The sequence below is a fragment of the Solea senegalensis genome, linkage group LG18 (assembly GCF_019176455.1).
Source record: "Solea senegalensis isolate Sse05_10M linkage group LG18, IFAPA_SoseM_1, whole genome shotgun sequence".
Taxonomy (NCBI): domain Eukaryota; kingdom Metazoa; phylum Chordata; class Actinopteri; order Pleuronectiformes; family Soleidae; genus Solea; species Solea senegalensis.
Window position 1 is genome coordinate 13,291,470 of NC_058041.1, and position 507,463 is coordinate 13,798,932.

A 507,463-nucleotide genomic window follows, 5' to 3' on the forward strand; every position below is an offset into this window, starting at 1 on the left:
TGCATAAACACTGACCATATCAAGACCAGTAGTCCTCATGGAAACCAAACTCTGTTCCTAAAAAGCCTTATTTCTGAGGTGCTGGTTAAGTTTAGGGCATAGATTTTAAATTGAGGTTAGGTTAAGGTCAGGGTCAGGCATTAACTTGTTATTGGGAAGGTTATGGATAACGCTATGTTTGGGCTGTGGATGTAAGACAACGAAAAGCTGCACAAACCATATATATAGTTAAAATTTGAATGTTCACACACACACACACACATTTGAGTCACGCATCATCTGTGCCGAAAGCAGAAGGCTGCTCTATTCACACTTAATGATTTCTCATTTGCTGAGCTGTCAGTCAAGATGCATTCTGTCAAAGAGAAAAGAAGGCGAAAAAACAATAATGATTTCAAATTTGGCCTTTGTGAATAATAATGGCAGGAGAGCGAGACTTCGCCTGACTCTGAAGAAAAGTGCTCTGAAAGCACATTTCTACAGCTACAAACCTTTCACATGTTCACATTCAGTTCCAGTGAGTGTCATTTCTCGGGAAAATGATGTAGCCACTACAACAGGGATTTTCTGATGAGCTTAAAATGTGTAAACATACAGTATGTGTGCTCGAGGAAGCAATCACCCAGTTTATCACCCCGCAAAAAGACAGAAAACTGTCATATAGTTCCAGTGGCTCACTCTGATGGATTCTCTCTATCTCCACAAACAGAAAGAAATGTCATTAAATACCAAGGGCAGGGGGACACGATAATCTGGATTACATTCTGCGGCGCAGTCTGCGATTTCTGCTGATAGCAGTAGTATATATGTGATGTGGTCCAATAATTGTCTGTTATCTAAAATGAAACATTGAACTGTGCCGCCAAAGAATGGGACGCTAGTGAGGACTGAGGCATGATAAACAGTTGCTGAAAGGTCATATTTTCTTATAAATATCAAACGGCGAGTTGCTTTTTATTTAATTTAAACGGTGCCAGCAGTGAAGTGAAGCAATGATCATCCATTTTCACTTACACACATGATCACTTGCTTCCTAGTGCAGTCATAACAACTCAATGGAAGAGTTTATATATTAAAGTTATTGTATGAAATAGTTTTGATGAGTTTGTCTTTATTCCTGCAGGAACCACATTTGTACTAGCAACCCAAGACTGTTGTCCCTCATGATTTCACTGTTTTTTTATTTCAATCACTCGACGGTGTCATTTAAAACAAACATGAGAGGTCTCTTTGGGACCTTTTCTGACATAAACACTGACCTCGTTAGGACCAGTACTCCTCTTGGAGACCAAAACCTGGTTCCAATGAGGCAGAACTTCATTTCTGATCAAAGTTTCGGGCTATAATTCAAAGTGTGGTTAGGTTCATGTTGGGGTTAGACATTCACTGGTTATGGTTATAGTTAGGGACAAGGCTGTCCAAATGAATGGACGTCAATGAGAGTCCATAAAACGATAGTGTGTGTGATCTTGTATCTTTGTGAGGACCAAACCAAAGGGAGTGGGGACATTTTGGCCGGTCCTCACGTTCTGTCATCACTTAAAAGGACTTTTTGAGGGTTAAGACTTGGTCCTAACTGTTGTCAGTTACTTGACTGTGGATAGCACAGCTTTAGCATGCCATATTGATTTGATAAGGTTCAATATGGAGTGTCAATAATCTCTACCTAATGTTCAATTCTGTGTTTTAACAATTTTAGGAACTTTGTCCGTCTTAACCCGGGGTACAAAGACCAACCAGGGGAAGGTGGTGTCCAAGAAGATGGGAAAACTGATCCAGAAGCAAGCTGTTCATGTTGATTTAAGGTAACAAGTATTGTTGTTGTGTTCTTTATACTGTATCTGTGTGTAGTATTGAGTATTCAGCATTGAGTTGCCGTGTGTGATTGCTTGCTTGTCTCTGTATGTGGCCCTGCGATGCATGAATGAATGGATGAATGTATGTAGCTACTGTGTGCAGGCTATCCCTTGCCATTGTTACGAAAAAAATGCTGAACTTGGAGTGAAGTACAAAAAATTTAATAACTTCTTTAGTCGCAATGCTAGCAATTTTAATTTTGGAACAAATATATATTTTATCTTTTTTAAAGGATCTAAAACAACTTAGCAGTGTGATACTGAAGACCATACACATACATATAAGACCATACGTGCTACCTAATACCTTTCACAGCATTAAATAGTTTATGGAGATTACGGTCTGAACTTTTAAATTACAGTACAATGGGCGCTAAATTTCTCACAGTATTATTCTGTAAAGTTCATATTGTACAGCACAGTACTGTAATAGTATTTACAGTAATAGATTGTTGTTTGTGATTACAGTAGTGACACTAGATTAACTGAGTGCGTGTGTCTCAACACAAATCAACAGCTACGATTAAAGACTCCGGCACACTCTTCTCAATCCGTGTCACAAATCCGTTGCCATAGGGATCTTAAATTGTTAGTCGCCAGCTTTTGTTCAACTAAAGATCAATACAGCCTTGATTGCCATGATTGATTCTTTCATAAACATCCTGAAAAAAAGACTTACATTAGTGAAAGGATAAAAACCTTTTTTGAAATGTTCTTTTCACTTCCCAATCATTTCTCACATTTCCATGCCTAACAGCCAATAAATGTAGTTGTGGTCATCTTTTGTTATGCATGGATCAAAAAAAAGAAAAGAAAAGAGAAGCCACATCCTGCAGCTGCTGTGGTGCACTGAACGTCACAATTAGGATGATGAAGCCACGCTCAAATACTGATTACACTTCACTTCAAAGAGAGAGAGTGAGAGAAAAAAGAAGAAGGTTGCCATGGTGATGAGGTCAAACTGAAATGTGTGCAACCAAGTTCTGGATAATTCTGAGACCAGAGGAATAAAAATGGCCTTTAATGAAAGCACTCAAGATGATGATGGAGGCGAGTGCTGGTATTAACTTTGATGCTGGGAACATCACGGAACTGGAGTGAACCAAATAAACCATACGATGAACAACAGCAGTCTGATTCTCCTGTTGTCGGAGAATCCCCTCTGAGCCAGCTTTGTGTGTGTGTGTGTGTGTGTGGCTGTTGGCTCTGTCCACTGGTTCCTTTTGTACACGCGCACATAAGCAGGGCCATGAAGAGCACTTGATGATGAGCTGTGATATCTTACACCGCTGTCTCTACTTTCATGTGCACATGAGCACATGTGCCCCCTTTATTTTTAGGGTGGGTTGCCTTGTGGTAGGGTCAAGCAGTGTACCAAAAGGACTTCAACGTGAAGGACATAGCTCAAAGTCCAAGTATGTTTCCACCGTGCATCCATCACCATGCAGCTGACAGCTGAGCTGAACGCACACACACACACACACACACACACACCACCGTGTTGGCCGCAGCACACAAGCGCCCATGCCACCGTGCTGCTGAATTCATCCGCAGGCATCTGCTTTTGAACGTAGCCCAACAATGTTAATGAAGGGAGGGTGGAAGGGGGGATGCAGATGACTGGACACAACCGGGGGCCTAAAGGCGAAGAGGATTTGACGTGTCAAAGTCAGTCAACATTTTCCTTTGACTCCTCAACCAGTTTTTCTTAGAGGCCGCTCTGTGGGAGGAAGCTTTAATAGAACTGTTCACAGATATGCTTTATACGCCCGTCCATCTCTCCCTGAGCACACCGTTCAATTTCAATTCCCGATGCATACTTTTTTTTATTCAGGAACGATTCAACGTGATTCAATATGATCATTCTGTCTCTGTCTTTATGAATGGATATGATGCCACAGAAACACTCTGCAGAGTTTTATTTCAGTCAAGATTCAGAGTGACACCGGAACTCCCAGAATTCTCAGAACCTCACTAACGGATGCCAGTCATTGGATGACCCGTGCCGGCAGTCACAAGGTCTCACTGCACTCCGATCCAATCCAATCCAGTGCCCACCATAACAAACAAACAGAGCATCTGACATGCAGGAGCCAGGACATGTCAATGTAATGCCATATTTAATGGGCTTTAACTCAGAATGTGAACTCTGCTCATCCCATTAAGTCCTGTAGTGAAACTATACACACACTGTCTTTAATAATGTTGGGGGGATAGGGTTCACATCCTCAGCTTCTTTTTTCATGTATGATTGAGTCTGAGGTGTGTGAATGTGTATCTGTGTGTGTGTGTGTGTGTGTGTGTGTGTACAAATCTATCATTGTGAGGACATTTTGAACTTGTGGGGATATTTTGTCCGTGCTCCACAACTTCACCGGGCTTTGGTTTTAGGGTTAGAAGTTAGGTTAAGGGTTAGGGTTATGCTCTTTGTTGTGATGGTTAAGGTTAGGGTAAGGGGCTAGGGAATGAATTACGACGTCTGCGACGTGTCCTCACTGAGATTTAAAAACAAGTTTGTGCGCGCGTGTGTGTGTGTGTGAAGCGTGAGGTGTTACATCTTAATTGTATAAAAAGTGAAACACAAATAAAGACTCATTGATTTACTTGAAGGTCATTTAAACCATGTTAATAAATCAACTGCAAAAATAAATCAAAAGCAACTGCTGCAAGAGCAAGGGTCACACATTTAATTTGTATTAATATTAGTTAAATAATAATAATAACAATTGTTGTTTTTTTTATTTACGTCTTCGTCTACAAGGAAAATATACTGGTGTAAAAAGTACATTTTTAATTTATATTTTTTTATATGTACTCTAGGCAAGGGTCCTGTTTTATGGATGCATGTTTCAGCATCCTCAATAGAACAGAACATAAACTTTTATTACAACAAAACTGCAAGTGCTCTCACAAAGCTTGTTTAAAGGAAGAATATGTCTGCGTCATGTAATATAAATAGAAAATATATAAATGCATGTGAGCATGTGTGTGTGTTCAGAGTTTTGAAACAGAAACTTGCCTTAAAAAATATAGATTTCTAGTGTGCGAATGCAGCCGTTTATTGACACACACACACACACACAGGATAAATGAAGGGGTCGGTGAAAATCCTTCATCTGTCCATCCATTCATCATCTACCGCTTTATCAACCTCAGTACGGGTTGCTGGTGCCAATCCCAGCTGACATAGGGCAAAAGGCTGGGGAACAGGCAGGACAAGTCACCAGTCTATCACAAGGCCAACATATAGAGATGAACACTCTAGGTCCAGTCCGGGATGTGAACCAGCAACCATCTTGCTTGCTGTGTGGCAACAGTGCCAGCCACATGTGCCATTGTGTGGCCCTAATTGACATTAATCGTTCAATTAACTCTATCAATGGGGAGCAATGGGAATTGGGTACTCCAAAACTTGACCTGTTTGGATTTGAACTGGCAACCTCCTGGTTACACTCTATGCTCCCTTTCCACTTGGCAATGGGCTGCCATTGAAATTCCTCCTTTTGTTATAATCTGCAATCCTACCATTAGAGGTCACTATTTCTACTGTGGACCTGTACTTGAGCGTGAAGGAGAATTTTCTCAAGAAGTACATCAATGATTTGTTTGTTTTTAAACATTTGTTGTGTTCTTCAGCAGCTGACTTGGTGGTTGTTGGACGTGTGTGTAGCTGACCACCATGTTCCCTGGTTGATGGTGCAGTCTGACGTGTGTTGAACACACTGAAAACCACAAGTTCACATTTATTTAGAACAAAAAAAGACACAGAAATGTATACAAACTATATTTTGTAAATGTCGGAAAGTTTTTTTTTTTAAATTGCTGATGACGCATCGGCCTCTACAGCAGACGTCAAACTTTTGTGTGCGTTGAAAAAGTCATTAGCTGTTGCTGCACTGCTGTGTCTTCAGACAGACACACTCCTCATCCTTGCACGCGGTCGCAGGAGGATTCGGCAGTGGCACACGCGGCAAACGCGGCACAGGCGCGCGCGCATTGGCCGCGTGCTTCTATCTTTTCTTGACTCTCTCGCGGGACCGAAAAGCCCGCAGCTGAGCTCGCGTCCTAATCAGTGACAGCTGGAAATGGAAAGCAGCGACGGAGGAGCCGTGGAACCGTGTCAGGCAGGTAGGAAACACGCTCTCTGACTTCTGTGTCGCTGAGGCTGTTTGTGCGCAAATCCGTGGACACGAGTGGGCAGCGCGTGCCTCAGCGTTTCCACGCTGTGTGGCTTTGTTATGAGGTGAAATCCACTTGTTTTTTTGGCTAAAGGTGTCACAGCATTAGCACTCACGTGCGACTGCAGGTGTAGACTTCTTACTTTTTTAATGTTGTCAGTGTTAATGTTGCGCCACGGCTGTGTTTTTAATCATTAAAAACACCGGTAGTGTGCGTGTGTGTACGCGCGTGTGCGTGTTTAAAGACCAAATATTTGAGGGTGCAAACACAAACGCCCTTCTTTTTTTCCTTAACCCCAAGCTAGAAAATTCTGCCCCAAAAAGTGACTGAACAGTAGCTTTTTCTTTATGTTCAACCCCGAAACCCAGAATGAGTGAAAATTCAATTATTATATATTCTTTAATTTAATTTTCTTGTCCTCCAGTTGTATTTTTTTTTTTAAATATTTGTGCACACATTCATAAGAATCATACATTTAAAACAGTGTTTGATTTGTCAACGCTGTAAATATTGACTTAGTCAGAGAAATACACTTGAACATGTGTTTGTGCATTTAAAAAATAAAAAAAAAATAAGAAAAATGTGATGTTGCCAAATGAGATTATTTCTCAGCAGATGTGATTCTGTTAATGGAGGTCAAAGGTAGTTAATTGACTGACTGGGTTAATGAAGGGACTAATTATTTAAACCTAAAAGGCTTTAAGGCGTGTGTTGGCTGTGCCCACACGTCAGGCTGTGACTGCATGTTTGTGTTCCTGTGTGTGTGTGTGTGTGTGTGTGTGTGTGTGATGATTTTTGCATTAGCTGAATGTAGAATTCAGAGGGAGGGTCAGAACAATCAGGGGCAGCTTTAACTGGAGACGCCACATAAGATGCAGCAGAGACATTTTCATTGAATCCAACTGAGTCTTCTTCTCGTGTTAATGTCAGGATTTAATTTTTATTTAGTCTTCTCACTTTAGACTTTCCCTTTTGGACCTGAATTCTTCTGTTATTAGAACTTTTGGAGCTTCCTATTCCTATATTCTTTCACATTGTTTATTTTTTACCTACGCAAGGCTGTAATTTAGGGATAATGCTTTATGAAGCGTTTATTTAAATAAACCCATGATTTTGGAATTTGGAACCATTTCATATCTTTAAATTCTAATCCTTGAATTGTAGTTAATAGATGGTTTTCTATGTGAATCTACTCTTTCACACTTCAACACAGTGAGTACTGAAATTAACCTTGACTTAAAAATACATCAGGCATTTTCTCCAAAACATTTGGCCGTAGTTTGTCGTAAAACAAGAGCTGCAACTAACGATTATTTTCATAATCGATTAATGTGTTGACTATTTTCTCGGTTAAAACGAGTATTTGTGTGGTCCATCAGAAAATGTTGGAAAATTGTCGATTGGTGTTTCCCAAACCTTGAAATGATGTCCTCCCATTTCTTCTTTTGTCCACAAACCAAAATATTCCAGTTTTAATGGTTTCTCACAAGAAAATATTGACATTAAAGAAGCTAAAAAAGCTTATGAAATCTTCTTTAAATTATTAAAAAAAATAATAATTGATTCTAATAATAGTTATAGTGATAATTGAATAATTGTTGTAGGCCTAGATTCCATTTAGGTAAATCCTAATAAATAAATAAATAAATAATTGATTTTTTCCTCTACTATACTTTTGAGGCAGGGTCATTAAATATCCTCAGTCCAGGGACTTATTAATCATCTTTGAGCACGGCTATAATGAATGTGTTTAAAATGGCCTCCAGAGAGGGAAAACTGAGCTCTTTCCTGTATGTAATTCAACCAAAATGTGCCAGTGCCGTCTGTAATGTTGCCCTTCGGTCCGTCCACCTATGCTATAGATGTGTGTGTTGCACACGGTCATCACTATGAGTGCCAGCATATACTGAGCTCAGCCTCTAATCAGTAGACCCACTTAAACACCCAGTGTTGGCCACATCATCATCATCACTGAACGACCTTGCTCGCCTCCGTCCCCCTCCGTGTCGGCTCGAAACCTAAATGGCTCTAAATGACGCCCTTCTGCCTGCCAAGCACTGCTGCACCACCAAAGAGATGTTCTTTCCAACAGCGCGCATGCAGTCATTTGCGCTGCGAACAAAAGGTCCTTGATTCATCAAATCCCGCGCCTCCCACTGCCCACTCCCCAGAGCGAGGCTGTCATTTTCACCAGCACTCCCCCAGAGTGTGGCTGTGGGAGTTTGAAGATTTTTTTTTTTTGTACCTTTATTCTGCTGGCCTCTTAGGTGCATACACAGCTGGACCAGACTCACACTCTCCAAAAATTCACGAAAATTGCTGACTTAAGACGGGTAAACTATTTATAGAGCATATTATCAGCAAAATTATCAGCATTTCTTTCCCAGGAAAGGTGATTGACTCCCGACTACCGAGTCGTGCTTGACGTCACTAACACAAACTGTGATCGACCAACGTGCAACACACAACCGCAAATAAAGTATCGAGAGCAATGGCAATGTTCCGGTGGTTACACTTAGATATATTTCCCATCAGTGCCTCTTTTAAACGCTGGTCACGGCGCATCACGACGTCACACTGGAAAATGTGCAGACTGCATGACTAGACTGTGAAAATTAAGGAGTAGATTGAGAAATGTACCCGGGTGTCATGTTTACATTACAGCTGATTGGAGCTGAAAATGGACAACAACTTGAATCTCTTTGCAGTAAATAAATGCCAATTGTGTCTTTTTCTCACTGCAGACAAATGCTGCATGTTGCACGAGGCATGAACGATCTCCTCTAGGTGGTGTGTGCCCCATGAGCAGCCATGGAGGCATTTATGGTCGGTGCACAATGAGCGGCGACATCCTCCTTTATGCGGCTGTTGCGTAACAAGGTCAGCTGAACCTCCAGTGTCTAGTTCATAGTGAAAGGTGCTTTAAAAAAAACAAATAAAAATGGTGATCTGTAGAGTCAAAAGTAAGATTGCATTAGTTTAGGATTGTTTCTGTTTTTTTCCTCCATCCAGCACATTATAGTTTGTCCTAATGCTAACCCTGGACCCTGTAATGGTGAACTGATTAGGTTTAGGTGGTAAAATGGTTCAAGGTCACCGTGACCTCACAACATATTGTTTCTTCACCAAAACTCAAAAATACAAAGGATACAAGGAGGGCGTGTAATAACCGAAAGGTTAAAGACCAAGGTAAACACTCAAGGCCCTGTGCCAAACCTTGAATATGTTAAGATTGTGTAGATCTTCTCTGCTCTGCTGCCGGATTAAAAAGACATTCTCAATACACATAGTTTTGGACAGATATAGACGATAGCTGCTACTTGGTTGGAGGCAGTAATTCCAGTTTGCTCTCAGTTCTTCAGCTTATATTATGGCCCGCAGGCTTGTATAAAATCTCACAGTGGCCCACATCTCCCTCCCCCTCCTGCACCTGGCAGCAGGTCACATTCACACGTTACCTCTATCCCAAACATTGCTGATGGAGTTGAGTGACCAGCCTTTCTTTTTTTCTTCTTCTAACTTTCTCTCCCACCTCAGAAGCTTCTTTGCTGTAGTTTGGCATTTGGCTGCTGCCGTCTGTCTCGGTGAAAACCATCAGCTGTGAAATTGAGAATAATCATGTGGAACGAGATTGGGATGGGAGCAGCTTGAGCTCCAGCCTTTCACCATCAGTGGACCCGTGGCTCCTGCTAAAGAAGTCCACCAAGGACTGAACAATGGTCCACAATGCATTTTTTTTGTTGACGCATGAGGGATATTGCTTTTTGTCATTGGTATGACAGTAGAGATAAAGCTTATGTGACACACTGTGTATCTGCCATTGGCTCCAACTGAGACAATCGTCTCCATACATTTGGACGCGGTGATGGGATTTTGCTGCTCCGCCTATACTAATTAATCCGACTACTCTCTTTGCTTCTGTCATGATTACAAATAATTACGAGACGAGCGACGGGCAGTTTATTTCTTCAATGTTACAGCTGTTTCTCGGGGTGTTGGCCAGATCTGTGTCTAGTATCTTGTGAACAGCCACAGATGGGGTATCTCATTAGCCCTTTCAAATACCCTCAGGCTCCTCACAGTGTTTTAAAAGCTCTGTGTCTACAACCTGGCCCCATAAAAATCTTATACACAGTCATAACATCAAACTCTTTCAATTCACCTAATAGTCCTTATCTAAGTGAGAGTCATAGACCATCGGAGGATTGATAATTGAGATTTCTACACCTACTCCGCATGTTTTTTTTTTCTTGGACTAAAGGCCTGTGCACACCAGACGTATTTTGTGTGATTTATTCTAGTTGGGAACAATTAATCTTATTTTTTTTTTTAAATCGCATTACGTCCTGCTGCAATTTTTCTTTTCTCCTGCTTTTCTGTTTCTTAAAGCCAAAATGTGTATCACATGAGCATTTATTACACGCATCCTATTCTCCAGACTGAAGAAAACATCTTTGTTTCTCACAGATCTGCACAAATATCACACGGGAATCACTTTTAAATATGCTAATCAAATGAAAGTGCAAATAATTACGTCAAAATGACCACACTCTCTCAGATTGCAAATCATATTGCAGTCTCAACTTCAATCAAAATAATTGCAATTAGATATGTATTCAAAGTCATTCAGCCCTAATTTATTCTCATATTAATACTGGTTTTAGAACCTTTATTCAGTTAAAAACTTAAAAAAAAATCGTCTGACAGATCCTGATGGCAGTCCAGAATTGGTGTGATTGTAAAGATATTTAGGTATTTCTTTACTTTCTCTTAAATTAAGTAAAATGACTGCAAACAGGCTTTCAGTCAACCCTTTTGTCTTGTACTTTTAATAATCTATTCCTTTTTATTGCATCATGCTCTATGTCAATAGTGACATGGCACATTGATCCTGTTTATTTGTCATCTTGTGCCATTTATTCACATTACCATTGATGTGCAAAGGCATCAAGAAAACCTGAATGAAACGGCAGTTAAAATGTCAACGCTGCTCCTTTTTCCAATTTGACACCGGGTTTGCACAACAGACATGATTTGAAATCATTTCATGTCAGTGGGGATGCAAGTTGTTATTTTCCCAGCTATTTGATGAAATGATCTGTGGAACTGCTATTTTTATTTAATCACCTATTCAAATAGCTGCAAATTATTTATATATATAAAATTATCTTTGGCAGCTGAATCATTTTTTTTAAGCTGTACTGGAAAAACCTTTTCATATATACGAGAGTGCAGTGGAATAAAATGTTGGCATGGCTGTGGTCACGCGCTCAGTGCTGCTCTTCACAGCCGCCATTTTCTGCCGAGGATTTTGGTCGCCGCGCCTCCTCCTCCTCCTCCTCCTCCCTGTGTTCAACGCACGTTGTCCGACAGTACTGAGACAAAAAACTGTGTCTGCAAAGAAGACAAACGTTTTCTGTCGTCTGTCCGTATTTACTATCGAAAGTCTTTTGAGATGGACTGCAGACAGAGAAATTACAAATCACAGTCATCCTTAGAAGAAGACTCGGGCAGTAAATTGCATGTGCAGCGTGTACCTTATCACAACAGACTCCCAATAGATTGCACCCCCCGTCCGAGCCTCTCTCTCTTCAGACACACTGAAATGGATTTCAGATTAAGTCCCCCATCATAGCTGTAATGGTTCTCGGGCTGTGTCATTACAAGTCAGATGTCAGTCTCCGTCACACAGCTTAGACCTGCCTCTAGACTGATAACCGTGGACTTTATTTGGCTCCCCGGAGGTGAAGACGGGGTAAAGCCGCTCCCTGACCTCCTCCCTCCTCAGTGCTGCTTCTGTGAGCTGGAGTTTAGGCGGGAAAAAAAACAATCCCAAGAAACATCAATTCAAAGATCGATAAATGACATGTAATGACACAATTCTATCTGGTCAATACTTGGCTGTAATAAACTGAATACTGACGAGAGTCTTTGCTGTCTGTGTGACTCAGTCGGTGTTTACATACACTTTTGTCCCTGTGTGAATACTGACTGTATAAACTTGTACGTATTCATGTGTGCTGGTCTCTGCAAGGCAAGGACACGTCTTCTCTTATCCTTCCTCGCACAAATTGTAGTATAAAATGGCTTCTTTGCATGACAACATACAGTATGTTCAGTGAAATCCGGGTAATACATTATATCTTCTAGCTTATTCACACAGTTGGCAGACATTCAACTAAAACAGTATTGTTTAGTTGTGGTGTGTACTTGTAGGTGCTGAAGTGCACACCACTGTATAGCACGGGGGCATGTATTGATTAACCAGTTAATAATCTATACGGCTAAATCAATGACCAATTATTGTGGTCATAGGGAAGATGATTTGATTTTTTTCCTCCTCCCCCCTCCTCTGATTTCAGCTTCTTAAATGTGACATGTGGGAAAACATTTAGTCATCACCTTTTATTTCTTTAATATTTTCTTTTAAGTTTTCTGGAAAATCGTTTTCAGTTGTAGCTCTAGAAAGTACAAGGTGTGTTAAAATTACAGAGCTATAGAAACGCTATAGTAAACGTGTGTTTTATAATTATATCTCTATTTATACAGCACCTTTCGGACTAAAAAATAAATAAATAAACCAAACAAATTGATTGAGAGAATAATGTTATTTACTTTAGCTCTGGGTAGTACATGGTTATTGGGTTTCTGTGTCTCGCCTCCTTTGTTGTTTTTGAAATCTAACGGGACATTGTGTGTCACATGCCGCAGACACATTATTGCTGTTGTCTAGCGTATCACATTTTAACTGCCGTTGAGAAACACTGCTCGGTTCGTGCATGTTTGTGTGTGTGTGTGTGACACGCAGCAGCTCTAATGCACTGTAGTTCTTCTGAGTCCTCGTCATCTGTTGAGAGGGACACGCAGACGCGTCCCGGTCTGTGTGAGAAGTTGAATTTGTGCACGGTCCATTACCTCTCTCCATTCCTCTGTGGCTGGATTGCAGGTGCCGTTTGAACGCGGCAGGCGACTGTGTGAAAATGTATCTCAGCGTGTCGCACATAGGTGTGTGTGTACGCCCACGTGTGTGTAGCTGCTCATGGACACATTCTTTTGTGTGCATTTGTGCAGATGCATGGTTCCAACCTGGCAACATAGAAAATGTCATTTATAATGGCTATGAAAAGCATGTGTGAGTGGAGACTTGATGCTTTTACAAAATACCAATATTTTTATTATCTCTGTTTGTGAGCAGCTCAACTAAATTTTTATTTTTCAAATCATTCACCTTGTAAGAGAGGGCTGAGCTAATGGAACCAAATCCTTAGCTCTTAGGTCTGTAAATCTTTGAGAGGGTCACAGGTATATTGCAATTCTTGATGTGGTAATCCAACTCGGACTCTATTTGAAACCACATTGTAATTCTCTGGGTGTAAGAGAGGCTGTTTTAACACTCCAAACTGAAATACAATATTAGTATAACAGCAGCTTGTACAAGTGAAACTCCGTGTTGTCTTTTGAGCAAATGCTACATTGGCAGCTCCATGATAGGGGACGCTAGGGTACCACCTCATATGTAGAAGAATCACTGGCTTTCTTTCATTTTGATTGTTTGAATGAGCAAGATGAATATTAAACAGTTGGTGAGTAAAATGTATAATCTGCAGTAAAAAAATGTAGATTTCTACATTGTTGCTACGAGATGATGTACTTCCTGTCTCAGGGCACAGAAATCTTTGGTCTTTGTGGACTGTACATGCACAGTTCACTCCTCAGTACAAGAGACAGGAGCTTGTGAGCTCCACAAATAACATCTATGCGTTAAGTCGTGTGAGACACGGAAGGAAGAGAGAGTTAGAGGTGCCTTTTATCTGAGAAAGAGGGAGAGAGGAAGAGCTGTGCAGGACAGAAGGAAGATGGAGAAAGAACACTCAATTACTGTAAGTCACTAAACACATGACAGGAGAACACTGCAGAAAAAAGCTACGAGTGAATGAACTCCGGACATCAAACATCTGCTGTTTCCAACTTTTTAATTATCAGATTTTGCTTTTTCCTTTGTCATATTTCAGTCATTCCTAGAGACTGGGTCAGGACCCACAGATGGAGATAATATTTAGTTTTATTTTTTAGTCATTTCCATTTTAATGTAGACATTGTTTTTATATATATATATTTAAATGTAGGCAAATACACTGGTGTGATGGACCAGCAGGTGTTTTGCACATACCACTGGTGAAGGTTCCATCACATCTGAAAACTGACTTTCCCTGAGCTGCATAACCTCAGTATGAGCTAGGGCTGCAAGTTTTTAATCGATTACTAAATTGCAAACTACTTAGTTTTTTTTTTACTTTTAATAAAATAAAATGTTATCCGACTTCAGCTTTATAAATGTAAATATTTTCTGTGATGGTAAACTGAATATCATGTAATTACATTACATTACATTACATCAGGACATAGCAAGACATTATATCACACCAGTTCTGCATTTTATTGACCAACAAATAACCAATTGATTAAAATAGTTGCCATATTAATCAAAAATGAATATACTTGTTATTTGCAGCCTTTGTGTGAGCGTATGTGGCCATTAATAAAATGCTGCACCAGTGCTGGTGACTCCTCCCTCATTTTCCAGTGGAGGAAAATGTTGCTTTTGATGAAGCCGGTGTATTTATCCTTCCTGCTGACATGCATACTAGGATGAGCTCTTATCTGAATATATAGCCTGACACACTGCAGGCTTCAGATAATGGTGTTAATGAGGAAATGTATTAAAGGTGTGGTGAGGAAACAGTCTTTATGGTCAAATTCTGCCGCATTGTCCAGCTGATGAAACTGAAACCGTTTACAATATTGTTTCCGTCCTCCCCGCTTTTTCTTTGGATCAAATAACTTTGCCCCTCACTTGATTTTTCATGCAGCCTTTCACTCGGTGAATTTTCTTGCTTTGTTCCGACATTAAATGGTGCGTTCTATTCTCTCTAATGGCCATCCCTGCCGAACACAAAGACCAGTCAAGTGAGCTACATTAAATGGTCGTTAATTGAAGGAGCCATTATAGTGCGGCTCCGCTGCTTGCATAGCGCGGTCTGTTTCAATCGCGACTGAGCCACAGGACGCTGATGGATGCTCTAGCCTCTGGACTCCTCTGTCCTGACAGTTTATGATATCACCGTCAGTCATCTCTTATTTCTCTGTCATATAAGGATTTCAGTGATCATATGTCATCTTTTGTCATGGAAGAAGTTTGTTTAGAACAGTTTGTCTGCGGCCGTGTGTACTCTGCTGTTGAGGATTTTAAGCCAATGGTTAAGGTGGAAATAGACAACATTTTGTCTTAAAGATGTCTTTATTAGGTTTAAATTATGACTGCAGGGTAATGGCAGACTGTCCACATTTTTAATTATCCTCTATAATCTAAGTTTCATTATGTTTGTTTTAGTTTTTTTGCTGAAAGTTACAACATTTTGACACAGCACAAAACAGAATTTGAGTGAAAGTGTTTTTAACTGCATCTTTACATCAGTGAACAGGAACCAAGAGGGGCACAGAAGTCTTGTTAACTAACAATCTATTTTAACTTGCTATCCATTGGCTCCACCTTTTTTTTTTATACAACTAGTAATCTCAGGGCCTTCAGAAATCAATATGATAATATTTAATTCAATGGACAACCGTTGAAGACACCACATAGCATGTCTGACAGGATTCTTGTGGCAGCTTGAAAGGAAAGCCTCCTACCTGCATCCTGACCGGCCTCTGAACACCTGAACCTGCTAAGCAAATGAAAGCTGTGTGATGTGTTTGTTGTAACTTGTTATGATGGTTATCGTTAACCATCATTTCTTTTCTTTAAAAGCAGGAGCACTTTTTACCAGTTAGTCCCCAAATTACGAGCATAAACATTGCTTTGAGTCACAGAGGAGACGAGAGTGGTATACCCACTAGTCTTGTAACCAAATCTATACCCTTAGTAATGTTGTCAGACTCTTACAATAACAATCCGAGCCATTTATTGATGAAAACAATGGTGGTCGCCCCCGCAGCAATCTACTGGACCAATTATGAACTTTTTTGTAAGTACTCTTCACATACACATTTATAAACATAGGGATTCCCCTTTAACATCCAACAGTAAAACGACTGAGACCATTACTTTTGTTTTGTCATAATGATAAATGTTAGTGTTCTCGGATACACCCGATGGCTTTAAAGGCCTCAAAGTCTTTTCTTCTACAGGCTGCTAAGATTTTGATTCCAACTGATTAAACTGACTGATTAATTTGCTTGAAAAGCCACCCAGGTGCTGCTTCTTGCTCCACCACCATGAATGAGATAATTAAGGCAATTAAAGCCATTTCACCTGGGGAGTGCACCTAATTAAAAGTCAATCCAATTTAGCCTGTCAGGTTTCCAATAAGAGTTAGCACAGATAAGAACTTGGTGGATGGATGATTAGGGGAAGTGGAGTGGGAATAAGCAGTGATCTTATCTGCAGTCATCTGTCAATGTTGGTGATGATTTGCTCTGGAAATAAAACACCATTGAATTTCTTCACCTCGTGATTACACACCTCAGCAGTTCTCGCAGCAGTGAAAAGTAATTTAATCTCAAGTTTGTTTAGATAATTACTAATGTAGGTAGCCAATAATCTGCATAATAACAGAACTTTTAGACTACAGCCAAAGTTGGGAGGCTATCTTTGATTGTGCACTGCCCCTGTTGCTCCTCTTACAGGGTGCACCACAGACTAAGTCCTTACAGCAGCAGCCCAGGCGTGAGTCTGGTCCCCTTTGCTGCATGTCATGTCTTTCCCTGTTTTTTAAGGGGGTTTTCAGATGGTACAATAGTCTGTCTCATTGTTGTGAACACACCATCCCAGGTGCCCTAAATACCTCTCTTACACATCCACATTAGTCATCCCTTCCTCCATGCTTCCCTCCTCCCACCTCCTGCTATCACTTTTCATTGACGGCACACGTTTGCCATCCAAGTGGAAGGGTGTTTCGGGTTGTCATGCCATCATTTAACAAACTAATATTAAGTAACGTATGACTGATGAGGTGCATGTGTCTGTTACTTGAACGTCACTGCTTCAGTTTGTATGATCAGGGTCTTGCAGTTGTTGATGTGAGAGCTGTCAGGAGCACAAAGCCCAAAGGGGAAAAGAGTCAGAATGTGACTTAACCCTGCTCGGCCCGGGAGTCCTTTCCAAATGTAAACATGTGTTCACGCCTCTGTGTCAGTGCCAGGAGAGATGAGTAGCCTTTGACATTCACGGTTGTTTTTAAATTCAAGGTTATTTTCAGAATTTATATCACGATGTATAATAATGAACCCATCGACCTTGACAGTTGGACATATGCATTTAGCAAGAAGGCATCTGTACTAGCAATGAGTTTGAAATTTAATAGGTGAAATAACTATTTATAAATGTATACTTCTGATGGAGGAAGGGGGGAGCAGGTGGATCCTGTGAAGACGGCTCCACAGTGACTCACTTGAATCTGTTTCACGTTGTCTCGAAAGATATTTGCTCACTGTTTTCTGTTGAAATGGCTCTAAGTTGAATTCTTAAAGTAGGTCTTACCAGTGACGTGCGGTGAGGTTCATGGCTGATGAGGCGCTGACTCAGTCAGGGTCAGGTTTACTAATATATGAACCCAAAAAGTAGCTTTGTATCTCATCAGCATTCTTTACACACACATAGGTGAGGCATATATTTGGCTGAGTGTACAGCAGCAACAAGCACGTGTTGGACTCACATGTGTCCCTGTCATCGTTAGCAAGGTACTCTCTGCCTCACCTTGTGCCTTTTCACTGCACTTTTATGTCCCATCAGCAAGACTACATACGTTCTTTAAAGGTAATGGCCAGACTGTGGAACGTTTGGGTGTATAATAAACGTGTCTGCAAACGTATTGGCGACAGACAGAGAGAAAATGATTGGAATCATACAGAAAATAAATACTATTGTACAAACAAGTGGACTTATTTAGTTTATGTTATCATTATTAGTGTTTTTTACTTTTCATGATGCCATCCCTGACTGCATATCCCTGGGTCAAAGGTCGTTTTCACACCTAATACCCCGCGAGACTCGATATGATTGGGGACTTGGTTGAATTGATGATTGCATATTCAGCCCCGTCTGATGTTGCTTTCACACCTTTGCACTTTAGTGAAACAAACCAAACCTTTTGTGTTCCCCTCCTCGCCTGAGGTGGCGCCGCATCAATAATTACTGAAGGAAAAGACGAGACAAACAGTGAACAAGAAAACTCATCCGTTGGTTAATGCAGGGCAATCTCTGTTTCCTCCACATAAGAGCAAAACATGGAGCTGCATTAAATCCTGTCTATCTTTTTTGGGTCGTGTTTACCCACAATGCCCTGCGTTGTCATCCGCTTCCAGCATTTGATTCGCTTGATGCGAACCAAGACTTGTGTTTTTAGGCCGACCAGAGTTCGCTTCTTTGGTGCACGTCAGAGTTCTGTTCCCAAACTGCTACCCAACTAGGAGTGTAAAGGTTCTTTGTAGTCATCGTACATCTTAAATTGCATAACAAAATGACATGGTGAGATGGAGTATTGATCAGAGTCGCTGTAACTGAGCATTCCGCCACTGTGGACCAATCTAAACGAATGCGTCTAACATGGTGGGAGGAAATGGATGCAGACTCCACACAGGAAGATCCCAGACTTGGCATCAAATCCAGCATCTTAACTTATTTCTAGAGCACCTTTTAAAAGGATAGTGGTTGACCAAAGTGCTGTACAGAAGAAGGCACAGGTTACATACGAAAATACGTAAATACATAAATAGATGAGAATAAAAAAACAATAAAACTGCAGTAATCAGTAAAAACAATAAAACGTCAAATTTGCATGTGCTCATTTATGAAACGCCCGAGAGAAGAAGTGGGTTTTAAGGGAGGATTTAAAAATCTCTAGGGTCTGAGAGTCACCTTGTTGCTGTGAGGCAACAGTGGTAACCACTAATCTACTGTAGTCACAGTAAGCCATCAAGCTGCATGCTCAACCGAAACTGTCTAATACTAACTTGTGTCAATTGTCAAGAGAAATATGGAATATTGCCCTATAACAATATAGAAAAGGATGAAATCGGAATTGTTGACAAATAAGTTCAACTAAATAAAACAGATATATTTAACCATATGAATTAAATGAACTGCAAGTGTGTTTATTTCCCTATCACCAACAGAATAGCTTCATTTTCATCAACAGTTACCATCAGTTTTGCCATCATTTAGCAATCCTAATTCTTTCAATGAGACTTGTAAATGTTTCCAAATCTATGAAGGAGAGTTGAGTTACTTTAGTTAAGTCTCACTTTGAGCCTGGAAGGAAGGAAGCAGAGGATTATATCTGACTGCAGGCCGAACCTTTCAACAGTCCACATGTTCCTGTCAGGAATAAACGGAACAAGACAGTTGCCCAGACTAATCCATCACATTGTAATCACCACTCCCTCCCCATATTTGGATGTCCCTCAGACTGCCCACGCAGGATCTTTGAAACTAGTCGTAATTGATGTGTTTTTTTTTTGTTGTGTATGTGGCAGTTGGTGCTAATACTTGTAGGGAACCTTTGTCTTCCCTCATTCTTACCTTTTTTTTCTACTCTCCTAAATTCTCCGCTGTGATCCGTGTTCTTAGGCGTACGATACAAAGATTTTATTTGACCTTTTTTTTCTTTTCTTTGCATATGACTTTAGACGCATGTAAGTGTCCCGACAACGCTGCCGTCATTCATGTATAGGTCACATTTGCTTTCGTGCCCGCAGCAGCTTCAGGCCTCTCCCAGATGGCATGACAGATGCCCACAATTGTTGTTGCCCTTGGTTGGAGAGTTGTTCCATCCTCCAGTCAAGTAAAAAAAACAAGCCTTGAAATTCCCCTTCACGTCCCAGTTCATCCTCATTTTTACTTTCCATAGTTTTTTTTTTTTGTCTATTTTGTGTCTCTGCCTCAACTTTGCATATGTATAAAAATAGCTCAAGTTAATTGGGTCCTTTGTCCCGTTTTAGTTTTTCAACAACCTCTCCTCTCCCATCTTCTCCGCCCTCACCAGTCTTTGTTCTTGGCTTGAACCCGTGCCCTTTGCTCCACCTTTTTTTTAATCACAGAGCTGAATGCTTACCAAGGGTTTTAGCCACAATTAGCTGTGTCCTTATTGTCCTGTAGGACAATAAGGGAGGGACATAATCACTAGCTTTTTTTTGCCTAATCATGAATTACATTACTGGATTAGAGGCACAAATCTGTTGTTAAAATTGTGTTGTATTGGTTCAGGCCAATAAAGTTGCATTAACATGGTAGATTTCTCTGTCTCTCTCTACAAATATATACAGTATACAGTTCAGTATGACAGAGACTCCACCTGGTTGAAGGAGATTACATTTAGTCAGTCTCGGCAGATCTCATGCGGAGCTTAAAATGACCTCACTGTGAATGTGTTGAGGTTCTCTCGCTGAAAGGAGGCTAAATGCACTTCTTTAAATGACATGGTGACTGGGGTTATGCTCAAATGTGACCTGTATTTAATATGAATAGTGATGAGGACAAGAGTGGCCTCTCACAGCACGGTCACAGTCAAAATCCTATATTTCTTTCTCCCATGTTGTACGCTGCCTCTTATTTCAGTGTCTTGGAATCCTCACGGGTAAGATTAATTTGTTTGTTTTTTTCATGTAAAGCTAATATAAACTACCAGTGTTTTTTTTTATATAGATATAAAAATTATACCTTTTTGATAAAAAAAAATAATAAAAAAAATAAAAAATAAAATAAGTAATGAGCCTTTATTGAAGCATCAAAAGTGGATTCTATGCTGCTGCTGTATACACACAAACGCTCCCTCTGCCAGGTCTGATAATGATTGACAGAGCCTGTTTCAGATGAAGAAGAGCATACAGGACAAGTCATGTTCCACAATTTCTGGTCGACTCCTGCCAGGAAGCGGCGAACGCAGCTTTGTTGTGGCTTCACTTTGATTGTTCGGCCTTTCAGAAAGTACTAACCGAAGGTTTAAAAAGAGGTGATAAGCTGCCTTGTCCTGCAGAGAAGGTGACAGCTGATGAGCTGTTTCTCCCTTTTATCCTTTATTATCAGTCCCACCGTCCCACCGTGACGGAAACTGAACAGACACAAACATTTATTTACAGTGTTTGTGTTGTTTATTGTCCTTTTAATGTAGCTCATGTTGTGCGTGTGTGTGTGTGTGTGTTTGTGACTAAAATGTGAGTTGCAGTTAGGTTAATGTAAGGGTTATGAGTGTGTGTGTGTGTGTGTGTGTGTGTGTGTGTGTGTGTGGTATCTTAGTCCTCAGATACCAGTGGTCTAATTAAAGAGCCAGTGTATCAGAGACCTGCTCTGCCTCTTTGTTTAACATTGTGTCTAATCTCCTGCTACAGAGTGGTTAGTGTGTGTGTGTGTTTTGTCTGCATGAGAGAGAGTGTGTGTGTGTGTGTGTGTGTGTGTGTGTGTGTGTGTGTGAGTGATAGAGAGAGAGAGGCTTATCTCGTGAATGCAGTGAGGTGTCTACAAGATGGATGCCAGCCCAGTACAGACAGTCGTTGGGAACCCAGCCAAGCTACCCCAGGGGGTGTGTATGTGTTTATTAGTGTTTGTTATCTTTTGAGGACCTTTTGTAGCATAAACACTCACATTGTCAGGACCAGTTGTGTGTGTGTGTGTGGCTTTGAGTCTGATTCAGCATCTCAGTCAAACATTTTTTTTCTTTATGATGGAAACCCACTAATGGATGATACTCAGTTTTATTTTTGTGAACTCTACTCAGTAAAGTACCAGGGAAGCTCTATTATTTCCCAGTGCTTCCTGTATTAAATCCATTGAACTTTAAATGACCCAGAAGCTACTGCGTGTTCTTTAAATAAAATTCCATTGAACATATGAGGCAGTTTGTGTGAAAGACGCAGATATTTCAGTACCTAATGTTATTTTTCTGTATGAGGTTAAAATCTTGATACAGTTTCTTTAGTAAGATTGAGAGGAATAGTGTAAATTCAAATTCTGTTGTTTTCCAGCATATTAACACCTTACTTTTGTGCAATATATCAATGCTTTTCCATTATACAGTTCATGCACTACTCGACTCGACCATTAGGAATAGTACCTAGCGTCTCACACATGCAACAAACTGAAAAATCTGTTTAAAAAGACTTAAATATCCTGAAAACGTGTCTTATTCTCCAACGTTTATCAAATAAATCTCAATATTTAACAGAGGAGCCTGATGTATTTAGTGACAGCACTGCTGAAAGCCTTGAGCCAAGTCACAACCTGTTCATGCAGGAAGTACTGAACGATTCGGTGAACTAATCTTTTGAATAAAGTGATTGTAATGATTCAGTGCAGCGAGTATTGCAAGAACTGTATAATGGAAAAGTGCCATACGTTAATGCCACAAGACAACAGTATATCGTTTAGTAGATAGAGTATAGCCGTGTCTATTTAACGGCCTTCATGTTTGCATACAGCCACACACTGAGTTTACAGACTGTGGCTGTGCCCCATGTTCCCAGTGTGAGCTGAGTGCAAGGGAAATGTACAGACTAAAAATATGCACCCTGTTAGCAGCTCCCACTCACTTACCTAACCGAGTGAATCACTGCATTATATCTGTGGAACATTTGCAAATGACCTTGTCATGGAGATCTGACACACAAACAACCACTTACGCTGTGCCAAGATGACGTGTGCCAACAGAACCAATATAGCGTTACACTTACACTTGAGGGTCAGCCATTGAATATTATTCACATCTTGCATACACCTGTGTATCTTTTCAAACAGGTGAGTCATGCTTCTCTGTGATGGTCCTTTATTTGCACTTCAGAGGAGCTTCTTTTTTTTTTTTAATGAATTAATTTGACAAAAAAAGCACACCTGCTTCTCATGGCCACAGCAAGCAACTTATACAGACATTTAATTGTGAGTTATTCGAATAATCATTGATGTCAGCAAATTAAGTAAATGCACTTTATGAGTTTTAATTGTCATTTGTTTAGGAGAAGAAGAATAAATTGTTATTCTGTGTCACTTTTTATTCAACACTTATGATATTATTTTGAACTTGGAATGTATGCTGCCATCTATTCTCTGACCTACTTCAACGACTCGTAACGGCACACGACATACAATACAGCAGATGTTGTCAGGTGGCGACTCACAGTGCTATTGTCAGAGTTCAGTCACCTGCAGCTCCCTGAATACTTAGTTTTGTGTTTGTCTTCATCATCCATGGACTATCCTGTAAGGTGTGTCATTTTGTCCATTGATTTTTCCCTTCCTACACAAATTGCAGCATCAATGTGCTGCAATTTGTATGGAAGAGGGTCCAATGTATCTGCACATGGGATGCACAAGGTTGCCGAGTGGCACAGCTGTAAGTGACTTGAAGACTGTAAAAAACTGTATAGTTGCAGGTGTTTTGTGTCACAAGTTTGTTTTTTTTTCACTTGGAAAAAGTTATTATTCAGAGCAGTGGTTCTCAAACCTTTACGTAAAGTACCACCTTTGGAAAATATTGATTCATCAGTTTGAAGCTTTTTTCATCATTAAAAAAAACAAGATTTCAGCTTCTTAAATGTGAAAATATTTTTCATTTCTTTGCTCCAGATAACAAAGAAATCATTAAAAGTGAATCATTTCGGTTTGTGGACAGAACAAGACATTTAACAACGTCATCCTTTCCAGGTTTGACACTGATCAACATTTTTTTAATGTTTTCTGACATTTTATGCACTGAACGATTACTCGATTGATCGTGAAAATAATCGACACATTAATCGATTGATTATTATTGTTTTGGTAAAAAAATACCTCAGCCCCACTCTGGTCTCAAGTACCACCAGAGGAAGCTCGCGTACCACTGGTGGTACATGTACCGCAGTTTGAGAACTGTGGATTGAGGGAAAACATCCTACTGCCAACAACATTCTACGTCCACCCCACTGTCCAGATTTTCCATGCCATGACGGACGCGTCACTTGCTGTCAGCGTAATGGAACAGCGATGACAGGTGTGGCAGCAGTGACGGAACTCGTCTTGGCCTGAGCGGCTGGAGCAGAGCCACGCTTGAAAGAGTATACGCCAAAACATCCCATTAACAGCTGCCTTTCATGTAAACGCTGTAGACACATCTGGATTAGACGTGATCTTTTTCAAGGAAGTGTCCCAGATCACGTAACCGAGCGTTCACAGGAGAATTTAATAACCCGAAGAGGAGTTGAGTTTTCTCAGTCATAATTTTTAACAGCCTGGTCTGATCAGTGGCTTCTGCGATGTGTATTCTTAGGCTTCCCTGTAGTCGCATGCGAGTAATAATACGACTGATAATAATACACTAGGCAGATGTCAGATTGTGTAATTAAAGAACAGGAAAAAAAACAAACAAACGTTACAGCGAACGTCGCCTTTATAGTGTCGTCGAGCCTATACGCTTTCAGGGAATTAAGAGCAGCTATATTTAGTGACGTTCCACAGTGTACTGTGTCCCCCTGAGGAAATATAGGACAAAGATCCACATGTAATGTAATGTTATCTTGTAATTGAGGTGATGTAAAAAGGGAACGAGATTTTTTGCATCAAAGTTGAGTCAAAGTTGAAAGTTTCAAAATGTGTTTTCTGTTAATTTAACAAAAGTAGGTAGTATTTATTTTTAAATTTTTAATTATATGGAACAATAATTATATTTACTGCTTGTGCAATATGCAGAAACCGTGATATTGATTGATTTAATGAACTGTTCAGCCCTATTAAAGAGCCGTTTTCTTCTTTAGAATTCTTAATGGTGCGCAGCATGTGAGGACATTATTAGTTAATTCATCAATTAACAGGTTATTGATAAGTAAATTTTTTGACTAATGGTTTTCCTAGTCACAACAAAACACTCATCTGCAAATGACGTGTTGTGTCTGCAGCGCGTTCACACCTGTCCCTGGAGAACGCCTGACCTTTCTAAAGCTGTGTGAGAGTATATATTTTTCTCTTTTGGAATTCACAGTACCAAAGCTTTTAAAGCTGACAATCCCTCATTTGAGTAGCCTCGGGGTAATGGAGCTAAAAAAGGTTGCCAGTTTCACAGCTTTCATGTGGATATTTGTGTTTGCTTCAATCATCACCACGTTTTGATGAAGCTGCATTAATGCTGATATAATACATGATACAAATTAGCTACTGCATTTAAACCTTTACACTTCAATGATAATTCATCCGCTCTTTTTATCAACACTGAAAAACTGATCAGATTTATTCTCCTAACAGCACTGATGTGACTAAGCAGCATTGACCCTGTAACACCAAGCGTGTCGCACAAGCGTACTTTGCGTTACCCCAATTACTAGAGCTGCAACTAACGGTTATTTTCATAATCGATTAATCTGTCGATTATTTTCACGATTGATGGAGTAACTCGTTTGGTCCATAAATATCAGAAAATGCTGAAAATGATGACGTTGTTGAATGTCTTGTTTTGTCCACAAACCAAAATGATTCAGTTGTTAATGATTTCTTTGTTACGTGGATCAAAGAAACCAGAAAATATTCAAACGGAAAAAAAATCTGAGATCTTGTTTTAAATCACGAAAAAAGCTTCAAATTGGTAAATGGTAAACGCCTGTACATAGTTTACATTTTTGTGGCCGAAAACAAATATTATTATATATATTGTAGTATTATAGTAATATGTAATATGTGTTACGCTTTTCAAATGTCAAATTGAACACGCAAAATCTGGTGTGTTTTTTTGAATAAAACATCTTAAATTGTTAAAACAGTATGTTAACATGCAGTAAATTGTAAATAACTGCCAGATATTGTTGCCAGATAAGTTATTCTGGAAAAATTAGCATAAGCACTTACTCACCGGACATTTTGTGGCCCTTTTATGGTTAAAATAAGCACACAAAAAAAGTCCAGACGCACATTTTGATGCTTCGGTGTCAACTTTTCACTCATAATCATTAAAATGCCCCATTGTTGCTGTTATATAATCATTTATATACTTTATTTTGGAGCATCCCTGCAAATAGTAATGTATATTAAATAATGTTTAGCCACAGCCTTTGTTCCACACTAGAGTCACTGTGTAGGTGTCCACGTGGAGAACACTACACTGCAGCAGGTTAGTGCTTTGATATGATATTTTATAAAGTTGACAGGTCATTTCCACGCAGCTGTCTCAGGCCATAAAGGAAATATGTCGAGCATGCAGTCGGTGTGGAAAGTATAAGTGGCGTCATAAACAAAGGGATGACACGTAAAGGCAGGTGAATGATATAATAATGTGTGTGTGCTTTTTTTATTCATCCGCTGTCTTTATGGTGGAGCTTGAGTAGAAATATTTATTTTACAAACGTACACGGTGTGGTTTTGGACACTTTCCACTTGGCAGAGTTGTGACGCTGTGATGAGAAATGTGGTGAATGTCATTGCTGGTTCTCAGGTGGAGAAGGAAGGTTAAGAGAGAAGCTGGGAGGTCGAGTGTTTTAAACAAACACTGACATGTTTTAAGAATATTAAATCGCTTTAGAAGTTCATAAGGTAAGCCGGCGGTGGCCTGCTTGTATGTTCACCAGTCATCGAGCAACATTAGCATTCACTGGGAGTCATAGTCTGGTCATCGTGTGAGTGAAAGTCCAATATTCTCTCTCCTTTGTCTCTGTCAACTCCCGATCACAATATTTGAACTATAAATCATTCTAAACTGCTTCAGTGTAGAAAGACAATTTCCCTTGCCTTTTACATGGGTGGACCTATTTTTATCATATTTTCAGATATCGACGTGAAACAGCGGATCAGTCATGCTGTCAAGTGTGTTGACAGATTTGCTTTCATTAACATTTTGTGAAGAATTAACTCTTGTTTTTCTCCTGCCAGAGAGTAAACACATCTCATATCAATATACAGACAATAGGTGACTTTCAGTAATGGTTCACTTGTAAGCCTTTGTTTTCATAATCATTAGAAGATGATTTAAAGGACCAGTTTGTAGAACTGTGGCACTACACCGTATATATCTTGGTCAAATTTGTCCCTTATGTGCACTGTCATATTCATACAGTAGCCCAGTATGCTCTCAAGGGCTCATTCTAAGTGAACAAACAGCAGTTTTTCAAAAAAAAAAAAAAATATATATATAATTTTCAGGTCCTAACAGACAAAGGAAGTGCCACAGGTGCCTCGATGTTAATTTGCCGTGCTACACAATTCCTTTTATGGATATCCTGGGGGTGTCACATATTCAGGCTTTAAAAAATGCGTTTTTTTGTTTTTTTTTCCATCTCCTTATGTGATGCATATTATATCGCATTTTTAGTAGTGCAGACGTTTTCTTTTTGTTCAAAAAAATCAGCCAAGTGAACTTTGAACAGTTATGTGTTTCCAAATTTCACAAATTCAGTCCGATTTAAAACATTTTGAGCACTTTTTGCTCAGGTGTGTATATGTTTTTAAAATTGCATTGGTTGTGCTGAAAAAAAAAGGATATAAGACACTCTATATTGCACATTCTTATAGCCTTAGCCATAGTAATGGAAAAAAGGCTTGGTGTTCGCAGATGCATCTGGCAACGTTTTCGGCAGTGTGGCTCGTGTGAGCTTCGGTCGTTTCGAGAATTAAATCTCTCACCTCCCCCTCCTCGTCTATGAAACGTGCGGTGACTGTTATTGTTCTGCATGGGTCGTACAGTACGTGACCAAAGCATTTTGTTTTTCACACGTGGATAGGAAAGAGGAAAGAGGGCCGGGTTTGAGTCGCCACTTTTAACACGTGTATATAAAAAAAATAATAATACTACACATTCTGTAAACAACAGACTGTAAACAACAGAAACACAAATCACTGATTTGAACACATTACGACGTAGTGCTTTTTGTGCAATGGGATGTAAGGGTGTCTGGTCAAAGAGACATATTCTAACATGTGGTGTGCTGTTAATTTGTTTATGATCATAACCACATAAGAGGCATCAGGTCATGTTGTAGTCTCTCCTTTTCCTGGACACACACGCACACACACACGCACACACACATACACACACACATACACACACGCGCAGACTGATGAGTGCTATGTTGATCTGCTGTGACAAGATCCAGTCGCCGTCGTTGCCAACAGGACGGCACAACATGCACTGTGTTTACAGATGAAGGAAACCTATCGAGTTTCTGATGCTTGAACTCCTAAGAGCTTTCTGTTTCGTGAAATAGTTGAACAACAAAAAAAAAGAGAGATCATGTGTCCTGCATGGACATACCAGGCAAGTGACTCATTCAGCTGAGAAATCTGAACAAGTTTTCCTTTCTGACTCTCTGCATTATTCATATAATAAGTGATATGTATGCTGTGTAAGTATTCGTGCATTAGTGTTTTATCCTCTTTAAGTCAAGTGTCATGGACGGGATGTGATTAGTTAACACATTATTCTGTGTTAACTGTGTTTAGTTGTAATGTCCTTTTGTAGATGTTATACAGTTGGTATAAGACATTAAAAAGAAATGCCTCTTATTGTTAAACCAGGTCAATAATTGAAGTTTGTCAGTGGAGATTTTGATATTTTTTGAAGCCGAGATTTGTGATCACCTACTGGCTCCTATTGGACGAGACCAGCTGTCAATCACACTGGTGTCCACTCACATGTGTCGTACTCAAGCATCTGTTTTTCTCTGAACACTGAAACAATGACATCATGTTCTGTTGAAGAAGAATACGCGATTGAAACATCAGGTAAAACGTTAAGTGGCATTATAAATCAAAAGGGAAGTTCATATTCCCATCCACTTCCATTCAAACGGAGTTCTTTTTGGAACGAGTTGCCCCCGAGTGACTGCATGCTAAAGCTTCAATGCCTTCCTTGACTGTAAGGCACTACACACACTGGATGACTTTGGTTTATAAGGCTCTTCTTGGCTTGGTTCCTGCTTATTTATGCACTTATCTTCAGAGAATTGTCTTAATTGTCTTGAAATGTTGTACTTGAATTACAAGTAAAAGTACTGGTCTACTACTACTAAATGCACTTAAGTTAAAGTAAAAAGGAAAGGTTCTTTCTTGTGACACAAATGGGACACAAATCTCACAGTTGTTTTTAATTAAAAAATAAAATATGTAAACACATAATGTATCAGAATGGGTCAAAGGTCACAATAGCACCGATTCACCTGTCATCATTCACTGCCAGTTTAATTTAAAATTACTTTACTTTTAAAAGTGCAAGTACACAAAAAACCTACTCAATTACAGTAGCGCGAGTAAATGTAATTCATTACATTCCACCTCTGATATAAACATTATCCATTGTGCTTATTCTTTGATGAATATATATATACATATGAATCCCAGTATGCTGCTCTAATAGTGTTAAGAGTTTTCATTCAGACTCGTGACTAAACGGGCGTTCAGCTGCAGACTGCAGGTGCCACAGTCTTCTCATGCGGCACCAGTCACTTAAGCCATTTAGTGAGTGGCACCTAAGTGAGCCGCTCCCAGCTGCCCACTCAGGTGCCAAATGGGCAGAGTTGTCTTGGCTTTGGTGCACAATCACCGTTGGACACGTGCAGCTGCTACTGTTTGAAGTCGTCCCGTAATGGGCCGCCGTCAGCTGCTGACTCGGCCGACCGCGAGAGGATGAGTGAGAAGAGCGAGAGCTGCTGTTTGGGCCAGAGGGTTTAGAGACGTGTGGACAGTATGAGCCTCCATGAGCAGTCTGAGCAGTGCTTGTCTCGGACTTCCTCCACTCACAGATAAATAGCATTCAGAGGGCTTTTTATCATCAAACCATTTCTCCCAAAGAGAAGGAGAGGGCAGTACATTCATGTTTCACACTGAGCTGTTAACATTTCAGAAATAACAAGTGTTGCATAAAAGCAAAGTTTATTTGCCATCCAGGGAGATATTTCCTCCATTATGGGATGGATGGACGAACTTATGCCATAAAAAAAAATAAAGTTGTAATGTTATGAGAATAAGTCGTAATCTCTCGAGAATAAAGTCTAATTGGAATAAAGTCCTAATGTTGTGAGAATAAAGTCATGATATTATGAGAATAAAGTTGCAGTATTATGAGAATAAAGTTGCGATATTATGAGAATAAAGTTGCGATATTATGAGAATAAAGTTGCGATATTATGAGAATAAAGTTGTGATATGAGAATGTTGCGATATTATGAGAATTAAGTTGCAGTATTATGATAATAAAGTTGCGATATTATGAGAATAAAGTTGCGATATTATGAGAATAAAGTTCTGCTGTAAGTAATATTACGACTTTATTATTGAATTTTTGTTTTTTTTCTCTTCAGTTTGGCATTAATACTCATATCACTCATCAGTCATATGACTGATGCTGCTGCAAAGGCACAAAATGGGAGTAATCTGACTTCCTATTGTTTCATCCATCTATTTCATCCATGAACAGAGAGAACCTTTCACTGCAAACCACCTCAGAGTGAAAACGACGGCCCACACCTCACGTCGCTCTGACTGACCCCGTCTGCTGCCTCAACATCAGTGCTCTTGTGATGGCAGATCATTTAGTGACCAAAGAGTTTGCAGCTGAGGGTAAAAAGTCTGAGCGCTTATCCAGCAGCTGTCTGACAGAACCGTGGCACTGAGTGTCACCTCAGAAAGTCTGACAGCAGAATCATTTTTCTGCCTCGTACCTGGAGCTTGTTCTGACAGGAAAACAATCATAAAAAATGAAGCTTGCAGCTACATCCAATGGTGACGCATCAATATTAGCAGCAGTACTGGCTCAAGTAATGCTGAGATACGTTTTCTATTAATTGTTCAAATGTGTTTTTCTCTAAACAATACAATTCAAACTTAATATACTGTTGAAATAAATAGTGAATATTTGTGTGTTTTTGACCTGGTTTCAATTGAACTTAACTGTTTATGATCATAGGAAATGTATATTTGTGTTTCCTCATCCTGAGCTGCAGTTGCAGAATAAGAGTCAAAGCATCGACACTATATCACAAATTCAACTACTAAATATAATCATATATTATCATTATTATTATGTATTTAGTCTGAAGTAGGCACTACTATTATTTGTCCTTTGTCCCTGTCTGGAAACTAAATGCTGTTGTTGCTGTAGTTGCAGTCTGATCGGTTGACGATGACCGGTTTTGATTTATTTATTTTGTTTTTATCTTGGCAGCACAGCGTAACTTGCCATGGTGATAAAACCAAGACAAGAAATGAACCAGCTCTGAAAACGTGGAGTTAAACCAACTCATAGTACAGGCCTTACCTTTCCAACCATACATATCACTGTGCATCAAGAGATGTATAAAGAATATGGAATATATTGTTATTCATTTGAACATAAAAAAACACAGCATTACCACCTTGTGACCTGTCATACACATTAACATTCGCCCTTTATGTCACAAAACCCCCCAAACATAACATATAGCAAATCTATTTGCTATAGCAAAGGATTTTTTTTGTCTTCGCATCAACTGAACATGCTCTTCACATTTGCCTGTGTGCCATTTATATGTAAATTCTATAGTGAAAGGAAATTAGGGCGTAACAACCCTGCCAGAGTTTGTGGAGCATTCATGATGTGTTTGACTGCTTCTCTGCAGGCTCTGCATTTATGCCCCACTGGCTTTTGGAAACCGTCCTCGGTGTGTGTGTGTGTGTTGTGGTCAGTGTTAGGATTAACACCTTGTTGTATTGAAATCCTCTTTTATTCCCTCACCATCTTCACCAGTAGTTACTCACCCAACGGCAGATTTTTTTTTTTCTCCCCCCCTCAAATAATTGCGTTGATGGGCTGCAGCTTTGAAGTCCGTGTTGCTGGTTGGAGGCAGATTGATTCCAGCGAGCACCATTTTCCATTACACTTTCATCTTTCCACCAGTCAAATTGAATTTTTATGACAGCAAAGATTTTACAAATAATGGTATCTGTTGGCGGCGGCGGCGGTGGTGGTGGTGGGAACATTCAGCGAGGCAGAGGATAAAATGTACAACACAATGAGGACTTAATTGATGCCATTATCATATGAACAGCACCAAAAGCAAAAGAATCCAGTCAGACTTTGGGTGACATTTCCACATTCACAGTGAGGCCTGATTCATGCTGTCAATCTGCCATAACTGCTCAGCCATTACAGGTATTAAGGCGACACACGCTCACAAAGAAACACGTCACCGTGTGTGTACCCCGGGAATCAGCTTTTATTATCTGATAAATAGAAAGACACTGGAAGCAGATACTTATTCGCACACTGCTGTGATGCTGTGTTTGCCGCAGCGAGACAGGTCATTCTTTTCAGCTAATGGATGTCTCATTCAGGCCTTTTAATGGGGATGTCGCCGATTTTTTTTTTTAAATACATGCATTTGGACACACTGAAGTGTGAATGTGCCGACAGTTAACACCGTGGACAAATTATACACGAGTGACAAACGTCCTTTTGTGTGGCTTTTGAATTCTCTGTGTTTGGTTCGTTGGAAATCGGTGGCTTTTCAATTGTAGTGCAGATACAGTAAAATTGCAGTGAGTTGGAAAAAAAAAAAAGAGCAGTTCTACTCTTCTTTGAATGGATGCTGCTCTATTGCCCCCCTGTGGCGGCATCAGGAACATACATACAATACACTGGCTGAAATGATTACTCATCATTGCCTCGATTAACATTGATTTGTCAACATAACCTTTTATTTAATCAATTATAAATCCTCTCATTTATGCCCTCTAGAGCTGCAACTCACAATTATTTTCATAATCGATTCATCGGTCGATTATTTTCTCGATTAATCGATTAATCATTTGGTCCATAAAATATCAGAAAACCCCCTAAAAATGTTGATCCGTGTTTGTCAAACCTGGCAATGATGATGTTCTCAAATGTCTTGTTTTGTCCACAAACCAAAATTATTGACTTTTAATGATTTCTTTGCTATCCAGAGCAAAGAAATGAAGAAAATGAAGAAAAATCTTGTTTGAATAATGAAAAAAGCTTTGAACTGATTAATCGGTTATCGAAATAGTTGTCGATTAATTTAGTAATCGATTAATAATCGATGAATCCATTAATTGTTTCAGCTCTCATGCCCTCCGCAACCCACTTTTCTGCCTGCAGATATGAAACGCCCCAAAAGCCCTGACCTGCTGGACAGCAGCCCTCCCCACAAGACTCAGGAGGTGAAGGAGGCGGAGGAGGAGGAGGAGGAGGAAGAGAATGGGGACGAGGATGGAAGGAAAGTGGGGACCGGGTACAGAGCCAAGCGGGAGCGACGTCACAGCACCGCCAGCGCCACCATGTGCCAGATTTGCAACATACAGCTCAACTCCAGTGCTCAGGCCCAGATTCACTACAGAGGGAAGACACACCAGAGGAGGCTGCGGCGACTTGCAAAGGCCGTCAGTGCAGGTAGGGACACACTGGTTTTCAATGAGAGGCCACACAGTGGTGCCTCACAGTAAGTGTACGTGTCCACCGGTGAAGGTTTGAGGAAGAAGGGTTTGCTGTGCTTCCCAACTGTGGAAAGCCTCTGTGTGGTGTCCGATAGATGATTGACAGGTGCCTCCTACAACCACAACACTGGCTGCACCTGCACTGGAGGAGGGCTTTCACTCGTGCACAGCTGCTTGCTGCCAGACCATAATGGCAGCCCCTTTTTGGAAACTTACCGTTTGGTTCACTGGACTATGTTTTCGATGGAATCAGTCTGTTGCTGCTTTTGTTTTATTTTGAAAAACCAGTAGCTTAGACTGAAGTCTGATTTGCATAAAGTAGCCCGGGTTTCAATTCATGCAAAGGAGCAGCGGCCAAAGAGACACCCCCTTATGTCAGAATGCAGCACTTCACTAGCAGTATGCACCGAACGGCTGTTTACGTAGACAGTGAATGGGAAGCGTGCAAATCACTGGACTGGTGGTGTGAAGCCATTTGGACAAATCACAGACAGAAAATCAGATGTGATTCATCACTTTAATGATGGCTGCGTTCCGTTTTAGCTTTTCTCAGTTCCATGGAGCATGTGGGTCCACTTGTCTCAGGCCTCAAGCCCAAAAGTGGATTTTTAAGCACATCCAGATTATATCTAACTTGATTTCTGGACAGCTAAAAAAAAAGAAAACACGAGATCCGACTCGAACGGCAATAACGTTAATTGGAGGCGTGTTAAACGGTTCGATGCAGTGGAAGACAATAGCCGCGGCTCTACATGACCATTTGGAACAGCATTCTGTCTTCCATTTTGTTTAAACTACAGGTTTTTCTGGGCAGTGGCCTGTATCTATAGAAATCCGTGTGGAACAGCAGACGAGACATTGTCAATATGGACACACAGATCAGATCTGATCTCTTACAATATATGATGTGCACAGTTGGTCAGGAAGATCCGATTCTGATCAGGTTTGCTTACATATCTGATAATAACCAGGTCTCAGTGTCCTGAATTACATGAACTGCAGCAGTGTTTGTGATTACTAACACTTGCACTTGGCAGCTGTGTAAAGAGCCCATTTGGAGTCATTGATGTTAGTCATCTCACTTGTGTTATGACACATTAAAATATGCATTTCTCTTCCATCCTGACAACAATTGATATTTGATATTTGCTCACTACACTTAAAATAGCCCCAATTTATTGACTAACCCTGAACAAAAACAACATGTACAGTTCAACACATTGACATTGATAGATGGGCTGCTGCTTGTCAGTGGTGCTTTTATTTAATTATCCAAAGTATTGATGTTTTAGTAATACTTATTTTTCCCCCTCGTCAAATGTGAAAGAAAAAAGGCTGCAAGAGAAGCTCCTGTTTTCTTCTTGGCAATTATTGATAAGAATTGAATCAGCGTGCAGGTAAATGTGGATAACTGCGATAGCATTTAGGGCGCAAAAAAACACCAGGGTAGTGTTGACATCAGGACTAACTGGAGCAGAATAAATGCATTGTTAAACAAATTGGAGTCGTGTGGACGCAGTGGAACACATGGGAGCCAGAGGGGACACAAGGAAAACAGATTTTATCCCCTTGACAAAAGGCTTACCTACTTCTAAATCTGCTCCTGATGAACTATGTAACTAAGTTATCTAAAGTGTATATTATTAGTCTCAGCATTTATAAGTCACAGGGACCTGGGAGCTGCTGCTGCTGCCTTGTTTGGTAGGTTTATGTTTTTTATGGTAAATCCAAATGAAGGACTTATGTCACAAAAACATACAGCAGTGGATAAACAACTCCCGTGAGCCGTGATGATAAAATCAGTGATTTGCTCAATGGATTTTGATGTGCAGAGTTTACAGCCTTCATTTCCTGTCTATTGGTGGTATATAGAGGGGAAGGATTTTGTAGTAGTAAGCAGGTATACATTCAATAGGTGACAATTTTTTTAATTTATTTTAAAGTAGCAAAAAATAATGATAATAATTCCTAGAATAACAATAGGTCCTCGCACCACTGTGTGAATGCTTGAGCCCTAATAATAACTTTATTTATAAAGTCCCTTTCACAAAACCTAAGGTCGTTGAAAACCCAAACGGCGTAGACACAAATGGAAAAAATAGAAAAGCGGCGACATACACACCAGTGTCCTCTCACACCGGAAGCTACTAGTAAAATCAGTTTTTTCTTGTGTCCCCACTGTCAACCATGTCTGTGTCAGGAAGGTTCTTGGCACAAGGAGTGCTCACGTTGCTAACTGTGGGACGATACCTACTTCAACCACATTTAACTTAAAAAACCTTAACTATCACTTTACAGTACCATCCAATGACAAATTCCATCCATCCATCTTCTGCCGCTTCATCCTCCATATAAGAGTCGAGAGGGGTGCTCCATCACAGGACCACATATAGAGGCAAGCAACCGTTCAACTCTCACACTCACACTCGCACTCAATTTAGAGTGTCCAATTTGCCTAATCCCCAAATCTGCATGTCTGTACCCGGAGAAAACCCACGCACACACGGGGAGAACATACAAACTCCATGCAGAAAGGCCCTTGTTCCAACCAGGACGCAAACCCAGGTCTTCTTGCTGCAAATGCAAGAGTGCTAACCACTACACCAACCCTCCAATGACAAAGTCAGCATTTCTGAAATTGTCAACCAAACACGTCGCAACTCGGAAACGTCAGAGGTCACAAACTCTACACACTGTCAACAAAACCCCATTGACCGGACAAAAACTAGACCCAACACCGGTGTTTCTTCATGGTGACGTGTTTTCTCTGTGTCGCGATCATGACGTACACAAACAACACGGTGTGGAAAATTATTACAGAGTACGTTTATGCCACACAAGTCCCTCGCGGGTTTCCAGGCGTTTTCTGCACACCTGTTTGGACACGGGTCCATTAATCACCCTCGCTCTCCACCACCTGTCACTACTCTGCCACACTGACCAGCTTGATCAGTCACAACGGAGAGAAAAGTGCCGCTAATTGACGACCGGCCAATTAGATGGCACTTTTTAATGCTGATTTATGAGCCTGTCACTCTCTGTAAGCAAACCACACATATTTAAGCTTTACCAACACACTGCGTGAAATTCAGTCAACACTGTGTCCACTGTTCCTCATTTCAGGCTCATTTTGTTATCATCAGAATGTTATTGACTTTTTCAGTGTGTCAGATAATGGCCTTTGCAGATCATCACTCATGTTTAAAAGTGTAGAAATTATATTTTTGGTCAGTGGTGAACTTGTTGAACACAAGTGCAGGAGTTTCCTCTATTTTAACAGATGAAAAGACGCAGCTGGTGAGTCTAAAATGGAGGAGTGTAGTATATAAGTATGTTATATTACAATATTTCGTTAAATGTATCAAAATGTTGGCATTGAAATCAATAGGGACAGGAAGATACCACTTTTTTCTCTACTGATATCACAAACTTCAGTATCTACCGATACTGATATCGGACCAATACCGTTACTGACCGATACCGATTCCCATCCCCAGAAATCAAAAGATATTTTGACTCAGTATTTGAATCAGTATTACAAAATATAGTATTGGGACTGGAGCAATGAATCAAACAGTCAATAAGTCAAGCATTAGTCAAAATGTAATGCCTGACTGGATTGCATTACTCTTTTTGTGGCTCGTGTAATGTATTTAAAGCTTTTTATGAGCATTTATTATCTTAATATTTAACTGTTTGTAGCTGCTTTGTGCAGTCCGTCGGTCCTTCATGGTGAAGAGCCTCTCATTTCCTCACACAGTGATTTCACACCCGCCTTTGTAAGCCAGTTAAATGAACCCTGCAGGATTTGACCCCTTTTGTTTGGGTTGTTTGTGAAACTGTCACTAAATGTCACAGCCAAACGGAGCAGAACTACAAACAAGTGCCTCCACTAAATTTAGCTATAAATTGGTTTATTTAGAGCAAAAGAGAGGGAGAGAAAAAAAAAACAAGCAATTTGACTGATAGGAAAATAAACTGTAAAGTGTATTTTGAAGATGCAGATTTCCTTTAAAATGACATATTCAGTGCTCTCAATGCATTTATTTCTCTCGTCAGTGATTATTCCTCAACTTTCCTTTTGAGTAAGTGTTCAGTCTATGTTTTCTGAAAGCTCAAGAGTCCAGCATGTTTAGATCATGATTGCAAGTTGTGATTGGAAGCAAGTATTTTAAAGCCAGCTGAATGTGACCCTGTGGTTTTACTACGTTCAGAGACAGTGGCCGTTATATTCAGTTAATGAATAAACTAATCGCTTTAATTTTGAAATATAAATGCTACAGTCTAAAAGGACACACAAAGGATATCTGGAACCCATGGTCTCTTTTACATGAATTTTTCTAGACATTTTGTGTATTCTTTTTGCAGTGAATAAAACTCTTCCTGCACTCTTCCTGTTTGCATTCAGACATTTGTTAAATAATCCTCGTAAATTATAATTATTTTAATTCCCTTCTCTCATGATGTGTGTCAGTTTTGGGCGTAAAGTTATGGAACGAACTCCAATGATGATAATGATGGAGTTAAATTGTTTTAAAACTCTATTTTGTGGTTGAAAAAATTTGAATTTGAGTTTGAATTGTAAAATAATTACAGCTTACAATGTGAATTGAAAGTCTAGTAATATGATTGTAAGTGCAATGTTTTTTACAAGCTATTACTTTTTCAGTCATTGGCATATTTGTGTTAAATGTTTACTTTTTATATGAATGTAACCGAAATAAAGATTCATTCATTCATTTACATATAATGAAATAATTATATAAATAATTATATATATTATAAATATTTTAGTAAACCTACATAACCATGTATTTATGATTATGTTTGGCAGTTGCAAATGTCAGCTAAGTAAACTTGTAAAACAAAAGATTAATATTTCATGTTTATTTAATGTCGGGTTTAACTTGTTTGTAAAGACAATTCTTCCTATCATTTATAATGAAATATAACACTTACTGTATAGGATCAGTGTGCAGTGTTTTGTTTACAATTGTATTATCATAATCTGGAACGTTTATTCAATCTGTAATTCAACACTTCTGTAAGATTACAGGGTCAGGAGTTGTGTGCACTATGAAAGCGTCTGGCAACATTTTACACGGGCAGTAAAAGCGCTGGTCGCGTGAATTTCAAGGGCAATTTCAGATGCTTCAAGAGCACTAACACATATTTGGATAAACCCTGTAAACAAACAAGAGGGGGAGTTACGATATTAGAGAATACAGTTTATTCTGGTTGAAAATGTCACAGTGGAGGAAAAGGAGGAAGAGTCAAGTTGATTGTGACTGTGAGTGTAAACCAGACTATTAATACACGTCCCCTTCACACAGCTGAGCTAACACTGTTTATTTTCCTTACATGAAATGAACACTCAAATGAAAAGTGGGTGCTCCTGACTGGAAGAATAGAGAAAAGCACTTACCATTCCTGTAGTTCCTGTTCTGGGGTTGTGCCTTTTTTCATTATTGGTTTGATGTGTGACATTTCTGCTTAATCTATGAAGGTGGCATTTTTCCGTTGGCATTAGATAAGGTGACATTCTGCCTCAATTCATGATACAAGCCTCTCTCGGACATGCACTCCAACATGGCTCTCTAATGTTAGCACTTTGGTCACGCTCTTTTTTACAGCGTGGTTGTACAAACACACTCGACTAATGCAACATCTCAAGAGTGTGTTTGCCACTTTATCTCACCATTACACAGCCTTTTCTGAAAGTCTGAAGATGCTCACTCTCCTCCACCAAAGTCCATAGAGTAAAGCATTGTTTCTAGCTCATTTTGGACACAGGAGCTGCTGGTCTGCCAAATCACATAATAAAACATTCAAACTTACTTACTGGAGGCAGCAGTGGATCAACAACTCCTTTGTGCTTGGATGTAAAATGGTAGATTTTCTCTATGGACTTTGGTGCAGGGAGTGAGCTTTTTACAAAGCCACAGTGAAAGCCACAGATTAAATCAAAGACTGTAACATGATTGTTTGCATACATACTTATTTTAGTACCTACTCTGATAAGGTTCCAATCGAGCTGAGCCAATACTATCAGTGACTCAAGATGTCCAACACAAGAATCCAAGTGAACAATGCCGAACTGTAGATCAATGAAAAAGACTTAAAAATCCTGCATGTAAATATCTAAAATTTCAAGTAGAGTCGACTGTTGCAGTAGCACTACAGCTGAGTCTGTTTGGTGCACAGAAATTAGTTTGTTCACAAAGCATAAATCGGATTTTTCAGTACCGTTTCAGTACAATTTCCCAATTAATATTTCCAAGGAAGACACCATCGTAATTGTCCCAAGGGGAAATGAAGCATTTTATTTCCTCCTGGAACAAACATTCTCCTCACTAGTGTAACGTCTTAAAAGTTCTCATTTGAGCTTGATTATAGAATGTCCTCGCTTGAGGGTTGACTTTGTCATCGTCCTGAATGCTAACACACAAGAGAAAGATAAAAATGGCCACATTACATGGGCATTTTTATGTTTTGTTTTTAGTTTTTTTTCCCCCTCAGCCTAATTTTATACACTTTTTTTAGACATTTTTCCATCGACATAACAGTCTGAAGGCGTCCAGGAAAAAAGTGTAGTCTGGAAACAGAGACGCAGGGACAGAATAAAAGTAGGATGATGGCAGCCATTGTCACTCTGCTGACTCATAATGACGGCAAAACCCTTAAGGACTCAAAGCCTTTTTTTATTTTATTTTGTGTTCCCAAACAGCTGTGTCATCTAAACAGGTCAAAACTTTCCCTGTGAGCTGTACCTGGATTTTAGACTGGTATAAAACACAGAGAGAGTTCCTCCTTAGTATTCCAGTGAGTGCACTGAGGTTGTGTCATTATCCTGCATGTGAAACAGGGTCACATGGCTGAGCAGTCACTGAATATATTTGCTGAAAACATCTTGCTCGATTTATCTTGGCCCCATCACTTGTGAGATTTTTACCGAGATAAAATTTAGGAAGTTACGTGATTATATCAATTTGAGCAGTGGACTTCTGGCTTTGAAATAAATAATTCCCCGTCTCTCTTTCTGTCTTCCCTCAAATTGTGATTTACATAAGTAGCGTGGCATGTCGTGTACACACTCAGAGTCAACGTGTGTTGAGGTATGTACGGCCAATGTTTGGTCGGTTTCTCCACCGCCGGATCAGCGTTGTGCTCGAGGCCGTCTCCCTGCTCTTTCATTTGAATGCAGCAGCCTGAAATCAAGTGTAAAACTGTCAGGACTGGTCAGCGTTGTGTTTCTACGCCACGCTTATTCGAGTGGACAAGGAGTCAGAGGGAAGAGCACACGGGGTCAACACTCACTCTGTATGTGTCGCTTTGTGAGGACCAAACAAAACGTACAAACCATAGCGAGTGAGGACATTTTGTCTGGTCTTCACAGCTTTAAAAGGCATTTATGGGTTAGAAATAGGGTTAGGTTAAGGGTTTGGTGTTTGTTTGTGATGGTAAGGGTAAGTGGATAGGCGATCAGTGTCCCCAGTATGGAAGCTGTGTGAGAGTGTGTGTGTGTGTGTGCGACATTCAAGACCTGGTTTTCAGAGTGAGATATTTGTTGTTATTTGAAGTGATTACAGTGACTGTGCAGTGAATAACAATGCAGACCTGCGCTTCTCAGTGGTGCACACAAGTGCCTCTGTGTCCACTTTACAAATCTCAAACAATGTGATTCAGGATTGGGCGCAGTTTGCACGTCCAGTTCAAATCTAACTTGCCCAAAAAAAGCAGTCAGTTTTGATGCAGATGTGATGGAAATGTACACGTAAAATAATAAGCAATACAAAGCCTGTAAAGTAAAAAGTAAAAGCAGCCGTACGTAAATGTTAATAGTCAAATGTCCTTGTCTCCACTTAAAATACACTATATTTTAACAGTATTGCTATTATTCTCTGGTGCATTACACATAATGAATTGTCGTTGACGGTTCAAAATGTATCAGCATTGTATTTCATGGTCACTGTCAGGCTTCGTAGAGCGCATACAAGGCTTTATGTAGCTTTATGAGTGAGTGAGCTTACTGGAAATGAGGGAGAACGACCTCCAGTAACACTCAACAGACCCAAACTCAAAGCATGGACGTGATGATTCAGAGTTGACACTTTTTATCCCACGGTGCAAGAACACACTGTGCAGCAACATGTTTTCATCGTGCAAGGCAACCATTGAAGATGCACTGTGGAGTTTTCTGGTAAACAAATAAACATCATTTCTATTATTATATATAATTTAAGATATATATTTTCAATGACTTTATTGTCTTTATTGGTTTTGAGATGAAACCGTCTCAAAACCAATGTGACAAATGTGGCGAGACGTAAAGATAATACACACAGAAAAATAATCAGTTTTGTGGTGTCGTAAAAGACACGTGCGGTGCATCCTTCATGAAGAACACAGGACATTGTTATGAGTGAAGTTTTTTTAATGTTTGTTGCGTACTTGTATTCAAACCGCTGTCAACCGATTTTAAGTTTATTCATCATTTGACTAAGTGGGGAAATAAATGGGTGAAATAGCCCTTTTTTAGTGAATTCTACTGCTCAGGTTGACTTCCTTCAAAAAGGAACCAGTAAGTGTTTTAAATAAAGTGGTAAATTGTGAAGATTGTGGCAGTCATGTGTTTTTTCCCCTTAAATGCAGTGGTTCATAACCCTAACCCAGTGTTGATTCTGACAATGAAAAGCAGTTAAGCATCTTCGTTATGACACAATCTAAAGAGAGTACCAAAAAAATCTAAAAATTTTTTTAGTTTCTTTAAGCAACAGTTTCTTATCTATCAGCCAGTTTTGTAGAGTGTAAAAAAGAACACTGTGTAAAGCTGACTGAATTTGAACGCGCATGCAGAAATAATTGTTCACCACCAAAATAACCTCGCCGGCAATTATCACAAACACTGAACAGCACTTTGAATCACAACAACATCCAAGCCCAACATACAAGGTGTTGCCGCGTGTCATTTTGACGCTGGATTCAAAGCTTTTAAACGTTCTTGACGATTTTAATTCTTTTTTTTTTCTTTTTATTTTGCCCTTAAACGCCGCGATGTTGATAACTCGGGGAAGGAAAACACAGCTGGCGGCGGCGCAGCTGCATTTTAAGCAGAAATGTAAGCAGAATGGAAACGGACTGATAAATGGTGCCTATTGTTGTCATGACAGGAAGGAAATTACATCTGAGTGTCCTTAAGGGAGCAGGCAGGTGTGAACCCTGAATTGGAAACAGTGCTGGGAAGAAGGAGGAGAAGTGGGAGATGTGGGATGTTCATGTTGTTAATAGCCAGCACTTTGCCTGCTCTCTCTCCCTCTCTCTTCCTCTCTGTCGCTCTCAGTCTCACTCTTCTCCCTCATTCTCTCACACACTCTCCTACATGCGCGTATACACACACACATACTTGCTCTTCAGACTCTCTCAGCCTCTTCTTTTCTCTTGTGCGTCTCGTTCGTGGAGGGGGGAGCGGCGGCGTGATCAGCGGAGCATAAGGCTTTTAATCGAAGCACATATGTGTCATTCTTCAGCTGCAGCAGTTTGGATCGTGGCCAGCATGTGTCACTGACTGACAGAGGGCGGCCCGCTTCACCTCGCTCACAGAGTCAAAGCAGTGGAAAGGGAGACGTGGAGATGATGTGCGAGGCGTCACTTTGTTGGTTTTTGTCAAACTTCTCTGATGGGAGATAAACTGGCAGGAGGCGACTGAGTCCGACACGCAAGACAGCTGCAAGCAGAGGAATCACAAACACGTGGAGATGCTCTTCGGTGAGACTCTGGAGCTGCTGTTTTATTATGTTTTATTCAGATGTAATGTTTGTGTGTGTCTACTAAATGCACGTGCGCTGATGTGATGCTGTGTGACTTCATATCATTGCTCAAGGGCAGACGACCATCTGTCCCCTCTTTCGCTTCCTCTGCATCCAAAAACGTGTCCGCGGCCCTGTTTGTTTTTCTAATTGACCCCTTTTGATGAAGCCAAGTGTGGAGTTAGTATCAGTGCAACGCCGTCCCGTCCCATTGAGTCCCAGATGTGTCAGGCCCCATTTTTAATGCCCCTCGAGAACAGCGCGGATATCATTGTGTAGATTGCCCGCAATTATGTCTCCACCTCCCGAGGGAAATATGCCCAGATTAGCTTCTATAATTGGAGCCTGTTTGAGATAAAAGCAATGCTGTGATTTTTAGTCATTTGTGTATGTCTCTGTCTATATGTGTGTGTGTGTCTTTGTATTTAGGGTTTTTAACTTACAAAACCACATATATGGATATATGTGGAATGGAAATGATCAAACAAGTGTGATAGGGATTAATCATCACAAAATGTGAGATTTTCGTACTTCTAATCTTCTTTTGAAAACCATCTTTGGCCTCTCGGCGGTTGCACTAAGCCATTTTTATTGTTTTGACATTTTCACAAAGCGCAAAAAAAAAAAACAGAGAAAATGAGCAGAACAATAATTGTTGTCGAATTTAATCCTTGGCAGAAATTGTCACTTCTCATTTTATAGATTTAAAGGTTTGAAGTAGGCCACTGTATGTGCTATATATGCATTTTGTGAGAGGCTTATGGACACACACACACACACAGTGTACGATGTGAGCCTGGATAGAAAGCCTAAGAAGAGTCTGTGCAGCAGCTGCGGATGCTTCTTTCTTTAAACGGCAGATTATGGAGATCAAAGGAAATCAGTTGGAGAGGAGATAAGTGTAGAGTTTTGCCTGGTGGCCATGCTGCAGATGTCCTCACCCCTCCGCCCCTTTGCCAAGAACACTGTGCCGAAGCTGCCATGACAGACTACACACACCATCATTCTCCAGTCAGTATCGTAAGAGATGTGACACTGAAAAATTCCCTATTCCTAAAAAAAAAAAAAAAGCCCTTTTCTCAGCTGCGAGATACATTTTTTTTGTCTCTCTGGCCTTTTTCAAAGAAGTGGAATAGAATAACACGAAGCTGGAGGAAGAAGGAATTGATCTACTTCAGCAAATTGGTGAAAATCATTATAACAGATCACAACGGGAGCACAATAGTGTAATATACACACTGGGGGCCCTGTCTCCATGTATTATGCCTCATGCAGCAAAATAGCAGTCGCCTCACCTACAGCACGTCACGGCGACTGGTTTTGGTAATTACGTGATCCGAGGTGCGCCCGAACAATTGGCCCACCCCAGTTGGAAATTAACTGCGTTCAGCGGCGTGAGACACCACGTCGACGCCACTGTGGGGTCTGGCTGGAGGTCTCTGTGAAAATATTTGTAGAGCTCTCATTACAGAGAGAGAAAGATAATGTGATGAAACATAGATAAGCATGTGATAAGCCAGGTAACACAACACAGGATCCTAAAAGCATGAAAGGAGAGTTAATTAGATTTTTAAAGAGAAAAAAAAAAGCCCTAATAATTTCAATAGGACAGACCAAAAAAAAAAATAGCTCAAAAATAATGAATAACCCTTTTATCAAGATTTAAAACGTCAAAAGATTTTCCAACACAAAATTAATTTATTTAGACTTGACAGAATAATGTATTCCAAAGCTTTTGTGTGTGATTGTGTGTGTGTGCACATTGTCTCATGAGTGTATTTGGCTTGAAATGGGTTGTAACAGGGTTTAATATGTTCACATCATATTGTGACACAGACTGACTTGATTGGCGCAAACTCTGCTCTAGTCTCTAGATAGTGAACTTATGTCGTGGTTGTGTTCGTGCAAAGCTCCGTGTTGTAAAATCATAAAATCCTGAAATGCAAATTACCACCCACACACACACACACACACACACACCTATTTACTTTATATCAGAGGTTGGAAACACCAGAGAATTTCATTTACCACCAGTGATAGTTGTCTGATCAGCCTCAAAATAACAGTCTGCAGGTCACAAATGACCTCAATGATTGTTGTTTGCTGCTCTGTTTGTCTTTCAGGAAAATCTCATTTTGCCTTGTACCTGCCACAAATGCAACACATTTTCTGATATTATCCAAAGTGGTTTCATATTTTCTGTGGGAACACACAAGTCAAACATTTACAACACAGACCTTTTCACAGTATCTCATGTTGGTGTTTTGAAATCAGAAGGAAACATGGGGGACAGTAGCTCAGTCTTTCAACTCGAATGTTGTGGGTTCGAGTCCCGGCTCTGCTATAGTCTACATGCCGATGTGTCCTTGAAAAAAAAACTGCTGTTTGAAAGTGTGAGTGAATGGCAAAACTGTAGTGTAAAGCAGCTTTGAGTGGTTAAAAAAAAGCTATATAAATACAAACATTTACCATATTTGGAAAAGCAGGGTTGGGCCTGACTCACAGCTCACCCACTAAATATCCGTCTACTCTTGCAACCAAACACCTATTGAACCTATTGTTCCAATACTTTAATATCTATTTGACCTGAAATGGGACAATCATTTACAAAGTAGACATCATGATGTATTAAAGAACACCTGAAACTAGTGATAGAGACATGATATAAGCCCCTTTTCCACCGCAGGAACTTTTTGAAAAAACGTGGCGTGTTTCCACCAAAAATTACCCAAAAAGAAGTACCTGCTCACGAATAGAGACTTTTCACATTACCAGGAGGTGTAGAGGGTTGTGGTTGTGTGCTAAAGGTGTAACACATTTTTCAGAAGACCTTTAAAAAGAGGAAAGAGAGCAAAAGAAAAGGACGTACGATAAGTGGCTCTTTCGAGCATATCTGCAGAGGATGAGGTTCAGCTGGACTTCCAGTTGGAGATGTAGTTGAGTTTCTTATACCACTCCCCCGTATGAATACATTTTCCAGAACTTTGAAGTGCGTTGGAATACCCTGAATTCTGTTCCCCAGGTAAATAAGTTCCTGGTAATAAAAGTTCCTGGAAATGTTGGTGGAAAAGGGGCTTATTTTACCATTCGGCCTGACTACAAATCCATGTCAGTGAACTAAAGTTCATAGCACGGTTAAAGTATATCTACTGTACTTAGTTTTAGTGTCTTAGTTTTTACTGTTTTAAAAACTAAATTAAGTAACCCATCTACTTAGGAAAGAACTTGATAAAGAATCTTACGGAAATTGAAGTCATGCAAATCACTTTGACTTCAGAATAATGTGAAAAAGTGGCTATGAGACAGTGACACCTGGTCTGCTGGACCCTTGTTATTGGCAGGAGGAGCACGTGTGCTGCTGTGGGCCTGAATAAAAAGCAAGACTTCCCGAGACTCCGACGCTTTGCACACTCATCCAGCGTAGTGCACTGTGGAGTTAGAGAGACTCTTGTTTTTATGCCGTGTTATTGAAAATGCTTTCTTCTTAAAAAAAAAAAGAAAAAAGAAATGTTTCCAGTGCCAGAAGTTAATGAATCAGTTTAATGGATCCATTAATTTTACGTCAGGGGCTCATATTCACTATCCACCAGTGTTAATGAGTCATTATTTTAATCACGGGGTAATGAATACGGCACAGTATGATTTTAATTGCAATACGTATAGTGCAGGTTATCTCGGAGCAAATTAAATGAGTCTGCTGTATTGCGACTCAGTCAGAGTGTCGGTGAGAGAGAACCTCAGTCAAGTTTTTAAAAAACATCATGATGACATGTTGACTTGACATTGACTCTTTTTTTGTTTTGTTTTGTTTTTTTACCAACCCCTTGAGAGAATGAAGTGACAACACATGCTAATTGAGCACCTTTGTCAGTGGTAATACTCAGTTATTTACTTGAGTAATAGTTTGTTTGTTTTTTTGTGTGTTTGTTTTTCCGAGTGTCTCCTACTTTTTTATTATTTCCAGGTCACAGGGGTGGGAACTGTAGCACATGTCCACGCAGTACAACTAAATCTTTACATGCAGTAGTAGCTCAACTCCCTACTGGATTGTCCGAGTGTGAAATTTGATTTAGGTCAATTCCAGTTGCACTAACATGTTTTACATTTTCCCCCATGGAAGGTAGGGGAAAACACACACACACACGCACACGCACACGCACATGGAACTGTTCCTTTAAGGTATTCAAAGTGTATTCAGAAATGTAAATGATAACACATTATAATTGTGTGACAGTAATTACAGTCTGACACATTCTACAGGAGAAACTACCAGACGTGCAGGTGTTTTTAAAGCTAGCAAAAATAGCTCTGGCTGATACGAGGGGTACATTTGGCTCATTGATGAATGAATGAATAACAACCATGCATGAATTGTGAATTAAACCCCCCCTAAAATCAAATTTTACAGGTGTTTACAGAGACTGACAACCCCAATCAGTCACTGTAAAGTGTTGACTGTGATTGTCCTGAATAGTAATGACTGGGACACACATGCACATTTGTGTCTGTCTGTGTTGTACCTTAACCATAGAGTGATTATTCTGGTTTTATGAAGTGTTGTTTGTATGCGGTGGTGACACATACTGTATATCCCATTCCCCCAGTGTAATTCCAGGATTAAATCAAAGTGTGTCCATTACTGTTGTGTTTAATCGGCAAACATACTATTGTTGTTGTTTTCTTCTTACATTGACTCCTTTTTCCAGCACGTCCGTAACATCACAATCACGCACAGGTGATGAAAGGGGTGAATTAAAAAAAAAAGAAAGACACTGGTAGTTGAAGTGGTGTTCTTCACCTTTTATTTAGCAGCTTCATCTGGGTTTAAAACTCTCAAAAATGCTCACTTTTTAGTGATTTTAGTGTGAATGAGGCTATAGTGGCTGCACTGTATCGGCGCTTTTCCACTACACAGTCCTGGCACGGCACGGCACGGCACGACTCCATGCTTGTTTTGTTGGCTTTTCCATTAGCGATAGTACTTTTTTTTTTTAGTACCTGCTCCTGTGAGGTTTCAGGTGAGCTCAGCCAGACTGCCGTCCACGGATTGGTCAGAGTGTCGTCACTCATGAGGCGTGAAGCTGAAGTTTGCACACCGCTCACTCTCATGCACCAAAGTCTGTGCAGCAAATCTGTGTTTTTGGTTAGTTTGTGTCACAATCAAGAATTTTACAGGCACTTTCCAGGCTGTCTCAGGCTGCTTTCTCAGTGGAGTGGGCACGCAGTTTTTGAAGCAACTGTGCTTCAAAAACCTTGCACTGGCCCTTTAACCTTCAGCTACAAGATCAATTTGTGAATTTTGCGATCGTCCCTATTTTCAACTTTTTTTCATGTTAGAAACATTTGATTTAAACTGTGCTTTGTGTGACCCATAATTGAGCTTCAAGACCTCAAAATATTGGAACTTGTGCAATGAAATCATTTCGGAGTTCATGTTCTCATGTCCTGCATCAAAATGGTTTCTCTGAGCTGTATGCTCAATGACTTACTACATTAGGCCATTTTAATGATTTAGACACATGCCATGGATTTGTGTCATATTCTGGATTTGCCAAGAGCTCATGCAGCCTTAAGATATCAGATGACCAGGGATCTGCTGCAGTCCAGCATCAGACTATTCTGAACCAGGGACTGTGAGAAGCTGATCTCATGGCTATGTTGAGGCCACGTGGACCCTCAGAGAGGAGAGTAAAGACTTCTTTAATGCATTAGAGATTACATCACCTGCTCTGGGGCCTTTATGATTAAACTAAAATCTGATTATTTTATAGTTTCAAAAAATAGCCCTTTGAATCAGGGCCATTAGAAACATATTAGAGAAGATATTTCAGAGTAGATATGTAGAAATCATTTTCTGACTATCAGAGAAACACAGGGCAAAAAGATTAGGACAAGGCAAACTGATTAAACCTGTTTTTCATCCTCTGTGGATCCTAATAGGAACGTCTCTATCGCGAGACGCCTCAGATTTGACCACTTCATACCTTCCCTCGCTGCTGACAGTCAGTCCATCACTCCAGAGCTCAGTCATCCGGCCCATTATGCCCCATGATGTGGTTTCCCACAGCGCAAGAAACCATTAACATGTGTCAAAGAGGCTAAAACAAGACGGCACAGCCTTCCAAATACCTGGGGATGCAAATCGAAGCTGACAAGTTTAATGTCAGAGAGCAATCACTGTGTACCGTTCCCACATAATCCAAGAGAACTCTCTCACCAACATCAACCTGATTCTGATGTTGCTTTTTCTTTTTGCTTTTCCTATGCACTGACAATTCACACGTGATGGCTTAATATTAACACACACACACACACACACACATACAAGATCAGCATGGAGATTAATGTGATCACTAATAAGTGAAATGGGCTGTCTGTGTTTAAATATTCCTGTAGTCTTACCAGATGTAAACTGTGGATAGAAACTGTTTCCTTCCCTTCAGCTTCAGTCTGTTGCTCTTGTTCAAATCCCCTCAGTGGCCACTGTGCTAATGGCCATGGCTGACAATGACATTCTCATTCAGATTTGGACATTTGACTTTTACTGAAACAAGTATTATCTATATGTAATCATAGAGAGTATTGGTGTCCCACCCCTTCACTGTGTAGTTACTGAGTTACTCATGTTGGTCTGCCTTGGTCTGGATTTTCCCTTTTCCTTTTAAATAAACATGTGTTTAGCAGGATAAAAGTTTTTTAGGACTTTTATAGAGTGTTAATCCTAACCATATTTAACGCAATACAATGCACATGACATGTAACTGATGGCTCCATTATGCTAAAAGGAGTAAGCAAGCAATTGAAGCACTGCTTTTTGTTTGACTTTCACTCAGTCATAACAAGGACTTTGTATTCTACCATAGCTACACAAACTAATGTTAGTGTCTGGGTCGGAGCTGAGGCCTGGTTCACACTGGATGCTTGGCGTTTGTCGCGTCTGTAGTCTATTTCTGAGCTCAGACGTCGCGCCTATTTTGTCGTGAGTGACGCTCGCGGTTTCAAGCAAATAAATAGACGGAGAGAAGATCTGTTGATAATGAAATTGACTTTCCGCCATGCACGATTACAAAAAACTGACACTGTCACTGCAGTTTTAAATAGGATTATAGGGTATTATCGGTTATCGGCAAACGCACCAAGATCTGGCGATTTATTTTCTTTATTGAAAAAAATTTGATAATAATAATAATGTGCTGCGACATAGAGTATAAAGATAGTATGTTAATTCCACTACAAAAAAACCTCTCTCTCTCTCTCTCTCTCTCGCTATATATATATATATGTATGTATATGTATGTATCTATATATTTATATATATATATATAGATACATATGTATGTATAAGTATGTATCTATATATATATATGTATGTATGTATATATATATATGTATGTATGTATATATATATATATATATGTATATATATATATATATATATATATATATATATATATACATATATACTGTACAGTGTGTAAGATTTAGCAATTTGACTAGGTGAAGGAGCCTTTAATCTTTCCGTCCAAGCATGTGGGAGAACTTCAGTTATGATCAGTCGTCTTTCAACTGGAGGGTTGTGTGTTTGATTCCAGTTTCTGCTCGTCTACATGTCCTGGGGCAAGATACTTCTCCCAGCGTTGCTCGTGACAGCTGCACCGACAGCGTGTGAATGCGTGATAGAAAATGTGCTGCACATACTGGATGGATCACAATGAGCTTTGGTCTGGTATTGGGTAAACTGGTGAGTTAACCATTTGGGTTAACGTACTAATATTGCACACTTGAAAGTACACTTCTTTCTCCTGTGCTCTTGTGGTTTTACTTCACATTTTTTCCAAACTATTAAAAATGCTGACTGACACTTAGTTGAGTTCCTTCTCATAACTTCGTCATGGAGAAGAGCCAAAGCTCATTGTTAAACTCTTTTTTTCCCCCCATCACAAGAGCCTTGAAAACTCTACACAATCTTTTATAAACAGGTTAAACCAAAAGAGCACTTTGATAATCTATGACTGCTCGTTGCTCTTCAGTGATGAAGCGACTGCTAAACATCTCTGGAGACACACCGGTAAGCAGATACCCTGCGACTGTCATCTATGAAAGCCACTAATGTGTGATCCTTCAGTCTGCCCGGGCAGCCGCGGTGTCTCTGAAGCTCGGAGAGGCGCGATGAGACATAAAGCCGCTAATTACTAAGTTCATGAGGCAAATAAAGAGGCACTCAGACTCCACATATCGATACATATTCTGCACATCTGCTGCCTGCCATTCAGCTGGTCTGATAGGGGTCGTGCTTATCTTAATTCAAGCAGATGGCGGCGGTTTATTTTAAGTGTGTTTGATACAGACGTGCAGAGAGTTATAGATAAGGGCAGGGAGTTTGTAAAGGAAACGGCTCTGTGTCTGCAGCACTGTGCTCATTTCCCTGCCCATCACTTTTATCTTTACAGTGTTTGTTTATTTACAGACAAACATTTAAACATTTTGAATCACTCCAAAACTATTATGTACATAAAATCTAATGTTTCTGTCTTTGGGTTTTAATTTTATGAATCCCCCTTTTCATTTCCAATCGTTCCTTTGCAATAAAAGCTTAAACATGTTGTTGATTGTTAATTGTTGGCGTTCGAGAGTGTTGGAGAACAGGAAAAATGAAAAAAAAACTAAATAATCACATTGACTTTTGCAGCATATCAAATTAAAGGATGTGTACAGGAATCTTTTGCCCTTCCTTTGAAGTTGCTTTTTGACATTTCATCTCTCTCGTTCATTCGTTCAAAATACAATCTGGCCTTTCAATAAAGGCAATGAAGAAAATAAAGAACAGAAATAAGTGTTTTGTTTGTAGGGAAAAGGCTAAGTGGGGGTTGTTGGTCACAGCAGTGTTGGCGAGGGCGTGCTGACCACCTCCTGTAAAGGTCAAATTAATTAGAGCTTTACATTAGCCGGCTGATCCACTGTTCTTTGCCACCTCTGTGGAAGAAAATGTCCAGTTGGGACATTAAAAGCTGCCACTCTTTGTGTCAGACAACAGTCACACTTTTCTCTCTTTTTTTTTTTTTTTCCCCTGACCCAAAGACGCCAGTCCTGGATTTCAAGCTGAACCAATTCAATTGAAGTTTATGGATCCTGAGGTGAAAATGTTGTAAGTAGGACACATTACCGTAGGGAGTCTGATCTGGGCTGGATGGTGCCCTGCAGGTAGAAATGATCACAAAGCTGTCGGCTCCGTCCAGCTGCGGCTGTACGAGTTTAAATAGACATGGCAGTCAGTGGGAGAATTTGCTTGTTGGTTGCCACCCGTGGCCTCAGTGTACTTTGTCACAATAAAGATGATTTATATAAAGACCACACGGTGCAAGGTGGGGGCAGTGATTCAAGCCACTGTGAAAATTTGGCTCTCCGGTCTTTCGTTTCCAATAGAGAAAGCTTAGTGCAGCGGTCAGTGGCCTTTAATGGAGGCTAATTCATCCACCAGAGCTCATCATAAATGCTTATCTCAATGCCTCTAGTGTAAAGTAATGAATTGGATCATCATTAGTGCAAATGCACTGATGCACTAAACGCTAATGTTTTATTACGCAGAAAAGGGGTGTGTGTGTGTGTGTTTAATGCACTTGTGGTATAGAAAACATTCTGTTCAGTTTTACTAAGTGTGTTGTGCGGGATTAACAGAAAGAAGGATTTTTAATGCGTTTTTAAGCATTCATCAGCTCTTCTTCTGGCCTATTTGATTAACCCGTCTGTTTTGATTGAGAACTTTTCTACAAATGGAAAGATTAGTGTTAGTTTAAAATATGGAGAGTGGGGTATTCTGATCTTCATCACATACAACGAGTAGACTGTGCAGCAGGGATTAGAGTGTCTTTATATCATCTTTAAATAAAAACTCCTTCAGTGTGTGGTGTCGAGGGTGGTTTTTCAAGTTCTGCAGTCACTGCTAATGTCATTAGTTTTACGCTATATGACCCAGAATCAGCCACTAGGTGAAATAAAAACATAGGCCTGTTCCTCCCACATGTCATAACACATGTTAATTGGACACTCTAAATTAACCAAAGGTGCAAGTGACTCAAGCCAAATCAGAGGCTTGAAAAAAACATTCAATTATCCATAAATGTGTTGTCGTAAACCTGAAATCATGATTGAAATTATTTTAACATGCATACATGTGTCCCATTTAAAGAGAAATGACAAAAATATAGTTCATTTTTTAATTAAACACCACAGAAATGAAGAAGAACCAGAGGCCAAACTGTGCCGAACCTTGAGCTTAAGCCAGACATAGAATTGACAACTATTACAATGTAAAATTACATCAACTGGGGGAAAAATAATCTGCTCTATATCCTGCAGTTTCTGTTCTTCATGAGAGTACATCTTACTGTAGAATCAGCGATACCCCACGCTCCCACTAAATGTGCTCCCTTCATTAAATCAGTCACCAGAGGTGAAGCATTCATCCATGTTTTTTTTGATTTTTTATGGTAATATTGCAGAAAACCATTTGGATGTTAAAAGCCCAGTTAATCGGTGGAAACTGTTTTAATGTCACACAGAGACGACTCACTGGGGAACAGTGGCGGCATGCCTCCATATCACATCGCCATGATTTTGTTCAGATTGAAGAAGGAGAAACTGGCTCAGACAGATGATACTGTGAAATACATTCACCATGAAATGAGCCAAAGCAGCTTTCCCTCTGATGCTTTCTGATTCACTGCTATAAAAGCTCCTCACCCCCCACCCCCCACCCATTTTCCACGCTTTGTGGAAAGATGCCATTTCTCTTCCTCTTTGATTGCTATGATGTTGAGTCACCCAGAGACTAATCCTAGACACAATAGCGATTAAGCTTCCCCCCACCCTCCAGTTATTTTTATTTTCAAGGTGCTATAATTTCTCCAGCTCATCATCTTTTATCCATTTTCAATGTAGAAAGGCTGGTTCCTGTGACCTATACACTCCCAGCCACTGAGAAAAATCCATCTTCCTGCACGGAACAAAGAGAGTGAATAAAGATTAGAGAGCAGGAATTGGTTCACTTTAAGTGTGAGAAACTGCTCACATGAAGTGAAGGGAAATGAGCAGCGATACAACTGAGTGTTCTTGTCTGCTCCAAACCTGGAATCATTATCATGTGAAAACTATCTATATTGATACCTACGACCAGAACCAAGCCTCAGATCCATGCAGGGCCAAGTTCCTTTTGTCCACAAATAGACGAGATATAAGCGAATTTAGAATTTAATCATTTTTGAAAACAGGCGCAATGAAAATTCATACAATATAAGCAAAACAATGGAAGGAGGAGTGAGTCATCCAGTAATTGGAGTTTCTGTGGTTTAATCCCCGGGTCCTTCAGTCCGCTTGTTTAATGGAGCTTTTTCCATTATACACTTCCAACACTATTCGGCTCTTCTCTACTCAGTTTGGATTGAGTCGTTTGCCAAAGTGTGTGTGTGTGTGTGTGAGACTGGAGAGGGACTGGGAAGAAAAACTAGGTCAACTCAGGACTGCAGTGTTGTGGTTATTACTCAGAGGTCCACAGGGGGCGACAGTGGTTCCCATACTGGAACTTTGTAATGTAAATCAGCTCAGTCACGCTTCTAGTAGTCGCTCCTGCCACGGCCAACTGTCCTCTCTATCTCATAATTGTCACCATCCTAGTTTGTTCAGAAGCATAGTGCGACTACCTATGTACTTTAACTACCTACGTGTAGGTGATGCAGGGCAACGCTTTGAACCAACATACATCGTTTTTCTGAAAATCTAAAACAATGAAGTGATTATAATTAATTCATAGTTACAGTTGTGCTCGTAAGGTTACAAACCCTGGCAGAGTCGTTTGGAGCTGTTTGGAGCTGTGAGAGAGAGTGTTGCCTCTTGCTGTGGCAGTATGATGATGTTTCAAACTAGTTTGACGTTCACGAAAGTTTATAAAGACATGACGGACCCAGTCATCACGTGCCTCACCTGCTGTGGTGAAGACGTGTGTCCACGCTGACGCTGACGAATCTCCAGCTGCGCATAAGAGCATGTCCCGGTAGTTACTGGATATCCAGTATAATATGTTTATATTTGGTTATCTCCACTCGGCTGTGGGCACAAAATTTTGCTGCCCTAGAATTTCCCCATCTTTTGTATTGGAGGAAGGTCTACTGCACATGCACCATTTCTAACGAGAGTCTATGGTAAAGTTTTTTTTGCCCCTCAAAGGAACAAGGAACGAGTGAGAAGAACTACATTTAAATGCAGATTATACACGGCACTCATGGTCTGTATAATGTGTAGCTCATTTATTTCAATGTTCATGTTTTTTAAAGTTATTTTATGTGATTATCTGTTGTCTTCTTATTCATGTGAGACAGGTGGGGCGGCGCCCTAGCGTCCTCTATTGAGGGGCCGCCACTGCACTCACAGTTCATGGTTGGGTGAGGCCATTTATTATCAGACAGTTGTGTTTGCTCTTTTTAAATCATAATGTCAACAGAAACCACCCAAATGGTCCTGATCATCATTTACATTACCGTGTATTGGCCTATTGGACAGCTTGAAGTCTTTTGTGGTAGTTGTGGATGAGGTATTCTATATTCTCCGATGGTAAAGCTTCCCATTCGAGCATTAAATAATCACAAGTTACTGAGTCTGAACAAAACCGCAAGCTATCAAAACAGTATCCAACATTGACCTGTGTGTACTGTGGTACATTCGTGTCTATACTTAAACAGTTCACTTGTGTTGTGTAGGGTTCAAGCTGAACCCAATAATCCTCTCGTCTGGTACTCATGATGGTTCACTGTTGTGTGCATGATGTTAGGCGAGTGCACAATGTGGACACTTAAAAGAACGCTTGTCTGCTGCTCACCCGCTTTCCTTCTGCACACAGATCCAGCTCCTCTTGAGAGGAGCATTCTTTACAAATCCTCCATTACCAAAACAAACCCACCGAGGCATCGTTGAAAGACTGCACTCTGATTGGCTTATCACGTGCTACTCCTTCAACCTGTGACTAAGAAACAGAATAATTATAAACCTTGCACCTGGTGTTACAGTTGTTGTGTGTGTGTGAGTGTGCACTGATATATTTTAAGTCAGTGAAGGATGGGGAGATAGAAGTGCTGGGTGATATGACCTAAAAATAAAATCTCAGATTTTCATAACACCAAATTAGAGTCAAGATTTTTTTTCTTTCTTAAAAACAAATTATACAAATGACAAATAAATGAAATTCTATTTCATATTTCCCTTGGGGTTAACTTCTGCCTTGTTGCAGTCGCATTTAAATTAAGTTCACAGTGGACACAGTGGTTGACTCAGTGTCTGCAAAACTAAACCAGGTCTTTGCTTCTGAGGAAAGTGAATCTTCTGAGGAGAATTTGAATTTCAGTGAAATCTTTGTAAAGCATTCATTTGAATTCATTGATTAAATCGATTCTTTGCCCAGCCCCAGCACAGTGTGGAAGAGTCAGTTTTTAGATGCCATGTGTATTTACTCAAATTTAAGTTAAAATTCTCTGCTTGGAACAGTGTTTGTCTGATCTTGCTTTTCCATATAAATTCGTCTTCATTCATTAAACTTTTTATTCAGGTACCCAGTTTTTTTTTAACATGACATTAACTGTCTGACCCAATTAAAACACCTGATATCATAGGTAAACCAGATACATTGTCGAAATTGTATTCCATGCACATGTTATTCAATAAATCTTAAGTAAAAAGGTTTCAATACATAAGCAGCAAAATCTCATTTAAGAAGCTTTTCCCTGTTGCTCCCAGACAGGAAGTACATCATCTGTCAGCGACTTTAAACAACTATAATTATACATTCTAATCAAAACATTATATCTCAAAAATATTTTCAAAGTCAGTGAAAGTGATTCCTCTCAATGTGAGACTGCCACTCGTCTAATTGGAGCACACAGTGTGGATGCAGCCGAGACGCAGAGTTTGAAAGGGAAGAGCCGCAGCGCGCTCCTCTTCCTCACCTGACAACGAACACACTTTCCCGCAGACAATGTCAGCGACTCGTTTGCTCAGTGAAAGCTGAAAGTTGATTAAACCCTGCTGTGCTTTGTGAGAATGTGCGTCGGAGATGAATGAGATCAATTTCAGATTTGTGTAGGACAGGGAATCAATGTTCCCAAAAGTCATACTGACAGGCAGATTAAATACATTAGCTCAGCGACACAGTCGCTGTTACTTTCTCTCAACTCAAGTCGTTCACTGTGTTCTCAATATAAAGCAATTTAATATTCCTAATTGCCTTCAGGGGAACGGGAGCAGTCCTGGTGGGACGTTTAAATGAAAATAGAATTCATCCAAAACAAATTCTGTCAGTAAACACACGCAAATTTGTATGTTCTCCAGTGGGATGTGAAAATTACAAACGCAGGATGAAATGTAATAATAATTAGAATCACAGAATCATTCAAATTTCTCATCTAAATACTGACAGAGCTACACAGTGGTGGCTCGCTTGAGTCAATAACATGTGGGCTGTTTTGAAATGATAATGTAATGCATGCTCAAATGTGACATTTTTTGGCACTTTGTGTTCATCTTTTGTCTTCCTGAGCCGTTGCACAGTTGTTCTTCTTCTCCTCTCTGCAGTGAAAAGACAAGTCTCACACGTAAACGTGGACTAATGTGAGCTGTGTCCTTCAAATGGAACAGTTAAAACACTTGGTACTGTGTTGTTTATTAAGGTGTTTGTTAACACCAAGGCTTTTTGGAGATGAGTTCACGTGTCCACGACTCTTTGGATTGCAATTTCCATAAAGTTGATTATGTATGTGAATGAGATACTACTACTACAACTGCAGTGCTGCCTTCTTGCTCTAGTAGCACAACCAACCACAGCCCGTGGTTTCATAAATATCTAGTAGATGATAGGATTTCCCTTTTTAAAATTCAGTTCAAAGCCACTAACCCAGGCTAAGCCCGACGGCCAATCACGGCCCTCGTGAGATGTTGTATGGCCCGCAGCTTCAGTGTTATGATGTATTATTTATGGCCAGGGACGGATTTGGACAAAAGAAATCGACATTGGTCACGTGTCACCCCCATTAGCTCAGCTGGTAAGGAGTTGCACTATGACACCAGAGTCCCGAGTTCAAAAACTCACCTGTGACAGACGGACAGATATATGCACTCATCTCATATTATGTTATTTGACTCCAGATGTGGAAAGAAAGGCAATTTTTCTTTTCATTTTTTCACTCCTGCGTGGCTTAGATTTGGTTACGTTTCCATTTAGAAATGATAATAGTAACAATGAGAACATTACATTACATTTTGTATGTGCATTTGTATGTAAATGTTACTGTTAAACAATATAGGACCTTTGGCCCACGGAAATCTCTTAAAAAAAAGTTTGGACACCCCTCCACTACACACAAAGGAAGGCTTTAATTGAAAATAACATACATGCATATATATATATGGATATATATATATATATATATATATATATATATATACATACTTGGATCCAGAGCAGTGTCTTACTCACTGTATAAACTGTATTTAAACTTCCATCTACTTCATTCACCTTTAAGACTCACTAACCTCAGGTCTTTAGTAACATTCTGTAATTACAATACTTATATAAGAGTCTGAATTTTAATGCAACATGGCCACATGATGGTGAAATGTATGAAATTCTGTAATTTATGCAAGAGGGGAGACAAGTGGTTCCATACTGACAATTTATATTTCGACTGCTGCCCGTCTTGCACTTCAATTAAAATCCCTTCCCTGTTTATCTTGAGTGACCCATTTGGAAGAAGAACGAAACCACACAACAGCGCACGCCTGTGCTGTGTTTAAAGGCCAGAGACATTTGTCAAAATAAACGATGGACATGTGAAGTGAGGAAAAGGCCACAGTGAGGCTCTCACCATTTATCCCCAGTTATTACTGCAGTCATTAAAGCTTCACTGAGTGAATCAGTCACTGCAGGGATTGGTGTTGAGCGCATATGTTATCTGCCGTCTTTGTCTGCGTGGAAGGATGTGTAGCTTGTAAAAAAAAAAAAAAAGGTTCTTAAAACAGGTTCTTCAAGAGTGGGAATGTGTTTTTAGTGGCTTCATTCAGGGTGTTTTCACGAATATTTAGTGTGAAAAAGGCTTTAGAGCCCACAGGCCGCGTGCAGCCCACCACTTAATATTATTTTATAATGAAAACATGACACGCGACCTCCTCTTCCTTGTAAACACAGCACGTGTGGCTGAAGCACAGCTGCCAGTCACATGATAGAATATAAACAAAATAACAATAATACTTACACTAAGACATAGTGTATCACATACTTTTTCTTCATTATTATTTACATATTTTTCATTTTGCATTATTAAATACGTTTTTATTGTGTACATCTTTCCATATCAAAACGAGCACTTTTACTTTTGAGATTCTGTGAAATATTATCATGTGTACCTTTATTGTGATATCATGATGGAATACTGTGTTGTGTTTTTCCCCCACTTATTTTTCTGGACTGACCTCCTCTTGACCAGACTAGACGCTCATTGGTCATTTGAGTTTGACACCACTGCTTTTACCGTAGTTGCAGCGATGTGTTAACGTACATGTGATCTTCTCTGCTTAAGGTGCACTGTCCCAGGGTCAAGTCCACCCGCTCCTGGGATCCCTGCCTCTGCCGGGTCGACCCCTCCCGTCACCGAGTCACACCCAGCTGGAGCACTTCCTGCCGCTCAGGGTCAACGGCTCGTCACCGCTCAGCCTCTTCCCCAACTTCAACACGGTGAGATACGACCTCACATTTCACTAGAAAGTGGAACAGGTACTGATATATTCCACTGACCATGTGACTGTGCTCTGGGCGACAGATAGATTAGATAAGATAGTCTTTTATTTATCCCACAGTGTGGAAATTTCAGCAAAGACAGTAAAGATAAAGATAGTAAATAATGAACGTGCATTACCAAAAAATGTACAATATATAAAGATATTAACAAGACTCTAAAAAATTGAGAAATTATATAAGTACAAGTATACAGTTGCAAGCTCAGTAAAAACATTCTTAAGAATTAGCCAGCCCAAGTAAGCATGTGTTGCATGTGTTAAACATAATCAGTGTTTTTAGCAGTTGGTCTGTTGCTGCCTTGTTTGGTAAGTTTGTGTCACTAAAGTAAACTCAACAACCCATGTGTGCAACTTTGGTGTGAAGGAATGAGCAGTAAGATGAGTAAGATAGAGCAGCACACATAGTCATATGGCAGTGTATAATAATAATAATGAGTCTGTGTTTTTAAGCTTTTATTGTTTTTTTCTTAGTTTTTTTTGTAGCTAAAATCATTTTTTCTGACGTCCCAGTTGGAAACTCTAGCCGTATTTCCGCCAAGTGATCCAGTTTAATGTTGACACTGCTGACAGATAATCATCACTTGTGATTTTTCTCCTCGTCATAGCTTCATGCCAAGAAGAGAGAACATGAAGTGCTGAGTCCTCCCCTTTGTTGCTCTTTGTTTACTGTGCCACGTTCTTCTTCTTTGTGGAATTTATTGGCGAGTTGCACTGTGTCACACTGGTATGACATTACACTTACACTTACATTTACGCAGCCGACACTGGCTCCCGGTTAATCTCGGAATTCAATTCAAACTCTACGCCTTCAAGGCTGTCCACAAACTCGCCCCTCCGTATCTCTCCGACCTTCTCCACATCGCCACCTCCTCCGCTCCATCAGATCCTCTTCCTCCATTTACCCTCCGCCCACATCAGCATCTCTGGAATTCACTCGTGCCTGATGTCTGGAACTCTCCCTGTAATTTTTACTGTTCCATTCTGTTTACTGCGTCGTCCTGTTGTCAGTGTAAAGTGTTCGTTAGTGTTTGGACGGTGCAAATTTGTCCCACTGACCTTGTGGGGAAAATGCAAGTCAGATCAGGGTGTATGTTCCAAACCCGTCTGCTTAGTGGATATGAGGCATATGTGTTCACTGAGCCCGTGTCTGAGTGCTGGATTGAAGAATTTATGTGCAGGTACTTCAGAGAAACAAATTATCTATTGAATGAGAAGCTGTTTTAAATTTTAAAACAAAATTTTGAATTAGACAATGGAGGAACCAGATTAGCCTTTTGTGGGTTTCCTGGTAATAGTTCCCTTGAACAAGATTTTGCACAACACAAAATGACAATAGGACATGTTTTTTTATTGTTATTTTGCAGTGCTGTAAATATTTAGGTCTTGTTTCATTTTGAAATGATGTTGTTCAAGTCTTCTGATTTGAGACAGACAAACACTTGGTACAGTAAAAAAAGTCATGAACTTTATTTAAGTGTGCAGTTTGAAGTCATTTTATATTGTAAAATAAACCTTTGGCTGCATTGGCCGGTTCCCATATTACCAACTCCACTCAGTTGTGAACATATGCTCAAGACATCCCACATGTAACACGTCTCTCTCTCTCTCTCTCTCACACACACACACACACACACACACGTCCAGTACGTAGGTTTGCTGTGGCAGAGACTTTCATATGGTCTACATTTATTTTTAACCCCTAATGAGACAAATAAGAGGAGCGAGCTAAATGTAGGGTTGTGGGAGGGTGTGGGAAGATTCCTGTCTAACACCTAGAGGATAAAAATATGAATCTACTCACACGGCTGCACTGTTGGGATTTACACTGAATAGAATTCATCAGAAAGGCTTATTTAAAAGTGTAAATTGAACTGTGCTTTATTCTAACACTATATTTATGTGTATGTGTGTGTGTGTACCTGGTATTCTTTATGTTGTAGGGACCTACATCTGTTTACACAGTCACATTATGGGGACTTTTCTTCCTTATGGGGACAAATTCAAGTCCTTGTAATGTTAATTACTATAGTTTAAGGTGAAGACACATTTTAAAGTTAGGGTCAGGGTTAGGATTAAGGCAGTAGTAGTTATGGTTAAGGTTAGAGTAAGTCTCCAGGAAATGAATGTACGTCAATGTTATTTCCGCTGAAGTTATGGAAACCAGTGTTTGTGTGTGTGCGTGACAAGCCTTCCCTTCATCAGAGAGAGCATTACTTGACAAACTAATAATCATAATCCGTTCAGTCTCGGGATTAGTTATATTTAGCCAAGCAAATTTCACACACATCACTACTGTCAAACTGTTTGTCACTGACCTGAGAGGTGTTGACAGTAGTGCGGATAATTATATCTGGGCCCATTCAAGGGTAACTCATCATCCGGATAATACAAAAGATATTTATGCAATTCCACATTGAACAAAACAGATAGATTTTTAGTATCTCATGTTCAACATTATATATGAATGCAGTTTTTCTTATGATGTGTGTAGTTGTTCCTCCCACAGTCCAAAAACATGCAATATGGGGATTAGGTCAATTGGACACTCTAAATTGGTTGTTTGTCTCTATATGTGAACCCTGCCTATCGCCCTATGTCAGCTGAGATTGGCACAGCACGCCGTGACCCTCCTGTGGAGGCTAAAGCACTAGAAAATGGATGGATGTGTGTAGTTGTATGAAAAAGCAAGGTTCAGTTATCTGTTTCTGAGACACATTTTATCTTTATGTAATAAACACGACGGAACATTTCATTCATTCATCCACTCAGGAGGAGACCAACAGGAGGGGTGCTTCTATAGAGGCTTCTGTTGACCTATGTTTAACTGCTTCTTTTGAACCAAAATGTGTTATGTGTTTCTTCTGCTAGATGGACCCGGTGCAGAAGGCAGTGATCAACCACACCTTTGGAGTGGCCCCGCCCAAGAAGAAACCCATCATCTCCTGTAATATCTGTCACCTGCGCTTCAATTCCACTGTAAGTCAGACAACCGTCCACACTGCCGTTGCATTTTCAATCCAAATTGAAAAAGTTGAAACGTTAAAAAACAATTTAATCTGAACAGGCAGAAATCCAGACCATTTTAAACAATAACGCAGTGAAGCGGATTTGATGATAAACTCCTAAAAGCCCCATTAACACTTACTTTCACCTTTGACTTCACCTTATTAAACCTAAATAAAGAATCCCCTGCACATTTTAAATTAGATAGGTCATCATCATCATTCCCAACTCTGTTTTCCTGTTTTCTTAAGTATTAGTCAGGAACACCGCGTCATCAGCAGTTGAGATGACTCACCGCAGAGATGAGCCAGTAGTACTTCCTGAAACTCCTTAGTCCTGAAACTAAGTAAACAAATTTCTGTTTACCCTGGCATGTACTGTAAATGTCTGCCGCACCTGAATGGTCACATGATAGACTGCATATCTTTAAGCGGATAAGAGTGAAAACTGTTCTTATCTAAAAACACAGGTTTCATTATGAAAACCAAACCAAATCAGCCTGCGAGGCATTTCTCTGCAACAAGATGAAAGGACTGCTAAACCAACTGCATCTCTCTTCCAATCATAAAACATTTCAACACTCTCCAAATTGTCTCCAAACTGTTATCTTGATTTTTTCATGTGCATATTTCCCTCACATTTAATGCTTTTACATCATACAAAACAGCTTTTTTATCAGTCCAATCTTTATTTTCTTTTTTTTCCATGAATCGCGGGGTTCTTAAAAAGCCAACCTTTTTTTTTTTTTCTTCTTCTTATCTCTCCTCTCTCTTTGACTTCATTTGGCTTCCATTCCTATGGAGTTTATTTAGACATATTAGCATTTATATTGTCAGGAGCAACCTGGCAGAATGACAATAACTCTTCTTTGTGTGAATTCTGAAATGTCCAGGAAGTGGGACACTGATGTGGGACCACCTTCACTTCCTCATCTGTCTCTCTCCTCCTCCTCCTCCTCTTTGTGTTACCTGCAGCTAACCTGAAAGTGCTGGAGAGGTGGATGCCAGGGTGCAGGCAGGTACCAGGTCCCAACACTTAGTGGCTGGAATCTGCAAAAAGAGATTTGATTAAAGGAATAGTTCAGAATGTTTGAGGTCTACTTGTATTTTATTGTCTTGGTAGATAAGGAAGAAGGTTTTATAATGCTTTTTCCACTACTTAGTACTGACTTGCCTTGCTTGGCACGGCACGGCTCAACTCTACACGGTTTGGTTGGTTTTCCATCACAATATAGTATCTACCTGCTCAACGTGGGTGGGGTCGTCACAGCATGGCTGCATGAAACTGCCGTGACTTTATACGCGACACACACAAACTAGTGACTTATAAAGCAGCTGTTTTCAGTGTACTGAATCAGTACTTCCTTCATGATCGGCGCTTGCAATCACCGGCTTTCAGCAGTCCTATCGCTAAGTAGACTCCTCTGTTAACTACTGAGGTTTCAGATATTTTCAGTGCTCAATTTTGGACATTTATGCATGTTTTCTGATTTGTTAAGTCTTTTTAACAGATCTACAGGTTTGATTCTTGTGTCCGACGTCTTGTTCATGACTCCTCCAGTCAGGAAACTCAAAAAACGTGCCGTGGTTAGGCGAGGCGAGGGACTATGTAGTGGAAAAGCACCATTAGTGTCATTGACATCAATCCTTGAACATGCAGCTTCAGCTTGCCAAGGCTGGAAAAAAAAAAAGCTTTCATGGATGAGCAAACAACAATCTGTTATGCTTGTTTTCTGTGGTCATTTAGGTTGATTTATGTTTTTATTTGGTATATCATTGCAAATTACTGGTTGGACAATTAATTATTAAGTTCTTTTTATCAATTTTCTATGTACAAGAGTCAACGGATGCGTAAAAGCAAGTATTTTCTTGTAACAGCCTCACAAGAAACTGTCAATTTAGAAGCAGGTGTTATGAAAGACTGCTTTACATTTTCATGCTGAGGTTCAAAACAAGAAGCAAAAACATCCGAGAAGGTCTGAGATCCTACACAAAGCCATACCAAAGAATGGAATGATGGAACGCCGATCCCTGTGGGATCAACATAATCTGGCAACTGTGCAAGCACTAAATACTAAAGAGAGGTTGGTACAGCTGAAACTGATAAGGTAACTAAGTGAAATAGAAAAGCAAGAAGTTTAAGAGACAAATTGGAACTAAACTATAAGAAAAAGCAATATTAACACAATCCAACTTTTCAAAAGTCCTAATAGACAAACCTCAAAGTCCAACGAATCTTAAAAGTCTTAAATAACTCCAGCACGCAGTGGAGCAATGCTAGCAGATCTTTTATTGCTATATATAGTTGGTGGAGGCTAGAGCAGGTCAGAAAGGGGGAGTCTTCAAATGTAATGGGCTGGATGTCACAAAGGTGTTAGACATAACAACTATTTATGGCTTTAATACAGTGTGTCAGTGTTGCATTCACTGCTTGCTACACTAAAATTAACAATGAGAAATTGCCGTCATGTCCTGTTAGCAGTTGCTGGGTAGAAGAGGGTATTTAAAGGCGGAATATTAAAATGAAAAGCTGAAGCTGTTCGTTCAGTGTAAAGACAAACTTTGTTGACTTGATGGCATGTATACAATATAGTAGAATACAGGTTTCTCTCTGATATCTTAAAGGTTCAGTTTGTAACTATTTATTGGCTGAAGTGTATAATCGCTTCAAAATACAGCAATTGTGCAGCATCTTGAATGGACAAACAAGCCAGAGGATGCATTTCTATGCAAATGAAGAAGAGGAACATTCTTTTTGGTATGAGAAAAGCCACCATTGATCCGTGATGGGCCTGGGAAAGGGAGGGGATGAGTGTATGTGTCACTAATTCTTACACACTGAACCTTTAACCCTATATACTACTACATTAACAGACTACAAAAAAATCTAAACTATTCCTTTAAGTGCAAAGGCATGACCGTGTCATCCTTGGAGGACCGAACGTGACATTGTTATTGCTCCGGCCTCGTTGTGGAGGATGTTTGGGTGTCAGTGGTCTGAATCTGTGGATTTCTGTGTCGCTGCGCTGGGATACTCATTACACAAAGTTACTATGGTGCAACATAGTGAACCCATACTACGCTGGCATGCCGGATAGTTTGGTAGTATGCAGATGATGAGAGCAGCTTCATCCCTCTGACTCAGTCGATTATGTCGCCGAATGCTTTCGTGTGCGCTGACATTCAGCGGAGCCAAAGGGGTCGTATGCCCTTTGCTCCACCGCACACACTGAGTCACGGTGGTGCCCTTTCTGTCCGTGTTGCATGCTGAGCTTTATGCAAAGTTAAAACCTGCGCCACTTCTACTCTATGCACACTTAACTTAAAAAATAAATAAATAATTGAGCAAGGTAAAATTATCATAACAGCCTTGTATGAAGCCAGACACGTAAAGTCCTGTTGATCCATGTTGATTTAGGTGAGCAGAAAGATACCAGTGTTGCAGAAGTGTTCTTGTTTGTATTAAATCCAATTAAAGGACAAAAAAGTCACATATGGCTGCCCACTCATGTACACTGGAAGTGGAAAAAAATCTTCTTCAAGCAGAACTCAACAACTGAAAGCTGAAACTGGAATAAATGGACAGTTTATTGACAGAAGGAAAAGTGAAGTGTGTCGCGTCACCTGTCTTATGTCCTTTATGACTGCTGCTTGTTCTACTAACTCGATGTTGTGAACGGTTTGTGTCAGGTGCTGAAGCAATTGAAACATTTCATCTTTCAGCAGATGTAGTTTGACATGGCATTTTAGTACAACTAACACTTGAGCTTTCCTCAATCAAATCAAATCAGTTATAGTCATGTAGCCCAAATATCAGTTTGTCTCCATGGGCTTCACAGTCTGTACACAAAGCTCTTACTCAAACTTCACCAACCACTTTTTACTGGGTTTTAATCTGCCTCTGACCTCATCAGTACATAGAAATTGCTAGATTGATATGGAGATTTTCATGTTCCAATGATTCTAGGAGCTCTCAGTTGTTGGGGGATTTGTGCCCCTGGTAGGGTTACTGAAGGTAAACAGGTCCAAGGTGAGGGACCGGCCAAAGAGCAGTTCAAAATGACCTCTTACAAAGAAAAACAAAAATTGACCACACTCTCCTTTGCCCGGATGTGGGTCACTGGCCCCCCCCCCGCCCCTCTGGGGCTCGGCTGGGCATAGCCTGAAGAGGCCATGTGCCTCCGTTGTTGAGGCGGCTGACCAGTGCTGTGGTCATAAGCGAGAGATAACGTGACTCTAATAATTCTTTTTTTTACTTTTATTTTTTTTGTGTGAGTTGTTTCATTTTCTATGCACTCCAGACCAAATTCCTCCAAGTACCACGTGCCACAGTTTGAGAACCATGGGTTTAGCTCATAGTGTATGTTGTGGTGAATTATTTGTTGTCCACAAAGACAATTCAAAATGTATAGATTTGAAACTGTGTTGATTGATTGGATTACAATATAACTGTGTTTTGTTTGTTTGTTTTCAGCTGTTGTGTTTCAGTCCCAGTGCACTTGTGTTTGCTGCTCGCTGTTGTCCCTCTGTAGAGTGCATACTTACTTCATCTACAGCCATTCACAGCCATTTTGGGATCCCAAATCTGCATGCATCTGTTGTCACGCTGCCACAAAATGTGTTTGTGCTCGCTGCACACGGCACAGAAGTCATTTTGTGGCGCGGCAGAACGAACACGGGCCATTCTGTGTCAGAACAAATCAGTGGAAAGATGAGCCAGTGGGCTCAGAGGATGGTCACGAGTCCAAGCAATGCTCATTTGAGCGCAGCCATGATGTTGATGACGATGATGATGATGATGATGATGATGATGGAAATGGCGATGTGACTCTTCCTTTGAGTCAAATCAATCACATATGATTTGCTTCAACCCCACAGAAGCATGTAAAACCATGGAACTGGAAGAGATGGAATATTTACAGTTTACTGATTTCATGATGGCCTTTTAATGACTTTGTCAGTGATTCAGTGCATACACAGTCCTGTACAATGGCTTTTACTCTGTGCTTGTTTAAATGTACATATTTTGTATGTGTGTTTTCAGAACCAGGCAGAGGCGCACTACAAAGGTCACAAGCACACTCGCAAGCTAAAAGCCCTGGAGACCCAGAGGAACCGGCACAGAAATGGACACAGTGCGTCCACTGCAGCAAAAGACAGAGAGAAGAGGTTGATGGGAGGAGCAATGGTGCCCTCATCAGACAAACAAGGTATACGTTTTTCTTTTATGTTTTTTTTTTTTTTGTTAAAAAGCACATTCTCATCATCCTTGGAGTAATTAGTGATGTAATTGGAATGACAAAAGCACTAAGGCTTGGTTGCTGTCACTCAGCCGGCTAATTTGCAACTATTATACGACTATCATTGGCCCTGTCAGATAGGTAATTACTCTCATCAAGATAAGACAGTTTTGCGGGATGAGAAACCTTAAAGCACTTAAAAGGGAAGCGCTGGTGGCTGCATTCTGACGAAGACTGTGATAAGGTTATTTTCCTTGATATTGATTTGTGTTGGTGAATAAACAGCATAACAAAATAAAGTTTTCAAGGCTGATGGCTGCAGCAGCTGTTAACAGGGGCGTTTCAAAGTAGGTCCATGCGGGTCCGCTCAGACCCCACACAGACAGACACAAGCACACCTCCAATCTGAGTCCACACGTCCACTAAGCATACTACAGAGGGAGTGTGCTGTAGCACAACTCTTTGCAGTCCAGTTTCTGGGGCGCTGTTGTTCTTGGTCTAAAGAAACAACAAAGAATGTGGTAACCATGGAAACTTGCTTGAAGTCATGTGAAGAGGTCTGCCGCTACCTACACATGTATGAGTCAGCGCTCCAAAAAAATACAGGGACATAGTACAAAAAGAGGGTGATCTCCTGCTGAGTAATCACATGATTGGAAAGCCGTCGTTGCACATGTGGAGTGGTTCTCCACAGACGCCGATCATGGTAAATGTGCCCGGGCCCTAAAAGCTCCCTTTAAGTCTGAAGGCCTTATTTAAATACATCATACATTTTCCAATCCTTTTGAGCCCAGTGCAGTTATTATATGCACAAACGCAAAGAAGCACTTTGATTTCCCTCTCAGACCTTATCATGTTTGTAGATTGTGCCCGAAAAAGAAAAAAAAAGACCTTAAAAGTTAATGATGTCACAACAGCTTTTTCTGCTTCTAGCCTACAAAAGAGCATCTTTTAGAATTGTCAGTGATTTGTCTCCCTGCATCTCATTCTGCCCGGGCTGAAAAAACTGATGTCACCCTCCATCCAGCGTTCCTCTTCATTATTGATCTCCCGCACCCATTTTCCCTCAGCGCCTATCAATTTCCCTCTAACCACATAATGATAAGCTTGTTACATTCAGCCGTTGCCATGGTTGTTGATTGATGGTGACAAAGGGAGCTTCGGAAGAGGGAGAGAATAAATGACAGAGAGGCAGAGAGATAAGGGAAGGAAGATTTAGATGGCTGGAGAAAAAGGGGGTAACAATGGGAACAGTAAAGAGGGATGAGGACAATGAAGATTAGAAAAAGTTTTTTTTTTCAGTCAAGGTCATTTGAAAGAAATACAACAAAGAATGAAACGACCGGTCAGTCATACAAAATGATAACAGAGAGGAAAATTTGTGTCGCTTTACACAAGAATCTGTATTTATACTTTGTGCAGAATTAACGTATAGTCCTTGTGTTATCAAATGACCTTCACAAGTGACCTTTTCTCTTGTTCTTCAGCTCATACATTACATTTTCAATTCAAATCAACTTCATTTATGCTTTTCCAGCCATGGACTCTATGTGATACATGCCGCTGTGTACTAGTGCTGCCACAATTATTCGAGTAATCGATTATTAATCGATTTCTAAATTAATTGTCAACTATTACGGTAATCAACTATTTGGTTTTAGTAATAATCAAGATTTCAGATCTTTCAGCTTCTTTAATGTGAACGTCTTCTGGTTTTGTCACTCCATATGACAAAGAACTCATTAAAACTGAAACATTTGGCTTTGTGGACAAAAGAAGACGTCTGAGAACATCATCATTTCCAGGTTTAGGAAAAAAACATTTTCTGACTGTTTTATGGACCATTAATTAAGAAAATAATCATTGATTATGAAAATAATCATGTATGTTGCAGTAGGTCAAAAGGTTGATATGCAGTAGATGAAGAAGAAAGATACTCTTCCTTAGTGCTGTTGTGTTATGACATGATACACACCCTTGTGTGAAGATATTTGTGTGATTATTATATAATAAATAAATAATAATAACAATAATAGCAAAAGGAGTCGCTTATATTGGATCAGCATAAACACAGATGGTGTTTATAGCAGCATTGCAGTGCCATCAAAACATCATAATGACAAGTTTAAGGATTTCACTGATGGCAGCTTTAAGCTGCCGGTTAAGTCAGTACATTTGGTGATATATGAAAATGGCCTCTGTCTATTCATTTAGCTGCGATTGAGACACATCATATCATAACTTGTGTTTGTCTTTCAGGCCAGAGTGCCTCCTCTCAGCCTGCACAGCAGCTGCAAACTGAAACCATCCAGGGCAGTTCACTGGTAGCCACCAACTCTTCACAGCCTTCACCTATCGATTCCTCGCTCTGCTCTCCTCAGTTGTCCCCACAGGTCTGCCATGGCTCTCAGGGTTGTGATAAAGCCTCAGAGAGTTCACCTGTGGACGGCTGCAGCCTGGCCACCAGTTCAGGCACACCCTGTGACGTTCAGGGAGGCTCTGGCCTTCAGGGAGGCTCTGGGCTTCAGGGAGGCTCTGACCTACAGGGAGGCTCCGGTCTTCAGGGAGGCTCTGGTCTTCAGGGAGGCTCTGACCTACAGGGAGGTTCCACAGGAGGCGAGGAGGTGGTGGTCAAGGCAGAGGAGGTGGTCACGGCAGAGGAGGCTAATGGCAACAAAAAACCTCAGCTCCACTGTTGTACCTGCAAAGTGACGGTCAATTCCAGCTCCCAGTTGGAGGCTCATTGTAGCGGTATGTACTATAGTACATAGTAAATCATTCTTCTAAAGCTGTGTTTCCATCATGGTACGGTTCAGTTTGGTACAGTTTGGAATGGTAAAGCCCTGGGTCAGGCATGTCTTTTTCGACTGAGAACAGTACCTTTAGAGGGGTGCGGGGTGTGGGCTGTGCGACATATGTAGCGTGACATTGTACCAGTGCAACATCGAACATAAACAGTTCATCACATCCAGTTCTTTTACGCTTTCCTGCTCGGTTTCTGGCCGTATCAAAAAGACGTCAAGCTTTGTGTGTGAATAATCAGCGGGCGTTACAGAGAAAGACAACTGACAAAAAAAAGGACGTGGTGTTTTTCTGTCGCCCTATCACCTGACTGTCATGTGTGTCATTTTACTCTGGTACCCCAAGGAAAAGGTGCCAGAAAATGGTATGGGCTGGTTGTTTTGGTACTGTTCCTAGTGGAAACACACAAAAAAATATGTAACTTACTGTGCCAAACCAAACTGTTCCACTCATGATGCGACATGATTTAAAGGTTTTTAATTTCAATTTACTATGAGATATTAATAGTAAAACTGTTGATTTGGTGTGAAATTATGAGTATTTCACACACACCCCCCCCCTTCTCTTCTGTATGGCTGTATCAGGAATTAAGCACAAACAGATGCTAAACGGTCACAACAGCAGCCAATCACAGCGCAGGCTCAAGACCACGTCATCGCCCAGACCCGCCTGCCGCATAAAGCAGCGAATGGCCAGCAAGACCCGAGCGGTTGTTCAGCGTGTGACCAGCCAGCCATTCCACTGTGAGCTGTGCCAGGTGTCTGTCAACTCAGAGACACAGCTGAAGCAGGTATGTGGCTGATCCAAGTGTAATGATTTGAATGGCTAATATTACTACTACTTGAAGCAGCAACGATTAAAAAGGCGATGCCGTCGATGTGCTGGCTCTTTGCCTTGTTAGTCGGATTTGTTCTGGCTGAATCTGTGTATGTTTATCCCCTTTTAGCACATGAACAGCAGGAGACACAAAGAGCGTTTGGCTGGGAAGCCTGTCAAGGCAAAGTTCACCCCCTATAATAAACTACAGACTAGTGCTGTCTTAGCGGTAAGAATCTGTCCCACACACACACACACATCTAAAACAAAGCCTTATTCCTAACCTCAGCCATAACCAGTTCACGTCTAACCCTAACTTTAACACAATACAACAAATATTAGACCTAAACTTAACCAGTTCCTCAGAAATAAGGTTCTGCCTCATTAGGACCAGGTTTTAGTCTCCATGAGGACTCCTGGTCCTGACAAGGTCAATGTTTGTGCCAGAAAAGGTCAAAAAAACACACACACGATCATACCATACATTTGGCTGCTTTTATTTTTGTACATGTCGTAAACGGGCAATAAAGAACAGTATATACAGTACTAAAGTGTACACACACACACACACACACAGAGCAAATGCAAATAGTCAATTTTCTCAAGGTTGTGATTTAGACTATTTATTGGTGCATATTTGTCGTTTAAAATGTCAATAAAAAGTCAATAACTTTCTTTACAGTTAAATAACTTCACTTCTTTTGTGTCACTTGCTTATTTGTATAAATGTAGCTTCCCGTGCAGCTCTTCCTGTTTGCCGGAATGGCAATCATGCTCTGATGATAATGAGTAATCCACATGCATTCACTATGAAGCGTCGTGGAACCACTTCCTATTCACATTAAATAAATATACATTCAAATCTCAATACATTATGCAGCACATCAGATCCTGGGTTTGTTTCCAGAGAGGTTTTATTATTGTTAATAATATTTAATTCTTACTTTCTTTATCTTAGTTAAATGTATGTTTACATTGCATTAGAATACAGAGTCCTCAGATCTATTAGACAGTGATTATTTAAAATGAAGTTTGACCAAAAGAAAATCACATATAAAATCATATTTTACATCAATATTTGTCAGAAAAGGAAAACAATCATTTAGCCCCAGTGTACACATTGTTTGGTTTAGGAAATGTTGCAGAATTTCAAATGTGACATCTTCTAGTTCTTTTGTCTTGTGTGTCAGACTAAACTGGCTCTGCAGAAGCAGCTGTCTAAGACCCTGCCAGCAGGTTTCCTGACAAGCCCCCTCAGTTCGGCCGCCTTGTGCACCATGGCACCCGGACCTTTAGCACTGAGGCTGCCGCCCGGTCCCACTGCCATCATACAGGGTCCCCTGATCAGCCCCACGCTCTTCAGGCCCGCACCGGGACCTTTGAGGGCCACACACACACCCATCCTCTTCTCTCCTTACTAGCAATGAGCCAAACTTTGCTGGAGGACCGACAAAGCAGGGGGAGAATCCACGGTGTGAACAGGACACTACGCAGCAACAGCAAGTGCACATGTCACCATGTTCAACTGGGCAGGTCCAAGTCATGAGGAGAGTATGCACAATCCCCAGGTGCAGGTCCAGATATCAGCGCTAACTGACCAGCGTTACCTCTTTAAGACAGAGGGACCATCACTCGGCTGTTTCCCTTTCAACAAACTGCTGAATGCATGTTCACTGCGGTCAGGGGAACATGGAAGCCATAACAACAGACATCTTTTACTTTTATTTGTAATACTTATCATAGACAATTACATTATAAAAGGGGGTGTAAAATGTTAGTGAGTATTTATTGCCAAATGTTTTGTCAGGAGAACAAGTACAGTACTTAATCCTGGTTTCATAAACAAATCAAGATGAAGAAAATTCAGATTTTATTACTCTCTCATTTTAATTTACTTCACCCATGAGATGACAAAGGACAGAGTGCCTTTGGATTCTGTATCTCATCAAATTAAGAGACATTATCTCTTAATTTGGATGCTTTTTATTGTATTATTTATGTATTTAATTATGTATTTATTTATTTATTCATTCTTTTATTTATTTGTATTGTCTTTCCCTCTTGCTCTCTGTGTTATGAGATGACAATCAACCACCACAATGATGATGACGATGCCAAGTCTACTTGCTATATGTGAAAAAAAACAAGACCACACCTGATGCACACAATGAGATGGTTACATTTAAAGATACAGAGTTTGACGTTGATCATGTCCGACATGTCATGCTGTTACCACAAGCTCTTCAGGCGATGGTTGGACGAATACGACTCTGCAACAGCTTGATGCTGTTTGTGCAATATGAAGAGTTTAGCCAAATCTGTTTGACAATATTAAATGTTTTTGTTTTTTTGTGTAGAGCTGTATTTATTTAAAAAAGAAACTGTCATTTCATTTTAGAATTCTCTCTCTCTTACTTGACTGTGCTGAATCATCCTAAGCAATATGTATTTTTAAAGTGTCCCCTTACTTGTATAAAATACTGACTAGTGTAAATGCATCAATTGCAATAATGTAAATTATTATGTGTTAAAAAAATGTCAATACTGTATTCTATATAAAGTTATGAATAGTACTGGCTTTTTTTCTTCTTCATGAGTCTGTTTTCATGAATCATTACAGGTCCACAATATGTATACAATATTTAAGTTAATATAGTTGTTGACGGTCATATCTATTCAATAATTAGTACACATTATGAGGTCACACAATGATCATTTTAAATTGAGAAATGTACTTTTAATGTGAATCAGCAGGTGACAAACGGCAAGGCGCTGAAAATATGACATAAGTCATAAGTTACATAAAGGTAATGGACTTGTACATGCAAGGAATTACTAACCTATTTTAAAACCTGTGGAAAACCAATAACCACCAACAGAAATACAAGAAAGTCACTCATTAATCCTTTCGCCAGAGTCAAAACACTCTGTGTGCTTGAGCTTGCTTATATTTAATGGTGCTACACTGCCCTCTAGTGGTATATAACAAATTTGAATGATAGTTGTCTTATGGTATACATCAACAATGATAAAGGTGTGTGTATGTGTGAGTGGTTGACTTTGACTTAAAAACCACATAAAGAGAGGACATTTTGGGAAAATTAGAATATTTTACCTGGTCCTCAGGTTGAAAAGACCTGTTTCTAGGTTAGGACCTGGTTTTAGGGTTGTAGATCAAATAAGGGGTCCACATTTTTGCTGTACAAAATCTTATTTTGTGTGTGTGTTCTTTATTAACAACATCACTTCACTAATCCACAACCCTTATAATATATTACTATAAATTAAGATTTAACTGTACTTTACAATAACCATATTTTACATTGACATTAATCATTTATGTTAATTTGTTGACAAAAAAGCTCTGTGCGAAACATTCTTAAACTGATTTACAATCAATACAACATATTTAATAAGTGATGAATAAGGACTGGGTGATATCACAACAAAAACATGGTAATAATATAATTAACATGATACATTTCTGAGTGATATTAGAAAGAAAAAAACAGTTAACTGTACTTTATAAACAAACCTCAGGTTAAGCAGGTACATGTGTTACACAATGCATAAATATATAAATACATAAAGTTAATATTATATTTATATAGATACTGTACTGTATTTTCTTGCTCTTTTGTGTGATATTATTCATAATTGAATTATAGCCCATCCTTATTATTAACTATGAGTATAAGACACATGGACAGTAATATAGTATATATTTTTGAAAAAAGATAAGATAGTATCTCATTATTATGAGGTAGTGTTTCATTATTATGAGGTAGTATCTCATTATTATGAGGTAGTATATAATAATTACGACTTAGTATCTCAATTATGAGATACTTTCTCATTATTATGAATTAGTTTATCATTCTTTTGACTCAGTAGCTCATTATTAAGACTTACTTATATATATTTGTATTTTCCAAGTGGCGAAAATGGCCTTTCATGCTCATGACCTCAATTTATATAAAACAATAAATAAAGAAATAATGTTCCGGAAGTGACGTACGTTCTTGTTCGTCCTTTCCAGAAAAAATGGCAGCTGTTGACATGGACGTGCCGGTGGAGCCAGAGACCCATATTCCCATGGAGGAAGACCTGGAGCGGTAACTCACCAATTTCATAGTTTCCGTTAATTGTGCTGTGTGTGTAAGTCGAATAATAGCCCGACTGAATTCAAGCTTTCACTCGCAGGCGAGGTTCAGACACCTGAGCCCGGAGACGAGCTAACAAGGCTAGCATGCCGAGAGTAAGACGGCAGCAGCGTGTTTTTCCAGAAATCTTTATTGTGTCGGTTTCTGTTCAATGACAGGCGATTAATTACTTCTCTTTCTTGATTCTCTATGTATGAAAATTATACACCATGCTTTAGACTACAAACGTTTTCTGACGTAACAGTTGCCGACCGGCCCCTCATGACAGTAGTGTCGAGATCAATATCTAGCTGTTGCCGACATCCAGAAACAATCATGTGTTGACGTTAGTTGAGGTAACTGTAGGCTAATTAACCTGTTGTTTTTTTGGACATGTTTTGAAAATACATGTTGAAAATGCTAACATTTCTCCCTTAAACTGTCTAACTGCAGTTTGTAGCGCCAAGTCCGGTTTCGATTTTCGAGAAATTTCGATATGAATGTAGTTGGGGGGGCTAGCCGCGAGCTACCTCAACTAAAAATTAAATCGCATCGATTAATAACTTCCCCAGACATATGTAATCGTCACCTTGTTAAAGAAGTTGTCTTAAGACACCAGAGTTCAGATTTAGACAGGTTGTATAGTACACTATCATAAGATGGTGACAGTTTTTAAAAACAGTAAGTACGGTAACGTGCAACGTAAACATGATAATATGTTAAAATTGAAAGAATAAACTTAGCTAAAAATAAAACAATATAATGTACTATACTTGAAAAGAGAATAAAGGTATTGCTGTTCTAAGTACAAACTGAAATTGTTCAGTGTTTACCATGTGACTCAATGTTATACGTCTTGTTTTCCCTCTTTTGACATTTAGAAACTTCACCTGCATGTCAGACCTAAGATAAGGTTTTGTGTCGCTGAATTGAACATTTACTCAGTAAAGAGCTTTGTTGAGTAATTTGACAATAAAACATTCCTTGGAACCAGAATTAGGGAGTTGTCACTTCTTTGACACATACATACACAGTATGGCAAGGGGTTTTAACATTTAATCTGTAGACAGGATATTCACTATTGATACCTGCAACGTCACAATTACTAGTCAAAACTAAGGTTACAGATAAATGTAATTCAGTTTTTGCTAGTTAGAATTATGTACATTTTTGCCATTTATGTGTGTGCGGTTTGTCATTGTAGATATCTCTAATTCCAGTTTCAGACTAATGACATCACAGATATCACAATGAAATTACAAAGTCAAAATGACATAACATATATGTAATGGTAATTCCAGATAGTCAAATTTGGCGATAAAATGTTAAAAATGTGTCCTATAATCATAGTGCTATGGAGTTGAGCAAGAAAATAAGGCTGTCGCTAAGACAACATGCAAATCCTCTAGCAATTCTTCAAATTACAGATGTAGCATTTTGCAAAAAGCAAGTATGAATGTAACAAGCTTATATAATAAACAACACCACTGTGTGTAGAATAGATATTAGGTGAATTATGTTATCTGCAGTTGTATCATAAATCGATTTGCCTCTTTTTGGCATGTTGAACATGGACAGAGTGACACATTTATTCTTTTAAATACATCCGGGCTGTTGAGATGATTCAGAGATTCTGCTGTATCTTTATGTAACACCGCATTACTTTATTATAACACAATTACCAGTTTCCATAGGACAGACCAGAATTAGAATCTCACTACTACATTTCTCTAGTGATCTTTAAATTGGCTTTTAATCCATGTGCTACAGGTTCACAATTACAATAACATTCTGTGCTTCAAAAGCACAGAATTTGTGCTTTTGTGGCACAAATTTGTCTAATTTCCATTAGACAAATTGTGTGAATCTTTCACAAAAATGACTTGAAAATACTGTCAGCATCTGTGACATAAAGTTTTCATATCGTCCCATGCCTACTCCTGAACTGTCCTTTTGGATATAAGCTGAAGGGAAAAGACTGCTGTGATGACCACAACGAATTTTAACTTCCTGATGCACATCAGTGTTGACTTACCCTTTCGCACCGGGCGTGTCTTGACTACCTGCCTCAGACAAATTTTACTGCTATGTTTAGTTCTGAAGCTGTCGGGATTGTGAGTACCCCACTTTGCTGTCCCAGTTCCTGGTGGAACCTCATAGTTTTGTCCTCTCAGACAAACTCAATGTCTGCCCTATACACCAGAAGTTACCCAGTAGATGAAAATAAAAAATCAACTGGTTTTGTGCAGAGTAGTTTGTGGTGTTTATGCCTTTATTTGTTTGTTTTATGTTTGTAAACTACTCCCTCCACCTTGACTTTTGCTTCTGTTTCTCCTCTCTCCAGTCAAGCTGAATGCTTCAAAGAGCAAGGAAATGCACTCTACAGCAGGAAAGACTACTCTGAGGCTTTCAACTACTATACCAAAGCCATTGGTGAGCAGATATATTCATTTTGTTGGTCTGGAACCAAGATGTTGCTCACTTACTGGTGTGTTTGGGGGTCATTGTCTTGTTGAAACACCCATTTCAAGGGCATTTCCTCTTCAGCATAAGGCAACATGACCTCTTCAAGTATTTTGATGTAGGCAAACTGATCCATGATCCCTGGAATGCTATAAATGGGCCCGACACCATAGTATCACATACCAGGATTTTGTGCTTTATTCACATTTTTATTTATTTATAAAATTATTTTATTATTATTTTGAACACAACTGTACATCACCAAATATTTATCTGAATAGCAGGAACCACCAGAATTTAGGCTTGAACACAAATAGACAGACCTGATCCTCAAATTAGTGAGTTTAGCCAACAACATTTGCATTGTCGACAAGAAGACCACAGTGTGTAAGCTATGTTATGTGCGTGTAGCAAAGCACAGGACATTTTCACGTGCATCGTAAGGACATAGACGTGACACAGGCAACTCTTCTGTCCTCATTTGAAGCAAAACGTCCTCAAAATTCAACTTGTGCTAAAGCCATAACTCGCACTATATACTTGTTGTAGCATTAGACATGTGACCTTATTCAGTGGTGGAAAACCCTGGATTTGACAATAAGGCCTTAGTGTGGTGCATTGCAAACAAATTGACATTATATCATGATTTAAAAAAAAAGGGCTATCATGACATAAAACTAATGATCCTAGACTAAACTAGACAAGTCTAAATATGGCAGAATCATCTGCACTAAAAGAGAGAATAAAGATTGAGAGTCGAATCAAATTGTGACCTTAAAATACATTTGAAACAAGGATTTGGATAATCGTGACACCAATAATAGTCACTCCTAGAGTCCTCTAGGAGGTGAAATGAGGTGAAATGTCTTCAAGAAAACTGAAGCAAATCTATTTGCTGACATCTGAGAAAACAATGCTATGGACAGACAAGCTTTCCATCTATTTGTTTTTGTGTGGTCACTCAGACATAAAAGTACTCAACTTAGATTGCCATTAATAATGCTTACCTGTGTCTTGCGTATTTTGGGTCTAATATGTTCACCATGCAAAACGTAGTGTTAGTCTGACAAAAGTATTGTCTGGTCATTTAAGGAACATTTGAAAGAGTTGTCATTGCCCTCCATGTGTTTTTTGTTTTTATTTATTTTTTTAATTTTCAGATGCTTGCCCCAGAAATGCAAGTTATTATGGCAACAGGGCGGCCACCCTCATGATGCTCTTCCGTTTTCGAGAGGCCCTCGAAGATTCTCAGCAGGCTGTACGACTGGATGACTGCTTCATGAAGGTCAGGTTGAACAGCCTTTTAAATCAAGGAGCTCTGCCATCTCATCTTTTAACACATATTCAGACTTTGTTTGCACTTGAATGACGGAGTTCCATATGTAGATTTTAATTTATTTATTTATTTACGTATTTTACATTGACATACAAATTTGCCCATCTTGTCACACAGGGTCATCTACGTGAGGGAAAGTGTCACCTGTTGTTGGGAAATGCCATGGCAGCCAGTCGCTGCTTTCAGAAGGTTCTAGAGTTGGAGCCCAGCAACAGAGAGGCCCACCAGGAGGTGGGCATTATAACGTTTCTCACAAATGTCAAAATGTGTGTTTTGCCGTATAGTTATATTGCAGAGCTGTGTGCAGCTCGTTCAGTAACATTTTGACCCATTTGTCATAGTCTCGGCATACTCAGCATAATATTGTATCTGCTTTAGCTGTGTAGTTGCCTTTGATGAACATGCAGTTCTGAGCAGACGGGCACGCCTCAGCATTGGGCTTGTTCTCTCTCTAGGTCATTTAGGTGAACACGGCTGCTGCCAGCAAGCATCTACTTTTGTGAGAAATACTGTATCCTCATGCTCATCTTGGCAGAGACATTACTGATAGATATCTGTTTTATTTTAGAATAAGAACGCAGGGACTCTCCTCGAGTATGAGCGAATGGCTGAGTTTGGCTTCGAGAAGCGGGATTTCAGAAAGGTACTTCACACACATTCTCCAACTGTTTCCTTTTTTTAAATGGCAAATTATATAATTATAAATTTGGCTTTGGTATGTAATGTAATACATTATTTCAAGGCATCCTACCTCAAGATCCTACCTTTTATCAGTTGAAAAAGATATATATCGTTTGTTGTTTTTTTGCTCTGATTCAGGTGGTGTACTGTATGGACCGGGCTTTAGCTATGGCTTCTGCCTGCCACCGCTTTAAAATCCTCAAGGCTGAGTGTCTTGCTCTGCTAGGACGCTATCCAGAAGCTCAGTCTGTAGCAAGGTGGGAATAATCAAGCTTTTATTATGAATGAAATGGTGTTGCACTCCCTACTTTCTAGAACTAGCTTCTCATCTTCATAAAGTGTTTTAAAACAACACAATGTAGTTCCTTTTAATATCATTTTGATGGTGTGCTAACTTGCATATAGATTTCATGATGTCATGATCACATTGCTCCTTAAACATCTGGATTTCAAATATGTAATGCGGGAGTATTATGTAGAAACTCACATTTATTCCATGAACTATCCAGTGTCTAATTAAATGTGTAGTGTCACTCATTCATTGAACAAGCACAAACCTTTCAAAACACAACACAGCTTCACAAGGAATGAGCTCTGTCTCCAGTCGTAACTTCCCACATACCTCAAGACGACCAATTACGCTATATCTCGTTCAAACAGCATGCTGCATGCTTATTGGCTCACTGACACATATTAGATTATCTTCTAATATGTGGCAGCAGAAGGACACCCAAACACTTAAATAGATAAAAGAAACACAGGGTATATCACAATTCCTTTATGTATGTACAGTTAGTTAGTGCTGAGTGGTATGGCCAAAAATGTACATTATGGTATTTTACCAATTATTAACCGTTTGCACCGCATACAACGCTATATTTTTTTTTTTAATGCACGAGAGAGATAGCAGTGAATCTGTGTGTGCATGTGTGTGTGTGCGCACTTAGTGCAGCAGCTGAGTGTGTTTGTGTAGATGTGTAGCTGAGAGCAAATATTACATTGTGTTTATTACATATTGTTTATTTTTTTACATATCAAAAAAATGTGTGTGGACTTAAAACAAAACCTTCTGTTACAGTGACATCCTGCGAATGGATTCAACGAACGCAGACGCACTATACGTTCGAGGTCTATGTCTTTACTATGAGGACTGCATTGACAAAGCTGTACAGTTCTTCATCCAGGCTCTGCGAATGGCACCTGACCATGAGAAGGCCCGGCTTGCCTGCAAGGTAGAACCCTAATTTTTGTAATTTTAATCAAGGTTTGTTGTGATAAACAAGGGTTTTCATCATCTACTGCTTTATCCTCCATGTGAGGGTGGCAGGGCCACTGGTGTCAATCCCAGCTGACATGGGGCAAAAGGGGCAGGGTACACCCTGGACAGGTCGCCAGTCCATCGCAGGGCCACACAGAGACAAACGTGCATTCACTCTCACACTCATGGTCAATTTAGAATGTCCACTTAACCTGCATGTTTTTGTACTGTGAGGAAACTGGGTTATTTTACCTGTTTTGATTTAAAACAGATTATTCTCCAGTGGACCATAGAATCTATAAATTACGAATTGTGCATTAACTTGTTAACAATTTTAAAAAGCCATCTAGCTTTTTGACTTGATAAATTGTCCATAATTTATGAGGAATGAAATGCATGTAATATAAGCTGAACAGTTTTTTGGGGTTTCAAGAGAACTCCAAACACAACACTGTAAAATCTGAAATCTGATTAATTTAGTAAACAAGGAAATATGGAACAAAAATCAAAGGTTACAGGCAAATGGTTAATATAGATATCTTATATTTCAAGTGCAATTAAATACTTTTTTTTCTCTCTTTCTACATTAGAATGCCAAAGCACTGAAAGCCAAGAAGGAAGAAGGAAATCAGGCATTCAAGAACTACAACTATGATGCTGCATACCAGCTGTATACTGAGGCCCTGGCGATAGACCCCAACAATATCAAGACAAATGCTAAATTGTACTCCAACAGAGCCACAGCAGGGACAAAGGTAAATGCAACAAGACCTTCAAAAAATGGTGCAACATATTTGTGGTCCTTAATAGTGCTGTGCATTTGTGATTTGATCTCTGAGGGTGGATGTTAACTCTGTGTCTTATCACTTTACTGTCCATTAATATTTCCTCATCAACAGCTGAAGAAACTAAATCAAGCTATTGAAGACTGCACCAGTGCGATCAAACTCGATGACACATACATCAAGGCCTATTTAAGAAGAGCTCAGTGGTATGCTATACATTCAACATTTTAGCATTTTTTGTCCCACTGTCAAGTATTGTGCAGTTTTGATTGACTTTGACTTTGTGTGTGACCTGTAGTTACATGAACACAGAGCAGTATGATGAAGCTGTCCGTGACTATGAAAAAGTTTACCAAACAGAAAAAACGTCAGGTCAGTGGCTGTTTACTTATCTGAAACGATTGTCGGGCTTGTCCTGTGCACATACTCATGTGGTCCGATGTGTATTTTCTTACTGTAGAGCATAAGCATCTACTGAAGACGGCACAGCTGGAGCTGAAGAAGAGCAAGAGGAAAGATTACTACAAGGTACTCGGGGTCGGCAAGAATGCCACAGAGGACGAGATCAAAAAGGGTTATCGCAAACGAGCCCTTATGCACCACCCAGGTAACCCATTGTCTCTAAAACATGCGTTCAGAGTGTGCATTTAGATTTTATTTAATGTTATACATGGTTCCTGCTGTATTATATCAATATCTTGCAGACCGCCACAGTTCAGCGACTCCAGAGGTTCAAAAGGAGGAGGAAAAGAAATTCAAGGAGGTCGGTGAAGCCTTCACTGTGCTCTCCGACCCAAAGAAGAAGGTCCGCTATGACAGTGGACACGACCTGGATGAGGACAACAGCTTTGATGGTGGAGGTAGATACTTAAGATTGTTGCTTTTCTTTGTCTGAATTTACATTCAACCTACAGGTCAGTATTTGGATGGAAGAGAACTGAGTTTAATGCAAAGGATAAACAACTCAGTTTGATCTATTGCAATGTTGAACATTGAACACAGAGGTCATTCTAATGTAACTTGAAATAATTCACACACAGCACCGCCAATAACCGCTATGGTGCCGTGCTGCGGGATTTCCTCCTGCTCAAGCGAGTGCCCGCAGGATCGGGAAATCCCACATTTAGAGAATCATGCCGACTTGTTATTACTTCTCTTGGAAATAGTGTTCCTGGACTACAAGACTGTGGCCGAAGTGGCGCTGGTAATACCAGTATTGATTGCGGCAGTCTCCCTTGATGCGTTTGATTCCGCTGAAGTGAGCACAATGTTAAGAGCAGGAGGAAGGTTTAAATTCATTTAGGACACTGAGGGCAGGCTACAGATGGTCAGTTGAGTACGCTTGTAAATTGTAGAAAATTAGAAAGACAGTCTTGCCCAAGATCCTAAGGACAATCACTTAACCAAATGCAGTTGGTCAAGTGATTGCAGTGCAAGTGATAAAATGTAAGAAACTATTTTACCACTAGTAAAATCCTATTGTGTTAAATTCAGGTACTTTTTGATACTTTTTCCTCCTTGAAAGTCATCACCTTCTAACCCCATATTTTCTTTTGCTTTCTCTAGATTTTGATGCAAACAACATCTTCAGAGCTTTCTTTGGGGGCCATGGTGGAGGCTTTAGTTATGACAACAATCAAGGTTTGTTTGTTTGTTTTCTGGTTATGTTTATTGAGAAATACTCTGCAGAGGGATATCTCATTGACAAGTTCCTTTCTGATTTCAGACTCTGGACCTGGAAATTTCTTCTTCCAGTTTGGCTAAAGTTAAAGCAGCATGTGGGAATATGCAGCCCAGTTGAGGACAAACCCAATTTGGACCAGGTCACCCTGTGATGCTCTTACTCCCGAGTGTCACCGTTTTAAGAGTTTTCTGATTATTGCATTCACTTCTTAATTGAGTCGTTACATTGACGTTAACATCCATAGGGAAGGATAATTCAGAGACTCTAGATGTGAATTAACACTGACAATAAATAAGTACAAAAGAAACCTTTAGAGGGGTTTGGGTCATCTGATTCAGAGCATGTCACTATTGCCAAAATCGCATTAAGTAAAATGTAATCATGTGAATCTGCCTCGACTTTCTCAAAGGTGAGTAGTAATAAGGAATGATTTAAATATAAGGTTTTTTTTTAGATAACATGACATACATTTTTAAGGTTCTACTGGGTCAGCAGGTCTGTACTGAGTCAATGTACTGTATGAAGTTAAATATCAAAATTGACCTCAGGAAAGACCTCAGGAAAGGACATCACTGGTCTTGTTTGTCCGGGTTTTATTGGCTCTTGCCAAATGTAGAATTGCCTCGCTGGGTTTTTTGTTTCTTCACCTCTTTTCCATTCTGCATTATAACTTTGACTTGAATGTAAAGCGATTAATGTCAGTTTCTTTTTCTTTAATCTTCTCTCGACCTGTTTATATTTATTGTAATGTGAATTCTAACCCATATGCAGCAGAATGCCATTGTCTCCCCCCTTTTGTAAGAGACGTGTATAAATGTTTTTATATCATAATGGTCTTTTTCAGATTGTGCAAACCTTTTTTTTTTTTGAACAGTCCAAAATCGGCACACACACACACCTGCAGGTTGTCCTCTGTTCAAAGCACCAGTCACACGTGTTGTACTGCAAATTCAAGTGGTGCCTTACCAGATCAATTAACCTCACATAAACCTACATGAGACACTGTTGTTCAGACAACATCCTATTTGCAACAAGGTCATATTTGTACAGCACATGTTTTTGGTTTTTTTTTCTTCTGTTTGTGGTCTTTCATAGAAAAAGCAGTTTTTCTTTCCGTTTAGCTAAATTTTGCTGGTAAATTACTCATCTTGCTAAAACTCGAAGGAATTTGATCGTTGCAGTCACGGTTACACCCAGCTGACTTGCACCTACGCTCATGCATGTTCAGTCAGTACAGCCCTTACCCTACTTGTTCCACCTGTTTAAAGGGATGCTGAAATTTGGTTGGGAGCTTCAGTTAATTGTTTTGTCACTGATCCATGAATCATTTGTAAAAAACAGTATTAAGAACACATGCTTTTCTTATTGCATAAATAAAGGCTCATCTTTTACTGTACTGTTGGTCTCCTAAATTTATTTGAACAACTCTCTTCTCTTAACCAGCCACAGAACATATTTGTGAAATGTAACTCATTTAAATAATGTTTGCTCTGTAAATAATATAATAGCACCATCTTTAGGCAATTGACACATGTTTCTATTTTGTATGTCTGGAGGGAGTTCTTTCAGCCATCAATTTACTTTAACATTTTATACAACTTTGTTTATTTGTCATAAAACTAACCAGTTTCACAAGAGCTAATGTGTGTGTTTACTATTTTTTAGTAAACACATTTACATGTTATTTAAAGTGTAAACACACATCTTGTGTAAAATCTGTTAAAAAAAACTGAGCAAATTTGTGACCCATTTGTGAGTCTTGACAAACGTACCAGGTAGTAAAATGTAAAGTAATTAAGTTGGAATTCCATGTGTTTGTTACTCTTTAAATTTAAGGGAATTTTTAAACTGAGATTTATACTCTATTCATAGACATTTTTGTTCAAAACAGCAATATTTCAACTTGATCACAACCAATTGATCACATGTTTGTGTTTCAGCATTTTCCTTTCTTCCTTTTTTACTTGGAAAAACAGAATCAGTATGAATTTAAAATAATAAAACAATATTTTTTGTCTGTTGAAAGTTTATTACCACACTGGTGCTTTTTTCTGTGTTGCCTCTCGGGGCGTTACGAATTGTTACACGTGACCTTTTCCAACCAATCAGGATCTTGTAGTGACGTGTATCCATGGTCAGATAATGGCGTGACGGGTTGACGGCTGGTAGAAGCAGACTCCCGGTTAGAGAAGAGGACGCGACTGTGCTGCCGTGTCATTTGTCACCAGGACACCACTCCCGTCTTTCGACAAGGCGTAACGTTCATTTATAAGGTAACTGTTTTTGTTCAGGTATTTTAACACAAGACGTTATGTTTTTAACTGTATAGTAGTTAGCTAGGCTCCGGCGGTTAGCTTGTCAGTTAGTGAGGAGTCCAGGTCAGCGAGTATGAGATGCTGCGAGGTTTCACGGACAAAGCTGAACACAGTATCATCTTGTCAGAGACAAAGATGTTTTATACATATCCTCCATTTTATCATACGTAGATCGTGGCCTTTAAAGTGCTTTACATTTAAAATTCAGTGATGTCGTTACCCCGTGGAGTTTTTGTTAATCTCAAGCTAACTCATTAACCTGACAATAGTTAGCAGCTCCTGCCTCACCGCGTGTCTAATTCTGTAGGTTTTGCTCATTGTCCCCGTGTAGGAAGTTGTGATTCACAGCTGAATTTACCGTAAAGCTGGTCTTCAGGAGTGGGTGTGGTAGTTGCCACAAGGGGGTTCATTCATTTTATTACTGGCCTGACGCAGACGATCATGGTCGAACTGAAACGCTTTCCTCCGGTTCTTGCTACTGCCCCCAAATTCTTCATCCCATGAAACCGTGGACTGTCACACATTTCACCACTAGGTAGATTCAAACATTGGACTTGACCCCGTGGTTTAGAGAAACAATGGGACGTCTACTCATCTGCTTTAAGACGTTTTTGGTGAAATAAAATAAAAATGGCTTGTATTCCGGGGGCTGTAATAAACTCACCGTGAGATACCATTGTTTTTACGGAGGCACATAAGATACGATTCATGTTATCAAGGCTCACTGCTTATCACTGTTTGGTTTATGGTGGAGAAAGTAGGTGCGATTCATAGAAGGTGATGCCATGCAACCTGCTGGGGTTCAGCGTGTCTCTGAATTGGCACTGAACCAAGACAAGCATGACCTGCACTTTGACATACCTTTGCTAAGGTGTGCAAACTGCAGAGTAACGATGAAGATGAAGGAGGCACATGCACATAATTATGAATGCCAGCTGCTGTAAAGTTAAAAAAAGAGGAAAGGAAACCTGCACATTGAAATGTTTTTGCTCCTGTCAGCTTAAGTGACATGGGCAGTGATGGGTTGGTTGAGCAGGTTGAACAACATTGTGTGATCACTGTGATGTCTTGAAATGGGAATATCAGGACCATTGATGCAGTGTGTCACATTTGTGTTGGCTCATCATCACCTCCTTTATGTCTGATAGCTTTCACAGACATGTTGGATGTCATAGCATTTTTCACCCTGTTTGGACCACCACTTGATTTTGTCAATAACTTTGGCTTAAATGTGAGTGACTTGTTTATGTTCTATAGTTAGAAGTTACGCGTGTTTTTTTATTGTTTAATCTGCCAATGATTGTTTCAGAGGCCATGTCTTCAGTGTTTGCTTTGTTCCACCAGAAATTCCTATCATTATGAAAAGGAACACTGTACACTGGAACCAAATATGATTAAAATAATTAACTGATCTTAAAAATGTTTGCCATTTAGCGTTGAGCACTTCTTGCATCTTTGCTCTGCAGGGCAAATATCAACTGGCACTTAAAATAATAATTTTAGGGTTTGAAATAGTTACATATATTAAAATATTATTCACATTAAGACATGCAGGCAGTCTTAATTATTCTTAATTATTATATTATTATTTTGATAATTGATTAATCAGTTTTAATGTTTGTAATTTATAAAACATCACATGTTTAGCCTCTTAAATGTGAATGTTTTCTGGTTTCTTTGCTCCATATAACAAATAAATAATTTAGACTGAATCATTTTGGTTTGTGGGCAACACAAGACATTTAAAAAACACTTTCTTACAAAGATTATTCGATTAATCGATAAAATAAAGGACAGATTAATCGAGTATGAAACTAATGGTTAGTTGCAGATCTAGTATTAACAGTCAGGTATTGGATATTTGGTTAAAAGAAATGGCTGCTTCTCTGGTCTTCATGAACTGGCCTAGTACAGACTCATTTTAATGACCTCTAGCTTCTCTATTAACTTTCCTGCCAGTTAGTCTGCTAATTTAGCATCTTTAAATATTGATGGCATAATAAAGTTTTTTTGGCTTTTGAATATTCCACAATCAAAATACCTTGCTTTCTGGTTTGTTAAACAGTCTACTAAATATAGAAGTTTACAAAATCTCCAAGCCTCTATGCAGTTTGTATTCAAAGTTTGACTTAACACCAACTTGTCTCTGTCTGTGATTGTGAGATACTGTGGTGTTGTGAGGGTTATTCTCTATGAGGCTACATTGCCCAAATCTTCATAAATAGGGAAGTGTATATTTCAGCCTGAGAAAAATGTATTTAGTGGTTGGTTAATTTGTGCAATTCAACAAGTTTTTAAGAGTCTTAAATTTGACCTGTAATGTCTGGTTTGCTCTTGTTTGGTGAGTGAATTTAGTGGAGTTCAGTTAAATGTTTGCTCACAATTAAAAGCCTTGCAGTGGGGGGGATCTGACAAGCTCAAATAGTGGTTGTTTGTTGATTCCACACTTAATCCTCTACTGAAGTGACATGTGTGATGATCAGTTTTCAGTTTGTGAACATGAGTTTGTCACACAAACACACACACAGCACACATACAGTTAACCGAGTCACAGACGAACGAGCTGTGGATGTTCAGTGCAGCTGACTGTGTGTGGAACAATCACTGATCTGTTTTGTTTATTCAAGTGAAAATAGGTTTTGTTTTCTCGTGTTTATTTTACAATTCAACACTTTTTTTTACCCCTTATGTGAAATCTCTAAAGACAGGATGTGTTCTAGTGATAACAGTATCTAGCGTCTTTTCAAACTGACGTTGGTTACTATTCATTGACAGTAGTTGGAAACACTGTCACGATCTCCAAACACAAGACAATGAATGACAGCGCAACTACTGATTATATTCATAATCGATTAATCGAGTACTTGTTTGGTTTGTAAAATGTCAATCAGACCAAACCTTGAATTGATGATTTTCTCAAAAGTCTTGTTTTGTCCACAAACCAAAATTATTCAGTTTTAATGAATTATTTGTTATATGGAGCAAAGAAACCAGAAAACATTCACATTGAAGAGTAAAAATGAGAGCTTGTTTCAATTATTGAAAAAACACTTTCATTAATTAATGGATTATCAGAAATAGATTATCAATATAGTTGACAAATAATTTAGTAATTGATTAATAATCGAATAATCATTGTAGCCCTAATCATGATCATTGTGAATCTTGGATTTTTAGGTTTGGATAGATTGTCCCTAGATGATTAATATGCACATTTCCCCTCGGCTAACAAAGATATCACTTACATTTAAATAGTAAGTAAAGGGCTATGTGGGTGTTAGCAAATGCTTTTATAGTTTATCTCAGTTTGGCACTTTGTGTGAAGAGATTTGTCACTGTTAAAATCTTATACCCAGATATTTATTGCTGGCAAGTAATCAGAAATCTGAAAAAGGCTACTGTTCTTAAGGGTAATTACATTACTGTGTGATTGTAATTATTTAAGTGAGGCACATTTAATCATGTTATGATATCCTAACTGTGGAGTTGCATTTGTCTCTTTTCCTCTGTTTCTCTTCCCCAAAAGTTACTGTGCTAACGAATGCTGAAATGTCAGCGAAAGCCATCTCAGAGCAGACGGGAAAAGAATTCTTGTACAAGCACATCTGCACCTCGGCCGCTGTTCAGAACCGCTTCTCCTATTCCAGAGTCACCACTGAGACTGACTGGAACCGCCTCACTCAGGAGCACCCATGGCTGCTGACAGAGGTACGACTGCTGTACTGCTATTCAAATTTACAAAACTCACATCCTATCATGGTAAATGGCTTTTGTGTACTTTTTGTGTGGTTTATCTGTCTTCCCCTCGCTCTTCCTGTAGCGGCTGGTGGTGAAACCAGATCAGCTTATCAAGCGGCGTGGGAAGCTAGGGCTTGTGGGCATCGACCTGGACCTGCAGGGAGTCAAGGAGTGGCTGAAAGACCGCTTCATGAAAGAGACCACTGTAAGCTGACTGTCATCTTTCTGTCTGTCTGTGAAATGATTTACTAAACTCTAAACACTATTATTTAAATGTGAGCTGAGATCCTCTTCTTGTCAAGTGCTGCAAACTTATTTTAATAAGCACCATGTCTAGTAGTAGTAGTAGTAGTAGTAGTAGTGGCCCAGTGTATGTCGTGGCCACATGCTTATGTTTAGATCTGCCAGGTCAGAGGTGATTTGGATGGTGGAGGAGGGCTATTCTGGTCAAACATATTTACAGATATGCTCTTACCCTTCAGTCAGACAGAACCACATGAGAGAGGAAACTTGCTTTTCTACTCATACCTTTGGTTGTTGCTTTTTTTTCTTCTTTTTTTTTTTCAATATTTTGTCTGTAAGATGAGATTGTTACTGTCCTTGACACCACATTTGTGTTGTGTTCAGCAATGCAGAGTTATTTTCCACTAGCATGTAAGTATACTGTAACTAGGTTAAACTTACATGCTTAAGATTTGTGACATTGAGTGTTTGTCTTGAATAGGTGGGCAAGGCAAAGGGTGTGCTGAAGAATTTCCTCATTGAGCCATTTGTTCCACACACACAGGTAATGTATTCCATTTTTCCAATGGCCTTTTCCTCCATATGCCCCACAGCAACAAAGAAAATGAACTCTCAGTCCATTCAGCAGGGCAATAAAACCACTCATTGAGAATTTGTTTAGGGTGGTAAATTACTTTATATCTTTGAAGCTGACACACAGGGGGTAAATTATGCTGCTGTGTTGTGTATCAGTGGAAAAATTAGAATTTCATGTTAAGGAATCCTAGATGTTCAATCTAGAGTTCTACATCTCATAAATCAGTGATAACACACTCTGCTGTTTGCAAACTAAATCTATGGAAACATCTTTGAGTGTTTTTTTGTTTTTTTTTGTCTGGCTACTGCAGGAGGAGGAGTTCTATGTGTGCATCTATGCCACACGTGAGGGGGATCATGTGCTTTTCCACCATGAGGGAGGAGTGGAGGTGGGTGATGTGGATGCCAAGGCCCAGAGGCTGATGGTTGCAGTGAATGAAAAGCTGACTGAGGACCAAGTCAAAGAGCATCTCCTCACAAATGTTTCTGAAGATAAGAAAGGGTATGGCTGCAAATGTTGTTCTTTATTTCATATAAACATAGGCATCTATAGCACTAAAACTAGGGTGGCACGATACCACTTTTTTTTCTTTTTCCGATACCATAAACTCGAGTATCTGGCGATACAGTTGGTACCACCACCGTCATGGGGGCAACTGTTTATGGTAGATGTTGCCAGTTGAATAGGCACTTTTTTCTTTCTTTTTTTGTATTTCTTGTATCTGTGACTGTTGTGTGGCCTTGCATTTCATTCCCTCCCTTTTCTAAACACCATCCCAGTGTGCAGAGAACACAGTGTTCTCTCTTTTATACTGTCTGATTTAACTATGTGGGACTAGTTTAACCTTCGAGGGAAAGTACACCACTGAGAACTCAATCTGTTTTGCTATAATATTTTAATTTGAGATTTAATATTTGACTCTGTCCTCCCTTTTTCTCTTGTTTTTCTCCCTAAAGAGTCCTGTCTAATTTTATCGTGGGCCTCTTCAACTTGTATGAAGACCTCTACTTCACCTACCTCGAGATCAACCCTCTTGGTAATTTATTTTATGTCTTTATAGTGAAATGTATTTAACTCAGTTCCTAGAAACAAGATCCAATATTAACTTTTGGAATCATTTTTCTTTTGTAATAGCAACTTGTGCACATACTCAATATTTATAATTAGAATTGGTTATTTTAGCACACACACAAATTAGTGATAGTGAATTTGACCTCTGCATGTAACCCATTATTATCAGACACCAGTACTGAACACACACAAGCCAGGCGCAGGTGCAGTAGGCAGCACTTATGTGCACCTGAGGAGCAGTAGAAGATTGGATGCCTTGCTCAGGGACACCCCAGCTCTTGGCCTATCCTGAGATTGAACTAGCAGCCTTCCACCTATTTCTTTACTCCTTGTTTTTAGAAAATCTCAAACTAATGATGGCTTTGTTTTTTTGTTTTTTTTTATTTCTTCTATTTCTTCTATCAACCAGTTGTTACTGAAGGTGGAGTGTACGTACTTGACATGGCTGCTAAGATCGATGCCACAGCGGATTACATCTGCAAGGCTAAATGGGGGGATGTGGAGTTTCCACCACCTTTTGGTAGAGAGGCGTATCCAGAGGTGAGACCTGAACCACAATGCATTTTGGGTTGTTTCTATTCAGACAAATTATCTTATGATGTTCTCATTTGCAGTTTATTCATAGACGATACATGGTTACAGTTTTGTTCAGCAGACGCTTTTCATATATTTTTTTTTTTATCTGTATTCAGTCAAAATCTGCTACAGATTTTTCTTTTCTGTAGTTTCATCTCTGAAACACTTATGTACACACTTATTAGAATTGTTGCGTTACAAACAAATGGGACCTTCCTCAGATCTTCACACTGTCTGACAGACATCCTAAAGTCTGTTCAGAATTAGTGAAGTGACTAAGGCGAGTTGAGCCGGTGGAAATGCAGCATAAGTTTAGGCTCCTTATCAAGGAAACCTACATCTGTTACAGTGTTGGCTGTAACCTGGCATTTTTTATGGAAATGACTAAGCTCCAGCTTATCATCACTAGATGCTGACTCAACCCATTTCCTCCTGCAATTGTTTTTCTTTTTCTTTTCTGATTAGATTTGCACCACCCTTAATGCACACAAAGAGATGATTTGTAGATGATTAAATGCCCTAGATGTGCAAAGGCCTGTAGACTTCACAGATTAATTTTGTTTAACAACTGCATATGTCTCAAGTCATTTAAATTTCAAATTATTCAAGAGCTGTATCAGATTTCATCATATCCTTACTTAAAACGCAATCGTAGCAAACATTTACTGATAATCCTTATAAAATTAAAACATAAATGCATTTATGCCTGACATTCACCAGACTGTCTATGTTTCCCTGTTATTATATCCATGGTAGCAAACTACCCCTTGGGGAGCAATAAAGTTTATCCTATTTGTCTTACAGGAGGCATACATTGCAGATCTGGACGCAAAGAGTGGTGCCAGTTTAAAGTTGACATTGCTAAACCCTCGTGGCCGAATCTGGACCATGGTGGCTGGAGGAGGGGCTTCAGTTGTCTACAGGTAGGTTCCATGTTTGATTTTTCAGCAAACAGGAACCAACTACTTGCTTTGCTTCATGCCTTAGACCTAGTATTTGCCTTCAGTACATGACTGTTTTTATATTTGGTTTCGAGCACTGACGAATAAGCAAATGTTCAGTCATCACACTGCGATCAGGAAACAATACTTGACTGTCCATCTTCTGTCTTTCTCAGTGACACCATCTGTGACCTGGGCGGAGTGGATGAGCTGGCAAACTATGGAGAATATTCCGGTGCTCCCAGTGAGCAGCAGACGTACGACTACGCAAAAACCATCCTATCTCTCATGACACGTGAAAAACACCCTGAAGGTGAGTGCAGCCACATCACTTTGGTGCATATTTCTCCCACTCCAAAAAAAAAAGTAGGCCAAAGGTTAAATGCTGGAAAGAGGAATTTACCTTCAGTCTTGACTGCTTTAAAAGACTTGGACATGTTTTTGCATTTTAAAGTGTTTTTTTAAATGTTCTCTAATGTGGCCCTTGTTTTTCCTTCAGTGTGTCTCAAGGTTAATATTCACGATGCATATGTTGCCAGCAATAAATAGACTTCACGGCTGTCACTTTAACTTTGTCATTGGGTGTCACATTTCACTCATGGCGGTATCACCCCCCCTCTCTTCGTCCTGCAGGGAAAGTGCTGATCATCGGAGGAAGTATTGCCAACTTCACCAATGTAGCAGCCACATTCAAGGTGAAAAGCATTCATGTGTTTATCTCAAACACCGTGAAGATTAAAATATCAACACTGTCACATTTCCATGTAGTATAAGTTTGTGAGGAAGTGAAAAGCCACCTCCTAATCTGAAAGCATTTACTTTGTAAGAAAGAAGACACTGTCTGTATTTCTAACATGTCAGTAGAGGCTAATCAAATTGTCAAATTAGGTTAATTACGTATACCCACAGTGGCTTACCATATGTCATTGAGCAACACTTGAAAGAATGTAGTTTATTTTTCAACAGTCTGCAGTGTGTTCCACATAGCTGACCTGCCTGTGTCCCCCCCCCAGGGCATTGTCAGGGCCATCAAAGACTACCAGGGTCCTCTGAAGGAACACGAGGTCACCATCTTTGTACGACGTGGTGGACCGAACTACCAGGAGGGCCTGAGGGTGATGGGGGAAGTAGGTGAGTGAGATGAAGCAGATGGGTATCAAGAAAAAACTAAAATTTTAATATACAATGGAAATAGTTGTGCATTAAGCAAATTTTAGGGTTCCCTCTTTAAACTGTAATTATTATTTATTTAGTTAAATGTTGCAGGATGTAATTGATTCATTTATGTTTTTTTATGTTTAAGTGTGCACAAGTGGAGAATACACATGCATGTTTTCACTTGAAACCTCTGTAGTGGTGTTTTAATAAAGTTTGACTGTTTTCCTCTGAAGGTAAGACCACGGGTATTCCTATCCACGTGTTTGGTACTGAAACCCATATGACGGCCATTGTCGGTATGGCCCTGGGCCACCGACCAATCCCTAACCAGCCCCCAATGGACGCACATACTGCCAACTTCCTCCTTAATGCCAGCAGTAGTGCAAAGGTTTGTATTTTTCCCATTAACTTACACTTCCATTAACTTTGACTGGATCTCAAATGCATCCTCACCCCGATCTGTGAAATATCCTCTGATCCACTTCTGGTTCAAATTGTCAGTGTTTACCATGGAGTGATTTACTTGTGACCACTGCCATTGTCAATACTGGCCACATCATCTTTTTTTCCTACTATTTAAAAATAGTAATATCAAATTTCATTGTTATTAAATATCCTTCTGGAAAATATTACTTTCTTATCTGCACCAGACTCCAGCTTCCACAAGGACGGCTTCCTTCTCTGAACCCAGGTCACCCAGTGACGCCACTCCAGCAAAAAAGTGTAAAGCAGGTCTTCCAGCAGGTAACCGAAGCTTATATACTCACAGCTCCTTTTATCTTGTCAGCAACACTTCACGTACTCATACACTTATGCCTTTTAATTTTTCTCACTCTCACTACCTTTTATTTCTCCCTCCCCGATGCTGTCACTGCTGCATTTTCTTTTGACTTCTCCCCCTCTGTTACATCCTCTCCTTTTTTCTTTTAATTTGCTTCACAAACTATCCTCACCCTCTGTCTTTTTCATGCTTGTTTTTCTAAGACTCTCTTCATACTATACTGTGGCCTCTGAAGAATGTGGTCACAGCAGATTGGAAAGGTAAGTGATAGGTTTGCCCTGCACTGTGTTCACCTGCACCCCACCAAACACACTGCATTGTTTTGCTTGTTTTTCCCTTTTACCTCTCACATTCTTAATCTTCACAGAATGGAGTGTGCTTGTGTGTTACACTTCCATGTACAGCTGTGTGACGTGACCAAATTTTGTATGCATACAGGTTGTTTCATATTCTGACACATCTCACTATTCTTGCCTTTTCTGTACCATGTAAATTAAGTATATGTATTTGCAGATGTGAGGTGGCAGCAGCAGCTGTTTTCTCCATCTTCATGATTCTGTCTATGTGTTGTAGTGCCTCTTGCAATTTGAGTGTTTTTTTTCTTTGTTTGTTTTTATATCTCTCGGCTATGTATGTGGCTCTCTCGGTGGTGAAAAAGGTTAATACACATCTCAGCTCCAAAAAAGATGCTAGAATATTATAGCTGATTATGGTACACATTGAAATGTGACTTTGACAGTTGCTCATCTATACCTCTTGCTGCTTTGTACGGCAGCAAATCAAATGCTCTTTAGCCGCTCAGCTTTGCATGTTCCTTCCTCTACCAGGCTTTTTGTTTCAGAGAAGAGAAGGACGTAGTTGCCACAATGCATTGACGTGTGTTCAATGAAAAGAATAAGGTTCAGATGAACTCCTTTTCTCTTTTTGTGCTCATTTTGTCATATCTTGTGTTTCCATCCCATGGGGGTCACAAAAGCACAAGCTTCTTCAGCCTGCAGTGGAGGTATGGAAGGGTGTGAAAACCTGTCCTCTCGGTCCTCTCTCTGCTTCCCTCTGCCTTCCCATTGTTGTCCACTCTGTGAGATGTTTTGGCATTCTGTCTTTTTCACATATTTACGGTGGCAGAAGGGGTGCTGTATTTAAAGGGCGCTGTATTTTAAGGGCACTGCTATTATATCACAGAATTTAAATTGGTTTAATCAAACTCAGTACGTTTACATGAGATTAGAAAGAAAGAAACAAGTCATTGTGTTGACTTTAAAACACTCAAAGTCAGACTATAACATACCCAGATAATGTAATTGGAAGTCAAATTACTCCTGAATGTCTTCAGTCAGTCCAGAGTCAGACTCGAGCAGGACTGGGTGCTCTTCACACGTGCCACAGTTCTCACCCTGGCTTTAAAACTGGACATAATGGAGGAAGCCGCCGGCATACAGCCACAAAAACATGATGAAATTCAGTCTGGTACATTTCTTTGAGTGTGGCGAAGACTGATTTGAAAGACTTAAAAGTTCATGAATGGTAGGAAGATGGCACTCAAAATACTAACCACTAGCTTCCAGCTAAACCAGAAACAGAGGCGGACACAGTGCAGGACAGCAGTCCAATTCTAGTCAAACTGACTTAATTGTGCATGGAAACATACTGACTGATGCGTAGAGTTTTCTTAATTAAGTTCGATTAACTTGGGAAATGCTCTAAAACCTTACCAGGGCAATGTAACATTATAATTATACTTAAAGACAAAACGATGAGTTTTTCACGGTTTGTACAAATTGATTATTTCAAATCGCAGTATGTGATTTCATTAGCTTCTTCCTGAAACATGACTCTTCCCTCGGTTGAGGTTCACTCTGTTTAGAGTGCAGTGAACAGTGAATGACTGAAGACAAATTATTGTTGCGCAGATGTTACTGCAGGGAAGTCCATAACAAATGTGTGAAAACATGGTGACAAACAACGACATGCTTCAAGCCACGTTCTGACAATCTGCGTTCAAAATAGACCAATCGAATTTAGAAGAGATTGAATAGAAGTAGTTTTAATATGCCTGATCTCAGTGGACAACACATCCAATTGTAACCCTTCACATATGAGTTCATATTACTGCCAGGTAGCTGCAGTATTGGCCCTGAAGATTTTGAAATGTATGACTTCTACGTTAAGTAAGGCTGTGTCACTGTCAGTGTTATGTCTTCCGGATAGATTTACATGGTGTTCCAGGTGGATAATGATGGATAATGCAGGTATTTTCTTCTAACTTACAGAAGAAAATCTTTGCACAGTTTATTCCTAAAGAACTGAAGTAAATCCATTATTGGAATTAAATATTGAAAAAAATATCTATTTTATGAGAAAAAAGTAGTTGTACTTTGCATGCAAGAATACAAAGTTTGTCGCCTCAGTTTCCTTAATACAAATTCAAATAACATTATGAAACTCCAAAAGAAGGATTTTATTTTTTGTGACCTAGAGGGGGTGGACAAAATAGTGCGCCAAGTAACTTGATTGCACGTTTTTTAAGTGGCTAATTAGCAGCATATGTTTGTTCACATGACAAAACATTTATACTCCGATTATAATGCCCATATCAAATAAACCCATGGTATTTTAAGCAGGGATTATGACAATCTACTGTACATCCGTTATAGCAGTGTTTTGTCTTTAATCAGAAAGGGTTATTTTCTCTACCTTCGGTCTCTCTCATCATAACAAGCTTATTCTGTACTCTGCTTGTTACCATCCCCATTCCTGGTGTTTTCCTGAGCCAGACCTTCTCCTCCTCCTCCTCCGCCTCTAGATAGTGAATTCTATTTTTCCTTGCTCCCCTCTGACTTTAATATCTCTTTCTTTCTGCCTTCTTCTTTCAGCCAAAGCCACTACACTCTTCAGAAAAAACACCAAGTCCATTGTGTGGGGAATGCAGACGCGCGCCGTGCAGGGCATGCTGGACTTTGACTACGTGTGCTCCCGGGATGAACCTTCTGTGGCAGCTATGGTCTATCCCTTTACGTAGGTTCCTCAAAGCTCCAGCTCTGATGTGGGAAATTTAAAAGGGTTGATGTTGTTTCTATTGAAAACCATTTCTATTAATTCAGACGTATGGTTTGACCTGTTGGTGTATGTTTTCCACAAACACATACTGACAATGTTTCTACTATGTGTGAAATGACTGTTGGTTAAACATATTTTGTTCAAAGTTGCAGTCGTTGCCAAGAATTTTTAAGTTTTTACACATATCCTGTTTTAATATACTATTTTAATATACAATTTTCTTGATTAAATGTGCTATGTTTTTTTCCACAGATTTGGGTTGTAGTTGGTTCAACTTTGATATTTTAAGTAGAAAACGAGTACTAAAGATCTAAGGGCATGGAAATAATTGTACTATCTTACTCACAAACAATAAATATACAGTTGAAGCAATTGGTTAGATTGGTGACAACCCAAATCAATATTGTTCTATAGGTTAGTAAAATGCTTTTGTGAAGTTCTCCTGAAATAACACTTGGCTCTTTTGCTTTTTGTTCCTGTTGTGTCCAGTGGAGATCACAAGCAGAAGTTCTATTGGGGCCACAAAGAAATCCTGCTGCCAGTCTACAAGAGCATGGCTGATGCCACAAAGAAGCACCCGGAGGTGGACGTCATGATCAGTTTTGCGTCGCTGCGCTCAGCCTTCGACAGCACAGTGGAGGCCATGCAGTACCCACAGGTAGAAGGTCATTCTGTATGTCCTGTATAAAACATGCAAGTCAGACAAAGTTTAATTTCTTCAATTAAATTGTGCTTCCAGATTCACACCATTGCCATTATAGCCGAGGGCATCCCTGAAGCACAGACGAGGAAGCTGATCAAGATGGCGGACGAGAAAGGCGTCACAATCATTGGTCCTGCCACGGTATGCAGCTGCATCACACACACAGACAATCACAGTACTCATTCATTCACCCTAATTTAGTCGTCATCACCAGGGCTCTAGTGTTTCCTAAACATTGAACATTGTGTTGCGACAGAATCAGCAATTTGTTACATATTTTTTAAAAAACAATCAGGGTTTAAAGAAACCGTCAGGGTTTTCCCTGTTGATCTAACCAGGCTTTTAATGTTTGTGTTTGTTTATGTGTACACACTGTATGTACATAGCACAAAGCAGTTGAAGACAAACGTTTACCTACACCGTATTCTAGTTTTCTTGTTTATTCTCGTTAACAACCATTTACATACGTGTGAATGTATATGGGAAATGACAGAAAGGCAGCTCTTAAAATTGTGGCGCATTGGAAAAATTTGGTGCATTGGAAAAATGTTGGTTGTGCAATCAATGCATAAAAGACCTGATTGTGTGTGTGTGTATGTGTGTGTGTGTGTGTGTGTGTGTGTGTGTGTGTGTGTGTGTGTGTGTGTGTGTGTGTGTGTGTGTGTGTGTGTGTGTGTGTGTGTGTGTGTGTGTGTGTGTGTGTGTGTGTAAAGATATTTTTAAAACGAGTACAATCACAAGTCACTAATGAATTTGATACCCATTATGTGTGTGTCACAGGTCGGTGGCATCAAGCCAGGCTGTTTTAAAATTGGCAACACCGGTGGTATGCTGGATAACATCCTGGCTTCCAAACTGTACCGTCCAGGCAGCGTGGCCTATGTGTCACGCTCTGGAGGCATGTCCAACGAGCTGAACAACATCATCTCCCGCACCACAGACGGTGTCTATGAAGGTGTCGCCATTGGAGGAGACAGGTATAAGAAAGGAACCTGTTGAAAATGTTTAGATTTTATCTTTGCTTCTCAGAAATGTTTTGTTTATTGACTTTCTCATGGGGGTACTACTAATTTTATTCTTTGCGCAGATATCCAGGCTCGACCTTCATGGATCACGTTCTTCGTTACCAGGACACTCCAGGCATTCAGATGATAGTGGTGCTGGGAGAGGTGAGATCACTGTTCATCCCTGTTTTAGCTTTAAAACAGGGCTGTCCAAACATTTTTCATAGAGGGCCAATGATCCATTCAGACATTATTTTTAACAGTAAAAGTTACATTCAAAGGCACTATTTTATAACAATTTTATTTTCATTGTCAGAATCATGATTTTTAAATGGCAACGTCAACAGAAGTGATCAAATGAAACAAAAATAAATAACAATTCTGCCTTTCTTTCAAATCTGAAGTCAGACAACATAGTAACAAAGTAATATCTACAGGTTTATAATATATACAGGTACATAACACCAACAGAGTAATAACTGGTAGGACATTTAATACAATAAATGCACTGTTTTGTAACAGTTTTGCTGTTGGTGAATGCATATATCCATCTGTCACGGCTATGATGCAAACCCTGACATTGCGACTCCTAACTAGCATGTAGTGGACTTCTCTGGGCCAATTTTCTGTCCCAGTCCGTCCCTGGCCATAAATAAAACATGATTAAACCGAAAGCTGCAGGCTGTATAAAATCTCAGGGCTGGACTTTAGACATTCCTGCTTTAATGTATTAAACTTGGTGGATTTATGTGTAATTAATTAAAATTGTGTTTTGGTAAAAGCTGTTTCTCTTTTTTTAATCTCTCTTTTAATCTGACCATCTAGATTGGAGGCACAGAGGAGTACAAGATCTGCCAAGGCATCCAAGAGGGCAGGATAACCAAGCCTGTAGTGTGCTGGTGTATTGGAACCTGTGCCACCATGTTTGCTTCAGAGGTTTGTTATGAAGAGAAAAATGCTTTGAACTCAAAATCCCTGACCCCTCACCTTTACAATATTATACAGAGTGTGACTCTTGTCATCTTCAGGTTCAGTTCGGCCATGCAGGGGCCTGCGCCAACCAGGCTTCAGAAACAGCGATGGCCAAGAACCAGGCTCTGAGGGACGCCGGGGCTTTTGTTCCCAAGAGCTTTGACGAGCTGGGAGATGTCATCAGGTTAAATGATTTTCACTTAATCATGTTTGTCGCTGATTTGTTTTCAGAATGTTTCACTCATAACACATTTGCATATACATATTGAAACAGGACTGTTTATGATGAGCTGGTGGCCAATGGTACCATCGTTCCTGCCCAGGAGGTTCCTCCTCCAACTGTACCTATGGATTATTCTTGGGCAAGGGTAAGAAAACATTCAAGGTCCATTCTCGTTTTGTTTGACTGTACATCCTAATATACACAGATATCAATACAGTGTAGATATGTGAGTGAGTGAGTGAGTGAGTAAGTATAATAGTATTTTGGCTGAAATAATGAAATGTTTATGATGTGGAGTCCTTCAGTTTAAGTGTTGTGACCGTGGTATTTTTTAAGCTAAACATTTTATAGTCAAAATATAAACTTGTTGGTGCTCTCTTGTGGACAAAACATGTAATGACACTGTTTCTTTTCTTTTGGCACTGCAGTTTAACCTACTTTATGGATTACAATACACTTCGATACCAATCTGTGCTTCACACCACACTGTGTCCACATACCAGTGTTTAACTCCATCTCTTTGTCACTGTTGGATTTCCTCCAGGAGTTGGGACTGATCCGTAAACCAGCGTCGTTCATGACCAGCATCTGTGACGAACGAGGCCAGGAGCTCATCTATGCCGGCATGTCCATCACCGAAGTCTTTAAAGAGGAGATGGGCATTGGAGGCGTGCTGGGTTTGCTCTGGTTCCAGCGCAGGTGAGTCTGTTAGTGAGAGGTACTGCTGTGGATCACTTACTGTGAGGATAAACAATTGCTCATATATCTTACTATAAACGTATTTCTTACTGTTATTATTAATATAGTGGTTATTTTGTTTAGGTTGCCCCGCTACGCCTGCCAGTTCATTGAAATGTGTCTGATGGTGACAGCAGACCACGGGCCCGCTGTCTCTGGTGCACACAACACCATTGTCTGTGCTCGTGCAGGCAAAGACCTGGTGTCAAGCCTCACCTCTGGCCTGCTCACTATCGTTAGTATTAATGACTCACACACAAGCACAATTAACACTGTCTGCATCAAAGAAAAGAGAATTGATAAAAACATACACATCCAAAACACTTTTGAGAAGAAACTGTCCCGTACCCTTTTGTTTTTCTACTTGCAATTTTAAATGTGGTCCAGGACAAATGTTGATGGATGATCCCATTTCTTTCTCTTCTTTCTGGACTGAAACATGATTTCTTCATAAATTGCAGGGTGACCGTTTCGGAGGTGCTCTGGATGCAGCTGCAAAGCAGTTCAGTAAGGCCTTCGACAGCGGCATGCTGCCCATGGAATTTGTCAACAAGATGAAGAAGGACGGGAAACTGATCATGGGCATCGGCCACAGGGTCAAATCGGTACACAAGCATGCAACTTCTCTCATTCCCCACAAGTTACATTTATCATGTGGCCTTTTTTAAATGAAAGCAGGAAGTAGGAAGCAGGAGTCCCTGAGTTGACTCATTTTATTCACCAAATCAACTTCCAACGCCCGTGTAAACAGGATATTTTGTCTTGTGTTTTCAGATTAATAACCCAGACATGCGGGTGCAGATCCTGAAGGACTTTGTGAAGCAGCATTTCCCTTCCAGCCAACTACTCGACTACGCCCTGGATGTCGAGAAAATCACCACTTCTAAGGTATTTATCAGATTTAGCCTGTGTGTTACTCTTAATTCTAATTTTTATTTTTATTGGGGACTTTTACTGGGGACAAATACATTTTTTTTTTAATTGAACTGAATTTACCCCCAAGTGAAAATGTCATTAAAATGTAAAGCAGCTGCATAAGAAGTAGAACATTTTACTAACAACGACCTGTTTCAATCAGACATCTTTGATGAACATGCAGATCCTTTTCTCCTTTATTGACAATATTATACTGAAATGTATTTTTCAGAAACCCAACCTAATCCTCAATGTAGACGGTTTTATTGGTGTTGCCTTTGTGGACCTGCTCAGAACATGTGGCGGCTTCACACGGTAAGAATATCGGCTTTGAGGAGATGCATTTTATCATCTGTGCATATTATAGAGTGGTTACTAAACAGAAAAAAAAACACTACACCAATACATTTTAATTTGTTACTGACTTGAGCTTTTCATTCAATATTAAGATTAAAAAGGGAGTCGGCTAATTTTTAGTAGATTATTTTGCAAATAAAACAGCCTCTGATGCAATGCAGAAAAATGTCACCACTCATTTAACAGTGTTACATTTAGCCTTTATTTTACAGGAAGTAGCAATGTGATTCAAATCTGTTTGTTTAGAAGTGTAAAGTTTAGTTAAACTGTCATACATACACTGTAAGTATAAATAATATTGTCCTTTTTTATTTAATTCATTTATCATAAAGCATTTTTCAATGTCTTGTAAGACATATTTTAGATTAGTAGTTATTAAGTAGGTATTAAAAGTGTTAATCTTGTATACATTAAAGTGCATGATCTGTTGTGTTGCTCTGTGCACGGTTGGCAAACTGACCAGTGTTGTTTTTTTTTTCCCACATGAATGTTGAACTGATTCCAGAGATGAGGCTGACGAGTTTGTGGAGATCGGTGCACTAAATGGCATCTTTGTCCTCGGCCGAAGTATGGGCTTCATCGGTGAGTCTAATTCAGTGTGACTATGTGACACCAACTATGTGCAAAATGTAGTTAAGTTATCTAAATTGTGTCCCATCTTGCATCAACAGGCCATTACCTGGACCAGAAGCGGCTGAAACAGGGACTGTACCGTCACCCCTGGGACGATATCTCCTATGTGCTTCCTGAACACATGTCCATGTAAAAAAAAAAACCACGTCCCAGACTGGGACACCCTCGTTTCACTCCACATACATTTACTCTCTGGTTATGACAATAGCTGTCTCTTGGGAAACAAAGGGCAGGATGACTCTGGAAAGTAGAAGTATTATCTAGTTTAGGGATCTGGGTAAAGTTTTTTTCAATCTAGTTTTTACGGAGACAAAGGGGAGTATATTTTTAGATTTAGTTTTTGACAAATAATTTAAAAAGTCTGAGATGTAACTGATTCAGTTTTGAAGAAAGAGCCAAACCAATGCAAACTTCAAATGTGCAAAATTCAAAACTGAGCGCCAGCATGTCGGACCACAATAAGTATACTATCGTGATTGTGCACACATAGTACATGCATGTGTCGGCCCTGTTGTCAGGAAAACGGACACCTAACACTTGTGACCTGTAAGGGAGGAGGGCTCTCTGGGGACATGTTGACCAACGTTCTGCCTCGACAGCTCTTCTAGTGCTGTGTTTAAGTGTAACAAGCACACTCGAAATTGTGTAAACAACATCTCCATCTGAGTTTTTAGATAACTTTAAGCACTTTAAGAACTTTAAGCACATCATTGATATGATGAGAACGTAAAAGCTAAGATCATGGTACATGGTTCTGTTGAGCTAAGAAAACATCGGTACTGACTACATGTTTACGTAAATGATATTTGTTTCCTGACATCGCGTGAGGCCAAATGCTGCAAATTGCGCCTTTTTTTTATTAAAAAAAAATTAATAATGATAATGAAGGCTTCTGTTACATAGTTGGCTTAAAGCACATTTAAAATCTGACTCCTGATTTTTATGGGGTCTGATGAAAATGCAGGAGCAGCTGCTGCTGGGAAATGTTTTCAAGTTCACCAATACACTCGTATTGTCTTTTCTGTTCTGTTTGCAAACAATAGTTCTGATTTATTTGAACATGCATCTGCCTGTTCCAGTCCACAACAAAGTGTGCTTAAGTATACTTCCTTCAGAGTCTTGCACCTTAGTTTTAACACTAGTAAATGTAGACCCACTGTGGGTTTTCTAATTTCTTTCTGACTTTCACTCCTATTAAGAAAGATAATATTAAACCAAATTGGTAGATATAACCCAGTAGTAGCTATAACAGGGTGTATCTAGATTGAACATTTTGAGAATGAGGCATTAACAGATTAAGCAAGGACACATACCCAGGATCTAAAGCCTCACTTCCGTTAAGCAGTACAGTGCAATTTGTCATGATAACCCTGCGCTGGTTTGCGTGTCCACTACAGGTTAAAGTTGTACAGAGTGCAGTGTGTTTAGCTCCATCCCTAAAGAGCCGGACCGCTGTGCTTGATACCCCAACATTAGTGTGCCAAACACTGGGTCACTTACCTTGGTACTCCACTTAATGTTTGACAGTGAAATCACAAATAATTGCGTAACACTGAAGTGATCCGGACTTTGCCACTTTGTGGAAACAGGGTCAGTAACATTGACTTTCTGTTTACAACCCCTGTTGTAGACAAGTAATTGAAATTCATCAACTACTGTAAATTTGATGCAGTTTATTTTACACTACTCAAATTAATTTACTTGTGCTGCAGTTCAGAATATCTATTAGGAAATGGGAGAATGTCAAAGCAGGACAGAGGAAACGCTTCATGAATGAGCCCTATGAGTCTTGGAAGCATCTTTAGTGAGGGACCATGAAAGCATTTTGCTTTTTTCTGGGATGTTATTGTTCTTGTAAAATGGGAGAGTTGTTGACTCGGAAAAATAATCGTTCACTAAAAAAAACAAACTCAAAGTGCTTTGTAACTACCCACTCTGCAGCCTGTTGTGTTTGGTCCTTGTTTTGCTGTTTTTATTTAACTATGAAAGAAATGCTTTGTTTTTGTACTATGCTGTCATATAGTATAATAATGATGATAATAATAATAATAATAAAGGGCGTATTGTTTTACTTTTCATGTTAGCTGGTGTCCGTTAATTCTGTGCTAGTGGAACAAGAGCGAGCTGACGGAGAGTAGAACAATGATTTCAATGACCCTACTTAAATAATTACAAATGGCTTTGTGATATCAGGGTCCTCACTTTGGTGAAATTTAATCATAGAGTAAAAATGGCATAGAGCTTGAAGCTATTCCAAAGAAATGATGAGGTGAAAGCTAAACAGTATTTTACTTGCAAATATGGTATGAAAGGACAGACGCCAAAAGCTGTTCCACTGTGACTTTGGTAGCATTTGGTTGTTTTCTTTGTTCACTCATCTGTTATATACATGATCTTCAATTTATGGATTGCAAACTAAAAATTATAAACCTTTACAAATTTAAAGAGTCCGTCAAGCTGTTAATCTGTGTGCATCACTAAAAATAGAATAAATAAAATACTACAGTACATTTTAAATATTGATGGTAAAAATAAAAAAAAAGTTCTGCTTCTTCACACACAAAACAACTTCCAACACCCTTGTAAACGAGATGTTTTGACTATGTTTTCAGATCAACAACCCAGACATGCGGGTGCAGATCCTGAAGGACTTTATTTCATAACAATACAGTTATCAATCATAGTGCATTTGAATACACACACTGCTATTTTCTAAGCCACCTGCATACATTGATAAACCATAAACGCATGTTCACTAAACTAACAACTCTGCAGAGAAAGGCCACTTAATATCATGTTATAATGAAAACATGACCTGTGACCTCCCCCTCTCACTTTAAAAGCAGCGCGTGTGGCCAAGACAAAGCTGCCAGCTGACACTCGGTTGTAATGATCACATTATTAATTGTATTACACTCAACATTAAATTATATATTATATGTGCAGAAGCTTGTTAAGTGTTTTAATTACAGTTCACTTTATTTTTTACATTCTTCCATAGCAAAACAAACACTTTTACTTTGAAATTCTGTGAAATGTGTGTGTGTGTGAAATTTTAAATCCCTCCAGGTCATTCGAGTTTGACACCCCTGTTATAGGAAATTTGTTTTCACAGTCTTGCCTCACACCAGGTGACACACAAGTGTCAGTCAAAAGTGTTGGACACACCTGTATTATTTTCTACTTTGTGGCAAATGCTACAGACATCAAAACACACATAGAATCATGTAATACACAAAAAAAGTGTTAAACAAACCAGAATATGTTTTAGATTTTGTGTGTTTTTGTCAAAACTGCTTCTGTGTGTGTTAGAGTTTATGAAGGACAGTCTTATCTCATCAGTTGTGTCAAACAGAGTTGTGTACAGTAAATAACACTAGTCGACTACTGTTCTAATCCATATCATGGCAAGAACTAATCGACTTCACATGATATCATGGTTCTTGTGGGAAATGTTATAGGAGAGAAAATCATCATGAGTTCACTTATATCTAGGGGCAGGGATCACAATCTGGCAACCCAAAGGAACTGATCAACTATGTTAAATAATAAATCATCATTACTGGCATTGGCAATTTATTTCATCCGTGTTACCTTGACAGTCTGACCAGTGTAGTTATTATACAGCTGATAACAGGCACTCAATGTAACTGATGACTAACTGATAACTCTGATTTGTGCAATAATCAACTAGCACGTAGATAAATCCCTACACGCGTGCGCTATAAAGACGCATCCCTTTAACTAAGTTACATTTAGTGAATTTTGGGTTATTGTGTTGTTAACCGAAAAAGAACTATTGAAATAACACCTTAGACTTCTTGTTATCTGCGTCAGACCTGTGAACCTCAGAGCCTCCCACTGACACTCGGAAACACACGGAAGTGAGAGCTCCAGTTTTTCCGCTCACTCGGGACTGAAAACGCGTCGCATGCATGTCAGTGTTTGACTGTCTGTTTACGTGTGTGTTGTATGCTTATGAGTTCTTCCCGCAGATAACTCAGAGCTTTCGTTTGCCTCTGAGACCAGCGTCCAACTCCCCCTGCGTCATGGCAGCGGCAGCGGAGGAGACGGAGGAGTGCGGCCGGAGAGGCGGCGGCGGAGCAGCGGCGGCGGCACAGGCAGTAACAGGTGATGGAGACTCGGAGGAGGCCGAGGAGTTCACCTGCTCGGCCTACTGCTCAGAGCTCTCCCGGCGGCAGAACGAGCAGAGGAAGGCGGGGTTGTTCTGCGACGTGACGCTGGCGTTTTGCTCCGGAGGAGCTTCCAGCGCGGAGAGGGTCCAAACCCTGTCCGCACACCGCACGGTTTTATCCGCGGCGTCTCACTATTTCACGCTGCTGCTGGGCGGACACTTTTCCGAGTCTCAGTCTGCGCGCGTGGAGCTGAAAGCGTGGACATGTGAGGACGGACTGGACCCAGAGACTGTGAGGAGTGTCGTTCAGTTCATGTACACGGGAGAAATCACAGTCACCACTGCTAATGTGCACCAAGTGCTGGAACTTGCCGACAGGTGATATGAAAACAACAACATACAGTACATTCAGTGTGGAGCGGAATTAAAAACGTGTCACTTCCTTACATATGAGAGGTCTTTGTTTGAAGCGGTAAATAAACCACACCTTTGTCTGGATCCACATTAGATCAGCAGGTGCACCTGTGGAACCTGACTTACCGTGACCCTTAATGGCGGACATTATGTCAGGTTACAGAGGGGAAAGCACAGTAGAATGAAGTAAATGCTTACTGGCTGAGTCCCATTTAGTTTACTCACTTTAAGGGTCACATTCTCCTGACTTATTAAACTGAACAAAGCCATCAACAACACCTGTGCATGTCAAATTGTCTGTTGTGATTAAGGGTTGTTTCCTATGATATCAAGTCTACTTTATTTTACAGAAAAAAAATAGTCCGTAAATTGCATTTAACAGAGAAATTAATTAATTAATTAGAAAATATCATTATTTGACACTAAAGTCCTTTATAAGTCAACGGCAATGACATCACAGAGCTGCTGTTTGTGGTCATGTTGTGTTAACGTTCACCTGTTGGTGATGGTTTTGTTGTTTTGCATCTGTTTGTACCTGCGTTTGTTTTGCTGTGATTATTATTGCATCTGTGGTTGCTTTGCATCTCTTGCTGCCATTTTGTGTGTGTTTTTGTGGCTCTTTTTCCCCTCCTCTTTCATCTCTGTTACATTTCATTTTGTCTTGTTCGAAGGTCTCTCTGGGGTCACTTTGCAGTTTGTCTTTGTTGTTTTGGGCTCACTGTGCGTGGGTGCAGTACAGCTCTTCAGTAATCCACCAATGCGGTTAATCTAGGGCTACAAATGGCTTTTTGTATGAGCGTAGAAGTGATTCTGCTGGGAGTATGTGAAACTTTAGTGCCTCATACATGATGTTTATTTACCATACACGTCCATGTTGGACCCACTTTCAGTTTTGCTTACAGTGTAAACAATGCACTGGGAGAACAACTATTGTTCTCCTGTACATGTTTGGGGCGTTGTGTGTCTTACACTTGTGCTTTTTTATCATTACATAGACGTTTTTGATATCATATAATTGTTAACGTTATTATTATTACTCCTGCACCTAACTTGAGTAGTAGGCACAGATGTTCATGTTGGCTATATTTCATTTAGCTGCTTGAGTTAAATGACCATGTTGTCGTGGGACACTTTGTCATTAGCAATTACACATGTTTTTCTTTCCATGACAAGTCATAGACGGTGACATTTAATTACACAGGTAATGCAAATTAAAGGGCATTTTTAAGTAGTTGTTTGAGATGATTTATGTTCATGCAAGTCCAAGCAAGTACAAGCAAACAATTAGAGAAGGTTATAACCCGTCAAGGCAGGGAATTCATGTGCTATGCATGTGTTATTACAGCTGTTTATCCTCTTTTGGAATGTCAATGTTTCAGTGTTGTGTATTCATCCATTCTTAAAGTGAATGAAATTGCAGAAATTGTTAAGTGTGCCACTGACACATCGTCCAATCCCTCCCTCTCATACATCCCTGGTAACCATGATAACTTTGGCTTTTTGTCACTTCTAGGTTCCTCCTGGTGCAGCTGAAGACCTTCTGTGGAGACTTTCTGATGAAGAAGCTGAGCTTGTCCAACTGTGTAGCCGTGCACAGCCTTGCTCACATGTACACCCTGGACCAGCTGGCCCTGGGAGCCGCCAAAACGATTAGGATGAACTTCCACAAAGTTATCCACAATGACGAATTTTACACGCTGCCATTTCACCTGCTGCGAGACTGGCTGTCGGACTCAGAAATCACCGTGGATTCTGAACAGGAGTTGTTTGAGGCCATCGTAGGATGGGTGCGCCAAAACACAGAGGAACGAGAGAAGCACTTTGAAGAGCTCTTTAGGCTTTTAAGGCTCTCCCAGATAGCTCCTACTGTCCTGACATGGGTGGTGAGAAAGGAGCCTTTAGTGGAAAATAATGCCTCTTGTCAGAAGCTGGTGTCTGACACCCTTGAGGCTCACGCTCTTCACTTGGAGGGCCTCAAGTCAGCTGATTTGGAGCTCTGTGCTTCCTACATGGCGGAGAACCAGCCACGTTTTGGCCAGATCATGGATGTAATCATGGTAGTGGGTGGTGTTTCAGAAGGTGGAGAGTACGTGAGTGAGTGTGTCGGCTACTTTGTTGCTGAGGACCGTTGGGTCAACCTGCCACACATTCACAACCACCTTGATGGACACGCCATCGCGATCACGGACAACCATGTTTATGTGGCAGGCTCCATGGAGCCAGGCTTTGCCAAGATCATGGAGCGCTACAACCCAAACCTCAACAGCTGGGAGCAGGTCTGCAGCCTCAGCTCTCGCAAGCACTCCTTCGGCTTCACATGTGTCAAAGACTTATTGTACAGCATTGGTGGTCATGGAAACTTCAGTCCGGGCTTTAGAGATATTACAGTGTATGAGCCTGAGCTGGACAAGTGGCACAGTCTTGAGCCAGCGCCAAAGATACTTCGAGACGTAAAAACAGTAAGTGTGGAGGATCGCTATGTGTATGTAATGGCCAGGACCCCTGTGGACATGGACCATGAGGATGGACTGAGCACCGTGACCACTTGCTATGATACAGAAAGTCTCAAGTGGCAGGAAGTGGACTCCTTGCCGCTCATCGACAACTACTGTATTTTTCAAATGGCTGTCGCCTCTACCAACTTCTACCACACCGCTTCCTGTTGCCCCAAGAACTACAAGGTAACAGAAAAGGCTGCTCAGCAGAAAACAAGCAGAAACATTTCCGATGATATCCTCGACAGCCTCCCTCCAGAGGTGCTTAGTATGGAAGGTGCTGCCATTTGCTACCTGGATGAAGACGTGTTTATCATTGGCGGCTGGAGGAACAGCAACAACATGGACAAGCAGTACCGCAAGGAGGTCTACCGTTACTGTGCTAAGAAGAAGCGCTGGATGCTGCTGCCACCGTTACCTCAGCCTCGCTGTCGAGCAGCAGCCTGCCACATTCGCATCCCGTACCAGTATCTGCGCGGCTGCCAGCACTACCCCATGCCCCTGAATCTGGCTCGTCAGCGGGACCGGATGCAGCAGATGCAGCAGCTCCATCGACGCACCCTTACTCTGCGGAGACAGCTACAGTCTCAGATCGAATGTTGAATCGGATGCTGTGCTTGGTCTGTGTGGTCTTGCCTTATCTAGCACTTCATCCACTGTTAGATGTGTTGTAATTTTGCCCACATAATTATCTGTGTCGTGCTGTTTGCATTTACTGGGGTGAGGCCTTCACGTTCCTGTCGGGGATGTTTCAACAGGTTAGGCAAAGAGGGCAGTTACTCCGGGTTACTTACTTGGTGCCTCCCAAGGATGTTAGCATCATAATTTCAGAGCAGAATGAACCACAAAATGTCATTATGCTTCAGGGAGTCCAAACAAACACAAAAGAAAACAGTGAAGGCAAGAGGAGGAGGAGGACGTGGAGAAAAACTGCTGTGCCAAATATTTAATTTGCTGCTGCTGCAGAAAAATGTGTTGGATATCAAGTTAAGGCAAACAACAGCAGGTGTGTCTGTTGGCAGGTAAATCTTAAATGCTGTTTATTTCAGTTTAGTATCTTGACTTTTTTGTTGAAGTCCCTTCAAATACCCAAGCTTGTTGGTTTATTGACATAATAGACACAGCCTTGCTGTTTGTAGTTTAAGACAAATCACAAAGTAAGAATATAATAAATGACCACTAGTGGGCGACTGTTGACTGCAAAAAGAACTATGTTCGAATGTAAGTTCACTGAGATATGAGCCTAATTCTCACTTGATTTACACTATCACTAAACATTTTCCTGACGAGTTAATGGTCTCAATCAGTAGTTTCAGGTGTTCTTCAAGTCTTGGTGTCAGTGTAGTTAATCATGTTCTCATTTCACGGACTAGGACACATCATGAGGCTTCAAAGCGGGAGTTCAGATTCTTATGGATTTTGTATTACCACTTACCACTTGGACTTAACATTACACTATTCAAAAATGGCTAACTAAGTTTAAAATTATCCTTATCATTTAGATCTCCATATTGCAGCATGATTTTACCCATTTTGACTTCACATCTTTAGTTTTAAATCTGTGGTTGATTGTGTCAAGAAGCTCTGACAGCTAAAAAATAAGTATCGATAAGCACACACATATTGTAGACCAGTATATTTTGTGATATGTCACATCCTAAGTCACTTTTAAACCTGCATTTTACATTCATGTTTGCAATAAAAATAGATTGCAACAATTCCATTGAATGTGGTTGAATTGAGTATGAATTCTTCAATACTTCAAACATTCAAAAAAAAAAAAACATTTTTGATTTCCCAGGTCATTGCATGATGTTTTAGTATATTGACTAAACACAAACAAATATGTACAGAAGTAATTTTTCCTGTTGGCTTATGAATTGAATTGCTGTTATGCTGTTAAATATCAAAACAGCAACCAAAGACAGTGGCTTTGTTGAGTTTTTTTGTTAGATTAATATTGTTTTTTGTATTTGTTCTGCATCTTCCTTTGACTAAGGGACAAAGAGTGCATGTTCGCACGTGGATAATGAACTGAGGAATAACTATGCAAGGTGTTTACTATGTTAAACCAGGATGTTGTCATTGTTGCCAGCTGTTACTTGCACGCAGTTTGATTATATTTCCTGCACCAAAGGACCCTGGATATTAACTTCCAGTGATTGTTTTGTAATACACTTTGTTGCTTAGTGTTGTGTGGACTGCAGTGTTACACTGTTACTGCTGAAATTGCTAGTGCCTGTGGCAATACCAGCCAAATTGACTATAACTACGATCTAATTTTGTGATGTTAGTGAGCCTAACATATTGTGCATTATGTGACAATGTACCATTGTATGTATGGAGGTTTTTCAATAACATGAGCACAGACATATGCAGATATTGTCTTAATGTAACATACGGTAAGTATATACTGTACATACTGTTTGACATGTCATGCGTTTATATGTAAGAGCTGCAAGTGTGAAAACACTGCAATAAAAACAATGAAATACAGACCTTCAATGTGTACTTACATACAGCCACAGCCAAATTGTATTTATCAAAATATACGGTAAGTACTTGATTACAATACATTACTTTTCTAATACATTTTCTAAATAATAATTAAGAAAAAAATTTAAATATCCAGAAAACAAAGTAATAAGGCAGAATTAGAAACGTGTGTGGTATTTATTTATTTATCAAGTGCAGACCTAACATTTTTGCAAAGCAAATACTAAAAAAAAAACAAATTAATAAAATAAAATAAAAATAGACATCCTCATATGATAAATGGGTGGTTGAGCTCAAGTGAGTTTGAGCTTAAGTTCAAATCAGGTAGTGCCATAATCACTATAGAAAATATGACCAGTCACTGTCTCACTGTTTAAGGTTGTACAATTAAATTCCACATCTTATTGATATAATGTAATAAATTGTATTATAAGAACCGCAATTCCACAAATATTTTAGCCTCATTTTAAATATTTTGAATTATAATGGTAAGATTCATTGACGTACACGCTGCCTGCAGTGTATTTGTAGTCATTTGTACCATTACTTTCGGGTAGGAACCAATTTGCCTCGGAACCTTGTACGTGCTACAAGGATGAGCGGGGACGTTGCGAGTCCGTTGAACGCGTAGAATGTAAACAAACGACTTAGACTACGCTGGGTTTTCCCCAATACACTTTAAACATTTTAAATATAAATGTATGTTAATATATATTTAAAAAAACCGAATGGTCTTTTAACGGTGCACAGCCGCACTCCACTCTGCAGCTCGCCGACTCATTTCTCTGATTAAAAATGGTAAGTTGCTGTCAGTCAAATTTACTATAAAACTTCAAACATTTTCAGATTTTTGTTAGTAAAAATAACACAGTTAAATTAAGCTAATAATAATAGTATTATAGATATGCGGATACAATGGGTGAGGAAATATAATTTATTTTACAGTTTAATTGTGGAACTGAATTGAATAATTCAGTTATTTTGGGCATTACAACTATGAAATAAATAATTTCTGAAATGAGGTTTCTGCTTGTTTCTGCTTGTCATGTAGATACACCAGATTCCCTGGATCTACACACCTGTGCGGACTGTCCTGGCCTTCTGGCAGCAGCTCACCAAAACCCAGGTAAACTAAGCTGAATACATTTTTACACAGAACTTTGTTATCGTGAGCTAAAAAAGAGAGTTTACCTTCAAAGGACTTCCTGGCTAAAAATGTTATTATGATAATAATGCAGATTTTCACACATGAACATTACACTTGTGTTAGAATGTATTAATGTGTAATCTCCTAAAGAAAGATGCATCTTCTCCACATGTAAGAAAAACAAATGCATTCTTCTGTCTGTCCATCCATCTTCTACCACCACTTTATCCTCCCCACAAGGGTCTGAACTTGATATAATTACCCAAAGACCTGAGGGCAACAGCAAATATTGATTTGAAGCAAAGTGAAGACCTACATTTAGCCAGGGTTTAACTTGTCGTTTATTTCATTGTTTGATTCATATTTTTACTTTTACCAAATTTTAAATCTGTTTTAATTCCAATTTTAGTTAATTTTACCTGCTTACTTTACTTACTATGCTTCAGATTCTTCAAATTTTTGTTCAGTGTTTATCGTCTCATTGCTGATTGTTGAGATTTATAATGGCTTTTGCATTAATTTGCTTTGTATGTAGATAGGAGTATGTATTTTCTGAAGTACTGATTAATGTCTGATGAATTAATTAAGCCACTGTCCATCGCCCTTCCTCTGCTCTCGGTATTCCTATAGGACTGTGTGTGGATAAATGTGCATTTTAAAACAAAACTCTCCTTTGTTCAGATCCCAGAGCTGACCAGTTGCTCGGTGCTGATGAGGGAGCGCAGCCGAGTGGAGGAGACCATCTACGCCATGCAGCGGGCAGGTGCGGGCAGCCTGCAGGTGAGAGCATCGATTAGGGGGATAGTCTTCCCAAAACAGAAGGCACTTAACTGTCATCATAATGTCCACATGTACTGTATATAGAGCATCAAAACTCACTAACTCCATGCCCCTTATGTTAACACAGTGCTGTACACTGTTTCACTAAAGTTACACTGACTAGAAGAGAAAATTGACCAATTACTGAAATAATATTATCTGAGAGTTGTGAGCCTTTATGGATAAGGAGTATTTAGTAAGAGTCTGACATTGTTACTGAAGCACTAGTGTCCCTGGCGTCGAGGTGTTGCAGGAAGAGGCAGCAGCCAAATGTGCTGCACATTTGTTTTAATCATGGAATGATTCATGAGTTGAAGACTTTTATTTCCAAATCATTTTTCCCAGGTAATCTCGGACTTTGACATGACACTGAGCAGATTTGCCCACAATGGGAAGAGAGTGCCCACCACCCACAGTAAGCACATGTGAATACTCTGTATCACACTGTTGTGAAACTGTTACAAACAAACCTGTTTTCCTTGCCTCGCAGACATCTTGGATAGCCGGTTGTTGATTGATAAAGACTGCACTAGAAAGGTAAGTGTGTCATATGTCATCAAGGCATTAATTAGTCTATTTTACACCAATGTTGTTGTTCCCAATGCAGTTGCTTTTCATTTTTGTACAATATCATGGACATTTCACTTCACATGTGGAAACACTGTGTTTTCTACTCCATAATGCTGCATGACACTCCTTTATAGATGAGGGAGCTGCTGAACATCTACTATCCCATAGAGATTGATGCAGGCCGCAGTGCCGAAGAGAAGCTGCCTCTTATGGTAGAATGGTGAGAATCTGTTTTATTATATGTGCAGTGGTCTTGGAAGGTTTGTGGAGGCTTTGAAATCTTTTCGTTGTGTGTGTAGAGAAATATCAAACACTTGAAAAATACTCTTTTAAAACCCACAGTTTGCTTAACAAAGTTGATTCCAGGGCTGGGTCCTTCCAATGTTGAAGTCTTGAAGTGTGTGTTGCTCTCTACAGGTGGACAAAAGTTCATGAGCTACTGATTCAGCAGAGGATTAGAAAGGACATGCTCGCACGGGCTGTCATGGAATCAGACGCTATGCTCAGGTACAAACAGCTGTAATGACATTAAACATTTTCTAATTCCACAATATCTTTTCAGTTTTGCTTAAAACATATTCTTACTGATGGTTTATTTATGTATCAGATTATTTTGATCTTATTTCTTGTTATTTTACTGTATATCTTTTTGTGTGTGTCTTTAGGGATGGCTACAAAGTGTTTTTCGAACATCTGGCCGAGCACCAGGTTCCTCTGCTGATCCTCTCGGCCGGTGTTGGAGACGTGCTGGAGGAGGTGATCCGACAGAACAACGTTTTCTATCCCAATGTCCACATCATTTCCAACTACATGGACTTTGACCAGACTGTGAGTACGAGCACAGCTGCCTTTGACACTGTTCTGTATGTATGTTGATAAATGTAAATTACACCACTCCGTCTTCCCATTGGTTCATTGATTTCACTGCATTTAATGTTAATTAGATCAATGCAGACTGGACTGTAACAATTCTCACGTTTATCAAATTAATGAAAAAGAACACTTGAGTTACTCAGGAAGTGGAAAAATATTACTTATTACTTGGTATCAAAATTAATAGGTTACATTACTCATTATATTGCTGTATTACTTTCGTAAAAGCAGTAGGGCTGCAACAATTATTCCCTTAATCGAGTATTAATCAACTATTTTGATAATTAATCAATTTGAGTGTGGTTTTTTTTTAATAATTAAAACAACTTTTCTGATTTTTCAGCTTTTTAAATGTGAATATTTTCTGGTTTCTCTGCTCCATTTTACAAAGACATTAAAACTGAATTCTGTTTGGTTTGTGGACAAAACAACACATTTGACAACATCATAATACCCAGGTTTGAAAAACTGACATTTTATGGACCAAACAAGTCGATTAATTGAGAAAATAATCGACAGATTGGTCAATTATGAAAATAATCATTAGTTGCAGCCCTAAAATGCAGTCAACAAGTGATAAAAAAGAACTGTATCCACTGTACTGGTAAAAAAAATAATTGAATAAATGCAGTCAGACTGTAAAACAGCAAACACTGCAGCCTCAGAGTTAAAAAAAAATATCACTCTTTCCCAACTTCAGAGAAAATGGTGAGGTGAGAGATATTCACCTGCAATATGAAGATTCACCAGTAGATGTTGCTAAATCCTGCACTCTGTACCTTTAAAAGTGCAATTCTTTCAGATTTAAGACCAAGCAAAGACTCTGATGTTGTTACTCCAATAACTTCAGTCTCTATATAACAGAGTGTTTTACTGTTTATTGTTGTTTTGTTGATTAGGGCATCCTGCAAGCCTTTAAAGGCCAACTCCTCCACACTTTTAACAAGAGAGAAGGCGCTCTGTCACACGCTGTCAACCTCCAGGAGCTGCAGGGTCGACCCAACGTGCTCCTGCTGGGAGACTCGTTGGGAGACCTAACCATGGCCGACGGGGTGACTGATCCCCAGAACGTCCTGACCATTGGCTTCCTGAATGACCAGGTCAGACCACTGGTGTGTGGTGCTGGGATTCCTCACATCCAAGTTGAGGATGCTGAGTTTCTCACTGTGTTTTTTTTGTGTCTCTCAGGTAGAAGAAAGGAAGGAGTCGTACGTCAACTCCTACGACATCGTGCTGGTGAAAGACGAGACTCTGGACGTCCCAAACATCATCCTTAGATACATTACCTCATCATCAAGAGTCAAGTAAAACACCCACACATACATGCATGCCGGGACTTGTGCACTCCACTGACAGTGTTGATTATTATCACTTACCTTAAACAAGAACTCCAGACTTGGGTTTTTTGTGAGTAGAAGTGGTTTATTAAGTGAATCAAAGATGAGAATCTACTATATTTTATTCATTTCACTCACATTTTTCTTGATTTGATCATTTCAAAGGCAAAGTCAAAAGGATTTTAGTATTTTTGATTTTCATAAATACCTGCAGCTGTTAACCATCTTAAATTATTTTATTTCCTCTCCTCTTCTTAAGATGGAATAAAGACCTTTTTGTTTGAATTTGTTATTATGATATTAAAAGTAATTACACAGTTAAATGGTGAAAAGTGTCTAAAGTACATTATCTACCAGCGTTTTTCTACTGCTGCGTCTGTACAACAGTGACCAAACAGGAACCAGGGAAGTTTGTCTTCTCTTCGTTTTTATTCATTTTTAGGTCAAACACTTTTTTTTTTAACTTTGCTGTTTAAATGTACAAAGATGCATAATATGATCATGAATGGAAAAAAAGCTAAAAACACATGTGTTTATTGATCTGTGTCATGTTCACTTTGGGTGTATTTTGTGTATACTGTATTGCCTCTGTGTACTTTGCAAGTACTCGATGTTCAGCCACTACACATGCACATGCACTGTCTTTGGTTCTTCTACTGTGACAGTAAAGTTCAATACAGAAACACCAGCATCAAACACATGGTACTGTGTGTGAAACGTGTGTCGAACTTTACGTTGAGCTTGTTGTACTTTATTATAGGTGTAATATTTAAGCAAAGGAAATGTGAATATGGAAAAGCTTGTGATGAGTGTGCTCTCTTAAGTGTTGGATGTAGTTCATGTTTAAAAAAAAAAAATGTATTTGAACAATGTTCTCCAGGTAAAACAGATGCGATCCACTGAAATCCACCTTTTTGTTTTTCTAATAACCCATGATTTTAGTCGCTACATTTGATTTCACAGAATCATGAATAATATACCAATAAGTGACATAAATATTACCTTTGTTTGTTTTGCACTGTGAGGTGTTTGTTTTATCTTCTCTGTCAAAACCTGGCATCTACATTACCCACAATGCAATGCAACTGCTGACAGTTAAGTCAGAGTGTTATAGGTGTATTTCCCCTTTTAGTGTGACATTGACACGTTTCAACTGTGTGACACAAAGGCAGCTTTATCTTTTGTCATCGCTGCATATTTTCAGCCTCTTTTTTATTTTTTGCCGTGATGCATGTTGTGGGAAAAATTGAAACCATGTTTGTTTTCTGACATTTTAATGACTTCAGGGACAAATGAAAAGGTGCTCCGTCGATTGTCTGAAACACAACTGTCCAACTCAAACACTCACACAACACAAAAGCTACGCAAGAAGATTCTCCGCACTATTTTCTTGTCATATCAAAACATGTGCAATATTAAAACATTGGCGCTTTGAAGGAAAAGTCTCTCGTTGCTTGTTTTGTTTTTTTTTTAAGGTGTTGGGGTTCATCCCTGAGAGAGAGCGAGAGCGTGTAAAAGCCTCAGTCACCTCATCACAACTCCTCATGCCTCATCTGTTCCCGTTCCTTGTCCTCTTCTACCTTTAGTTTGAGCTCGTCGGCCGTTATCAATCCGTCTTTGTTCCGGTCCTGGTTTTCGAACATGTCGATGACGACCTGCTCCATCGTCAGGTCGGGCTTGATGCGACCTTTGCCCTCTGCCACCTGCCGCTTGATGAACTCTTCGAACTGCACAAGGTCAAAGAGGTCAATTGTCATTTTTTGCTACCAACTATGTTACAATTGTCATTATACACTTAAATACAACATAACTAAACAAAGATGCTTCACAAAGCATGGGTGAGTATGTCAGAGTTATATGAACATGAAGAATATAATTATTATTTGTTTTCAACTTTACACTAGGGATGGGATGTTTGACACTGAGCCTGTTTCACTCTATTGAAGCAAACTGGTTGGAAACGCTATGTCAAGGCTTGTATTAACATCTCCCATGATCATGTGACCGATGGTGTTTGAGGCTTTATGCGTCACAGTGAAACACCGGTAGTGAGGTGACTGAATCTTTGGCACTGTTTCATTTGTCAAGGAGACGTGGAATGCTCGGTGTTGAATTGGAAATATAATTATAAGTCGTAACAGGGCAACGCATTTAAACATTTTATTTGTAAATTTGCATTTCAAAATGTTGTAACACCATTTATTGATTTTGTGTTAGAACAGGAAGTTTGTGGCTGCTATAAATGCAGCTGACCACTAGATGTCACAGGTAGGGTCTGTATTTGAGGCTCTGAAGCTTCAACTCTTTTTTTCAATCAGGAAGAAGCCTCACAAGGCTTCATCAACCTATCTCTATGTTATACCATGGTAATTACCACATTTAGTTCATATGAACCATTTTCTAATGAAAGTATTACACTGTAGTGATTCTAATGACCAAGCCATCACCTGCTCATTACAATAGAAAGAAGAGGGTATCAGCATAATATTACCTCCCTATCACTCTAGTATTATGTTACTAATCAACTGACTGACCACTTAACACATGGAAGTAACCACATTTCAATTGACCTACCTGAAAGCAAATATGTCACAAGTGAAGCTACTGACAGTGAAGACATTTAGAGAAGAGCAATCACCCTAATTGAGCCAATAAAATGTGACACAATGTCTTCTTGTCTATGAAATGTCTATGGTTATAGTCACTGTAGTCTTTGAGTGTTTATCTCACTGTTGTTGCCGTTGCCTGATCTGTACCTCTGTGTCTGAAATCAAGTGAATGGATGGACTGATTGTGAGCAGCAGTAACTCACCTCCTCCTGTGTGACCTCGTTGTCCTTGTTTGTGTCCATGTCTTCAAACAGGTTTGTAGGAGAATCCTCGAGCCACACAAACAGGTAACCAGGGGGGACGCCCTTCTGGAAGCTCAGCATCTCGATGTCAAACACCAACACGGCGCTACTGGGCACACCAGTGGCTAATGGACAGAAAATAACATGGTTAGAGTTTAAATTTTGCTCTTAATATCGGTGATAATTAAGCATATCGACTTCATGGTCATTATTACTTTTCTATTTTTTTGTAGACAGTGTAACTTATGGCATTATAGAAGTATTTTTAACTAATCTACAGTTCAGCACTGTTTGCACTACTTGTATGACTTTTTCGACTGATTTTGGACGACATCCTATACTATGACTTTTTTGTTTTCCGGATGACATGCTATACTATGGTGTTTTGCTGTCATATAGGACAACATAGTATAGCATGTGTCCACAAGGTTGGTGTACTGTTTGGTACTCTTGCCTTTGAAGCAAAATATCCAGGTTCAAGCCATGGTTGGAACAAGTACTCTGCAAGCCTGAGATGAATTGGTGTGACTTTGGACACACCAATGTACACTATTTTTGACGACATACTATACTATGACTTTTTCGACTGATTTTGGAAGACATACTATACTATGACTTTTTCGACTGATTTTGGACGACATACTATAACATACTATAGTATGACATTTTGGACAACATACTATACTATGACTTTTTGACTGGTTTTGGACTATATACTATACTATGACTCTTTGGTAACATTTTGGACAACTTACTATACTATGACTTTTTTGCAACATTTTGGACAACATACAATACTATGACTTTTTTTACTGATTTGGACGACATACTATTGTATGAATTTTTTGACTGATTTTGGACCACATACTATGACTTTTTCACTGATTTTGGACAATATACTATACTATGATTTTTTGACTGATTTTGGACGACATACTTTACTATAACCCTTGGTTCACATTTTGGAAAGACATACTATACTATGACTTTTTTCACTGATTTTGGAGGACATACTTTACTATGACCTTCAAAGTCATTTTGGGCGACATACTATGATTTTTCGGCGGTCATAGTAATTGATGACATTTTTACTAAATATTGTGTAAATCTTGCTATGATTAGGCTATTCTGGGAGAGTTTAAACCACCCCATGGGACTCGAAACCCACAATCCCTGGCATTAGGCCACTGGGGCAGGCGTACACCTTGTCACATGTCGTCTTTTGACTGATTTTGGACGACATACTATACTATGACTTTTTTGACTGATTTTGGACGACATACTATAGTATGACTTTCTGGTGTCATTTTGGACGACATACTATAGTATGACTTTCTGGTGTCATTTTGGACGACATACTATATAGTATGACTTTTTAGTGTTATTTTGGACAACATACTATACTATGACTTTGACTGATTTTGGACAGCATACTATATCAGCCTTTTTTTGGTTATTTTGGACGACTTAGTACACTATGACTTTTTTTAGGTGATTTTAGACGACATAGTACGTCGTCAAATAAATCATAGTATAGTATGTCGTCCAAAATTTGACAAAAATGTCATAGTTTTACGACTAATTTTAATTAAATAGTGCATTTGTATGTCAAAGGTATTGTTGAAAAAAGTGAGTATAAAAAAAGTGAGTGTAAAGTGAGTCACCAATGGTGCCTAAACATCTTCTCATTATCAAATTTTTCCCTTGTTAAAAAAAGTTTGGACACTCCCAGTCTAAAAGCTTCAACTTTTAAAAGTTCAATCCACCCAAAATCAGCAGCAAGAAGCAAAATTTCACCGTGGAATTTCTAATCCAATATAGTATAAATACATGAAACTAGAAGGATAAATTCTTCTTTTCTTTTGTTGTTTGTTTTTATTATATTGTATTTAACAGGAAATACATGCTGTTTTAATTAACAGGGTTTCTTAGATGAGTTAGAAACACTATATAGAGTCAATATTGTTCAATTTAATATGTTGTGTCATTAATTGTACTTGAATTATCCATGTGTCTTTATTATGTCATGTTATTATACACAACACCTCAGAAGCAAACCAGTTATGCATTTGTAGTTTTATTATGATCCTGGTATGTAACCAATCCACCAATCATCATCATGTCAAAGAAATTCAAGTAAATAGACCAACGTTCACTTGACAGCCACATCACAGCAATGATGGTGCATATTTAAAGGTACAATGCACGTGTTATGGAAACAAAAGAGTGCTAAAGATGCCCACAGTCAGCAAACACACGTTCAGTGAACATAACGATGAATACACCAAAACCCATCAATCAATACATGATTTAACAATGTCTTAATATCGTCAGCTTCCGTCCATATGAACACAAAATAAAAAGGCATTACAAGACCAGAAATAACCTTATTATATACTGAATATTTTACACATAAAGTAAAATATTGGAGTAAAGTTAGGGCAGTGGAAAGTTTATCTCCTCTTGTGTTGAAATAAATAAAAAAAACCAGGAAATTACACAAACAACAACAACAACAGATAAATGCCAACCAGGGCTTCACATTAAAATAAATAACATCCAAAGACACACACGCTTGTCTCAGGTTCAACAGGTTAAGAAATGTTACATTCAGAAAATGAGGTCTACAGGTTAGAAAAAGACGGAAAAACGCGGTGTGAAGGTGCGTGTGGTGAAGCGCGTGAGCGCCATGGACACGTGTCACGTCAGTATGAAGTTTCACATACTTTTTATCACTATTATTCTGCACAGTTAGTGTAGGGTCATCACTAGTTATTAAACTATAAAGCTTTTTTTGTGCATCAAGACATTTCTACACGTGTCATTTACGGAAAAAACAAAGGGAAAACTGGAGCGCTCTGTCTTTTATCAGGAAAAATACAGCGGCGCTTTCTAATCTGAATGAGTTACAGTTACATTTATGCATTCTGCATAAACTAAAGGTCAAATCTGACTCAGTTACAGTACAAGTCAAGATCAGGATAGACAAAAGGAATTAGAGTAAATCATAAAAGTTATTTCAAGACAATAAAACCTAAAGAGTAGAAGTGACAGAGCTTCACTATTGCACTAAAATTCAAACATCACTACTTAGTACTGAGCAAAGTTTCACTTAGAAACTGATTAAATAACAGAAAGTATGATTACTTTGTGGAGTGGGGCCACATTTGTCCTATGTTAAATATACATATATATATATATATACGTGTGTATATATATATATGTACAAAGTACTTCAGCTTCACTTCTTTTTTCTATTTTATATGAAGTCTTTTAAAAAATCTGACAGTTGAGGAAGGATTTTATGAATAAATAATAACTGTGTTGGAATGTGGATTAAAAAAAGGCAAACTGACTTAACTTGGCTCCCGACACTTGTTTGTAAGTGCACTAAAGCACCTTCTTTGCCTTTCCACATCCATGCAGCCACTTCTCTTCATACATTTACTTCTAGAACTGAATTAAAATATTAAGTCAGGTCGTCTGAACTAAAATGGCCGGAAAAAAAAGTATTAAATATTTCAAATTTGTGTCAAAAAATGGAAAACAAAACAGAGAAAAAAAAGTGGGGGGAAAGTTGCCCCAAATAAATCAAGTTTTGAAACAAATCTAAGTCTAAACATGTTATCAATGACAAATCAATCAATCTATAAAGATAAGTTTATCAAAATAAATGTTAATCCTGGCCAATGCAAATCAGTTTGGGGGAATTTCTTGAACAAATATTTATGAAAAAAAATATCCCCCCAATCTTTTTTTTTTTAAATTCCTATGTGGACCAAAAATTACAGTAACATAAATAATAATCATAAAACTCACATGAATCACATTACTGTCATTATTTAAACAAACCAAACATTAACACTGAAGAAAAACAGCAAAGGGAAAAGACAAATGTGCAAAATGCTGTTTGAGGGGGAGGAAAATGTTTTTCTCTAAAAAAGAAATTATGAATTTAATCATCATTGAAATCATAATTGATTCACTTAAATAAAATTAAAAAAAAATGCTGTTACCATGTTTAGCGTTCGGCCTTGACAGTGAAAGTAAGTTTAGAGACTGGTTTCTAATTAACTGATCTCACTGTTCAATAAAAACCTTTAAAATAATTGTAAATAATAATAATAATATTTTTTATGCTGTATATTTTCAAACATATTCATCCAGGGCTTCCCACAGTCAGGGCTGTGGTCTCCTGTTGGGCAAAGGAGGTATTGCAGATTGGTCTCAGAGAGGGTGATAAAGTTTCTTCATTATTTCTTCATCTCGCACCACCATGTTTCTACAGTAGCCTGAATGGACAAAATGCTAAAAACTAATGATAAGCTCCCTCAGATCAGGATGGATTATTAAATACAGTGTCATTGTTAATGTTTATGTTAATGTTTTGTGCTACTTTCTTGCAGATTGTGAGCCTTGGCAGTTGTGGAGTATTGTTAAGGGTCTGCAAACCTCAGACTTTTGGGAAGATGTGTGTGAATCTGTTGATGGTATAGGGCTGAGCAATTAATGGATTTAATACATTAATTAGAAATACTAGATTAATCGATTCCTCTTTAAGGTCCACACAGCAGTGGGCTTGCGTGGTTCCTCAAATTTCCTCTCTGTATATTATAGGTTTTTATCCAGCTGCACTTAAACCTAAAAGTATATTTTACAGTTAAAGTAAATGCATTATTAGTTTAATAAGAAGGAAAAAAAATGTATATAATATTTTAGGCCATATTGCTCAGCCCTACAAAAATAAAAATAAGACGTTGAAATAACATGGACAGTCATAGAAGCACTACAATCCCCTGTGGAACCAGCTGAAGATCATGTTTGTATAGATACAGCCACAAAATAAAAAAGAGAAGCATTTTAGATGCTGCACAAGTCAATAATGGACATTCACAGCCTTAAAAAAAAAAAAAAGAAGCAGTTTAGTGTCAGAGCGCTGCCTTTCAGAAAACATCTGAACGGACTGGAAACATGTGAGCGCGCTTCGTGTGCCCTTTACAGTACTGTGAAACTGGAACAGTCGGGGAAAAGAATCGTACAAGCCAGCTTGTCGGACTCCCTTCACGATGTTCTCGACCCCCCCCCAAAAAGGAGCCCACACCCGAGGAGAGAAGAGGGCGCGTGAGACTCTCCGTCTCTCCTTCCCTTCTCCTCTGTGCTTTCTTTAAGCGCCGCCAGGAAAGGAAGTAGTTCAGAAACTCCAAATACACATTCAGTTTGTTCATTTACAAAAACCGCAGCCTTGTGCTAGAAAACAGACGGCGTCTGTGGAGCCATTATTTGAATAATTGAATCCGCTTTTATGAAGACTAAACTCACTGAGTCTACAAAAGCACACCAATACCTCTTCATGAATCCCATTCATTGGTTTAAGAGGGAAAACTTTTATAATGTCTTTGACGGTTCTCTAGTTTAGAAACGCACAAATTACACCCACGAGATTAGTTTCAATGCTAAATCGATCAATGGGTTGCTCTATTCTTGGGACAACAGTGTCCTCTGAACATTTAATGTGAAGAACAGTGAGTTTCTTTTTTGGCTGTTACCAGCAGGAAAGTTTCAAAGTAAAACATTTAAACTTTTATATATATATATATATATATATATATATAAGTTTTTTCCAATTTCCTGAAGCTGCCGGTTATTTGATTTAATGGCCCCAATGGCCACAAATAATAAAAAAAGATGTTGCTGTCCCATAAAACCCATAAACGTATTGCAGCCAAATCTGATAAAGGGACAGTTCAGGGTTTTTTTTGAGCGTGAGTGTCTGGCTCAAAGAAAACACGGCCGCCACCGGGGACACAAGAAAAAACAGATTTTAACGACTTCACAAAAGGCTCGCCTAATATAGTCTGCACCAGAGGTCTCAAACACGTGGCTCGTTGTTTTTTTTTTGTGAACTATATATCAGTCCACATCAACACAGGCACTTTTATTTTGAAATTCTGTGAAAAAAACACCGCTCCTGAACAGTTGCTTCTTCCCAAAAAGTGAGTTTGAGAGCCCTGTTCAACACACACTCGAGTGTGTGTTATCTTAAGAATTATGTTCGCCGCTTTATCTCGCCGCTATAGAATGGAAATTGAAGTTCGTAAACTGCGCGCTCTCCTGCACCAAAGTCCATAAAAAAAAAATCAGCATTTTAAGCTCGCGGGGGACACAGGCGCTGCTGGTGTGCTGCTGCCTTGTTTGGTAAGTTTGTGTCACATAAATAAATCAGAAGGAAGGATTTCAAACGCAGAAGAGAGAAAAGAACACATTTAGACTCACTGATGGAGGCAGCAGTGGATCAACAGCTCCTGTGTGTTATTAGGTAAAATTGCAGAGTTTCTCTATGGACTTTGGCACAGGGAATCGGTGGTATATTAGAGTGAAATAAACTCCAGGTTACAGTCAAAAAAGACTACCATAGGAGTAATAATTGGCTAAAATCTGTTCTTTCTGAGGTCCCTCAGGGGCTACAATCAGGAAACGCATGTTGCTGTCATAACCCATCAAAATATTGCGACCCAACTAGTCAACGTGCACTTTAACGTCATCTAAACACAAAAACTATTATTCGTCCCACACTCTGGACTCCACGTGCAAGCAATGCACGTGGAGTCACTGACGCCATCGAGAGTGACGCTGGGCGGGATTCCCATCACTCAAGCAGGCAGAGCGCCACCTGAACTCTGTCCTCCACCTGCTCCACTAACACAAGGCAGCATCAGACTCCCTCAGGGCATGGAGGAGATATTCTACAGTGTGTCAGAGCCTAAATGAAACCTCTCCTGCTGAAGGAGAACGTCGTCACGTGTAGAAGTAGTCAGCACAAGTCTCTCTGTCCTTCTTCTCCTTCCGGAAATTCATTTGTGGATCTTCCAGTTCCTGAGGAGGTGGAGCTTCCAGACGAGCGGGGTCAGAGACGAGGTGGACAGATGGACAGGTTGGAGTTGCCCCCTAAAGGAAGAGGAGGAAGCAGACTGTAGGAACCTCCCTGCCCCCATCCTGCCCTCTGCCACCCACGCCCTCAGGCCTGCGGCCGCAGACAGACACCCTGTGGAGAACACATGATTGATTTTCAGGTTTTCCTCTGTTGACGTTGTTCACGTTAGGACGAAACAACAGCGAGGTTAACAAACAGGAACGAGGAAAACACCGACGAAGGTCACAGCCTCAAGGAACTGATGTCACACTGCAAAGTGAAACTGTATGTTTAAGTATAGTGTTGCTGCATGAGTGCATTTGAAGTGCCATTAACAAACAAGTGCAAATTATCATTTAACCTAAGTATGACCCTTTTGTATTTCAGTATCAGAGATGTCATTAAAACACTAAACAACATCTGTTGAAATTAGATTAATGGTGTGAAATGGTGTCCAGTGCCAACAGAACAATAATTATTATAGGCCTTCTTCTATACATGTAACATTTATTTAAAGAGAGACCAAATGTGTTAGCTTTTGTCAACACGGAGACACTGTTTTTTTTAACTGTAACTTGTAAATTAATAAAGTTTGCAAACTGTTTTCTCTCCTGCACCAAAGTCCATGGAGAAAATGCGTGTTTTTAGGTTGAGGGGACACAGCAGGGACACAGCAGGGACACAGTAGAGACACTGCTGGTCTACTGCTGCCTCATTTGGTGAATTTGTGTCACTTTTGTAAATATGAATGATGGATTTCAAACACCAAAGTCACAAAAAAGACACATTTGAAGTTGCTGATGGAGGCAGTGGTGCATCAACAACTCCTCTGTGCCGTGACGTTTAAATCAATGCGTTTCTGTATGGACTTTGGTGGAGGGGAGTGAGCGGTACACAAAGTTACACAAACGTTAAAAGAGATTACATACTCTTGTGATATCATAGACTAACACTTTTGCTAATAGAGCTATTTCACACGTATTTCTACTGAGAGCAGCTTCATGTTTTTTGTGTTTGAATTGTTAGATGTTAGAGACAACATAAGTACCTCTGTTGCCTTCCCATGCACAGACAGCAGGCAGAGTGTGAGCCTCACTCCTGGAGCTCAGTCAGAGCCACACAGCATGCAGCTCTATCATCCTTACTCTGGGCAGGACCGTCCACTCCGCTGCCAGTGGTCATGCTGCGACTGCGACTGGTCAGCTTCTTGAGCTCGCTGGCGAAGGACATTACCTTCTTTTTGTCCTCCCGCACCACCTGGAAGCCGGAAACATGTTCATGTGAGTGATAAATGAACAGAGATGTATCAAAATAAAAAAAGGTTCAGGGTTTTGGCAGAAAAAACATTCAGCATTTAAAACAAAAGCTCAATCTTTATTCAACGTCATTGAACAACATCTTCACATTTACTAAAAAGTAAACATTTCTCAGGTGTGAAAGGATAATAAATTAATATAAATAAAGCAAACAATGATGGACACACAACGTGGAAAGCATAGGCAGACAAACCTTAACACGGCAATGAATGTCAGAAACACAAACAGAAGAGCAGCAAACAAAAAGTAACAAAGAAAGGAAGCGGCAGCATGTTAAACACACAAACAAAGGTTAAAAGGGACAGTTCAGGGTTTTTTTAAGTGTGTTTCTATGAGGTACACATGGTCAGCACTGTGCATATCCCCGGCAGTGAGAACACACTGATTTTAGTCATTTAATAAAAGGCTACTGAAGGCTTAAGAGCTAAAAGGCTAATATATATGTATGTATATATATATATATACATACATACATACATCTGGTTAAGTCTATGATGATGTTTGCCACGTTATCTCACTGTTAGACAGCTTTTTCCCTCTAGAAAATTAAGCTTGTGTTGCTTTATAAACCACTCACTCTCCACACCAAAGACCATAGAAAAATCAGTGATTTTACATCATGGCACACAGGAGTTATTGATCTAGTTTTGCATCAATAATTAAGTTCTGTGACTGTGATGTTTATAATTGGTCATTTTTACTATTGTACAGAACTAGGCAGCAGAGCTAAAAACCATGAGCTAAAAAACGCAAATATTCTCCATGGACTTTGGTGCAGAAGAGTGACCACTGCAAAAGGTTTAGTTTCCAGGCATTAAAAGCTTTTGTTACACCCAGGTAAAGTGTTTAACATTCTTAAAATTTGGAATACTAAAACAGGCATAGATTTTTATCAGTTAAGCCTGTTGTTAAGTTGCTAAAATCTTTATTTCCTTGCATTTTTAGTGAGAACGAGCCTCCAAACCTTCAGGATTTTCAGGCTTATCGAAAAGAAACAATAAAAAAAACAAACTGGACTGAACTTCCACAACATTGATTTTTTTTGTATATGTTAATATGTAAGTATTCAATGCATGTGAACATACATACATATAAGATGTTAGTGGACAAAAATAATGCACATATATGTAAAATAAAAGCATAACAATTTAAAACTGAACAGTCTTTATCTCACTGGAAACCAGTGAACGTGTTCAGAGCTACCTGCTCTTTGAGTTTAAGAATGAACCGTCCGGCGCCGCGCCAGCGACTCTGCGCCTGGTAGACGCACTCGTGATCCAGCAGCACGCGCTGCAGAGGCTTGGCGGCGGAGGATTTCTTCGAGCCCGTCTCCTTGGTCACTTCCTCCATCAGGACGTAGTCGCACGGATTGGGGTTTGAAAGGATACTGTAGGAATACTTGGCTTTTGACAGAGTCTGACCAGGAGCAGAAGAGGAGGAAAAAGCGAACAGGGAGTGATTTAACTAACAATGACGTGACGGCAGAGATTTAATCAGTCACATGAACGTCCTCACCTGCTGAATGATGTCCTGAGCAGTGCTGTAGCGCGGGGCCTTGATCACAGTGTGAGGCTGCTCTGGGGAAACTTCATGAACCTGAACAAAGAACATGTCATCTTCTCCTGCTCCTCCTCCTCCTCCACCACCTCCTCCTGCTCCTTCTCTGCTTCCCACAGTCACCTCCTCCTCTCTGTCCACCGCTGTGTTCTTCTCATTCAGGTTCTGTATAAAGGGGGAAGAGTTTTGAGGTCAGCACTGCACGATTAATCCAATAGAAGAAAAGGGCGAGTTAAATGTTAAAAGTTAAATTAAAATGTCTAAAAAAAATGCCTTCTAAAATATGACATATAATTTTGTTAGTCGCATTTTAACGATATATGTTGTGAGATTTTTGTGCCAATTAATTCTCATTTTGTTATTAGTTGCTTTATTTTATTTTGAATGTACAACTTTTTACATGTTCAAGTTAAGAAATGTACATAATATAAAATATTTAAAAGAATATCAGTAGACCTTCAATGCATGATTAATTGCACAGGAAGACCACAAGGGGGAGCCACAGTCTACATAATAGTCCTCACAGAACTATAACCTATGGTATTTTATGTTATATTTGGTCAACAGCTGCAACATTTGTTAACATTTTACATTAATATGAAAACTTACAGGTGAAACTTCTCTCATTTGTTCCACAGACAGAGACTCCTGTTGCTTAAAGATCCGGTGGCGTGAATATAAGAGAAAACGCGACTGTACCTCGTCTCTTGTTTTGAGGAGAATCCTCCCGACGTATCCCTCGTCGCTGTTCCAGCTGGAGACCAGTCTCACCACCTCCTCCTCGGGCGCTAGCGGGCGCTGCTGCGCACAGCGCTTCACCTCGCTGCGCTCCTTCAGCAGAGGAACCCTCTCCTCGCACAGGAAGTGGTCCGCTGCGTTTCCCGTGGAGGCCACAACCTGCGAGAGGAAAGTTCTTTACATATCACACTGAGGATTTTCAGCTACAGCATCACAATAAATCTTCATTATTTGCGAAGTACCGACCGTGTCCAGCAGCTGCTTGGCAGTGGTCTGCTCAGTAACACAGAACACCACGAAGGGTTCAGGACCAGGAGCTCCATGCACCGTCACCCGGTGCTGCTGGGCGGCGTGTTTCTCCTCTGCACTGAACAGCTGTGTGGAGAGTGTATTATACACCAATCAGCCATTATATAAAAGGAATAGTTTAGGTTTTTTTGAAGGGTGGTTGTGTGCTGTGCACACCTCCCTGCACAGAGAACCAGACCAAGATACACAGGCTTGTGCTCAATGGCCATATTCCACAGTGAAAACTGGAGTTGTCGATCCACTGCTGCCTATATCAGTAATTTTATATGTCTTATTGTGTGACACAATATTACCAAACAAAGCAGCAGCAGATTAGCAGCTAAAAACTTAATTTTTCTCCATGGACTTTGGTGCAACTTCAGCTTCTCATCAGAAAAGTCTGTCCAACGGTGAGATAAACATATTCCTAAGATTAGAGAGTAAGAGTAGACTTACACTGGCATAGATTATATTTGGTGAGCCTTTTGATAAGAGGTTAAAAAGTGTTTGACCTTGTGTCTCGGACTGGTTCTCTGTGCAGGGGGGCAAGCAACGTGGACACCACATACAAACACACTTCAGTTATCTGTTTTAATGCTATGATTCATTAGCGTAAACCTCTTCATCTTGTGCAGCTTTTTTAATTATCTGCCCAAAATATTTTAAGTTGTGTAAAGGATTTGTGGGTCAAAGTAAAGAGCAGCAAAAATTGTTTTGAGGGAATCAGATCAATCATTTTAGACCTCTGAGGTGTGATGCAAAATAAAAATGTGTGGTAGAAACTGTATGCCTAAGTTACTTCACCCATGTAAAAATAAATACATAGCATTTCCCAATAAGTGGATTTAAAAAAACAAATATATATATATATGTATACACACACTGATTAGCTTCACAATTAATAATAAATAAAATAAAATAATTTAAAGTTGTGTTGTTAAGAATGTACAACCTGTTCTGGTAATTTCCACAGAGAATAAAGAAAAAACAAAATGAGTGAGTGCTAAAATGATTTCTCTCAAAATTCTAGTATTGCATTTTATCCTAATTACAGTGAATGTGTCGTTACAAAACAAATTTGAATCCTTGCAATCTCTAGACCTGAACACATCTTACCAAGGAAGAGGGAGTGGCGCCCCCCGCAGGACCTTCCTCTGTTCTGCGACTGCAGATGAATAAGCTGGAAACTTCAAGTGGCTCATTATGCTGCGTCCTTAACTGGACATGTCTGTAACCTGTAACACACAAAAACAACAAACACAGTTTAATTGCACATTGTAATAATTGATAATGTAATGAACAACACTTCACTACTAACCTGTGATAGGCTGCGGCTAAAAGTGGCAAAAACACCTGATCATTTGAACTGAAACCGATTTAAACCAAGGTTTTAAATGGTTACTCTCCTACACCAAAGTCCGTAGAGCAAAATCAACATTTTTAACTCGCAGAGACACAGGAGCTGCTGGTCTTCTGCTGCCTCATTTGGTAAATTTATGACACTTAGGTAAACCAGAATGAACAGTTTCACACAGGAAAGCAATAAAATAACACATTTGCACTGACTGATGGAGGCAGCAGTCGATCAACAACTCGCGTGTGTCGTGAAGTAAAATCACTGGTTTTCTCTTTGGACTTTGGTGCTGGAGAGTGAGTGGTTTATGAAGCGACGCAAACTTCAATTTCCAGACAGAAAAAAGATGTTTAACCGCAAAGTGAATCCGTTAATATATTCTTAAGATGTTGTAAACTTAAATAGACGTTTGTTTTATTATGTGAGCTTTTTTTATTTAATGGCTTAGATCCATCCTGAGGTTCTTACCTGCTTTGAGGGCTTTCAGGGGCAGAGTCCTCTGCGCAGTCGTCTGGGAACTGTTGTTCTCCACCACGGCAAAGCGCAGGAAGCACATGTCCTCAAAGTGCACGCTGAACTGAAAGTGCTCACTCCACATGGGGTTGAGGGTGTTGCGGTGGATGGGCTTGGTGCGGAAGTGGCAGCTGTCGACTGGCATGCCCAGAACATCCACCTCAATGCAGGGGCTGCCGGCGCTGTTAGCGGGACACACGTTCTGACCGGAGACGATCTGAGAGAGGATGATGGACATAATTAGATGTGGTAATCACAAGGACCCTCAGAAAACATTAAACACAATATCTGTGTAAAATAAAAATAAAAAATGCCTCTAAAAAGGGTAAAATTAAGTATAGCGTCTAATTTATTGACACATTTTTTTCTGTCTATAAACTGAAGTGTTTAAACCACTCATTGTCACACAATAAAGCCCATGGTTAAAATCTGTTTTTAAGTTCAAGGCGAAACAGAGAGCTGCTGCTCTAGTGCTGCCTCTTTAGGCACGTTTGTGTCACTTGACTAAATCTGAACAAAGAAACTCAAATACCAAAAGTGACAAAAGAACATGTTTGAATTTACTGATGGAGGCAGCAGTGGATCAACAACTCCTGTTGGCTGCGATATAAAATCGCTTAAATTCTCAATGGATTTTTTTTTTGGTGGGGGGGTAAGTGGTTCTCAAAGCAACACAAACTTGATCTTTCCAGTTAATTCCCTGCACAGTGCAGTCCGTGCAGCGCTTCAAAAACCCAAACGAGCCCATTAAAAGCATCAGAACAGCATGTACTGCACCAGTGTGCCATCTAAGAATAATTCTATTTATTCTCTCAGATTCTTTAAGAGCCGTGCCACATAACAAGTCCACATAAACAATATACGGTTACTTACACCATGCTGTTTAATCCTATGCCAAGAATATATATACACACATACACACACAGCCTTCAGACTCCCATAACCAGATTTAGTGCAATAACATCCAGGCCTTCATTGTTCAAATTTTCAAACAATGAGTAATGAGTGAGACGACGTGAAGAAAAGCACATGCGGGAAAATAAATAGAGCTGGAGACAAAGTGTGCCGAGCCTCACTGAGGTCCTGTTCTTATTTAGCGAAAGGCCCTCGTGACTGACAAAACATTGAAAACACATAACGATGAGTTTACTATAAACCTGTCCAAAGACAACATAATGGGCCCCAATACGGGTCCTAATGTTTGTGCAGTCGCTCCAGGTTAGTACTTTACTGAGAGACGATTGATTGAGAATGATAGATTGTCCAATACGCAACATGCACTTGCCTCACAAGAGGGAAACATTACAATATGTTAACTACTATTGTTGTTGAAGACTCAAAAATGGCTGACTTTGAAAGGATGTTCCAAAGAGCAGGAAAGATTGAGTCAAGGATGCATGACTTAAAGCAACACTGGAGCGATTGGCATAATATGCATTTATTTGTTGAGCATTTTGGTTTACGTCCAACATTACATTACATGTCATTTAGCAGACGCTTTTATCCAAAGCGACTTACAAAAGTGCATTTAAACATTTGGGTAAAAATAAGAGCTAGAAGTAAGTAAGAGCTTCAAGTAGATCAAACTATGAAGTGCTAGTCACTTGAAATGTGTTTTTAGCCGGCGGCGGAAGATGTGGAGGCTTTCAGCTGTCCGGATGTCGATGGGGAGATCGTTCCACCATTTGGGAGCGAGGACAGTGAACAGTCTCGAGTTCTGCGAGTGCCTCTGCGATCCTCGATATAAATCAATATAATATAAGGTATTTTTGTTACCTGACGTCGCTACTTTTTAAATATGCCAGAAGTTGCAAAGTCGTGCAAATTCGATAACATTTACAAGTGCTCATACCCTTTACGCTTGTACTGCATGTCTTTTATTGTCTCTGTAGGACGTGAATTAAAAGGATCCTTGACTTTGGGAAAGCACTTTCTGCTTTGGTAGCTATTCTGCACATTTGTGGACCTGTCGGAAACACTCGACCCCGCATATATTATGATTCAAGACTCTGCCAATAAAGTGAATATTCAGCATATCTAAAATTCAGACTAAGTAGGAAAATATTGGAACAGGCAGGAAGCCAAAGGTGTGGATTAAAAGGAGGGAGGGTGAGAGTGTAGTGAGAGAAAGGGAGAGAGCTCTTGAGGATAAAGTGGTCACTGATGACTGATCACGCTCCAAATATCACGCAAACTCACAGTGAGGGAGTAGACGGCCGGGCTCATCTTCTCCACATCCCTTTCCATCGGGCAGAACTGCTGATAAAGCGGACAGCCACGGTCCCACAGAACAGCTGGCTTCAGGACGTAGCCACAGCCGCCGTTGGCCTCGAACAAAGCTGTGTTCAACTGCATCGGCAGATCTAGGAAGAGGAGACAATTACAATGAGCTCTCAATTAAAAGCAACATCGCTAAAAAGCACAATATTACATCTGTTAACCTATTTTAGATGATCCATAGATGGAATCAACAATTCCCAACTATTGTTTTATTGTTACCACCTTGTCTCTGGTTGTTAACTCCTCACATAGTTCAAATCAAAGGAAGATTAGGGTTCCATTCATTTTCAATGGGAAAAAATGGCCAAAGTATACATTTTATTCTTCTTCTTATTATTATTATTACAGTATTGGAAGCAGTAATGTCTGGAATGAACCAAACTGAAATCTGATTCGGCATGGCCAACTACATAAAGAGAATGCGGAGTGAATAAACCCAGAGAACTGGGACAGAGTAAAAGTTTAGTGTTATGATGTACAGGCCAGTAGAGACACAAGGAATCACTGATTTTACAAATTTAAAAAAAGGTTTTTTAAAAAAAGGAGTGAAATATACACACCCATTTGAGTGTATGATATCTTGAGAACATGTTCACTGCTTTATCTTTCCACAATACAACCTAGTTAATCATGCGCCAGTTTTCCCCCATGGCTGGTAACAGAGTGTGGAGGAGGTGTAAAAATATGGGTCTGTTAAAGAAAGGTATTCTGGAATTATTTATCAGTAGCACACTAAAGAAATCTTGAAATCTTCTACTGCAGCTTTAAATGACCAGTGTGTAAGAATTAGTACTGTAATTAACCCAGCTAGCATATTCAATTTCCCCTCTTCTGTGTTGGACTGGGCAGGTTATTGAGTAATATTTGCTTCTGTCGTCTCATGGTCCTCACCATCGGTTTGGTAGTTGAGCGCCACCAGCTGAATCCCGTGCAGCCAGAAGAGCAGAGGGTTTGGGTTCGTTGAGTCGATCCTGGTGGCTGCTGGGTAAGTCCTGAGCAGCTGGCAGGCAGTGTGCTGGATCAGCTTCTGTGAGTAGCGTCGGCACAGGCGCTTGGCGGCGTTCTCGTTCACGGAGGAGATGTGGTAGCACTTGGGCGTGCGGATGATGGCGCTGAGCGAGGTGGGCGGGTTGAGGACGGGGGACGTCTGCTGCTCCTCCCAACTCAGCCGCTCTGCGCCACCTGGAGACGATGGAAGGCACATCAACTTTTATTTACGTTAAGTTTGCAAAACCTGCAAACTGAAAGAGGTGTTTTTTAAAACGCAATGGATTTGTTGTATGACAAATTCAGTAGCCCCGCCCCCTTCCCTTCCACCATGTGTACCTTTCCCAGGCGTGCGGTTCAGAGTTGTGATCTCCCCCGTTGTGCTGCAGCGGGTGGGAGCCGTGCCAAATATGGACTTCCTGCTCTTCCCGCGATCCTTCCCTCTGCCAGAGCCTGATGGAGACAGTGTGGACAGGCCTGGTTTCCCACACAGAGCATGAAAACAGAGGGGAAAACGGTCACTAACAACTAAGATAAGGATCAGGGTAAAGTGTCCATACACTTCCAATTATTTAGGATTGGTCAATTGCTGCGCATCCTGCACTGCACGACATGATTCCGCGTGATTGGCAGTCTCCACAATCTTTACTCTGACGGACATTTCGTCACAAATACACACGTGTGACATGGAGAATGGTGTATGAAAATATGCTTGATTTGGCTCAGTATCATGTCTACAGGTCATGTCATGATCATGTCTTCTCTCTAATGTCTCCCTGTTTGGGTTTTAGTGGCTGTCACCACATCCTGGTTCCCGATTGGCTGGAGTCTTCGCAGATTGCAGTTTTGAAATGATCAGGGTTTGATACGTGTCACTTTGTCTCCGTGGGTCATGAATTTAAATACATCACGTGCCGATTAGGGACACTTGACCTTCGTGGAGATTGCGCAGCTGAAAATCCTAAAACATGAGTCTCAAACTCAAAAGACCTGGGGACCAATCAGTGCTCAGACGGGTCATCAGGGTGACGGTCAACATTCCAAATATTTAGGGAAAAAACTAAAAGTTCAGTACGGGTGGTCGATATTAGCTCAATATTATATCACCATATTCTATAGTTTACAATAACTAAAAACATATTTATTTATTAATTAATTAAGACCTTTGTCTAAAAAGTGAAAGTGCAACTTTCCAGTCCCAAAATAAAAACTGAGATGAGAACAAGTATTTTAAAGATGATCTAAGCGCTCGAGCACAAGTTTTAGCAAACGGTCAACTCGCCTGTCCAAACGGAGCCAACTGCTCTCTCTTTGCCTCTCTGTGTTTCAGATGTCAGGTCTACTGAATCAGTAAACAAATAAAATACCAGGGGGTGGGTTTATAAGGGCAGATGTCACGTAAAAGAAAAGAGGAGACGTAAGGAGAAGAGCGCTCTCGAGGGAGGCAAGCGGAGATAAGAGGTGGATATTTGAAACAGAAATATTTACGATAAAGATTAATGGAAGCAGAGAACGAAGACACGTCCCAGTAAAGTGCAATTTTACGAGTTTACAGAAAGCAAAGTCAAACATCCTGAACTCCTCAGCGGAATCGTGGAGAAAGTGGAGGGTCACATGTGACAAAGGTCCAGGTCAACTCTGAACCTGTGATGTAAAAGTAACCCTATCTTCCCCATGGGGATGAAGAGATTCATCATCGTAGTGGGTGTCCTGTGTGGGAGAGGAATGGAGTGTAACACGGGGATATTAAATGACGTGCAGTGAAAGAGAGAGGAAAAAAAAAAAAATCAAAAACATGAGGGAAAAGTTTGACCTCTTAAAACTTACATGGGAGTGGATGAGAGTGGGACAGGGCTGAGAAGAAGAGCTAATGGAAATGACAGTGTGTCAGAGAACTGGGAAAATTCAGCAGTGTCTACTGAGACGAGAAGTGAAACCATGTTTTGCAAAGAGACAGAGTGATAGTATATGAAGCGTAATATATTCTACCAGGGAATTTCACAGCCTGGCAGTAGATGACAAGGTCCGACAGCTCCTGGGCAATCTGTCGACTCTCTTTCTTGTTCTGGGGGAGGTAAAACTCCTCGCCGAGCTCCATGTCGAACACCTACGGGTGCAGGGAGACAAGCAACACTGTTAAAGGGATAATTCAGCTCGCTTTTCAGCCCTGTGTGTCAAGACACTCTCTCTAAAAACATGGCTGCCAGCAGGGACAGCAAGAAAAGACTCATCTAATAAAATCTTCATCAGCTTAAACCTATGATATCTCAACCACTTTACCTCAACGTTTGATAGCCTATTCTGGCTGGAGACTGAAGTCTACGTCAGTTTGTCACTCACTTATTCCCCGCACCAAAATCCATAGAAAAGAACTGCCGTTTTTACATCACTGCACACAGGAGTAGTGGATCCACAGCTGCCTCTGTCAGGGAGTTCAAATGTGCTATTTTGTGACGACGGTATTTGAAATCCTTCATTTAGACCCATCTAAATGGCATAAAGTTAGCAAACAAGGCAGCAGTAGACCAACAGTGCCTGTGTCCCGGTAAATTAAAAACCCTGAATTTCTCAGTGGACTTTGGTGCAGGTAGTAAGAGGTTTAGAAAAGGAAATTTTCAGGCTGTTTGACAGTGAAAAAAGTTTGCACACAATATAAAATGAGCTCACAGATTATTAGAATATAATAAATGTTACAGGTTAGATAATTCTGTGCAAACACAAGTGCAGCAGTTGGATGACTTTAATATGGCGGTTTCCTACCTTTCCTTTGCTCTGTGTGGTGTTGTCACCCTTCTTCATTCTCTTCGGGATTTCGTCGACAGGCTGCTCTTCTTTGTCTGCCGAGCTCTTCCCCTCTGGCTTGTCATCCAGTATGTTATCTACGCAGAGAAGACGACACGTTATTATTTGTCAAAAGCAGAGGATTCACGTGGGATCCATGCAACACGAAGGCTTTATTTAATTGTTACCTCGCCAGCAAATGAGGGCACACATGTTTACTTAATCAAAGCAAAAGCTGGAGATGCTGCACAAACAACTGAATTGATAACATTTTGGTTGACTGGAGGACAGAATAATGTTGGAACATTAAAAGTATGAGGTAGTTGTTTATAATTGATTACATACAGGTGGCTGTGCTCTGTGCACCTCCTGCTGAGATGGCCTTTAGGAAAAACCAGATATTAGTCACTTAACAAAAGGAGTCACTGAATGATGCCTTTGTCAGGTTAAAGTGATAGTTCAGGTTTTTTGAAGCAGGTATAAAGGAGAAAAGTTACAGGTTTATATGATGTGATAAAATGAAAAATATCCACTCTTTACATAGAACAGACTATACAGTGTATATATTACGTAGGCTGTGTGGGTTCAACCTCCTAAAAACTCAACATAAAACCATCCAGAGGTGTTTTATTTGTTTTAATTCTAGCTTGGCTGAGATTGGCTTACACCACTTTGCTTCCTATCCTGGCTGATGAACTTCGTTTAGTAACTTGTGAAGCTTTTTTACTTTACTTTTTTACATTTACAATTTACAATTACATTTCCTTTATAGGCAAGCTGCTGATTTTGTTTATGTTAGAATAGAACAGTTTTGCTTTCAATTTTTGGTTTATTAAAATCACAGAATAAAACTTTTTCTTAAATGCATCATATTTATTTTATTTCAATTATCTGTTCCAACAAAACTAATCCCAGCAGAACGAGCAAGGTCATCAAGCAAGGAAAAATGGAATTGGGTGTATTTTAGTTTTTTAATAACACGTGTAGTACATGTTAAAATGAAAACTAAAATTATATCTACATTATGTGTGTGTGAAGCAAATATTCTGTGTTTTAAACTAAGTCTACCTAACCCATTCTCCTTTAGTTGCATAACATTTTTAAAACACCTGATTTTCTTTTCCCCAAACCATAAACAAAATATTACTAAAAGCATGTATTCTTTTTAATCACAAACCTGGTCATAAGAGGAATAAAACCTTTCTGCATGTGGCAACAGTTAGACAATAATCATCAGCAGTTAAAGCAAAAGCCCACCAGGACCCTTCGTCAGTGATATTTAAGCTACATGTCTATCAGCTGTAAACAGAAGCAACAGAAGGGAGTTTTCTCTTTACTTCTATTCCTCCTACACACGCACCCGGAGCCAACTCACCAAAAGAAATACATCAGCTTAAAAACAGAGGAAAGAAAAAAAAACAAAAAACTTTGTTTAAACTGACGTTCAGAATCTCTTCCTCAGAACAGGGTTCAGTAAATGAGATGACCCTGAATGTCAGGCTGCAGACAGTAGCCAGAGAAGTGAGCTGGACCAGACTGGGACTGGGAGAGAGAGCTACTGTTAAAACAGGGGACGGTGGTTACTTGGCACTTTAGTCCTGAAGTGTTTGTGTTTTGTTGGACAGATGATGTTGAGTTAACTCATCAGCCAGGGTGGAGGTCGATTTACTCAGACAGGATGGCTTCATAGCTGAGTGGCAGGTTAATATTTGACTAAAGGAGCATTTGCTAAAGTGGCACGCAGCAATATGGTGTTTTGAGATTATAGAAAACATTTTTTTTTTTTTAAAAAGGGTCCATGACCGGTACGGTTTTCCACCAGGGACAAGCAGGGGCTGGGACTGAGACTGAGACAGGGTAGTTTCCCCCCCGGTCTGTTTTTCAGTATGGGGGCAGCGCAGGGCCTGAGAAACCAGATGGCTTTGTTTTGTTTCCCTGATGAGCCTGTGCAGCCACTAGCGAGGTCACAGACAAATACAGTACAGAGGGGAGGAGGGACTGAGGTGATGTGTTTGTGGGAGAAAGAGGAGGCATGTTAAACAAAAACTGAATGAACAGAATAGTGTGTTGTTGTTGGGTTTTTTTTTAATGCACACATCGAATGTTGGCGTCCTTCAGAATTAGGCTTCTTTAATGGCCGACTCACACCTACATGGTAGAGGTGTCAACGGAAACGCTTCTCATTGACTTTGAATAAAATGACTGTAAGCTATTTTTCTTGCCAAGTGTTATGGCAAAAGGTTTAGTATCAAAGAAGCCCAAAATCAGTGGCTCTTATTTTGAAAGCCAACTTGAAAGGAAGTAGTAACATAAAGTCAGTCGGTTCATGCAAGGACTCTCCATGTCTCTTTTGGTTTTAGCTGCACAGTGGAAGTGAACGGAACCGCTCAGTTATACTAGTAAAACTTTCTAAGAATTATTACCAAAACGAGAGAGATCATAAAAATGTGCATTTTACATTTTAAATGTGTAAGAATTACTAGTAAAATGAAAGATGACAAATGATATTTTCTACGAGTGTCTTCTAAAACAAAATGTAAAACCAAAATATGTGTTTATTTTTAATGACTATATAACATTATTTTTTATTATAAATCCCAGAAAAATTGTTTCGACAGGAAGTCGTTACACTTCTCACATACACAGAACAGGGGTGACAGCTACCTCTAGCACCAAGCATCAGGCCCGCCCACCGTCAAGCAATAAAGCAGCATGTACGCGTTAAGGCCAAACAATGAGTAACGTTGAATACCGTGCAAAGACAATCACGTAAAGGCATGACAAAGATAAAAACAACACACCATGTACACCAGCATCACACAAGCTAGCACCACAGAAAAAAAAAGCACTGAAGTTCCTCATTGGTCAGTACACAGCCGGCACAAGGCATTAGCTAACTAAGTGACTGCTGTGTTACATTGGTATCAATTATAGTCAAGCACCAGCTACTCTAAGGTGGTGGGAGGGGGGCCATGAATCAAATTCAGTTTAGGGCACCATAAAGGCTTGAGCCGGCCCTGAATCAGTATATCAGTAATCAAAATATCCATATTTATGCCACGTTTATTTTAAGTCCCTAGCATTTTCGGATTCCCCAACTGTCTCCTAATGGCGATGAAGCTGCAAATGAAAACCTAGAAGCATGAATGGAGCTGTGGTCAAGGATTAGTTTGCAAGCGTAACTAGTGCAGCTCACAAGTGAGCGTCCACACACCAGTGTTTCCTCTGTATTTATTCTGCAGCGGTAAACAAATACTAAATTATTTTATTGTTCTCAAGGTCATAGTCTAAAAGTAGCTCTTTAAGAAACTAATGTATATTATAATTGTTCCATCTTTGCTGAGCTACCACTGCAGAACAAAACTAGAGTGAAACACTGAGAGAGAGAGAGCTATGCATTTACCTTCCAGGCCATAAGAGGCGGTAGAGGCTGTGAGGACATCAGCTAGGTGGGTTAGGGTTAAGGGAAAGATAAAATAGGAAAGGAAGGGAGTGAAAAAATGAGTCTGCATAAACAACAGTGTTGGAAAAACAACAACAACAGAATAAGAGTTAATAGAAGTCGATTTGAAAGTTAAAAGAACATAAAGTATGTGGTAGATTTATGCTGAAATTAAATTACTAACTGATAAGAACGCATCCTTACCATCTGATAGAGACTCATAGTCATAGTCGTACTCGTCTTCATCCTCGTCCTCTTCCTCATTTGTGTGGTTGCCAGGTGAAGTAACCCCCGGCGATCCATTGCTGGCCTGGGCCTGCATGTGAGCCAGCTGGTGAGCCTGGGAAATTAAATTAATTTAAAATAAAATATGTGGAAGAGGACCTAATACCTGAGATATATAGTACCTGACATAGATATCAGATATACCTGAAGTACGATATATAGTATATCTATGCATTAAGTGTACAAGCACTTATCTTCAGAATATCTGAGTGAAAACGGTGAAAGGAAATGTACATTTCAACATGTGTGCATCTATTATTTAGGATTGACAGCACTCTCACAAACAGTGCTGAATATTCCTGAAATTCCTGAGTACCTGAAAGCATCATTATAGGATGATAAACTATGTAGTTGCGTAGACAGGATGGGTTTATGGGTTTTCTCTCCACTTTACCTTCTGTTTGAGAATGTCCACCGGTGCCTGGTGGGCTTTGAGCTTCTTGTTCTTGAGGAGGATCCTCCCACGCAGCTGCAGCGGCGACGGCAGGTGAGGGTCGTCGCTGAAGTCACCTTCGAAGAGGAAGCGGGTCACAAGGCGTTCGCCACACACAGTCTGGGGAATAAAAATTGCAACATGATTAGAGTTTTAATTTGCGTAATTGACAATTAGCCTGATATAACCGCATGTGCACCATGGCACGGTACAGATATCAGACATAACATATAGGTCTCCTCTCTGCTCTGACTGCAGGCTGGGACTGCTGCGGAGGCTACTGTGAGACTGACCGTCTGCGAGTGCTTTGGGAGGGGGAGGCTGCTTGTTGAGCACAGTAACTCAGGTGAGAGTCTCCAAACACCCCAAACGTCTCCAATAACACCAGAAAAAGTCCCTACATTTGTCACTAATCACTTCTGACAAAATAAAAGTCACTAGGAGGAGTTGGAAAGTCGCCAGATTCAGGGACAAAGTCGCCAAGTTGGCAACACTGATTATACTGACTGAATCATGTAGGTGCTACGGTGTACTGATCATTATCTAATCGCTGGTCGCTGGAGCCAATCCCTGCAGACACAGGGCGAAAAGCAGGGTACACTCTGGACAGGTCATCATTTTCATATAGAGATGAACAGCCATTCACATTCACACCTATGGTCAATTTAAAGTGTTCAATTAATCATCATTTTTTGGACTGTGGGGTGGAAAAATGGGAGAAAACCGACGCACACATTGGGAGAACGTGCAAACTCCATGCAGAAAGGCCCTTGTTCAGACTAGGTTTTAAACCTGGGTCTTTTTGGTGACACAGTACAGCTGCTTAGGCTTCATTCGTCACAGAGGATCACAAACTGCTCCGCAGCTGACTGTGAGCGAGAGCAGCTCATGTCCGAGACAAATGAGGGTTTCTGTTTTTGTCTTCGTTCATGTGTTTATGTAGTCCCACCCCTGCTCATTTACCCTGATAACAGGCATGCATGCAATTTAAATGCCTGTTAATACATGGGTAGGACCACCCCGCGGAGTAGTGGCTAGCACTGTTGCCTCACAGCAAGAAGGTTGTGACCTTTCTCTGGTTTCCTCCCACAGTCGATAACCATGCAGAGGTTATTTGGACAATCTACAAAGACTCAGATTGTCTCAGATGTGAACATTACGCCTAAACCCTAAACATTATTTAAGGCAAAGATCTGGCTCCAGTGTAAAAGGAAAGGAGAGTAGTAAGCTCCTGAAGGACCTCTCAGTGTCTACAAAGTAAAAGTGGTTTTATCAACCAACCACAAAACAACATTACAAACAAACAAAACCCCAGTTGACATGAGCTGCCCACAAGCATACAACTGTCTGAACATGAAAGACTTCTTTTTATCAAACCACTAAGAAGCCCCTGTCTCCAGGGGGAGGATGAAATGCTGGGAAGTTTTCCTAGATGAAAGTGCAGAGATGTTCTATGATGTATGTACCCAGATCTGTGTGGCCTTGAGGATACAACTACTGACAAAAAAAAAAGGAAGCGTAAAGGGACAGTGGCCGCCTGAAAACTAAAACAACATGCCCCTGACTGAATGTTTGCCAGTTGGGATGCCCAGAGCAGAGAGCTGAGAAAATCCTGTCAGTGAAAAACAAATGTAGTTCCCACTCAATAAGAGTCATAGTCAACACAGCTTCTATCCCTAATAAAAGTTGTACTCTTGGTTAATAATTATAACATTTCAGCATAATTTTGCTTTTACACCTTTTTATCTATAGCGCTCCCCCTACAGTTTTTATAGGTTTTTATGACACTGACTTTGTGAAACCTCCTGAATCTCCGGGTCGGCAGCCCTGATCTTGCAAGGCTAGTTTTCTGCTAACAGAAAGAAGGGGGAGTCGAGACAGCCCCCAATCTCCCCGCAACAAGACAATAAACCATCACAATAACTCCAAAGGTGTTAAATTAGGGTAGTTCAGAGAGAGAGAGAGATAGAGCGCTCCTATTGGTTGTCCTACTAAGCAGCTGCTATCCTGGAAAGGTCAGAACTACAGCACTGGAAATGACCATCTACACTGTGACACACTATGGGCGCAGCCTTTCATGCAGTCTTTTGGTTTGCTGGCAGATGACAACCCAGAAGAAAGAATATATTAAATAGCCACTAGTGGGCGACTCCACCAGCTGCAAAAACATTTCAATTTGAATGGAAGGAAATGGGAATATTAGCCTTTACTTCTCACTTGATTCATGTCAGCAAGCATTTTCATGAGGAGTTAATAGTTTCAATCGCTAATTTTAGGTCACCTAAAATGCCTCAAAACAGTTCCGATTCTTATGGATGACATCACGACCACTCAACTACTTCTACAAAACCACACCTACCTTGAATATCTCGGCCATTTTGCGCTGCTGTGGCAGGGAGCAGTGGTTCTCTATGGACAGGATGACTGGCATGTCAGAATTGACGAACGCAGCCCGGTTTATTGCTTCCACCACATCCTGCAGGATCATTGGAGAGGTTTTTAAACGAGAGGCAACCCTCCATGACACGCACACACACGCACACAAAACCTCTGTGGAGACCAGTATGAGACAGCTTCAACTTCAAAACAGGCATTGGTCCAATTCTGATTACTTTACATAAAAATGTATGAATCCAGCAGGTGAACTGATGTCAGGCAATGTCAGGTGTCTTATGGGATGCATTTCTAACCTTGAAGGGGATTTTTGTGGTGAGCGTGTGTCCATGGTAAATAACAGGCATCCCATCATCTCCATCCCAGCAGTCCAACTCAACACTCCTACAGCCTTGCAGCAGCACCTAGGTGAGCAACACAATCACAATATATTATAATCATGTAAGGGATAGATTTTAGCCACTTACCAAAAGGCTCACCTAGTAAAATCTAAGCCGAATAATATATTCAAGGCTTTATTTCACCATTAAACGGCCTTTTCTTACTGGAAACCTTCTGTTTGCAAACTGCTCACTCTCTCACACCAAACTCCATAGAGGAAATTGCTGTTTTTAACATCACAGCACACAGGAGTTGTTGATCCACTGTTGCCTCCAATAGTAAGTTCAAATGTGCTCTACTGTGACTGTTTGAAATCCTTAGTTCCCATTTACATAAGTGACACATAATTGCCAAACGAGGCAGCAGTAGACCGGCAGGTGCTGTGTCCCCACGAGGTCAAAATCCTGATTTTATCTATGGACGTTGGTGCGGTATCATTTTAAATTACTTTCAAACTGCCAAATTCTCAGAAGCTCACGTGAGTTCAGGTGTTGTCTGTGTTGACTGACTTACCTGACTGTAAAGCTCGACAGAGGACTCTCCTTTGAGTTGGTGTCCGGTCAGATACGTGTTGTGTGAAGACTCGATGTAATAGTAGGAGAGAGGATAGTGCAGCTCTTCCTCGTCCACCTGGGACTCCTCATCACGAGAGGCAAAGTTATCTTTGTCCATCAAGTATCTGATATGATACAGAGGGAGGCTTAGACTAAAACACACTAAGATGACGTGCAGGGCACATAACTATTTAAAATGTTTTTCCTTTATTTGAACATACATACACCCCTTACACATTATATGCAATGAATTCAGTACGTAAATTTAGTTTTTGAGAAGAATTATTATTATTATTTTACTTTACCTTGCAAAACCTTCAAATGACATCCAGCCCATTTGTCTCATGCTTGACGAGGGCTCAAATTTCTGAAGAACAAAAAACAATGAATTGTTTGATCAACATCCTGTGAATCCATGGAATCTATCACAGGTTTATTTGAACCCCAATCACATGATTTTTTTTTTTTTTAACCTGTATAATGCTGAGGATCTCATCATAGCTCAGGTGCTCTCTCTGACAGTTGACTAAGAAGTCGTTGAGCTGGGGGAGAGCCAGTCCCAAGACACCGAGTGACACATTCTCCACTCCCGTGCCGTTGGTGACAATGCTGGCCGCCGCAATGGCATCCGAGATCTGCTTCTGGTTGTCGGACATCTGCTGCCTCGTCCGAATGAACAGGCCGAGATCAGAACCATTGCGGGTGAGCAAGTCTGGGGGAGAAGAAGAGGAGAAAACAAGATGAGAATGGGAAGAGAGGAGTAATGATGCCTTGTTAGGAGCATCGCACCAAACGAAATCTATCACGCAGTATCTCATCTTGTCGTAAGACAGCTTTTTCTAATAGTTAAGTAAACTGCTCACTCTCTGTACCAAAGCCCATAGAGAAAATGTGCTTTTTTAGCACACAAAGGACAGGCAAACCGCAGCTCTAATGCTGCTTTGTTTTCTAAGTTGCTGTAATTGAGGTTATTCCGTGCGATGGATTTCAAACACAGAAGTGACGAAATAATACATTTGATCATACTGATGGAGGGAGCGGAGGATCAACAACTCCTGTGTGCTGTGACGTAAAATTGCTGATTTTGACAATGATATTTGGTGCAGGGAGAGAGCGGGTTACAGAGCTTCTCAAAAGTAGTAGAGTACAGTTGAAAAAAGCAACAAAAAGCAGCAAATGTATTCTGAGGTTATCATAGTTGTAAGAGAGCACAGGTTTTAATAAAAAATTAAAAATGTATTTCAACTTATTTCACCACATGCAGCCATGTTTTCAGTGACTCAAACCTTCATGTAGTCGATCCAAACATGCTTCACAAAACCACAACTCTCCCTTTAATGCTCCTGTAAAGAACTATGATTTATTATACCGAGGTCTGGCTGCAGCCCCGTGTCCCTGTCGTCTATTTGGAGGTTGGTGTAGAGAGGTGCCGACTCTGAACTTGATCGACTGCAGGGGACAGCAAAGGTGTCAAACAGCTCCTTCAGGTCCTTCCTGCTGCGAATGCTGAGGAGGAAATGATACACAGACCTTTTTGAGGCACTGTTCCACTGTGCAGGTTATACTTTTCTCAGCATGGCTGTGGCTGAGCTGAATGTGGAATTTAAAAACAAACAGCCCGGGCAGTGGATGAGAGAATAGACTACAATCTAAGAAATGTAGGAGGACTGCTATGAAAATAATCAATTTCTTATCAAAGCCAAAACAGTTTCCTTTGATTTGGCAGGGGAAAATATTACAGAAGCTACAGAGAGGAATGTGTGGAAAAAAATTCCTGGGTATGATGATGACCTTTCAGAAGCATTTGCTGAATTAGTTTGATCTCGAGGTCTTTAAATAATATTGATAAAAACACAATTATATAACAAGATATTATGAGACGGCACGTATCAACACTGCAGGCCATAACTGGATATCTTAAGGTTATATATAACTAGAAAATATGTAAAGAAGCTTTAAAAGATGGAATTCTCCCTGTCAAGTTAAAGGGATAATTCAGGATTTTTGAAGTGGGGTTATGGTGGTGAGGTGAGTTGGTGTGAGCTCATGAAACATGGCTGCTACCAGAGACGAGACGAAAATACACATTTTTGTGACCTCAAAAAAGGTTCACCTTCTGTCTTTAGTTTTCCACTTTATTTTGCCATTAGACAGCATTATCAAGAAGGAAATTAAAGCCTGACTCACTTTGTTAAATGCTTACTCCCCCAACACCAAAGTCCATTGGGGAAAAAAAAAACATAATTTCTACCTCACGACATAGAGGAGATGTTGATCCATTGCTGTCTCTATCAGTTTAAATGTGTCATTTGGTCACTTCGGTGTTTGAAAGCCTTGGTTTGGATACAAACTTACCAATCAAGGCAGTCATACACCGGTAATCCCTTTGTTATGACAGCTAAAATCATTGTTGGGGTGGTGAGCAGTTCAAAAAGTGACACAAACTTCAGTTAACTCTCTGAAATGTGAAAAACAAGGAAAAGCTGTTTACATTTTATAAGGTGAGATTTGATTTAAGTAGCTAAAGTCTGGCTGCTTCTCGTCACAGAGCCCAGTCAGCAATAATTATGTGAGTACGTCATATGAGCCCACTTCAAACATCCCGAAACATCATTTAAATAGAATCTTAATCCTCGGGATTTAAAATACTTTTGTTACATACCTGAACGACTTGAAGAGCTCAACGAACTCGATGAAGCTCATGGTGCTGTCAGAAATCATGAGGTTCTGGAAGCCTCTGAAACAGCCTTTACCTCGGCCGTGCCACGACCTGCTGCTCCACGCCCTGCAACACACACAGAGCAGGATGCAAAATAGCTTAGAGTGAAATGAATGAAAGGAGGTTTTAGCGGTCAGTGGGGGTTAAAGTTCACGGAGACATACCCTGGCTGTGACTTAGCGGTTCCGGAAAGGATTGGAGAGGATTGTGGGCGGGACTGACTGGACCCTGCCATGCTGGAGGAAGAAGAAGATGAGGACGAAGAGGCAAGCAATCCAGGGCTCTTATTGGATGAAAGCGAGAATGGTCCTGGGAAGTTGTCATCTACATACAGACAGAGTACCGTATCGCAGGTAATGTCATTTATGCAGCATCTTTCTTAGTAAAATATAATTTACTTTCATCTTTCTTGTAACTTCCACAGTGATTACAGGTGTAATCTGTCATCTCTATCTTAATTGAGCATGCATCTATCGAATTTTACAATTTCTAAAATTGTCACCTGGATCTTCTTGGTCGATGCTGTCCGACTCGGGTCCGTTCCGATACAGTCCGTCCTTGCAGCTCCGGGTTTTTCTGGAAACCATCTCATCATCTGTGGCATCTCCACTGTCTCCCTGTGTTCGATGTGTAAAAAATAATGAACTTTGTTTCAATCTTCAAAACGTGTTATTTTTGTAGCCCAGGTCATAAACGGACAAAATAATGAATAAGAAAGTGTCTGTTTTACATGTAATAGTTAACACAACTGGCAACTTCCTGCCCAGGGCTAATGGTAGAGCTAACTAAGGCTACAAATAATAATAATTATTTTCATAATTGATTAATCTGTTGAGTAATCAATTTATCTCCTTACATCAACAAGTTGTTCAGTCCATAAAATGTAAGAAAATGTTGAAAAATATTGATCAATGGTTCCCAAATCTGGAAATATTGAGGTTCTCAAATGTCATTTTAATTATTTTTAGTTATATCAGTAATTTAGTTAATCAATAAGCCTAAACAAAGCCTCATCACTAACCTTAACCATCATCGGTTAATGCCTAACTCTTGCTTTAACCAAACCACAAATCAAATCTTAGCCCTAACTATAACCAGTTCCTCAGCACCAGGTTTCAGACTCCATGAGGTCTACTGGCCCTGACAAGGTCAGTGTTTATGCCAGAAAACATACATTCTCAGTCAGTATAATTTCCTTAGGTCAGAACCTCTAAACATTAAAAGATTTGAACAAACTATCTCAAAAATCCCATTTCTATGACCTGAAACCTGTTCATACTGACCCTGACGAGGACTTTCTTCTTCTTCTTGGCCTTATCATTGCTCAGCGGGCTGTTCTTCTGGGCACCGGCTTTCTCCATCCCACTTGTGCTCATGCTCCATCTGCGGCCACCAAACAACTCGATGGCCTGGGCCAGTGTGGGGCCCTCATACCTGCAGTCCTCCTAGAAGAGTCAAACAACGAGGATCCTTACAGTCAAAGTCAGGAAAAAAAACGATTAAGAATAACAAATGTGCATAAAAAGCCAAAATCATTACAAAAATAAAGAAACCAAATGCTTACAAATGTTCACAGAACGCAAAACTAGGAAAATCTAGTGCAGACAACTATAGACTACAGTCTGTCACCTCTTTGTATGGAAGAAGGAATATGGTCAACCCCAAAGGGGTACCACTTGTAAAGTGGATGGGTTACTGTTATGTTAAGTCCAAAAAATGTCTAACATTACTTGGGCATATAATATATTCTGTCCTATAAATGCATTAAATATACATAAAAAAAGACAGATACATTAATTTGTGACTCTAATGTGTTCATAACATCCAACTATTCTAAATAATGTGCAGTAATGATGGTATTATTTCAAATTAAACATGTTTTCTGTAAGCCCTGTGGGAATTTTGAGGGTCAAAGAGGCCAAGAGGAGAGAAACTATCCTGATTTTGAAAAGCTTGTGTTCAAGTATCACCAAAGTATCATCGGTTTTCGAGGATATCTACCTGGTACAGACTGACGTACTGCCTCCTCAGCCACTGCAGCCTCTGGTCGGGAAACTTCTTCAGTTTCCTGGTTGCATTCACCAACTCTAACAGGCCCTTATGAAGCATCTGTGCCGTGTGCTTGGGGGCCACGAAGTGCAGAAGCCTATTGTAGGTGATCAAGACATCATTAAAATAAAAAGATGAAACTAAACTGAAAGGCGGTAGTGTTTAAAAACTCAATATCAGAATAAATATGATGCTGCCGGTAGTAAAGAAGAGACCTGTTGTCAGTGGTGCTGAGACCGTAGAGGAGGCTGAGGCCATTCTCCTCCACCGTCATCTGGCTCAGCTTGTTCTGCAAACACACTGCATGGACGTCCACTCCCTGGTGACCCAGAAACACGGCCTGCACATTCAAAATAAACAAAGTATTATGACCAGTGACTGCATTTTGCTTTCAAACAGAAAATTAAAGCAGAACTACGCAGAATTCTTGCCCTAACTGAACAGCTTCAGAGACATCTCCACACTCCATACAGTTTGTTAGGGGAAAACCTCAGAAGTCTCTTGTATCGTGATAATTGCTTCACAGCTCTACACATGTAGATTCTCCTTTTTCTGTATTTCCACTATCCCACTGATTTTGGTCAGTATTGGACTGTTATGTGAAATGCTGGGCCCTTGTATATAAATATGTTGGAATGAAATGGGGTTTGTTTACTGTGTTTATGAGATGAAGTCCTTTCGAACACTCACCCGTGATCGTCACAACTTGTTAATTCTAGGTTTTCTAAAAAAGCTCCAAGTGCATGATGCCTTGCACAGAAGTTGTGGTCAAAGGTTCAAGAGTTCCACTTTAAGTCAACAGTAAACACAGGTAGCAGTGAGCCACACATGGCATGTAGCTGAGGAGTGAGATGACAGAAAATAGCTCTGAGGATCAAAACTCTCAGGATTGACTTGGGCTGCCCTGATTTTCCAAAAAATTGGCATCCATCTTAGAAAAAGCTAAATCAGTCCAACTCTATTCATGTTATCTCTCTCTGTGATAAGGATATTTTTCTTGGCCCATATTTTGAGTGTGCTAAAGTTGGCACTATAACATTTCTAATTAAGCTTTGACTCTATTGATATCCTTCATTCTTCAATTTCTGGTTTCATCTTTGTGGACAAAACTTAATCTTGGATTGTATCACTTGATTTATATTATTAAGAAATCATTCATAAAAATCAACAAAAATAATCTTCAGCTTTAGACATAACTTTTAATTCCTTCAACTGAACTGAAACTGAAATGAAATCAACACACAAACAATACAATTCAGTGTAAACCAGACCTTCAGCACTCCCAGGTCCAGCAGTCCCTCTGCTAATCCTGCCACTACGGTCTGTCCTAATCCCAGTGGTTGATCTGAGGGGGAAGCTCCTCCACTCTGAGGCTTACCTGGGGTAAATCAACACGTTTATGGTATGTTTGAAATGGAGCGACAGCACAAATGCATACATTTACAGCCACTTTAAAGTGTGTGTGTTACACAGGACGTGGCTACTTTGGATAAACATGTCCACAATAGGTTTACAACATGATTACACAGGATATTGTTTTTTTCTTCTTCTTCTTTTAAATATACGGCAGACACCCGTTTTCCTTTTTGTTTAAAGAGTAATAATGACAAAGGAAATGGAACTTGTCCGCCCCGGGATATAAACACACACAGAATATGACTCCATAACTCAGGAACAAAACAAATTACAAGTGATTTAAAGTTCTGGCAGGAGGGGGAAGCAGCTCTTGTTCTTTTTTTTTCTTTTTTTCAAAAGGCACTGATTGAAATCATTTAAGTGATTTATTCACCCCAGGTAAGTGTTGTGTTGTCGGGCTGGAGTCGCAGCAGACAGCGAGCTGTGAGGTGGCTGTCCTGGTCGTAGTGGATGACTGTAGCGCCCTGCAGCAGAAACTGGTGGATGTTCGGTTGTAGCGACAACACATACCTACACACACAACACACACACAAAATAACGTGTCTTAAATGTGGAACTAAGTATTCATTAAGTCATGCATTGTGGCAGTGCAATTAATGCAGAAGGTTTGCTCTGATCGATGAGCATAAGTATATAAGTATATGATGCAGAAATAAATTGTAATCCATTTATTTGTGATTTTTAAGATGGTTTACAGCAGTGGTCAGCAACTGGTGGCCCAGGGGTCGGTAGATGAATCATAAAATCAAATTTAAAGAAAATAAATAAATATTGCAATTGTTAAAATAATTATTTAAAACTTTGACTGTATTCACCCTGTATTATTAAAAAGGTTTATGGTGTTTTATACTTAAACATTGGAAATTGAATTATTTGAATATAGAAAAAAAACAATAGTTAGTACAAAAATTATTAAATCAACATGCAACGATATGGCATGAAATATTTTAAAAATAAATACATTGTTTTTTGAGCGCCAATCTTGGGTTTTTTATCCCTTTTTTGTCTGAGAATATTGGCTGGGAATTTTATCTTACATATTATATTTAATTTTGTGGTTAAAGCAAGTGGCAAACTCTTGTTTTGAAGCCTCTCACTTGCACCAAGTTTAGGTTTTGCCTATTGGAAGATACCAGCTGTCAATCACACTGTCCAGTATTTATCCTGTGCAGTGTTTTATCCTGTTAAATGTGAACAAAATTTAAATCTCAACTTGACGTTTTATTGAAGAACAGCTGAAACTAGTCACTGAGATCATTAGCTACTCAGGAAAATTATAATAGGAAAATAGGCAAATTTTTCATCCACTTTTTAGATACAGTCTCTGAGTTAGTTGCATTATCGTTCTGTTGTTGTGTATAATGTGATAAATCAAAATAAAAAAAAAATATTATTCAAAGAGCTTGGAATGTCATGCACAGCTGTGCTTTTAAAAGTAAAGGTGAGTTGTGTTTTTCCATACCAGGGGATGAGCTCAGTGCCGTGGCTGAAAGCCTGGTGCGTCTCCTCAGTGCCCTGAAACTCGACGTCCTTCATGGCCGTCTCGCACGACAAGTCACCGTCTGAATCAGACAAGTCCCCGACCATGAACCTGAATATGGATTGAAGTTGACGATGAGGTGTAACACGGAAATATGGGGGTAAAAAAAAAAAGGAAAAAATATGTCTTCTGCACTCAAGTGCACCGATTGAAAAAGCCAAAATGCATCATGCGTTAGCCCCAGGGCTGCAACGATTCATCGATTAATAATTGACTTTTAAATTTAAAAAAATTGATTTCAACTTTTTAAATTGTAATTATTTCCTTCTTTCTTTGCTACTCTTTGGCAGTAAATGGAATGTACACATAAGAGATTTGAGGACATTTCAGACATTTTATGGATCAAACAACTAGTCGATTAATCAGGAATTGATTGAACATTGCAACAGAGAAGGCAAAGCAGACAATTTAGTGACAACCACCGTTGATTTGAATGCTATTAAGCTATTAAGACAATCAGCAAGCACTGTTATACTTCTAAAGTCTAAAATGTCTTATCATTGTTATTTTTAAATACTAAAATCAGGCCTGAAATCAGGCAAGACAAGAATCCTAATCATCAAGAAGAAGTGAGCTGAAAGATCGTTGGTACTGCACAAATAAAGTCTGTCAACCTGTACACGGCATAAGCAGGCAGCCGCTGCTGGATAGATTTTGTAGCCAAGTGTAGGAGTGACCCAGTGAGACGGCAGAATTAATGGCAAGAGAACCCACAACATTGAGATTTGGGGTTCTTTTCAGCATCTAGAAGCATGAATTGTTAAATTCTATAGGTTGTTACAGGTTATTTTTAATATAGGTTGCTTATTCTTATTTAATGTAGGGGCCACATGGCCCTTTTGCCCAGACGGGGGCCACCACACTCCCCTTCAAACACCTCTGATGGAAAATAATGATTAGTTGCAGCCAAACATTGCACATTCTCTGACTCATCATCACTTACAAGACACTGCTTGATTCTGGCAGCATCCTAAATGAATGGGAACTACAGAAATGAGAAAATGGGAGAGAGAAACAGGAGAGTGAGAGGAGTGGTTAGGGAGTTTTGATTAGTTCTTAAGAAATGAACAGAAAAACAGAAAAAGGAGAGTTGATGGGAATGATAGGAACAATGGAAAAGGACTGCTAAACCTCTTTGAGCAAGAGAGATGATTTTTATCTGCATCCGAGTGCAGGCGGATGAACTGAGCAGTGTTCTCATCCTGTGCTCTGCAGTCAAATAATAACTCGGAGTCAAAGAAGCTGTCGAGAAACAAAGACAAGACAATCCAGGTTTCCTGAGTACAAACACCGCATAGCCCAAGCTTCAAGTTTAATCAGTTTTCTACTCTTGTCACCGGCGTCTTGAAAAATACCAGAGTGCTGCTTCTTCCTGCGCTGACAGGAAACCAACCTGTTATCTCTTTTCTATGTCACACAGGGTTTTAGGTGAAAAACACCCCGTCACAATAACAATCTGTAAACACGGTCAAAGGCAGAGGCATCTGGACGATAACGCTTTATTCCTGTTCCGTTTCCTTAATTCAAATTAAATTAAATTTGCCATGTCTCAGTTGTAATTTGAGGTTTACCTCAGAAAGAACTGTATGGCATTTTTAAAGGATTGTTCAGATTTTTTTAGCGTGCGGTTGTATGAGGTACTGACACATGTTGTGCAAGTGCAGACCACTTGCTCTCATTAAAAACACGACTGTCAGCAGTACTTAACTTAAGAGATAACAATCTAGTCACGATTGTGTCTACAATATCTTAAAGGTATTTTTGGTTAGACAGCTTTTTCTGAGGTTTGTAAACAACTCACTCTCCTGGACCAAATTCCATAGAGAAAATATACGTTTTTAGCTCAAAGGGACACAGGAGCTACATGTCTACTGCTGGACTGTTTGTAAGTTTCTGTCACTTGGGTAATTCCAAACAAAGTATTTCAAACATGGAAGTTGCAATATGACATATTTGAATTTTTTCGATGAAGGCAGAAGTGGATCAACAACTCCTGTATGCCATGGTGAAAAATCGCTGATTTTCTCTATGGACTTTGGTACGGGACAGTGAGAGGTTTACAAAGAGACACAAACCTGTGTTTCAAGTGAGAAAAAGGCCGACTGATGGCACAAGAAAACCATGTATGTATTCTTAAGATGTCACAGACTTAAACTTAAATTTACTAGACCTCTGATTATGAGTCAGTCACATAACCACGTTTCCAGATTTCTGATAAGTGAGTGGCCTAGTTCAGTGTAAACTGCATTGGTATACAACCTGAGACACATAAGGACACACTTGTACAAGTCGCACTTAAAATAAATCAAATTCTATTTCTGTCAAGCGGGAAAAAAACTAGACAATCCGTAAATACACAATATCCTCGCGTCTTGATGGACAGTGTCACATGCTGTGTGTCATTTGAAACTGTGCTGGACGTCTTCAGAGCTTAGTCACAACTTGCACAACGTCCCCCACACGGTGCAAAAACACAGATATCATTCTTCACCTAACCGGGTTCAAGACCCTTGTTTTGAAGCCCAACAACAAAAACAACAATGTAAAATGAAAGGAGGGAGAAAAACAACACTACTGACTGATTGTGGCAACGATCCCTGAGAGAGTTGCTCCTCAGTGCAGGTGACGGTCCAGTGGAGGAGGGACTGGTGGAGGCCTCGTCAGGATCTTCCGTTTCCAAACTGCGATTGCAGGATCTGAGGAGCAAAGAGGTGGAGAGTCAGGAGAGGGAAGAGTGCAAGAAAATACTCTAAACAAGTGCTTTTTTGGTGACATTAAAGGTCTGGTGTGTAACATTGAGGAGGGTTTGGCAGCAATTCAATAAACTACTCCAAGGTGTGTTTATACGAGTATATAATCAGTTTGAAGTAACATATATTTCGTTTTAGGTCCATAAAATAACATGTATAGCATGTATTTTAAGGTATGGGTCATGTTTTACAGAGGCCGTCATCAGCCCAAACAGACAAACAAGGCAGAGTGTGAATTTTGGATTTTGATTTAGTTTACAAAGGCCTTTGTAATTCCCTGATCTGCTTGGGAAAGGGAAAACTAATTCTTACACACTATACCTTTACACTAAAGATATGTGATGGTGAAATTGGGAAAATAATCAAAAATCAATTGCCTGCAAGATTCATAACAATGCTAAACTCAATAGCATTAATCCAGAAAAAGAGCCATATGTATTATTAATAAGGCTAATTACTTTGATAATACAATTGAACTCTTTATACATTTTCATGTTTTGAAATTTAGTCCAAAGAAGAAAATCTGCATTTTTATCTTGTGGGGACAAAGGAGCTACTGGTCTATTGCTGCCATGTTTAGTAAGCTGGGGTTATTTAGAAAAAATAAACAAAAAAATGATTTCCAAAATAACAATTTGAAATTATTCATAGAGGCAACAGTGTATCAACAACTGCTGTTTGCTGTGTTGTAAAAATCGCGTATTTTCTCTATAGACTGGTGTACGGATTGAACAGACTAAAAAAAGTGGCACAAAATACAATTTCCTGTCAGAAAAGCCTGGAAATATGTGCTTAGACATAAATAAAAGACTGTTATTTATAAAGCCCCGTGTCAGGTATCTACAGTCTAATGTCATGTACCGGATGATCTGCAGGATGCTGTTAACCGTGGCTTCCTTCTCTGGAACGTGAAGGCCATTTGGACCCGACCGCGACATAAAGTTGTGCTGGCCGCTGTAGTCGGACACAAACTGCAGAGGAAGAGGAAGAGTACAAGTCTGAAGGTCAGAGCTTGGATGTGTTACATAAAGATGTGTATATATGTGTGTGTTTGTGTGTGAGTTTGCTGGTACCTCTATAGAGCCCTCTGTGCTGTCCGGAGATGGTTTAAGGCTGATGATGCTTGCTGTTCCGTCTAAGGCTTCACTCAGTTCCTTAAGGAAAACTCCACAGAATGGCACCACCTGTGATCCCGGGACAAGGTTTTTACATATACCCTCACTCATACTTTTGTTGGATGGAAATGCTGACTCAGCATCTTTAACATCATTGTTGGTGTTTGTCTTTAATTGCTTCCTTAAATTATGACTGAATTTACCCACAATCTTGGGCTAAAGGACAACTTGTGGCTTCAGAAAATCTGATACACGCTGAAAGAATCCTCTAGAAATTTCATGAAGGTGTGGGAGCCTTTCCTTGATTATGCAAGAAAGATACATTTCCCAGTTGTCCCTGACTAAGGTCTCACACTCTCCTGCCATTGACAGACACGACATGTCATGAAATAACTACAGAAGTCAAACAAAGGCATGCTGATGAAGTCATGCAGGAAACTGGACCATCACATTCCCACATGTCACTTAATAATATAAACATCCATTCACCTTGCATCCTGGGATGTTCAGAGCTCTGGTCACGAGTTTCTTGTATTCAGACGAAGACTCGTGCTGAGCCATGGCGTCCTTCAGGCTTCTCATGGTGTCGATGTCTGACTGGTCCATAAACTGCCACATCTTCAGCACCTTACGAGACCTGGCAGGATAAAAACAAACCGTCACTCTCTGGTATAATTCAGAGCCTGGTATGAGCATATCTGAAGAAGTCTGTCTGTATCTGTGTGTTGGTTGAAGAACCTTAATCCTGCCAGGAACTCCATGACGCCGTTGTAGTTGCCCATGTTCCAGCAGCATTTAGCAACATGGACCAGGTAGGAGAAGACCTCTCTTTTTTCCTCCATGGACCCTGCTGTGAGGACGAGCCACGTCACCCATGAACTCACCTGTTTGAACAGAAAAACAATTGTTTAGGACATGTTGTCGCCAAAGAACTCAGCAGCAAAAAACAAAACAAAACACATTTCCTGACATTCTGATAAAACGCAGAGTTCCCACACCTTCATTGACATCAAAGTCAACGACCTTTCAATGACTTTCCAGGGGCCAGTTCCCTCAAATTCAAGGACTGAATGTGCTGACATAGCTTAAGAAGGGAGGACAACTTGTAAGATCCTCTTCACCCAATGGCGTCCCCTTTTATTGATTTGCAGCACACTCTGCATCCGGACAAGTGATTGTCCTTGGGATCTTAGTCAAAGTCAGTCTTTGGTGAGCCAGAGATCTTGGAATTTGCATTTCCCAGGGATCACGTCATTTGCACTCTTATGCTTAGTGTTATTCACTCATTGTTCTGCAAAGAGACAGTGGACAGTGTCCACAACATCGCTAGTAACAACGACTCAACGTTTGTTCTATGTACATCAAGCAATGCAGGGTGCATGAAACAGTAGGTGGCGTCGTATCAAACAAGGGCACCTCGGCTGCGTGAGACGGTTACCTAAAGATCAACTTCACTTCTTTCTTGCACAAAATTAAATGACTTTCAATGACTTCAATGTCTATTTAGGACAAAAACGTTCAAGGGCCTGGAATTGTCCAGGTTCAAGGACCCGTGGGAACCCTGTGGACAAATCTTAGTGCATAACGATGATGACTCATAACTGTGTTAGTGTGTTATGATTACAATGCTGTTACTATACGTGTGAAGGTCCACAGGCCGGATTTCTGTCAGCTGACGCTCTCTGTTGTATGTGTGGTCTCACTCGCGCTGGTGTCATCTCTCTTAAGTCTTGCCTGGTATGGCAAACTGTGGCTAAAGTGGTAAGGCAGTGTACACACAGAGGCAGGAGTGTGGCAGCTGGCCACACACACACACACACACATTCTTGTAAAGACATAATGCATTCCCCTAGCCCCTTACCCTAAGTCTTAACCCTTAAAAAGCCCTTTAATGTCATGAGTCGTCAGCCAAAATGCCCTCGCAGTCTACTACACACATGTACACACACACACACACACAGATCAGATATCAGTTGCACTGTGTCTCTGCTCTGACTGCCCTTGGACACATGCGCGTGCGCACACACACACACAAACACCAGATACTTATCACACTCAGCTTCCTTTCACATTCTTTGTGATGTACACACACACGCACGCAAATTTGCACATACACAAAAACTGTAATTACAAGAAAGGTTTTGATTTTAATCGGGCAGCTCTTTGCTCAAGGTCAATAATGGGGTTTTTACACATGCACACACACACACATATATATAAAGTCTGATAGATAAGAGAGAGAGTGACTCCTCAACCCCCTACAGGCGGTAAGAATGTCCCCCTGGCTGAGAGATCTATTACTGGGTTATGTAAGGACCTGTAAAGCCAACCACACTCTGACTTCACAGGGAATAAATATAGACACACAGAGAACACAGTGCAGGACAAAAACATAGAAAAAAACAAAGAGGATGTATCTCAAAATGTGTTTTTTCCTCTCAAAGTCGAGGCTTAAATCTAAAGGCTCTCTTGTCATCGGGGCCCCTCAACTTTGGTCTGACCTACTTGAGGAGATAAGGCTTGCAGATTCAATTAATTCCCATGAATCACTTCTTAACCGGTTCAGCAGCCACCCCTTTATCCTTCCATGCTTGCTTTTGTGTGATGTTGTATTGCTTTTATTTCTCTCGCGCTTTTCATACTGACGCGTGGCGTTTCGCTGCCCCTGCAAATGTCACTTTGTCAAAGCTGTTTGAATTCATGGCTTTGAAAGTGGAATTCTAATGTTGTCAGATGCAGCGTGAAGAGCTCTACGGTTATTCCACCTACAGCTGATCATAAGATTTCAGAAGTCTAGATATCTTTAAATACATTTAGATGTCTAAATAGTGTTGAGCTGAAGTTATTTTGGAATTGAAGTTGACTGATTTAGTGCATATTTGCACATCTGTTCTAAATTAGTTTACTTATTTAATTCAAGTTCAGTATCACCACACTTAGTGCTTTGAATACAAAAGGGCAAATTAATACTTGTTGTTTTAATACTAATTTTGTGATTTTACTGCTCAATAAGGTTAAAAAAAAGTGTGAGTGACACTGGTTTGGTGTAAATAACACAACTATAATTATTGCAATTCATAGTGTTACATTTATATCAATAGTAGTCAAGTACCAGCTACGCCGAGGTGGTGGGCCCCCCCAAGTCAAATTTGTCTTAGGGCCCAATAAAGGCTTGGGTCGGCCCTGGATGTATGTGTCATCCATATTAAACTATACTTTGGGTATCTGGGGATATAAACATGGCAGATTCTATACAGAATAGAGCCGTACGCTACTTAATATGCCAGAAAAACAGGATGAATAAGAAGATTTTCCTTTGGAATAAATCACACAATTCACCATGGTCTAATGAGACTGAAGCTATTTAAGGTGGTTATTGATTCACTATATATTTACTGCAATAACTGCAGCATGAACACGATTAGAAGCAAATTTCTGGCTACATTTGAAGGCACATTTATTGTGTTGAGCCTTACGTTAAAGTAAATTCATGTAGATAATCGTATATCAACGTCGGGCACTCATATATACAATTCAACGCACAGTATATACAGATATTTTATGCATGAGACACAGAACATAGTCCATGGACACATTCTTATCTGCAGGGTTTGATAAAACGTTATTTTTCCCAATTTGGAAAAAGTGGGTTGTCATCATTTCATGCTCACTCGTGTTAATAGTGTCACGGTTTGTTAAGTCTCGTGTTTTCTCCCCGTGAGTGAAAGTGAACCAGTGTATGCATTCTTGTGTGATGGAGGCACTGATGGCCGAGGCCCGGGAGGCTTGCCGTTAAAATCTAATCCATCCCAGACACTTAAACTGTCTCCTCCAAACTCCTCTTGTCGATGTAATGTCTCTATTTACTCAAACAGCGGAACATAAAACCTATGCTCAAATCCCACCACTCATCCGCCAAATCCTGTAAAATTGATGATGTAGTTGAGTCGAAATAAAATGTAGGTCAAGTTTAAAGTTTGTTCTTGGACGAAAACGGCATTCATGAAAACAACCTCAGCAAATAGACAATTTATTATCTTTCCTAAAGCTTATTTCACATCGGCTTCATCCTCAGACGGAGTTTAATTACAGCGAATTGCAGAATTTCATATTCAACTGATTAGTGATTCAATACAAAATGAACGGTTGTGGTAATTGATTAATCGGTTGAGAAACGAGTTCTGTATGTTCCGCTTTTTAAATGTGAATATGATCCAGTTACTTCCAGTAAACTGAAATGAAATCATTATTTGCAGACCTACTTGGAAGGGCTCCTTTCACATCTGCTTATGATAACTCATAAACTGTCCAAAACCAAACTTGAGTGGTTGTCGAGGTCAAGGATACATCAGACAGGAAGTTAGTCATAAGTTAGCCATTAGACACAAAGCACCCGTCAGACTTTGCTAACGGGTGCTTACACTCAAATATCTGAAGCTCTGCAAACTCCTACTATATAAAACACAACGAATACAATACTGTATAACTGTATGTTGCATGGCAACTGCTAAAAAATAACCTTAAATATGATATAATATAACTTTCAAATTAAATTAAAATGTAAATTCTTACCCTACAGTTTAAAAAAAACAACAAAAAACATAATTTCCACTCTCAATAATTAAAAAGAGTATTATTGTAATGACTGGATTGGATATCAGAAAAAGCTCAACAAAATATGAAAGCTACAAAAATATGACATAAATGCTTCACTAAGCATGTAAAGAGAGATGTACACCATCATATGACTACCTTGATACTGCAACCTTAAATTTGTACCAATACTAAGTCTGATATAGACTTTTAGCTATAAAAATGACAGTACAATGCTATCCAGGGTTCAAGGAATATTCAAGAACTTTCCAGGATCAATTCCCTCAAAGTCAAGGACCTGATGTGCTGTCACAGCTTTAGATTGGAGAGCAACTTGTAAGAGCTGGTTCCCCCAATGGCGTCCACTTGTATTGATTTGCAGCACGCTCTGCATCTGGACAAGTGATTGTCCTTGGGATCTTGGTCAAAGTCAGTCTTTGTAATTGTCTTTGATGAGCCAGAGATCTTGGAATTTGCGTTTCGCAGGCATCACGTCATTTGCTCTCTATCTTGCTTCAACATTACACGCTCATTGTTCTGCATGGAATCTCACGTCAACGGCGGAAAGAGACAGTGTCCACAACACCGCTAGTAATTACAACTTGACGTTTGTTCTGCAAAGACCGAGTCTACGTACAGTAGGTGGCATTGTAACAAACAAGGGCACAAGGCTGATTTTTTTAAAAAACTGGGGCACCCTGGGTATCAGTATCAGACATAAAAAAGTGGTACTGCCTCATTTACAGTTACTCCAGTTGTGCAGAAGCATCTAGTTCAGGGGTGGGCAATTATTTTCCCCAAGGGGCCACATGAGAAACAAAAAATATTGTTGAGGGCCGGGCCAAATTTGAATTAATTTTAATTTAATTTTATCTCTTTTATCTAAAAAAGCAGTACATTTTATTGTTTTGGTGTAAATTGGGCAGCATACAAACACACAATAAACACAATTACTAACCAACTCTATTAGAAATATCAAATGACTACACTATATAATGAATACTATAATACTATACGACTGTGGTGTAGTGCAGTGAATATATTGTCGAACACAACCCCCCCTGCCCTGCACAGAGCGCACCTGCATGCTTACGCACGAGCACACACTTATGCTGCAATCACACCGGATGAGATTACATACTAGTGAAGGTGCTTCGCTGGTTAGACAATAAAATAATAAACAGGGAGGGAGATAATGATAACTCCTGAACTTAAACCGAGACACTTGTAGAAGAAAAGTACCATGGACGTCGTTCTTAACGCTGTCTTCGACATAGTCTGCCTCCGACTCCCTTGCGCACTCTTCATCAGATAAGTTCTTGTATTTCTCTTCGTGTTTGGTCACGTAGTAGCGATTCAGATTGTAATCCTTAAACACAGCGACTTGTGTACCACAAACTAAGCACATGGCTTTACCTTTGACGCCTGTAAAGAAATATTTAGCGGTTCATGTCTTGTTGAAAATGCGCCATTTGGAATGAACTATTCTTTTTAATGTGAGGCGACATTTTTAGGGGGCCAGGGGTAACTGGCTAGCATCCCCTGTCGCTGTGCAGACAGACGCAGATATGTGCGTCCGTACGTCAGGCTTTTCAAAATAAAAGCAACACAGTTGTATTGCATGCGCAGCATAAATACTTGTTTATCTGTGTTTATGACTGACATACTGTGGGCCGGACAGGGATGCCCAAAGGGCGGTATGTGGCCCGCGGGCCGTAAAATGCCCATGTCTGATCTGATCAGTCTAGTTTCTAGTGTATTTCTAGGCAGTTTCTAGGCTTTATGACTGACAAAAATGCCTCCCCCCACCCCCCGCCCCCCGCTCTGTGTGTGCATGCCAGGATGTGTGTGGCTTTGTGTGAAACCCCGCTATCAGTCACTTCTAGCATTACGACACGACGTGCAGCCATGTCAGCAGCTGGGTTCTTTTACCATCACCATCTCAATCATTCTGACCATCTGCAAATTAGCTCTTTGAGCAGCCACAGAGTGTGTGCACTTGTGTGCCACCGTCTTCTGAAAGCAGTGAGTGTGTAGTTGGCGTGGCGTGTGAGAGATAACAGACAGGATGTGAAGATGAAGAGAGAGGGCATAGGTGAAAAAGGAAAAGTAAAGAGATATGAGAGCAGGAGGCAACAGTTGACTGAGGTGAAGTGAAAATTCTTTAAACAACTAACGTAGCGTTAGTATCAGGTTGACAAGAATTCGAGAGCACGCTCGCACGTACACGCGCATGCTGCGACGAGAACAAGAGCTGGACACATGTTGATCCCCTTTGATGTTCATATTTCTGTCTGTCTGTCTCCGTCTGCGTGCGTGTTATTAACTGAACCACAAGGGTCAGTTTCTCCTTGATACATGAATTGCATAACCAAGGTCGACAGAGAACAAGTACATACTCTGGACATGAGCACATGCCGGTCCTGTCAAAGCTAAACACTCCAGGCCGACACAAAGGGCTCCAAATCGCTCAGTCTTCCTCGCCTCCAGACTCTCTCTCTTGCCGTGCCGCTATCCTTCCTGCCTGCCTGCCTGATCCTCCGCTCCCATACATGGCTTGAAAATGAACAGGATTGAAACCCATCAGATAATTTTTGACTCAGCGTTTACAAAATGTTGTCTCTCGAGTGTAAATAAAGAAATAAGACACTAAAATGAATAAGCAAACGGCTGAAAACAGTGGAGCGTGTCCAGGAGAGGGCAGTCACTTGTTAGCCATGTATTACCAAAATATACGGGATCTTTTGCTGCAACATATCTTTTTGAAAATAAAATGCATACGGTATGGAAAGCAAATTTCTTTGAAAAAACGGTGGGGAAAAAAATATGTATCAAAGATGAAAATGATATTTAATTGTAAGAGAACTGTATGACTAGTTGACTGATTATTCAGCTTGAATCATATCAGCTTATAACAGATTCCTAGATATGTGACCGAGACAAAGCAGAACCTCTAATGTGACAAAAGAAAAAGAAAATGTTATCTTTAAACTTTGCTGTTTAACTTTTAAACACAAACGAAAGCCTGGCACATTCAAAATATTGTCAAATGAGTTCAGACAATGCTGATTCAGCATGTCTCCCGGCACCATTACTGCAATGTACACAGGAAGTGATTTATTATGAGTCAAGACAGAGCAGGCAACAGTAGCGTAAAATATTGTAAAAAAAAAAATAGTAAAGTAAAATACCTGCAAACAGGGTGGAGCATGACTGACGTGATAATACATGCACCTTCTATCCGCCCGTCCCTGCACTGCTGGTGTATACACACAAATGCTCCCTCAGTCATCTCTGATGGTTTTGCTTGATAGAGCCTGTTTTCAGACGAATGATGTGGCATACAAATAATGCTACATTGTTTCTGTTCACAAAGATTAAACAAAAAACTATCACCAAAAGTTACAGACTGCAGCTTTAATCCAAGTGCCAAATTTAAAGAGATTTCCTCAAGATGTTGTTGTGTTCACAGGCATTCAGACAGATTTAAAATCTTGATATTTAGAATCCATTCATACATTAAACTGTTGCGTTACTGACGAGTCAAAACTCACTATAGCATCACCAGAAAAGAAAGTGTATTTATACAGCGCTTTTCTAGTCTTGGATACTTCTCAAGTGTCTTGCTCAGGGACACAAACCTACAACCTTCCAGTTGAAAGACAACATGCTCTACCCACTGTCACGCCAAATGACAGTAAATGATAGCAGTTGATGGCAAGGGGCAAATAAGGCCCAAAACATGAACAGAAAGGGTTAAAAACTTCACTTTTCACTATTGAGATTCTCTTCCATGGTGATTTGCCAATAAGACAAGAAACCCTATGCTCCTCACAAGACAAAGTGCACCATCATTTTAGCAACATTAGCAACTCTTGTCTATTCTGCTAACCTCCGATAGTCGCCTTTCCCACCGAGCGTCAGGTCGACCCACCGTCCAGCGTGGGTAGACCAACATGCAACAAAGCAACATGTGAGGACTCCATCAGTGTCACCATGAGGAGAATCACTGTTGTCATCTCTCTGATGATCGACTGTGCCCATATATAGCAGCAATGCACATTTTAGGGGAACCATTTTCTTGTCAACTTGAAATGAAAACCAGCTGACGTGCGAGGCATGCAACATAAAGATGACATCACCATTCCCAATCTCTCACACTCTCTCTCTCTCTCTCCCTCACTTTCTCACCAGTACAGATTGTTATTCTCAAAGTCAGTCACCATAAAGACACAAGGCCCTGAAGTGTAACTTCAGCCGACTAACAGCATTGCGAGCTGATAGGTTGGTATGAGTCGCACAGCAAACATAACAACGTAAAAGAAAACACAATTTCTGGTCCGCTATTCTATTTCAGCCTGTCACATTCATGTCAAATTGTGATACTCGCATTTTTACGGGCTCTAATGACGTCACTGAGGGCAAACTCCAGAGTTAGCCTATCGAAAACAAGCAAAGCATTGCTTTGTTAAACCATATTTGTCACACAATCACGCTAGTCCATGCACTTTGCAACACAGATTGTCATGTGAACTCATCCACACAGTGTATGCACTACACTACACAGTATAAACAAAGCTCATGAGATGTAGTCTCACCGTGGATCATCGCTATGATTAATCCCTACAGGATGTTGTCATAAAGTCACATGTAAAAAATACATATATATAAATTAGTAAAACATAAAGGCATTTACTGAAGTACACAGCAGCTGTTTTGGTTTAGTTTATTATTAGGATTGATTAAAGCTGTAGTACGCAAGCTCACAAAAAGGAATGGTTGATTAGTGAGGTTGTAACGTTTTCATTTATTACCTGTTGCTCTTTTAGGCTACATTGATTACTACTGGGTTTGAGGGGATGAGAGAATTAATAGTTAATAAACTGCCTACCCCAGCTTTAATTGTCAATTTAATTGACAATTAAAGCTGTAACCCTACAACCATAAACAGTTAAAGCTTAACCTTGAGCTAACCACTTAACTTAACCAATTCCTCAGAGGTAAGGCTCTGCCACCATTAGAACAAGGTTTTGGGCTCCATGAGGTCTACTGGTCCTAGCCAGGTCAGTGTTTTTGCCAGAAAAGGTGCTAAAAAGAACCTGTGCACTCACACAGGTTCACACAGTGATTCTGTTAGGACCTCTGCATTGACTTCCATTCATTTTGGCAGTCCAAAACAAAGCATCATCCCTAATCCTTCACCTAACCCTGACCGAAAACAAATTCCACTTCAAAAAAAGTGCCTTTAAATTTAACAGAACCTGCTAAAATGTCCTCACGAGGATAGGTTTGAATATAAACTGTTCTCACAGTGCACTACAGGCATGCACATGCACACAGTAAAAGTACGGTAAAAGCAGATTCCTCACCTCATTAAAACGTGCCACCAGGTCCTCTACTGCGTTACTCCGCTGAGCATTCTGGGTAGGCATGTTAGGCGCCGACAGTGAACACTTCAGGTTTGGGTGGCGTTTGCTTTGACAGTCAGGACTGCCCAGGTCTCGAGTGAGGAAACAGAGGTAATCCAAGGGAAAGACCTGAGGATGGGCAGACACAGGAAAGACATCATGGCTCAACAAACATAGGCTGGGATTATTACACTACAAATTCCCCATCTGCTAACATGTCAATCAAACTGTGTGTTGATGTTTCCATGGTGGGGACAGCCATGTCAAAAAGCATAATATTTTCAAACTGTCCATCAGATTCTTGTGGAGATTATACCTTAAAGAAGGGAATCGTTTCAAAATTGGGTGACTAAAAGTCAAAAAGTCAAGGTCACAACGGCCTCACAAAACACTGAATTCATTTGAAATTAAGTCTGGATTTAAATAGTTTCGACTGAAACTGGAAAGCATTTTCTTTTGTCCAGGAAGTATTGAGAAGAAGATCTGCGAGGACTGAAAGCAAACAACGTCAGACCATTTTCAATTTCTTGTCCAACAATAACCACACAGTGTATATTATTTGCGTTTTTCTTTAGACAGCATGTATTTTGTAACGTTCCACCTACCCGTTGGTAGAGCTGCTGCTCTTGCTCTGTGAGGATACAAGCAATTTCCTCAGGGAACTGTATGAGGTGCCGCAGCTCTGCCAGCTCCTTACTGATCCCACTGACACTGGGAGGAAGGGAGCTGCTGCTGGTCATACTGCTGGCCAGCTGACGCTCTGGAGGAGGAGGAGGAGGAGGAGAGGAGAGACAAGACAGAGAGCTCATGAACATTACATTAGCATTAGAATTCTGCTGAAGAGAGTAAGAGAGGAGAAGGAAATGAGTGAAAATGATGAGGAGACACTGAGACTCCTGGCTCTTTGTCCATTGAACATGGCTGCCAACAGGGAACGGGGACAAAGTAAAAATAGACTTCGACCACTTACAAGAGACTCACGTTTTAAACTCTACACCTGCTGCTGCTTTGTCTAGCTGTGAGACAGACTTTTATGACTGGAAACTGAAGTTTGTTTTGTTAGTTTTTATCCGACGACTCACTCTCCCACACCAAAGTCCATTAGGAAAATCAGCAATTTAACATCACAACACATGGAAGTTGTTGATCCACTGCGCCTCCATCAGAGAGTTTAAATGTGGTATTATGTGATTCTAGGGCTGTAATCAACCAAAGACATTCTTGAAGCCCTGAAATTTGGACTTAAAATTAGAGCATATCGACTCATAAATTGACCAGTCGACTGGGACTTTACAGCCCTAGTGACTTGTTTCAAATCCATTGTTAGCTATTGTGTCTCCGTGAGATAAATATGCTTATTTTTTCTATGGACTATGTAGGAAAGTGAAAACTTCACTTTCTTTTTGGAATGGGTTTTCTGACAGAGAAGCAAAGCAACAAAACATCTTCTTAAGATATTGTAGATTTAAGGTGTAAATTTAAGTAGGTTAGCCTTTTGTTTAGGGGTGAAAGCACATCATGCTGTGTTTCAATACCTCAGAGATCCAAAATTTAAAAAGGGTGAACTATCCCTTTGGAATTGAGACATGTCAAATCCAGTCTGTGGATCAGTTTTACAGGATTAAAGGTGACATGTCTTCTGATCCATCGGTCACTGCACAGCCTCTCTGTCAGTCCAGAGGAAGCATGCACACTTCACCCTCTGTAAGTAAACAGCATTGATCAGCTGCCAGTTCCTCTGTTTATATTTCAGTCAGGTCCATTAGTCTGTCTGTTTACACACACACACACACACACACACACACACACACACACACACACACACACACACACACACACACACACACACACACACACACACACACACACACACACACACTCACACACACACACACACACATACATACATACACCCAACCACCCTCATCCCTGCTTACTAAGGACTAATGGATGGTTTCTACACTGGTGCTCGTGCTGCCAGGTAAACATACAGAACATTGTTGGGATAGATGCCACATAAACTTAACAGTCTGAGCTTTTCCAGGAAACATTTCAGGGACTCTTTGAGGAATTTCACCTACATTGAGCTGCAGTAACTCGTAGATCCTATTTTAGTCACCAGGATAGAGTTTCTCCTCTGCCACAGCAGAGACTGTCCAGCAGCGTTTTGCACAAATGAATGCTGCCGAATGGTTTAGACCAGTGTTTCCTTTTTGAAGACGGCAAATCACAATAGAAAGAGCAACAAGAGCAAAATTGTCCACATTGTAGCTACAAATCTAAAGCCATATCTGCAACACCTAATATTATCTTGACTTGGTTAAATCGAAAAAGGTTGGAAATTTGTTTGGGGACCCATAAAAAATCTCCTGTGATCCATCTGTGGGTCCCCGATCCAGACTTTGGGAATCACTGGTTTAGACTGGAGTCATATACACAACCTTTATTGATACAAAAACCAGCACATGTCACCACTAATACTATGACTGAGTGTGAATCAATTCAACTGTGTAGGTGTTGTGTGTCGTCATTTTGAGGTTTGGGAAACAAACACCGACATTTCGTTATGATATTTTTGATATTGTGAAATAATACACAGAATATTAGAGGATGCAAATGATTGTTAGTTGCAGCCTTTAACCACAGCAGTGGAGAGTCATACACATAAATTGTGCTGACACTTTATAGTGTACATTATAGTACAGTGACAACAAAGCTTAATAGTATGGTAAAAGCTTTGTAATATAGAGGTAATATCTCAGTGATCATATTTCATAATAAAGAGATAATATTAATAATACCACATTACTTTCCTTCAAAATATTCATGCAATCACTTGATAATGAGAATTACTGCAAGCTACCATCAGTGTAGTACCCTCACACAAATAATTATTGTGAATAAAAATTGATAATTACCATATTATAAAGTGTATCCCACACACATTTCCCACTGCCATTACTAAAAAATAATAACATGGTACAATCATAATATTATGTGCATATGCATTCATGTGCATGCATGTTATGTAAGGTAACAAAAAAGGTTGCCCATGGTAATCTTTGAGATGTGCAACAGGTAGCCATGGCAACCGCACTGTGATTGCTCTGCAGAAAAAAAAACACTTGCTTATTTGGACATTTTGATTTGTGGATGTGGCCTCACAGATTCAGTAATGAACTCATGGTGCATGCACATGAAAAAAAGGCTTGTTTAATCAGAGAAAAGAACAGACGATTTTCTTTTTTTTCATTCATGCAATAAAAATAATGAAAAAAAAACAAGGGGGAGCAGGAGATAGATGGAAGGAAAGGAAAGAGGTAGCGAGGAGGAGAAGAAGTGGACATTTTGTGGTTTACACTGCAGCAGGTGAGCGATCAGTCACGAGAGAGACGACAACTTAATCCACACGTTTCTTTTTTTGCTTAACGTCCTACAGAGAAACTGTAGTGATATATGATACAGTGCAGAGGTGGAAAACACCTCTGCATCATGTCTAGGCTTATTAAAACATAAGAACGCCAATACCTCACTGGTGGAAACAACTCTGCGGAGTGCAGAGAATAAATCAGCAACACTGCAACTAAATATTATTAACATTTTTAAACTTTCAAACGATCACGTAAGTCATCTTTGAAGCACATGGACCTTATAATATTAATATATTTAACGCTCATCGTGACCTGATGAAAAAACAGTTTTTACAAGCGTCCCTTTTGAAGTGGAAATGGTGTCGCCTTCAAATTGGTCATATGAAATTCATGACCACACAGTGGCTCCATCATTCATTTATTCATCCATCTATCCATCCATCAGACAACGGGGGGGTGAAACACACAAAGCTGCAGTGACCAAAGGCTCTGACGAGATACCGGCGAGTTCATTTAAAAGCAAATGTGCACAAGACAAAAGGACTGTGTCAGATTAGGTTTTAAACACTTTAATTCCTTGTTTTTCTGCACTGCATCCGTTTTCTTTTTACTCCTCTCAATATGAAGGCATTTCCAACTGACTGCTGTTTTACGTCAAAGAACAGATAGATAATTGATTTGGGAAATGTGTCAGAAACAAACCGTTATCAGCAATTCAATAACCTTTATAATGCCTTATTCATGGCATGATTTGACCAATGAATTATTTATTGGGTGCTGCAGCCTAAAGTTGTTAGACAGTGTGCATTTAAAACAGTAGGAGAAAAAAAATAAACCTTCTCATTTGTATTCACTGTTTTTTTTTAGAAGCTAAGAAGAAAAGTTATATTTCAGATTGTTGTGTGTCTGTGTCACTGTGGAGTTTCAAAAAAAAAGCTTTAAAATGTCAAATAATGAAGGAGACGTTTTCATGTTTTTTTCTTCATATTGTTTTTTTTAAGTTATAACGGAGAGATAAATAAGTGTTGACGTAGAAAAAGAAAAAAAAACTTCAAATGTCCCTTATCTTAATTCCTATTCTTTTCCTTATCTTATTATCTATCTTATCTTATCTTATGAACATATTTTCCTGCAAAGCACCACATGCACAAGCAGACGCAAACAGTGAACTGACAAATAAACCCAGATTACAGGCTAGATTGAGGTCTTTGCCTGCACTGATGCAGTGTCTCTACCAGAATCAGCTGCGGAGAAATGAGGAAACAGGCTCCAGACCATAAACACGAGACACGCTGGACATGCAGCACTCCCGCTGCGACACGGAGAGAACATGGACGTGGACTAATTGACCAGGATGTCCCTGTGATTTGTATGCAATGGTTAACTCATCTGTAACGCATGCTGCTGAACACAAATATCCTGTGGGTGTGCATGTGTGTGTGTGTGTGAGAGAGAGAGTGCAGTGGAGGATAAAGTAGATTGGCTGAACAATGTTTGTCCGCTTTAATCAGGAAACATGCATGCATTGGTGCATAATGTGTGCACATGCGTGTGCAGGTGTGTTCCTTTGGAATCAACTCTGACCTTGTTAGGACCACTAATCCTCATGGAGACCAAAACCTGGTCTTAATGAGGTGCAACCTTGTTTCCGAGGTTTAGGTTAAAGGGATCGTTCAGATTAAACGATGATTAACGTTGATGTTTTGCAAACCACTCACATCCCCACACCAAAGTCCATGGAGAAAATTGTCGATTTTACATCACAGCACACAGGAGTTGTTAATCCGGCGCTGCCTCTATCAGTGAGTTCAAATGTGTTGTTTTGTAAAGTTAGTGTTTCACGTTCTTCATTTTGATTTACCTAAGTGACAAACACTTAACAAAACGAGGCAGCCGATGACAAGGAGCTTCTGTGTCCCTGTGAGCTAAAAACTGTCTGTCTGTCTGTCTGTCTTTGTCAGCCGAGTGCACGCAGCACACATGTGCAGTGATCTCACGTGCATGTTTGGAGCTGATGACAACTTCCCTGCAGGATGTAGGGTCTATGCAGGGCATTTAAACAGGTGTAGCACCAACACTTCAACTTACGGGACTGTAATACATGAGCCCTGTGAACCTATAAAAATAGTACATCATATAACTCACATGTTACTGATTAAAATATTAACAAGCTACTGTCTGTCTGTCTTTTAGAGGCCGTCCAGTATGTATTTTTTTATGGCCAATGCAATATTTAGTAGCAATTTCAGCTTAAATAAACATTTTGCAAACAACGCTAATGGTCTGGCTTTCAAGCGTCCTTACTGCAGTGCTTATGCTCACCTTAAATAAATAAATAATGTATAAACTAATAAATATTAACTAGAAACTAAAAAGCAATTGGAGGAAAAAGCAGGTAGCCAACAAATTAAACTCGTTGAGTATACATATGGATTAAAATTGTACATTTTTAGCATAAATTATTACTTTTGAAATTTCTAATTTGCAAATTTACAAAAAAGTTCTAATCACCCGATTGACCAAAAGTCTGCTCACATAATCCGCCCCAAACTATGTCTTCTACCTAACTATAGCGCTCTTTCTTACACTGGTATGTGCTATATTTGTGTTCCGTTTGTCCTCACACACACAAAAAAAACACACACACGCACACAAACACACAAATCCGCATGGAGAAAAAAGTCACCAGACATTAAACAGATAATAAATAACAAGTCGTAGTAAACAGACAAGAATAAATAAGGACTCACAGGACATAGACACAGCTGAAAGGCTGCAGCGGCAGCAGCACATATAAACATTGACCAGTTATCACAGGGTCTTCTCCCACTTGTATCAGGAAGTGCACACAGTTACACACACACATACACACACATAAACAAACCGTAACATTCAGGTTGACCTTTTTTTAAAGGGAGGATAATAACAGAAACATGAATATAATATAGCAACGCCTACTTCATGTGCAATCTAAGACAACTCAGAATAAATATTGATATAATGTAATGTCTCCATTGCCCGGTACTTTATTTTTTTATTTTTTTATGTATGACCAGTCAACAATAAAAGTAAACTGCATAACATATGCAAAGATCCTCTTTTGACAGGCACATTTTCACTGAAAACATGGCTGCCAGCATGGACACAAGGGAAAAAACGAAAGGCTCACCTAATAAAATCTAAGCCTGCTTAAGTCTTGGATATATTAAGAATGTTTTTGCTGCTTTAACTCTCCATTAGACGGCCTTATTTGTGTGGAAACTAAAATTTGGTGACTACTCACCCACCACGCACTAAAGTTTTACGTAATGAGACATAAGAGTTATTTATTTACTTCCGCCCTTATCATTAAGTTCAAATGTGTCATTTTGTGATTTCAGGGTTTGAAATCCTTTGTCACAATTCCCCGAAATGATACAAACTTAGCAAACGAGACAGCAGTAGAGCAGGAGCTCCTGTGTCCATGTGAGTTAAAAACTTCGATTTTCTTTGGTGCAGGAGAGTCTAACAGTGTCAGGAAGTCTTGTTTTCAAGCCTGAAAACATGGCTCTCGCTACACAGTGAATATAATGTCAGTACCTCATAAATCCACACTTCTAAACCAACTGAATTATCGTTGTGAGGCAGAACGCAAAACATAAAGCAATCCAAAACACACATAAAGCTATCTTAAGAAATGCTTTTGCCGCAGCTGATAAAGCAGCATTGAAAAATAGGTTAGAGGTAGTGAGGGGATATTTTTTTTTACAGTACCAAGCCCATGAGTCCAACAGAAAACAGACTGAAAGAACCTGCCGAAAACTGAAAGTGTGACTCAGCGAGTGGCAACGATTACACGGCAAAAACAGACACACAAGTGCTCTCACTCCACAGTTCACAGACTGTGCGTTGTTGTTTTTCAAATACTTATCAATGTACACAAGCAATTGAGCAAAACATGATAGAAAATATAGAATCGATGAACATATTATGATCAGAAACATTTATACATCTGTGCCCATTCATCGCAAGCTGTGATGAACCACGTAAACAAACGGATCCTTTTAACAAACTTGCATCTCCTTCATTTCCAATATAAGAGCCGATCCCACTAGACAACACACGTGTAAAGCTAATGTACACACACAAACATAGAGTATTTGCAGAGCAGCTGTGTGTGATTGAGCCGTTAAAATACCTGTTTAAAGTTTCAAACACTCTCTGTCTGTCTGTCTGTCTGTCTGTCAGCTTTGTGGAGACACACAGTATATTCCCTCTACTCACTGATCAGCTGGAAGTCCATTCTGTGAGCGTGCTTCGTGGCTGCTGGATACAGCTGGCCTCTCTGCCTCCCACACTGACAGCTCAGTGCCGGGGCGACCGAGGTACACTCAACCACATTTGAGCCGCCAGTCTCCTCTCTCCTGCAGCTGCTCTCTCTTTCTTTCTCTCTCTCTCTTTCTCTCTCTCTCTCTCGTTATCCCCCGCTGTCAGCTCTATTTCTTTCTCCCTTACTCCATTTCTGACTTGAACCCTCTCCAACTTTGTCTTTTAGTCTCTCTCTCTTGCTTACCTGGCTGCTCTCCCATGGCTTATCAGCAAAGCGTCTCCTCTTTTCTCTCTCCCTCTTTCTTTCTCTGTCTAGACTGAAGACTCACTACTTCTCCTCCTTCACTCCCTCTCCCTCTTAGTCCCCCTCGACATCTCCCGCCCACCCTTCACTGACACCATACATAGTTCACAGCCATGCACTACACTTGGATCAGGCCATCCCACTGCACAAACACACACTAAACCACAACAATATAACATATAGGTAAGAAAGTAGAGGATGGGTGCATGGAGAAAATAATCCTGTTTTATTTTACTCAAAATCAATGCATACAATCCAATTATTATATGGTTCCACCAGCATGTTTAAATGTATTATTGTGTCACTTTGATGTTAAAAACCTTTCTTTCTGTTTTATCTTAGTGACACAAATTTACCAAACAAGGCCACAGTAGAAAAGCAGCTCCTGTGTTCCTGTGAGTTAAAAATGCTGATTTTGGACTTTGGTGTGGAGGAGTGAGCACTTGAAAAACTCACAGCAACATGAAGCATTAAAAAATATTCTTGAAACAGAAGTTAACATTTAAATACTATTTAACCAAATAATTATTAAGTCTTGACTTAATAATATCCTCAAAGCTTCTTAAGAAAGAAATGACAAACACCTGTTTCTCAAATACGAGGATATCACCCAATGTCACATGTTTTTAACTCTCTGTAAAAACAATGTATCTCTGTAAACAATGTGCGTCCTTAAAATCCTTGTGACTTCCTTTCACCGGGATCCCCCATCACATAAGCTGTCACTAGGCAACACAATGCACAATGACAACTGAAGGGAGGGGGAGAGAACGAAAGGAAAAGAAAGAAAGAAAGAAAGAAACAGTAAAGCTGAGCTGGAAGGATGGATGGTCTCTCACTGGGCTGCCAACTTCCTTTTCAGCTGTACAGTAAATGTTGCTATTAAGGGGAAGAGCCCAAAGGAAAGCACCTAGACCACGCCCACTTATAGTTTACATGAATGTGGTCAAACCACAGAGGTTTTTCTTTCCACAGTAAAACGAGAGAAGAGAGTGAAGACACTTTTAATCACCACAAATCTGTAAAATCCATCTGTCGCTAATGTGTGATTTGCTGCGATTTAACATTTTTCCCATGCACATAAATAGAATAGATTATAATATATACTTTATTACTCCCCTTAGGGAAATTATTTCTCTGCAAAGAAAAAGAATACAGTGGTTAATCTGAAAAGCCTGAGTGTGCACCTTTTAATTTTTCAGTTGCTGCACATACAAATATGTTAGATACCTTTAGGGATAGTTCATCTACTTTGAAGTGCGTATGCAGATACTGACACACAGGCGACGCTCAGATTACGCAGCCGCATTGTCCAAATCTGATTCATTTGAGATCAGATTTCAAGGTTCACACTTTAAACTACAAGTGTCTTGCACCTTTTGGCGACTGCTGAGTCCACACAAGTGAAGTGGGAGATATGTTAGATAAAATGCACCTTTATTGCGCTCACGTAGGGGAAATTCTGAGGCTTCTGAAGCTTCAGCAAATCTGTGAGTAAGATTTAGCTCGAGAGGACGACACTCTGCCGCACTGAGGAAGTGCCGGTCTAAAACTTCAATGCTCAGTAAATGCCTTTAGGCAAAAAAGCTGCATGGATTCTGATATGATCATTCTCATTCACATTCAGGTTGCATGGCCACATACACTCTATGGACAAAAGTATAGGTTTAGGTGTTTTAATCGGGCATTGGGCTAGAACCCCTTATCTCCAATGAAGGACGATCTTAACGTTTCAGCAGACCAAAACCTTTTGGACAATGCTATGCGTTCAATTTTGAGGAAGCAGTATGAGGAAGGTCCTCAGTGCAGAAAGCAAGACTACAAAGACATGGTTTGACCAGTTTGGTATGGAAGAATTTGACTGGCCCGCACAGAGCCCTGACCTCAACCCCATCGAGCACCTTTGGGATGAAGTGGAACAGACATTGTGAGCCAGGCCTTCTTGTCAGTCTAACATCCTGACCTCATAAATGCTCTAGTGTGGAAGCTGTTTGAGCTCCAAACTCCATATTAAAGTACTCTATACTGTATGTATTTCAATATGTCATTACAGTCCCTGTTGGTGTGATGGTCAGTGTATATGAGATTTAGGACCACACACTGATGTGACACTTAATGTGATTTGAAAATCAGAAGTGGGCTTTGGATTTCGGTTTTCACACAGCCCTGAAAAAAATGTAAGTTGAGTCACATCAACTGTATAAATCTGATCTGAGTCATAACAACTGCACAAAAAAAAAAAAATCGGACAAATTCACAATCACTAATTGGTGTGTGTGTGTGCAACATTGAGTGTGGAGGAGGTCGAGGAAACCATTCCACCTCTCAACACTCCCACTAAAACTCTATGAATACACGGGGCGAATTTCCGGGTAGTCCTTGAAAGCATTTGGATCAGAGCCACTTCTCAGGTTTACTCAGTGAATAAGCTGCAACTGTACCATGAAATGGATGAATGTGATGTGCAATAAGTGACTCAGCGTTATATGAAAACTTAGATAATGTATTCTTACATCACTGAATTATATTATATTGTATTGTATAATCAAGTGAAATTAAATAATGTAATTAAATGATTTGATGTGTTTTTATTGTATGGCTGCTACTTTTACCCATGTGTTATGTCTTTTCATTTATTTAATACATTAATACATAAGTATTTTATAGCCTCATGTGAGCTTTTATGTCATGTATTTATTATGCTGTACAGCACTTTGTTCCACTGTGACTGTTTTAAAGTGCTTGTACAAATAAAGTGAGATTGGATAACTAGTGATCAGCCAATACAGTACACAAAATAAAAAAACTGGTCAACATAATCTCACATACATGCTTCACTTAACACAGGCAGTAAAAACGTAGATAAAGAAGCAGCAACAATTTCTTATTTATGTGAGCCAAACATATGTGCTTCACTGATGGAGCATTATGTTTGTGAAATGGCTTGAAATGGCCTGGGGGGGGTGGGGTGGGGGGCTAAATGCATCAGCACAAATGTGTTGTGAACATCTCAACGACCATGTCGACTAAGTGGTATTGAGTCACTCTTATATGTCATATTTTTGGAGATGATGTAATCCCCTCCTCAAGTATCAGATCAGAGCTGTTGTGGGGATTTTTTTGTTTTTTTTTTCTGATCAGGACATAACCTTTTACATAAGATGTAGGACTTTCCACAAGTGCTGGCTGTTAGCTATTTCATTAATAGTTAGCAGGTCTTCCGTGTAGATCAGCTGTAGACTGTACCAGGGCTTTATATGGAACAGACGAACACTGATTACTATTTCATTCTACTCGTGTTTGATACAGCTGGTCATATTTTAATTATGAGGTCTCATTTTGATCAGATCCAGCTCCCTCTGTCTCTCTCTCTCTCTGCCCTGAGCTCTGCAGCACAAACGCACATACACACAGTGAGGACATAATGAATTCCCTAGACCCTTACTTAACGCAATTAAGTGCCTTACCCTAGCATAAACCTAATTCTAACCCTCACCCCTAAAGGGTTATCATTAAAAAGCCCTTTAAAGTTCTGGGGCCCGGAATGTCCCCATAAGGTCAAAATGTCCTCACAAAGATAGCTCTGCACATTTTTTTTTGGACCTCACAAAGATATAACAAAGTCTTAACCTCAAAAAAGCCTTTTTAAGGGGTGGCACAACGTGAGGACCAGCCAAAATGTCCTCACTCCCTATGGCTTATAAAATGTGTTGGTCCTCACAATGATATCCGTACAAGAACACACACAGACACACACACACACACACACACACTGGTTTATGCAGACACTGCATTGACTTCCATTCATTCGGACACTTATCCTTATCCTTAACCTGAATCTAACTACAATTGAAACGTTAGCCCTAAATTTAACCAGTTCCTCAGAAATGAGGTTCTGCCTCTTTAGAACCAGATTTTGGTCACCATGTGGAACAAATACAAATACATGCACACACACGTGACGCGATACGCCATAGTGTGGACGACTGACTCGTTAACCGCCACATATCACAGTAACTCCAGTTTGGTTGCAGGTAAACAACAACAACAAAGCTCTGGTTTGGCTAGCATAGCGCTAGTGAGCTAGAGGAGTCAGTGTCTCGAAATACCAACTAAATATCTGTTACATCATCATCTCTGGGGACACATGTCTCTCTGGTACACTAAATCTCAAATAATTCAAATGGCACAACTACACACACTATGGCGCTAAGTCCAGCAAGGTAATTCTCGTGCATAGTGTGAGGTATCAGGGTAGCTTTGGGACCGGGACAGAGAGACATGGAGTCTCTCACACCAATTGTGTTTGTATGTGTGTGTGTGTGTGTGGTAGAGTGGCAAGTGAGTTTCTGTGAAACCTTAGTCTTGCCAAGACCCCTAAGCTGCTATGTGTGCGCGTGTCTGGCTCTATTTTGTTTCCTGTCATACCCATTAAAACGGAACACGATGTCATGTTGAAGATATGAACGTCGTGTGCTTTTGTGCGTTTGTTTTCCGCCTCTGAAAATGTGCTATTATCGGGATTAATAAGCAAGTCGGAATGAAATGCAGGGGGAAAAAAGGAATTGATGCTTTTGTGTCTTTGTGTGATATTATGTGTGTGTGTGTGTGTGCACGCATTTGCTGTTTGTCTTCATTTTTGCTGGAGACCGCCTGTCCCCTGGCCCAGTGCCAGTGGAAATTAATGTCAGGATCAGCTTACATTCAAGTCATATGTGACATCGGTCATCCTCAGAGAAGGTGGACAAACAGTTACCAGCAGAGCGACTGACCAACAACACAACTGGTTGGACAATGAAGTCATGCGAAGAGAGAGTGCGAGAGAGACAGAGAGAGAGAGCGGGAGAAGAAGAGGTGACACAGTCTATGCGTGATGAGAATTTGTTTGTTTTCTTATCACATTAAGAAAATAGGTTTAACTGTTTAATGTCTTCCTCCGGGTATCTCAGAGACAGAGAGGGTTGTATATCCATTAATATATGTCTGTGTGTGTGTGTGTACATGAATTAATATCTCTGTGAGGTCCAAAAAAAATGTACAAACCTCTCTTTGTGAGGACACTTTGACATTTTGTCTGGGCCCCAAAACTTTAAAGGGCTTGTTTTAGGGTTAAGACGTGGTTTTAGGGTTAGGGTCCTCAGTAAGACATAAAATCAGGTTTGTGTGCGGGGTGTGTTTGATGTGCATATAACCTCTTCTCTGATGTTGTTGCGCGTCCAGGCTCAAGTGTTGCACGGACGCTGTGATGTTCTGGGGCTTGTTCTTCTTCCGCACACCACTTGACCATTGTGTGTATGTATGAGTGTCTGATTTTGAAAGAGAGGGGGCAGACAGAGAGAGGGAGGGAGAGAGAGAGAGGGTGGTATGAGGAGAAAAGGAGAAAGGACAGCAGAAGAGAAAAGAAACAACAGGAAGAGAAAAAGGGCAACAACAATCACCAGAGGAATAGTGAGAACTTTTCTTCTCGGAATCAAACAGATTGCCTACAGTTGCTTTGCCCAAAGTCCCCATTTGAACAAAATAAATATGAAAACCGCTGATTCTCACTGTGCTCATGTGAACTGTGTAATATCAAAGTACCTCTATGACAGCCTGGCCGCTGGGAAGCCATCTTAGTGATGCCTTCAGGCAGCTATTTCAGACTGACAATTCAAGGCTGCTATCTAAATGAATGGTGAGACATTTAAACCCACAGGAGGCAAGATTGGTAGAGACTGTTGTTGATCGTTGCGTTTCATCCACAGGTTGTTAAAATACTGATGGTTGGGACCATGGCTCCCTGTGGTGAGCTCCTCTCATCAGATGAGCATGAACAGACACACATTTCATCGATGACCTGAGGCAATCTCTCCCATCTCTGAAACTGTCCTTATTTTTTATATTTTATAGCATTTATCATCCAACCCATTTATCGTTCATGGTTTCTTAAGCATAGGAAGTTGTTGCCATGACTAATAGACGCATTTCCTATATTGTTACTGCCCTTTATAAAGCAGATGATTGGCTTCTGAAAAGAAAAGGGCGGGATGTGTCGCTGACTCAGCATTCTAAACTACCAGTGCAAGAATGAGTGGAGTAATGAACTTTTGCTGCAGCACAAACTGAACCAGTGTTTCCCAAACTTTCTATGTAAATTGTGAGTAAAGAGCAATTAGTACATATGGTAGCGACTGATTTACAGCCATATCTGTAACACATAATATCATTTGAATTGGTATACCGATCATTTCCAAGAAATGTATGGTAAATACATACAATGTTATTTGCTACATATACATTCAAATCTAAAACTTTGGGAAAATTCTGCTAATTTCTTTGGGGACCCATAAAAAAATCTCCCACAACCCATTTGTGGGTCTGACCCAGTCTTTGGGAATAGAGAAAAATCAAGGGATATAGGCAGATGAAGACATTTAGATCTAGTGGATAAAGCCACTCTTTGATCCTTGGTGCTTAAATAATGTCTCAAACACACACACACACTCCTACCTTTCAGCACGCCGTGGTTGTTGGGACACTGAGGCAGCACGTAAGGCAGAGGGCAGCGGGCTCCAAGAGCGGCCGTGGCCTCTTGCAGGGCCCCAGTCAGCAGGGAACACACTGACGTCCTCTGGCCACAAGATCGATACAACCTACAGATAAACGAGGACAAGTGTGACTGAGGGAAAAAAACAAAGTCTACCTGTGTTTAAGACATACAGCCATGTGCACTTTTCATGCAGTAGTAGCATTAGCATAACACAGCCAAACAGCTTTATATTTCTATAAAACTTTATACAGCGTGTGGGCTGATTGTTAAAGCAGAACTATGCAGAATTTGTACCCTAATTTAACAGCTTCAGAGTCATTAAATGTCGTGTTGAGGGGAGATTGGGGGCTGTCGACTCCCCCAACCATCGGTTAGCTTTCTCATGAGAAACCCAAACAATAAATTACTTTTTCCTTTCACAGGTTTCCTCCAGTGTCTGGTCTAATTCGACCAACTGTACAAGAAAAAAAAGCCATTTTGATCTAACTGTCTCAAAACCTCTTGATTTCCTCCACAGTAAGCATCTGATCACAACCTTTTATTGAACTTTGAGTGTTTACTTATTTTAGTCAGTGTTCCTGGTCAAAAATAATCATCATAGGATGTGATAGGCTAAGGATTAAATATTACTAACATATGAAAAACAGTCCCATACATTTCCATAAACACATACTGTACCATGCAGTGTACACTCAACAAATAGTTTTTGTATTAATACAAGTGCACGTAAAATGCAAACATTGGACCGCAAGCAAAGATAGAAAGAAGGGTTCAAGAATACTGGAGAAAAGTTAAAATACTAACATTTTGAGTTCACAGCTCTGTAGCCAAAGCTCCTTTCATCAGTTTGCACTTATTTCATAAGCAAAAGATGACTCAAGGCAATCTCTGCATCTCTGAAACTCTCTGCAGCTGTTTTATTTATTGAGTTATTGCCAATGCTGGAGTAGCAATATCTCTGAACACCCCGATTAGATATTTTAGATTTAGAGATCAATATAGCCCAAAATATGTCTGCTTAAACCACACATTTAATGTGACTTGAAAGAGTGTATGAGGCAAAAAGCGATAATGACTACAAATACAAACCTCAGTGGCTGAGAAGGATTAAGGCAGGAGTTCAGATCAGGTGTTGCTGATGCTGGACTGTCGCTGACGGCGTGTACCAGCCAGTGAGACGCCCTGAGACACACACATCCATGAAGATACAGCAGGAGCTTCTTGGCAGGATGAATCAGGTTGACGTCCTCTCTCTCCTGCACACAGCTGGTAACCTAAGGAGGAAGTCATTTGAGACATAAGTGGGAAGCGATATTGAACTTTCTTTGAGTTTTGAAAAGTCATTAGAGCCATAACTAGATATAATCTTTTATTTCTCAAGTGTCTTGACAATGCTGTCTTGATCTCTCACATACAGTCCTGGTGATTTATCTTTAAGTGCCACAAGAGGGAGCTCTTTCCAGTCATTGCAAGACATCAAAAAAAGATGTATATTTGAGATGTGAGATTTAAGCTGATATAGAGCACTGTTATATAATGTGCTTGCTGAGGTCACTGTCACCAGCTGTTCCACTGTGGTCGTTCTCAGAGGCGATTTCAGTTCAACAGAAAGGAAATCAACGCACCAAAAGAGAAGAATATACAGAGAGACAGACTACTGTGCAACAACAAAAGGTAAGAAGAAAAGAATCCAGGCAGAAACCATCACAGCGAGGCAGAAAAACACGTAGGTTGAGAAAGACAGAGAAGAGGGAGAAACAGAAGCAGCTGATGAGTGTAAAGACAGAGGGAAGGCGCCACTGAAAACTTTTAAATGGGTAAACATTTTGACCTTAAACAACACCCTCCTCCAGTTCACACTCTTCTTGGAACATCTGCATGTGACCCTGCAAACAAGTTCTTCTGACACGCCACTAAAAGTCCACTATGTTATAAACATATGCAAACCAAAAATGGCTTAGAATAAGCTCTTTAATGGGGTTTTTGCAAGGCCCTTGCTTTAAGGACGCTGCCATCTTGCAACGCCATGTTAGATCCCAATCAAGGCACTACTAGCATGCATTATGGGTCAAGGACTATATTTCATATATGATGTGATTTCCTCCTGATTATTAATAAACAACACAACTCTAAAGGGCAATTCTCCACTCCATGAAACACAAACTCCAGCGCATGCGAGCAAGTGAGAGTAGTGCAGGGTCCACAGCATGTTTGAGTTTAGAGGAGTGGCTACGAGGTGCATTTAGTGACCCTCAGAAATGTCAATACCTCTGCAAACGCACATGCTGTTCATCAACAAATGCCTGCTGAGGATGCATTCAAGGAAACGTGCATTTTATTGTGACACAAGCAGTCTACTGAACAAATGCTTGCTGTCGATGCACAGAAGTATAGAAATATACAATTTGTATTATTTAATCAAAGCACTGACAGAGCATTGATAAGTTTTGTCTTTTAAAATAGTTTCAGATGATTAATAAACAACGGGCTTTTTCTATCTGCTTTTCAGGTTTTGTAGATGTCTGTTACCAAAATAAAGAATAAAGACATCTTTTTCTGGTATTCAAAGGCTGCCACAGATCACTGACTTGCTTGTGAAAGGGCAGAGGAGTCATCCTTTTTGCAATGTGCAGCCATGTCTTGAGCAGCTATGGATATCACAGTATCAGACAAAATCAATACATGAATGAAAACAGTTCATGTCTAATGAGATAATAGAGCTGAGGTGTAATTGTTATTGACAGTGTTGATGTGCACTGTCTCATTATGTTCCGATGCAAACGCTGATATACAGTAATGTGCATGTGAATCTGTGTTTATGCTTTAAAAAGATGTCCTGTATATACTGTATTACACACAAGCCAGCAGTGCTGTGACACTGGCATAATATGCACACAAACAGACATAAGACACAGCAAAGTAGTTCACTAAGAGGGATGGGTTTCCTCCATGGGGTGTAGGCTTAGCTCTTGTCAGATCTGGGAAATCTCGAGGGAAAGGACATACCAGCATTCATGTTTACAGATGAAGAGACTGGGATACTCCGAGGGATACAAACACACACACACTGCACTGTTTCACAACAACTTACAAACTACATTGCCTAATATCTTTTTTTGGTGTCTATCATACGAACATAGAAATTCAACCATTGAGTTTACTGGAAGCTCTGGTTTCAGGATGTCCTGTGCACGACTTCCACTGCCATAATTACACGTTCTAAAGTTCCACTCTCATGCAGCAGTAGACACAAGGTACACAAGGTAGTAGCAGAATCCAGTAGAAGATGAAACGTAAGCTTTATACTTCCAAAGAAACCTTTATCCTATTGGATTCAGAAGTTACTTGATGGGTTTGTAAGGTTGCACGTTTCTGAGGTGCAATGAAATAAATATTAGTCACAAATGCATAGTTCAATCCAATTGGTTTCCTGACATTAAAGGAAGTTTCTTGTCATGAAAACATTTGGAAGGAACACTGTCATTAGACTGCACAGGTCCATTATAGACATGTAGTAATAAATGAAGGACGAAAAAGTGTGTGAGAGTGCACATTGTATTTACTGGTGTGTGTGTGTGTGTGTGTGTGTGTAACACAAAGCCTGGCAGTGTGAGAGGACACTGTAGGGGAATGTGGTGCCGCTCTTGATGGACACGCAGCAGCTGTCGTCAAACAAACACAAACAAACACATCTTTGAATCCCGAGGCAATCGTATCGACAGTGCGGATTATCTTTGATTCAAAATCACAAACACAAAATAATAATACTACACCTTGTAGAGTAGCAATGCATGTGCATTTAACAAATATGATCCGTGCAGCCCAAAATATCAGCAATGTTTGAGAGATGAGTCTTTGATCTCACTCTCAGGTTTCACAGACGTCCCAAGACATGTGAGTGAATCCATAAATAACAAAATATCTGTGGAAATGCGCTCTTGAAGGCACAGGGAAGTGAAGGAGAAAGTGTAAAATAGTTTGTCTTCACTAGTTTCTGTCAAATAAAGAGTAAATAACACATTAAAATGAAATCAGATAAGGAGAGGGACAGAGATTATGCACAGCCACATTAGGCGAGGATACGCACATTATATTTCAGCTTAGTTACATAAGGAATGAGCCAAGTGTTCACTATGTCCCTCTTCCTGGTAAGTTACAGTGGTACCACTATTGCCGTGTAGCCAGTGAACATACAAGATGAGTCAGCTGCCACTGATACAGCCCCCGTTTCTCATGTTACACTGCATGTGTACAGGAAACGCAAGCGGCCAAAGCTTAATGAAGGTAAATTACAGGACAGATACAGGCAGCTCCACTGATTGAGCTCCGCTTAGAGAATAAGTTACAGTAACCCCTTGCCCAGAATAATACACCGTTTTGCCTATAATGGCGTGTTCACACCAAACATGACGCACACGTTTCATGCTACGAGTTTATGTACAAATCCTGTAGCCTGAATCTCATGAAAATGCTATATTTGCATAATTAGCTTCAGTCTCTGAAGTTGAAATATTTAATGGCTTAAGGTTGCCAAAGCCAAATCAGCATTGATATCATACAAATGTCCTGATCAGAAATGAGTACATTTGTTGTATGTTAGCAGCTCAGTCAATCAAGAGAGAGCGCGAGACCAGGAGCTGCTGGTGTTCTGCTGTTACGTTTGGTAAATTTGTGCCACTTAACTAAATTAGGGATTTCATTCATAAGTAAGTAAAAAAGCTAACACATTTGAACTCACTGATTGAGGCAGCAGGGGATCAACAAGTGCAGTGTGCCATGATGTAAAATTGTTGATAGATGCAGGTTACAAAGCAACAGTTTTCATGTTGTAAAAAGGCTGTCATACATATTCTTAAGATATTATTATATTATAACAGCCTTTTGTTAAGCAGCTAAAATCAGTGTTTTCTTCTTCCTCTCAGTACCTCATATAACCACACTTCCAAAAATGTCTTCTTTTAGGGTTTAAATGTATAGGACAGTTCCTATAACTCAAATCTCAAGAGAACAAATTCAAGTGGCCCAACACCCACACTGAAGCCATGGCTTTTACTTTCCTGACAATCAGTCTACGTAAGCTACAGTTATGAATGAGTTTTTTATTAAGACCCATTCGTACCCGTTGGGTAATATCTCTGCCTGGCAACAGCCATTCTGGGAAAGGATTAGCGAGGGGGAAACTGTGAGGTACCACACAGATCTAATGAACTTTGAGCTGGAATGCGCACACACACACAAAGACACATGCTAAAATGCAGACATGCAAACACACTCTGACTCATGCCCGTGCCGTAATGTATATCATACCAGACACACTGAGTAAGTATGGGCGTGCAGGACTCTGGAGAGGCTTAGGTCGTCTGCCTGAAACCCAACCGGCCACATCTTGGCCTCTTTACTTTGATAACTGACCCGCAGCACACTTGCATATTCCTTCACTGACACAATCGTCCAAACACAAACACGACACAACACACCTTCTTCCATTACTCCAGATTAAGGTGAATGCATCCGCCATCGCAACGCGAGCATCTGTCATAAAGGACGAGCAATGTCAAAGTGTGATATTTTAAATTAAACCTCTCATCCTACTATTCTTTCTGACTTGTGAGATATGGTTATTTCATTTTAAGCATAAGAAGCTTTTAAAAAAGTGCATTTCTGTCTAATGCCTGACTTCATGCTGTGGCGTTTATCAGAGGAATGAGGGAAACGTTTAGGGGAAATTATTTTCATTTGGCAAAAATTCAAGATAAAATATTTTGAGTGGAATCACTTGACTGTATGAATTGTTGTGTTTCATTAACCCAGAAAGAGCCTTTTTTATTTATATTAGGAGCAAATTCGGACCACCATGTATTCACAAGAGAACACGTTAGACAAAGTAATCATCTTTTGAGTTAGGATGGACAAATGAGGTGAGGAATATTCAGCAACTTCACCAATAATATTGAATAATATTTTAATTACTGCACCTTTAACAAAACAAAGGTGGTTTCCATTTTAAGGGGCATTTTGTGTTCTTCATTGAGACAGTTAGACATGATGATGTCTTTTCATACGTTGATTATTGCGTTACCCTTGTATAGCGATTATCATTGTAATAGGCCGTTGTAAATAGACAGTAGGCAGGATTAATCTTTTTCATTATGGATCAATATTTCCAAATTCATGTTTACCAAACCTGGAAATGATGAGTTTTGTCCACAAACCAAAATTATTCAATTTTAATAATTTCTTTGTTATATGGAGCAAAGAAAACAGAAAATAGTCACATTTCAGAAGCTTGTCTTAATTACTGAAAAAAACACTCATACCGATTAATCGATTATCAAAATAGTTGACAATTCATTTAGTAAACAATTCATAATTGAGTAATCTGTGCAGCCTCAATTCCATTATAACCTTTCTATCACAACTGCTCTGCAAAACACTAAATGAGACAAACTTCATACATTTGTTATACATGAAACAACTGCGTCCCCAGTTTTCCCCCTTGTGTGCTGGGTTTTTTCCAGGTATTCCAACTTCCTCCAACAATCCAAAATCATGTAGATTGGGGATTAGTTTGATTGGACACTGATTTGATTATAGCTGTGAATGTGTGAGTCAGTGGTTGTTTGTCTCTGTATGTTTGCTCTGTGATGGACTGGCTAACTGTCCAGAGTGGACCCTATGTCAGCTGGGATTGGCTCCAGCCCCCCCACGACCTTCATGTGGAGGATAAAGCAATAGAAAATGGATGGATTTATAACTTGCTGAATTATTCCTGGATTCAGTTTCTTGCACCAGTCGTAGTCACTCTTTATTGGAGAAAGCACTCGGAGAACACAAACCTCCACCAAGACAGTCCAGTTTCCAACAGCGTTACACATATTCTCATATGGGATTAGAAATTAGATAATGCAACAGTTCGCTGCCAAAGCCCCCTTGACATACTCTCCCACGACGCTGACACTCAAAAAACAGAAATTTGTTTGGGCTGAAATCTACTTTTAGAAGCGTCTTGGAGGGTTGTGGTTAGCTAAGGTTAATGGGGGGGACGATGTTCAGAGAACACTGTTATTCTGGTTTGAACTTGCAGCTGAGGTCACTGGGTGAGACGTCCATTTTAAACCTTACGTCACACCAAACAGTTCAAGACATGTGCTTCACGTGACTGTAGTACTGGTCTATGAGAGTTTTAATACTAAGGTTCAAATGATCATATATAGTCTGTAGTTTGTGAAAATTACTTCAGATTACAGCAAATGTTCTAATAGATTACTGGAGTCATGTCTACCCCCTACAACACACTTACCAACATATATATATACACTACTTTTATCTTAAGGGGTAATATTATGGCATACATGAATCAAAATCAAACTACAACTGATAATTATCTGTCGATTTCTTTTATTTATTTATTTTATTTTGTAAAATAAGAAGTGTCAGTGTTCCTCAAACAGCCCCAACATTGAGTCGGAATCACAATGATTCAATAATGATACTTAACATTGTCATAATGGTGTGAAAAGGATTGACAATATAAAAAGTTTTTACTAATTAATTTCAGACCGCACCTTTAATCAAGTTAATGTTATAGCCCCAACTAAATAATATAAAATGTTTTCTTTTTCCTATTATTTGTAATTTGGCTCCAACATAACAGTCTGGATGTTTCTGTATATTAGGTGAAGCCTTCAAAATGAGCCCACTGGGAACCCTTCGCACAAAAAAAGGGAAAGATTAATAATACATACTCAAAACTGTACACGTACATAAATAAAAGAGTTGCTATTTATTTCTTCAGCCCATAAATTGTCTTTCCTATTCATCAGATATTTTTAAACAGAGAGGATTAGCAGGGGACATTAAAGGCCACTTGGATGTCACGTGTGCACTCCCTCGCAAAAATGCAGCGACACTAGCTTCACAACAAATCATGTCAAGCAGAGAGTCACCAAAATAAGTTAGAATAACTGCAAAACAGACACATACCCAGTGTAACTGCAATCTTAATTGCATTTAATTTCTGAAGTAGTGTCTAAAGTACTAAAGCTCCCATGGAGAGTTTCTGGAAATTTCCTGCCCCTTTGCAAAAAAAAAAAAAATCCTGAGCAGAGTTCACTGAACAATGTTCTTTGTCACTATTTTCAAACGTATATAATGTGTGAAGAGGAGGAGGAATTGCATTGCTTTACATGCACTTCTTTTGTCTGGGTGTGAGACAGTTCTGTTGCTTTAATGTCATTTTTTTTATTTAATTGGAGCCGACAGAGCCCCATGCATGCGGGAAATGAAGAAAATGTGCACCCTGCCCACCCGCACTGCCATGCACATTTAAATCAACTGCGCCAAGTCTATTTGAAAACTTGTTGAGAAGCCAGGTATGCTCAGCAGCTCTGCTATCTCTGCACCTGAGTGGACCCTCTAAACCAGACAGACAGACATCTGAACATGCCGAAAAGGCCGCTTCAGATCTGTAGCCTCCTCTGCAGTCAGTTTCACTATTCACATCACTTCCCTCATTAATCCTGGTTTGCATCAGAGAGAAACAGAGCAGCTCTCTGCGCCGTTGTCTACTGCTCTGACCTTTTTTTTTTTACATCTAACGTCTCCACAAGGTAATGTTTGCTTTGCCTCAGTCTGAGCCTGGACTGTGTCACTGCTGTCTGAGCGAGCGCCGCGCTCATGGGGTCATACGCGAAACACAAAAACCCAAAACCAACACTTTGCGCATGTTTATGTCTGCTAAACAAACAGATTCTATATCTAAACTTGCACGTTTTCATCGTGTGTGTGTGTGTTTACTGTGTGTGTGTGCGTGTACTTTTGTATTTTTAAGCGTGCAAAGTTTACTATGAATATGTGCAGGTGGTCCACATCCTTCTTGCTGAGACAAGAGGAGTCTGATGTCTGAGCATTTGCAAAGCGCGGCGATGTCTTCGCAAAAAATTCAAACAAGCAAGTACCTAGAGATCATTTAGAAGTGAACATGCACGTACGAATACGAGGAGATCGCAGAGCTTGACTCAATTTCGATTTGCGATTCTAAACTGATCCATGTTGCACACAATCAGGTTACTGTGCTTTTCTTCTTGTTCTTGGCAGCGAGGAGTATCGGTGGAAACAGATAGATACTCCAGTTATCTATAAGACTGATGAGCTAAATGCATTACACTGCCTGAACCAAAGTCCAGAGAAAATCAACGATTTAGCTCCGAAGAATACAGGAATACAGCTGCTGGTCTAACTGCTGCCTTGTTTGGTAAAGTTTGTCACTTTAATTCATCTGAATGAAGGATTTTGAAACACTGAGGTCACAAAATAACAATATTTTTAGCTGAGTGATAAAGGCAACAGTGGATCAAGAGTTGCGGCGAGCCATGATGTGCGTGCGGAAGAAGCGTGACTCATCATTCTACAGAATCTTCGGGATGTGTTGCAGAAACTCCCTCTAAAATCATAAATTCATGTGTGACGCGAGGCTGAGCCTTCAGCGAATGAAGGTCAAAATCCAAGCTCGGTGGGATCAAACAAATATTCTATACTGTGTGACTATTGGCTGAACATTGCACATAATAATTCTATAAAGTGTGTTTATTTAGCACAAATTTATTTCAAAGCTGTAACAAGATATCCACGGGTTATTCAATTAAGCTTATAATGCCACTTATGACCTGCTGCCTCTGGGCCCTGGGAAGGTAATCGTGTTAAGGAGGCCAATAGAGCACCTGACTCTCCAGATGTAATGTTATATCAATAACAAAGAAAAAAAAAATGAAGGTAACAAACGAGAAAAAAAATACTACGCACTTGCGACAGGTGTATAATATTTGACTAGTCGAGAACTGGTCTAGTCTAGACCTGGAACATTACAAATAACTGTATAAATGCAATTACAATGGTATTTTTACTTGTTATATCAATAGCTATGCAAGTTTGTAGGGTTAGGCCAAACTACATCCTCATATTAGTCTTAACATTAATATTAAATGAAAATTGAAAGCAAGGAGATGGGAATCAAGACAGAATGAAGAAGAGAAGGATGTCAGTAAAGGACAGGAGTAAAAAAAAATAGAGGCGAGAAGAAAAGGGGAAAAAAGCCACAGAAAAAAACAAAAGAAACAGATGAAGAGAGACAAACAGTGAAGAGCAGGACAGAGAAAGAGGAGACTAGGACTCATAATCCCATGTTGAATTTCACAAGTAGCCGTTTCACCAGAGATCTGTGCTGTGCCAACCCTGAGCTGTGGTTCACACCTTTAACAAGCTGAGGGCATTTACTCTCTATGTTTGCATAACATCAGAGAGAGAGAGAGAGAAAAAACGAATTGTTGTGTTAGTCTGACTAAAAACCCAACTTTTAACATACATATTAACCTGTTAGTCCGCTCAGTACGGTAATGCGACTGAGAGCTGAATTACTGCTGCATATTATATAAAATCAGTCAAGACTAAAACTGCACATGCTCCACAGTTCTCTCTGGCCCAGAAAATGTTTAGAAAGTCATTACAGAATAGAAGATAACATCAAGTAAAATGTGATGAAATCACCACTTGTGCATTTTTGGACTGATGATGAGACTGAATTTATGCTCCGTCATCTTAAAAGGTAGAAAGACATGGAATGATGCAGGACATGCGATCAACTAGCAGTTAACGAAAACTGTCCGTGATGTAAACGGCCTGTATTTATTTAGCGCTTTTCTAGTCTTGATGTCAACTCAAAGCTGATTTACACCACAGTTTTGCCATTCATCCATTCACAGTCATACACTCACTAGGGATGGGACCATACAACGCTTTATCAACACATTTGTGCCGAGTCATTTCAAAGACATACTTCTCCAACTGTGTAACAAATATTGTTCTCCCAAATAGAAGAAATAAACAGCCCAAACATGACCCAGCTAAAATGCTTTTGCTGGTTTTTATTTACAGTCTGTGCATAGTGAAGCATGCAATATATAGGATTTTTGGATTGTATTGGATTTTACATTTTTACCTGACCGATATCCGATCCAGTGATTTTGACCAGTTTAAGACCGATACCAATTCCCATGCCTAGCACTCACACGTGTGTGCAAACACATTCATACAGCGCATCTATGTGCAGCGTGTTTCCCATCACTCATCTTTCATACCCACTCACACGCTGCCAACACAGCCATCAGGAGCAACGTGGCATCGGCATGTAGACTAGGGGTGCCCCGGGAATCAAACCCAAACTTTCCAATTGAAAGACGACTCACACTACCACTGAGCCGCCGTCGTTTTAAGGGCCACCGGAAAAACACCTCATTCTAACGAGCTCATAGGGACCTGGAGGCACATATACATGTACACAAATACAATTTAATAATAATAATAATTTAATAATTTAATAAATGACACGAGCCTGTGAGCTACAGTAGTTAAGGTGTCACCTCAAGCGGTGTAGTCCATTAGACACGTCGCACGCACACTCCGTTTCTCCCTCTGCTCCTCAGTGCTACTGCTGTCCTGTGCATCATGCCACACCACCCCAGAATCCACCTGGAGGCTCCATGGAGATGTTTCTTCATCACTGATACGTCAAAGTAACATATCTGTGAAGAACGATTAAGTCGCAGCCTGGACGCCAAACATAACCATTTGTATGCTGACGCAATAAACAGTCTAACATTCAAACGCTGTCTAACTAAAATATAGATGCGAATAGTTAAAACGTTCCTTATATGTAAATATGTCTGGAGCTGAGTGGAGTCTGGAGCCCACACTCACACTTAATCCAATTCACACAGTGCGAGAAAGGCCAGACAGAGTCATACAGCAGCACAGCGGCTGACAACACTGAGAGGGCCTCATGAAAGAGTTTCTGAAGTGGATTCCCAGTCATTGTATCGTATTTTTATTACAATCATGATTTCCACCTCTCGCAAATATGATCATCTGCTGATGAAAACGTGTGCTGCCCCAATAATAACTGAATAGCCGCCTGTGTCTGTTCCTCACAGCTGTAGTTTCCCAGATGCGGTCAAAAGACGTACTTCAAAACAAAAGAAAACAGCCCTCAATTCCATAATCGCCGCAACGTGAATAAGAGAAGTTTCAGTCACATGAAGAGATGATGAAAGTCAAAAAATAAATGCACAGGGAAAAAAACAGAGAAGAAAGGGGATGTATGAGCTGCAGAGAAAGTCATAAAGAGAGCGAGAGAGAGAGAAATAAAGTAGGGTCACTGTGAGGGCCAAAACAACCTGGAACCCATTACCCACAGCACCCAGCGGGACTCCTCCACACCAACACTCCCCCCCATTTACAGTTCTCATGATGTCATTCTACAGTGAGCCCGCTGCACTCTGCATAAACATAACAGCGCCCAGAGCCGCTCAGACAGTAACAGATGAGCCTGCTGATGTTAAAGTTATGCACAACAACACGTAACCCTAGTGCACGCAGACGAACACAGTGTGAAAAAGATGAGAAAGTGCCAAAAAAAGTCTAGTCTTTTTTGAAGTGTGGTTACATGAAAACTGATGTTTGTGCTCATTTGTAAAACCACTGACTTCCCGCACCAAACTCCATGGAGAAAATCAGTGATTTTACATCACAGCACACAGTAGTTGTCGACCCACTGCTGCCTCCAGTATTCCAGTTCAAATGTGTGATTTTGTGATTTAGGTGTTCAGATTTACCTGCAACACAAAAGTACCAAAAGAGGAAGCACTAGCAACAGCAGCTCTTGTGTCTCTGTGAGCTAAAAACGCTTATTTTCTGTATGGACTTTGGTGCAGGAGAGTGAGAGGTTTACAGACATAAGTTTCCAGCTAGAAAAAGGCTGTATATCACTGAAACAAAGAGGCAAACATAAGCAATTACAAATTGGCAGCTTTGTTCACTTGATAAAATGAAGCATTCAAAAATAAATCTGCAGCTTTTCCTTTTATTTCCCTTGATTTCTTCTCCGTTCAATCACAGCAGAAAAGAGACTCCGTAGGAAAATCTTAGGCAAAACATAGCCTTTCCCAGCAACAGTGCGATAACACTAATTGTACAGATATGTGAATTTCGTAAAACGGTCATGAAACACTGATTGAATGAATGAATGAATGAATGAATGAATGAATGAATGATGCTTAAAGCAGAAGGTGCAAAAACAACTCTCATTAAAACCGTTTACTTACTGCGGGACAGAAAAGACTTGTGTACCGGGGGAAAAATGAAGAAGAAAAAACAAAGCTCTAATCCCACTTAGTCTGTGTACATTTACAGAAGTGAGAGAGAAGGGCTTTAGCAGAGGAGAGCAAAGCGAGAGAGGAAGAGTGGGAGTGGTGTAAGTGTGTTTGAGAGAGAGAGAGAGAGAGAGAGAGATCTCTACATCGGTAAAAAAAAGTGAGCAGAAACGAGGAGAGAAAGAGATAAAGATGAGAGAGAGAGAAACAAGTTGAGGAGGTCACGTCTTCTGCAGAGGGTACCCCCGTATTAGGTGATGAGGCAGCAGGAAAAGGAGATGTTATCAGAGTAAACACACAACGACGTGGGGGAGAATCTGGTATACAACAAGGTTGCAATCGATCCTCCTCCTCCACTGGGAGCCTGGTCAGTGTGTGCAAACAGTGTCTAAACACAACTCAAATACGGTCACTGCTGTCGTTTTTCATCAGGAACTATTACCCGGAACCTGGACGTCTTCCACTCTAGTAAAGGCCCCGTTCGTCAAAGTCAACATGAGACACAACGGCCGTCAATTGTACCAAGGTTAGCTCATTAGAATTAAAGGTGATACGTAAAATATGTACAAAAGCGAGCTTTAGCATTTAAAAAAGTTACAGCAATCTCAAAAGAAAATCTACTATAATTACCATTTCCATAAAATACATTTCAAGGGAAATATGATTACAATTACTTCTAGGCCTTGTGATGGGTCAGTGATTTGCAGAAACATTTATTTTGAAGCACTGTTACTTTTTTTGCAGTGTCAGATTTTTCAAAAAACTTCCTAATTTGTTCCTAGTGGCAGAAATGATAATGAATATTCAATCAACAGACAAAATGGCTCAACAATTAAAAACAGAATGGCTGAAAAATGGCCTAGGAACTCTTAAGGGTTAACTGTGAACATGCACAGACACATGGCTCACTGTCTGTTTTATTTCAATAAACAATGAAACAAGTTCAATTCAAACCTTAAAAAAACCTGTACAGTTAAAAAATATACAGCCTAGAAGCCCATCGCACAGTCCAAAGTGATTACGGTAAGGTGTAGCAGAGGGCGAAGTGAGGTCCCCCCAATTAATTTACTTAATATCAAGGTATAGTTCTGTCAGTTTTTGCTCTTTACAGATTAATTTTGCATCATAAATATGTTTTTATAGTGAAGTAAACAAGTTACATATTAAAACACACACTTTTATTACAAAAATTCATCATGATATATTATTATGATTTTTTTTTTAAAGAGACCGCAGTCTTAGATGCACTTTGGCTCCATCAGAAGACAGTGATATTATTTTGTTCTGGGCACATAGTGGATTAGTGGCGAGGCTTGTTGCCTCACAGCAGGATGGGCCTTTCTGTGTGAAGTCTGCAACAAGTGTGTGTATGCCGGTCCAAAAACATGCAGAATTTAACTGGACAATCAAAAAAATTGCCACCTTTCACCCTATGTCAGCTGGGATTGGCTATGGCGACCCCTGCGCCCCTCATGTGGAGGGTAAAGCGGTTTTCTCAGAGCCAGGTTTACGTCTTAACCTAAAGTTTTGAGAGGACAATCCCAACCAAAGCATCTAAAAGCAAGTGGCGGATTTAGATTCCTCATAACAGATGAAGAAAAGTAGAGAACATATGCAGTTAGCTTAGCTGTTAGCTCCACCAGAGTGAAACAGCTAAAGAGGCGTCACAGACGAGCAATACTTAGACAAAGAGGTTGGCCTCCTCCTGAGTCTGTAATGAGGGCCCACATTCCTACATAATATTGCATTAATTACATTAATTGCACAAAATGTTTCCCTATGCCGTCTCCAAATCAGTATGAGTAATGACACAGCGTGATGTGGGCTTGTCGTGTTGTGTGATTGTGCTAATTTTTCAGCCTGCAGCATCAGCTTTAACATTCACAGTCCAGGCATGTTCAGCTACAGTAGTGACAAGTGCAATTCAGTGAATAACAGATGTATATTTCAGGAAGTGTACTGCCATCTAGTGGTGTGTAGTGCCATAAAGTTGTTAGTTGTTTTATCTGTTGAAATTTTACTCCAATAAATATGTGTTTTTTTGCTCAGGTTGTTGATTTTAGGACAGTTTTCAGGTTGATGAAAGTGCAATGGGCATTAGTCAGATTAATAATGTACTAAATGTCAGATTATAATCTACCAAAGTGGAAAATAATCATCACAGTAAATGATAAAGAAGATAACTACTTATTGCCACAATCCATTAATCTCATTGTTTAAGCTTGATTCATTTTAAAATAATTATTTACTATTTTAATTTAAATGTTGGACAGTTGAGGCAACTGTTTAAAATCTTTTTTTTTTTCAGTAATTACACTTTTAAATACTTAATCTTTTGTTGGTTAAGTAATTGAAACTGTTCTCAAGCAGGTTGCATCAAAAAAAAGATTCAAACATGGGGAATTACAAAACCTGATATGATGAAACCTATGAAACATCATGACTCCGCAATCTTCAGCAGCCACTAGGGCTCACATACAAAAAACTATTGTAAAACTGTGTTGTATTTTCTCCACTAGGTGGCACCACATCCCAACGTTTCATGTCACTGCCAATTTTACCAATTTAAATCACTTTCTTCCAGTTATCATTGTTGTCGACTGAATTGTTTTGTATGATGAAGCATCAAGTATCTTTAAAGTTCTTTAAAGCTTTTAAACTGAGAAGAGAAGTTGGACCCTTGTGTTTTAATTCTGCTACAGAATAATAAGTGTTTATTTTTGGCTAAATCCCTTCTGGTTGAGTCTCGGCTTTAGGGAAGGGAGACTATTTTTATGCCAATTGTGTTAATCTCAACAATCACAACAGGCAAACACCCCCTTCATCCACCCACCGCGCACCATGACTCCTTCATTTTCATTCAATCCATTTCACGTGGTTTTGTGGTCAATTCCAATACAAATGCTCTTTCCTCAATAAAAGCTGATGGACTATTAGTGACCTTACATTGAATACCAAATTGTGATTACATCACTGGAGGAGCGCAGACACGGTGTGGTCACACCACACTGTTGTGGGCAGTGACGTGATATCACATGAGGGTGATGAAAAGTGGGAGAGGTCCAAAGAATTAAAAGTTGGAGTCGGTGACTATGAGAGGAAGTTCAGCTGAGTGTGTGTTTATGTGTACGTGGTCCTTAAGGGATCACTTAAGTCCATGTTTTGTATCTGGATGAAAGTGCTTAGACTTGGGGTAGGCAACATTGTGGTGTTACTGAACAACAATTCCATTAAAACCTGCCAGTAGCTATGTTTACATGTGCAAAATATGTTGAATCTGAAAAGATTTGTTCCAGTTGGAATTCACAATTCTATTGTTGATGTTCCGATTGTGGTGTGTGTGCACACATGCATCAAGTGTCTCAAAACAGAAGAAGAAGAAGAAGCTTCACTTCCACTTCCATAGTAAACGAACACTACCTGTGTCTGCTCATCCCCTCTTCCATTATCGTCTCATTGTCCTCCTTTTCCGCCTCTGTGACTTTCTTGTCTGTTGATTATTCTTTTTTGGAATGGGAAGTCATGATCAGATTGACTGTTTATATGAACACTGACCCTCTCATTTGGAATTAAATTTTTATTCAGATAGAGAGAGAGAGAACTATACTTATGCACCTGCACTAATCTCTGCTCGCAGCTTTGAGGAAATCTACCTCATAATGGTAGACTGCAAAAAATTACCACATTATTGGAAAGCTCAATATGCCAGGATAGGTAGTAACTGCATATTCTGCAAAGCGACCTAAAAATAGGAAAAAGTCTAAAATCTGACCATCTTCTTCTTCTTTTGGCTTCTTTCTTTAGGGGTCACCACAGTGGACTATCTGCCTCTTCTGTTACACCAACTGTCCTCCTTCACAACATCCATGAACCTTCTCTGTGGTCTTCCACTTTTCATCCTGCCCGGCAGCTCCATCTTAAACATCCTTTGTCCAAAATACTCTCCAAACTGTTCAAACTGAGCTGTGCCTGGAATATGCTAATTTCTAATCCTGTCCATCCTGGTCACTCCCAATGTAAATCTGAGCATCTTCAGCTCTTGACACCAGGTACTTAAACTCATCCACTTTCTCCACCCCTTCTCCACCGCACCAACTGTCTCACCGTCATGTCTTGCTCCTACTAATCTACACTCCTCTTCTCTGACACGTCAGGTTGAGAGAGACCAAATGTTGGAACAGTTTTACAGTATATCATAAAATGTGTTTTTATTGACTTTTTGCAAGAACGTCGCAATTGTATTACTTTTCTTTAAACCATGGGAAATATTACAAACGAGTCTAAATGTGACGATACACAAATTCTAAAGTGACGTCATTGATAAGTATATTGATAGTATAAAACAAACAAAGTAGTGGGGATGTCGTGTAAATCACAGCCATGGGAACTGAAGAGTCTTCATCTGTGTTTATGTGGTGGGAGGGGTTCAGGACAGAGAGCCCCCCCATCCCAAAATGTTAGTATTTTACAAGCTGTAGGAAGAATTCAACAATTTCATCTATCAATCATGTCTTCTGGAGCTTTAATGCCACATAATAATGCATTTCCAAGGCAGGCATTAAAAATAAAATGACTCATACGTTATACACTGTGGGACACTGATTGGATGTTTGTGTTTATGCATTCCGTATTCACCCCGGGAGGTCAGGATTCTCCACTGTAAGTGTGTTGTTTGTGTGCCAAGTCCTGACCCAGAGCTCAACAACCTCTGCACTGGATCTCTGCCGCGACGCTCTCCCTGTTCCTAGGGAGACGCACACGAGTTTTCCCACACTCTCACAGAGATGCAAGAGGCCCGATGCGAAAACACACTCGCATGCAGTTCTGACACCTTCCTGTCACACAGCGCAAGCCAACAGATGGAATTTCTTTGTGCAGCAGCCACATGTGTTCATGTGCTTGTGTGCAGCACATTCAAGGCAACTAACCTAACGCAAAGGGAGCTAAGAATGTAATCTTTTTATAGCAATATATCAATTCAGACCATCTCATTTCATGCTACAGCGGCACAAGTAGCGCTTTGATTCACTCAAGCTTGTCATCTCTTTCTCTTACTCTCCCCGTCACTCACACACCAACACATAAACACTAGAGACTTGTTAAAGACATCGTTTTGTTCTCGCAAACAGACGTGACGTCATTGTGCATTTGAATACAGAGCCGTGATCCGATCATGCGTTTCTCACTGGGGACTCATCCAGGACACATTTTACACCAGGTATGTTAACGCCAGGTGAGAACGGGAACTTCATTCTTCTGTAGAAGCACACTCCTGACTCAACAAGAGTGTGTCAAAACACACATACTCACGTGTGCGCACGCACACGCACACACACTAATCTCCGTTTAATCCCCAACACCCTGTTGAGTTACAAAGTGGCCTGTTCGGCACATTCCTTTGTAGTGGCATAACACACACGGAGAATATAAGAGTAATAGGCACTAGGTCAAATGAGTGTGACATGCGTGGTGGGCAAGCTTGTGCGTGTGTGGTTTTTCAAGTCTGGTTCAAAATCCAGAATTGAAACTGCTGATCAAAATTTTAAGCCTTTTGTTTACCCGACTGAATATCTTACCCAAGGACACGTCATCAAAACTGATATTTAGTTTGTCCATTGTGAGCTACTGCAAAAACATGGTGCTCCAAAATGACAGCCTTACACACTGGACCTTTAATATACCTGACCGTGTGACAGCATTAATTTTATCTTACAATACTGCTTGCGATGATTCAACTTCCAGGCATGGCCGGCTGGAGTGTCACATACTCACCAGTTAAGAAATATGTTTGATATGATTGGTATGTATTGTGTTGCACTGTTTTATCCTGAGTAAGCAAATAAATCACTCCATTCACTCTCAGGTACTGTGAGCTGGTACATTCTGTACAATCCGTACTACTGTTGCTACTACTACGATGATGCAATTTAAAGTTTCACGTTGCAGGAGGGATTGCAAGTTTGGTTTCAATGTCAAGGTTTCAACCGCAAGTTATTGAAAATACTCTTCTGGGTCACAGGTTTATGTCCTGACCTCCTTTCATCAGATGAACACACACAGAGACTCTTGTTTCTTACATTCTTATCTCTCCGTCTCTGAAACTCTCTGCCAATATTGACATGTGTTTTATGGCCTTTATTGTCCGACTCTTTCCTTTCATTTTTTTAGTTTCCGGGACCGCATTTCTTCCTTCTTTTTGTTTTCTTTGCAGCATAGGAAGTTTTTGCAGGGGCTACAGTAAGTAAGTCATTCCACTGAAGGGCCCTGTGTGCAGTAGGGCTCCTGTAATTAGTCCACAAATATAACAATGCTTGATTATAATAAAATGTTGATGTGGAATTTTAGTATTCTGTTGTATTTTTGGATATTGTCATATTGTTATAAGGTATCTGTGATAACCGTTCCTGGTTTAGTATATTGAATATATGCTAAAATAAACCTTAAATATTATATTCATTGATTAAACAATACATGTAATCGACAACATCTGTCCATATTTATAGGCTATATCGTTGTTTTCCACACATGTAAATACCCTTGATTTACACATCAAGCCAACATTAAAAAGCCAAAGAAATAAAGCAGGTATTACCTGAAAAGTGTATTTTATGATCATGTAATCCACATCATAAACCATGGTTTAATTTTAGTGTGTGTATTTACAGTGTATTGTCAACTTTTCATGAGTCCAGAGAAACAACCTGTGTGCAGCTTTATATCCACATACATCTCGTATAAATATGTACATAGCCTAAAAATATTGACATATTATTTGCAAGCCAAATTGCACAGCCTCATGCACCCGGCAATACTGCTTCCGTTGTCTAATGTTCGTGAAGAAGAATGTGTGAACGATGGCGCAACAGGCGGAGAGAAGGGAGACAGAAGAAGCAAAAACCGAACTATTATACTACAAAGTATTAAGTATGAGAGCATTTCACCAAAGAGAAATGATAACAGTAATTGGCAACTAAACTAATCAGTAGTTGCAGCAGTATTAACTGAATAATGGGAAAACACTTGCAAATCAAAGAAGTTGTTAGATTAGCACATAATTGTAAAAATAACTGTAAAATCAACCAGTTAAAAGACGATCATTTGCAACAGTTTGCAGATATAGTGGCAAATATACAGCAAACTGAGAGAGTATGACTTCTCTTTAAATAATGAATTAAAAAATATTAGGTTTATAATGACATCCATTTAGTTTAAAGCAGTTCTATTATTCCCAATATAACCTGTTTTTATTTAAATCTCCCCTCAGTTATAGTCTCACATAACTCATAAAGTGTTTGTGTGTGTGTGTGTGTGTGTGTACAGTAGTAGTTTTTATGTCCATGAGGTTCTGAGTGATGACCCTTCTACCATATTGAACCAGTACATTTACTGAAGCAATTACTTCAACAGGAAATCAATCCTACCACAGCTCGTGTGTGGCATGTTTGCTGGATTTTTTTTTTTCATTTTAGGAGCTGCCACTAAGGCGCGTGCTATATTTGGTAATTTAGATGTGTTTGCAAGAGTTATCACCTGAGCCAACAAATAACTGGTCTTTGGCTCATTTTACAGGCATGGATATTTAACTTGCAAAGTGCCACCGGGAACATTACATTCAAAAGAGCAAACAAGAATGAGTTTTACAAGTTTCCAGACATCAGAGGCCGTGCTGTGCTCAGTTTGGTTAATATTTGATGAACACACACATAACGTTGTCCATCAAACACCAGTTTAATATAGTAGAACACTGCCTGACATAAACTGACATAAACTGAAGCTAAGAGGATGGTACGAATCTTTTGTGACAGATGAAGAATAGAAGATTGACTTACTTTGATATTTCAGTTATCCAAAATAAATAATGGGCACAAACTGCCCCATGAGACACTGAAGACACAAAATTATACTGTTAAAGAGGCAACTGTCACTGTCCATGGCTCCAAATTTCTACCGCTGTTATTGTGGCTAAAAAGCAATGAGTGGTGTAGCAAAGATGGCTGTTGTGAAATAAACAAAACAAGTGTATATATATGTGCACCGATAGCCACAGCATCAATAAATAGCAACATTTGTCATAGAGTCCCCATCAACATGGCGCAACACCAATGAAACAGAAAGTGACACTATATGTTGTCGCAACACATCAGCTCTTCACTCACTCATTGCTTGATTCATCTGTTGTGTATTTCCTGGATTCATTGACAAGTGAAAATGTTCTGAAAAATGTCCATCAGTGTTTCCCAAACCTCTGAAATGATGAAGTTCTCAAATGTCTTGTTTTGTCAAAAAACCAAATCATCGGATCTAGAAGAGATTCACATTTAAGAGGCTGAAAAATCACAGAACCTGTTTTAATTATTAAAAGAAACATTCAAACCGATTTAGTAGACTAATCGTTGCCGCCCTACTCTTAAAGGGCCACAGTTGCCATAGTTTCCATCTGAATTTAAGGTGACATCACATGCAGTTATTGGCGGTGGTTTGTCATACTCTGCTGTGGACTTGTTCCTCCTACTGTGTCATTTTTTCAGTCACTGCAACAGCCTTAGTCACTCAGTACATTTACTGAGCTAAGGCCATAGTCCAACTAAGACAGGCAATTGGACAACTTGCCAAGTCCGTGTATACATGCAGAGGAGAAAATCCATCTGTCTATAAGCTAGTGCGTACTGTATTGGTTTTCTGTTGATCTTTACCTCACAGAAAAACAACCAGCCAACGGCAAGATGGACAGTGAGATGGATCATGCTGTGGCTCTGTATGTTTCCGACCTGCTGTACATGTGGTCTCTTTGTATGTCCAAAAGTGTCTGTAGCTTTCGTTCTAGCCGTTCCAAGTCCGATTCCAGTCTGAATAAGCGTATATATGCAGGATTTATGGGAATATGAATCACATTATTCAGTATGTTAGTCCCATTTAGACTAGCTCGACTTCAGTCAAACTAAAATTATTGTCTCAATCCTACTAAAATCATACATTTAACATGCATGTAAGCGCATTTTTAAAAAACCTAATATGAACAAAGTACTGTCCGCTCAGTACAACCCTAACCCTGTCCTCCATTTTCACAGCAAAACAACGCAATACCACTCCACCCTCAGTTAAACAGTACATAGTGATTACTTCAGATGATTTAATGTACTTCTAGGCGGGTTTGAATGCTGTTGACTCTGTTGCTTCAGTTATGGATATAAATCCATAAATTGAGACATCCTGTGTCCCAGTGGCCAAAAGAGCAACAACACATTGAACTTAAACTGGACCAATGTAAACACAGATGGTGTTGATTCTCTGTCACCTTCACGCCCTACAACTGGTTTAACATCGAAACGATGAACTTTAAGCCAAAAACAATATTTCGACAGGTTACATGGTTACATTGTTCACTGAAACATGGAAAGCAATCTCACTCGGCACGGTATGAGTTTTTAAAACTGAAAGGAGAAATGAAAAGGGAAATAGAAACCGATTAAATTGTTACATGTGTTATGTGTTATTATCACCAAAAGACCAAAGAAAAACATGAGAGAATGAATAAGACAAACTTGTGTGTCTGTAGGAGAGACAGAGTCATACTGTGAATGACAAGAACTGATAACCTCCCTGCTTATCCACCCAGAGAGGAAATGATGCACACAGTCAGGACCGCTGCCACTGCTGCCGCTGCTGTTGTCATCGCGAGGCTAACCTGGCAGGGTTGTCTCATTTCTGGTGACCCGTTTGTTTTAATCGAGCCCCAACAAGACACATACAAGACAGCAAAGTTATTAAAAGTGACAGAATCTGGCAGAGAAGAGATTATCTCCAATAACGATATATTTAGATGAAATGTGTGAGATATAAATGAGAGGTTAGGGAAGATTGCAAAAGGCGCCTACGTGCTTCACTGCTCTGTGGAAACTTGGTGGCTTCCAAAACCATGTGGTCATGAAAACCTTGGAAACTAGATGTAGGGGAACACAAGCTGGACATTTTGAATGGTTAACACTCCATCCATCCATCCAGTCTCCCACACACCCATCAATCCATCCATCACAGCAACAACATATCGAGAAAAACACTTAAATTCACACTGTGGTCAATTTAGTGTAATACAATATACTTTAACCACACAACCAGTTCAGGTTTCTTGAAGTGTGCTAGTTTCAGGTACTGACACAAAAGCAGCACTTCCCCTGCCCTGGGAACCACCTTGAGACACAGAGGCTGCCAATGGGCACAGAAGAAAAAAACTGATTTAAAACCTTGTTATGTTGCCTTTGAAGCAGCTCAACCACCAGGAGCTTCGCGTGATGCTGTTTTAGGTTTGTATTATTAAAATGACTCGTATGATAAAATGTATTAATTATTTGATGAAAATGTTCTGTGAGGTTCTGTTTTGTATGTAATATGTGTGACAACCATGACATCTGGTAGCCAGGGTTTGGAAGAGGTCTTTAAGAACTGTAACTTCACTTTTGAGTGCTGCCTGAAATGAATGAGATCATCAGGGGATCTGGGATGTGGACATCTGGGCCAACAAGGTACATACATATACACTATTATACAGAAGGTTTAACTCGCTCTGTTTATGATTATGAAATTCACTATTTTAATATAAACACGTGAAGGAAAATAGACAATCTAGCCTTTCTTTTTTACGGTATTTTAAGGTTCACATGTGTAATCAGTTTAGTCACTTCAGAAAAAGCTCACTTAGGTCTCCTTAGGTCTGCAATATTTATCTACTGCTGCCTCATTTGGAAAGTTTGAGTCATTTGAACTCAGTCATGGAGTCACCACTGGATCAATGTATTTATAATGTAAAATTAATTATTTTCACTATGGAATTTGGTGCAGGAAGTTGGCGTTTCTTATGAAACTGTAAACTTGCCAAACCAGGGGAAAGGACTGTAAATTAGCTTAAGCTGCTAGATGCCCCATATACATGGAAACAGTGAAGTTTTAGTGAGATAGTTAAACAAGTCAATAAATTAAGTGGCACAGAACTTCTTAAGATATCAGGACTTAAGATGTTAAATGGCTCAAATCAGTTTTTCCCTCTCTCCTGTGCTGGCAGCCATGTTTTCAGAGAGCTAGGGACAAACACACGGCACAGTCAGCGCTGACTATGTGCCAAAACCTCAAACTACATCTCAACTATCCCCAGCACATTAGAGAGAACAAAGGGGTATTTTTATTTCGCTTCCTTTGCTCATTTATTCCTAGATTTGAAATTAAGCCAACTAATAAGATTAAATATTGACGGGAAACCACAGAGCATCCCTCCAGGGAAGAATGTATTCTCAGTAACAAGAGGATGATATATCTATTTACAAGCAGCCCCACTCCCACTCAGCTCAATCTACAAACTATTTCAATGTGCAAATACAAGACTGTGCACGCGTGGGTGTGTGACACTGTGCACAGACACTTAGCTCAACACCACTTTGAGTTAAATGAAAGGACTCAGCAGGGCTCTAATTGGTAGAATCCACATAGACGAGCAATAAAAAAGCTTCTGGTTACAAACAGTTGTATCTCTAATGCCAGGTGTGTGAGCGTGTGAAACACATCTCTAGTCTGTGTTAAACCTTCTGATGCTGCAACGATGAGATAGAAACAAAGCGTTTGATTTTGATGTTTGCATTGATCGTATAAAGGAAGATTTACTTTTAAATGACCGTAAAGTCGACGTTTGAAGCTCTGTCCATACTCATTTCATTGAGTATGGAGCCCAATTGACATTTCAGTCACTTAGGCTGCATTTACACAGGTCTTGATGCCCAATAATGACATGTAACCTATATCCATTTCTTTTTTCAAGATCTGCTTACATGAGATCTGCATTTACTCTGATTAACACTTGGGCTTGGCTACTGAACTGGAAATGGTTGTTGAAATCCTCGTCCAAGGCGTAAAGGAGAACTATGCAGGATTTTTACTCTAATTTAACAGCTTTATGAGTCATTGCGATGGTTAAATGGCATGTTGCGGGGAGATTGGGGGCGGAGAAGCAGAGAAAACTGTTGTCAGAGGAAGCAAGGATGAGGAAACGACTGTCTGACCAAGCAAGGGGTCACACATACACAAGAGTAAACATCCGACTGGATTTGAATGCCGACCTGGCATTTTTGCTTTTGCACTTGTGAGTATCTTTTTTACACAACAGTGATGATAAAGAGGTAGACAATGGATGGATGTCACAAAAATGTGTGCACCAAAAATGTAGGGAGGCCTCAGTAGAGGAAAAAGACGAAAAAGTGACCACACTTGCAAATTAAACTTAAAGAGCATGAAACCTCTGCATGGGTCCACTGGCTTGAGCCCTCGTTCTCCATTGCACGGGCTAAAAGAGAGTCATAGATCCATGTGTTTTTCGTCATCTGTCTCCATATCATTTTTAAAGCCATTCAAGTCACATTAAGGGGCGAATATCGGCTCTGATTCTCTGGATAATGTAAAGCTTCAGTGTCAGACTGCAAAACCTCACACTCTTCTCCAATGTTTTCAAATCGCGTTTGTTGTCTGCAAAATGTAAATGTAAGCTTCCTCTCTCCATTCCCTCTCAGATCGTCAGTGCCTGACCCCTGCCTGACCTCTCATCCCCATCAATCTTATGTTCACTTTTCTTCCATGGTAGACTTTCCTCTCTTTCCACTGTTAATATCTCATTTTTCCCCTCTTTCTCTACCAGCATGCCCCCCTCCCTCTCCCTCTCGCTCTCACTGCCAGTGTGTTGCTCTGCTTCACTCCTCCCTCCTTCATATAATCCTGTGTTCTTTGGCTGGCTTCATTAGTTGTAGCAATAAACACAAGAGGCCACAGGATACCTCCAGAAAGCTCCTCAGCACCATTACTGCAGAGTCAGGCTCACATGCCACTTACTATAGGGCGTCTGGTGTGTACCATAAAATATGACTGTTTTGTGTGAGTGTATAACAGTTCAGTATACCTACAGTACAGCCTATAACCAAAGCCTCATCTCCAACCTTAACCTAACCACAATTCAAATCATAGTTGTAAACCTGTAAACCAGTTTCTCAAAAATGAGGTTCTGCCTCTGTAAATGAGAATTACTAGTCCTAACAAGACCAGTATGCCAGAAGAGGTCCTAAAGTGGCAAAAAATATGCGTACACATAGGTTTGCACAGCTATTCTTATGAAAACACTGCATTGACTTCCATTCATTTGGACACACTAACCAAGGACTTAACAATAACCGTAACCGAACCACAAGTCAAATTATAGTCCTGCCAAAATTAGGGACCAGGTTTCGGTCTCCATGAGAACTACTGGTCCTGACAGTGTCAGAAAAGGTCCTAACAAGGTAACAAATACAAGAAACACACACAAACAGTCCATAAAGATGCAACAGTCATCTCACTGTATGCATTTGTGAACATCGTTTTGTGCGACCGCTTTGCTTTCCTTTCCTTTGTGTACAACACTGACACACATCTCCAAAGAAAAAAATGAGGCTAAAACTGCCTAAAATTCACAAAATAAAGGAAATAATCTAGTTTCAGAGATATATTGCTTCAGGTCATCTGTTGCATATGAAATGAAAGAAGATAGATATCCCAAAATGTGTGTATTTTGTCTGTCATAAATTCAAGAACTGACCAGACAGGCTGCAATTTCATCATGACATCATGACTCGTGTTTGTGTCTGTGTGTTTGTAACAGGATGAATTCCCTTTTAATTGGATTTTTTTTTCTTCACAATGACAAATCTCTGCTACACCTTCCCTTTTCCACCACGGCTCTGAGTTCTCACCGTTCCTCTGGTGACCCCTCACAGGAGGAGCTCTGACGGTGTTTTGACAAGCGAAGTGCTGGCAGCTCCCTGGTTTTTTCAATAGGCTCATTATTAAAGCAGCTCTGCCTGGACTTAACTCGGCCCGTATTTCTCTGACCACAAAGGAATCATAAAAACATCTTGGCAGAGTCAGAAACCGCACTGCAGCGGCGTGTGCATGGGTACGAGCCTGTGTGTGTGTGTGTGTGCAAACCCTTCTTTATATGTGTGAAACCTTAGACAGTTAGGCTATGTTGTGGCAGCGAATGAGGCCCTTTAAAAACAAACTGTATCTATGCAAATGATGCAATATGCAAGTATATCTATAATAACTGTGCCATGTCAAAATAAAAGCATTGTTGCTGCTGCAATAACTACGATAAAAAAACAACTTTATAATGTATGTATACAGAGTATGTAATTCCTTGCAAGAATTAACAACATTATTAACCTTACGGCCAAAAATGCCACGATGCAAAACATTCAAATCATATTTATCAAGATAAATGTCAGACATTGTCAAATTGATTATTGCTCCTGAGTCAAAGTTGAAGAGACTGGTTAATTGCGGTTTAATTTTCCTCACGGACAGAGAGCAAACACTTCTAATTTCACCCATCTGAGGTAAAATACTCATCGCAATTATAGCTTGAATGAAAGTTTAAAAAAAAAGAAAAAAACTTCTCTCTTTCTCACCGTCTCTCACTCCCTCCCTCCCTCACCCCAATTTCCATTGGCTGTCACATTAACACGGAAGCCAGCTCTGCTCGGTCAATTTACAGAAGCACACATGCATGTTAAACGCGCACACACACTCGCACACACACACACACAGACACAGACACAGACGTTTGCACAGCAATCATGGTGAGGACGCTCCCAGACACAGTACATTCGCTAACCCCTAACCATAACCATGACCATCACAACTAAATGCCTAACTTTAACCCACACCTAATCCCAATTCTAACCCTAAAACCAGGTCTTAACCATCGAAAAGCCTTTTTTAAGGGGTGACAGAACATGAGGACCAGCCAAAATGTCCTCACTCCCTATGTTTTAGTTTTTTGGTCCACATAAAAACACACACACAAACAGGAGGCTCAGTCATGCAGTTCTGAACAAAAGAGCCTATGTGTGTAATATATGTGTGATATATTAACATATTCCTCGAAAAAATGATTCATCTGTTGAGCAGTGTTAAGACAGACCTAAGTTCCAGGATGTTTTGGGTTTTTTTTTCTTCTCTGCTGAAGCCAAAATCAAGTGAAGTCATACAGTAAATTGCAGAGTATAATCTTTTCCCGTAGCAGTGTGGTTAACAAAAACCACATCAAAGTCACTCTGCCTTATCATGATTTGAAAGAAGTTCATCATCATTTCAAAGTGATTTAAGAAAAAGTAGGCTAAACGTTACCGATGTAAGGCCATTAACATTCCCACTGCACATTTTCCTGAGGAGTTAAAGGTCTCAATTCCCCGTTTTGGGTTTTTAGGGATGGCACAATACCACTTTTTTGTGTCAGACATTGCAAACTCAAGTATTTACTGATAATGATATCAGTCCGATACAGACATTTTAGACCGTTTAAATTAGGAATCTGTTAATAGCAAATTTGTGCTCACCATTTCAAGTTAATTCAAATAGATAATACTCTCAATTATGTAGCAAATACTCTTCTACTATAATAAGCAACATGACTCCACTAAAATGCTGTTACTGATATTCATTTACATTTCCACAGTTTGTGCATCGTGAAGCATGCAATAAATATACAGTATATAGGATTTTTTTGGATCGTATCGGATTTTACATTTTTCTCTGGATGATATCTGATCAAGTGATTTTGACCAGTATCGGACCGATACTGATACCGGGTATCATATCAGCTCATCCCAACAATAAAGCACATATGAGTGGACACTGTGTGATTGACAATTGCTCCCAATGTCCAATAGGTGGACGTGCAGCGAAAGAGCTCTCAAATTCACCATGTCTTCTCGTTTAAAAGAAACAACATGTCAGTGACTTAAATCCAAACCTCGCGGCTTCAATATGGTAGTTCACACGGTGAGGTGTGATGTCATGGTGGGTTGAGATGAGAGACCACCCACAGATGTGTTTTGATCAATCAAATCTGAACCTTAGACGTATTTTAAAGATATAGTACATAACTAGTTTTCTAAATTAGGTTTTCATGGTATTTGTGACTCGCATCACGAATCTAGAAAAGGCTGAAATGTCAAGTGTCACGGCAACTGATGCATCCAGAGGTATCAAATACGCCAACTAATGTGTTCAATCTAAACAAAATAATTACGGAGTGCAATTATTCTCTTACCTGTTCTGGCTTAACCCGAACAAAGCGCAGCATCCCCCTGCAGATTCTGAAGTCTTCTCCCATACCGCGTGTTAAAATTGGCCACATATCCTCCTTAGTAGGTTTCCATATCCTGAGGTAAATGACCTTCTCCCACACTTGTTCTGAAATGCATCCTGAAGGCAGCGTCCTGACAATCGCTCGGGTTCCAGTACACACCGATTTGGTCACCTTATGGAAATAAGCCAGAGTTCCAACAAGTCTGTTCGACATGACAATAAACAATGAAAAGCAACATAGACAGAATATCTTTTAAAAGACAAACTATTACCTTCTGATTGTTCCTGAAGAAGCGCCTCACCAGGACAGTGGAGCGCTCTTTGCGGTTCCTAACAAAATCTGTGTTGTCCAAGGGGCAGTCATCACTGCTGCTGTCCCCGCTGCTAAGCCTGGTCCCTCCTGAGTGTGACCTCCCACCATGACCCAAGGTGCTCGCCACGGTTTCAAGGGATTCCCGCCGTACGAAGAGTTTCTCCAGTGAACCCTTTTTAACCCTGGGCTTCCTGTTGAGCCTCTCCAAACTGGAGTAACCGTCTTTGAGATGGTGCCGGCTGAGGCGTCCGTTCTGGTGTTGATGATGTTTGCGGTTGGTTTGGGGGGAACCACAGGGAGAGGACACCAAAGAACTTGGTTCACTGGATGGACTGCACTGCGACAAGAGGCATGGTGACATCTAGAAGCACAAAACATCTTTCTTTAGAGACAAATTAGCAGTTTCTCAACCTGTTTAATGGGGCAGTTTTTACCTGGGTCTACTGCTATGAAGGGGACGGAATAAGAATCATGTTCATGCACCTTTTCCAAGGTCAAATTCAAGCACTTTTAAGGTTATTTTAATACTTTCCTGCACCTTCCAGCTGTGGTAAATTATTATGAATATATAAATACTCCAAAAAGGGATGTCCAGGCCCAGGCAATTTATTCACTCCTCCATTTAATTAGCAATTATTCCATTTTTTTTTCCCCAAGGGATTAATAAAGTCATCTGTCTATCTGTCTTTTTGTGAAAGACATTTGTGTTTCAGGCATTTTCAAGCACTTTTCAGGCCTTGAAAAACATTTCAATTCAAGCATTTTTAAGGATTTCAAGCAGCCATAGGAACTCTGAAGAATGTGCTTAGGGAGAGGCATTCATGGGATTTTGTGGAATTTCAAAATAAAAGCACTTGTTTTCATATGGATCAGATGGATCTTGTCCAACTCATGTTTTGGGAGGCATTTCTTGCATAAGAAATTAGTTATATTCACACCTATTTGCCCTTCGCGCTGTATGAATATGCTAAACCCTCAGTAGGGTAACACGACAGCAGAGCAGAGAGAATGATATGTACATTGACTACAACGACACCCACATTAAACTAAAATAAAACAATTGTACATACATACATGGTATTCTATAAATGCTTTTCTTTTGGGGAAATGTGACCAAATGAATGGTAGGTGGAATGCTGTGGGATTTAATCATTTTTTTTAAGTTTTGGGGAGGAAGACATGCAGGTCAAGGCTGATTTATTTTTTCTGCATCCACAGAGCCACAGAGTTCAGCTATGGTCCATGGATGTGTCAGTTTGGGGGAAGAAAACAAGCAGTTAAGTCTGATTTATAAGGTCCGCTATACCAAAAATATGTGACCAAGTGGACTGTATATGTATCAATTGAGAATGCGCTTAGTAAGACAATATATAGGAATCTATAGATCGACACGCACCCTCATTTTAGCGTAACTTGGAACCATGATATTCACAAACGACTCTCTATGGACACAGGACGTGGAAAGTATGAAGAAGCCTTTAGAGCCAGCATATTCAAATGGCGGCCTGTGGACCACATGCGGCTTAAAGCATCCTCTTTGTGGCCCAGCAAGTGGTCACTCCAGAAACACAGATAAAAAAAAAGAAGAAAAAAGACCTTTCACTGTCCCTCAAAGATTCAAGATACATGCATTCCTACAGTAGTAGACCATGAATGCAGCACGCTGCGTAGCCAGATAGGTTTGATAGCATCGATAGCTCTTTTGTATTTTATTAAATTCAAAAATATTTGTCTTATTTTAAAGAGAAACAAATGGTGTTGCTAATATTGTGCACCTTTTTGATTGTATGCACTTTGCGAAGGGTTTGCGGAGGACAGAATGACCAAACTACTTTTGGTCATTATTGCTAGTTCCTCCGATTCTGCTCAGGTTGTTGATGTGACTTCCATGCATTTGCACTGATTTTCAATTTGTCATCACCTGCTTTTTACGGGCAGAAAATGTCTGGCCCAGCTAAATTTCTCACATTGAGAATGTGGCCTGTAACTGAATAATTGAATAATCCAACATGGTCTTGACAGAACAGCTTCATAAATAAATAAGTAGCACAGTTCTCCTTTATTACCTTTTGGAAAGCCTGCATGGACACAGGGAGGCTTCTGCGGCGGATGTGTCGCTGCTCTGGTCTTAAGGGCCTGGAGCTGAGCTGAGGACTGTGAACAGGGCTGGAGTGGGAGCTTGGACTGGGCGACGTGTTTGGACTCATGTCAAGGCTTGACACTGTGCAGGAGCAGCAAGTGCCGCCAGTTCTGTTTCTGCCAGCATCCCCACCTTCTCCAGTTGTGTCCAGCTGGCATTGAGACGCCCCTGAACTTTTCCCAGGTATTGCAGCAACTGTGTTGGTTATTGATTCAATCCTCTTGCCGGCAGACAGCTCTGGATGAGGTTTCCTCTCAGTACGTAATAGTTCTAAGTTGCAATCCAAACAGACGCGTTCCTCGTCCAAAACTGTCCCTCGCCCACTGTCACTTGACAGCTTCCTGTGTAAGAGTGGGAAAGGACTGCTCCTCTGTCCTGACCGCAACGACTGGTCAGAGTACCGTCGTACTTCCTGGTTGCCATTTGCATGTCTGGCATGTTTGCAGGGTCTGCTTCCATTGGATGGAGAAGATCTCTGAGGAAACACTACACTTCCCAAATGTGTCTGATTTTTCTCAGTGGTCATCGCGTCTCCTAGGAATCTCCCTTGTTCCGTTGCATCCATTGTTTTGCTGCAGCTTTGATTGAAAAGAAAAAAAGAAAAAAATGATTAGGATCATTAAGCAAGTTAAACTTTGACCTTTAACTACCCAAATATTTTCAGAGAAAGCTGCGGGAATCAGAATGAAAAAAAGAGTTTTATGGTAGTTATCAAAAAGAGATACGATGACTGCAGACACAACGTCTTCTCACTTTTATGATGCATCTACTCCACGTTTGGTGTAGAAGTACAGAAATAAATATTTTTCAATGATGTACTTTTGTTTTTAAGTTTCAAAATGGCAATCCATAAAATAATGAGTGACATCATGGTGGGTTGCCATTTGAGATGAGAGACCACCCCCAGATTTGGTTTGAGCAACTGGATCGAACGTGAGACATTTGTGTCACAGATGTGTTCACAGATAAATAAGTAAAAAGATAAAGTTATCTGGGAAGAAAAAGAAAACAGATCCTGGATTTATTTTCCTAGCCAACTTTATTTATTAATACTATCAGGATGTGAAGAATAGTTCAACAAATAAAGGGTTTTAGGAACCAATTACAAGACCCAGGCTTTTATTGCCAGGTCTGAACGAGGTCATATACATTGTACTTGGACTCTCTTGGTTGGTTTTACCCCAGAAGTGATTTCTTCTGCCTCAATTAGTGGCTTCAGAGCAGAGGAAAGAGGAAATTAAATTTGTGAAGGAAATTAGATTTACAGTCTTCAAAAGCTATACATAATGTATAAGGTAACAGCACCGCAACTCAGTGTGTCCAGATGACTTATGCCGGTGAGTCCATGCTTAGAGTTATTGCACAAAAGCAGTACTTTTGCATTTACCCTCCTTGTGTGTTGCGTTTCTAACTTAAATGATGTGAAAAATACAGCCCAAAGCTTCTTTTTCTAGACATCTGCACTGGGGGCAAATAAAAACCTCAGTTTCTTTCAGTGACCTTGTGAGTTGCTAAGACCGTACGTCCAGACACTGTGTGCTTTGTGTGTCCGTGTTGTGGAAACAGAAGCTTGTGCAGCTGTACAAACCTGCCGATAGAGAACCCACGGAGGTGACCCTGGAGGGCCGAGGAATTTCCTTGATAGCGCGGTCACAGTCGCGGCGTACAGTGCATGGCCAGATGTGCCGATGTGTGTTCTAGTGTTTTGATCGCTCCCAACATGCATCTGCAGTAGAGCAGTGTAATCCACTCGCAGGGCCTGGGAGACAAAGAGAGAGAGAAAGAGAGAGAATGAGAGAGAGAGAGAGAGAGAGAGAGAGAGAGAACACAGAAACACCACTCAGTAATTTTCCTTGTTTTCATGAGTCATTTTCAATTACAATTTTCATTCATTATAAAAGAAATGTTGGACTTTCCTGGCGAATCTTAAGAGGACAGACTGCGTTCTGGGCTAAATTGAGCAAATACGTTTTCAAATAAGCTCTCTCCTTTCACCACATCCGCCTTCTTTTCTATAGCCATTTCACTAAATCACCTCACACCATGTGAGCCATTGTGACCGAAACAACTGAAACCACAAATTCAGATTTTAAGCAGTGAGTGGAGCAGCTAGATTCATTTCAAAGCCTACTAAACCCACAAACTTTTGCAGTGAATAATAATAAATCTGCATAAAGTTACATTTATCACATATTGCTGGTCAAGTAAAACTTTTTGTTTTCTTTTGGCTTTGCAATATATTTGATTTGGCAGATTCATATGCCAGATGCCCTTCCTGACGCAACCCTCCCATTTATCCAGGCTTGGGAGCGGCACTAGGAGTACACTGGATGTGTCTTATAATTAACAACGGGGAATGGGTTCCTTGCCCAGGGGTACACCCGGGGATTCAAACCAGCTACAAGCCTAATTCCCTTCTGTCTGGCCATGGGCTGCCCCCTTCAAGGAAGAGAAATGAGAATGAAAATCTCACTCTGAACTGACTTCAAAACTTGAGAGCCCTAATAAACTATTGTAGTAGTTTGAACAATGTTTATCAATAACAGGTCTAGGGACCCCAAGGGTTCTATGAAGAGGTCCCAGACGGTTCCCAGAAAAAAATACAACAACACTGAGCTAGCCAGAGCTAGCCTGAGGCATAAGCAAACTAAGCGGCTACTTGGGGGCCCCCTGGTGATCAGGTGTGGGAGGACAAATAATTTATCATTTGAAAGAAATGGAGATATCTTTAGATACATTTATGTATCTAAATAGTGTTCATCTTTTTTTTTTCAATTCAAGTCCAGTAACATCACACACAGTGTTTCACTTTGAACATGAAAGTGCAAATAAAAAGTAGGCCATGTGATTTTACTCATGACATTACATTACATGTCATTTAGCAGTCGCTTTTATCCAAAGTGACTTATAATAAATGCATCTCAACATTTTGGGTACAAACAAGAGAATTAAGAGTAAGTAAAAATGCAAAAAAAAAAACAAAAAAAAAACAAGCGGGACACTGGTTGGAGTAAATCACACAGCTATAATATAGTTAATGCAATTTATTGAGGTACATTTCAGATGGTGGGAGGGCCCCCTCCACATCAAGTTCAGTTTAGGGCCCCATAAATGCTTGGGCCGGCCCTGGCGCTAGTTAATAAACAATGTAAAAAAAACAATGTAGCCACATAATGTTCTGAAAAGCACAGTTGTTGGCTACCATTGACTGCTATATATGTCAATTCGGCCTGAAAATGGCTGGCAGTTAAAAGAAAGTGTCTAGCATGATTTTTAATCCCTGTGTGTCGAATGAACAGTAGATTAACAACGTTAATGAAAACTCACCCCATAAGAAGATAAAGGGTTTGGGGTGGCCATGTCATGATCTCAGAAGTAACTAGTGTGTCTGTTCACGCTGCTCAAGGTGTCCAGTTATTCTCATGTCATGCTCTCTCTCTCTCTCTGCCGCTAAATAATCCATCCGTTTGTACATAAACTTCGGAGAAAGTTTGCGACGATGAAGTCGGCTAACTTTTATGCTAACGCGTTAGCATAACGCCCGCTAGCTTAAATGCTAACGCGTTAGCATGAAGTCCACTCGCATAGCAGAAGTGAGAGTGGCGTGGGCATGCTCAGAAGCCTCTGTCTTCGTTAAGAACTACAGCAACGATTTAGTTCTTCTGCGTTTTTAATTTTGTACGAGTTAATTCAACGGTAAACACACACAGCTCCTCGAATCACAGCGCAACAGAGAGGAGCGGCAGCAGCGGCCGCATATTAAGTAGCCATGTGTTTCCTCTGTGAGGAGCCGCTGATTGGCCGAAATTGTTTTAGAATTAGAATACAAGGATATAAATATATAAGAATAATAAAGAATGAACAAGAGTAAACATAAAGCTAAGTAAACTTAAACATATGTACTTTAATATAAAATGTCAACATAACACAGTAGAGATGTACACTCTATACTGTGCTGAATGTATGAGATGGTTGCAATTTTAGTTATTATACATAAGTTGGTTATTGCACAATACTGTGATTTGAAGCATGTAGTGGCTTTGAAACTTCAACTTGCATGATTTTGAAAAAGACGAAAATCCCTCATTTTGAAAAAAAACCCAAAACAGTTACTTGTTTACTCAGTTTGCACTGGGCCGACTGGGTCACGTAAACTGTGCTTGTTGTAAAACAGGTTGCAGGGACCGATTTGCTGTTGTATGAATGAGCTGTGTCAACTTAGGTCACTCTGCCTCACCATACAGAGAATCAACAATTCAGGGGACACAGGAACTGCTGATCTGCTGGTCCCTTTTTATGTTTGTCACTTAGTTAAAAACAAAACTAATTGTTTTAAATGCAGATGTCATGAAATATCACATTTGTCCTCGCTAATTTTCTCTATGGAATTTGGTGGTGGAAATGAGTCAGCAAAGACATTCCTAAGATATCATTAAACTTAAACAGGCATCGGTTTCATTAGGTGTGGCTTTTGTTGAGTCAGGTTAAATCAGTTTAACCTAGTGTTCCCACTGGCAGCCATGTATTCTTGGCATATGGGCTGAGTACAGTGCAGTCAGCACTGACTTTATGTCAGTACCTCACACTTCAAAAAACTTGGCCCATCACTATAAAGTGCTGACAAACATCATCGATTCACATTCAACCAGCAGACATTAGTTGGATATCATTTCCTTCTTCTGTCATGACTCGACTTTTTACCATCATTGATTTTTGCAAAGCGTGTAAACACTGTCTGTCTCCTTCACTTTTTCACAGAATTTGGATACAATTATTCATTCTGCAAGTGTGTGTGTGAGTGAATCTGACGAAAAAGAGTAAAAGTAATCATGAAAAGTGCGTTTTTACAACCAGACTATAGCACGCAGGCAAAGGAATCAAAGCTGAATGGGCACAGACGAGTGATATAACCTGTAAAAGCCTTAAAAACATCCCACAACACGGACATTTGCCCACAACATGCAGACGTGCTAATTGTGTGGTTGTGGTTTTCTAATACTGGCCAGGCAGTGATGTATAAATCTGAAAAAAACAAGTGTCCAAAACCTCATCATTAGAGAGTGGCCACATCTATTAATGCTCTGTCAAAATAAATGGGCAACAGTTGCAATGTGGCACAGTACATGAGATGGAGGGAGGGAGAGAAGCTAAGATTCATAACACATGTTTTCAGAGGTCAAATGTAAATAGCTGACTGTCGTGCACCAAAGTCCATACAAAAATTCAGTGATTGTAACTCACTAGGAAACAGGAGCTGCTGGTCCACTGCTGACTCCTTAAGTACATCTGTGTCACATAGGTAAATCTGAATGGAGCATTTCGAACACCAAAGTCACAAAATAACACATTTGAACTTGTTTATCTAAGGAGCAGTAGATCCACAACTCCTGTGTGCCGTGATGTGAAATCGCTGATTTTCTCTATGGACTTTGGTGTAAGGAGAGCGACAGAAACTTCAGTTTCCAGTAGGAAAAGTCTGTTTTACAGTGAGATGAAGTGGAGACCATATTCTTAAGCGGTAATAGACTTAAGAGGGAGTACATTTTATTAGGACAGCCTGTGTTTTATTAGAGCGATCCTGCTCAGCCAGCGCTGATTATGTGTCATTACCTCATAGAACCAAAGTATCTCTTTAGAGGTGCAAAACGCAAAACTGAGCACCAGCATGTCAGACCAAAACAAACACGATTGGGATCATGTTGCATGTTTACAACACGGGCCATAAAAACATGAAACGTGACAGACAACTATTCATGCATCGACTTACGTCGGAGTCCAGGAGGAGAAGGCCTTAAAACTCTTCAATATCCCTTTCAATAAATCAGTTGCACAATATGTTTTGTAGAATAAAACTCTGTGTTCATCACTGTGGCGACGAGCCCACCCAGATCCACAACAGGAAGAATCTCTGCATGTGTCACAGTCAACTAACAGGTCGAACCAGATACATGAAAAGTTGGCAAGGAATTTTTAGCCACTTCATGTGACTGTATCTCTCACCAGCGCCTGGAACTGTTTCTGTTGCCATTTAACTCTTTACTTTTATAGCAGCAGATCACAACGCTGTAAATGGACACTGGAAGGATACGCAACAAATATCTATGGCATAATTACATACTCCCTTGTCGGTGAACCTGCAGGTACATGCCTATGATATAAAATTCCCTGAAATCATATATCAAGTTTGGTATGTATAATCTGTTGTGTGTGTACAATGTGCCGTTGAGCTAAGGTGCAGTTCGGTCGGTGAGATTAACCAACAGCACTGACTGGTGAGTCACACAAGAGCAACAAAGGTAGAGCCACAAAAGAGCAGTAAAACGAAATGTGCACCAGAACTAATGAGATTGTAAGTGTGCAGAGCATGCATCGGTTTTCTCTGTTTGCGCTTCGCCTCGACGCATGCTGCGGTTGCAGATGTTGGCCCACTGATGTCATCTGAGCACACGACGAGTGCGTCGGGTTAATGAACCTGTCACAGGGGCTAGCATAACCAGCTGGCAAGAAGTGCGACTTGAAAACCCGACGCCATGTACAGCTGTGCTCGCTGTCTAATTTAAAAACACTGCATGTAGCAACGGGGTAACATTTCCACACCATGCTGACTTGAAATAGAAGCATGTGGGCTTGAGGGGAAGATTCCATAGAGCTGTGCGACGGCTGTTCATTTCGGGGGGTTTAATCGTGACGTAATTAATGGCTACAATGTGCAGGGATAGCAAATAAAGGTCCAGTCGTCTTTAAAAAACCACCATGCTTAAAAACAGGTCAAAGTGGCTCCGGTTATCAGCTGACCTGTGACCCTGGCCGGGAAAACAAGCGCCTCTTCCAGGCTAAATCTCAGCCTTGGGCCAAAAATCCAGACAGACATAGAAACACACACACACACACTCAGGAAACCAGGTCACACAGAGTGACAAGTGCATTGACCAAGAGCTCACTCAATCACTTCTACTTCACTTGTTGTATTGCATACAATATGTTTTTACATGACACCAGACTGCTCACCTTCAAAATACCTCAGGTGATACAGCAAAAGAGTCTGACATCACGTATACTTACATTAAAGTGGGTGTATGTCCCTTTTGAAAGTAATGGAAAACTAATATTCCATCGCTCCCTGGCTTGTTGTCAGCTGAGTGAGTGACACAGCTCCCTCTCTCTCTCTCTCTCTCTCTCTCTCTCGCTCTCTCTCTCCCTCTGAGTGATATGAGGGATGGGAATTGAAAGTTAAGCAACCGATGAGACAGTCGTCACACTGGCAGTTAAAACAAAAGACTGCTGTGGCACACATACCACATCACTCCATGACATATTCATGACTTCATTTGGTCCAAAATAAGATAATTCTCATAACCTTAAAGGTGCAGTGTGTAACATTTGGCCGGGTTTACTTTAAGAAATTGAATAAATGACTCAGAAGTATGTTTGTATACATTTATATTTGCTTCAGGATTAAAATCACTTGGTTTTTGCTGCCTTAGAATACATTTTTGTATGTAGTTTAGGGCCTTGCTTAGGAGCCCATGTGGACAAACAAACCAAAACGTGCATTTCATAGTTTGAAATGGAAGCTTTTAACACAAAGGAGTATGATATCCTGTCTGGTGTTCAAAGTAGTTCCATGAGGCAGTTGGGTAAGGAAGGAGCAAGAGATTTGTTCCATTGTAATTCCCACACATTTTTACACAAAAAGATTTTAAAAGATAAATTGATAATTTCTCAATAATAACGCCTATCTTAATTAAGAGTGAAATGCCAGTTTCGCTCGTGGCGCATCACTACTTGATGTCTCCTCACTGCAGCGTTGCTCAAATGGAAGTTTAGAGCTGCCTCATCCGCGTTCAATACATGCTTTTTGTTCTCTACGTTGGGAATCAATAGAGAAATCCTGCACTTAATCATTGTATCGTGATTTTATTGGTATCGTTGGACCATGTATCGCATATTGTATCGTGAGGTAACCTGTGATTCACAGCCCTCATAGACATGACATTAAATATCTTTCAATACTTTCTTGCCATGAGATGACACATTTAATCCCATGTTGTGAGAGAAACAGGCAGCCAGCAGTTAGCTTAGCTTTAGCACTGAGACTGGAATTAAAGGGATATACCTAACCTATTTCTGACCAAAGAGAGATAAAAAAAATTGATTACAAGAAGGATCAACAATTAGAGAGACGGATCAGTTTCAATGTTAACTGCAGAGACCTGAATTATAAGTGTGAGTTCAATATAGCATTAGCCCCAGGCAAGCGGTCGCTAGTTGTGTTTATCTACAGACAACAGATTGATTTGACGACCGTAAATTGCTTTCATTGTGAAAGCTCCTCAACATATGCTTTAATTAAAATATCGTGGACATCCTGCATTGTTCATTTTGAAATGTGTTTGCATGGTACAAAGTTAATTTAATGAGTCTGGATCTCAGGCACGAGCATTTTTCTAACCTTTGTCCTGAATCAGTATTTATCCCATCAACAGGGGCTTTCACTCTCACATAAAAGCCTTTTTTCTGATCTTCATTAATAGGAGATTATTTCACAACTCATCCAAGCGATGACTCATCGCCTGGCATGTCATTAGGTCCCACTTCACATGCAGTGCATCTGGGAGATAGGAAACAACTACATCTAACTTGTATACAGTCACACCTTTGATGCTGCCGTAAACAAGATGGAAAATGTTAGTAAATGTAAAATGTGGGCTGGACTTTTCCTGAACTGAAACACCACTTATCCTCCCAAGCCCCTGCAACACTCCACTAAATACTTCATGCTCAGATTCAGCACTGGAGCGTTAGCATTCCACCAGCACAATAAGCCAGAGACCAGGGAGGGCAGGAATCCCCTTCTCTGTTGTGTAGGGTCGCGGAGACAAAAGGCATGCGCTGCGAGTACAATAGAGTGATGGTCCGAATGGTGTCGCCACCAAACTGCAAAGAAACAGACATGCAGTAATGCACAGACGGCAGGCAGAGTACAGCTGTCGTCACAGATGCTTCTGTGACGGTTAGCATTGTCAACAAAGACACAAAAACTTAACAAGAGATGGAAAAAAATTAAAAATAAAGTCAAGAAACCAAACTCGCCTGAAGGTTAAAACAGGAAATAACACATAAGGAAATTAGGAATGCTATGATCAACACACTGGGTATTTTGTATTAGCCTTTAAGGGATATTTCAGGTTTTTCTAAGAGTCTTTTCTAACTATAAACATGTTAGAGTTTGTGTCACTTTGTACACACAGCAATTTTCCTTAAAGGAAACCCAAGCGTCCTCAGTTGCCTCCATTAATAAGTCAAATTTTTCATTTATTATGCGTTTGAAATTCTTCCTTCAGATTTACCTAAGTGACACAAACTTTGCAAACACTGCATCCTCCACAAAACTTAGATTTTCTTCATGGACTTTGGTGTGAGAGAGTGAGCAATTAATAAACTTCAATTTCCATTCAGAAAAGTGGTGACCATATTATTAAGATATCATAACCCGGTTTTAATAGGTGAGCTTTTGTCAAGTGGTTCAAGCCTGTATTTGTTCTCACTGGCTATGTTATGTAAAAACAACAGTCTGTATGTACCTCACACTAAGCCTTAATGAGAATCTGATCGTATAACTGTGAGGAAAATCAAAAAAGCCATCTCCAAGATCCAGTAAGAGAAAATCATGTGAAATTCCCTTTAATTCCAACTTTGCACTTTTCACACAAAGAACTACACCCGCCCTCTCTGTTTCACACAGGGGGTCAGCGAGGAAAAGACGCTTCATATGACTGCAACACAATCACATTCCTCAAAGTGGTGGCAGATGAAAAGAAACTCAAATGTTTCTGTGCAGTGCAAAGGCTTTCACAGACTTAGTGCTTTAAAATGTACAGACACACAGATAAGAGTCTTTCTTATCACAAACTATGTGGCATTGGATATTTTTTTGCATTAAAAATTAAATGAAATGAAAAAGACACACAAGTCCAAACTCCCCCACACCAAAGTGCATAGAGAATGTAAAACATCCGTTTTACATCACGGCACACATGACAGATTGATCCGCTGCTGCCTCCATCAGTAAGTTCAAATGTCTTATTTTGTCTTTCCATCAGATTCACTAACACAGCACAAACGTACCCAAGCGGGCAACAATAGACCTTAGAACTTTCTTGTCCCTCTGAGCTGAAGACACAGATTTTCTTTATGTGATGGTTGATTTTCCACCTAGAAGAGACCGTAACGGTGAGCTGAAGCACACTAAAATATGTTCAAGTAACTCCGACAACAATACTGAACTATCCCTTTAAGAACTGTTTATGTCAGTGAAGGAAACTTTGCTCCTATTAGGAGAATTTAGGGCATGTTATGATTGTTATTTTGAGTTGGAACCAAAATGGATCACATGTCAATTTCTGGTGGGTCCCCATATAACAAGTCCTTGTTATGGTTGTATTAGTCATGGTCACATAATGGGACCAAATTGGCAACAGTTCCGTGATTAATACATGTGTTCAGCCTCATTTTAGCCCTCCTGGGGGAAAAGTTTTCCTGGTAAGTGAGAAAGACAAGTAATGTGAAGCTATACTACATCCAGGTTATTTTCCCTGCACCCAACATTGGTGGACACCACTTTGCCATCTCTATAGCAACAAAATGTGCTCTTGCAGTAAAGCCAGCCTTGACAGACGCTGCTCTACAGTACAGCACTAGGTTTGCACACTGTGAAGCATTAAAGGTCCAGTGTGTAACTTTTAACGGCTGAAATTTAAAGCTGCACTGTGTAACTTGTTGTTGATGTTATTATTCTCCCCCAGCTTTGTATGAACCAGGTTTTTTTTTTTGAGCAGTAGAATTCACATTTCTCTGCGTTTTCAGTCATAATCCAACCCGTTTGCAGCCATTTCGCTTACGTAATGTCTTGGCATAAAGTGAATTACTTCCTGTGTGCAGTGCAGGAATGACGCTGGGTGACACGAGAACTAAAAACTGCTTTACTAAGAAACACACAGAGAGGATTAATCAGGATTGTGTTTTGTGTAATTAAGTTACACACTATAGTTTTATTATGCTAACAAAAAGCATGTTAATATTAAGGCTGCAACTAATGACTATTTTGATAGTCAACTCATCATCGATCATTGAAGTGATTAATGGGATAATAAATCACACAATTAGAAGTTGTTTTTGACATGTGCTAACTAACAATAAAGACAATAAAGACACTTTATTTGCTTTGGTTCATCCAGAGTGAAATGCTCTCATAACCAATTTTCACCTGCCGTCTCCTGCTGTTTACTGCATGTGCGGCTCCGAGCAGAGAAAGGTGATTACGTAACAATACGTGACAATTATCGACAATTCAATTCAACGGTGAATCAAATTTTGGCCTTAGCATCAGCCCTTTATTTGTTAAAGGACCTTGCGTATCACAATGTTTCTACATATTTTTTTAAAATCAGAATTTAACCAGGTACATAAAGCAAACAAAAATACCTTTAAAAGGACACGTACTGGTGACTGCAGCAGAGTGTGAAAGCAGAATGAAATATAGGAACTGTTAAAGGAGTCTGAGTTTTCAGATTGTGTTTCATTCTGAACACTGAGTCCTTCTGTCAGTAATAAGTGAGGCGTTGGTTGCACTGCTGCAAACAGAATAGACCTTTCATGCAAAAGACCTGGGGAACATATGGCTTTGATTAGAGGGCAAGGCAGAGAGAGAGAGAAACACTAATGGAAACTGTACAGAGAGAGAGACGAGAGAGTGTGGAGGGGGCTCTATGTGTCAGTGTGTAACATTGGGGGAGAGGGCTGACTCAAGATGGGGTGACTGTATTCTCACAGTGCATGCATGTATGTGTGCGTGTGTGTGTGTGTTAACAATGACAATGACTCAAAAGGAGGACACTGTTGAATATCGGGTATTGAGCGAAATGAATCCCCGTGCGACGACATGAGAGCAGAAGAAGAAATAGAGTTTGATATAAAGGGGTTCACGCCTGTATAATGAGGTAGATCATGGAGTGTGCATCAATAAGGATCTAAGTCTATCGAGAAAAATGACATGTCTGTTGTTGGTGATGCATGAAAAAGTGGAATTGGTGCAGACGTGAGCCGTTCTTGACGTCAGTCACACTCTGATGTACTGAACTGGATTTGAACAATGTGGCTGGTAATCTGAAGTAGGAGTGGGCTATATACGATAATGATAATTAGGCTACATCCTTTAAAAATGTGGTTTTAATTGTCTGCGTTACAACTCATTGATTGTTTCTTACAGATTATATCAAGGGACACAATGTTTCATGAAAACAACTCTTGTTTTCTTTAAACTTTTGTGTTTAATTGAAAATTAAGACTTACAACTGAAATACAGTGAGGCAGTGTGCGCGGTTAGCAGCAAGGAGTGCACGGCGTTACACACACACACACACACACACAGACTCCCAGCCAAGTACTGGCTATGAAATCTAAGGCAGCGATAGTGTTATTTTAGACGTTCATCATGGCAGAGCTGGTGATAAAGAAGCAGAGAAAACCACTGTCGGAGGAAGCGCCTGTCTGAGCGAGAGAGGAGCCACACACGAGTTAATATGGGACCGGCATGGACGTGGCTCCACGGCTTCTGTTCGCTGGCTGCATTGAAAACAAATGCACATGGCCAGGAGACGGGAAGGGAGGGGGGAGAAAACAATAGACAATAAATGGATGGATGTTTACGGTGGTGTCTTAAAAAGTATGTACTCCAAACTTGCAAAGTCCCTCTTATATGTAAGAAAAGTCACATTGAATGTGACTGGTAATCTGAATATTGCCTTAAAAGCAGCAATATCTTATCATGTTCTGCTTGTATCTGCACCGGACAGGACAGTGTACATGACCTGACACCACTCTCTCACCCTCACGCTCTACAAGGACACTACATCCTCCTCCTCCTCCTCCTCCTGTGCTTATGCTCTTGAGCTCCATTTGTTTTGGTATCGAGCTGAAGCATCAGGACTCTGTTTAAGCATGTAAACATGACTTCTGTTTGTTTAGGAAAACACCGCACGGGGAGCTTTTAATTTCACAGGTGATATTGAGCAAGTGCAGCAGCGGTAGCGTGATAAGCAGGCGCCGCAGGTGAATACACTATTGATACATATTTACATAGAAAAATCTCAAAGGTCAGTATGACAGCAAGCAACAGCAAAGGCAGACTGTGTTATCTATTATATGATGTCATATATATATGTATATATATATATATATATATATATATATATATATATATATATATATATATATATATAGGTTTGACATATTTGTGCCATTTCAAGCTATTTCAAAGACATAATTACGGTGGCCGACAGGGGCAAACACACTCCAACTACAAAACAACAAAACATATGCAGGAGGAGAAACGAGCTGCATGTCCCAAAATGCCAGCAAGTCCCAAAACACAAGCAAGTCCCAGAACGCTGGCAAGTCCCAGAACGCCGGCAAGTCCCAAAACACCAGCAAGTCCCAAAACACCAGCAAGTCCCAAAACACCCAAGTCTCAAAACATTTGTGTTTGCCCCTCTCGCCGCCAAACACCAAAACACATGCAGGAGGAGAACGAGCTGCATATTCACAAATGCTGCAGATTCCCAAAACACCTGCAAGTCCCAAATCCCTCCCAAAACGTTCCCAAAACACCAACTCCCCAAAAAACACCAGCAAGTCCCAAAACCCAACAAGTCCCAAAACGCCAGCAAGTCTCACAACATTTGTGTTTGCCCCTCTCGGCCTAAATGACAATGGAGGCGTACTCAAAAACGGAAGTGCTCGGGTCTGTGGGAGCGCTCGTTTTCGTGCAGCTACATGACCAGCCGCTACGATGCTCGGGGACAACTTAATTGTTAATTTATTTAATGTAATTAAAAGACCTTTATTAATTTCGACTGTGATCAAGTTATCTGACACTTGTTTCTCTGCAGTCAAACTACCTGGCACTGAATTTGAATGCCTGAATTACTGAGGGATTTACAGTAAAAAGCCTGCAGTCAAGCTGATTTTTAAGGAATATGCAGTCGAATATGCAGCTAATTTCTCCGACTGCACGTGTTTTGGGTGGTTGCAGTGCCTTTGCCCCTGCCGGCCACCGTACATAATTCTCCAAATGTGTAACAAATATTCTTCTCCCATATAGCTGCTGATTTTTATTTTACATTTTTACAGTCTGTGAATCGTGAAACATGCGATACATATATATAGGATTTTGGGATTGTATCGCATTTGATATTTCATTTATGTACTTTAAATGTTTAAAAGAATATATTTAAAATACCAATACTGATACCAACACTGGAGTGTCATATCAGCTCAACCCTAATATACTGTACATCATTTTTTCCCGATATATATGTTTAAAAAAATCTACTTAAACATTAGATCATTGTTCTGTTTTTTTGTTGTTTTTTTCATATGATATATAAGAATCCAGGATTATTGTTGCTGTTGCTTTTATTGCAAATACAAAAATACATGGAACACAAGTTGAATTGATGCTGAATCTCATCCCAATCGATTCCCTGAAACTTAATTCTTAGTTTCAGGGAATCGAGTCTTAATTCGGAATTTTGCTGATGTGCATGTAAACACAGCCAGTGTGTGTGTGTGTTTTGTGGTGCTGACAGAGGAAAGCAACAAAAAACACACACCCATGCAGAAACGACCAAGTCAACGGCTGCATCCCCATCATTATCTTTTACAGCAGCAGTTAAGTAAAGACAGAATCAAGTAAGACGCGCTCATTTCTTGCGACGTTTGAGTCACTGAAACTCATGCAGTTGCAGCAGCAGCAGCGAGGTCACCACAGAGAAGAGGCAGGTCCCTGAACTCAACGCTGAGGTGACAGCTTTGAAGAAGTGGCGGTTAGTGTCTCACAAACTCACCCCACACACGAGGGCTCCAGGCCGGTTATCATCCAACAGACGCGGAGTCGAGTTTGACACTCGTCCAGCGAACTTTTCCTCCACTGCGCTGACTCTCTGCGCGACTCTCATACACACTCTTCCACTTCCACACTCACCCACTCACTCAGTAACGTTGAGTTGATGCAGCTCTCGTGTTGTGGTGGGAAAACGCTCTTTCAGCGGTGATGCCTTCAGGTGCTGCTCGGAAAATACTGACTCAGCGTGTCAGCTCAAAGATGACCCTTTTTTGGTTTTGTTTCGTTTTTAACACATTTGCACGATTGTTTGTTTTATTTTTATTCTCTATTTCAGACAGATAGATAGATGGATGGATAGACTTGAACCCTAAAATTGTCTATCTAATCTAATCTATATATATTAGTATAACTAATTTGTGTAATCTTAGTTATGATATAGGTACATTGAAAAAAAAATACCAGGTTATTCTTTTTTGTTAATTCCTGCTGCATATTAAACTACGCAACATTGTTCTACAACAGAGATTCGTGTGTATACTACATCAATACTACTAAATAACGGTATATATTTACATTATAAATAATAAATTAAATGGCTGTAGTCCCGGTGTGTACGAATTAATGACTGCAGAATAAGGCTGCACAATATCAGGAAAACATGCTGTATACATTATAGTGTAATTAAAAATTGAGATAAACTACATGACATGGGATAAATAAATTAATTAAAGTATATTATGTTTATTGGGTCACAAAATATCTTCTGTTGCTTTGTTCAATTGTCTTCAAGCAGGGTTTTTTTTACCCCTGTTGATATTATTTTGTTTATTTTTTATTTATTATTGCCCACCCCATTTCTTTTTAATCTAATCACTTGATTAGCTTATTCTTATAAAGGATACACTTGTATAAATTACCTGAATAAACCCTCCTAAATGTTATAAACTGGACCTTTAAAGATAATCAGTGTCCCATATTTGTATATACTGTTATATCATTATTTTTATTTTATTTTTTAAATAAAACATTTTCTAGACCATTCAAAAAAGAAAGCAAAGGTCAGAAACAGTAAAGCAAAAATGTTAGCCCCTTGAGGCGACCTTGACTGTGTTGCAAGTCAAAACAAATCGATTGTATTTATATGTAAACAGTAAGATAAGTTATTTGTTTTCGATTTATACAAGAGTTGTATAAATCAATACTGGTAGATACTGGAGAGGTGAACTATTACACTGACGCTTTTGGCAGGAGTGGAACAGTGTTGTTGGAACAAAATGGCAATATGTCCTACTGCACTCAAACGCAGCACCAGTAGCTCACACTAAACTGTGGACAGGAGGACAATAACTGTGGCTCTGGGCTGTGTGTGTGTGTGTGTGTGTGTGTCACTACAATGGAATGTCTGGCAGCCATTCCTCACTATAGTGAGCCGTCAACCGTCTCTATACATTACCCTCCTCCAAACTATATTGATTTATTTTTTGGAGCCATGTACCAGACGTCATTATTAATGTGTGCAATGTTTTACAGACTTAATATGTCTGCGTATTGGGTTTGACTTCAGGGGCCCAAGTCATTTGGACTAATGGTTACATGCCATGAAGTCGTAATCTGCCAGATGTGCCTCACCTCCGCCCAATTAGCTGGATTTATTTAGTCCGAGTTCAGTCCTAATAGACTGTAAATAAACGGCAATTAAAGGTCTTTAAGGACAATAGAGAGTGGGTTGCAATTGTGCAGTTTGTTTGGTCTTTGAATGCACCACCACCACCACCACCACCCCCCATCCCCCGGGTGGGAGGTCAAACATGTGCACGCGTGAGAGATACGGCCCCTCTCTCTTTTTTCTTTTTCCACCTCAGAGCTCACGGCAGCATTCATTTCAACTCGGAAAGTGAGGGATTATTTTCCCATTCACTCTCGCCCCGCTGATGGGAAGTCTTATGCCATCCGACAGGAATGTGCAACTCTTCCAGTTTCTCCACCTCTCCTCCACCCAGGAGCAAGCAAACCTTTGGGAATCCCCAGCTCACTGATAAAAGAGAGGGCAGGAGGCCTCTCTACGGGATTATACACCGGGTCTAATAAAAGCTGGCTCACAGTTGTAACGCTGGTTAAATATTTGCTGAAAGTTGTTTCAGTGTCACTTAAAATATTCACTGCACAATATCTGTAAAATCACAACCAAGGGCCATACAAGCCTTTCTTTGAACTTGGAATAAATTGCTTTGTAAACCAACTCCAAAGTAGAGAAAATCAGCAATTTTACATCAGACCCTAACCCTGACCCTAACCCTCCATCACTAAGATCAAATGAGTCATTTCTTCTGTGTTTCTTCATAAATATTTAAAAAACAAACCAGGGGTCAACAAGTAAATTTGACCTATAGGGTGACCACTGCCATAAACTGACCATTTAATTCTGATAGAATAACTTCATAATCCCATTCAAATAGCTTCTTTTCCAGTTAAATTCTCAAAAGTCTCTTTTGCTATTACTGTTTTAATCTGTGGTCGACATCAAATTACGCTAAATTATTATGAAATTGTCAAAACATGACTTACTGTCACCTCAGCAGCATTTATTCACTTGTGCAAACTCATAGTTTCTTCACTTTTTTTGCCTTTAAATCCTCCTGAGTGTTACACAGTGCGCCTTTAAAGCTAACACATTAGAGATAACTAAGAACAACACCTCAGTGTGTTCAGTGACACTGCTTCACATGGTTTGACTTCTGTGGAACCGACCGTCACCACCGCTGTCTCCCTTCGTCTTCAGTGTGACTTGGCACAAAAACAGGTGTTGTCCTGTTCAAATCAGGTGATGACGATGAATCATGAAACCACAGCTACGACTGAAACAAACAGATAGAACTCATGCCACAGTCAGGACGTTTAAAGTTTCAGGGTGTGAAATAAGAAATTAAAGATACACACTGTGACTGATGAGGGGACGTTTACTTGTCCTTGTTTTTGTTTTTGTGTGAACCCTGCCCTCTGCTGACAGATAAGGTGCATTACATGCCATTCTATCTGTCTGTCTGTCTATCTATCTATCTATCTATCTATCTATCTATCTATCTATCTATCTATTGATCTATCTATCTATCTGTGTGTCTGTCTGTCTATTTGTCTATCTATCTATCTATCTCTATCTATCTGTCTGGATCTGTCTATCTATCTGTGTGTCTGTATGTCTATTTGTCTATTCGTCTATCTATCTGTCTGTCTGTCTCTGTCTGTCTATTCGTCTGTCTATCTATCTATCTGTGTGTCTATCTGTCTGTCTATTCTCTATCTATCTGTCTATCTATCTGTCTATCTGTGTGTCTGTATCTGTCTATCTATCTATCTGTCTGTCTATTCTATCTATCTCTGTCTATCTATCTGTCTATCTATCTATCTGTGTGTCTGTCTGTCTGTCTATTCGTCTATCTATCTGTCTATCTATCTATCTATCTATCTATCTATCTATCTGCCTGCCTCTTTAGGACCAGGTTTTGGTCTCCACGGCAACAAGGTCAGTTTTTATAAAAGGTCCTAAAGAGTTAACAAATACCGTTACGCACACACACGCACACACACGTAACTTGTGGCCCTTCATTTAATACTATACAGTACACGTAATTAGGTTTTAAGAGAAACCAATGGTTCATGCAGACTAAAACTGGGTGGCAGTTTAAAAGCCTCGTTAAAACGCACGTATAACTCAGCTTTAGCCCTGAGTTATTGTTCTCTGCAACAAAGAGGCTCTGTGTTCCAGTTCAGCTCTTATTTATTTACTTTTTTTCCCCTTTTTTTAATCACTTCACTTAGCTCAGTGCTCAGCAGAGGAATTACACCACAACCAAGGGCCCGGGTCCAGAGGATCCAGAGCTGTGAGCACCATCTGTGCACAGTTAGCTCGTCATGCCAGGTACCTGCCTTTGTTTTGCAAGATATGGGCGACAGGGCTGCACAATGCTACACACATGAATACTCTGTGTATGAATACACAATACACAACACACACACACCACTGCGTGCTGTTTAAAAGTAAAGCCGGGAGTAAACAAAAGGCATAGCAGAGACAAATAACCAGGTAGGTATTATTCTTTCTGAGCCCTCCTGTCCACGGCTGCCTGAGGCAGTAGTTTGTAAAAAAAAAAAAAAAACACAATAAATAAAAAAACAAGCATTGTCATCCATTGAACCTTTACTGGAGCTGAGAGGGGGAAAAGCCATAAGCTCTGAGACAATGGTGTCAGGACAGAAACAGGTGCCACAGCAGTTTGGGTGAGTTGCACATGTTTTAGTAAACCAGTAAATTCAACGGACCTAAAAACTGTAGTTTCTAGCTTTAAAATAATAGAATTTATTCAACGCAGCTTTTTAGGATGTGCCAGTACTGCCCTTATCCATATGTGGCATCAATATCTAAAGAATTAAACACTACATTATGAAAAGTTTCAGTAAATAAAAGATACTAGAAGACGCTAGTGATGTTCACATTATCTATTTATTTAAATCTTTAGTCCATATTAATTGACATCTTGTTTTAAACAATAACAAAGCATAAAAACAACACAGGCAACCATTTCTAAATTCAAATAGAATTTATTCTTGAATCATTATAAACTAAAGATTATATATGCAGAAATATAAACATCTTACAGAATATGTCGATGTAAAACGTTACAGTGATAGTAAAATAAATAGTATTTAATCATACTTTATAAAATCCTAGAAAAATCCCCCCCCAGCATTTATTGAGTTCATACATACACATTGTATGTCCAGGGACTAAAGCTCATCTAGCCATTAGGTGGCAGTTTAAAGCTACCGGTATTCAAGTCAAGTCAACTAAAACAAAGCAAATCAAAGATGAAGAACGTGAAATTAGGCCGTGACCAGAGCAAAACAGAGCAGACAGTGTTTAGTAAATGTCACAGTGTCTAGATTTACGCTACTCTATGTCTCACTTTGACTCTGCTTAAGAATAAATGACATCCCAGGGTTCGTTATCCAATGACCCTGATATGATGCGTTTAATGACACTTTATTATTCTCATTAAAACTCATAGTTGGGATCAGAATTTAACACATTTTCATAATTAATAACTGTTAGTTGTGATGAGTTTAATATCATAGCAGGGCTTACTTAACTACTTCTTGCATATTGTTTGAGATTCATTTCAAACCACTGCAAATGACATGGAAGTAAATCAGCTCTCCAGATCCATGAGAGCAGCACTCGCATTTTTATATTTAGCAATAATGTAGTAGTTAACAACAGCAGAAAACATGGAAATTGAAATAAAATTGTGTCTGTTTCAAATGAAGGATTATAAATAATCCTAATTTTAAAAAGTGAGCAAAGTAATTATGTTAAATCCTGCCATATCTTTTTTTATTATTTAGAATTCAGTCATTTGTAGAATCCCTGTCTGAGGCCCACTTGCAATACCGCCAAGGGCCACTAGTGGGCTGTGGCAAACACTTTGGGAAATAGGAACACTATGTTCCCCCTCACAAATCTACATTTGAAATCCTTAGGAAACAAACATATACCACTGTCAAAGAAAGTGCAAGAGAAAATCTTTCATTTGAATGTGTCATTTTAAAAAACCTCACATAAAATTTGAATGTTTCTTTTCAGAAGTCTAATAAATATTCATAATATGCACAATGACACCATTGAACTGGCCAGTGCAGGCCGCTGCTGCAGACAAGCTGGAGTTTAAAGGTCCCAAATTAAGGCACTTCAAAAAAGTCGTTTCACAAAATCAGTATACTTATGGCTATTCACTGTTAAGGTTAAATATTTAGGGGAATTATAAACAGGTTAGAAATCCCTGAGAGTATTCTATTGCAGTGCTTGTCAAGTGGCTTCCCTCCGTGACGTCGCTCAATGGTTTGTGAACTGTCATTTTGGAGGCTCAGGTCTCATCAGCAGTGCTCTTTTTTTTAAATTGAAAAACCCATAAAGTTTACTCCTGATACACCTGTCGTCCACACTACCGTCATTTTACAGCCCCCCAAAAAAGGAGGAGTTTAAGAGAAGCTTGCATTTTAGTGTAGACGGATGTCCCAGATCCCCACAGACAATGTCGCTCCCGATGGACAACCATGTAAATACAGGTTTTAAGCACTTCCACAACAGGCTCTGCTTTGTGTCCATTTAAAAAGAAAAACAAAAAAAACAAACATACAGTCTTTGGTGCTTAAGCTTTGTATCTTATTATGGATGATTGATATTGTGTTGGACAGCATAAATGGTCCCAGTGCAGTGAACAAACCTCTTTTTATTTTTCCTTCAAAATTCTACTTTTAACTCGATGTGTTGCCCACATTATTTGTGAAAGAGAATATCTGGATTTTCTCACGAGTATGCAGGTCGTTAACTGCACATGATTCAGGGAGCAGGACACGGTTTGAGGCTGAAAAAGAGCTTCTACAGTTCCTCTGTCCTCTTGTTTCCTCTCACACACACACACACACTGTGCTCATTCACCCAAAGATAAATGCACGACATTAAACTGCAAGTTGACTCATCAAAGGAATCAACATGTAACATGTCATCACTGCCTACTGGATTATTTGTCTACTTTTTCTGCTTTTAAAGCCACAGCTCAGTTATTTTGTAACTGTGGTTGTATGAGTTACAAAGTCACTGCCGACAGGAACGTGTGCATCCTCCAGCACCGAGAAACAGCTTTTTAGCCAGTTAATTAAAAACTCACCTAATAATAATCTATGCCATTTTAATTCTATGATATTTTAGAAGGTTTTCACTATTTTATCTGTGCACTACACAGTTCTATACAACTCACTTGTCTGCACCAAAGTCCAGAAAGAAAATCAGTATTTTCACCTTACAGGGACACGAAACTAAAGCTGCAAGGCCACTGTTGATGTTTTAGGGTTAGTTGTTTTTGTTGCTGGAAAGCTACATAACAACAAAGATAAGGCTATCTAACAGAGAGATAATGTGCCAAACATATTCTTAAAGTATCATAGACTCAAAATGACCTAGATTATATTTGGTAAGTATTTGGTTTGGAGTCTAAAAAATATAACCGGTTCCTCCTCGGATTTGCGTGAAAATAACATGTAAAACACTGTATAAATCAGGAACATACTGTATGATAATGAAATAAAGAATAAATAGTTGTACTAAGTGATTCTCTGCCGCTGCTGCTCCAGTTCAGCTCTTGCGAGAGCTGATGTACCACTTCCGAACAGCGATGCCACTCGTGCTCGCCACCACGCACAGCGCCCCTCCGAGGCTCCACCATGTGGGCGCGCGGTTAAAGAAAATAAACTGGAAGAAGAAAGCCAGCACCACATCCACAGTCCTCATCAGGGACACAGCTCCAGCCTTCTCGATCTGCAGGGCCTTTGTCAGGAAGGTCTGACCGGCGATGCCCAGCACGGCGATCAACATCAGCATCCAGCGATCACGGCCACATGAGGGAATTTTCCATTCCCCAAGGACGGATACGGCGATGAGGCACTCGATGAAGCCGATCACAGCATAGTACCAAACAGAGAGGTAGTAGTGGACACTTTTCCCCATTTTGCGAAGGACGACAAATGTAAAAGCAGCAGCGACGGCTCCTATGGATCCATAAAAAAAAAAAAGAAGCAATGAGTACACCAATTAAAAAATGAATATGACCAAATAAACTATAGGCTCCAAAATGTTATACACAACTATAGTGGTAATGAACAGATGGCGGCCTCCACTGATGAGAGTACATATTAAAAGCTGATTCTACAGCTACAAAGTGATTTACAAACACACTTATAATAAGTTAATTTCATTTCTGCCAATAAACCCTCCTAATTTACATACAGTGGTAAGTGCTTAAAATTAAGGACTAACTTAACAGGAATCGCTTCAAAACCTCAGAACCCCACACTTCGTCTACATTCACCTTGTGTTGTGATATGTTTGGTCAAACAAACTTCAATCATTTTTAATGTTTAATGCATCAAACACCAATTCATTGTATCACCTGCAAATGCAGCAATAGTCCCCTTGATGTGGTTCCAGTAGTTGCCCTCAATGCCACGCAGATGGTCGCCAAAGAGGAACGGCGGCCGAGCGATGAGGATGACTCCGGTGATTGTGAAAACGGTGAAGACACAGTCCCAGATTGTGCACTTCTCCTTCAGGAATATCCAAGCCAGGAGCGACGTAAAGACTGGATTACTGAAGGGTCAGTGGACAGTGAAAAGACAGGGATTCGAAACTAGTGATAGGTGGGCCTATAGTTAGGATGTTAGCGATACCGATTCTGATACATATCTATACTCTTAATATTACTTCACTGGTTATTTAATGCATAAATGAGAAGTTCTTGTTACTGCTAACACTGTCTTAATTTAGTTGCTTAGAAGTTGTTTAGAAGTGTAAGAAAATATTGCAATATTTCATGGCATAAGGAAATATTTTTGAGAGTGGTTTTGTGTTGCATTTAAGTTCCTGGACCACTCAACCATATATTGTTTATGCATACAACATTTTTTTTCTCTAGGAATTTTTCTTATAATAGACTATATGGTCTCAGTATATCACCTTGGTTATTTTATCAAAGAAATACTGCAGTATATCGTATTGGGATATTTGTCGTTTCTTATCAACACACAGACCTGAAAAGTTCTAAAGAATGACAAAGAGAAGTCGAAACAGTGTGGTTGTATAAGGTACTGTTAGAGCTAAGTGGCTAGCGCTAACTGAACTGTACACTATTTTAGTCACTCAAATAAAGTATAGCCTAATAAGATCTACATCAGCTTAAGTGTAAGATGAGTTAAGAATAGGTTTGCCACTTTATCTCATATTTCACAGGTTTTGCTGTGTCACAGATTAACGCTCACTTTTCCGTACCAAAGTCCACAGATAAAATCTACATCTTTAGCTCATGGGGACAGTAAGCTGCTGGTTTACAGCTGCCTTCATTTGTACGTCTGTGTCATGTAGGTAGATCTGAATGGGAGACTTAAAATGCCAAAGTCACAAAATAAAACATTTAAACTTGCTTGGAGAGGTAGTAGTGGATCAACAACTCCTGTGTGCCAGGATGTAAAAATCACTGATTTTTTCCTCGGTGCAGGAGATGTAGGTTTTACAAAGTGTCATAAACACCAGTTTCCTGTGTGAAAAGGGTGTCTAATGGTGGTGATGAAGTGGCAAAAATAGTCTTAAAATACCATAGACATTAGCAGGCGTTGATTTTATTAGGCACGCACATCGCAGTCAAGTGTTCACTGTGTCAGTGCTCGTCCACAATCACATTAAAGTCCTACCAACTCTCACCTGAACATGATGACAGTGGCATCTGCCAGAGGCATCTGTTGAACAGCATAGTAGAGCAGGATCATGGCATTGGAACCAATGAAACCCCGAAGCACCAGATATATACGTTTATCTCTTGGACCAAGGAAACCTGTCCTGGAGGAGCAGAGACATGAGGATGGATGGATGGATGGATGGATGGGTGGATGGATGTATATAATACATAATAAACAGAATTTTAGAAAACAAAAAGTATGGAGACAAAGTGTATCATCATGAGCTGAGTGATGACATGATGTATACATTTGAGTTTAGATTGTGAGGAGATGACAGTGATGATGTGCGAGGCTGGAACGAGAGGAGGAGCTCTGTTGTTGGTGGTGATAAAATAAAGAGGAATGTAGAGGACGAATGGATGAAAAGGTGGATAAGTAGATGAATGAATAGGAGCACTGGTGGTTGTCCTTGGGAATTCATTTATTCATTTCAGATAAAGTAAGGGTCATAATGTCATTGTAGAAAGTTATTTTATCAGAATCTGTGAATTTAATTTTAGACTTTATCAGTGTCATTGTGTTGAGTTGAATTCAGTAGAGCATCTGGTTTAAGCACATAACATATAATACTTTGTTTTTAATATTTAACTTCACATGGGAACACACTTTTTAAGACTTCCCACAGCCATTTTACTGACAATAACTTTGAGACTATGCACTTAATCTAATCACAACATAAGGCAATAAGTGCTGGTTTGAAATTCAAAATGTTTTAGTTTACAGTAATTTCCTCTGCTAAAGGAAGTTTTGTTTGTAGATTTTTCCATTTGTTTCTTTGTTAAGAGGATCATGGAAAAACTATTAGACAGACTTTTTGTTGAAACGTTGATTAAGGTATGAGATGAGGGCGTAAGAAGAAATAATAAAACTTTGGTGAGGATCCAGACAAAAGGGGTGGATAAATGAATTTTTAATATATTTTCTGTAATTTCTCACCAAACAATACTTAGATCCCAAGTGAATATATGTATATATGGGTGTGCACAACAGCTACGTGGTGCAACTGGTTGAAGTATGACTGAAAATCTAAAGAATTGCCCACAAAACGTTTTTTGAGAAGTGGTTTCTCTTGCTAATAATGAAACACGGATGTTTAGCAGTTTAACAGGGTACAGAAAGTTAAGTACTGGTTAAAGTACTTTAGTTAATGTTTTTTAGTGTAAATCTGTCATAACTATGTGTGTACTGTATAAGTTGTGAATAAATGCTCTTCTTAGTGCAACAGGTTTGCCTTTTCATAAACCTGTCATTCTTCTGCAAGAGAGATCTGCATTGTTTCTGTTGCCTTAGCTACAAGGCTTCATTGAATTCATTGGGGACCTTTGGGCCATGCCAGAGCTACGCACTCTACTGAGTTCTAGTTATGTTGTATGTGTAAATCTTGAAACTGTAAATGAACCTTCTAGCTGTGGCAAATGTAAATGCATGTGTTTCTCCATCATGCTTACTTGTGGTAGATAAGTAGCGGCACGACAAAGAGCATCTGGAAGAAGCAGCGTATGGCACTTATTTCTATGGCGTGGAGTCCCTGGATGGTTTTCACCACAAGGGCAATGATAGAGAAGAAAACAGTGGACACAAAGGCATAAAACAGACCAAGACCTGGACATCTCTTTGGTTTCTCTGCATCTGTGCAAAAGACAGAGGAGGAGAGAGTTGAAGACAAGTGGGGGGATAAGGAGACTTAAAAAGAGGTGTCACTGTACTAAACCCATACAATATTGCCTGTTTTGATACTTCTTTTTGTACTTCTGTTAGTACAGTTACTGCAGGGTGAGAAAATTTGTTGAGCTCCATGAGGTCTAGCTAAAAGTTCAATCGCAAAGAAATCTGCAAAGGACACTGGTGTCATGTTTGCAATCCCTGCCTGTGGAACAATAAGCAAAGATTACATTTCAACATGAGGTCACTCGGGCATCCTTCTTTGTACTTGTCCACAATGTGTGGTCTGCTTACCACTCCACTGAGTGTTTGTCTTTTTCACCTTGCACCAAACCAAACAGCAGGATTGTCCTTTCCTCCTTACCTTCATGTTGCTATAGCACTATTAAATTAGCTTGACTGTGCTGTGTTTGCATCACCTAGTATAATCTACACCCACACTAAGAATAAGTTTGCTTTTCTTTCTGACTGGATTTTACAATTTTGTGTAAATTTATAAACCATTAATTCACTCAACCAAAGCCCATAGAAAAAATATGTGATTTTACATCACGGCACACAGGAGTTGTTGATCCACTGCTGCCTACTTTAGTGAGCCAAAATGTATGATTTGTCATTTCCATGTTTGAAATCCTTCATTTATATTCACCAAGGTGACACACAAGGCAGCAGGAGACCAACACCTCCTGTATACCCACAAGCAAAAATTTTGATTTTCTCTATGGACTTCTGTGTGGGAGAGTAAGCAGTTTACAAACACTGGCTTTGTGTCAGTGTCTTATACAACCGCAACTAAACTGTCCCTTTAACACAAGACCATTACATTTTTTAAGTAATTAAATAAAAGGTCTGCACATAACTGGAAAAACTGTAATAAAACATTTCATGCAAAAATACCAATGAATTACATCTACAAGATGTCACTTTCTTTTTCTCACACCAGGTACAAAAAGTTATAAAACATAACAGGTATCCAGGAGAGCGATGAGACGGCATATTGTTGCCCTGTCATTATTTTACAACTCTTTTGTTACATATTCAAATCAACAGTGTAGCCAGACAAATGAAAATATTGTTGACAAAGGACAAAATATGCCCTTTTTTTAAGTGCAATGTGCAAAAAAGCCTTCAGGAGGCTCTGGGAACATAAATGTGCAGAGTCATCCATCCTCTTTCAGGATGATGCAAATGTTAAACCAGATTACAGTAGGTCACATTGGCTTACACATGCATCAGGCATTAAGACTGTGAACAACATGTCTTATATTGTGTTCATTATTACGGATCAAATATATAATATATATAATATCAATTACACAATAATAAATAAAAAACAATAATATAAAAGTTAACTTTCATTGTGACATAAAGTACATTATAAAACGACATGATTTCTGCTAGCCTTAAAAAAGTAAAGTATGTATATATCAACCATGAATAACATGTTAGTGTTTTGTTCAGCTTTTACGCGATAGAAGGCATATTATGGATATTACACAATTTATAGGCCTTAAGAGAAGTTAAAACAATAGGGTAATTGTGATGTACTACTGTCTTTTCTTATTATTACTGTGACTTGATCATGAAAGTATGTGATTTTCACCAACCCAAAACAAAAGGGTAAAACCTCCAAACAACAACCAAGAGTAACATCTTAACATTATGTTGTTTATATCATATATTATATAATTTAATAACATCATCTATGATTCAAAGCATCTGCTGACCTTAATTCAATAAAGCGCAATGACCATACCTTATTTATGTTGATAAAAAGATATTTCATTATCAAATATTACATAATTAGACAGTGGAACCAACTTTTATAATTTATTTAAATTATGTAATTTGTGCCTTGTAAAATATATCAAAAATACCAAAAGAAATAGCACAAGTAACATGTTTCCTCTAAAAGGTACATCAATACCCTTCCAAACTTACATTAATAGCTTGATAGGAAATTTCTTTGTAAAACGTCCAATTTAAGATCTAAATTCAATAACAAATACATGATTTACTATTGTATATTATGTATATTGTAAATTTAGCAAATTATTATTATATAATAATAATAATAATATAAACAAAATATCCATTAAAAATAAATTACTTACGTCATAAGTCGTGGAGGCAACGGTTTATGTGACATAAATGTCATAAAGTCAGGAAATGTATTAAAATGTTAAAAATAAAAACAGCTAAAGTGAAATGTTTCCATTAGAAATTATAACTTATATCAATAGCCTTCACGGCTAACCTTTGGTGTGACGTACATGGAGTTATAAAACAATTTTTGCTAACATTGAAACGGTAAATTGTCCAAATTACGACCACACATTTCATGTATGTCATATATTATTACATGTTGAGTTAACTTTTACAGTGTAAACGTCAAAATCTTTCGTAAGTTATTAAAAATAGCTTTTAAAAACCGTATAAATGACATTAACAGTGAATAGGTTAATTCCACACACGTGATGCCGGCATCGTTATTACTAATACGTCACGCTGTATAACGTGGTGCTACGCAGGAAGTCGCTGCCTCTCTTGTCCTCTCTGCTTATCACTGTATTTATCACATTCCTCTTATTTTCCTCACAAAATACATTACGAAAAACTCCAGTGACTGGTGTCAAAATGTTTATCAAACAACTTCAAAACTCAAAACTCTACCTTGCCCTGCGCTTCCTCCCCGAGATGTGTTCGCTCTCCTGACGCAAAACGCCGGCGGGCACAGCAGCGTTTTCTTCTTGCCACCTTCCAATAAATCTTCGCTTCCACTCGCTTCCTCCTTCCCCTCAGCATCATCACCCTCCTCGACGTCGTCACCGCGGCAGTTGCCCCGCAGGAGAACCCGCTCTGCGTCGCCGCACTCGTTGTCGTCGTGGTCGTGCCCGTTGTTTCGTCCATGGTTGACAACTTTGTGGAACACCACCGTAATGTCGTCCTCTACGGATGGAGCCCGCTCGTCTGTGCTGGTGTTACAGTCGCCCATGGTAAGATGTGGCGGCTGGGCGGCAGCATGCCTCAGACAGTCAGAGTGGCTGTCCTCCTCCTTCCGTGCTGCCCGAGTGACCGAGAAGACAAGGTTAATGACTAACCTTAGTGCCAGGATACACTAAACCTCCCCCTGCTGCGGTGTCTACTTTAACCACAGGGGGGCAGGAGTGAACACAGTCCTCCCCTGCTGCTCCAGGAGCCTATTGTAGAAGAAAGAAGAGCAGATTCAAACCGACCAGAGACAGGATAAATGGCTATGGGAGGGCTGTTATAAATTCCATATAAATACCAGGGACGCTTTTTTTTTAAATAGAATAAAATAAATACAGATATACTAATCATTTAAATCACAAGGTAGCTGTTTCAAAATGACATTTATTAAAGCTGCAGTGTGTGACCTTCTGTGTTTTTGTTGTTGATGATATTATTGTTCTGCCTTATTTGTTTGCTGCATACGTTACTTAAAAAATGGGCTCTGTGAAGCAATACTATCAGACCTGACCGAGGGAGCGTTTGTGTATACACTTACAGTGCAGGGGAGGATGGAGTCAAGAAGTAATAATCCACTATTTAGCTATTTAGCACTATTTAGTCCTCCTTTAGTAGTGCAATGTTACCGCCGTCTGTCTTGACGTCAGACAAATAACTTTGTCAAATTAGTTTGCATATTGCTTATTATATATTATATCAACTCCATAGAAGTGAAGTTTCAGAAGTGTATTGCCAGTTTCATGGGATAAATAATGCTTCTTGTCCCCCGCCCACCCCTGCTCTGCTGCTGTATAGACACAAACACTCCCTCTCTCAGGTCTAATAGTATTATTTGTCAGAGCCAAAAAAAAGAAGGAACAAAGACAAAAACAATACCTCATGAAAAGACACTGAAAATTTAAAAAACGGAATTATCCCTTAAACAAGCTAGGATTGGTCAGAGCGATCAGTGTGTTTACTGAAAGAAGGCTAACTAATGTTTTTGTTCACAGCAGTGGATGTTTGACCACCAAAACCTTTACTCTCCATGTGAGGCCATAGTCCAAATATGTTTTTAAACTATTGTTGGGTTACCAGTGGATTACCTACACCACACACTGGATTTATGGATCTATTACAATCGCTGATTTGAATTAAATGATCATGAATTCAGTATAATTGACTTCAAACACAAATCCAATCTTCCTCCATCAAAAAAAGAGGCATCCCAACTGCATATAAAAGCAATTTTAAACGAACAACAAACCAACTTTTCATTGAAGTAAAAGCACACAGAGCTAAAGGATTGGTTGATTTCAAATTTCAAATGTACATGTTTTTTATACTAGTTATTAACAATAAAATAACTCCATCTCAGATTGAGCAATTTACTATTTATTGCGTCTGTCAGCAAGATGACAAAGGAACATCTATATCATCCTCTACCCTAATGACACAAATACGACTTTACTGTTTTACACAAGTTGCCAGTTACACAGTGTTAGGAAGGTGAGCCTTGTTTTTATATACAAATACATCTACACTACATTCTACGTCTGTGAAAAATAAAACACCCACCGTGGTCCCCTCTACATATAAAAAGCGACATGATATACAGTACTTTACAAATACGTAAACAGTATATTTGGCAAAGAGTTGTCAGTGACGTTAATGACGTTATCCGTGGTCTGTTTCCTTTTGTGTCCCGAGCGCGAGGAGCGTGTGAAAGCACAGGTAGTGTAGGTGCAGCACAGTGGTCGGCTATTATTAGTGGTGGAGAGTTAAGACAACAATGGTTTTGTCAGCGAGGGAGAAAAGGGGCAAGGGTGCAGTGAAAGCCAGAGGACACAGTGGGATGCTTCCAGCGAGGCATTCATCAGGAATGAACACCGTGAGAGTCTGTATTCGTGCTCACACTCTTGGTTTTTTTTTTTTGAGAGGAGACTGATGTGAGCGTGATTTTATTCTCATAGTATTTAGAGGGATAGTTCAATTTCTTTTCTTTTTCTTAAAGTGTGGTTTTATGAAGTACTGGCATGAAATCAGCCTTGACTGAGCCAGCCGTGCGCGCTCTCTGTGCCGAGAACCAGCCTGCAGACACAGAGGATCGCACTGACAAAGAAAAACACACTCTAGCCACTCGACAAAAAGCCTCAAAATTTAAGTTTGACTCACTCTCCTGTGTTTTAGTTTGCGGGGACACAGGAGCTGCTTGTCTACCGCTGCCTCATTTGGCAAGTTTGCTTCACTTAGATCATTCGAAAACAAAGGATTTCGACCACCAATGCCACAAAATAACACATTTCAACTTACTGATGGAGGAAGCAATTGAACAGCAACTCCTGTGTTCCCACACTGTTGATTTCCTCTATGGAATTTGGAGTGGGAGAGTAGGTGGTTTTTCCATTTGGAAAAGGCTGTCTAACGGCGAAATGAAGCAATGAACGTATTCCTAGTATTCCAAGTATTCCAAGTATACTGCAGCTAAAACCTGTTTTTCCTTGCGGTTGGCGGCCATATGCGTCTGTGTTGGGTCTCGGTCTGTGAGACCCAACACAACCACACTTAAATACGTGAACTTCCCGTTTACATAATGTAAGTCAAATAAGAACTCTACTGATTATTGCTTATTCTGAGGATGGCAGTTTTCAGATTTAGTCATAAGTTATGAGAAAATGCTGTTTACATGGCAGAGAAATTCTATGGGAATATAACATCGCCGTCTCTTGTGTTCATAGCCTTTAATAGAGACAACTGCACGTCATTACCACCGGATGCCTTTTGCCCCCTTTTCTCAAGAAACAATTTGTTCTATCATGGTCACCTACATTAACACATCCCTAAATCAAAGTTCTACAAGACAAATACAGATAAAGTGAACAACACTAACATATATCCTATGTAAAGGTGTACACCTACAAAAGGTGAACAAACAGAGCTCGGGAAAAAAACTAGTTTCACTCTAAAAACAGTCAGTTCTAAAGCAAGTTTTCAAATGGAGAGTACGACTGTATTCTACTGTCGTTTCAATGACGTCACAGAACCCAGAGACTGACATTTAATTTATCTGAACATTAGTGGGGACTTCAGGTGGATTCCAGTTCAACAAAATCACAGGAGGAAACCATTTAAAGTGGGAGTAAAGAATTTGCCCTGTGCCGATCCTGGGTTTAATTTTAATTACTCAAATCAATCATGAGGTGTTCATAAATCTGAGTTTTCCCCTTGAAGCTGGACGCGAGCAGGAACACGCGGTCATCGATGGAGACCAGCGCGAATGCCCGAGGTGCCTGGATATTCAGCTCCTGAACTGGGATAAAGTGGCCCCTCTCTGACTCCCATTGGAAGACCTGTGTCAGCGAGTAATCACTGCCCAAGATGGCATACTGCCATTTGCCGATGGAGACGGGCTGGAACACCATGGAGCCGCGAGAGGGAAACGTCTGGACCTCCTTGAACATGGCACCGTCCCAGCGCATCACCTTGGAGTCGCCGATGAATCTTGTTAAGCATATAAACAGCTCACCTTGGGAAAGGACAAAGATTTGAAATACTGAAGCTTACAGAAATAAAAGGCAGTTCATGCACAGCAAGAATAGCCAAACGTCCCTACGTTCATACATGAAAGATTAGGAGGGGGCTAAAATACATTAAACTTCATACAGAGCCGATTTATGAGCAGGCTTTAAAGCAGCAGACAGTGACATTACTACTTTAGAATTAATGTATGTGTGACATGTTTAGAAATGAGCTAAAAAGTTGGAAACGCCCTTAAATTAAATGAAGAACTTTTAGTTAAAAGCAAGGGGCGATGTACACTGTTAATCCTGGGAAGTGCAGGGGCGCTGCAACAGGGTGGACTAGCAGATAATTGCCCCTCAGGAACAGTTGATTATGGATTCATCCTCTCTTCTCCCTTTTGTTCAGAAGCACATGAATTCTGCTCAGCATCCTCACTAGAGTGGCATATTTCCACCATAGCTGCATTTTCCTTGGAGCCGGTAGTAACATCACCCATAAGAAGCTGAACTCCCATTCTCCTTATTCCTTGTATAGCGGTTTATATCTGCTTTAACATCTTATTTTATTTTACATTTTATATCCTCTTTTCTGAATGTATATGATGTTTTTGTCTTGTATCTTGTCTTTCTTATGTTAACTGCTGGTTTTGGGATCAGTTAAGTTCATCTGTTTATCAGCTGTTACTCACACTGGTGTCCACTCATATAACACACACTTAATAAGAGCATAATTTAGCAAGACTTTCACTTAAGAAGAGCTCAAACCAGCACTTGGGACCATTAACTCCTCAGGAAAATGTGGAGTAATATATTCCTACTTCTGGGTTGTCTTCAGCCAGCAAACCAAAAGACTATGTCCACTACTTTTATACAGTCTATGTTTGAAAAGCCTTTGAAAACAACAATGTACATAAGTAAAATAGCACTTATTCTAACATTCACTGTCTTAGTTTTTTAACATTGAGGATTCTCGTTGATAGTATTTCATGAAACTAAGCAAACAACAGCAGAGGACAGAGGCTACTTCCTGTATATATGGAGCACAGATGTAGTCTACATTAGAACATAGCATCAGCAATTTACACAGAACTTCCTTAACGTCAATAAAAGGCTATGAGCAAGAAACCTGCAGTAACTCCATGCAACTACTGGAGCTTCCTGCCAAAAACAACCAAGAAGGCTAAGATAAAATGGTAGAAAAAGGAACAAAATAAAACATTAGAAATGAGATCACTGATAAACAAACTAATAAATGAGTTATCTTTTGGTGCTGCACTATTTCCCCTTTGCCTGGGCTCTGCAAAGTCTCTTTAAACGCCCCTGGTGACATGGCTGATTTGAATCTGAGCATTAAAAAACAACAACCTCACACTACGCAAGTACTCACTATTAATCCTAAAGTGTCTGACGGAGAAGACGTCCTCCATGTCCGGTATGTCGGTCCTGCGGTCGAACTGTTTCAGGCTCCTGTTCCACTGGTACACCACAGGCCTCTGGGAGCTGCTGGACAGGATCAGGTGGGCTTTGTTGGAAATCTCCAAATATTCTACATCTGTGTCCCGGTACCACGGGTGGAGTGACTGGTGGAAGTAGAAGCCATTGCCGTTCCATTTGTACACTGTTGTGGAGCCGGCCTGCGACAGGAACACACGCGGAAATGTCACCAGAGATCAACTTTGACTCAAAACACAACTTTTTACAGCTGTTAACGGACCTGTAAATACGTGTTTTGTTTCTGTGTGTATTTAGGGCTTTGTGTGAATGCGCCTGCGTGACCCTAAACATATGTTGGAGCATATGTGAACACTTGGCAATGCCATGGTAATCAGCAGGAGCAAGCGAAAACAATGCTGTGCTGTGTAAAACACCAGGAGGAAAGAGTGGTTGACGCAGTGGGAAGAGAGTTTAAAGGTCCATTATGTAACATTTAGGAGGGTTTATGGACAGAAATTGAATATAATACTCATTGTATAACTGCTTTAGAATTAAAACAGTCGTTTCCTCTTCGTCGCCTCCCCCAACGTCAGTTTTCGCTGCTTCTTTTTTGCCTTCTCTGCCACAATGAACGTCTAAAATAACACCATCACTGCCTTGGTCTTATAGCCGGTACCTGGACCGGCTATAAGACCCAAGACACAAGACTTGATTCTGAAAACTGAACTTGAAAGGCTGGTTTTCTGCCTTAAAAGCTTAATCCTAGAAATGGCTCCACCTACATCATAAAATACATAAACCAATAAATGATTTCCGGTTGTATAATGACAATAAAGATGCTTTCTTTCCTTTCCTTGTATGAAAAGTCCACTGTTGTTTGCTGATGTGCTTGGGTTTGCAGGTGTGTCCATGATGGCACCACCTGTGTTTGCCCACGTGAGCTTCCCATTGTGAGGCCTATGTTACTGAAATCATTAAGGAACCTGTATAATTTGCCCACTTCAAGCCCATGCCCACTTAGTAACCTAAGTAAGCCAATCATGAAATTATGAGGCCCACGTGAACATACTGGCTGGGTAGTTCAGGTGCTTAGTGGAACATGGACAACCTTAGAGCTGTCGGCGATGACAAAGAATGACTCTCCGTCGACCGTGAAAGTCTCGACGTCGTTGGGCTTGCGGATCCTCAGGATGTCGATGTCCTGGATCTTGATGAACTTGTTGGCAGAGGCGTCGCGCTTGTAAATGTGCGAGCCGCCAAACAACTGGGCCACGATGATGAACAGGTGGTTGTCAATCACCATGGGCTTGCAGACGACGGTCGAGGTGCCTATGTGGACAAGAGGAGCGAGGAGGATAAACAAAACACAGTACGCACAGACAGTTGTCGACATGGATTAAGACAAAGGGAAACGGTGGGAACCTCAAACTTAATCAAAGCAAGGCATTGCTTTACAATAAACAATAAATTGCTAAACAATAAGTACAGAGAGTAAGTGAACTTAAGTAGACCACACATTTAATGAGGTGAGTCTTTTCTTAAGGGGCTAAAATCAGTTGTCCTTGTGTCTCTGCTTGCAGCTATGTTTCCAGTGGATGACACAGTGAAGTCAGCGCTGACTATTTGTTATTAAGAGGATTAAGATAAAGCTGTTTTACAGAGAATTATTGTAATCAGATGCCCTTGGGGGCCCCATCTCAGGTCAGGGCCCCAGGCAGCTTTGCTTACCCCTGTTGCAATGCCCCTAGTCATTGTTACATTTTTACTTTAAAGAGCGTTTAACTACACTGACACAATACAATGGATATATACATAATTCCTATCACCAGTCATGTCTTTCCCCTGTAAACAAACACACACTGTAATACTAGACAGAAAATGATACTGCTTTTTTTTCCTCACTTTCAATGGTGTCATAAGGTCTGAAGGTCATCTCAACATGATCCCATTCCAGGAAGCTGCATGTCCCAGCAAACGGTTGGGGGAAAACAACATACTGATCTTTACCAAAGGTGAAGGCCTCCACCGAAATGGACTCGAACTTCAGCGACTGATAGGAGACAAACTCTGAAAAAGTACAACATGACAGTGAATTCCCGTGAGCCCTGTCGGGGGCTCTGAGTCATCCTTTCACACTGATGAATCCTTGCAAAAAAACTAGACCGAAGCATTCTGTACTTGTCAGCTTAAATCTCAGCTACTCAAAACTGTGGATAAGGACAGGCGGGAGACACAGGAGGACAGGGTGAGGTGAGGACACAGAGCTATGGTCCATGTGTTTCCTTAATGACACAAGGGCAGACGGGGAGAGGGTGATACCTGTTGTGATGCAGTCAAAAGAGTCTGGCACCAGGTCATTCATCCTCCTCCCCTGGTGAATGGCTGGACCGCTGCAGTAGATCTCATCCAGGGTGGCATTAGTTTGGTGCATCCACTCCACCAGCCACTTGAGCTTGCAGTCACATATCAGGTTGTTGCCTCGCAGGTCCCTGCATGCATGCACGGATGAAAGGTTGGTTTGTTTCGACATCATTTCATGTCATTTATTATGAACGTTTGGATCATGTGGGGCTTTTTATTCTTTTAACAAAGGCTTTACACTGATCTGCCCTCTGTCTCTCTTTTATTTGGCTGCAGACTTGGTATCAAGCCAACCAGAACAACAAGTCGCTTATCTTCTGATTACACTAGGTTTGAGTTGTTATAGACCTTGGATGATGAGTGTTTTGAACACGCACACACACACATGCCTGTGGAGGTTTGTGCAGCAATTCTTTTGAGAACATTGCATTGACCTGCATTCATTTGGACAGCCTAAACCAGGGGTGTCAAACATCCGGCCCGGGGACCAGAACCAGCCCGCCAGAGGGTCCAATCGGCCCACAGGATGAATTTGTTAAAATTTCACACTAATCTAAACGTAATGTCAAATGCTCCAGATACCCGTGACTAAATGTTTGTGCCTTTATAGATCCAGTGTGTTGTGTAAATAGTAAATTTAGGCATGATATTGTTGAAATTGCACTAATATTTCGCAGGAAATTTCAAATTATCCTTCAGTAAATGTAAAACAAAGGAGAAAAAACAAAGGGGTTCTTGTTGTTCATAGGTTATTATGCTATTATTTTGACACCCCTGGCCTAAACTATACCATAACCAGTTCATATCTAACATTAACCTTAACCTAACCGCAATTCAAATCTTAGATCTTAACTTAACCTGTCCCTCGGAAATGAGGTTCTGCCTCATTAGGACCAGGTTTTGGCCTCCATGAGATTACTGACCCTGCCAAGGTCAGTGTTTATGTCAGAAAAAGGTCAAAAACACAACTGAATGCCAAGGCTTAATTCTAATAAAACCAAGGCTTAATTCTAAAAAAGTCGGCTCAATTTAAGTCAAATTCATAACAAATATTTCCCCATTAGGAACTTCATGTTTGTAAAAGTATCATTGTCTTTGTGTGGCATGCACATCCCATAAAATACTACATACCACTGCACACACTACACAAACATACTTCACATCATTACCCAAACACAAATGACCATTTCCAGGTGGAAAACCAGTGTGTCATCCTTCATAATCTTTAAATAGTGCAAAAAGTAGTGCTAATAAGAGGCCATGGTGTCATGTACAACCATTCATGAGTCTGATTAATGTTTGCACAAAGTTTAACATGGCTCGTTTACTTCTTTAGTTCAGGGATCAGAAAGTAAATCGGATTTTTTTGGGCCAAAACGTCGTATTTTCATCAGGCAAACAGAAACCCACGTAAGCATGGTAACTGTGACTCAGGTACACTGGGTATGTGTGTGTGCTGTACTGTACTGTACTTGTTTGCTAGAAAGAAAAATAACACCGGTAAAAAGGATTGCAAGGATTTCTGTTATTGGACCAGTGACAAGGAAAGATAAGTCCTGGCTGATAAGAACCAGCCAGGAATTGTAAGCCGGAATCTGCATCACCATGTCCAAAGGTCAAGCGTTTCTTCCTTGTCCAGACTACAAATACAGCGGCAGACTTTTCAAATGAAAGCAGGACCTTTAAGGTTCTTGGTTTGTGGGGCTCGACAATGCTGGGGTAGTGTGGACAGCAGCACGATTCCTAACGATTAAAATAAAGAAAAGCAGTAGTATGGATGTAACCCTGTAAGGATAAATAAAGACTGCACTCACACTTTGGTCAACGCTTCCATGCCTTTGAAGACATCCTTGGGCAGTGTCTCGAGATTGTTGTAAGCCAGACTCCTAGACAATGTAAAGGGAAAAAAATATATTAAAATAAAATGTATGTATTACTCGATTGCCTTTTGATGGTTCAGTTTGGACTTTGGAGCAGAATATACAAACTATTCCAGTCCAGTCCAGTCCAGTCACAATCAAATGTCAATCCACCTTTGAAAGGAAGAGAGGGGGTGGAAGACCATCAAGTGCTCAGGATAATATTTTTATAAATCAGGAGAAGGAGGCTAAAGACTTATGGTGCATTCACACCAGGTTTTCATCAGTTATGCTTCAGTTATGCTTCTGCTTCCCAACAAGGTTTCTGCCAGAGTAAACACTACTTAGGGCCTGGGGCGAACAACATTCATAATATTCTTAATAATGTGGGAGCAACAGCTTGAATGAAGTGACACACACACACACAGATTTACAAACTCACTTCCTACAATAACTGTGGAAAATGTTCACTTTATTAGAACATGAGCAAAAACTCCCGCTTTCACAGAATTCGGACGTATCTAATCACCATGATGTGCAAATCACAGAATTATACCCACTCAGGAAAATACAAGTTTCTTCTGTATGCCTCGTGACTACTGCTGTGATATCTAACAAGGGGTTTAAAAGGCTAATTAGCAGCGCACTCATTAAATAAGGGAGAGCAATTCAATCAAGTGCAAGGAGGGAATATCACTTGTTTAATCATCTTATGTGAAGCAGTGGGATATTATCTCATTCCCTTAACACTGCTGTTTTTGCACCAACTTAAACATCTGCTACAGACGCATCCCCCCCCATGAGACGCCTTTCACATTCAGGCAAGACTGAAGCAGAGAGAGAGAGAGAGAGAGATGTGCCTGCAATGACATATCAGCATGACTCACGCATGTTGCATTATTTATTTGTAAGTCAGTGCAGCAGGGAGAGGAAGGGGAAGCCATTTTTTGTTTTGAATTTGTGCATGAAGGCACTCTCCAGACAGATGGGGAAACAGAGCAGAGGAGACAGGATTAGAGCGTGACCCCCCCACCCCCCCCAGTCTGAGCACTTTAATAATGCATTTACTGTGTGTGATACATTCAGGGTCTCCTCTAATAATGCATTTATTCTGGTTTATGTTTTCTGCAGAACAGTTTGTTTTCTAAGCCGAAACAAGGAATGGTCTCCAAGGCGATAGGAAAAGGCATGCTATCCCTTCAGGTGGTTATAAGATATTTGGATTTAAACACTGATGTGGATTTAAGTTAAAGAGGAAAAAAGTGTCCCAGGACACATTGTACCACATCACACAGCATTTTACAAAGTGAAGCTTATTTAGACACAGCAGCTCCTGCAGAGGAACACTTTAATCCCCAAGTTTACAAGTGATGAATAGGAAACGCTAACTGAACAGTACAATAAAAGCAGAGACAGTCATTACAGTGTAGTGAGACGCCGTCATAATGAGTTAGATAGTTAGTGGTGCGAAGGTGTTCTCATAAGTGTCATGAGTCTTCAAGAGTTTCTTGAAGATAGAGGGAGACTGTGCTGCTCATTCCACCACCAGGGAACCATAGATGAAAACAATCTGAACTGAGGTGGCTTTGACTGCAAGGAAGGCGGAAGGGAATGCCATATATCAGGGGAAGCCAGTGGTTGAGAAGGAGCATAAGCCTGAATAGCAGAGTTCAAGTACATAGGTCACTCTATAGGCAAGGGGCAGTGACTTGAGTTTGACCTTTTCGGTCGTTCTGGACCCATTTATAAGGGTTTTCACTGTACATGAAGGGAAGCCAGCCTGAAGTAGTAAAGGCGGAAGATAACACGAGTAAGCCAAGAGTAGGGTGCCGCACTGAGTCAGGTAAGGCCTGATTTTTCAGATGTTCTCACAGTGACATGGCATGACAGCCAGAGACAGGGAATACTTGGCTGGACAGATGAAGTCCGTGGTCTTAGAGTGGTTATAGCAGAAGTAAGAGGAAGAAGAAAGTACACCAGAGATAGTTGAAGTTTGAAGTAAGGTATTATGTGGTACTAAAACATAATCAGCATGTGTACCCTGAGAATATTTTTCACATTATCTTGTCATTAGGTAGCCTTTTCTGACTGGAATATGAAGTCTGTGTCTAAAGTCCATGGAGAAAATCGATGATCACAGCACACAGGTGTTGTTGATCCACTGCTGCCTCCATCATTATGTTCAAATATCTGGTGTTAGAAACCTTTGATTTAGATTTACTTGATGACACTAACTTACCAAATGAGGCAGCAGTAGTCCAACAGCAAAAAAAATGCTGTTTTTTTCAGTCAGAAAAGGATATAATATTCTTAAAATATTGTAGACTTCATTTGGCATGCACGGTGCAGCCAGTGCTCACGTCATACAACCACCTGTTCACATATAGCTGTTTGATAACTGCTTAACTGGACCATTCATTTAATGCAGGAACAGTGAAATAAAGCGAGGATATGGATTTTCTTTTTCATAGAAAATCCATATCTTGGTGTCCTCTGTGGAGGACAGCAAGCAGGTTGTCCTCTCTAATGCGTCTCACACCAATCTGATATTTTTAATACAGTTCTCTTGCCTGAAAATATCCTAAACCTCTCACATCTCTGCACTATTTTCTCTAGTTTGGCACAATATGCCCTAAACGTGGAAGAGGCATGGCCAGATAACAGTCACTTGCTTTGAGCTTGTATTACAACTAAATTTAGCCTTGACCTCGAGCACATTCTCAACCATGTTTAGTTTTGACACACTTTGCAGTGCAGGGAGAGAGTTCACTGAAATACTCAATAAAACCTTTTTCCTGTGCTCAGATTGTATCAGGAGGACTTTTATTTTGAAATATGGCCACTTTTTGTACTGTAATTTTTTACAGCTGACAGCTAATGTGCACCCACTCACCCATTAATTTAACTCATGAATTTACAAAAAAGCTATTTTATGGAAGTAAAAATCACAGACTTAGCAGGTTCTCTCCTCCACTAAGTCAAAACAACATCCAGGGACACCATGATCCGCCTCTGAGCAACCTGATCCAGCTGACTCTGTCAGCCAGGAACCTTGTGGACACGACCACTGGCAGCGAGCACTTCTGCCTGCTCTGCACTTCAGACAATGACAAAGTGATCCAGCCAGTGAAGAGGACATCGGATGCACCGTTTATGTCAGAGTACCTTCAATATCCAATTACGATTTATCAGTATTTCCTCTTCAGAAATGATTTACGTGGCAAATTTCAAAGGCACCTGCTGCAAAAGCACAAAGAACTGGTAACGAATGAATGAAAGAGAGGAAGAATTATGGATATAGCAATAACAAAAATACTTACAGATGTATCAGTGTTTTAAGGCCCCGGAAAGCGAATGGGGATATGGATGCAATTTTGTTGTTTTCAATAAATCTGTGGAGGAGAAGTATTTTATTAGTATCTTTGAACAGATAAGAGCTGATTAAAGCTGAAGTAGGCAACATTTTTCCGGTGTTCTTGATCAATAATTCCTTGATGGCATGTCAGCATAACGTGAATCAAGTGATGTGAGAGAGACTAAGACTTCTGCACCTGAAATTCAGACCCACTATGGGGGATTTTAACCAATCACAGAGCAGCACACACAGAGAGAGGGTTCGCTCTCATTGGCTGCTGTACTGAGCAGGTGAATACTTACAGATATTCAAGATGTGGTAAACCCAGAAAGGAATCCTCATCTATGAGGTCCAATGAGTTTGCTGTAAACAACCTGTGAGGGAAACAAACAAAAGATATTTGGTTTGTGCTTTAAACATGAATATATAGTCATTTGCAGCTATTTCCATCTTTATTTATACCTTTTTTTTTACATACAGTATGTGCCTTTACTTTTAAGGGTATAAGCAATATCTATTGCACTTCTGTTGGTCTTAGGGGAGGGAGTCCTTTTCCATGACTTTCCATGAGGTTTCTGCATTTATATTTTTCCCCAGTCATTTTATTTGTTTGTGTTTTTGCACATTTGTCAAGGCATAAGGACGAACGATGTCTCACCATGTGAAAACTGTAGGGCGTAAACCGAATGTTCAAACCACTGTCAAATCTGTTCACACGATGGTGTTTAGATCTTGTGTTGCCTGGCATTATCCCCATGCTGCACACAGGAAGTGGCTTGTTTTATGTCAACACAGATGAAGGCAACAGCAGCATTGCACGAGTAAAGTGAAACGGCTGCAATTTCATTTATTTTTTTAGAATATGATGAGAAACAGAAAGAAGCGTCCTTGAAAGGTTTCAGAAGTGAAATCTGCTGTCATTCAGCAGTTGGATGGCCTCCATAGAGCTGACCAGCCTCCAGATATACACTACATACTGTATTAAGGACTCATTCTGGAATGAAATACAATAATTCATACAACCAGGTCATTGTATTATAAATTAATTAATTATAAAATCATCTTAATTCTACCCACTGGACCTTTAAGCCTTAAGGCAATTTCTGACTATGGCCTACACAAATAAACTGATGCTCGAGCAAAACATTTAACAATGCATGCAGAAAATCAGTAATGTACAGTGGATTTTCATCTATGCGGATATGATTTTATGATTTTATAAAGGCCTTGTTGATAATTTAAGTCAGCTTCTCTGTCCTCAACAGCACACGCACACATACACAGCTCCCTGCTGTTAGTTGTTGTTACCATGTGGTCTATTGCATAATCCTGACACCATTACAGAGAATCTCCCTTTAAAGCAGCCTCTGAACAAGTCCACTGGGGGAGACCCTTCCTACAGCACACAGAGTAAAAACATAAATAGATATAGATACACAAACATACAGTCCTAGTGGTTAAACTTAAACTGCCAGAAGGGGGAGCCACTTTAAAATGTCCTGTGACACAAAGCTATTTGCAAAAATGTAAATCGCACTTATTTTAGTCATTTTCAAAAATATATACATACAATTACATTCCACACTTTGAAAAAAACCCAACCTCTAAATAAGTTGAAATTCGTGAATAATTCACTTCTTGCCAACATACAGTGTTTTATTTTGCCACAAGGGGGAGCCTGTGTCTTTGTATTCTTTCCAGAGTGCCATTATAAATAGAATAGAATAAAAATACTTTATTCATCCCCAAGGGGAAATTGTTTCGACATAGCAGCAATACAAGAAAATATTATAAACATAAAAAGTAAAATGTAAAATGTACAACAGTGGGAAAAAAATAGTGCAATAATAGAGGAATGGCATAAACAAATATTGATGTTATTTAAGATTCTTGTTTTTCAATTTGAAATATTCACATAATATATTTATCCTGTGTGAGCTGCATATAAACTTTTAGATTCTTACCAAAAATATCTGATTATTTCACTTTGCTTTAGAGTGATTTTAAGAGTTTAAAGCTGTTTTTGTTATACAGTTTTTACGACATTGTTATTTTTGTTATCAGGGATGATTGATGACAGGACAAACAGACAAACAGACAGACAAACAGATGGACAGACAGACTCACAGCAGTTGCAGGGCAGGCGTGTGAACAAAGCTCCCTCCGGTGATCTCACTGAATCCAGACTTGACAAAAGATCTGAAGGTGAAAGTAAAAAATAAAAATGAGATATTTAATCTGCATTTAAAGGCATGGACTTAAAATAAAATATAGAATGGCTGAGCTGCAGGGGGACTTACAGTGAGACGACATCCGGGGGGAAAGTGTGTGGCACGGATCGGACATTCTCACACAGAGCGTTATCTTTGGTGCAGATGCATCCAGTCGGACATCTGGGCTGCCTCACCCTCCGTCCCTCCGCTGCTGACACCAGGCTGACAGCGGCGACCCACACAAGGAGCATCCGTGCCCTCCATCCTCTCCCTGGGTGTCCCATCTCTCTTCTGTCCCGGCCGGAGGAGGACTGTGTCTCTCTGCCTGTCACTTATTACGCATGCAACTACTTCTGGAACAAAAAAAAGAAGAAAAGAAAACGCAGTCTTGCGCTGTTTCCTGCTGCTTTTGTTGAAGTCTCCTCGTTTATTCTTGTTTGTTTTTAATGATGGGAAGCGGCTGTTGTTTGCAGCCTGGTCTCTATGCGTCCTGCGTCTCAGTGGGAAGGCACCCGTCCAGCGGATTGGTTCTGCAGGGCGCAGGATTGCAAATGCGGGACAGACATGGCACACATGGGACAAGTCTGAGGTTGTTAATCATGTAAAAAGGGAATCATACTAACGCCCCATGTTCAATAATAGCTCCATAATAACAACAACAATAATAAACACCCGTTAAAATTGGTCTATGCCTGATTAGTCTGCTTCTTATTCAAAGAAGTTGTCTTGACTCAATGCTGGAGCCATGAAAGGAGGGGGGTAAAAAAAAAAAAAAGACAAAAAAGCGTAAATTCCCGTGAGAGAGAAAGAGAAGGGGAAGAAAGAGAGAAAGCGAGAAGGGTGTCAGAGGGTGGGGGAGGCCCCAAGGTGCGCTTTTTTATCAGCGGTGCCAGACCATTATTTATGCGCGCTTCAGATCCGTGCGTGCCTAATGGAGAGCCGCCTATTCATGAGCTGTGTGCAAAATGCACCTGCCTCACTCAATTCAAACGCTGTGTCCCCCCCTTTTCATCCCTGCTCTGGCATAATAATGACCTGGACTGAGAGCAGAGGATGAGTGTGATCCGCCATGGCTTCAAAGTAAATGGATAAATACATACATAAACAAAACCAACGCATTAATTACACTTGAACAACTGCACAATTACATAAATAGTGCAATGAGACGATTTTTATTCAACAATTTAATGTTAAATGTAATCCTTTGTGCTCCACATAATAGATTTATGATCATTCTGCCTATATTATATCATATGATGTTATTAGAAGAAGGAAATAACAAGAAGCTTCATATGTACTTATTTATTCATTTATGGACTCATTTACTTCATTAATAAAAGACAGAATAACAATATATATAACTACTTGCACCTGTACAGGCATACATCAACAACAACAAAAAATCAATAGAAATAAAATAATTGATGTTAATGGCAACAAAAATCAATATAGATTGAGTCAAACATGTGGATTTACTGCAGTCACCATTAGAATAAGGGGAAAAAAAGAATATTGATATGTTATTCATTTATGTACTCAGTTACCTCATTAAAACAAGACAGAACAACAATAGATTAAAATACTTGCACAACAGCAAAATGAAACAAACAAATGATGAAAAGAGTAAATGATTTTTATAGCAAGAAAAAAAATTTCAGCCAGTCTTACTGTAATAATCACCAATTTTAGTAGAATTTATTTATGGAGTTATCATGTATCTTTTGTTTATATATTATTCCAGTGTTTTAATTATCAATTAAAATCTAATGAATGTCATGTTCCATACCATCATCCATTTAATTAAAATTAATTGTTTTATTTTAAATAATGAAACTTGGATAAAACAACATCATGAAACAGTGAATTTTACCAATATTAGTTTTTCAAAAAAAAAAAAAGTTAAGCATAGCTTTTGTCTGCAACAGCCTCTCTGTCTTCAGCACCACATTGACTGCTTTGTGGAGTTCAGTGGGTTGTGGAAAAGTCAGGAAACACTGGACCTTTGTTTCCCACACTGAGGTGAACTCTGACCCCTGCGGCCTCCAACAAGAATGACCCAAACCACTCAATTATATGGAGACACACAGTGAAAGAAGCCCAATAAAACCCTCTTTATTTTCTATCTATGATTCAAACACTTACATGTGTCCTAATGCATGTGCCGGCGGAAATGAACCATGGTGATTCCATTTAATCTTAATCAGTGAGTGTAACTGGGTCATTTCCTGTCAAGTGTCTGATGTTATCTTTCGTATTCAATTTGCAGGAGGCATACTGTATGTTATTCATTTTCAGTGTGTTTTTTATTAGCTTGACTATTAAAAAATGGTGAGAGGATGTTATAGAACTATACTAAAGCCTACATATACTCACACAGACACACACATAACGAAGAAAGGCAGCATTTAGAGGCTCACAAACATGTACAACATTTAATTTTAATATATCCACGACAGTAAATTAGTCTGAAAACATACTCTGACTCATTTGGTTATATTTATTCCGAATTAAACTCAAGGGTTCCATCTTTTCTCAGCGTTCTGTCCTAGAATCATCCACGGAGCTGGGCTATAACGTCATCGGGCCACGACGTACGTCATCATTAGGCGACGCCCAGTTTCATTTTGTAAACATTGGGGAGTCGCAGGAGAACGTGAAGGAAAAATCATGGATAATCTCGTGAAGGTGTGTTTTTACGGAATTACTAAGACGTTTTTTTAATGCAAACAAGTCTGTCGAGTCATTATTAGTAGCCCGTTAGCGCGAAACGATCGCTTAAAGATAAGGTTTAGCTCTGATAAATGTCTCTCTCGTCATTCTGGACGGAGTTTTTTTCACAGTTAAGATTTAACCATGTGTTGAATGACTAAATATGTGTTTATTGTATGTCAAGGAAGTGCACAGAGGCAGACATCAAGATTCAACAACACAAAGTGCAATATTTAGATGTTTTACCCAAGAGAAAGCTGTTCTAGACAAAGAAAGAGGCATTTGTTTGCCTTACTTTGCCTTGCTTTATAAAAAAGGCATCAAGACAAAGAGAAGTAGTATTCAGAAAGAAATTAAGATAGTTAGATTAAGAATTTAGATGAGAAATAAAGAATAAAACTGATCCACTGATTCTGTTTAAGGCTGTGGTAAATCAGTAAGTTTTCAGCATTCATTTAAAAATAATTCTCTGCCTTCTCATGCTTACATCTGAACCTGAGGTACAGCAGATCAGGAATGTGTCAGACATGTACAATAATAATATTAATGATAATCATCATGAATTTGATTTATAAGCACCTTTTAAAACACTCTGAGGATCTGAGGGAGTGGGAGGAGGTGGTGATTCGGATGAGGTTGGAGAGATAAGGAGGGGGCAAGGTTGTGGATGGCCTTGAAAACATATAGGAGGATTTTGAATTGGATTCTGAATTTAACCGGGTGCTAGTGAAGTTGTTGTAGGATAAGGGTGATGTGGTGAAATGAGGGGGTTCTGAGGATGATCCAGAAAGTTGAATTCTGGATCAGTTGGGGTTTATGGAGGGGGATTTGTGAGGGAGACTAGAAAGGAGAGAATTGCCGTAGGGGTCGCTGGAGATGACGAGGCTGTGAACAAGCATAGAAGTGGTATGGCAGGTAAGGGAAGGGCAGTGACGATTAATGTTGCTTAGAGGGAAATATGCAGACAAATATGAAAATAGACTACTACATAAAGTATGACAGTTTTCTCCTTAAATCCAGATTGAATTAAACATTTTTTGAGACAATAGTCCAGGAGTCCTATTTCCAAAATCAATGTGCATTGAATGTAAGTCTGACCTTTTTGTCTATTATCTAAATTGAATGGGCCCGTGCTACATGACATATACAACTTCTCTTTTTTTAAATTAAAAGCTACATTTAGCTGCCCCTGCTAACAATACAATAAATACTCCGTTTCTTTTACTCACTGAGCCAGCACTGTAAGAAAATAAAATGAATGAAAATAGGACAAAGCACAAAAAGTGAGCCTTTTTCCCCTCACACCTAATAATCATACAAGTAACGTCACACTTTTTGAAATCTCTGTAAATGCATCACATCCGTTCGCGTATGATTCCACCTGCACAAATGAGTTCCTGCGTTTCCTCAGGTGCACGGCGGTGGTGGCTATGACTCTGACTTCAGCGATGATGACGCACAGGGTGAATCTTCAAACAGAGGCGTTAAAAGGTAACAATGAAAGACAAGAGAATGACACCAGCTCACAAATACATTTCAGTATTTCTCATCAAAACTCACAGGGTCATTTCTGACTCTGATGACATTTATCAGAGCAGATGAAGAAAGTCATGGAATAATTGAGACTGAAGTGTGTACTTAAGTTCCTCCAGTCGCCTACGTTCAGACTGATGTCTTGTCATCGAACACAGTCACTGCCAAACCACAGTAAAGATGTCAAATTAGCGTCACCTGATTCACATTTCTGTAACACCTAATGTTATTTTGAAAAGGTCAAGCAGACATTTCCAAATGTATGTTTGATAAATGTATCACAACTAGTTACAATGTTAATCTAAAAAACAAGCTGCTGAAAGTGTCAGGATTTGGATTGTTTTGTGGGTGCCTCCTGGCATTTTTAGTGCTGTCTCACTTTCCTTGCCTCAGTCAGTTTTGACATGAAATGCATAACTATGTGCAGTGTCGGGAACGTGACTGATCTCACGTCTGTATTCATTTGTACTTTTCATAGAAAAAGCGAGGAGGAAATCTTGCAGAAGCCGTTCCAGAAAGGTCGCCACTCCCAGGTGGCTCATCGGAGTTCACACTCAAATGAGCTGGACAGGTAATGTGAGGTGTTTGGTCTTTGTTATGTTTATGTCATATGTACAGATCACTGTTTTTTCTATGTTAATTTTTCAGATTATCATCCCAATTGTTTTTCCTGTTTTTCAGAGAGGAAGCCAGGAACAGGAGAGCCCACCTGATATCACTAAATGCTGTATCCTAACAAGGAGTGTTTACATTATACAATTATTAATAAGAAATCTGGATTCAAATCTATATCATTTGAACAATGTTAAAAAAGAGATTGACCTTAAAGCAGAGGACTCCAGTTTGAGAGACATAAGAAGTTTGTTGGCGACTACATTCTTTATTATGGCGGACAGATGGCCGACTTCAGACGCTCTGGGTAAGTGCTTTGTGTCACATTCAAGCTTGACGGTCATTTACTCCAACCAATTATCCACTTTAAGCCTCAGTGTGGAACCTCTATTGCCCCCTTGTGGATTTATGAGTAATTATCAAAACACTCTTGTCTCTTTTCTCTATGGTACTGTCGTAAGTTAGGGTTTGTTTATCTGTCTTTTAGCTGTGTGGTGCCAATACAGACACATGGGCACATGTAGGCACGTCAGGCACATTTTCAATATCATATACATCTATACATATCTATATTACTAATTATGATCAGGATAAAAATGTGATTGTGAAGACTTCCTGAACACCCAGTTTATTAATTTTAGCAGCAGAATCCACTTCTGAAGCTGTTTGTTTGCGCTTATTCATGTTTTCAGTACTGCTGTATGAAGCTGTTTTGCTTTACTCGCGCTGTGTGCTGCGTCTCCTTCACCTGCTCCGTCGTGACAGAAAAAACTGCTCACAAAGAAAATGTCTGAATGTAACAGACATTTGTTTTTAAATTGCTTTAATAACAATTGATACTTGCTGTAGTTGTACTGATACATCCATAGATTCATCTGTGTATTTGTAAATCTTATTAAAACTTATTTGTTTCCCTTAGTGCTAAAGACAAAACAGACTTTGACGTGCTGCGTGAGAATCACCGCTTCCTGTGGAGGGATGAGGATGAGGATGACATGACATGGTGAGTATTCACCATGTTTGCTTTTGCTTGTTTACCGTTATTATTAAAAATGTCCATCATGGCGTGTTAATTGATCTCATGTCTGGACTTTTTGTCTGTTTCAGGGAAAAAGAACTCGCCAAGAAGTATTATGACAAGCTGTTTAAAGAGTACTGCATCGCTGATCTCAGCAGGTACAAGGAAAATAAGGTAGGATGAATTCATGAATCGATTTGCTACTTTGGAAAGATAAAGTAGCAGAGGATGTAGTTAAAGGGAGACTGAAGGCCTGAGACTTGGAGGCTAGCTCTCACTGAAAACATGGCTACCAGCAGGGATACAAGGACAGACAAATTTCAGCTAATTAACAAAAGGGTCATTTAAGAAAATCTATTCCTACTTAAGCCAACAAATTATTTGGAAAATGTTCACCGATTATGTCTTGTGAGGCTTTTTTGACTGGAAGCTAAAGATTGCAATCTGCTCACCCAACTGCACCAAATTCCATAGACAAAATTAACAATCCCTAGCTTGCACAATCAGTCTACTGCTGCCTTGTTTTGTAAGTCTGTGTCACTTTTTCAAACACAGAAGTCACAAAATAACATATATGAACCTCCTGATGGTGGCAGCTGTGGATCAAGATGTAAAATCGACATTTACAAAGTGACACAAACTGCAGCTTCCTGTTAGAAAAAAAATGTCAATCATATTTTAAGGTGTTGTTGACTTAATCAGGAGTAGATTTTCTTGCTAATCTTCTCCTTGTGTCCCTGTTGGCAGCTTGTGTGTGCCTCTGTATCTCAAGGTTGCCCAGTGAGACAGCGCATAACAATTAGCTTAGGTTGTCTGATCGTTAGTGAGCACATCAGTAAAAAAAAAAAAAAGCCAGTTTAAAACAAGAAAATATATGATGTAGCTCTTATGCGTGTGGGTGTGTTATTAAGGGACTGGCCAGCTGTTTTTTTGGTAGCAGTTTCTAGACACTAATTAATATCAGTAGCACACATAAAATGACGGTATCTGACAATGCAGTGTTTGCGTGATTAAGTAGACCCGTGTGGAGCAACAGACCTGTGGATACTTTACAGACACATATCACTGAAAACACACTGAAAATTCTTGTACCTGTTTGCGACTGTTATTAATCCCCGCTATGAAAACAGAGCTGTTGCAGCGCCAGAGAGAGGGGAAAAAAATAGCTCAAGTGAATCATCAATTCTCATGAGGTGAAACCAAGTTACAAAACGGGAGTAAGAGAAAATAAGAGTAAGCATAGACACCTCCACCGTCCAGGACTGCCAGGACAACAGGACGATCAATTGTTTGCACCGCGCTCCGAAACGACATTAATTGTCTCAGTGGTGGTGCCATAAGTTAAGGTTAAAATTTCATAATATCCTCCACCATCATATGTGTCAGCAGTGTGCTCTGTCTCTTGTCACCACAGGGCCGTTCTGTTGTGAATCCAAGGTTTAATCCAACAATAATGTTAAAACCCAAGGCAAGGGCGACGCGCTTGTGACTCCATAAACTCCACTGTTTGGCTTAATGATGCCACACTGAAATACATATATTTGATGAAATACCGTGTCGTATCTGAGGCTGTGATGTTGTCGTGCATGGCGTAACACAGCCAATTTGACCCACAGTCACTAGAGGTCAAAAATAGTGTAAAAGATAAGACGCACAGTTCAAACCTTAACTCTCAAACAGCCATTTCAGTTCACTCAGTCCAGTGTTTTTTAAATAAACTCTTCAAAGTCAAAGTAAAGACGAAGTTATGGATGTTAATCGTCAACTATTTTTACAATCAATATATTGGTTTGAGTGTTTCCTGATTTTTCAGCTTATTAAATGTGACTGATTTCCTGTTTCTTAGCTCCCTATGACAAAGAAATCATTAAAACTGAACACATTTGGTTTGTGGACAAAACAAGACATGTGAGAACATCATCATTTCCAGGTTTGGTAAACACAGATGAACAATTTTCACATTTTACAGACGAAACAAAGTAAATAGTCCATTATGAAAGCAATCGTTAGTTGCAGCCCGAGATGTATTTCTTAAAGCTGCATTAGGCTAGAAAATCATTCTCTCTCAGATCTCTTAATTCACACTGTGCTGAAAGGTTTAAACGGAATAATTGACACCAAACAACGGCAAATCTGTTGTGTGTGTGTGTGTGGCTGTTTTATTGTCAGTGATTTCATGTAAGTAATGCGTGATTTATTTTTTTTTTACCCAACAGTTTGGATTTCGTTGGCGGACTGAGAATGAAGTCGTCTCTGGAAAAGGTATGAAATATCCCCATTTTTTGCACTTTTAATGTTTTCTAGTCTGTAAGAATAAGTAACGGGCCACAAGCGTGTGACCCATTAGCGTTTACCAAAGATTCTAGATTGTCTTGTTTTGTTCACAAACTCAAATTATTTGTCATATGGAACAATGAAACCAGAAAATATTCACATTTAACAAGCTGAAAAATTAGAAAGCTTGTTTTAATTATTTAAAAACAAAACAAACAAACACTCAAACCAATTAATCAACAATGAAGTGTTGGGTCAAACTATTGATTTGGTGATATATTGTTGTCCTTCCTCGTGCAATGTGATAATCAATACGCCAGAGCAAGGTGTTCTAAAGTAAACAGTCCCTGTCAGTTTCACTCACCGCGCGTCACTACTTCATGTCTCCTCATGGTGGCGCTGCTCAAATAAATAGACTTTATGGACTTTGTTCTCTATGTTGTGAATAAATATAGAAATGCACTGCACTTTTAACTTTTTTTTTCTTCAGTTCGACAGATATTGTGATGTATCACTAGATGATTGCTGTATGATATATCGATTATCACAGAATCGTTGTATTATGATATTATTGGTATCGTGGTCCATGTATCGTATCGTGAGGTACCTTGTGATTCCCACCCCAGATTAATTTACTAATCGATTAATAGTTGCACCACTGCTGTTGATACACGTAATAACTATCCATTATTTTCATCATCAGCTTTATGTTATTTAGTAATGCTTGATTCATTCATGTTGTTTGGTACATAAGATCTTATGGAAATCTAAATCTCAAAATGGCACTGTCCTCAGCCGTAAAAATATTCATTTAACTGTCGTAGAGGAGCAAAGAAACAACCGCTTATTCACATTTGAGGAGCTGGAATTACAGCAGCTGTTTTTATTTATTTATTTATCTATTTATAAAAATCAAAGTGATTAATTGTCAAATGAGTTGGCAGTCAATTCAGTAATTGATTACTCCTCGATTCATTGTTGCAGCTTCTGCTGCTCACAGATGCTGCACAGCAGGTGAAAAGTGCCACAGAAAGAGTTTGGGAAACGAAAAAAAAAGAAAGAAAGAAAGGAATGAATTCACCAACAAGCTCACAAAACAGTTTCTCGCTTCATCCACTAGATGGCGACAGAGAAAAGGACAAATGACTTCAGTGCTGTTGCATAAATAGGCCTGCTCCACTTTGCTCTCTCTTATTGGCTTTTTGTCAGACAGCCCTTTCAGATATTTGACCTTTTCGCTGAATTCCCTGCATGTTTTCTCAATGACTTTGTCTCTCCAAACACCGACAGGCTACACAAGCCATTCAGTAAACAATTCATCACGATTCACACAAATAGACACGTACTTAATTCATTTCGGTTTACCTGCACAAGTCTATCAGTCAGGGAAACAACCTCATTCTATCTTTGCACTCCTGATGGATCCTTTTTCTTTAGACTCTGGCAGCATTTTGACAAGTGCTGTTTATTATTTGCTCACAATTTGCACGACACCTCCTCGCTGTCCACCGCTCCTTCCCGTGACAGTGACATATATAGGAAAGGCAATATAATAGCATCACAGAGTGTAAAGCTGCCTTCACACACAGAAACACACACTCTAACCTGAACCTAATTGTATCTATATAGCAAAAAACAACATGTTTTCACACTCAAACAACACTTTAAAAGTGTCAGAATTAGCCAGAACATTCTTGGTCAGTAAACGTTTCCTCACACGTACACACACCCACACATTTTAATTTTCAAATTTGCTCATGTCCACACCGACACGGCCTTACAAATGTACATAGCACGTCTGAGAAAGCTGACTAAGCCAATATATTGTTCCAGATTAAGACTGGGTAATCCTGATCTCTTACTGTTCATCCCCTGTAGCAATACCCCACAGGAAGTGGGATTAGATGGGGTCAGAGGCACTTCGCCTGGGCCGTCACATCTGTGATTTATGCACATTGATGATTCCCCAGAGAAATACCTCTTAAGCACCGTCAAAGCCCGGGACATTAAACACACCAGCCAATCAATACTAATCTAATTGTGGAAGGTGGGATCTCACCGTCCTCGTTCACAGCTAAGGAATCATCAAGAGGTTGTTGTTTGTTTCAAGTTAAAGGCGGAGTAATTATCACAGACCTGGCGTGACAGAGTTTGATTTGATTCGAGGGCCGATGAAGACACATAAGTCAAGGCCTAAGAACCAAGAAGTTAGTCCAGATGACCCAACCCCACAAAGGGTTTAAACAGATTTGAATTCAAAAACTACTTTTAGGTGCATTGCACCTCCAGTCTGCCATGATCACCTTTTTTCCTTTTCTCTTTTTTTTTCCGTAAATCATCCTCTTAGCATCTCCTGCTCTCTGTGCACTTCAGGTCATGTTGGTATTAGTTGCTGACAACTCTTCACCCAATCAAGTGGATTACACAGCGCACTGACCTGCTTGATGTGGGATGTAGGAGTGTGTCGAGCGAGAATAATGTCGAAGCAAAGGGAAAGGTTTTACACAAGAGAAGAGTTTGTGCTATATTTCCCTAGGGGCTCTCTGAAGGAATTTCTGAAGATGATCTTTTTCTTCAAACATTCATTGTCTCGAAAGATTTATGTGATTTCTTCCCGTAGTATATGAAGGGGAGAGGGCGTCACACAGAGCTCCCACGAACATACCTTAAAGCACATTTTTACCTTCAATTAACAGCTACAGAATGATTGTGACATTTAACTGGGAGAATGGAGCCTTTGCCTCTGTGTTTACGCTGTGTAAGTGAGGTGAGAGAGCAGGAACACTGTAAGAAGTGCGTCATATGAAGCTTCGGTGTGTCTAATTCTGTGACTTTTGGAGTGCAGCGATGTTGCCGGGAGCGACACAAGTTCTAAACGCCCGCTATAGTGAAAAACACAAGAGAGTTGCGCGGAGCTTCCGCAGCACTGTGCAAACTCATTTGATGGCGGCTTGAACGTCACTCGACGTTTATATTCCAAAGTGACATAGTACAGCTTTAATGATAGTCAGAGATTCAGAATGAAATGTCAATTTTCAGGAGTAAAGGACTTTTTTTGGAATCCATATCCAGTCAATTTGAGTTTTCATATCAGCGATGGGATGTTGTCTTTGAACGTGTTCTTTCTGTTCTTTGTCAGAGCTAAGGTTGTGGCTGTGTACCAGAGCTACAGAGCTCAGGCATGTTGCAACATGGTTGGTTGTGCACAGTCAATTAGATTTTCTATTTCCTGTCACTAATTTTACATAGTGCAGCAGCTATAACCTACTCTCTAGCTCTATGGGGAAAGACGACTTGCTCTGCCACTGAGCTACTGTTGCCCTAAGTCTTTCTTACTGGAGCAGAAGAATTTTAAGCTCATGCATGTTTTCCAAGTCATGTTTTACTGTGTTTCCCTCCTTTTGTACATTGACCTTTAGTCTTGCTGTCAGTCGCAGGTCAAAAACCAAAGGTTGTTGAGGCCATGCTTATTTTTAGTGGGTTTCCTGTCAAAGTCAATGGACCATCAAAGGTCTTTTCTTACCTTTTATCTTAAAAAAAAAAAAAAGATTTGTATACACTTGCCAGCACACGCTAAGCACACTTGCACTTGCTGTGCAGGGATCAGGCTCGACTGACCGCTGATGCGTCTGTGTAAAGAACACTGTTAGTCAGACTCTGTGACTGTCACTGGGACATGCTGATTTCATTACATGTTCTGTGTTTTTGTTCCTTTTCTGGATTTCAGACTGTGACGGCATTGTTACTGTGACTACCTCACCATTTCTTACTTTGCTCCATCATAAGACACATTTGTCAGGTTTATATACAGCATCTATTCCACTGACACATGAGCATTTCCCATCCCCACTCGACGGTTTCCCCTAATGTTCTTTTTTTAAGCGCAAAAGAAAGGGACAATTTAAAGGTAAACCCTTCCATTTGCTTTAAGTACTTGCTTTAGCTCAGCCTGGTTTCAAACATTGGCAAGGATTGTACTCTGTATGGATTTCCTGTTGGGCTCTTTGATGTGTGGTTTCTACAAATAATAATGTACTACCTGAACTTCACAGAAATAAGTGACTGTATTTCAAGTAATGAGGCTACATTATTGGTCCATTATTGACACTGCTTGTCTTTTAAAGGGTCACAGGGCCAGCTTAAGCAAATCAGGAGGAGAGAGGAAGACTATCAGGACCCAACATAAAGAGACAAACAACAATTCACAATCACATCCATGGTCAATTTAGAGTCTATAATTAACTTAAATCCAATCTGCATGTCATTGGAATGTGGGAGGAACCTGGAGACGACCACACACACACAGTGAGAACAGGCAAACTCCACACAGAAGAGCCATGCATGTTTTGTGTGACTGCATTTTGAATGCATTGGCATTATTCTAGTTACAAGACACAAACAAACAGCAACTTTCCAAGTGGCAGCACAGGCACCAGCCATTCAGATCACATTTATGTGTTTAAAGTCAAACAGAATGGCGTCCAAACAGAGCTCTCGGACACTTCCTGTTACCGGCATTTAGATTCATACTCTACCCAAAAGACAGAGACGGACGGAGCCTTTTCGTCCGTACATTGCATTAATTTCATCAATGTCATCGCACACGGTCGCTTATGGTGACAGACAAAACAGAGCAATACCACCGGAAACCGTGGGGGGCAGTATTGAGCCAGTAGTCAAATCAGTCTGGAAAACGACCAAGAGGAGTCTATAGAGGTGTTTAAAACTGGCTGCCAGAGTTTGCCGGCTTATCTCTGCAGCCAGAAAACAGAGTGACTTCCAGGTGCTCGGCTTCACTCGCTGGCAAGCTGTGGGTCGAGGGGCAGCGAGTAAAATTCCCCATTAATGGGACGACTTATCTGCAAAATCCGCTAGCGTTCCTGTAGATTTCGGATCAAGCACAATCATATAACCTCTTCAATGGTAACATGTAGAGGTTGTTTTTGTTGTTTTTTTTAACATGTTTGTTGATGCCTTGCGACTTGGTACTCGACACTGCCCTCTAGAGGAGGTAACGTCCATACCGATGCAAAAGATGCATGTAGGGTAGTGAGAGAGATAGCGTTTGGGATGGACGGATGTAAAACAGATGGAAATGGAGTACAAATGGGCCTTTACTGGCATTAACTACTGTTATTGTGACTGCGATGCAAGAATAAAACACCGTTAGCTTTCCGCTTAATCTGCTTTGCTGTAGTGGTCAGTGTTGGTGAACTGTTGGTGCTTGTATAACAGATCAACAGTCATATCATAAGATGCTCACAGACTTTTTCTCCAACAGAAATATGATGTAGAACCACCGTCTTAGTACCAAAAACAAGGATCTCGTCACATTTCTTTCATGTTGGAAAGGGACAGTACAGATGTGCTCAGTGTGTAGCTGCCTATAGAAGTGACAGCTCATTAGCCTAGCGCCTGCAAAGATTTCAGAGTGTCCAGTCTTACAATAGAAGTGCAGATGTCTGTTTTATTAATACTCACAGTGTTCTACAGAGAGAGGGGGATGAAAATCAAGCCTTTGGATGCACACTGTATAAAACATAATCTCTGTGGCATGCAGTGCTGCTTTGTCTACTTAGCTAACAGGCTGCTGTGGGGGTAAACAAAAGTTGTAGAGTTAAAATGAGCGTTGAACTCGAGGTCAGCCGTCTGCACTGCTTGTCAATGTGAAATACAGACTTCAAAAGGCTAACTCTGATCCGGAGTCAGAGGTGGGACTGTGTGGTCATAGAGGCAGCCCTTTGGTTGCCATTTACATTCCCCGTATTTGAAAAACTCTACCTCGGGGCAGCGGGTGTTGATCTGTTTCCCACAAGCTCAGGATTTATTAAAGGTGGTCGACCTTTAGATCAGGCTGGAGGAGGGAGGAGAGGGCGGCGAGCACTGAGAGCTGAAAAACAGCGCCGAATTCAGAGGCTCTGTAAATATCGCACATGATTGCAAGCCTTCTGAGAGACTTGAATCAGTCTGTGTGGATTGAAGGAACCTCATTAGCCACCAGTCTCACACAAGTCAGGCTACGATATCCCGTCTTCAACTCAACTTCAAATCCCTGGGAACATAGTCCGCTTCTTGGAAATGAGCACCGCACACAGCCACATTTTTATGTAACAAATTTCACTTGACACACTTTCCACTGAATTTTTTAGCCTCTCCAAATGAAATGAAGAATTTAAAGCATAACATGCTGAGGGGGCTTTATTTGAGTCTAACCCAACAAATGGAGAGGACCGCCTGGCTCTGGCTCCTGATTGGATAAAGTCTTGGCGGGCACTGGAAAGTTTTCTCCTAGATTTACTGTCTAAGCCTGAGAGACCCATGTCACTGAGCTAACACTCTACATCAGTGCTTCCCAAACACTGGAATGGGAGCCACAGGTGGGGCGCAGTAGTTTTTTTGGGGGTTTATAAAATGGTATAAAATGAAGTTTACTTGGAAGAGGTTTGTTTGCGGATTCAAAACAAATACAGATATTCAAATTTGCTCTTGTCGTGATTGATGTTGTGATAGTTTGCCACCTTTAAAAAGTGGGTCCCACAGTTTGGTAAACACTGCCCTAGATCAGTGATAGTTGTTGGAATACAGAGCTATTTTACATCAATTTTAAGTCAAGGACTTCATTGCAGCTTTGCCTTTACAAATTGTTAATTTCTAACAATTAATTATAATTGTATAAAACAAAGTTAATCTATAAACTGCATTTTAAGGACACTTCTATCTAAGTATATGTGAACTAAAGATTCCTTTAAATTTGGACAGAAATGTTGCACAGGGGTTGAAAGCTCATACATTGCCTTAAAATAGAATAAGCATTTGTCCTATAGGTATTTCAGAGGCTGCCATCTTGCTTGACCATATTTCTACAGGAGTATTTTGCATTCTCACCAGTAGATGTCACTACACACTGGACAACACTTGACATTGTCAGTCTTCCTTAAAGAACTATCCCGTTCAACAATTGAGTCTAAAAGCAAAGTGCGTAACCAGTTTAGTCAAATCAGTTTCCTAAGCTTCTCCAGTTCGACTACTTTTCTTAAAAAACAACAAAAAAAAAACGACGTTGTTTCATTGTAGTGTATCCTCTGTGACCTTTTAAGCGTGACTAGTGAAAGAGCACTGGTAATGCGGGTCACCGGCCTTAGACTTCATCCATTGAATGTTAATCACGCAGCCATCTGTTGGCTGGTGACATTAGTAACCATTGACGCAGGAGGACAAGAGTTCCCTGTCTAACAGGTTTACTCAGCTAACGGGGTGTCAAGCTTTGTCCATGCTGCACATGGGACTCACCTGATGTGTGAGGATATCCAACAATGGTGAGATTCCCCCCCCCCAACCCCCGCACACTGAAGACAAGTACTAGCTTGTGTATGAGAGGTATGCCCTCTGTGGCCCCGTTTTCACCACCACTGACTAGAAAGTGCTAATTGTCTTTCATGTAGGAGAAAAAAAAAGATGAGAAATAAGCAAATAATTGTTCCTCGGCCTTGATTATATTTGATTTTTGACATTTATTTCATCATAGATGTTGCCTAGTAACGCATTTCCATTGACTGCGCTCTGCCGGTGTTGCCGTCATGAGTAGCTGGAGGGTTAGACGCATTCACACTCTGTGTTGTAACCTTCAGATAGATCACATTGATTTACATTTAACACTGACTCTGTCTGTAATGGGACTCTGTACCCTTTTCAAGGGCATTCAGATTCATGCAGGCAAAGCACAAGCCTTTATTTCCTTTCATTACAGATAAAAGCTGGTGTGTGTAGATAAAGTGGATGTATTTGATTGATTTTCGTTCTCTTTTTTTATTTGAGTGAGTGAGTGAGTGTTTGTGATGTTGATACCAACAACATCACAAACGCTTGACCAACAGGACAGGATTCTCTCAGGTTTCTGATCACTGGTTACTCAGCTTAGTGTCATGCTGGCTTGTCATCGTCACCAAGGATTTCAAGACATATGCTGGCATTTTCCATTGGCCTGAACTAATCACGCTCCAGGGTTGTTAGGAATGTTTCAGTGTTTGGTAGCGGCATTGTAAAAAATGCATTAAAAAAAGAAGAAAGAAATATTATTTGAAGTTCTCAAAAGAATACTTTGCACGTCTATTTTTATGAGGCAGGTGTGAAGGAATGAGAGGAATCAACGTAACAAAGAAAAACACAGTTCAACACGTAATGAATTATTTATTTACAACTTTTCAGTGCTTGACCTTCATAAGGCAAATGTTTTGTGACAATGATTTCAGCATTTTTAGCTGGTCTCGGGACACGGGAGCTGCTGCTTGACTTCTGCCTTTTAGGGAAGTTTGTGTCTCTTGGATTGAGGACAGAGGTCACACAATGACTCACTTTAACTTATTGATGGAGGCATCAGTGGATCAACAACGTGGTGACATGATGTGAAATCGACATTGTTAGTTAAAGGATCTTAAGTTTAAAAGTGAATTTAACAATCTTAAAATCAATCCTAAATGTGACTGTCCGCAATTTAGAGAAGCAAATATGTGATGCCTGACAAAAATCTGTTAGGTCAAGAGTAGAATCATTCAGGTAAGCAGGTGTAGACTTTAAAATTCATAGAAAAAAAATCCCAGCTGTGTCAGGCCTGGTGCAGAAAAATCAATAATAAATACAGCTCAGTGTTGTACATCTAGCAGCACCTGCATGCTAAGTTAAAGGTATTTCCTTATTTCGCCACAAATAAACCACACAAACCGTGGCCAGAGCCAGACGTGTCTTCTTTAGCTGACGTCATAGGATTTTAATCTAACGCGGCATGTGAAGGGAAAGTCTGCCCTCTTGCCCCAAGTGGCTTAGAGCCATTACAGCCAGCGTCACCGCACCTGAATATTTGCCTCATCTCGATCTCAAACAGGTGAGGGCAGGCGTCCCATCTGACGCACTCGCTCCCTCTGCTACGATCTGGAGGAACCCCCGAGACCAGATCAATTCCACTTTAAGCTCCTCTAGGGATAATAGGCAGGCTGTGCAATGGCTGGAGGGAAGCCTGAGGAGATGAGGCGAGGTGAGGAGAGGGAGATGAGAAGGAGCAGTGGGATAAGATGGAATTTGGCGGGGAGAGCAGTGGGGCTTGGAGGTTGCCTGACAGTCTGTATTTCCATCCTGAAATAAACATTTTCCCCCTTTTTACTTGTATTCTTTTGTATGTTTTTTTTTTCCTCATTCTTTCTTTCTTTTTATTTATAACCCCAGAATAATTGTACATTTACTGTCAGAGCTCTGTGGCCCTTTCAATTTAGACTTCATACATTTATATAAGTGATTGTCTTATTCATTTGAAGATTTAGAATTCCTTTAAAAAGATACAACGCTGTAATACGTTTGATTGCACCGATTAAAAATAATCTTTCTACTCCATTGACTACCTACTTGTGGCACATCTATTACCACAAGGTGGCAGCAGCATGCATTTAGGTAATGGACTCCATGTATTTTTGCCAAGGTGATGACATTTACGAGGTTCTTTGAATGCACCTCATTAGCTGCTCAGCATGCTGTGAAACCTGCATTGCTTTTGCCAGCTCTCATGTGCTGGGGTTTAGGTTATTCTAATATTCTCAACAAGGATTTTTGCTAGAAATTCTCATCTCTTGTTTGTATGTGTATAATCCATGCTCTTGCATAATCCATGTGTATATAATCCGCGCTGTTGTCGTCTTTGCAGGTCAGTTCCAGTGTGGAAACAAACGCTGTGAGAAGCAGGAAGGCCTGAAAAGCTGGGAGGTGAATTTTGCCTATGTGGAACGCAGCGAGAAGAGGAATGCGCTCGTCAAACTCAGTAAGCTACATTAAAAATCCTTAAAAATAACAGTAACTAGAGAACACACTCAGAGATGTCAAACCTGCACAACAGCAACACCGAAATCAAATTCCTCCTCGGGCCATAACCTGCATCCCCAGAAAATGACATTAAAATCCATGTTGCACTTTTTGAGTTATGCTGCTCACAGTGAGACAAAAAAAACAGACAAACGTGTCCAAAAACATAACATCCTTGGCAGATGTGTATGCGTGTGTGTGTGTGGTTAAGGCCTGCTGGGGTTTCCTGTCTAAGACCCAGCTCATAATAATCCTCCTTCAGGTATCATAGTGCAGAAAATCCTGTTAGCATAATTAGCATAATTAGAAGACCCACCAGTCATAGTCAACTCAGCCAAGCATGAAATGATGAGCTCTTTCTGCACAATCACCAGCGCAACAGGTCACGTCTCCTCATTAACAAAAGTCATGTTTCCCAGCTTGTACTTATTCTTAATCTAGTGTTTTCGGAGTAATGAAATGTGGCCTGGCTAACCCCGGAGTGTGAACATTTGTCTGATATAATCAATGTGCAGGAACTTTTCCAGTGTGGAGGAATCTGTGACAACTGGTGAGACTGCAGAGTGTGAACAGAGCCTTTTAATTGAATTGAATATTTCTTCAAAACGTTCATCTTTTCGGTCTGCAGTAAAAAAACATGTCGGCACAAGATGGCGGTCCTCATGCAGCAAGGCCCTTGCCCAAAGTACATATGAAAGGCTTTTTCTTAGGCTTCAACAAGCTAAAGTTTTCAGACGTCTGAATTTTCCCTCACTTTCCGTCCAGTCTGATAGTTTTGTAGAAAGTTTAGTTGACTATGTTGAAAACCCCCAATGCTGCTGGATGGACAGAAACCAAGACCTTTGTAAACAATGACAAAGTTACCTGCATTTCCTTAAGTTGTATTCCTTATGACAGAGACTGGTTTCTGGTTAGTAGTATTTTCTAAAAACTAAGCAAACAACGTCAGAGGAGAGAAGCAGCTTACTGTTGTCTCCGTCACGCACATGCCCAGTATACCCGGGGTTTCTAGGCACATAAGTTTGGATGCAAATTTCTTCAAATACCGAGCCGAAACACTAATCTTCAAATAAAGAAAAGCTTGATAATCACGAATCCTAGAGCCAATCCCAGCTGACAACTGTTCACCAGCAGCCATTTAGTCAGAGTAGGAAAATCACAGGTGTAAATAATCATCTCAATGATGGCTCATCGTCACTGTGATCAGTAACACATGTGCTTTTCCTGGCAAATAATATTAATAATAACCTAACCAAAATCCAGCTTTTGCTGATGCCTCCATGTTGCTTCTCTTCCAGGACTCTGCCCTGAATGCTCTTTCAAACTCAACTACCATCACAAGTAAGCCAACCCCTCTTTTTTTTCTTACCCATAATGCATTACTGAATTTAGGATGTAGCTCCCCCTCCGCACCACCACCATAAGTGATTGTAAAGATTGATTGAAGGTGTGCACTCATCTGCTGAAAGTGGAGCAGGTCTCCGTGGACGCTCGCTACACATTTAGCAGCATCGGGGAATTTGGAATTCACGCCTCGTGAGTCACATCTCATGTCATGAATATCGTGATTTTTGTGGTGACTACAGCCAAGGTTTTCAGGTTGTCTGTCTGTCTGTTATCGGGAAAACCTTGAGGAAGCTGCTTCGAGATTTTACGCAGACATTTCACTCAAATATGAATTTATTACATTTCAGAATTCAAATATTAACGTCATTGTAACCACACAGAGCAAGATTTAATAATAATCTTCTCCATAGTGTTTATAACATATATAATTATTCTTATTTAACTATTAAGTTTTTGAAGTGTTTACTATATGAGGTACTGATATCACTGATATAAAGTAGTTTGAAAATGTGTTTTCTTCTTTATCTCACTGTTAGACAGCCTCCGCTGACAGGAACATTAATTGTAACACGGCACCAAAGTCCATAGAGAAAATAGTCAATTTTACATCACAGCACACAACAGTTGTTGAGCCACCGGTGCCTCCAGCCGTAAGATCAAATGTGTTAATTTGTCATTTCAGTTTTAGAATTTGTTTGTTCACATTTACCCCAGTGACAAAAACTTGGCAAAGGAGCCATCAGTAGACCAGGTGTTCCCGTTTCCCCTTGAGCTTTAAATACTGATTTTCTCTCTGGACTTTGGTGCAGGAGAATTAGCGGGTGACAAACTTAAGTTTCTAGTCAGAAAATGCTGTGTAATGAAGAGATAAAGCAGCGTTTAAACTACCATATTGTAGAAGCACTGGTAGATAGTCAGGAGGAGTGGACTATACGCTCCACACAACCGCACCTCAAAAAAATCGGATCTATCTTCCTTAAATGCACAGATCCTGTATCCTTTAAACCAGGACTGTCAAACCCAATACCAGAATGAAAATCTGTGTCCAAGTCGAGGGCCAGATGAGGTCAAATAACAAAAACTTCCAAACTAATAATTTTCCATTGTCCATTTCCATCTGTTTTGCCTGATTTCCTCCGCTGTATTTCAGTAGAGCAGCAGTAACAGTCCTGTAGTCACATGTATCTTAGCCAATCATTTGCTGTACTGAATCATTTTTACTCGATATAAAGCTAAAAGAGAGGAAGCCAAATACAAATGAGGGGCTGAGCCCCCTTATAACCTCCCTCTGGTTCCGGCCCTGTGTTTTCAAAGTCCACATTGAATTTGTTTATTTAGTTAACTGGTGAGGTAACTTGATAAGTGTGGTACTAATCAGTCAGTCAGAAAAAAAAAAAGCTGGAAAGACATAACGAATGACCTCGCGAGCCGAATACAATTAGCCACAATGTGGCTCACGGGCCTTGAGTAAATGCTTAAGGCAGCTTTTGTTCACACACACACACACACACCTCTGCATGAGAAGTGGCAAAGCTCAGCAGTCTGATCTACCTGTTAACTATGTTTTGTAGGAGGAAAGAGGTGAAAGCCAAGAAAAAGACTAAAAGGTTACTGGAGGAGGACCAGGAGCCACCACAGAAGAAGAAGAGGAAGACGAGTGCGAAGAAGAGATCGTCCTCACATTCCAAGAAGCACAAAGACAAGAGGCACAGAGGTGAGACTTTAACCCATCAATTGAAAATATTCAACATTATCATTATTATCATGATTGTCTTTGTTTTACTCCATTTTGTCTTTCTTTATGCACAGATCGCTCCACCTCCTCCAGCAGCTCAGAGGAGTCGCTGAACTCGGACAAAGGTAACATTTATCAGACACACACACATATATCAGGTCCCTCCCCCATGTTTGAGTACACAGATTACACATTTTATGATTTGACTCCCATGGGGCTCAGGTTCATTAAAACTGATCTTTCATCCATTATAATTCTGTGCTGTGAGCAGCATGGATATATGACTGAGAAGAGAGTGTGGCAAAGATTCACGTTTTCCTACTCCTCTTTGTTTTATTTGTTTCACAGTAAATCAGTCGATCGCATAATGCTGTTCAATTTATATCCAAGGACGTATTGCTGCACTGTCTGTGCGCGCAAAATCCCATATAGAGCATCGTTATTGTAACGGCTAGTGGGGATACGCTTGCGTCCAGGAATGCAATCATCTGGGAGGTGATGAGGTGACTCCCAGTTCCGACTCCCGCTGTAAATGGCATTAACGCAGCATTAACCTTTAGGTTAAAGCTAACCTATATTTAAACTAGTGAAATCATACTGACTCTCGATTTCTGGCCCCCCCATGACATTATGTATGTAATGTCGCTTTTCAATTATACAGTTGAAGCTCGGCTCGTTATATTCGACAGTTTGTTTGCATTCTCACTTGATCGATCACATTGCTTTATTCTGAGGACTTTATAATCACTAATCAATAACTAATTTGATTAGTGATTCGATACAGCATTTTTAAATTATGTACAGCTAGTACTGTCCAGGTTGCAGGTGTAAGTATGTAAGGTTTATTGTGTGTTTTCCCTTACTGGTAGTGTAAACTAAAGCTCTCTGTGACTTTCCTGCTAGACTCTGAAGCTGAGGATAAACCAGAGGACCAATCGGACGCTGAACACTGGCGAGGACCCGCCCCCGCAGTTGAGGAAAAGTCAAGGTGAGGTTAACACCTAATGTTCATATTAAGTCATACCAGCTAAGCTGCTGTAAAACCATCGCAGACGGTCTTTAGCACTTAGCCAACATAGGTTAACGACCTGCATACAGCGCTGTATGAAATCCACCCTCGATACTTAAAGCTGACCCCTAAAGAACGAATGAATGAATGAATGAATGAATACAATATCTGTGGTAAATGCAGATATCAAATAAAAATCTGAATTCTTTAATCTCACAATCCTGACTGTTTCCTTAGAATTATGACTTTTATGACTTTAAACTCAGATTCACTGTTTCGATTTAAATTTTAATCTCAGACTTTTTTTTTCTCAGAATTCACTTTTTTAAAATTATTTAATCTCAGAATTCGGACTTTATTTGGAAAATTCAGGCCGTAATACACTTGTGTTAAATTTGCAAGCTTTCAGCACAGAGTTTCTTGTTTTATTTTGTTTTCTTGATTTTTTTGCATTCAAAGTTGGTGCACCATGTTGTTATTTGCAGCCTGAGTAGAGTGTATGAAATAAAAACACAACACACACAGTGCCAACACTGAGTCAGCAGTGTGCCTGACAGGAACTAACATTTTTGTGATTCTCCCTATTTCTCTCTCTCTCTATCTATGTATGTGTGTGTGTTTAGGGAGGAGGAGTTTGACGAGTACTTCGAAGACATGTTCCTCTGACTCCACCGGCATCAGCTGCAAACCCTGCCACGACCGCATTTTCTCCCATGCTCTGCTCTGTTCTGTCTTGTGTGCGAGTTGTTGTTCTTTGTCTGCATACACAGAAATAAACACCATGTTTATAAACCCTCAGTCTCTTAATAATCGTCGCATGCATAAGAAGAACAGATGAAATATACTGGAATGTCCCTGTAGGCACTGCTGCTGTTCCGCTGAAGACCTTATTATTTACAATACATATGTGTCATATATACAGTAGCTTATACACAGCCTGGAAGGATGGGTGCTTTTTAACCTCCATCATTTCCATATCAGTTGGTTTCAGACGAGCAGTCTGTCACTTTATTTGCACTGTCAACTTACTGTACCAGGCTGTAATAGTGTATCTTTAAAGGCTCGATAATAGCCTGCAAAGTAGCAACTGTTTATTGTCCTCGCGGGGCGGCTTGTTGTACAAGCAGTCAAGCATAAATTAGACCCAACAAATACAAACGCAAACATGAACACGACAATACAGTGAGTCAAAAGGCTAATGGCAGCAGGGATACATTACTTTTATGACTAACATGCTTGGCACCAACTGCGTTCCTCGTGTGCCGAGAACCAGCCTGAAACATGATGGCTTGCTCTCACTTAAAAAACAAACAGATTTTAGCCGCTTAACAAAAAAAAAAATAAAAAAAAGTCTATGATATTCAAAGAATATTTTAGCCGTGACCGAAGCTGCCTGGGTTACCGGTTCGAGTCCCTGCCAGGTCAAGGACTGGGCTACCCCTGAGCAAGGTACCCAGTCCCTATAGCTCATTGTTACTTGGACACTCCAAACCCAGCCACAGGGGGGGGCAGTGTGCTCCTTGTGCTGGTCTCAAGCCCAGATAAATGGGTTGAGGGTTGCATCAGGAACACACATACAGTGTGACAATATGAGCAAGAAACTGCAAACTGAATTGCCCTGTGGGGATAAATAAAGTTGTTGAATTTAATTGAATTGAAGAAAACCTACATATATTGGAGGTGGGCCTCCAGCAATAGACATCAAATGTGTTGTTTTGTGAATTCATTGTTTGAAAATCTGTTTGGGTTTACCTAAATGACATAAACCTACCAAATGAGGCAGCAGCGTCAGTGGACCCTATACGAGCTGCACAGTTCTGTTAGGAGTGATGCAAGGGTGGGGAAATGAATGTAATTCAGTTCAGAGGGATGTAAATGTGTTTGTGTGTGTCTTGGGGGTGAAGAGTTCTTTAGCTCTGGCAAAAAAAATTGGACTTATCTGTTATTTGTGTCATCCAACTCCGAGAGCTCAGCGACTGAATCCAAACAGATCCCTGCTCCAGGGATCAGCTCATTGCTCCAGAGTTTTGTTTCCACGCGGAACAATATTTCAGGCTGCCACAAGTTGGCGATTTAGTTGATTAAAAAAAATAATAAAAAAAAGTAATAAAATTTTAGATTATTTCCTCATTTTGTTATCCTCACTTCCCACAACCTATCCTTTGTTAGTTTCCCTCCTTTCAGCTCACCTGTGTGACTTATCACACGATTTATCAGCCTCCTTTCTGATATATATATATATATATATATATATATATATATACATATATATATATATATATATATGTATATATATATATATATATATATATATATATATATATATATATATATATATATATATATATATATATATATGTATCAGTGGCGAACCGTGAGCACTACAGCTGGGCCTTCACCTCAGCCATCATTGCGGAAAAAAGCAACAGTATGATGACAAGGATGTAAACAAATAGACCATAACATCAATAACATTCCCCCGAAACAAGATACATTCTCAACATTAACTTCATAAAACTGGAGACCATTTAGGCCACATAGTTGAAATTAAATAAACATACTCAGTGCAAACATAGCCAAATTCTGCAAATATAAGATGAGGTCACTCTGTGACGCTGCTGACACCGAGGCTCATTTCATCACCATGGACAGCGCTGTGAAATCACTGCGCACAGCAAACCATACGCACATTGATAAATAAATTAATGAGCATCCTCACAAATTCAATACAAATTTTTCTGATAATACAAATACTATTTTTTAAGATACAATGAAGTGCGGGGATCCCACCTCGGCCGGCGCGGCACAGTACACCGGCGGCCGGGGAGATGACCCTTCCGCACATTCTCAGTTTTTAGTATGTGTACGTGTTATTTTTCCTTTTCCCTAACAGTGTGTTGCATTACAACAAAACACTGTAATGCAGTGCATATTGTAATGAAACGTCAAACGGATGTAGTACCCAGCACTTTTCAAACCACACTCAAGCTATGGTTATTGTCCCCAGCACTTTTATAAACAAAGTGAAGCCCTTGGTGTGGCTTACAACATAGGCCTACCTTACATGAAAGCGAAATCCATTCGTCGGTCTTTCCTTGGGAAGTGGGCGATGGCAGCGTTGATGGCAGCCCCACGGGGCAGGTGGGCACGGGGATGGTCAGCACCAGGCAGGTGCGGCATGCTCTCAGTCAGCTCATTAAGTGTCAGAAAGTGCAACAGGTCTGATGGGCTCCTTGCCTCAAAGTTTGCCAAAGTTTGTACATGACTGTCAGTTCAAAAGAGCCTGCGGAAGTCAACGTGCAGCCAGTAGTTTTTACCGTGCAGCTTCCGGTACGCTGTGCGCACGTCTCCAACTAACAAGAATATAAGCTCTTGAAATGCCTTTACACTTTCATAACCTTTTCTTTTAATTCGAGTTCTGGAGTTGGACTTCCATTTTTTATTACTTGAAGTTGTTCTGTGAAAGGCCGCCTTGACAAAGGCGATGCTATCAAGCTAGCCACAACGCCGCTCTCTCAACCTCGCGCATTACTCTGGGGGGCGTGGTCTGCAGTTAGATCTGCGCTGTTTTGACTTCACGATCAAACCGTGATTGGTCAATTTGCCCATCACTCTCCGAACCAAAACACACAGTTTAACCTTCTCCGCGAGCTAACCGGGCCTAATAGAGACGGACGATTCTGATTGGATAACATGTTTCAGGACAGTAACCCTTTCATTGCTGATGGGAACTTGACAGTAAACTTAACTTTAGAACATAGATGAGAGAAAATGTATGACATGTATTGTATTAAATTAAATGACATAGATTTTATACATGTATTATTTAATAAATAATACATGTAATTAATGTCGGGCCATCTTCCTTTTTCTCAGGGAACAAAGCACAGTGTCAGGAAACAGCAAGACAATGTAGTGATCATCATGTTAGATTTAAGATTATGTGAATTTTATTAGATGAGTCATTTGATTTCAGATAGCCACTTCACAAATGACTAAATTTTATTAAATAGAAATAATGAGTGATGAGGTAATTACCAAAATATTTGGCACGATTTAGCGATTTATTAAATTGGTGGAGTGACTCAGTGGTTAGGACCTGTACCTTGTGTGCGACAGACATCATGGTCGCAATGGTCACAAGTTCGACTGTGATTGTACTTAATACCATTGTAAGTCGCTTTGGATAAAACCGTCTGCTAAATGACATGTAATGTAAAAAATGTTTTGTCTTATTCATAAACCAATCATATAATGTAATCTAATATTAATATGAGTTAACTTGTCCCCTTCATGACCTAAGAGCAGAGTGAAGCGCTGCCTCATGTACAGTGTCAGGAAACTGTGAGGTTGTTGACAGATTGAGAGCGGACACTTAATCAAAGACCGGAGCACTTACTGTATGTGCTCAGTCTGTCTGCCTCTAACTTTCTCATTCTTGGCTCTACTTAGAGCGACGTAAACTAGTGGCTGGTTAAAAGGTGTGGAAAAAGCAGTGCGAGTGAGAGTGGATACAATTTGGCCCCCGGGCTACACCTGTACCTGTACACGAGCATGTATTGATCAGCATTTGTTTTCCTGCTTAAAAAAAACACGTCTGTGATGCACATGGGAGCTAATTTGGGGCCAATATCTTGAAAAATAATAGTGAACATCACATGTGATACATTTTTCAAATGTAAAACTCGACTTGTGTGGATTTTTTTGACACTTGATGGCTCTGGGGCTTCATTTTATTGAATAAATATATATACATCCTTGACCAGTCCTGGGGTTCACTATATTATTTTCCAAGATATTGGCCCCAAACAAAATTTGACAAAAATGTCATAGTTTAGTATGTCGTCCAAAATGAGACAAAAATGTCATAGTTAGACTAATTTTAATCAAACAGTGCATTTTATGTAAAAGTTACTGTTAAAAAGAGGTGTGAAGTGACCATTGGTCCCTGAACATCTTCACATTATCAAATCTGGCCCTCGTTAAAAAAATGTTTGGACACCCCCGGTCTAAAAGCTTCAAGTTTTAAAGGTTAAATTCACCCAAAATCGGCAGCAAGAAGCAGGAACGATCAAAATTTTGGTGCGTAATTTTCTAGTTTTCTACAACAATTCATTCTACTGCTTGTATTAGTGGCATTATAATACCATAAAAGTATTACAACCGTATTTACTAACTATCCTCTCTTCTCTGCTAAATTATAGCTTTAACTTTTTACATTTTGAAGCAAGCCTCAGTAAGGAGACGTGAGTCTGCACCCGAAGGGTCATGCTGGTGCAAGGTGTCCCACAAAGTGATTGATTATAGGGTTGGATATCTGTCTTTCTTCCATCGTGTCAGTGGTCGCCCTCAGAAGCTCCCCGCACTCAAACTACACACAGTATTTTATGATGCTTTCATCCAGTCTATGTTTAAAATAACTATTTGTCTGGTCAAATAGTTGGTCTGTAAATATAAACGGTATATACAGTATTTACACACATAGAAGTTATCGTATACATTTCTCTTATGTGATATTATTTATACATATTTCAGTTTTTACATAATCAATTTGCTTAATAGTTAAATGTTTTCTTTATGTTCTAAAGTATAGTAATCATTTAAATATCTTTCAAAAAGTATCTTTGCTTACATAATATTGTATATTATATGTCTCTATCTCCTATTATATAAACAATTTAATTTTTTTATAACCTACAATCCAAAATCTAAATTTGAATTCATTTTTAAGGCTTTACATTTGGTGAGTCACCTGTGCAACACATTAAACTGCATTTAATTTGTCCATATTCATAGAAACTGAGTTCTCTGGACCTACTAATGATAGTAAATCTATATATATATGTTAAATTACTGCCAGAAAATGTAGTTGTCTCTTTGAAACTGGCCATATATGTGTATAATATTAGATGTTACAGAAATGTCAATTAAAAATAGTTTCAGACATTATATTATGCAATTTGTCACAATTTGTAATGTGAATTGGTCCACTGTGGTTTGGAAACCCTGCTCAACAAATAAAGTTTTGATTTAATTCATTAAAACAATGACATAACAGTCCTCAATCTCATGTTTGGTGCGTGCAGAATCTGGACACGGGGCGTCGGACGGTGCCAGACAACACTATATCGGTGCAGGGATCAGAACCAATCCACTTATCCTCTTTCCCCGGAGGCTCATCCAGCTTTTAAAGCTTCCGAGATCCCTGCACGATATATGACTATACAGCAAGAGAGCCCTTCAGCAGCTCAGCCTGAGGTGTCTCGGGTTCATCCTGCCCCAGGTTTACCTTCATATGGTGTAAATGACTGTTGCCTGTGTGTGTTATGTACTCTATAACATTATCAGACACTTTTATCTCGACTTACGCTCCATAAATTCCTTTATTTGCTTTTACAAGTTACATCTCATAACACATACATGCATACATACATACAGCAGAGGCCATTGCATACATCACATGATAGACTTCTATAGTCTGAGTAACAGCTGCAGGGCCGGCCCAAGCCTTTATGGGGACTTACGCTGAATTTAATTTGGGGGGGGGGGCTAATAACTTTGATTTTTTTGAAACTTAGAACAAATAACTTAAGTTCAACTCTACTTATATCTAAATATATATCTATATTTATTTATTTATTTATTTATTTAATACATTAAAATGTTTGGGGTTCCAGTTTGCTTATGCCTTGGGCCGGCATGCACCATGTAAAAAGAAAATGGTTAACAAACTTGCTCGTCAACCACTTTCTTTTTCACCGTATATAGTGCTTTATTTTGCATAAAAAGCAAGGGGCGATTTATTATCCACCACTCAACTCAAAACTGTAGGTGGACCCATCCATTTTAAAGTTGTGCAAGGTAAATGTTAAGCATAAGCAGTTGATGTTCAGCTTTAGCTCCTGCAGCTGCCCCTGCTTCACCTCAAACAGCCAAAAAGGTAGATTCCAGGCCCCAAAGCCATTCTGAGAGGATTAAGTGCCTTTGATTGATGGCCCCCTTGATTAGAGGAGATGACATTGTGTAACAGGAAGAGGAGAGCCAAAGCCCGCCTCTGACCCATCGCTAAAACTGTGTCAGAGAGTGCATACAGGTTGAGGATGACATTGCTGGGACTGGATCAGAGTTCAGTTCAGTTTTCTACGCGGAAATCTTTTCAAGGGGGATTCACACTGCGTGAACATCAAACGATGATTCATCTCACTGTTGCATAAAGAGGCAGCGTAGCTTAAACGATCAAACACTTGGTGATGCGATGGCTTCCTCTTCTTGAGTACAAGTCGCCTGCACGTTGGTATGATAAGGCTTTGGTAGCCTGCTCTACCTCCTCTGTTAGGAGGGTATTTAAAGTCTAAAGCTGTGTGGATCTCTGTCAGCGCTGGCTGACAAATAAATCCTATCAGATCTTCTTACTTCAGAGGTTCTTCAACTCTTCCCTGTTTGACAGCAACTAAGTGCGCTCGTCCAAGAAGCAAAAGGTTACGAATCGATTTAAAGCTTCGGTTATTACGCAATGTACATTTTTACGACTGCTATGTCATCAACTATATACATTTGAAATCATTTGTTAATTCATGACTGAATTGTTGCACTTTTCTTATATTTTCCCAGGTAGTTGAACATAAAATAAGTAACACAGCTTGTAGTTGTTTATCAAAGCCGGCAATAAAGTTGCACAGGTTCAAAATCTGCTCTCGATGCCTGAATGTGATTTAATTTTTTACAGAACGCCAATTCTTTCAGCTATGAAGACAAGTACAAAATTCTCACACAATCAAAAAAATATATTATGTATATGTATATATAGAAAGATTGCATATTAACATGAATAGTTCCTCTTATGACTGACCAGGGTGCCTTTGAGGTAAGAACATGTTAGCCCTTGTTTGGTGGAGTGTTAGCGAACCATTACCCTCTTTTTTGTGTTCAAGAAATGAATTTCAAATTATTATATTCTACTTAAAACAAAAAAACAAAACAGAATATCAACTCCTTTTCTCTTTTCACTAAGTATAAAGTTCTGTGGTTAGTTCTACACCTCCCGCAGCAGTAGCTAACTCTGTTGTACAACCTATAGTAGGTACTGCTGTACAGTGTGCCAGTGGGAACCATAATTTGAGAGCTACTGTATTGCTTTGGCATGGATTTACCCCACATACATGTACATGCAACATCCTATTTGGGAACATAACAGCTTTTTAAGGTTTTTCAACGTCAACGAGGAAAACGTGGCTGCCAGAGGGAAGACGAGGAAAAACAGCAACTTGTCTGAACCAAAACCCATCGAGAAAACCAGCATTGTTGAGCTTGAAGGGACACAGCAGCTGCTGTTCTCCTGCTGCCTCATTTGGTAAGTTTGTACCACTTAATTAAATCCAGACACTGGATTTCATACACAGAAGTCACAAAATAATAAACGTGAACTTAAAAATGAAGGCAGCGGTGAGTCAACAACTCCTGTGTGCCGTCATGTATAATTGCTCATTTTCTCTGTGGGCTTTCTGTGTGGGAGTGACACAAACTTCAGTTTTCGGTCAGAAAATGTTGTTGTAACAGCAAAATAAAGTGACATCCCACTGGCAGCCATGTTTTCAGTGAAAGCCAGCCTTCAAGTCTCAGGGAGGAACTCTACAGTATGTATTTAAGTCTAGAACAAAAGAGAGGAAAGAAGGTCCCAGCATTACTTCTTGGTGATTTTGACTCTCCAATTATAATTAAACCTTCCCTAATTCAGACTGGACTGCAGACCAAACCCGCCTAGGTCAGACTCCAGACTGAACTGGACCAGACCAGGTATCTTTGACCAGACTGGACTTTACCAGAGCAGACAGCACTTAACCACAGAGAACTAACACTGATGTTAATCAGACTAGACTGAGCTAGTCTAGCAAAGATCCAACTAGATAAACATCAGACCAGAATTTTAGGCTAGTGTAGCCTAGATGAGTCCTAACCAGACTGCATCAGTCCAGATCAAGCACTGCAAAGAATTTAGGAGATGGTGCAGGTCTTGGACTTTCCTGCGTCTGTCGGAATAAACAATGCATGAATACGACATCACTCTCAACACTGGGCTACTATTAACATTTATTTCCATGTACTGATTCTAACCTGGTTTGCTGCCTCCGTCCTCCACTTTCTTCTTCTCATCCTCGATGGCCTTCATCTTTGCGTCGTACACCTGAGCCAGCTCGTTCCAGTGTGCCCTGTTGTTGTTCAGACCGTCAAACATGGGCTGGATCTCCTTGTGGAACCTGGAGAACTCCTGGCAAATGTGAAGCAGATTTACGTGCGCGTTACTCGCGGTGTGAGAAGAATTTTACAGGCATGTGCGACACGTGTTGACAGTTTTATGCGCGCAGTACTGATGTGTGTGTGTGTTCACGTCCACCATGCTGACATTCCTGCTGGGGCCGAGTCGAGTTCAACAGGTTCATCCCTACACATCATGTTATCTGAGACAACAACACCTCTATAAATCTTATAAGGAGGCACTTTGGGAATGCCCGTGTCTTGTGTTTGACCCGGGCCTTCCTGTGTGGAGGTTGCATGTTCTGCCTGTTTCTTTTCTCTTTTTTCTGTACCACTGCTTCCTCCCACAGTCCAGGCACATGCAGATTGTCAAGTGGAGACTCGGACATGGTAGTAACTTCCATGCTCAGAGAAATCAGATCAAAAGCTAACAGCACAACACAATTACAAATAATACATCGCATTGAAATTCATTATAAAGTCTCTTTCACACTAAACTCAACAAAAAAAAAAGAGATATACTGGGCCAAAACCATTCAGGGCTAACAGCTATACTCATGGACAGAGGATGAAAGGTTGATTCGCATAATTTGCATTGCTGCCAACAAATAAAGCAGACAAAGATGAAATTATGTTTACACAGGTCTTGCTTTCGTGCCACAATTGATTGGAGCTGAAGCCGATAAAAACCTGCAAGCATTGCAGTCCTTTGACCCAGGAGTGAACGCCAATAAAACACATTCCCACTGGTCAAAAACCCATTTAGCGCTGGTATTTTGATCAACGGAATGGGAATATAAATGTATAAGGCCCTTATAAATACATAACGGCACTAAGCCTAACCCAAGAGCCTTGAGAAGTTCACTTAGAGCTGAATACTTGTGATTGGATCACTCCGGACGGATATTAATGTTGTCTAGTAGATTTTCTGGGACTGCTCCTGGCCAAACTCCTGATTATGTCAGAGTAAGAACAGAACAGAGTGAGTGAATGGGGCAAGCACTGCCTGCTGCATGCACATGTACAGGGCACTCTCCTGCTGTGTTCATCATCTTAAAACAGCTTAAATTAAACGGCTCTGTGATAGGCTCGTGACCTGTCCAGATTGTACTTAATGCCAGTCGAGATTGGCTCCAGCTCGCACAACCCACACAGGATGGGCAGTACAGATACAGTGTAACGTGTACGCCCATATGGACAATTCTGCATGCTTTAATCTACAACTTTCTGACTCTGTGTCTCAACAAACCCTTACAGCAGACTCACCTGATCAGTCTCCATTGTAAAACCAGAGTTTAAATGAAGTGTTAGTGTCTTGAAACCATAAGTCTCACTTTAAGCTAATGCCTCGGAGGAAGCTTAATGACTCAATTTTGTGGCTTTTTTGTGTGGAGTTCTTGCTTCTTGAAAGTATTGAAATTGATTACGTGGACCTGAATCCAAACACCTCGCGGGCAGAATCCGTTTTACCCGGCGCTTTTCTCCCTGTTGCCGAAAATTAGAATCCAATCGCAGTTGGGTGAAATTGCTACGCCGCTGGTGAGACTGCAGGTGTGCTTAAATTACAGCAGTTAGCGATGAACGGCTGCACCTCAGAAAGAGAATTGCTAAATCCATGTCTCTTTTCTTATTCCCACCATTGAGAGCCCTCTTTATGTCATCGCCCACCTCGTCATGACAAAAACCTATCCTCACACATAGTATATGAAAAATAGTTGCCAATACCTTGTACACAAACGAGCACACAAAGTCAATGAAACCGCACTGCATCTTGGGTAGCTGCTCGGCACAGTTTCTGTCCATCATGGGCTGAGGAAAACAAGAGGAGGAGAAGTTTTTCAAGTGAAAAAAAAACAAACAGTGTTTTTCCACACAACACTAAGAGAAATAGTGTAATTCTTACAATGGGCTGTTGGTCCAAAACACTTCTCTCCAAATCGCCCTGCTCCCAGAATTCAGCAGCGACCATCAGAGCCACCTGAAGGCGGTCAGACAGACAGATGGACAAATAAAAATAAGACAGAGAATTGGTAAATGAAAAAAACGAGAACTTATTCTCAAAGAATATAGTTTCATCTTTAATCGTCAATCTTCCCTTACTTATTGGGATGGATATTTAGCATTTACAGGTCTTTGTTTGCTTGTTCTGCTATAACAACTATATTTATCTATACAGTTACGCCCGCTCACCCACCTTGCTCTGCACCTCCCAGGGTTTGGTGATGGCTGACAAGTCACAGCCGGTCATCATCATGGCCCTGGAGGTGTAAGACATTCAGACGGTGAGGAGGGAAGAGAAAATGCCCCCCCGATGATCTGCAAGCACCCGCTGTTTCAAAAGGTATTTTAAAACAAAACAGCCGTGTACATACATGACAATCTCCTTCCTGGTGGGGTTGTTGGAAATATAGGCGATGGCCTCCTTTTCATCTGGCATCGGCTCTGTAGCGTTCACAATGTTTTGGAACATGGTCCTCTTTCTGCACGAGGACACACAGACACACATGTATAACCCACCGAGCCAGTATTTTTATTTTTTTTATTTTTTTTAAAGAAAAACCTACTTGAAGTAAAGGGCCAGATCAGTGGCGATGATGCAGACGTCAAACAAGTGCTGCACGTTCTCAAACTGACGCTTCTGGAGGTTGCAGAAGATGTTCAGACTCTGCGGGTGACAAAGAGGACATGTCAAAATGTTTACCACGTCACACTACACATATAATTGTATAGTTGTAGGATCCCTGTGCAGTTCAGCATGTCCATATGAGGCCCATAAGGGCTATATTCAGGCAGGTTGGTGCCCCCCCCTCCTGTGTTTGCCCACACAAGCCCAAGCCCTCTTATTACACACTTAGGACCGATACTGTCAGCACAAATATGGCTGAAAATATATAATTGTAATTTCTCTGACAGATATTACAATTGCAGTGTGACTTATGATACAGTTTTTATGTGAAGCTGCAATTTAGTCACTTACTGATTAACAAGAAACTCATTTAAATCAATTAAAAATTTGATTTGGGTTTGGGAAATTCTATAAATTGTGAACTCGGCTTAAGCGAACTGTGTCGTACCTCCTCGCCCATGAGGGTCTTGCTGTACTCCAAGTGGTGCCTCTCCATAATGGAAGAGCCGTGGAGTTTGGCAAGAGGATGTGCACTTCTACAGAGGGAAAAGAGAGAAGCACGTCGTGTCATGTCGGCTCACACATTTTGTTGAACACGCACGTGCAGAATAATTATTTTTTGTTGACTTGCTTGGTCTGGTAGAGGTTGTTGGTTCCTCTGTGGTCGATATCATGGCAGAAAGCAGCAGCCACCATGGCAAAGGCATCTAGATCAGAGTAGTACTTCCTCAGCTTCCCTGTCTGTAGGAGGAAAGAGACAAATAATGGATGATTCTTTGTGAGTGTAGGACTGTGACCACCTTTAAAATCAACTGTTCCAGTTGTGCCCTCATTTATAGTATCTTTTAAACCCAGAAAAAAGACAGCTACAGGGCATTGTAAATACTCATTTATAGGCGTGGTTCCTGAGGCCCAACCTCTTTATCTCACTGTTAGACAGCCTTTTCTGCAGTTTGTAAACATCTCTCACTCCTGCACCAAAGTCCATTCAGAAAATGAACATTTTAAACTTGTAGGGAAACAGGAGCTGCTGGTCTGCTGCTGCTTTGTTTACTGCATTTGTGTCACTGAGGTAAAGCAAAAAATATGCTTTTCAAACACCAAGGTCATAAAAATAACACATTTGAACTTACTGACGTGTGCAGAGGCGTAAAATTGCTGATTTTCAAATCAAACAAACATCGGTTCCCAGTTAAATAAATATATTTTTATGATAGATTTAAGCAGGTGAACTTATTTTTAAATGACTAAAATCTGTTTTTCCTCTTATGTCTTATGTCGGTGGTTTACTTTCATGTCATAAGACACTGTTGTGGTGTTATACACTGCAAAGGAAACGGTAGCGATTATAGGTTAATAGGGTTGCTTTCTCAGTGAAATATAAGAGGCTACTGAGCATTTATCAGTTTGTTCAGGCTCACAGCAAGTGTGAAGGCGTTACCTGGAGCAGGCAGAACATGGTGTGGCCAACGTTGAAGCCGTGCCTCCAGTTGTGGTAGGTGATGGCACGGTAACCCTTCCTCACTGTGTACATCCACCTCGTCAGTGTCTGCCAGGCAGAGAGAAGACAAGAAAATGATGTTATTTTTCAGACTTTCAGGTGAGCTGTGAACCCACTGTGAACAATTAAGTACCATTTAGTCCACGGAAACCTACTCTTGCCCTCGCAGCTGCGCCGCAGGGTTTCACGCAAATTGGCAGCTGCAGCGGGATAAGATTTGTGAGGCTAATTGAAGATTTTGTATTCTACATCTGCATGGCAGTTTGCTTTTAACCTCCCAAAATGATGAAAAGACAATACTCTAATACTACTCTAATGTATATATCTTAGAATACCCACATTTCATACAAGAAGTAAATCATTTTCACATGGATTATACGCTCATATAAAAAAGCTTGTACATTCAAGGGGTTTCATAGCAGGCATAATGTTGTTGAGATACTGTGGCCTAATGCTGGCAAGGAGTTTAATAGGTGATGCTTCTTGGTGAGAACATCGTACGGTTCCACCAGACTTCATAAAAAAATATGTCTTTAATAGCAAAAACTCACCTCTGGGGGAACTTTAAACTTTTCAACGACTCCAAGCTCAAAGAACATGCGAATGCCAGCTTTGATGAGGTCAAACTCTGAAACGGGGAAGTCACTGAAGGAGAACTTGTACAGATCCTCTCCGTTGACGTCGTTAGCCGGTGGACAGGTTCCTCTCTGCATTAACACCATACACAAATCCACTATGAACACTTCAGTACTCCAGATGACTACGCCATTACACAGTTTGTTAAGTGTATTAGATATTGTATTTCACAGTAGAATATATTAAAATATATTCCCAACAATGATAAATTTGGTGCTTTAAAAAAAAAAAAAGAATGTTGTGTTTTTCTTGCGTCTGTAAGTGAAACAAAGCGTACCAACAGCTTGTACATCTCTTTCGGATCGCAGTCTTCGGGCTCTGCATCAAACTTTTCTTTGGTGTTCTGGTCATAAAAAGGAAGAGCTCGTTTGAAATGTCATTTTACACAGTTTACAGTTGAATTCTTACATTTCCAGACACTTTAGACAAGGTTTACAACCAGTAACCTAGTAAACTGTCAGGTCACTATGTTAAATGTTTGCTCTCAAGTGGATAATTTCAGAGCTTCTATGAGCCGTTCCTGAATGCACCACCGCTCAAAAAGCTGCTTGCGCTCCATTAACCTTTTAAGATACGTGTGACTCCAGCATGAGTGGCCCTATCTGAGTAAATGTTGAGAGAAAAAGGAGGACGGGCAGCTGGATACTGACCAGAATGGACTGCAGCTCATCTTGTGTGCACCTGGTTTGGTACATGAGCATCTCTTGGGCGATGTCTTTCCTGTACTCCATGCGGTTCAGCCTGTCGTAGGTGTCGCAGTTTAACACGGACCAGCCCAGGAACTGTGTCAGAGCCTGGAATGAAGAGAGGAAATGACACATGTCTGAAACAGATTGAATATTTTCATACAGACGTCTTCGGGGCCAGACTTATAACAATCCTAGCAAGTTCGGTTCAGATTGGACCAGGATTCGCGAAGTTGTGAGTTTGTTTTTTTTTCGCAAAAATCCGACTTTGCACAGTTGCCATGGCAACACCGTTAAACGATGTGCCATCGTATTCAGCGCGCACCATCGACCATGTGTTTTGAGTGTCACCAATTATGAGTTTGTTACGATAATCTCTGTAAAAGTTATTCTCGAGTTCATTCCCTTGGTTACCTCGATTTATTGAGAATGATAGTTATTCCATCATGGTTTAATGACAGTTAAAGCTGCGGTCAGTGAAATCCATTGGTTGGAATCTGGGTTAAATCGGTCCATATTTTGACAGCTATTACTGATTCGAAAGAGATGTAAAGGAACATTTTATCCAATCAGGAGCCAACACTCCTAAATAAAGAGGTGGTGAATAAAAGCCCCACACCCTCAAAATGTGGAGATGGAGGAGGGAGGGGCATGAAGCAACACAAGTTAGCAAAAAGTCTCCAACAAACACAAGGAATTAAAAAAGGGGGGATGAAGACTTATAACCAACAATTGCATAAATGATCCAGCTCCAGGCATTTATAGCACGCAACATGATGTCCATAATGGCTCGTATCGTCCAATTATGACTGGACATAAAATAATAATAGGAATAGAGAGACTGTGCAGCGCTGACCTCTGTAATCTGTTCGTCGTGTTCGTCAAACGGTCGGCCGTCTTTCCTGTTGAAGAACGTGGCGATGCCCACGATTTCTTCCTTCTTGTTGACAATCGGCAGCGACAAGACGTTCTTGATGACGAAACCCGTATCATCCACAGCCTCTTTCTAAGTACAAATGAAATAGTATAATATTTACAAAAAATAAAAAGGCATATAATGTATATTTTGCAACATAGTATAGGTCATTCTACTGAGTGCATACTTTATGTAGAATCCATATAGTACATATAAAGGTGTATATAATTGGTATAATAACAATATTTCCATGTTGAGATACTATATAACATGATCTTACTGTATTAAATCCTTATTAACACACTTTTACCATTGTTATTACTGAGCTGGAAATTGCAAGATTGTCTTCCCAAAATATTACCAACCTATGACAAAATTATGTTACGTCACTGTACTGTAATGTTAATTGGATCCATAAATATGGATGTCTGTCCTCACCTGGAAAGTGAAGAAGTCGTCCGCAGCCACATTCATCATGTTGCAAATCTGCGGTCACATGAAAAACAATTCAGTTTTGCTCTTGTGATATTTGTGACTGTTTCTTACCAGTGTGACATGTTCAGGATAACCCTCACCCAGGATTTACTGAGAAGAGTTATACATCGGTGACCGCATCTTGTCTGATGACAAGTCACAAATGTATCATACGGCATTAACTAGTATAATAACATATGGTACTTAATCTTCTCTTCAGCTCTACTCTGTTAATATGTTGGCATGACATTAGAAAATAACGAAATAGAGTCATATGGCCCGCCTGAATTCAGAACCTCCCCAACCACAACATGGGATTCCAAGATGGCTGCCACTATACAAACACTGCTACTTTCACCGTTTCTAGCATTCTTGTCACGTTTGTGTCACCGTAAAGAAGTCGTACATCGAGTATTGTTTAACTTTTAACCATAGAAGTGTTGTGTCAGGAATAAAATTCCACGTTTACTGACATATTGCTAACAATGGCTAATAATGGCTAGCCTGAGATAAGACACGTCCATGGTTTTTCTGACTTTGGGGTGACGTCGCTCCCATTTCAAAGTTCTGATATAAATGGAACAGTTGACGAGGATAATTTTAATAATTTAGTAATAATTTATATAAAATAATTTAATATTTTTATCCTCTGTCAGCTTTAAGAATTGTATATTTTTTAAGCTAATGGATGGTAGAAAGACTCTAGAATTTCTCCCAAAATGCTAACAATTAGCCACAAGCCAAACCATCTCATACTAACAAACTTAAAGCAGGCATATAACCCCGCTAATGTAGCTAGTGCTTGTAATGGGACAAAGACAGTCGTCCTATAACTGGCTTGACTGTGCATGGAAACAAACGGTGTGTTTCACTTCATTTTTATGTGACTGCTTTTGCCGTCGATGTGTCTCTCTGTGAAAAATCCACTCCTCATTATTGTCACTCCTTTGTAATACTGGTGACTGTGGTAATGAACTGCAGTGCAGCAGCTGTGAGGAACTTACAAATCCATTCTCTGCGACGTAGGAGGGCAGTCCGCTGACTAGAGCCCAGTGATCTGCAGGTGGACCGCTGAAAGACAGAAACAGCTGGCATGAGCCGACGAATCCCTGACAATTAGACTTACACTAAATACCTCCATTTAGAAAGATCTAACAGCTGGATTTAAAGTTCTGTTTACCTGACGAAGAAAGATAATTAAAGGGAACAAACTTTTTATTGTCAATTTACCAGGAGCAGGTCTACAGGGGGCGCGAATCAGCCAGCCTCATAAGGAATAATACAATTGTTAGTTTCTTAAAGAAGTGGTGTTGACAGTCCTAAGCACACCCCCTGCACACAAGCCTGAGACACAGAGGCTTACTCTCTGCCAGCGGTCTAATAGCAAGATAAAGCATGTTTATCTTGCCCTTACACAGCCTTTTCTGACTGGATATTAATGTTTGTGAACCGCTCACTCTCCTGCACCAAAGTCCACAGAGAAAATCAGCATTTTTAGCCTGATGGTACATAGGAGCTGCTGGTCTACTGCTGCCTCATCTGGTATGTTTGTGGTACTAAGGTGAATCAGAACAAAGGATTTCAAACTCGGAAGTCACAAAATAACACTTTGGAACTAACTGATGGAAGCGACAGGGGTTCAGCAACTGTTCTGTGTCGTGGGGTAAAATTGTGGATTTTGTCTATGTGCTTTGGTGGAGGAAGTGAATCATTTACAGTGTGACACAAACCTCATTTTACAGTCATTAAAAGGCTGTATAATGGTGAGGTAAAGTACCAGATGTAAAAGTAGATGTAGGCAGATGAAGATTTTATCAGGTGAGCCATTTCTTAAGTAGCTAAAATCAGTTTTTCACCAAGTCTCGTGCTGGTCCTCAGTGCAGGTGTGCACAGTGCTGCCATGCAACCTCATACAACCACATTTGAAAAATTAACACACAAAAAAACATTATCTATCAGTTAGATCTGCTATTACTGTATATTAAATAATAGTTTCCATCTCTGTCTTGAGACAATGACTGAGTGAAACAGTCTGTACTTCTTAGTATGAAACACATTTTCTGCCGCTTACGGTATGACTTTGATTTCTTCTTTGCCTTCCAGCAGGTAGTCAATGATCTTGTAAAAGTTGACTTCCTGTGTGAAAAAGAGAACGACTAATGGTCTTCCAACTTTACTAGACAGTAGAAAAGTTAAGCAGATTATTAAAAAAAAACAAAAAAGACTAAAACAAACGCCACATGTGACATAAATGAGGAGGAACTGAATCAGTTACCCTGCCATCTGGTGTTTTAGGACCTTTATAGGGTTCAACGTCTCCCAATTTCACCGGCCATTCATCATAGAATTCCTGCAGGTAAAAGAAAGCAGAACAGACAGTTATGGCTTGGAGTTATTAATATCTGCAAGCCATGAAAGTATCGTGCATGACCAACCTTTTCTTTGGTCATATCCAACAGGCCCACTGAGTATCGTTCACATAGTAGATACGTCCTGACAGTGTAGAGAGCTTTGTGGAACTGTCTCTCAATGTCTGTCAACTCCTCAAACACTTTACTGGCTGACCAGAGCAGCACCTGTGTGAGAAAACAAGCAGCGCTGGATGGAGTTAAAGGTGCAGGGTGTAACATTTAAACTGAATATAAACTTTATTTGGCTTTTGTAGCCTTAGAATAAGCCTTTTATATCAGTAAAACATCTAAACATTTAAGTTTTTTCTGACATGAATTGCAATTTGTGATTTTAAAAAAGTTTCAATGTGTACAAATGAGTGAGATTTAGTGACATCTAATACCAGAAAGGATCTAAACACTCACATCATTGCAACGACAAATTAAAGTGCAGGTAAAGCAAGGTCTTTACCTTACGTACATACACTATATATGGCTAATTATATGGCTACAAAAAACTAATGATTTTCATTTTAAAGTAATTACACTCTCATTCTTAACATTCTTATGGGTAGTATATTAAATCTCTGTCAAAAAACCCTCCTAAATATCACACCCTGGAGCTTTAACCTGGGTTCAAGTTGAATATTTACTGTGACATAGATTTTTAAACAACACGGGGCATAAAAAACATAAAAATATTAACTATTATCTCTTATCTCTTGCAAAGGATTAGAACCTAAAGGATCAAATATGAGCCTTTGCGATTTGTTTCAAATTACAGTTTTGATTTGAAAGGAACATGCCTTATGACTGAATACAGAGACCTGGAAGGGACATAAAGTCAAAGGTAGAAATGAAAGGAAATGTATTTTTGATTCTGCAAAAGTGTTCTGCGGGACCTCACAAAAGTTATACTGTTAACACTAGATAAGTATATTCAGAAGATAAGGGACAGCCATTCATTGAGAACACATTCTAAAGTGATTCCTGAGCAATTAAGACATTTAAACCTGTGTTTACACAATTAAGTCTTACAATATTTAACAATGAGCTGCTGAGAATTAAATGTAACATGTCTGTCACGTTGTTTGCATATAGTCTATGTCTGTGTTTGTAATGAAAGATAAAATATTTGCATAACACCCTCAGTGACCCCCGTGGAGTGCCGTACTTTTCTGACTTAAAGGGCAGTGGGAGCATTTAGTTATCAAACAGCAGCAGCAGCAGTTGCAGCAGTTCAGTTCAGTTTACCTGACTCCTCCTGGACTCCACATTGAACATGTAGGCCGTGTAATGTTGCAGGGCAATGACTTGAGCAAAGTTCATGTACTTGTGGAAAAGCTGGAGACAAAAATCAGATTAGAGGGTTTTTAATCCACAGCAGGTTTTAAACTGTAGCACATATTAAGAAAATAAGGAATTCTGATTCATTGATTTATTGATACTGGTACGGATTTATTGATATTGATATTTGACAGATGAGTCAACAGTGACTTCAGCAGAATTGATGTTGTGAATCAAAGGTCTTCCACAGTGTCACCATGTCTACAGAATACACCGGGTTTGACTGTGATTGTGTGAATATACAGACATGCATTGCAGAGGTTAGAGCCTTTTTCCTGTGAATAATTTCCACCTATTATGTCGTTTATATTCTGTAAAACTGTCATTCATTTTTCATCCAGTTCATTTTTTCTTAAATTGTTCCACATGGTTTGTGCTTTAAAGGGATAGTTCAGGTTTTTTTTTTAAGTGTGGTTGTATGAGGTACGGACACATAGCCAGCATTTACTTTGCTGTATGCAACCCAATGGTGCCACCTCGTAAAAATATACAACTGTTTACAACCGTGATATCCACAGAATATGTTTGTAGCTGTATCTCGCGTTGGGGGGTGGGACAGCCTTTTCTGGCTAGAAAGTGAGTTTTTTTTTTTTTAAAACTTTCCATTATGCTACTGCACCAAAGTCCATTGAGAAATGTAACATTTTCAGCACGAGGGGATTTGGGAGCTGCTGGTCGACTGCTGAATTGTTTGGGAAGCATGTAGCGCTGAGGTAAATCTGAATGACAAGTTTTCAAACACCAAAGAGACAAAACAATGTGAACTGACTGATAAAGGAGGCAGCGGATCAACAATGTCTGTGCGCTGTGGTGTAAAATCGTCAATTTTCTCTATGGACATTGGTGCAAGAGTAAGTGGGTAACACAAAGTTTACTTTACAGTTGGGATAAAAAGTTGACTAACACTGAGATAGAGTAGAGAAGAACATAATATTCTTAACATGTAATATTATCATGCAAGCCTTTTTTGAGTCAGTATCAGCAGTATACTTCATATAACCATATTGCAAAGAAACCTGAACTATCCCTTTAAGCTTCTGAATAACAGGAGAAAATGGTGGGTGTTCTCCAAATACAGAGATAACACATTCCTAATTAAATCACTGCACCTTTTTTCAACCTCCATGCTCCAAAACGAGCACATCAAGTCAGCGAGGCCTGACTCCCACTGACATCATTTGGGTGCATTGCACTCTACTGGTGAGGTGTAATTACAGCAATTATATTTTTTTTACCAGCTGCTGTCACGGCTGGTGATAAAGCCGCTTATTTGTATTGTATTGTTTTCACATTGAGGTGAAACTCTCTCACTCAAGCTCTCTCTGAGTGTGTGTGTGTGTGTGTGTGTGTTATCTTGGCTAAATCCAGTCCTGCAGAGCGGCCAAGTCGACTTGATGTGTGAAAGCCTGTGGGTACAACAACACTGCAGGTAACAAAGTCACAGCGATGAAAAGTGTTGATGTGTGTGAGCTTACAGCCTCATCCTCTGGAGAGAAGTGATCAGCCCCGATTTTGTTCATCACCGTGGTGACTCCGAGGCATTCTTTCTCAGCCATCACGGGGAAAGTGAGCATGCATTTGGTCTTGTATCCCGTCTGCTTGTCCACAAAGTCACAGAACTTTGAATTCTGCACGGAGACAAAGAAAACCTTGAACACTAGCTTTTTCACACAGAGGACAGAGTGCAATTTAATTTTTGCAATACATTTTGAAGTCAAGCTTTACTCCAGTGTTGTTGACTATGTCATAAATACAAGTAACAATGGAGCATCACCACGTGAGATACCAGCAAAATATTTGCTAATATTCTCTAATGCAGGAATGAGATCTTTTTGCTTAACTGCTGAGCCCTAGAATCTCCTCCTATAAGGGCAAATTGTAGGAGCAGGTTTGTATCACACAATTGTATCTCCTCCTATAATTGGCACAGAACATAAAACAATTAAATTGTTAAAACAGCTAAAAGGATTGTGAAAAGGATGAAGCCTTATTTTTCAGCCTTTAATATTCTTTTATTCTGGATTCATACACATCTGACTGTGATAACTAAGCACTGGGGTAGGAAGGTTGTGACCAAGGAGAATCTGAACTCCTATTGTTCCTATAGGTTCCTACTGGATGATACCAGCTGTCAATCACACTGGTCTCCACCAAAACTCCCCAAAGTACATCAAGTGAGAATTTACAAATTTTCCTATTGACTTCCATTCATAAGGAGTTCCTTTTGCCCCCTAGTGGATGTAAAACATATTGCTACTTCCAGGTCAGCTTTTGCATGGAAACTATAAGACTATATTTCCTTTTTTATATGCAAATACATCATAGAAAATATGATACATTATTTCATGTATTTCCCCAGCATGTCTTTTTTTTTTTTACTCATTTAGGTTTTGTTTATCACTTCTTTCATCACAGGCACTCTGATATATTTATACACACATTTGATTAATACACAGCGTGTCATCACTTCAGGGCAAAAACCATATAGCAAACAAATCAAATTGTCATAATTATGTTATTTTGATCTCTCTACTCAAGCTTCAGTTCAGTATTTATTATGTTATAGACTTAAAACAAAGACATTAAATTATCTTTTTTATTGCTTTTTCAAATAGCTTTGAAATCTCTATTTTATACTTTTCACAAGCAAATGTAAAACCTGAATTATGGTGAATATTTCATAATTGTCAAAGTAATATCAATACGGATAGATTTGTAATTTTTACAACCTTTTCTTGCCATATATAACCCCACCCTATTCTGCACTACATTTTGATATAGATATATGTATAGGATGTTGTCCAGGGGACACAGATTTGTGCAGTCAACAAAATTAAAGGTGATTAAAAGCAAGTTCTTGCCTTTAAATGCCCCCTTAGCCTGCGGAGTTAATTTTCACTCATGATGTTGCAGGGATTATTCCACAGTCATGCACATGCAACATTGAGCACAGCTACAGGGCACGAGCCCCTTAGGAAAAGCGATTAACTTGGAAAATCACCAGGTAGTTTCCAGAGCACATTAAATTTATGTATATGAATAATCTTGAATTTTACTAATATTATTCCTGTAATGTTGTTTTAATTATGTAAAATTACACATTTTAAAGTCCACTTAAGGTCACTTACACGAATAAAAAGTTGTTATGTTTCCTCGGAGTCACGCACACACAACTTTCTTGCGCTTTTGGCCACAAAAGCCCGCAAAATATGGGAACAATATCTTAACCAATTGGAAGGTGGCTCAAATTTATTTGGTTATAGTTTATTTATTTATTTTCCTGTGTGTTATTGTGTACGCTTCTGATATAACAATCAAAAGGACTTTTTTCGTCTTACATACATGTCACCAGAGTTGCGCGCACACAACTTTCTTGAAGAGCACACTGACTTATAGATTGCACGCGTTCACGCCACTTCTCACCTTGGTGACGTCGGGAACATTTTGGGGCTTTTTGCAGTGTGCGGTGTAGCCGACAATGCCCATGTCCAGAGGGAACACGATCTCAGCCTGCGGGTGGACCAGATTCGCCTCGTATTTGCTCGTCGTGGTCACGTCGAAGAGGGACGTGGCCAGCTCAGGTATTCCGTTTCTGGAGCGGCTCATGAAGAAACTGACCCTGTCCGCCTGGATGATGAGTGCGATCCTCTGCAGCGCTTTGTGCAGGGACTTCTCCATGTCCCCGGGCTTCTGCAGCTCCTGCACCAGGTCGAAGATGATGGCGGCTTCTTGCACCGAGTTAACATCCTTGAAAGACGCGGCGTCCTTAACGTCGACAGGTGCGGAGAAGGCTGTGGCCAGAGCCTCTGCACGCAGCTTCTTGTCAAAGTACTCTTTGGCAAACTGCGGGTTGCTCTCCAGGAATTTCTCCACGCTGTCTTTGTCTGCCATGATCAAACCTGTGTAATTTTGTTTTTATTCCCTTTTTTTGTCACAAAAGCATCACCAACAGGGGGGAAGTGTAAGTGTGCAGAGGGGAGAGAGAGAGAGAGGTGCTGGATCAGTGGCACCTGTGTGCACGGAGGTGCATTCTCCTCCACGGTCCCCGAGGGAGACACTAATACATCCCTTGTCTCGGCGCGCAGACGGACAGAACAGGAGTGAGGCTTAGAGGCTGAAAGGATCAAGGTGGCCGCTAATTAATGTGACGTCATGACATTAAAACCCCTGCTTTAAGCGCCCTTAACCCGCAAATCCTAGCGGCTGATCATTTTATATCAGGCTCTCCTCAGCAAAGAGGGAGGACACAGGTGAGAGTGAAGCTGTTGTCGGGTCTAATGCAAGCTGGGATGCGTGGCCTATACAACTCACTATAGAACTTCACTATAGAACATATGATTGTATCCCTTACATATTGATGCAATAATATTGATAATTACAATTTCATTTTCTTCCTTAAACCACAATTTGTTGATAGACTGATCCACAAGTCATATTTCCAAACTCAATGACCTTTAGCGGAGCACAACATAACATAACATAACATAATCATCAAATGCAGTGATTAAAATGAAGGTGAAATTATTCTTATTTGGCAGAAAGTGAAGGTGAAATATTTATACTCAATTTTTTTCTAAAAATGTAAAGTTGACTGATTTGTGTGGACACGTGTACATTTTTTATTTTTTTCTATTTTTATTAGTGATAGTACGTGGTCATTTTTGTGGTATCTGCTCTGGCGTCCAACATGAGAGTCAAACCGGACAATGCCGAACTGTAGATCAAGGCTTGCGTTAATCTCCAACACTCAATATTTAACAGTCTGATGTATTTAGCAACAGCACTGCTGAAAATTGGCAACCGGTGAGCTGAATCATGACACGTTCATCCATATGTGAACATGTGATTGTGACATTTATTTCTAATCATTCACCACACAAAAAAACAACTGCTTTGCCCGTCACTAGTTTGTGTTTGTGCCACATAAAAAACAAAGTCACAGCAGTTTCATGCAACCGTGCTACATAACGACGTGCCTGATACCAAACCGAGTAGAGCAGAGCTGAGTAGTGCTAGAACTGTATAATGGAGAAGCACCATTAGTTGACTCAGATAAGCTCCAATAGTGAACTTAAGCAGCATTAAGGCTCCACTGTTCTATTCTTGTTGTTGCTGCCACAGTGGAGGAAGTGCCTAAACGGTGTCAGAGCCTTAATGATAGCCTCTCTCTTATGCTCTAAACATGGAATGAACCTGCTCGCATACAATCCCCATCATCATGGACGTATCAGTCCTTCAACTGGGCTTTAGCCAATTAGTGGGACTTGGACGTCTGATCACAAGGCCCTAAACAAAGATGGCTGGCTATTATTAACCGATCACACTGTCTGGTTAGGTTCTGGCAGCCAAGCAAGACCAGAATGTACTTCCTATTTTTTTGCTGTGGGGATTAAGGCAAGTTGATCGAGGGATAGCTACAAAAGGTGTGTGGGTGTGTGGATGTGAGAAAAAGGCAAGGCATGTGATGAGAGAAAATAAATGTGATGAGAGAAAATAATTCTAGTGGGGACAAACAGGAAGTCAAAGAGATTAACATCTGACAATAGTGGCTACATTCCAATAGAGAAGTGAACCACTTCGAAAGGCCATCACCTTTAAAGGGTTATATTAGTCGCACTTATGCTGTGTTTCCATCGTGTTACAATTGAGTACAGTACAGTAAGATACGGTTTGGAATGGTAAAGCCGTGGATCAGGCTTGTGTTTCAACTGGGAACAGTACTTTTCCTTGTTAGGTGGGTTTTGGCCTATGTCCGATAGCCGGGCTAACAGGATACATCACGTGATCTCATACGAAAGTGACGACAAACGAATAATGAAATCGAACGCGACACAACAGACAACAATGGAGATCCAGCAGCTTTTGTTTTTGTCCTGCTCGATTTGTGGCTGTTTGACACAAAGCTTTGTATGAGAATAGACTGCAGGTGTTGAAGAAACACTAGTTCCACCCCAATCTTACTGTATAACTTTACCCTGGTACCCCAAGCGAAGGGTGCCAATGAATGGAACAGTTGGGGCTGGTTATTTAAGTAATATTCCTAATGGAAATGGAAAAAAAACAACGTACCATACTGTACCAAACTGAACTGTTCCACTCGGTGGAAACACGGCTTTAGTTTCAGGGGACTGTGACTCAGTGGTAGAGCGAGTGGGGTCTACATGCCGATGTGTCCTTGGCTGTACCTGTGAATGGGTATGAAAGATAGAAGTGATAGAAAACACACTGCACATGGATGGATGTGCGAGTGAATGGGTGTGAATGGGTGAGTGGCAAAACTGTAGTACGAAGTGGCTTCGAGTGCTCATCGAGCCTAGAAATGCGCTTTATAAATACAGACCATTTCACGGTAGATGTCTCTAGGGTATTATTAGACACAGAAATGATACTCTACTCAAGGTTGTCGCCAAAGAAATCAGAACTTGCCACTGTCAGACATTAGATACTGGTGGAGCGCGAAGCAGCTCATTCCAGAGACAGTTAGTGTCGTCCAGGTTCTAATGAAACATGTCAGAGTCAGAGACCGATGACTATGTGTGTCAGCCCTGGCAAGCTGCTCCTCAGACTCTGCTGTGATGTCTACTCATGTCTGATGTTACCCCTGTCCTCCTCAGTATTGAGCTGTGTCCAATATATTCTTCAAACTCAATTATTCACTGATTACAGAGACTTCTTCACACATCTCACGTATCTAATAAGCTACATTAAAGCGATGTGTGGTAGATGTGGAAAGTCTCGCAGTGACTTGTTCCTTGTGCTGTTTTGCTTGATCATTTATGTCCTTATTTTGTCAAATCTTGGAACTCTACTTGAACCGTTGCCATGCGATGTTTTGAAGTCACAGCAGGGACTTTGTCACACATCTGTTTAGCCCGGCAATTGAAAGCTAATTCTCCGTGGTTAGTTTCCCGACAGACTGATCTCTCAGGTGTTTTTAGGCTCTGAACTACTCTGTGCTTTACAGAATAGCTGCATTTGGAAGGCAATTCCTTGATGAACCAAGAGTCAGTCTGAGAACTGGACCGATATTTGTCAGGACAGGCTGCAGCTCTCTGATGGATTTCTTTTTTGAAAAGAGACCTTTTAACACACCTTCACAATAATCACTTTTGTTGGGCTGCTGCAGAGACATGTCAGCTCAAGAAGTCAGCCCCTTACCAGGCATTAAGGCTTATTCTATAACTTAAATCAATTTCTACCAATAAACCCTCCTAAATGTTGCACACGGCACCTTTAAGTCCCACAAAGATTTCTGCTTTGGTATGTGGTTTATGTCCGACTTTAAAGGGTTCCATCTTGTCTCCAAAAATCAATGACTTAGTTTCGTTCTTATCCGACTGAAACAAAACGCGACGATTTGTTCAACACACTCACTTACAGCCCGTGTGTGAGCACAGTCCCCCGGTGATATGGTTGTGAACACAGATTGTGTCACTTTACAGTTTGTGCATTAAGACAATAAGTTCCCCCCCCCCGACTCTTCAAAAGAAATGTAAGATGAAAAACTAAATATGTATATGATGTTGTTTCAATCCAGTGTCCAGGGTCACATGTTTCCATTTCTGTGAACCACAGACACATGTGAACTCACGATTCTGACACAAAATCATTAAACTTATACCTGCATATCAACCATCGAGTGATGATTTATGAATGGCTAGGAAAATATCATGTTTTTTCCTTCCCAAAACACACTGATATTTGGTAAAGTCCTCTTTTTTCCACCTACAGGTAACAATTTGGCCTCAAATCCTTGAGAACCCAATCCCCATTGCTCATTGTTAATTGTACAATCCAAATTGACCACATCATACACACCTTGTGCCGGTCCAAAGTCTGGATAAAGGGGAGGGTTGCATCTGGCATCCAGATCAAATGTGTGGATCATGCCCTGTGGTGACCCCCAGAGAGAGAGAGAAAGCCGGAAGACAAAAAAACAAACACGTAAACAAACAAAAAAAAACCATTGTATGAGTGCAGCATGACATTTCCCATAGTTTGCAGGAAAGTTTTCTCTGAGAGACCAGAGTATGAACTACAACTGTTAAGATTATAGGTACAAGTGGTGTCGGGTAAATTAGGAATTGACAAGATGACATTAGACATTAAATACATTTAAAAATAACATTTCCAAAGGTTTCAGAAAGTGTGGGGACCCTTTCTGGAATACTTTCATAATTTTAAAACTACATAGGGATTGGATCCCTCACACTTTGCTTTTTGTTGTATATGTGTATGTATATATTCTCTTTTCTATCTTGTTTTACTTTATTTTACTTTTTCAGAGTACAACCCGACTTCCAGCTGTTACCTGTACCACTCCAGGAATTAAACACAGTTGGTGTTTATCCTGTTTATTCATTTGTGAATGTGTCTGACTAGGTAATGTTTTGGGGGGTGGGGTTGGGTTAGATAAGGTTTCTTGTTTTGTGATTTTGTAATGTGTAAAAACTCAATGAAAATATCTTTGAGAAAAAAAACAAAAAAAAACATTTCCTTGCATAGCATGTTTCTCTTTGCGATTATGAAATTGTGCCCCGCTTCACCATTTTTTTGTCTGTTTACAGTGAGTGATTACATTGGCCAGGGCATTGGTTATACAAGCTGCAGATGTTTGGCTGTGCTGCACATTTACAATATTATTATTGTTGCTGTTTTTTTATCCAACCCCACTCTTAAAGGATCTTCTTACATGATCTCACTGTGAAACAAGAGCCTTTTGTTTTTGCGATGTAGTTGCAAAACATAAGTATTGACTGTGTAAAGCTGTTTTTTGTTTTTTTTAACTGTTCCAAACACACACAGATCAATACTTTGAAGGCAAAGGTAGATGTCACTGATGACGACGAGCATGTGTGTGCTGACCAGGAGAGAGAAAACACATTAATTACACCCATTTTAAAATCATTACTATGCCTTCTGATTTTTAAGATTCTTTTATTAATTTTTAAAGCTCTAAATGGTCTTAGCCTCACGTATTTATAAGATTTGCTTTTAAAGGTATGAACCATTGAGAACCCCTCACGTCTTTTAATTAGAACCAAACATTTTGGCGAGGCCTCATTCTGTCTCCTTTTCTTACAGCCTCCCTGAAGCCCTGAGGGCAGCAGAGAAAGTTAATCATTTTTAAAAACAAACCTTTTATTCTACCCTTTTTTATTTTATCATGTTCTAGTTTGCTCATTGTACCTTCATTTATTAATGTTTTTAGTTTCTTTATTCACTTACTTTATTCAAGCAGCGATATACAAATCTATTTCATTAAATTTTATGTGTTACTATTTATGATTTTAATTTCTCTTTTAACAGGGTTTCGATCAACCATTACTATTTCTAGTCTCTAGTCTTTTTCCTCGTTCCTTCTCTCCCCTACTTATTATTTCTTCTTTTCCTCACTTCTCCAGTGGTGTTTTTAATCCATTTGCCTTCTTTGATTAGGATTTTATCTTGTGAATCACTTTGCGCTGCGTTGCCTTGTATGCAAAGGGCTATACAAATAAAGTTCGATCTACAGAAGTGTGCCATCAGCTGACATAATCAGCCATCACTGATAGGTGTTTTAAAAAAAACAGATTCCGTGCTGTTTCCCTCTCTTTCATATTGATTGTTTTCTGCTCAGAGTGCTCAGCATTTGATCAAGCGCATACAGTGGTGGGAACTATAAGGGTGTCCTTTCAAAGCATGATTGCGTCAGCCACAGCCACACTGAAAACATGGCTGCCAGTGGAGACACAGACATCAGCCTTACTTTATTTAAGCTCCACTTGCATAAGTGTGTGATATCGTTAGAATAAATCTGTGCCTTTATCTTGCCAATAGATGGCCTTTTCTGAGTGGAAAATGAAGTTGCACTCTCCTGCATCAAAGTCCATAGAGAACATCTTATCTCACAGGGGAATGGGAGTTGCTGGTCTAGTGCTGCCTTGTTCTGGTAAATTTGTCTCATTTGGGTGAATCCAAACAAAGGATTTCCAATGCCGAAGTCACAAAATGACAAATTTGACTTAAATGATGGATGCAGAGGTGGATCAACAACTGCTGTGTTCTGTAATGTAAAATCACTGATTTTTCCCATGGACTTTGGTGTGGGGAGTAAGAGGTTTACAACTTTACAAACTTCAGTTTCCAGTCTGACAAATGCTGTCTAATGGCTTGAAAGAAATTGTAAAACATTATCTTAAGAAATCAAAGACTGAAGGACAGATTTTAGTTGGTGGGCCTTTAGTAAAGTGGCTTAGAATCTTAATTTTTCCCCTACATAACCATGAGAGACGGATTGACAGCATAGCATGTCAAAAAGATGATGTGTTTCATGTCCTTTGGGAAAGCTCAGGAAATGTATGTCGGTGTATTTGAGACAAAATGCATTCGTGGAGAACATTCCAGGTGGTTCTCTTTGGCTTGTGTAAGACCAAGAAGCCCTGAGCCTCTGTTTTCTTCTTCTTTTTCTCTTTTTTTTTTAGGACGGAGTATAGTAGGGAGGCGGTCAGCCAGATGTGCAGAACACACAAATCATGGTGGGAGCTGCAGTTATGTAAATGTTGTCCAATGGAAGGCAAGCAAGCAGTGGGAAGAGTTTGAAGGTCCAGGTTTCCAGAAGTCATTATGCAACACGAAGCGAGTGTATAAAAAGGCCCAAACCAAAAAAACTGCACAGAACACTCGAGGATTTCTGTGAGCTGCTGTTTGGTAACAAGGTAGGCTTTGAATTTTCCTCTTTTTTTTTACTGAATACTTTGAGTGAATAGTTGTCCAGCATGTTTTACTTTAACTAAATAAGTTCCTTGATTGTATTTTATTGGTTTGTAGCACCGAGGAAAAGGTTTTATGGAACCTCTGTTCAACAAAAAATCAATCAACATAAAATTAGCTTTTATAGATTGAAGGAAAGAAAGTTACATTTGACCGGCAAATGGTTATTGTCTCACTGTCGCACCCAGTAAAGGACACGTCTCACCAGTTTTCTTTCTGTTTTGTTTCTTTCCTCTCTTCTGTGGACTAGAATGCTGCGGTTCATTGTAGCCCTCTGTCTCCTGGCCGTGTCCTGGGCACAGGACTGCGAGGTGGCCAACATTCAGGTTATGCAGAACTTCAACAAGACCAGGGTGAGTCAGTGAGAGACAAAGAGGGACTTGACTTTTTTTTTTCCTGCATAATAATATAACGTTTTGTGCTTCAAATGACAAGGACTTACATGTGGGATGTCTCTCTTACTGTCAGTATACAGGGACGTGGTACGCTGTTGGGAAGAAGGACCCAGAGGGTTTGTTCTTACTCGACAACATTGTGGCTAACTTTGAAATCAAAGAAGACGGCTCAATGACTGCCACTGCCAGGGGAAGAGTAATTATCTTTAAGTGAGTTCTACTTATGTTCTTTTTCGTCTTTTTTTTAAGCAGGCGTCCTCTCCTCTCTCCATTTAGTCTCCTTATAGTTACTGACGTGTTGCATGACAAGTATACGTGAATAGAAGAAAAGACTTTACCTTAGAAGTGCAGAATTTATTTATTCATTTTGTTAGAATAAAATGTATCTTAAAATATTTTATTATTATTATTATTATTATTATTAATAATATCATTATTGTAGTATATTATTTTACAGTCCTTTATATAACGAGCTGCAGTTTTATTATAATTATGGATAATAGTTGTAATTCTACATACATTAGTATGTATTTTAAGAAAACGTATAATTAAATTTACTGTGACAAAAAAAGAGAAAAACACATTATTTGTCATTACAAAAAAAAAATGTTATTTAGTGTAAAACGTCATTATGTCCTTCTTTCTCTTCGACATCCAGCCACTGGGAGGTCTGCGCTGACATGTTTGCCACCTTTGAAGAGACACCTGACCCTGCCAAGTTCAGAATGAAGTACTGGGGAGCCTCTGCTATGCTGCAGACTGGAGGTAAGTAGCAGGGACATACAGTACCTTGAGCAATCTGTCTTGACTTCAATCAGATTTCTGAGTTTCAAAGCTTAAATCAAGGCACCAGGTACTTTATTAGCGTTAATGTTTGAAGCGATCCTTACTTTTAAACAACCACTGTCTAGGGAAGTTGTATGAATTGCCCTTTTGTTGAGTGGGTTCGCCCAGTTTTAATATCTTGGTTACTTAAGTTACTTTGTAAAAAAGTAACTCAGTAACTTAAACCAAAAACTAATGCCTTACTGAGAAAGTAACTTTTTAGTTAGTGAAAACATTTTTCCAAATCTCCCATTAAATAAAGGTTGACTGATTGAGTTCCCCTCTAGCCGTCATTTCAGTTCTGTACTCATGCTGAATAAAACAAACTATCGAGAGGCGCAGTAAACAATGACGGTTGCCCTAGCAACACGTATGTTTTGCTTGCATGCAAGTTCCATTTTATTAGGATCATTATTATTATTATTGTTATTACCTGTGCAGGGCACCATGCTGATGATCTGTCTGAAAACGGGGTCCTCCACAGTGGAGATGGGTAGCATTTTTTCCACTACATATCTGAGGGGAAAAAAACACGTGTTTTTATCTGTAAAATTTTACCATTGGACTCTTGGAATAATAGCATGATATTGCTAATACAGATCCAAATAAACAATTAAACATACCGTGCTATTGTTTTATCAAGTTGTGCCTGGCTGTGGGTCCGTCTTTCGAACTCCAACCGCTGCTTCTTGGGTGGAGTGGGCGTGTGCTCGCTGCTGTGACTCTCGGTCTCGGATGCTGCGTTAGCTACCTTAGCTGCTAACTTTGTCGAAGCTTGCCGCTTCAGCAGGTTTGCTGTTGTTCGCCGGAGAAAGTATTTTTGAACCGGGACACAGTCTACAAGTTACTGAAATGTTGTTTTTCCCTCTGTTCTCCAGTTGAAAATAACGTGAATACCTCCACGAGGAGAAACTTATCTTCCCCTTCTCGTGCTGTGCCCTGACCTGTCCAGTCCTCTTCATGTCGCGTGTTTGATTACGTGTGGGACGCTAGAGGGCGACAAGTGCTTTGTTTTCAATTCAATTAAACTTTATTGATCCCTAAAATGTTATGGGAACTGTGTGCCGTTGTAAAACCTCACCAAAAGGAACGGAGTTACTGAATTAGAAAAAAAACAACACGTTACATTATTAGTTACTGAAGACAGTAACGGCGTTACTACCCATCACTGCATTTTACACATGCTTAGCATTAATCTCGTTGATTTTGTGTTATCTCCTCGCCATTAGACGATGACCACTGGGTGATCGCCACCGACTACGATAACTACGCCATCCAGTACTCGTGCAGAAGGAGAAACGAATGGGATGGCACCTGTGAGGACAGCTACTCCTTCATTTTCTCCCGTCATATCACTGGTCTGAGGCCAGAGGACCAGGCGATGGTCGTCCATAAGAAGAGGGAGATCTGCTTACTGGGCAAATACAGACAGGTTTCGCATACGCGTAAGTAGCATCCATGAGTTAAAGATCCGTACACCTGGAGTGTGATGAATGACAGGAGATGTGTCTCAATCCAGGGTCTGGATCCTCCCAAGTGTGCATTTGTTGTCCTTTTGTCAATTTAGTTTTTAGTTTTTGTGTGTAAGCCTTTACACAGGCTTGGTGGAGCCTAGCAAGAAGAAACAAGCATTACAGAATGAAGATATAGGATATGATATTGAAGCATTTGTATCGTTTAATATTAACAGGGACTTATCCAGTCATTTCAGCTCATTTTTCCTATTATTTAAACAGGGTTTATTTTTTAGAAATTACAGTTGTGGAATAAAGAGAAGTGTTAGCCAAATAATCCTGGTTTAGAGAAGCTTAATCAGGTATATTTGACCTGGTCAAACGTGTTTGTTCCACTACTTAATATCCAAAAATCGTTGACTTACATATTTTATATTATTGGTTGTAGAAATTAGTTTCATAAGTGTTTCATTTTTGAACAAATGAGATGTTGTTCAAGTCATAAATCTGTGAGGAATCATATTCCCAGTGAGTAACATACAACAAATTACATATTTACAGTATTAATAATAATAATAATAATAATAATAATAATAATAATAATAAGTGAACACTCAGAATTTTTTAGACATTATTCAGACTAACTAAAATGTCTGTCTTTTTTCCACAGTGGGCAAGTGTGAGGCTCTCACACCCATCGACTCAATCAATGGGGGAGAATTTGCCGGGTTGTAGATCTGTCACTGTGAAAACTCTCTCGCAGACTTTGAGCCCTTCATGCGCACTTTGTGTGAGCTGGCATTTCTGTGGACTTTGACAAAGGGGGAACTACTCACAGTGCATAGGGTTTGGATAAACAAACAAACAGAATGAAGAGTTGAAAAAATGCATGGAAGAAGCAACCAACCCCCGTTGTCGACATTTCAAGAAAAAAAAATGACATTTTCACTTAATCTGGAGAATTTCTGTTAAGTTTTACATAATGATAATGTTTTTCAGCTCCTCTTCAGTAGAACATATGTCAATTTTGTGAATTATGTTCCAACATGGAGGGAAATAAATGTCACATATGACACCAGTGTGTTTGATTGCTCCAGTGTAATGTAAGTAGAAGCTCACTGTCGATGCTTGAAGTAAAAGAGTTTCTGTGACTTTTGAGTGTTTTTTAAAAAAACAAAGTATAGCAGGAGTCTGCTTTTCCAGGTGGGCATGCAGAGGTATAAAGAGTAAAGAATCCGTCGATAGGCTTTACATGTCTCCCAAATTATTAACGATTATGTGGTAGAGTTAACATTAGCGGAAACAAAAAGGTCAATACAACTTTTAATTGTTTCAATAAAGTCATAAAATCAGTGCGTAACAGAGAGCTGAAGTGCCAGTTAGAACAAAAAAGGTAGAACAAAAAAACCTAACTGAAATAAATAGAAAACATAATCCACCCAATTAATGTTTTGTAATATTCTATAACTCGAAAATAGATTTCTTTTAGTGGCTGTTGTGCTCAGTATGGAAGACTCACTCTATTTCCCCTTGTTGTTTCTGTGAGTGGTTTGTTCCGGAACCTACAACCACAATGAACAGAATTAGAGAAAGGAACTAGTTACTTCTCACATTTATCGGATATTAAATATTATATGGGCCAAATTAAAAATACCATCAATATGTTTCACTGTGATTCAGGATTAAAACTCGATTTGACCTCGGTTATCTTCCATGGTTCATCTTCAACTGAGTACAATTAATAATTAATTGTTGCAATGTTCTATAACAGATAACAATTTAACTTCAGTATAAAAGGCACCCTTTTTTTTTTTCTTTTTAGTTATTACAGAAAAAAATTATAGTTAGTAACACCTCACATATAATGGATATTTAAGATATGAAATTATGATCAAGAGCTCACAATAAAATCTGACAACCAAGACCTCATTGTTTATAACTCTTATATTTCAGATCGTAAATATATGAATAATATTATATATCAGACAAATTTGTCTATACAGGTCTGAGCACTGTGCATTTCCCCCACACCTAACCTCCATGTAATGTTTTCCGAGCTTGTATGCAATCTTTATTTAGCACCAGACAATTTAAGTATAAGAGAGCACAAAATGGCATCACTACTTTTTTTTTTTTTTGGAAATAATAACAAATCATTTTCATCACCATCCTTGTCTGTACACTTAGTCTCATTGAGGGGGGCGTAGATGTCTTTTTAAGGAAGGAGGCAGTCTGAGCATTCAACTGAAAAGTTTGTACAACAAATGCAGGAAGGTGTACTTTGTAAATTTTAAATTGTAGTTGCTTAGGACACTTGTCATAACTCCTGACTTCCTCATGAAGGTAATGTTAACAATTCCATCCACAGCTGGCAAACAGCCTGCAAAGAATAATATAATAATAATAATATAATAAGAAGAATAATTTACCTCTTGGTTTCTCTGCATTTGTCTGTTTTCTTTTCTCCACTTCTCTGGATGCCTCTTGGTCAGGATCTGCAACACATAAACATTAAGTCTAGTGGAGTAAAAAGCACCCTGGGCTTCAACTAACTTACAACAGTAATGTTATGTTTTCTTTTATTCAAAGTCATCAAAGGACACTTGCCTTTGATCAGCAGTGGGAATCCCTAATGTTTCACTGAAGGGAAGAGAGAGATGAATAATCCAGAGGGATTGGGGAATGAGGATGAGGATATAAAGAATGAGAACTTTGAACAGTGTTAGAAGAAGCTTTGAGCCGTTGGCATTTCTTCATGCAACTGGTCTATATGTAAGAATATGAAGTACAAGAAAGATTTTTACAGAAGGATCAAAGAGATGGTGAAATAATAAGGATAAGAATGAAGGGAAACGTTGACCTGTGATTTTGATTTTGAGGTGTGATGGGGAATTTAAACTGTGGAGTGTAGCATCTCATTTCTCGGTGTGTAGCCTGCTGGAGCTCACTGGAAGAAGAACAGTTTTCAAGAATTTTGAACTGCAGACAGGCATTTTTTTTTCCTGTGGAGGCAGCCTGCCAGAAATGATTAGAAGAAGACCCATCTGTCGTCTGTCTATACCTCTGTACTTAGACAGATGGGATGGCTGCCACTGTTTCTCCGCCATATTTGACTTCAGTATCACCAGACTCATTAAATACAGACACAATAAGTCAGCAGGACAGAGGATGACCTAAAAGAGTTGATGAGTGTCCTCACGTGTGTCCTCGTGTTGGGGTCCAACTGACAAACTGGAGCTGAGACATTTAGGAACTGGAGTCTGTAAACGACTCACTGCCCCACACCATTGTCCAGAGAATAAAATCAGCGACAACATTTTGAAAATCTTATTCTGATTATTTTGATTCTTTTTTTTAGCTTCAGGTTAATCATTTGTTTATTCCATATTAAGTCACTGAACACATTACACAGGTCACACAAGACACTAGGTCACTGAACACAACACACAGGTCACACAAGTCACTAGGTCACTGAACACATCACACAGGTCACAAGTCACTAGGTCACAGAACACATCACAAAGGTCACACAAGTCACTGACCACATCACACAGGTCACACAAGTCACTGAACACATCACAAAGGTCACACAAGTCACTGAACACATCACACAGGTCACACAAGTCACTGAACACATCACACAGGTCACACAAGTCACTGGGTCAACACATCACAAAGGTCACACAAGTCACTGAACACATCACACAGGTCACACAAGTCACTGGGTCACTGAACACATCACACAGGTCACACAGTCACTGAACACATCACACAGGTCACACAAGTCACTAGGTCACTGAACACATCACAAAGGTCACACAAGTCACTGAACACATCACACAGGTCACACAAGTCACTGGGTCACTGAACACATCACACAGGTCACACAAGTCACTGAACACACACTCACACTCAGGTCACAAGTCACTAGGTCACTGAACACATCACACATCACACAGGTCACACAAGTCACTGAACACATCACACAAGTCACTAGGTCACTGAACACATCACACAAGTCACTGGTCACTGAACACAACACACAGGTCACACAAGTCACTGAACACATCACACAGGTCACACAAGTCACTGGGTCACTGAACACATCACAGGTCACAAGTCACTGAACACACACAGGTCACACAAGTCACTAGGTCACAGGAACACATCACAAGGTCACTCACAACATCACACAGGTCACACAAGTCACTAGGTCACTGAACACACACAGGTCACACAAGTCACTGTCACATAAGTCACTAGGTCACTGAACACATCACACAAGTCACTAGGTCACTGAACACAACACACAGGTCACACAAGTCACTGAACACATCACACAGGTCACACAGGTCACAGTCACTAGGTCACTGAACACATCACACAGGTCACACAAGTCACTGAACACATCACACAGGTCACACAAGTCACTGAACACATCACACAAGTCACTGGGTCACTAAACATCACACAGGTCACAAGTCACTAGGTCACTGAACACATCACACAGGTCACACAAGTCACTGAACACATCACATAAGTCACTAGGTCACTGAACACATCACACAAGTCACTAGGTCACTGAACACAACACACAGGTCACACAAGTCACTGAACACGCCACACAGGTCACACAGGTCACACAAGTCACTAGGTCACTGAACACATCACACAGGTCACAAGTCACTGAACACATCACACAGGTCACACAAGTCACTGAACACATCACACAAGTCACTAGGTCACTAAACACATCACACAGGTCACAAGTCACTAGGTCACTGAACACATCACACATCACACAGGTCACACAAGTCACTGAACACATCACATAAGTCACTGGGTCACACAAGTCACTGAACACACCACACAGGTCACAGAACACAACCCACAGGTCACAGAACACAACACAACACACAGGTCAGACGAGTCACTGAGGCTATAGGAAAATGATCCTTTTTACACTTGATTTATATCATCAGTAAACATTTAAGAAGTAAATGTGTCTCATGTTTTTCCTCTCTGGTGTGTGAAGGTCACAGTAGCTGATATGATGGGCGGGGGGTGTCTGACATACAATTAGATGTCACTAATTGTAACAGAGTAGACCTTTACCAGGTGGCAGCACTAAAGTTCCACTCATGCTATTAAAACCAGAGCAGGCAGATCATACAGCAGAACGTTTGGATCAAATGTCAGACTGATTCACCGCCAGGTTTGTCATTTCGTTCCTATTTTAGTCTACTTAATAATTGAACAAATGTTCCCTACTCCACTGGCATAGAAACACAAGCAGGAGTTACTGAAATTACACACCCGTCTGCTGCTATAATAAGAAACTTACATCTTTATTGCACATTTTTATACAGTACAGTGCATCAGAAAACCACCATGGAGCACACAATCCGAATAAAACCTGTAAAAAGCTAAATCAGGAGGCCAAAACGACATTCGCAGATCACTGAACACCTTTTTCCCCTGACCAAGAGGACCTTCATGAATCCACCTCTTTAAAGAGTTTAGTACAAGGAGTCAAGTCATGTAATCTAATTCCAGCGAGCTCGAGAAGTCAGGGCAAAGAGACAAGTTTGACTTCAACCAGAAAGAATATACAACCCGACACCATGTGCCCAATTCAAGCTTCATTAGAGGTGTGTAAGTTGTAAGTAGGCTGTGCCTTTCGCCATGAGCCAGTCTCTCACCAAAAAGTGGCTATTAGCTGGGAGACGAGAGAAAACAGATTTATAGTCACTTGGCAAAAAGGCTCTCTTAAGTCTAAGTTAAGAATACATTTGTCGCTAAGTGTGGAGTTTGACAGCCTTTTCCAACTGGAAATGGGATTTAGTTTACTGCTAAAAATCTGCATTTTTATTTGAGCTGCTGGTTGATTGCTACCTTTTTTTGAGAAGTGAGAGTTACAAGATATAGAAACAGTTCCATATTGCTATACTAGAGCACAACCATACACATGTACAAGCAACACATGGTAGACAAAACTAATATGAACAGATAATCTCATTTTACTTTGTTCGTTACCTCATTATTTTCAAATCTAGACTTAGACCATGCAATGAAACTAGGAGTGGAGGAACCATGTTTACAGCTGATGCATGGATGGAACACATCAGGCCGGACTGTAAACTTTCACACAACATACAATGACGTTACTTAACTATTGGTTTAAAAAATAAAAGCTTTCATTCCCTAAAAAAAAACAAAAACACAATACCTCACCTTTAAAACAACACAAGAATAAATAACCGGTTCAAAAATACACAAATAAAACTTAAAAGCAGTCAAAATTCCCTAAGAGCTTTTACAAAAACTGAAAAATACACTGCAGGCAAAACCATAGACTGTATATAGACATAGTCTTACTGTTTGGAGCCAAGTAGGACGCCACCAGGGGGAGACTCTGCTGGATGCACTGTGAACGGAGGTCTGTGGGGAAATTAGCTTCTACATCTCACTTGATTTATAACACGAGTAAACATTTTCCTGAGGTGTTAATGACTTCAATCACTGGGTTCAGATCTTAAATAGAACATAATGTCAAGTTTGTGTATTATGTACCGAAATCTTGAGGCTTCAAGATGTGGCAACTGATAGAGACTAAGTCCATGTTTATTTACAGTCTATGGGCAAAACACGGAAATAAACACAGAGGAATAATAATAACAATTGAAAAAAAAGGTCAGTAAATGATTGGATCAATCTTTGGCTTTAAGAGACGATAACGATACTTGTTTAAATTTAATTTATTTTAATTATGAACTGTGTATACTATTCTATAACACACTGCTGACTCATTGTTAAACGTGTCATCAGTTTGTATCTAATTATCATGATAACACTGGAAGATGTATTTTAAACCGATAATATCTATAAATAGCCTAAAAACAATCCTGAACTGATCTCATAATATAGTCCAGTGTTTTTCAACCTTTAAAAAGGGAGCAACATGTGCTTGTTACCCACTGACAGCATGTCTTCATTCACAAAAAATATTTATGACACCATTAAAAATCGTTTATCGTAAGTCTCAGGCGAGGCAGAAGTCGATGTGTCGCAGGAGTTCCCTGTGACGGCTGGCGGGATAGGAGACCTGACAACCGGGGCACTCGAGGAAACTTTCATCAAGGTTGGTGGCTTTGGGTGGTGACATGGGGTCATCGAGACTAAGACGCTGAAACTTGGTGTGGGTGCAGGGCTCTGGGGTATCGGCAGTTAACTGCCTCTGAAACTGAGAACATGATATTCATCCATCAGGACAAGCTCAAGACCTTTGGGTTTTTTTTCCCCCCGATGTGGATGTCAAGTCTAGTATCACTTACGTAAGAATTCAGTTTCACAGTCTGATCCCGAGTCCTGCGAAACTCCTTCAGCAACTTGTTCAGCTGGTGTTGCGTGCTTTGACGATCCAGCTTTTCATTCTCAAAGTCCTTGGCTAACAGTCGGATCTTAGAGGGGAGAGCATCGTATGGTATGAGGAGGACGACGAGAACTCATTGCAAACTCACTGAATTTCCCACTGATCGAGGCACGACGCAGTTAGCTAGCACTTTGTGTCAGTGCCTCCTACAGCCTAAAACTTGAACTACACATTAAGTAAAATGTAACTCGAAAGGCACTTTTCCGTTATACAGTTCTAGCACTAGAACTGACACAGTCACTGAACTATATCAAACACAACTGCCAGATTTGCACAGTGCTGTTGCTAAATACAATAGACTACACCGTTAAATATTGAGGTTTTAGACATTTCCTTGCTAAATGTTGGAGATCAACACATGTTTTCAGGATTTTTAAGTCTTTTTAACTGATCTACAGTTCAGCATTGTTTGTTTTGTTTCCCGTGTCGGATGTCACGCTCGCGACTCCTCCAGTGACAACACTCTCTGACCAATCAGTGGCTGGAAATCTGTCGGCGTCAGATTTTAGAACCTCGCCAGAGCAAATACCAAAAAAAAACACCAGGTACTATCACTAATGGAAAAGCTAAAAAACTAGTCGAGTCGAGCTAGAACTGTATCATGGAAAAGTGCCATGAACTGCATTTCCTACTCCTAGTTTTGAGAATAAATACGTGTGATGAGTGACTACTAATATCATGACAGTGGATGAGCGCTTCACCTGCAGCAGAAGTTCATCAGATCTCTTCTTCTCCAGCTCGATGTCCATGACCTTCACTTCCTCAGATGGCACCCTTCTCTCTGCAGACGCTTTATGTCTGCGTTCAATATTTGTGTGTGATAAAACAAAAAAAAACAAACAATCAAAACAAACTTCCCGTCTGTGGCTGCTTCCGTTCTATATCATTGGTCAAGGTGCTGTGGGGAAACTGATAAAGTTACTCTTTAATTTACTGCCAGAACATAGAGCTATTTAACATAGATGTTGCAGCTGAAATTGCCGTTAATGTCAGCACATCCCTGAGGGTTCTTCTATGGGCCAACCAAGGTTTTTAAGAAAGTAAAACAGATATTTTAAAGCAAAAGGTCTTATTTTTTTTAATTTCTCAAATCAAAAAAGGAATATAAAATGTCGTTGCACTTGTCAGATAACCCATGAGGCCAAGTTGTTCTGAGAGACTTTCGGCAGAACAGCAAAAGTCTCCATTCTGATGTTGCTTCTCCACCTACCTGCTGCCCTGTAGTTGCATCTTGGCGTCCTCCAGCTCTTTCTTCCTCTCTCCGTACTTCCTCGCACAGGATGACAGCTCGCTGCACTTATCCTCGTACCTCCTCTGCAGCGACAGCAACTCCTCCTGGACTCTGGCGACCTGCTCGTTTCGAGACTGCAGCTCGCTCTGAGCTTTCAGTGTCTGCGGAGCCAAAAAAAAAGCAAAGTCAAAAGCGGTCAAAAGTACGGTTTGATCAATAACAAAGATGTCAAAACACGGTGATTAAAACTGGGCAGGTTCACTTTGACTCAGCACTAAATCAGACCAATATTATTTCAACAGGAAGACGACAAAGTTTCATAAGAATGTGAGGAGCACAAGTCTCAAAAAGTACAATAAGAATAATTAGTGAGGCAGCCTGTATTAAAAAGAAACAGTCACGGAGTGGATTTCAATGACATTTACCTGTTCCCTCTGCATGTGGAGCTCCTGTTTAGCTCTGGCAACCTGATCTTTTTGGCTCTCAAGGTCTTTCTGCAGCACTGATATTTGGTCAAGCTGACATTTCAGTTGGGCTTCCTTTTCTGCACCTGCTGAGTTAACAGAAGAAGTGATTAGTTGGCAAATGAAGGTGCTAATTTTGACATAACATTATCCAACTTTTTATTCTACATTAAAATAACAGCTAGCTCACAAGCTTGTGACGTGGGAGAATGGAGCCTTTTTGTTTTTCCATTCCCACTCTGCACATGAACTTTTGTCTCTGCATTATATACTGTAAGTTTGGTGAGTGGGCAGGGACACTGTGACAAGACTTTAACTTAATGATAGTGACTCCAACTGCCAGAATCCGGCTCAGTGAGTTCACAAGTAAAGCTGAAGAAAGACACTTTCTTTAAGCTGATGGCACAGTGCGCAGGAGCCGTAATATGTTTCATACGAGGACTACTGTAGGTGTCTGAACATTTCTCATCCATCAGCTTATTAGTGTTTACCGCAGTGGCAAAAAATCAACTAATGTTTGTCTCAAACTGTAAAGTTTCACATACAGTCGCACAAAAACAGTGTTACACTGTAAGGGGCACAGTGGATGTGCAGTACATGGCTGACCTGCACATGTGCTGATTGATAATATATTTTTTAATATGCACATGTACTCAACTAAATGTCAGGTTACTAGAGTATGAAGCTGCGCAACAGGAAGACATTGAACATAGAAGATTTTTAACACTGAAGAAATCTAAAATGTGTTTTCCTGTGATATTTGTAAACAAACTAGTAGACATCGTAATATTTCTACTAATTCGATGCAGAGAAAAATAAAAGGGAGCTATGTTTATGAGTGTCTGCAATTCACCATTTTAAGAAGAGAGGTTTCAGTTTCATTTGTAGCTTGTTAATTTAGAGGGTCACATTTGATTTATTTAAAGACGCAGCCAAATGTAGCAATTCACTTAAAAAAAAGCACTATGTTGTACATGTGCAATGTTCATTGACTTTGTATCAAGAATTCTCTTTTGCTGTAAGGAGGAGAAAGAAAATCGCAATTATTGCTACTTTTGATACAAATGCTTGCAAAATAAAAATAAATCAGAATTGCAATTCATATCAGAAAATAGGCGAGAGGTCTTAAGAGCGGCGTGTGCCAGAGCTGTACGTCTCGAGACCGGTCTCAGTAAACTGCCGTCACAGGAAGAGACGTGCGACACAAAAATCAAGCCGAACAGTGCCGGACTCTAGAGCAGTTAAAAATACTTTTAAATTTGATGTTCCAATTGATTTTAGACTTTAGACAGTTGTTGGAGGTGTTAGCTGTTTTGTCAGATGACTTTGGGAACAGTCATGTCAGTCAACAGAGTCTCAATCCTCTAACAGCTGTCACAGTTGATCTCAGCCAGTCTGTGAAAACATTTACAGTGAGTGAGCTCACATGAGATAAACTCTGTCACTTTATTGTTCTGCCTGTAGTTGAAATAACAGCTTCTAATATGTATTGAATGTAAACTGTGGCTGAAGCCCATAAGTTATGGTGTAACTTCAACACTAGCCTGTTTTGACTCGACTTAGTCTCCATACCCTCTGGTCTTGGTATTGTTTTGGTCTCGGTTTAGGCGGTCTTGACTACAAGTCGAGCCTACGGTTTAGTTTTAAATTAGCCAGTGTAGCTCCATTAGGTTCCCACCATCTGAATTGGCCTCTGGTTTGGGGTCCCGCTTCTTGGGCTGGGCCAGCTGCTGCTCCAGCTCCCGTGTATGGCCGATGAGGGACTGGACATAGGCCTCTCTCTGCTGGTCGTACGTCAACCACTGCTGGTTCTTCTCAAGAGCCTGGTAGTGACAGACAAGTACAACACCCACACTCAAAAACTGTACCAGACATTTGGTATTCAGCAGTACTCTTCAAGGACATTTGGGCAGAGCTACTGTAATTTGCTCTGTGACAAAATTGGTTTTATTGACTGTGTTCTATTCAGAAAAATAATTAAAAGTCTCCTTTGATGATACTGACATAAACATGTGTCCTACATGTTTTAGAAATACTGACTGAATAATGAACGTCAGAGAATTACTCAAGTTTTAAATATGCGAGTAATGAGTGAGATGTTTCAACAACACACACAGTAAATCATTACTGAACTCACATCTTTCAGTTGATCTTGTACCAACGCCAGCTCTGGAGGGGGCATCTGTCCATTCTGCTGAGAAGTAAAACAAAAATGTTTGAAATGAACCCAAGAGTAATATATTCACACATCAAAACTCAACATACAGTGAAATATCACGATATTTTGCACGGCGATGTTACCGCTTTTGAGAAAAAGTATTGAATTTTTATAATCGATGTTATAAATAAACACTTTTTTGTGGATTAGCATTAAGTTTTCAGTCCACTAGATGGCGCCAAGTGCTCACTCTCACCAGAGCCGCTGTGTGAGTAGATCGCAATACCGTGATAGTATTGTATCATAGTGTCTCTGGTAATTCCCACCCCTAAGATTTACATAGGTTTAAGTCATTACAGACAGGAAACACTTTTCGTGAGTGTGAGAGTGCTACATCACCCAGGGGTGATATTGCTCAACATCTTTACTAAGATGGGAGTAAGCTGTCCCATAATTCTCACACTGACCCCACAGAGGTCAACACACCTGATCCCTTCTCAATGCCTAGGCCCAAGCAAACCCTTCATAGCTCTGTCACAACAGCAGGCATCGAAACAATCATCTCTGTGCTAAGGCTCTATGAGCTCCTACACAGCGCCAGGCGAGCATCATGAGCTTGTCAACTTTTTCTAGATAAGATTTCAACTTGCGTGCCATCAACTAAGCCCTCAAATAGCTTTGCATGAATCCATGGAGAAGGTGACACAGGGTGAGTCGGGGGGCTGTGGGTCAGATTATTTAGTCCAATGCAAAAGAAGCTAAGCTAGTGCCCTGGAAAGCAGAGAACATTCCTGGAAAAGTCCCCACTAGAGCTGAAACGATGAATCGATTATTTATCGATTACTAAATTAATGGACAACTATTTTGATAATCGATGAATCGGTTTGAAGCTTTATTCATGATTAAAACAAGATTTTCAATTGTTTAAACATTTGTTTAAATACGAATATTTTGTTAATTTCTTTGCTCTGGATAAAGTCAATCATTTTTGTTTGTGGACGAAACAAGACATTTGATAACATCATCATTTCCAGGTTTTACAAACACCTATCAACATTTTTTAAGGTTTTCTGATATTTTATGGACCAAACGATTAATCGAGAAAATAATCAACAGATTAATCGATTATGAAAATAATCGTTAGCCGCAGCTCTAGTCCCCACAAAGACATAAAGAGGAGAAAATCTACTTGCGATCAGAGCTGAAATACACCCATATTGACTTCCATGTGTACATGCACAGTGTGTATTCAAGTCCATATATGTACAGTATATATATATATATATATATATATATATATATACATACACATATATATATATATATATACATATAATGACTGCATTAGTTACTAGATAAATGGCTGACTATTTTGACAACTGATCAATAGGTTTGACTTTTTTATTTAATAAAAACAAGTGATCCGATTTCAGCATCTGCATTTTAAATATTTTCTTGTTTCTATGACAACAAACTAAATATCCTTTGGTTTGAGGGCAAAGTGAGACATGTGAGGATGTAGTCATTTTTAGTTTTGGCAAACTGAACCGTTTGATCAGTTATGAAAATACTTGCTGCAATTAGACATTATATTTTTTTCTCTTTTTAAAAGCAGGAGAATGATGCATCGTTTTATTCCAGTTGTATCGTCCCCTACTCAACCTGCATTTCGCCCCATATGATTTCTTATCATCCACAAAAAGCACCTCAAAATGATGGCTGAGTCTTCAGAAAATCCTACATGCCTCAAGTCTTAAGCTGAGCTGTTGCTCTGTCAGCCTCCCCAGGAGTCAAGGAGAAAGACTCTCTTTAAGAGCATAGTGATGCTCTGAGCATCAAAGCGCTGACCATGAATCATGAAGCTGCCTTTTGAGAAACAATTAAAAGCTGCTTTAGTGAGTGGTAACTAGGAAAAATCCAAAGGCTCCAGCTAAGATGTCTTTTAAATTAATATGTGCAATGCTATAGACAAGGTGTCATTTATGTTGTTTCTTTATGATAAGTGGACAAGGAGTGATGTGTTATTTCATTGTGAGTGATGACTGAAAAGCAGTACCACCAAAAAAACAAAATATGTATGTAATTACCTTTTCCCATGATACATTCTGGCCTTTAGTTTTAATTATAACAAATGACTACAGCTGCTTCACAGAGTCAATGGCTGCTGCTGTTGAAGAAAAAGGTCCTACAATGCCACCTAGTGGTCAAAAGAACAAGTGAACCTGCACAGTGCTGCAGATCAGGTGCCACTTTTCAAAAGCACGTCCAGGGGCAAATTTCACACCAATTTTGATACAATTACACCATTTTCTCTTCCTATAAAGTACATTCCGAGAGTCGGGCATTGATGCTGCGATAAATAATGTCACTTAATCAGTGGAAAAACATTTGATCAGAATTCAAAGATTTCTGCTACAGAATCCTGTGGTAGGAATTCAGGCAATTCTGCTCATCAGTGATAAAAAAGTATAATGTCTTCCTCAAGATTCAATAGAATCATCAAGGACTTTTTTCAGTTTCCTCACATTTTCTGACCAACCGCTGGCAATAAAATTATTTATAATTGCCCTTGAGCTTGTCATTAATATCTGAAGATATCAGGGAGTGAAGCACTTACTTATCAATGGCAGAATACAATTAGCATTTCTTTTTAAACGAGTGTCAGCTAATTTAGTGAGAAAGCCGACTACATGATCAGAAGAGTGCAGATAGTGATAGGATTGGTCAATTAAAAAGGAGATTTAGACTGGTTCAGTTAAGGATCAAAGTATCTAGCTGTCAATCTATACAGGTATAGTAACGATACATTTGTCAACTTACTGCCACTTGTATTTCCAGAGACTGGCAGCGGGCAGAAACGGTGGCAATCTCATTTTTCAGGTTCTCCTTCTCCTGCGAAATACTCTGTATCAGTGCGTCTTTCAACTCTGTCTCCTTCTTCTGCTGCTCCAGCTGAGCCTGCAGTGATGTTACCACCTGGAAAACAGAATCAATTAATCAATACATGAAATAATGTGACATCCTCACAAACACTGACAACAACCATGTCACCGTGATTAAGTTTAGGCCTGGTCCGGGAAAAAAACGTGTCTGTGTGTGATGGGAGAAGATGGATGGATGTTTGCAATCATGCTCCAACATGTGTGGTGGGTAATAAAATACATGATCTTTGTTGTTTCATAACCAGGAAGTTATGAGTTTGCCCTCATTTGCTCGAGCTGCTTTGAAGTAAATCGAAGACAATATACAATTTTTATCGTGCACTGCAATAAAAAGTATGATGGTGGGGAAAAGAAAATCGTTAATATTTCACCCAAGTGACTTGAAAAACAAATGGAAAACTTGTGATTTATAAGTCTTTCCAGAACCTCATGATTTATAAAGATCTTATTTAAAACTCTTGTATTTCACTTTAAAAGGTACATATATATACAGCCTGAAATGAAAGTATGTATGCCAAAATAGAAAAAGATTTCAGAAAGATAATCAACAGCCTTAAACAACCAGGTCCACGACAGACAAAGATATTTGGTTTATAAATATCTTGAGAACAGCATACACACCATGTGTTGTCATTGAGTTTTTGCTGGCTGTCAAAACGTCACTGAGTCACACTTCTGTCACTGAGGGATAGAAGAAAACTCCCAGCCAACTGTTTTTGTGACAGCTTAGTGGAATTTTAGGATGATTTGCCATTCTGACAGTTGTCTACTGCTGGCAAAACACACTGTACGTGCCAATATTACAATGCCAAAAGTGGAACTACCCTCCACAGTTGTAGCTCAACTGTGACGTTCAGGGCTACTGCCCTTGGTTCCAGTATACAAACGCTAGTGTGGAATCCAATTATTGAATGAAGTGTGCTTGCCTCCACTACACTAGGGGGCGATAACTTAGTATTAAGCATGTCCAACACCATTCTGAGTCTCCCTACCATCCATGAACTTTAAAACATCCAAATAGAGAGTAAAATGGTCAACTCATCAGTCAAAAAAAAAGAATAATAATAATAATAATAATTACCACCCGAATGTCACTGTTCTCTTATAGACATTCATTTATTTTTTAAAAGCTACGCACAAAAGTTACAATATTTGTTTTCTCAGTAATGTAGGTCTCTCAATCAGTTGACGCACAGTAAAGCTAGCTTTTCTAGCATTCAACAATTCATCTGATCAGGAGACAGAGCTCCACAAAGAGGCAGTTCTCTCTGCTTATGATGATAAGCTATTTGTCTGTTAATAATATAAAATAGTAAGGAGGAATAGTTCCAAACTGTAGTCAAAATAGGACATCACTGACTACAGCTTTAAATATATCTCGTGTGTACTGTTGTTTTTGTAATGGAGTGTCCGATGAACTGCAAAAGGAATTTCAATAATGACAGTAGAGATGTATCGTATAATCATATTTTGGCAGAGATGAGTCACTTGTACATACCTCTCCTCCTCGCGCTGACAGCAGCTGTCTCAAAGATTCTATTTCCTGCTCTTTAACCAGCAACTGCTGATTGTTCTTCCCCCACAATGTCTCAAGGGTAACAATCCTCTGACAAATGCAACATGGGAAGACACCAAGAAAACATTAAAATACTAATTTACACAGCAAAATGACACGATACGTTTAGACAGTTCCTTTACCTCGAGCAGCTTGGTATTATCCGAGTCGGGTGGTTTGGTGGCTTTGGTGACGAGTCTTTTGTGCAGCTCATCAATTTTTCTCTTCAGGTGAGCGTTCTCCTTCCTGACTCTCTCCATCTCTGCCTCGGCCTTGGGGGCAGAGCTGCTGGACTTGAAACCCAGTCTACCGATGATGGTCTCTTTGTTACCTTTGGATGTCATGGCTGCTTTGTCACAGGTACTGCACCCGGAAGCTGGAGGAGTTTGGGGACACAAAAAATGTGGCAGTCTGTTTACAGAGAGCACATAGGCAACATGAGGTAAATACGTATTTTTGAAGCACATAGGCAACATGAGGTAAATACGTATTTTTGAAGTGTACGTTTGTAAGTGTAACAGCAATGACTTTGTCCCCTGCACAGTTTGACAGCATTTTCCAAGTGGAAGTTTTTAAACCAAGTTTTACAGAGAAAATTAGTAGACCAGCAACTTTACTGTGCCAACAAACTAAAAAAAATAGGCGGACACTCACAACACAGTCAGACTGAAAACATAGAACCACCACTCCAATTTAAGATAAGTTTGAAAAAAACATTTCATATAAAATGAGACAGTGGTACTCACAATTAGAATTTAAATGATTGATTTTATTAGTTGTAATGTATAAAGAGTATAAACATTAGCTTTACGGAGACTAGGGCTGAAACAATTACTTGATTAATCGATTACTGAATCAATTGTCAACGATTTTGATAATCGATTATTGGTTTGAGTGTTGAAACACATGTTTTAAGCTATGTGAATATTTGTTGGTTTCTTTGCTCCATATGAAACAGAAATCATTAAAACTGAATCATTTTGGTTTGTGGACAAAACAAGACATCATTTCCAGGTTTTTCATGGACCAAACGATTACTCGATTAATCATGAAAAAAATCGACAGTGAAAATACTCATTAGTTGCAGCTCTAATGGAGACCATGAAGCAGGAAGGATAAAGAGGAGCTTTCACAGAAAGAAAACTAATCCACAAGAATGAAGTAACGCAACAACATGGATGCCAGCTGCCAAGTTACATATTTATTTCGTGCTTGATGGTACAGCCCCTCAAAAGTTATACGACTATAGACATTTTAAAAACAAGTCAATATTAATATAATCATACACATTTTAGACACTAAACTTCCTGATTGTTGATGAAACAAGGAAATTGTAATTTTGATGTTTTATTTTGGCAGGAAATAAAACAAAATGTTTAAAAACAACAAAGAACGCTGAACGTTGTTATTGTTATTATTGTTATCATATCAAATGTCCTTATACATTACGCCTATACGCTTTACAATCAGTGTAAATACACTCAAACATTTCACTAACGCACATTCAATAGACACAATTTCATTTTACGTAGAAGGATATAATTCAGTGATAAAATGTGACAGCTCACGAACGTAACACCCTGAGTTTCCCCTTCACCCGTGTTCACTTTCTGAGGTACACAGACTAACTTTACGTTTTCTACATTAAATTACAAATCAGGCTATGAAAACAAAGTATAGCCGCGGTAAGTAAACAGGGGAAAAACAGTTTATTACTCACAGAAGCAGAGAATGGAAGTTTTCCTGTTCAGTGTGTAACAACAAGACGGTTTAACAAGCCAGACGTTTTCGTTTCCTGAAATTTGAATTGCAGCGCGCTGACGTCACGTCCGTGACGAACAGTGCAGGGCTGCGCTCGTTTACTCCGTGCATGTCGTCTCAGACCTCGTCATGTCAGCCGGTGCAATGCATCAAACATAGCGATTAATTGCGATATTAGCGGCGCAGATGTGGAAAATCGACCCGTGATACAATATCATTTGTCCTCTATAGCTTTTACATTTTCAAGCGCCTTTTTTCTGGTTCGAAACGTCTAATCGATATCTGACACCGGGCTGTGCCCTGTGTTAAATGAAGCGAACACGGTGAAAGGGGCACATCACTCATTGAAACCAACTGAAACTGGTTTGTCTTGTGTGTGTGTATGGATTTGAGCAACTTGTCTTAGGTTGTACCCTCAACTCACGTCCTATTCAAATTATATTCTAATAAAACTCACCTTTGAATTGAAAAAATTGACAGTCTCCAGTATCTGGCACTGTTTATTCCAGTAAGTTACGCCGGCAGTTACGTGATCACTCTAGCATATGTCTGTCTAACAATATACCGATCATAGCCATGATAATCATCAAAGGTACAAACAACAGTGGCATCACAGGTCCACGATACCACAAAAAGCTAAAAAAATAAAGCACATTATTCAATGGGTACTATAACTACACTGCGGTATACATTGAAGCAGGAAATGACCTAATTTAAAAAAAGCTGAAACCCATAACACCTGCATTGTTGCACCTAGTAGGGTATTATGGGTATTATATTACACATAAAGGGTATTACAGTTACCAAATAACAAATCACAAAATTTGTATTTCTAAACTTTGGTCAAGGTAACAGTAAAAGGTCTATAACAAACAGTGGAGAGACTATGTTTGCTATGTACAGCTTTGTTAGTCATGGGTTTGCCTCAGGTGCTAAAGCTGAGGCGAAACAATAGGGATGCAGGGCTACATCTACAATGACTACATATTGATCCAATTGTGTACTGCTTTATCCTCCACATGAGGGTCACAGGTGCCAATCCCAGCTGACACAGGGCAAAATGCAGGGTAGGGTACACTCTGGACAGGTTGTCAGTCCATTGCAGGGCCAAAACACAGAGACAAACTATTCACTCTCACATCCACACCACATTAGAGAGTCCTTTTTCTATTTTGACTTAAAAGCAGAACTATGCAGGATTTTTACCATAATTAAATAGCCTTGGAGTCAATGTGATGGTTAAATGGCTTAAATTGGGTGTTGTCTCCACTCCCCCTACTGTCTGTCAGTGGAAAACCAGCCTCGAAAGAGTAAGGCCGTGACCTGGAGTCCTCAGAATCATGAGGGTCTTCTGAGAAACACAAATTGCTTCACGGCACTACACACGCACACAAACACACACGCACCTTAGGTACTGGCTAAAGTTACTGTTATTATAGATGTTCATCATGGCAGAACCGGCGAAGACGAAGTAGAGAAACAACTGTCTTTTAAATGGTGAGAATTGAAAAACAGAAGCATGCCAAACAGATGGCATGACTGGCATGGACATGGCTCCACGACGACTCCATTGAAAACAAATGCACATGGCCAAGAGGGGGGAAGGGAGGGGGAGTGTCAGCATTGAGGATAAAGCAGTAGACAATGACTGGGTGAATGGATGGATGGATATTTACGTTGGTGTTGTAAAAATATGTACTCCAGAACTATAGGGGAGCTCCGTAGTGAAAAAGGTGAAAAAGCAACCAGACTTACAAAGCTCCACTTTGAATCCATCAAGCATCCATCAAGCAGCACGACCTTCTCCTTGCCCTGACTAGATTCTTTCTCTAATGAGATGCCCAAACCTAAGTAATGGAATCACATTAATTTCCTCAAAACATCACAAGCACTTAAAACACTATTAAGTTGACATGCATGTCTGCAGACATGAAAACAATTATAATAAGTAGTCATTTTTGTGTTAATCCAGCTTCTTTTTCCCTCCTCTCACACCATCGCCTTCGTTTTCCCTCCCTTTCATCACTTTGGCCCTTGCATGTTCTCCTTCTATTGCCTGAATTCTTTTTCACTCACTAATCACAGAAACACTCACTGGGCAACATCGACTAAAAATGCAACCAGGATCGAAGCATTTTTCATGGTGTATAGGTTTTCCATAGCGTTTTTTTTCCAGGCTGTGAAATGAATATACATTGCTTCTGTCAGAGCCAGTAAAATGATATGCTTTTTTTCTCCCTCTTAACGAATGACTCTGTAGTATTAGTTCTCTTTGTGACGTCATTAGTCTTGTTTTAAATCCTTGGTCAAATGATTAAGTCATTGCTCCGGTTCTCACCCTCTACAAAAGCAGCCAATCGTTGTTATGTTATGACCCGCTATACACGCCAGTGAGCCAGGATGAAAGAGAAAGCTGGACACATGGAGGTGTGACTCAGACCATGAGTTTGCAATCAATTAAAGACCTAATAGATATTCCCTGGACCTGGCTGTTTCAGGGAGACTGATGACTTATTTTCCAAACCCTGAAAGGTTGATTTAATATCCCAGGATATTTTTATATTGCCATAAAATAAACTATGGCTATCTCACCATGTTCAATAGAAATACTCATTCCAAAAGTATAATTAATGAACAACTAAATCCTACCAAGCCCAACTGTGGTGGATTCCAGGCTTGATTTCCCTGTGCTGTTTCATGGTGGGCAAGTTTAACCGAGATAATGCTAATGAAGTGCTCTACTTTTACAGCACAGGAAAAAAAAACCCAAGCCCACACTGTTTTGAAAGCTTATTAAAGTTTGGACAGCTGGAGAGTGAATGAAAGTAAATTGTATTACGTCTGTGTGTGTGTGCTTTTGTGCAGAGTGCACCCTGCTGTATTTGACTCAGCTCAATGTCTGAGTCACCAAGAGATAAGTGTGCAGATCTGAATATGAATTCAAGACACCAGTGTTCGACTTACAGTATCATTAAAGGAACAAATACTGTAATAATAATAATAATAATAATAATAATAATAATAATAATAATAATAATAAAAAAAAACAACAACCCATTGTATTAAAATCTAAGACATGTTTATGTTAAATTTGGATTTTTTTTCCAACCTAGTTACCAGAATTATATGATATCAGTGTAGATTCTGTATCAACCCACAGATACATTGTATCAGTGCCGGCCCAAGCCTTTACAGTACGGGACCCTAAAATGAATTGAATTCTTTGGGGGCCCCCCTCCCACCACCGCAGAGTAGCCGGTGCTTGACTATTAAAGACACAAACGTAACACTATAAATTGCATTAATTAGAAATGTGTTATTTACACCACACAAGTATAATTCTTGTTGTTGTTTTTTTTTTTACTTTAGAGGGCAGTAAAATCACAAAAGTGTCCCAGTATTAATTTGTACTTTCACAATTTCAAAGTGCAGCACTAAGTGTTATGATACTGAACTTGAATTAAACAAGTAAACGAGTTTAATGACTTTAGTTTTTAAAGCGTAGAACAGATGTGCAAATGTGCACTAAATGAGCAATCTTCAACTCCAAAATAAAACCCAAATAATTTCAACTCAACACTTGTGGTTGAAAGCAGCTGCTTAGTTTGCTCATGCCTTGATCTGTCTCTGCACTGCATGTCAATGTGAGGAAATGAGGGTGATGATGATGATGATGATTTCCTTGCTTTGCTATAAACATTTAAAATGTTTGTTTGTTTACATGCCAATTTCTTTTGTTCTATAGCATAGCAGGGCTGTATTTAACCTCTGATTAGGGTTACAAAACGCACCTGGTTAATAATTGGAGTATTTTTCCCTCATTATGCTAACTTCCTTTTCCTAAATGCATATCAGAATGTTCTCATAAAATGGCATGAAATCTTCCACTGTTCTTCTACTTGAACAAATCTCCACGTTAAATTAGGACAACACTCGGCGAAAGGACTAAAAAGAAAAAAGTTGACTGATTTTGAAGGATGCCAAGAAGTGGGCTGAGAGCTGAGTGAGGGAGAAGAGGAGGGAGTTTTTTTAAAATGGGGAGGCGTGTGGTACAGTGAGTACCACTGATGTTTGACCAGAGAGGCAGTATTATTACTATTATTATTATTATTATTATTATTATTATTATTGTTGTTGTTATTGTTACCATTTTCTTATAAATTCAATACTTTACACTAAAGTGTGAAGATTTGCACCTGGATCAGCAAATAACATTAAAATATACACATAAACGCTGGTTTGCACCTCAACAAAGTGGTTACACTTTAAAGCCTTGCTTTGCAGCAGGCACTAGTTTCACATGATCCCAATGGGTATGACGCTCTACCTTCTGACTCGTGTTCATTTTCAAGGCCTGAAGCTGCATCTCTTCCTCCTCGCAGGTATGAGGTGGAGCCTGATCCAGGTCTGAGATGACAAAAGGGCTGTGGAGGGACAAGTAAGAGAGGTTAAAGGAGGAAAGGTCAAAGGGTACGCAAAGAAACAATCAGATTGATGTGGCGCACACACATTTTCAGGCCCACACTAGAGTATTGATAATCCATCTGGCGCTAGGCTACAGCACAAATTGAATTTAATTAGGGATGTGGCAAAAATCTTGGATACAAAGAGTTTATTTTTAACTCTCGGTGTATGAATTCACAAGCTGCCAACAGGAAAACGAAGCTGTTCACTGCTCAAGATAAGTTTTTTTTATTTAAACACCCACAGTACTCACATGTATGGCTCACTCTTCTGCCTGGGTAGGAAGTTGGGGGTAAATCTCTGTCCACACCGTCCAGCAGGAGACACAGCAGCTGGCTTCATGCTGGCCCCACATCTGTGCCGTCGTGGTTGTCGTTGTTGTGGTGTACGTTGTTCTGAAGTTCAAAAGAAACATGTTTTGGGTGATGACTGGTGATTTTCTGTTATCTGTGCCTGGGGCCCAACATTCATTTATTCATTAATTAATTCCTCTACATGACGGACGCAGGGAGCTGGAGACAGTCCCAGCTGACACAGGGCACAACGCAGGGTACAATCCAGGACAGGTCGCCATAGAGACCAACAGACCAACCAATCACTCTCACATTCACAGCCACGGTCAATTTAGAGTGTCCAATTAACCATTGCATGTTTTTGGACTGTAGGGGAAAAACCTGGCAATCACTCATGCACACACAGGGAGAACATGCAAACAAAGCCTGCGAACTAAAGATGTAATAATACAAGATAAAACACCGGGAGCAAAGCATCTCTGAGTGCACGTTTTTTGGAAATAATGAAAATCCTCACTGCTACAAAAACGTTTCATTTTCAGAGAAATAATATCAAGATAGGGTTAAGAACAGTTATGCATCTGCCGGTCATCTGTGGAGTAAGTTGTTTTTGATAATGTGGGACATCCTTTTACAGGATGTTGGTCACACTTATTACTTTTGAATTGTAACTCATGCTCCCTGAACCATTCTTTCTCTGTTTGAGCCTGATGAATTCTGGCATTGACAACAAAAGAATATGCCTGCAAAAGCAGGTCATTTGGTATATTTAGGTCATCAGCTGGCACATAACTTTGCTGAACCTACATCTGATAAACTGAAGTAAACCCAGATAGTAACACTGCCACCCCAGGCTTGCACAGTCGACCAAACATTAGTAGTATGTGACTGTTTATTTAAGATGGATTTGATTTTGATTTATGTTGGAAATGAAGGAAAGAGACACTGTATATACTGTACCTCAGGTCGCCCCCTTGTGGAGAAACATTTTGGACTTAATGAGTAAATGGTTGGAACGTGAACCACCCAATTCACAGAGATTGTGTCTCCATGGAGACAAAGCTGTGGTGCCACACTTTTAAATCCCTTAAAACACTTACTTCTGCTTTTAGAATATTAAAAACCAGTCTACCAACCAGTGCCTGGGTGATTCTAAGGTGTTGAAAGGAGCCTCAAGCTCCTTCTCTGAATATGTGGAAGGCTTTCTTGATGGAAACTCTAGCACATGAAAAGATGCTGGGAAGATTGGACTGGAGGAAAGAAGCTGTCCATGACCACTGACTATAGCTGTCTCCCTCTCTAGAATAAGCCTGTTCATCTGTGTGTTTGTTGTTGTCATGTCATGACTACAATTAATGAGATTTTTTAGCTTTCATTTAGGATAAAGTCTTTCATTAAAGTATCATTTAATTTGTAATTTTTCCTCTGTTTGGTCCACTTGAGCAGAAATGATGTAACATTGTTTGTAGACTGCGTCCTTCATCTGAAAATTCACTCAAATTCACTGTTCAAACTTTTTGCAACCTCCTCTAGTCAGGGAAAGGAGATATGAGACACACATATATCACAATATTATGTCCTGATATCTCACAAAAACAACATTTTTGGCAATATTTCACAGAATTTCACAATAAAAGTGTTTGTGTTGATATGGAACAATATTAAGTAAAAACTTATTTATGATGCAAAATAAATCTAAAAAAAACCCCCACAGAAATAGCTCCTGATAACTTGTTACTAAGCGGTGGGCCGTGAGTTTGAGAGCACTGTTCTAACCTGTTTGCACTCGTCTGGGCTTTACTGCTGCAGTGATCTATTTCTGTCGTGACATGAAATGAATCACTTCCTGTTACATTCTGTACGGCAGTAGGGCGACGTGATCCGCACGCCACAAACCCTGAGTAACACAGACAGAGCCGTGCGGAGATAATAGGCCTAATCAGCATTGTGTGTAATAGACATTTATTGACAGCTCGAGGTTACACACCACAGTTTCAAACGAAAACATTCGCGTATTGTGACCCGCTAAACATTTCCAACCACGTCCCTCTGACACTGTTTTGACACTTTTTTCCCCCAGTTTTCCGTGATTTGCTGTCCTAATTATTTAACCATACCATTACCAATGACTTTACACTAATTACTGCAGAACATGTTTTCTAAGAATACCGTACCACTTTGGACTTAAAAGCGCGTGTCTGATATTGACATGGCAACCATTTTTTACTTTTATTTAGATCAATAACAGCATGAATCACGCATGAACGTATGCCTTAGCCTTATCAGGAGGCTGTGTGGTGACTTCATTTGGATTTATGTCAGTTAATTAAAAATGGAATTCATGTGGCGAGCACTGAGGGCTGCAGGTTCGAGGGTCAGCTGACACACAGCAGCGCATGTGTGAGATGCAATCAAACGTGAAGAAGAATGTGTGTAACTGTCAGTACTTACAGGGCGTGTCGTTGAACTCCGGTGTGGCTAAACGCACTTCAAATGCATGCTGAAGATACGGAGGAGGCGGGAGGCGGGAAGCAATAATGAAAATGGGGGTTCCGAATGATGACAGCACAGAATTTAATTTACGAGAGTAAACCCTGTGAATATGAGTAGCAGTTGTGGCAACAAAACAAAGGCATTTCATTTCTGGTGGGCATCACATTTTTCAAATTCTGTTTTTTATAATGTTCCACACACTTATGGAACACTGACAAAGGTCATTTACCCAAACCATTATGTTTTCCCTGAAGGTATAGTTTAGGTGTTTTGAAGCGTGGTTGTATGAGGTATCGTGACACAGTTGGTGCCGCCTACTCTTAAGAACCAGCCCGAGGCTCACTCTCAGTGGAAACATTAGCAGTGGAGACACAAGGAAAACAGATTTTTTTTAAAATACAAAACCAAAAACCAACAAATAATCTACGCCTGCTTAAATGGATGATAATTCTTCCGCACCAAAGTCCACAGACAAGTGACAGGAGCTGTGACAGGAGCTGCAAGTGACAGGAGCTCATTTGATACGTTTGTTTCACTGAGTGAAGGATTTAAAACACAGAGGTAACAAAAGTACACATCAGAATTTAAAAGTAAAATTGCCAAATTTCTCTATGGGCTTTGGCATGGGAGTACGTGCTATCTACAAAGTGTTGCAGAGACTCTTTACTGATGCAAATTAGCGTTAAATACCTTGAAATATGACAAAGTTCCAAGGATCAAATATTAAGGAAACACATTTTTGCCCGAGATCAAACTTGTTATGTTTCATTATCCCCTCTGTATTTCAATAAATAGTATTTCTTTCTGTCTGACGACTGGTTTTCCATTTTCTCTCCCTTCACTTTAAGTGCCTTAAAAAAAAAAAGAATAATCTATTCTTTTTTTTTCTCTCTTTGCAAAGTGGTGTTGGATAATTTCACCTGGTATGAATGGTGATCTATTTTCAGGAACTCTCTGAGGTTTGAAGTTTCTCAGCTTTTAAGACGATGAAAGATTATTGCGAGAATCCTGTCAGGAGCGGGAGATTAAGCGGCCGACGTTGTTACTGTTAAAAACAGAATTAAAAACACTGACTTCAGAAAAAGTCATGTCGTTTGATGAGTCTTTTTCCCTGAGAAATTATTCAAATGTCACAAAGAAACATGAAACATTGCTACTTACCAACATCTGCTTAGAATTATTCCTGATTGTGTGTAATTGTTTGACTGTGTGACTAAATAAAAAAGTATTCCTACTACTATTATAATGACAAAAATGTCCTTTAATCCATGATTAATGGTGCCTTTATGGTGCTTTGTTGTCTCGTACTGAAGTTTATACTAAATATCTGGAGCTTGGTGGATGCTATTTTAAGCTTTCTCTCCCCAAATCAACTTTTTCCATTATCATCTCATTCCTGAACTAAAGCTTTAACAAGATTTCACTGATTTCTCAAACCTAATCCAATCACAGGAGTTATGGGTGCTCTCTAATTGCTCTCTGCATCTTTAATACAAACTGTACACAATCTTCTTCCCGGATGGGACTGTCTAGCTCCAGTCACATGGAGAGTGAGTCAAGAAGCTTTAAAAGTCTCACGTGGGTTTAATGTCTAATTAGAATCTTTGCACCACATTTTCTGCTCATGAAGAAAAAGGAATCCTGACACATTTCGAGAGGAAAGCTCGGCGTTTAAAAGGCGATGAAAGCGGGTAAGAAGTCGTCACTGAGCAGCGCAGCACCTCGACTTTCACGTTCTCCCGAAGAACACGGTGTCCAATTGTCTCGGAGCACAAAATGTGTCACATAGTATTAAAAACGAAAGGAAGGTAAGGATTCTTCCATTATTAACCCTCCACCAGGCAGTGTCCTCTTCCTCGTCCTCTTCCTTTGATGTCTTTCTCCTCAGAATTACTTTTTTTTTATTTCCCGCAGCATTTTTACACCCCTACCCGTCAATGCTGTGATGATGGAGTCATCAGAGGTGCCAAACTGGCGGCCCGTGGGCCACATACGGCACCCCAATCGATTACACACGGCCCACCATTTATGATCATTTTATAATGAAATAATGGCCCGCAACCTCCTCTATCTTGTACAGACAGCATGTGTGGCCGGTAGCAATAAGAAGTATGTTTGAAAGTATTGCATTATTAAATGTATTGCACTCACTATTAAATAAGCTTGTTTTGGCGTTTTAATCACAGTGGTATAGCATGAGCTGTAAGAATAATTTATCTTCGATTTCTGCCAAAATGTAAAATGATGCCACCTACCTTTTACGCACCAGACCTTTAAATTGTGAGGTGTTAATTTAAAGGTGTTCAGCTGCGACGTTAAACTTCACCAATAGATGTTGCAGACTTTTAATGCAGTTTCTTGTCTTGTGTTAGAAACCTCATTCCAGCCTGGAATTAAAAATGCTTTTAAAAAAAGAACAAATAAATAAATAACATATTGTCTTTTATCATTCTTCTTTTTAAACTCAGGAATAGATCCCCCATGGTATGTCATTGTGATTCCATACTTGAGGAAATGTAGGAAGGTATTATTTATTAATTTTTTCTATTTTTGCATAACTTCTGTCTAAGAGTAGTTATAATTATAAGTATATATAGTAGTAGTTATAATTACACTGCTATACCTCCTTAACAAGCATTGCCTTACAATGCACAGACAAACAAATAGACATCTGCTAACATGGCTAAACAACTTAAATTTGAATAAAAATGTCCTCATGTATATGAACCTGTATGACACCATTTGCTTTCTAAGTTGTTTCCACTGTCCCAAGTGACCAGAACATGTAATCCCATATTTAATATTGATAATTATTAGTCTATGCTGGTTTCCTGTGTGAGCCTGGATTTTATTATGTTAAAGCGCTTTTTCACAGCAGACATTTTGAAATGTTTTAACATAATAAAAGTGGGTATTATCTTGTTTTCCTTGCAGCCAGTTGTTGTCCTTATGCGCACAAATACTCAGGTCTGATAGTATTGCTTGACAAAGCCTGTTTTCAGATGAAAGACGCAGCATCTATCCATAAATACCAGGACACCTGTTCATCCCAACAGAGTACAAATGATGTTACATGGTTTCTGTTCACAACGACCAAACAGAGACACAACAATAACAACAACAAAACCACCAAAAGTTACACACTGCAGCTTTAACTTCAGGTTTTCGTTAACGAGTAATTTCAGCATTATTGGCCACGTAATTTGTTCAGCCAAATCAAAGAAGCAGGCCAGCGGCGCCACATCGATCAGTTTTCCCAACAGCTTTATCTGACGCCTCAGTTGTACACTTTTATGACCGAGAGGCAACATGTCAGCGCAGCCTTTAATCATTAGCCGGTCAGAAACCATGTGCTCACCTTCAGATACAGGGCAGACATGTCAGCTCTTTGTATAAAAAGGGATTCTAACCACCAGCTCATCTCTCACCCCTTCCCATCTCACCCTGCCGCACCGTGTAGGGCAATTTCCAAGCCCTGTGGAAAATTCTGTGTGAAAAATGACTAGCGAGGAGGAATTAAAGAGAAAAAGAAACGACAGAGAGAGGTGAGACAAGTGCCTGGGGGAGCAGATTCGTTTGAATTCAAGATTATGCTGACCAGAGTTAAAGCAAGCAAAGCACCTGAATTGTGAAGCAAGCACTGTATGTGAGTGTGTATCACACACACACACACAGGCACACATACACATGGTTGTAATTCTTGCAGATTTTCTGGTTAAGTACTTTTCCATCCCAACATTGTCTTTTATATCTAAGATAAAAAGATTTTGACGTCTCCCTTTGGACATTTTCACAAATCATCCCGTCAAACGATGGAAGAATTCCTATGAGCGCAGTTAAAAGACTCGAGTTGTCCTGTGAGAAGTGAAGTGCAGACCAGCGAGCCTCAGCCTTGTTTAACCTGTACAGTGAAGTGTGTGTGTGTGTGTGGGGGGCATAGCACTCGAGTCACAACCTGGCAGATTTCCTGCGTTGCCCTTCAGGACATTTTCTCCCATCCTTACACGGGTGACTTTTCCTCATATCAGCCCCCAGCTGACTTGACAGGAAGCAGACATTGTCATTAAAAACACACCACATCTGCCGAGGGGTCTGGGAGAAATGTTACGTGTCCTGAGATATGCCACTTAATGTGACAAGGGCATTTCCGCGCCTGACACAGAAAAGAGACTTTTTACTGAAAATAGAGATGCTGCACTACAGGTCACGCTGTCGCTGTGAGCTTCACCTACATGCTCTTCAGTCCTCATCCCCGAACTCTATAGTAAGCCAGGGTTGTCACTTTTTTCATCTGATATCTGTACAAGGTCAGGGGGGAGAATGCAGCCTAGAAGAGCATCAGACTTACATAAATCATAACTCGATCTTAAATGATTACCAAGTGGTCCAGAAGATGCCCTCTTGACCCATCAAACATGTGTCTGAACAGTCAGGGCCGTGTCTAGACAGTCTACAGCCCACCGAACTCGCCAATTACCCTTCTTCTACTCCTAATAAATTGCAGCAGGCTGTACACAGAGGTTAAACGCTGCCCTCCGCAGGTTGAAGTCGTGAATCACAGTTCTTCCTGCCCCTTGAAACCTAAATGTTGGTTTTAGCCTTCATTTCTAAGCATAGTTGTATTTTTTTTGGACAATTTCACCACTGAATGTGGTGAAAACTTCCTTAACAGTCTTATTACGTTTGGTAAGTTAGTAAAATATTTCGGGCACAATCAGAATATCTTCGGAGAGATTAAGTGTCACCTCTCATCTGTGTGACGTAGATTTTTGGAAAAAGTGACAGCCCTACAGTTGGGCGGATTTTTCTCATATTTACATAATAACCTTTCAGCGTAATGTAAATGTAGGTGATCTGACAATGAACCAGACTGCTGCACCTCCTGTGATGGCACGCCAACGTTTTATTCATTTTATGCATTATTAGATTCCATGTCCTGAAGTTAATCTAATTAATCAAGATAGTTTATTAATCGTAATTGAATTTTGTCGTTACTTTGTGTTTTCTTCCACATTGGGCCTTTCGTACAATAATAGTGGGATCTCGGATAATATATATGATTTTGGCACACACACACACACACACACACACACACACAAAGGAAACTGAATTAATTTGCTCTGCTTTAGAGAACTTAAGACTGCACTTTAATTTTTTAACAGCAGTAAGAAAAGTATATATATATATATATATATATATATATATATATATATACATATATATATATAAGCAGCAGTTTAATGCTGTAGCTGGTCTACATAGAAATACATATCATTTAAAATAATTTCTTATTGAAAAAAAAGGTGCATATCTATATCACTCCAGTGGGACGCCGCTGCATATTTTCTTCCCATATCTGATCAGAATACCACATACAGTACTTTGCGTAAATCTGCTCTTGCTGAATACTGATCTAAGGTATGTATTAGTCATTCTGCCGCCATCAGTCAGGAGCAAATTCACTCAGAGTGACAGAGAGGATGAAATACAGAGCTTTTCAGTTCCTGTTAGCTTATAACTACCTTTTCAGCTCCATATGGAAAATGTAAAATAATGGCCTCAGTGAGTAGTTACTTAAGCTGCGTTTTTTTGCACAGTATGGTACATATTTGTTTGTGTTTCCATTAGGAATAGTACCAAAATAACCAGCTAATACCATTCCGTTTTTTAGCACCCTTCCCACACCTACCCATCACACCTACGTGGGTAATGGTCAGCTGCACCAATGACAGTCAGCTGATTGGGTTCCAGCTGTCTTTCATCAACACCTACTCGTACAAAGCTTGACGTCACTTCGAGACACAAAAGCCACAAAAAAAGAGATGGAAAAAAAAAAGCCGTCGACATCACTCTACGTATCTTCCTGACATAGTCGTCGGGCACATCCCACACACTGCCTACCAAGGAAAGGTACTGTTCTCCCATTCCAAACCATACCGTAAGCAACCAAATAGAACCGTACCATGAAGGAAACAGACTGGAGCAGCTTTTATTGAATATTTACCAGACTTACATGTTTATACATGCATATGTTCACCTCACTCTAGACTTGCTTCATTTCCCTTGAACATTCCCCCTGAAGTACTCACTCAGTTCACATCAGCATCTGAAATCAGTGGCGACTCGTGGCCAAATGCCCTTGAAACATTCGAAATTGCCCTCGAATGACTGGGCTTTCATTGCCCCCTTAAGGAGGATTGTTAACGTTGGCAACATCTGAGTCGGAAATGGTCAGCTCGGCAACCGCCGAACAACATTTTGATTGGAAAAAGTTGAGGGATTTTCATCTTGCACCTGCTGCATGTTGCAACTGTGTCACTCGTGAAGATAATGCACACGTGTATATATAGAATAATAACGATCCGAATTGAAAGCGGTGGATGGAGAGTAAATCAAGGTCACTCATGACGTCCCATGATATGTTCAATATGTTGACCCTCATGTGGCCGTTCCCATGCGACGCGCCAAATAAATGAAAGCTATTCGTGGCGATCCCTCTGATGAGCAACGTCCTGACAGACAGATATACGTGTTTATGTTGCACAGCGGTCCCCAGCAGCAGGATTATACACAAATAAAACACCATCCAAAACATTACTGACAGCAAAACCTGCGTGATGTGCGGCACAGGAGTGAATCGCTGTCACCTGGCGCAGCTTAATGCAACTCAATGTCGTCTGCGTCCGTCCTCATTTGCGCGTGATTCACGGTCCACGGCGCTATTTTAGTGAAATATGTCAGCGGCAAGTTATTTTACATACCGCACACAAGCTTTGATTTCCCTCTCATCTGCATCACCGCGGGGCGGGAATTGAGTTTCCTATGGAAAATGGACACCACGCTGCTCCATTTCATGTTTTTCAACAGCGGCCTACGGATACCGCGATGGCGAGATACTGCCAGTTCTGGGCGGAATACTTTAGGAAAAGAGTTTCTACTTAATTACCGAAGCGATTCAGTCAGGAAACTAAAATAAGAAGCATCTCTTGTGCATACACAAAGAAGCAGGTGTTCTAACATGTTGTTGCGTGTGTCTGAAAACCTGGCAGGTTTGTTCGGGAAGAGCACTTGTGGATAAAACAGGCTACAGACGGCATTCTTCTTGTTCATACATATAAAAGTCATTGGAGCTTTGGCTATATTTATGAAATCTGTGGGGGAATAAGCACTGCTCTGTTTTGTCTCTTCAAAGCGGCGGCATTTTATTGCACATATGGAAAGTTGTAGAAGAAACGGCACCACGTATATGCCTTCGTTTTATTATGTTATGTATATGTAAATAAACGTGTTTTTTTAGACTTGGGTTTCTTGTCTGTACGGTATGTGCATGAGCATGGAGGATTTTCAGCACACGGATTTCCTGATGACTCCAGTCAGTCAGTCAGTCATCATCTAACCGCTTTATCCTCCACCAGAGGGTCGCGGGGGGTGCTGTGCCAATCTCAGCTACATCGGGCGATAGGCGGGGTACACCCTGGACAATTCGCCAGTCCATCGCAGGGCCACACACAACTAGAGACAAACAACCATTCACTCTCACACTCACTCCTATGGTCCAATTTACCTAATCCCCACATTGCATGTTTTTGGACTGTGGGAGGAAGCCGGAGAACCCGGAGGGAACCCACGCACACACGGGGAGAACATGCAAACTCCATGCAGAAAGGCCCTTGTTCCAACCGGGGCTCAAACCCGGGTCTTGTGCTAACCACTACACCACCGTGTGACCCCTGATGACTCCATTTAGGATAAAAAAATAGAACATTTGTGTTGAATGTTGCTGTGATTGCATTTTCTCTGTCACAGCCAAATTAACAGTCCAGTGCAGTTCATATGAAGCTGATGCTGCACTGAACTCGTTTCACCCCGTTACCATGGTTACTGCTTGTTGTTTACAGAGACATGCGGTGTAAACGACAGTCGTCACAGACCACACAGTCGATGTAAAATGAAAATTGTCCCGAGTCCTGACACAGGTTATATATTGACATAATTGATATCATGATCTGCTGATACGATACATTGACATTCTTTGTCTTGTGGGAGGAGTTAAAAAGAGCCCATTGGTCACAAGTTTCTCATGTCATGTGTTCTCAACAGGTGTTAAAGCTGCAATTTTGACTCCATTAACTGGAAATGTATTTTTTAAAGGATCCTCTCTACCTTCTCCTACGTTACCGTTTCATTCTTTTTCAAAGCCTGAGACTGTAGCAAGATGACTTCAATGACAGCACAAGGTCTCTGGTGATTCCCCCTTAATAAGAACCTAAAATGTGAATCCAACTAGGGTTCATTTCCTGCTGTGTCCTCACTTTAGCTTGGATTAAAACACACGACCCTGCTGGTTATTACTTTATGATGTGAATAATCTACTTTTGGTACAGGGTCTCTGTTCTTGGGCGACAAAGTGGAGAAATCAGCTTTCCTCCGTCTGTAATCTGATTTCTCTCAGTACGAGTCGTAAAAAGCGCCAAAAAAAACTGGCGGGAATCAGTTTTACATTTTTGGGTGTCAGTGGATGGGTGGAAAAAGATCAAGGATGCAATTCATGTCCAATGCTGTCATGTCATATCAGAGACAGCAGTGACGGCCTCATTCCAGACTCCTCTCCATGTTATGCATTCTTCTCTTCCACGGCTTTACATCTCTCTAAATGCTTTTGTTGATTCTAAGAGGTCAGTGTTCCGCTTCTAGTCTGTGTGTGCGCAGATGTGTCCCTGGACCAGACACTTAACCACAAACTGCTCCGAGCAGCTGCGCCAGCAGCATGAATGATGTGTGATAAAAAGTAAAAAGGTGCTCCACGTAGATGCACTGTATGGAAGTGTGTGTGAATGGGTAAACAGTGTAGCATCAAGCATCGAGCGGTTTTCAACCCTAGAGGAGTGCTATGCAAATGACAGAATGGCAATGAGGTAAATACAATGAAAGGATTTTAAACAAAAAAGTAAACAAACAAACAATTTGAAACTTAAATGGCACACAGGAGGTAGCAGCTCCTGTGTGCTGTGCTGTATCATCTCCATGGATACGTTTCCAGTCAAAAAAAGGTTATCTAATAGAATGAGATAGGTCAGGGGAATATAAGGTAGAGATTGTATCAGGCGAGCCTTTTGTTAAGTGGCTAAAATCTGTTTTTGTGTGTGTTTATTTTGACGGTACTATGAATCAGTGCCCCGTTCTTCCTAACGCCCGAGCTATCCATTTAAAAAGTCTGCTGAAGATGAGGCTAAGCCTCTTCTAGCGCTGCTGTGGGAGACCAGCTGTGTGCTGCGGTGACCGGCATGGAGATGAGAGATAAAGGATGCGAAAGCCTTGAGATTTGAGACGGCAAACATCCTGCTTATCCGACCATGCAAAGATCATAACAGCTCTAAAATGTGAGCAGTCTGACAGACCAGCAGCGGGTGGCATCCGGCTACAATCTGCTTTGCCTCAGAGAGGTGGTGATGAAGGTGCTTCCTTAAGTCCTGCAGGACCTCTGGTTGACTCCTCCAAGGACATACTCACACAAGTCTTCCTCATCGTCATCTTCATTTTCGCTGCAAAGCAACAGTGCTAGCCACTACGCTGCAACATGGCCCAACATCTTCTCCACAAAAAGACACCAGAATGTCCTCGCACGGGTGTCTAAACATGCAAATGAGTTCATTTTAAGCAAGGTGTCCGATTTAGGAGCGGTGTCTGGATGATGGGAGTTTAAAAGGTTATTTCAGAGTGGACAAAGACATACCGGCTTCTTTATCTTGAGTAGCAGAAGACACATTACTGGCACTCGCTGAATTTGAAACTTCTTAATGTGCCGTCTCATTTGGGCACTCGTCTCCTCATAAAGCTGTAGCGCTCGCGTTTTTTAAAAATAAAGAACTGTCGGTTACATTGAAATCATTCACACAATCAGCTGCACGCCACTCGCTCTCCTTCTCAGTAGAGCAGTGTTTCTGTTTCTGTGTTGCCTGGCAACATCGCTGCACTGCACACAGATGTGATGCATTTTATGTCACAGCTAACGTTGGGAAGGCAGGAGCATAACAACTACGCTAGTAAAGCACTCTGCAGGCGAGTGTTTTGCCGATACAGAAGTTACACATTGGAGTTTTAAAATTACACATTTGTGCAGGCAAAAGATGCTGCACATGAAATGTGAACGACCCCTTATTCTCAAGCAATACGCATCAGCTGTGGTCTGCTGCTTGGCAGATCAACGCACTCTACTTCCTGTATCAATTTTACTTCACTTTAGAAAATGACACAAAAGAACCCGCTTTGCCACAATGTAACACTGAAACATAACATTCTTTCTGTATTCAGTGTACAAATGTGACATTTCCCAGGGTTTGCGGCAACATTTATTTCTGGGAAACCAGGCTGTGCAGCGACAGGTAAACTGAACACATGTGGCAGATGTTGGACCGTGAGCACATCTTCGACTTTTTCTGAAATTTTATACGAAGGAAGGCATCGAACTTCCCAGAAAAGTGGTTGTTTCTCTGCTACCAAAACTCCTGCTTACGCTGCCTTACAGCGCTGCACTAACTATAGCCTGGAGCTACTGCTCAACCAAACGCCAAATCCAGCCGAGGCTCCATCTCACCTGCTCTCTCTCCGCGATAAACCTGCAGTGCAGGATGACATGACAAGCAGTCAGGGTGACACAGAGAAGTGTGAAGAGGTGACAGAGACCGCCATCACCACCAGCACCAAAACCGCAGAGGTCAAAGAAAGGAGACGATCTCCAAAGTTTGGACTTTTTACGTTTTGTTTTTGTTTTTTCTTTGACATCTGCAGTAAAAATACATTTTTAAAAAGTAAAATGAATATAAGAAACCCACCAACGAGGTCACATCCAGTTTGAGATGTAATCGGCGCAATGCTGCTTGCGTAAGGTTTAATTTGACTGCTTTATACAGAGAGGCATGTGTGGGTGTTGTGGCCTTATTAGACGCAGTGCCCAAATTAACTGTAATTGGACACTTTGTCAGCATCACTGTGTCACGTCAATGTTAGAAACCTTCACTGATTTTTTTCATATTAGCTTTTCAACTTTTATTGATCGGTTGTTTTTTCATAGTAATTATTTATTGCAGATTGGTATTTCTTTTTGAATTCTGTGTTTAAATCCCTGTTTTACATTATAAACTATTCTCTGGTTTCTCTTTCATCCCCTGACGTGTGCCTTGCTTTGTGAACCACTCGAGAGGGGAAGTTAGTGCTTCAATCAAAACTTGAATTATCCCTTATTAAAAATGAGCTGCGCCACTTTATCGGTAAAACCTGATTCGGAAAATTGCACTTTGAGCTGCTGTGCGTTCTATTTCTCTGCACACACAAGACATTTAAAGCAACCAACCAAAAGAAACAGCAGCTCTGTCCAAGCAAATCATTTTACAGGGTGGTGTGCTTGTTATAATTAGTTCTCCCACATGCACATGTCTGGGTTATAGTCATTAAGAAAGTGTGATATCAAACTTTGTAAAAGAAAAATGAAATATGACTCTCATTGCTGTGTTTAATGGCCTGGATATGTTTAAAGACGCAGAGGGGGTTTTAGAAATAGGTTCTTCTCACACAGTCATGCATTTCCAGAGCATTTATGTTCTGTTTGCCTGTAACTGCTTAGCACAATGGAGGTGCATTTGGAAAATGGAAAAAATTGCGGGGAAACCTCGGTAAACACTTATCCTATTTGTCTGAAAAGTACCTCCTTATTAGTTTGCGTCAATTGTTGTTTGTTGCTGATAAAAATTCGACAAATCACACTTGTTAAATCACGACGTTAATGTCAGGGATCGCAGACCGATGAGCCCTTTGCACAGCGGCCTTGTTGTCAGGTAACAATGGGGAAAATCATCATTACAGATGGCTGAGTTCCATTTAGTATCATCTTTTATTTTAAATTACGTGGTCAGTAAAATAGTACCAGGGGAAAATGGCACGGTAAGGTCCAGCTGGAGCTAGACCGGCTCCATCCATGACAGTCAGAGGATTGGGCAACAGAAGAACGGGCAACTGAGCCATCGGGCTCCGCCCACACCCCGTCCACCAAGTAAAGGCACTGTCATTCAAATGAAATCCTGACCCAAACCGTACCACACTGGAAACACAATTTAGTGATAGTTGTTGGTGCTAATCTAGCTACATTTACTGAATCACAGCGGAATTTCCAAATACCGTTTCACGTGGCAAATTTCGCCACCCAAGTGAAGAGAATAATGTGCAGCTGCTCCAACTTCATGCACCACAGAGGATCATGAAAATGCTCTGCCTCTTAACTCTAAACAAATCAAGCCCCTGACAGAAAAATCAAAAATGAATCTCTCAATGGCCGTTTATTCACGTTGCTATTGATGTGCAAAAGCCTCAAGTCCCGAAAATCTGAACAACAATAGAACAGAACAGGTCAGTTACGGCTCACGCTACAAGGCCTATGTTCAGCTCCTGTGTTATTTATGAAGGCAGTATATCCAGCAGGTATAGGCCCTAAATTCTTGTTGTTTTGTTTGTTTTTCCACATACGTTCACATTTTCCATTTGCTCCTCACTTCTGCCAACCATTCTCGATCCTCCTGAAGTGCCTCATGGAAGCTCATATCAAGCCCCTGACATGGTTTCTGTTTTTTGCATATCAAAAATTCATCTCTGAATTGCGGTTTATTCACTTTGCACTTGTAATCCTTCTCCAGCGTGCAGGACAGCAACCATCGTCTCATATGCTGATCGCTCTTGTTAGAGGATTTCAACTGTTGTTATAATAACTTATAATTAGAATTGCTCATCATACTTGTCTACAAAGTAATTGACAGTGGCACCAGCACTGATTGGACCAGATACTGATGGTAGATGATAGTTATACAGCGTCCTGCAGATGCAGACGTCCATTTAGCTTCCATTTGACTCCCAGCCTGACCTTGTGTAATGTGTATTTGGATATCATCCATGTGACTGCTCCTGCCCCACGCTAGAGGATTTTAAAGTCTGACTTGATTTTAACAAACGTGGGAGACCACAAACACAACGATTTCCAATGTTTTAACCCCTTTTTGGACGAGTGTCGCAAATTCTCCTCTAACCTTTTCTGGTACGAATGCAGCCGAGGTGTATGTATGTATGTATCCCACTGGCGCTCCCTGAAGCAAGGTGGAGCTTGATTACATTTTTCCTTTCACCCCAACCGGTCGAGGCAGATAGCTGCACATGTTAGAGTCTGGTTCTGTCAGAGATTTCTTCTTCTGTTAAAAGTGCCTAGTGTTTGCTCATTGTGTGAATGGTTGGGTTTCTCCGCTCTCTATGATGTTGATTATTATAATGTATGGTATGATTTGGCGCTATACAAATAAAATTGAGTTGAATTGAATTCCTCAAATGACCAATGTCGCAAATTTGCATCCTAACTAAAATTCAATCTATTGTTTGTGCTGTATTAAAATTGACAATCTCCACTTACTTGTTACTTCTAACATCAGTAAAAACAGTAAAAACCCACTGATATAGACTTTTTTTTTATATAATTGGAAACATATTCAGGAATTAAGGGGTTAATCCTGAGAAAGCACAGACTAGACGATCCAATCAAGACGCAGGACCACACACTTGGTGTTTAATCAAAAGATTCCAGGGATTTGCGGTGTCACAGAAACTCGTGTGATTTAACGTGACTTCAAAATATAAACAGACATGCAGGCTCTTGTGTGTGCGTGATGTTTGGTGCTGAGAAATATGCAAAATTTGCTTCCAGGGTTCTGCTTACGGTCCAATCGCTGTTCTGTATAATAACAAACATGTTTACTGTAATACTTACAATACAAAATCGTGAAGACTGATCCGTCCGAAAATCGCGTCAATAATGACTCAAACTGCAGGATAATTTGGCCAGATAATCTGTTCAAATCAGCCTAAAATCGGAAGCACCCACGACTGTCGGAAGGACCAGATCGGGACAGAAATCATGGCTTTAATGTTCATATTAGGCAAGTGTGTGAACCCTATTTTGGTAAAATCGTTTTTGTAATTTTGGCCTCGCTCACCCTGAAGTCCTCCTAACACATTTTGAGTAATATATCAGTTTTGTTGGACTGCTGTGTGCTGTGACACTGATTGTACTAAGGAGTGGGAAAGAAGTCAATTCTATAATGCACTCTGGTTTTCCCCTGAAGGTTGGGCACAACAAACATGAGTAAGTGGTGGTTCTTGGAGTTGTTGTTCTGAACAGTGCACTGAAGTGATGGGATACATTTACTTTTATCATTGTACTATGTCACAAAAAAGAGCCAGAATGAAGCCTAAGGTTTTATCGTAACACTTTAATGCCAGAGTAAGTGAAATATGAACATGTTGAAGTCCATAAAAAATACAAATATGATACTGAACTGTTTTTATGACTCCATGAGGAAAAAGTATTCAGTAAGTTGTAAAAATTATTTACATCCTATAGTGAGACTGCTGATTGTCACAAATCAGGGACTCGGGGAAGCTACGGTGGCCTTCCCATACCAGAAAGGATGTTGGGGTATTTTGTTTGCGTACTGCAAAATGCACACTGGGCTGCTCTAGAAAAATGGTACTAAAATACCTAAAAGGCTTATTCTAATGCTTTTATTTTGTTTATTCTAAAGCGATTATACTCTTCTACAAACATACTTATACAGCATTTTCAATTTCCGCCAATAAAACCCACGGTAAGCCTACCCACTAACCTTTAATCCACAAAAGGTCAAAGGCTGAAAAATGACGCAGATCATTTCACTAACAGGAACAAGAGAGTAAAAAAAATGGCTAAAATTGAGATATCTTTTTAATGGCAGGTAATTATTGTACACACCATTAAACATTATGATAATTATCATTGTTATAGCTTCAGCTGGACCGTGGGTCTTGAAGCTCGTGGCTGTTTTGGCAGCGGCTGCAAGAATTGTGCGTGTCATGTTATCAACCATGCAAAATGGTTTTTGACTCATGCTGCTGAGTAACAGAGTGTGTGCGCGCCTCAGTACACAGTAAAGGAAGACACTCCATGGGAGACAGTGCTGCAGCTTGTATTCCAATGTGCCATCTGGGTGATCTGATTGGCATCACTTCATGCACAGTGGCATCTCCTGTTCCCTCTCCAGGACTGATTGATTTACTATGGCACTCATTCTGAAGGGGGGGAAAAAAACACCCCGCCAAAACTAAAACAACAACAACAACAAAAAAAAAAAGGGCAGCTCAGGTAGTTCACACTACACGCTCTGTGTCGGCGCTTGTCTTATTGATGACAGACGCATATCCAGCTGGTATAGGCCCTGCGTGAACATTTTAATTTCATTTTTTATCTTAACATATGGCCATATTTCCCATTTGCTTGTCACTTCTGCCAAAGTGCTTGATCGTCTTCAAGGACTTCATGATCCAGCGACACTGAAAGTCATTTTCCATGCTGACAAAACCGGCAATTTCCTCGAACACACATGTAGCATCACTGTCAATCATGTGTGCAACTGGAGGTTTTCCCTGAAGCCCTTGCTTTATACATACTACATACTCAGCCCGGTGTATCAACTACGCTGAGGCCTGGAGTCGGGGGAATGTCAGCGGCTTTGTACATCCATCATGATAGATCACTTAAAAGGTCCACTGTGGAGCATTTAAGAGGGTTTATTGGCGGCAAACTACGTTTTTATTAGTGTATATTTGCTTTAAATGTGTCACTCTAGTATTTCTGTGCCATTCCCTCTGGGTGATTTCACACAGGATGATAATATGTTTATAAAAAAGTTAATCATCTATAAATTAATACAAGCAAATAAGCAAAGAACGCATACATAGTACTGTCCAAATTGTTGTCTCTTGTGCGTTTCCCATTGGGTGGGCCAGGTGGCGCAACAGCACCTATAGCATGGCGTGTTTTCACATCATTTGCGATTCTGTTTCTCCATTCGGGTTGAAATTTTTGAGCTGTGGCGAAAACTTTGTCTCGAAAACCATAAAGCGTTGAGAATCTCCGATGGCCAGCAGAGTCAGCTGATTCACGATGGAGGAAAAACTTAGCAATTCATGTTGCTTTACAGACCATTTTGCAGAGCCATGTTTCCACTGCAGACAGAACAGACGTGCATTTCGAAGCAGACGCAAAAAATACAACTGATGCATAAACCAACAGAGAACAACAGAAAGAGTGGAAGAAATGGAAGAGCAACACGTTTTGAATGTTTATAGTCTAAGAATAAAACTTTTAAACCCAAAAGTTTACAAAATGCACAACCTCAGGTTTTACATATTAAATAAAAATTGCTTTAAGACATTTGTATCTATGGGGAACTCATCAGCTGACTGACAACTTGACACTTGTTTCCCTGGCACATTTGGAAAAAGGGATGACTTGCACTAATTCACTAATTCTTACATACCGGTGCTTAAATCTGCATCAAATTTCCAAAACACATTTTCATTCATATTTGCTAACATTCTCATTATATGCAGAAACCTTTCAGGTGTTCTCTTCTGAAGTCTGTATTCCTCCATTGTACTTTGTGATTATTCTATGCAGCATGGAAGTCATCCTGACATTCATCTCCACTAATATTACCTCCTCTAACAGGAGCAGCCTCTCCCCATATGGATCCATCTTAGTGCTGTGTCAGAGAGGCCGATCTGATGGAATGCGTTTACAAATACTTAAAAGAGAAGTTGTACTGTTGACATACTCAAAACTCATCAGGAGTTTGAAAAGTGGCCATAAAGCTTCCCCTCCTTGCTTGGCCTAATGTAATGGGAGCGTAAATAGAGGATGTTCCGTCTCTGCTTTCTTAGGCTTGGAACAACGTCATGATCCCTCTCTACACCTTGGTTTGACCTACGTTAAGTGTCATGACCCATTATCATCTGAAAACATAGATTTCTAAAAGTGCTGGCCAAGAAATCTGGCCGTAAAACCCTCTGCAGAATCACTTTTTCCCTGGAGAAGCATCATTCAAGCGTCCACTTAAAATATAATGTGATAATGTAACACCGTGGAAAGCATGTGTTTCTATATAATAACTCATTTTACTATTGATACTTATGTCTACATTTCTTATAATATGAAACCTATAATGTCTATCACGAGGGGATAAAATCTTTTCAAATCAAAGGCCATTTAAACTTTTAAAACATCCCTTGCTGGTCATACTGCATTATTGAACAGATATATTACACCAACGTCTCTAATGCGACGGCTGGAACTGCTTGTCTTTGTTGAGGCGTCTGATGTCAGGCGGTAGTGATGATGATGATGATGATGTTGTATTCCAGACAACTCAGAGGCCTGATGTCTGTGTGTATGTATTTATATAAACACACACACACACACACACACACACACATTGTCCTAATATGGAAAAGTTCTGATCTAATTGTGTTCAGCTCATAATGAGAGGCGAATAAAAAAAAAGGCCTCATGAGAAGTTGTTAAATCTTTTTACGCCGGGAGCAAAAACTGTGTGGATGAATAATATTTGAGTGGTTAATGTTACAGTTTGGGAATACAACAGGCAATGTTTGAAACCTCTTTGTCAAACTGGTATTTTAATACACAGACACACTGCATGTCTTACTCTATACCCATTCATGATGCTCTCATGGTCTTAAACTGTGACTGGTCATTGAAGACAACCTCTCAGCCCAAAATTCAAGGCCTTCCTTCAAGGCCATTTGTAACTGTATATATCTTAACTCCTGAACATCCACACCCCCGTCTGCACTCACAGGTCCTCAACTTTTACCCACCTCCATGTGACAAATGTTGACATTTTTTACATTTTTAACTCATTGTTCACATATTTCAAGTTGGCATAGATAGATTTGCCCCAGGATTGCAAACAGGAAGTCTATCATGGAGCGGCATTACTGTATATTGCATTTTCTCTCTCTCTCTTTTTTTTTTTTTTTTTTTTACAAATAGAAGGTTATATTTATGGGGCAGCCCATCGACAAGCAGACAGGGAACTGGGCTTGTAACTGCAGGATTGCTGGTTTGAGTCCCCCGCCAGATCAATGGGAGTGTTGCGTCAAGAAGGGCATGCGGCGGAAAACCCTGTCAAAGAAAATATGCAGATCATCTGCTGTGGTGACCTCTAGAGAGGGAGGAGCCAGAAGGTAAAAAAAAGAAAATAATAAAAAAATGTATATTAATATATACAGTATATATATATATATATATATATATGTATATATATATATATATATATGTATATTTATATGTATATATATAAAATGTTGTCTGAACACAATTTTTCCAACAAAAACTGTTCAAAGCTGGTGACCTATTCAGTTTACTCAGCCTCTTGTCCAATGTCACTGGGCATCGTCTCCCCGGTGACCCTCAATGGATAAGTGGTAAAGATAATGGATGGTTGAATGGACATGCCTGGCTTAAGGCCATTCAAAAGGTTCATAGTGGGGACATTCTGCTTGTTTATGGATTCAAGGATTCGCCTCCCACGCTTAAACCATTTCACCATATAAAGCACAGACAAAAACAAAAAGGAGAGTACCTTTTAGAACATCAGTGAGGTTCTAAGAAGAAGCCTGGTAGATTAAAACTTGACAAATGGCAAATGGGAGCAAACATCAAAATCTCGCCGAAGCGCTACAACAATAAGGCTTTGTCTCAGATAAGCATTTAACTTTAATTTGCCTCAGAGGAGGAAATATGATGGTCCATTTTCACCAAGGTGAGAATCATTTTACCTCACATCATGAGGCCTCACTGAAATGATCCTTTTCCCTGTTCCCAACACCTACAACCACATTTTGGCTACTTTCCACTGGCTCTACAAAAAAATAATGTTCAATTGGTCTGTAATCTTGTTGTTAGCAATACTTGTTGTTGAAGGAATTGCGGAAGAAAATAAAGACAATCAGTGGCTTGTTTTGCCAACATCAAAAATACAGTCGTTGCATGTGTATTTCTGTCTGCTGAAAGGCTGTGACGATTCCAGATGAAAAACTGAGTGCGTGCATGTCAGACCAAAACAAGTGCGACTGATGTGACATTATGTATGCATCAGGTTCAACAACCCCATCTGAACAAAGCGTATTTATACTGTATACAGAGCTGGTTGCAATGTGTACTCAACGGTACCAAAACACAAACGATTGTGATAAAACATCAGTACTCTCCTCTGTATTTACACAGGTAATATTTGCTTTCCGACATCTTTGTCAGCCTAAAAGTTGCAAATCACACCTTTAATCCTTGAAATCCGACCAACAACTGCTTCAGATTCCAACCCTTAATGTCTGTGTCTATAATACACCGTGTTCCCGTAGTAGTATCCAAATACTGACTAGACTAGTAAATGCTAAAATGAAACACTGAGATAGTAACAAACCAATCCGTCCATCCATCCATTCATTATCTACCACTTCATCCTCCACATACGAGTCACGGGTCACTGGGTCCAATCTCAGCTGACACACGGCTAAAGGAGGATTACACCCTGGACAGGCTGCCAGTCCAACACAAGGCCAAAAAACACCACAAGCAACCACAGAAAAGAGCAACCACCTGTACTGGGATGTGACCTCACCTCATATTGAGGTGGAAGTTCACACACATTACCTACAACCAGACACCTACCATAGAAAGTAGCTATAGAAACTAGCACATTTGAAACTATCTGAAAGTTTTGGACATGACATGGGGGGAAAAAATTTGTGGCCACAAAATATAAATTCATGTGCACTTAAATACTAATTTGGGGTCATGAAATAAGTGTAACATGCACAGGAATGAAAACTAATTTGAAAAATAAAACGCACCCTCGCTTGAAATGCTCAGTAAAGTTTGAAAGATATTCACAGATTCAATCTACAATAACATTTAAACGAAACACAAAATTAGTTTTTTTTCCCCCCCATGTCTGAGGCTCTTTTGAAAGTAGAATTTGAGACAAGACAAATGTTAAATGACACTAATGATCAAGTGGAAGAAGTAGGTTAATTTCCCTATAGACAAATGGACTTATTTTTGGAACGAGTGCCGTCGCCCCCTGGTGACTATTCAATGTATTCTTACCGCTGTCCACATTTTTATCTATGATCTACAGTTTGGACAAAAACTATGTCAACCTGGCCACTGAAGAGTCATCGTGTAACTTCCTGTTTCACTGGTGCAGCGTAACCACTGCTCCCTACAAGTCATATAATTATATTTTAACCACTGTGGCTATAAGTTCACTGGGCATGCACTCGTTTTGTTGAATTGCTCATAATTATCACATACAAATTGTCATTCATTGGTTACCTTGACCTATTGGGTACTCAATCGGACACACGGAGCATTTATTGACCGAGTTGATGGGGTCATAAGAATTTGAATCCTCTTCTGGTGAATACTATTCATTTGGCCCTCTGTGCATGAAGTCACTACATTGATCAGTTAGTCAATAAAAAACATTGTCTTTCTTGTCATTGTCGTTCTTTGATGGAGAAAATGGAAATCTATTGAATTGGAGGTCACAGCTTCTCAGATGAAACCGCCAGTGCCCCATACACAAGTGTGTCAATACACATTTGTTGTCATATTTGCGCGACAATTTCATGTTTTGTATTTTGTTTTCGATATAGAAGGCATACGCAATGACATGCACGTCCAAATCTAAAGGCGTTTTTATTTATCTAAACTTATTTAACTTGTTTAGTGACTCTTTATGGTCATTGCATTTTAAGTCATATTCATTTTGTGTCTTTGTGTCTCTTCGGAGTTGTTATTGTGTAGCATTTTTTGTTTTTACTCATTTTGTGTCTCTTTGTATTGGTTTTATTGACTTTCCAGGGACCCTCTGACACCTGGGACACCCTGCTGGGCCAGTATGTGCAATGCCTGTTCAGTAATCCATCCATGCCCAAGTCCATTCTTTGTCAAGGTCCTCAGGTCAAAGCAGTGGAGGGAGGAGTAACAGCATGCACCACTGTCTACCACTGTGTTTTACCACTACAAATTGCCGAAGTTCGAAATGCTCCCAGTCCTACACATGCAGGCTTGATGGAAGATAAACAAGCTGAAAATTTTAAAATTGGCAGGCAGCAGAGATGGGTGGACTTCAGGGATTGTATGTGGTGGTTAACTGCAGATGGGGACTGAGGGAAACACATGACCTTAGCTGGGAACAGGAGGAAACCGGCTGATAGCAGTGGCAGGAGTGGACATTTAGTGGAGGTTAGGTTTCAGGCTGGTTGTGAAAAGCAGAGCAAGGAGAGTCTTGCTTAAAAGCCCCCAGTCAGAACAACAGGCGGGCTTGACAATCTGACAAGAGCGTTCAGAGACTGCACCTTAAATAGGATGGAGCCATTAAGGAGCAGCTGGCAGGTAATCAGGACAATGCAGGGCAGGTAAGGTTAAGATAATGCAGCCGAGCAAAGATGGAGCGCAGAGAGTCCTGCTGTGGTGCAGTGGTAATTAAAGTGAAACAGTTTCATAAACTGAAGTGCATGTGTGAGTTAAAACTTTTTTTTATTTATATAACGTTTTTGTTGTGCAAAATAAAATAATGTTTATTTTATTAGAAATTCAATACACTAACCCATTAGTATACTTGTGTCCGACAGAGGCGATTGATCCAAGACAGCAAGGGCAGCTCTGCTTCCTCTGAAATGTCATGTGGTTACATTTCATGACTAAAAGTTTGCTCAAAACGCAGTCAATGATTTATGATTAGTTTGTTAAGAATCCGTTGTTTATCACAGATCGCCAGCAGCCCGGCGCAGTAAAACCAGTGGAAGGGTGCTGATGCTATGGTGCCCATACGTCCAAATTTAGCCTCCAGCAGAATGCTTATTTGTCCGATTTGCACTGGAACACAACTGAACATTCAATGCCCTAAGATCCATGGTTTATTAAACAATTGGCTGAAAGGGGTGATTAAATATGTCTGATTGGTTAGAAGTGCAAACAAGGCTTCCATATGCTGGCCACGCACGGAAGAGACAAGAGCCACTGTTCCCTGGCTGAGGCTAACGTGACAGAAATGCCGAAACATTGTAAACTTTAAAACAGTTTTAATTCTGAATGGCACTGTTGCAAAAGTAGTAAAGATTTGTTGCTGTGACCTTGATGCAAGTACTCAATAAAAAGGCGCAGTTGAAAGAAATGTTAAATACTACAGATAAACATAAAAACAACAGAGGCGCCGCCGGTACCTCTTCCAAAACGTTGTTTTTTCTGAGGAGCTGGTACACGTATATTAGAAGTGTCTTGGCAACAGAAAAAGTCCTGGATGCAGCCAAGGAAGAGCAGAAATATTGCAGTCAATTATGGATTTACTTGATATGGCGCAGCTTTATTTATTTATTTTTTTGCATTTATTTTTGACTTGCACAGACTGAAACATTTTATTTGCACTGATGGTTGTGTAGCTCTATTTTTCTCCCCAAACATTTTAAGTCCAGAAATGTTCTGGCAGTTTGTTCTTTTGCAGACATTTATGTTTTGTTGTATATGTGTATGTATATATATACACGTATATATGTATATATATATGTATATGTATATATATATATATACATACACATATATATATATATATACATACACGTATAAATATATATATATATATATATACATATAAATATACAAATACACATGTATACATAAGACATTTTTTCTTGTTCTGTTACATTGTGATGTGTTAATTAAATAGTCTTGCGATCCGTGCATTACCTCAGAATCACTGTATCATCATACTGTCGTTATCATGGACACAATTGTTAGGGATGAGTGCGAAGGGAATGGCGACCCCTGCTGATACATGGCGATTAGAGGAACTGTCTGAAAGGCAGAACCACTTTTTGATTGACAGCATTGGAGAAACAGAGAAGTCTTCTGTCTTTGTGTTGTGTTTATGGGGCATCGATTAAATGTAATCTATTAGGGATCACCACAGTAGATAATCTACATCCATCTTGTCCTTCTTTACAACACTCATGGACCTTCTCTGAGGTCTTCCTGTTTTCCTCCAGCAGGCAGCTTCATCTTCAACATCATTTGTTCAATATAACCACTATCTCTTCTTAGTATGTACGCGACCAAACCATCTCAACCTCGACTCTCTTCATTTTATCTCTAAACAGTTCAACCTGATCGGTCCCTCAAATATGCATAATAAATAACAGACACAGAACAATTAATCTCACTGTCTCTTAACACTAAAGTGTGTATCTTGACAGCTCAGGCACAAAACATTCTGTTTATAGCAAAGACCAAAACAGAAACTGAGGTCAGGACCGCAATCTGTCCTGCAGACTGACTCGGGTCTCTCAGAGGATCCAGAGGCCCTGGCCTGTGGATGCCCCAGTAATCATATCCACCCTGTACGGTTTATGTTGTGGGAAATTCTTACTAAAAAAGCAGCACATGCCTGCCATATTCCTGCAGGTCAGCAGTTTTCGGCAGACTTCAGAGGATTGTTCTGTGAGAAAAGAAGACTTCTGTAGGAGTCCTGCAGGATTTGAGTAGACAGTTGATTGGAGGTTGTTATTGTACTATTTGTGTCAAAAATGAGGAGGATAAACTTAACCAGAACACATTAAAGTTTGCTCTAAATCAAATTCTTCTCCTTGTGTGACGATCACTTCAGTTAATTCTTTAAATTTCGCGATTGTTTGATCCATGACCCCAGGAAATCTATCCATCTCTGAAATGTTACAGCCGTTATAACCCATCATTTTCTTGCATTTATTGTCCAGATCTCTTTTAGACTATATTTTAGGTTGCCTTGTATCATGGGCAGTTGTTACCAGTATGTGATTGGCTAATGTCTCAAGTCCGATTTCCCTACGGCTGTAAACCGCTTAAGGGAGGTGAAGAAATTAATTTGATTTACATTATACTGAAAGGTTATTATGAAATTACAGACAAATAATGCTAAAAAACAATATTTATATGATATACCACAGCTTTAGTAACCACTAGAAATATGAAAAAAAGTATCTACAAACCATTTGAACATTACATATACCATTTGTTACCAGTAGGAATGAAAGTAAATCATTTCTAAATGGATGAAAAAATCTGGATGGATGTTGTATATTTGTCTTTCAATGTAGAATTACTTCATCATTGTCATCAATAAAAGGGCACTCTGCATTTTGGAGTCCAACTACCCATCTTGATTTCCCAGCACTGTGTTACTGTGTATCCATCCCTCCATCAGTTGAGAGGTCAAATTGATCAGTCTGTGTGCAGCGGTGAAATGTCACCAGACTTCGACTCACTTTGCACTAGTGCACTCCACCAGCAGACTGCACCGGCCTTATCATTGTATACACTATGTGTAAGACCTTTTGACTCGGGATTCTCATTATACTGCATGTTTGGCCTGTTGGGTCAAAGGTGACATGTAACAATTACTTTAACACTGATATCCCACAGGCTGTGTTTGTGTAAACAAAGGTCAAAGGGCACATAAGCACGAGATACATATGCCACAAGCCACGCAGCTACTGTACACAATTCATTTTGATAATGAGCAGCTTGGTATGAGTCAGTAAATCCTGATGGTTCAGAAATGACAATTACACAACCACTAGACATTGTACTCTTGATGTGAGACATTATTACGTAGTTGCTAAGAAATAAGGGACAGTTTAGATGATTTGAAGTGAGGTTATACTGCATGCTATACGTAAACAAAGTCAGTGCTGACAGCACCGTGCACATGCCGTGTTTCGTCACCCAGCCTGAGACATTTGCCACATAAAATCTATACCTGCTTAAATTTACGACGGCTTAAGAATAGACAGTAATTTCTGACTGGTAACTGACGATTGGATTGAATCCACTGCACCAAAGTCCATAAAAAAGTCAGATTTCTTTTACGTCATGGCACACAGGAACTGTAGATCCACTGCTGCCTCCATCAAGAAGCTCAAATGCATTATTTTATGAATTTGTTTGGATTTACCTAAGTGGCACAAACTTACTGTAAGTGGCAGCAGTAGAACAGCTTAAAAGCACTGGTTTCCACAATGGAATTGATGCAGTAGAGTGAATAGTTTAACAAACCTCAGTTTCCATCAGGAAAAGGCTCTGTCGTGATGAAAAAACAACATTTTCTGAAGAAACTGTAGACTAAAGCAGGTGAAGGGGAGCCTTTTGTAAACTGGCTAACAATCCATAGGGGGCAGTCACTTTTTGGCAGGCCTTGCCGAAATGTGACTGCCTCCTATAACTCTTTATTGCAAGGAGCGATATTGACCAAATTCACTGTACATGCACCTGGTTTCCTCTTCTGCTCATGCTGAAAAGACAAAGAACGTAAGCCCTAACAATCCAGAGTAAAGGAATCGACTGCATTTTTACTCGGTCTTGTCTCGGTCTTGGACAAAGCAGACTCAGGATTTTATTTCAAGACTGTGGGGATATCACATTTTTGGATTAACTTGTTAATATCATTACTGTGATTATGTGTAAATCGTATTACTACAACCAATAACTTGACTCATTTATCATGTGATAAGTACTTGAACCTAAAATAATCAGAACTAAACATATTAATAATAAAAAAATCAATTATGAAACGAAAAAACTGCCAAAAAGAAGTGTGCTTCATTCACAGTCACTCATAGTCTGATCAAGGTTTTTTTTATTGGTCCAAGAGCAGTGAATGGTTTAACAACTTCAGTTTCGAGTCAGGAAAGACTGTCTTATGGTACAATAAAGCACCTAACATTTACTTAAGATACTGTAGACTTGAGAAGGAATAGATTTTTGAGTTCACACTCTGTAGAGGACATATGGTAATTCAGATTAATTATGCTGTGTTTCCATCATGGTACGGTTCGGTGAGGTACAGTACGATACAGTTTAGAATGGAAAAGCCCTGGTTCAGGCCAGCATTTTAACTGAGAGATGTACCTTTACTTGGTAGACGGGGTGTGAGCGGTGCCCGATGGCCGCGTCAGTGAGATACGTAGAGCGACGTCGTACCGGTGCGACAACAACGTCATCAAACATCACAACAGGCAATGATGGCTGGCTGCTGTTTGCTGGCATGTTCTTTTTTCTTCTACTTCTTTATGGCAGATAAATATGGCCATTTAAAATAGCCATCCATGGGATTTTTACACTGGTCACAAGGGAGTGATGTTTTTCTGTCGCCCAATCAGCTGACAATCTTGGCCAGAGTCAAGTCAAGGCATTTTAGTCTCCCCAAGGAGAGGCTGCCAACAAATGGAACAGTTGGGGCTGTTTTTTTTGGTACTATTCCTAATGGTAATAGCAAAATAAATAAGTTAGTTACTGTACCAAACTGCTTCACTTCTTTGGTGCGTCTCAGATGTACAAAGTTCTCTGTACTTTGTCACTTTGTTTAATGTCCTCCTCCGCTGCTGATCTAATGCATTATCTGTGCCTCACATTATGTCTGTCCTCCCCCTACAAACAGCCTGGACATCAGTGACAGAGTCTGTCCGACCACATTCAGTCACTTCGACACACCACTTTGCTTTGTCAACTAACTCTGATCTGTTATTTCATCTCTGGCCAATGCAGACTTGAGAACCTGCCAGCTAAACCAAAGAACCCATCTGCAAATCTTTTATAAATCTTTATTTATTTTTGTTCTTCTAAATCCTGCCTTATAATTAGAACTTGTGTCCAAAAAGACAAAAACTATCCCAGCAAATGTGAGCCCCCGTGGTGTGTTTAATGACTCTGTTTTCAGAACACTCACATTATAAAACAATCCTGTTGGTTCTGTCCACACACTTTGCTTATAGGTATATCTAGTGCTTTCACATCCCTCATTAAATGCAAATTTTGGGTTATTCCATCAGGTATCAAATGTTAAATAGTTTCAAGTTGGAAGACTTAGTTCTGGAAGTTTTTAACTACATTTTTAGAGAACATAGGAGACTGCTGAGAATAAAGCCAGCACTCTGAATGGGTCATTCGGACTCTTTGTTATCAAACATTTGTTGGTTGACTCTGCTGAGTCCACCACGCCTGGGCAACATTATGGTGAAAGGCAGCAGATGGACTATTGTTAAGTACTGTTGCATCAAAATAACATTGCTCCATTGACAAAACTTCTATCATTCATGGGCAGCGCAATCTCCTCTCTGAGCCGAAATACAACACTATATGCTGTGTTCAAACATAGAAAATAAGCCTTTATCTTATTCACGTAGTTAAGCGAGTACAAATATGATGGGATGTCGCAGTGAGATAATTTCAGGACAACTACGTTTCAGAGGAAAATAATACGGTAAACACATCAATGGTAAATGTCAGCCTTTGTCACTCACTCTCACTCCCAGATCTCATTGTCGTTCAGCATTTTTCTACTAAGACACACAGACGAGAGCTGTTTGTGTGGAAAGCAGGAGCCAAAGGGGGGAAAATGCAAACAAAACATTGGTTGTTTTCACAGTGTTTTCTACTGTCCACTGCTCTCAGTCAGTGAATTAAATTAAAAATCAATTGTGGTGTGGTGACTAAAACCAGCCTTTTAAAGAGGGTAAAACGCTTAATTATATTTGTCTTATCATGGTGATCAAAGAAGGATTTGAAAAGTCCAACTTACCACCAAAGTAGCTCAGCCAGGTCTTTCTTTCTTAGCTTCAAATCACATCAGCTGTGTAAGCATTCTTCTTCTTCTTCTTCTTCTTCTTCTTCTTCTTCTTCTTCTTCACTTTGATGCTGGCTGTACACTGAGGTCTAAATGCTGCTCTCCACAGTTCAAAGTTCTTAATCGCTGTTTTTTAACCTCATCCCCTCAATTCCTCAGTCTCATACTGCGGCTCCTTGGTAGAGTGATTAGTCTTTCAACTGGAAGCTTCCATTCCCGGCTCTGCTTGTCTACATGCCGTGTGTGTCCTTGAGCAAGACACTTAACGCCACGTTTCTGTGTGATACGAGTGTGTGAGTGAATGTGTGTGAATGGCAAAAACAGTGTAAAGCAGATTTCAGAGGTCATCAATACGAGAAAAGTGTTGTATAAATACAGACCATTTACTCATCGTTCTTCATCACAGTTCAAAGACCTGCACCCAACTGCGTTCCTGTCTCCTCAGTCTCTTTATCAGTTTGAAGTTGCCCTTCATTTTTTATTTTCATTGCACTTCTTTTAAAAGTTCCCCACAGGCTGTATTCCAAGTCGTACAGTTCCATCCTTCAGAAGTATGGGTTTCTGTCCACAGCGCAAAGTTGTGCAGCACAGTTTAAAGTTCACAGCCCTTGTGTTGTACTAGACTCTTCTGTTATGGTGTCACACAAAACGCGACAAAAGACAAAAAAAACACTTTTTTCCGCACAACCAGTCTGGTTAGATAGGGCCTGAAAATACCTTTCATTTGATATTTATTAGAGTTTTACTGCAGATTTTTCAAAAGTTTAGTCCTCAACTCAAATAAACTCCGCCCACAGTGCTAATTATCCTTAAATACAATGCCTAAGGCTTATGAGACCATCATTAGTTTTACCAGTTTACAAAATGTTTTCTACTTTATTGAAACTTTGAATTGGCCTTAATGTTGTTTGCCAGAATTATGGAAACGTCAACTCACTGAGTTTCATATTTTGGGGATTATGTCTTCCAATAATCCTCGAAATGCTTAACTCCAACCTTAGAGAGATGTGATGGCCAAGACTATTAAACCGTTGCTCTTCTGCATATGATTAAAGGTCAATTTTTTGTAAGTGTATAATCACGTTAAACTAAATAATGCACCCTTTTGGCTCAGGCCTCCGCTTTGTGTTCCTATAGAGTCACTTCACATTTCTGTACAGTATGCCGATACACGGCCTCTCATTCATAAATAAGAGCACACACATATGCAGCATTATGTTCCATGGTTACCATCTTCTTTGTTGTCCGTTTTTCACCAAAAAAGAGTGTGCTTTTAATTGGACTGGAAGGTGTTGCTCGACAGGTCACATGCACAGTCAACACATGTGGATTCAAACTGTGCGGGTGTTCACCATCATCCATGTAACACAAGGGTGTAAAACTCAAATGATATGGGGGCCAATGAGCATCTAGTCTTGTCAAAAGGGGGCCGGTCTAGGGAGAAAAAGTAGGGAAAACAACAACTGTCCAGTTAGGGTTATTATATAACACAATATTCCATCATGGTATTGCAATAAACACATTCAAAATGGTATTTCACAAATTTTCAAAGTAAAAGTGTTGATTTTGCAACACAACAACAGAAGGAAAATCAAAATTGTATCTAAATTCAAATGTGGACAACTGTAAACTATAAACTACAACTGTAAAACACTAAAAAAGTATATAATTTAATGTTGAATATAATACATTTAATAATGCAGTGATTATTAAGGGAAAGTATTGTGAACATACTATTGCTAATATTTAGCATTATGTTCTATCGTCCCACTGGAGACTGTTTTCATAATAACATTAAAACAAATCAACTGGGGGGCCACATGGCCCGCATACCATGAGTTTGACACCTGCGATAAAAGGTCTGCGTGGATGATACGAGGCCACAGAAAAATGTAGAAGATTCTGTGGCGTAGTTTTGATCTTGCCTGCTTCTTGCTGCTTTGGGTGGATTGAACCTTTAAAACTTGAAGCTTTTAGACCGGGGGTGTCGAAACTAAATTTTGGACTACATACTTAACTATGATATTTTTGTCAAATTTTGGATGACACACTAAACCATGACATTTTGGTGACTTTTTGGACAACAAACTAAACTATGACATTTTTGTCAAATTCTGGACGTTTTGACATTTTGGTGAGTTTTTGGATGACATACCCCATTTTTGTCAAATTTTGGATGACATACTGAACTTGAACTATACTATAACATTTTGTCGTTTCAAAAATGTCATGTGTCAAAATGTCACTTTCTTACAACAGCCAAAATTGTGAAAAACTACTAACCACTACACCATCATGACAGTCATGTCTTACGGTGAAATGTCCTAAATGTCAACAAAATGTCTAAGTTTAGTATGTCGTCCTAAATTTGACAAAAAAGTCATAGTATAGCGTCATAAATGTGACAAAAAAGTCATAGTATAGTATGTCGTCCAAAATCATTCAAAAATGTCATAGTACAGTAATTGTGGGTTCGAGTCCCACCTGGGCTGGCCATAACTCTGTCACAAAAGCCGAGTCTCTGCATGCCAAGATGTGCAAAATGTTTAGTAAAAATGTCATTGATTGGTATGACCACATATAAGTCATACTATCTCGTCCAAAATCTGATGAAAAGTCATAGTACAGTATGTCGTCCAACGTGTCATAGTATATTATGTCGTCCAAAAAAGTCATAGTATAGTATTTGTCCAAAATCACCAAAAAAAGTCATAGTATAGTAGGTCGTCCAAAATCAGTCAAAAAAGTCATAGTATAGTGTGTCGTCCAAAGTCACCCAAAAAAGTCAAAGTATAGTATGTCATCCAAAATTAGTCAAAAAAGGCACAGTATAGTATGTCGTCCAAAATTAGTCAAAAAAGTCATAGTATAGTATGTCGTCCAAAATCAGTCAAAAACGTCATAGTATAGCATGTTGTCCAAAGTCACCAAAAAAGTCATAGTATAGTCAGTCAGTCATCATCTAACCACTTCATCCTCCACCAGAGGGTCGTGGGGGGTGCTGTGCCAATCTCAGCTACATCGGGCGATAGGCGGGGTACACCCTGGACAGTTCGCCAGTCCATCGCAGGGCCACACACAGATAGAGACAAACAACCATTCACTCTCACACTCACTCCTACGGTCAATTTAGAGTTTCCAATTTACCTATACCCCACATTGCATGTTTTTGGACTGTGGGAGGAAGCCGGAGTACCCGGAGGGAACCCACGCACACACGGGGAGAACATGCAAACTCCGTGCAGAAAGGCCCTTGTTCCAACCGGGGCTCAAACCCGGGTCTTCTCGCTGCAAAGCGAAAGTGCTAACCACTACACTGCCGTGTGGCCCGTCATAGTATAGTATGTCATCCAAAATTAGTCAAAAAAGGCATAGTATAGTATGTCGTCCAAAATTAGTCAAAAAAGGCATAGTATAGTATGTCGTCCAAAATTAGACAAAAGTCATATAGTATATGTCAGCCCAAAATCATTCAAAAATGTCATAGTACAGTATATCGTCCAAAATCAGTCAAAAAAGTCATAGTATAGTATGTCGTCTAAAATCAGTCAAAAAAGTCACAGTATAGTATGTCGTCCAAAATCACCAAAGAAAGTCATAGGATAGTATGTCGTCAAAAAGCTCGCGGCATAGTATGTCGTCCAAAATCAATCGAAAAAGTCATACGATAGCATGTCGTCCAAAATGGGTCAAAATAGTCATAGTATAGTATGTCGTCCAAAATCGTTAAAAAAAATATAGTATAGTATGTCGTCCAAAATCACCTAAAAAGTCATAGTATAGTATGTCGTCCAAAACCAATCAAAATAGTCATAGTATAGTATGTCGTCTAAAATCGGTCAAAAAGTCATAGTATAGCATGTCGCCCAAAAATCGGGTCAGAAAAGTCATAATTATAGTATGTCGTCCAAAATCACTAAAAGTCATACTATAGTAATTGTCCAAAATCGATTAAAAAAGTCATAGTATAGTATGTCGTCCAAAATCGGTCAAAAAAGTCATAGTATAGTATGTTGTCCAAAGTCACCAAAAAAGTCATAGTATAGTATGTCGTCCAAAGTCACCTAAAAAAGTCATAGTATAGTATGTCGTCCAAAATTTGTCAAAAATGGCATAGTATAGTATGTCGTCCAAAATTAGTCAAAAAAGTCATAGTATAGTATGTCGTCCGAAATCATTCAAAAATGTCATAGTATAGTATGTCATCCAAAATCACCAAAAAAAAGTCATATGATAGTATGTTATCCAAAATCAGTCAGACGACATGTGACATGGTGAAAATATGCCCCAGTGGCCTAATGGATAAGGCACTGGCCTCCTAAGCCAGGGATTGTGGGTTCGAGTCCTGTCTGGGGTGGGTGTAACTCTGTCACAAAAGCCTAGTCTCTGCATGCCAAGATGTGCAAAATGTTTAGTAAAAATGTCATTGATTGATATGACCACCTATATGTCATACTATCTCGTCCAAAATCTGATGAAAAGTCTTAGTAAAGTGTGTCCATAGTATATTATGTCGTCCAAAAAAGTCATAGTATAGTATGTCGTCCAAAATCAGTCAAAAATGGCATAGTATAGTATGTCGTCCAAAATTAGTCAAAAAAGTCATAGTATAGTATGTCATCCAAAATCAGTCAGACGACATGTGACATGGTGAAAACATGCCCCAGTGGCCTAATGGATAAGGCACTGGCCTCCTAAGCCAGGGATTGTGGGTTCGAGTCCCATCTGGGGTGGGTAAAACTCTGTCACAAAAGCCTAGTCTCTGCATACCAAGATGTGCAAAATGTTTAGTAAAAATGTCATTGTTTGGTATGACCACCTATAAGTCAAAAATGTGACAAAAGACGACATGTGACATGGTGAAAACATGCCCCAGTGGCCTAATGGATAAGGCACTGGCCTCCTAAGCCAGGGATTGTGGGTTCGAGTCCCATCTGGGGTGGGTAAAACTCTGTCACAAAAGCCTAGTCTCTGCATACCAAGATGTGCAATATGTTTAGTAAAAATGTCATTGTTTGGTATGACCACCTATAAGTCAAAAATGTGACAAAAGACGACATGTGACATGGTGAAAACATGCCCCAGTGGCCTAATGGATAAGGCACTGGCCTCCTAAGCCAGGGATTGTGGGTTCGAGTCCCATCTGGGGTGGGTAAAACTCTGTCACAAAAGCCTAGTCTCTGCGTACCAAGATGTGCAAAATGTTTAGTAAAAATGTCATTGGTATGACCACCTATAAGTCAAAAATGTGACAAAAGACGACATGTGACATGGTGAAAACATGGCCCAGTAGCCTAATGGATAAGGCACTGGCCACCTAAGCCAGGTGTTGTGGGTTCGAATCCCATCAGGGGTGGCTAACACTCTGTCGTAAAAGCCTAGTCTCTATATGGCAAAATGTTTAGTAAAAATGTAATTGATTGGTATGAACACCAAAAACTCATAATATCTCGTCTAAAATGATGAGAAAGTCATAGTATAGCGTATCGTCAGAAAAGTCATAATATAGCATGTCGTCCAAAGTCAGTCAAAAAGTCATACTATAGCATATCGTCTAAAATCGGTCAAAAAAGTCATAGTATAGCATGTCCTCCAAAAAAGTCATAGTATGGTATGTCGTCCAAAATCAGTCAAAAAAGTCATAGTATAGTATGTTGTCAAAAGTCACCCAAAAAAGTCATAGTATAGTAACATCCTATAGTATGACTTTTTTGTCATATTTTTGGACAGCATACTATACTATGACATTTATGGACGACATTTGGCGACCCTCTGGTGGAGGATAAAGCGGTAGATGATGGATGGATGGGGATTAGGTAAATTGGACACCCTAAATTGACCATAGGCAAACTGGCAAACTGTCCAGGGTGTACCCTGCCTATCGCCCTATGTCAGCTGAGATTGGCACAGCACCCCCCGCAACCCTCTGGTGGAGGATAAAGTGGTATGATGATGGATGGACTATACTATGACATTTTTGTTGCATTTTGGACAACATACTATACTCTGTCTTTTTGTCACATTTTGGGCGACATCTAGTCTGGCGACATCACACATAGTACCTATTCAGCTCGCTTGGAACCCTGCCAGATCAGGTACTATGCTAGTGTAAATGGAACTTAAACGTGCTGAGGTGAGTCGATTAGAACCAGTGGAAACATGCCTTATTGTGTGTTATGAGAGTGTCCACAAGGACACTCTGCTTTATAGTCAGAGTGATAAGCTTTTATACTAATTTAGTTACTCAGTCAGTTATTTCCTTGATTAACTGATTAGTTGTTACAACCAAAAAATGCAGAAAATAGTGTGACATTTATTTCAAAATGTCAAAAAGATGACAGCCTCAAATTATTATTTTTGTCTACCAAAACAAGATATTCAGTTTACTGTCATGAAGACGCAAAATATATTCAAATTTAAGAAGCTGTAATCAGAGAACCAGATATAGTTTTATTTGCAATACTCAAACCAACTATCACATTGGCAATTAATTTATTTAGTAATCGATTATTAGTTGATTACTCCTTGCAGCTCTAGTTATGTCATTGCTAAAGCTTTTAAAAGGACCAGTGTGTAGGATTTGGTGACATGAAGTTCTATAGTGCAACCATTATAGAGTAGCACAGTCTAAGGTCAATGAAATTTTAATTTCTAGGTAAAAAAATTGCAAAATTACATTTATTTTTTGGAGGTAAAATGTATTTAACTACAATTAAAAGACCTGTCATACAGAGCTGCTTTACACTACACATTTTGTGCAGCGCACACATCTTTGATACCCATTCATACGCTGCCAGGAGTAATATGGGGTTGCAAGAAACATTGGTATGTACAGTAGACTAGCAGAGCCAGGAACCAACCCACAACCTTCAAGTTAAAGTTTGACTCGCTCTGCCACTGAGCTACAGTCCAACCCTCCTAAATTCTACACACTGGACCCTTTAAGACACAGAAATCTACATTTACGACATCAAACAAGCGTCTCCAGTGCTCTGGATGTGTCCCTTGTTGAATACTATTGAAACCTGATTAATAATGCAGTGTGTGAAGTTTGTCGGGGCTGAAGTCTCACCTCCTTTTTCTCCGTGGCCCAGATGTGGAGGCACCGTCACCAGCCTCCTCTCTCCGACACACATTCCCCTCAAACCCACGTCCAGCCCGTCGATGACTTTGTCCGCCCCCAGCACAGCGTCCTGGATGTTCTCATAGTCGTGTCTGAACACAAAGAGTACAAATGAATGGGGACATGGCAATACAAGTTAACGTCGATCTAAATGTACAACGTCTGAGGGACGAGAGAGCGACTCACGAGGAGAAGAGCAGCGTGCCATCCATAAGCGTGCAGTTGTAGTGATAGTGGACGTGGTCGTGCTCCGCGGTGGTGTCGTTGCACACTTCTGGTTTGTGGGTGACCTGGATGCCCACGGTGTCGTTGGGGTTGTGGAAGTCGATGATGTGAACGTCGAAGACGAGCACGGTTGAGGGAGGGATGACGTCACCTGTGATGATGATGATGATGTCACAGACACAGGTTTCATCTTTTTGGTCACTTGTGACGCTTTTAATAAAACTACGTTACAAGTCCATTACAGTGGTTTTCAGCTCAACAAAATAATGTACATCGTAATGTTTGTTATCCAACAAAACCATCAGATCCAATCTAACAGTTTAATAATAACACATGATACACAAATGCTTGACTTAAACACTTACAGGTCTGTGTGCATTAGCACTTTGTGAATACACTGCAGTGCGCTTATATTTTTAATAAAACAAATATACAGACTGAATGTTGAATACATAAAACACGTCATCAAAAAACAAGACAAGTCAACTTTTGGATGGAAAAAAATGTGTTTGTTAATGTTTCCATGCACATAGCAGCATTTATCAAGACAAGAACAACAATGTGTGAACTTACATAAATAAGTAAAAATAATCAGCTGATTAATTAAATAATAATGATTAAAAGTGGCAAAAATCGGCCCGACCAATTAATCAGCACTTATGAACTGCTCCACAATGAGTTCTATGTGTATTCATATCATAGTATCTTTGTGTCCTGTTGTCAGTAGTAATAATAATAATCACATTAAAAGACTTCATTTATGGACCTCTGTTCTTAACAATGTTCCAGAGAGCTTAACCAAGTCAATTAAATACGAAAATGATCATGTATAAATACACAATATTGTGTGTGTGTGTCACCTGCCAAGGGATTTAAATTAACAGCTCGTGTATACTGATGTTCAAATATCTTCATTAATATGTGCTGTCTCCCTGAAATAAACATTAATTAAATAAATAAATAAATGGTCTACGTCTAAACATAATGACAGGCAGCAAATGTTTGGTATTTGCTCAACAAAACTTCTAAAAATGAATTATTAATTCATTTTAGGATGTTATTTTAGTAATTTTACCAAAGAAAATTAAAGAAAATTACAATTAAAAGACCTTTTAACAATGTAGTAACCACTTCCTTTTACACTATGAAAGGTGGACTTATTAGATCAAAAACACCAAAAATATTTTGCCTACTGTAACTTTAAACCCAGTTTGAGGTTTTTATTAATCACAATTCTAGGTTATTCACATTGGACACAAGGGGATAGTGCGAGATGAAGGCAGATGATCCACTGTGGCGACCCCTAAAGGAAGAAGCTGAAAGAAAAAGGAGAAGACGACTCTCTGGATTTCACAATAACTCACCTGCTCCTTGTTCTCCATAGGCCAGGTGAGGAGGGATGATGACTCGTCTTCTCTCCCCAACACAGACTCCGAGCAGAGCCTGGTCCATGCCCGAGATCACATACCCCATCCCGATGTAGGTGTTGTACGTGCTGTTCCTCCTGTAGCTGTGGACAGTCACACAAACAAAACTTCATTTTAAAAGTCAAACGAAAAAGAAAAAATCTAAGAAAATACTTTCTAAGAAAAAAAGTTACAGGGTTATACAATAATCTTCTCCTTCAGCAGGACCTGAGCTCACCTGGAGTCAAAGGCTTCTCCGTTGAGGAAGGTGCCGTTGTAGTGGTACCTCATGTAATCCCCAACAACCGACGTGCGAGTGCACAACTCAGGTACCACCTGGTCCTCAATGGTGATGTTGTCCTTCGGGTTATGAATGTCCACCAACAGGACGTCGTACACCAGGGTGGCCTGGGAGGGAATCTCTGTGCCTGGAGAACAGGGAGCGGAGAAACACACACAGACATGTACAGAAAGGTCACAGGTTTGATACAGTAGGAGTTTTATTTTTGCTAAGTTCATTCATTTATAACTGTTGTTGCCAAATACAAGCCATGCTAATTACTTTAGCCAATTATGGCCTTGTCCTACAGTCAGGACATAGTTTAACACATTAAAGGTATGAATAAGGTTATTTAAAAAAGGACTGATTTTAGCCACTTAAAAAAGGGTCACCTAACAAAATCTATGCCTATTTAAGTCTGCAATATCTTAAGAATAAGTTTGCTGCTGTATGTCACTGTTGTTCAGCTTTTTCTGACTGGAAACACAGGTTTTAAAACCTCCCACTTTCCCGCACCAAAGAGATAATCTGCATTTTTAGCTTGCAGGGACACAAGAGCTGCTGGTCTACTGTTGCCTTGTTTAGTAAATTTGTGTCACTTTAGTGAATCTGAAGAAAGGATTTCAGAAGTCAACACTGAAGTCACACATTAATACATCTGAACTTGCCGACAGAGGCAGCAAAGTATCGACAACTCCTGTGTGCTGTCTATTGGGCTTTGGTGCAAGGAGTGAGTGTGGCAAAAACTTTAGTTTCCATTCAAAAAAGGCTGCTTAACAGTGAGATAAAGAGGCAAACATATTCTCTAGATTTAAGGAGGGCTATTTATTGAGCAGATTTATTTTTGCTAAGTAAATAAAATCAGTTTTTTCTTTGTTTCCATGGAAAAAACGTAATTCTATGTCTTCTTTCTCATCTCCTGTCATTTGTACTCACCTGATCCCTTCTCCCCGTAAGCCTTGAAGGGCGGGATGACGATATGTCTCGTCTCTCCCACGCACATGCCCAGCAAACCTTCATCCATGCCCTTGATCAGCCAACCCTCACCCACTAAGGAGTCTTGGGTCTGCTTCCGGGTGTAGCTACGTAGGGCTCATACAAGCTCAAAGTCAAACACAAGGTCACACAGACAACATACCTGGGTGACACAGTACAAAACACACAAAAGCTGTCATTCGGATGGTGCTTTGACACACACACAACACACACACACACTTCACTGTGTATGCTTTGTGTTTCATTAACAGATCATTCAGTTCTTACACTCAGACAAACCAGAAGTCACCTGGAGTCAAAGATGGTGCCGTCAAGCAGGGTGCCGTTGAAATGGTAGCGCACAAAGTCCGTGCGCATCACGGACCGTTTGCAGTCTTTGGGCGTGTTGATGGTTTTGGTGACGACCAGGTCGGCTTTGTTCCACAGATCCACCAGAAGGATGTCGAACACCAGAGTGGCATCTGGAGGAACCACATCACCTGAAAACAATTGGGTAATAATAATAATAATACATCAATTACAGACCAAAAAAACCCCTAAATTCTGTTATGATCACTAGCTTAGGAAACAACGGTGAAAATTTGAATCACAAATTGTTTGGTTTTTTTTATTCTATAGTGTAAATGTATCTTATCATTATTTTTGGGTGCCTATTATTTTAACTAGTGTACATGTTTCTGGGAGTGGTGTTCATATTAAACCCTCAGTAATTCTTTTTTTACGTGATTATTTTAATAAAGAAATGTTTAAAAATCAGTATAAACAGGGTGTGTGTAAATGTCTCACTGTTATGGCTACACTGTTTGAATTTGAGTTTTCCTTTCAAATTACATCTCTATAACTTTGTGTTTTTAAGTATTTCCCTTCCAAGTAAAGTATGGATCAAGTTTTCTCTAGAATTGGAATGATCTTAAGTTGCTTTTATTCACTTTATATTTTTATCGGGTACTTTCCTTTTAAATTGACCTCAAACCTGTAGTCAATACAGATCATCAAAATTAGTCAAAATCCGGATATAAAAGTATAAAAAACTTTTATTTAAACTGTGCTGGCGAGATACAGACTAGAATCTTAAATTCACATCATGAGATAAATCAAAACTATGAAAATAAACCTGAATTATGAGTTTATAAATCAAATTATGAGCTAAAAGATAAAGATATAAAGGACAGAAAGTCATAATTATGTTCAAATGAAATATTCACAATTATGAGATACGAGGTGAAAAATGTCAGAATCATAAGATAAATGGTCAAAAATATGATATTAAAGTAATAATTATGATAGAATGTCTTACTATTCTCATATGTTTTTATGGTCATTTCCCTGGTTGGCAAAGCAGCCATAATGAGAAGAGTCTCAAATAATTAACAAACCACCCACATTTTTAAAATGTAGCTTAAACCTGCTGTCAATGAACAATTCACTTTCTTTACGACGTTATTTTTTACCTGCACCGGTGCTTCCATAGGCCAGGTGAGGGGGGACGGTGACTGTCCTGCGCTCATTCACACACATGCCCTGCAGACCTTTGTTCATGCCCGCGATGAGACGACCCTCGCCAATGAGAGCGACCTTAGCGTCACCTCTCTGATGACTGTGGAGGAAAACAAGAGGATGTTTTGTGAAGACAAAGTGAAGAGCCAGTGGATCTGCAGCTGCAGGGAATACAGTGTAGAGCTGACACTATCAGGGACGTTTGAAAGAACTTTAGGGCCCCGGGCAAGAGACCTGGATGTGGGCGGGCTGCACAGACTGCCTTTTATTAACTATATTATGTATTAATCTGTTATCATTATCAATTCATACTTTATATTTTAAAGGTTGAGTGCATAGTATTTTGGTGAAATCTTTTAATTTGTACAACCACCTGATTGTATGATTGGATTTTCCCAGAATGAGCCTTTTATATTTATATCAGAACCATGTCAGCTCTAAAGAGGCCGCCATTTTGGATTGCAGTGTTTTTACAGTAGCACTGATGCTAACTGAACTTTTAAAAACGGACAAAATACAGGCTATAGTGGCTTTAAAGGTCCACTGTGCAACATTTGGGGGGGTATTGGTGGAAATTGAAAATATAATGATAATATCCATAATTATGTTAGTATAAATGTATATTCATGTTAAAATTAAAACATTTGTTTTCCGTAGCCTAAGAAGAACCTTAAGCCATCTCGCACTGCCATGTCTCTACTAGATTTGCTCAATGTGGTTAAAAATAAAATAAATAAATAAATATTATGCATAGTGATTTTTTTTTTTGGCTTCTGTCAACGCCAATTTAATTTAAAGAGCAAGATTTCGGTGCCAGCAACATAGAATAGATTTCAATCATAATGCTGTTGTTATTTGTTTTACATAATTTATATCGACACAGATCTAGATATTGCACTTGATCATAATATTATTTTGACTATTTTGCAATTAATTGTGCAGCCCTTGTATCTAAAGCAGCACAAATGAGCAAACCAGCCACAGCTTGTTTTTCCATCATTTAAAGTAGGAGTTGACAATGCATACAAAGAAGAATGCCATCTTCTCTGGAATGTGAGGGCCACTGTAGATCTCTACTTGTGAAAGAGAGGGGGTTTATCACCGTTAGGTGTCGCTAAGCACTTACTGCATTCCGCATCTGCGACGAGCTGCTTTGTATCTCTGCATGTGCCTACAAGCGGTTCAATTCATTCTCAAGGGTCTGTCACTCCACACATGCACACGCAGTCTTATAATCTGACTCTAGAGCTGTGATTTACCACCAGCGGTTCACCCTCATTTGCATGTCCTCATATTCTTTGAGTGTTGACTAGTACACGTGTGGCACATCCTCATAATCTCCATGGTTACCGACCGTCTTCTTCGTTGTCTCTTTTGGCCAAATCAAGAGCGTGCTGTAAAGTGGAAAGTGATGTATGACTCAGCCTAATTCTTACACTGTTCCTTTAAGAAAACTCGGGCTGCTAATCTTTTTAATTATTTTCTTGATGAATTGATTATTTGTTTGGTCTCTAAAATGTCAGGAAATCTTGAAAAATAGTTTACCAAACCAGGAAATTATGATGTTGAATATCTTGTTTCGTCCACAAACTAGGGATGCAAACTCTTATCAGCTTTAAAATGAATTATTGGATATCGCAAACACACCAAGAACACGCCAAAATTACTAGAATAGGAGGCTTGAAAATCTGCTATCTTCTTGACTTTTATGCTAGCGCCCCCTACAGGTATTATTTTTTTATGCTTATTCATTTCACACAATAGAATAGATATGCTATATCCACATCTGCTGCACCATATGAAATATTATGATATTATGACATACAGAGGAGACTAAATGGCAAAAAGAAAGACGGATACATACATTTAGCAGTATAGGTTATCGGCCTAAGCACTCCATATACATCGGCAGATCAGATATCTTCAAAAAGTCAAATATTGTGCATCCTTACCACAAACCACAGTGATTCAGTTTGAATGATTTCTTTGTTACATGGAGCAAAGAAACTAGAAAATATTCACATTTAAGAAGTTGAAAAATCAGAGAACTTGTTGTAACTATTAAAAAAACAGGAACAACATATAACAGTCAAAAAGAACATAATAACTGATAAGATTTAAAACTATAAAAGTCATTTTGGAGGTTTTTTTCAGCTGCTCTTGCCCTCTCAGTTTGGGGCCCCAGGGCAAATGCCTGCCCTATTAAATGTAGGACGCCCCTGTCCACAGTGGCCTGCACTACACACTAAAAAACTTGTTATAACGTGCAAACTCCTCATCTGAGGGTTTGTGCACATAACTGTGCACAACAGAAGGCCTGTGTGTGTGTGTTCGTGGGCAACACTGAGCTCAAAATAAACTACGGTTAAATAAATAAATAAAAATCAAAGTGTGATAAATAAAAAGTGTGATAGATTTGAGATGATAAAGCGAAAATAAAGCTCACCTGGAGTCAAAGGCTTTGCCGTCGACAAACGTGGCGTTGTAGTGATAGCGGACAAAGTCCCCGTCCTTGGTTTCTCTGCCGCACTCAGCAGGGATGAAGACTCTGTCCACGACTACATCTCCTAACACTGGACTGGGATTACAGTCCACGCAGCAGCGAGCACAGAGCAGGAAAACGAGCAGGCAGCAGGAAAACATCTTCACACACTCACAAGTCACTAAAAAAGCGAGTTAACGATAAACAGTGCAACAGTTTTTCACGAAGAAACGCAGAGTGCTGACGCCGGGGCCGGGACTGCAGCTGAGGGGCAGAGAAGCGGAGACTGAAGCTGTAAACGTGGACAATCTCCAGGCTAGTCAGTGGTGGGAAGACTTTTTTTTCACCTTTTTCCTTTCTTTCTTTTTTTTTTTTTTTTCCACGGAGAAGGAGTTGGAAGTGGGATGCGCCTTCTTCAAAAACTCACCACAATAAGAAACGAGAAACGCTTCCGGTTGGAAAAGTAAGAGAAGCAAAAGAGATCAAATCAAGTATGTGACTGTTGGAAAAAGTCAAAGTGATTTACACACACACACACACACACACACACACTGGAATTATGTATGGAAGCCCATACGTGCCAGTAAAGCAAAGCATAACAATAAAACACAACTTAGCCTTGATTGAAACATAATAATCACATAATCGAGATTCAAACTTCTAACTGATGCGACCAAGTCATTCTTATGAGATAAAATATCAAAAATGATTACGATACAACATTGTCTAAGTCACATGATGAGACATAATTATAAAGTGACATTATGAGATAAGTCATAATTATAATTATAAGATTAAAAAAATTCGATATTTTAAAGTAAAACGTCGAAATTAAGTCAAAATGATGGGGTGAAAAAGCAGAAATTGGGGTAAATCACGATCATGAGATAAAAAAAGGATAATTGAAATATTAAAATATCGAAATGGAGATTAAAGCACATTATGTATGAGTATGATTAAAAATAAAAAAATGTGATAAAACAACAAAGTAATGGAAAGAGTGCTGCATTACTTCTTGATTGTGACTTTTTCATCATTTAGATTTAGACTGGCAGTTTTGATTTGTCATCTCTCCATTTTCCCACTTTTGTTTTGAAAGGGCAATAGTAGCACAGCTGTGCACATCTGCAGGGAGCAGCAGAGACTGACTGTCAGTCTGGATCAGTCTCACTATGAGGCCTCCACACTCTGAGCTTTAACATTAACGTATTGTATCATTGATGTGTTTGTGACATACAGTATGCATGAAGAAACAGTTTAAATAAAGTTCTGTCCTGTCTTTCATTTATGCCAAGAGATTCTGCTTTACGTGAAATAAAAGTCAAGCAGCTCAACCTCAACAAGTACCTTAAAGGGAAACTCGAGTAAAAAAAGAATGATCAGAAAATGACTTTGGTAGAAGTTGAAGTCACTTTTTTATAATATTACTGAAGTAAAAGTTGTAAAGTCTATGACATTTACTGTACTTAAGTATCAAAAGTAATTTTCTAATATAATATGTACGTAAAGTTTAGAAGTAAAGGTATTAAAAAAATAAAAATAAAAGAAGAAGTGAGGAGTAAGAATTGAGCCATGGTGGCTCAGTGGTCTTTCAACTGGGTTAAATTCCTGGCTCTGCTAGTCCTATATGTGTCCTTGAGCAAGACACTTAACCCCATGTTGAAGCATGTGAATGGGTGAAAAGCCGCTCATCAAGACTAGAAAAGCTCTACAGACCAACTCTTCTTCTGATTTTATTTGATAGTAACGAGTAACAAAGCTAGAGGAAATGTAGTAGAATATAAGTAAAAGTTGCTAGAATTATAAATAGCAAAAAAGTACAGGTGTGTGATATTTGTACTTAAGCACAGTGTTAAATTGCAACACTGACCATCTTGACGCAATACAAATGGATAGTATGATAGTATTACTTTACTGTTTTTGCTGAAACACTAAACTGTCAACAACCAAAACATTATTCAGTCTCTCACACACACATATCCCACAATATCTTTTTAAGAAAAAGCAACAAAAACTGAAGAATAAAAAGAGGGAAAAAAAACAAAAAAACATGGACCACACAGTCATTGGTATTCCGATATCTTTAATGTATTTGTCACTGTACAGTATTATAAGTATTTACAGTCAATGTTAAACCTTCTTTTTTACACCAGACAATGTTGCGTTCCATACTGTGAAAGGTAAATGTTGCCAAAGTCCTGACAAAATGCAGTGGATCCTGAGCGTTCAGCCGAGTCTGTCCGTGAGTAATTTTGTTTTGTTTTATTTTTTTATTTTCAACACAGTGTTCAGTTTGATCAAAGTGACACATCATGGCAGACATTTAGTGAGTGCTGTCAAATTCTGATCATTGGAATGTCAGTGATGTACCTGACCTTCACTGAAGACGTCTGTCTGTGTCTGTGTCAACATGTTCCTCTGATGCTCGTGAAGTTTGACTGGCAGTGTAAGTTGGGTTTTATCTCGTCTGGCACCTGTGCTTTTGTACAGCTCGTCAAAAGTGGTGAAACAAAGATTCTCAAGCTCTCTCGTGCCGTATAGAATCCTCTGACATACAACCTGATAGATACATGGAGACAGTGATGCACATTAAGGCTGCAGAATTTGACATAAAGGAGACCAGATATCAACTGATTTTCTTTTACATATCTCTCGCTATGTATTGGACCAAATCTTTTTTCAGGTTTTCAAGAGCATATTAACAAATGTAAAATGCTAATATTGTGAAATGTAAGCACAAGTGGTCTTAATCAGCGTTGTTCCCTAAAACCTGCAAAGCTTTAAAATTCACACTCACTAATTAAATCTTTCAAATGAGCAGTTTGCAGCTGAGAGGCAGGACGTGTTCTGTTTTTGTTTCTTTTCTCATTCTTTTTGTGCTTCCATTCAGAGCAAATCGATCGACCCTATATGATACACTATGTACATCAGCACCCGTGTGGAGCATACCTGTATGCATATTGTTCCTATATGGATAACTTAAAAACATTCAGTGTGCACAGACAGTGCAACTGTGGACCAGGCTTTGGCGGCGGCAAAGAACAAAGTGCTCTGATGTCATCAGCAACGAGTTAAGCTTTCCTATCGTACATTCATACATTGATGCATATTATGTGTGCGCGTTTATTCAGGGCGGGCGTGTTAATGGAAGATGACACAGGAGGAGAAATAGTGGCTGTTACTGTGGAATGTTAAGTCCTTAAAGCACACAAAAAAATAACTCGGAACATCAACATTCACTATTGATTATATTTAGACGCTTCTGCTGCAGTATTACAGTCACACTCCTGAGGAGAGCTGGTTGTGTCCTCTATGAGGTTATTCAATCAGAAAAAAACACATTTTTAATGAAAGGCTTCTTGGTACCACGTTATAATAAGACTACACTTATAAATTATTTATTCATAATTCACGTATCTGTACTTTACTTGGTTATTTATATTTCTAGCAACTTTGTTACTTGTTACTACCAAATACAGTCAGAAGAAGAAGAGTTGGTATTATGGTCTGTATTTATATAGAGTTTTTCTAGACTTGATGAGCTGCTTTACACTATAGTTTTCACCCATTCACATGCTGCAACATGGGGTTCAGTGTCTTGCTCAAGGACACATATAGGACTAGCCAGGTATTGAACTCGCAACCTTCCAGTTGAAAGACCACTGACCCACCATGGCTCAATCCTAACTCCTCACTTTTTTAATACTTTTACTTCTAAAACTTAAGTACATTTTATATCAGACAATTACCTTTGATATTTAAGTACAGTAAATGTACTTTAAGACTTTTAAGTATTATTATAAAAAGTGACTTCAACTTCTACCAAAGTCATTTTCTGGTAAAGATACTTGAACTTTTACTCAAGTATCCCTTTTAGGTACTTTATAGAATATTGAAATGTAGTCACTTGGCAGACGTTTGTCTCCAAAATGACATACAAGTGATCAACATACAGGTACTACGGTTAAAATGTCAAAGGAAACATTCAATGTTAATAGAAAATATTAATTAAATATAAAAACTACAATTAATTAGAGCTGCAGCTCAGTGAGAGAGCATCAGGAGGAAAGACATGTGGTAAGACTAGTGGTGGTGAGGGATTTTAGAGAGAAGGCGATGAGTTTTCTCAAGGGCAGAGAGAGTCTGCGGCTCTGATAGCAGATTAAGGAGCTCGCTCCACCAACATGGAACCACAAATGAGAGCAATCTGGACTGAGATTGGGACAGAGAAACGCAGTGGTCGAGACGGAGCATATGCATCATAGTCTGTGGGCACATAAGTAACTAAGAAGTAGCTTTTGGGCTGCAGTGGAGGTCGATGAGCAGCAGAGTGACATGTGCTCTTTTAGGTTGTTAAAGGATCTTTTACAGTGCAGTGATTGAGCGGCTCACTGAGTAAAGTTAGGCCTTATTTTCCTGATGTTGTGCAGTGTGAAGTGACACGACCAGGTGACATGGAGAGCTGGTGTGACACCTACGTTTATTCCAACCTTGGTTAAGGTGAGTAAAAAATAGTTTTATAAATCATGAATATGGTGTGATTACACATTTGACCGTGGTTTATTGCTTTCTATAATATTGAGCCCATATTATACCTGTGAGCCTGATCAAATGTATGAAGCTACAATCATCTGTGTAAAATATATAAACAGTAATAGTTCGCACTTCCTGTTTATAAACAGTACTTTATACGACCATATCACATGTGTGAAAACTGACAGCTTAACAGCTTAGGGACAAAGCACATTTCTGATTTGCTGCTATAATATTATGAATAATCCAGCGGTGCATGAGGTCGTCCTGACAGAACAGAACATGTTTCTTTGCTCCACGGATCTAGAAAGAACTCCAAAACAACTGCAGGACTGCTTCAAATCAAATTCTTATTATATTATGTTTACACTACACTGTTTAATTTATATTAATTTAAGGATTGAATTTCTTTCGACGTGTCTCTTTTCTTTATATTGTCTTTTGCAAAGCATTTTATATATTTTTTTGTAAACCTTGAATTGTCAACGGTTTAGTTTCTCCTTAACTATAGTTCGACATGAACAAGGTTGTTTACAATAACTAATTACAATATAAATCCTTTATAAGGTTGGTCTTATCATAATGTGGCACTGAGTACAATTAGCCTTTTCCAGTGAAATCACTAAAGAACAATAACAGTCGATATGGCAGAAGATCAGCTGTAACCTGTGGTTAAAGAAAACTAAGAACTAATGACACTTCTGTGTCCGGGACACAAACGTCCTTTCAGGTCACAGCAACGTGGACGTTTGTGGACATTTGTGTAAGTCTCCTGTTTTCTGTACTACACTTTAAAAACAAACAAAAAAGTCTTTTTTCAGAGGGAGAGAACATTAGCTGAAGAGAGAGAGAGAGAGAACAGCAGGAAAAGCCAAACAGGGGGAAATAAAGTAGGTGGAAGACATGTCTTTTTTTTGTCTCCTCAGAGTGGACTGGACACAGTGTGAGGAAGACAGGACAGATCAACAGTCAAACTCATGAAGATCTGGAAAGAGAAGAGGAAAAAAGAAGTGGAGAAGAAACTCAGCATCGAGCATAAACCAAGTAAGACAGACATAGATTAAGGCAACAATAAATAATTATGGCTCTTAAAGAATATAAGTTATATAAACAATCTTAAACATTACAAATGTCCACCACAAGGTCCTAGTGCCATTATGTGTTGTTTTGTCCAAAAATAAATGTTCCACACTTTACATGACCAGAAATGTTGTTGCTGAAAAGTAGTTGTGGGTTTATTTTGACTTTAAAATAAATCAAACAGGGAAGAATTGTCTGATCACTAAAGCTCTAAAGTAAAAATAACTGAAAAATAACACCATAAAGCCAATATTCCAAAAAAACCAAAAAACACAAATGAGGAAAACTAACATGCACTGAAATGTTTGCATTAGCATTTATTATATTTGGTATTTTCAACATACAAGAATTATATTCAGCGTATATTAATGTGATATGTGGCAGCGCCTCATTCAACTGTTTACTATGCAAATAAACATTAATTCAAATGTGTGAGAAATTGCATAAAAAAGAGACTGGGTGAGCCAGAGATCTAGTGTCTGTGTGATCAGAGGATTATTATAAAACAAACAACGTTAATGTATGTGGACTTAAAGGCTGCTCATTCATGACTGACAGTGTGTTACGGATCAGGACTGAAACGCTGGATCGTACCTTCCTCTTCGGATGTTTCTGGATCCGCAGTGAGGGAGAAACAACAAAAAAAAGACAGGGGACAAGTGAAGTAGAAAGACAAGTTAGAGCGCCAAGTTTTCTGCTTATATCAGAGTCAATGTGTGAGTAAACATACAGCAAACCCAAGGCCTTAAAAGCAAAGCAGTAAACAACAATCGTCGCCTTAAAGTTCAGGGTTTTTGGCTGCATTCATGCATAAATGTGTTTGCTGCTTCATCGCACAAGCTTTTTCCCCACTGGAAACAGAAGTTAGTATTGTTTGTACACGGCTCACTCCCCCACACCAAAGTCCGTGGAGAAAATCAATGATTTTGCATCGCAGCACACATGAGTTATTGATCCACTGCTGCCTCCATCAGTAAATTTAAATGTGTTCTTTTGTGTTTATTCAGTGTTAAAAATCTGTCCTTCAGATTCACCTCAGTGACACAAGCTTATCAAATAAGACAGCAGTCGATCAACAGCTGTACAACAATCAGTTTCCAGCTGAAAAATCCTGTCTAACAATTAAATAAAGCAGTAAACATATTCTTAAGATATCATGCAATAAAGCCAGCTTAGATTTTATCAGGTGGGCCTTTTGTTAAATGGCTAAAATCTATTTTTATTTGCATACCTGATAACACTCATGTTTTGTGTCCTGGGCTGGATCCACACAGGAGGTGGACACACGGCTGAACTATAACTTTAAACTTAAATTGCCAGGCTCTTGTCAGGCAGATCAGATGATGCTATCATACCAGCTGCAGTCAAAAGATCCAGGCAAAGAGTCATTTTTGTTTGTTTGCATGCTTCAGGCATGCCACAGCAAAGCCAACATGAAGCCAAAACAGCCTTGTTGAGTGTGGGAAAAAGATAAGAAAAGCAACCAGAAGTCAAATCCAGCGATTGACAGCTGGTATCATCCAATAGGAGCCTGGTTTCAGGTCATGGCTTTGTGTTTCCTGATGCAAAACGTCAACATGGCGCTGGTCAAACTGTAGAACTGGAGGTCAGATTGTCATGGGTGATGTCTGTGACCACTTGGTGAGAACGCAAACGTCTGCAAATATCGACCCAGATATTTTCCTGGAACTTTTTCTACAAGCAAGAGTGTTCTGCTTCCTGCATGCACCGGACCTGACCCAGACAACCTCCTGCTGCAAATGTTGGGACCACAACTTCCAAACATTTATGTCTGAAAATGACTCCAGATTATCATACCCGCGATGGAACGTTCCAAAAGCAGAACCTTATACCATGTCACAATCTACTTTTTACCACGAGGACCTACATTACCCACAATGCCACTTCACCCCTGACTGAGATTTAGAATTGTTACACTAATAATAATAATTATAATTTATAGAGTGATTTTAAAGATCCTCAAAGACACTTCATAGTTAAAATCACAAGATTAGCACCACCTGGTACAGACCTAACTGACACAGTGAATCAAGTAAATACATAAATACTGTCTATTAGCTGTGTGTGTGTAGATAGAATGATACCTATCTAAATGACAATAGCTAACATTTCTAACAAAAAACAAACAAAGAAGGGCACCACTCATATCATGCCATTTCTGAAATTTCATTCAGAAACGAAGCAGCCAGAAGAAACAGTGAAGGTTTAATGATCATGCTTTCCTCCGCCAACCAAACCTCCACCTGTGAAAATCATTCAAAACGAGCAAGAAATCCATACACGTGGGTGAGTTTAAGGATCAGCCAAGCAGAGCAGCGCTCAGCAGCGAGCCGCAGGCATGTGTGTGTGTGTGTGTGTTAGCCGACAGAGGAACACAGCAGGCGCACACAGACGGAGGCACGACGCAGCTCTTACTTAAATCCCCAGCCTGTTCCCCCCAGGATGATGGCTGCCACCAGAATTGCACCAGCAACCGAACCTATTATGATATTGGTGCCACTGGGACCTGTGGGAGTGAGGAGGACAGACAAACAGCATATCATATTAAGTATATAAGTATTTTTTAATGAGTGTATTAGAATAAATCTACAAAATACATTCGCTGCACACACTGTAAAATATGATATATATATGGGTTTGTTTTTTTTTGTTGCATTTTTTCCCCAGTTACTTCTATCTAGAGGTCGGCTAATGTGGGTTTTTCTATGGCTGAAGCTGATATTGAGCTTTAGAAATGCTGGGATGCCAATATTTTTGGTGAATATGTTCAATTCTTTCCTCCATCTGATAAGGAAATGATCCACAAAATTGCTTAACTTGAACACTTATGGTCTCTCTCTCCAGCCTGATTGTGATTGCACTGCTAAAAAATAGTGAAGAAATTAAAGTTGAAATACATGAAATCAATATATAATCCAAAAACAGAAAGATTTAGAGACTCGGCAGCATTTATTAAGTTTCTGAGAACAAAATGTAACTTATATAAATAGGTAATAAAGTAATAATTATAATACGCCGACAACGATTATTAAAAAAGGTAAACTTCCATTATTGTGAAAAGATTCACAAACAGCTCCAGCTCAGTGTTTCATACATATTCCAGGGTATGTATAGAAAATATCATATCAATACTTTTTATTATAAGACCATTTTTTCTCTGCAGGTTGCCTATAATCCTTCTTTCCTTTTACAAAGAGTAAAACAGTGACAGTACTGTGGTCATCTGACCAGTGGTGGAGAAGTAAGAGAAGTAAGAGAAAGAGTGTGGTTTCTTACCTTTGTGCTTTTCTGGACCGTCTGGTGCGGTTGGGATGGGGATTGGGTCAAAGACGCTACAGTCTTTCCCGGTGAAGTCTGGATCACAGATACACTTCATCTCATTACTGCATGTCTGAGACACAGAGAGGAGAAACTGAATTGAAATGTACGACCACCAAGCTGAACGGCAGTGGAGGTTACATATAAAACAACAACATCTGGAGAGGGGACAGCGGGGTCAGACTCACCCCGTGGTGAGAGCAGATACGGGAGGACGATGAACCCGGGCAGGTGCTGAGGTTGAACGTGTTCACGGCGCTGCAGCGGCGCTCCGTGCACATCATGTTTGGCCCACATGGCGTCCCGTCCTCCACGTAGCCAAGGTCTAAACCATCATCCAGTACAGCATGGCCTCCCCTGCCACATAAAATAATTATTTCGCGCTCTTTTCCATTTGCTTTTAAATTGACTTCTACATCCAACAAATGAACCATTATCTCTTTGCTCAATTTATTCACAGGATGGCAAATATTCCCCTCCTTCTGTTTTCCCAGAAATACTCTCATAAAAAGTCTACTTGAAAACTGAAGTGGTTTTTCAAAATATTGTGCAGCATGAAACAGGGGGGAAAAAACACTTCTACGGGATAAAGTGTCAAATATTTAATGTGACCTACCCTTCCACCTAAAAATCACTCAACCCTGGCTCTCTTAAACCTGGAGTGGAGCACTAATTAATGCAATTAATACAAAGACAAAAGCGTCCCAAACATGATTGAAAAACTCTGTGGCTTCCCAAGGAGTGACCTTCTTTGACCTTTTGCTTTTGGGCCTTGTACATGTACTGTAGGTGAGTGCAGCTGCAGTGAATACAACCTGTGCCCCCTAGTGCACAACCTGAGTAACTGCAGCAGAGTCCACACAGCTCACCACACACACTGATTTAGTACATTTTAAATTTGGCAAATTTTCCTAAGCACTGTTTACATATAATTTTCCTCTGTTGTTTAGTTGGACGTTTGTTTGTATTTTAAGTTTATATTTTAAATATATAACTGAATATCGTTCCCTCTTCCTTGCTGATGACCAGAACAAAAACACAAGATCCTCAAAAGGATGTGGTAAACACTGCCTCACCTGCAGTCCAGGTATCTGTTCTGATGGTGGATAGTCAGACTCGTGAGCTTCCCGATCAGCTCGCCAAACCTGGGCTTCTCTGTCAGATTAGTGCACAGCAGCAGACCACACAGAACGTCTCTGAAGGAGGCAGGTGAGAGGAGATACAGCCATGAAGAGATAATAAAGTCATAAAGTCATGATACAAAGATGGACTTCATTATAGTAATTCAAATAAATAAAAAATGAATACAGAACAAAATCATGAGAAAACCTGAAACAAAATGTAAAAAATGAAAACACGACAACACATCGAGCAGCACTGAGCGCATACTTCACGTAACAGATGTTACACATGTGAAGATAATGTGTAAATATAAAAGATACTCTCATAAAAAAGATGGAATGAACTCACACATAATAAGTGTAAATATTGAAATGCATGTAACGGTTGTAAAGCAAGTGCAGCAAATGAGGAGGATTGGCATAATACAACATAAAAAGTGATATAAAAGTACAGTAAATGTAACATTAAATGTTTGCCATCATTTATCAAAGAAGAGGTTTACAGGCATTTGCATTTCAGATTTCACACTGAACAGGTCACATTCATTTTAAAGTCTGGCTGTAATAGGCTGCTCTCAGCTGATTTAAGGTGAGGTGTGTATCTTTTTTCCCGACATTAAAGGCTGTGTGCACAGATGAGGCGGCTGTTTCCAAATCACTCTCATCAACTTTGCCTCAAACATGACATAATAAGTTCACAAAACTGCCATAAGGTGTTTATAGCTCATTAGAGCTGAAACGATGAATCGATCATTAATCGATTACTAAATTAATCGACAACTATTGTGATAATCGATGAATCGGTTTGTAGCTCTTTTCATGATTAAAACAAGATTTACGATTGTTTAAGCTTCTTAAATGTGAATGTTTTCTTAATTAGTTTGCTCTGGATAACAAAGAAATCATTAAAAGTGAATGATTTTGGTTTGTGGACAAAACAAGACGTTTGAGAACATCATCATTTGAGGTTTGACAAACACCGATCAACATTTTTTTAAGGATTTCTGATATTTTATGGACCAAACGATTAATCAAAAAAGCAATCGACAGATTAATCGATTATGAAAATAATCGTTAGTTGCAGCTCTATAGCTGATACTCTTTACTCACTGCTTGTTGCACGGCATCCATCCCTGACCGGAGGAGTCCGGGCCACAGTTTCCTTTCTCTGTGCCCTCAGAGTTCAGCTTCTCATAGCAGAACCTGTCCGCCGAGTCTGAGACGAGAGAAGAACAGACTCGCTCAGTTCACTCACTGCAACCTGTGGCTTTGTGCTCTAATCCTGACAGAGGAAGTCTAAAAGGTTTAGTAGTTAGAATATTTCACTCTGCAAATTCAAATAAATCAATAAAACACAAAATTATAAAACCGTGAGGAGGTGGAAAAACATGTTTTTTCCACAGTTTGACAGTTTAACCCCTTCTTGTCTCCGCCCGCCCCTGCACTGCCACTGTATACACACAAACGCTCACTCATTCAGGTCTGACAGAGCCAGTTATCAGGTGAAGGACACAGCGTATAAATAATGTTACATCATCTCTGTTCATGAAGATGAAAAATCACCAAAACCTTTAAGTACCAACTTATGTTTTTGTGACTTTAAACCCCTGTAAATCTCAATGGTTTCTCCTTAGGTGTTCTTGAGATATCATGTTCCAAACAACAGGATGGACAGTTTCAGTTTAAAGCCTCAGCATGTCAGTGTAACAGTGAGAAATTAAACTCAGTATCTAATGCAAACCTACTGTAGCCCCACAGAGTCCTGCACTGGCTGTCTCTGGTCTTACAGCGACCTCCATAACAACGACCCTGAGGAGGAAAGAGGAGAGGGAGTCAAGAAGACATGATGATGAGAAGACGTGTTCTTTAAGGTGAACAAAAGGAGACAAACGTGACTGTACCTGGCCAACATCGCACGTGTAGCCGTCCAGTTTGTGGACATTATGAGGACACTGAAAGAAGCAGAGGGTCACAGTTGCTTTTTCATGTTTACAGGTGTCTAACAGATGAGTTTGGGGAGCTTCTTCTACCTGACTGGAGTCTCCTGTGCAGGTCTCAGGGATGTCACAGTCATTAACGGTTTCTCGGCACGTCACGCCTCTCAGCTCGTACTGTCACGTGATCACAGCAAAAGAATGTTCATTTCCTTTTTATTTTTTTTAATCATATTCTAATTAGACTTTTTAATCTATACAGTATTCACAACAACAAAACAATACCCTACAATTCTAACCACAAACCATAAATACAATATACATCTAACTATAGACAGACAGCTCAATTCCTCTTGAATTTGGTTTCATTCTTTTTCTCCAGAGCAACAATTCTGGAGGTAATCCAGTTCCATGGATAGTTTTCTATCAGACCAAACTTTCTGCATTTGACTGCATTCAGAAGGTGCATGAAATATTGAGTTCTACATATAAGATACAGTGTATATAGGATGCTCTGTATCTTGTGCAGTAGGTAAGTAAGTTTATTTCTATAGCACATTTTAAAACTACCTCACTTGAGACAAGTGCTGCCAACTATACAAACACAAACAAAGGCAAAATAACAGAATATAAGTAAGAAGACAAGAGAAGACATCATTCAGAACAGATAAGGCAAAACATTGGAATGGAAAGTTTCATGATGATGATGATGAAGACATTTAAAGGAGTCATTAAACTTAAATTAAAATGTTACCTTACAGTCCCTGCAGCAGAGGCCGTTACTGCACATGGCATTGTGGGTAAGTGTACACTTTTTACAGCAGTTGGCTCCACTGCGAGCACAATCCTACAAGACGGGGAGGGTTTATAATTCATAAGATATTATAATAGGAACATATATGATATTATTATATAATAAAAGTGTGTTTCACTATGACCTTACAGATGACTGTGAGGTCAGCACTGATTACAGTACGTTTCAGTACCTGTCACACTTTATAAAATTTGAACTATACTTTCAATCTGGTAAAAAAGTATAGTAATAATTTTGTAATAGGCAGTAAAATCATGGTAATACATGGTAATTACGATCTGCAGAATAACGGTCAACAGTCAGAATAATGGTCATAGTGTTGTAATGATGAGATAATTATTATAGTAATACAATGTTGACGTAATATCCAGGTGAAAATAACCTGAGTCCACAATACGTTCAAATAAAATGTCTGATAATCGCAATATTATAAAGTTAATATTTCGATTTTTATTACCATGGTGTCACTTTGGTAATAAGATGGTACCATGATATGATGTACTTTTATGTTATTATTTCTATACTATTACCTTGGTGTTACTGTGCTGTGAGTTACCAAATCTCATCTTAAACAATCATTAGGATGTGGATAAAAAAATGATCATAACTAATAATTATCAACATAAATTAATAACATCTGTGGGCATAAAGCAGTCAAACATATCACATATAAGAGATGAAATATTCATAGCAATTGTGTGTTATGTCTCATATGTACCTGCTCTTAAATTCTCATGTTTCATCATTAGTCATTAGTTTTTTAATTTACTCACCACTAGTGATCCACAGTCACACTCCTCTCCCAGCTCAACATATCCATTACCACACTCTGGTGGGTCAAAGAGCTGCGGACAAAACAGGTTAAAGTTATAGAAAGAAGCTTATAATGTAAACATAACATGCAAACAATGCAGCACTTTAAATATACTAAACTATGGCTTCCTTTTACTTATTTCTTACCTTACAGTATGTTCAAAAAGGAATGTTTTACCAATGCAGAATAGGTTTTACTGGTGAATTTTCATTAATCATTTATCAGACAAAATGAAAAATAAAAACAAATAATCAGCAATGAGGAATGGAAAAAGCACTCACAATAATTAATTTCCATGATAATAATTGTAGTGAAGGGCCACAACATGGTAAACATATAGACCGAGTCACTGTCTCACCTTGCTGGGCTTGTTGAAGAGGCAGCTGCCTCCTCCCTGCTGGAGGAAGCGCAGGTACTCGTCGATACTGCAGCGAGAAAACTTCCGAGGCAGGTAGTAACTGAGGGAGAAACAGCAACAGCAGCAAAACACAGTTCACTGACTGAAATATGACCACATCTATGGTCAGTGAGTGAGTGAGTGAGTGAGTGAGTGAGTGAATACCCTGTATCCTCCATGATGCAGCCCAGCCAGGGATCTGGACACCTGCAGTCTCCTGGACACACGGGCAAAGACACATACACAGGTTTTAACAGGTGATGAGGTAATGCTGACAGCGCCCTCACCACTGGAGGGCGCTCTCAGTACAGTACTGGTGGCAATGTTCAACTTAATCAACACATTCTCAGATGTAGAAAATTGTTATAATGACAGGTTTGCAGTTGATGGTTGTTGGTGAAGCTGTTTCACATATATAAAAAAAACAAAACAAGTATTTTATTTAACATGAAACATCTATGAGTGTGTTCTGTTTATTAGATTAGGCGTTTATGATGAGTTTACTTGAGTCCAACTCTGTACTGAGCCAGACTTTGTATTTGACAGCGCATATTCATAATAACTATTTCAAAAAAATAGGCCAGAGTATTATTAAACTGTAACAGCAATATAAATTAGACTTTGTAGGACCTGCACGACAAGAAAGACATAAAAGAACAACAAGACAACAATCAACAACTATGACAAAAAGCAAATCTTTGTCCTTTTCAGCCATTAAAGAGCGATAATTCCATGATAACCTTTTAGGATAATGCAAATAAAGTGATGAAATAAAGCAATCTGAGAGAGAATGACTCTTCTACAATCCCTCTCCTAGCACTATGGCAGGCTTTGAACAGTTTCAGGTGCTCTTAAATAAGAGTCTAAAAGAGAGTTGGACAAGAAATGCAATACAAAACGTGTCAGTATCAGCAGAGAGTTTCAGAAATGTACAGACTGAGTCATTTATCCAGGCAGAAAAAAACTACATTTGGTTATTTTAATAATTTCAAATGAAACTCAACAAATACAGATTTTTCCACCAACCTTGCCCACTGCAGCTTTAAATGCAGATTAGTTACCTGCAGCTGGTCGCTCCTTATTCCTCAGCATGCCGATGTTCTGACCAAGACTCTGACACAATGTGATGGCCATGGGACCCACACTGCCAAACTGAAGATGTGTTTTAAAAAACAAAACAAGTTAAAGGTAGATTACGCAGCATTTTCCTACAAAACAAAGTATAGATTAAACCAAAAGTAACCCCTGTCAATCATCCTTAGAAGTATGTGGTGGTAGTGTTATGCCGTGTTGCCATTATGGTATGGTTCCGTTTGGTACAGTACAGTTTGGAAAGGTAAATCCCTAAGTCAGGCTTGGATTTGGACTGAGAACATCACTTTTACTTCTGCCTGATGGATGCGTTGGGACGACTCTTTTTTTCCCCTGCTCACTTTGAGGCCGCTTGTCTCAACAAGACGTCAGATTTTCTATTAAAAGAGACTGCAGGTGATGAAGAAATACAGATCGCAAGGAAGTTACGTTCTTCTGTTACCCAATCAGCTGAGGGAGCAGGTCTAGCTCCACCGAAACTGTACCGTTCCATTTTACTCTGGTACCCCAAGGGAAGGGTGCCAAAATTGGAACGGTTTGGGGCGATTATTCTGGTACTCTTCCTAATGGAGACTCAAAAAAATATGGACCATACCAAACCAAACTCCTCCACTCGGTGGAAACACGGCCATATATGCAGAGACATTGCCGTCTGTTGTTATGTTTACAAACATTTACAGGATGTTTCTGGACGGCAATGTTTGGCCAGTATGTTTAAATGTGTGCAGTGTGCAGCTTTGAATCATAATGAACCACCACTGCAGCAAACTGTGTCTGGGTCTGAGCTGGTGTGACCAATCTAATCTGCTTACATGCCCATCCATGAAAAGCCATTCCAGGCATAGTGCCACTGTGTGCACATGTGGCCTGTGAGGCCCAGGTGTTTGTTAGTCTATTATCTGAGCTACAGGTAGCGAGCAAGGGGAGGAGGGGCCAACATGCACATGTCCAGCCTTTAATGAAAACTAGAAGCAGAAGAACGTGGTTTTAAAAGTTTTTTTGGGGGGAAAAACATGGTGTTTTGTCACCAGTCTCTCAGATCCAAACAACTAAGGTCTCACCTCATTAATGCCTCCCCCCCTGCTGAGTGAGCAGATGCCCCCGATGAAGGCGGCCTCACTGCGGCTGCTCATGAATGTCCTCCCACTATAGGAAAGACGGGCAGAGTCTTAGATTAAACAGCAGCAGGAGGAGGAGGAGGAGGTGAAGATGAAGGATGGAATGGAGAATAAGAGGGAGAGGTAATAAAAGAATGAAGGAGGAGGAAGAGGAGGGAAGGTGAAGGTGAAAGACAAGGAGAAAGCAGACAAGGTGAAGGTACAAAGGAACGCACGAGAAGAGGTGCACAGCGTCGCAGCGCTCCTTGATGCTCTCCTTCCTGTACTTCATGAAGTCTCGCAGGGTGAGCAGGGCATCGTCGCCGACAGAGATTCTGTTTTCAGACGACCAGGTTTCCATGGAGACCAGGACGATGCGAGTGTTGAGCTGCTCCTTGTAGATCTGGACACATCAAAGGGGGTTGCAAACATGAATTATACAGCAGGCACAGACGGGTGGGACCAAAACAACATCAGGGGTTTCATCTGTTTGGTTTCAAAATAAAAATGAATGAGAGACAAACAGATGTGTGTGAGTTTGATGATGGTTAGAAAACACTGATAATGACAGGGAAATCTGCTTCCTCTTCACACTACATTACTTCCCTATTTACTTCCTTCTGTACTTTCTTGCTTATTATCTTGCCTCATTACTTCCTTATCTACACACTCCCTCCTTAAACCTTTACTTTCTTAATTACTTCCTTATTACATCATTTTCTCTCCCCATTGCGTTCTTTTTTCCTTATTTACTTATTTTTGTCCTTAGCATCTGTTATTTCTTCTTAACTTCACTCTTACTTCCTGATTCACTTCCTACTTCCGATACAGATTTCCATACTGTTAATCCTTCCAAAATACTTCCCTCATTAGTTCCTTATTTGCTCCCTTCCTTTCCTTGCTTTTCCATCTTGCTTTTAGCTCCTTATTCCATTCCCCACTTCTTCCTTACAATATTGTTTCACATTATGTTCCTCTTTTCCCTTCTAAACTTCCTTTCTTTCTTATGATGTCTCTGTGGGGTTAACTCATGAGGACAATAGTTGAAAGTGCCTTAATTGGATATATTTACAGGAAGAATTGATGCAAACCACCAAAAACATTAAACTTGTTCAGTCTTTGATTATATTGTAGTGAAATCTACATATATACATGTTAATTCAGACTTTTCAAGCCAGTTTAAATTAGAGGCAAAAACAGTGTCATTCACATGAAACAATAAGATTAAACATTTTAAATGTCACAGAGACAAGGATAAATACATTTGTCAGGAAGGAATTTTCACACACACACACACACACGCACACACACACACACACGTTAAGCCATACAAGTAAAACAACAACAAAAAAAGAGAAGAGCAAAGAAATCTGAGCTCAACAGACTCTACAACATATTCCCAATGAAAGGTTGCTATGGTTACAAAAAAGGTGATGATAGCAAGAGGAAACCCCACAACCACGGCTGTGTCCAAATTTACCCACTTATTCCCTGATGAGTGGGTAAAAGAGTGGAAAATAATTAGCATTTATGAAAAACCCACATTCATGCACTACTCAAGTCACATTAGTGGTCATGTAAACAAATGCTTGTAATAATCTAACAATAATAATAATAATAATAATATTATTATTAAAATGTGAAGAACTTTATGAGGCATATATTAATTGTTTCTTTTAATCAAGAGTTTTTAAGATACAGTGAATCTATATATCTATAAATTGCATGAACGTCTGCCTGTCAGTGTGTCGCTCCGTCTGTTATCATTATGTGATTGATTTCAAACTTGACAGGTGTCTTGCTAAGGGCACGAGCAAGTGAGGTGGCAAGTTTGACGTTGTTTGGATAAGTAATGCAAAAGATGTCATTAAATATATCAGTAAAAGAAGCACACATTGGCTTTCACCGCTCCACTGTAGCCACGCCCCCCTCTCACTCACACAGCACTGTGGGCTGCAAGTGACCTCAACAATAAAGACTCCCTTGAATGCAGCATGCCTGCAGGTATGCAGTGGCTATTCCAAACTGTGTAAAACATGATGTGACGTAAACTGACATTCAGAATAGCCCAGCCTACTTTGGACAGTCTTTAGACGTCGAATAAACAACAATTCTGACTGCAAGGTCCCGAATTTAAGGACGTTTCAGAGTCCCACACATGCAAAGCACAACAAGTGGCAGACAGAATAGCATCTTTGAGAAGCACTGTACTACAGTATATAGTGTATAGTGCACTTCAAAAGCACTCACCGCGTCGGCCATGTTCACCACTGCTTTGGCAAAGTTCTTTGTCTGTGTGGTCGAGCGGCGGAGCTGCACAAACTGAACAGAGTCGGAGAGAAACACTGTGTCAATACCTGATCATAAAGTCTCAAAGATGTAGAGACAGAGAGTTTCCCACGTACCAGCTCATGGTCGTTCACCACCATCAGCTCGATGTACTTGGTCTCGGTTTGGACCGTGCGCTGGCCTCGCCGCACCTGGAGGGGGCAAAAGAAATCCACACAGCCTGAGTTCTGATTTCACTGCTATAATAACCTTCACACAGGTCAAACACCCACTCACACACACACACAGAGCCAGCAGGTGAAACTGTAACTCAGACACAGATACAAACAAATGCTGATGCTAGTGAAACTTTAGTCTTTGTCCTTGAGAAGGAACTTCAACAAGAGAGAGACAGAGAGCAACAATCACTCACTCATGTAGCGGAATATTCTTCTGTATCTGAGACGACAAACAGCAACAACTAAACCAGATTTTAATGGACAAACAAAAACGTCATGATACCGAGTATCTCAGAGTGAGTGCATGCAGTGAGAACGCACCATCTCTAGTTTTGCAAGTCATCAAATGTTCATGCTCATGAGAGCAGCTGAGGCTCATGGGGAAGTTATTTATTTCAGGTATTTGGTCATAAACTCTCTGAGTCATGTTGACATTCTGACGTTGATGCAAAGTGAAGAGTTAAGGGATTCTCAGAGATAAATCGTCCATGAATAAAGGGGGAAATGAATGCCTAACGTCAGGAAAACGACACAGTGGTGGCTGACAAAGGTCAAACATGATGACTATTATTGTGGAAACAAGGAGTCAGAAAATTAGACCATGTATAAAAAGAGGACAGTTTTTGGGTTTGCTAATTGAAGCTAAACAGGAAGTAAGAACATTAAGAACTCAATAATAGGACTTCACTGGAATGGACGTCTATGGAAAACATTTTCATGCAGAGCTGACGGTCTTAAACACTAGTTTCCAGCATGTTTCAATAAAAAAACATGATTAAGTTTGTTCCCAGGTAGAGGAAACTAGATGATAACGCATAACACATATGAGTGGACAAAAATGTGATTAACAGCTGGTAGATGGGAGTTCACAATCTTATAGGCGATGTCACAACCAGTCGTCAATCGGGTCAGAACAATGGAGGCATTCAGGAATAGGATTTTAAAAATTCTATTTTAGTCATAATTGTAACAAAAGATAGAAAAGGGTGATTATGAAAGACTGACTAATAACATCATTATTGATAACACTGTGACGTGATTAATGTCCTTTGAGATAATGAGGACTCTGGCACAATTACTTTTGGGGATGAAAGGTTTAGGAGCTGTTGCTGTATTAACTTTCCTGGTCTGATAACACCGATTGCACAACTTTCAAATCCCAAAGCCCTTAAATTTGCTGCTGTCCCTTGATTCATTTCCTTAAATTTCAGAAAGCTCTGTGTCTCTCTCTAAAATAGTAATTGTGTTATACTATACTACATATGTCTTCGTGGCAGGTGAGCTGTGTGCATAACTACATGCAGGTGTGTGTGTGTCACGTGGGCTGTATGAACACTGACTTGTCTCTTTGAGCGTCTCAGTCGTCCTGCAGCGACGGGCTTTCCATCCTCAGACCACTCGTCTCCTTCACTGAGGCCATCTGGCTGCTCCTCAGGCCGAGTGCTGTTCACAGAGCATCCTGACAGACACACACAGATTTGTGCATGAATTCATTTGGCCAACACGAAACAAAGGATTATACCTAACCTTAACCCTAACCAGTTAATGACTAACCCTAACTGTAACCTAAACACAATTCAGCAATTCTTTGCACCAAACTTAACCAGTTCCTCAGAAATAAGGTCTCAATAGGACTCATTTGGTCTCCGTGAGGACTACTGGTCCTGACAAGGTCACTGTATATGCCAGAAAAGAGGTCACAAATTCAGGTGCACACACACTCACATCACATCGAGGGAAAACCAAGTAAGTTAGAGAGAGACAGAAAAGTGGCTCGTCATCAGTGCATGGATGAATGTAAGCTTGTCCTACAGTCCACTGCTGCTCCAAGAGGAGAAATCAATATCACACAACCACAGGAGAAGAGAGGAGGAAAGGATAGAATGACGGGCTAAATGGAGAGAGAGAGAGAGACAGAGAGCGAAAGAGAGAGACAGAGGTGAGGAGGTACAGTGAGGGAATGGATGGATGAGATTGAGTAACAGGAAAGAGGGAGGAGGTTCAATCCAGAGAGTGTTACAGGGACAGAGAGGAGCAATACTCCCAAATGAGACATTTATCTGGGGCAAGAATAAGGGATACTATACTAAGACCTGGTTTTAGAGCTAAGTTAGCACTTAGTTATGATGGTTAAGGTTAGGATAAGGGGCTAGGGATTCATTTATGTCAATGATGTGTCCTCATGAAAATATAAAAACAAGTTTGTGTGTGTGTGTGTGTGTGTGTGTTGGCCATGTCTCCTCTAAACAAGTAATGACAGGCAGCCTTTAGGAGTGTCAATAACAAGCTGCCTCCTGCCAGCTTCATCACAATCTCATTTTGATATGTTGACGTTTTACTACAGCAGCCGCAGTCTGTCAAACACAGACTAGATCTGCGTTCACAGCAGAATGTGTAGGCTTCGGATTTAGAAAAAGGGAAGGCGACAAGACAAGGACACCTTTTGTTTCTTTCCATTTCTCAGTAGGGACAGGAACAGTTTAGCAGCTGAAAAGAAAAGTTACTTTGAAAAGTGATCTGTTATCAAAACAATGGGCCTACTTACCTGGACATGGAGGTTGGAAGAGGTCAATGCCTGGCATGCGGTGCACAGTGTGGTCATTGTGCTCCTGGAGGGCGTCAGAAAAAAGCATTACAGATGTTTTTAATATGTGATACAAAAGGAAAAATATGCTGAGTCGTACAAATATGCAATGTACAAAACGCTCTGTGCAAATGCTAGACTTCAGTAACAAAAGCTATTTGTTCAAAAGCAAACGCAACAAATAATCAAAGCCATCAGTCCTCGGAAAACAAAGTTCCCCTTCTGTGCGTCCTTTGTGCCAAGAGGCTGTCTATTTTTGTGATTTTTAATAACCCAAATGAATTTAATGTCAGGCAGCACCAGGTTTTTACCAACAGAAGTGGAATGACCAAACAGTGCTTGAATATACTGATCTGACAACAGGACTTATGTTGTACTATTAACAGTGAAATGCAGCTGTGTATCAGTGACGCTCTCTCCTATGCATCGCGCGTGCCTTGAAATGACTTTCCTCATCCTGAGCTTAAAAGCTTTTCTCCGTGCCTTGTCCTCTGAGGTGCAGACCGATCAACTTGGAAAGAAAGTGCTCGGATACATAATGAATCATTTACTGGGTTGTCATAATAGCGGCAACACTGCTGGACACTGTGGTACACTTGAACTGGGGATGAATACTTTATGAAAATGAGCCATCGGAGATAGAGAGAGAGAGAGAGGCAGAGATGAGCTGGGAGGCTATTGATCCATCTCTCTATGTAACAGAGCTGCACTTTGATTATCATGAGGCTTAATGGGGGGGAAATGCTCAGCCACTTGCACTAAGTTCTATATACTTCCTTTCAATACTAGATCACAGAACATTTTTGAATGCTCTTAAAGCTTCTTCTTTTTTTAAAAAAAATAAAAAAATCCTTATACTGTCACATGAATCATCATCATCACGCCGTCTGTGTATCAGGTGATGTCTGCCGTTAGATACGAGACAGGAGGAGATGGATTGCATATCAACTCAATCGTTTCCACACAACAGCTCAGAGATTGAGTCACGCGGTGTGGAGTGGCTGTAAGTCACGGGGAGACGAGCACAGAGAATGTGAGACAGACGGGGGAGTGGATTCACCGCGGAGATTTTCAAATCTGTTCAGTGAGTTGGTAGAAAACCGGCGCCAATGTTTTGACATCTTTACAACATGACCTTGCTCGCTCTGCTAGGTTTGATGACCCCGGGGTAGGGAAAAAAAAAGATAAGTGTGTGTGTTTACTAGTGATGCAACTGTCTGTCGCTGATCCATCCCACTGAAGCCCTGACTCACCTCTCCACGGCCAACTGGCTCAATCACATAAGAGAAGTTCCCATCGGAGAACATCCCACTGAAAAAGAAACGCGGTGGTTACAGGTTGCAATGTGCTGTACACTATTATTCCACGTCAGGTGTTGGTACAGAAACGACTTACAATGACAGAATGAGGTCGTTAGATGCTTTGAGTCTGACACATGGCGGCCAAGTGGAAAACAGACTTAAGCCACTTAACAAAGGCTAAAATCGATGTCCACTTAAGTTTGCTTTATCTCACCATTACACAGCCTCCTCTTACTGGAAACTGTGGTTTGTGTCTCTTTGTAATCCACTCACTCCTCAATACCAAAGTCCAGAGTATTTTTTAATGAACAATGTTACATCATGGCACACACGAGTTATGTTGCCTCTATCAGTATGTTCAAACGTTTTTCCAATTTGGTATTTGAAATGAAATGCCGATTTATTTAAGTGAAACAAATATCAAACAGGGCAGAAGTAGATCAACAGCTTCCTGTCCTCATGAGCTTAAAACGCTGGATTTCTCAGTGGACTTTGGTTTGTGTAGTAAGACGCTCACAAAAGTGACACAAAACCTCAGTTTCCATTTGGAAAAGGCTGTTCAACAGCAAGATAAAGCAGTATATTTTATTAAATAACACTTTTGTTAAAGTGCTTAAGTCTGTTCCTCCTTGTGTCCTGACTGGCAGCCATGTTTTCGTGTGCCTGACTGTAATGCCTTTTACCGCACATAAGCAGGCGGCTCATCCCTCCTCACCACGTGCAATATACTGTAAATTTACACAAGTGCAATATCAGTTCCCATGTTCAATCTTTGTTTATACGGTAAATATCATTATAACTGTACTTCTTTGTTGGTAATGCATGTTTATTATTTATTATCTTAAACTTTTAGGGTCCACATGGTGTAAATTTTGACATCCACCCATTTCTGTGTTGGTCCACATCTGTGCAGATCTCCAGCACGCTCATGATTTGGTCAAAAGAAACAAAGACGATGACAACCGTAAAATAAATTCCTTGTGCTTATGTGAGGAAGTCATTTGGTGCACAAGGAAATACAAGTGAGGATGATTTCCAGGTAAGAAATTGCTGCTGTAAACATGCATGTGTGGAACACCAGACTGACATGGACCTGTGGATGTGGAGCGTGACAAGTACGACCCAGCTCTTAGACTCACCGCAGGCCATGGCAGGTGGACAGCGCGGCCCAGGAGCCGTGTATCCCTCGCACTTGCCCGTGGTAGTAGCAATGCTCTCCCCCCTAAATCACAGATTACACAGTGAGAAACCAAACGCACATCGCCTGTTGCTGATCCCCTACACAAACACAGAGCAGGTATTTGCTGTCACAGAGGGGCCTATGGGCGACCTGGTGGGCCCGACTATTGGATATCAGCGACTATTGTACAGCTCAGGGAAAACCTACACTCTCAGAAGCGGACGCATGCATACATACAGTACATGTGTGTCGAGTAATTAAAGAGCAGGAAAGCCAGAAATCAAATGGAAGAAATGGAACAAAGGGAATCTAGTTCCACTCTAGGGAAGTGAACGTCCAGATTTCCACTTCAAACAACACAATTTTGAAAAAGAAGAGTCAGGGAGTGATATTTCAGAACCAGTGAGAGCCAAACTCCAGGCTGTAGTAATTCAGGACAGGTGAAACAAAGATAACAGTAAGTGTCTGTGACTGTCTCTCTCTCTCTCGCTCACTATCTCTCAATCAAAGCTTATGTTATTTAATTGTAATAGAACATGCTACCCATACTCATTGAGATAACCTCAAGTGGAGATAAGAATCTGAAGCCTCCAGAATAACAACTGGGCTGACACTGTATAGATATTTTGTAACCCGAATTTTTGCAGGTTTTCTCCTGCAACCAGGTTCTTAATGGATAATCCCTGCTGCCAATCACACGTGTGAACACCAATGTGTGCCACACACTATTTGTCTCATAATGAACATTGAAGCAATTGAAGAAGACTCCAAACTAGCGAATGAGACCATGAACTCCTCAGGAAAATGGTGGCGTTATAAATCAAGTGAAAAGAAGGATCATTATCCCATTTAATTCCCATTTTAAACTTCGTTTTGCAACCAGCGGAGTCGCCCCCTTGTGGCTATTCAATGTATTTTCATTATTTAAGTATCGTGCAATTTTGGTCATCATCAATTAATCATTGTGAAATCAAAATGCAATTTCAAACAACAAAATTACCAATTCAAAAAGGTGGCAACTTAATTGTTCTACACTTTTCGTTTAACAGTTGTTGTTTTTAAGTTCTCATGTGATATTGCTCCATCTCTCTACACACAACACAACAAATACTGGACTGAAGTGTGACTTATGTACATATATATATATATGTATATATATATATATATATATATATATATATATATATATATATATAGACAGTATGTATAATATCTTGCAATTCTAACCACAACATTTACCAGAAACATTTACCCCAATCATTCAGCCTAAGTCAGCATTATCCCTAATAAGTAAAATAAATAACATTTACATAAACATGGAGGATATACCAGAGACAGATTTAAAATGGGCATTTTAAAAAGAAATAAATCAATGCTGAAAAAGCAGAGCTATCCTGGCTTTCAGGAACTGGCTCATTCTCTTCCCAGCATGGAACTTGATAGTATCTATCGCCCCCGAGATGAGATGGTAAATCATCAACAAAATAATGACGACCCACAGGAGTGCAGCAGCTTTTCACGTTTGATCATTTCTTACACTGTCATGCAAGGAGCGTGAGTAATAAATGACGTGAACCTTAAGCTATTCAAAACTTCATGCCTCCTATTTGTGACATCAATTAAAACAATCTCTCTGATAAAGTAAAACCATTCTTAATGAAATTATAACTACTAATAATTACTGTACAGTGTTAAAGGCTCCACCTGCATGATCGTGTTATATAGGAATATAGTGTTTCAATGATGCCTTGCTCGTTACAGTCATGAGACAACACAACAACACCTGCTGTGACTTACATATGTGAGCGATCAATAACTGAGGAGAAAAAAACTGTGCGTTAACATGAGCAGGATTACAGCTGGAGGGATAATAAATAATCAAACAGCCCTCAGGAAAGTGGGAGGAGATTACAGCCACATGTTGGAGTGAGGACACTGTGAGAGAGAGAGAGAGTCATAGAGAGGGTCAGTTTCAGGTGTTTGTAATGAACTCCGCTCATGTCATGTCATGTCTGCCACTTGAGACTTCAGTCGTCTGCCATGACCACAAAGAAAAGAGGCAACAGGGAAATACTGTACGTCATGTATCACTGGCCTTTAATCCAAGCTGGAACTCAAAAGTAGTTTTGCAGGTGCACACCTCCCTAAACTATGAACACTACATTAAGTCCAAAAATAGGTGCAATAAAAACATTTCTTGTAAATGTACAATTAATATTTATTTATTTATGATATTTAGTTTCTTAAAAGATTCATTTTTGAGCAGACATTAAAATCCATATTGTTGGTTTAATAAATATTGTATATTGTTTGTGTGTGTGTGTGTGTGTGTGTGTGTGTGTTGTGCTTTATCATTAATAACTTGTGTTCACTTGGGTCCGTCATGATGCTGCTGGTTGGAAAAATATTTCTGTTTGATGGATTATCTGCTTTATGTAAATTATAAACATTGCAATGAAAACTGCATTATTTGCCATTAAATAATGGTTGTTGGTTATACAACCACCGATACATGACTTTACTACTTTCATGTAAGCTCGGCTTCCCATGTAACTCAAGCTAAAGTGGTCAGAAACAAATTAAGCCTATGAGAATTGTTATTTGACTTTATCACAATATAAGGAACCAAATCTTTATCTTTGCTGTCATTATACAACTGAATTTCATGGTGAGATGGAGGGTTGATCAGAGCCGCTGCACCACAAGGGACCAACCTGACCAAATATGTCTAACATTCTAACATGTTTTGATGGTGGAAGGAAACCCAAGCAGACACGGGGAGAACATGCAAACTCCACCCCAGCACAAGTGAGCGCAAGCAAGACAATGAATAACGTTTTCAATTTCTGAATTTCTGTTCCACTCTGATCTAGAAAGGATGCTGGAGGAGAGCAGCATGGCTTTGCCAGTGGCCGTGGTGTGAGGCAGCATTTGTGCAGCAAGACATAAGTGAAGAAGGAGTGTTACTTAGTGAGAGTGTGGCTGGAGCCCGACTCATTGATTGTGGTCCGGCGGCTGTCAGCTGTTTATATCTGGGATGCACGACTACTGTGTCCTGCACGGGCTAACGCACACACCTTTATTTATTGAAACACAAACTATAGCTATTAAAAAATGTACCAGATTCATGAGATGACACTCTTTGACCATCAAACTCTCATCAGTCCATCCTTAAGTTCAGGTGAACGCCTCTGATCGCAGATATACAGTATGCAAACTCTTTGATTAAGTCCAGGTATTTTTTGAAGCATACTGATATTAAGCAGCGCAACATCCATTTAGGAAGAGATAGACTTTCATCTTCATATTGCCAAGTTAGGCGCACAGCACTTAGCCCGAGACAAGAGCATAAATAAATAAGAGGTAGGATTACAGGGCTAAATGGAGGCAATCAAATTGCCTGACACAACAGACGCACACCGACTGTGAGTGACTTTCAGACGAGGTGCACGGGGTCCGGCGATAAGTGTTATCATTGCTCAGAGGACAAGGACCCCCCCTTTGAAATAAAGAACTAAATGAATGAAATAATAATCTGCTTGTACAAACACTTAAGACAAATAAACAGTAATGTCCCAGAGCAACAAACAAATCATTTTTAACTGTAGGTGAATCAGATAAGCTGGACTTTTCATGTCTCGACTTTGACGCAGCATTTTTGAGATGAGACAATTGAAAATTCAACGTCCTGAAAGAGCAAAGAGAAGCAAGTTTATTCCATTGATGCTGCAGACACAATCAGACACATTTTATATGTTTTTATATGACTCATCTATAAGTTATTATGACCTACATGATGTTTTAAGTAGCACATGAACTCAGGACCACAATGGAAAAGAGTCATGTCACTTTTTTGTATTTCTCCGATGAATTTCATGACTGTATTTACTTTTTTTTTGGCAAACTACCATATATATTCATTTTTATTGGATAATGACATTACATCATACTTTGTGATAGGAGAGATGTGATAGAAAGGGGCCTGTCAAAAAGCCGGAAACTGATACAACTATAGAAGAGCTTCCATCAATTCCTAGTCACAAACTCAATTCCTCTTCTCGTCTGTGTCACTGTGATTCAATCCAAACGAGACAGTCACCAGCTCCGTGCAAGAGTGCAGATCCACAGGGACCAATAACTAAGTGACACACAAAGGCAGGAGGAATTTATTGGCACGTCAATAAAATGAAATAAATCAAGATGGCAACGGCCTTTTTTATGATGAATAGCCCTATATCAAATTAGATCTTAATTTTAAAGGCTCTAGAACATGTTAAATCGTCAACTTTTTCTGACATAATCTGTGTACTTCGTTGTTAATTTCATAGAGAAATATGAAGAAATAAATGTCTCTATATAACAGTTTCTACACATGACACATTTTCCAAAGGTCAGGCCAGGAGTTGGTTGCAAAATATGGAAAAATGGACATGATTTCAAATCCTGTCACGACATGACAATGTAAACCCACCCTGGTGCTGCTGCTGCTGGCTGCTGGTTACCACGGCAACCATTTACTAATTGGTCAGGTGGTCTTTGGCAGAGAAAAGGGGACGGAACGGGAGAACAGGCATTAGCGAGACAAAGACTGAGAGAGGGACAGACAAAGACCAAAATAAAAGCAGGAGGACACAGACAAAAGGTGAATGTCAACCCCAGACGGTGTCGACAGTCAAATCTGTCTGCACTGACTTTCTGTCTTTGGCCGAGACACTGTGAAGACGCGAGACTCATGAGCATAATTATACTGCTGCTGCTGCATGTCGGAGAGGAGAACATGTCAGCCATCCCATCATTGGTGCTCATGCAGCTACAGCTAAAATATATTTCAGGACACATTTGAGGAGGATTGAGGAGACGACAGCAGAACAAACAGTGGGCCTGCACACACCTGAAGCAAAACCTCTCCATCACAATTTACATAAACCTCTTATTTCTGACTAAAAAGAGTAATAAAGCTAAACAACTCAGTTTGATTAGAAATCTATGACTTCTTACTTCTCACTTGATTAACAACAGATGATAAAACAGAGCACATATGAGTGTGATTGACAGCTGGTATCATCCTATAGCAGGTAGGGCTGCAACTAATGATTGTTTACATAATCAGTTCATCTGTCGATATTTTTCACTTGTTGTAAAATGATCAGTACCAAACCTAGACACGATGATGTTCTCCACAAACCAACGTTATTCAGTATTCATGATTTATTCGTTGAAAATAGTCACATTTAAGAAGCTGAAAAATCAGAAAAGCTTGCTTTAATTATAGAAAAACGTCAATGGACTGATTGAACTGATGAATTAATAATCGATTCATTGAATAGTCGTTGTTGCCTTGTGAACGTACGTTTTCTGAAAAAAACCCCAGCTCAACTCAGCTAAACAGCTTTTTTTAAACAGTTTACAGTGAGTGTGTGCCAAAGCCAGAACTGTCCCTTTAAATCCTGGTCATTAAAAACAAATAAAGCAAAAAAACATTTATTTAACCTACCATACTTTCTGACAGCTGCCCATCATCCTCATAGTGCCGCTCCACATACTCTGTAGACAGGAGATTACTGGAAAGAGAGAGGACGACATTTAAATGTTTCATTCAAATCATATTTAAAGGCACAGTGTGTCATTTCCTCCTCTAAGGGTTTCTCAATCAATACAAGAACAAAAGTTTGATGATTTAGTTTTATAAAATTGGGAAACCATAGGATCATGGGAATCTGGTTTGGTTTTCTTGTGAGTTTGTGTGAGTTTTATATATTTATATGCAGAAATGCTACCTACAACTGTATATCTGTAAATACTTTCTTGTTTCATTTTAAAAGCACAAAACTATAGCAGTGTGAGACTCGGTCATACAGGTCCTCAGCACAGAGTGCTATTTGTGCAAACGCTATTTAGACTTGCACCAGTCGAGATAAACAAATCACTGATTCATAAGTAAAACGGCGTGTGAAGAATTGTTGATTCTCAGAACCAGGCACAGGTGTTTCATTAATCCAATAAATGTAAGTGGTAGAGCAGCAAGGACTGCAAAGAGGAAGGGAGGAAATTAAAATTGCATTTGTTTTATTATGTGCACCAGTGATTCCCAAAGGAGGAGTAGGTCAAAGGTCAGAGACCAAACGAAAGAGCCAAACTCCCTGGATTCAGGAAGAATAAGTGATGACAGTGTTAAAATGATGATCGCTGCCAGGATGGAGACAATGTTCTGACCGTGAATATGAGCCAAGAACATGATGACCTAAAAACACTGGGGAGTGTCAGCTGTTTTATCAAAATAACAGGAAAACATTTGGAGAAATGTGAGGAAGAATTCCTAATATCACACACACACACACACACACGCACATGCCTTAAGCAATGAAATAGACTCATGTGGAAGGACAACACTGTAAGTGCACATAGAAAGTGGTCAGATCTGAGCTCAGCGAGGCTATTTGACTGTTCCACTGCTGTTTAACATCCATCCATCCATCTTCTACCTCTTTATCCTCCACATGAGGCTTGCAGGGGTCTCTGGTGCCAATCCCAGCCATAATGGGAAGGCTACACCCTGTAGAGGTCGCCAGTCCATCACAGGGCCACAAAGAGTCAAACAACCATTCACTCACTCTCAAAATCTCACAATTTTGCCTAATCCTAAAAATCTGCATATTTTAGGACTGTGGGAGGAAACTGGAGAACCCGGAGAACCCGGAGGAAACGGGGAGAGCATGCAAACCCAGGTCGTCTTTTCTATGTAACATGTAGATTGTAAATAAAGCTTTGCCTCGCTCAGGTTGTAAATCTGTCTGCATTGTCGATTATTTTCTCCACAACAGTCACAGTACACAACCACTAGTGGAGAGTCTCTGTTGTCCTATTCTTGTGGTGCATGCACAGAACATGCAGGCCAGCCTCTTTTCTGACTTCTGAACGTATGGACGCAGCAGTAGCTCAACTCCAAATCGCATTACATGGGTGTGTTAGTCTGACTTTGAGAAATTCAATTTAGTTCAATTTCAGTAGAGCTAACATGTTGGCTAGGAAAGGTCTCCAGAGGCTCCACTTCCTGAGGAGGCTCCCACCACGGCTGCTGTGGTACAGGTGCAACCATAGAGTCAGTAATCACATACTGCATCACAGCCTGGTGCTCTGGCTGCACCTCGGATAACTTGTACAATAAAGGAATCTAATCGAATGTTCAAATGTGCTTTAGTTAGTTAGTAAGTTGTTGTTGTTGTTTTTTGTCTAATGTCATGTAAAGATAGTGAGTGACAGCTGTATCCAGCTGGGTCAGTGTGGATGTGCTGACTTACTGGTTGAGTTCCAGGTCAAGGATGAAAGAAGTGCCAAAGGCCTTCACCAGGAAGCTGCACTGGGCCAGATGGACCGGCTGAGGAAGTGACAGAGAAGAAAAAAACGGAATGAGAAAGTGACAAAATTCGTAGCTTAACTGATTTAGTTTTTCTTTAATTCATTCATTAATCATCACATCATTTTAGAATAATCCCTGAACACTCTTATTTTACTCAAGCAGCTTTGAGGTAAAACAAAAATCACAATTTTATTTTATTTTTCCAACATGTGGAGACCATGGCCAAGAGAATCACCAGTCCAAATCCCAGGATGGTGCCCCTGAGCAAGACATCAGCTCCCCCACTGCTCCTGTGTGCGTTCAGTACTGGTGTGTAATAATGCAGAGGTCAAATTCACTAACACTAATTGATGTGTGTGCAAAAATAACTCATTCTATTTGTGAACATTATATTTTCAATCAAGAGAATAAAAAGTGTTTAATACCAGCACCTCCATGTCTATTTAGTCCTTTTTCTAGTATGACTATACTAACATAGTGCTAGTTTAGAAATACTCGTTAGCTGCTTGTGTGTAATAATATGTAGTTGGTGCAGTCCAGGTTCTAATAAGACATTTTTAATTACAAAAATCAAACATAAATGACCAGTATGTCATGGCTTTGAAAAACAGTACACAACACACTTCAAATACACTTTTGTTTAATTGGATATAAATACATTTGAAGGGGCAACAGAGGTGAGTTAGATCTGCAACCAACTTGTTAGGACTCGCATCGCAATGCAAAATGAAAATGATCTTTGGGATTTTTCTTTTCACTCTTGCATTGTTTATATTTTCTGCAAGTGAAAATGTGCTGGTTTTTAACAATTTAAATAGTCACAAATGAATGTATTTTTATATTCTACATCAAAATGTGTCATATCTTTTTGTACACGGCTGTCATTTTTGTTTTTCCATTTTATTTTTATTTTATTCTTAATGAGCACTGGGTTTTACTCCCATTCTCTCCCCCAATGCAGTGCTCTTTGTTTGGTTTAAGTGACATACAGTACATATGCTACATGAATCAGGAGGGATCAGAGTGGTCAATTTTAATGCTACACTTGCTTACATATGTCTTAGGGCTCCTGTCTTCTACAGGGACATTGGAAGAAAAATATTAATATAATATATAAAAAGCACAAGTTTACTTAATTCAAAACCGTTTTAAACAGTGCTTGTGGGCTTGATCTACTGTATTTGCTTCTTTTTAAAAATGTAATTCCTATACATTTATTTTGACCTTGAAAAAGAGCTTGCTCTCGAAGTTCTTTCCCCAGTTTACGATATAATATATATGTTTGTATTTGAGTATTTAAGACATGGGAAGCGCACTTTCAGTTGAGTCAGTTGTGCGCCTGTAATTCATATTCCTACGGCGTTGCTCCTCCTCCTCCGCAGTGACACAGACAGGTGACTCACACAGTTTGTCAAGTATGTCATGGTTTTGATGAAACCGTGAAAAAGACATTGTTGAGGGAAAAAAAAAGAAAAAAGAAGTGACAGAATATGATGAAGACGGAGTGGAGGAGGGAAGTCAACTGATGGAGGTTAAATATGAAATCATTTAACAGCTTGAATAGAGGAGGGAGGAAAAAAAAGGACTGAGATGATAAAGAGCGACCTCCTCCAGCAGTAACCTCTCTCTCTCTCTCTCTCTCTCTCTCTCTTTCTCTCTCTCTGAAGACGGCACAGTCAGTCTTATCATCCCGCAGGCTTTTTGGATCAAGTGTAACCTTGGTCCAAGGTGAGTCTCATCCTCATGAAGAGATGGAGCTCTACTTTGCCAGCAGAAAGGCAAAAGGCTCTCATTAGCATTGCTGTGCGCTCTCTGCAAACCTCTTAGACCTCGTTCAGACCGCCAGAAGTGAGATTTATTTGCATATCTTGATTTTATCCGGATTAGTTTGGGAAGGTGTGGACAGCAGAGACCACATGACATTGTTTCCGCCCCCCTTAAATCTAATTCATGATAGATTTGAATGCAGAGTGTTCCTCATTATATCTTTGTTGAACCAAACTTCGCTGGGGCAAAGGACCGATAACTCAACTACGCCGTCCTCCCCAAGGTCGACTCTTGGTATGACGCCTCTCTCTCCTCTCAACCCAAGATACCTTAACTCTGAGATTCACTGGCAGAATGACAGAGGATGCCCAACTGTTAATGTTCATGTTTGGCATTGTCCCACGTCTCCTTGGATCTGAGCAGTCTTCAAAAAAGCCTTTCGACTTAACTCCAGAAACTCCGTCCTTGGCCGTCTCACCTGATAATCATGGTGTCTCCATCTGAACACTGAACACTGACTGGGTTTCAGACACTCTTTTTTTGCATCACTCTTAACATAACACACAAGGTCATTGTGACGTAAAGCTGGCCATGACGACAGCGGGGAGCACTGCAAAACAAACGTAACAATGTAACTGCAATCACGTGCAATTAACACTACAAAATGATGTGGTTTGGGAGAAAAAATCAGATTTTCCTGCTGGTTCACATACTAATAACTCTCTGTTTACCTATCAGTGGACTGCAGGCCCGCCCCACTGTGCTCAGTACCACCCAACCTGGGACGTATGTCAGTTATTTTGGTCTCGGTCCCATCTCAACTTTAGACAATGGAAACACAAATAACTGTGTAATCAACCAAACTGGAAACCAACTGTACCCTCTATTGGAAACTGCTTTGTTTTGCTGTGACCTTGAAAGTCCACAGTGGATTTATCGCTACAAGCAACACCTTCCACCCGCCACCTTTCACATTACACATGCAGTTGAATATATCATCAGATCCAGCCATCCTTATTTCACACCACATGTCATTCAAGGGTCAAGGGAGCTGGAGCCAATGTCAGCTGACACTGACAGAGGTCACCAGCCTATCACATGATGTACATACAGACCATTTACACACATATAATGAATCACCTAATGCATTAAGTCCGCAATTAGAATACTCACTTTTTCTTCTACTATTTATTCCTGCTGGTGTTTTTTTACTATTAGAGGAGAAAATGCTCAAGGAATTTCAGACACCTTAGTGGATTACCTCCTGCACCTGCAGCTGCTAGGCCCAGGAAGGTGGAGGATATAGCTTGATAGAATTAGCTATTTTTGCACACACCAATTAGTGATAGAGAAGTTGACCTGCATTTAACCCTTTACACAGCAGTGGTGGAAGTGGGCAAGAAACAAGGGATCTGCAATCCTCCACTTATAAGCTAAGATCTTTTCCTCCTGGCTATGGACTATCCAAAGAAACTGGTTTCACTGGGGTTCGAACCCAGGACCTTCTGCGTGTAAAGCAGACGTGATGACCACTACACCATGAAACCAGCTACAGGCTCTGGCTGTGTCCTCCAACCACAACCGAGCTGAAGCTGTCACTCTGTGGAGTTCCCTACATTCCTACAAGATTATAAATAACATTTTTACACTTAATGAAGAAAGAAACATGTGTGACTATAATAAACATCTGCTGCTGCCACCACAAGAGTTTCATGGTCAAACATCACAGAAGTTTTCATTTCCAGTCACGCAAAAGTCAACTAACAAGTAACTTGTCACAGATGGTCATGTGCAACATCATTGGTTACTTTTTAACGGCAGTAACTTTGTAATGTAACTACTTTTAACGTTACATCACCAACACTGATCGGCAACTGTATTTTTCACAAAATAAAAAAATAAAGGTTTGCTGAGTTCAGATTCTTCAATCTGAATAATGTTCTGATGATTGTTGGCACTGAGAGAAAATTGAATATAAAGATCATAATCTTTTAGAGCCGATAAAGAAATGTTTAACATTTCCTACATTTTAGGGAGCAAACAACTTCAAGATCACGATCAAAATATTAATACATTGTCAAAATAATCATTGTTTGCAGCTAGAGCTGGGAGATAAAGCCAAATATTTATCATAATAAAAAAGGTTCAAACCAGTCAATATTGATTATTATCACAACACAATGTCTAATAGATAAAGATTGAGTTTTGCTCCTTTGTGAATGCTCGACAAACCAGTTAAATGTGGCTTTAAACTTCAATGCTCTATAAGTACTACAGTGCTTAATGTATTGTATAGGTTACTGCTAAAAGGATGCTGCAGAGACTCCATCATTAAACATATAAATGAAAATGATATGAGGACACTTAAGGAGCACATAATATTCTAGTCTCAGATAAGAGAGAGCAAGAGAGGGGGAGAGAGAGAGCGAGAGATAAAGGTCATGAGACAACGTGTTGACCACAGAGGGCGACTCAAAGGCAGAATGGTGTTATTTCCACTGCTCGGCCTGACGCTGACTGACAGGCAGCTTTTATGGCAAGGGTAATGAGAGAGGACAGGTAGAGGCATGAAATATAATCTAACAGAGTGGAGAAGAGCGAGTTGGCTGACTTTGTTTTTCCCCCCATTTGTCTTGCTCCCTATCGTGGAAGCTGGGCATCTGGACAAGAGGTGTCACTACTGGGTGGTGGTGGTGGTGGGGGTAAGAGTATAGTGACACATGACCTTGAAAAACACGACGTGACACAGAGCAGCTGATTGTTTTTTAGAAGTAATCACATGATACTTCTTTAAATATGTTTTTTTTTTTTTTTAAGTTTTAGTACGTTCGATGCATCGTCACTTGACTAAAAGGGTAATACAGTACTTTGATAAAGTCTGTTTATATGGTTTTAGAAGAACTGAACGAACCCTCGTCATTATTCTTTGTTTGTAGTGGCATGGACACTTTCACAGGGAGGACGAATCTATGTCACTCTGATTGCATTCACTCCTTCACACTCATGGCAATGCCCTGCTCTGGTCTCTGGTTTGATGTCAGAGATGACTACAATGAATGTGCACTGAAGTGAAAGGAAAAGGTAATTAATGTGTGCTGAGTGAGGGCACACACACACACACACACACACACACACAGACACGTGGATGTGGAGGGGAGTCACAGGTGCAGGCAGCACTCACCTGCTCTCCGGCGCTGTGGTTTCGGACTCTGGTGTCCAGGCGGCTGTGAAGCAGCTCCTCCTGTGAGTAGATCTGATGCAGGAGCCGCTTGGGCTGAACGACCTCGTCTGCGAGAGGGAGCTCTCCCTGCAGAGCTGCAGAGGACAGACACACCGGGAAAGGTTTAGTGTAAGGCGATGAATAACAGAGCAATCGAAACAGCTCAGTTAGAAGAGCTGGAGCCCCATAGGGCAAAGAGTCCAGCTGCAGTGACCTGCGTTCAATTCCACCTGTGGATGTTGTCTTCCCACTTGTTCACTGTCCTGTCCAATAAAGCCCAACAATTTTCCTTAAAACAAAATTGCAATATCAAAAAAAAAAAACACTGCAATCGTTTGATAGAGATGAAATATATGACAAAAAAAACATTATAATGAAGCGCTGCAGGAATTCAACAAAATGTCAAAAGATTTTTAGTCAAAAAGACAGTAAAACTGAACCAAATAGGAAATCCTACTGCAATTTCAGTCAAAGATAATCACAATATAATGTTTTTAGAATATTGTGCAGCTGTACTTCAGTGCACACTACAATAAAAAGTTGAACAAAGGACCATAATTGGCTTTCAAATACAAACTGCAATTTGAAAACCAGCTGCACATTCCACATCAATGTTTTCAGTATTCTATGATCATTTGTTGTTATTTGTCTGTCTGTGACGTCTAGACTCTCAATTCTCTTTCCTGGTTAAGTAAAGGTTGTACATTATCATTTTTATGCCAACGAAATACATACATAAACATAAAGCTCTCATTCTTTGATAGTGTTATGTGGTATAACGCGCCATTCCCATCACAGATGAACTTTGTATTGAAATGAAACACCTTGGAAGCTTCTCTTGCTTTTTTTTTTTTTTACAAAAAAATCAGAGGAAATGAAATATATTAGGTGGAAAAAAGGCGCAATTTTTATTATTATTTTTTATCCAAATCGTGTCCTCGTGCACACGGGTAGATATACCATATCTTTTTTTTTTTTTTAAAGAGCGCTCAGCCCAAAAAGCAACAACACAGTCGTTGTTGGGTAAACAGTGACAGTGAACGCACCATCTCTTTGTGATCGTGACGCGCAGCAAACTAAAGCCTGACTGAGGCGATGGAGGAAACACAGCGTTGTTACCTGTGGCACACGCTGCAGCGAACAGCAGGCATCTCACCGCGAGCATGGTGCTCACATAGTCCCACTGATTGATCCGGTGCGAAGCCGTTAAATGGATCGATGGGGAGCGCGGAGCGCGCAACGGCAGCAGGAGCGACAGGAGGAGCGGGAGGAGGAGGAGTGAGCTTCACGATGAAGAGAATCACAACAGCGCGCCTCCTTCAGACGCTGCGCCCGCATCTCTCACCTCTGTGTCCGCCTTCTGCCAGCTCTGAGCGCCCTGAAGAGGCTCCTGCGCTCGGACCCTACAGCACCAACAACATGGTGTGTGTCACTGACACTGAACTCCACTCTTCTCTCCCTCTCTCCCACACACACATTAACACACACTCACTTATGTCTCAGCCTATAACCTCACTGGTCTGCGCGAGGAGCAGATGATATTGTGACATATGGAGCACGTGGGGCTCGACAGACCCACCCACTCCCACTCTGATGACATTTGAGGCCCCTGATTTAATTAACTGCTCAAACATGCGCAATAACGTCCAGCTACTCATCATAATTTAAATTAATTGGATGTATATTATAGGTTTAATTTATTTTTTTCTCCCCAACCACTGGCCCTTATTACTGCTTTTCATCCTTTTTAAAAAAAGAAAAAGAAAAACAACAAACAATGTTGACTGTTTTATGCATTATTGTATGTTTTGTGATATTTTAAAATGTCAGCGTCTTTTCCTATGATACTGTGTAATGAAGTGTTGGTAACTCACTCATCCTCTACCACTTCATCCTCCACATGAGGGTCGCAGGGGGTGCTGGTGCCAAAAGGTGGGGGTCACACCCTGGACAAGTGACCAGTCCATCACAGGGCCACATAAAGACAAACAACCACTCACTCTCACTCTCACTCTCACTCTCACTCTCACTCTCACACCTATGGCCAATTTAGAGTGTGTAATTCACCTAATCCCCAAATCTGCATGTTTTTGGGCTGTGGGAGGAAGCTGGAAAACCCACAGAAAGGCCCTTGGTCCGACCGGGGTCAAGAACTGGTCTTCTTAATGCAAATGCAAGAGTGCTAACCACATGTAACTTTAACAACAAATAAATTAAGTTGCAAAGAGACTCTCGCACACGGTCTAAACTTGCAAGCATGATTTTATTGTTGCAGTTGTTGTTATGTTTCAGTCCTAGACCTTCATACAACGTTAAAGTCATCCGACCCTCATGTGGAGGATAGAGTGGTAGAAGACAGATGGATAGTTTTAGGTTATGAAAGACAGAGGCAACAGCAACTTCACCCTAGGAAAGTGAGGCTGCAAACGGTTGCACTCCTCTGGACCCACTCACCCCTGCTGTCCACAACAAACCATCCCTGAGCATATGCACTCAGTCCAAAAAGACTAAAAGAGCCCCAATACAATTCACCATGGCAATAGCAGAAAATGAGGTACAACAATTCCAAAAAATGATTGCAGATGGAAATAACTTCAAAGAGAAAACCTCAGAGCGCGACCCGGGTTCAATTTCACCCACTGTCCTTTAATGGGTGCACTCCCCTCCCTTTCACACTTCACTATCCGGTCCAATAAAGGCAAAAATGATCTTTAATTTCTGCAATTAAATTATTTCAACATCATTTTACACACTAGACTAAACGTCTGTTATGTACACGAGTACATTTTCTTTCTTCATTCACACTTTAGGCTTAAGTGGTCCAAATCTGGAATTTCATGTTTTTGCACTCTGATGTGACCACTTGAGATAATCTACTCCGTCAACTTTCTGTTCACGTCATAAAGAAAACAGAAACAGTACGGTCAAACTCACGTATGAGCCAAATAAATCAATAAATCCAGATTTGACTCGCATGACTGAGCATGCAGTCTGTAAGCAGCCACAGTTGCAGCTTTTGTGGCCTTCAGAAAAACATTTCAGTCTTTATTAAAAGACAACGGTCGACATGGACCATCCAGCTGCAACCTATCAAATAGCAATCTTGACAAAAAGGAGTCTGAGCCAAGAATGCTTGAGATTTTTAAATTTGTACCTAAATTAAAAAAAAAAACTCATTGTTGTTATCGAACTGCCCTCTGACAGACAATCTCTCACACTTCTTTACCAAAGAATTCCGTTACACACGACAGAAATATCAGGAAACCTCCTAAACTGAAGGTGGGATTATTTTCCATTCGCGCGATAAGCAGCCGCGGTTTTGTCCACAGACACTCGCACACAACGTATCATGTAATTACAACAATCTATAGCATATACGGTTATGCAACACGGCCTGGAGATTACATATCAAATATTGTTTGTGTCGGCTGAAACCTCCGAGCCAAACAGGACACAATGACCCAGTGTTGCCCTTGCCTCCCTTTTTAGCTCTCGCTGCAAGCAGTGTCAGCATTTATTAAAGAAATCTGGGGAAAAAAAAAAAAAAGTTCAGCATCACATCAAAGTTCTTCACTTTGCTTCAAAAGTATTTCCCTAAATCATTCAGCAGGAAATGTGTAAGGATAAAAACATTTATTTAAAAATAATGTACAAGACTTCACTTCACATGATACTGTGTCCGTCATGTAATGAATTCAAAAGGTGGCTTTATTTCTTTAGTATGCGATGATGAGTCTTCAAAAGCAACACTATGCAACTTTTGCAGGAAATTCTCTCACTGTAGCAAACGTGCCACAGTGAAAGTTTTTAAGACGTTTATTCTCAATTTATTAACTGCCCGTCAAAAAAACTTCTAATTTACTCTGCCATCGTCACCATGTGACCACATAAGTACAGCCTGTTCTTTAAGCTACTAAATTTCACTGCATCACTCTAAGCTGTACTGATTTTTACGCAGTACCAAAAGATATTCTGTAGAAGCATGACATGAGAGGGAAGTGTCAAGTGTCAAGTGAGTACGTATGTGTACATTTACAAGTTATGCGCGAGGAAATCAGGCTGAAGTGTTTTTAATTGTCCTTGCTGGGACTGTTTGTAGCCGTTTTGAGTCTCTAAACGAACACGGCGCAGTAAGTGTACAGAGTGGGAATAAACAAGTTTGTGACCCGTCATAATAAGTCTGATGTAAAAGGTTGCATAGTGTTGCTTTAACGGTAACTGTAAGTGAACTTACATAACAAAAACGGAGCAGACCATAAACCCATTTCAGCTGCTGTACACGACTAAAATGTTCATCTCTCTAAAATAAATTAAAAAAAAAAAAGAAAAAAAAAAGAAAAGAAACAAGGAGAAGCTGTGAGACGTTGATCAGACACGGTTTGCCTCACAGGTTGTGCGAGGCTTCCATTCCATCTATGCCTCGTCTCGCCCGTTTGACCATCAGCGCTGGTGCAGTTGGGATCTGATCCAGAAGATGCACTTAGACTAATTGAGTAATGCCCCCTTCAGAAAAGCCTCATTAAATACTCAGCACGACCGTGTGTTCCCGGACATGGCTGCTGAAAGGCCTCAGTCAGCACAACATACAGATATTGCTGGAGTTCTGTGCACCAAGAAGAGTTGGGGGGGTGAAAGTAAACGTGATAATGGACGCTCTTTAAATTCATACGCAACCTCCAATATGCACTTACTACCACAGAGAATAAAAATAAGCTTTTCTAAAAACAGCTGAGCATTACATTTTAGTTTGCACTAAATTTTAAATATTTATTCAACGTGCACGTCAGTGGCTTATTATAGGGTTTAAGTGCTGCCCATTGCTTCTTGATGTAGGAAACACAGCTGAAATGTCCAAGACTTAGTACTCCATTTTGTGCCTTCCAGCAGTGGTTTTTCCAATTATTTAACTTACATGGAAAAAAAAAAGATCAGTGCTGAACTTCAACAATCTGCACCACCGTCCTGGAGAACACAGACGGGTCCATGTCTCGTGATTTTGCTGCCGTTGGCGGCTGAAGGACAGTGTGCAGACACGACTCGTAGCTGGTGTTGTGTATCCAAGTGCAAGGCTTGTGGAGGAGTTCTTTGTTAAGCTCGCAGCTCTGCTCTGCGGGCGACAGAGGTGCGGCCGAGGCCGTGTCCAGCCGCGACAGCAGGTCACAATCCCAGTCAGAGTCTGACGATGACGGCGAGAACATGGCCAACTCTGGGATGAAGGTCGAATCGATGCACACCGAGGTAGAGTGGGACAGTGAATGTCTAGAGTCTTGACTGGAAAATCCACTGGGACATTTTCCATTCTTGAACTGCAGGGGAGGATTAAGGAGAAAGGGAGAAACTGTGACAGACGTGCGACTATGACCCAAAATGTCCATTGTCTGCATAGGGGGAAGCCGTGATGAGGTCAAATCCTGTTTTATATCATATGCTAAATGGACATCAGACTTTGCCATAGTGTCACTTTCTGGCGTTTTAGATTTATGCTCTTCTTCAGTCCATGTACATTCGTTAAATTTCACTCCTGCCCTCCTACTCCTCCTCCTCCTCCTCTTGCTGTGGACACGATCAGCGCTGGCAGATCGACAGCGTTTTTTGGGATTTTGCACTGTAGTCGGCGACCGAGGCAGAGATCGTGATCGGCATGAATCAGATTTCTCGTGCTTCACACCGCTGCTAGAAAACATGATCCCACTTGATACGGAAAAGCTATCCTGATTCATTTGTTCTACTCTTGTCACAGCCTCAGAGGAAAGAAGTGGGATGGAGACAGCCGGGACAGACTCAGAGAAATTCTCTACTGTGTCCATTTCACAAACATCTCCTTCAACAGTTTCCTCTGCAAAGTATGGCTGAGGACTGAGGACAGGAGGGTCCAAGTACAGGCAGTTTGTCTCCATAATGTAGGAGGAATAAGGGACTTGTGGGCTGAGGACTGGGGGTAGGGAGTACGGGTCGGGGGATGAACAACGGGTTAGCTGCTGGCTGGCTGAGGTGTGGGCTGGCGGTTCAATATCTAATACAGGCATAGTGGGGCTTGAAGCGCGGGGCTGGATGTCAGGAAAAAGGCATTCTGTGGGATTGATGTCAGCAGGTGGTGTGGCTGAATTTGGGATGGGACACTGATCTCCTGGTGATAGGACGGCAGGGACAAGAGAATGAAGACCCCCAGTAAGAGTATTGAATGATAAACTTTGTATGCGCAGGGCTTGAACAGCACGCTCTGTCTCACCATCAGTGAGAGGCTCCAGTTCACAGACCTCCGGGATAGGTAAAGGAGTTAGTGGTCTAGAAAAAAAAAAAAAACATTACGAATATTAAACCCACTCAATTTCAACAGAGACTTAATTCTGGTCATTTAGATATTGCTGGGTGAAAATCCAACTCACCTGATCAACATTTCTTCCAATTGTTGAGATGGACTGGGATTGAATCCTGGAACCATTTCAGCAACAAGTTGATCGACCACAGTGTAGTTGGAAGGATCCAGCACAAACTTGCGGTGCTGATCAGAGTGTAAGTGCTGCAGAGATCAACAAAGACTCAAATAAAGGCTCTGTCATATTATGCAAAGTGGAAACAACGCGATACTCCTAATGTAATCATTTTGAAATTATTTCTACCTCCTCCAGATTAGTGAAAGGTTGATGACAGCATTCACAGTACGATGTGTCCTTTTTGCGAGGGCGCCACGGTGAGGGGTTACAGTTGAGTGGGGTCTGGGACTTGTCCTGGACACTACCTTCAACACGTTTCTCCCCACTAATAAACAAAGAAAGTAATGTTTTTGTTTTTATTTTATTATTGCAGACGTGTTTTCAGCATCGAGTTTATCATCCTTACCGCTTAGTCACTCCTTCCTCTTCTGTGTGTTTTTCAAACCGGGGAGGGGGAGGGGATTCAAACGGACTGAATCGGCCTAAGTAGCACAGTGAAGGGAATGTCACAGCCTGCATATGCAAGGGCTTATATTTCCTGGTGAGAAAACAAAATAGAAAAATAAATAAAATGTAATGACGCTGCACATTAAGTAAAATATAATGACGCTGCACATGTAAATATAAAAGACTGATCATTGTCACTATTATCATAAAAGGCATAAAAGAAAACAGTGACGGATTTGACTTGTGATATATTCTTTTTAAAGTGGAGCATCAGTTCAGTCATCACTGTGATGAAGCATTACCAAGATACACCAAATACATCAACTATTCTCTAATTTAATTTAATTTAACAAGCAAATTCAGCATTTCTTGTTTTCACACATTATATATGTTAGAAAATAGTGGATGCTAGTGAGCTGAGAAGTCTTTGTTCTGAAAATGTGTTGGAGTGTTTACGTTCATATTTTACCATTTAACTTGAAAGCAATTAAGTGCTCAATATGAATTATCAGCCCGTTTTTGGATTCTGCAAAAGTGAATATGAGATTACACAAATGACTTTGACCCCAGCTCACCCCAAATTCCACCGTTTCAGGTGACATGGGCTCAGTTTCTCTTTGTCGTGGCCCACGCATTTAACAGAGCACTTTCAATCAAGTAAATAAGAGGGCAAATGAAAAGACCTGTTAGCACACAGAGATCCCCTGCAGCAACTGGCACTGAAGCTCATAAAGCCTCACCCAGCAGCAATCGTATCCACCTCAGTGCTCGGCTCCTGGGGAGCAGCATCAGCGCAGAGGGGGGGCTTGTCATGTTACATGATGTGACTCCTTAACAGGCTCATTTAAGAAAACTATCTGGACTGAAAAACAAACCTGCAGTGCTCTGTAACACCCAGTGGGGTATGAAGGGCGAAAACAGATGATTGGTTTCTTGGTTTGCTATCATTATGCTTCAACTGCCAAAATATTTAATCTGATAATTATATAAACCCAGGCAGACCTAAAACACACCTTCTAGGTGCTTTGAATGGAATGAAAAACAGAAAAATAATAAATATATAGGTTTGGATTGAGCTGGAGAGGATGTGTACTTGGATTCTAATCACACTCCTTTGCTTGAGAGTAAAAACAAACAACACTGAGAGGGAAGAAACTCACTTGCTGAAGTCTTCGATCTTCAGATATGGAGACCTTAAAGCTGCAGCTGTCGTCCAGGAGGAGAGTAACATAATAGAGAGAAACAAAAAAAAACAATAAAATATTAATTCCAAATACTTATACCAACAGAAGTATAGTTTTTTGGGAAATAAACAAACTGCAGCACTAAAACCAAAACCAACCTTTGACAGCAGGAGAACCTTGTTGTTTACTGCAAGTCCTCTGCAATGAAAAAGTTAACATGCTCAGTCAGATGGACATTTATTTGTTTACCCATAACAAAGTTTGTAAATGTATCGTTCTAAAAACAAAACACTTAGCACTCAGTTATTTACTTGCTAGTAATACTGTAAGTATAAAATGCCTTCATTAGAATGTCTGGTGAACTCTTACCTCTTGCCTCTTGTGTTTCACACTGACGCTCTCTCGACTCACTTGTTTCAGATATAGAAGCACATCTGATAACACATTAAGGAAAAAGGAACCAAACGCTGTTCTGTGAAATGTGACATTTATGTGCTGGTGCACAGCAGTCTCGTGAGCTTATAAGAATAACCTAACACTGAGCAATGAGAAAGAAAATAAGTACTTGTATGGTGCCATCTACTGTGAGAAAAGCTTCACAGCAGGACAAAGCCTGATACAGTGAGATTTATACCAAGTCATATTATCCTGTTCACTTTAGACAAAAAGGATACCATCCACGTACAGAATCTTCACTCCCCATGATCGAGCATTGGCCAAAACATTGTTCCCCTGCAGTCGTTCCTATAACAAAGATCCGTAAGAATAAAGTCAAGATTAGAAACCAAGTCACTCATGTTTTTTTTCCCTCCTTAAATGGTTACATTGACTTACATTGTTGCGAATGGCTTTTTCAAGCAGAGCCTTCCCTCGACTACCACAAGCCTGAAGAGACAAACACACATTTAAAATATTTCTCTCTTATAGTTCAATGGTAATATTCACTTATATGCTGAATAAATTAAATAATATTTAAGTAACATTTTGATTGTACATCAAGATAGTTAATATAAATTGAAATGGATGTACTTTTGGGGGTTTCTTTACTCATAGAAACAGTCTTATTTATGGTCTAATATTTGAATATTAACAGCCTTTATAGCTTGAGCAGTGGCTGTGAGAAGGTTTTACTGTAGATAGATGTGATTGATGAGAAATACCACTGGTCGAGGGGTTCCTGGTTGCGGTTGCCTTTTTTCACTGGTGAGGACACTCTCTCGCTGCTTAATAGGTTGCTGGACCTCCCCAATTGTCCCCTTTACCCGTCCTTTGGGATCTTCCTTCAGACCCTCTTGACTTCCAGTCACAACAAAATTCACGTCCTTGTGTAGGAAACTCTCAATTCTCTTTAGTAAGGAAAAGAAAAAGCACATGCAATAGTTTTTGCTTAAATGTTGAGAAATGTAATTAATTTTGGCACGGGATGGACCAAGAACCCATCATTAGTGTGGATAATAATAATAATAATAATAATAATAATAATGTTTCGATTACTTAGAAGTGCAAACTTTATGCCATTTTAAAATCTTTTCTTCTTCTGTTTGTGAGCAGCACAACTAAAAAGGAAAAAGTGAGGGTGATGCTGATATGGAAACTTGAAAGACTTGGAGACATCTCAGCTCAAATTGTGCAATTCTGAGTTTATTCTAGCACACAATCAAAAACTACTAAATGTCACACAGGCTAACATTTGACGCTTCATGCATGTTTTTCATGTTTGAAGAAAGTGGTGTCACATTGGTGGCGTGCGTAGCGTAAAAAATAAAATGCTGAACTTTACAGACTTTCCCAACAAAGCAAGGCAAACAAATCACATTACAGCAACATTATAGATGAAATGCTGATTAAAAAGTAATCATTCAAGGATGACAGAATGTGATTTTCTTACCCCTCCTAGAAGAGATATGGCCTCCAAAAGCAGTATTGTTGGACGTTTCTTCACATTATCCAGATAAAAGGTCTTTCCGGCCAGTTTCCTCTCCCCAGGACAAAGTTTGCCCAGAAGGCCTTTCCCCTCTGTATACTGCTGCTGGTGCATGATCCTGGGGCAGGATCTTACCTAAAAAACAACAACAAATAAGTAAATAAATAAATAAATGACTAAACAAGATGTCATTGAAAGTCTGTCAGTCTATATTAAGGGTCATTTAAATCAATAAGATATTGTACGAAGTGCCTACATCCATTTGGTCTATTAAGAATTTTTAACTATCCTGCTATTTTCTCATTTAATTCAGTGAACGTAAACATGGTCAACAAAGTGAACATTTCCCAGTTTTGTACATCCATCCACCTATCCACATGTTTATCTAAAAACGACAAGTTACAGACAAAATTGAGGTAAAAGTTATAACACGAAAATAATTTTACAACATATAATTGGTCTACAGAACAAACAAACATTATCATACAGACAGCACAGAGTACCCGCATTGCCTGGTTTGTTAGCATTGCGTGACGTTTGCTAGCTTAGCCTCTGATATAGCAGAGGACGCCAGGACAACAAAATGTGCTTTCGGTTCATTTATATGAGGATTTCATCGGTTCGTACACTTGTTTTTATCCAATCGGGTAAATAAAGGTTCCAGAAAACACAAACTTACTTTTTCTAACAACACTGAGCGACTGCGGCGAAGAAAAAGTAGCTATCCATTCACGAAAAGGTGGAGAAGCAACCGCCGCTTTTTAAAAACACTGGCGTAAACGTCAGCGTAGCGCCTGTGTCACTTCCGGGTAAATGCTGCCTTCAGTATTTTTTATTTATTTATTTTTAAAAAAAGATAACGCATAGTATTTATCATATAATTCCGATGTTTTGTGATTTACTGGAAGAAAACAATGAAAATAAATTATCGCTCATAGAAATAGAATATACTTTATCAGTGTTTACGTCACTCTTGAAGCTGTACTTTTACACACAGCTGACTTTGACAATAAACGCAAACCAAAAGGAACTCCGGCGAGCGCTGAGTCACTGGTTACAGATCAAGCGATCTGAGGCTGAATTTTAACGCACTCCTTGCGAAGGTTTTTACGGTAAAAAGCCTTCGAATCAAATTAGTCAAGCCATAAGGATATTAACATCCGGTTTTCAAAATAAAATACCGAGAGCGCCGTATTTCTGAGTGTGCGTTTAAAAGCACATAACATTGATATCTAGCATAGTGTAAATTAGACATGTTTACTGTACAGCACATTTCAAATGAAATGTTCCACATTCGCAGTTTTTACTCAAAGAAATTCTCAACTTACAATAAACCAAACACACAAATGTTATCCTCTGATGTTTCTCTTGTCTGGTGGCATCACTAGCTTCCTCTCATTGAGCGTCTGCCTGCGGTCCTGACTCTGTTTATGACAGCAGTGGAGTCTGTGGACGGCAACACTATGGACCTCAACCTAATTGTTCAGATGTAATCAAAATTTGGCTAAACTTGCACCACTTTCCACTTCCCATAGGGTGGACCTTTAACTGTGAACCACCCCCTACATCTTCATGGATACTATTATTGACATTAATACTAATACCAGTTGGTGTTACGGTTATTGTAAGCATCTGCCTCTCTATTAGCTTCTCTTACAAATTCTGTTATTTTCTGCATTCTACACACAAAGGGGCTGTGTAGGCTATAATGTGTAAAATATATGTCATATTCTCAATGAGACTAAGTGACTTGGAAGCAGAAATACCCCCTCCGCCAGGTAGGGTCATGTTACTGGAATCATATGTGACCTGCCCACTCTAAGCCTGTGTACCCATTCTGGGCTACCATAAGTGCAGTCAGTGGTTTTGGAAATATTAGGACAAAGGATGTTGAAGATGGAGAAAAAGAAAAAGAGTAGGATCATGGATGATGTAAAGGAGGACATGAGGACAGTTGGTGTAACAAGAGAGGACACATTGGACAGGACAAGAGAGAGGCAGATGGTCCGCCTTGGCAACCTCTAAAGGGAGAAGCCAAAAAAATATTTCTATTTAATTTTATTGAAAATATTTGGACATTCCTTTTTATAGATTGTGGAGTTGTGGAGTGATTGCAGCAGAAATTCACACATCGACACAGATCAAAGTTGCCTTTCATTAACTGAAGAACTGAGGGAGGAGTTGTACTGGCATCGATGGAACCCATCTTTATCATGGGTTAAACCTAAACCTGCTCCATCCTGCTTCAATGCTTCTGACTTTGACTTTGACATCAAAGCCATTCAAAGACAAAGCTCCCATATCCATCCATCTACTACCGCTTTATCCTCCACATGAAAGTCCTTCTCTTTATTTCTCACTGACACTCAAAAGGCAGAAACAAGGCAAAGTAATTTGTTATTTATTTAGCTTGTTGGTCTATGTATTAATGTATATACTTGCACAAATGTAAACAATTTATGCTCTCTGATTAACTGCAGTTTTTGTGCCACGACCATGAGTTGGGCTCTCCTGACCCGTCTGCTGGAGGAAAGCCAGAACCACTCCACATTTGTGGGCAAGCTCTGGCTAACTGTGCTCATCGTGTTCCGCATTGTGCTGACAGTAGTAGGGGGAGAGTCTATCTATTATGATGAGCGGAGCAAGTTTCTCTGCAACACACTACAGCCGGGCTGTGACAACATGTGCTATGACGCCTTTGCTCCACTCTCGCATGTCCGCTTCTGGGTCTTCCAAATTGTCCTGATAACCACACCTTTACTCGTTTACCTGGGATATGCTGTTAACAAGATTGCGCGGATGGAAAAGCAGGCAGACGGCAGAGATGTGAGGAAACCCAAGAAGCACCACTGCCTTTGCTCAAGAAAGCAGCATTTGGGATTTGAAGAGGCTGAGAATGACCATGTGGAAGAACAAGTGATCGATGAAGTGGTAGAGCTGCTGACCGATGGTGCTGGACCAGCAAAAGGAGACAGTGGTGACAGTCAAACAAATGTTAGGACACGGCATGATGGGCACCGGTACATCCAAAGAGACGGACTGATGTGCATTTATGTGTTTCAGCTCTTGGTCCGCACTCTGCTGGAGGCTGCGTTCCTGTGGGGACAGTATTACCTGTATGGATTTTCAGTGCCTCACACCTTTTTGTGCTCAGTCGATCCATGCCCTCACACCGTGTCCTGCTACGTGTCTCGCCCCTCTGAGAAAACCATCTTTCTGCTCATCATGTATGCCGTCTCTGTCCTCTGTCTGTTACTCAATATAGTGGAGATGATTCACTTGGGTGTCAGAGCTGTCTGTGACATCGTCAGCTGCTGCTGCTGCGTGAAGACCCTTGATGAAGAAGACAGGTTGACACAGGCAGAGTTGACTAGTGAGGATCCCAACAGATGCTCTAGTTCCCACAATATATCATCTTCATATCGGGACAACATCAAGCCTTGTGTGGTTTTTACAAGAAATTATGACAAAGGAGTGTCCATCACGGATCTGGCTAAAACGAAAATGACCAGCAGACAGAACCACATGAACATAGTCCAAGGGGTGAGACAGCAGCACAACATTCAAATTGACAACCTGGCCGGAGCAGGATTGGAATATGACCCCCAAAGTGTTAGGAATGATTTAAGTCAGAGCAAGAAGAAGCCGCGGGCTGACACTCAGGTCTACTGTGACTGGCAGGGCCTCAGTAACAACCACAGCAGGGCTCACACAGAAGGTAAACACCAGCGAGTCAACGGACATGCCTCCAGCAAAGCAGATGCAGACAGCAGTCACTGCAGCACAGAGTGGGTGTGAAGTACAGAGACTTTCAAAAAAGAACCTCAAACTGTGATTAAGAACTTCGAACTGTGGAGGGCAGCGTTTCACCTCTTAGTGTACAGACGACCAGAAACTATCATGCAATCCAAGTGTCCTTCTAATGTACAATAAATCTTCAGTGGCCCTTTTTGTGTGTGTGTGTGTGCAAAAGTGTCAATTAAGCCAACTGTTTATGGCCTTAGTTTAACAAGCAGCAGCTTGTGTACAGTTTTCTGGATAAAAGCATTTCAGAATAAAAGCGTGTATGTGTAAGTAGACTATTGACTTTTAAAGACCCTCTAAAACAAATTCATCTCGGCGTCTCAGAGCAGAGAGTGAAGCTGAATTTTACACAATTTAAAACCTCATTTCCAAACACGTGGCAACATTTTGGTAAGGTGGTCACTAACACACTTCTTTCCACTTCACTGGGACTTTAAGTGTTGTTGTTGTTTTTTTAGCTACTTGAGCTACTGCACACTGACGTCTGCATCACTAATGTTTCTTTTCTACACAATGTGAACTAAGAGAAGCCTGGTGGACGTGACTTGAACTCATTAAACAGGGTTGACAGTGATATTTGCACCAGAGACTGGAGGAGACTGTGAAGTCACATGGACATACCAAACTGTGTTTTCAGGAAAGGGATGTAAATACTGGAATAGGCAGGAACACTGTACATTAATGACACTTGTAAGTTTCAAGTTCAAAATAAACAACAGCTGAAGCCAAACCCAGACTGTGGTCACTTTAAATGAACATTTTAATTAATAATTATTGTTTGTTGTATTAGGCCTATATCAGTTTTTTTTTCAACTTCTATTTTACCTTCTATGCTCCACAAGAGAAAGTGTGTTATAATATAAAGGAAAAAGGCCGCTGGTCAGGCTTCATAACACTGCTACAGCTTCGACTGATTTATGACGGTATTTTAAGGGTTTATTTCATTTTCAAGTTTAAACAGTGTTTAAACTGTATCTGCATGTCCCCCGAAAACAAAGACACTCCTGTCTCTCCGGGCTTCCTTTGTTCCTCCCTCCTCTGCCTCTCTGCCTTTGCCACAATAGCAACAAGTCACTCCGTTTAAAGGGACGCATTAATGAGACTGCTCACTGCCTCTTCCCTGCAATCACCACCCCCATCTCCAGAGGCAGAGCTGTTTCAGCGCTTTACAAACTGTTGCACATTCCACGTCAGGCAACTTATCTTCCATTAAACTGCAAAGGTCACATACATCGCACCATGCAAGTTCCTTCCACTCCTGTGCTGACACTGCTCTCACAGTACTGCCCTCTAGTGAGGAGAATCTGAAATGAAGTCACTTAGAAATTGTATTTCTGTTGTAAATGTGAAAACACCCCAATGTCCATTAGTCTAATAAATGGGTCACTTGTTTTTATGAATTATTTTTGATGAACTGGAAAGAACAAAAAACAAATAACTTCAGTTTCAATAACTGGCAGAAAGACTTAGCCATGAAAGTAAGTGATGAATATGAGTATGAATATCAATAAACTGTACTATCGTCATGTGTTTTGATTTGTCTGTACATGATGCTGTGCTCTATTTTCTTATGTGATGATGTTGTTTACTCATATGTCTGAGTTTGGCCCCTTGTCAAAAATAACTCACCTCATCGACTTTTCAAATCTTATGGCTCCTTGACCTTCTGATCAATCTCATTGTAAACTGTTTTACTTATATCACATGACGTGCTCATTTCAAATCATTATCATTACATTTTGTTTTATATAAGCAAACAAACTGTAGCACTGAAAAGTGTTATTGGGTATCTGTGCTACTGCTGATCTACTTAAAGATACAGAAGGGCAAACCAAATAAACACATTTAGAATAAAAATAAATGTTGGTTTCCTAACAGAAAGGGATTTGCCCCATGACCCGTTGAGTTGGTTGAATTGATTTGTTTCTATATGGGTGTTTTTGTTGATTTACAGTGTAATGATATTCTGTGAGCTAGAAGAGTTAGGAAAACAATTATGTTTATGATTGTTTTCTGTCTGTGACCCCAAATAACCTAATCTTGATAATATTTTGAAAATCATTGACATCATGACAGGACATGATCAGGAACTCATGGGGTGAGTTGTCAGGGGCTCTGTCACACCTTTCACATCTATTTTAGAGTTAATTATAGATAATCTTACTTATCTAAGAATGAGCATGATGTGAAACTGAATTATACTCAACATGTGAGGTTCTGTTATTCACTCTCCATTCAAGTGTCCTCTTCCATTTCCTCCATGTTCTTACCAGAGGAGAAAAAGTCATAGATGATTCAAATCTTCCTTTTGAGGTTATTTCTGATAAAAGTCTAAATGGGGAAGGTTTAATTTCTGTGATAAATTGATAGGATTTGCAAACACACAGTTTATGTTCATGTCTATAACTTTGACCACACCTTGCTTTTAGCAAAATATTGAATATTGGCTCTAATCTGGCTGGAGGAAATGTGAGGCAGTTTGTTTGTCTGAAATATGGATGATTTTTTGAATGATTTGCAGCCCAGTCATGACAACAAAGGCCTCTGTAGTAACTTCCTGTGTACTGTAGGGGTTGTTCCATTCCATATATTCATTTTAATGCAATTCACTTTACCTGCAAGGGAGAAGTGAAGTGCTTCCCATTCCTATAGATCTAGTTTAACATTTTCAAATAGGGAGGACATACTTTCATTAAAACCAAAAGCTGCATGTCATACCCAATTACCCTAACCCTTTGTTGACATTTGAAATAGTAAAATAAAAGGTTCATTAGAGTGAGATTCAAATCTCTGCAGTGTATTGGTAATATGACACTTCCATGGCTTATTTCCATTTCCATGTATGGTTATATAAAGACCTTTATCCATATATGAGTCATACTGTATGTGTGTTAATACCAGTGAGTCACAGCCGTGAAGCACACAACATCACATGGATCAGATAATGGCTTTATATTCCTGTTACATTGATGCATTACATACATATTTGATTTTTCTTTTTTGATTAAAAACACAAACTCAAAACAAACAAACAAAGAAACAAACAAAACAGCTGAACCATAAAAGGAAAAGCAACACGTATAATATCAATCGATCAGCGTCTCGTTGTAACAACACATGACCTTGTTTTACTCGGGCTGTTGTGAAGTCATTTTGAAAGGATACTAAAACACTATAGTTTGATGATGTGGGGGGAAAAAAAACATCCACTGAACTGTTATTAAATCTCTTCTCAATCACGTCAAGTACACTACATGTTATTATTGCACAAACCTCCTGGATGTCTCACCAGTTCACAGAAAATTAAAGTAACGTTTAACTGTCACTCCAGCGTCAGAGCGAGTAAAAGCTCACAGAGTTTCACTCTTCTTCTCACCAAACATCTCAGGGTCAAACTCTTTGTTCCTTGAGCAGCAAATCTAGTTTTTTTTTTTTTATAAATATATTACTATTCTGTTAACTTACAAGTACTCTCTTATATTCTCCCTGAGAAATAAAAACACTGCTTAAAGGAAATATTTGCTTTTTCAAGGCTCTATGTTTCGTTTTTGATGGCTGCGATGGCTTTGAAAGGATGCATGTGGGTTTATGTAACAATTACCATATGAAATTAATATAAATATACTCTTTTTTTTCTGCATGTGCACGTGATTGTTTACTAATGTGCGTATAAAGAGGGAAACAACCTTCAATAGAGTGTACATGAGATTAAAAAAAAATCTGAACATAAATTGGAACAAAGAGAATAATAATGCCGAAAATAAAATCAAGTGTTTCCTCCCTATTATAGAATACATTTCCCAGTCCCTGTCATGAATTTAGTGAGGTTATATGTTGAGTTAATTTTACAAATATAACGATACAGGCTGATACTGACACCATTCCGTCACAACACTCTACTTTAACTGCATTCAAACATAAAAAAAGAATAATCTCTTCCTAAATATAACAAATCTGTCATTATTATATGGTTAAATAGGATAGAAGTCGACTAAATACTGAATTTAAAATCTTAAATTGGTAATTCACACCATGCTTTGTTTCTGTGTGCCAGGGATAGTGGGGGCAAAGTGCAGGCCTATGGCTACTCTGTCCTCTTTGGATCTCATGCTGGTGTAGATTACTGCTCTAGTCCTCAAATCCTAGATTAGGTATCAATACTGAGAGTGGGTGCAGGTACAGGTAGTTTGCCCGAGTCTCTGTCACCGTATCCCCGCTCTATGCCTTCCTAGTACCCGTCTGACACGACACATGTGATCTATTGTCCCAGGTATTACTATAACACCTGATCCTGCTTCTGTGTCAACCGTCAAGGCCTTGGATGTCAGACACAGAGACACTCCAAAGATGGATTGGATTAATATATCTCCACGCACACAGAGTGAGACATTCATGTGAGAAGTAATTTGAACTGTTGACGAAGAGGGTGATGTGTTAATGAGCTTACTGTGTTGGATTAAGTTCCACCGGAGCAAACTAGACCTTTAGCTTTTTGATCAGAGTCAAAAGTTAGTGCACTGTCAATACTGCATATCTCCATTATTGACTCTGTTTGCGTCTACCTTTGCATTACAAGAGAAGTCTATTTACTTCATCATACTGCAACAGATACACGACGTATATGTCACATTAATCAAGACAGTTGTTAATATGTACACTCAAACGTTTGGGAAATATGCTTCAGTTCTGTCTGGCTGAGATTTACACGAGACACTCCCATCTGTGTGGTAAATATATCAAACCTGGAAACGGGGAAATAGCTAGACTGACTCTTTCCACACTTTTATGTGCCAGACTATGTCTTGAGCAGAAAAGGAGAAGCTTTAGGAGTCGACTTGTGAGTTTCTGTGGATTCCTAAACTGCTCACTCGTGAGTAAGCAGATTACAAATGTAGGTTTTGAAATAGCACAGATTTCACAAGGCGAGGTGTGAGGAGGCTTAAATTCATGTCCTTGGTCCCCACTTGAGGCCATTTCTTTTCACAGTCTGTGTCTCTAAGTGGTAGTCATTGCAGGGGATGCTCACAGCTCAGTCAGTGCTCTTCCAATATGCCGAACCATCCCTTTAATGAGCATGAGTGTTTGTGGTAAGCTAAGCTAGCCATGCAGCTGATGTCTTCCGTCCCCCATAAGAATGTGAACTCTTATTTGACGCATTGAGGTTCACAATTTCACCAGAATAAGTCAATGAGACAGACGTCACCTGCAATCAGGCTCCTATTGGATGATACCAGCTGTCAATCACACACTGATGTGCACTCGTGTGTTGTGCTTCATCATCTATTTTCCTCTAAATGTGAACATACTTAACAAAATTGACATCATGTCCCATTGCAGAAGAGCCGAAACTAATGACTGAGACCATTGACCCCTCATGAAACGGTTAACTGATGTCATTAATCAAGTTTAAGCAAATTCAATTTGTTAAATTTAAATTCTTAAATCAGAAGCATTTCAATTACTGTCTATGCTCTAATTTTATATTTAGGCTTGGAATGGCCTCGTTCTTCTCATCTAGAAAGTGAATACGCTTATTTTTCTAAAATCATTTTTTTCCTATTCCTTTTAGCTTAAAATGAATCCACATTAGTTTGAAACATCCTTATAAATTGTACCAGGTGTTGCTGAGGTAAAATCATCTCATCTCTCGCTGATTATGTTCTTCAGGCAGTCCACAATGTCCTCCCCACTGGTCCAAGGAACCACATTTGCCTTGAACGTGACCTTTTGAGACTGCTGTATCCCCAACAGCAGCCTGTGCATGGGGAAGTCCCTCCTTGGGAAGGCTGTGTCCCTTGGCCCCAGAGCCAGAGAGGGACACATGTCATTGGAACCATCGCCGATATAGAAGACCCTCTGGAAGGGTGCACCGCCGCGCTCCTTCTGCCGGTTCGCCAGATACTCCCGAAGAATCACCTGCTTGCACATGTTGCCAGGACAGCGGGGGCACGAGTGGGAGTGGAAGGGGAGCAGCACAAGCCGACCGCTCTCATCAAAACTGGCCGGGTTGGTAAAAATCTTTCGAAAAAGGTGGCGCAGTCCAGCGGCCTCCAGCCACTTCTCGATGAAGTACATGTTGGCGTCAGAGACCACGACTAACTCAAAGTCCTGCTTTTGGTTTTGTAAAAACTGGACGAGGCTCAGGAGGCCAGGCGTTGGTGGGATGGTCACTATTGCTGAATGGATGGAGTCCTCGGACACGTTCTGATCCGCCATGTAGGCCAGGACCTTCTGCATATACTCGTTGTATTGCCCGTCCCTGAAGCTGTTTTTCAGCCAGTCGGGAAGCTGCTGGCACGGCATGGCACGCAACACGGCATCGTCACTGTTGTGGTTAATGAGGGTCTCGTCGAAGTCAAACAACACCAAAAAGCGCGGTTCCTGCGACGCTGCATATGTGAGATTTGAGGGGGCTGACATCTTTGGTGAGTGGTGGGTGGTCTGCTCTAAGAAAAGGAGGTGAGAGCAATTACGCACTGTCAGCAACAGAGTATGAACTCTCTTAACTCAACTATTGCAGACAACTCTAAAAAGAACATGTTAATAGCTGCGTGTGAAAGGAAAATAAAAGACTGGTCCTTGCATGTGCACTCATACAACCTTTTTTTACGTTCTTGACCTTAAGTGCAAAAAATGTCTTTTTAAGCAACATTAAACCTAACCATTTATCTAAATCATTAGGATTCTTTTTGCATTTCACCCTTTTTCAAATACAATTACATGAACATTATAACATAAACATGAACTTACTTTGGACGTATAGCTCTGCCGAGGACATGTGACTGAATGCCAATAACCTTGCGGAGTGTCACTTACTCTCAGCACCGTAAATGCCACAAATGTCCCATCTGTAAAAAGAGCAATAAAACAATTGTTATTTTTCTGAACATAAAAATAATAATAATAATAATAATAATAATTTGCAGTTTTTTTCTGATCATAAAAACACCCCAAATTAATTCATTTTCAGTATTTTCTGCATAGGCCTCCATCTATTATACAACACTAGAACATTTACACCTATGCCAAACATAGGAAAATGGGTCAAAATGATGACAAATCGTAGAATAAATAAACATAAATTGGATGCCAGGACCTCAGATGCATGATTTCATGAAAGAATTTGGTTCATAATGGGTTGCAATGGTGACACTTTATGTATGTAAGGTGAAGAACGTAACTATTTGTTTTACACCCTCTATTATGATCATGTCATAGGATCTAAAGAGAACATTTGTCAATAAAAACGATGACAAACATTTGTCAAATGTCATGGTTCATGCATTAACACAGACAAAATGATCCACATGCATCTAACTCAACTCAATTCAAGTTTTGTTCATAAAGCACGTTTAAAAGCAACCAAGGTTGACCAAAATAATGCTGTACAGAATGAAGTCAGTAAAGATCAGTAAAATACAAAAAATACACAAAAACATAAACATTTAAACATAAAACAACAACATGCATGAGTTCTCCTTATTAGGCCAGAGATTGTAGAGGCAGTACATGTTTACAAGAGTAAAGGAAAGTATTTAAACATGTAAACTCAGTGACAGAAAACAATGTTAAATGTCTTTTATCTTGCGGAAAGTACAAATCACACCATGATGATGATGATGATCTGTGGCACATAGTTGAACATTTCCTAACCCTAATTGCACTCATTCCTGTAGGTCTGAGTTGGGGGGGGAAGAGAAACTCTATCTAACTCTACTCTACATTTTATCATCAGTTCAGTGCCAGGTCCATATTTACAGATCTGTTTATCTCTGGGTTTTCTCGGGGGAAAGGCATGCTGTAACTTGAGTTGTTATGTTACAGCATATTTGCACCATAAGTGGGACAAACGGGGGGCAGTGAGGATAAACCAGGGGTGGTTAAAACGTGTTTACCTCCTCCTCTGCTGGACAAATCAACTCACTGCTTTTAAGGAACTCCTATTTATTTCACATTCAATACCTTTGTAAAATAACTTATTAAATGGATTTAAATTTGACTAGAGTGTGCACAATGAGAGTATTTTCCTTTTCTAAATTTGACACATTTTTTATTTCTTTTATCCTTTCTCCCTCTCTAGGGGTCCCCACAGCGGATGATCCATATATGATTTTTTTTTTACGCCGGATGCTCTTCCTGACGTAAACCCTCCAGGATTTATCCAGGCTTGGGGCCAGAACAAGAAGTACACTAGATGTAACCCCCTCGTGGCTGGGGTCAATTTAGAGTGTCCACTTTCTATGTTTTAACCAAATAATGTTTGCAAATAAACCAAATTATTATGTCATAACTTGGGCAAAACTGGCGACCTGTCTAGTCTGTGGTAAGTGGTAGACGCTTGATGAATTCAATCAATTTGGTCTCATTTTTTGCGAACTGCTGCCAAAATGCATGAAACAAAGTCATTGTTGAGCATTTTAATAACTAGCAGTGTTGGCTTAATATCACTCGGAGCCTTTTTGTGTCAATCATCTATGTAAATACAGTAAATAAATCACAGTATCACACCCTCCCCTCCCCCTAGGTGACCTTAGAGACATTGCGATCTGGGGCCAAATCAGTTCACTGATCAAAACAACCTTGAATTAAAGCCTAATAAGAGACAATTCATCAGAATGGAGCAAAACATGTGTTTTTAATTCAAGTTGAAACTCTTAGTTTCATATACAGAACTCTGATGCTTAAATTGAGATATTTAGAGAGATATTAATGTTTAAGGGGCTTTAAATGACTTGAGGTGAACATTTTGATCCATCCAGACCGTGCAGGTCATCCATTTGTCCTCCGAGACTAAAACTAAACATGGAGAAGCAGTGTTCAGTTTCTGTGCTCTACAGCCCTGGAACTAAATCCCACACAATTGCAGATCTGCATGAAGATTCTTAACTGGACAATCTTCATTTCTTTGCATTGTCTTATATTAAACCTTTCATACCCATTCCATTTTGCAATGTTAAAGTAACACTAACAGAGTTCATATCAAAGATACTGGAAAATGTACTATGCAAACAAATACGTTTGCATTCAGATATGATCTATAATCTGGGTTTCAAAATAAAATGTTTGCCTCGCACACCATTTTATTCAGTGACAGTGTCAGCTGATTGACAGTGGATCAGACTCCAGCTGCTCCAAATGTCCTGTAAAACCCGCAGTTAGTCCGCAAGGACGCATTAAGCCAAGTGAGCCCTTCACTACCACATAGCGCCTACATTATTAATAGAACACGTTTAACACCCTAACTAAGCTGTCTAAATTTAACCCGGGAGAGCTATTCCCATATGAGAGAGGTGACCAATCAAAGTCATTGTAACGCGCCTCCTCTCTGTCAGAAGACATTCGCTACATCTGACCGCGTATTTCTCTAAAATAACAATGATAAAAGGTTAAAATGCAAAACAATTTCAAAGCACACTGAAGGAATCAGACAGTAAAATAGAAAAGCCGGTGCGGGCTAAGACAGGAACAGGCCTACCGGTGCTGCAGCGGCAGTCAGGCGGGGATGGTGTCGGCTAGATGCCCGGCTCCGGCAACCGCATACCAGTCACCATCAAGATTTTTTTTTTAAAGGAGACTCCTTCAGCAGCACAGAGGGTATTCCCGTTTAAGCCACTCTGTCAAGTTTACATGTATGAGTATAAGTACATCCGCTGCGGCTTTTCAAATTAAAAGAAAAATATTTTTGTTTGACGTTAGTTTGGAGTTTCTGAAGTGAGGTGAGGTTGCATATGAGATACTGAAAGAGGTGCAAAGCGATGAATTACATTTACACGCGTTACTTTAAATGTGTATTTTTTTTTGACTGAAGTATGTTTTTTAGTACTGTACTTTGCTTTGTTTTAAAATCATCAATCAATCATCAGTTACTGAGTAAATAAATGTTGACCTGAATTTAAAGAAATAAACAAATTCATGTACCAAACACTTTTGGAATGATGTGGAGGACAAGCGAGGACAGGTGAATGATGAGGACAGTTGAGCATTTGTGACCTTTGACCCATTTTGACTGATACATTATGTGTTTAGATATTTTATTTTGTCAGCACTTTGTAAAGGTATGCCTTCAATTAAAAACAATGAATGTGAGATTTGTGTCCCCTGCACAACCTACTTTTTTACTTTAACTTGAGTACATTTTTAGACCAGTTTTACTTGTACTTAAGTAAAACGTTGTGAAAATAGTGGCCCTTTTATTGAGTAGAATATTTCAGTATTCTTTCCACCTCTGGATACTGACTGTTCACCACCCTGAAACACATACAGAGTGAGACAACTTTTTCCTCAAGGTTCCTTTGTAAAAATGTGCCTGTTTTAGTCTTTGACATCTTATCAATGTTTTATCTTGTCCACCTAAAAACTAAAGGAGCAACTGACTCATTCAACTGGTGTTCACATCGAACCCTTCTCAAGTACTTGCTTGTTTAAACCGCTCACTCCCTGCACCAAAGTGCACAGAGAAAATCAATCATTTTACACCACAGCACAAAGAAGTTGTTGATCCACTGCTGCTGCCATCATTTATTAGTTAAATGTGTCCCTGCAAGTTAAAACTGCAAAATTTCTCTGTGGGATTTGGTTACAGGAGGAGTGAGCGGTATCCAAACTGTTTCTAGTACTAAAAGGAAAATGTTGACTTAACTTGGAATATATCTTATTTAGTGACCTGACCAATCCCTTTAATTCAATTGTTTTAACTTGTTAAGTTTGGCTGAGCTGTTGCATTAATTAAGTAGATCTGACCAGGATTGAGAGATTTTTCATATATTTCTAAAGCTCTTTGAGTACACGTTAACTGCTAATATGTTTGTGTTTAGGGAGTGTTCTCTTACACACAATGCAAAGCATTAATTTACTGAAATTAAAACTCGTTATACAATGGTGTTGTGCAGCAACTGACTTTAATACAACAAAGTAGAGCAAAGAGTAACATTATTTTTATTTCTCCTGTGATTTGATGACATAGAAACAGATTAAACACGGATAATACCACAGATTTAAAAGTTTTTCTTTGGCAAACATCCATCCGTCTATAAGCTGTTCCACCTCGTGTTACTGGACACTGTAATTTAGTACCAGTCACATAACCCTGTTAAATAATGTACAGGGAGAGTGCTGTCAAGCAGCACATGGCGACACATTGTGTCTGACAAAGGTTCAAACACAAGTGGACACAATTTGTCACTCATGCTGAATTGGTCCGTCTATAAATATGCCGAGGCTCTTCTTCAAGCATGAGTCAGCAACAAGTTAAAGGTCTGGCATCCACTGCACCAAGCTGTGTGTGTTATAAAAGTGACATGTTATATAGTTTCCCCAAGACGTGTGCGAAGTGTCCTGGATAAACTCTTTTAGTGAGGTAGCAATACGATAAACAGTCACAGTTACAGAGGAAGGGTTCACTGAGCATAATCTTATCACTGCAGACCATCTCAAGCTTCTCCACCCTTTATAAACATACTGTAGACCTGTGTTTAGTGCAGCACTCCCGACAGTCCTCGCTCATCTTTGAAAGCTGAATAAAACCTTCGATTTATGTTCAATCAAACGGCAGCTTTGACGTGACACTGATCAAGGGTGGAGAGTAAACTGCATGCAGATTAAAGTGTTGTTTAGGTTAATTGTTCACATTTTAATGGCATTTGTACTTCAGAAATTTATACAAAGGTCCATGGATGACAAGAAAGGTTATTTATGTGTCAAATGCAAAGATTAATCAGTGCCCATGTAAATGGGCTTACATAACGCCTTTGTAGTATTGATTAGTTCTTGCCATTCACCCATTCACACCCATTCACTCGCGCATACATACAGCACTTTTCCTATCACAGGTCTTTCACACCCACTCAGCATGTAGAGTGAAACTCCTTTCTTATCCATGCATGTCAGGGAATCAGATGGGACGTTGTAATAATGCAAAACACACAGGAAATTCATGGCTGCTAAGTCCATTTTAGCTGCTGTAGAAACATGGCAGCACAAGATGGTGGCCTCTGTTGTCTAGAAAGACATATAAAATGTATTTCCAACACTTCAACAATAGCATAGCAGTCTTAGAGCAATTCATAATGATAAATGTGGATTTAGGTGTGAGGAGCCAAATTACTATCCTCACAAGCATGGTGGTGGAGTTGAATATGGAGATAATCATTATTGTTATAATATACAATATGTCATACTATCTTGTGGTTGTCGGTGGGAAGTGAGAGTCATGGTACCCCTGTTTGCCCTCTTTTTCTTTTCCTTTCTTTACCTTCAAATTGTGTATTTATGATTTGTACTATTTAGCTGTATTTGTTTCTCAGTGTGGTGGTGGTGTGAAAAGAAAATCATTAAAAAAAATGTGTCACAAAACTACAGAACTACAGACTGTAATTCTATAATTGATGCTGCCAAAAATAAAACAGCCCTGTTTTTGTGTGGCTAACGTTCAGACAGTAACAGTTACACTCTTCCCCTAGAAACATAAACAAAAGTCCTCAAAGTGCCTCAGCCATGGGAACAATCTTACAAGTAATGGTTTTCTCATGCAGGACATGAAGATAAATGAATGAGAGACGCTTGAGCAGACATGTCGAGGTCAGACAGAGCCAGTGACCCCGTACATTGTTAGTGTTGTCCGCGAAGATCTGATTCTTCTAGTGTCGACACAAAACCACAGAGATTTGTCAGTGACTCATAAGATAATCATTTGTCTTGAGATAAGTCAAGTGATAGCTTTAACTTCTAGATAAACAAGCTGTGATGCATTCAAGGTACACTCCAAACATTGGAAATCATTAGTTCACATATTGTTATGTAACGTTTGTGGAATAAAATGATTTCAATTCATTTTCAAATTCTGAACTCACTACAACGTGATGATTTGGTGAAAGAACATCATTTCAAAATGAATTTGTTTGGCTAATTTATTAAAAGAGACAACTGTTCCTAACTACCAAGCTCCTTGAGATGAGCACAGCACTCATCCTGACCTTGGCCGGCATCACTAGTCAAAACACGAACGCTGTCCAAAAGCCTTAATTGCACAACAGCTTTGTTTATCTTCAAACTGTTCACTAATAATATTAATTGGAACAAAGCCCACCTGGATATATACACTCCCTCAGTTATAGCCAAACGTGCGGGTTCCCTGACCTTTTGACCTTCTTTCTACAATTTGACTTCCACAATATCTAAGTAGTGAGACATCTCTATTTGTCTTAATCATCTTTGAATTGTTTCTACACCTGGATTTGTGTTCTTGAAATCATTTAAAAAGGCTCACACCTGAAAGACATACTGTACACTTCATACCATCGCAGCTGATAATGACTTACAATTGGCAGTGTGAGAGATGTAATGTTGAAATAAATTTAAATTTGAGAAGTTTGATGCTTAGTGCACAGTACATATGGAGACCCCTGGTGGTTGCAATGCATATTTCAACCAAATGAAGGCTGTTCTGGTTCAGGTTGTTGATTTTTTTGTGTGATAAAATCTGCATGTGACCAGTCTTAATTTAAATTAGTCATAAATAAAAGAATGTCATCATGTCAGAGAGTCTGTAACCTGGCCATTATTGTGTAAACCTTGGAGCTTAAAATGATGTGACACTGAAGATGAATCTTCTTGTAAGAGTCAATAAAAATCATTAATGCTACTTCAAAGTGGTAATTCGGTGATTTTGAACGCTGAGACACTAAAGCTCCCTCTCACAAATGATATGCTCTAGCTCCATGATATTTTAGGATGTTTACCTCTTGTATTCCAACAGGAAACTGAAGTTTGTGTCGCTATGTAAACCACTCACTCCTTGCACCAAGTCTGTAGATTTTTGGGACTGCAAGATTAAGTGGCAAACACACTTTTAAGATATTGCAAACTGAAGCTGGCCTGTGTTTGTTTAGGTTTTGGGTTTTGTTGCTTAATGGCTTCAATCTGTGTTTGCACTGGCAGCCATGTTTTCACTAAGAGTGAGCTTCTGTGTCCAAGTCTGACTCTTGGCCCAGGGAGCTGTTTGTGCCATGTGTCAGCAGCACGTGATACAACCGCCTTTCAGAAAACCTGAACTATTTAAGCATTATGGGGATAAAACATTATGGGGAATACATACTTCACAGGTTAGATGAAGATATTTGGTGGCCATTTAGAACCCCAACTATGTAAAAAAAAAATAAACAAGTAAACTGAATAGATTTTAAACAAGCTACTTTTTTACTTTCACTTGCGTAAATGCTTAGACAAGTACTTGTACTAAGTAAAATGTTATCCATATAGTGGTACTTTTACTTGAGTAGAATATTGATCAGTACTCTTTCCACCTCTGTTTAAACAACTCAAATCTGTAGCAACTTTTATAAGGTCTTATAAATGGACATAAAATGATATTCCAATGGTTTAATACTTTAATTATTATTATTATTCTTTTTCATATTATATTTAGACTGTATTTTACAGGCCTCTTATGTTTCTTTTTTGTAACATATTCTTTGAGCTGCTGAACTGTCCATTTCTCTGTGAGATGAATAAAGTATCTATCTATCTTAAAGTTGTAAACAAGGGGAAAATGTACTCATTCTTCATTCAACTGGGACTCACAAGAGAATCAGCAAATGACTGCAATATCTGTATAACACACACAGAGCAGTACATTCTGCTCATGGGCAACATTATAGAGTGTGAAGACACAGTATGTGACTGACCACTAGATGTCCCTCACTGCATGTGTGATTGTGAATGCAGCATATTACTGACAGACTCACCGTAATCATTTTTGTTTAAACTTTAAACTATTTTTCCTGTTTATTTAACTGTAAGCAAACATAAACAAATATATAGCATTAGTATGTTTTGGTGTAAGAGCAAAAAGGAAATATCAGGTTCCACTGTGCTTCTATATAGTTTATACTTAGTCTTATAAATGAGTCTTTAAAGAATCTGGAGAACAATTAAATCACATGTTAAATTGTGTGTTTGTTTGGGCTTATGGTTCATGAGTGAGTTTCAGATAAGACTACAATCAGCTCAGACTCCACTTCCCACTCTGAATCCACATCAGGTCTTACTTCCCCCTGCATGAAGAACTGAGGAATACCTGGCAGGATACTCCAAAACTCCTCCAAGTCTCACAGAAAGAAAATAACGTGAAGAATGTTATGTGAATTTACATTATAAACAAAACAATTTATACAGGAGAGGGAGAGAGGAGATAAAAATTAGTGAGAGAGAGAGAGCAGGAGTGAGGAATGTGAGGAGGTGCTGTGATGGAGGACGGGTGGAGGGGAAACTCTGGTGCTTTTCTTTTTCTGTGGCAGCATTAAATTACAGCCACAGCTGGACGAAGCATTTAAATAACTCAAACTCCAGCATTGCAGATGGAAATGTAACAATCCTGAGCTTCAACGTGAACACTAACTGAGCACAGGAGCATTAGGTGCATGACGACAGCAGTTTAATGAATAGCTTTTTAACCAACAGCACTTTCTGTATACAGAATATAGAAGACGATTCATTAAGGAAGCCAGAATATTATTAAGAAAGCAGCTCAGGTCAACAGCTCTTTGACAAACAGGACAAAGTTCAAGGAAAAAAAACAACTCTGCTTCTGTGTGTGTGTGTGTTGTTTTGCATCACAGTATTATCTCAAGTGCATGACATTGTTTAGAAGAAAACCCAGGAGCCTTTGCCAAGGCGGGAAGTTCTGCTAAATGTTTCCCTCAGTTGACTTGGTCAGCATTGTAAAAGAAATTCAGCATAAACATGTGAGAAAACAGCAAAGCAGACGCGACCGCTTTCCGACGAAGACTCTGAGTCTGAAAACAACCAAAGAGTAAAAGCATGAGAATATGCTTTCTCTGTCAGTGATTGTCAATCATTGTTCTCCCTTCAACACATACATGTGGGGGAAAACACATGTTCTAATTATTATTATTATTATTATTGTTATTACAGATGTTTCATTAGAGCATCTCAATCTGCCTAAACACAGATGAACAACAGCCACTGCTCTTTCTTTCTGGTTTTACACGATTAACTGATACACACCCCGAACTGATCAAACCTCACAACACATCCACCTACACACAACGAGTAGTTGAAGTACTTTTTTATTTATTTTATATTTTATTTATTTATAGTCTTATCTTTTCATGTAGACAGAGGCAGGGCCAGTATGAATACACGGTATAGTTATATGTATAAAAGATACACAGAGTATATTTTTGTGTCACAATTTTAAAAATGTAGTCAGTAAAGTTTCCTTTAGACAAATAATAGAAAAAAGCTCCTTCTAAAGACAAGAAAGTTAATTAGTGCAGCAAGAATATTAGATTATGATCTTCTTGTTAAAAGGCCTCAAACTTCATAAAGCTGACAGTAAACTCTATTGGAGAAGAGCACAATGCTTCAAAATCAGAAATGTTTTGCTAGATCACTGAATAATATACGCTCTACACGTAGTTTTGACTTAAAAACGTCGCTCTATACATGAACTAACTTGGGAATAATATTACAAAAAGCAGATATTGATATTGGCAACATGTTTTCCTGAGCCGGGGCGACAATACTTTACACCTCAGGTGATGTGAGCTTTTATTCAAAATGTTATCTAAAGCATTACAAACACGGACATATTGCACCACACAACTGGAAAAATACTGATTCATGGCATCCTGCGCTGCTGCTCATTTCTCTCCCCTTTCCATGAACGTTTTAAAAACAATGGGATAGCTCGGTGAGGAAGTGTAACACAGATTAAGAACTCTTACTCAATCATTCTCTGCTTTAACTTCCTGTGCGACCTTCTCCTTCTTGTTGTTGGCGGCAGTTTCCGTTTTCTCCGCATGTTCTCCCAGCTCGGCTTTGGACTTCGGTTTCTCTTTTTCCTCCTTCTTGGGTTCAGGGAGAAGGATGACTTTCCCAATATTTTGGCGCTCGTGCATGCGTCTCATGGCATTGACCACCTGAAGAGATGGGATGTGCACTGAAGGTCACTTTCCACTCAAAATAAGAGAATCATGTAACTGGACTGCACCATATGTGTGCACAATATAGCCATTACAGATGTGAAAAGGCAAATAAAATGAGAAGTGAATCAATGAAAGTGTTTTTTTAGCACTGTGTTTCAAAAACTAAAAAAGAACTGAGTCTAACATAGAGCAGGGTTCCCAAACCTTGACTGACATCAAATTCAAGGAATTTTCAAGGACTTTTCAGGATTAAATTCCCTCAAATTCGAGGACTGAATGTGCTGACACAGCTTACGATGGGAGGGGGCAACTTGCAAGAGTCGCTTTCCCCCTCCCCTCATTTTGTTTGGTGAGACAGAGATCTTGGGAATTTGCATTTCACAGGCATCATCACGTCATTTGAGAGAGAGAGAGAGAGAGAGAGAAAAACAAACACAATAAAAACATGTGTCACTCAGGGCAGAGAGTGACAGAGATAAAGAGATCTAATCCGTCATATATAAAACAAGCATGTGTGAGTATCTGATGTGTGATCCTCATATAATGATTTGCTGAGCACATTTGCTACCACAGCATATGAGCTATGGAAGACGGGGGAAAACAACAGCAGTGCAGCAGATTGTGCATTATAAATGTCAACAACACGCTTTGACAAAGAGATGAAAACATTGTCTGAATGACAATGGGGAATGGATTATGCTGAGGCTATGGAAGTGAACAGATTATACTCTCATACACACATAGATATGATATATCATATACAGTTACAGTCCAGATTAGTAGACGTAGAAAGTCAAACAATGCTGTCTTTCATGCTGCTATACATGTAGCGACTAATTGTTAAATTGGACACGTACCTCCTCAAAGTGATGGCAAGAGTCGATGTGGGGCTTGATCTTTCCCTGATTGTACAGCTCCAGCAGCTTGGCCATCGCCCCGCTGAAAAGTTGCTCATCAGTTATGTAACCGAGGTGGAAGCCACCAATGGCCTTGTTGGTCGTCATCAGTTTCAAGGCGCTGAGAGAGAGCTGGTTGTACCAGATCTTTGCCAAGGCCAGCAGGCTCCGCTTCTGACCCGTCACACAGTTAGCTGCACCTGGAATGAAGCGGGAAAAAAAACACTTGTTGGTTATAGACAATCATAACTGACAAAGTGTCTTCTATGACATAGTGCTTTAGCAACACAGATCACCACCAATCCAGACCTGGATCCAGACCTTTTCAAATACATCAGCACTGCACATGTGCCTGATTTTGTCTCTACACAATCTGATGCTAAATACTGCTGACCCACAGTGTGTAACTGGATGTAAATGACGTGTGATAAAAAACAAATGCTGCATAGAGATGTGCTGTATGGGCGGAACGACAAAACTGTTACCTGTAACGTGTGTAAAGTGGTAAAACTAGTTAAAAATTGAGTTAAAAATTTAAATCCCAGCCTAAAAATTGATAAAGGAAGCACAACTTCATTTTTATGCTATTTAAAACAGCCTTGAGTTTTTATTTGGCAAACCCCAAAAAAAAAAATTACCATAACCCATCTGTGGGTATAACTGAGTTGAAAAGTGTTGCAAAATACTGGAAAAGATTATTCTCGATTTATACTGAGAAACACGTGAGAGGCAGTCAGAATATAGACATGTGCAATAAAACTGTGGAAAGTCCAACATAGATACAAATAAATGCATGAAATGTGCTCTCGTGTCTCCAAGTGTCTTACCAAAAACTATAAGGGATCCCATGGGTTTTAACAGGTTAAAGGATTTCTGGGTGTCTGAGCCACCAAGTGGGTCAAGGACAATGTCCACACCTGTAGAGAGACAAAAATCAGGGGTGAGAGACTGATGCCTGTGTGTGTGTCTCTCTAACAATAAGACACAAATATTATGTAAGATGTGCAGCACACGGAATGAATCAGGTCTTTTCTTACCCTTTGGGCTAATTTTGTGGATTTCCTCTGCATAGTCTTTGGTACGGTAGTCAATGGGGTGAGTAACGCCGCCTTGGGAAATGGTCTCGTGTTTGGCGGCTGACGCCGTGCCGAAAACAGTCACGTCTGGCACCGTCCGACACAGCTGGGTGGCAGCGATACCAACACCACCTGCAGACATGAGAACAGAGGCTGTGACTGGATTGAAGAAAAGAAAGAAAGATCTGGAAAACGTTGAGGTTTAAGGTCTTTTCACTTCCACAAGCCAAATAAACATCTTTTTTTACATATTGGGCTTTGACATACAATTACCTGCACACTATTTCATGCAAATACACCTATTTTATTTTATTTTTATGACAACTGTTTGCTTCGCCCCATAATAAGAAACACGTAGGCCGATTAGCTGTGAGTAGCCGGTTTTAATGACCTCTTATGGCCTAGGGCAGCTGCCATTCCCAAACTTGTAGTTAATCTGGAAATCCTCTGAGGTTCAAACCTTAAATCACAACTCTAACCAACACAGGAGACTTGGATAAATAACTCCCATATATATTATTGTTTTCATGTGAACATGGGCTACAAATATCCATCCATTAAACAGGTGCATGTGGTTATTACAGCTGGACTCCATGTCGTATTTGACAGCATAAGCTTCACAACAAAGTCATTATCCATCATCATAAATAACAATTTACCAATTCAAATAAACAAATGAACATACTGAAATGGCAGAAATGGATACTTACACATAAAATGTCACAATTATTAAACCCAAAATCAACACAGAGAAGCCTTTAACAAGCAGAACATATCATTTGAATCATGCCATCTCCTTCAGGCAGGCAGGGAGATAAGAGAAAAAATGACTTTTTAAAATCTATCGTACATATTTCACAGCAATTCAAATTTTTAATGACCTTTTGTGCCCCACCTGCAGTACCATCAACAGTGAGAAGGGTCTAACTGCAGACCGCAGACCCACTACACTACACGCCCTCCTCCACTTGCACACTTTGGGCATGGCTGAGCCTAAGGGAACCATGTGCTTCCTTGCAACACAAACCCCTAGTGGCATGGAAGAACAATTACATAAACAAAGGAAATTTGGCTCCCACTTCAGCTCATGCATGACCTCGTACCATTGTACTATCCCTTCCTGTCCCTCTCTTCACATTAACCTTGTGTTGTGTTCAGCTGACAACAAACTCGCTTGGCCTGGCCTCTATGTTCGGCCGTCATCTCACTTTGAACACCTTCCTTTAATGCTTTAATCTCGTCTTTAAGACTGAGAGAAGACACAAGTGTTACAGGCTTTTCTGCCGCAACGCAAGACGTCAGAGCAAAGGCTTTAATTTGGAATGTGACAGTTAATTGCGCTCACTGTTTTGGACATACTGTACATTCCCAGCCACATCTTAATTATTCATTTGGACCTTTAGCTATTTTAAAAATGTGTCACCGGCTGTTTGGACGGCCTTTGTGGTTCCCACACCCTCAAATGAGAAACATCTGAGGGAGTGTCTCATTATAAACTATGTTATGATAAGAGTGAGGCACGGCTTAATCAGAGAGTTTGAGCTGACACTGATGAGCACAAAACAAAGGAACTTAAATTGAGTTTCCCCTTAACTGCCGACTGACAATCTGTATGCCAACTTCAGCACAGTCTGTCATGTTCTGCTACAGTTGCTTAAACCAGGGTTCCCACACCTTGGTTGACATCAAATTCAAGGACTTTTCAAGGACCAAGTCCTTCAAATTCAAGGACCAAATGTGCTTAAGATGGGAGGGCAACTTGTGAGAGCCGTTTCGCCCATGGAATCCAATTTTATTGATTTACAGCATGCATGCTCTACATCTGGACAAGTGATTGTCCTGGGGATCTTGGTCACAGTCAGTCTTTGTGATGTTGTTTGGCGAGTCAGAAATCTTGGAATTTGCATTTCCCAGACATCCTGTAATTTGCTCTCTGGTTTAAACGTTACTCGCTCATCGTTCTGCGCGGGATCGCACGTCAGCGGTGGACGGTGACCACAACACAGCAAGGGCACATGTAGCAGTCGGTGGTGTCGTAACATCGGCAGTGGGACACATTTTTCTAAATATCAGCTTCACTTGTTTCTTGCACTTTCAATGACCCCTGTCTATTTAGGGCGATTTTCAAAAAAAGACCCTTTCAAGGATTTCAAAGACACATGGGAACCCAGTTAATCTCTGTGGATTTAAAGTGCACAGTGAACTCTTGCAGCTTGAAATAGAGTCACATGACTTCTGGAGCTCTACATGACTACTTTATTCAACCATGTGTAAGCGCTGTGCGTGTCTCACCTGCGGCCATGTGTATGAGCACGCTCTTGCCCGGCTTCAGGTTGGCCATGTCAAATAGCATCATGTAGGCCGTTAAGTAGTTCACAGGAATCGCGGCCCCTTCTTCAAAGCTCATCTGGTCGGGCATGAGAAAGGTGCGCTCATTGGACACGACAACAAACTCCTGCCACATGCCGCTGCGGCTCATTGCAATGACACGATCTCCCACCTGAGAGAGGAGAGAGAGGAGGTTACTCTGGGAATCAAACATTACAAACAAACTTCCTTTGTATCAAACGTGTCATGTGACAGATCAGAGACAGAAGAGAAGAGAAAGTGCATAACAAATAATATGTGAGTGTGCGTTAGAGCCGAAACGATGAATCGACACAGATGATGACTGTCACAAAAGAGCCGTGAACGTCGTTCCACAGACGATTCCAAGAGGCATCATGGGAGATGTTGTTTCTGCCTTGTGTACCCCGTTTCCTTCCGCAAAGACGCACTGCAACACTTGCCAAAACAAAAGTGAAGCTCACAGGAAAGTCTGATGTGATTGTGAACGCTCAACTGCTTCCTGTTAACACTGCACTGAGCGACACTCACTTCCTGTGACATGTACACCCATGGACATAGATGTTGTTGTTTTAACCAACGTTCAACGGTCAATACAACTGCACTTCTAAAAACCAGAACGATTCCTTTAATGTCCATTCAAGTTGCCCTCATTGCTGTCATAAGTGCCCCCAAGTGACCGTGAGTGTGAGAGTAAATGGATGTTTGTCTTTATTTTGTCCTGTGATGGACTACTGACCTGTCCATGGTGTACACTGGTGTGCCTTTTCACCCTACGTGAGCTGGAATGAGCACCAACACTGATAAAGCAGTAGAAGATGGATGGATTGTCTTTTGTTAGCAGGCTAAAATCAGTTTCACCATGTTTTCAGTGAGTAAGAGCCTCCAATATACTTCCATATCCACATCTACAGCCGCCCCTAGAAAACTGTAGGAAATGTATAGTCACATAAAATGAAAAAAAACCAAAATAAGTCATTTCTATCATTTCTAAACACTAAAATAACGCTGCTGTGAAATAAAAGAGAGACAACATTGTTCCACATCACATCCTCTCATCACATAAAAATAAAGGTGATGAAAGAGCTCTTCTGTGCAGAACAGATGGTGCGTCTCTTTCCAAGCCGTCCACCGTGGGTGAATCCATCACAGAAATAACTGCTTTTATCTACACAAATATCAATCACGGTGTCTGGAGTGTGAAAACAGACTGCGCTCAGTGACGAGGTCGTCAGAATCCTACAGAACACATCTGCTTCCAGCAGCCTCTTCGAACACACCCACACCCTTTTGTGCTGCAGTGGAGAAACCTCAGTGCTCGGTCTGACCGCTCAACCTCTGGAAACACCGCGGCTTCCTTGTCTGTTCCTGTTTGCTGCGTCTAACTGTGGCCCCGCCCCACACTCTCTGTCTTCTGTTTGACAACAAAAACGTCTGTTTATTATACTTTTAGACATTTAAGATGTGTTGCCCGAGCCCAGTCTGGATCTTTCAGCCCATTTTCAGAGACATGGATGGAGGGAGGAATGAGATGTGGGTGGAATAAGTGACAGAGGAGGAGAATTCCATACTGATACTGAGAGAGAGGACAGGGAGGAGCTTAGGAAATACTTGAAACACACACATCTTTAACTTAGCAATGATATCCTATAGCACAATATAATGTAAACAGATTAGTTTGATAAAAGACTGACATCTGACCTCAGAGTTTAACTATTGCACACTGAAGCAAGTTACACAGCCAAATATGGCTTTTGTTTAGTGTATTAGAGCTCACCGCTTAAATTAACATTAAACTGGGAGCAACAAATAGCAATAAAACATCCTGCTTGGACCAATAAGTCAAAACAATACTTAGTGCAATGCTATATGCATTAATAAAGAGTTTGCTGGTGCTTGTAAGGATAAACAGAGGTGATGTCACAGAGCTCAGCATCTGAATTTGCTGTGAAACAGACGTAATAGTGTTTGTAGCAATAGCTTCACAATAGCACTAAGTGTTGCTAAAGTGATAACAAACTGGGATGCACAGGCGTTTGACTTGAATGTAATCTTCTGATTGCCACTTTATCTCACCATTAGACAACTGTTCACTCTACCGCACCAAAGTCCATAGAGAAAATCTGTGTTTTTAGCTCACAGGGACACAGGAGCTGCTGTTTTACTGCTGTCTCTGTTCATGAGTGTATGTCACTTAACAATATCCAATGATCATTTTTCAAACACAAAAGTCCCAAAAGAACACATTTTGAACTCAATAAAGGAGGTAGCATAACACACAACTCTTGTGTGTTATGATGTGAAATTGCTGATTTTCTGTATGGACTTTGGTGTGAGGAGTTGAACACTTTACAAAGTGACAAATACTACATTTTACAGTCAGAAACTTCCATTCAATGGAGGACTCTACCCCTGATATCATTGAGTCTTAAGTTTATATGGCTTTTTTTCCCTTGGGTCCCTGAGGGTTGCCATGTTTCTACTAACAGTAAGTTTAAAGTTTACACGTCATGCACAGTGCAGTGAGCATTGTATATTAAACCAACCTGAACTATCCCTTTAAAGGAGGCATGGAAAGTTATCATATCAATATCCACCTTTATCAGACCTAATAAATTAAAACCTTTATAAACTTGACCCCTGGAAAGCTCTTATCAGGGCAAAGGTATATCTTGTCTTGGCTCGTGCCAGAAGAAAAACAGCACAAGGACAGACTGTAAATAAATAAACACTCACCTACTCACAATGGCACAAGGTGAGATTTAATGGACATATAAAAATGGAGGTTATGATTTTCATTTACAAATGAAAACTGGTTGTCGGTCATTCAGAAAGGAGATTAAAAACATCATCTAAATGACTTGTATAGTGTGTCTTTGAAGAAGAAAACAGCAGAGAAGTTTGGGAATCCAGTTAAGTAACTGCTTGAAGGCCCTGAAATGGCTGCGCACAATGCTTCTATATGGGGACCAGGGCCAAGCGGAAGGGATTTGGGCTTGTAACTGGCAGGTTGCCAGTTCAAATCTCCATCACGTCAAGGGCTGCGGTACATTTGAGCAAGGAACCACCAATCCCCATTGCTCATTGTTAATTTGACACACATACAGTGTATTTCTAGTGCCAGTGCCAAGCCCAGATAAATGAGAACGGTGAATTATGAAGGCCATACTATAATAATATCTGCCAAATAACATATGCAGATCATCCGCTGTGGCGACAGCTAGTGAGAGAAACAGAAATCCATCCAATTCATTGAAATATAGTCTTTTTCCGGTCTACTTATGCTATTCACATTTGGTTAATGTACATAATTTTGTGTTTACAGGGCTGATAACATCAGTAAACCTTTTCCAGAGGAGTTAATGATCATGATGGACATGCTGTCAACTTTGTAAATAATGTTCCCATTTAGAGGAAAATAGAATATAGAGCATGACACACATGAGTGGACACCTATGTGATTGACAGCTGGTATCCTCCACTGGAACCTTGTTTGCAGGTGATGCAGCAACTTCATCTGTCCACCCAGCTCTTATCTACTGCTTTATCCTCTGCATGGGGGCTGCAGGGCTGCTGGTGCCAATCCCAGCTGGCATGGGGCTGGGATTGGCTGGGATTGGCTCATCACACCTACAGGCAATGTTTTTGAACATGTGGGAAGAAACTTGGAGAAAACCCACATGCATGCAAACACGGGGAGAACATGCAAACCCCACACAGTAACACAAACCTGCAACCCGTCTTGCTGTGAGGTAACAGTGCCAGCCACATGTGCCACTGTCTTGCCCATGCAACAACTTCTATTTACAAAAAAACTCCCAAAAAACTGTCATGGCAGGTCAAATCAGGCAACCAGATGATGACCATTTTATATATCAATATATAAATGGGTCTATGTTGATGTAGAGGCCCCCAGGATACTTTCATCTGGGGCCCCAAACATCCTTCCAACGCATCTGTACAACAGAAGGCTAAGACATACAGACAAGAAAGATCTGGAGAAGTTTACTGACTTTTTTATCCTCCACATCCTTCCCGACCGCCTCGATGATCCCAGCTCCCTCCATTCCCATGGTGACCGGCGGGGGTGGGAGGGGGTCGTACAGCCCCTGTCTGCCCATCAGCTCGGCAAAGTTGAGCCCGCACGCCTTGACCCGCACCAGTACTTCTCCCGCCTGCAGCTGCGGCGGACTCAGCGTCTTCACCTGCAACTTCACTTTGTCGTAACCCCCGTACCCAGTGAGGAGGAGAGAGCGGCAGGAGAGAGCTTTCTCCCTGGCTGCAGAGCCGCTGCTCCCGGACGCCTGCGCTGCTGCGGCTGGACCTTCATCCTGCATCTTCTCCTGCATCTTCTCCTGCACAGGCTCTGCTTTAATGTGTGTCTCTTCACTTGACATGGTCACTCACCACTTGTGATGCGTGTAATGTTTTGCTCTGGAGGTTCTTTACAGTCCAGATCAACAGCTGCAGTCTTTTACTGGGCGGTCCAGAGGACACACACAGACACACAGACACCCAGGCAAGAGTGCACAAATAACAGAAACGTTTCTGTTATTAAACAAACAAAATGTTTAAAACAAGGACAAATGAGTTTCCTCAGAAAAGACTTTTCCAAAATGAGTTTTTGAACGTGTGGTTTCCTGTGTGCGCGTTGCTCTGAGCTCAACAAGTGACCAGTGTCATTAAAATGCACTCAAGATACAAAATCCGGCCTGGATTTTCACAATAAAATCTTGAAATGTTCAGTAGATTTTCCAAAGTTAATTTTGTAATTGTATAATTTTACATAGTGATTCAAAGAAATGCTAATTAACATATTTCTGTTATTTGTGATTAACTTGTTTCTTTGCTTTTTGTCTCATAAACATAAATCCTGTCTATTCAAGTAAAATAGCGTTAATGAAATATGTATCTAAAACATTGAACAGTGAGCAACAAACTAATTATTGAGTAAATATTTAACATGTTCTTAAAAACACAACACTGTCTAATTCAGTACCATTAAAAGGTACATTTACTAAAATCCTTGTGAATACAATCAACAAAAACAGAGGAAAATAAATCAAAATTTGAACCATAAAAACGTTTTAATACAGAAAATAAAACAATGTTTAACACTTGATGCAGTTTAGACACAGTTAAAATCACTGTCTGATATTTATTTTTATTAAAAGCATATTAATTGACAAAAAAATAACTTTTTAATCGTTAAAAGACATGTGATAGGCCTTTGTAAACAAAAACATTAACATAAAAAAGTTATTTTGATATAACCTAACATAATACCTGCTTAAAATCTTCTGTCGTCAACACTGATGAGCAAAATATTTTATTTTGAATGTCGCATTAACGAAACTTCCGGTGAGTTAGCAGCTGTTGTCAGCTGACTTGACGCAGGTCACAGAGTGACCGTCCCACTTGTGTTGGCGGAATGCTCGGAGATGTGAGCCAGATCCTGCGGAGACTTTGAAACCGCGGACACTGGAGCAGAAACGGGATCATGTGAGGCATAAAGACTGTAGTGTTTGGTGGACCAGTAACATGCTTTCTTTCTTTGACTAAGAGCACACATTCACATTGTATGAAAAAACACAAACAACAGTCACGGAAAAAGTAACGATGCCTTTTGTGAATTATAAGTGGTTGCATCACAAAATAAAATCTAAAAATAAAGATATTTATTCATTTACAAAGAAAATATACTACACTATAAAGCAAATCAATATTTTTCAATTGAAATGGTCCATTAAGAGGGGAATTATTAGGATGTTAATCTGCCAATGTTAATCGGTGGCCTAAGTAGGCCTAAGTAAGTAAGTAAGTAAGTAAGTAATCTGCCAAAATAAAAAGGGATTTACACAAACAACATAACAACAGTTGATAATAATATGCACAATTTGTGAAATGTGGTTAATTCTGATACACAGGAAGTGTACTTTTTAAAAGAGGGACATAGCTTATTTTTAATATAAGAGGCCACTCGTCCTCTTACCCTGTGTGTGTGTGTGTGTGTGTGTGTGTGTGTGTGTGTGCACAGAGCTTTATACACTGGTAAACACATAACCACACAGGTAACACAAACATGCACTGCACTCACACACTCTTGTGTCAACACAAATGCACACATCACACAGCTGGGACACAAACATGCTGTCAGTCAGTGTAAATAACTGATTGCCTAACCTTAACCCTTACCGTAACATTAACCATCACAGCTAAGTGCCTAACCTTAACCCTGACCCTTACCCTAACCTTAACCATCTAAGTGCCTGACCTTAACCTTTACCCCTAACCCTGAAACCAGGTCTTAACCTAAGTTGAGGGCCCAGACAAAATGTCCCCACAAAGATGTTTTTTTTAATGTTATTTTGGATTTCACAAAGATATAAACATAAGTGTGCGCACACACACACACACACACACGCACACGCACACACACACACAGTTTTTAACATTATTATTTCAATGCTTTATAAACCTGTTGACATACGATATATCACTTTTTCCCCCATTTAAAAAACAACACACGAGATGTAATTCACATTGACCTGTGGAGTGATTTATAGCTAAAGAGAAGCTCCATCTTCACCAGCACTACTATGTACCGGTGTGGTGCGTTGAATGTTTTATTCACAAACTAAAAACAGAAGATTAAACAGAGTTTCAGATCATGTTTCCTCCATATTTTGAAATATTACATTTCAGGAAACATAGTTTATCTCCAGTAAAATAAGCAGTGGTGACGGTGACTAAGCGCGTTTGCTCGACTGGTTTATCTCTCAGTACAATACTGACGTTTCAGATGCTTCCGGTTTCTCTGCTGCTCAACATTTCAGGAGGAAATACAGTATTTTTAAATGTTTCATTGCTCAATAGGTGTTTGTGTGGAGATTCTCTGAAATATGCACTGCTGCAAATGAAACTATTCAAAGCATAAACTCACATTAGGTGCATTCACTTTATACTCGGAGGAAATTTTGACGATTATACTTTGTACTTTTACCTTTAGTTGAGGACAGGGTCTTTATTTGAAATGAGTTTTAAATGGTAAATGGTCTTGCCGATCACTCAAAGCTGCTGTACACAACACTTGTTGCCATTCACCATTTCACACCCATTCACTCACACATTCACAGTCTTGTATAAAGTACCTTAAAGGGAGTAAAAGTACAGACCATAATAGCAACTCTTCTTCTTCTGATTTTATTTGTTAGTAACAAGTAACAAAGAGAGTTAGAGGAAAAGTAGTGGAGTAAAAATAAAAGTTGCTAGAAATATAAACAACAAAGTACAGTACAGATAATTGTGGATTTTGTGCTTAAGTACAGTAACAAAGTATTTGTACTTTGTTACATTACTACACTGGATATTCATACAGCATTTCTATATGCAGCACGTTTTTTAAAACACATCTTTCATACTCATTCACACACGACACAGCCGGCAGGAGCCACGTGGGGTTAAGTGTCTTGCCCAAGGACACATCTGCATGTAGACTATAGTGGAGCCAGGAATCAAACCCACATCCTTTAAGATGAAAGACGACTCGCTCGACCACTGAGCCACTGTCACTGTTGATTCTTCAGCAGAAAAAAAGCACAAAAGCAACCAGAAATACGACTCTTGTGCTATTGATTTATGTATAATATTAATATCCCCGGGGACACAGGAAGTAACACTAGAACATTGCATGACCACAGTCAAGTTACATTCACAAATAAAGAGAAATGTTTGACACATGTAAAACAGAAAAATGGAAGCAAACAGAAACTTTCTAATAATCTAGTAGAAATTAACTCCAGCGTAATTTACAAATACAGGGTATTTGACAACATGATGTCACGCAGCAGTGGCTGTTCTTATTGTTCTAAAGACCTGAGGCAGAGAGAGGAAGTGAAAGGAATTTAAATTATATATCTTAACAAGAAGAAGAAGAAGAAGAAGAAGAAGAAAATTGGCTTAAGATTAATGATGACATACTCCCTGTTAACAGCCCAAACTCACGCTGAGTGTAGTCTTCAGGATTGCCTTGCTCTCTCTGACCAGAGGATGGCGCTATGGCACCTGTCAGAAGTCATTTGCTGCCTGTTTCATTGACGCGAAAAGACAAAAACCAACAGGCTGTGACAAAGTCACTTCTGGAGTTGAATGAGCATGTATATGCTGCCACACATATCTCCTAACTACACAGCACAGTGACATTTGATTCTCACCGCTGAATTAAAATAGACTATGACAGATTATGAAGAAAAACATGTGAGTCATTAGAGAATTAGTCAAGACAATCACCACAGTGATGTGTTAGTCTGCTGGCCTGACTCATAATCTTACAGTCGAATATAAGCCACCATTTATTCTCAGTTCTATAACATTTACTCTTTTTAGTCATTCACTATCGACATTTTCTTTTACTATCTATCTATCTATCTATCTATCTATCTATCTATCTATCTATCTATCTATCTATCTATCTATCTATCTATCTATCTATCTATCAAACATGTCATGTGGACTGTTTGGTATTAATGTTAAAGTTCATTGAGTGAGAGAGGGGGAAAAAAAAGAAGCTTGTCACCTGAAACGCAGCATGACTATACAGTATAAAGTCAACCAGAGAAAGACAGAGCACGACCGGAAACTTCTAGGTGTTTCCTTCAGAGTAAAAGCATGACACACAGACAACACAATAACTTACTAACTGCTTTGAATCTGAGTTTACTGTATTAAGAAAACAATGATGTAAGGATACTTATAAACTTTTTAATTCTACACAGTGACTTATTTAGGACTATTAATCACTTTAATATTAAATATAATACTTTAAACAGACCATATGTTGTGGGTGATTGTATGAAGTACATTGATGTGATGAATGATATGCAGTGATGCTCTTACACAATAGTACATATACTGTTTATATATTATAGTATATAATAGATCCTTATAGAATGAATAACATTATTCGACATGGATTGAATAGAACACAAAATTAATAAAACAATTATTATAAATAAAAATATTAGACCTTTGAATGTGATTAGAACAGCACACATCTATTGTTCTAATCTATAGTGGTTTCCTTTATTTTCTAAAAACCACATTGCAATCCAGTTTAAGAATGTGTAATTTTTTTATTTATTTTTTTTAAAAAAGGTTCAAATTATGCAGCTCTCTCACTGCCTATGAAAAAGTAACTCAGCAAATTAAAGTCGCTATGGTAAAGTCAAGTTTGAGGAAGCAGGATTTAAATCAACTTAGCAGACACTTTTGACCAATAAAATTATTTCCAGATAATAAAAAACAACATAAAAATGATTAATTATGAATGAAAACTACATTGTGGCTTAAAAATAGTCATTCGAATGAGAACCTCTATAAATTATTTTTGAGGCAGCCGTGTCTTTGACTTTTTCTTTTATTTTGAAACGTCTAACAGGAAGTGGGTGTTGAATTACGCGGGCTTAACAGGTGTCCTCGGTGCCACCGGTGGAGCAGGGCAGCGCAGCAGTGCGCAGAGCGCAGAGCATGTAGCCAAAACCACACGAGAGTGAGCAGCTGGAGTTTCTCTGCCTCTTCAGGAGAACACACTCTTTATTTTCCCCTCACAGTTTTCACGGTGTGTGTGTGTGAGAGAGAGTGTGTGTGTTAGTGTGTGTTAGTGTGTGTTTGTGTGAGTCTCACCCCACTCTGACCGCAGCTCAATGACAAGCAGGAGTGAGACTCACTGATACTTGATCATCACGGGGCCACGAGCGATGGAGAGCAAAGGATTACTCCGCTGTAAGATCGTGGTGGTCGGGGACACGCAGTGTGGCAAGACGGCTCTCCTCCATGTTTTTGCCAAAGACTCGTATCCAGAGGTGAGAGACTGTCATTTCATCCAAGATAAATAAATAACTAAATAAATGGATAAATAAAAAAATAAAAAAAGGAAATAAAGAGACGGAGTGTAATGTACGCACACGTGAGTGACGACTGCAGCGCAAAGTGCGCGCGGAGTCTCCGGGAAAAAAAAAGTCTCCGTCTTCACTGACATTTACAGCAACTTATGGCAAAACACTTTAATGACACATAACTGCCGTCATATTTGATTTATTTATTTATATGGATTTCCTCTTTATTATCATATGATTATTTGACCAAATTGCACAATGTGATAAGACTTCTACTTTATTTATCGCACTATTATCATGATTGTGATTATGATTGTTAGTATTATTATTATTATTGTTATTATTATTATTATTGTTATTATTATTATTGTTTTTATTATTATTATTCTCTGTGGTGTCTGTCACAAAGTGCGCTAAATATCTCATCTCGGTTGATGTTGCCTCCCGGAGCTGCCAGGTTATTTCAGCACAGTTTGACCACAAACAAACAAACAATCAATTAATCAATTAATCAATCAACCAATCAATCAATCAATCAATCAATCAACCAACCAAACAAACAAACAAACAAACAATGAGCCGAACTGTATGAGGTTTGTGTAGATTATAGAAGATGTATATATATATATATATTATATATACATACATACATACTGTATGTATGCCTGTATTATATGTATGTCACATACATATATCATGAAGATTTTGATGGATAAATATTGAAATATTGATTACAGGACTGTCACTGTTGTTTATTAGAGCAATCAAAGCTCATAAGAGAAGAGGTTCTTACATGGTTTTAGCCACGAAAACAACACAAGACACAGCATTATTTAAAATCTCCAGGAAGAATGACATCATTTTTAATATTCGAAATGAATATGTTCAAGCCTGCGAACGTGATGTTGTTCAAAGAACGGCTGGTTGTGGAATTACATGTGTCTAGAGAACAATTTCCATCAACTCTGCGTTGTTTTTACCACTAATTATGCTGATGTCACCATGTAATGAGTTGGCATACATGCTTATTTTATTGGGGAAAAAAATGTTTCTATTTAAAAAGAATTATCTAGAGGATATCGAAATCAGAGCTCATTGACCTATAAATCTGTGAATCTGGACACGATTCAAAGCTCAGGAATGACACGCACACACACTTTCACACACGTTCTAACCCTAAAACCCAGTCTTACCAAGTTTTTCGGTCCTCACAAAGACACCCATACAAGAACACATTCACATACACACACACACACTTTTTAATCATTTTAATACTTATATTTGGGACTCTGGAGGACCTACCAGTCCCCAAAGTGTGGAAAAAGAATACTCAGTCCTTTTTTCGTGGTCCCCCTTAGTGTAAGTATAGGCGATAAAACACTCGATGTTGAATTCCCTGCAATTCACCGCAAATGTTACCGCTCACCAGTAAGTTTACTTGGAGAGCTCCACCTTAGCTCCACCTTGTCCCTATAAAATGCGAGAGTGCAGGCGAGGGAGGAAGAGCGGTATTATGTCAACGCGGAGGGACAAGTGTGCTGTTGGTGGCTGCACAGTGGAGCACAGTGTTTTACACTAATGTTCAGCCTCAGAGGATTTTATATAACCTTTTTATGCCTAACCCTGTAACCTCAACCTAACCACACAATATTATATAGCAAATATTAGCCTTAAACTTAAGTAGTAGTGTCTCATTAGGACCAGGTTTTGGTCTCCATGAGGACAGCCGGTCCTGACAAGGTCAGTGTTTATGCCAGAAATTGTCCCTAATTAGGTAACATATACAAGAAAACACACACACACACACACGTACAATCCTCATCACAGCAAAAAACGCCTGTTTTTCTCAACAGTTTAAAAGCGTGTGCGTTATTTTAGCCTCTGTGTCATTTCAGAATTATGTTCCCACCGTGTTTGAGAACTACACAGCCAGCTTCGAGATCAACAAGCAGAGGATCGAGCTCAACATGTGGGACACGTCAGGTGAGACGCATGTGTGTGTGTGTGCGTGCGTGTGCGTGTGTGTGTGTGTGGGGCAAGGTTATCATGCCAATGTAATGAGAGGTGAGCTGCATCACGTTGACTCCTCACAAGAACATCACTGAGTCAAAAACACAACACCCGGCACATCATTTCCAATATTCCTAACATTAGATACCTGACACAGGTACACAGCTCTGACACACGCCTGTGTTTCTGCACACGCCTGTGTTTCTGCACACGTCTGTATTCACGCTGCCCTTATGTAATTCCCCCGCCGTCAGTCAACACCTTTAGAGTCCATGTGACGGCGAGTTTGTTTTAAGCAAGTGTTCTGGTATTTTATCAGCCCTGCGAGGAGAACAAGTCATTTTGTTCTAAGTACCTGTCACGGAATAATCAACCTTTCAAGAGGAACATCAGGTTTTTCCAAGTGCCGCTGTTTGAAGTAAACTACTGATGCTGGCTGAGAACCAGTCTGATACGCGGAGAGTCACAACACAAAAGAAAAACAGATTTTACAGAAGGATCAATCACAGACAATGAAACTTGTTTGTACAGCGGTTTAAGCCTATGATATCTTAAGAATGTGTTTTATCTCATCGTTGGAAAAGTAAAGTTTATAAACTGCTCACTCGTCTACACCAAAGTCCACAGAAAAAAACCCTGGTGTTTTTAGCTTATGGTGTCACAGGAGAGAGACTCTGGTCTACTGCTTAATCTTTTTGGTAAATTTGTGTCACTTTGGTTAATCTGAAAACACAAAGGACAACAAAGGATTTCACACATTCAGTTTTGAACTCACTGATGGACGCAGCGGTCCCATGATGTAAAATCACTGTTTTTCTCTATGGACTTTGGTGCTTTAAGTGAAACAAACTTCAGTTTCCTGTCAGAAAATAATGTCTAATAAGTGACTAAAATCCGTTCTTCCTTGTGTCTCAGCAGTATTTACATTTAAACGTTGTCTCTGTTATGGCTGTGTTAATGTGGTACAAACATGCTCATATGAGAGCTGATTTCCTAATGTTCTTTTATAGACTCACACAGTCATAATTTATGTTTCTATAATGAAAACAAGTGTGTGAGGCTCCGACAGCTGTGTCCTTTCAGCCTCCAGCGCTGAGGCAACTTTCTCCCTTTGTTCACCTTTAGGCCATTTTTCACATTTCACTTCCACCACCGTAACAACACCCAAAAACCAGCTCTCACACGAGCACAGAGTGGCTTTAATGCACAGCGTTCCATTAGCCTCCACCCATGCAGTCAGACAGTCAGACAGACAGACCGACAGACCAGCTGGACGAGCTGAGGATTAAGAGCTGCTGCTGGTGTTGCCTGTTGGTCTGCACTGGGTGAGGCTGCTCCACTGTGTTTGTACAACACCCATTTAAAATTACCTGTTATGTGTCACACACACACACACACACACAGGTTCATACAGTGTCCTCTTAAGGACACAGCATTGACTCCCATTCATTTGGACAGCTTGAAAAAATTTTATATATATATATATATATATCCCTAACTTTAACCATAACCAGTTCATGTCTAACCAAAACCATAACTTAACCACAATTCAAATCTAAGCCCTAAACTTATCCAGTCAAATTGGGTTCTGCCTCACTAGGACCTGGTTTTGACTACTAGTCCTGACAAGGTCAGTGTTTATGCTAAAGGTTGTTTTTATGTCTTAATGAGGACACATGATAGACATTTCCTAGCCCCTTACCTTAGTCTTCACCATCACAACTAAGTGCCTAATCCTAACCCTTAACCTAACCCAAACCTAAACCCAATTCTAACCCTAACCCCCTAAGACAAAATGTTCCTATAAACACGCACGTGCACATGACATAACGGATTCCCTAGTCCCTTACCCTAACCTTAACCATTACAACTAAGTGCCTAACTCTAACTTTAACCCTTACCCTAACCCTAACATAAACCCAATTCTAATCTTAACCCTAAAACCTGGTCCTAACCCCCACAAAGGCCTTTGAAGATGTGAGGACAGAACAAAATGTCCTCACTTTGCCAAGATGTCACAAAGAACACACTCATTCACACACTCACACACACACACACACCCTTAAATCATTGGAAAAATGGGTTAAGAATTTACTCCGCCACATGTGTCATTCATAAGCTTAATATGTCATATTAATGGCATGTCATTGTAACTCAGATGTGGAACCGTGGACAAAGTGGTGTGAACCTTTATAAATACTTTTGAAGGGTGTCATTAAAAACAAGTCTCACTGAAACCTTCTCTGTGTTAACATGTAACAAACATTCACTTTTGTTCACAACTACTGTATATACTATACTGTGTGTACAATCTTTTTTTTGTTATCTTCATGTTTATTGCGTCAAACTCAAAGAGGGAGCACAAATAACTCTGGATAGCCCAAATACAAAACTTATTTTATTTAATATAATGAATTCATTGTCAAACAGGGAATTCATATTTCAAAAAAAGGCCCTGACTGCCTGCGAGTCAAGAGATATCTGTGTGATAAATGAATCACAACTTCATTTAAATGCACGTGTTGTTTGATAAAACGAAGTTAAAGGCTGGGAACAAATATCCTTCCTGACTCCAGTCTTTGGAAAAGATCAGTGTAAATCACCAGCATGCATTCCTAGTGATTTATTTCAACGTGCCACACGGGCGCGTCTGCATTTTTCCAGTTATTTCAGAACCGCATGATTTAAACTCACACATATATTGTTTATCACCCAAAAAACAAAAACAACGAAACGAAAGGTGAGGTGAATTCACCGCGTGAGTAATTCTATGATTTTTTTACAATCACACTGTGAGTCGTGCACCGCCGTGACAACCAGACGTTTGAAAGATTTAACTGGAGACAGGTGATCCATATTTGACTTGTGCTGACTTCTTCCCGCTCTCCGCCTCAGCTGCTGAGAGCAGACGCGTACGTTTGCCTCGCAGTCTTCCTGCCAGCTATTCCCGGTGCGTCTCAGGAGACAGGTGCACACTTGCACCAACAACAGCTTTTAATCCATTTTCCTCTACTACCTGCTTTTTTATACTAATGACTCAGACAGGAGGAGGGGGGGAGGGATTACACCTGGTCCTGGTTAATGTCTGGTCTCACCTACCATTTGTTGTTTCTTATGCAAACACAGTCGTTATTATTATGTTTTGTCAGAACGTCGATACGTCTGCTGGTGCGTGCGTGTATTCACAGACATGTGCAGGCATGTGTAAGAGACAGTTGGGCAAATGTCTGCAAGCGTTCTGTGTATATGGCATGCCTGTGTGTGTGTGTGTGTGTGTGTGTGTGTGTGTGCAGTTTTTGCACTGGAGCCAAAAGCACTGTGCATGAAGTGAAGCAGCAGGACTGAGGGCAGTGACCGAAACTCAGACATCAAACAAGCATTACGAGGAAATCTGTTGTGTCTTTATTGCCAAGTATCAGAACAGAGTTCGAAATGACTGCAGCGACAATCATAAAAACTGCTTTCCAGCTTATTATTATATAATAAAACCAATTCAAATGCAAACTCATTTGAAAACATAAGAAGTAATCTATTAGGGATGAGCTGTATCCACGCTGATACCCAGTATCAGTGTCGTTTCCTGGGATCGTAGGGTGTTTTGGGTGCTTACCACTGAATTGGATATCTGTGAGAGAATAAGCGCGGTTAATGAATCGTAAAAAATATGTAAATACTTCACGAAGCACAAGCTGGAGATGTGCATCGCCACACAGTCGTCACGTCAGCTGTGACTGCACTGAGATATAAAGAAAATATAGATATATAAAGATATATAAACTGTTACTGAATTATGTAGGATATTTAGGAGTGGAAAGTAAAATAACAAAGTACAGTATGTTTCCATGTATGAAAAACATATTTGACATAATGGCATATTAGTATAAAACATAAATGAACTTATTTTATATAAGCATACACACACACTATGTACTATGTGACTCTATAGGTGATATACAGTATATGGTAATATCACTCTTCTTATAGGGACATTCATGTCATATCTTACATTTTCATATGGCTTGGTGGTATATACATCAGCACAAATGTCTTATCAACAGCTTGGTTTAACCCTTTATCACCTAAGCCCTAAAATGCTGCATAAAAGGGCCAGAAAATGTCCTTAGAGTAAAGTGCTTTTGTCCATTTTTCCCAGAGAAATGTCAATATCTGGCATTTATTTACAATTTACTGCAGGTTAAAATGGTGAATTAACAATTTAAAATGAAGAAAAACTAAACGTTTTATTTGGAAAAGACACTGTAGTTGTACATGAACACCAGATTTTGCATGTGTTAAATTTGAAATTTGAACAGTATAAAACATATTTGAAATAATATTTGTTTGAGTTTGTGTCTCAATGGCCAAAAAATGGAAACTATGTACAGGCGTTTTTCCAACTGTTCAGAAACTGTTGGAATTTTTCCGATAGCACAAACCGTCGCGTAATTACGGTAACGCAAAGTGCCGTCGTGTCGTCTTCAATACGCTTGGTGTCAAAAACGGTCAAATCCAGTATCGGACTGATATCGCTATTGTAGATATTTGTGATATTTGTGATATCTGTATCGATATCAGACACAAAAAAGGTGCTATGGAGTCGCATTTGTGTAACTGCAGCAAAGATAAGTTTAGTTCAAGAGCAGAAAAAAAAACAAACCCACAGACCTGGCAACCCTGATGTACAGACCCACAGAGAGGAGTGAGCGTTGGGTGAAGTGCCAGGATGATCTTTACGGAAACAAACAGGGGATTTAATTAATCAGGCACTTGCTGTGTGACCAAACACTTGCCCCCTGTCTCCTTCATTCTTCATCTCCCCGCACCACCCACTGCCTCCTCAGCCTCCTGCCTCCTTCCCTCACATCCCAACATGCTCATCCTCAGACTCCCCGCCTCGTAGGTTAAACTCTCGCCCTAGTTTCTCTCTCTGCCTTCCAAGCTAAATCCCTCCCTTTTCTCTTTTGTACAAATCTCTGTTTCCCCTCATTCTTCTCTCAATCCCTCTGCTGTCTGCATCTCTTTCCTGTTCTGTCTCTCACGCGACCGCCGTGGCACAGAGTGAGCGCTGAGATCAGAGCGATGTGAGTCAAGGCGGGATTAAAAAATTCCTTCTTGGACTTTGGAAACGGCAGTTTGACACATCAGCCTCTGTCAACGTTCACTGAGAAGCTGTTCTCGGTGCAATGACGCTTTTATCGCAACACTTCATAGAGGAGTGGTTCAATGCACTCTGTGGACGCGTATGCTCCCTGGAAACAAAGGAAAGACTCATGTTAAGTCTGTGACATCTTAAAGGTCTAGTGTGTAACATTCAGGAGGGTTTAGCAGCATAACTCATTTGGTAGTTGGAGCATTAGAATAAACATTTCATATGTACTTTTCTCACTTTGAATAGCAAACTTACTGTGCAAATTCATCCAAAGAGCTCCGCCCATAATAATAATGATAATCCTGATGCATAAACCACTTGTTGTTCAAGTTGTGCAAGTGTTTACATTCTCCCTGGTATGTAAAGACCGCTGTAGTTCCCTGATGCACTTATGGAAGGGGAGGAGTCAGTCTGCTCCCTGAGATGTCACTATTCCCACTGGTCAATAACTTTGTTTAATCCCCTGTTTAAACTGTTTTTCTTTCTGTGACATTGTTTTATACGCGACACAAACACACAAACTAATGACGAGCAAAACAGTTCGGCATTGTCCGGTTTGATTCTTGTGTCGTGCATCGCACTCATGACTCTTCCAGTGACGACAGTGGCCGGCAGTCACATTTTAGTATCAGCTCTGCTCGCTTGGAAACTCATCAGAGCAGGTACTAAAAAAGTCGAGCCGAGTCTCGCTAGAACAGTATCGTGGAAAATTGCCAACTGCGTGTAGACCAGCTTCCTGCTGCTGCTGCATGAGACCGAAGAGCACGATTAGACACCGCGCCTCACCTGTGCCAATCAGTCCTCTGGCTGCGTGAGTGGGCGAGAGGTCATGGGTATTTCTTTGGCTATTATAATATTTTGCTGTGCAAACAACACAGGGCGCCTCACAAGTGGACGCCGCAGCTTTAACACAGGGCTCAGTTTGCCCCCGATGAAATCAAAAGATTTCCCAGACAGTGTTTTGTTTTTTGTTTTTAATTTCCTTATCACAGTTTTCATATTGTACTACATATTTGAAACCAAAAGCCCATTTAGAATCATGGCAATCTCGCTCATAACAACTTTTTCCTTTGCTGCAATATGTTACAGTCATTTCCTGTGCACTGACCCTGTGATGTCATCCACTCTGGGTAATTGTTGTTGATGAAATCACCATAAACCAAACACGCGACTGCCATCGTTAACGGTTATGATTGCACAACATTGGCGGGGTTAAGAGTTGTTGCTCAGACTCATGGCCTTCACAGTGAGCCTCATATTTTCATTTCTCCGGTGCTCTTTTCTTAATGTGTTCTCCTCTGCTCTCTTTAATTCCATCTATTCTTTCTCATGTCCATTCTGGCTGCCAACCTCTCACCAGTCCATTTCTCTCAAGGTCAAGAGTCCCACTGTATTGGGACAGTGCCCTCTCAGCACTCTTGCTCTTGATTAGCTTACCCTGCGGTTTTTTTCTTTGTCTCTCTCTCTCTCCCTGCCTTTTATGTCTCTCCCTCACTTCTCACTCAATCTTTTTCTCATTTCTTCTGAAAAATCCCAGCACTCCTCTCCCCCTCAGTGCACCTTGGCAGCTCAGATATACTACAGCACAAATGGCTCACTCTAATCTCCCTTAAAGTGATAGTTCAGGTTTTATGAAGTGTGGCTGTATGAGATACTGACACATCGGCCACAATCAGCCTGAGACACGGAGGCACGCGCTCACTAGAGACGCGGATGCCAGCAGGGACAAAACCGATTTCAGCCACTTAACACAAGGCTCACTGAGTAAAGTCTACACCTGATTAAGTCGGTAATATCTTAAGATTGCCGCTCTATCTCGCGTTGGACAGCCTGAAGACAAACTGAAGTGTGTGTCGTGTTGTAAACCGCTCACTTCCCCGCACCAAAGTCCATAGAGAAAATCGGTGATTGCTGCCCTGTTTAGTATGTTGGCATGTGCTCTTTTGTATCTTCACTGTTTTGAAATCCTTTGTTCAGATTTACATAAATGACACAAACGTACCAAAGAAGGTCAGCAGTAGACAAGGCGCTCATGTGTCCCTGCGAGCTAAAAATGCTTGTTTTCTCCATGGACTTTGGTGCAGAGTAAGGGTTCTCTCTTGGCCCGTCGCTCTACCAACATATCCAAAAAACTGATCTCCGTGCAGCGCGCGTCAGGCGTTTGTGGACGCCTACATGACACTGGCTCTGTCAGGTCTCTTATCTCACCGGCGTGATTTTATTTTTTTCTACTATTGATTGCTCTCCGTGGCTGCGCTGAGTCAGAGCCTGCTTTTCACAGAACCACAAGCATCTGCGCCGAGTAATTATCAACCAATTTGCCAGCGTGAGGCTCCAAAACGTCGGCGCCTGAATAAATATACAGACACCAGGGGTGACCTTTACATTGACGCTTACTTAATCACCTGGAGCTAATTATAAATATGCTCTGACTGATTGCCCTTCTTTTAAGCAGCCAAGCTAATTCACACCATTCAGTGTATAAAGAGGTGGCGTTACAAGCATTTGAGTGCAAAGTACATGACATCATAAACGGACGGAGTGCATTTGTAAAGTACAGTCATTATAGAATAGAATAGAATAGAACTTTTGCCATCAGGTAAAGCTGTAGCTAACGATTATTTTCACAATTAATCGAGTAATTGTTTGTTCCATAAGATATCAGAAAACGTTAAAAAAATGTTGATCAGTGTTTGTCAAACCGGGAAGTGATGATTCTTTTGTCCACAAACCAAATTGATTCACTTTTGATGATTTCTTTGTTCTATGGAGGAAAGAAATTAAGAAAATATTCACATTTAAGAAGCTAAAACAATTAGAACAATCTTGATCGATTATCAAAATAGTTGACGGTTAATTGATGACTAATCGAATAATTGTTTCAGCTCTACCTTCAGCGGCTCAGCAACACAAAACCACAGAAGGAGACGCACGCAGAAAGTCATAAAAACAACACCGTTAAAATAAAATAAGAGGTAGTCATAAAAACACGAGACAGAAATAAAAACAATAGTAAAAGACACGGGAAAGAGAGAGAGAAAATAATAAAACTGACATGGACAGGGTTTAATTACATTAAAAAAACCTCTTCTTTACTGCAGCTGTGGATTAAAAGCGTATAGTGGTCACTTTGTGAAGTTAAGAATACATATTGCACCTGGAAAGAAGGATTTTTTTTTCTATCCATTTTTAGTTGCCAGGGGAACTTTGTAATACCTCCCAGAGCTGTATGAGGGACGGGAGATACATTTTTTTGTCCCGTTAAAAGAATCGAGACAAAGATTTCAGTAGAAGATTATTTCTAATGGGGCTCACATGTAGGTGGGTGTAATTAATATTTTGTTTATAGTTTTCAGTGATAGTTAATAGAAGCTGAACATGCGTATAATATATATACATTCAGAATATACAAAAAAAGAATAATTATATTGTTATATGAGTCTGGATATGCAAACACTGGGCAGTAATAGCGTATCCATAGGATGTGTTTTTCATGTGAGCTTAACGCCACGATATGTCAGCGCTGTAATTTTACCGTAGCGTGTTCACCAATTAGTGGAATAAAAACTGTTATTGTTTGTAAAAAATAATAAAAAAGGGAAAGTTAATTATGCCGTCTTTCTGCAGCACAAATCCACATTAAAACTTTAGTCATATAGCAAGTAATTAGACTGACTAATTAGCAACTTCTAAGACACATAACAGGCTTTGAAGTTTCATTTCCACTTATCTTTGTTGCGCTCATTAAGAACCAGTTGCTGTGTAAGGAAATTAAGTTTTGGTTTTTTATTTCCCTCCGTGGCTGGCTGACGACGGTAAAGCAGGTTCCTGCCTGCAGGACACCACTGCCACAAAAAGACAGACAGACAGACAGACAGACAGAGTCTTCCTAAACACGCAGGCTTGTGAATGCGGCCCAACCTGCAGCATCGCGCTGAACTCCGTTCACTGGCATCTGGCCTGATTTCTCTCTAACTCAACTTCCTTCAGGGTGCGACGAGACAGTGAGAATATGTCCCGACATGTTTTTGGAACACGCACACTCACTGTGACACGCACTGCTTTTCTTGCCACACACTGGGCAGACATTGCTTGCACTGTTTTCCCTTTGATGACCCTGTTATAACCCTTCCTCCATCCATCCATCCATCCATCCGTCCGAGTTCACCGGAGTCTGTGGCTGAGATTGCCTTAAAAATACATCATTCATTTATGAGCGTCTGTGTTTGTGGATGCTGGCTTCATGACAGATAAAAGCATCTTGGTGCAGGGATCGTGTGCATCTGTATCAATGTGTGTGTGTGTGTGTGTGTGTGTGAGTAAGTGCTCTGGCAGAAAAATATAAATAGATATTAGAGAGACAAAGGGATATAGCGTCAAAGCTGGGGTTGAAGTGCTCCGAGGAGAAAGTGTGCTGACTAAGTGAGGAGTAAATGAGTGTCAGTAGGCTTTCATGGCGCGAGCCTGCGCTCCAGTCAGTCTCTACGCTCATCCTCTTCGGCTCGTGCAGCCCATTAGACGACCAAGGGTGCATTGAAAATCAATGGTCCAGATGCGCCTCCATCCTCGCACCCAAGGGACAGCGCGGCCTGTCTCTTAGCTGCTGCCGCATGTGGAGCTCAGCTGAGCCGTCTGTCCAGAAGAGACACAAAGTCTGGATGTGCCGTACATGCACAGACGAGGCAACAGCCAACGTTCAGATGAGAGGCACGAGCAAAATGCAGACTTGTTTACTTGAAATTAAAATTCAGGTCCAGCAATTACTGGTGCCTAAGAATTTTCAACTCATTTAGCAATTACAGCTCCGCCAGAAAGTCAGAGAGTGACTTAAGCTTTCTGCTTTTATTTTCCAAAAAAAGTGGTTTCAGAGGTCTTTTTTTTAATTTAAATTCTTGGTGTTTGCTTGTTAATTTGATTTCAGATTTTTTTGCATTCAATAAGAAGCCAAACCAGAGCTCAACTCATACATAAAAACATTAGATATATGCAATAGAGACACAGTCACACACTTTTGTCTATTATTATTCTTCCTGCTAAATTGATTAATTATTGTAGATTTTAATGCTAAAGGCAGTGCCCTAATAAATCCTCCTGCTACATCCCACAATTATTTTACCCATATGGCTTTTGTTTTAGATACATAAACAGCTAGATGTTATATACATATATAAAGAACATTCATAGATTATAGTCTTGAAGTCTGGCATTTAGTGACCACTCGAAGCAGTTGAAGTGGGCCTGACCAGCAGAGAGTGGAGATTGATAGTGTAGATCACAAAAATGTCGGCCATGACTTTATTTGTGCTAATTTTGAATTCAAATATGCACTCAAATGTATTACATTGTCAAATCTTTGCATTTTGTGTGTTTTAAGTGTGGTCAGAGGTGTTCCAAGACACCCCAGGCAGGGTCTTGTGGGGCCCACCTTTAAATTAGACACCCCAAAATCACCCCATAGCTCATAAATGTGCCGTATTCATTATTAGTTTAGACAGTTAAGCTGTTGTTGGGGTTTAGTTTAAGGAAGTTCTCAAATATGTTCTGTGGTATAAAGCTGTTTTTCAACATAAAGGGTTAGGGTTAGGGTTTACCTCTGCAGGCTGTGGTGAGCAGGCTTCAGGCACGGGTTGAACTGCCCTGTCAAATTGTCCTGCTATGCCTCCAAATTAGAAAAAAACTATCACGACACAGCTTTACATACACAGTACAATGCACATAATTGCTTACGGTCCTAAAGGGCACTTGTACAGTACACCAGTAATGACACTTTTAGTGTGGCAGATTAGCTACCAGTTAAATCTCTTAATGCTCCCCAATCAATGCAGCCCAGCACTGGGCCTGATTTAATTATGCCACTTTACTTTGTCCAGTTTAATTGTGCTGGAGTGCGCGCCACTCGCTCCATTGCTCAGAAGTCCATATTCTGTTGCAGTTATTTATACAGAAATCATTTCTTCTCTGTATTTTCCCCCTCCATTCATAAATATTGTGCTCGACTGCCAAGAATGCAGATACAGTAAAAAGTGATGTGTTTTCCTCCGCATTTACATTCTGGAGTTGTCCCTCCCCCCCGCTGGTAAATATTTTATTACACTTTAAATAATTCAAACGCAGAAAAATACATTTAAAAGTAAAACATCAGTGACATTAGATAGCCCAAGCATTGTCATAACAGGGGTTTCATGCTCCAACACGTAGACGATTACATTTGGAAAAATACTCTCCGAACCACTACGCGACGAGACGATAAAGAAAGCAGTTAAAAGTGGAATAGAGAAATCGCCTGTATGACAAAAGACATGCAGGCGATGACAAAAAAAACCTTCTCCAGTTCAAGCTTTTACGATAAAAAGATAAAAACTGACCATTTATCAGACCCAGTTTTGTGACAAGGTAATTATATTTTGTGGTGTAGTTTAGACACAAAAACACACCACAAAAAAGTGGCTCTCAACCGTCCACTTAAGTCTCCCTCTATCCCCTTATCTATAATGCAGGATATGGCTTTGACCACATTATTCAACCCCCAACACATGAGCTGTCACTGAGAGAACACGACTGGTTACAGCTGTGGTGACACTAATTCTACCAAACACTGTTATTTTGTGATTTTCCTCTTTTTAAACACACGGTGTGTTTATTTTTTTCCCCCCTCCGCTTTTGTTTTGATAGATATTTTATCACAATGCTGAGGGTTTACTGGTCCCAGACTGACCTTGGGGTGAGGTCACCATGGGAACCAGATCAATAACGGACAGCTCGGAAAATCTACCGAATTGATAAATGATTGATTGTGCAACAGAATTCAGACTGAGCAGTTTTAAGTCATTCGTTGCCGTCATGTTTCAAATGTCACGCTTTGAAGTCTGAACACTGTCACCCATTCACACGCATTCACACATTCATTATCCACCACACATCTATCATATTTGCACTGCTTTGTTTTCTAAAAACGGAAAAACTGACCCATTGTACTTTTTAAATAAAGCAAACAACCTATTTGGTAACACTTTATATTATAGTAACATTAAACGCCTTTACATTAAAAGCAGCGCCGCTGGTGTAGTGGTATCATGCAAGATTCCCATTCTTGCAACCCGGGTTCGATTCCCGGGCGGCGCACAATTCTTTTGGGGCAGCCCGGGGCCAAGTGGAAAGGGAACTTGACTTGTAAATCCCCACCCGGCCAAAAAGGGCTGGGTTACCCCTGAGCAAGGTACCTAACCCCCAATGCTCCCCGGGCGCTACTCAGTGTGGCAGCCCACTGCTCCTAATTCTAGGATGGGTCAAAATGCAGAGGAATACTTTCCCTAAGGGGATTAATAAAAACTAACTAACTTTATTGTCATTACAGGACATACAATAATGCTAAGGGTATGGTAATATTTTTTAAAAAGGAGGAAATATAATGGAAATGCAATCATAATTCCAGTAATAGTGTGGTAATAAGGAGATATTATGTTATTTCCAAAGTAATATCCAGGTAATAGCTTGATAATGACAATTACCACATGCTATATTGGTGTTATACCTTCACATGAAAAAGTGATAATAACAGTATTATGAAATTGTACTTCCACCTCTCATTTATTTCCACTGGTATCCGATTATTAAAGAAATAAGACGATATTATTCCCATAATATTACTTCCCTATTACAATCATACTTGTACCATCTGGTTGCGTTACTGTTACGTTAAGTGTTTGTGTGTAAAAACACATGTAGATTATATAACTGCATCTTATACGTATTTTCCTGTGTTTGCCTTTGGAGCCTCCGCTCAGCTGGTGGAGTGTTGTTGCAGCAGGACGTGAGTGTTTGAGTGTTTTGATCACAAGGGTTCATTCCTTCATTCATTCATTCATTCATTCATTCATTCCCTGCAAAGATTTGAGTCACAGTCATGCAACTCTACAGCATATCAAATCACAACAGGAGGCGGGAGGCTTCATGTGAAGGGGAGATGCCCAGATGCCAGTCGCTTCCCTCCATCATTAATTTTAAGGGATCCTGCAGGATTACTGCTGCAGCAACTGTGCCCACTGAGTTAGAACTGAACTGTGCCAGGACATCACAGAGACGTTTTTCTTGTCTTTTTTTTCTTTTTTTTACAGAAATACAGTCTGGTACTCTGTGAGTAATCCCTCAATGTACGACAAACTTTGGTCAGACTTACGAAATCAGAGTGAAGCAATGTGCGGAATTCTTAAAGAACATCATGTGAAGCTTCACTTGGGAACACGAAGATCATGAAGAAACAATCATTTTACAGACAAACCGTATATATGCGTACAGATAGATAGATAGACTGAATGATTAGCTGCACACAGGCTGCTTTCTCCTCTTCTTGTTTAGACAGTTGTATTGTCCCCACATTTCACTCAGCAGCTGAGCGGTGCTAATGTTTCATCTCAGTCAGTGGCATTATTTATGGGTTCAGGTGGCGGATGCAAAATACATTAATCAGCGGCATTAAACTGTTCTGCCGATCCCGCTCTGGATGAATTTCAGGAAGTCACAGCGGCATGAAAGTGGTAAAAAAGAAAGAAAAAAAAGGCACTATTTCTTCAGAAGGGCATAATCGGGACAAAGAGGATTTTAATATTAATGGGCATTGCTGAGCAGTGATGGAGGTTGGCAGACAAAAAATGCCAAAGGAGAGGATTAATAAAGATTTTCTGTTTAAACATCTCAAGGTGTGTGTGCGCGTGTGTGTGTGTGTCATCTGAATCAGCACTGTGGGAGAGATGACGTGGAGTCTCACAGCTCAACTAACTAAAAATATGTTCCATAATACAACAGTAGATGTTTAATAAGAAGATATCGCTAGAGAGATATCTTCTTCTGCTAGAGATCTAAGATCTCTATAGATCTACAGAGATATCTATAAGGGATATATATATATATGTATATATATATGTACATATATATATATATATATATATATATATATATATATATATATATATATATATATATATATATATATATATATACATATACATACATATATATAGGTCGTGAAGAAAACACGAGGGATTAGAGACTTAAAGACTAGAGATTAGAGACTCCATGTGTTTTCCTTTAACTAGGCAATTTGTGTGTGAATTAAGACGGGGCTGCAAAGATTTATTGAATGTTCAATAATTCAGTCATTAAAGTTCTGGGAGTTTTCAGCTTCTAAAATGTGAATATTTTCTGGTTTTCGTTGCTTCATATAAAACAAAAATAATTAAAACTGATTCATTTTGAACATCAGAGCACATGTTCTCGCTTCCCGGGCTCTCGACTGTTTCTTTTATTTATTCATTTATTTATTTTTAATTTGGCATCTGTGCAGAGCAACACCTGGAACAACACTTAGGCCCTTTTAGTTTTTCTTTTAATTGCGTGCTTCAGAATCAAAGGTCTAGTTATAGTTTTATTTTGGTAGAAATCTAAGATGCAATAATTATAATTGTTTTTATATGTAAGTAATACAATCACCTGACTGTATGAATTGTTGTTTTTCTTAATTTAAAAGAAGACTTTTATATTCATAACATCTTTTGAGTTTTGATGCTAACTGAAGGCGCCAAAGGTTCTTCAACACACTTGGAGTAGAAGAGTGAAGGGAGTTTTATGCAGCTGCAACATGTAACGTTACACACGGTACAAAAACTCCTGAAGCACCACGTTTTTGAGCCGCAGAATTCACTTCCGTCAATGCATTTGTGAGTGCTATCTGTTTGTGTTGAGCCCTAGTCCAACCGGTCTGCTTACAGTACGTTGTGCAATGTTTCTGCTTTTTTCTTGTGTCTTGACAGAAAATGAATCACTTATAATAGTTTGAATGGAATGTAAAAAAATCTGCACCTCAGATAATGTCACTAGCAAGAAATGCAAAGTAGGAGCAGCGCTGCAGCCCCGTGGCGATTTAAAAAGATCACCCCCCCCCCGTGGATTTATATCACGTCAAAGTGTGTTGATCGTTTTGGCTTCATGTGTTGTTTTTCAGTGCGAAACCTGGCGTGACCTTTGCGCGTGTCCTCTAAGGACAAACATGCCATGCAGACACCAGTTTAAAGCGCAACACAAGTGGATCACGTCAAACTTTAAAAGGACTTAGACACTACATCCCTCTCCACTGTGTTGTTACAAACGCCGATTTTCGCACATTTTCGTCGAACATCAAAAGCATGACAACCCCATGTGGCGTCACAGCACGCCGCCGTTGTTTCCCAGACTGCTGTGCATCACAGTTTTGTGCCAACTGTTGTACAGCTGCCAGCAGAGACCCCAAAAATAAAATAAACTGCTAACAGAAAAGATGTAATTCTAGGCTATACATGATTGGTGGTACAAATGCAAACAAAAACAAGCTGTGAACATGGTAAATGACAGGATTATTGTTCTGCGGTGTGGATAAATGCGTTCAGCAGCCCAGCAGTTGCTCTTACATGAGCCCGTGTTTGTTCAGAGGGTTTTAGACAGAGACAGATGGACTGAAGTTTTTTTTTTTTGTGCTGCTCGTGGCAGCAGGAATTCTCCCTGGAGGGGCATCGCACTACAGGTCCCAGAGAGGGACAAAAAAGCTCTCAGATCAATACACATTAGCGCTGAACATGATTAGTTGACATCATGGAGTCTTGAGGATCAAAGTTGATGTATGTGTGTAGTTTTAATTGCATCTTTCTTTACATGTGATGGTTTAAATGAAGAAATATTACAAATACTAATCACTATTAAACAATGTAAGAACTTGTTTTTAGCATTAGAGGGAGTTCGGTTTTGCTTTTTTAATTCCCCACATCTGAAGTATATTTTAAACCTGCAACTGACAACTGTTTGTCACATTGTCAAAAGTGATTGTCAGAGTATAATGGTGATAGGGAACACAACACCGTCTGAGATCATATTGATCCACTGTAAGCCTCGCTTTTACCGTGTTACTCTCTTACCCTCCGGGAAGGGGATTTGGCTGAAAAACGGCAAATTGATTTACGATACAGAGGAACTGTGGTATTCGGTTTTCAAAACACTGCAGAGAGAAGCGCTGGTTTAGTCGCTGCACACACAGTGATGCTTATCGTGAGGCAACACAACACTGAGTAAAAGCACCCGTGTCTTTCACTGCGTCTTTTTTAGGACATTGACCAAACAGGAAGCATCGGGGCACACGAACGTTGTGAAATACATTTTCTGTAACGGCCTCAAATCACCTTTCCTCCCACAGTCCACAGTCCAAAAACATGCAGATTTGGGGATTAGGTGGATTGGACATTCTAAATTGACCATGATTGTGAGAAGGAATGGTTGTTTGTCTCCGTGTGGCCCGGTGATGGACTGGCAAACCATCCAGGGTGTCCTCCCCCTGTCGCTCTATGTCAGCTGAAACTGGCACAGCTCCCCCGCGACCCTCATGTGGAGGATACAGCGGTAGAAGATAGATAGATAGATAGATGGATGGATGGATGGATGGATGGATGGCCTCAAATTAAAGATCACTGTTTTCACTGTCATTCCTTCTCTTCCAGAATTAGAAAATAGGATCAGTGTCATTCTCACATCTGTGCAGTAAATATTATAAGGAGCTATTGTTATGGTTCTTTTTGTGTCTTCTATGTATATATATATATATATATATATATATATATATATATATATATATATATATATATACATATATATATATATACATATATATATATATATATATATATGACTGTAATCTGTGTTTGGGATTTCTCAGAGACTCGGTATCGTCTCATCTGCTGCAGTTTGCATTTATTTGCAGCAAGTGCCACAATAGTAACACTGATTACAGTGTGATTTTCTTTTTTTTTTAATGGTTTAAACTTGTTTCATGTCACTGCGGCATGAGTAGAGCTTCACTCAAGCTTTGGTGGTCTTGCTTCTTTTTCTCTCTCTCTATTTTTCTTCTTGCAAACATTCATTGTCAGTATGTATTTGAATAAAGCGCATAATCATGTGTGTTAACGGTCGACATTTTAATGGCAGGTGTGAACAGTTGTACTTAAGCCTTTTCCATGTTCCCCAGAATGGCAGAGGACAGATGTAAATACCAGGTTTGAACAGGGCCTTTGTTATTTTCTTACCTACAGAGAGAGAGAGAGAGTGGTTTTTTTTTTTACGTGGAATAATTTACCTGTTCTTCTGCATTCAAAACACTTCAGAGAAAAGCTTTCTCTCTGCAGTTTGATTCCAGGCAGGTGTAATGAGCAGTGGGCTTTGAGTTGTCTTGCCTCCTGCAGCCAGTATCACAAGAGCAGTGAGTTTGAACCATAACAGGAAGGAGACTTTGCCAGAAAACCGAGAAACACTAAAAGGTTTTAAAGCACCACAGAGCTGAGGGAAAGTGCAGAGTCAGGAGATTATTCTCTGCGTGAGCAACCGCTTTCACATAAAAGTAGACATGATTTGGTATTAATATGAAAATAGCGGCTTTAATCGCAGAGATGAAAGTGTGATTAATCTCGGGAAGAACATAAAGAAAGCAAATACGGCGATTTAAGCTCAGCTTCTGTATCAGAGAAGTGCTTCTTACATCCAAACAACCGCCGGAATGTCAGGATGGCTGATGATGACACAAACCAAGAGACAGCTTCATTTACAATTAGTGTTTTATTCAAAGCTGGCGACGGCAGGCATGTGTTTGTGGATCCACTGAGCAGAGGACGAGGAGGAGGAGGAGGAGAAGTGCAGAGGGACCGAAATCTCAGGAGGGTGCGATGTTTGTTTATTGTGGCAGGGAAACATAAGACTGTACAGAGGACCACTTGGCAGAGTAGTAAACAACTATAAGGCATTTCTGAGGAAAGACTAGGAACTGACTCTGTACTCTAGGGAGAAGAAATCACCCACACTTCCCAGGCACACGGCTAAATAAACAGCCTGTTTCTTTTGTTTGTGTGTTTGTGTTTATGGGCACGGAGACTAAGATGAAGCAGTCTGAAGGCAGGTGGTGTTTCTCAAAGTCAGGGCTCCTTCCTTATCCTGTAGAGTCTCATTCTACACAGACAAGGAAAGACTCTTTCTTCATTCTGGGAACACAAATGGAAAAGGACAGCAAGTGTGTGTCATTACATCATCGTGAAACGGCCTGGCAAATCATGCGTATACAAAAGGAAAATGACATATTATATCCCACAAATGTAAACGTCTGCGACATTTGCCAGAATATTTACACAATAAATATGGACCTGAATCCTCAACAGATCTTTATATTTTTTGGCACATTTATTACCACAAGGTGGCAGCAGCAACAGCAAGCAATTAGTGGACTGAAATTTACTAGGTTTCTTGAATGCATCTTCTAGCTGCTGCTCTAAGCTCTTAACGCTGTGGACCTCACCAAAGTGATTAAATTTACCACGGTCATTGAATGCATCTTGTTAAGGTGCTCCTCTTTGCTCAACACGCTGTGAGACCTGCATTACTCTCACTGGCTCTCATGTGCTGTTGTTTTTGTGAGATTTCACAAAACAAAGACATAATCTTGTCTGATGTAGAAATGTTATTTAAAATCTCGAAAAGGTTTTGCTGGAGCACCAACATTTACTGAACACTAACAAGTATATGACAAATAAACATTTGTACATTTAAAACCAACACAAGGTTTGTTTCCTTGACATATGCCTCAGTTGCAGAGAGGAATCAGCACCTCGGACAGCTCTTGCAAATCAGCTTATAAAAAGAAACATCCATGCATGAGCCTGTAGCAGCCATGTTGTCTGCATGTGTCGCTTTTAACTGGGAAAATTAGATTTCCACTTCCATTATTTCCTGCTTGAAAACATAGGAAGTAGCTTTTAAAATTGACATGGAAGCTGAATGCCGTTTCATGTTTTTATTCTTGTACTCTTGCCTTGTTGTTTTTGTTTCTCGCCTCGGGAAGTTTGGAAGGAATTGCATTATCCTGAAAAGAACTGAAGACACTCAAATTCAATACTAGTTACTAGAAAATACATGTACAACAAAAAAAAAACAAAAACAACTTTAGATTCAGTTGCAGAACCTTCAAATACTTACTCATCATTATTTTCTATTTCTGTTCAAACTGTGTAAATCCTGTCTCATGAAAGAGGCTATGAGATGTGGTTGAACACACATTTAAAAAATAAAAATAAACCTAATTTCCAAGCTCCAATAAAGGCAGGAATATGTAAACCTGTTGTACATAACTTTATCATTGCATTCAAAAACAGTGTGGATTAAGTATATCAGTTCTACACAACTCTCTCTGTGTTTCTCACGACAGTCACCTGGCGACATTAACATGGTTAGATTTTTTTGATTTTTGTGAACACACACAAGCCAGTCACCAGATGAGGGTTGTTGGGATGTGAACCAACAACCCTCATAAAATGCCTGCACTGCAACTTCACATCACATCACAACATTTTGCTTCTGCTGCGTCTGCATCTGCATCAGGACACAAAAGTTCTCTGTTCCTTCTTAATTAACATTAATAACAAAACATTTATTAGTCTGATGCTCATGTGCAGGTGGAGCCTCATGTCCAATGTGGTTTGTTACTGTACAAATGCATCATTTGTCACGTGAGTGTTCTTGCATCGTCGGCACGAGTGCTAATGATAGCAGCTGACCAAAAGACATTACTCTGCAGGCCTGTAACCTACATATGTATGCATGTAGTCCACGCGCAGAAGTGCTTATCGAGCAGCTCCGCAAACGACTTGTTTTACATCGTCCCGTTCTACGTTTGCACGGCTGAGACTATAACCTCTTATGGTTTCCATACTATTTCCATTATGCTCAGCATTGGCTGAAAATAAATTATTTAAAGGAGAAGAAAGAACACTTTGAGGCACTCATTCCTTACAGCGAAACGACTTTGTTTGATGTTGATGTGAAGCTGAGGGTAAACGGCTGTAGCCTTTTGTCAGACACTTTTTTAAACTGCAGAATCTTACATGTGCAAACACTTTTAGTTTGAAACTCGGGGCCATATTTTCTGTGGCTGTGTGTTTGCACACAAATGTAAATGAGAAGTTTTCAGAATTATTGTTAAATTTAGTAGCTTAAAAGTAATTCTGTTCTCCACTTGTCCACTCATAATTGTTTTTGTTGGTTTTTTTGCTTTAACTGAAACAGCATACAACAAAAAACATTTTTTTTTTCTGGATAAATGAGAGCGTTGCATCAGGAAGAGCATTATTATCTGCCAAATCAAAAATGCGGAGGGAGAAGCAGAAAAGAGGAAAGAAAATCAATCTTGTGAATCACTAACTGAAATATAATAACTGTGAGTGAGAGTGCAAGAACCTTCACCTTAATATATATTATAAACTGTGTTGTACAGTGTAATTGACAATTGACCATTTACTGTCAATTCTTAGGTTCACCTGCAAAATGACTGTATTTTTGAAATGCAGTTACTGTACAGTTTATAGCACAGTATAGATCTACTGTACAGTATTCATCTCGTATGATTTTAACTCTTCTGTGCCACAGGTGCACCCATGGTAATATGCCATGGGAATAATATACAACTCCTTATATGGACATCCTGGGGGGGTGCATGTTTATAGGTCACATATTCAGGCTTTAAAAAATGCGTTTTGTTTTGTTGAGTCAAAGCTATGATTCATTTTATATCACATTTTTTAGCAGTGATATAAAGTAGCAATAATTGTGCAGAAGTCATAAAAATAGAGCGTTTTTCTTTACTTTTTGTTCATAAAAAAATGAGCCAAGTGAACTTTGAACCGTGACGAATTTCCAAATTTCACAAATTCAATGTCAAGACATTTGAGAACGTCATCATTTAATGGACAAACAGCTAATCGATCGATTGAGAAAATAATCGACAGATGAATTGATTATGAAAATAATGAATAAAGTATTTCTATTCTATTCTATACAGTTAACAGTGGTGGGCACTGATGTGATTATTTAAAGAAAGACACACAAACAGCCTTTTATCATTCATTTGTTACTGTTTGCTCAGGTGTGTTTATATAGTTTTCAGATTGTCTAGGTTGACACTCTATATTGCACATATATATTTATAGCCTCTGTATATACTGCACATTTTAACATAGTGATAGAAAAAAGCAGGCGAAATGCTCTGTGTTCTAAGGTTTAATGAGGTTATGTTTGACAAGGGGATCGTTCATACTCTGGTTTCATATCTAACGTCGTGCCATATGGCAGCGTTTATGATAATATTTATTTATGACATATTATAAAATGAGGTTTTAAAAAAAACAAAAACTTTGACTTGTTTTGAAGTCACACTGAGTCATTTCTCAGGTCTGTGTAATCCAGATTCTAAATTGTTCTAGGATTTAATTTGGTGGATCAAAAGTGAGGACACATCTATATTCATGAGTGCATTTAAAATGATGGATAAATCCCTGATAAATTCATAAACGTGTATGCAGCTGTGAGTCGCTGCAAATGTTTTTGGTTTTTTTATGTTTCATGGAAGAATAGGCATTTTTGAGACAATTTGCAGCATTTATTTCCCTCAAAGCGAAGTATTAGTGTCCGTATGTTATACTTAAATACTTGGATTATTTAAAACGATTAAAAGATTGCGGGTTGTTATGTGTGGCGGGTTGAGTCGCGTTCTACGGGTACGTATGGGAATTTTCTATGCAACCTTTTGTGTTTTCGTTGAGTTGCCAAAGCTTTGTGTTTGCTGGAAAAAGCGCGTATAGGGGCTGGAGACAATGAGCGACGTGGAGAAGGGAATGCTGTCCCCCACCCAGAATGGAATGTGTCCCCTTGCCCAGGTCACAATGCTGAATTCAGCCGGGGCCCCCGGGGGAAAAAAAACACATGCCATTCTGAAATACCAGGTGACACTCTGTGTGAGCCATTCATTATATCACTGTCACGCGTCTGCTGCTTTATTCAGGACTGTCCAGAGTTTGCGGACGAGGTCCCTGTGTTCGTTTCCACGGCGCTGAATCACACCCACACACTGTCGCTCGCTGAGTGGCTCGGTTCATCATAATTATATTTAATCACATGTCATTATTGCCAAAGCTTCTCTTTAATGACGCACTGTGAAATAAAAAAAAAGTTAACTCTTCTGCAAGGAAACTATAAATAACATATAATGCACCTGGAGAAGCTGCTCATACGTGTGTGTGTGTGTGTGTGTGTGTCACCCGCAGGTTCATCCTACTATGACAACGTGCGGCCGTTAGCTTATCCTGACGCAGACGCCGTTCTCATCTGCTTCGACATCAGCCGTCCGGAGACACTGGACAGCGTGCTGAAAAAGGTCAGTGTCACGTTAGCAGAAGTGTGGACGTGTCTCTTTTTTTACTGAGATGGGTTCAAGCAATTGTGCCTCAAAATTGGAACCGGAGGGTCGCCGGTTCAAATCCCGGGACAATCCTGTGACAAATCAATCCCTGAGCAAGGCATAGGCTCCGAGGTCACCCACTGCGCTTGCACCAGGCTTGTGTGTGTGTTTGTTCACGACTGCTGTGTAATGCAGAGGTCACAATTACTATCACTAATCGCTGTGTGTGTAAAAATAAACTACTTATAATTGAAAGATCCCCTTCCATCTTTTATCACAGTGTTTTTAGATAGTGTTTTCTCATATTTCTAATATGATATCCATATTTTCTTCTTGGTTGGAAATGTGAAGTGATTTCCTCACAGCATAACTACAAGACCTCATATAGGAACGACATCCTCTATTCCGTGTAAACTGTAGCCTTCAGTTAGCATCAAAACAAACGATTTATTTTATTTTGTCCATATTGGGCTTTTTGCTGTGCAATAACCGCTTTGAAAACCTGACTTGTAAAAGTGAAAATGGAGCCTCTTTCATTTCCTCCCTGCACCTGCACCTCTAGATACGTAGATTACAGGGATGTAAAACAGTTGCAACTGGGAGTTGGAAGCTTTAAGATTACATTTCTACACTAAAAGAACTAAATGCGGAATCAACTTTCATGAAAAATAAAAGAAAACGACTCATAAAGAGTCTTAAAACATCTGTGTTCATCGTGTTTGCTTCAGCAACAGCATGTCCAGCAAAGGTTACGTAGTGCTGCTTTAAGGAAAGACCGAACATTTAAATTCTGTCCTCGCGCTGCTTAAACTATAAGTCAGGTTGAACAGTTCAGTGACTGTATAACACAGCATGCTTTTTAAATAAATTAAATAAACTGGTTAATCCTAATTATTGCCACCACTGACATCGTGAGAGTGGTGAACATCAAGCGCGCTGGAGCGTTTTTCAGTCCACACAAACACACACACACACATTCCTCCCGTCATCGCCGTCAGTCATTAAGGACACGATCAATGCCGAAGGAGAGAAAAAGAAAAACACTCGTCCATTATGGCGGGCGAATTCTCACAGCTTCAGCTTCATGGGGTCCACTTGAGAACTCACTTGAACTCTGACCCTCTGACAATGCGTGCAGGATTCCAGAGTGACATGTAGACGGCATCGCTTTATTCACACTTTAGCAGCAAAACCACACACCTTTTCAGTCAAATTCAATTTCCAAAGTCTTGTTTCCATTTATTATGAAGTGCACATTTTAACTGCAAGCTTCCACTCCCAAAATGACACCCTCATAGCACATAACACACTCTCCCTGATGCCACCACACCTTTCAATTTTTCCTCCTTTCTTTCTTAGCGTCGCTAAACCCGCGTAAATACTGCTTCAGTCCTCACCACTTCTCCCTGTTCCCCCGTTGCATCTTTTGTATGCTTCAGTCTAATCTGTCTTCAAAGGCTCATTCACATCTCCCACGTTAGGCCGTCTGCACCCCGCTCTCTAATCTACGATAACCCGAGCTGCGATGTTACCCCAGTCGCCGTAAACGCTCCGACACTCACTTCACAGCTGGCAGCGTTTTTTTCACCTCTTCCTTTTTTCCCCTTTTTTTCCACGCCTCTCCGACTCGCAGTCTGCCAACACTGCACCATCACCACCTCGCTCTCATCTTTCCCTCTGTTTCTGTTCTCACCCCTGATTGAATTCTGTTATCATGTGTGTGTGTGTGTGATGAGGTCATTTCCACATCGAACACAAACAGCTCTGAGGTTCGTAAGGACGTGTGTGTTATTGTAATCACAGGTTTGCAGGTACACTATCTGACGGTGAACGGACACAAGCATGGCTAATGTTCCTTTATCGTTTAAAACAACGTTTTAGTAAAATATCTAAAAAATGATCAGGCTAATGTTACACATTTTAACACTCTTTAAATTCGTAAAAAAACATACGTTCTAGTCAAGATAAGGAAGGGACCATTTCATTTTGTTCGCCTTTTAATGACGTCCTTCGTTTTTACCGTCTCTGGAATTGGACATGACCATGAACGCTTTTAGAGACCTCAAGAGGACTGAACTTAATGAGCGACAGAACAGGCAACAATATGTCCAAGGTGCACACACTCGACCGCTCTCTGTTACCACTCCACTGTGTATGACTCAGCATGACTACCTTTAAGAAAAAGTCTACGACCATATACGGAAGCTGTAAACTCCAGGGAGTGAGGAAGGAAGTGTTTTGTTCTGGCATTTTGATCAAGACTTCTCGTTCCCAAGATTCCGTGCTGCTTGAAATTGACTTTTCCGTTAACTTAACATCTGAAATAGACAATTTAGGCTTAAATACCCATTAGGTAACACTCACTGGCAGTATACCACTCAAAAGTGTGAATGAAAGGTTTAAAAGCCTTTTACGTACCTCTTGTACTGCCGTGTTTTAAAAGCAGCCTCCATGTGTGTTACTGAAATTAAACAACAATAACTAGTGAACGGATTGTTAGTATATTACTAATAGTATACACACATTCATGATACCATGAATTTTGAAATTCAACAGAATGAATGGTTCAATAAATGGTTAAATTATTCAATCAAAGCCCATTGTGTTATAGATGAATGTGACCGTTGGGTAAATACCTGGAGGGACGTGGTAGATAAGAAGATGAGGACTCGGCTAGACTTCTTTCCCGAAGCGCATCAGGAAATACGGTCACCTACGTTTATTGGAAAGGATGTTGTTCTTCAAAATTCCAAACACACTCTTTGACTGGTTTTGTGCTGCTGCAGACACAGCCTTGTTCCTTTTATGCGTTGTCAATTTCTGCCAATAGACCTTCCTAAAGGTTACACACTGGATTGTATTCTATTTGTATAGGTCCACATACAGAAATTATTCAAGTCCTTCCTCGGATAATAACACAAATTGATAGAAAAACACATTACCACTATTATTTGAAACAAAAATGAGGACCATCCAAGTACAAGATACAAAGAACAACATAATGATAACACAGACTAATAACTAAGAACTAAACCACATAGAGAATATATCAAATGAATAGAATTGGCTTTCTTTTGCTTCCAACAAAAGTGAGAATGTCAGTTTATCCATCTTTATGGATTGTTAGTATATTAATAATATACTAACAATCCATAATCCATAGCAACAGCTTTCCATCTTTAAAATGTCATAAATAGGAACCACTTTTTACTGATGGCTTTCTTGCCTGCTACACTTAAAACCCAGAATAAATATCTATTATCTGAACAGCTTCATGGACCAAAAATCAAATGCCAGCTTGCCAGCTGAAATGTTTAAAGCCAGCCTTTGAGCACTGGTCAACAGCTCACACTTTAATCAGGCACAAAACTCTCACTTGTTCTGAACATTACGCAGACAAAAAGCCGCTCTGCCCATGGTTCCTCTGTGACTCACTGCAGCTGCACGCTGTGCAGTGGAGAGGCAAACTGAACTGCAACCATACTCGCTGCCGCACAACAGCCGCACAATGTGCCAGAGCTGGAAACGGCAGCATCTGGGGAGGGAAAGGGGGAAAAAAAGAAGAAAAAATCTCTCTGAGAGGGAGAACAAACAGAGCAACAGCGTTCAAAGTGGCTGTCTGTGTCGTGCTTTGACGAGATAATGAGAGTCTCTCAGAGAGAGGAGAGCGATAGAGACGAGGAGAACGAGTTGAACAGTTTGAGTCATGTTTGCGGTCAATAATGAGTTTTGTCTCTCTGAGTGTGTGTCTGTCTGTCTCCTCTCAGCATCTCTGATCTCCAACAAAGGAGTTTTTTGTTTTCGGTTTTCATCATGTCGGGACATATTTCTGTCAAATTATCATATTTGCTTGTAATGTGCTGTCGGTCTAGAGGCTTACGCTGTTTCCTAGTTGACTTTGGGTTGCTAAGGTGTGTTGTTGCCATGGGTTACAGGTGAGAAAATGAAAAATAAATGAGCAAGTCCTGTATTACTTGACATAAAGTCAGAGCAGCTTCAACTTCTAAATGTGACAATATTTATCGCTCAGGACTCCCTCATGACAGGAATGATGTCACTTTAGACAACATAGGACATTTTAACCCTTTAACGACGCAGACAATAGACACAATTATGCGACAGTCTGTGCTGTAACAGTTTCTGAAAGCTGAGAAGCGGTTATTAATGTCACTCAGGCTGTTGCAGGAAGCCGGCAAATCAGCATCTTTGTCACCAGAGAGGAGAGAGTTGTAAAAACGCCTGTGCATAGTTTCCATTGTTTGGCCTGTTTTTGGACATTGAGACAAAGACTCAAGCAAATGTTATTTTAAATACGTGTGATAATGTTCAAATTTACAAGTGCCGTGTTTTTTCCTCAATAAAACGCTTTGTTTTTCCTTCATTTTAAATTGTTAATACACAATTTTAACATGCAGTAAATTGTAAATAAAGTTATTCTGGAAAAAATGCATAAAAGCACTTACTTAGGGTTAAAATAAGCATGTAGGATAGGACGGGCAGCAGCCTCGTGCTGCCATAAAAATGGCCATGTCTCCACACACTACTTGCTATAAGTCACACGGGCCTTGTGCACTGACATGTACACCTCTTTTAATTCACAGTGGCAAGGTGAGACGCAGGAGTTCTGTCCCAATGCCAAAGTGGTGCTGGTCGGCTGCAAACTGGACATGAGGACGGACCTCAATGTCATACGAGAACTCTCCAAACACAGACTCCTCCCTGTCACCCATGAACAGGTGAGCGCGACAGCGAAGACACTTCATTCAGCATTTTAATATTTCTTGAACTGTCCGTGACGTATGGGTTTAAAAATGTGTGACGCTGTGCAATTTTCCACCGCGCTGACTTTCATTCCCCTGCGTTAAAAGCCATTTATGTGTAGATTTAATGGCATCATCCCAAACAAACGACTCCTATTAGTTTGTCTGCCTATTGTGCGCTTAAACAAAAACGTGTGAAAATGAATTCGATGAGTGACGTCCGCTTCATGTCGTAACTCCGACAAATTCGGAAACAGGAGGGACCAGAAAGGACAAAGACGGAGACAAACGGCACAATATGCCACTGTACTATTGTTCCGTCTTGTGTCTTGGAGCGGTGAACAGAGGCAGTCGTGAATTTTAATAGCCTATTCTCATGTTAATGAGAATGAGAATTCCAACTCCTTGGCAGCCTCTTTGTCAACAAATTAATATTTTCTCATTGTCCTGACAAAGCAAAGGTAATGACCTTCATTGTCGGTAATGGAATCAAAACTGATCCAGCCAAGAGTTTTAAACCAAAACATGTAATATGTAATGAAACTTTCTTCATCTTTTCCTGAGTTGTTGCGTTTGTTTGTCTGCCAGGTCATTTAAAGGACGTCTTAAACGATGTCTCGTATTATCCATCTTGTATCTTGAACCCAACAAAAACAACAGCGAGACGTCGGATAAATCAATAAATGTGCTTCCCAGGTAGAGTGCATTCACCAGAGCAACCCGCGCGACTCATGTGCGAATAATCTGCGTGTAATCTGAGCGCAATCTTTGCTGTCAATGCCATCAAAGTAGACATTGCATTCACAGTCTAGGTTCCTGAGTCCGTGAGCTCCAGTATGTCTTACCTCGAAACACCGACACGGTCACACAGTATAAATGATTCGTTGCCAAAATGAAATCCAACGGATCATGTGCAGAGACAAAGAAGAAACATGAGAAAGAGAGAGAGGGTCATCATGATACTGTACCTGATCTGTTCCTTTAAGCTCCTTGAAGGAACAGATCAGGTTTTTTATTTTTTTGCAGAGTGACTGTATGAGGTACTGACACATAATAGTCAGGGCTCACCTCACGGTGCACACAGAAACTCCCTGACACAAGGAAAAATAACCATTTAAGCCACTCAGCTAAAGAGTCAAGTAATAAATATTATGTTTACTTAAGTCTATGATAGCTTAAGAATATGATTGCTGCTTTATTTCACAGCTAAACTGTATAGTTTGTCAAGTGCTCACACTCCCACACCAAAGTGCTTTAAGAAAATTTGCATTTTTGTCTCACAGTGACACAGTGAGCTGTTTGTGTCACTTAGGTCAATATAAAATGAAGGATTTCACTGAAGTCACAAAATAACATATTTGTTATTTACTGATGGAAGAGCTGGATCTGAAATTGTTGATTTTCTTCACGGACTTTGGTGCGGGAAGTGATCGGTTTAACGAAGCAGGAAAGGCGGTGAGATTAAGTGGCGACAATATTCTTTAGGCAGCGTAGACGTAAGAAGACATAGATATAAAGCCTCACTTCAATTTTCGATTTCAGAGCGCATTTATGACTAAAATGACCTGATGCCAAACGAGTGTCTCCATTTCCCCAGCGCACACTTGAATGCAGCGTCTGTACTGTCAGAGAGTTCAGGACGGCAAAAACTAATCCAACCAGGCCAGATTTAAGATCGTACTAATCACTGGTGGGAATAAGCTGAGCTTTTACACTCAAGTTTTATCGTCACACAGACAGGACTTTAATATTTCATAGCTGTGCGGAGGGTCTTGGCTGTATCCGTTCCTCCTGCTAACCTGTAATGCTTCTGAGAGTGCAGACTTTTATTAAGTGACTGAGTTTTTTATGACGCATGACCAAGCACAAAGGTCTGATTCCCACAGATGCAAGATGAGGATAACATCTCTCATTTTTACCGCCGCGTAATAAGCTCTGATGATGATAATAATAATAATAATAATAATACTAAACCGTAAGTGCGTTGGGAAAGCTAAGTGCACATGCATGCAAAGCTGCACTGCTTTAAAAAAAACTCATAGTTACAAGATTCCACAGAGAAATCTTTTGACTCAAGAGTATCATAAAAAAATGTCTTAAATGTCCATTCAACTGATACAAGAGAGCTGCAGAAACTTCAGAGAGACTGTTACAGTCCAGTTATCTGTCCACCAGCAAAGTTGTCCAAACTAATGAGACTGCAGTGTCCTTAACTTCACAAATGAACTGCAAAACACAGTGAAGATGTCTCACCATTAAATGTCAGTAATTGTTACACACTGGACCTTTAAAATAAAAGGTGTTTTTATTCCTTTCCTGATCTAACCAATCAGAACGAGAGTTGTCGATGACATGTAACACGGGCAGCGGATCACTTGATTGCTTTTCTTTCTTTTTATGAAACAAGAAAAACAAACTATAAAACCATTACGAGACGTGTGGAGGAGGGTTTGCAATGGAGCTTCAGTGGGTGGGTGTGTGTCTACATCAAGTTTTTAAAATAGTTTTCACCAACGGTTCAGCAGCATCAGCAGCAGCAGCAGCCGCAGTGATGTGGTGTTTTTTCCCTCCTCGCCCTCATGATTTATTCATTTCTTCACGTCGGACACATTACGACACACAAGCATGTTCTTTATGGAAATGAAAATGAACATTTCCGCTAACGATAATTTAAAAGTGGAAACCGATGACGAAAAAGGCAGGAAATGGCAGAGAGAGAAAGGGAGGGAGAGTTACTGAGAGAGTAAGTAAAGGCCACCACAGGCGTGATTGGGAATTCTTTACACACTGGACCATTAAAGGTAACGTGTGTAAAATTAGGCAATTTTAATTGGTGGAGCTAAACTCAGGTGATGTTTATTTTGGTCATTTAAAACGATGGTAAAAACATGGGTGGTCCGAAATGGCAGCCTCCACAGAAGGCTCATTCTTGGGTATTTCAAAAATAAACACAAAACAACTTGACTTCTAAGTCTACGCTTTGACCTCGTCCTCTTAACCAATCCATATTCTTTGTGTGTTCTGTGTTTTCAGGGCACAAACTTCGCGAGGCAGATCGGAGCCGTCGCCTACACGGAGTGCACCTCGAAGTATTCGGAGAACAGCGTCCGCGACGTCTTCCACGTCACCACGCTGGCGTCCGTGTCCCGCATCCACCGGCCCCAGCTCAAGCGCGCCGGCTCACGCCGCGGCCTCAAGCGCGTCTCCCAGCAGCCGCCTCGGACTGAGATCCACGAGCACCCGCCTCCCATCAGAAAGGACCGGACCAAAAGCTGCACGCTGATGTAGTAGCAGGAGTCTACCAGTGACCTGGACTGTGTGTGTGCTGATGGACATGAACCGTGCCACACATGAACTTTATTTATTGGTGAATTCTTTGCACTTTGCACTGTGGGTTCTTAAAGGAAATATTTGTCCATCTTGAGCAAAACTGTCCTCTTTTTTTTTTCCCCTCTCTCTGTGACTGTGTTTATTAGGGAGGGAGGAGGGAGGAGGGGGGATTCGCCTTGCAGAGGGAAAAAAAAGCTATTTTCTTTAATGCTTTTACTTGAACTAGTGAATGGAAATGGGCTTGGACCCAAACAGGTTGTGCGGGAAGTAAGAAACGGGCACAGAAAGAAAAAAAAAAATGTCCGACGAAATGAAAGGAAGTAAGTACTGATTTAAAAGGTCACCGTGCAGGAACCAGCAGTAACAGTGCTGGTCTTTTGGCCTCTATTATGTTGTGTTTTCTTTTGAAATGCTATTCTCTCCTTACGTGTACAAGAAAATGAAGCACAATACAATGCACGCAAAACTGTAATCCGTAAATGTCAGGGAACGAACGCCGTGGTTTCACTTCATATGACAATAGTTGAGAGGAAAATGTGGACAGACGAAAAAACTAAACTATTTGTGGGCTGAGATGACACTAACTTTCTGAAAACCACAAGTGCTTTTAATATTGAAAACAAAAACGATCACTAACCACATTATTACCGAGGCTGTTGTTGTGAAACTGATAGTGTTCTTATAATCCACACTGGGAGGGACAGTCATGTTATGTTGTACATGTAATATGAATAAAAAGCTCTATGTAAATCATATATCTGACTGTGGTTTGGAATGAACTTCACTTTTCCTCTTTCATCACAGGATGATACAAACATGTCTCTTTGTGGTCTATACCAGGGTCTTAGGGTGGTGGAGCCAATCCCAGCTCACATAGACAGGTCACTAGTCTATCGTAAGGATATATGCAAAGCCAAACAAGCATCCATCCATCTTCTATCGCTTTATCCTCCACATGAGGGTCGCTGTGTCAATCTCAGCTGACATAAGGCGAGACGCACACCCAGGAGAGACCACCAGTCCGTCACAGAGACGCAAATAAAGACAAACAACCATCCATTCTCACACTCACAGTCAATTTAGAGCGTCCAATTGACCTTATCCCCATATTGTATGTATTTGGACGGTGGGAGGAAACTGCAGAACCTGCAGAAAACACATGCACACACAGGTGAACATGCAAACTCCTGGCAGAAACACCTGAACCTGGGTCTTCTTGCTGCAAAGGCAAGAGTGCTAACCACTACACCATCCGTGTGGCCCAACAAGCATTCACTTGATTCAATTTTGTGTCTCCAAATGATCTGTGAGAGGAAGCTGAAGAGACGAGAACCTACACAGGAGGTAGAACACGCACACTAGACCCAAAAAGCTCCCTGCTTGAACTGGGATTCAAACTGACAACCTTCTTGTTGTGAAGCACCAGTCTTATGCACTATGCCACTATTTTTTGATTCCCAATTAGGACCAGCACCTTAGAGACAGTCACAGCATAAAGAGAAACGTGGTTAAAATATGAAATCATTATTAATGAATTAAATGGCACATATGTAACAGCAGTGCTTATAATTATTAGTATTTTTATTTTTAAGAATCTGTAATGTATAAATGGATCAGTTTTCCATATTCACCATCATTTTCACTGTTTGGCTGTTTGAGTTTCTCAGGTATTTCATCACCTGAATATCTTGCTGAGTAAAAAATGTTAAAGTGATAGTTCAGGGTTTTTTGTTTTTTTGAAGTGTGCTTGTTACAAGGTACTGACTGAGCTGTGTGTGCCCCCTGCTGGCCCCCCCGTGCTGAGAACCAGAATAAGACAAGGATGCTGGTTTTCACTGAAAACAAGGGACACAGGGATAAAATCTTACAATATCTTCAGAATATGTTCACTTCTTTATCTTAGTTTCCTGACTGGAAACCAGAGTTTGCGTCGCTTTGAAAACTTAACAGAGCACAGGATTTATTGATCCACTGCTGCCTTCATCAGTGACTTTCATAATGTGTCATATTGTGACTTTGGTGTTTGGAATCCTTTGTTTAGTTTTACCCGAGTGACACGACTTTACTTCACGGGACAAGAGGTAGAGCAGCTGACTGATCTCCTTGCAGGTTCAAAGTTAAAAGTTGGAGGCAGAAAATACTTTGAGTAACGATGAGATAAAGCCGATCAGGGATAAAATCTTTTCTCAAACGGACTCTCAGTGCAGTCAGTGCCTCATGCATCCACGCTTAACACATCCACCTGAAACCATCCCTTTAAGTTCCATTTCAACCACACCTCAGTAGTTATACCAGCAACTTCCAAATGACTTTAATAGAAGTTGTCGTCAAATTATCACGGAGTAGTTGAGACTGTCAATCCTGCAGAGTTTTATATCTTTTACAGATTATACTACCCTGCAAAGCTGCGGCTGTCAGTTCATGTATAATCTCTGTGAGTGATCTGTCCTGTCCCGTCCTCCTTTACCGTCCAAACACGGCATCACAGACAGAGCGATTGCTTTTGAAAGAGCGATCCAGCTCCAATACATTATTGCACACAGACACTGAAATAATTCACACATCAAACTAAAATGAGAAGGCATTCATGTGTGTGTGTGTGTGTGTGTGTGGGGTTACCAGTCAACATTCCTCAGTGCTGTGATCAAAACGTTCCCTTCTTTACACTTAATTCCGATGTTCGGAGTCGTATTCGTACAAGTGTGCTTCTCTTGTATCAAAAATGGAAAGAGTGGAGCATTTCTCGTCTGACCTTTAACTGCCATGGACGAGGCCCGGCAGCAACACGCCGCCTCTCTCAGCAACAGCAACGTGACATTTCACAGCATCGCTGCCACGTTACCATGCAGGGAGCTCCAGGTCGCGCCACGTGCCCAAGGCAACACCGGGCACGTGGAGGGGAGCAATAATAATCAGTATAATATATATATATATATATATATACAGTGTTGTAATGTATTTATATGTGCCAGTATTGATTAAAAATGGCTGCTGCTTCTTCTTCTTATCAACATACAAAGTCATGTTCTTTGTTAATGTCATGGAAAGTAGAGCTGTCATCATAATCCCAACTTTCAGCTGGGGTTATTATCATTATTATTATTATTATTATTATTATCATTGTTATGTTGAAGCGTCAGTACAGTGAAGAATACGCTTGAACGACTCATTGTTTTTAAATTAAAATCAGACGTTGAAACAATGCAATTAGTAAATCACAACGGCTGCAACACAATTAGAATAGAATTTCCTGTGCACATTTAAAAAAAATTACATTAGAGATAAATATGTTATCTCATGTGGTTATGCTTCCAAAACAACAATATTCAACTGAAGGGAGTGCAGTTGCAATATCTGTGAGAAAAACCCTCTGCTTTGGTGGAAAAATGCTTACACTGGGACACAAAGACATCCCTCAGACGAATTGAGCAGACTTTCCTCTCACATGTCATTTGTCCGCCTTCTTTCACAGACGTCTCCCCTTTAGTGGAGTTCCCTTTTGTAAGCACCAGATGATCTGAGGCTTTACGTGACGTCTTTTTATGCACAGGTAACGTGTCTATCGAGACAAGTGGTCAGAACAGGTTATGGTGAACGCACTCAGCCACAGGCACTCACTGTGAGTCTGATACACTACAGTAGCATCAAAGCACACAGGAGAACGGGTTCCTGAAAACCCTCTCGTCGCTACTGACCGACCATAAGGAGACAAGACGGAAGGAAGGAATGAGAAACAGCTCTGTACTGATGTAGTGATTTTCTAGTCTTGACAACCACTCAAAGGGCTTTATAGTTGTGCCTTTCACCCTCTCACAATCACATTGACACTGCACAGCACTTCTTATGATCTTACACAAACTGCCAGCACAGCCTTTCAGAAGCGTTGTGAGCTACTGTAGCAGAGGTCACGTCAACACACAGACTGCAGGAATCAAACCACCAATGCTACATTATTTGATGAGCCACTCTCCCTCCTGATCCACAGCTGCTGCAACAACACTGCAGCTCAGTGGAGAAGGAGACTGGATTATATTTAAGAACATATAGAAGATGATGGTAAACAAACAGCGACAGGCAAGAAGAAGCATGTCTAAAAAAAGCTTTTCATCCTCAAAGTGAAATGCATAAAATGAATGCATGAATTAACGATGTTACTCTGTGCAGATGTTGACAGGGAAATCAATAAGTTGGTGACAATGACTCCTTGAGTTACTAATGTGTGTAAAAATGGCAGTATTAAAAGTCCTATTCCTGTTCAAACGTGGCGGCTCCTGTAAAGCACGTCGCTTGCCTAAAGCACACGTATAAAGGGCCAAATAAAAAGTGTATTCTAAGGCCATGAAAGCCAATAAATGTTTATTGTAAAGCAATTAAACACTTATACACACACACATACTTATGGTTTATTCAATTTCTGTCAATAAACTCCCCTAAATGTTGAACACACACTCAAAATGCCTTGAGACCAAGCATCTGTTAAGTCTTTTTAAACTCATCAGCCACTTTATTAGGTACGCAGGTCTTCTGCTGCTGTAGCACTGAGATATGGTGGTGTGTGTTACTGTTCCTCTCCTAATCTCTAGCATCACCGTGGCATTTCTGACCAGATAACTGTCGCTTCATTTTCTGTAAACCCTGATTGTGACGATTGTGTGTGAAACCTGCTGTACTTAAAGCGCGTGCAGCACCCAGAGCCGTGCCACATTCGGAGTCACTGAAATCACCTTCCTCAGCAGCTCGCCTGGACCGCGTCTACGCGCCTAAATGCATTGAGTTGCTCCAGTTTGTGTTAACAAGCTGTTAAACAGGGGTACCTAATAAAGTGGCGGGTCAGTTTATTTCTCCCCGGGTTCATCCTCTTTATGTCAGTTCGGTCACGCTCGGCTGGCGGGCAAAGCTGTCCGAGAACATTAGTGGTTTTTGGTACTTTCAGTTCAGTTTCTCCCTCTCTTAACCTGGAGTATGTCACCCCGGAAAAGCAAATCCAGACTACAAAGAGTATGCGAGATAAGACGCCTTCATGTACAATGAACGCAAAGGCGCGCTCGGTTGTATAAAAGGTTTGCATATAATTATGGTCATTTTAACATATAAAATTCATTATGGTTTTCCTTGCGCAGTAAGGACGTTTGTTTTGGCACTTTAGTGCGAGACAGGAATCTATCCCAACGTACCGCCTTAACCACATTACTATTACATGTGCCATTATCTTGATTCAAACACACTTTGCAGGGGGTCCACTTTTCATTTTAATTCCACGATAAAATAGCACTGATCAGTGACCACCGAGGCTCAAGCCTTGTGCATCTTTAATGCGCTTCCTGCTTGCACAGTGTCAGTGGCCATAAAACTGCAGCCTAATGTTCTGAGGGTGGAAAATGGCCGACGGGACAGGCTTTAAAATCTGTTCAGTGTTCAAATCCCGGCTTTTTGACATCACAAGCGAAGGCAATTCAGTGAAATAAGACAGGCAATAAGCATCAAACAGTCACAGCGGTAATGCTCGGGTAATGGTTGCCGTGTCAGTGGGAGAGAGTGAGCCATTAAAAATTCAACACCCATTTATACAGTATGTAAAATTGAGAGAGATTAAAAATATATGTGTCCTACGTCCATGTGGGGGTGAAGCCTCTGCGTCTCTGTGTTCTCCGCGCAAAGAAAAGGCACACACAAGTGTGCATAATGGTACACACACACACAAATGCCAGAAATTTGGATTATTTTTCGTGCAGTCAACCTGGCGATAAACAAAGCTCAGAGCAGAGAGTTTGACGCGTTAACTCTCATTGACCTCCTTCTTCTTCTCCGTACATGAGACAAAGTTTGGAGAGCAGCATCTGGACTTGTCAGTGCACGGAAACTAAACCGGTTGGTTTTGTAAATAGTTTCCCCGTGCATGACCCGGCCTCGAGGACCTTGATGAAAAGACACAAGCAGACAGTGTTTGGTTTACGTCCAAAGGGTGTGACCCAAAATGACTGTTAAAAAATACTTGTGAAGGCTTCAGGCCAGTAAATAATGAGCATCACAGCAGCAAAGTGAGAGCAGCCAGGGTCGTCGTGGACGAGTGCACACATTACTCACACACATCTGACATGGTGCTGAATGTAATGAGTATGTGAGCATTTGTTAATGTAACACAGATGAAAGTGTGTGGATCATTGCGATTCACCAATAAAAACAGCAGGAGTGTTTTTTGGGCTCATCTGTCAGATGTCATTTCATTAGCTCCAGGGCTGCAATTAATGAATGATTTGGTAAATAATCGCAATATTGAGCAACTATTATATTTCTCTGGTTTCATTTTAGCTTCAGGTCTCTTTGCTCCTCTGTGACTGTTGCAGATAGATATATAGATAGTTTATTTCAGTGACAACACATTTACATCTCCATCTCGTCACATATTTACAATATTGTAAATATTTACACAGTATTTTATACAACACAAGAATATTCCTGGCTTTAAACGCGGTCATTTCCGTCACTGTCCTGGATTAAACTGCTGTTCCTCATCCTTAGAATTATTTAAAATATGTATTTTTTACATTCTTTTACACTGACTTATGTTTTTACATTTGGTTTGCAAGAAGGTTGCTGGTTCGAGCCTCCGTGTGTTTACAAAGATGTTAATTGGACAATGGCAGCCCATGGCCAAGTGGAAAGGAAGTGGGCTTGTAACTGGGAAGGGCGCTGGTTCAATCTCGAGACAGGCCAAGGGCTGGGGTGGCCCTGAGCAAGGCACCCAATCCCCCTATTCCCTATTGCGCTAGACAATGGCTGGATGGATGGCAACACACTGATGAACACTATCTGATATTTTGTGGCCCAAACGACATCAGTGAATGAAGAAAAATCTAAATGTATAATTCATTTTAACACTAGTTGCAGCCCTAATTTGTTCTTCTGAAAACATGAGCCAAAATGATTGTTGTACCAAGATTTCAAGTGCTCAAAACAGTCCAAAATCCATAAAGAAAGAGAGGATTATACAGCACACACATCTTTACATTAGAGATGACGGGAGCAGGGAATCGTTGGCATCAGCTGCTCAATGACAACAACACGTCTGCATCTTTCTCGTGGCCGCTACTGTTGCAGCGTCTCCTGTAAAACAGCCCGTGACTGTTGTTTACCTCTTGTGCATGTTCTCTTGTGAGGCTGCAAAACAAACAGGAACAATCACTCTCACTACGTACGCTGGATTTGGCTGGGAGGGGATCGCACGTCTGCCCTCAGGTGTTCCAAGCGCTCCTCGTACACGTTTGTGTATATGCGGACACAGATGTGCATCGTCACAAACGAGAGCACTGAAACCCTCCAGATGGCCGAGCAGAATGTTTCCTGCTAATTTCCCCTGTGAAGCATATGAAGAGAAATATCTTCCGCAGTGTCCCCGTCCAACGCCGCGGTAGTAAGACTTAACAACAGCAGGCGTCTAACAAGCAACCCACTTTGTACACATGCAGCCAGACCATTACTCTGTGTTAAACAGGGTCAACACAAAGAAAACACGTCATGCTGTCAGTGGAATCCTTTACCTAAAGGTCCAGTGTGTAAAATGAAGGTAAAATCACTTTCATCTGAGAGAATATTAAGATAAAAACAATCATACTTGATTGACAAAGAAAAGAATGAGGATATTTCTCAACTCAGGGGAAAATGAGGTTGGGAAGCACAGTTTTTCAAAAATGCGACCACTATTCTAGTAACACAAAGCTTTAAAAAAGTCATTTAAGTGTAAACACTTCTTTCTTCTTCTTTTTTTTGCCTGTGAAGAAAAATGATCTTGACAAGCATGTTTTACACTAGAAAATGAATTTTTGCCTCAATCAGATATTGCACCTTTATTTAAGCTTAAATTACGAGTTAAAACAGTGGTTTGCATTAAATCTGAATGGCAAAGTCAGCTAAATAAAAAAAACTCTTTTAAGTAAACATGTCTTAATTGACATGTGATAAGTACAAATTTCTTAGATTTAAGGCAATTTTGTTGTGTTTTTGGCCTCTACTTTTATTTTTTGTAGTTTTAGCTTACTCTATTGGCAGATTCTTCTTCTTAAAACAAGGAAATTGAAATCTATTTAAGAAGATTTGGTTTATTTCTAATAAGGCTGTTTTTGCAGTGCAATCACCTTATTGTAGGGTCAGCTCTAGAGAGGCCGCCATTTTATACCACTATGTTATTACAACAGCCCATCATGGACAAGTTGAGTTTTCATACTAAATGAGGGCTACATAGGTTCTCCAAAAACACAAGGTGAGGTGAGGGATATTCAGCTGCACTGTGAAACTTCACCCAAACAACCGTAACATCTTTAAGGAGCTCAACATTCTGACAGCTGTCACTGACGGAGACGGCGTTTGACGCGAGTCTCTCAGTCTCAGTGTCTGGGGGAAAACGTTTTTCCCCCCCTAAAAAAACCATTCACCCACACAGGAGCCGGAGTCCTCTCCGCTCATTTGTTGTGAACAAATGCCACATTCATGCGGTGACAGTGGGAGGATGGAGGGGGACTGTGAAAAAACAGCCGTCAGACGTCATCACTGACTGCAGGTGCAGACGCGGGCAGGTTGCCACAGGCGGGCAGTGGGGATCACTTTTGGCAGAGCGCGCATTTTCAACATCAGACAATCATGTTCTTCAGAAGACAAAAGATAAAAAAAAAAAAAAAGTCCTACTGAATGTTTATGTTTATTTTTAGTAGAAGAAACCTTCTCATGGGTGCATTCTGCTTTACTTTACTTGTGTGCTTCTTCTGCCTCTCGTGCTCACTTTGTGACGAAACACGCGACACATTGTGCGGAGCGTGGCAGTGACACCACAGCCAGGAAAACAGAAACACTGCTGTACTGGAAGGCTTCATCAGCATTGTGTGCACTCTCATCTCTGGGTTTCACAGAATTTAACGTCTCAGCGCTAAGATGCATTCTGCATAGTAAAAAAAATCCAATAAACATAGTAGCATTTTTAAAGAAACTAGGCAATTTGGACTTAAATCCAGTCTCATGGAGTGTAAACTCTTCTAAAACAGGGAAGTAAATATGTGTCCTATTCCTGAAAAAAACCTTCCAACAAATCTCTGACGACCACAACACTTGCTTCAGTCATTCTAACAATTTAGACAATTGTAAAGCAAAACAAAGCAAACAATGGGAGCGTTCACTCGGTATAACACTGGGACAACCACCTCATCACAAAGAGCTGATTGCATGCTCATGCTGTAGCTTAACTGAAAAACAACACAAAAAAACACAAGAAAAATCAGCTGAGTGGAGGAAAGCAGTGTCCTGGCACTGTGGCGTCGGGTGCCACAACATCTGGCTTTTAAAGAAAAACCCTCGCTGTAAACATGCTGACATTACTGTTTCGTGTGGGCTCCGTCTCTATTTTCAGCCACCTGCTGTTTTTTTTTGACATCCTTTGTTGTCATAGCAATAACTGACACTAAATCCAGCAACCTGTACTTATGCTGTGGCCAAAATGTCACTGAGGGAAACAAGTAATTCATATTAACTACTTATTTATATTTATATCCTCATCATTTCTTATTTTTAAGTGGCAGTTTCCGTTAAGACTTAATGCAGACTTTGAAAACAGTGTTTTAGTCCATGGATGCAGATTTGAACATGAAATGACCTCAATACTGCTGAGGGTGGGGTCATAAAACGTCATTATCAGCACTTTGGCCTCAAAGCCAACATCTATAGGAGGCTGCTGTATGGGTGCAGTCGTGTGAGTGAACTCATGACCTCCACACATTATTGTTTCAAGCTTGTTCTGCTTGAAAAGTTGAAAGTGGCTGCAGAAGCAGTGTCTTTTTGTTAGTTCAATTCAAATCAATTCAATTCAATTTTAGTGCCATATCAATTTCCTATAGTGCCAAATCACAACATACACTATTTCAAGTCTCTGTACATAGTAAGGCAATACACATTCTAATATTATAGAGAAAAGAAACCCAACAGTTCACACAAAAAGCAAACACTGGGCGTCAGTGGAGAGAGAAAAACTGATTGCGGTGAAAGGAAAAAAGGGGCGTCAGAGGACAGGTGGGGGACAGAAAGGTAGAGACCAGGAGCAGATATACAGTTGTGTCAAGTTATAGGTTCAGACAGGACATGTCTCAATCAGTTATGACGTGTTTATAGAACTACAATGTCATGTATACAAGCAGCAGCAGAGACTGTTGATAAAGACAGAGGTGGAAAGTAATGAATTACATTTACTCGCATTACTGTAATTGAGTAGGTTTTTTGTGTACTTTGTACTGTTGTACTTGTTTTTTTTTGAAGTACTGTACCTCACTTTTTAAATCACATCCGTTATTGAGTAAAAAAAAATGTTGGCCTGAATGTTGAGGACAGGTGAACAATGACGACAGGTGAGTGATGAGGACAGGTGAGTGATGAGGACAGGTGAATGATGAGGACAGGTGGATGATGATGAGAACAGGTGAGTGATGAGGACTAATTAAGGTCCCTGGGTGAGTTTCAGTATTCTTTTCACCTCTGGATAAAGAATTATACAGATATCAACTTTAATTATGGCATAGCAACAACAACAATAATAATAATAATGATCACAATAAAACTACTCCTAATGACAATAATAATAGCTTAGTTTTTTTCCAAACACTCACTCATGGCCATGTTGTTTCGGTGTCTTGTGTTTCTGTGTGATTTACCCAGAATATTCGCTCTGGTTATGACCATCAACACTGTGCAACCCCAGGGACTCTGAGTTAGTGCTGTGAGTAGAAACATGCATTATTAAAGCAGAGCCTTTACCTTATACAGAGAGACACTGTTTACACAATGTGCATGGTCTCATTTTCTTTACGAATGTGGGGGAGATGAGTGCAGGTTGTGAATGAATCAGTGCTCATTTCATAGTTTAAAAACTATAAATTAATAGTCCAATGTGAGATTTGCACTTATTAATTATTTTGTAGACGGGAAGATTTAAAATTTAATTTGAATCTAGGACAGGCAGCTTGTTAGCCGAGCTGGGCACAAAGACTGAAAGACTGTCATTGTTTCCAGTCTGTTTCCAGGCTCTCAGAACTTAGGATAAAGAGGAAGAAAAAAGACTGAAGTCCAACCCCTGGCTTCTCTCTCATCCCTGCACAGCGGGCCAATCAGATCATGAGATGGCTGTAAAGACACATGTGAGCGCGGAGGAAGAGTGAAGATTGCCCCCAACAGCCCCCGAGTTACAAACATATTTCCCAAAAGGGACTTTAAATGGGAAACTTCAGGTTTTTGTGTGGTTGCATGAAGCATTTCCACGACCCCAGCAACAAGAACAAGCCTGAGACATGGAGACTGTCTCTCACTGTGAGGACACAGGGAGAAAGAGATTTTAGTCAACCTGACAACACACTCACCCTGTTGTTCTACACTTGCTTTACGACTTGTCTGCCACTTCATCTTACTGTAAGACTCTCTTTTCTGACCATAGAGAAAATGAGAGTTTTTAGCGTGCAGGGACACGGGAGCCTCTGGTCTACTGCTGCCTCTTTGACAAGTTTGCGTCACCAAAGTAAATCAATATGAAGGATTTCAAACACCAGAGTCAAATATCACACTTGGACGTACTGATGGAGGCAGCACAGCAGTGACTGTGACAACTGAGTGACTTGATGTGAAATCAGCATTTTTCTCTGTGGACTTTGGTTTAACAAAGTGACAGAAAACGTCATTTTCCAGTCAGAAAAACGTCTTCCAACAGGTTGTTAATCACAGCGTTTTCACCAAGAGTGAACCCCTATGTCTCCGGCTGGGACGTGCGCCAAGCTCAGCTCACTCACAGTGTCGCACTTCAAATTCAACCTGAACTTTTATTTCCCATGCTCAGTTCCTCTCTAGTGCATTTGATAGCTAATTGAACTATATATGGCTTTAAGATACCAGGAGGACAACATTAGCTAATGAAAGATATGCTGGACATAAGAGAGATTGTGTAAATCTCATTTAATCGACTCTATTTGTCAAGAAAATGGTTATTTTCAGCCCTAATTACAGCACCATCTCAATTTAATTAAAGAAGATCCCAATCAGCTTGATCTCTTTTACCTTTCGTTTACAAACCACAATGCACAAACATGATGCATGATGTTCCACAACGGTTCTTTAATAGGGGTCTAACCTCACTCACACACACACACACACACACACCTTTATCTTCTGAGAAACACAAAAAAGCTACACAAACACTTGGCTCGTTTCTTTGCCCTCATACGGCCCATTCCTGTAAATCTCTGCACTCTCATTCTATTCCCACACAACAGCTGCGCAATAATTCATGGAAACATGCTCCGAGGATGCAGCACAAGTTCATTTAGAACTACAGGCTTTCCTGACATGACCACAAAACTTGGCGTGACACTTGGGGAATCGCGAACAGCTACGGAAGAACGTCAGGGTGAACGGTGGATGTTAAGAGCTTTAAAAAGATGACGGGAGATATCAAGATCTAAATACTTTAAGAGCCTCAATCTGTAAAGCTCAAGAATGATACTGATCATTATGACAGTGGCTGCATGTATTATTTACAGAGCTTGGTTGTAAATGAAGGTTATGTAAGATATTGCACATGCTTCACCCTAAAATATAGTTTTAAACATGACCCCTTACTTATTTGGAGCATCTGGATCACCTTTTTTTTTAAGTATCAAATTCTCATCATTTCACATCATGTGATGTGATCATCAAATAATACAAAGCAAAAATGTTATTGGAATGTTTGTCGAATATTCGCCCTCATTCCAAGACACACACACACACACACCCTGCTGCCGTACACAGGCCAGACATTTAAAAACAAGTCATTCAACAGAGAAACATGGCAAAGTTAGAAGTAAGTCTTCTTCAAACTAATTCCACTGCAGCTTCAGCCAAACCTACACAACAAACTTTAAATTACAC

General features: G+C 39.9%; 19 protein-coding genes, 1 long non-coding RNA gene and 6 other non-coding genes across 39 annotated transcripts; 14 read left to right on the plus strand and 12 right to left on the minus strand.

Moving 5' to 3' along the window:
- Window positions 1-5,807: 5,807 nt before the first annotated feature.
- LOC122759123 (zinc finger protein 385C-like) lies at window positions 5,808-85,703 on the plus strand. 5 transcript variants are annotated; one of them, XM_044013697.1, is made up of 10 exons: window positions 5,808-5,984; window positions 33,128-33,418; window positions 59,882-60,036; window positions 62,967-63,074; window positions 68,145-68,310; window positions 70,600-70,890; window positions 70,945-71,091; window positions 71,727-71,932; window positions 72,089-72,187; window positions 73,149-74,531. In XM_044013697.1, exons 1-10 carry the CDS (start codon window positions 5,942-5,944, stop codon window positions 73,377-73,379), a joined length of 1,737 nt encoding a protein of 578 aa, XP_043869632.1. In that variant the 5' UTR covers window positions 5,808-5,941; the 3' UTR covers window positions 73,380-74,531. The 5 variants fall into 5 exon arrangements, with proteins under 5 accessions (XP_043869632.1, XP_043869630.1, XP_043869633.1 ...); XM_044013695.1 differs by having other exon boundaries at window positions 70,600-71,091; XM_044013698.1 differs by lacking the exon at window positions 73,149-74,531 and adding an exon at window positions 85,193-85,703 and having other exon boundaries at window positions 5,821-5,984; window positions 70,600-71,091; window positions 72,089-72,217.
- Window positions 75,971-85,703, plus strand: LOC122759124 (dnaJ homolog subfamily C member 7-like). Its single transcript, XM_044013700.1, has 14 exons — window positions 75,971-76,073; window positions 78,445-78,533; window positions 79,724-79,848; window positions 80,017-80,130; window positions 80,468-80,542; window positions 80,719-80,837; window positions 81,659-81,812; window positions 82,429-82,593; window positions 82,738-82,829; window positions 82,922-82,995; window positions 83,084-83,230; window positions 83,328-83,483; window positions 84,190-84,264; window positions 84,350-85,703. The coding sequence occupies exons 1-14, from the start codon at window positions 76,003-76,005 to the stop codon at window positions 84,385-84,387; spliced, it is 1,494 nt and encodes a 497-aa protein (XP_043869635.1). The 5' UTR covers window positions 75,971-76,002; the 3' UTR covers window positions 84,388-85,703.
- Window positions 85,704-86,442: 739 nt separating this feature from the next.
- On the plus strand, window positions 86,443-107,206 carry LOC122759229 (ATP-citrate synthase-like). 4 transcript variants are annotated; one of them, XM_044013913.1, is made up of 30 exons: window positions 86,443-86,580; window positions 90,149-90,330; window positions 90,443-90,565; window positions 91,085-91,147; window positions 91,491-91,681; window positions 92,137-92,216; window positions 92,661-92,791; window positions 93,632-93,750; window positions 93,945-94,081; window positions 94,402-94,463; window positions 94,782-94,899; window positions 95,160-95,314; window positions 95,577-95,670; window positions 95,911-95,967; window positions 96,684-96,710; window positions 98,581-98,722; window positions 99,254-99,422; window positions 99,504-99,608; window positions 100,248-100,444; window positions 100,555-100,636; window positions 101,297-101,407; window positions 101,500-101,627; window positions 101,718-101,811; window positions 102,211-102,365; window positions 102,489-102,639; window positions 102,866-103,009; window positions 103,179-103,292; window positions 103,552-103,634; window positions 104,182-104,258; window positions 104,348-106,754. In XM_044013913.1, exons 2-30 carry the CDS (start codon window positions 90,172-90,174, stop codon window positions 104,440-104,442), a joined length of 3,363 nt encoding a protein of 1,120 aa, XP_043869848.1. In that variant the 5' UTR covers window positions 86,443-86,580; window positions 90,149-90,171; the 3' UTR covers window positions 104,443-106,754. The 4 variants fall into 4 exon arrangements, with proteins under 4 accessions (XP_043869848.1, XP_043869849.1, XP_043869851.1 ...); XM_044013914.1 differs by lacking the exon at window positions 95,911-95,967; XM_044013916.1 differs by lacking the exons at window positions 95,911-95,967; window positions 96,684-96,710.
- Window positions 107,207-107,942: 736 nt separating this feature from the next.
- klhl11 (kelch-like family member 11) lies at window positions 107,943-113,160 on the plus strand. The gene is made up of 2 exons (XM_044013133.1): window positions 107,943-108,822; window positions 110,372-113,160. The coding sequence occupies exons 1-2, from the start codon at window positions 108,245-108,247 to the stop codon at window positions 111,954-111,956; spliced, it is 2,163 nt and encodes a 720-aa protein (XP_043869068.1). The 5' UTR covers window positions 107,943-108,244; the 3' UTR covers window positions 111,957-113,160.
- A 1,278-nt stretch (window positions 113,161-114,438) lies between these two features.
- LOC122759029 (7-methylguanosine phosphate-specific 5'-nucleotidase-like) lies at window positions 114,439-119,072 on the plus strand. The gene is made up of 10 exons (XM_044013497.1): window positions 114,439-114,647; window positions 114,901-114,975; window positions 115,678-115,776; window positions 116,161-116,230; window positions 116,306-116,352; window positions 116,520-116,605; window positions 116,803-116,892; window positions 117,051-117,213; window positions 118,158-118,358; window positions 118,447-119,072. The coding sequence occupies exons 1-10, from the start codon at window positions 114,645-114,647 to the stop codon at window positions 118,564-118,566; spliced, it is 954 nt and encodes a 317-aa protein (XP_043869432.1). The 5' UTR covers window positions 114,439-114,644; the 3' UTR covers window positions 118,567-119,072.
- A 780-nt stretch (window positions 119,073-119,852) lies between these two features.
- Window positions 119,853-381,301, minus strand: fkbp10b (FKBP prolyl isomerase 10b). Its single transcript, XM_044013467.1, has 10 exons — window positions 380,881-381,301; window positions 378,389-378,534; window positions 377,227-377,416; window positions 376,878-377,023; window positions 375,900-376,089; window positions 375,620-375,765; window positions 374,217-374,406; window positions 373,980-374,122; window positions 121,408-121,571; window positions 119,853-120,322 (listed from the first exon to the last, which is right to left on the minus strand). Exons 1-10 carry the CDS (start codon window positions 381,075-381,077, stop codon window positions 120,128-120,130), a joined length of 1,707 nt encoding a protein of 568 aa, XP_043869402.1. The 5' UTR covers window positions 381,078-381,301; the 3' UTR covers window positions 119,853-120,127.
- plce1 (phospholipase C, epsilon 1) lies at window positions 127,385-230,585 on the minus strand. The gene is made up of 45 exons (XM_044013430.1): window positions 230,481-230,585; window positions 217,163-217,333; window positions 215,501-216,152; window positions 213,394-213,795; window positions 213,084-213,293; window positions 184,851-185,035; window positions 183,722-183,864; window positions 169,855-170,009; window positions 169,211-169,378; window positions 159,987-160,132; window positions 159,738-159,885; window positions 159,207-159,317; window positions 158,995-159,104; window positions 157,963-158,079; window positions 155,306-155,434; window positions 154,217-154,353; window positions 153,699-153,805; window positions 152,643-152,767; window positions 152,380-152,524; window positions 151,662-151,823; window positions 150,881-150,995; window positions 150,543-150,702; window positions 150,322-150,444; window positions 149,029-149,165; window positions 148,133-148,371; window positions 147,965-148,026; window positions 147,619-147,784; window positions 147,021-147,128; window positions 146,690-146,806; window positions 144,292-144,450; window positions 143,817-143,952; window positions 143,574-143,615; window positions 140,150-140,268; window positions 139,379-139,496; window positions 137,729-137,866; window positions 137,294-137,584; window positions 136,322-136,485; window positions 134,078-134,339; window positions 133,372-133,490; window positions 132,214-132,342; window positions 131,929-132,126; window positions 131,188-131,394; window positions 130,876-131,088; window positions 129,502-129,613; window positions 127,385-128,488 (listed from the first exon to the last, which is right to left on the minus strand). The coding sequence occupies exons 3-45, from the start codon at window positions 216,137-216,139 to the stop codon at window positions 128,298-128,300; spliced, it is 7,164 nt and encodes a 2,387-aa protein (XP_043869365.1). The 5' UTR covers window positions 216,140-216,152; window positions 217,163-217,333; window positions 230,481-230,585; the 3' UTR covers window positions 127,385-128,297.
- slc35g1 (solute carrier family 35 member G1) lies at window positions 235,056-244,637 on the minus strand. The gene is made up of 5 exons (XM_044013488.1): window positions 244,154-244,637; window positions 241,267-241,447; window positions 239,784-239,918; window positions 238,480-238,676; window positions 235,056-238,078 (listed from the first exon to the last, which is right to left on the minus strand). Exons 1-5 carry the CDS (start codon window positions 244,473-244,475, stop codon window positions 237,666-237,668), a joined length of 1,248 nt encoding a protein of 415 aa, XP_043869423.1. The 5' UTR covers window positions 244,476-244,637; the 3' UTR covers window positions 235,056-237,665.
- lgi1b (leucine-rich, glioma inactivated 1b) lies at window positions 245,825-259,593 on the minus strand. The gene is made up of 10 exons (XM_044013468.1): window positions 259,281-259,593; window positions 259,108-259,179; window positions 257,283-257,354; window positions 256,946-257,017; window positions 253,581-253,652; window positions 251,725-251,894; window positions 251,308-251,472; window positions 250,514-250,734; window positions 249,359-249,605; window positions 245,825-247,976 (listed from the first exon to the last, which is right to left on the minus strand). Exons 1-10 carry the CDS (start codon window positions 259,475-259,477, stop codon window positions 247,627-247,629), a joined length of 1,638 nt encoding a protein of 545 aa, XP_043869403.1. The 5' UTR covers window positions 259,478-259,593; the 3' UTR covers window positions 245,825-247,626.
- Window positions 260,614-261,452, minus strand: LOC122759036. Its single transcript, XR_006358225.1, has 2 exons — window positions 261,336-261,452; window positions 260,614-261,233 (listed from the first exon to the last, which is right to left on the minus strand). It is a non-coding gene; the product is annotated as an uncharacterized LOC122759036 (long non-coding RNA).
- fra10ac1 (FRA10A associated CGG repeat 1) lies at window positions 261,469-282,060 on the plus strand. Its single transcript, XM_044013496.1, has 14 exons — window positions 261,469-261,878; window positions 263,314-263,393; window positions 263,914-264,006; window positions 264,117-264,162; window positions 264,278-264,354; window positions 264,967-265,050; window positions 265,155-265,239; window positions 267,282-267,327; window positions 277,028-277,141; window positions 278,481-278,523; window positions 280,101-280,243; window positions 280,339-280,389; window positions 281,168-281,252; window positions 281,897-282,060. The coding sequence occupies exons 1-14, from the start codon at window positions 261,861-261,863 to the stop codon at window positions 281,937-281,939; spliced, it is 1,008 nt and encodes a 335-aa protein (XP_043869431.1). The 5' UTR covers window positions 261,469-261,860; the 3' UTR covers window positions 281,940-282,060.
- Window positions 287,638-305,202, minus strand: pde6c (phosphodiesterase 6C, cGMP-specific, cone, alpha prime). The gene is made up of 22 exons (XM_044013451.1): window positions 304,525-305,202; window positions 302,577-302,729; window positions 301,009-301,098; window positions 299,800-299,940; window positions 299,640-299,714; window positions 299,436-299,500; window positions 298,369-298,435; window positions 297,329-297,376; window positions 296,831-296,980; window positions 295,939-296,082; window positions 295,566-295,631; window positions 295,204-295,359; window positions 294,593-294,700; window positions 293,783-293,892; window positions 293,600-293,687; window positions 293,090-293,190; window positions 292,898-293,005; window positions 292,720-292,783; window positions 292,429-292,503; window positions 292,251-292,334; window positions 290,385-290,538; window positions 287,638-290,299 (listed from the first exon to the last, which is right to left on the minus strand). The coding sequence occupies exons 1-22, from the start codon at window positions 304,990-304,992 to the stop codon at window positions 290,265-290,267; spliced, it is 2,550 nt and encodes an 849-aa protein (XP_043869386.1). The 5' UTR covers window positions 304,993-305,202; the 3' UTR covers window positions 287,638-290,264.
- Window positions 311,713-315,678, plus strand: rbp4 (retinol binding protein 4, plasma). The gene is made up of 6 exons (XM_044013504.1): window positions 311,713-311,798; window positions 312,104-312,206; window positions 312,322-312,458; window positions 312,907-313,013; window positions 314,303-314,518; window positions 315,198-315,678. Exons 2-6 carry the CDS (start codon window positions 312,105-312,107, stop codon window positions 315,260-315,262), a joined length of 627 nt encoding a protein of 208 aa, XP_043869439.1. The 5' UTR covers window positions 311,713-311,798; window position 312,104; the 3' UTR covers window positions 315,263-315,678.
- cep55l (centrosomal protein 55 like) lies at window positions 321,124-332,099 on the minus strand. Of its 5 annotated transcripts, none has more exons than XM_044013474.1 (11): window positions 332,030-332,099; window positions 330,453-330,685; window positions 330,253-330,360; window positions 328,633-328,788; window positions 325,792-325,845; window positions 325,333-325,477; window positions 323,616-323,740; window positions 323,170-323,351; window positions 322,661-322,757; window positions 321,862-321,987; window positions 321,124-321,770 (listed from the first exon to the last, which is right to left on the minus strand). In XM_044013474.1, exons 2-11 carry the CDS (start codon window positions 330,651-330,653, stop codon window positions 321,570-321,572), a joined length of 1,395 nt encoding a protein of 464 aa, XP_043869409.1. In that variant the 5' UTR covers window positions 330,654-330,685; window positions 332,030-332,099; the 3' UTR covers window positions 321,124-321,569. The 5 variants fall into 5 exon arrangements, with proteins under 5 accessions (XP_043869409.1, XP_043869407.1, XP_043869408.1 ...); XM_044013472.1 differs by having other exon boundaries at window positions 323,616-323,743; XM_044013473.1 differs by having other exon boundaries at window positions 325,792-325,848.
- trnar-ccu lies at window positions 371,192-371,264 on the plus strand. The gene has a single exon. It is a non-coding gene; the product is annotated as a tRNA-Arg (tRNA).
- trnar-ccu lies at window positions 371,568-371,640 on the plus strand. The gene has a single exon. It is a non-coding gene; the product is annotated as a tRNA-Arg (tRNA).
- trnar-ccu lies at window positions 371,777-371,849 on the plus strand. Its single transcript has one exon. It is a non-coding gene; the product is annotated as a tRNA-Arg (tRNA).
- Window positions 371,986-372,058, plus strand: trnar-ccu. The gene has a single exon. It is a non-coding gene; the product is annotated as a tRNA-Arg (tRNA).
- A 3,449-nt stretch (window positions 381,302-384,750) lies between the features above and the next one.
- On the minus strand, window positions 384,751-418,542 carry adam11 (ADAM metallopeptidase domain 11). 2 transcript variants are annotated; one of them, XM_044013458.1, is made up of 27 exons: window positions 418,173-418,542; window positions 417,015-417,148; window positions 412,008-412,084; window positions 410,204-410,270; window positions 404,669-404,751; window positions 403,482-403,539; window positions 402,190-402,253; window positions 400,985-401,103; window positions 399,543-399,617; window positions 399,388-399,459; window positions 397,374-397,540; window positions 397,102-397,186; window positions 396,010-396,100; window positions 395,114-395,165; window positions 394,910-395,009; window positions 394,511-394,582; window positions 393,678-393,770; window positions 393,020-393,100; window positions 392,891-392,941; window positions 392,735-392,798; window positions 392,100-392,205; window positions 390,945-391,064; window positions 390,057-390,225; window positions 389,827-389,941; window positions 388,966-389,056; window positions 387,124-387,141; window positions 384,751-386,434 (listed from the first exon to the last, which is right to left on the minus strand). In XM_044013458.1, exons 1-27 carry the CDS (start codon window positions 418,216-418,218, stop codon window positions 386,425-386,427), a joined length of 2,280 nt encoding a protein of 759 aa, XP_043869393.1. In that variant the 5' UTR covers window positions 418,219-418,542; the 3' UTR covers window positions 384,751-386,424. The 2 variants fall into 2 exon arrangements, with proteins under 2 accessions (XP_043869393.1, XP_043869392.1); XM_044013457.1 differs by lacking the exon at window positions 384,751-386,434 and having other exon boundaries at window positions 386,822-387,141.
- On the minus strand, window positions 415,308-415,380 carry trnav-uac. The gene has a single exon. It is a non-coding gene; the product is annotated as a tRNA-Val (tRNA).
- Window positions 418,543-419,297: 755 nt separating the features above from the next.
- Window positions 419,298-427,809, minus strand: dbf4b (DBF4 zinc finger B). Of its 2 annotated transcripts, XM_044013456.1 has the most exons (13): window positions 427,722-427,809; window positions 427,007-427,177; window positions 426,279-426,464; window positions 425,953-426,003; window positions 425,793-425,862; window positions 425,488-425,552; window positions 425,277-425,316; window positions 425,095-425,140; window positions 423,894-424,025; window positions 423,674-423,812; window positions 423,440-423,573; window positions 423,283-423,338; window positions 419,298-423,180 (listed from the first exon to the last, which is right to left on the minus strand). In XM_044013456.1, the coding sequence occupies exons 2-13, from the start codon at window positions 427,154-427,156 to the stop codon at window positions 421,982-421,984; spliced, it is 2,268 nt and encodes a 755-aa protein (XP_043869391.1). In that variant the 5' UTR covers window positions 427,157-427,177; window positions 427,722-427,809; the 3' UTR covers window positions 419,298-421,981. The 2 variants fall into 2 exon arrangements, with proteins under 2 accessions (XP_043869391.1, XP_043869390.1); XM_044013455.1 differs by having other exon boundaries at window positions 419,298-423,338.
- A 1,729-nt stretch (window positions 427,810-429,538) lies between these two features.
- LOC122759023 (gap junction gamma-1 protein-like) lies at window positions 429,539-430,847 on the plus strand. Its single transcript, XM_044013486.1, has one exon. It carries the CDS (start codon window positions 429,539-429,541, stop codon window positions 430,838-430,840), a length of 1,302 nt encoding a protein of 433 aa, XP_043869421.1. The 3' UTR covers window positions 430,841-430,847.
- Window positions 430,848-433,779: 2,932 nt separating this feature from the next.
- On the minus strand, window positions 433,780-440,426 carry LOC122759032 (probable phosphatase phospho1). Its single transcript, XM_044013502.1, has 3 exons — window positions 440,322-440,426; window positions 437,597-437,694; window positions 433,780-437,292 (listed from the first exon to the last, which is right to left on the minus strand). Exons 2-3 carry the CDS (start codon window positions 437,622-437,624, stop codon window positions 436,487-436,489), a joined length of 834 nt encoding a protein of 277 aa, XP_043869437.1. The 5' UTR covers window positions 437,625-437,694; window positions 440,322-440,426; the 3' UTR covers window positions 433,780-436,486.
- A 5,828-nt stretch (window positions 440,427-446,254) lies between these two features.
- Window positions 446,255-456,796, minus strand: LOC122759024 (synaptic vesicle membrane protein VAT-1 homolog). The gene is made up of 6 exons (XM_044013487.1): window positions 456,124-456,796; window positions 452,057-452,264; window positions 449,726-449,896; window positions 449,516-449,605; window positions 448,650-448,888; window positions 446,255-447,786 (listed from the first exon to the last, which is right to left on the minus strand). Exons 1-6 carry the CDS (start codon window positions 456,505-456,507, stop codon window positions 447,592-447,594), a joined length of 1,287 nt encoding a protein of 428 aa, XP_043869422.1. The 5' UTR covers window positions 456,508-456,796; the 3' UTR covers window positions 446,255-447,591.
- Window positions 456,797-461,604: 4,808 nt separating this feature from the next.
- On the plus strand, window positions 461,605-495,291 carry LOC122759033 (rho-related GTP-binding protein RhoN-like). Its single transcript, XM_044013503.1, has 5 exons — window positions 461,605-461,970; window positions 463,899-463,986; window positions 486,313-486,422; window positions 491,048-491,182; window positions 494,240-495,291. Exons 1-5 carry the CDS (start codon window positions 461,866-461,868, stop codon window positions 494,492-494,494), a joined length of 693 nt encoding a protein of 230 aa, XP_043869438.1. The 5' UTR covers window positions 461,605-461,865; the 3' UTR covers window positions 494,495-495,291.
- Window positions 476,214-476,284, plus strand: trnag-ccc. Its single transcript has one exon. It is a non-coding gene; the product is annotated as a tRNA-Gly (tRNA).
- Window positions 495,292-507,463: the final 12,172 nt, after the last annotated feature.

Bases quoted from the DNA above. Each gene is read 5' to 3' on its own strand.
- rbp4 (XM_044013504.1), top strand. From the start codon at position 312,105: ATGCTGCGGTTCATTGTAGCCCTCTGTCTCCTGGCCGTGTCCTGGGCA. The intron at 312,207-312,321 runs GTGAGTCAGTGA...TCTTACTGTCAG, and splicing joins AGAACTTCAACAAGACCAGG to TATACAGGGACGTGGTACGC. The intron at 312,459-312,906 runs GTGAGTTCTACT...TTCGACATCCAG, and splicing joins GGAAGAGTAATTATCTTTAA to CCACTGGGAGGTCTGCGCTG.
- plce1 (XM_044013430.1), bottom strand. From the start codon at position 216,139: ATGGATGCAACGGAACAAGGGAGATTCCTAGGAGACGCGATGACCACT. The intron at 153,806-154,216 runs GTGAATAAATCA...GATTTACCCCAG, and splicing joins CAACACAACACTTACCTGGG to GTAAGCCTCAGAGTGGAGGA. The intron at 133,491-134,077 runs GTAAGAACCTCA...TGTGTGTTACAG, and splicing joins CCTGAAAGCCCTCAAAGCAG to GTTACAGACATGTCCAGTTA.
- LOC122759123 (XM_044013695.1), top strand. From the start codon at position 5,942: ATGGAAAGCAGCGACGGAGGAGCCGTGGAACCGTGTCAGGCAG. The intron at 60,037-62,966 runs GTGAGATACGAC...TTCTTCTGCTAG, and splicing joins TCTTCCCCAACTTCAACACG to ATGGACCCGGTGCAGAAGGC. The intron at 71,092-71,726 runs GTATGTACTATA...TGGCTGTATCAG, and splicing joins GTTGGAGGCTCATTGTAGCG to GAATTAAGCACAAACAGATG.
- LOC122759033 (XM_044013503.1), top strand. From the start codon at position 461,866: ATGGAGAGCAAAGGATTACTCCGCTGTAAGATCGTGGTGGTCGGGGAC. The intron at 461,971-463,898 runs GTGAGAGACTGT...GTGTCATTTCAG, and splicing joins CCAAAGACTCGTATCCAGAG to AATTATGTTCCCACCGTGTT. The intron at 463,987-486,312 runs GTGAGACGCATG...TGTCACCCGCAG, and splicing joins CAACATGTGGGACACGTCAG to GTTCATCCTACTATGACAAC.
- fra10ac1 (XM_044013496.1), top strand. The intron at 277,142-278,480 runs GTAAGCTACATT...CTTCTCTTCCAG, and splicing joins GAATGCGCTCGTCAAACTCA to GACTCTGCCCTGAATGCTCT. The intron at 280,390-281,167 runs GTAACATTTATC...CTTTCCTGCTAG, and splicing joins GTCGCTGAACTCGGACAAAG to ACTCTGAAGCTGAGGATAAA.
- LOC122759024 (XM_044013487.1), bottom strand. From the start codon at position 456,507: ATGTCAAGTGAAGAGACACACATTAAAGCAGAGCCTGTGCAGGAGAAG. The intron at 449,897-452,056 runs GTGAGACACGCA...TCATGTCTGCAG, and splicing joins GCTCATACACATGGCCGCAG to GTGGTGTTGGTATCGCTGCC. The intron at 447,787-448,649 runs GTACGTGTCCAA...CCATCTCTTCAG, and splicing joins CTTGCCATCACTTTGAGGAG to GTGGTCAATGCCATGAGACG.
- dbf4b (XM_044013455.1), bottom strand. From the start codon at position 427,156: ATGCACCAGCAGCAGTATACAGAGGGGAAAGGCCTTCTGGGCAAACTT. The intron at 425,553-425,792 runs GTATCCTTTTTG...ATGTGTTATCAG, and splicing joins GAAGATTCTGTACGTGGATG to ATGTGCTTCTATATCTGAAA. The intron at 424,026-425,094 runs GTGAGTTTCTTC...TTTTCTCACCAG, and splicing joins AAGATCGAAGACTTCAGCAA to GAAATATAAGCCCTTGCATA.
- LOC122759023 (XM_044013486.1), top strand. From the start codon at position 429,539: ATGAGTTGGGCTCTCCTGACCCGTCTGCTGGAGGAAAGCCAGAACCAC.
- klhl11 (XM_044013133.1), top strand. From the start codon at position 108,245: ATGTCAGTGTTTGACTGTCTGTTTACGTGTGTGTTGTATGCTTATGAG. The intron at 108,823-110,371 runs GTGATATGAAAA...TGTCACTTCTAG, and splicing joins GTGCTGGAACTTGCCGACAG to GTTCCTCCTGGTGCAGCTGA.
- adam11 (XM_044013457.1), bottom strand. From the start codon at position 418,218: ATGCTCGCGGTGAGATGCCTGCTGTTCGCTGCAGCGTGTGCCACAG. The intron at 397,187-397,373 runs GTGCGTTCCTTT...TCTTTCCTATAG, and splicing joins GACGCTGTGCACCTCTTCTC to TGGGAGGACATTCATGAGCA. The intron at 395,166-396,009 runs GTAACTAATCTG...CCGTGTGTCCAG, and splicing joins TAAGGAGCGACCAGCTGCAG to GAGACTGCAGGTGTCCAGAT.
- LOC122759229 (XM_044013913.1), top strand. From the start codon at position 90,172: ATGTCAGCGAAAGCCATCTCAGAGCAGACGGGAAAAGAATTCTTGTAC. The intron at 96,711-98,580 runs GTATGGAAGGGT...TTCTTCTTTCAG, and splicing joins TTCTTCAGCCTGCAGTGGAG to CCAAAGCCACTACACTCTTC. The intron at 99,609-100,247 runs GTATGCAGCTGC...TGTGTGTCACAG, and splicing joins CAATCATTGGTCCTGCCACG to GTCGGTGGCATCAAGCCAGG.
- cep55l (XM_044013470.1), bottom strand. From the start codon at position 330,653: ATGACATCCAAAGGTAACAAAGAGACCATCATCGGTAGACTGGGTTTC. The intron at 330,361-330,452 runs GTAAAGGAACTG...TGCATTTGTCAG, and splicing joins ATAATACCAAGCTGCTCGAG to AGGATTGTTACCCTTGAGAC. The intron at 321,988-322,660 runs GTGAAGCGCTCA...CTCCCCTCTAAG, and splicing joins CTGATGAACTTCTGCTGCAG to ATCCGACTGTTAGCCAAGGA.
- pde6c (XM_044013451.1), bottom strand. From the start codon at position 304,992: ATGGCAGACAAAGACAGCGTGGAGAAATTCCTGGAGAGCAACCCGCAG. The intron at 299,501-299,639 runs GTAACTGATTCA...TTTTTCACACAG, and splicing joins CTAAAACACCAGATGGCAGG to GAAGTCAACTTTTACAAGAT. The intron at 293,688-293,782 runs GCAAGTCAACAA...TTCCCTCTGTAG, and splicing joins AACAACCTCTACCAGACCAA to AAGTGCACATCCTCTTGCCA.
- LOC122759029 (XM_044013497.1), top strand. The intron at 116,606-116,802 runs GTGAGAATCTGT...TGCTCTCTACAG, and splicing joins CTGCCTCTTATGGTAGAATG to GTGGACAAAAGTTCATGAGC. The intron at 118,359-118,446 runs GTCAGACCACTG...TGTGTCTCTCAG, and splicing joins TTGGCTTCCTGAATGACCAG to GTAGAAGAAAGGAAGGAGTC.
- lgi1b (XM_044013468.1), bottom strand. From the start codon at position 259,477: ATGGGACACCCAGGGAGAGGATGGAGGGCACGGATGCTCCTTGTGTGG. The intron at 251,895-253,580 runs GTGAGTGCAGTC...GCATGCATGCAG, and splicing joins ATGGAAGCGTTGACCAAAGT to GGACCTGCGAGGCAACAACC. The intron at 250,735-251,307 runs GTGAGGAAAAAA...TTGTCCACATAG, and splicing joins ACCTTATGACACCATTGAAA to GCACCTCGACCGTCGTCTGC.
- slc35g1 (XM_044013488.1), bottom strand. From the start codon at position 244,475: ATGGGCGACTGTAACACCAGCACAGACGAGCGGGCTCCATCCGTAGAG. The intron at 238,677-239,783 runs GTGAGAGTTGGT...CTGACCCTTCAG, and splicing joins GCCACTGTCATCATGTTCAG to TAATCCAGTCTTTACGTCGC. The intron at 238,079-238,479 runs GTGATACAATGA...ATGGATCCATAG, and splicing joins GACTATTGCTGCATTTGCAG to GAGCCGTCGCTGCTGCTTTT.
- LOC122759032 (XM_044013502.1), bottom strand. From the start codon at position 437,624: ATGTCCTCGGCAGAGCTATACGTCCAAA. The intron at 437,293-437,596 runs GTAAGTTCATGT...TCCTTTTCTTAG, and splicing joins GGCAGAGCTATACGTCCAAA to AGCAGACCACCCACCACTCA.
- LOC122759124 (XM_044013700.1), top strand. From the start codon at position 76,003: ATGGCAGCTGTTGACATGGACGTGCCGGTGGAGCCAGAGACCCATATT. The intron at 82,996-83,083 runs GTCAGTGGCTGT...TTCTTACTGTAG, and splicing joins CCAAACAGAAAAAACGTCAG to AGCATAAGCATCTACTGAAG. The intron at 84,265-84,349 runs GTTTGTTTGTTT...TTCTGATTTCAG, and splicing joins TAGTTATGACAACAATCAAG to ACTCTGGACCTGGAAATTTC.
- fkbp10b (XM_044013467.1), bottom strand. From the start codon at position 381,077: ATGTTTTCCTGCTGCCTGCTCGTTTTCCTGCTCTGTGCTCGCTGCTGC. The intron at 377,024-377,226 runs GTGACTTCTGGT...AGCCCTACGTAG, and splicing joins GGCACCATCTTTGACTCCAG to CTACACCCGGAAGCAGACCC. The intron at 121,572-373,979 runs GTGAGACTTCAG...TCTGTCCATTAG, and splicing joins GGGCCACGGAGAAAAAGGAG to CCACTGGTGTGCCCAGTAGC.